Source organism: Ceratotherium simum, chromosome 38, assembly GCF_057802395.1.
Source record: "Ceratotherium simum simum isolate JZ-2026a chromosome 38, ASM5780239v1, whole genome shotgun sequence".
In the NCBI taxonomy this organism is placed as follows: Eukaryota; Metazoa; Chordata; class Mammalia; order Perissodactyla; family Rhinocerotidae; genus Ceratotherium; species Ceratotherium simum.
Window position 1 is genome coordinate 14,799,162 of NC_141937.1, and position 484,371 is coordinate 15,283,532.

The 484,371-nt window shown below is 38.2% G+C and overlaps 1 protein-coding gene across 5 annotated transcripts; it reads left to right on the forward strand.

The window, feature by feature from the left end:
• Positions 1–24,189: 24,189 nt before the first annotated feature.
• On the forward strand, positions 24,190–477,052 carry SYNE1 (spectrin repeat containing nuclear envelope protein 1). 5 transcript variants are annotated; one of them, XM_087425127.1, is made up of 146 exons: positions 24,190–24,366; positions 32,440–32,716; positions 100,770–100,831; positions 119,115–119,210; positions 123,243–123,326; positions 130,843–130,935; positions 131,818–131,996; positions 136,439–136,635; positions 139,653–139,762; positions 142,928–142,978; positions 146,274–146,381; positions 149,318–149,455; positions 150,666–150,830; positions 161,219–161,331; positions 161,878–162,046; positions 167,457–167,553; positions 168,287–168,489; positions 170,193–170,357; positions 170,830–170,982; positions 172,004–172,147; positions 174,414–174,587; positions 176,767–176,925; positions 177,662–177,826; positions 179,802–179,936; positions 181,975–182,133; positions 182,334–182,542; positions 183,718–183,826; positions 185,451–185,615; positions 187,647–187,814; positions 189,723–189,893; positions 190,668–190,808; positions 196,169–196,329; positions 198,288–198,438; positions 201,577–201,804; positions 202,455–202,553; positions 204,002–204,189; positions 204,598–204,721; positions 206,902–207,068; positions 209,590–209,743; positions 211,827–212,455; positions 215,620–215,799; positions 218,270–218,420; positions 218,734–218,892; positions 220,092–220,274; positions 222,696–222,797; positions 225,089–225,292; positions 226,277–226,484; positions 227,318–227,430; positions 228,789–228,994; positions 229,998–230,153; positions 233,192–233,483; positions 234,300–234,472; positions 236,744–237,053; positions 238,252–238,416; positions 242,659–243,015; positions 246,963–247,099; positions 247,328–247,505; positions 247,979–248,161; positions 252,957–253,100; positions 253,415–253,570; positions 255,104–255,268; positions 257,408–257,580; positions 258,951–259,104; positions 261,874–262,017; positions 262,832–262,996; positions 266,536–266,853; positions 267,796–267,951; positions 268,106–268,276; positions 269,089–269,415; positions 270,653–270,805; positions 271,214–271,381; positions 273,158–273,334; positions 276,193–276,339; positions 280,426–280,551; positions 281,868–282,044; positions 282,993–283,258; positions 284,847–287,007; positions 289,976–290,313; positions 290,509–290,653; positions 291,347–291,565; positions 292,515–292,774; positions 294,122–294,287; positions 294,633–294,788; positions 296,950–297,102; positions 297,704–297,886; positions 298,961–299,098; positions 303,058–303,243; positions 303,420–303,542; positions 304,334–304,516; positions 305,839–305,982; positions 310,415–310,609; positions 311,677–311,817; positions 319,151–319,318; positions 319,529–319,690; positions 327,756–327,950; positions 329,564–329,737; positions 332,523–332,714; positions 340,613–340,744; positions 341,695–341,804; positions 346,202–346,358; positions 349,215–349,346; positions 349,543–349,698; positions 350,268–350,477; positions 355,457–355,558; positions 359,795–359,914; positions 362,335–362,535; positions 365,013–365,186; positions 366,341–366,472; positions 367,142–367,338; positions 368,031–368,163; positions 368,539–368,721; positions 369,918–370,067; positions 370,666–370,842; positions 371,321–371,476; positions 376,437–376,592; positions 379,387–379,557; positions 381,293–381,426; positions 381,834–382,038; positions 383,728–383,910; positions 384,475–384,621; positions 387,507–387,661; positions 388,087–388,234; positions 390,588–390,682; positions 394,007–394,241; positions 395,916–396,110; positions 399,952–400,077; positions 402,663–402,818; positions 409,954–410,112; positions 412,972–413,138; positions 427,162–427,324; positions 438,186–438,373; positions 439,276–439,426; positions 442,168–442,350; positions 442,860–442,997; positions 444,823–445,014; positions 445,962–446,295; positions 448,486–448,554; positions 450,365–450,507; positions 452,876–453,002; positions 453,605–453,816; positions 456,497–456,697; positions 458,149–458,277; positions 459,903–460,115; positions 461,152–461,244; positions 462,637–462,695; positions 470,444–477,052. In XM_087425127.1, exons 2-146 carry the CDS (start codon positions 32,653–32,655, stop codon positions 470,682–470,684), a joined length of 26,463 nt encoding a protein of 8,820 aa, XP_087281253.1. In that variant the 5' UTR covers positions 24,190–24,366; positions 32,440–32,652; the 3' UTR covers positions 470,685–477,052. The 5 variants fall into 5 exon arrangements, with proteins under 5 accessions (XP_087281253.1, XP_087281250.1, XP_087281251.1 ...); XM_087425124.1 differs by lacking the exons at positions 24,190–24,366; positions 32,440–32,716; positions 100,770–100,831; ... (33 more) ...; positions 204,598–204,721; positions 448,486–448,554 and having other exon boundaries at positions 206,916–207,068; positions 340,610–340,744; positions 470,444–476,123; XM_087425125.1 differs by lacking the exons at positions 24,190–24,366; positions 32,440–32,716; positions 100,770–100,831; ... (93 more) ...; positions 332,523–332,714; positions 340,613–340,744 and having other exon boundaries at positions 341,718–341,804; positions 346,227–346,358; positions 470,444–476,065.
• Positions 477,053–484,371: the final 7,319 nt, after the last annotated feature.

A 484,371-nucleotide genomic window follows, 5' to 3' on the forward strand; every position in this document is an offset into this window, starting at 1 on the left:
TTAATAAGGTGTATTCGTTTCCTAGGGCTACTGTAACAAATTGCCACTAATGAGTAGCTTACAACAACAGAACTAATTTACTCTCTCACAGTTCTGGGGACCAGAAGTCCAAAATCAAGGTGTCCTCAGGGCTGGTTCCTTCTGAAGTCTCTGAGGGAGATTCCATTCCATGCCTTTCCGCTGGCTTGTAATAGATGCCAGCAATCTGTGACATTCCTTTGCTTGTAGACTCATTACTTCAATCTCTGTCTGCATCTTCAATCACCTTCTTCTCTGTGTCTCCGTGTCTTCTCCCCTTCTTATAAGGACACTTGTCATTGGACTTAGGTCCCACTTGGATAATCCAGGATAATCTCATCTCCAGATCTTAAACATTTACATCTACAAAAACTGTTTTTTCCAAATAAGGTCACATTCATAGGTACAAGTGACATATTTTCAGGGAGGGTCACCATTCAATCACCACATGGGGGTAATACAGTTCTGTATTAAGTCGGGAAGGTAACGTAGTAAATTAAAATAGTAGAAGTAGAACTAGCAATATTCTCTTCTTAAAATGTAATCATGCTAGTTCTGTTATGTGGATGTAAGCTCAATGAGGTCCATCCTTTCTGCTAATTACAACTAAAAATCCTGGTAAAATACCCACCCCGCCAAGAAAAAGCAACCACCTGAGGACTATGAAAAACACTGAACAGAGAAATTAGAAACAGAGAGGACAAACAGAAAACAAACAACAAAATGGAATACTTAAATCCAACACTACAAATAATTACATTAAACGCTAATGCTCTAAAAAAACCCCGCCAATAGAAACATATCGCAAGCCACTTTTGTCATTTACAATTTTCTAGCAGCCACATTAAACAAGTAAAAAGAAACCCATATTTCCAAAATATTATTGTTTCAGCATGCAATCAATATAGGAAATTATTAATGAAATATATTACATTCTTTTCTTTTGGACAATCTTTGAAATCCAGTATGTATTAACACTTAAACACATCTCAATTCAGACTAGGCACACTTCAAATGCTCAGTAGCTACATGTAGTTAGTAGCTACTGTACTGAACAGCAAAGCTCTAAACACACCAATAAAATGGTTGAGATCCACACAGTGGATAAAAAAGTAAGACTTTGGTGATTGACAGTTTCTTTAAAAAGTTAAAGATATACCTACAATATGACAAAAAATATTCCACTCCTAGGTATTTACCCAAGAGTAAAAGAAACATATATCCACCCAAAGACTTATACAAGAATATTCATAACAGCTTCATTTGTAATTGCTCAGACTGGCAACAACCCAGATGTCTATCAACCGGTAAATGGATAAACAAATTGTGATATATTCATACAATACCACGTTACTCAGCAAGAAAAAGGAACAAACCATTGATACAAACAACAATAGAAATGAATCTCAAAATCGCTGTGCTGTGTACAAGAAAACAGGCAATAAAAATACATATCGTATGATTCCATTTCTATAAAATTCTAGAAAGTGTAAACTAATTCAGAATGACTAAAAGTAGAACAGTGGTTGCCTGGAGAGGGAAGGGTAGATTACGAAGGGGCACAAAGAATCTTTTGGGGGTAATGGAAATATTTTTTTACCCCGATTGTAGTGAAGCTTTTACGTATGCATATATCAAAACTGATCAAAGTGAACACTTCAATATGGGAAGTCTATCATATTTCAATTATACCTTAATGACCTTTTTAAATAAATAAGCAGTAAGACTAGAAATAAACAACACATCAGAAATCAAAATACCTTACCATCTGCCTATTTTAATACTCTCTTAAACAATTCTGTCAGAGAAAAAAAGTCTATATAGCAATTGCAGAAATCTAGACAACAATAATTATTACAGGAACAATGACAACCCCTGGAAGTGACTGAAGCACCAAGTTCTTACTCTGAACCTTGGAAACTGAGAGGAAAGAACTAAACATTTGTTCTGTCCTGCCTGAGCAAATTGTTTCTCTGGGTTCACCCTAGCTGAGGCAGCAAAGGCTTTCTTACAGAAGATTCACAACTACTAAGTGCAGAAGAAATGATGGAGGTTTTTTAAAAAATCATCATTTTGCAATGTCTAATGAAATAATTAATTAAGCAAATGTCATCATTGAGTAAACCCATCAAAAGGTAGGTTAAAAGGGAAGATTACAATAAAGGTATCAGGCTGTTGTCACCTGAGCCCACCAATCAATTTTAGCATCACAAAAAGACCAACAAGATATTATGTGCCTCCTAATATGAGGTGATGTCAAGCTCCCTACAGCACTGATGAAGAATTCTTAACAAAAAAGTGTACCTGGGGCTGGCCCAGTGGCACAAGCAGTTAAGTGCTCTTGCTCTGCTTCGGAGGCCTGGGGTTTGCAGGTTTTGATCCCTGGTACCCACTGACACACTGCTTGTCAAGCCATGCTGTGGTGACATCCCATATAAAGCAGAGGAAGATGGGCATGGATGTTAGCTCAGGACCAATCTTCCTCAGCCAAAAAAAAAAAAATGAGGAGGATTGGCATCAGATGTTAGCTCAGAGTTGATCTTCCTCTCAAAAAAATAAAAACAAAGTGGGCCTGAATTTAATCAAATTTTAGAACTAACTTCCATTTACATGAACTATGACACCATGAAGAAGCACAGATAAATCCAGAATGTCAGGCATCATGCCAGACAATTGATGATGTCAAGGATCAATGGGATCAGTTGATGCCATTGGATCAATGCATTGATGCCAAGACAATTGACTCAGTTTCAGTAAGAAATCAATGCCAGGAGAAATAAAGCAGGGGGAAGGAGACTGCTCTAGAAATAAATATACTTAAGAGATTTAACAACTAAATGCAATGTGGGGACCATGTTTAAATCCTGAGTTGAAAAAAAAGAAATCACTGAAAAAAGCATTTTGAGGAAAATTGTGAACATTTAAGTATAGATTGAATATTAGATGCATCAAAGAACTGTTGTTAATATTGTCATTGATGATGATGCTGCAATTATGTAAGAAAATGTCATTGTTTTAGAGACGCATACTGAAGTATGTAAGGATGAAATAACTTGATGTCTAAGATTTGCCTTAAAATACTTTATCAAAGGAAAAAATGTTTAAAAGTTTGGATAAAACAAATATACCGATATAGTGATGAGTATATGGGCGTTCTCTCTACTTCTGTATTTGTTAAAATTTTTGTATATAAAAGCCACAAATAGTACATTGTTAATATAACAGAAAAGAAGAACCTGGTTCAAGACAGCAAACAGGACACTCATTTGCCTCCCATCCATTCTGACACCCCAATGAAATAAAGGAATAGAAGCACAAAAAAAGGGATGACCACAGAATGAGGTGGATAATAGAAGAGAGTATCTTTAGTATAGGAGAGACTCCAACAGATTTCTGGAAGACTGAAGGGTGTATGTTGATGGATGAAACCGGCAAAGAAAGCCACACCAAGAATACCCTATGTGGTTTCTACAGAGCAAACTAGGAACCACACAGGGATTCCTGCCCAAAGTCAGAAACATAAGCAGAGCAGGAAGGAGAAATAGCGCTGAAAAGGGGTGGGTAATTCAAGATCTATATATAGGACACAGACAACATATACGGCACCTCATATCTCTTTCCCACCTCATATGCCAGTATAGGTTTGCTAACTCGGGTACTATGTGTCCCAGTTTGCTAAGGACTGAAGGGAGGTTGGGGAGAAGTGAGGAGAAAAAAACTTTATGACTCTTCCTAAGGAATTTTAACAAACTTTCTGGAAGAAACTATGGCTTCTGGTGTCAACTTTGGTGCCAAGAGCAAAGTTCTCTTCAATCTGGTAATTGAGTAACCTGTTTCTGTGCAACCACCCGACAAGAGTGATGCCTGGTAGATGACACACAGCCCACCCTTCCCTACACAAAACTCCTAGTCAGAATTACTAGCACTCCTGTCCTCTTCCCTAAATGTAAACAAATGCCCAAGAATTGCCAGCTGTATGAGAACCGGCATTATAAAGAGGAACCAACGTAAGTACCCAAACAAGCAAAGACTGTGCTCAGAGGAAACAGAGAGAATTCAGGAAGCCAGATTAATATGCCAAGAGAAGTTTAAGAAGTTACTACACCCATAGATAAAAACAGAAATGCTATAAAAAGCATAAGAAAGAACGCTTAAAGATTAAAATTGTGATTGCTGAAATAAAACTTAAATACCAAAAATAGGGTCAAGATAATCTTCCAGAATGTATCAGAAAAAGAGATTTCAAAAATATCAGAGCAGAGGTAAGAGACACAGAGAGCCAATCAGAAGGTCCAACATTCAATAAATATTCTCCCAGAAAAAGAGACCAAGATAAGGTAGACAAGAAAAATTTTAAGTAAAGGAATTTTAAATGAAAAGTAGAAGAGAATGTCTCAGAAATAAGAAAGACACATTTTTTTTAACTAGCCATAACTAGATACATTATCCTATTGAAATTTCAGAATATCGAGGAAAAAGAAAAGATTTTAAATGCTATTTGAAAGAAAAAATAACACCTACGAAGAGACTCAAACCGAGACTCAAGCATCATGAGATTTCTCTTTCGTGACACCAGATCTTGAAGACAATCAATTTCAAAATTCTATGGGGAAATGACATACATAGGAGGAAAATTCTATGTGTATTTGGCAGAAACATAATTCAAATTGTCGAAGTGGGGATTGACAGCCTCTTACTTAGTTCTCAAATCTTTACCACTTTGCAAACTTTGTGTCGTTTGAGGGGAAAAATAGGTTTCTGTTGAGGAAGGGCCCTATAAATTAGCCACAAGTAGAAGCTCTGAATATTTCCCTGAGCCCTCGCCAAAGAATCTGAGGCTATTTACTGGGGATTACTGGAAAAAGGGAAACACTCCATCCTTCCAGAAGTGATTTGATTCTATCCTGATTCTGGGAAATCCCCAAACACCTGTCCATACTCAGAGCAGAGACTTGTGGATCAATGACAGTCTTGTCGAAGTCAGTCTTCTACGGCATGATGGATATAAGGGAGTTCTCTCTACTTCTGTATATGTTTAAAACCTTTTCTAATAGCATATTTAAACCCATAAATATTATCCCATGGTTATTTTCCCAGTTCCAAAATGTTCAGTGGAAATAGGTATAATTAATACCTGATAGAATTTCTAAATTGGTTCCCTGATACACGGAGTCAGGTCCATTCTGGAAGAAAAGGCAGACGGGAAATTCCCAGAATTAAATTGTCCCCCTTTAGGTCCCCCATTCTTTTTTTTTTTTTTTTTTAAAGATTTTATTTATTCATTTTCTTCCCCCCAAAGCCCCAGTAGATAGCCGCATGTCACAGGTTCACATCCCTCCAGTTGCTGCACGCGGGACTCGGCCCCGGGTTGGACGGAGAAGCGGTGCTCTGGGGCGCGCCCGGGATCCGAACCCGGGCCGCCAGCATCAGAGCGCGCGCACCCAACCGCCAAGCCACGGAGCCGGCCAGGTCCCCCATTCTCCTCCAAGATAGTGAACAACATGCAACGCCACATACCTGGGGAATTGTCGAGATAAGTGCCACCATCAAAGACTTGAAAAGTACAAGGCTGGTGATTCCTACCATATCCTCATTTAACACATCTGTGTTAGCTGAGCAAAAGCCAGACGGGTTACAGGGAATAACAGTAGATTACAGCAACGTTAGTCAAGTAGTGAAACCAATCACTACTGCATTTCCAGATGTGGTATCTCTGCTGGAGGACCTAAAACCAGCCGCTGGTTTAGTATGAAGCTACTGGCCTGGCAATTTTTCCTGTTCTCATCAGCAAGGGAAATTAGAAGCAATTTGCATTTATATGGCAGAGGCCAAAGTATACTTTTAGTGGATTATATTTATTCTTCTGCTTTCATAAGATAGTTTAGGGGAACCTTGATCATTTTGATATTCCACAGATCAACACTCTGATCCGTTACCTTGATGACATTACTCTAATTAGACCTGGTGAGCAATAAGTAGCAAGCACCCTAAATTCCTTAGTCATATACATTAATTACCCTTAAATGGGACATAAATATTCTAGTTCAGTGGCCTGCCTCACCGGTTAAGTTTCTAGGGGCGCAGCGATAAGAGGCATATCAGAATATCTCCCCTAGAGTAAGGACATGCTGCTGTACCTTGCACAGCCCACCCTGGAGCAGGAAGTGTAATATGTGTTGTGCCTCCTTGACCACATTTAGAGGTAAATCACAGCGTATTTGGTCAAGCTGCTCCAGCACATTTACCATAACCCATAAAGTTGCTAGTTTCAAGTAGGGCTCAAAGGAAAAAAGACCCAGCAGCAGGGCCAGGCTGTGGCAGCTGCCCTGACCCTGGGGCCTTATGATAGGGAATAGAAGTATCTAGGGCAGAGAGAGGTTCTGTATGGAGCCTCTGAAAAGCCCCAATAGGAGAATGATACGGCAGACCCTTAGGCTTTGGGAGTAAGATCACGTCCTCTTCTATCAACAACCATTCTTGATGGGAAAAGAATTTTCCTGGCCCTGATAGAAACTACACACCTGACCATGGGACCAGAGGTATACTGAGTTGAATAATGTCCCCCCAAATTCATGTCCTCCCCGGAACCTCAGAATATGACCTTACTTGGAAATGTAGATGGAAATGGAGATGTAATTAGTTAAGATGAGGTTAACTGGAGTTTGGTGGGCCCTTAACCCAATATGACTAGTGTCCGTATAAGAAGAGACACAAAGACAAACACAGAAAGCAGAATTCCGTCTAACAACAGAGGCAGAAATTGGAACGATGTGTCTAGAAGCCAAAAAATGCCAAGGATAGCCAGCAACACCAGAAGCTAAGAGAGAGGCATAGAACCAATTCTCCCCTAGAGTCTTCAGAGAGAGAATGGCCCTGCCAACACCTTGATTTGGAATTTCTGGCCTCCAGACTGTGAGAGAATAAATTTCTGTTGTTTTAAGCCACCCAGTTTGTGAGTACTTTGTTGCTGCAGCTCTAGGAAACTAATACAATAGGTGATTGCACAATCTGAGTTGCCTCACATGGGTATTACATGATCACCAAACCATAAACTTGAGTGTACACTGCAGCAGCCCACCGTAAAGTGGAAGTGTTATCTGTGAGGCCTGGCCCCACAGGTCTGGAAGGCACAACAAAATGTATGCGGCTCAGACTCTCATTTCACTGGCCCCTACTGCTCTGCTGCCTTTCTCTCATCCTTCGCCTATGACCTCACGAGGAGTTTCCTATGACTAGTTAAAGGAAAAGCTTGGGTACTCGGGTATGGAGATGAATTCCTGCTGTGCCAGCACAGCTGAAAGGAACAGCCACAGTACTAAAGCCCACTTAAGGGTGTCTCTTGAAAAATAGTAGTGAAGGAAAATCCTCCCAGTTGGCAGACTTTGGAGCGGTACATATGATTGTTCACTCTGTGTAGAAGGAGAGATGGCCTGAGGTATTGATCTACAATGATTTATAGACAATTAATAGGTTGGTCAGCTGGAGAGGGACTTGGACAGAATAAAATTAAAAAATTGATTACAAGTAAATCTGGGGAGAGCTATATAGATGGACCCCTTAGAACAGCAAGAGAGTGTGAATGTATTTGATTTCCACCTTAAATGCCTACCAGAAGGCATATCTGGTGGGGAAATTTCTCAGTCATCAGGTGGACAAGATTACTTTTCCTATGGACATCAGTCAGTCTCTTTCCCCTGCCATGTGCTTGCTTAAGGGGCCTATATATGTACAAAGTGATCATGGTGACAGGAACGAAGACCATGCATGAAGGCAACGGCAGGGGCTTCCCTCACCAAGGCTGACCTGTTCAGTGCAACTGCTGAGCGCCCAATCTGCAAGCAACAGTCAACTCTGACATCTCTGATAACTCTGACATAGCACCTATGAGAAGGGGACACAATTTATAGCAAAGAAAACTTGATAACCAGTTCATACCCATGAAATCCATTGATCTTAAATGTGCTTCATCCCCCAAATGGAGCTGTCTTGATCAAACAGTGGTATGTAATATCAAAGTCCAGTACCATATGAGCTGTGAGACCAGCGTGTTGTCTTACAGAATGCAAGTTATGCCTTAAACCAGAGACCAATAAATGCTGCTCTCTCCCTCATAGCACAGCGATGATGCACGTGTCTGGAAATCAGGGCTAGTGGAAGGAGCAGCTCCCCTTACTGTAATGTCTAATTACCACTGGAAGAATTTTTGCTTAGAGTCCTCACAACCTTAGACACCGTGGGTTTGAAGGTCCTATGGTCTAGAAGAGAAATGCGTCCACCAGGGAACAGGGTCACGATTCCAGTGAACTGGAAATTGATACTGTCTGCTGGCCATTGTGGGCTCCTCATGCCTCTGAAACAAGGAGTAATGAAGAGGGTTTCTCTACTGAGCGTTGTGATTGTCCCAATTCCGGAATGCAATTGAGTTGCTATTATTCAATGAGACATGAAGAATTATAATTGGAACCTAGGGGATTTACTGGGATGTCTTTACCACTCCTTTGCCTAGTAGTCCTGAATTGAGTACTACAGCAATGCATTACAGACAAGCCCACCAAGAGCTCAGATTCTTCGGAATGAGGGTTTGGGTCACCCCACCAGGGAAAAATCCATCCAGCTGAGGTGCTGGCAGAGGGAAACCTAGGTCTCATGGCTGTTGCAGCTGTGTTTCCTGAGATTTCCTTCCCTACTTTTATTCCTCAGGTGCTTTTTTGAAGAACACAAGTCTGACTAACATTTAGTTTTCAGAGGAGTATGACTGAATTGATATTACCCCTCAAAAGCACAATAGCTGGTGGGGTATCTGATTCATTTGTCCGTATTGAAAGGAGATTTAGAAAATTGGCAGGGAAATATCTGGAGGCTGATACTGTGAATATTTCAGAAAAAATAAACTAGAAAAATAACAAGGAAGTCATTAACTCCAGGGAAACCAAGGAATTGTACAGGGAATCTTGAGCAGTCACAGCATAATCTATGGTTCGACTGTGAAATCCACTCACCTGGTCATAATACTGTAAATACTAGATCTTTACCAAACTAGAGTTATGATTAAACTCTATAAGGAACATGGAGGACAGGAAGTGTATGTGCATATAAGGGAGGTGGAGAGGGGTATTAGTGTAGAGTTAAATGCTCTTCCTCCATGGGGAGAAGTCAATAGATAATGCCTAAGATATCAAAATCAAGAATTAGCAATATAAGCCTGTTCTTTAACGATGTGGAGGTAAATACAAATTAAGCATGGCTATAAGTGTTCCAATTTGATGCCTCTGGGAAAAGAAAAATAAAAGCGAGTAATACTTTTGAGTATTTGAGCTTCATTTTGTTTTGCTTTACAGAACAAAGGACATTGAGCAGGAGATAAATGTAGCTTCAGATTGTAAGGTGATTTGGGTGGTTACCTGCACGTTCAATGGAATCAAATACCACGGCTGAATCGTACGCAGTTGGAACAACATAACCAGTTTCTTAGTAATCGTTTGGCTTATTCTTTATGGATGTTTGACACTGCAAATTTTCTTTAAATTGTCACAACAGTATTCATTTACATGCTTCATCTTTAATTCGGTAAGTGTTAATAGGTTGGCATATATTTTTGTGTAATAAAAAAGAAATTAAAATTACTTGCAAGATTTATTATCAATATTAATTTCTAATTGTAAATTCCTATATAATAGTGGTGGAAGTGGTTAGATTGTCTTAGAAGTGAAGTTAGGACTTATTTATTATTTTTTCTTTTCAGCGCCAGACCAACAGTAGGTAAACAAATATTTTTGTATGCCTACTGTGGTCAGAATTTTCAAAATACAAGAAGGTAATTTTCATTTTTTGTTACTTTGGTTTTCTGGCGGCAAGGATCTCATTTTTTACTCCATTAGCGTGACATTTCTTTTCTAAAACTACCTATAGATTGTTCCATTATGTCAACTTCAAATAGCAAAGTTGACCATTTTGCTAGACTCATCAGCCTTTTTCTGCTAGAGGAAATTGCAACAGTTCCTAAACTTGTCGGATGAAAACCTGTATTGCCAGTATTTAGGTCTTATGTCAGCCACAGAAGGGAGAGTTGTTCTCTTTGAAACTGGTTCTGAACCTGCCTGGGTGTCCAGATTTCCTGAGTTTAATTAAAGTACAGATTTCCATGCCTTATCCCAGACCTGGAGAGGCAGAACACAGGATGTTGGGGTCCAAGAAAAGGTATTTTTAGCGAGCTCCTCAGATCATTCAGATATAGTATTTGGAAAGCATTGCTGTTACATAAACTTCAAAAACTAGAAAAATACCCTCAAATAACACAATTTCCATTATAATGTATTTCCTAATAACTGTCCACGGATTTATCTAAGCCTTCTTTTTTATAATCTTCTATGTGGGCTCCCTCCTTCCTGAGTTTATAATAACCTATTCATCTTTTAATCAGTACCGCTTTGGGGAATTGAGTTCCAAAAGCACATTGCATAGTTTCTAAAGCAGTGCTGTTTTATTTGCATTATGTTTCTCTCCTTCAAAATAAATGGCCTTTAAAACGATCTCTTTACATGTCCATTTTCTAGCAGTAACTTGGATATAATAATTCTTGAGGGCAATAACTGAGACCAAATAAGAAATGACAACAGAAGTACATGGGGAGAAGGTTAACCAAGAAAAACAGATGAACTAGGAAACAGGTAAAGCAATCAAAAGAAACAATTGCAATGCCTGAAAATGTAGGATGAGGGACAGAAAAGGGCACGGTAAAAGTGACATGAAAGGTTTATTTCCTGGAATTGTCTTAAGGAAGATTAACTTGGTTGAGAATGCCAGAATTTCTGCTGCAACAACAACTGGGAGGAGACGGAAAGTAGAGAAAGAAATAGAATTGGAGGTGGTATCTAGAGAAAATAAATGAAGGACAAAGTGAGAAGAAAATACACGTATAAAAAAGGTCCTATTTTCATTTAAGGACAATATCATTCTCCTTGTTACTCAGGTACAATACTTGTGATTTATCTCTCCTTCTCTCTTGGCTCCTACCTTCAACTGCTTCAATCAATTGCTTAGTCATTGTAGCTTTTACCTCTGAAATGTCTTTCGTGTCCATCTTCTTTTCCTTTCCACTATGATCAGCTTAGTTCACATCCCACTTTCCTCCCACTTAGAAACTTACAATGATATGTATTCTTGCCTCTGATTTCATATCCCTCTGTTATGGACCCCTCTGTTATTGTGTCTTCCCAAAATTCATACGTTGACGCTCTAACTAATGTGACTATATTTGGAGATAGGATCTTTAAAGAGGTAATTAAGGTTAAATGAGGTCTTAAGAGTGAAGAAGAGGAGGAGACACCAAAGATAAGTGTGCATGTGAGGACACAGCCAGAAGGTGGCTGTCTGCAAGCCAAGGAAAGAGGTTTCAGTAGAACCCAACCCTGCTGGTACCTTGATCTTGGACTTCTAGCCTCTAGAACCCTGAGAAAACACATTTCTGTCATTTAAGCTGCTCAGTCTGTGTTGTTTTGTTCATGGCAGCCTTAGCCGATTAACATATCCTCACAGTGAAGGTGGATGAAGCTTTTTAAAATGCAGCACTCATACTGTTACTCTCCTCCTCACAAATTGTTAATGACTCCCCATAGAGTCTTTAAAAGCATTCTTCCTGGATTTACCTTTCCCCATCCCCAGGTTTCCACAAAAGATGACACCTGACTATTTCTACACATGCCAAATAATTTCTTACTTCCGTGCTTTTCACAGTCTATGCCTCTCTATCTAGGAATGCACTTCTTTTCTCCAACCTCAGTATCAGTCAGCAGTAGCAGGAAGCCATGCAAAGAAGTCCCAGGGAGCCACCTCCACGATGTACCTAGTGACTAGGCTGAATGCATCATCAGAAAGTCATTGGAGCAGCAGCTGAGGCAGGAGAGGCTGTGAAAGCCCGAGAAGGACCAAAATCCCTTCTGTGTTTTATTATTGGCCTTAGGTTCTGTTAGGTCTTGAGTCTTTGAGAGAGATAAGCCTCTAGGTGCATTGTTTCAGGGTCTTAACTTGCCTGGCTTCCAGTCTTGTAATCTGCTATATTCTCCAGATAGATTTAGCCCAGCCTCCATCTCTGAGACCAGCCCTGGTTTAGCAGAGGCAATACAAAGAGTCTGAGGATGATAGGTCAATAAGTAAGCATCAGATTTGTTATGGTGTTGGTCTAGCTCCAGCCTGGGAGTCTTAGCCATCTGTTAGTGTCTTGATTCTCTGTAACTAGATCTCTCTCTGAACCAATGAATTACTGCCTTGTTCCACATGATCAAATTACTGCCCGTTACCCAAAGTCCACCAGAGTCAAAATTATCATGACACATGCTCCTAGGCATCCCGGATGCCTCCGTGATCACCTGATATAGATCTGTCAATCGCTTTTTCTCAGCCATTCTTGCATCACCCTGATTCACTCTGGATCTTATCCGAGGTTTAGAACATTTGTTATTCTATATCCATCCTCACTGGCCCAGAATTTCATTTGTTAGTTGCTCCATACAAATGGCCCACTTCCAATTTCAGATCTGTTGGAACTCAAATGTTTTCATGGAATCCTTTGGGAACACTCTTCCGGTCTTAATGTCCTAATGACTTTTCTTTCATGAGTCACATCCAGACTGTCAATAAATCTTATAATCTCTCACTTCAAAATATATTCAGAATCTAGTCACTTCTCACCACCCACATTGTCACCACCCTGGTCCAAGCTACAATCATCTCTCACTTGTGTTATTGCAATGGCCTCCCAATTGGTTTTCCTGCTCTTGATTTTGATAATTCAGGCTCCTATCAACATAGTAGCTAGAGTTTTCTTAAAATACAAATTGCATCATGTCATTCTTGTACTCAGGATTCCCATATCACCTAGAGTAACAGCAAAGTCTCTATAATGACTTATCAGCACTAAACGATCTGTCTCCCACTACTACTTGCTATTTCTCTGACCTCATCTCCTATGGCTCTCCCCATCACTCACTGCACTGTAGCCACTCCAGCTTCCTTCCTATTCCTCAAATAGAACAGGAAGTTTTCAACCTCAGGACCTTTGCACTTGACCTTTGCTGTCCCCAGAATGCTTTCCGCAGATATCTGTATCACTTCCTGATTTACTACCTTCAGGACTCTTCTTACATTCTCAGTGCTGTCTTCCCTGGCGACACTAACTAAAATTTCAGCCATTTACTGGACACAGCTTTTATCTTTTCTCTGCTTTATTTTTTTCTCCTTAGCAGCTACCATTATTCAATATAGTACATATTTGTATGTCTATTGTTTATTATCTGCTTTCCTTTCTAGAAGATAACTTCATGAAAGCAAGGATGTTTTCTACTTTTTTCACTTCTTCAATCAGCATGAAGAACATTGCTTGGCACGTACATAGTAAGCACTCAGTAAATATTGAAGGAATGAATGAATGAATGCATTTCTGAACCCTAACTCTGCTTGTCTTCCTGGATTTTGAGTCTTGGCTTTTCTAGTCTATCCTATCATTCCATGCTTGTGTCTCTGTCACGACACATGAAAGTTGGAGAGAAATCTGAGCACTCTGCTTGGAGTGCAATACCTTGGCCATCAGAGTTACCAGCTAGCACTAAATGGAGATGGAAATACAGTCCATTGGCCTTAACGACCATGACAACTGTCACTCTGGTAGTCATCCTGGGACACATTGCAGTTCTGTGCTTGGAGAGGCAAAATTAATTTTTTATACCCATTTTAGACCCTGTTGGTTGCCAGATTTATTTTAGAATATAGACAGAGGAACCCCAAAACTGTGCTCAAAGATACCCAGGGGGTAAAAACTTTGGGATTTAGCATATCCTACTGTCAAGAAATTCTTTCTCTATTTAACCTAAATATTTCATGCTAACAGCAAATTCATTTTCTCTTATTTTATGCTCAAGAGAGATAGGTAATAGGGGGTCTCTCTCGTCCACATGATGACGTTTCATGTGCAAAATATTTTTGTCTAGGAAGTTTTTCTAGAAGTTAATTAATATGTCCCATCAATTAGTTAATACTCTTTCTGTAGCTATTGATATATATGACAACAATAAATGTAGTTAATTAAGATAAATAGTCGGTCATGTTTTTATTCATCGGCGTAGGAAAATACTCACATACGTATAATGTGATATAGTATTTTTAAGATGCTTTGTCTGTTTTTTGGAATACAAGATGCAGCCCCAAGGAAAAGAGTCCCTAGTAAGATTAGTGAGTAAAACACTTCTAGTCTGTAGGAAACATTGGCAGATTGTCTCCCCAGGATTTATTATCCTCTCTCACCTTCCTTACGGTACCTACTACCTTCCTCATAGTGGTTCATTGGAAGGAGGGTGTTGGGCACATAACCTAAGCTAGTCCACTTGGGGTAAATTTTAGGGCCTTTGCCTGGAACTTTTAGATGCAAGTACGTTCTTTCCCAATGGGCGGACCAAGAATTATGCAGCCCACTTTTTGGTAGTACCTATCCTACAACCATAAGAGGAATCAGCCTTAGAATGAAGCCAACCTGTGGGCAGCAAAACAGAGAGGAAAAGAAAGAAAGCAAACCCTTGATGGAAACTTTGGGTGAATCCTGAAACTTATCCCTTTGGACTTGCATGAGCTAACAAATCTCCTCTATTGTTTTTGCCAGGTTCAGCTGGCTTTTCTGCTGCTAGCATCACAGTGAGTCTGAACCGACACATATTCATACAGAAACTTGATTCTGATGATTTCTCACAAATTTTCCAGCTGGAAATAGGTATGGGTAGTGAAATAAACCAGGAAGAAGAAATTCACAAATAACTATCTCTTTTCCTTTCTCAGAGGTTCCTTAAAGTATTTCCAAGTGGCCAATAAAACTGTGTACCAGCGAGCTCATTCAGCCATTCTGGAACATTCTTTGTAGGAATCCAATTAAGAAGTTGTTCAATCCACATGATCTTTTCCCATTGCAAACTCATCTATAACCTGATGTCATTACTGGCACAGTTATCTCGTAAACAAAAGCTCAGTTCAAAACAGTGTTTAGGAAAATTATTGTACACAAGTGAGGCAGAATGGTGGTGGCTTATGAAATTTATTGTCAAAGTATCCAGAAAATGTTAAGATCCTTTGAAAAAGAGAGGAATTAGAACAGAAAAATGGTAGATGCTATTAATATATGATGAAGAATAAAGAAAAGACTCCAATATGTCTAGACTGTGACACAAACCCAAGGGACCTGAGAAAAGAACACAAAATCTCAGAAGTGAATTTATCAGCAGATTTCAGAAATGTCTACTTAGCAAGAGCCACTTCAGGCATAAAACTACATATCCAAACAATGCCAAAGTACAGTGATAGATATGCTTTGGAGTAGTTACAAAATTGTGAACCAAGAAGAAATGATAGAATTAAGAGCTGAAAAGAAAGAAAAATATTGTTTTTTACCACTTTACATCAGGAAACATGGAATCATCCTGTATTGATCACCCATTGAGGATCCAGGTGTCCCAGAGGTTTGGCTAACTAATTTCCAGTGGGTTTGACAATAACATAATGGTATAATTGAGGATATGTAGAATTCCATAAAGTATAGTAAGATTAGTACATTATTCATTTATTTATTCAACAAATATATATATATATTTTTTGTGAGGAAGATCAGCCCTGAGCTAACATCCATGCCAATCCTCCTCTTTTTGCTGAGGAAGACTGGCCCTGGGCTAACATCCGTGCCCATCTTCCTCTACTTTATATGGGACGTCGCCACAGCATGGCCTGACAAGCGGTGCATCGGTGCGCACCCAGGATTCGAACCCAGGCCACCAGCAGCGGAGCGTGCACACTTAACCGCTACGCCATGGTGCCAGCCCCAACGAATATTTATTATCTTTTCTGCATCCATTTTAAATGCTGGGAATATAAGAGTTAACAAACAGACAAAAATATCTTCCCTTACGGAGCTTACATTCTACGGGTAGACAGAAAATAAACCAGATAAGGAAGGAAATATATACATATACCTTGTTGGTTTTAAATGCTGGAGAAAAAAAAATAAAGTGGAGAAGAAGGGTAGAAAGTTCAAGGTAAAGTGGAAGGTATTTTAAAATTTTATGTAGGGCGTACAAGACAGACTTTACTGAGAAGGTGATATTTGATGAAAGAGCTGAAAAAAGTTAGGGAGTAAGCCCTGTGAATAATTTTCAGAATTGAGTTTCTTGGCAGAAGGAATATTATATGAAAATGCCCTGAAGCAGGAGACTGGGAACCTTCAGGAACATCAAGGAGCGCATGTGACTGCTGTGCAGAGGGTGAAGGGGAGAGTCGTAGTTGAGACTAGAGAGCTGATGGGGAGATGGGAGCAAATCATGGAGGGCCTTACAGATTATAAAAGGACTTCAGTCTTCACTCTAAGTAAGATGGAATGCTATTGGAGGGTTTTGAGCAAAGGAGTGACAGCACCTGATTCATGCTGTAATAAGATTTATGTGGCTGTTATATCAAGAACAGCCTGGAGTCAAGAGATGATGGTCCAGCATAGGAGCAGTGGAGCTGACGAGTAATGGATTTGAAGTATATTTGTTGTAACCTGGAGAAAAGTGTCAAGAATATTACACCGAACTTCCATATACTTTTCAACCAGATTCATTGATTGTTTACATTTTGCCCTATTTACTTTCTCTAAATATTCCTCTCATCTTTCATCACATTATTTTTTCTGAACTGTCTGAGAGTATTGTTGGATACATCATACCTTACTACTACTATTTCAGGATTTATTTGCTAAGAACAAGAATGTTCTATAGATATATTTTTAAGATAGAATCAATGTGATTTGCTGATTGAATGAAGGTGAGGACTGAGAAAAAGAATTGTTAAGTGTGACACCAAAGCCTTAGCTTGAGCAATTGAGAAGGATGGAGTTATCATTAATTGAAATGAGGAAGGCAGAAAGAAGAGCAGGTTTGGAAGGGAAGATCACAAATTTAGATTTGGACATATTTTATTTGGGATACCTTTTAAACTTCCCGGTGGAAATCTTGAGTAGGAGATTGGGTATCCAAGTCTGGAATTCAGGAGAGAGGTCTGGGCTAGAGATTTAAATTCGGGAGTTCACAGCGTACACATGGTATTTAACACCGTGAAATTGAATAAGATTACCTAGAAATCAGTGCAGCTGGAAAATAGAAAAGCTCCAAGGATGGAGCTTATGGTCCTCCAAAGTCTAGAGGTTGGGAGATGAGAAGGAAGTAGCAAAGGAGACCAAGAAGGAGTAGCCAAAGCGACGGAAGTGTGTGGTGGGTTCAGAAGGCAAGTGAGGAAAGCAGTTTAAAGAAGAGAGAGGAGATAAAAGTTGTCAAATGGTTCTAACTGGTCAAGATAGGGACAGAGACAGGACAATTGAATTTAGCAAAGAGGGAGTCATTGGTAACCTAGATAAGGTGGCTGCTGTGAGTTCAAAAGAAAGTGGTTGGAGACATTGCCAACTAAGAGTATAGCCAACTCTTTCAAGGAGTTCGCTTGAGAATAAGGAAAGAAATGGGGTGGTATTTGGAGCTCAGGTGGCCTTCAAGAGAGTTTTTTTTAAATATGAGATAAATAGCAGCATGTTTACATGCTGATGGGAATGAACTAGTAAAGAGAAAAGAAGTTAATGATTCTGGGAAGAGAGGAAAGCATTGTTGGCAGGAAGGATGAACTGAGTAGATGAGCGGAAGAGTGAGCCTTAGGTAGGAGCTTGAAGAGTTCATTCGCAGCGAAAGACGAGTTTGAATATTACATACAGCACTGATGCAGATAGTGCAGGTGGTACTGGGAGCTTATGGAAATTCTCCTTTGATGGCCTAAAATGTTCAAGGGAAATAGGAAAAAGGGTTAGCAGTTGAAGATTTAGATGTGGAAAAAGATGTTGGAAGTTTGGGGAAATAAGAAAGAGTATGAAGTTTGTTTAGGAAAGTGGGAGAGTGTATGGATTAGAGAAACGCAGTATTCGGTGGCATTTGGTTTAGTCATCACGGATGCAAAGACCAGTTAGCATGACTGAGTTTTTCTCCAGCCATGTTCAGCAGTGTGAGTGCATGCACAAAGTAGACAGAGGTGAATCTAACAAAGTATGAGGTTTAGCCAAGTGAGTATGACAAAGTGAGAGGAAAGGTAGTTGAGAATAAATGTAAAGAGGTGAATATAATGATTAAACACGGAATTTAAACCAGTTTAAGAGAAATAAACGTAAAAGGAGGGATGGACAATGAAAAAAAAATGGTAGGATCAATAGTCACTGAGTTGCCACATATGGCTGATGTAGGTTATGCGCTGTATACACCTAAGGGTACACTTTCTCCCCCTTGTTTTTTTTTCAGGAAGATTGGCCCTGCACTAACATCTGCTGCCAATCTTCCTCTTTTTCTTTTTTCTCCCCAAAGCCCCAGTACATAGTTGTATATTATAGTTGTAGAGTTGTAGCTCTTCTATGTGGGACGCCGCCTCAGCATGGCTTGATGAGCAGTGAGTAGGTCCGCGCCCAGGATCCAAACCCGCAAACCCCAGGCCGCCGAAGCAGAACATGTGAGGGTACCCTTTCTAAGTGCACACCATTCATAGTTGAAATTTATCATTTTCATATGTATTATAATGCTTTTCTGGGAGATGGAATTCAAATATTTTGTTTTATCAAAAAATGGTCTAGTGTAACAGTTTCCAAAAGATGGAATTGAAGTGTCTTGAAGAACAGCTCCGTCTCTAATTCAAAGGCATTGTAAGGGTGGGCAGTGGCCCTGCCAATGGATAGAAGGCCCTATTCAGTTGAGGAGTTATTGGAATTGGAGCTCTAGAGGGAGGGGGCTAGAAACCAAAGAGGTGGTGATCAGAGAGTGGGGTGTTGACAGTTGAGACTATCATTACCAAATAATTATCTTTATTGATAATGACAAGGTCAAGACTACGATCATGGGAGTGGGTAGCTAGCGTAGAGGAGGAGCAACAATGGTCCAAGAAGGACAGCTCCTCAAGGAACCATGGGGAGAAACTGACAAGAAAATTACACCAGGGAATTAATAATATCATCTTAAAATTCATCAGTAATGCTAAATATTTTGTGTTCTTTTTAAAAATAGTCATAAAATCCTAACTTTAAAAATTTTTAAACAATATTAATATGAGACTTAAAATAGATTAAAAAGACCCAACGTTTTAAATTGGAATTTCAGTGAGTTTTCATTTAAATAAATATTTGTATTATCCTTTGCATTCACCCCGAGTCTGTGTTTGTAGTGAACACTGTTTTGTTGGCAAACAGCCTTCATTCACAACCTGTTCTATGCTGTCTCCTGTATTTCAGGGGCTGGAAGGTTGGGGATTACATTTTCCAGGCTCCCTTTCCTGCTGGGATTGGATGAAATTGGCATCCTGCCAAAGTTCTTACATTAGATTAGAAAGAGGACACGGAGAAATTCCCCCTCCAGCAGCAATGGCAGCAGTTTTACAGTAACTGCCTGAAGGCAAGTGCCATCACCAGGACTAGTGTCAGAGCAGGGACACCGTGATGCTGCTGCCCGTTTGCTGCAGTATCCTGGCCTCTGGGTGGCAATAGCAAGTCGCTGAGTTCTGGATCACACCTGCAATGGTGCTACCTGGAACTAAAGGCAGCCACACTAATGGCTACTTCTCTAGCCTTACCAACAGCTTTTAAGCACCTAAGTCCCTGTGTGAAATCCTCAGGTTGTTCTGATTTTTCTTTAATGCATCCTGACAATATTTCATGCCAAGACTTGCTCCAGACCTTCAAAGATGGGAATCTCAAATTGGTTAGTTGACCTGGTTGGGTTTGCACACCCTGATGATCTGATTCCAATGTCAAAGAGAATTCTAAGGAGACATGAGTGGCAAACAGTTACTTAAATTAACGCCTATCGCTGCCTAAAATTAAGGGCCTATTGAAGACAAGAATTTAGGAAACCAAGTTGGCTATTACTGTGGAATAGAAAAGAGAACTAGAACTATGGAGAGTGTCACCTACTTCTGACTGCAATGGAGATGATAAATAAAGAAAATGACAAACTCAGGAACTTTTCAGTCTTGCAACAAAGCATGGTCAGACACCCAGAGAGCTTCTAGGATCCTCACCCTTGGAGCCATGTTGTTGATGCAGTCAAAAATCAGACCAAATATCTGTTGCTGCAGGTTGTAAACGTATAACGCAAGATCAATTCGAAGTCTTGCTAGGCCTCTTATGTGAATGTTAAGGCCTTTGTTGGAAAGAGTGGGCCCTAAGAATTGGGAAAGGGGCGTTCTGGAGGATTTGGGTGAATCTTAGTACTCTTTGAATCCCAAATCCTCCTAAGCCTTCCTTGCCAGGAGAAGTAGTCTCTCCTTCCCTGGCCGTCCTTCCTCCTTGTCAGCAGATTGTAATGACTCCATCAGCAGTAAGGGGCTGCCAAACTCTTAAAGCCCAACCAGATCATTACTGATTGCATCAAGACCCTGACTGATACAAAGTCCCTTTATCTTTAAAAAGTGAGAGAATCATTTTACTTAGTTTTCATGCACTGTACATACAAGTATTTTTTTCTTTTTGTTATTTTATTGAGGTCACATTGGTTTAAAACATTGTATGAATTTCAGATGTACATATATTTCGGCTTCTGTATAGACTGCATGGTGTTCAGCACCAAAAGTCTAGTTTCCATCTGTCACATACATGTGCCCCTTTATCCCTTTGCACTCCCCTCACCCCCTTCCCCTCTGGAAACCACCAATCTGTTCTCCTTATCTATGTGTTTGTTTGTTTGTTTATCTTTTACGTATGAGTGAAATCATATGGTACTTGGCCTTTCTCTGTCTGACTTATTTTGCTTAGCATAACACCTTCCATGTTGTCCCAAATGGCACAATTTCATCTTTTTTATGGCTGAGTAGTATTGCATTGTATATTTTTACCACATCTTCTTTACCCATTCATCCATTGATGGGCACCTGGGTTGCTTCCAAGTCTTGACTAGAAGTTTGTTTTGAAGAGACTTGAGACTAAGGCAGGGAGGTGGAAGGAGAGATCCACTTGTGGAGTTGCACATGTGCTCCTGCCAGTAAAGATGCACCTCTGGTAAGAGCTTGGGGCTGATTCTTTTGATCAATTAACGGCCTATTTTAATTATGGCAAATTTTTGCCATAGTATTAACGCAATTATGTAATCAGAAATGATAGAAATAGAAATGATTATTTGCTGATTTCAAATGGCTCTTATTTTATAAATATATAGAACACAATGATGCCGGCATTGGGATAAAGCTGTACTGAAAACAACGTGTAATGTTTTGCTGTTCTTTGGCATCTCCTATTAACGCAAAGAGGAGATATTGGGGGCCCAGCTACCATGATGTATGAGAATAGGATTCTATATAAACTGAGAGAGCATGAAGAGAAGACTGATGAGGAGGGCAGGCCCTTGGGCTTGGTGGAGGAGGAAATTGGGTTGCTGCCCTGGCCATTGTCTCTCAGCCCACGATGGCCCCATGATTACAGTTTGCTGCTCTCAGGAAGAGGTGTCTGAGCCCAATCAGCCTATTGCAAAGTGAAGTAGACACTGATGACTTCCATTTATTTGCCAACTTCAGAAATACACAGAATAATCGTAAAAATAACTACAACTATAATAATGATATTAATTATATTGCTTTCATTGACCACATGCCAGGCACTGGCAGGTACGAAGTGCTTTCCAAGTATTAGCTCATTTAGTGCCCACAACAGCCTTATGAATGAGATATATTGTTATAATCCCGAATTACAGGTTTGTAAAATCTGAATTTGTGAAAGGTTAAATTACTGGGTAAAAATCACACTGGTGGTTAATGACGGAGCTGGGACTCAAACCTGAGTCTTTCTTGCTTCAAAACCCAAGATTTTAACCACTATACTATTCTGACTTCCTTTTGCCTCACAGAGCTTTATGTCCTGTATGTTTTAGCTATTAAATGTCCCTCAAATCCATCCACTTTTTCTGTCACCATCAATCTGATAATGAATGCTGTGATCTGTCTAAAGGATTACTGTAGCAGCTTCCTAACTAATCCACCTCTTTTAGCCCCACTTCTAATCTGAGTTCCACATTACAGGCAGGAAAAATATCAAACACGTATCTAATTATGTTGCACCACCTACTGAAAACACGTTAATGGCTTCATGTAAAGACTCATCTCTTAAGGCCGGTTTTTAAGGCCCACACAACGTGCCCTTTGCTTTTTGGGCCTGTTGTTCCTGGAAGCCTCTGTCCCCTCCTTTGCTTTCTCTTCTGCAGCCACATTGGTCTCCCTCAGATCCTCAAATGCACAATGCACTTTTCTTCCATGGGGCCTTTGCACGTGTTGTTCTGTCTTTCTGGAGTGCTCTTCCAGAATCCCACCCTACCCCTCTTTCACCTCATTAATGCCACCGTTCCTGTCGGTCACAGTTCAAATGTCACCTCCTTAGCAAAGTCTTTCTGATCGCTAAACTAAATGAATTCCCTTCCATGAAAGCCCTCACAATAACATTTGTCTTCTCTTGGAGGCTGAGGTTTTATAATTATTTGTTTGGTTCTTGGATGAATGTCCATCTTCCGGATCACACTGTAAGCTCTGTGAAGGCAGGAACCAGGTCAGGTTCTGTTTACCACTGTAGCCCCAATGCTTAGGGTGATATTTGGTATACGGTAGGTGTTTGAATAATAGTTGTTGAATAAATGGAGCTACAAGACACCTCCCTGGGGTGTATGAAAAAGACATGCCTTTTCCAAAAGTCTATAATGTGCTTAGTCTTTTTGTGGAGGACAAAGTTGAGCTGAGAGTGGAAGCTCTGCTCATCAGGTAGCCAGTGCCAGCCAGCCAGCCCTAGGCTCCTGCCTATCTGAGCGGGGGAGAGCAGCAGCTAGGACTAGTTAAGGAGTTTCAGTTGGTGGGAGCAATTTTTCAGGCTCAAGGTTTAACTGGCTCACTTCTCAAGTAAGTCAACCTCAGGAAGCAACTGCTTAACACATAGAGTGTCAAGTTTTAGAATCTTCCCACCCCATCCTCAAAAGCCTTCAGAGTGAGTTGGTTAAATAAAGGTAGAGCTTGAGAGGAAGAACTGAGTCTCGTCCATTTTTTCCCAATTGGTAGGCCTGGAAGTTTGGATCTCAGAGTAGTGGCCACCCAGGCAGAGGGTGCTATCTGGAATGACTAGGCTCCGGCAGGTTATTTCCAGAAGGAGCTCTGGGTCTCCATAGTGAGTGTAGCCCTCATTGGGTACATGAGGCAGAGGCAGGATATGGATTGAGGATGATCCCCAACACCACTCTCTACAGGCCCAACTTCCTGGCATCACAAGTTCTGCAATTAGAGATTTATTCTTTGGTCTCTAAAAAATGTAAACACAGGGAAAGATAACACATCAGGTTGGTTTACCAGATTCATTTCAGATATTATTATTTTAATGGAATCCGGAAGAAGGAGAATGTGAAGAAAATGCAAAACTAAATAGTGCAGTGTTGGCAGCAAGTGAGGGAACAGCAGGAGGCAAAAAGAAACTTCATCCACTTTATAAGCTGGTCCTTCCATTCAGCAAATTTAGAGAATAGAAACCCGTTTTGTTCAGATTGAAAATTCAAGGGGGTAATTATTTTTAAGATTCTTGCCACATAGCTTCGATTCTTTGAACTGCCATAATCCTATTGGACTTGGGCTTCTTTGTTGGTGAAGAGAGACTGTGTTTGACTTTGCTTGGAAACCATAAAACCACAACAAAATAAATTCTCCCGACCGCTACCAGGCAACACAAGGACCTCCTCTACATCGTAAGGACTTGTGATAAGAGACTCGAATGACTCTGCAGAGGGCAGCGTGCATATGGTGCATCCGAGGAATCTGAAGGCGGTTCTTCAGCCTCATCTTAATGAGCAACCGAGAATAAACCTGATCACCACGTCAAGTGCCTTCTCAGGAAATCCAAGCTTTATAAACAACAGTAACAAAAAACTGTAAAGTCTGACCAGTCTCCCTAAAATTATTTGCTACTGATTTGACAGCCAAAAGGTCAGCTGTTATGATCTTTTTGAAAGTTGATTTAAAAGGAGCAGCGGAATGTCCTCACTGAACTGCATCACTTCCTTCCTGGGACCATCAGGGAACCTCCCCAGCCTTTCAAGATAGGTTCTGCTCAGAAAGGTCAGCCAGGCAGTGGAAACCGTAGGCAAAAGTTAACAGCCAGTGCAGCGCATCGCCTTCCCGGCGCTCTCGGCCATTTCTTTCCGTCCTCGACCCCCCGGGAGGTGGACCCCGTGGAAAGGCTCGCCGAGAGAGTGGGTCACAGCGCGGCTTTGCAGCTGCGGAGAGACGCCGGAGGCCGTGCATCTCCAGGAGGTAGGGGAAGCCTGCGAGAGAGCCTCCAGGTCCCCGCCCCCCGCTCTTCCAGGGACCGGCGCATCCCGGAGCCCGGCGCGGGGCGCGGGGCGCGGGGCCGGGGAGGGGTGTGGCGGCGCAGGGGTAGTGCTGGGACTCTGCCCGGGTCTGAACCCGCCTCGCTGACCTTCCCCTCCGAAAGGAGCATTAGTGCAGGGAGCGGGGGAGGCCTAAAACCCCAGGGTGCAGCCGGGAGGAGGACCCGATTGCAGAGGGAGGGAAGAGTCGCCGAGCAGCTGGGCGCAGGAGTGAGTGAGTGAGCGCGCCAGCGCGCCCCGGGGAGCGCGGCTGCGGGGCCGTCGGCCCGGCTTGTTGTACCCTGTCACCAGGGCGGCCGGCTCCCCGCAGCCCTGCCACCGCGCCGAGCTCCCGGGGACCGCGGCCGGCGGTTCGCTCGCTTCGCTGCCTGGAACCTGAACGAGCCCGAGCGAGAGAAGGTAAAAGGAAGCAGAGAGTGAGAAAGAGAGAGAGAGAGAGAATATCGGTGCAAGCCGAACAAATTGCAGACAAATTGTAAGCAAGTTTGTACTTGCATGCTCGGGTTGTGCGTGCTTCATGGGAGGCGGAGGGTGAGGAATGTGGTGGTGGTGTGTGTAGGTGTCTGATACTCCTGGATGAGGAGATAGGGAGGTGGGGGGCGTCATCCTTGCATCTTGTACGTAGATATCGCTATTAATATCCCCCTCTCGGAGTTGTCGTTTCCGCTTGCGGCTCGCGTTTTCGGCTCCAGTGATGCAGACGCAAAAGGCAGCCACCCTGTTATTGTGATGGTCGGTACCGTTGCTACTATCAGATGGGAGATGCAGGGCGTTGAGCAAATTCTAGGAGCCTCCCTTCCTCCACCCTTATTTTAGGAAGGGCTGGGGGAGGAGAAATGGGAAGCACAGTCCAGGGCTTGCAGACAAGCGGAGGCCCGGGCTTCAGACTCGACTCTGCTGTCACTGTGCAATCGCTTCCAGGCTGAGCCTACGCTAGAGGGCAAGATAACTTTCATCTGCTCTCCAGAAAGACACGTTTCAGACAGAGATTGCATTGCTGCCTGAAGAGTTCTGTGAAATGGTGGCTCACAGGGCTGCAGGTGAACGGCAAAGGGCAGGAAAATAGTGCAAAATAAGGCAGCTGTCAGCCTCAAAGCCAAGAAATCCCGTTGGGAAATGGGGTTCAGTGCCTGCCTGGGATGACAGAGCTTGGAGGATGCAAGTTCAGGCCCTCTCTGTCAATCGAGTCAGGTCCAGCCCAGGGGAAAACACCAGCTGTGAAACAGCGTTCGCATCCTGGAATGTTCATTTCTGAGCTTTTCATTTTGCAGTGGAAAACCTGTATGTATCTGTAATTTTTCTGTGAACGTTAAGAAAGTTGAAAATGAATTACTTTTCTCTTTTTGAGTGTCTATTTTTAACTTCATCTGAAAGCCACTTCCCTAAAGATAACATTTGTATACAGAAGCCAGACCTATGCAAGAGAAAGTGGAATACTTTTCAATTAAGTGAAGGTTATTAATATGACCCCCATCTGATTTAATCATGAGTCATGAAGATTGTTGAGAGACTTTCTATTCCCAATGAGGAAAAAGATTCATAGTATAGATAAAAAGTTCTTGACATCACCAGAACAGTGTAATAAAACACATATCTATTATTCTTGTGTTTTTGAGTCTGTTCATTACTTTGTGGCAAATTTAGAAGAAAATGTGCCCAATCAATGCTAACTTAATATGTTTCATGCTGAAGGTTAAGGCACATCTTCAGACTGATTTGGATAATAATATTGCTAGCCTTTGCAAATATTTGCACAGCTTTTACGTTAAAGTCTCATTTTTATCTTTCTTAACTAGTGCTTTTTTCTCAAACTGGTTTATTTCTGTCCTCATTGTCCCCATATAAGAATTCTTTCCGCTTGATTTCTTCTTGCAATGTAGGGATTGGGACAAGGTAGTTTACCATTTAAAATTTTTCAAGAATTGCTTGTGTTAAATGTGTAGGGTCCCACACTAGGACCCACTCGGATAATTAAGCAGCACACGCGGCTCCTCGGAAATGAAAGGAAGTGTAACTGAGACAGGATGTGAGAAGCCCATGACTGGGCGAGGTTGGTAGCATTTTCTCGGGTGGCTTTAGCTGTAGATACTGCAGCCACACCCCGTGGTCTGAAGGTGACAGGCTCTCAGGACCCAAGCAAGACTCCCTTGTGAAGAAATCTGCATTTCTCCATCTCTTAAATCTGTTAAATGCGTCCTTCCTGGTGGTCTAATCCAATGAGAACTAATGCTCGGCAAGGAGTGCAAAATATACTATAGCAAAGTAGGGGAGGAAGGCAGCAGACATCTATGGGCATGATTTATACTCCAAGCTTACAAAAAAAGTTGAATCATCTTAACATCTTTCATGCTGATCAGCTCTGCACTTTGTCTTTTGATTATTTGCTCACATTTTTGTTATGCCAGGGAAAGGACCAATTCTTATTTGTTACCCTATATAATCCATCATAGTAAATAATTACCAGCACTATTTGCTGATGGCCCATACACATATATTAGTAATATATTTATATTAACTCCAGGATGTCCCTCTTCTTCCCTACTGTTTAACCATCTTAATGTTTATTAATTAGCACCATCACTAAAGCGTGAATAGAGAAAAACAATAATTAAATGTAAAATTAGACACTTATGTGACTCATCAGCAAATGACTCAGAACAGAAGGGAAGTTGAAATGTATTCATTAGCTTTTTTATTTTTGTTTAATAGTGGATTTTCATAGGGGTGCTATTCTTGAACATATTTAGACATCTAATTAAATAATATGCATACTTCATACCCCTCTGTGACTCTGTTTATGTTTTATGCCCTCAGTTCATGTTTCTCAGTTAGAAATGAGCCATATCATCTCTGGTTTTTACAGGGTTTGGACTTTTCTACTGTAGTTTCCTAATATCTAAAAGTTTAGTTGCATTGCTTTAAGATGTATTCTTGTGGCCTACTAGTGTTTTTCTTAATGTATTCCTTTTTAGTAGCACAAACGAGAAAATGTTTTAGTAGCCAATTGCTCCTTCTGCTTAGAGACTGGAAAAGTCGAATTGGGGTGATTCACTACTGTGCTTTTCACAGGTGTTGGTGTTAAGAGCACATTGTTCAGATAGGAGAATCCCAAATAGCAGATAGTCTAAATTCCCTCTGCATCCTGCTCGATAAATGCAGCAGATGGTTATCGATTGGGTGTTCTATTTTCTCCCACAGTACCCTGGATTTCTCCATTACAGTGATCAACCTACTGTGTTGTACTATTGTTCATGTCATCTCCCGCTCTGGTACCTAAGCCCTATCTGTCTTGTTCACTGCTATTTACTCAGTACTATTGTCCTTTACAAATAGTTTCTCAATACATTTACTGTATGAAATAATAAATATAAGAATCTTACCTCTCTACTAGCTGTGGTGAATATAATTAGTTGCATTGTAATCTTAGTTCCTTCCCCTGGAAAGATTTGGAGACGGTGCAGGGACTATAAATTGGTACACAACCCATCGATGTCCACCTAATTCTCCCTTTCCATTCCAATACGAGTTGCACCCTTATCCTCTCTTCCTCCCCTACCCCCCACGATATCCTGCATCTAATTTAAAACTCTTAATTACCCTGGGAAGTGAGCTCATTTGTGGTGCTGGATCTTCCCCTCATGTTCTGGTTCTCTGTATAGGTCAAGCCCTCAACCAGAATACCACTAGGTAATCATTCATTTCAAGGAATGAATTTCAACATCTCGTGACCTTGTACCCTGTAGTCATTTGAGTGGTCACTTGTGCTGCCTTGGTTTTGGAACTGGAAAGCACACTTAAGAGCATATCTCCATTCTAAACTCGTCTCTCATATTGCAGATGGAGAAACTGAGGCCAAGGGAAGGGAAATGGAAACCAGTTATCGGCTAAAACTCTACTATATACCAAACAATCTGCTAGGAACAGTATATATGGATCTTTTTAAATTAGTTAAATTAAACCTAATTTAGCATTAAACAAAGCTCACTTTTCTTAAGATCACACAGATGATAAGAGACAGAATTAAGACTCAGCTCCATGTCTGTCTTAGTCCATGGTACGTGCGTTTCCCGGTGCTACAATCCCTGTGACAAGCAGTTGTTGAGGACTTCCATGCACAGCACCAGCTCAAAATCACCCAACTAGTGGAACAAAACTAAGTCTAGAACTCATATCTTCTAATTCCCAGTCTCCTTTTATTGTTTTATTAGTTTCAAATTTCTTATCAAATCATACTTCCCTTTAAATTAAGTATCAGTAAAAAGCAAGAACATTGTAATTTCACAAAAGGGGAAATATGTGTATACATGAATGATGAAAGCAAAATATTTTATCTTATGTCTAAAAAGGGAAGGATATTGCATTAACTTCTTCTGCATTAGGGAGGAAGGGGTTTTCTGGGGGGTGTTTTGTAGAGGTTAAGTATTATGAACTTGATTCAATAAAACAAAAATATATACTGAGGGCTAGGATGCACACAGGGATATACTTGGCATCAATGAGTGGGATGTCAAAACAATAAGAGTTATAGTGTCTATGTCTGAAAAATGTTCACAGTCTATGAATATAAGACAGATCATACTTATAATAGCATGGGTTGTTAGTGCTGGAGGAATTGAAGGAAAATAATGTTGAATATGTGCAGGTGTGTTTAGTGATGGCTTCAAGCAGAGTGTGGGTCCTGGGCTAGGTATTTAGTGATCTTTTGGATTTGTTCAGCTACAAGTGTCCTTCAGAGGGGTGATGTGAAGGGGTAATTAAGAAATTGTTCAGCAAGGATATGAGGGTATGAACTGAAGAGTATTGGGCAGTAAAGCCTACATAGTTCCTCTCCTGCTGAGCTCAGTTGAGGGCACCATTACCTACAAAATCTCAAGTCAGAATCCCGAGAGTCATCCAAGGTACTCTGACTACCCCACCTCCTATTTCCTATCTCCTCTTCCCAACCAATCACCAAGTCTTGCACATTTTGCCTCCTAAAGATTTTTCAGATTTTACCCTCCAATCACTGCCCTACTTCAGTCTCTCATCATCTCCCACCTGTTCTCCTGAGATGCCTTGCTAACAGATCTTCCTGGATCTTCCGGTCTTGTCTTTCTCAAATACACCCTTAAAAAATGTAGCTAGAATAATCTAAATTATACCTGGTCACCTTCAGCTTGAAATCTCTCAGTGCTTTCCTGTTGCCTCTTGGAGAATCAGGACCAAGCTTCTGAGCATAGCACGCAGGACTCTCACGGTCTGGCTGTTACCTCCTTCTCCACACTCAGCTCCGGAATGTCACCTGGTGACATTCCTTCACTAACCCTGGGTAGTTCCACGTAGAATCATGGCGTTTCTTGTGTCCACACCTTTGTTCAAGCTATTCATTCTGCCTGGAATGCATCTTTCATATTTTTCACCTGACTAATTCTAACTCATTTACCAAGACTCGGTTCAGGGGTTCGCTCCCTCCCAGGACTCTCCAGAACTTCCAGATTGCCTTAGTGCCCATTCTTTGTATCCTTCATCTCCATATTTGCAATTACCCGTGGTATTGTTATATTATCTTTTCTATGCTGTATCTCCCACTATGTTCTAAGCTCCTCAAAAAATAGGTCATGTGTCATATTCATCCTAGTTCCCCCAGCACTGAGCTCTGACACTCAGAGTGAGTTAGTTATACTCTGGAGGTAAGACTGAATACCTAAGCTGAGGGTGGACACAAGCAGAGAAATTCTGAGTTTAATGTGGTAACAAAAGAGAGAGGGAGAGAAGGAGAGAGAGGGGGAGATATTTCAGGATTAATCTATTGTGTAATATGAATGTGAACTAGAAGAGTGTGGAAGCATGGTGATCTGTAATGCAATGACTTTCAGAAACCCATTTTAATTCCATAATTCTTGATTGATGGTGGGGACCGGGTCTTAATCATTTATGATCTCCAGTGCTGAGCAGGGCATGGCATGAAGTAGCTAAATTAAAATGGATTTCTTCCCTCATCTCTGCTTAGTATGTATGTAGGTAGCTAGATAACTAGACTTCAGAAAGTTATTTTCTTACATTTGGAGAACCTAACTTTCTAACAGCTTAGAGGAGCCATTTGTAAGATCCCTCAGGCACTTCTTGCTGTCTGTTAGTCTTCAAATTAAGGTAGCTTTTGTATGTGGGCAGGTGGAACATTTTCCCCGAGGAGATAGAGCCTGCTAATGGGCACACAATTCCAGCAGGGCTGTAGGCCTGGTGCGTGACAGGCCAGCCATAAGTAATTATTTCTCCTCTGAGACTCCCTTGGAGAGCCACCCACAGAGATGTACCTCTCTATCCCAGAAGCTGCCAAGTATTGGATCCTTCTTCTAGTAAATATCCTTTCAAGAAGCCAAGAGAAGCCTACCTTGTCTCTACCTTCTCACCAATTAATGCTCTTCACTGCACTGCTGCCTCCCAACTTGCTCAGTGACCAGGTCACCCTTTCTTGCCCCAGTACATCTTTATGCTGCGGTTTCACACAGGGCAGCAGCAATGTGCAATGTTTTGCATCCTTTTTAAGACGGTAGTCTAAAAAAGATATTATGAGCTTTGCATTTGTGCATTCTAACCAGATACCAATAATGCAATTCTTAAAATAAATTGTAATTTGTAATTACACTCTATTACTTGACCAATGTTCATAAATAATACTGTTTTTATGACCATATTCAGGTGATGACGTAACTTTGGATAGCACTCATAGACTCCTCTTATTTTCCTTTTCACAAATAGACCATCCCACACATGGGCTGTCTTTTCTTTTCAGTTTTTTTTTTTTTTTTTTTGCCATCCTCCCCTACCCCATTCTTTTCCTTCACCTTCATGATCATAACCAAGAAATGAGTGTGAATTGTAATAAAGCATCATTCTCACATAGCCTTCCTCAATTTGGCCCCTTGGTTAAGTTTCGTTCTCCGGGTGCATTTTTCACCCTCCTCTTCTTTCTGTCATTAATTATCTTATTCATGGCAAGACCTTCTCTTAGCTACCCCTAGGGTTAGGAAATCCTTGTTCAAGTTACATGTCTCAATGTCAAGCTTTCATCACTACTCTCCTCCCTCTTTTATCTCCCCCAGTCCAGAATGATGAATTAAACTTGACCAAAGCAGAGAATTCAGGAAGGGGTTAGCAGGAAAATGTCCTCTCTGCTTAACCCACCCCTACTCCAGCCTTACAACTTACTTAAGAGTCTTTCTATATGGGGAGGAAGAAAGCTAAATCAAACCCATTTTGACTTCTAAAATTAGAATATTTGAAACTCAAATTTTTAGAATGAAATAGTTTTACATTTATACTGTTTCAATTCATCAAATTATTAGGACCTAAGATTCGATCTCATTCCTGAAAAGTGTACAAACAAAACAGAGCAAAACACCGCACACTTGTGCACAAAGCAGGCTAGAATAGCGTAGAGAAGAGAACCTGTGAATATTGAGAAGTAGAACTCAGTGTTTTGAGTACTTTCGTAAATCAATGAAAAAAGTTTATGGTTTAAAATGAAAACATGGCTGGGCCGGCCCCATGGCTTAGCGGTTAAGTGTGCGCGCTCCACTGCTGGCGGCCCGGGTTCAGATCCCGAGCGCGCACCGACACACCACTTCTCCGGCCATGATGAGGCCGCGACCCACATACAGCAACTAGAAGGATGTGCAGCTATGACACACAACTATCTACTGGGGCTTTGGGGGGAAAAATAAATAAATAAATAAATAAAATTATAAAAAAAAAATGAAAACATGGGATAAGAGTGAACATGTCTCCTTTTAGCAACTGATTTTATTGTGTGCATCTCAAGTATGTATATATTTTATCAAATATCGTAAGAATTCCTAGTATGTGCCTACCACTTTATAGAAGTATTTTTACATTAGTTACTTCACTTGGTAATGAATCATCTATTCAAACTGAGTAAAAATAGGTCTCCTTTTAGCACTAGGGTGACCTATGTAGAGTTTTTAAAAATATTGTACCTTTTCTATTTGTTTTTCAGGTTCCTGAGTTCATTTAAGAAGATAGTCTTAAAGCAAAAGAAGTGGTTCAATCTCTGGGAGTGCTGTCTCCTCACTGACTGTTGCAAGTGCCTGGGATTCGTTTATGACTCGATAGATCTGGAGAAGTTCAAGTATGTTTTCTGGAGTGGCGTAGTGCTGCGTTGTCTTGGGCGAAGAGTCTCTAGTGTTGGTTTTCTGCTACAGGAGGCACCATGGCAGCCTCCAGAACAACCTCGCGATCTCGCGACATCGCCAATGTAATGCAAAGACTGCAAGGTAAGGGGCAGAAAGGTCGGGGTTTGTTTTGGTTTGGGTTTTTTTATAGGCTTTAAATTTCAAAGAGCAACTTACCTTAGAATCTTTTCAATTGGCTTGCTTTTTTATTCAGCTTTATGAAACCACAGCAAAGAATAGCAAAATGATGTGTTTTATCCCAGTGTTTTCAAACTAGTCCATGCTATTTTAAGATACTGTCTTCTTTATGTAGGAAAAAGGCAAAGCTCCTTTTTTGCTTTTGTACCTGCCTTTGTGTGACCTTAGTGGTTATTCAGTGTCCAGCTGGGTATTCAGAGGTACCACCAAACTGTCCTTCAATAACTGATGACAATACAACATCGTGACGGTGCCCCGATAAGGTTATCGTGACAATGGTAGACAATAACTATATGCTATAGTCAGATAAGTAAAGTAGTGGTTTACTTATCCTAACTAGAAAGTCCTTAGAGATCCAGAAAGTCTTTAAGCGAGATGAGGCAAAGATGCCAGAAGAGTGAAATGATGTGACGAGATTAATGGTTAGTGGCAGCATATGGCCTGGAACCACATCCCTCACTAGTGTTCTTTCTCTAACAGCAAACCGTTGAGAGTTAACAGTGAAATGTTATGGCAGCTCATAGATAAATTCCTAACTGTGAATTTTTGTTAAATATGTAAATTCCTTGAACCATAAAAATAATCCTCATCTATAGGTAGATGAAAATATTGCTTCTCTGTTACAATCCCAATGCCAGCTCTCCCAGGCTTCAAATGGATATTTTTAGGATTTAAAAATATCGATATTTAGCAGGGTTTTGCTCTAGTCTTTGTCAGGAAAGCTTAAATATAATGTCATAGGTTGGATTTTAGGTTTTCTAGTATCTCCAGCAAGGGGTCATTATGGTTTTGCACCACAGCCATCATATTAACCTGTCACAACACTACTTTCTTTGCTTATAATATATTTGATGGGCATAGCAGGAATTTCCAGTTAAGCACTCTTGACTCTCAAATACAGACTAAACTCTTAAATCTGGATATTCGCGGCCCAGAACATGCTCACAGCTATAGAAAATCAGGAGATTGGTGGAACTGGGTCTTTTTCCATGTCTGCCCAGAGACCACCAATTTAAGTGAAGCGTCTGCAGTCACGTGACTCTCACTCGTGTATTTCTACCCGGGCTGATCTGGGATGCCTCAGTGCAAGTGGTGCTTGTTTCACATTTATTGCTGAAAGATCCCACTCATCATGCCAGAAAAAGCCTGTTTAATTACAAGAACAGATCCGTGTTGAATATGTGAACACAGATCTCCTCGAGGCTGAAAAAGCTCTGATTGGGTTTGCCCAGTGCCAAGGATCTCCAATTTAAGTTGTACATCTTCACTTGGGTAGATGGAACACAGAACTTGGAGTTCCATTCCCCTGTCTGTGTCTGTCTTTGCTGTTAGTCTGGGCACAAATTCCCGAACCATTTTATCCCTCAGTGACCTCATCTACAGAACGATGGAAAGGAAACCTACAGGTCCCTTACAAAAGGGTGGGAGCGATGATTGGGTAATAAAGCAGATTTTCCTCTGAGTCTATTAAATGTGAAAATTCTCTGGATGAGATATATATTGACAATAAAGAGAAATTATAAACAGTAAATTTGAAAAACTTAATTCGGAATCGGATTACGGTCCTACAGATATTTTCCTCTTTATTTTTATTTGGCTTGAAAGGAAATTCTTTTATTAAGGTAATGGTTAGGGAGTAGAAAGGGATACCTCAGTGTTTTATGTTATTATTTTTTGTAGTGGGTATGTAAGTGATTTTTCTTGAGAAGTGTGTGGAGGAGAGGAAGTAGTGGAATCCCCCCATGCCCATCCTACACTAGGCCTGTGACAGTGGGTGTCCTATTTAGCATCTCCGCATTTAGGGACCCCACTTGCAAAATGTGGACTGTCTCACCTCTCTTAGCCGTCTCAAGATTGCTGTCAAGCTCTGTGAGATAACAGATGAAAGGTGCTTTAAAGACTATAAATACTGTCATATGGCATGCTGTTCCAATAGTCCCGGAAGGAAATTGGATGAGAAGGCACAGGCATGATCATTTGTTGCACGTTTTTCTAGTCATGCAGATTTTGGGAGGAATGTTAATGGTTTTACATATTCTGTGCTGTATAAAACTAGTAATTTTATTACATAATGAAGTGATTTTTACTTACTATATTAGTTATTTTTTCCTTTCTAGTAAAAGAAAGAGTTATAACATCATAAGGGGACCTGACAAGGTTAGAATAATAAGCCTTACAATTCAGAAGGAGATACAGTTCCTGGGCACTAGATATTTATCATTAGTTTTCAGCATGACTCATTTAATATAAATATAGGTTATTAATGGCTACAAAATGTAAGGTCTGCACTGCCACAAGATGCGACATAGCTAGCCTGCATCAGCAGAAGCAAAATGAAGCAGCTGGAAGTGAGGGTGATCTGGCAGATATGTCTGTTAACGTATTGACCTGCTGGGTTTATTCTGCCCATTCAGCAGGCGAGGTTCGTGTCTCCTCCATCTCAGTTCTCATTGTGCATCTTACTGATGCTTTGAGTCCAAACAAGAGATAACTGCCCTTGGCAGTGGAGACCTGTCTTCTGTCAAGGGTATTTAGTAACTTTTTCTACCTACTAGAACTCCAAACCAGTGACCAGGGTCCTAATAAATGGAGGGCTGGCATTATTGCTTAGATGATTAGGACAAATGAGGGCATTTATTCAAGGAAAAATCAGTTTATATCAACATAATAGAACTAGAGGTACTATTTTCAAAGTTCAAATTCATAAGAACATTCTTCTAGAATCCCCTTTTGTTTGTCTGGATAGATAATCCAAGTAACTAATGTTTTTTCCTCCTCTTGGGTTTTACTGTCATATCGGATCCGTGTATAACTTATAAAAATCATGTAGCGTTGAATAATGGCAACTTGGCTTTACTGTCCTGTTTATTTAGTTTACAACCATAATTGTTGACTGTTTTTCTGCTTTTCATTTTGATTCCTAGTGCTAGGAAATTAAAGCGCACACACAGATTGCTACATAATTTAGCTGCCATTGTAGCAGTTCAACATTTCACCTTTGCCAATATTTGTGTCTGTTGGAGCATAATGTTTTAGGCTGGGATCCTGAATTATGGATGAGCAGACAGACTGCAATGCAGAGTTTCTTTTGCTCTTAAGAATAATGAATGTTTCTGTAACTTTCATCAATTTAAATATAACCTTAAAAGCAAATACAGGACAATAGAATAATACAGGGGTATTAAAATTTTAAATGCACGTAATTAGTATATACATTTTCTGCTCTTAAAGGCTAACTAAGGGATCCATTTAACAGGTGGCTTGTGGAGTTACTTCAGTTTTTTAGTCACATCTAAAAAAATATATGTCTGAACTCTTCCGATTAGAAATTTCTTTAAGATAGTGACAATAGTTTAAGGCTCTTTGTAAATTTCATCATGCTGCTGCATAACATTTGCCTAAAAAGGACTTTTTGACTGACTTATCAAATACATCTTTTTCATTTAAAGATAATCTATTACATTTTCAGGATTTTTAAATTAACATATCAGTGTTTATTATTGTAAGAGAGGGGGGAATCAACGCAACCTCATTGAGCTAGTGGTGAATGCTAGAGAATATTCAAATGGGCAAGCTAAGGTGTCATGTAGAGATCATTTTAATAAAAAAGGAGGATTATTGACTGCAAGGTCAAATTTTGATTTTTAAGCCTTGTGAATAAATTCAAAGGAAAATAAATGAGAAAAGGGATAAGCATTCTTACTCTTTGAGATATATCTATGAAATTTGCTAACTCTTCAGTAAATAGTAATCATGACCTGCCCCTAAAATTGTTTTTATGAGCAACTTTAAACTTTTCTTGGTTCAATATAATATTTCCTATAAATCCATTCCACTGTAGAAGACAACCTCAGACTAACAAAAAAGTTGACTGAGAAGTAGAATAAACAACAATAAATAAACAATGAAGACATAATTTCTTTTAGTTTAACATCAAATAAGCATTGGGAAAGAAAAAGTTTGCCATTTTGTGAAGATTATGATTTTTTTATAGTGCCTTGAGAGATTAAGTTCTATACTTTATTACTCTGACTTAATGAATATTCTTATTAAACCACAAAACAGTGTCAAAAATCCATTTATTGTTTTTAAGCTGAAATTCTCCTTTTGGTTTAATCTCTTTCCTCCTATAATGAATGTTGTGTGATAGTATTTTGAATTTAAATACTAAACAAAACTCAGCACAAAACAAAAATTGTTTGTTTATATTTGGGAACATCATAGTTAAATACATATTTAATGAATAAATGGATAAATTATGATCCTTAAATTAATGAATTGAAGATGAAATTAGTCACAATATATGTAAAACCAAAAGAAGAAACCAGTTAAATTTAATCCTACTTATCTGCCCTCTTAAAAATTTTATATCTGATTTTTATTTTTAATCAAAATTGGTTTTTTGACCATAAAATCACTTTAAGGGCACATATCCAGCCTGAATGGGTGACCCTATTGACCTCTCAGATATGTGTATTGTTTTTGTAACTGTAATGCTTTAAACACATTTCTCCTTCCTAAAAGTATATTACATGTTCATATTACTTTTAAGTGCATTAAAGCATTTACATTGTTTCATGATCCTCCAAGCCTTTCTGTTTGCAGAGCCATTTTTTTGTTGTTGGTAGTGGTGAGGAAGATTGGCCCTGAGCTAACACCTGTGCCAACCTTCCTCTATTTTGTATGTGGGACACTGCCACAGCGTGGCTTAACGAGTGGTGTGTAGGTCCGCACACCTGGGATCTGAACCCACGAACTCCGAGCCACAGAAGCAGAGTGAGCAAACATAACCACTACGCCACTGGGCCAGCCCTGCAGAGCCATTTTATCCATTGTGCATTATGGATAAAGTGCCTGAGGACTTCAGGGTCTTCAAGGGCCTGCAAAATATTGGCTTTCCAATAGAAAAAGAGAACTGCTAAATTAAAATTAACAGAGGTTTACAAATGCTAAAATTATGTCAACTAGTCAAATGTAAATCAAGTAAATTCAAAAATTATATATGTACAAATATATTTAATGGGGGTGTGGGCACACTTGATTGCTCTTGATATAGGGTGTGGCAGGCCTCTCAATGTAGGAGCCTCTAAGGCCTACAAATAAAACTTAGAGCATTCCCACCCATTGCCTCCAAATTAGTTCCTTTTAACATAGCACTTTAATTTTGTTATCCCCATGGTGAAAATCTTCCTTGATTTCTTGACTTCCCTATTAAAGTCCTAGCTTCTTGGCTTGGCTTCCCTCTTCCAACTCTGTCTTACATGCCCAGCATTTGTCTCCTCCAGCTCCCTTACCTATCCCTAGATGTCTGCCAAATGGCACAACTTGCAATGCTCTTAAGATGCCCTGACTCTTCTGTCTCTTGCTGGGGCACTTTCAGGAATGAGCTCTGTTGACTGCTCCTAAAACTTGACTTATCTTCAAGGCCCAACTTAAACACAGCCTCCTCAGCAAGGGCTTTCTTGTGGATATAATCAGAAATTCCCTCTCCTTCGAGTAAATTCCTTTAACACTTCGTAGCACTCTTATGGCAATTACCTAGCATTGCTTTGCATTACGGTACGTGTATATGTCTAATCCACCCATTCAGAATATAAACACCTTGAAGGCAAAAACTGGGTCACACTCACGTCAGTGCCCTACACGTTGACTAGCATAGTGCATTTCATAATGAAGATATTTCATAAGTATTTGTTGAGTGAGTACAATATATTTAATATCATATTGATTTTCAATGACGGAAGCAGGAAGACCAGAAGGGAGGTAATTTTGTTAAGTTGCAAGAGAGATGAGTGGCTTGGATTAGATATTAAACAGTGGATGGAGAGAGAAGTAGTAAAAATCTAGATATATTTTGAAAGTAAAGCCCAAATAATTTGCTGATGGATTGGATGTGGTGTATGAGAGAGAGGAAGGAAAGTTGGCCTCCTCATTTTTCATTATGAAGTGAAGAAAGACAAAGAAGTCCCAAAAGAAGATTGTTGGGAACAGGATTGACGAGGAAAATCAAGAGCTTTTTTTTGCACATGTTACATTTTAGATGCCTGGAGGACATCCAAGAAAGTGGTTGAGTATACATGACTGTAGAGATCAAGGGAGATGACACAGCTGGAGAAAACATTTGGAAATTATGAGCATACAGATAGTATTTAAAGATGTGGGATTGGTTGACACCACCCAGGAAACTAGGGCAGATAGAAAAGAGAGGATATTTGAGAAATAAAGCATCCAGCATGGAGGATGGGGGAATGAGGAGGGTCCCACATCTGAGACCGAGAAGTTGCAGCCTATGTGGTAAGAAGAGGGAAGAGAGAAGGAAGATCTGGAAGCCAAGGAAAGAAAGAATTCAAGGAGGGAGTGATCAATTGTGTTAATGCTATTAACGTTCTTAAAAAGTTCATGTTTAGGGGCCAGCCTGGTGGCGTTGTGGTTGGGTTCATGCACTCCACTTCAACGGCCTGGGGTTCGCAAGTTCAGATCCCAGGCGTGGACCTACACACCGCTCATCAAGCCATGCTGTGGAGGCATCCCACATACAAAATAGAGGAAGATTGGCACAGATGTTAGCTCAGGGACAATATCCCTCAAGCAAAAAAGAGAAGGATTGGCAACAGATGTTAGCTCAGGGCCAATCTTCCTCACCAAAAAAAAAAAAAAGTTCATGTTTTAAATGTTTATAGTATATAAAAAGGCTATGTGTTTTTTATATATAAATATCAGGCTGAACAAGTGCAGAGACATGTGCCTATAGTTTCAAAATCATTTCTGGGAGAATAAAAGAGTGACTCTATGCATTGCCCATAAAGAGTTGCAAGGTTCTTGGAAGTTAATTGGATAGCAGCGATTCCTTAAAAATTTAGTAAATAGAATTCTTTACTTTAAGTAGAGCCCAATCAACAGTGCATCCTAAGCATAAAATGTCTTTCACTCAGGCCCCAGTCAGTTCTCCATTCTTGTGGCATTGGGGGCCCGGCCATGAACTGAAAGATGGTCTTCACGAGAATGATACTCCCACTGATGCCACTTGGACACTTGTGTGTGACTGTTGCGTCTCAGTGCCTTCCTTCCTTGTGCACCTACTGCTCTCATAAATCTCCACTTGTACTCCTTGACATTATCTTTCTAGATTCTTCCCCCGTAACAAAAGTAATAGCATTCCTGTCACGTTTTGGAGAAAATCCTCACAGAGTCAGTGTCGTCTATTTTCATTGCTTCGGTGGTTGTTCAATTAGCTCCTCTAGGGCACAGTTTCTTGAAAAGAAAAGAGAAAATATGACATTATAGGTGTTTGGATTATCTGGAACGTTGTGAGGACTCTGGGATTTCCTCTCCATCAAGACTGGGAAGGTACCCTTCCCAAAAGTACTGTAACTGAATTTGGGAACACTACATTTGCATTTAGGAAAACTCTTCTACTGTACTGGTAGCTATTTAACCCTGCCTGTGCTCAATCAGACCTGGGACCTTGAGTTGACTTCTGTAGGAGGAATGAAGACCACACAGGTGCCCATGAACTTTAGAGTTTCCTTAATGTATAATTTAAGGTAATAGATATTGTGAGGGGAAAAAAATACTAGACTTTAAATTTCATATAATAAATCCCTCATATATCTTAAGAGCCTTACAAAAACAATTCACATCGTAGGTTATTATTTTTCTCTTCTATTTTCTTTCTAATTGGGGCTGATGAGAATATTAACACATTCTTTTTGTGGTATTCACACCTAAATACACAGTTCCTGATTTTGTATAATGTTCTGTAATTTAATTAAGCAATTAATAATCATAGGTATTCAGTTAATCATGCACTCATTTAAATAGTTGAAAAGTTATCATATAAGAATATGTGCAGCTTTGCCATAATGCTGAGGATAGGCAAGTCATAGTTTTCTGATTTTTCTACTCAAATAAATGAATGAAAATATTTGGGAGAAGACATTGGCAACTGCCTCAAACAGGGTCAAATGATTTATATAAGATTTTAAATTCCTTGGATGTAGTAAAGTTGGCTTCAGTATTTTAAAATGGTTTCTATGGTAACTGTTCTTTTTTTTTTTTTTCCTTTGTTCACAATGACCTCTTGGATTAAAAACAAACAATTCCTTCCTCTACTGATAATAATCTTTCATGTTTAGTAAACACTCGTCTCCACCCAAGTTTAAAAAAATGATTTACCTTGAATTATACAATTGTCCTTTTATTCTCACATGTGTCACCAACATTGTTCACATTGGCACTTTGACTCCCTTTTATCTGTTTATTCTTTATTGTACTGTTCACCTGTTTACTGATTTAGGAAGGATTTTGAGATTTTCAGACTTATCTTGTGTTGCTTTTGTTGTTGTTGATGTTCTTATTATTTGATGAGCCATAGTGTTCATTTTGCCAAGAATTATATTAATTACACACCCATGACCTACATTTTCAGCTCCTTTACTTTTCTGAGACTTCTCACAGATTATCTCACTCTCTCCAGTTGTGGTTGATATGAGCATTCATCACTTCAATACTGAACAGAAAAATGTGGAATTCTTACCTAGAAACCTGGGAGTTAAACTAGATTGTACCCTTGTTATTGTAACAAGAGAGATCTTTCAAAATACAACTTTGATTGTGTCCTTTTCCCTGTTTAAAAGCCCACAATGACTCATCAGGACCTTCATGATAAGTTCATTATGCATAAAGGATCATCATTATCTGGTTCCTTTTAATCTTCCTATCTTTGTTTCTGATCACCCTCCACTGATTCCGGTGTTCCAATCACCCTGAACCACTTCTAGTTCTCCTCAAGCTAGCTTTGATCTCACGTCCATGTCCTTGCCTGTTCTCTCTCTCCTTTGTCTTTTTTATTTACCTGGGCTTCTACTCAGGCTCTAAGACTCAGCTCAAACATCATCTCTTCCGTGAAGCCTTTTCCAATACCACCAGCCAAAGTGAGAGGATTCCTCCTTGGTACTCTACTTGGAACATGCTTCTATTAAAGTATTGATTACATCAGTCTGTAATGGTTTCTTTCTCTCTGTGTCGCATTAGAATATTAGAACCTTGAGGATAGGAGTCTTGTCTTATTCAACTCTGGATCTCCAGTACTGAACACAAAACTTGACGTTTAGTGGGTATTCACTTCATTCAATTGTACATTCCTGTATTTTCCTGTATTTAAGAAGTATTTTCCTAGCATGTACTGTGTCCAAGTCCTCTGACTATAGATATAAACATGATATACAGAATTCCTATCCTTATGGGGCTGTAGGCTGCTGGAATGGCATGATAATTAACAAGGAATTTATAAACTAGATGATAGATATGATGATGGGTAAGTATATGTTTAATGAATAAATGAATGAATAAATTAAATTTCCACAAAAACATGCAGTTGTGTTTAAGTAAATTGACCAGGGTAGCAGATCATTTAATGGTCTAGATTATTTTCGTGTAATCTTTTATTTTGCCTGAGTTGAAAACAGCTCACTCATAAAAGCCCAGGTCCCTAGTTTTATATAGGGTGATGCAGTAGTTTACAGTGGAAGGGGAGGGGCCGGCCCCGTGGCTTAGCGGTTAAGTGCGCGCGCTCTGCTGTTGGCAGCCTGGGGTTCGGATCCTGGGCACGCACTGAGGCACCGCTTCTCCGTCCATGCTGAGGCCGCATCCCACGTACAGCAACTAGAAGGATGTGCAACTATGACATACAACTATCTACTGGGGCTTTGGCGGAAAAAAAAGGAGGAGGATTGGCAATAAATGTTAGCTCAGAGCTGGTCTTCCTCAGGAAAAAGAGGAGAATTAGCATGGATGTTAGCTCAGGGCTGATCTTCCTCACAAAAAAAATAAAAAATAAATTAAAAACAAAAAGATTGGAAGGGGACTTATAGTTTATAATTTGATGTTCTTATTTTGCAGATGAAATAACAGAGTTCTAGGGCAGTGAAGTGATAAGCCAAGGTCATAAGTAGATATTTGAGGAACTCCAATCACTGAGAGAATTGAGGGGTAACTCGATATTTATACATTAGTTCATATTCCTTTACGGTTATTCTTTGGCATAGTTGCTAATGATCACTGGATCATTATGGGTAGGAGGCAAGACAGGCTACATAATTCTTTTATTTTGGCCCAGCACAAAATAAAAATGCATGGCCCTTTTTTGAACAGTTATTAAGAATAATTAATATTATCCCTCTAAGAACAGGAACCAGACAAGGATGCCCACTGTCACCACTCCTATTTAACATAGTATTGGAAGTCCTAGCCAGAGCAATCAGGCAAGAGAAAGAAATAAAAGGGATCCAAATTGGAAAGGAAGAAGTGAAACTGTCACTATTTGCAGATGACATGATTTTATATATAGAAAACCCTAAAGAATCCACCAGAAAACTTTTAGAAGTAATAAACGAATATGGTAAAGTTGCAGGATACAAAATCAACATACAAAAATCAGTTGCATTTCTGTACACTAACAACGAAGTAGCAGAAAGAGAAATTAAGAATACCATCCCATTTACAATTGCAACAAAAAGAATAAAATACCTAGGAATAAACTTAACCAAAGAGGTGAAAGATCTGTACACCGAAAAATTTAAAACATTTCTGAAAGAAATTGAAGAAGACACAAAGAAATGGAAAGATATTCCGTGCTCTTGGATTGGAAGAATTAACATAGTTAAGATGTCTATGCTTCCTAAAGCAATCTATAGATTCAATGCAATCCCTATCAAAGTTCCAACAACATTTTTCACAGAAATAGAACAAAGAATCCTAAAATTCATATGGAACAACAAAAGACCCCGAATAGCTAAAGGAATCCTGAGCAAAAAGAACAAAGCTGGAGGTATCACACTCCCTGATTTCAAAATATACTACAAAGCTATAGTAACCAAAACAGCATGGTACTGGCACAAAAACAGACACACAGATCAATGGAATAGAATCGAAAGCCCAGAAATAAACCCACACGTCTATGGACAGCTAATCTTTGACAGAAGAGCCAAGAACATACAATGGGGAAAAGAAAGTCTCTTCAACAAATGGTGTTGGGAAAACTGGATAGCCACATGCAAAAAAATGAAAGTAGACCCTTACCTTACACCATACACAAAAATTAACTCCAAATGGATTAAAGACTTGAATGTAAGACCTGAAACTATGAAAATTCTAGAAGAAAACATAGGCAGTACGCTCTTCGACATCGGTCTTAGCAACATCTTTTCAAACACCACATCTGACCGGGCAAGAGAAACAGTAGAAAAAATAAACAAATGGGACTACATCAAACTAAAAAGCTTCTGCACAGCAAAGGAAACCATCAACAAAACGAAAAGACAACCTAACAATTGGGAGAAGATATTTGCAAACCATACATCTGATAAGGGCTTAATCTCCAAAATATATAAAGAACTCATGCATCTCAACAACAAAAAAACTAACAACCCAATTAAAAAATGGGCAAAAGACCTGAACAGACATTTCTCCAAAGAAGATATACAGATGGCCAACAGACACATGAAAAGATGTTCAAAATCACTAACTATCAGGGAAATGCAAATCAAAACTACAATGAGATATCACCTCACGCCCGTCAGAATGGCTATAATTAACAAGACAGGAAACAACATGTGTTGGAGAGGATGTGGAGAGAAGGCAACTCTCATACACTGCTGGTGGGAGTGCAAACTGGTGCAGCCACTATGGAAAACAGTATGGAGATTCCTCAAAAAATCAAGGATAGAACTGCCATATGATCCAGCTATTCCACTGTTGGGTATTTATCCAAAGAACTTGAAAACACCAATTTGCAAAGGTACATGCACCCCTGTGTTCATTGCAGCATTATTCACAATAGCCAAGACTTGGAAGCAACCTAAGTGCCCATCAAGGGACGAATGGATAAAGAAGCTGTGGTATATATACGCAATGGAATACTACTCAGCCATAAGAAACGATGAAATCCAGCCATTTGTGACAACATGGATGGACATTGAGGGTATAATGCAAAGTGAAATAAGTCAGAGGGAGAAGGTCAAATACCGTATGATTTCCTTCATTAAGTAGTAGATAATAACAACAATAAACAAACACATAGGGACAGAGATTGGATTGGTGGTTACCAGAGGGGAAGAGGGGAGGGAGGAGGGTGAAAGGGATAATTGGGTACATGTGTGTGGTGATGGGTTGTAATTAGTATTTTGGTGGTGAACATGATGTAATCTATGCAGAAATAGAAGTACAATGATGTACACCTGAAATTTTTACAATGTTATAAACCAATGTTACTGCAATAAACAAAAAATTAAAAAAAAAAAAGAATAATTAATATGCAGTAGAGCATTAAGCCATGTGTGGGGCCCATCTGAGTGCAGGGCCCTGTGCAATACTCAAGAGGCCATGAGGCCACCACTCACAGGAGATCACACTTTGTAGGGCTTGGGGCCCTGAGGACTTTAGGGCCATCAGAAAAGAGAAATTAAGAAGTGGAAAAGGATGAAGAGGAAAAAAAGCAAAACATCAAAGACAGCCCTTAGCTATTTCAAAATTTTATCTGGAAACAATCTTGCAAATGAGAGGAGGAGCACTCTCTCTCATCCTCATCTCCACACTCCCTGGACCAGAACACAAAGCTAGTCTTTGAGCACTACCACTTCTATTAGCCAACTGCTCTGTGGGTTCAATACACGGGGGGCGGGAGCTTCCCATCACTCACAAATTTATCTTTTTAGGTTCAAAATAACTTATCACAAAAATGAATTCATGGCCACTTAGTGAATTGAAGCTTGCCTATACATTTCATCAAAAGGAAAGATCATTTTAAATATTAATTATCATAATATCTAGTTTTCTACCAAAAACATTTAGGTCATACTGAATAATCATGATGAGAAACTAGCAATTATTTTTTTTATTTCTGGATATGTTCATGCTAATTATATCCCTTTAATTTCTCTGTCCCTGCAATTAGTAGCACTATAGTCAAATTTGTAAGAAGTGGGATGTATGACATACAAAATGATTTTGTGGAAATTTCTGTCTCTTGACTTGACCTTATTCAGCGAAGTTGTGAAAAATCTCTAAAGAGTGCACTGCACTTGTGTTTACAAGTCAAAAGGTGTGAAAACAGTCACGAAAGCATTGCCAAGTTCATGGGTCTCATACAGTGAGAGTCAGATATTCTGAGATCATTTTGTGTTCTAATGTCATAATACTTCTTTATTTACAGAATTATGGTAGGGAGACACCTATGCATCATTAATGAACTTAATAAATTAATATGAAGCATGTTTAAATCAGACTAGAAATGTGTATACAAATAGCAGTTTTTAACACTTTCTATTTGATTTTATAATGTTTGTTTTCTATGAAATGCATATCTCACCTTTATGGTAAAATGGCTCCTTTTCAAAATATTAACTCCCATCACCACAATAATAATCAGACAAACAATGAAGGAATGTTATTTCTGATGTATTTTAAAGCTTTTCTTCTTTTGTTGCTTTGTACTTTTAAAAAGAATAGTTTCAGGGCTGGCCCCATAGCCTAGTGGTTAAGTTCAGCACACTCCACTTTGGTGGCCCAGGTTCGGTTCCCGAGCGTGGACCTACACCACTCATTGGCCGCCATGTTGTGGCAGTGACTCACATACAAAATAGAGGAAGATTGGCACAGATGTTAGCTCAGGGTGAATCTTCCTCAAGCAAAAAGAGAAAGCTTGGCAATGGATGTTAGCTCAGGGTGAATCTTCCTCAGCAAAAAATAAAAATAAAAGATAAATAAAAAGAATAGTTTCATGATGACATTGAATATTGGAGCTACTTTTATGAGTATAATAGGATGATAGCAATGGTCACATAAACTCCATTAATTATTTATAAATGTTTGGAAGATGGCTGGTTATAGTAAAAATCCAACTTTGTCTATTTAACTTTACTCAAAAACAGCTGCATTTTTTAGATTTCCTAGGTGACACTTAATGGTTGAAATCTAAGTGTTCTGAAAGACTTACAGAATCCCATAATTTTTGAGGGAAGAAATCTTAAAAGATCAACTTGTCTAACTCCAATTGTTAAAGATGAGTAACTAAAATTCCTAAAAATTAAATGATTTGTACAAAGTCATGCATTTAGGTTAAGGCAAAATAGGACTAGAACCTAGATTATCTGACTCTCTCCAAATTTATGAAATTTAATAGAATTTTCTCCTCCTGATCAACTTATATGGCTTATGAATAAGCATTGCCTTTTTAGCTCTGTTCTAACTTGAAAAGCAAGGTTGATATTTAGTATGTGCTTACTTTGTATAAAATTATGCCCTTTGTATTTACTTGTAATTAGAGCACTTATTACGAATAGTTTGGAGCTGTTGACCGTAGAGCCAACGTCTTCTTCAACTTTGCAAAATGTAGTAAATGTCCACTGAATATTTGTTGAATGGATGTTAGGTTAGTAAATTCACCTCCTCCACGATGTGCCTTTGAAGGGAGATAGAGAGAGAAATCTTTAACTCATCACTTCACTTTTAAACTGTTGCTTCAACAGGGCTGTTGCAAAAATTCCTCTATAAGTACTACTTATTTGCTGTAGTCACTTGAACTAGTAAATATTAATTAGGCTATAGGTTAAAAAATAATGCTGTTCTCAAGGACATTTTTTCTTCTGAAAGCTTTGCCATAGGATTGATTAGTTTCTTTGCATTTGTGTGATCTTTTGTTTGTGAAATGCAGTAATGAGTGGCAATTCAGCAGATATTCCATTCCTACGCCAAATATAAATTGAATACCTTCTATGTTCTAGATATTGTGTTAAACGTAAGGATCTAACTCTGAAAATGACAGGGACATCCTGCCCCTTCAGGGACTTCAATGCTAGTGACCAGGTTGTAACCACCACGGAAGAATTTTGCATTGAGTCACTCTGGACGGGGGGCCGGGGACCCTTTGGAAGTTGGTTGAGATTCCTCCTGGGCTAACGCCAGGCAGCCCCAGAGCCTCCCTGGCACTGCTGTGTTTGTGCTCTGGCTTGGGCACTGGCCCTTCCTCATGTTAATTCTCATGCCGGGTTTTAGGAAACTAGGCCACATTCTGACAGAACTGCCAATGAGCTCCCTTCTCGCCACGCTCCAGATGGGCCATTGGGTTGTAGACAGCAAACTGTGGCTCCTTCTCTGTAGGCAGTGCCAAGCCACAGACTGTGAAGATGGAGAGTTGAAGGATGCTCACTTCCTTCCCCGCAGTGTAACCATGTGTATTTATGCCACAGATTTGTAATGTTAACCTATTTTTCATTATACGAGGGAAAGTTGGCTTTTGTTCCACATATAAGACATTTAGGAATAGTAATTGTTAATTATTACTTTCCTAAACTTCATATTTTCACTCTGTTTTGGGGAAGGTATGCACTAGTTGCACAGCATACTCTACCCATTTTATTTAAAACCAAGCATTACTCTCAGGAACACATATCGCTCCAAGAATATTTTTTAAAATTCCTTTTTAAATTAGCAAAAGCTCTAAGCCCAAATCACAACCACAAAAATATCTTTAAACATCTGCATTTAGAAAAGTAAAATTGTTCCTATGCTCCAAACTGTAAAGAGAGCCTTTTCTGCTCAGAAAGCTATACATAGTTTCAACCTGGAATTGGTTTTAATTGGCTCAATTATTGATGTCTCAAAAATGGAATTTTATAAGGAAAATGTTGAATCAGTCTTAAGTGCAGACCACTGGGCTGAAGTGCTGTAATATATTTCCTCTTGGCAGAGTTGCTTTATAACCAGCTACACATTAATATGAGCTTTTATATATTTGATAAAGAAAACTATTTCCTGTTATCCAAAATAACTTCTAATGTGGGTCAGATTATTGATACAGAACATTAGACACTCCCATTACATTTCAAGAACAGTCGTTGCTTTGAAGTACCAAGTGGCTTTTGTTTCTGGTTTAAGAGAGGAAACATGAGTCTATTTCTTTATTTCTTCACTGCTAGTTAGCTATTTAATAATTTAACACAGAAAATGTGATGCCTAGAAAATGTAGAGATTTTCTCATTACTTTTTTAGCCACATAGACCAAAAGAAGTTCAAAAGGAAAACTAGTAAGATTTTTGTCGTTTAAGCAAAAATATTCTTCATAAACTGTAGCGATTATCTTTAGCACTCTCTCAGTGAGATTAGCCAAAGCATGTATTTAATAGGTGTCTAAATTTTTTTCTAGAATTTAAATAGCTTAGTTTTCCCAGATTATACAAGTAATATGTTTCTTTTTTTTCTGGGAAAGATTTGCCCTAAGCTAACATCTGTTGCCAATCTTCCTCCTTTTTCCTTCCCTTTTCCCCCCTAAGGCCCCAGTACATAGTTGTGTATACTATAGTAAGTCCTTCTGGTTCTTCTATGGGAGCTGCCACCACACTGGCAGATAAGTGGTTTGGTTCCATGCCCGGGAACTGAACCTGGACTGCTGAATCAGAGTGCGCCAAACTTGAACCACTAGGCCATAAGGGCTGGCTCAGTAATATGTTTCTTAAAATTCAACAACATAGAAGAGTATAAAGAACAAAATGATAATCTTTCCAATACCACCACATTGATAGATAGATAGAGAAATTAGCTAGCTAGCTAGCTAAATGATGGATGGATAGATAGATTAGACAGACAGACAGACAGATCGATAGGTAGATAGACAGATAGAAGATAGATAGATGTAAGTATTTTGGTATATATCCTTCCAGGTGTTTTCCAATATACACACACATAAATGAAGAAAAATGGGTTTACACTGTGAATGCTATTTTATGCCCTGTGGGTTTTTTAATGAAGCAGTTATATCGCGCACATCTTCACACATCAATAAATACAAATCTACATTAACATTGAATGGTTAAATAATATTCCATTTTAGATGTGTATCATTGTTGGTTTAACTAATCCTCTACTGTGTCTAGTTTTTCATTATTATAGATCAGATCGATAATCATTGAACATAGGATGCTTTTCTTTCTGTATTGAATTTTACTTTAAGAGACATAGAACAAATATGAGATAGTTTATGCCTTTTAACAATCAGTTTTATAATCATTTTGATGGACAAGTTTCCCAAAAAATAAGATGGTAAAAGTTTTATCATCATTATCAGTGACTTAAAAGTTTGAATATGTTTGTATAAATTTCCTATTATTATGGAATATTTTCAAATGAAGTCCCCAAACATTTCTTCAGATATAGTCAAACCAATTAACCTGGAAAGACAGTCGTTCTCTTGGCATCCACATCCAGCTTGAATGGAAACTTCTGAAAGGAGATTTATGTCAGGAGCTAACGCTTCCTTTCTTCTGATCAGGCTGATTTCCATGCAGCTAAAGGCAGAGCTGTCAGCAGCGTTTCATTTAAAATGACACAAATATTTTTGCAAAGTAACGCCAGATGTTTTATACTAAAGCTGAATTTAGTCCTTATATTGCAGAATATAACATTGAAATCTAGGATGCAGGCCAAAAAAAGTCTCCGACTCCAATGTAATATAGAGGCAATTGAGGTATTAGAGTTTTATTTTCCTTTTCCTTGAATCACTCAGACAACTGTCTCAGCTCTCAGTTTTATGCTGTGAGTGGGAGTGAGAAGTCATGAAAATAATAGGCGCCGAGATGCTGAAGTCTTGTCTCATCTTCCTGGCAACGATTATTTCACCTGCAGAGTAGTTACTTGAGTCTGAAATACACAGATTCTCTTCCCGGTCTGGCCTCTGCTGCTGCTTCTGCATTCTGACCTGTCTCATGTTTTCGTCTATTTTGTTGCTTGGCTCATGGGTAATGGCCACAGAGGGGGCTTCTCTCCTTCCAAGTTAGTTCTTATAGCAGGACTCACTCAGTCCCTCCCTCACTTCTCTCTCTCTCAGAATAGTAGCTACCTAAAACTCGGCAGGTATTAACAAAAAAACAAAACAGCTCTGAGCCTGGTTTCAGATCACGAGAAAGCTTTATTTATATCCTACTCGTTCCAGAAAGGATTTAAAATAACAAAAGTACATACTACCAGATGTGGTTTGTTGTTAAATGAGGAAGTGAGTAACTTAGGCCCATGGAAAGTACTAATTAACATCCCCTCCATTTTTCACCTAGTGCAGATGTGTCCAAATTTTTCTCAAGCTGACTGTTGGAGGAGTCAGTATGGTGGAGGAATGGAGAGTGGAGAAGATGCACTGAGTATCTTATCTCCAAGTTGCTGAGCGCCAGACTTTGGCATCAATTGAAGGAGCATAAGCATTGACCAAAATGAGTGGGAATCAAGGGGCAAGGCAATCCAGTACAGGGGGCATCTGGGTAAACAAGCAAAGTGGCCGATGAACACGGGAGATGAACTTCCAAAGCATGTGTAGCTTTTTACACACAGCCCGTGACTGATTGCAAAGGGGTCAGTATGGAAACAACTTCAGGAATAGATACCCTCCTCACTCATCTTTCAGATAGTCTCACGTGGCCTAATCCATGGATCTCATCTTATGAACAATTTCTCTCGGTGCTGTTTCAATTCCATTCCTACTGGAACTATTACTAAGTCTAGTGACTCTCAAATCATTTCAGATCATGATTTGTAATCTTTTCTATGGGTGTCCAAGGTGTCCCTCTGCCCATGACTTGAACTTCATTTTTCCTCTGTAGCTATTCTGCAGGGCTGTATCCTGCCTGGCTCCTTTGTCCTTCAGGAAAGGAAAACATTTACATCCCTATCCTGCTGTAGTTTTCTCATTTAGCTTAGGCTGTTGTCTTTCATTTGCTTCATTTGCCCCTACCGGAGGTCTCAATGGCATTGGTTATGAAAGTCGACCTTAAACCTATTGCTTCCTCTTCTTCGGTTTGTCTAAAATTATTGATTAGCCCATGGTTAAGGAGGAATACCCAGTTAGATGAATCTTTGTTTCTTCAATTAAGTTAACCCTATGCCTAGCTAGGTCTACTATTGTTCATTGTCTTGATAACTGGTGCCATCAACCATAAATCCTGTTTCTTGATAATCAGCAAATCTTTGTCTTCTTCCTATTTTTAGGCATTTATCTCCCTGTTGAACTTTTACCAACCTTCCTGCTTTTGGTATAAATGAGTGCTCCCTAGCTTGGTGTAAATCATTAGAATATACCCTCTACTCAGTTGAATGATCAAGGCTTTCTCACCTTAGACCACCTCAGACCACCTCAGATCAACAAAGGCATTCTCATTCACAAGTTCTTTTTGGTGTCTTCTTAGATTTAGAAGGAGATCTTCCCAAATTATCTGATTTTAGGCTTGCAAATACATGACAGTATAAATACATGGGGAGAACCATAGCATAGTCTCCATTAAAAAAAGAGGAAAACTATTTGTTCATACCCTCACTGGGCAGTTAGGTCCTTATTGAAATATCATTTCTGCCATGGCTATATTTAAGTAAGAGCTTTCTAATTTCACAGTGCGTAAATTTATGTTCAGTATTTCTGAGAACTTTACAGATTACGTTTTTTTCTTTATGAAATAAAGAGCCATCTAGAGGAAAACTTTCCTCCAGTAATTCTAACTCTTTCCCATCTCTCAATTTCTGTGAACGTCAAGGAGAGTTTAGACTGCCTGAGGATAAAACCAAGAAGAAAGGGGAAACATCATGGGAGATGGAGCTAAAAGATCGTCATTAGTTAGAAGAAAAACACAGAGGCATATTTTTAGTGGATCCATTTGCTTCTCTTTTGAATTATTTGACAGCAAATAAACACTTGTTTGTTTTTGTATTAGGAAACTTTTTTGACACAATTATGAGCATTTACTAGCCACTTAAATAAAAATGATTGCTTAGATGACACATTTTATCTCTCTGTGTCTAAAAGAAAGCTATGCAAAGGTGAAATTTGTTTGGACTATCAGTTCCTTCTCACCTAGGTGGTGGCAGCTGTTCCTTGTAGCCTCTCGCCATCTGTTGTCTTGTTTTGTCACCTTCTCTAAGGTTTTTGCCGCATCAGATCTCTCCTCTTACTGTTACGCTGTTCATCTTTGTTACTATATGTGAAATTGCAGGGCTTGTCAACTGCCACTACATTTAATATATTGGTCAGTCCTGACCAATATTACTGGGCTTTGCTGGCTCTTGCTGGTACTAAAAGAGAGACATTTCAAATAAGTCACTGAATGTTTTCAAGTCCCACATTATTTTGGGGTTCAACCCAAGTAGTACTTTTCATCATCCAAGCTGTTCTTGTGTCTCCACTTACCTTATCTTCCACTTTTTACCTACCAGATATCATTGCATGTATTTAATACTCATCTGTTGACTTGTAGTACCTTATTAGAATGCTTGTGTCTGACCTTCTAGGCTATAAGACAAATACGCAATTTAACGATTGCTACTGCTGTCTTACGCTAAGTAGACAATAAAAGACACAGTGGTATAAATAAAATAATATCCCTGAATGCACTTGACTCACATGAACCTGACCAATGGATTGCAATTCTTACCATAGACAGGCAGAAGAAATTTAGTTATATAAATGATCAATTTTATAATCAATAGTATGGGTATTCTTAACAAAGAGAATTGACCAAGCCTTATGCAACTTTTTACAGTTTATTTGTCTTTATCTGAAAATTAAGAGAAACACACCAGTATATCTGGTTGTGATAGATAATGTCCAGAGCACTAATTCCAAGATGCATGTCTATCTGATGTTTAAAAATAAATTCACTTCCCTCCGCTTAATGGGAAAACATCATGTTGCTCAAAACTCAAATGTCTGTTGATTTACTGAAATATCTAGAACCTCCGAGAGCAGTGCATTTAAGTGAAATCCATCATTTCACATTCAATTTAATAAAAATCCTCTATGTCTTACTCTTTTAGGAACCACAGATATTTTTAGTTCTCTGATCTGAAAGTGTCACCTACCTAGGATTGCTCAGTATGTCAAGAGAGGGAAGTGGGAGGAGTTCTGGAAAGTGTGTGGGTGTGTGATAACCTAATGCCATCAGATAAGGAGATCCAAATAGGATTGCAAAAAAACCATTCTTCCGCTATATTCCAAGCACTTAGAGTAACCCACAGTGATGTTTTTCTTGGCAGGCTTGTAGAGCATTTATTAGCTGTGGGTTCTCCAGTGTAAAATTTATGACAATTTGAGAGACACGCAAGGGCCTGGACTAAGTGCTTTAAATAAATTCAGAATGATCATTTTTCTCTCCTGTGAATTTTCGTTATTGAAATTACTAAAAAACAGTAAACTTTCCTGGACCATGTTGCTTATTTATTTATCTCATATGAAGATTGAAAATCAAACCCCTGTGTTTGTTCTTATCTTATTTTTTGAATATTGTGAAAGACTCAGAAGAGGCCTCTGATCTCTTAAAAAAGAGGATGACATCACTTGAAATTGCTAATTATTCTACTTCTCTCTGTGACACAGATGAACACCAGCAAAACATCTGGGTTAACAGAGAAGAACAGCTAGACGAAAAATAACACTATTAATTGTGCCATAAAATGCTCTTGTGGGTCAGTGTATTATCTGTCAGATATAGATCAAATATTGAATGTATATATATCTATTACTGATATTCAGTCTCCTTGATTCTCTTTCTGCATAAAAAGAGCAGATTTACCCAGACTCTTAGAAGTTGTTACTAACTATCTACAGTGATGAGTAATTACCACACTGTCCCTTCCTCTTGTGCTCAACAAATGGTAAGCTTTCTTTTAACATTGCAAATTAAGAGTATATCATGTCCACATGGTGTTATTTTGAAGATCCTGAAGCCAAACCATATTTATTTGGGGAGATATTGCTAAGAGACCATTGAGTTTGTGGAAAAATTGACCAATGTGATTTAGTTAATTAAATTATTTAAAGAAGAATGATTTTAATATTTTAATGTGTATATTCATTTCCTGAATCTGAGCTTCCAAGCCTGAGCGTTTTCCTCCCTAAGCCCCATGAAATATTTCCTCTCTCTTACCTCATTTAAATGTAATAATCAAACAGTGCATTTGTTCCCACTTCATCAACTCAGTGATTCTGCTACTAAATTAGAAGGGACTCATGGATCAATTCTTAGTCTCAGGAAAAAAAGCAGAAAAAAATATACATATAAAAGAATTATCATCATGTAAAAAGTAAATGGTATTAAATACCGTAGTTGCCACAGGGACTATGAAAGAAAAAGGGAATTTTTCTAAAGGAGAAAAATTTCCCATTTGACTGTAAAGGATACTACATATTTAAGCATGTATTTTGATTTTTTTGCTTATGAATATATTCATAATAGTTACAACAAAAGAAAGAATTCCTCATATGCAGCTATTTTCTCCTTAGACACCCACTCTACAATTGGATAATAGTCAATATAGTCTCTGGAGTTTATGGTCACTCATTTGGAGCACAACAGGTATCTGGACTACTGAATTAAATCCAATTCACAGGTATTTATCTTGCACTTACTAAACCGTATAAATTTCATAAGGTAGAAAGTTTGAGGCAAAGAGGAAAATGCTTTAGGGAGTTTTAGTACTGTAAGATGCATGTCTATTTGGTGTTTAAAGATAAATTTGCCTACATATGCTTAGCGGGAAAACATCATGTTGCTCAAAACTCAAATGTCTGTTGGTTTACTAGAATATCCAGACCCCCCAGAACAGTGCATGAAAATGAAATCCACCATTTCATATTCAATTTAAGAAAAATCATCCATGTTGTTAAAGACTTAAAGAAGACGGTTTTATTGAACTTTATTTTATCTACCAATTTGATGTCCACATTTTCCCTGGACATGTGGAAGCACTCATGTTCCTGGCACAGAAGTCGGGCAGTTTTTGCCTGTGCCTTTGTCTGTTATAGAGAACCAGTCCTTTATGAAATAAACCAGTGCTCCAGTAAGTGAAAAAGTCTGCAATGCCAAAATTACTTAAGGCTGTCAAATTCAACAGGAAGGGAAGATAATAGGAAGGAAGATCTCTTTTCAATTTACTTTTAAAAGCTTTGTTTTATGGGTCCCATAGTGAAGATGACATAAGTGAAACAGTCCTATAAAAATCATGACTCTCCTACCCTTTCCTTTCACTCTGCTTATATATAACACTTACCACGAGTGTAACTAGACAGTTAACACTACCAGTCAACATACATAATGGAAGGCTTAAAGAAATAAGAACAATAGAAGGGAACTCAAGATAAAACTATAACCAACCCATTTTTAAAATGAGGAAGTAATTGAAACATATCTCATCATGCAAAGTTGGCCTCTAGGTATATATTGACAATTAATTCTTCTCTAAAGAAGATCCAGCCAAGGAACACAGATCAGAGGGGGCCATTTTTTTTTTTTTTTCAGATCTTCCTTTCCCCTAGGTACACCCTTTCAAGAAAGAAGCACAAGGAATAGTGAAGAAGCCTATCGGATCAGCCTTGGCCCTCTGCCTGTGATGGCCTTGATTAGAGCAATCAGCTCAGCCTCTCATTTCATTCCTATGTACAAGTATGCGTCAGGCTAATGTCCTTGTTGGTTACTCAGGATATAGGATATTTGAAGCATAAAAGCATAGAATTTCAGAAATGGATGGGACTGTAGAGAACATAGACCCAACAGTGGCATCTTATAGGTGAGGTAAGTGTGGTCTTGAAATTTCATGATTTGTCAAAGCCTGAACTCTGGGTTAACTGCTGCTATCACACCCCATTTGTAAAGTTTCTGGAGTTCCCACTAGGGGCAGATGTACAGCCAAGTACATTTTCCCACAACAGCTCTGTTAACAGATTTCTGTCCCAGTGTTTCCAAATTCAGGAAAGAATATATAGTTTCTGGCAAGGCAGTTTAGAATAGTTAGAGGCAGCATTTTTAAGTATTATGATAAAAAGAGATCAGTGATTGCTCACGTATTCATTCACTAACTATTTAATAAATGTCTACAATGCTACTTGAGTCAGCAAAAGCATATGTAAGAGTTAACATTAGCTCAGAGACCTGCACAAGAAGCACGGAGACTTGAAATGGGGGAGTACACTCCAGGCCATGTAAACCACAAACATAAAGCTCTGTGGAACAATTTGGCCAATATATCTGGAGGACAAGGCATGGAATCAATTGCTGTGCTTTAGAAATGTTCACATTGAGATGTCATGAGACATCCTGTGGAAATGTTGAGAAAGCAGATTTATCAGACAGGCTGGAGTTCAGGGGGGAGAACAAGACTGGGGATAGACGTTTTTGATTCAGGAGCATATAGATGACATTTATCTGGTTGAGATTTACTGAAGGAAAAATGTCAGTAGAGAAGGTAGTGATCATTGCTCACTTGGTCCTCTGCAATATTTGTAGTTCAGCAAAAGGAGAGGAGACAACAACGGAGACTGGAAAGGAGGGTAAGGGAAAAAACAAAGGAGAAGAGGATGACTTGGAGTCCAAGTCAATAGAGTTTCAAGAATGAGAGTGTAACTAGCAATGCCAATGTGCTGAGAGGTCATGTAATATAAGACCTGAGGATTAAGCTTGGGATTTGGTAAGGTGGAGGTGTGGCACTGACAAGAGTGTTTTCATTGAAACAGTGAGGATGAAAGTCTGATGGGTGTAGGCTCAAGAGATATTGGGAAATAAGGAAGTGGAGCTTGACATATTAGAAATTCCTTGGAAGAGTTTTCAGTACAAGAGAGTAGAGAAATTGAGGGTAGCTCAAGGGAGACATGACATCAAGGGAGGTATTTATTTTAATGCACTGTTTTAAAATATTTTCCAATAAATATACTGCAAAATTTGATAATTTAAAATATTTGACTCTGTTTGCTATAAGTTGAGTCTTATGCAGGACCAAACACAAGAAGTTTCCTGAAGATTTCGCATATTTATTGAATATCAAGTTTAGAATAAATCCTAAAGGTGGTATAGTCTTACTTCTTCTCAGACCAACATCACTGCCAGTGAGGCAGCATATTTCATCTTTGGACAGAACAAACAGTCAAAAACAAGTTCTTCATGTGTGTCGAACAGAAATCCGTCTTCTCATAACTTCATTTGGGTGTCCTAGATTTATCTCATTGGGCTCCACAAACCTTGTCTGTCTCCTACTGCACATAACGTGACCCTGGTCTCCTTGGTACTTCCGTTTTACAGGCCAACATACCCATCCTCCCATACACCCTTCATATAATATGAGTTCAAATCCCTTCCCTAATCTGACGACAGTTCCTTTCCAGTGGTCCACGTCCCACATAAAATGGCATAACCAGCAGATTTTCTTTGTGGAACTTGGGCTCTTCTTGAAAAATGACTCCTCTATTCAGCCACTTAAGCCTCTCCAGAATCTGAGTGAATAGGAGTTGAGCAGAATGGGAAAAAAAATGAGCATTTTCTTGATCTAAAATATTGGTAAAAGGAAGTTAATGAGAAGGTAGGTGGGTGCTTCTCAGTGGAGAGTTTGGTTTAGTGGAGCTTAACTTGCTTAGTCAATATTGTCTTCTCCTGGCCTTGGTGATTAGAGAACGCTTGTTGATAAGGTCCTATGTTATATATGTGCTGAGAACATACCTAGGTGCTCTGCTTAGTGATCTCATAATTTTTACAACCCTGTGAGCAACGCGTTTCTATCCGTTTAGTAAATGAGAAGATAAACGTCCAGAAACTCTAACTAAATTGTCCGAAGTCACATGGTTTGCAAGTGGCAACTTTGACATTAAAACCAAAGTCTGTCTGACATCAGAGTCTCTTAGACTTGACCTGGGTACTTGGCAACGTACTCAGATCACACGCCTGGACCATCTTGAATGTTTCCCTCTCTCAGTAGTTCTCTAAGATGTGTCATCTCTTAACACATTTCATCGTATTATACTTTAGTGTGCCCTTCATTGCACTACACTCTTCAGATGTTTTATATTCTGAAATATTTCATTATATTATATTCTTCTGTTGTGTACCTTCTTTGAGTCTGATACTATCCAAGTTTCTGTAGAAGATGCTAAGATGGGAAAAACTCAGTCCCTGCCCCTAAGAGGTTGATGGTTCTGTAGAAAAGATAACATAAATACACAAATAATTACATAAGGCATAATATGATGGATGATTCTGAAGAAAGGCACGAATAAATTCACTGGTCTCTAGATCTACATGTGGAGGTGGGGAGGACGTGATCAAATGGAGGACCTTGACCTTCTTTATGAAAAAGTTAGGGGGCAGGCCCCATGGCTTAGCAGTTAAGTGCGTGCACTCTGCTACTGGCGGCCTGGGTTCGGATCCCTGGCACGCACCGACGCACGGCTTCTCCGGCCATGCTGAGGCCGTGTCCCACATACAGCAACTAGAAGGATGTGCAGCTATGACATACAACTATCTGTTGGGGCTTTGAGGAAAAAAAGGAGGAGGACTGGCAATAGATGTTAGCTCAGAGCCAGTCTTCCTCAGCAAAAAGAGGAGGATTGGCATGGATGTTAGCTCAGGGCTGATCTTCCTCGGGAAAAAAAAAAAAAGTTAGGATGTCAGATGAGTCAAGGGATGAGTGAATGAGATTGTCCACAGGAGGGCATATTCCACCTCTAGAGAACAGCATATGCAATGGAGTGGAGGTGGGAAACCCTGAGGTAAGTCAAAGGACATCTTGTAATTTAGTTTAGCTGGAGCCAAGGATGCACATTAGAGATCAATGAGAGACAAGCTAGGAAAGTCATGGCCATATTTACAAAGGTATGACTATTATTTTGCACCTGGCAACAGAGAGCCATATAGGAGTCTTATTTTTTAAGGAAAGTAGTAATTTCAGTACATATAGGAGGCTCATGGTTTTTTGGGTTTTGGGGTTTTTTGTTTTCGTTTTTGTGGTTAAAAGAAATTATGTTTTTCATTATTATAAGAATAATTAATTGTTTTTGCTTTTTGACACTGTACAAAAACCATTTAACATATAAGAATGAGTAATGTACTATGACCTATTTGGAATATGACTTATTTGGAATTGATGGGTTTGGGCCCATCCATTTCTTAACTTAAAAGTTTTCTTGGAGGCCAGTCCAGTGGCGTGGTGGTTAAGTTTGCATGCTCTGCTTTGGCAGCCCGGGGTTCGCAGGTTCAGATCCCGGGCACGGACCTACACACTGCTTATCAAGCCATGCTGTGGCAGCATACCACATAGAAAGTAGAGGAAGATGGGCACAGATGCTAGCCCAGGGCCAATCTTCATCAGCAAAAAGAGGAAGATTGGCAACAGATGTTAGCTCAGGGCCAATCTTCCTCAGCAAAAAGAGGAGGATGGGTAGCAGATGTTAGCTCAGGGCTAATCTTCCTCACAAAAAAAAAGAAAGAAAGAAAGAAAAAGTTTTCTTGTAACCTAAAATGTTGTTTATTATATTTTCAGGTGATTATTTCATAAGATGAACACAGTTTACAAGGTTATTGGTAATAAGAAATAAAGAAAATTTTTAGGGGAAATTAGTTCTGATTCCCCTGTTAAGTGAAGTATGCTTTTATATATTGAGACTATAAATTCAAACTAGCAAATAAACAAACTGGTGAAATATGAAAGACTGTGTATAAGAAAAAAAAATTGATTCCACTAAGATTTGCTAAATCCTTTATTTTGTTTTGAGTTACTATTCCACGTGAATCACTGTAATCCATGTTTAGTTAAGAAAGCCACCCTAGATTGTCATGCTTGTCCTTTGCTGTCCCCCTCTGTCCCTCAAGATTGGTAACATGATTCTTGCTTGACTCAAAGCTGTCAAATATTAATGGCGATGTGAATTGATGGATAAAATGTTGACTGCAGACTTACCAGACAAAACGTCCCCATTCGGTTCTATTTTTGTACCTATCAAATTGTAACTTATGCCATGCACCCCTGTCTCTTTAGATCCATTTATTACCCAAACTCGTTTTTGTGATTGATTTTCTACTCAGAGGATGAAAAATTTTCACATTAATGGGTTTTTATTTGAAGCCCATAAAAGATAAGAATTTAAAATAAACTAAGTTTATATTAAATTTCCTGGTAGGAAATGGTTTTCTGAGATTACTAGTAGCCTTTCCCAGATAACCAAAACTATTAGTAGAATATTTATTTATTACATGTTTCTTTTTTGTCTGTGTGTGAGGAAGATCAGCCCTGAGCTAACATCTCTGCTAATCCTCCTCTTTTTGCTGAGGAAGACGGGCTCTGAGCTGTTGCCAATCCTCCTCCTTTTTTTTCCCCCAAAGCCCCAGTAGATAGTTGTATGTCATAGCTGCACATCCTTCTAGTTGCTGTATGTGGGACGCGGCCTCAGCATGGCTGGAGAAGCGGTGCGTTGGTGCGCGCCCAGGATCCGATCCCGGGCCGCCAGTAGCGGAGCGCGCACACTTAACCGCTAAGCCACGGGGCCGGCCCTATTACATGTTTCTTCAATAATCCCATGAAATGGCTAAATACCCAGGATCACTGTTAAAAGGAAGGATTGAAATACAAGCATTTAAAACTCAGCTTTTTCAGTTTTGCTTTGCAATCTACTAGCTGAGTAACTCTGCTTACTACGTGGCTGTAGAGAGATAAGCCGGCTGTCTCAGATGGTGCTATTAGTGCTGGGTGCCCTCCCAGGGGCACAGCTGGATGAATCTTTTCAGGACAGTGGTCCCCTCAAGGCCTATGTGGATGCAGAGTAGAGAGGGAAAAAAATTAGCCACCCAGGGTTCTTCTTTAAAACGTGCCTACATGTCTGCCCCTGGCCCTCCTAATGTTTGTCAGAACTTCAAGGGGAGAGAGCCTAAGCATGTGTGTTTCAAAAGAGTTCCCCTGGTAAATCTGATATAACCCACTCCTCCCTCCTCCCCAATCCCCACCATCCATAATCTAGGGGTAGCTTGGCCCTCTGAGAGGATTCTTTTTCCTTCCAGTCTAATCTTTATCTCCTTACCCAAGAACCCCGTCAAACATTGATCAGGACTCTCATTTGTCTTTACTCAGGGAGTAAAACCATAAAATAATCCAGACCAAAGAACCTATAGAATATTTCCTGCCTTTCTGTGTGATGCTATATCACTGGTCATTTCAATCTTAGAATATTTTACCCATTGTAGATTGTCATCTGTATGTAAATGATCTATTTAACCCAATACAGTGTAAGACTCTTAAGGCACAGATCATATAATATGCCTCTTTGTCCTTACTGCCTAGCACAGAGCTTCAACATTACAGTTTTTTAAAAGTTTCTGCAGTTTTTGCTGTTGGTATTGATGTTGTTTTATTCTCTACTGTCTGCCTTAGCACTCAATCTGATTTGAGGCACCTGTATCTGATGAAGTAGATGGGTGGTCAGAGTTGGAGAGTCTTGAAGGCCAATTAGACTAAGTCTGTAGATTCTTCAAATAAAGGATAAAAGTGAAACATTTGAAAAATCTTGTGGCATCTATGTCTAAGATAGGTGACTGATAAAATGTTGCTATCATTATTCCTAAGCGAAACAACATAAACCAGCCCAAGGTAGGAGTTTCCTTCTTTTATTCAGGGTGACCCATCCACCTGACTCTAAATCAATGTACTAGCCCCGTAATCATAATTTATGGTCGTTGAGTTCCATGTGGCGTAAAAGGAATTTCTTCCAGACAATAAGTCTGACATAAGAAACATTTCTATGATTACAAATGGCAACCCTAGTATCTTAGCATCTTACACATCGAGTCAGAGAGGTGTTCTAATCTCACACAGCAATATTGCCACAATAGATCCTGTATGAGAGAGGATGTGGGAAGAAAAAAGAGAAGAAGACATTAAATAAGAGGAACTTGCTAAAGAGATTAAGTTCCCCTTATGATCCTTTCTGCCTGAGCATCTCACCCCCTAAAAGAAGCACTAGTTAGTACCCAGTCATTATTCTATAAGCATCCTCTATTTTTCGGCTAGTCATTATTTTGTGTGATGGAATTGGATTTTCTCCAAATCTGATCTTTTGAAATGTTCCTTCTTTTCAGTGATATTTTTCACAGTGCAAGTTTGGAACAACCTAAATATCTAAAAGTCGGAAATTGGTTAGATAAGAACAGCCGTTCAATGGAACAATGGACAGCCTTTAGAGTAATGGTGTAGGAGTTCTGGTAAAAGGTTGTGAGGAAGGATAGTTTTATTTTATATCTCTTCCTGAGACTTATCAAAAACAATAAAAAAAATGGAAAAATAATGGGAAAAAAATCAACTTTTGTAGACTGGAGAATAGTCATAATCCAACCCCCTCCAAAAATGTCTACCAAATAGTAGTGACATTTGGATCACCTCAAGTGAAGGATATTGAGAACAAATGCACATGTCTCCAGAGCTCAAATAGGGTCTGGGCCTCTCTAAAAGGAAGCAACATGGTCCTAAAACAATCCTTTGCAAAGATTCCGTGATTGAGGCCATGGCAAGCCATTGTAGATGTGGAGGACATTCTGATAGACTTGTTTCCTTACTGAAGCACATCAGAGAATCAGGCTTGAAGAAAGAAGCATAGAGGTATGTTTATTCTCTCTGACTAACATAAATAGAATTTAGCAGTTTATTAAAATAATATCACCAAATGGGGTTTCTTTTAGGAATGTAGGAATGATTCAATATTATTAATGTTAATATAATTTATTTAATAATAACTGAAAGGAAGAAAGCCATACACTCATCCAAAAGAAAAATAAGTTATATGAAATTTGCACTTAATTTTGATTTTTAAAATATTATCACAGTGTGTATGTAGCCAGCATCCGGCCTAATAAGTTTTAGAAACATTTCCACTCAAGTCAGCAGTCACACACCAGCCAATGTAATCAGACAAGAAAAAAAAAAACAAAGGAGCTGGCCCAGTGCAGTGGCAGTTAAGTTCACGCACTCCGCTTCGGCGGCCCGGAGTTTGCCAGTTCAGATCCTGGGCGCCAACCTACTACTCACCGCTCATCAAGCCATGAGGTAGCGTCCCACATAGAGCAACTAGAAGGATGTACAACTATGACACACAGATATCTACTGGGACTTTGGGGAGAAAAAAGGAAAAAAGGAGCAAGGTTGGCAATAGATGTTAGCTCAGGGCCAATCTTTCTCAAAAAAAAAAGAACGAAAAACATTAATATCTGAAGCGGTATGGCAAACATTATTAGTTACATTAATATGAATGAATGAATGACCGGAAACACAAAAGAATCAACTGAAAAACTGTTAGAAAACAGTAAGATAATTCAGTAAAGTGGCAGATTTCAAATGCAGAAGAATTACATGAAGAAAAATTTGAACATCCTTTTGAGGAATATATAAAAGAGGATTTGACTAAATTGAAAGACATATCTTTTCTTTGACAGGAAAATTCAATGTAAAAATATCAGGTCTCCTTAAATTAAGCTAAAATTGCACTCAAGCAAGATTTTTTTTAATTTGAATTAATCAAAAGGACTATATTCACTTGGAGAAATATGCATTATGTAATATCCAGAAAAAAATCTGCGAAAGAAGCGTTGTGAGAGAAAACTAATTTTATCAGACATTGGAATATATTTAACCACCACGGTAATTTAGATAGATACCTCCTTGAAGCAGAATATATAGTCTAAAATAGGCCCATAGATATAAGAGATGGATATTCATTAAGTCATTTGGAAACAATTGGATAGCCACGGGGAAACTGGAGGGAACCAGCTGACCTATCACCTCATGTCTTCACACCTCACACACGCACAATCACATACACACACACACACACACACACACACACACAATTTCAAGTGGACCAAAAATTTAAATACATTTGTTTGAAACTGACATTTTGTAGTTCACTCGATTATTGGTGATTTTATGTGGTTTAATGCGAAATTTAAAAACACGAAACCACAGAATTAAAAGAAATTATAGAGGTTTTTTTTTTTCTCTCCTTTATAATCAAGTAGTGGGAAATCCTTTTTTAGCTTGTCAAAAACCCAGAACCAGATCATTAGGCACTTGTGTGTGGTGACGGATTGTAGTTAGTCTTTGGGTGGTGAACATGATGTAATCTATGCAGAAATAGAAGTATAATGATGTACACCTGAAATTTTATAATGTTATAAACTAATGTTACCGCAATACAGAATAAAACAGAACCAGAAAGAGATTGATTGGTACATTTGAGCACGTAAAAATATCTGCACAACAAAATGTATAACTAAATAAAAGGCAAATGAAAACGTTGGAAAAAAGTATTTGTCACATATATGGCAAAAGTTATATAATTTTGTAATAAACAAAGGTCTTCATAAATCAGGAAGATAAAGAAAATCAACGAGTAGAAAATGTGCAAAAAAAATAAGAAAAAAATCTGCATTTTGGCAACGTTCCTCTAAGTAAAGATATGTGTAAACATCCAGTCATTAGTTTTGCTTCTAGGATTGTATTTCATGGATCCACTCACACTTGGATGCAAAACTGGATTACACAGTCGTTGACTGCAGCATTTTTGGCAATATATATATATATTAAAAACCTAGAAACAGCCTAAGTTTCTCTATAGGGAATTTAAATAGTAAAATGCAACCATATAATGAAATATTATGCATCTATTAAAAAATGCAGAAGATTTATATGTAGAGTCATGTGCCGATGCAGAAACGTATGTACACTTTCATCCCAGAGGTAGTCCCTGCATATGTGTGAGTGTGAGCCTATATAAATATTAACTTGTTATATTAAACATTATATTAAAGTGGTAAGGATAACCAAGAAGCTATTAAGATGTATTAACATCAAGATAAATTAAGTAGAAGAAGTTAGATAAAGTGTAACATGATTCTATTTATAGTCTCATTTTCTTTCTCTCTCTCATACTTATTGAAACTTTGTGTCGGGCACTATTGTGAGTACTTTATGTGGGTTATCTTACTTAAACCTCACAACAACCCTAAAGAAAGCTTGGTTTATTATGTCCTCAGTTTAACCAATGAGGATATTGAGGCATAGAATTTAGTTTTTGCCAAAGATCGCAGAGCTAATGAATGCCAGAGCTAGGATTTGAACCCAGGCCGTCTGGCTTCAGAACTTACGTTCATAAAACCCTTAAGCAATAAAGCTCTCCTGTACATAAATGCACAGACGTTCATCACACAGATTCACACAGAACAAGCTTTTGGAAAAATATAGCTTTAGAGTCCCTGTGTAGGATAGTATAAGTAATTTTTTTCCTTATAATTTTTCTAGATGTTCTACAATGCATGTGCATTTTTTGCATGACATTTTTATTTATTTATTTTATTTATTTATTTTTTTTGTGAGGACGATCGGCCCTGAGCTAACATCTGCCAATCCTCCTCTTTTTGCTGAGGAAGACCGGCCCTGGGCTAACATCCATGCCCACTTTCCTCTACTTTATATGGGACGCCACCACAGCATGGCCTGACAAGCGGTGCATCGGTGCACGCCCGGGATCCGAACCTGGGCCGCCACAGCGGAGTGCGTGCACTTAACCCCTTGCTCCACCGGGCCGGCTCCTGCGTGACATTTTTAATAGAGTGTTTTTATTTAAATTATACTTCTGTATGTAAATTATACACTCTGTGGCCATTACACAGTTTTACTATGCTACTACTTTAAAAAAAAAAATCTGGCATAATACTCTATTATGTACTGCAAAAAATCTAAAGCACATGGGCCTGCCTTGTCCTCTAGTGGCGAAATCGAGCATGTTAACTGGCAGCTAGTTGTGGTATTTTAAATTTTATACTTTCTGTTAAGAATGTGATCAGGTCAACACTTTCTTCTGTCCGCGCCCCCGTGTGCCTTTTATTAGGCTGTTTTCTTGGGGAGACGCAGCACAAAAGGCAGCTCTCTTTCTATTAAGAGCCTCTGGGAATGTTGTTGTTTGTTTCAGGCTGATTTCTATTCTCACCAAACATTTAACCAGCCTATGCCAAGTGCAGTTTTCTCGTTTTAGGTTTTCTCCTATCATTCATTTTTTTCTCATTGTCCTTTATTCCTGATTTTTCTAAAAATATTGATTTTAATTTTGAGACAGTGGAGTGCTAACATCTTGTTTCATGTTTATATTGCTTTTCAAGGCTTGATGACTGACCTATCTTGGTTGATTATTGTCAAAAATAGATTTATTGGCATGTATTTATCTGTGTCGTGATTTTCTGTGACGCTGTATGGTATGTTGTTTGAGGTGGCTAAATTCCATCGTTTTGAAGTTACATTTCCACGTTTCCTGGGCTGTTGTACAAATGAAGCCATGACTTTCTCTGGGCAATGCTTACAGCCAAGCTGCTCCTGGCTCGGGCTCACACAGCTCCTATACAGAAGCCTTTCACAACTTTTAAACTTACCAGAAGTATTGTACGAATTATTTAGCACGTGAATTTCATTTTTTATCCCAGTGAGACTATTATGTAGTTATTTTGATACGAATCTTTGACACTTAGATTGGTACAAAGATAGAAGCTGAGTTTTTACTCTTCATAAAACAAATAAACCTACTTCCTTTTATCCACCTCAAGTAACTTTCTCTTCCAAAACCCTATGCCTATTTCACAACAGTTACTTAAAAGTGTGACTATTGTGGTTGCAGTCTGCAAGGTTTTTCCTTGGCCACACACCATCAATAATACTAACTCCATGTCTGAGACAAAATCATTTTGCATCATAGGGCTAAAACAAAGTTGTTTTTTTGGGTGTAGGAATAGTTTAGATAGCCAGAGCCATACGTCCATACTAACATAATGTGTTTATTTTTTTAAAAAAAAGCTTTCATGAATTTTTATCTAGTTATATTACCCTTTTGTTTATACCCCAGGAGGAACTAGAAGAGAAAGAATCATAAATAGTACGCCACTGGTTGACAACAATATGTAAATAGATATTCCACTCCAATCCTGGGGAAAAGTTTCAACTAAATACAAAGTAATGAAATAGAAAATAGGCAGCTTACTGAAATGGACACTTTGTATTGCTATTTGAAGGTCAGTTTTTAGAGTGGCTGGGAGAAGCTTAACAGAAAAATGAAATAAGTAGCCCAGGTCTTTAAATATACCAGTATATCATTATTATCATGGCTATATATCGCAATATATTGCAGAAGTTCTGTATTCGCTCAGAATGTACAAGCTATGCTTTGGTACTTTCCCTTTCTGTCTTCCCAGCATTAGGGGGATGGTACAGGGTCATGGTTAAGAATGCAGACTCTGGCCATCCTGCTGGAGTGTGACTCTCTGCCACTTAGCCGTCCAACCTTGGATGATTTGCTTAACCTCTCTCTACCTTTGCTTGGCCATACATAATATTAGGAAAAGGATAGACTTCTTGATTTCTTTTGAGGATTGAAAGTCTATCCATGTCAAGTGCCCAGAACACAATCAGTGCGTTCGACAAATGTTAGCTATTGCATTATGTGGACACTTAAGCAAATTCAACCACATCCATTGAACGTGAGAGGGTTGGGAGCAAGAGAGTGGAAATTTATCCAGATGGTACTGCAGATTCTTCCAGTCTTTCCCCTAGCTCTGGAGCAAGTTTGAGAAGAAAGAGAAGGGAATCCAGAGCCTGTTCTTCCCTCAGTCTGTCTCAGCATCCACTTACCTCTCCGTGCAGGCATCTCATCTCCCTGAGTGTGATTCTAGGCTTAAAGATGTGCGATTTCTGTATGACGTGGCTAACACAGGCTAGGTACATCAATCTATGGAATTGCCTTCATTTGACTGTTTTTGACCTACAAAATGGGCAATTTCATGTGGTTCAGCCTAACAAGTTATCAAGTGCTAAGCTGGAAAACTTTTGAGTTTGCCTCACTTTAGAATCTAATTACTGAGAAAGATAAGACATTATGTACTTTTTTGTATCACCTTTTTTTTTTTTCAGGGAGTGTGTTCTCTGTTTTTCTCCTTCATTGTGTGTATATGTCTATTTTCAAGGCGATTTTGAGTAGTGGAAATGCGTTTTTGGCGACTCCTGCCTCCAATCCATCCCTGCTTCTCGACTCTCTGCCCCAGGGCTCATTCACCCTCTAATCTACTCACATTTGCCCTCAGGAAAGGACCTAACTGATTCAATCATGCAGAGGAAAAATGACAAAGAAGGCCTAGCGCTCTCCTCCAAGAGATGTGCAAATATCAATAACCATTATCCTCTTTAAGAAGGGCATGAATCACAAATTATAGACTAAGAGGCTCTGCTGAGTCACTAGAGGCTTTCAAGGGGGGGAGGCTGACGGGGGGATTTGAGATAGGAGAATTCCTGGAACCTGTAAAAACAGATACAGCCTGTTTCCCAGCCTCTGGAGGGAAGGAGTTCCCTGTTTCTTCAATTTTTCTCATAAGGACTTGAAGATCACATGCTGGGGTTGTAGTAATACAATAAATTACATTTATAGGTTTCTTATTATCCTACACAATAGCCTTAGAAAGCTGGTGGACACTATTTTGATTCCCATTTTAGAAATGAGGAAATGGAGTCTTTACAGCAGTGAGGTGACTTGCTCAAGGCCACTCAAATAGTAGTGCAAGAGATGTCACTGCAAAGTCAACAGTGATGGGCTGGGGTGTGAGAAAGAGGATGTTGATTGTCATGGTCCTACAGCCCCTCCCTTCTGAGCTTCCTTGATTTTAGGATGTGACCCATGCGGCCAAGGTGTATAAGAAGTCCCGGCTCATGGTGGTTCTTTAATGAGCGTCATTATTTATAATCTGAGATAATTCATAATACATTTTAATGTATTCCCTTTTAGTGCAAAAGAACTTTTAGTTTAGGAAAACTTTCTGGATATCAGCTTATTTATTTATTCATTCATTTATTTTGTGAGGAAGATCAGCCCTGAGCTAACATCCATGCCAATCCTCCTCTTTTTGCTGAGGAAGACTGGCCCTGAGCTAACATCCATGCTGATCTCCCTCCACTTTATGTGGGACGCTGCCACAGCACAGCCTGACAATCGGTGTGTTGGTGCGTGCCCAGGATCCGAACCCGGGCCGCCAGCAGCAGAGCACACTCACTTAACTGCTATGCCACGGGGCCAGCCCAGATATCAGCTTATTTTGTGTTCTTTATCAATAAAATTATAAAATGTATGGTAAGATTTGTAACACTTCAAAAGCCCTCTACTCTAATTAAAGTAGTAATTTAATTCTTTCTTTTTTCTTTTTCTTTTTTTTTTTGCTGAGGAAGATTCTCCCTGAGCTAACATCTGTGTCCATCTTCCTCTATTTTGTATGTGGGTCACTGACACAGCATGGCTGACGAGTGGTGTAGGTCCGTGCCTGGGAATCAAACCTACAAACCTAGGCTGCAGAGCGCGCCAAACTTAACCACTAGGCCACGGGGCTGGCCCCCAGTACTAATTTAATTCTAACAGCACTCCATGATTTTGTTCATCTTTATAGGCAAACAAGTGCTAGATATAATAATCTGATAAAAAAATAATTTGAAATATTAAATGATTGCAACCATCCACAAAGTATTTAGAAGCTATGCAATACATTTTCATTGCAGAATTACGAATATCAGCAAGTGTTGAAAATACCACAATATAAGTGGCGGATAGTGTTTGAAGTACAAGGAACTGATGTAACACAATTGTACTGAAAAGGGAGTATAACCTTTGTGTTTGCGACTATTCATAATCATATAAATAATGAGTGATCATTTTTTGCCAAAGAAGTATAATTCTCTAGAAATTAATAAATAAAAACCAGTTTCTTATTAGAGTGACTGCCACTTTAAATTATATTTTGTGCTGTATTATTTATGAACCAAGATAGCCATTTACATCTCAAAAGCCCTTTGAAAGTAGACATTCTTAGAATAAATTATCACAAGGTGATATAACATATTTTACTTTTGAATTTCCTGCTGAGATAACTTGATATTTGCAGCTCTCCAGAACTGCCACAAATTGTAAATTTGATCTTTTTAAGTTTAACTCTGTGTGTACGTGTGTACACACACACACATCTTTAAGCACTTTTATGGGATGAGCGGGGCTAGCTATGTGGAATAATAGGTAAATGTTAATATTATTAATACAAGGAAGGATGTTGGAGCTACTATGAGAGTGTTGAAGACAAAAGTGTTACAGTTTTTTTTTTTTTTGGTGAGGAAGATTGGTCCTGAGCTAACACCTGTTGCCAATTTTCCTCTTTTTGCTTGAGGAAGATGTCACTGAGCTAACCTCTGTGCCAGTCTTCCTCTGTTTTTTGTATGTGGGACACCACCACATCATAGCTTGATAAGAAGTGTGTATGTCCGTGCCGGAGATCCGAACCCGTGAACTCCAGGCCACCAAGGCGGAGCGCCCGAACCCAACCACTACACCACTGGGCCAGCCCCAGTGTTACAGATTTTGAGAGGAGGGAAAGAGGACTTCCAGGTATAATGATATCACGGGGAAGCTTGCTTTTGAGCCAGGCGCTGAGGAGGAGGGGGACTTTTACTAGATGCAATGGAAGAGCTGAAGGCATCCAAGGTGGCAGGGCCAACTTGAATAAAGACGGAGCAGGGAGGCAGCTGGGGAGACGAGCCCAGGCTGTGTTGAGGGCGTGTGGAGCAGGCACACTTTGCAGAAGCAAGCTGCAGTGCAGAACTAGACCTCTGGTTATTGGTGACGTGACTAGAAAGTAGGTTAAGGCCAGACTGGAAAATGTTGGAGTCCTGGGATATGGAGTGAGAACCCTGCTAGGCAGTGGTAACCCATTTTAAGGTGACAAGGGAATGATGTTATCAGAGTTATGCTCTGAAAACTTAATCTCCTGTTAGTGAGTGCTGTGAATTAGACAGCAGAGAGACTGGAGTCGGGGGAGGCCAGAGCAGATGCGTTAAGAAGCAGATGGGAGCGTTTGCAAAAATACCCAGGACCCACCAGCGTGGTTCTGAGTCAGTGAGTCTGGAGGGGCCCAGGGGGCTGCGATGTCAACGAGGGCCCCAAATGATTCTTCGGCTGGTGGAGCACTATGTACCCTTTAAGAAACATCGAGGAAGAGTTCAGAGGTGTTTGAACTAAAACTGGAATGGGAGTGGCCTGAGGATAGAAGGAAAGGAAGTAATCAAAGGTGTGTGAGTTGGAGAATTGGCTCAGAAAGACAGGCTCATCTCTGCTGTCATACTCACCATGCAGTAACCTGTGTTCACATGGTCATTTTCCTGAAGTCCCTGCTGGGTCCTCTTAGGACGCAGTGCGCGTTCAGTAAATATTTGTGGCGTGACACCATTCTCTGCAGGCTGAGACGCCTGCGTAGATCCGGCCTGTCTCTCAGAGGCCAGGGAGGCATCAGTTTGAGGCCCTGGTTGTGCACACTGTGGCCGATGGAAGAGCCGTCTGACGCTCTTCCCTGTCCCGGCACATTCCCTCTCATCCGTGGCCCACCCAGGCCATCCACCCACGGTCTGGCCTGCTCCAGTGGCCGGAATTCAATGAGCTGCCAGCGCCACTGGGGGGGACATTCTCAGGGAAGCAGTTCTTTGCACACATCAGTTCACACATCAGTGCTTCCTGAGGCCTCCCAGGAAAACTTTTTAAATACTTTCACGTGACTAGCTCTGCGAGGGTAGATTTTAGTAAAGTTTACCAAGTGGGGAAAAATTGGTAAATGGAGAAAGTAACAGATTGTGTAAAAAGCCAAAAGACAAGCAACTATTATTGGTGTTGATGGATGCCCCGCATTTAATGCCAAACAGCCTTCTGTGCATGCTCAAGTCTAAGTACACACGTATTGTGCTTATCTATGGCTCTGTAACTAATTACAAAAACTTCATAGCAGAATACCGTCGTTTACATTATGCTCACACATTTTGTGGATCATGAATTTGGACAGGCCACACTTGGGATGGCATATCTCTGCTCCACAATGTCCTCAGTTAGGAGACTTGAAGGCTGGGGCTGGAATCATCTCAAAGCTCTCCTACTGCATCTGGCAGCTGATTCTGTCTCTTGGCTGAGAATTTAGCTGGAGCACCTGCATGTGGCTTCTCCATGTGGCCTGGTCACCCTCAAAACATGGTGGCTGGGTTCCCAGGACAAGTGACCCAAGAGAGAGACCCAGGCAGAACTGTTTTGTGTTTAAGAGCCAGCCTCATAAGTCACACAGCATCACTTCTGACACATCCTACTTGTCACAGAAGCCCAAAAGCCCACTCAGTTTCAAGGGGAAGGAAAATAGTCTCTACCTCCTAAAGGAGTAGTGGCAAGGTTCTGGAAGAGCATGTCGGACCAGAAATATCGTCGTCTTTTTCAGAAAATAATAAGTATCACTATACTTGTAGATTTACATTTATTGGTTATAGGCATATGATGTCAAGTCTCTTCTGAAATAAAATATTAAATTAATATCTGTTTCCAAAGACTTAATAGATTTTTAAGTGGATAACCTGGAAATAAAATGTGGCTCTTACTGTTAAAAAATGTTAATAAAATGAATAGACAAGTGACAATGATTTAAAATATTATTTAGGTGAATTCAGAAGAGATATATTCATAGTAATTAGAGGTCAAAATTCTTAGCAAAGAAAGTTAGCAAGAAAGCAAGGCTATAGACTTTCCAGGGTTAACTAGCCTCAAACTCCAAAGTAGGGAACCTTGAAATCAAAGTCAGAATATTGGAATTGAAGAACATGAAAGTTTACATCTCGTGAAATTAACAAAGGAAAAATAGTTTGCTATTATTTTGCTGCCCATGATAGGAAAGCACTGTTTCTGCTATCTAGATTTGTATGTTTAATAGAAAGAATGACACTTTACAAATAATACAGATGTACACGGACACACCCACACAAACACTGTGTCACATTACATTACATACTGGGAAGGAAAATGCGGGAAGTAAGGAAGATGTGGGGCTTGTTCCAAGAACTGTTTGTTTCTGGTGTTCACTTTCTAAGTGAGGCCTATTGGATGCTATCAGCCTTTTTGTAAGTAGGTAAGATATGGTATAATAAATAAGTAAATTATTTTATTGTCATATTGCTTGCAAAGCTAAAAAATCCCACTCGAGTCTGTAATGATGGGGAGATATGATACAGTGAATATAGTGCTTCGCTACAAATCTGGTCTGAAAAATTATTATAATGGTTAGAAAGATTTCAGTGTGAGAAAATGTTTTTATGATTTAAAATACCACAACGATGTCATTTTTAGACTTGGTTGTTTTCATGGTTCTTGGTGGATTTTCTTTACCAGCAGCAGCGTGCATGGCCTCTTGTTAAGAATATGGCAGTAGTGTCTATATTTCTGCCTGCAAACATGGCCTCTGGCTTAGCTGTGTGACTTCTCTAAGGCCCTGCATTCATTGTAGCTCCTAATAAAAATCTTCCTATTACTGAACTATTTGCAACGTGTTTTATTCTTGCTAAAGAATAAAAAATGCTAGCCCAAGTGACAATGAGCAGTCTTACTGTCCACAGCTTGATTTAATTGAAAGAGAAGACAAGAAAATCCCTTTCTCTTGTATGAACAATTATGATTGTCCAACAATTAGAAGCTGGCATTTTATGTATTCCCCAATTTATTTTTTAAAAGCCCTCTTTGTATAAAAATGATTAGTGTAAAGCATGTTTGCTTTGGCTCACAATCCGTTTTCCATAGATCTTTTGTTAATGAGCAATCATTAAGTCAAGTTGAATCTCCATTTCCTCTGCTCGCTTTGGGCGTTATCTACTCTGCTTTAATCCAATTAGACTAAATGGGATTAGATTTGGGGAAGCCCGAGACGAAGCTGGATTTTTCCACTGATTTTTGACAGCCAAATTTGGGAGAGTGTAAGATAATTTCCGCACTTCCTCCAGCTAATTTTAATAGGAAGGTCGATAATCTGGCTATCTATTCTTATACTTGCTGTGACACAAAGTATCTTGCCAAGGCTTTGAAGGCCCTTCGGTCTGCGTGTCATCGTCTTACTTGGAAATACCTGTGTCTTTTGGGGTGAGCCACCTTTTCATAGTAATGATTCTTTATTTACTTACCTCTGACAAATTTAGGGACGTTTACCTTGTAAGGTATTTTGATGGAAACGTGACTAGGTTTAGAGAAGTAAACACACCAAGTTGCAAAATATTAGTCATCAGAAACCTGAGTATAATGTACTCTTGGAAAATGATTTACTGAAACAAAAAAATAAGACTGCATATGTATCTGAGAATGTTGAAGAGTATGCATAGAGGACTCAAAAATCAAGATTATAGTATGTGCTAGTGTTTCTGCCATCAATGCCTATTAATTAGTTATTCCCAGTCTGTACTTGTGAGCCGTCGCTCCATACTGCTCACCCTGTCACTCAGCCTTATTAGTAAGCACTGTGTCATTTTGCCTGCTCTGGACCACTTGAGGATCTGCTTATGCGTAACAATTTTTATTTATCTTGGATATATCCTATAGCTATAGAATCCGAATACATACCAACAACTGCAGGAAGCAAACAGCTAATGCGGATTAGATTTAATATTAGTGAAGAAAGATGGGTTGGTACATATTAAAAAGAAATCCGCAGCAGGAACAATGTAATAGCTGACTGAATGGCTACCAGAAAGGCATGCATGGGCTTGTCTGTTGATTAGTTAAGGTCCACTCTGTTCTTATTTGGCAGATTATGCAGTAGTTGTTTCCCAGAACATTACTGATAATGCTGCGAGAATTATAAGAGAAACTTTATTTAAACTGAATATTTTTAAAGAGGTTCTTTTCACATCAAGTTGCTAAGATGGAAGGTAATAATAATAATAAAATTTACCATAGATTAAGTGCCTATTATGTTCCAGGCTGTATGGCTTGCACATATATAGTTCATGTAACTCCCCAGCAACCCTGTGAGGAAGCTGTTATTAGTTTCTCTATTTTAGACCTAGATGCTCAGATAGGTTAAGAAACTTGCTCAAGGTCACACAGCTAGTACTGGTGGTGACAAACTTAGGTCATTCTGTCTCCAAAGATCATGTTTATTCCCATGACACCACGCTCTAAAAATGGAAAGACATCTCAGTTGATGACTAAACTATATTGAAATATAATATCACTGCTCTCTTGAATGTTATCAGCAGCTAACATAATTATATTATCATACAAATATTTGAAGGCTCTAAAGCACTGGTTTTTCAACTTCAGTTTGGATAATAATTGCTTGAAGAGTCTATCCAAAGCAGACCTCTAAGCCTTGTCTCAGATTCTCATTCAGGAAGTCTGATGTAGATTTCAAGAATACACATAGGACTCAAGAATCCACATCACCCATTTAACGCAAAACATCAACGAGCAAAATACGTGCCAGTAGTTTTATTTTATAGCTTTTGGTGTGACATTAACTAATTCTGCTTACCTCTGCTCTCTCCCCTTTTAAGTGACTCTTCATCCCCTAGCAGAAAGTGAGTAGCCCTTAGGGAAAGACCTTTCTGTAGTTAATCCTTCCAAATATAGAGGAAAGTGCTTTTGTGCGTGTGGCAGAGATAAACATTATTTCTGACTTTCCGTGGCTAACTGGTTTTGTGACATTGGGCAGATCACAGAACTGCTTCCTAACCATTCAAAGTGCTCTAGTTCAAGAATTCTATTATTCTTTGAGTCTCCTTATTCTGTTTATTTGCTTTGAAGCCCTTCCCATAAGGAGTATGAAGTGAGCCATTGTACAAGACATCTAAGACTGAAGTGAATTGTTCTAACAGCTAAGTAGATTGTTGTGCATTTTGGATACGTATAATAATAGCCTTGTCGTTTAACCAGGGTAGTGAGATGAATTGGGCATCAATTGACAAAATTGCAAGAACTATAAACATACTTTAGTTTGTAGAAGTTTCAGTTTACATGGATTGTAGTAAAAATTACCTTGGTTGTCACACCCATTACAGTAAAATGCTAAATATTGTGTAATGACAATGATCATCCAGACACCTTAAGGAATGTCATTAAAGGTGTAGACATTTTATTTTTAAAAATATAGATTTCCACTGCCTTCTCACATGCTTAAGGCAAAGGCTGGTCCAAGATTGTGGTTTCGAAGCTGCCCTCCCTCCTTTATTCAGGAAGCAGCTGGAAAGAGTTTTGTCATTGTACTTAGAAATATGATTATCTCTTCACAAGGGCATTGTGAAATTTCTTGATGAAGCACAAAGTAGCATTAAAATTTTTAAAAATCCATTAAAAATAACAAGTTAATTGCACTTAGCAAGTAAGCAGGAAACAATTTGAAAGTAAGTTGTTACATGTTACTCTCTCCTTTTTAAATTAAGAAAATAAAAGGCTGATATTCTCCCTACCAGAGAAGATGTCCCTTCTGTCATAGTAATTGGTCCAATATAAATACACCTATAGTGAGACAGTTTTGTTTCTAAGACCCATTTTCCTTCTTCCCTCCTTGTGGGCACTTTACAGTCAAATTTTGCAAACAAGTTGAATGGCACTGTTTTTCATAAGAAAGTAACATGCATGTTCCTTTCCTTCTCTTGTTAGGGTAAAAAAGTATATACATATATAAATTAAATATACATCCTCCCCTTCATCCTGCAGCCATTATGAACTGTCTCTAAAGGACTGTATGTGTGTAGCTCTAACTTTCGGGTGGTACGGGATTCATACACGCACATACATGCTTTATTTATTAAGGATTCCTTGGATCTTTTTTGTTTCTCCACAATGTGTTTTCCGTTCTTCTCTTGATTTTCATTTCTGAAGTGCCAGTTCTCAGTTACAGCTCATTGCCAAGGCTGTTGTTTAAAAAGCAAGACTGGTAATGGGTCCATGTTTCCAGTTCTTAAGCAATCTCAGAAGACAGAACACCAGCATTTCCATTACAATGGGGTAAAAGGAACCTCAGAACTGAACACACTGTGAGGTAAAGTTTACTGGTTAAATAGCCTGAAACTAGGTCACCGAGATAAACGGTCAATTGAAAAAAATCTCCGTATTCCTACACGGGTCAAAAAAGACCAGATGAAGAATCATATTAGAGAAACAATTTGATTTCCGAGCCGAGTCCCTTCCCTTCTCTTAGGTTTCCAACCAAGGGGGTGAATCTCCCAGTGTTCCTCCCCGAGACTGGGCAGAGGGGTCTCCCACGGATCCTGCGATTCTGGGCCAGGTTAGGGCGAGTCTCCTGGGCAGGTGCTCACGTACTGACAATCTCCACACTGCTGTGGGCAGGAGTTTTTTTTTTTTCTTTTCAGTGATGTGGGCAACAGAGGAAAGATTTCTTGCCGTGAAACTAGGGACTGAACCTCCCTAGATAGTGCTCTTTATGAATCTGTAGGAAACAAATCCCCTTGTTTCAATTGCTTCTGATTGTGGGAGCAATTATTAGACAGTCTGCTAGCCTGACTTCCTGGCGGGAACAGGTGGAGCATACCACCCATCTTATATTTTGGGGGGTGAAAGATGAGAAGGACCCAGTGACATTCCTCCATTGGGTTGTGGCGTGAGGAGATCTAAAGATTCAAGATGGCCTCGGTAATTCCTGTCCCTAGTGACGACAAGGCTGGGCCTCACTAAAGGGTTCAAGTTGACCACTTTGTTCTTCAACAAACTCTTTGTTTTTCATGGGCCTTAGGGACTTCCCCATCTTTCTGACCACAAAGGCACAGGTAACTTCCTGGTTATTCTGTTCACATGCAAGAAGCTGAAAATCCTACACAGAGAGGGAAGAGCATATGTTTGGAACATGATAGAGTAAACGTTTTATAGGCAGATACTCAAAAAAAATTGTTTTTTTTAAATAATTTTATTTATTTATTTTTTTCCCCCCAAAGCCCCAGTAGATAGTTGTATGTCATAGCTGCACATCCTTCTAGTTGCTGTATGTGGGACGAGGCCTCAGCATGGCGGGAGAAGTGGTGCATCTGTGCGCGCCCGGGATCCGAACCCAGGCCGCCAGCAGCGGAGCGTGCGCACTTAACCGCTAAGCCACCAGGCCGGCCCTCAAAAAATTTTTGAAAGCATGTCAAAAGATATTTTAATATTTTAGACAATCAAATACTTACACAATATAGGGGAAGTATTAATTTAACCTGTATATTATCTTGCTTAGTCTTGAACAAGAGTGGTTCAAAATAGAAAGAAAATATCAGATTGTGTTTTTCATTTATTTTGCTGTTACTTCATGATAATTTATTTTGTTATTATTAACAACTAAATAATTAAAGAATTCAGTGGAGTTGTCAGGATCTAGACAACACTGAAATAATTACTAGACTTGCACTTTTTGTTTTTAAATTATTTCGGTTACTAAATCAGAAATTGGAAGAACGACGATTAGACTGAAATCACTAAGAACACGTCGTGATGACAGGCTAAGATCATACGTGGATCACTGGTAAATTAATAAAGGGTTATTTATTTCATCAAAGTATGGCCTCAAGCCATGTTTCCACATCTACTTTATTAGCATAGAAAATCAAACACACATCTTTACCGTCAAAGAGAGGAGTTTTATATTACCAAAGTGTTTTAGGCTGAGCACAAGAATTCACATTTCCAGGGTTATCTCCGAGAAGATCCCTGGATTAATTACGTGTGGCCCTTGATTGCCAGAGTATTTGAGAATATCTCGAATGCAGCCCACGTCTATTCTTTTTTCTTCTTCTCTCCTATTCTTCCCATCATTCCTACAGCTGCTTACTTACCTACTGTTCTAGTACAGATATGCAAATTGACTGATTTTTGACAGCGTAATTATTGATTATTTTAAAAAACTTTTAATGCAATCTTTCCCCTTTTTAAATGTTAGCTTTTATTTTTGTTTAACAGTATGGCTAAACTATATACTAAGCACTGTTTCGTGTGCTTTTCTGATATTAACTCATGTTATCCTCCTAACAACCTTATGAGGCCAGTGTCATTATTATCCCCATTTTACAGATGAGGAAACTGAAGGATAGAGTCTGAGTAGCCTGCCCAAGAGGTGGAACGGGAGCTTAAACCTAGGCATTTGGGATGCGTGCTATTAACCACTATGCCACAGGGTTTTATACATCCTATGATCTATATGGTGATTCCTACACTTGATTGTGCGTAAGACTCACTGGGGGTCTTGTTAAACCAGGTTGCTGATCTTTCTGTAGGTCTGAGCTGGGGCTGGGGAATTTACATTTCTAACAAGATCCCAGGTGATGCTGATCCAGGCACTTTGAGAACCACTGATCTATCATAATATTGAGGCCATGGGAAATAAATAGCTAGTTTATTAATGTTGTTTAATCTTCATTATAATAATTGACAATATTGACTTTCAATAACAAGAGCTTTTTGAAGCTCAAAATCTTTTTGTTTAAAAATTACCCCTGGAATTTATGCTCATCTCATTGTTTTAATCTCCACTTTTTATTTTAATAATCTCAAACCTTGTTTCACATATTTTCAAAGCCATTTTGTGAATTGCTGGTTCATCTCTTTGCTTAACAGTGTAATAAGCCTTAAGCTTTTTCTCATTGATTTTGCTTAAAATTTTAACTATTAGATTTTTGGCAAATATTTTCCTCATATTTTCTTTGCCATTAATTATGTTCACAATTTGTTGAGTGTGCATTTTTAATTTTTATGCAATGAAATCTATCCCTCTTCTGCTACTTTTAGGCCTAAAATCTCTTTCTTCATCTAATAAACATAGATATTTACCATATTTTCAGGTAGTTGTTATAGTTAGTTTATTTACTTTAATTCTCTAACCCATCTGGAATTTATTTTGGTGCGGAGTGAGTCTCCAAATTGATTTTTTCTGTTTTAATTTGCCTTCTAGTTTTCCCTAAACCATTCATTAAATAATCTTTCTCATTTTTGTTTAAATAGACTAGAGTCTCTTTCAGGACTACGTATTCCATTCCATTCTGTGGTTTGCTCCTTCTCTGTTATGACACTGTTTTAATTAGTTTAGCTTTTTATTGTATTTTAATATTTGGTAGGGCGAGCCCCCTGCTCCCCTCGTCATTATGTTTCTTTTTTATAACTATGATTATCTTCATAAAGGAGTCAGATCTTTCTCATTTTTTCCAGAAAGCAGATAAGAAGCAGCTTTTTGACAACTTAATAAAGATCACTATCTTCTTGGATTTTGCAGAAATATCTATAAATGCAAGCTAGCTGTTACAATAACTATTTGGCGTTGGATAGCAGGAGAGTTTCAGACTAAAGGCATTGTGACAGAAGAAAAATATTCTTTTATTCTTCTTGGTTGCCTTTGCTTCAGGGAAAGGTAGAAATGTAGACAAAGAATTCAATAGAAGCATTCAAATAATCTGTTATGTATACTTCACTATAGGCTTGTAGATCAATCTACTGATAAGGATCTTTGCTATTAAAGAAAAAAATATGAGTTGTGTAGGTTAGGAAAACAAAAGAATGTACAGTTTTATACTATTGTGAGAAAGGAAAATCTGTTTCATGGCTGAAGAGTTAGCATTTGGTTAATGTTTAAAATAATATGTAGGACACCAAAGGGCACTTCACAGAGCCACAAAAAGCTAAGAGTTTGTGGATTGTTTTTCTGCCACTGAGATTATATCTTTAAATGATGAGAGTCACTGTTATAACTAGTTGTTTGTGAAATTAATATTTGAGTCAGGCCAAGCTCTACATGGCGTGATCCTGCAAAGTCATCTTGCTGCAAGCAAACCTGTGGTTTCTCTTCCTGCCTGATGTCCATTTGGCATCCACACCCTTTTGATAATTCCACTAAGCCTTATCCTAGAGTACAGTGCCTTTGAGATGGACTGCCAAAAATGCTATTTTAACCATGCTTTTAATATAACTTGAAAGGTGGTGGATTGGACTAAAATTGCCCCAAATCTATCTTTTGCTGCTCTTGTGTCACCCTGTGTCCCCTCTGCACCTCCTTCCTGTCACACTTCTCTGTTGTTGCTACTTTTTAATGTGGATATTTTTGTCTCCATGTTGGTATTGTTTCTTCCCAAAAAGAAACAGCATTGCCCTTGACAGTGCAAACTGTGAATAAAAGGGAAGGTCATGCTGGTTGCTTGCTCCAGTTTGAGGAGAGAGAACACGTTCTTCTCAAACAAGCCAGCATCTTCCTCTTGCCCGTGTCTCTCCTTGTCACCCTTTTTTCTAATCCCAATGGGGTGAGATGATTAACTGTCGGTTCCCACGTAAACCACAGGTTCAACTTTTCAGAGCAATAAAACAAAACTGAGGCTGCTATATTTGGCTGATTATTCTTCCCCTAACACACACACACACACACACACACACACACACATAGAGCTGTACTGTTGGAGGGGAAAAAATACTTTATAAGGATGTAAAGGAACTAAGTTTACAAAGAGGTTCATTTTAGGATCTGTATATTCTTCCTCTTTCTCCCTGCTCACCTTTGCCCCGCCCCCCAAAATCGTCAATATACCTAGGCAGCGCTTACACAGAATTTATGTCCAATAAATCTTTCTTAAAGTCAATCAAGGAACTCGGTACTCCTTTAGGACTACAAACTCTGTTTAATCTAACTTTTCATCCTCACAGTTCCTTGCCCTTAACATTGAGTAGCTGCTTATGGAATGGAAATAAGGCTTAAATGAGAAATTTGAAAGGATAACACATCCTATTTGTAAATCCATTGTATATCATCTCTGCCTTACTTCTTTTCTTCCTTTTCTTAGAAATATGCCCTTCCTTGGAGATATTTTTTCTTTCAGCAAGGGAAGTGTTTGAATAAGTGGAGATTTTAACGCGATAGAAAGATTAGCAAGTTTTGACTGTCTCCTGGGTCTTGAGTGAGCACTTCAAGAATACTGAGGTTGAAGATTCAATGTTGAAAATATTGGTAGTGCGTTGGAAGGGACATAGCAAGTAATAGAGGCTAAAAAAACAGTGCCAGTAAACACAGAGGAGTACTATTAAGTCCATACTTTGCACTGATTTTCCTGGCTGCACGTGCCTTACTGGGGGACGGGCCAGCTAACCCTTAGGGGTGAGTAGTAGATGCTGGGCCCTGCTCTCAAGGCTTGAGGATTACTTTATCCCAATAGTTAATTAACTTACTTGCTAGCCCTGAACATGTCAAGATAAATTAAATCTAGTGGCTCAGATTTGCTCAGTAAGTGTATGCTGGACTGTCTTAAATTTTACATGAAGCCATAATTCTTAGTGTTAGGAAGCAGATGGGGACAAAAGGAGCCATCTACATAAATATCAACTTTCTCCTGGTTTGTAGAAACTTCTTAGCTTTCTTGCCTTTGTTAAATGCATATTCAATAAGTAATAAAATAATGCAATAAAGTAATAATAAAATGCATATTCAATAAAGTAATAAAAGAAAGCAATGGTCTATTCTTTTCTCTTAACACAAATTATTTGTTGCTATCATGTTTAAATCAATAAGAGTAAAAACAAGTATAACATTAACTAATATTTATTGATGAATAAATACTATGTGATAAGCTTTGGGCAAAGCATTTATGTAAAATATCTAATTAAATTTTTACAGTGATTCTATGGGGCTTGTGTTATTATTTTACAAATGAGTCAACTGAGGCATAAAATGGCTGAGTCACTTTTTTAAGGTCTCACAGTAAATGTTGATGCTGGGGTTCCAAGTTAGTCTGTTGTACTCCCAGAGTCCAAAATTTACTGCTGAGAAAATTAATTATTCCATTTCTGCCTCTACTGAAAAGTAGGGTTTCTTTTTTTCTATGAGTCGTAATAATAGTTAACATTTTTTATAAACAAACTTTTGGGGGCTAACAAATTTTATATCACAATAAACATTCCTCACTCTAAATGGGGTAGGAAAATGAAAACATTCCATTCCTAATTTTGTTGTGGTGTCATTTTAACAAGCATGAGTTACATGAGCTACAGCTGATTTCTATTTTGCCTTGAAATCCCAGGTCAAGGAATTATTTTATTCTAGATTGGAAAGACCCACAAATCTGTAAACATTTCTTGCTTGAGAATCTAGTGTTAAAGTGAACTTTTTAAGTACTCTTTATGGATTTTTGCACCTATATTTGTTTGCTTTTTGTATGGCTTTACTTTAGCTGATATTTTATGTCTTTAAATAATGTAAACCCTCTCCAATATTGTATGCATATATATTTTTAAAAAGCAGTGTGATTCCCCTGACAACTTGTTATAATGTGTATTTCTAATATGGTAATTATAATTTTTAATGTGTGTGTCACAATATTAGATATTTGGAAAAATTTCCAGCAAGTTCAAAGAACATATTAGAAATAAACAAGGTTATCTCTTCTGTAAATATGAATATGAGAAATTAAATGCCATTGTAATATTGGTCAACAAAGGATTCATTTAGTTTCTTTCTCCCAAATTCTAAAATTAAAACTTTACATACATATCTAAGGTTACAACTTGGAAATTTTAATTGTTTGAATGATTTTTTTCAACCAAAAGAAATTCATTAAAGTTTATTAATATTTTAATGCAATAAGAATGCCTGAATTCCTAAATATTGACTGAAAAGGTGTCATTTTTTTCCTCCTGAAAATGCATCTGAAGCACTTCTTATAAATTGATGTGAAACTGTCTTTGTAGAAACGCTGGCACGGGGGAGCAGTGCATTTGCTCGGTAAGCAAGGGGTAAGGCTAAAGAATGAGAGAGGATAATATGCTTTCATAGAGGTGTTGCTATAGGGATATTTTAAGGAGAATGTGCTGGGAGAGTTGGAAGTTCCCTTGGTGAAAGCTGTGTTTGGTTTAGATATTGAATGAATTAGGACAACTTCCAAAAGTCACTACCATAGGTGGAATATGATAAAAACAAACTTCAAGACTCCTGGTGAGATAAAAGGTACTTTTGTTGTTATTGTCTCCGTGCGTGTGTGTGTGTGTGCGTTTGTGTACTTTTTCTTCTAATATAATTCCAGGAACAACAAAATTGGGATCACACAGAGTAGGTTTTCAAACAACTCTAAGTTTCAAATTTTGTCTTTCTATTTTATCTGAATCAAACACTAATGGAAGTGAAATAGAGCGTATCCATTTATGCTCATGATTTTGGAAAACCTAAAGCCAGTATTTATAATGAAAGCTTGAAAAGTGAAAATTTACTAGGAATGCTAAGATAAGATAAAAGACAAATTTTAAAACAGAAATTTAGATGATTTATATCTAGATATTTTAAGAAATGTTTTCTAATACTTAAGGCATCAGTGCATAAATGTCTGCCACTTATGACAGAGCTGAATATCTTCCTCAAATTAATGAACAAAAATACTCTTGAAGCTGGATTCTCAGATCAAAAATTTGTCATAGTCTGTTAATGACTTAATTTTTTTTTACTTCCACTATTATTGTTTTTAAATACTAATTTTTAAGTACATTAATTCATTTCGTATTTTTATGTGAATATAGTGGAAATGTTTCATCTGATCTTTAATGTTATTGTTTTCAGATGTCTTGTAAAACGTGGGGATGACTCAGAATTTTCACCTCCTTACCACTATATTTAGAGAGAGGATGGTAACCAGATAGCACTCTAGTTGGCTTCTGGCGTCTCAACAATTTTTCTTCAGTGATGACTCTCAAAACATGATTAGGTAGCTGAACCATTTTCCTTACCAAGGAAACAAATGTAGATACAGTAGCAAGTCTCATGCTGGTGTTTGGCTACATGGAAAATACTGATAACAAGCTTGCTTTTGATATAGGCTCTGGTGATTTCCAAAGTTTTATAGAAAACGTACCATCCATTATTATAGCCAATTGAAATTTGGAATCTGGTGGGTGGTTGTATATAAAGACACCAAAATCTTATATTTTTATGTATATTTATCAAACTATATGTGTTTCCTTTATTTATATCTTTACATCATTACATGTAACTTTTATTTAGTTCTAATTGTTCTGAGTTTCCATGAAATAATTCAGTTAACATAATGTACTTACTTGAATTTATACTAGTTTAAAATACTGAGGCTGGGGTGGAGAAAGTAAACAGAAGACCTTTTCTACTTTCTCCAAGGATATAATTAAAACAATCATATAATATAATATCATTAATATAATATATGCAATAATGTAATATAATTTATGTAATATAACAATATATAATATTATATATATCTCTTCCCCAAGGGTATAATTAAAATAACCGTATAATATATTAGAATTAATATAAAATATAAGTTGTCACATAATATATTATATATATCTTTTCTCCAAGGATGTAATTAAAATAACCATATCAAAAAAATCACAATAGTTTCTTTTGAAATTGAGAGAGTCTTTATTCTGCTTGTTACCTCTTCCTAAGGCTTCTCATCATGTTGCCTCTGAGAAGTGGCTGGTCTAAGAAAACAGAGAATAACAGGTCTGTGGAAAACTGGGAAATGTTAAGTCTCACCAAAAACCCTCACATTAAGATGTTTTCTCAGAACGTTGCTGGTGAAAGAAAACGCATTCTGGGCCCAGATTCTGCCTACGTGCTATTACTTGTGAATTCCCTGTTTCTTATTTGTGGAAAGCTCCTGGCTGATGATGTTTAAGAGCTGGAAGGGTAGAGTCATGTGCAGGGGAAGGAGTCAAATAGGATGGACGACCAGGTGGAGGCCAGACAGAGGGCAGGAGTAGATAGTGGTTGCTAGAGTCTTGTTGGAGAAGTAGAAAAGGTACTTTAGGTCAGCAGGCACTCAAGAGGGTAGAAAGGCAGAACTAAGCTTGGTTGGTTGGATTGAGAAAGCATAAGAATTAGTGAGAAACCATGCAAACTGGTAGAAGGACTAAGACGTCTGAGACGATTGGAAGAACTCCATGTAATTGGCTGACCCATAAAAGGTGTGGCCCTTTCTCTTTCTTTGCACTATCCTCTCTGCTGCCACACTTCTGATCCAGTCCTTAGAAAAGTGCAACAGTGGGCCTTGGAAACAGTGTGCATTTCAAAATTAACAGAGAAGGCAGCATCTCCTGGCAGTAAAGGGTTTGACTCTGGTTTCAAACAGAAATGTGAGCAAATGTTGTCTCCCTCTGTATGCAGTATGTCTGATATGACATGCAGCAAATGGGAGCTGCTGTTCTCCTTGTTATTTGGAAGGAGCCAGTTCTCAGGCCTTAGTAGTTAACATTGTAACAGGTGTAGCTCATGCTGTGGGGTGCAGCCCAGGTCCTGCCCTTCACTTCTGGGGCCCTCATTCTCCCAGCTACCCAGAGGGTTGCCTGCTGAAGGCTCACAGCTGAGCCCCTCCCCAGGATGTGTCCTCGGCCCAAGGGCAGCCCATATCCGGTGAGTGGTCAGTGCCTGGGGACAAAGTCCTGGTCCCTTGCCTCAATTTAGGTCTTTCTCTGAAAGACCATCCCGGCTTCAGAGACATAATTGCATCTCAGTTCAACATCTCTCTCTGCCCAGTCTTGCTTCCTTCACATCCTTAAAAGTGTTATTTCTGAGAACAAAGCCACCTACTGACAAAATTCCTCCTAGAGTCTATTTCCCTGTTAGCCTGACCTATGACACATGATAATACAAATGTAAATGCAAATATAGAGACATGGAAGGGAAATCATTCTGTGGATTCGTATGTGAGCCAAATTCGTATGTGAGCTTTCATCAACATCTGTTTAGATGCTGTTTCTTGCTCTGTTGAGGGTGCTGGAGCAGGGGTGAGGTGGGCTGAGAATGAAGGATGAAAAGGTCGGAGAACTGAAGACAGGAGGTCATGGCGTCACTGGGGAGGAGAAGTTCTTATAGCTTGTAGCTCAGCAAGATGGTGGAACGTACATGGCCTAGCTTAAAGGTGCTCTATCTATTGGCTAGATTCTAGACAAACAGTTGCTCACATGGTACCAGAAGGGGACAAGGGGTCAGAAGGACTTCGTTTGGCCTTGGCACTTACTTGCTGGGACACTTTATTCAGAAACTGGATTGTTTCATCTGTGGGTTGGAGATAGTATCAGTGTTGACTATCTCTGGGGTTTGGTAAAGATCAGATGATATATATAAAAGTATCCTGGAAACCCCAATGGGCAATTTGGACTTGAGGGTAGAGTGAAGTGATTGAAGGCACAGGCTTTGGAGAGACACGGAGCCATGCTCTGCCACTTAGTGTCTGTGTCACCTTAGGCAAATTGATTAACCTAGGTGGGGGGAGAGGGTATTTCCTCAGAGGGTTGTTTAAATTAGGTAATGTGCATAATTAATGTATACAATATTATGCCTGACACGTGATACTTTCTGAATAGATGATAGATATTATAGTTATTATTAAAAATAAACTTATAAATAATATATTATTCTACAAGTCAGCTTGAACATGTGAGGTTGGGCTAACACCCAAGAAATCCATTTGGGGTGCTCACTACCTGCTGTCTCTTGTGGAAGCCCCTGCAACTGGCGTGGTGGTCACAGATTCTGTGACCCAGTGGATCTTCCTTTACAACAAAGGTCACTGGTGTCACCCCAGTCCTGAAGCAGCCAGAAGCTACAGCACCATCTGGTGCTCTGTGGGTGACTGAACACTGAATGCAGGTCTTCTGAGTGGCTCATTGAACATTATGTGCTGGGGTTGAATTTGTTTGAGTTTGGAATTTCCAGCATCTCTCCTCAAACTCTGTGATTTGATCTTATTTTTCAGTTTTAGTCTTTTCAGCTCGTTTTTATCATTTCATCACGATTTCAAATTTAGGAATTTCAGTGTTAAAACTGTAGCTGTCTTTACATCTTCGTAAGAAGACATGCAGTATAAAATAAAAGATAAATGAAATGGTGTCAAATTATTATATTTGTGCTTGGATATTGATATAAATAATATACAAAGAGAGAAAACGAAAATTTAGATCACAGGGTGAGAATAAGAGATAATATTAGCAGTAATTAAAAATACAAAATCTCAAAATGTCGGGTTATAATCCTAAACCTACTTAAGACAGTAATTCAATGAAAAAAACAAAAACAACCAGACTTTGAAGGCACTAGCTGGGGAAAATCATATTTATTTGGGAGAACTATAGGTTTTTAGAAAGCCAGGCTAAATATTGGATATAAAATATTTGAACACTGATCAACTACTCTCTCCTCTCTCCCTTCCCCAAAATAAAACATTGTATTTTAATTGAATGAAACACTAGTATTGAAGTACAATTTAGTATTAAAATAAAGTGGTTGTCTGAAGATGGTATTTCAGGAGATTTCCAATACCCACTTTCTTTCTGCTGCACTGATCTTGCTAAATGCTCACAACAGGAAAAGATTTCAAAGTTGTGGCAGCTTTCTTGCAAAACCAGGAGACACGCCACTTTCTATAATAGGGAGCTACATGTGGCAAGGTCATCCAATCCTGGCTTGAAGCTCTTCTAAAGGCTTCCATGCTCTCTAATTGGAAATAATGCTTCATCAAGGAGAGGAGTTGTCCTCACTCTGTCTTTAACATGTGCCTTTGTACGTAATTTATCAGGAAAAACCTTAGATGTCGAAGCAGCATTTTCCCCCAGTTCCTCTCCTAGCAAACGGTAGGGGGTGGCTTTCATTTTTTCCATGTTCAAGTTGCCTTTAATTTCATAACTGTGGTCTTTTTTTATCCACTCACGTATTCCATGTCACTGTTTCTTCTTACTTTTTGCTGCATGTACAGAACAGGCTGTGATGTACTTCTTTCTGATTCCTGTCCTCCCTCCTGGACTGAAGAACCACATCCTTCCTCTGAGATCGCATCCACAGCTAGTCAGAGCGGGGTGCTGGCACACAGGAGGGGCCCAGCGACATTTATTAAATAAGTGATCAAATCATCAGCAAATGAATCTGGGACAAATCAGATTAGAATAGGAGTCAGATTTCCTAAATTCTGGCCATGGTTCTAGAAGTCTCTAGTCTTTATTCCAGTTTCTAGCCACCGGTATGAATTGCCATAATGTACTGTGCTGTTTTCACTCTCTCGTTATATTGATTACTTCTCTTCTCTAAATGGTTATTACTCTTCTGCAGGACACTTCTCTAACATTGTACTTCTAAATTGTACGCGTGATGCTTTATGCAAAAGTCTAAGTGTGCCCGCTTTGTTTTTAAATTCGGAATCTTTTGGATTTTAGGAATCTAATGTGGTTCACATACCACATATTATGTATCACCCCCAACCAGGGACTATGGTGGCACTTTATAATCATAGAAAAGTATGAATTTTCACATTGAGTGGGATAAAGAAAGACTGTAAACAGCTTCTTCTCAATTCAGGTGAGTTTGTTTTCCCACCAAATGATTTTATTAAAAATTTATGAAATTGAGGCCTATTTAAGGGTTCAAGGCTGATGGTCTGTTACCTACTTCCTCCCACACCCCCGTACACACCTGATTAAAATTCCTCCCGGGAAGAAAGCATTTTCCCCATCATTATTTTCCGAGAGACTAACCCACTGCCTGGGCCACTGCCTGGCACATTGTCTGATAAATGTGTCCTTAGAAAACCAGCCATATTTAATGGCTTCCCAAAAAAATACATTAAAATTCTCTAAATATTTAAATAATTTTTAATATTTGGCTGACTGACATATGCTATATGCTTTTCCTGGTCTAGTAGTGATAAAATTAAAATATTACAATAAATGGTTCAGATTATATTTCTAACTAACAATAACCAACTGAAGCCAATCAGCTATTTTTTGTTTTGTTTTGTTTTACAGTTCTGAAAAAATTGTTAAAAAAGTTTAGAACAGTAAAATGAACCAAACACAATATCAGGATATACACACCCTCTCCCTACCCACCCACTCCCCATCCATTCCCCGCCACATAAGACCTAACTTTCCGGATTTGAATGACAGAGTATCTCAGACATCATAGGATATTTATTCATGTAGGAAAAATTATGTAGTTTCTATATAATCTTTCAGCAAAGGTCCTAGACTTACCATATTTTGGCACTTCTTAAATAGATATAGTTCAGGGTAAAGGATTTCTGCCTAAATAAATATATAAACTATAGCAATAACCAACTACGATAATGACTTTTTAGGGTAGTTAATTGGACAATAATAATTCAAATGAAACATATATATGTTTTTTCAAAAGTTCATAGCAATTTATTCTCATCATCTTACATAGATGCAAGGGACATAGCTTAGGCCAGTGATTCTTGACTAGGGTAATTTTTCCCCAGCAGAAATTTGGCAGTGTCTGGAGACATTCTTGATTGTCACAATTGTCAGGCAGGGAGAGAGCAGGATGCTACTGGCATCTAGTGGGTAGAGGCTAGGGATGCTGCTGAACAGCCTATAATGTGTAGGACAGCCTCTCATAACAAAGAAGTATCCTGCCCCAAATGTCAATAGTGTTGAGGTCGAGAAACTCTAAATTGGAAACTGAGATAATTATATTCTTCTCGTCCTTTGTGCCTTAGATTTAAAGTGAGATGGCACTAAAATTTGCAAATGTAACTTTAATGAAACTGGGCTCTTTTAATCTAGTCACTGATTTTATACATAAAAGAAATATAATTCCAATTCCAAAAATCTTAAAAGCATGTGTCTTTACTGATATTTTCTTGAAAAAAAAAATAGAAGCAGTGATTAGAGCATCTAACATAGGCAAAACTCCCTAAAAATTCTCTTTGCTCATCATTTTCCTCAAGCCCACTCCTCCAATAGCTGTTGGTCTTCTGTTGCCCCCCTCCCCCCAGGTCCTCTCCCTTTAATCTGTGCTCAAACTTACGCTGAGTAACTTTGGATGCTCTTGCTCCTTGCCACTTTTTTCTCCATTGCTCATCTGATCAGAACGTCAAAGGCCCAGGAGATGGACCCAACCAAGCAAGCCTAGAACCATTCCATTGTAGAAGGCAGAGTGAAGGAGGAGGAGAAGGAGGATTATACACACACACATGTGTGTATGTGTTTGTGCATCTGTCACACAAGTAAATGCCTTTGTTCAGTTAGCCCTTGCTGTGTAACAAATCACTGCAAAACTTTGTGGCTTAAAACAATCACGATTCATCATTTCTCATGATCTGTGGATTGGCTGGTTAGTTCACAGTTAAATATTGATGGTTTTCTAAGGACACATATATAAGACAATGCGCCAGACAGTGTGTCAGCCTCAAGTGATACAACAATGGAGAAAATGCTTTCTTCCCAGGAGAAATTTGTTATCAGGTATGTATGGGAGTGTGGGAGAGAGGCGGTAACAGATGGACCAAACTTAAAGCCTTAGACAGGTCTTAGTTTGCTAGCTTCACTTGGGCTGAGTTCCTCTGCAGGGTTGGCTGAGCTAGAAGGTTCAAGGTGACCTTATCCACGTGTCTGGCAGTTGGTTCTGGCTATCGGATAGGGCATCTCAGTTCTCCAATACAGACTGCTTTCCTTATGTCGTGATTCTATGACAGTGGTCCAAGACAGCTAAAAGTTGCAAGACTTCTTAAGGCCTAGAATCAGATGACATAAAATTGTTTCTGCTGTGTTATTGATCAAAGCAAGTACAACAAGATCAGATTCAAGGAGAGGGAAAATCAATTCTACCTCTCAATGAGAGGAAAGACAGAGTCATGTTGCAAAGGAAGATGCATATCGGGATGGGAAGATTTTGTAGCCGTAATTTAAAATTTGTCCTCTGGTCACTATTATTTATATTCTTTTTGCATCAAAATACACTCCTCTTCTCTCAAGACATCAAAAGTCTCATCCAATTATGGCATCAAGCTCCCAGTCCAGTATTATGTGATCTGCATCTGGGCCAGATACAGATGAGGCCCCTCGGGTGTAACTCCTCTCCATCCCCAGGCCTGTAAACTAAAACGAGAAGTTCCTGCTCCCCATTCACCCAACTTGTGATGATGAGACAGGGGCAGGGCCGTGGCAATACATGCTTCTGTTCAAAGAAGGGAAGGATGGAAATAAGATAGCAGTGATGGTCTGAAGTAATTCCAAAATCCAGCCGGGACACTCGGCCAGTTCCTTTAATCCAGGGGTGAGGGATAGTCCTTGATTTCTTTTTTCTTTTTTTTTTTTAGTTAAGAACTCAGAAAGATTTAAGGTGGTGCCTACTTGACCTTCTCAATTGACAAATCAGATTCCAAGAATCTTAAGGGCGTTGCCTGTAGCAGCCTCACATGTGGTGCAAAGTTTGCTTCAAACTTGGGGTTTTGGGGGCACAGAATAAACTCCAAGCATATTTTTAGGATGCCAACAAGTTTGTTAAGCAAAAACACCACGAGTTTGAACCAAAGGAACACGACAGTTCAAAATGAAGAGAGGACTTGGGAACCACAACTTCTCATGGCTAGGAAGAAGACTAAGAAAACTGTTAGGCACAAATATGTGCCACTTCTTAGCAAAAAAACAAGGAATAGGGGCCGGCCTCGTGGCGTAGTGGCTGGGTCAGCACGCTCCACTTTGGCAGCCCAGGTTCATGGGTTCAGATCCCTGGCACAGATCTACACCACTCATCAGCCATTCTGAGGCAGCAACCCACATACAAAATAGAGGAAGATGGGCACAGATGTTAGCTCAGGGCCAATCTTCCTCACTTATTGTTACCTTGAATCAATTTTTTACTTGGCAAATCTTTTTCCAGGAGAGACTGGGAATGACAAACTGTCATATTTTCCAATCCACCACATCATAGGCCCTCTATGTTTCCTCTAAATTCTGCTTGCAGACCAAATAGTTCCTTCTTTGGTTCATCTCGCTCTCTTCCAGTACCTTATCATATGCAGCTAAAAGAAGCCAATGGACACTTTCAGCAGTCTGCAGGGAAATCTCTCCAGCCAGATATGCAAGCACAAGTTACTGCCGATTACAGATTGTATAACCGTGTGGCTCTTCCTCTAACCTCTGATAGCAGTTCCCAAACTGTTCTGTCAGCCTCTACTGACAGTCTCTCGGTGTCCTTCCAGCCTTCTTCCTCACCTGGTTCCAAGGTTGACGCCACGTGTTTTAGATTTTTGTTGAAGCAGCACTACACTCCCAGTAGCAATTCTGTTTCAGTTAGCCTTTGCTAACCACTACCAAAACTTAGTGGCTTGAAGCAGTTTCAGGTTACGGTTTCTCATGTTCCTGTGGGTGGGCTAGGTGTGTCCTCTGCTGGCTGTGCCTGGGCTTATGTATTTGGCAGAGTTCAGCTGGAGCATCAACAGGGCTATCAGTTGGTGCTGGTTCTCACTGGGGTGTCTCAGTCCTCCTCCAAACGACTTATTTCCTCTAGGATGCTAGAACAGATTCCTTGTGTGGAGATCTCAGGGCAGAGCTCCAAAATGGAACCTCAAGGCCCTTTATGGCCCAGCCTCAGAAGTCGCATATAATCCCTTCAGCTACACTGCAAGTCTCAAAGCCAGCACAGATTCAAGGAGTGGGGAAATCAGCTCCACATCCTGATAGGAGGAGCCGCAGAGTAACATTGCAAAGGGTGTGCTGACCTAGATGGGAGGAATTTGTGGACATAATTTCCAGCCAGCCACAGCCTGGTCCTGTAAATGTTTTTTCCATTTATATGTTTAATTTAAAAATATAAACATTGGATAATTGTAAACTGTTTATTTCATTATGTTGAAATATTCAGTATACCATAGACCCTACCCACATGTAACAAAGTTAGCAGTGATTTTAGTAATTGTAAATCTATAATTGGGATAATATAATTCTGATCCCAAAACAAATTATTTGACTTAGGTCATCTGATTGTGGCTGTTATTTAAGTTATAATAATTACATTGTCACCTTATGTTTTTGTTGTTTTTTTCCTTTATAGCTACACCATTTGGTTGTGTCCAGAAATTTAATCTGCATATATCTATATTTAAATTTTTTTCCAACTTTTTTATTGAGGTGAATCCATCTGCATCAAAAATGAGGAAAAAAATCTGCTTTATTATGAACGATGTGATTTTACGTGTGTGGTTTGTTTTAAATTAACATTTACATTTTCAGGTAATTGAAATCCGTAAGAATTTCATTTAAGCCATCATCTCCTTAAAGCATATAAAGAGTATAATGATAATCTGCAAAAAACAAAAAAGTTAACCATAACCTTTTGAAAACTGTGAATGTATCGTTATGTGATACCCTAATATTTTTGTCAGACATAGCAATTTCAGACTTAACAACTATATCTATTTATTTAAACAGTCTTTCTTCTTGATATTTATGTATTAAAGATGACATTGGCTAAGGATGGATACACCTGGAAATTCAGTGTTTTGCTCTGTATGATTTTTCATGATTCTGATAAAAATATATATCTTTATGTGCATACTCATGTATGAAGTGCTATATCTCTCAGAAATAAATTCTTATAGAAGAATTTGTTAATTACATTGAAATATACTAATTTAAATTTAAATTAGTGTTTTTTAAAATACTATCTGTTGAAAGGATATTGGCACATATTTTAATTTTTTTAAATTTAGTAATGCTATTTACTTTTTCTTTACTTTTTTTTTTTTTTTTTTGTGAGGAAGATCAGCCCTGAGCTAACATCCATGCTAATCCTCCTCTTTTTGCTGAGGAAGACTGGCTCTGAGCTAACATCTATTGCCAATCCTCCTCCTCCTCCCTCCCCCCCCCAAAGCCCCAGTAGATAGTTGTACGTCATAGTTGCACGTTCTTCTAGTTGCTGTGTGTGGGACGCGGCCTCAGCATGGCTGGAGAAGCGGTGTCTCGGTGCGCGCCCGGGATCCGAACCCGGGCCGCCAGTAGCGGAGCGCGCGCACTTAACTGCTAAGCCATGGGGCCGGCCCTAGTAATGCTATTTAAAAGCTAGTGACCAGAGGATCCTGTGTCACAGTTTTATGTAACATATTTTATAAGGTAAATTCATCATATATAGTAAAATGAAAATACAATTAACATGTTTCTAGGCAGCGAATTTTCATGATTGATTGCAAGGGCTCCACATAACCCAGGCGACCTTTTCCTGTGGCCTCTGTGCTTCCAGGTGCATGTGTTAAGTCACCTGGGACATACCACAGCTGTGCAAAATCAGCAAGTCACTGTTACTGTGACTCATCAGGAAGAAAACTGCTGACTATAGTCAAGTGTGACAGTGTCTTAATGGTCACATTTAATCATCCTTGCCAAGTTGTACCTCATTTCTGCATGTGTCATGATCTTGTCCTGAAATGGCAAAATATTGAGGAAATATCTTAAAAAGGCAAAGAAATACAGAAATTGAATATCAGAGCCAACTCATTTCTAGAGAGGGATATTGCCTTGGGGTTTGGGAATTATTTCTTATAACAACCTTACTTGGGGCCATGTGTGTGCTGTAGCCTTCCCATACAGAAACCTCTCAAGGCCTAGGAGCCTTCAACTCCTCAGGTCTGTAAGACCAACTGCTTTTGAAACAGAACCAGTGAGGGAAACCTCAAGGGTAAAGGAGCTAGAGAGTTTCCATAACTATTTTTTTTCCCCACACAGTCTGGTCTTTAGAAGGGAATCAAGATTCAAGTTAGAAGAGAGGAGGGGAGTTTGAGCTTCCTCTGACCAGTAATACTCACCTGGACCAAAGCTCAGCCTTAAATCAGAGCCTAATACAGGTCCCTGTCTGTGGAGCACCCACCTCATAATCTGGCTTCTCAAGCGCCACCTCTCCTCTGTGCTGATGCTGCTGTCTCATCAGACATTTCACAAAGCATTTACAAGGGGCCTGAATTCTCATTATCTTCCCTCTCTAGCCTGCTACTTGTGTCTTTCCTTTCTTGGTTAGTGGCATCCTTGTCTGGTTGCCCAAGATAGAAATCTAGCTCCTTAGCTCCTGTCTCTCTACTTGCTTTTGATTCTACTTCTGATAGTTCCCTTGCAGCCATCTCATGCATCTCATCCTTGTTGGAACTGTTCTAGAACGGAATTTGTCACCTTTTTTGTGTGTGTGTGTGTGAGGAAGATCAGCCCGGAGCTAACATCCAATGCCAATCCTCCTCTTTTTGCTGAGGAAGACTGGCCCTGAGCTAACATCCGTGCCCATCTTCCTCCACTTTATGTGGGACGCCACCACAGCATGGCCTGACAGGTGGTGCGTTGGTGTGCGCCTGGGATCCGAACCCCGGGCCGCAAGCAGCAGAGTGCGCGCACTTAATCACTACGCCACGGGGCCAGCCCCCAGAATTTACTACCTTTAACATGTGTTCTGATACTATGTTCTCAAATATCCTCCCTGCTCCCACCCTCTTTTGCCTTCAATTAAACCACTACACTGACATCAGAATATTATTCCTGTGTCTCAGGTCTGATATGATCATTTCTTTGTCCTGTCCAAAACCTTGATGGCTCCCCATTGTCCATAACATTGAGACCAAACTCTTTGGCATGTTGTTCAAAGGTTTTAATAACCTGATGGCTACCTATTTTCCAGGCTCACCTCCAGTCCCTTCTTAACCCTTCTCCACTTTATAATCCATAGCAGATTTTCTTTGTCACTTTGATATGTCATGCCTTGCTTTTAAAAGATTGCATCTTTTTCCTACAAAGTTCCCTACCTGCAAATTTCCACTTATCTGCTAATGTTCTACTTTATGGCATCTCCTTTTTTAGCTTCTCTGGACCTTCCAGCCTGTTTCCTTACCCCACAGGAAAATTGCTTGCTCCTGTATTTATATGTTAATCCATTACAGTAGCTGACACATTGCTTTGAGCTATTGTTTACACACTTGTCTCTTCCATTGTATTACCAGTTCCTTAGAGTAGGACCTGTTTCTTAGTCTCCAGCACTTCCTTAGCAAATTCACCTATTCATTTCTTTACTAAGTGTCTACTATGCAGTGATGAATAAGACAGTGATGGATAAGTCAGACGTGGTCCCCACCGTCTAATCTAGAACTTAGATTCTAGTAGTGGAAATGAACAGGCACCCAGAAGATGATGGTGTCTTAACTAGACTGATGTTGGTGGAGATGAACTATTCAGGAAGTAAAATGGACAGCAATTCCTTATGGATTTGGTGTGGGGGCTGAGGAAGAGAAAATAACCAAGGATGCCCTGCAGGTGATTGGCTTAAGAACTAGGTACATCTTGGGTTACATTAATAGAAATTAAGGACTAAAACTTAAAAACAGGATCAACTTCTTGTTCTCTGTGATTCTTAGAACTGGAGGACTGAGTTTACTTGTGCGATATAGACAAACTTTTCTGTGTTTAGAACTAATATGCATGTTCAGCAGAATGTCTAAATGAATTACTGTTTATACGATTTTAGTAGAAATATTAAACATGCGTATATATGAACACTTGGTGAGACTACATCATGTTGTTGTTCTGAAAAGTGGAAGATAGAAAAATTACTAATAATGTTAACTATTACAAATAATTAAACAATAGTCCCTTTAACATAGCTATATATACACAAGCAGATCTTTGTAAATCTGTATCACGGGGGTTAGTGCAGTTCCTCGTCAGCAGCATTATAAAGAAATGTTACTGTTCATAACATTTTTTAATGCAATGTGGTAGAAGTCATTGCGTGTTTCATATTACTTTCATAATTTAAACATTTTATGATGTTGATATCATATTTAATTTCCAAATCCTGAACTAAATTATTCAGATTTTTATATCAAAAATGAGGATTTGTTGTCATGATGAAGTTTTAAGAATTGTTTTTCTTTTGGGAAAATAAGTAAAATCAGAAAATATTTAGTTAGAATTCAGCTAGCAGTGTCTGATGATATTAAAAGCAGATTGTTAGGACCCAGTAAAATCTGCTTTTGCAGCCACGATGTAAAAAGAAACACGTAGAGAATTTGATATTTCAATATATACAATGAATGCTACAAAAAACATGGCTTGAGATTTCTAAAAAAAAGACCTTTGAGCTAAAGTCTAAATATAACCTCAGAGATTTGCCCTCAGATGCACCCGTTACAATAGCAGCATTGTTTCATTAAAGGTGGTAGTAGTAAAAATATAACAATTTAAAATCAGGAAGTAATATATCATCAGTGGATTATATACCTAAATTTATGACTCTGTACGCTAACATTATGCTAATATTTTTAAGACTTCAAAACATTGACATCTTGTGATATTTATAAAATAGTATGTAATCTCAAGTTGAATTAAATGAATTAAATGAATTAAATTAAATGAATCTCAAGTTGAATTTATACACACTCTAACTGTATCTATAGTCTGTTTTAGACTTAGAATAGCATTTTATATATTATAGATCAAGTTCTGAATTCCATCAAATCTAGCTTCATTAGTTAAGGTCATTCTGCTGCTACATGACTTTAACTACAGCACCTAAAGATTTTAGGGTCAAACTCAAACTGATTTAACTATGATTTATCATTTGGATGTGATTACTATTGATTTGACTAATACAGTGGTTTCTTTGCCGTCTTTGGGCAGCAGTATTGTGATACAGCAACCGGACTTGTGGTATCTAAAACTCGACTCTGCCACTGAGTGACTTTGGTAAAAATGCTTCACTTCTAGGCTTTGGTTTTCTTATCTGTAAAATGGGCATTGTAGTAGTTCCTGCTTATAGATTTGTTACAAGAATTAAATGAGTTAATACATACATATTACATATGATATATAATAATTAGTTAATTAAAACAATTAAAATATAATGTGATCTATAGATAGAGAGATAGCGATAGAGATATATCAGTGCCTGGTACGTGGGAAGTGTTGCCTATTATTATACTGGTTTGCTTTTGGTATGTACTTGAAAGTTAAAATAAAAGCACGTGCTTAAAATACATTAGAAATAATGACATTCTGTAAATTTTATAGATATATCAAAATTTCTCCAAGTTAAAAGGTTTTGTTATTGACTGTCTTCATTCCTTCATTCAACAGTATTTATTTGTAGGCATTGAGAGCAAAGTTACTGTCCTCATGGGGTTTATACTCTAGTAGGCAGTCAAGTGTTCTGAGCAGAGGGCTCAGCTCTCGAGATGAGGATTTGAGCATTGTCCCTCAAAGGGTAAAGAATTGAAATTATATCTTGTTCATCTGTGTTTCTTACAGCATCTAGTCTACAACAAACAGTTGACACTCAGTAGATGTTGATGAAATGAATAGAATTCATCCTTTCTTTGAAAGGTCTTAAACTGGTCCCTCTCTCTCTGCTGTTCATCTCTTTATACCTCTAATTGAAGCCTTCCTGGACTCGACCTTTTTTTCTTCCTATATTATTCTTCTCTTGTTGCTTAACAAATTACCACAAACGTAGCAGTTTAAAACAATGTTGATTTATTATCCCCAAACTTTTGTGGGTCAGGAGTCCATGCACAGCTTAGCTGCATCCTCTGCACAGAATCTGACAAGAGGAGAGGTCAGCTGGGCTGCATTCTCATCCAGAGGCTGAACTAGGGAAGAATCCACTTTTGAACTCATTCAGGTTGTTAACAGAGTTCATTCCCTGTGGTTGTGTGACTGAGGGACCCATGGGCTCTTGGCTGGAGGCAGCCCTCCACCCCTAAAGGCAGCCGGCAATTCCCTGCCACGTGGCCCTCTCCACGGGCGGTTCACAACACGGCTGTTTGCATCTTCAAAGCCAGCAGGACAATCTCTCGCTCCAGTCAGCTAAGATGGAATTTTACATAAAGTAACATGTTCATAGTGTGACCTCCCATCGCCTTTGCCATATTCTGTTGATTAGAAGCAAGCCACAGGTTCTATTTGAGGTCTATTTGCACAAAGGTGACTCCAGGAGGTGGGATCCTTGGAGCTCACCCTACACTGTGTTCATCACACTCCCCATCCAGGTAAAGTCCCTGTAATGCCTCATGTATACAACTCTATCTTACTGCCTACTGATAACCCTCTACCATACATATGCCCTTGCTTGTCTGTCTCCACCTCTAGATAGTTCATGGTGGAGACCTTGCCCTGTTCATCTCTCTGGATCCCCTTGCATCTAAGATAAAACTTGGCACTTAGTTGGTCTCAATAAATTTTTTAAAAAACAGCTTTATTGAGCTGTAAGTGTTCAGTGAACTTTCAATAAGTGAATGAAGGTAAACACAGGGCTAATGTTTTGCAAATTTTAAAGCATTTACTGATAATTTTTAAAGGAATAGTCTAGTTTATTAATATATTTGGAATTGTACTGACTCTTCCTTCAAGATAATAATTGGCAAAATGAATTAGAAGATAAAATAATATTATGGTTACTTCTAGAGTTGTGTAACTATAAACTTTTGCATGATATAACTTCATGACACACTATGTTTTCTTACGCGATGTTTATTTTTCTTCTAGATGAGCAAGAGATAGTACAAAAACGGACTTTCACAAAATGGATCAACTCTCACCTGGCCAAGGTAAAGGAAACTACCCAGAGTTCTATGTTTACTTAGTTTGAGCCAATAAGTCATTAAATGCATGGTGTGAAGGAATACTGCTGTCGCTATTGTCACTATGACTAATCAATGGTATTGGCAATCCTATCAGTTTAACTGTCACCTACTTGTGGCATTTGCTAACATTGCCTCTGGGAAGGAAGGAATGGATAGCTAGATTCAACAGCAGTTACCTCATGTCAGTCTCATGAATCTTGATAAAATTTTCATCTAATTATTTCTTCTGTACTAATGTGTGTGTTAGATGAAAAGGAGAATCCATGCTGGATTTTTGTCTGTGTGTTAGTTTCTATTCAGACCAGAAAGAAGGAAGGAGTGGTCTGCCCTGAGCAAAGAATTTTATCTGAGGACATTGTGACAGTGTTTGGGTTCTCCTCTCAAGTGCTTTGATAGAAAAATAACCATGGTGGCGGGACACTGAGAAGACATCATTCTGAAATTATCCACATTGACTTTAGGTTGTATCAGATGACTATGTATTTGTACATTGAAATGGCTTTGAACATAAATACTAATATAAAACAAATTCTGATAGAGCTACATTACAATAAAATTAATCTCTTATAATGCTGATGAAAAAATATGCGAACCAGAGCCGGCCCTGATGGCCTAGTGGTTAAAAGTTTAGTGCACTCCCCCTCGGTGGCCCGGGTTTAGTTCCTGGTCGCAGAAACACACCATTCGTCTGTCAGTAGCCATGCTGTGGCAGCAGCTCACACAGAGGAACTAGAAGGACCTACAGCTAGAAAATACAACTGTGTACTGGGGCTTTGGGGAAGGGAATTAAAAAAAAAGAGAGAGGAAGATTGGCAACAGATGTTAGCTCAGGGCAAATTTTTCCCAGCAAAAAAAAAAAAAATGTGAACCAAAAACATTGCATTTGTAAAAATAAATATAGACAATAAGACAATTGTCTGAATTCAGTCAGAGGATCCTTTTGCTGAGAGCAGTGCCTGTAGCGTGCAAAGCATAACCCTACGAGCAGTTTTTGACCAGGGACTTCCCCAAAGCCTTTTATAGTTCAGAAACAAACAAAGCATGGCAATTTATTTCAGTCCCACTGTACGAATTAACTGCTTACTGTGGTCTATGCTGGGCTTTGGAGACAGGAAAAAAGTTAGTAAGATGCTTTCCCAGGCCTTGAGAAACTCACAGTCCAGCAAAGACAGAAGACTAGAACAACATGTCTACATACAGGACAAACCGGGATTATCTCTCCTATAATCCCTTGCCAAAAGCCACTTGATGAGAAGGGAATTCTGGGGCCCAGTGATTCCACCCAGAATCTGCCCTGTGAAAAGGCAGTAAATGCCTCTGGGGGACCAATGCTTCTGGGGGCCACTACTTACACTAGAGAATTGTCATCAGTTGGGGAAGGTTATTTTTTTCTAAAATGAAAATAGAGTTATTATTTTTTCATATTGTAAAAAGATTACATGCTAATTGTAAATAATATTAGTAATAAACCTTTTACAAAGTGTAAAGAAAGTAAAAATCACTTAAATCTCACAATCCTGTTGTAACCATTAACATATTGATCACCATTCTTCTACACACAGACACACACAATTTCAGAAAAGTGGTTTTATAGGATACTGTTCTGTATGCCTCTATTTCACTCAGCACATCTTTCCATGTCAATGGGTACCTAGCCACATGATTATTTTAATGGTTGAATAATATTTTGTTATTATAAATATGATAAAATTATTTATAAATTACATATCATAAATTAGCCAGTAGCCTATTGATGGTCATTTAAGTGGTTTCCAGTTCTTTAATTTTGTTTAATATTACATAAAATACTACACTGAAAGCTCGTGGGCATATATCTTTGTACACTTGTGTGATTTTTCTTTTCAGGATAGATTTCCAGAAGTGGGTGGATAGTCAACAGGTATACACATTTATGATTTTAATATATACCAAGAGCTTATGAGACTGCCCATTTCCTTACACTATTACCACTCTTTAAAGTTAACAGTTTTCCAATCAGATTGGCAAAAATAATTCATAAATAATTTTTTCATATTTTTTAAAAATATGGGTTGAATATCTTTGTGAAAGTTTTAAAAGTAGAATTCTTAGGATACACTTATTTATGTACTGAAAACTTAAAAAGAAAGGAAATCTGAATGTATGCCGTGGCATACAGTACACGAAGGGCATTTGTGGAGGGATTATATAGCCAGAGTTTGTTTTCAAATCTGTTTCATCTTTGTCCAAGCTACTTTATATATTTATGTGATAACTGGTTATTGGAATAGGCTCTATCAATGTGAAGCCTTTGCTGGTCTCTTTTTCAGTCCTGCTTTCTGATCTCACCCCTGCTATTTCCAGTCTAAACATCTAAGTCCTACCTTTAATGTGTAATGCAAACCTTTCACATTCACAAAGGCATTTCTGATCACATGTGGCAGTGACCTGTCCCCTAGCAAATGCCCCAAGAATGTTAGCAGTTTCCCTTGCACCCCTCGTCCAACACCATCCCCCACCTTCTCTGGTTTCCCTGTGGTAGGATCTGAAACATCAGCACTCCTCCAGAACCTGTAGCATAGATGGAGAAGGTCAGTATGTCTTAAATTATTTGGCACTGCTTCATATCTTACCTTCCCAACAACACTGTAAAGTCTTTAAGGCATATGCTAATTTTTGGAATTTCTTTATAAATCCTAGTAGCTCTAAGCGCTATGCTGAGTACCATAGAGAGGCACTTAATAAAACAACAGCAAAGAGTTAGAATAGTAAAGACATCACTGGGGAAAAAATAATGATTAATTTCTGGCCCTGTGCGAAGTACTTCACACAGTTTATTTAATAGCATTCATCTTCACACACTTGGGAATTGGTGCCACTGAGAAGTAATCCAGACATGAATCTACAGTCCACGTTTTCCCTGCTTTACACATTTTTGCATCAATGGTATCATTTTGAAAGACCCAGAAAATTATTACCTTCCCAATGGCCTCATTATAACCTTAATGTGATAGAGAATTTTTTGTTCTTTTTTTATTCTCCTCTGTACTTATGATTTTTTGCCTTTCTTGGGTCATCTTGAAAACTGAAAACTGAAGCAGAACACTGATACCTATACTTGTTATCCTGAACTTATTTGTACTTATTTGGTATTATCTTGACAAATACAGCCCAAACCCATAAATTAGTTGTAGAACATTTTTCTTTTATGACTCATTTATATTTGGAAAACATTCTGAAAGTCAAATTTGACCCTATTACCCTGCCTTGGCAGTTGAGAGTTTTAGGATAGCTATAGAGTCCATGTTCCTGTCTGCATCGCTCTCAGCAGCTGATCGCATGATTCACTACTCCTCTCTCTCTCTCTGCCCCACCCTTTGCCCAACTTCACCCCCATTTGAGTTTCCATTTCCAGTTTTATCTCTTTCTCATTCTCCCTCCAAACCTCTCTCCCATCCCTGTACCATCTCTGCCTCTCCCATCCCATCTCCTCCTCCCTTACACCTCCACCTCGACCCAACCTCCTTTCTGTCTCTATCTCAGTCTTCCCATCCCCATCTTTATCCCCATTACCATCTCTATTTCTATCTGTACTCTATAAAAACACATGCAACCTGCACATCCTGGGCTTCACGGTCTCACTGAGGTCACATTTGCATATACACCCAAATTAAAATGGAAGCACACTCTTCCTTCTCCATTGCAGTGTGCTCACTTATTTTTGAGAAGGATAATATCTCACTTGCAACAGAAATACGGTCTATTTCATACCTTTGATTCAGCCTCTGGGCCAGGACATTGTGTCACTTTTCCTGCAGCCTCTGTGAGAAGGCTTGCTCCCAAAGCCATTCTGCAATGCTAGAGTGTGCTTGGTCCCATCACTCTAATACCTCATGGACAGCAAGCATAGGTACAAACACACATATGCACGCACGTGTGCATGCATATCCATAGTCAACTAGGCTCCACAGAAGCATATGTTATGCCCAGAGTCTCACTAAGTCTCTCATGAAAACGACTTAAATTTTTGGTCTTCAGCTCCTGATTATCTATTAGCAACACGTAGATATCTCCCCTGACAACAGCTTTTCAGTCACAGAACAGGCCCAAAACCATACTTGGAATAAAAATATTTCTCACTAGAAAAATAATCCACAAACAAGCAACTTGACCTGCCTCAAAGTCTTTCCTTATCCTCCAGAGCTTCTTGAAGCCAACTTTTCCTCTTCCTTCTTGCTTATTAAATAACCAAGGCCGATGGTTTCTCCTGTAACTAAGAAATAGTCTGCCCCAAGGTTGGAGCCATAATTGCTGTCAGCTTTGAAAGGATCTGGTGTCTTGTGATTTGTTGGGCCAGACTGAGTCTGGTTTGGTGTGTTGTTTGTGTGTGTGTTTGTTTGTTTGTTTACTTTGTCCAGTAAATATTCAACCAATTTAGACCCAGTATTAGTCACTTTGGGATACCATAACAAAAGACGATAGACTGGGGGGCTTCAACAATGAACATTTATTTCTCACAGTTCTGGAGGCTGGGAAGTCCAAGATCAAGGTGGTTATTCATTTGATTCCTGGTGAGGGTCCTCTTCCTGGCTGTGTCCTCACATGGCAAAGAGAAAGAGAACTCTGGTCTCTCTTCCTTTTCTTAAAAGGACACTAATCCCAACATGGAGATGTCACCTCATGACCTCATTTACACACAATTACTTCCCAAAGGCCCCCTCTCCAACTTCTATCACATTGGGGGTTAAGGCTTCCACATATGGATTTGGGGGGGGCACACAAACATTCAGTCCATAACAGGCTCCAAGTTCATCTGAGCTCTGGCTTGAAGCACAAGAGAATTTTGTTCAAGCCTATAAGATAGGGATGAGAACTTGGTCCTGGAAGATGACAGTAATGAGTTTGTCTCCTCTTTCATATTGAATGTTCCCTCATGTGGTAATCCCTGTTGTATATAGCTCTGTGCTTTAGAATTGTTTCAGATATCTCACAACCAAACCATTTAAAAGACTTAAAATGCATTTTATTCCTTGGTTGTGTCTGTTTTTTTTTCTTTATGATTTTCTGTTAACATCTTCCAGTAAAGGTAAGAAAATGACTCAAGTTGAAAATATTTTTTATGTCCATAATCAAGTCTTAATTCACCTATTACTTATTAGACTTAATAATTATTATTAACTATTGTTAGTCTTCATTTACCTATTACTTATGCTATGTAACATGTGAAGTTATTTTATCTCTAATAATAAGAAAGGAGAAAAGTGCTAAATTGATAGGAAAAAAAAAACCAAAAGATTTTCAAATTTTTTCTAGAATACAAGATATAAATATTTTGCAGGATCTCTATTGTCCAAAAGCTTTTGCACAACAGTCATGGGAATTTTTGTGGATTTAAACTAGGATGATAAATGATTTCACCCTAAATTCTGTGATAATGTCTTGTTACTGCAACACCTTCTTTAAAGTTTTTAAAAAATAAAATTTTATTTTAAGGGACAATTTTTAAAACTCCTTATTTAGAAAGAAAATTTATAACTGTTTTCTCAAAATCTTCTTTGGAAAATGACCATTTCAAAAAATAGCTTTAATAATAGGTTGTGGCAGGTTTATGAGCTGGGAGGTTGAATTGAGAAGCAAAAAGTTGATCCTTCTGTTCTAAGGTCATTCAATCTTGGGGGCATTGGAAGATGTTCAAAAGATGCTTCATGGAGATAAATTTGGGGAGGGTTTTTTGTGTGTGTGTGTGTGAGGAAGATTGGCCCTGAGCTAACACCTGTTGCCAATCCTCCTCTTTTTGCTGAGGAAGATTGGCCCTTGGCTAACATCCGTGTCCATCTTCTTCTACTTTATATGTGGGACGCCACCACAGCATGGCTTGATAAGCAGTGCTCATGTCTGTGCCCAGGATCCGAACCTGTGAACCTTGGGCCTCTGAAGCGGAGCACACGAACTTAACCACTAAGCCACCGGGCCAGCCCCTGGGGAGAAGTTTTAATGGGAAATTTTCATTTTGTTTTAGGCTTCTTTGCTCAGTTGCAAGTTAACAAATTATTTACTTCTAATTAAATAATAATCAACTCTTTTACTGATGACAAAATTCCATTCTATTGTAACAACTCTTTATAAATATTATGACAGCAGTATGAAGAGATAGCATGCAAATAAGAGAGCAATCTGTTTTCAAAAAATATGCTTTTCTTAAACAAAAATCTTATTAAAAGTAGGAAAAAAACCCAAGAATTTTCTGTGTGTGTTTTTATGCCATTTTTAGTACACAGAAGTAGATTATTCAAACTTGTGGATGTAATTATCAGTTCATTTTTTTTTAATCTTTGCTGTGTTTTCAAATTGAAGTCTTTATGCTTCTGCAATTATGCCAAACATTGCAAATAACAAACTGTGAATCTAACGTAACGTAACATGAACAAAAATTAGTGGTTGTATTTATTTCATATACCTGATATCTCCTTTCAGGAATGGGGCTTCATATTTAGACATGAATCCGATAATTTTCTTCCTTTTAGAGAAGAAACCTGCATCTTTCTATTCTGTTTGTTCTGTCAATGAAAGAAGGTAGAATATTTGTTTTTTAATTAGCCCAATATTGATTTCAAGTAATGGTTTTTTAAAGTTAGGTTCTGATTCAGTTCTAGCTTGTCATCACTCATTGCTAAAAATGTTTCTAAATTGCAGGGCTGCCAATTACTGAATTCTTACCATGTGCTGATTACTATACCTTAGCAACTTTATCTTTTATTTTATTTAATCTTCACAACAGCAGTCAAATATAAGTATTATCTTCACCATTTTATAGATTGTGAACCTGAAGCTTAGATTTAATTAATAAGCTCAAGGTCACATAACAAGTAGGTGAAAAACCAGATTTCAATCCCAGGACTCCTAAGCTTGGGCACTAACCATTATGTTAGACTCCCATCCTTCATTTGTTTATTTAGCTATTCATGTGGCACATACTTTTCAAGCACCTATTATGTACTAGAGGTTGTGGATACAGTGGTGAACAGAGACAGAGTCCATGCTATCATGGAATTGATGGTCAAGCAGAAGAGACAAACTACTACAGTGAAGTGGGCATGGTAAATTCCACGAGAGGGGAAGTACAGGGTGTCCAGGAGCACATGGCAGAACAACCAACCACACAGTAATCTGAAGGAGGGCATCAGAACAGGCTTTCAGAGGAAGAAACGTTTAAACTGGAGCCTGCGAAATGCCTTGGGATTGGGTAGGTGAAGGAACCAATGTTTTCAAAAGTTGAGAGTTGAGAAAGAGCATGGTACAGTAAAGGGGATGGAAGAAGTTCAGAATACCTGAAAATGTGGGTTCCAGGACTGAGTTGGCAACAGAGAAAACTGAGAATTGGTCAAAGCCAGTCATTAGGAGAGTTTGGATGTTGTGTTACCGTACAGTGGGAGACACGAAAGAATCTTAGGCAACAGAATGAGGTGATCACTCTGACCCCAAACCTCTTTCTCAATCTCTCTTCCCCCCTCTCCCTCCTGCTCTCTCTCACACACATAAAATGGAGCTGGAACAAGTAAGATTGGAGGCGCAGTGACCTTGCAATAAGTCGGATGAGAGGTGAGAGCAGTTCGCACTAAGGTAGCAGTGAGGGAATGGAGAAAACTGGATAGATTGAAAGATGTATAAGGGTGGACAGTAATTAATTGTAATCTTGGAGGAGTCAAGAATGACTTCTAGATTTCTGACTTGAGCAAATGATTAAGATCATTCACAGGGAGAGAGAATACCGGATGCTTTAGGGAAAAGCTAATAAGTTTAGTCTTAGAGAAATTCCTTAGTAGAGATGAACCCATTTGATTTGGCAATCAGGAAGTCATTGGCCACCACTGGGAGTGGCCATGTCATGGCAGAGACCCAACTCTAGCAAACTGCTGAGTAAATGAGAGATAAGGATGTTAGGATACTGAGTGTATGTTACATGTTCACAAGACAGAGTATTAGCTAAAGTAGAACATAGGATCTGGTAAGAGCTGTTTTAATAAAAGGCGGTCTTAAGTGTGTGTCCGTATTGAAGAGAATGATCAAAAACTAGTAAAGAGGGAAAGGCTGAAAAAGAAGAAAAGGAAGGTTATTTTAAGACACAAGGCTCCTGAGGAGACAGGGTGAGAGAGAAAAATCAAGAGCACAGGTGGAGGGTGTAGGTTTGTACCAGGGAAGAGACATTTCCCCTTCTCTGAGACCAGAGTGGGAATAGGAAGGATGGATGTGGATGCGCCTAAATTTGGGATAGGGGAAAGAGGAAGGCAGAGGTGAAGTGGACTTGAATTTGAGGGGATCCCCACCTCACGTCTACATGTTTTTTAGGTCTAACAGAATAGTCTTCATTTTTGAGCAAAGGAATTTATGTTAGGATAAATATTTTAAAAATTGGCAGTTAAAAATGTTAGTTCTTTCACATTTTAAAATTTATTTATCTTAGAAAATTCTTAAATTTTATGGAAAATCCATAGGCTATTGTATGGTGCCACCTTGGCCTCCAAAGGGAACAATTTAAAGATATGTGTTTTCCAAAAACTTTTCAAAAAAGTTGTATTTTTAATTAGAAAAATATAGTATAAGTAATCTTAACATAAACATTGATTATACTCTGTTATCATATACCTATAGTTTCACATTTTGTCAAATGGAATAGAAAGTTATATTCATATTTAAACACCCTTGATTCAATCTTTATGATATTTGTCTGTGAAATAAATATATGGTGTGGCACTAAGTCCTTTGGAAAAATAATTGGGCTCAAATTGCCATTGTTTGGTATTTCTATAAATGAAGCTTCTCTTTCAATATGAAACAAACAGTCCTTTCTCTGTCTGCCAGCCTTAAATCTATGGGGCTATCCAGGATAGGCACTGAACATTTTAATTACTGTCTTTTGGATGACCTCAGGCATGATATGAGCATCTCCTCACTTTTTAGAAACAAAAAAAAAGCATCATTAAACATTATTTAGGCTCTGTATTAGTTTTCTAGGGCTGCCATAATGAACCACCACATACTGGGTAGCTTAAAATGAGAAATTTATCATCTCACAGTTCTCAAGGCTAGACAGCCAGGCTCCTTCTGAGACTCTGGGGAGAGTCCTTCTTTGCCTCTTCCTAGCTTCCGGTGGTGACCTGCAATACTTGACGTTCTTTAGTTTGCAGCTGCATTGGTCCAATCTCTGCCTCTGTCCCGGTCTGTGTCTGGGTCCAAATTTCTCCTTTATATAAGGACACCAGTCAAACTGGATTAGAACCCAACCTGACGACCTCATTTTAACTTGACTACCTCTCTAACGATCTTATATCCCAATAAGATCACATGTTGAGGTCCTGGGGGTTAGAACCCCAATATATCTTGGGGGGAGCATATAATTCAATCCATAACAGGTTCCATTAAGAGCACATTTTGTTTTAATACCAAGTTAGATTCATATACTTCTTTAAAAAGAACACTTTTGATTTTCATTTTTTAAAAAAGAGTAATCCATGAATGATGACTTTAATTCACAGTCGTAAAGTATCACTTTGGTGCCTGCTTTGTTCTTTTTAGTTGTCTTTCCACCAGCAGTGCTAAAAGATAACACGGCAACTCTTTCAGGATTGAATTTTACTCCCATCTGTTTCCTTGTACACACTTTTGTGGCACTATTAATGAACTAAGAGGAAATAAAGAAGCGGAGGGGAAAAGCTAAATGTAATAATTCCTCCCCAGAAATCATTCTTTAGTTGTTTATCTAAAGCTAAATTTGATAATCCTAAACATACTGATAAATTAGTTATTTCCAAATATGTAACTATAAGATTACAAGGAAAAATTATCAACATGAATAGCATTTGTCAATTTGTTAATAGGATGTATTAATTGATTGATAACATAGATATAGATCTAGCAAAGTTGATGCAGATTATTAAACATTTTGATATTTATCAAAGTTCCTTCTTTTAGAAATATATTTTATTTATTTGCACATTCATTCAATAAATACTTTAACATGCTGTTTATATCCTCGGCAATATTCTAAGTACTGAGAATGTAGCAGTGAATAAAACAAAAAAGATAATCCCTGCATTATGGGGCTTATATCCTAATGTGGGAGATGGACGGTAGAGAAGGCAAAGGAAATGTTCTCTGAGAATAAACTGAAGAGGGTCAAGGGCAGAAGGAGGGAGATAAGTTAAGAGGTTGTTGACGTCATCCAGGTAAGAGACCTGTGACTTGGACCAAGGTAGTAGTAGTGGAGGTGGTAAGAAGTACAGCAAGCCCTCCGTATCCACGAGTTCCGTATCTGTGGATTCAACCAACCGCGCATCAATTCCTGGTTGGTTTGATTCGCGGTTGGTTCAATCCATGGATACAGAGGGCCCACTAAGAGACTTGAGCATCTGCCATCTTGGTATCTGTAGCAGATCTTGGAACTAATCCCCCGCGGATACCGGGGAACGACTGTAGTTGGATTATAGATGTTTTGAAAATAAAACCAACAGAATCAGATATGGAGTACGAACAAAAGAGAGGAGTACAGGATAACCCCAACTTTGTACTGAATAAAACAAATAACTTGGGGAGTATGCTTCTTTAATACTATGTAATGAAAAGTATTTTATTACATGTGAAAGTTGTTAAGAGCAGAGTTTTCCAAGCAGATTCAAAGTTGGGCTGGAGCGCAGTCATTGCCTTTGGGATATTTATTCGGAATTGAATTAAGTAATTAAGGAAGTGGAAATGATTATGCTATCTATCATAGGAAAGAAAAAAGAATGGGAACTAACTTCTCACCTTTGCCAAGTTGAGGTGGAAAATAATCACAATAGTGCTTTTATAAAGGAAGTGAGAGAGAAACAGATTACACGTAAAATTTTTAAATTACTTCATCTTGTTTCTGGAGATATTGGGAATATCTAATTCAATTTTTTTAATACGATGACATAAACCTTTTAGACACTGAATTAATTTTATTTGGCTGCTGTTGGTGGTTATGATCATGATTTTATTCATCTGATCCAAGGCTACTTTGGCATTTTTAAACATTTTAGTGTGGTGGGCTCTTTGCCAGCCTTGGGGAGGTAACTTGCTGCACATCTGCTGGTCAACCTCTCTTCCCTTCCCACTCTCCTCTCTGTTCCTGTGTTTAGCTTGCTGCTCTGCCCATCAGATAACCATCAGAGCATGCAAACACTGTAGACTGGTCCCGGGATGGGATTTCCCCCATATGCTGTCTCTAAGTCTGTTAAATATTTCCTTCCTGAAACTTACATGCACCAGAGGTAGTGGTTTGCCTGGCTCTAGAAGTGACGGGCCATTCTGTGTACAGAGGTTTCAAGGCACACAGAAGACACTTGAAAACAAGCCTTGGGATCTCTTTACACACTGCGCAGAAGGCTGTTTTGAGGATATCTCAGGCCGTGATTATGTGTCATTTTCAGCAAGCCTGGTGCTCAACAGTGTTCGTGTCTGAACTGGAGTAAAGAGTTATCTATGTCATGTGCTTTTCCTTTAGGCCTTTTCTAGTTCAGTTTTATTGGTATCATTAGGTGTCCAGCAATCACAAATTTTAAACCCTAGGATATATATTTGGTATTTTCAAGTAAAATGCTATAGCTTTTTTTTGTGTCATAAAATATTTTGAAGGCTCTTTCCCCAAGAGGAAAAAGCATTTAGTAAAAGACTGCCCAATCGTTCTGTGGCTAAAAGTAATGATGGTAAATGAGGACCTTTGGTTGGTCCTGATATGAGACAGGTGATTTTTACCCTTTCCTTTGCTAAAGACTAAAACTTTCGTGCTGTAAATCTCCTTGATAGCTGTGTGATATTTGTCGCTAAGGAACTCTAAGATTCTAGCAAATGTGTAGATATCTGTTGATAAAGCGATATACTAGTAACGTTTCAAGGTAGGTTTGCTCTCTTCCGCATCACTAATTTCAATCTAACACCGGAAGCTTTTACCTTAATTGATGTGTATATGATTGCCCTATTAATGCAAAGTTAAAAAATGATAAAAATATTTTTAGTCCATCAGCATTTTTATAATCTTGGATATACAGGCATACACTTGTAAAATGGCTCTAGTCATTTATTTTATTTATTTAATTTTAAAAATTTGTGTGTATGTGTTTATCAGTGACACTCACCTGTTTCCACCCTCTTTGTTTACCAATATCGATTGGCCCAAAGGTTATAAAACAGCTTCTCACATCAGATACACTCAGGTTCCCCTGAAAATGCACACTCTTATCAATAAAAAATGAATTTATTTTTGGTCACTTATATGAAATTCATCATAGAGTGGGAGTGGGAGGACACTGAGATGTAAATTGTTACACTCAGAACAGTGTTTACAAAGTAATCACAAAATAATACACATGTAAGTTGTGCTTTATTTTGTTGCAAGTGAATGAAATTGACTTGAGATGATTTAACCAAGAAGTGAAATCTATTAAAAAGATACTGGGTGCCTCAGGGTATGGAAGGAAATGCTGACTGGGCAAGAAAGGGTTAACTCAACGGACCTGGGTTGCTCAAACTATGACATTCCAAATAAAGACTTGTCTTAAGGAATGGCCCTTGACTGGCTCCTGGGAGATAACTTCTGAGCACTTGGAATATTCTACTTGATAGGAATGTTTTGTATGCCTGAGGCCCTGGGCTGTGCTGTACCACTTGGATAAGATCAGTTTATCTTAACAATGTGTTTTGTGTGAACACTTTGTTTTTGCTGGGTGAGCAGGGAAAGGGCTGGAGTCTGAGTAGCTGAGGTCAGTTATGCAAGTGCCGCATAAATAAAAACCCTGACACTGAGGCTCAAGTATGCTTCCTGGGTTGGCAACACTTTGTGTGTATCATCGCACACTATTACTGGAAAAATTAAGCATGTCCCCGTGCAATTCCATTAGGAGGGAACAAGTCACTCACCTCTGGAAGCCTGCACATGGTATCTCCTGGAATTTGCTCCCTGCACCTTTTCCCTTTGCTGATTTTAATTGGTATCCTTTCACTGTAATAAACTGTAACCATGAGTATAGGAGCTTTTCTGAGTTCTGTGGGTCCTTCTAGTGAGTCATAGAGCTAAGGATTGTCTTGGGGAATCCTGACACACTGATTAACCCAGTCTTAAGAAAGACAGAGGCAGAATGACTCTTGGGGACTCAGCAGCAGGACCTGGTGACACTTGTCCTTAGGTCATTGCCATGTGACAACTTGGCTCCAACCATCTTCTGGCTCCAAGCAAAGAATGTGAGGGGTCCAGCTAAGGTCACTTGTGTAATAAGGATGGGGTAAGCACAAACATGATCACTGGGAACATGGTGTAAGTCAGGCTGACTTGTGTCTATGCCAATATATATTTATACACATGATGCTTCTATTACTACTTTTTAGTCATTCTTATATCCATCCATATTTAAAAGTGGATTTTTGTTAATAATTTTTTGCTTCTAGTAGAGTGGCAGGTACTTCAGCTGATTAGTTAATACTTTTCATATTGATATCAAATAAAAATCACATTTATAGGTTTGTGTATTAGTAAGAAAAAATTAATGTTAATATCTGTGTTTTTATACTAAGCTTTCTGTCTAACAAGGTGGCTCAAAGTATAATAAAGCCGGGCTCAAATCTAGTCACTTTCTAGGTGGTCTAGACCAATGGTTTAACATCTCTGAGATTCAGATTCACTTTTAAAGAAAGGGTGATACTCTCGTATGTGGTGGTTATAAATATTAAATAAGATAGCACGTACTAGCCCTCAGCATAGAGCTTGACACTTTGAGATGTTCGGCAATATATTATTCATTCTTTCCTCCCCTTGCTATTCTCCTTCCTTCCTTCCTCCTTTCATCCCTATTAAGACATCTACTAAATTAGAATGCATAAATATCTAAACCACAGAAACACCTAGTAAATATTGGAATTCATTTCTATAGTCTATAACTGTGACTATTTTGTCATATTTACTTTATGCACCAACATTTTTCATTTTCTATATAATTTTTAAATGTGAGAATTCCTTAAGCTTTTATTTCATGCAAAATAGTTATGTCTGATGTCTTTTTTCACCAAAATTATTCTCTTAATTCTTTTCCCCTAAGTAATGTAATTGTTTCTAGGGACATAAAATTAACACATGGCATAACAAACATAGCCATCCTTTCATAAAAAAAAATAAAGAAAATAGATGGTGGATAAGAGTTAAATATGTACTGGTGCTTATAGACTAGTAAAGTGACACATGTTATTTACACACGTACACATGTTAGAGAATAGATTATTTTCCCAAAATACAGGAAATGGTCAGTAAAACATTATGTCAAAGATACCTATGCTTTCTCAGATTTCATAAATTTCAAGGAGAAACTTTTGATCTCCTTTAAGTCCTAAACAATAGGAAATGATGAATCTCATTACATGTTATTGAAGGGACTGTGTAGCAAAAATGGAGGGAGAGGAGAAAAAATAGAGAAAAATGCTCTATGAGGTCTATTCCACTCGTGAGTTAATACCAAGGGTATAGCCAGGCCCAGAGGCACATGCATTTTCCTTGATTTTCTAGAGACTTTTAGAGACCAGGCAATCCTCTTCTCTTTGAGCCAGAACTTAGGGTTTAAACCTAGTTTGAAGAAAGCTTCTAGAAGGAAGTAGCCATAGAAGTGAAGTACGTCTTTCTCTTTTGTTCTCTTCCATCTCCTTCTCCCCCTCCCCTCACCCAGGCAGGAAATTCCATTTTTGAACCACCTCAGATTCAGCATGAATATCTGTAGAATATCTAAAAGTGACTGACAGGGTAAAGGAGAATATAATTTTTCCAAAAACTATACAAAAAAAAGAGCTTGTCATAATTTTACCTTAATAAAAACAAAAGATAATTGTAGTCTTAAAAACTACCTGATAGATTTCTATCTACTGCTTGAAACTGAAAATTTGCGAGCAATAGAAACAAAACCACATTATCTTCATTTTCCATTAGATCAGGCTCCAATAAATGACACTCATTTCTACCTCTTCCTTTTGGCCTCCAGCACCATGACCTGAATTCTACCAAAGTAATCAGATTAGTGCTGTAAGTAATTTTATATGTGACAGGAGAAATATTTTAGCTGAAAGTTTTCTGTTAAAACATTGTTCCAAAAAATGTGTGATACAGTCACAATAGTAAAAGTCTCTTCTAGTTGATCATTAGCTATATATAAACAGTACTTTATGCAAAATGGGGTAGCAAAACTCGTCCAATAATTACTAGGACTTTTTTATTGTAGTGTAATTTTTGATAAATGAAGGTGTTTCACTGGTTTCATGCAATATTTATATTATGTGCAATTGGATAGCACTTATAGAAATATAAATATTCTCTAGAATTCATTTTTGCCAGCTCTTTGCAGTAATATTGGCAAGAGGCTTATTTTCTCCCTCTTTAACTGATTGAGGTATTAAATAAAGAATTGATTACATAATGCTAGGTTCTATAATTCAGTGTTGAAAATACAGTCACTGCATATTACAAATTAAATTGACATAAACATTTTTATTTTGAAGAGAAATATTTTCTTGCAATTTCTGTTTCATCAGCTGATAGCCATTGGACTACACCTCTTTACTTTGTGCAGGAAGACACTGGTGGAAAAATTTTCAGAAGCAACTCATATTTCCTATAAAAAGAGAAATTTTTGCCTTATGATCTTATTTGTAAGGATCTCCCTAAGATTCCAAAAGATATTTGTAGATATCACTGTTGAGTGTGTTTCTGTCACCATCTATGTGTTTACTGCCAACTAGTGCCTGGTGTTAGGTATATAAAGACATATCTAACTTCTTCCTTGTACTCAGTATGCCCCATGATCTGAGTTCCTGGAGACACAGATTGGTAAATAAATAGCTGTAATGCAATGTGATCATTATAATCTGAACCATGTACTTAGAAGGACAGAAGAAGTGATATGAGCTGAGTCATGAAAACTGATCAAGAATTTACTAGGTGGAAAAAGGAGAAAGCAAAAATATTCTAGGTATCTGTGTTCTTGAAATAAAAACCATCTACTACTCTTTTCCAAGCACAGACTAGAATCTTTATTCATTTCTTCAGCAAGTATTTAATGAGTTCCTACTGTGAATGAGACATTCAGAAACAAGATACTTCTAGGTCTGTGTTGTGTTGCAATCTGTGATTGCCGGGAACCTGGAGAACATTTTCTTTGCCCGTTATGTATGTATCACATTTTAAGAGCCATTAATATGGGCATAGGGCTTACAAGGATAATTGTTTTAGAAAACTACGTTCATTTATTCATTCATTCAGTCAGTCAGCCGACAATATATATTGAGAGCCCGCCATGTTCTCGAAAATATTTAGGAGAGAACACTTAGCTGGAAGGAAGGATTCAAAAGTCATGTCTATCCAGACAAAATTTTGTAAAGAACAGAGGCCTCAGGCGTGAGTTTGGTGAACGGCCAGTTAGGAAGAAAAGAGAAAGAGTAGTCATTGCTGATCTGAAGGCCACTTCCAGGAGCACTGGGCAGGAGCTTCTGGAAGGGAAAGGAAGCATGTAGGGCTCTAGTAGAGATATAAGGGGAGACACATTAGAGATAGAAATGGGGTCAAGAGAAAATGGCAGAGACTTGTATATGTTTAAAGGCAAAATGGACAGATAGATGCCTTCGATCAGTTTTTTATGTCAAATTTCTTGGAATCTTTATTATTTCATGAAAATTCCCTACTTTAATTATTTTCATATGTTTTTCAGGTTAATACAATATATGAAAAACTTCATTTGTATTTGTTCACTGAATATATGACATATTTATGAACTTTTTCCTCATTATTCTACTGTATTTAAATTATTAAGATACAAATGGACATTTTGAATGATAAATGGACCATATGTTTAATGATTATAGCTGATACAATAATTTTGATTCGCATCACACTGAATAGTTTTCATTGTAATGGCTCATTTTATTCTGAATAATTTTATTTATATGCTTAGAATATAAAGTCACTGTTACATTTTTCCTATGTAAATAATAAGTAATGAGAATAGTGGAATTGAAAAGAGAATGGTTGAAAATGAAAACTCTTGTTATTTTTGAATATGTATTTCACAGCATGAGGACAAAATGCATTCAGCTGTTCATTTTATAGAGAAAAATGCATTTAAAATTAGAATTGTACCATTGAGACACTGTAATTCATGCAGTTACAAGAGAAATATAAATGCTCCAATATCAGTGGGTAGAGAAAAAAGTCACATTTCAATAAAATATTTGGTGATTAAATATCTCTACCTAGAACTTTTTTTTTTTTTTTTGAAAGAAAGACTGTTGAGAGTCAAGAATTCAGCGTTAGATCTTTAACATGATTCAGGGAGAATCAGAAAACTGTAGAGCTTGAACCCAGGTGATAAATGGAAAAAAAAGTTTTTGCGTGAGAAATCTAGGATACCTACCCTCCATTGACCATCAACATTAGCATCAGCCCTTCTTTACTTTCTTATGAGGCAAGATAGACCTTAATTCAAGGTTTGATGAACTCCAGTCTATTAAGTATTTGAATGACCTTCATAAAAAATAAAATACGCTCCATAAATTGACAATGGGCTCCCTTAGTGGTGATGGATTCACAGTGATCCATCTGTAGTCTTGAGCTTATGATCCTTTGGGGTCGATGCCACACTGTGAGAGAAGGGTTGCCAGATTTTCAGACTATGAAACAGAACATAGCCAGCTAACCCACAGGAGATTAAATCTGCCACCTTGGCTGTGCTAACAGTGCTCCCATAGCAGATCACTGAGCTAAGGAGGTTACCTTGGAGAACGTCCTATGGAAGTGTGGCACCTGGGTAAGCCCTGGTAATGTGCTCACTCAGAGTGAAGTTGGGAGATTGGTCCAGTTTACCTGGGGTACCTCCTGTTCCCCTTTTAGATCCTGCTTTAATGTCTCTCTCATCTTTTATGTTGATAGTGCCCTCTCTTCCTTCCCTTATCCCACACCTTCCCACCCTTGTCAAAGCTCCCCTTCTAGAAAGAAGCCCCTATGTATGTGAAAGCCCACGCATTGAATCTCGTGAGGTTTTTGAACATTGAGTTTATCTCCAAAGGATTGGTTTTCTCCCCATAGCTATCAAAAGGTAATTGCCAATCACATCCAAAATAAAGAACTTCGGTATTTAGCAATTTCTCTTGTGAATTTCACCACAATGAGTAGGAAATGTAAGACAGAGACAGAAGCATGTTTTGTGTTTATTCATTTTTTATTTTATAGCGGAAACCCCCAATGGTGGTAGATGATCTTTTTGAAGACATGAAAGATGGTGTTAAGCTGCTTGCTCTTCTGGAGGTCCTGTCCGGGCAGAAACTGGTAAGGATTTTTTCTTTGAACAGGCTTGGTCAATTGTTCTCACTGGGAATTGGGGGATGTGGAGCTGGGAGTGTAAGGGGTCCTGCCCATATTAGAGAAAGTTGTCTTTTGTAGTCTGTAATACACCGGAAACACTAGTCTATCAGTTACATTTGAGAGCAAGGAATACGTTTTCTTTCTTGTTCCTGCACACCTATAGTAGATTTAAAACATTATCTATAGTAATAGCAACCTTAGAAGTAAAAGTAAAGAACTTCATCATAATCTATCATGGTTAACCACTCCATCTGTGCCGTATCCAGGAAGATCAGTTGCAGATTAATATCTACCTCACTTTAAGTGTTTGCTTTCCATTTGGAAAGAATTGTTGGTCCGTAACTGTGTATTTATATAGTTGTTTGTTGAAAATCAAGCTTGAAATCAGTGTGACACTTTTCATAGGCTTGTGGACATCCTCTGTCATCAGTCATTTGTAACCGTAACAGCACATTCAGAATCATTTCTTTTTATGTGCAACAGAACCAGCAGAATGAAAAACGACATTGACAGTGAGCCATAAAATATATTTTTCTACATTATATAAGTATAAAATATTTATTTTTTCTGGGTTATGTTTCTTCATTTCAGAGTAGTAGAGAAGTAAGTAGTTTGCAAACATAAACTATTTATAAATGATGTTTACCATAATTAGAATAAAGCACTCAGGAAATAATCTTCAAACTGTTATGTAACTTGCTAGACAGAGGGTCCAAAATTGGGAGTACCTATTTTTTCCTTATCTACTGCATCTCGACAAGAGCTACACAATCATTATTACTTGGATAATTGAGTTTTTAAAAAAGTGTTTTTGCCTGAACATAAATTTCCAGTTAATTTTGTGCCGGGAGTCCTCAAAAGAGCTTTTGTAAAAGGGTTGTTTGTGGGAAAATACAAACTGATAATAACTTGATGTAAATCATTTATGTAATCTGATTCATGGTGTAGCAGATGCTTTTGGTGCCCCATGTGCCATCTCAGCTCACTTCTGGTTTCAGCCATGGCAGTGGTGGACATTTCCCATACATTCTATCAGCATCTCATCTCAAGCACTGTAGCATGTCTCCAGGTTTCCCGCCTCAGGGCGTTTATCAAAGCCACAAGGCACAGGCATCCCTCAAGTGTGGGAGAGTTAACGGTCCCAAAGGACCTTCAACCAATGGAGGTGGGAATCCATGAATAAATGCTCCAGCCTGGCATTTGTAGGAGGGGCGATTCTGAGGCATATTTTACACGTCTCATAGAGTCCCCCATAGGATCCCCAGCATCATTGAGCCTCAGTTGCCTACAGTGGAAACCCTCAATAGCACACCCTTTATTGGCTTTTCCTTTTTCCCTGTCTCACTCTCCATGCATCCTCACTCTTGTCTCCTGAGATCACCTACCCAATAAATTACATGCACCCAACTCCTTGTCTCAGGCTCTGCTTTGGGGGAAATCAAAGAAGACACTTATAAAAAGACAATTTAGAATGTACAGACATATGCAAGAGGTAAATAAATTGGATTAGCATTAAGATAGGAGTCATCAAATTGAAATATATACTCCCTTGATTGCCTGGTGTAAGTGGCCATCTTTATAGATCTTCCCAAATTAAGCTATTTACTTGAAGGTTAAAGGAACCTTTATTACAATTCAAATGGGTATTTAAGAAGCATATCATTCTACGTGTCAATATAATTCTATCATTGTACTTGCCTAACAGTACACAGAAAGCGTGATGGACATTTAACTGACAAGGTAAATGATTCTAGAAAAAGTGTATATTTTGACATAAGACTCCTACGTCTGTTTAAGCTCCTTACTCATTGAGACATAGAATTATAGGACTTTGAGGCTAGAAGTGATTTCAGAAAGAATCTCAGTCTTCTCATTTAACAAAGAAAACGGAGACATGGAAGGATAGTTTCCAATTTGACCTTTATTATTTATTTACACTGAGCACTTCAAGATTCTGAATTACATAAAATGAAATTACTCTGAAATTATAAATAAACCTTGGCAATGGTTATTTAAATTTTGTACATGTATACATTAAGGTTCAGGACCATTTTAAGATGAAAAGCATCATTTAAAGGAATGAGTATCCTAGGCATTCTTTTAGAGCTTTCAAAGGGAGAGTACGGGTGAGAGCATTTCCCTCAGGAGCACTAACACTGTTCAGGAATTCTATAATTATCTCCTGGGTAGAACTCTATTAAGAACACTATACTTAACATCACAGTTCACGTAGCCCAGAACTCTGGCTGTGTCCACGATCTTTTGGGAAATGGGGCCGAATGGCTTAGTGTCCCCTTTACCATCAGCATCTCAGAGTAGGAGTGGAATCTCAGTATCCTAGTCCCTTTAATAACCTATTGTGAGTCTCATGTCTATGATTTTATTTAAAGTCTTAACAAACTTAAAAATTTTTAAATCATTATTCTTGGATTTCTCTACATTCCTTGATTATTATTTGTGGAATATTGACTCTTTAAATGGATCAGTGGTTATATATCTTTAATTGCACATAAACATAGGAACACTTTGTTTTAGTTGGCAGGTTCATAGATGCTTTTTACATTACAAAAGATAATTAATTAAATAACTAATTAAATAAGTAGGCCATGCATGGACCAATGATGAGATTATGGCACATATAGCACCTAAGTGCCATAAGTAATGAATTTATTTAACGAATAAATAAACGTTTAAGTAATGAATAAATAAACATTAAAAATTTTAAAATTATATTTTCTACTGAAATATTTTCTTAAAATAATACCCTAAAAACTATTACCTGGTACACTATTAATTGGAAGTGCGAAGATACTTGGTTTTGAGCTTTAATGAGAGATTATTTTGAGTTCTGGTGTCGCAGAGAAGAGACCAGTTTACCAGCTATGCAACCATGGAGAAGTTACTTCACCTCAGTTATCCTCTTAGTTCCTGTAAATGTCAAGGATGTTAATGATGTCTACTTCATTAAAAGTATTATTTTGAGTTTTAAAATTAGCAATGTGGCACATAGAAAGCACATAATAAATTTTGATAAACACACATAACTATAGTATCTATGTAGCAGAACATACTATTGTGTGAATAACATTTTCCTTCTCACAATCCTAGTTGTAAAGCTTGGCTCATATACTCTATGTATTTTGGTCATTCAAACCAAGAAATGTTACTCAGACTGTCAGTAACCTTTCAAGTTAGTATGACCAAAAAAATGGTGAGTCACCAAGAGTCCTTTTTTTGACTTTATTTTTTTAGAGCAGTTTTAGGCTTGCAACAAAATTAAGAGGAAAGTACAGAGATTTCCCGTATATCTCCTGCCCCTACACGTGCCCCAAGAGCACTTTTGATATAAATATTTCCTAACTTACAGGAGTGACAGTCTCAATGGACAACACTGGAATTCTGTGAATTTCTGCCCTCAGGTACACAGAAACCTGAAAGGCAAATGCATTAACAGATAAGCTAAGAATGAACGTCTTTACTGAGTAAATTCATACACCTTCAAAGTGCTGTGGGAATAACGCTCCTCTACGTATCTGCTAACCTTTATAGAAACTGAGTAGTGTTGGTTGTTCTTGAATATTCTTCATGTATATTTTTAATCCATTTAAATAGACAATAACTATTTATAAAATTATTTTATTGAAGTCATATTGACTTATAACATTGTGTAATTTCAGGTGTACATTATTATATATCAGTTTCTGTATAGACTGCATCGTGCTCACCACCAATAGGCTAGTTTTTATCCATCACCATACGTATGTGCCCTTTTACCCCTTTCGTGTTCCTCCATCGTCTTCCCCTCTGGTAACTACTCATCTGTTCTCCTTATCCATGTGTTAGTTTATATTCCACATATGATTGAAATCATATGGTGTTTGTCTTTCTCTGTCTGGCTTATTTTTCTTAGCATAATACCCTCAAGGTCCATCCATGAACAACTATTTTTTTAATGTGTACATTTTGATTCATTCCTATTCTTAACCCCTTTTCCAGCCTTGCGAACAAGGACGCCGTATGAAGCGGATCCATGCTGTGGCTAACATTGGCACGGCACTCAAGTTCCTTGAAGGAAGGAAGGTAAGAGAGAAGGAAAAACAAAACATTTCAAGAAGAAGGTGTAGGCATACTGATGTTTTTGTTGTTGTCTGTGGGGTGAGAACACTGCATGTAATCCACGCAGCATAGACATGCAATATTTTTGTAAAATAATTTTAGATTTACAGAAAAGTGGCAAAAAAGGGTACAGAGATTTCATGTCTGCACTTCACCCAGCTTTCTCTAATGTGAAGAACTTATATATATAGTACATGTATGGATACATAGTACACTTATCAAAATAAGAAAATTGAAATTGGCGTGATACTATTCACTAAAGCAAAGACAATCTAATTTCATCAGTTTTCCTCCAATGCCTTGTTCCTATCCCAGGATCCTCTCCAATAACATATCTCGCATTTAATTGTCGTGGCTCCTTTGTCTTTTCCATCCTATGACCTTGTCTTTCCTTATCTTTCATGACCTTGATGATAACTACTGGTCAGTTATTTTGCAGAATGTCTCTCAGTTTGGGTTTGAATGATGTTTTCTCATGACTAGATTGAGGTTATACATTTTTGGCAAGAATTACGAGAAAGTGATGTATTCTCAGTGCGTCATATTAGTGAATATAGGATTCTGATGTGTCTTATTGCTGGTGATGTTAACCTTGATCACTTGGTAAGGTCATCTGCCACGGTTTTTTTAATGGTAAAATTCCTATTTTTCCCTTTATAATTGAGAAATGATTTAGGGGAGATGATTGAGATTATGCTAATATTCTGCTGCTTCTCAAACTGTTTCTCACTACTTTTGGCATTTGTTGCCTTCAGTAATTACTTCTGTGCTGTTTGCTAATGGTGATTTTGTATTTTCCTCATTCCTTCTACATGGATTATTTGGGATAATTCTGTAAGAAAAAAATGTCCTTCCCCTTGCATTTAATTATTCAATTATTTATTTCAGTGTGAACTCAAGAATATTTATTTTATTCTATAATTATAATCCAATATTATTTTTATTATTTTGTTGCTCACATTGTTCCAGTTTGGGCTGTTCAATGATCCTTCTAGTCTGGTTCTTGCATTCTCTTGACATGGCCCCATCCTTTTTCAAGCATTTCCTTGTTTTCTGGAACTACAGATTTTCCAGATTTATCTTATATTTTCTCTTCCCAGTCTTGGAATTAACCGCTTCTCTAAGGAGGCATTGTTCCTTGTATGAGTAAATGGCATTTAGAAACCAAGATCTAGGTGCTAGGTATGGTCATTGCCACTGAGGTTTCATTGCCCCTAGGCCTTCTCAACACACAGATCTAGAAAATATGTATGTTTACTAATGCAGCTATACATACAGGTATATCTATGTCTCTCTCTCTCTCTTCTATCTTTAAATATGTGTGTGCGTGCACATGTGTGTGTACACACAGCTTCTCCTATATGTGTGTGTCTATAAGCCAGTAGTTCAAAGTGATACTCCTGATTCCAACCCAACACGGCAAGGTTCATTCTGCTTTCCATGCTTATTTGTTTCTACTTTCTCTGAAAAGGGGAAACCTGGCTCTCATCTGCAATATAGTCGCTTATTTTTTTCAACCCTAGTATACACATAAAATAGTTTCACAATTGCTCACCACACCCCTGTGAGAAACAGCCTTATTAACTGGAGTGTGTGTACAGTTCTTTTGGTCTTTAGCATTATGACATCTAGTCAAAAGACTGTTTTCCAAATTTACCTAGGTTGCTTCTGTTCTTCCCATCCCCCTCAGTGTGATTATGTTATTCATTTGTTATAGAGTCAGGTTCCTTTGTTATTGCTTATATTCCATTTTGGGTAACCCCACCCGTGCATCCTAGTTGATTTTAATTTTTTTTTTTTTAATTTTGGGGAGTGAGACATAACTGTGGTTCTAAGAGTAAAAATTGGAGAAGTGCCACTCCCTCCTCTACCCTACTCCATTCTCATTTCCCTTCCTTTCCCACCTCTAGGTAACCAGTCTCTCTAGTTTCTGATTTATCCTTTCTGTATTTCTTTTGCACAAATGAGCAGGTGTATTTTCATATACCACCTTCTTTCTCACGTGAGGAGTAGCATACTATTGACAGACTTTCACTTTGCTTTTATTTTATTTTTATTTTTTTGTTTTTTGTTTTTTGTGTGTGAGGAAGATCAGCCCTGAGCTAACATCCATGCCAATCTTCCTGTTTTTGGTGAGGAAGACCATCCCTGAGCTAACATCTATTGCTAATCCTCCTCCTTTTTTTCCCCAAAGCCCCAGTTGTATGTCATAGTTGCACATCCTTCTAGTTGCTGTATGTGGGACGTTGCCTCAGCATGGCTGGACAAGTGGTGCGTTGGTGCGCACCAGGGATCCGAACCCGGGCCACCAGTAGTGGAGCGCAAGCACTTAACCGCTAAGCCATGGTGCCGGCCCCTGCACTTTGCTTTTTTGATTCAACAGTTTATCCTGGAAATCACCCAAATCAGTTTGCAGAGATTTTCCTCCTTTGTTTTTACAGCTGCATAGTATTCCATTGTCTGGGATGTGCGCAAGTTTATTCAAATACTCTCTCATGAATGAGCATTTAGGTTGTTTCTAATATTCTTCAAATAGAAACAATAATGCAATTAATAACTGTGCCTAAGTACTTTCATATTATTGGAAGTGCATCTTCTGGGTAAATTCCTAGAAGTGTGATTGCTAGGTCAAAAGGTAAGCCTGTATGGAGGTTTTGTTAGATATTGCCATATTTTCCTCCAAAAGGATTTCGCCAATCCTCTTAGATTTAGCCTTTTCTAACTTGTGGGAATTCAAGAAGTCTGTGTTTGGCAATACCAAAACCAGCTTTATACATGTATATCCAGGTACTTCTGGAAAATAGAATGATTCTATTATTTCCATCTCAGTCTATATGCATGGGCACAAATGCATAACTGAATATTTTCTATAAGCCAGTAACTCTGGAAAATACAGAATTAAAGACAGCTTAGATTCTGGCTCTTAAATAATTTATATTTTGACTATATAGTGGTACAATGAATCAGTATAAAGTTCAGTCAATTGTGCAAACTTTATGCCAAAGAGAGATTCTGAGCATTAAGATGGTGTAGAAAAACAATCTTAGCTTCTTGTAGAATATTGGACATTATTTCCAGATAACGCTAATATCCTTCTTAATGGAGTGTTTCTTTTCTTGCAGCTCTCCCTCCATCAGTTTTTCATAAAAGGCTGAATAAGACCTTGTTGGACAGGATCAGTCTCCCATTTCAGTTGTATAAAATAGTGTCCTACTTTATTCTGAGGTATACTCATTCGCTAGAATATAAAAACAAAATTCCTCTTATTAATTAATAAGTTTTGGAGAAAAATTTAATGACTTAACCTATGAAAGGAATTGTTTGTAAAGAGGGCCACAGAATTTTCTTTTCACAGAAGACTTGTTTGCACAAGGTGCATTTTCGTAGAACAACCCTAAGTAATAAAAAAAAAGTGGAGAATTCAGATTTTAAATATTATATTTACTAAGGGCAGAAAGTAATGTATTTGAATCTCAGAAAAAATCCGAAGTATTTCCCTTCTGTCCCCGCAAATCCCTAATCTCTTTTAATTAAAAAAAAATCTACCTGAAACATGCAGTTTGGAGGTACTCTGTCTTGCATTTCTTCACGCCATAGGCTCAAGAATAATTGACTGAGGGGAGGAATGAGTTTTTGAAGACTTTTTGGTGCCCTCTCTCTTGCTATTTAGTTTTCTTCTTTACAGTTAAGAACTTATGTCTCAATCATATTTTCAAAATTTGTCTTTGATCTTTGTACTTACTTTGTCCTACATTTGGATTTTTTTCTTTAGATAATAGAAAATGTGTTTAGTCCTTGGATTCTTATTTAGCTTGACTTAAGGGATAATGAAGACACTCCTCAAATGTTGCTGGAGAAAACTCTACCATTGTGTTTATGTTTCGGCTTGTTTACAGGGCTATTGAAAAAAGCAGACATTAGTATCTGATAAGAATTGTGTGAGTGTGACTCTAATGGACAGATCCATCACTTCCCAAAAGTTTCTTTCTCTGATGAGGTGTCAGGTGGATCATTTTAAACAGTACTACAGGGAACCAACCGCTGACCACTTTTCCTAAAACTTGCCATAGTGCAGAGAAGGGACATATATTTAAATTCCTATGAGATCCAGAAATGACATCTAAAAGGTGAAGCGAGTTAGAGACTTACCATGGTAATAGGAGAACTAGCAGTCCCAGCCCTGAAGAGGGAAGCAAATACTCAGTTCCAACTATCGTTACCTCGATGAAATGAATGCACAGCAATGCTAAGTTTTCCAGTTGAACAAGAAAAGCCCGTAATCTGGATTATTATTGAAATCTAAATATTTATTTAAGTTATTTGTTAAATAATGCAGGTAGTTGGCTACCTGTATTACTGTTTAGAATGATTCACCTGACACCTCATTATGGAAGGCAACCAGTATAAAGTGGTGATGCACCTATTCATTAGATTTTCCAATTAATCAAGAAAAGCTAGTAATCTGGACTTTTTAATTGAAAATTTTTTGAAATTTATTCCTAAATAATTCGAATATTTTTTTTGAAACACTATATAGTCCCCATATTAGCCTGCTATGGTTGTCCTAACAGAATACCACAGACTGGGGGGCTTAAACACCAGGAATTTATTTTCTCACAGTTTTTGTTTTAGTTTTTGTTTCTTTGTGAGGAAAATCAGCCCTGAGCTCACATCCATGCCAATCCTCCTCTTTTTTTTTGCTGAGGAATAGCAGCCCTAAGCTAACATCTATTGCCAATCCTCCTCCTTTTTTTCCATTTTTTCCCCAAAGCCCCAGTAGATAGCTGTATGTCATAGGTGCACATCCTTCTAGTTGCTGTATGTGGGACGCAGCCTCAGCATGGCTGGACAAGCGGTGCGTCAGTGCTCGCCCGGGATCTGAACCCGGGCAGCCAGTAGCGGAGCACGTGCACTCAACTGCTAAGCCATGGGGCCGACCCCTATTTTCTCACAGTTCTAAAGCCTAAAAGTCCAAGGTCAAGGTGCCAGCAGGGTTGGTTTCTTCCTCTCTTCCTGGCTTGTAGACAGCTGCTTTCTCACTGTGTCCTCACACGACCTTTCCTCCGTGTGCATATGAAGAGAGAGAAAGAGAGTCCTGTATCTCCTCATCTTCTTTTAAGGACACCAATCCTATTGGATTAGGTCCCCACCCTTGGGATCTCATTTAACTTTAATTGCCTCCTTAAAGGCCCTGTTTCCAATTACAGTCACATTGGGGGTTAGGACTTCAACATATAAATTTTGTGGACACACAATTCAGTCCCTATAGGCCTCTGGTTTGCAAAGTCAGACTTCTCCACATTACATCAGCCAAGCACAATTGTCTAATCCAGGGTTCTCAAACATTCATTTACATCAGATTCACCTAGAGGTTTTGTTAAAACAGATTCCTGGGCTATACTCCCTTAGTTTCTGGTTCACTGGGTCCAAGGTGAGGTCCCAGGTTCTATAGGTTCTAATTCTTAACAGATTTTCAGGTGATATGTTTGCTGCTGCTCTGAGGATCACACTTGAGAACCACTTGTCCAGTGTCCTGCTCTGGTTTTATCCATCAGTGTTATCTCATCCTCTTTCTGGCTTCTGGAAATTCTTCAGTCTCTTTGGATGTCTCTCTATTGCCCATCCTACCCTCCTAGGCTATGAAGAATTAATTGTAAGTGTAATAGGATTTTGCAAGGGAGTGAAGGTCAAAAAAAACCTGTGCTCCATAAATCCGTTATGCAACACAGATTTTTTAGGAGAAAAAATAATTATGAAAAACATTTTTCTTCACAACTTGAGCAGAAGGTCATTAAGTTCTATAATAAGTTGAATATGTTAACTTCATAGTACAGTTAGAGCTGGGTTGAGGTAGGAAATTCAACTTATATTCAACCACATTTTAGAAAAGAATGATATATAAGGAAAGGGAAATAATCTGTCCTCTATGAAATGCATTAGTCTTATGGTTATTAGCATATATTATAAATTTGTGGTCCATGAATACTAAAGTGGATGTGGAGAAAATTCTGGAAAAGTTGTAAAATAGAGTAATCAAAATGATTATAAAGATTGCAGTAGGTTCTGTCATAACAGATTAAAGGAATTCAGTGTTTTTTATTTTTCACAAACATTTATTATGTCTTTACACTGTGCTAGATTTAAAAGAAGTGGAGACATAAGCTTATGATTTATGACAGGTCTCAATTTTTTTCCTTTCTCTGAACATGATGAATGAACAACACCAGTGAAATAAAAATCCCATAGGTGTACTTCAAATTATTTACAGTGATTTTTGTGCTAGCTTTTACACAACCCCTCTGATGTATAACTAGTAAATTTAAACTAATTACTCAAGAGTAAAGTATTTGTGGGATGATTTTGCATCTGATAAATTTTTGTTAAAGTAAACCATTTACAAACTTCTGAACTTTATTATTAATAACATACCTCATGAAATCTTGGCTAAGAATTCTTGAGTTAGAAGTTGATTATATTTGATTATATTAAGTTGATTATATATAGAGTACTTGATTATATTTTTTTCTTAGTTTTTTATGGATTATGAAAAGGATGATGAGCAGTTGTTATTTGTATTCTATAGAGATTGACTGAGAGAGACTTATCATACAAATCCATTTTGCTGGGACTTAGGAAATAATTTTTTAATAGTTGGGAAGGCATTGAAATGAATAATTGGGACCAACTGTAGACGGATTAACACCTATCCTGAGTACTTTATAGTTATCAGTGCCCAAAACTGAACCCTAACAGTCTCTTTCTATTTTACTATTTCTTGGGTTTCCTTTGTTTGTCATTTAAGTGTATTCCCCAAATTATGCTCTGAATTTACTACCTACATTTTCATTCCCTTTGAACAAATAACGCTGATTTTGAAATATTATTTATGTATGTATATCATCTTCTCCCTTTGTTTTTCATGTCAGTCTATGCACAGAGGATCACCGGTTAGTACAAATTTTAGAATTTTTAACTCCTGACTTTTATAGGTAAAAGAGAACATAAGTTTCATGCTATTTGGTAATAAACTTCAAAGTAAGTGCGTCTTCTTAAACTACTTATCAAGGTTTCTTTTAAGTTTGAGTCAACTTCTAAATGTAAAGAATAACCTTTTTTTTTCTGTCTGGCATTTTGTTGGTAATTCCTTGCATGATGTCATATTTTTTCAACTGTAAACAAGTTTTTGAAATTCACTCTATAGTTTTTTTTATTGTGTGCACTCAGTGAATGCTCCTGAAATTTCCACTGAACCATGTGCTTGTATGTTTTTATGGCTTATACTAGTTACTTTTGTGTGCCACTGCACAGGCATGATCCAATTTTTTTTTTAAATTTTTTGTTTATTGCAGTAACATTGGTTTATAACATTGTATAGGCATGATCCAATTTTATTGATGTCTAAAAAAGTGCAAATTATTGCATAATTTAATGGTCTATCATCTTATACTGCATTACTAGTACAGTTTTTCTTTTTGAACAGATTAAATTAGTCAACATTAACTCCACTGATATAGCTGATGGCCGGCCCTCAATAGTTCTTGGATTGATGTGGACCATTATTCTATATTTCCAGGTATTGTACCACAGCTCCCTTTTCAGTTGATATGATGTCACGGATGGAGGTAGGGGTGGACATTTTAATAATGCCCTCATTTGCCATACCTCTGGGGTTGATCTTCAAGCTGGCAGAAATGACCTTCACACTTACGTTGTTTTTTGTTAGCAGGAGGATTTCCTCTTCTTCCCTGCTAAGGTGTTATACTGAGAACTCCCCCAAAGAACTCTAGCATAGGTACCCAATCTGAAAAAAGTGGGCAAGACACAATGGAGATGAAATATTGGTGTAGAAAGAGTTCAGGAAAAGTTTCTTTGTTCTCTGGAAGAGAGTAGTTCTATGCTCCTATGAGACATGAAGGGGAGAAATGAACTTGCCATTACATCCAGAATAATTATTCTAGCCATCAGGTTGGTTTTCTAAATATAGTCTTTTTTTTAGAGCAGTTTTAGGTTCACAAACAAAATTGAGCAGAAGGTGCAGAGATTTCTCATATACCCCCTGCACCCACACATGTGTAGCCTCCCCCATAACCAACCAGAGTAGTACATTTGTTACAATTAATAAACCTATATTGACACATCATTATCATTCAAAGTCCATCATTTATGTCACGGTTCACTTTTGGTGTTGTACATTTGATGAGTTTGGATAAGCATTAGGTTGTATTTGATTCATTCATTCATGTATTTAACAAGTGTTTACTACGGTGTGTAAGACACAGCTTTAGATGCAGTGGGAAGTACAAAGAGGAGCAAGACATCACTCATGCCTCTTAAGAGCTTACATTGTCAGTGGTGTTGAGGATGTTAAGATAAATCATTTTTAGTTAGAAAAGTAAGACATTTGCGGAAAGAAGAGCAAAGATAATTCTTCCATTTTTGCTGACTGTTGATGCAGATTGAGGAGTTGACCAGCAACCTGCCCCAGCTACAGTCTCTGTCCGGCAGCACATCCTCTGTGGACAGCGTGGTCAGCTCTGAGACTGCCAGCCCCCCAAGCAAACGGAAAGTGGCCACCAAGATCCAAGGAAATGCTAAGAAGGCTTTATTAAAGTGGGTTCAGTACATAGCAGCCAAGTAAGTACCAAGAGTTCCTTTACATTTGAAAAAAAGTTGGATAATTTGAGTTATCGATTTATTACTGAGTGCACCTTCCAATGAGTGCAACATTTGAAGAGACATTTGAATGAAAGGCTTTGCATCAGATCTTGTTTCACTCTTTCCTTGAATTAAAATATAAACAGAAATCATCACTAATACTCTAGGAAGATGCTGTAATAAAACTAATTCCTTCTTCAGTCATGTGATTGGCTCCGGTTAAGTTGTTTAATCCCTACACTTTGATTAGTAGCATGAGGACTAATTCTACTTAGGCCATTGTTTGAACTTTCTGCTTCTATTAAATAACCTTTGCACAATAAATTAGGGGTTTAAATTTGATTCTCTCTTCATAAGACTATTGAGTTCTATTTTATAATCATGTGAACTGAGATTCACATTCTCAAATAATTATATTTGTTTTTATTTCCTGAAACTTGCTAACAATTTTATTTAACATTTTTCTTTTCCTTTGGTCTCATCTTTTATCTGAAATGTAGATTCCTTTGTCAACTCCAGCTTTATGGACTGAGAATTTGCTTCTAGTTTTATTTGCTTCTAGGCATAATAAATTTACCTGTCTGTACATTGGTGTGATAATACTGGATAGAAAATGACTACTTTCAGAAAGTTTCTTCTTATAGCAATTGCAATAGTTTTAAATTGATCAGACCAATGTTTTGTGGTCAGTGGTAAGATCTCTCCACATAGAATTTGTGCTTTTGTATGATTTTCTTAAACCACGTAAAATTAATTCACTTTCTATTTTGTTTTGCATGCCTACATCTAATCTGAATCTTATTCTCTACTTCTGGAAAATAGTTGTAAACAAGTACTTATCATCATAAAATACTGAAGTGCTAAATATAGGGAGTTCTATTTTTAAAGTGTTCGAAGAGCAAAAATAAGGAGAGAGAAATAAACACAGAGAAGATGTAATTAGCGTTACTAATTTATATAGTTTTGTTTAACTTTTAAAGTGTGCTGGTGGTTTTCTCATTTAGGGTAAAAAATCAACTGATGATTCAAGTTGCACTCAAAAATATTTCTGAAAGCAAAGCTTTGGAGCTCTTTAGAATCTGTAGTATAAATGAAGTAAAAAGCTCTTTCCACATTGCTAGTATGCTGTTTGCATTCCATCTATAAGGGGCATTACTAATGTCTTCTGTAGCCTCACGGGGCAAGGAGAAGAAACGGGCTGGGTAGGAGGAGACTGGTGACCAATGCTACGACATTTGTCATGACGCTATCGCAATAAAACTTTGTAATAATGTCAAAGTGATAGTCTCTTGTCCATTGTTCCACACGGCATTAAATTAACCAAAAACAAATTGGTTTTCATTTAATATTATAGTAGCTCAAAGTAAACTCAAATTTAATGCTGTTGGAGTTTTCCTGTATTAGTTTTGTTTCACACATTGTGTGTTGGGTTCCAAAGATGTGCTAAGGTCTTATGATAACTAGAAGTCATTCCTGCAACTTGTATATTTGTAACATTAGTGGAAATTATTTTCCTTATCTGTATAAATATCCAGATTCATGGACCCGAGGGTTCTCCCCCCATCAACACGTCAATGAAATCCATTTATTTTACAGCTTCCTAAATTGTAGAGATTTGGGGAGATGACTGTTTTCTGCCATGCACATTCTGTAATGAACACATGATTTCATTATGCTACCAAATTGTTGACAATTTTTCTAAAAGTTGCCTTTTAGACTATCCAAGCATGTATTTTTCAAGAAACTTCTTACCTGACATGGATAAAAGACGTTAGGATCTAAACCCATTTCAGTATATGACATGTTTCTAAAAGCATAATCTTTGAGACTCTGTATCTGAAGGTTTGTCAGTCTCACAAGACTGAAGTCGGTGAGAAAAGATAAAACATCCAGTCAACACAGAAAAATTGTTGGAGTGTACTCACTGTTTTCATATAAAATTTCAAAATATTTGAGAAATAAATCAAAAAAACTGTTTCAGTAACACAAGAGAGTTAAGCCTTTTCTTTCTCTCTCTCTTGTTTTTATTTTACCAATTTTATCTACTATCGGTATACACTGTCAGAAATGAAAGCATTAAGTTATAGCATATCTGACATTTGCATAACTATTTTCAAATGTCTAAGAACAATTGTATTTTAGGACAAAAATTAATAATATAACCAAACAAATGAAGTTATTTATATCCAGATCCATTCATAACAATTTGAAGTAAAAATATTTTGGAGGTCAGAAATGCCTATAAACTGAATGTACTTCATCACTTCTTGAAGTGATATATCTAAGTGTCTTTAAGTTTGTATCACTTCTGTAAGTGAGGTAGCTAGGTTTTCTTTGATTTTGTAACGAAGATTCTTAAATGAGAGGTTTGGACTAAAACTAAAATCTTTTAGGAATATCACATACTACTTATATCTAATATGAAACACTATAGATATGTGTGTGAGGAGGGGTGGTTGTATTCAACAAATGTAGAGGAAGAAAATGTACTGAGACATTTTTAATTATTCTAACATAGTAAATATTTAGGGAAACATTTTGTGTATTTATTTTTGAAAATGTATAAAAAGATAAACAAGTTCAAGAAAATCAGAAAATGTTATTACATGATGAATAATTATTAGATAATCATTTATTTATTTACATCACACTTTATTTTGTTAAAAAATAATTTGAGGTAGCTTAAGAGACTGTGAATACAAAAACATTTTCAAATGAGGAAGTATGGGCAAAAGGAAAATATAGGTAGAAAAGTAAGATGAAGCAAGAGATATTTGTACAACTGAATGAATAACAAGAACACTGCTCAACCTAGATGGACATTTGACAGTATGTCAGACATCGGCTGAAAAAAATTGTATCTGCACTACCAGAGACAGAAGCTCTAAAAGAACTAAGAGAAGATTCGAGATTACACATACTGGAATCTTACAAAATTGTTTTTTGAATATTTATTTATGAGGCCAATGATTAGATCCAATGATGCTGTTTTTAGGACAACATATTTTATGCATACTGAATGTACATTGATAAAACATGATTTAAAGTGAGACTTAAATTTACTGAGATAAAATTTAAGGGCATTTACCAACTTTTTATGTTAGTCAGTATATCAGTCAGATATATTGTATCTTACAGTTCAGGGAAATTTTGAGAATATAGAAAAAAAGAATTGAGTGATGTTATTTCTGCTTTATTTAGAAACAACTGTAATGAGACTAGTTTTTGTGTGTGTGTGTGTGTGTGTGGGAAATTCAGCCCTGAGCTAACATCTGTTGCCAATCCTCCTCTTTTTGCTAAGGAAGATTGGCCCTGGGCTAATATCTGTGCCCACCTTCCTCTACTTTACATGGGACGCTCCCACAGCAAGGCTTGACAAGTGGTGTGTTGGTGCGCGCCCAGTATCCGAACCTGCGAACCCCAGGCCGCCCAAGGGGGGTGCAAGCACTTAACTGCTTGCGCCACCGGGCCGGCCCAAGACTAATTTTTTAAAAAGAAACTACCAGGATATTTTATCCACTGAATGCTACCTAATTAAATGATCACTTTTAATGGCTCTAGACTTAATCAAGGGATGCTACCATTGCTCAAAGACATCTTTGCAACTCTCTTTTGGGAATTGCCTTTATGGTTGATAAGTTACACGTAGAAAAAATTACTCGCTGTGAACTTGCCTCCCTTGTGTTTTCCACAGCAAAATATTATTGCCAACTTGAATCACTTTCAGAATTATCATAACTGGCTTTGAAGTAATCAAACCCACCACCAAAGAACAAAGATTTGCCTCCAGGGCATTGCCCTCAAGGCAATTCCAAAAAGAGTTTAAGAAACAGTTTGATTGGTGGGATAACTGGAATCATTGTCTGGACTTATGTGCAGTATAGACTCCTTCGTGACTGCTTTAGAGATGTGATCACATCCATTTATATATGTTCCTTCTAATGCATTTGATATAATTCAGACACATTAGATAATGTCTATTATATGTCTGTTATAACCTGTGCATATACAACACAGTACTGTTTATCATTATCATTAGAAATGTGCTAGGTACTGCTTAAAAAATGTACAATGAGGAATTATTGCCACTTTCGGTGATTTTATGATTTTCCCTTTTTTTGTTTTGCCAGACATTTTTCTCCAAATTGGTTTCCTTTGAAAATGTGCTTTAAATTGTGTATCTCCATTACTGAAAAATCTAGTACAGAAAACTCTACGTATCAAACCAGAATTTCTACATCTTATCTTCTTACCCTCTAAAAATTTTGTTTTGCTTAATTTTTCTCAAAACCGGTTAATCAATATAGCTAACTGCACATCATTCATTGCTGAAGAGGATTGGATTTTGCATGAGGCCTTGAGGAAAGTGCTGATTATGTACTCAGAATGTGACGTTATTTTATTTTTTTTATCACACTAAGGCAGACTGCAATCGAAGTAAAAGACTTTGGGCGGAGTTGGAGAAGTGGGGTTGCCTTTCATTCAGTCATCCATGCTATTCGACCGGAACTAGTGGACTTGGAGAAACTGAAAGTAAGATCTAACCGAGAAAACCTGGAGGAGGCTTTCATGATTGCTGAAACGGAACTGGGGATCCCAAGATTACTAGATCCTGAAGGTCCGTTGAGTAATTGTTGGCTCTTGTATATCTCAACTCAGTAGGTCTGTATGTCTTAAACCCAGAAATTACAGATGACTTCCAAAATTCTATTAGAGGCCAGAAAACTTGATAAAAGTGGGAAGAAATAGTATCATCCTGCACTGATTTTCTTTGGGAAAAATATTTACCACTGTATTCTGGAGGAAAATATAGCTCTATTGCTCCAAACAGCACTTCAGCATTGGTGGTACCAGCCAGGTGAATAGTACTTACTCAATATACTTAAGGACAGAATGAAAGTTTTAAAGTGTTTGTCTGGAGGAGGTGCCACAGGATAAAAGAATTACTCTATTTACATAACTCCAAAGAATCTGGAAGAAATAAAAGATTATTGGTAATCTAAAATCATATCTTAAAACCATCAGTCATTAGATACTTAGAAATGTTGATAACCTTCCAATGTTTTCGTGTCAGTTGGGCAAACTATGCAAATGATTGACTAATATTTTTCCTTCTAATTATTTGGCATCTTTTTGGTAAGACTGTGAATTTTAAGACTTTCTGGAAATGGAGTTAACTCTTTCAAGCCTTCAAAAGACAATTTTGATGCCTTTAGTAAACTTGAATAAACTGAATAAGTCATTTGTTATATTGAGATAAAAAGGTACAAGTGAATTTTCCAAATGTCACATTTCTTATTTGGGTTGGCAGTTATGGAAATTTCTGTTAATGAATGCAGAAATGTAAATACAGCAAAAGAAAGTTATTTTTAAAGATAAGATTTCAGAATGAACCTTTCTAGCTCTAAAGCAGTGTTAAGTGGAGACACTTGTGTTTCCGGAGTTAAGTTACAGAGACCCACAGGCCCCTTGTTGGTTTCTTTTGAGATGAGGGGCAGCGTGGAGATCGCCTTCCGCTTGAGGAGCATGCTGTGGGCCCCCTAGTTCACTAGGATGGCCAAGGCTTTCCACCTTGTTTCTGCACACAAAAAAAGCTAATAGTATCCAATACACTTACTCACCTCAAGGGGAAAGCCACACACATATCCCAGCTCTCAACCTTAGAGCTGAAATTTTTCCTAGAGTGGAATAGGAGGGGATATAAATGGTTCTTTCGTACCTACTAGATTAGAAGATCTTAATATTTTCTTTGATGATCAGAAACTGAGGTTGCCCAAATGCAAGGCTATCCCAGATATAAGGTGATCCTGTATTTTCCTAATGAGAACTTCCCTTTTCAAAAGTTATTTACGCAACTTAAATGTATAAACTTTTAGGGATACAGATTAAATAGACCAATATCTATTATAACAATTATTTTACGATTTAGTTACACATATATTCAAAAGTATATACTATGTTAAATCGTGTATTAAATGTTGCTTGTCTTTCCAGTTTCACATTTCATGAAAGTTTTATTCATTGTTCACAGGCATCTTCCACCTCAGTGATCTTGTCATTTCTAAAATCACCTTTTAGTTGTCTAACAAATTTCAGAATACATTATCTTTGTTTCCTTTTAAGTCATTTGAGTTGTAGCTCTTTTTAAATCCTAAAGTGATGGTCCCTAGAAATTATATCTCAAATCACAAGGAACATTACAGAACACTAGGGCGGTTTTATATTTTGATTTTGATGTTCTTTTGTTATGTTTTATTTTTTGCTCTGTAGGTGTGTATTTTATATTTGAAATCTCCAAGATGTAATCACTTTTTAATTGCCTTTAAAAGGGATATTTAAATGACATTTTTTGTACCACACTCAACACTTTTTATTTATGCAGTCTTAACCCCATGTATAATTATTAAATTTGTATAAATATCTTTGCCTGATTTTTACCGATTTTATTAGGTAAACATCTAAAAACTTCAAATGACAATGATTGAAATCTTTTTAGGCTGTGTGTCTCTCTCAAAAAGTACTGGATTGAGGGGCCAGCCCGGTGGCGCAGCAGTTAAGTGCACGCGCTCCACTTTGGTGGACCGAGTGTTTGCAGGTTTGGATCCCAGGTGTGCACCAATGCACCGCTTGTTAAGCCATGCTGTGGCGGCGTCCCATCTAAAATAGAGGAAGATGGGCACGGATGTTAGCCCAGGGCGGGTCTTCCTGGACAAAAAGGGGAGGATTGGCGTGGATGTTAGCTCAAGGCTGATCTTCCTCTCACACACACACACACACACACACACACACACACACACACAAAGTACTTGATTGTTGGGGCTGGCCCCGTGGCATAGTGGTTAAGTCTGACGCCTTCCACTTCAGCGACCCAGGAACATGGGTTTGGATCCCAGGCGCAGACCTACACCACCCATCAGCCATGCTGAGGCAGCCACCCACATATAAAAAGTAGAAGATAGGCACAGATGTTAGCTCAGGGCTAATCTTCCTCAAGCAAAAAAAGAGGAAGATTGGCAACAGATGTTAGCTCGGAGATGAATCTTCCTCACCAAAAAAAAAGTACTTGATTGTTCAAAGAACAGTAATTTAGAGAGAATGCTCCACAATGGAGAGCTTATCTAAAGAATTGAATATAAGGCATCTCCCTCTTTTCTAAAGCAAAACTTGTGTGTGTGTGGGGGGGGGTTGGGGGCAGGGAGCCTTATCTATATTTGGCCATATATAGTATACAAGCTATACAGTCAGTTGTCATTCAGTGCCACAGCTGTAAGCATTTTTAATACTACTCATTCACACCAATTCTGAAATTTACATATTAGTTGTATTTTGTTAACTAGACAGAATGTCTGAATAACCATATAGTATCTCAGATTTCTGATCAATTAATGTTGAGATTATTTAAATGAAATGTACTAGTTTCCTAAAAGCTCTTAGTTAAAACGTGTCATCTTTCTGAATCATAAATTTTCCACCACATATCATCCAGACTACATATGTCTGCCCGCCAAAATCTCTAAATATTAATTCTGTTTTTCTTCTGCATTTAGGACAGTATCTTTTAGATTTCAAAGCTTGTATTATTAAAATCTAATTAATGCTAATTTCATCATTCACGTTTGGTTTTGGTTTTTCCAGATGTTGATGTGGATAAACCGGATGAGAAGTCTATCATGACCTATGTAGCCCAGTTTCTGAAACATTATCCTGACGTCCACAGTACAGGCACTGATGGGCAGGAGAATGATGTAAGTACTTGTTTTTCTTCAAGTATTAATAATGCACTCAATGATAGTGACTCAGATTTTTAACCATTCTGTTTTCTAAACATTAAATTGTAATGCATTTTAATATAGAGCAACTGAGTAAAGAATAGATATGTTGGAGAGATGATTAGAGGAAAAGATTTCTTTGATTTGTTAGCTGAATGTGTCAGAGAAAACATTAGTAATAATAAATGCTAGATATAGAATACTGATAAATTATAATTGAGGAAAGAAAGCAGTGTTGGGAAATTCCATTTTAGTAGTTTGAGGATTGAAGTAATTTTATATCCATCACATCATTTGTGCATCTAGATCTTGAGTCCCCTAGTTCTGCTCAATCTGATAAAATCTAATTTTGACTTTTAAATTTTATTGTATAAATTGCTACTCACAGCAAACATACGGAAATAAGACAAACTTCTAAAAGTTATAATTTTTCATTGTGGTTAGATTTTTCAACCTTTCAATAGTTTAAATAACATTTATATTTTTCATACTGCTCAAATGACATACATTCATTGTCATAAATAAAGAAAAAGAAAATTGGAAAAAAGAAAGAGAAAATTATCTGTATTTGACCTTCTAGAGAGAACTTAACCAAGAAGAAAAAATTAATATGTTAGTTCCCAACATTTTTCTATGTATATGTAGACACATATAATATTTTAACAAAAAACAGATTCATAGTATACATACAATTTTATAATTTTATTTTTCCATTACATTATACAAAATTCTTTCCATGTCATTCTTTCCAGATCATCATATGGATATACAATAATTTATCCAATCCTAATTGTTGGAAATATCTGATTTTTTGCTGTTATAAACAATGCTTCTATGAACAATTTTGTAATAAAGCATTGTTTTACAGTTCTTTCTTAGAAGTGGAGCTCCTAGGCTAAAGAACATGCAGACTTTTAATGCTTTTTTGAAATGTTTTTTCAAATTCCCCTGCAGGAAAATTTGTCCCATTCTATATTCCAGCCAGCACATTTGAATGCCTATTTTCCCAATCTTTAACAACAGACCTTACCACTCCCCTAATTTTTTAAAAATAGTATTTTTTTATTATAGAGAGGTGAATTTACTGCTGAATTTATAATTAATTATAAGGCAAAATTATATCAGGGAAAGTAATAAATGGAATTTTCGAGATGTGTGAAAAAGTATCTCTCTGTCTTCATTGCTCAGGTCTCCATTAGAGTGTTCAGAGCAGTTTGAGATTATATTAAAAAGCAACAAGAAAAACAAAAATTTTTGAATATGTTTTCTAAATAGAAAAGGTTTAAGGAAGGAAAAGTTCAAGGGAACTTGAGCCCAAAGTTTTCGAATAGGAAAAGGTATTACACTAATAGGAATCAGTGACTTCATAAAAGAATTAGGCAAAACAACAGTAACTTGTGTTTCCTAAGTCGATTGGATGATGTTAATCTGGCATTTGATAGAACAACATTAGTTTTTTAAAAACTGTACTTTTAGGAAACCTTTATTAATCCTTCCCAGGATTCAGGCATAAATGTTGACCACCAGAGTAACTTGTCTGCAGTTAGCAAAGTAAAGGTTTCTATGAAGCACCACAGAAGGCAAAAGCAAAGACTCTCTGTGCTGATCCTAGCGTAGATTGAGGCGTGTGCTTGGGAATCATTTGGGGTTTCTGGGTCTTGAGAATATAATTGAGCATGGATGTTGCTGTGTGAATAAGAAATTCTGTAAGAAAGTGTATTAGACTTACCCCAGACAGCATAGACAAAATCAGCTTTCCATATGATTTTCATATCTGAAGTCTTTATATTACCCAATTGGATTTATTTCTGATCTGGTTTCTGAGTTTGTACCATTTTAATTTCTCTGACATTCATCATGTCTCCAGATGAGTAAACTCTGTGGCTGGAAATGTCTGAGAAACAAAAGGAGATGCTTTCATTAATACTCATGAGCAAGAATTTAATGCAAAAACCCTTAGAGATTTGAAACACACACACTCCTGACATAAGCTTGTTAACGTACTTTACTAAAGAGGCTTTATTATTAAGAGATTAATCTCATTATCTAGAAAATAAATTCTGATTGGTCTTTTAAAAAAATTCCCTCTCTCTTCCCTAAAAAGAGAATGTATATGATTTCTTCAGGGTTATTTCAAAAATTAATTTTGAGAAAAATGTATTATAAGCTTTGCCCTTTTTTTTTTTTAATGTGGCATTTGTAAGGTAGGGCATAATCATCTAAGAATGAATGTTTTGAATAAGAAAAGAAAGAATTGTATTTTTTTTATGATGTAAGGCTTATATTTGTTTAATACAGCTAAATGTCCCCTTAATTCTGTCTAATGAACCTTTAAGATTTTATACACTACATGTATCAGAGCTATTAATGCTATCACCTTAAAATATTCAGCATTTGTCTACTCAAGTCTTAGTAAATAGTACTTTTAATTCATTTTTAAAAATCTTGGCATCAACATATCTACCAGGTTTCTATTTTTTGGTGTATTTGATTTCTATATCCCCTTTTTGAGTTTACTTAAATTAGATATTTTATAGATACCATTTTAACTCTAACTTTCTTATTGGAAATAGATAAATAATAAATAACCTGGTGAAGAACTTTTTCCCTAAAAGTATTCCTTGCATACTTAGCACTCAATCATAAATTAATAAAATAGGCCTATTGGCTCATCTCTCTCTCCTATTAAACTTTCAGTTATTTATTCACTCATTCCTTCTCACATTTCAACAAACATTCTTGACTGCTTTTAGAAGCACAGCACAGTCTTAATTGTCATAAGGATACAGAGATGCACATTATGAGTGTATTTATAGAGAAAAAAATATGAGTCCATATATTTCTTCTTTACATCATTCTCCTTTTAAAGTGTTTAATATTCCAAGACATGTTTATAAAGTATAAATATTGCCAAAACTTAAAACAAAAAGGTCAAATGCCAGAATACTACATTGCCTTATTGGATTCGAACATTTTGATACTTTGAAAAGTTATGAAAACATCTTAAAGTAGCTATGTCCTTAAAATTATGGTCTATTTATAGACAGAAGCTTCTCCATTGGCTTTTTTTTCTTGTTTCCTATATAATTTTTGTCCTTGATTTATATTACTTTTTTGTATGTTATCTTTTCATATTGTTAGGAAATATTTCCAGGTTTCCCATCTTTTGCAAATTGTATCCAAAATTTTAAGGTAAGAGTTAAGTAATCTTGAATTAGTAACCTCTTTCAAACATCCTACATTCCATAGTTTGTTAGCCATTCCTTTGCATGTATTTGTTTTTATATACACATTTCTTTCAATACCTTAATTCTGTTATTTCCTTTTCCTTTCTAATAGAACAAATAACATATGTGTTATTAAATGTTAGTTACAGTCTGATACTCTCATGGACTTTCCCACTAATCTTTAGTTATGAGATGGCATCAATTAATTTCTTTTTAATAACACTTAACAGCACTAATCAAAGGAAGAATTCACAACAGCAGTGTTTGATTTCTTCATATGTGAATGGGTAATAAAAATAAAGTTTTATTTTTATTTTAAAATCTTAAGCAGGAAATAATTAATTGAAAAAGGTAAGTATTCAGTTAGCTTGTAATCCTGAGTTTCGTCACATCTCTTTTGCTCAGTATTGGCTCACATGGTTTAGCAAAGTTCATGACGCAGTAAGTGCTCAAAAAGTTTGTGGAATTAATGATTATGAATTCTTTCCCATATTCAAGCTATCTTGTACTTCAGTTTTTCCATCTGTCTTTATGTTTCATCTAGGTTTGAGGTTAAGGATCTAGCAACACAATAGACTTTATGCCAATGTGGGAATAAAAAATCAGAAGTAACTAATTTCATATCAAATGTTAAATTAATTTTTATTTCATGCTTCGTGAAGCATGAGTTTATGTACATGTAAACGTGCTACAAAACATATAAATGTGCCTATGTGTATGTTTGAGTGAAAGAAAATGAAAAAGAGAAAGAAAGTGAAAGAGAGAGAGAGAGAAAGAGAAAGAATAGTGAGGATGCTGACTGTTCAGCTGCCTGGAATTTAGGGGGTCCTCTATAGGCAAATAGACCCCCAGTCTTTGAATGCACGTGAAAGTTACCAATTGAAGAAAAGCCACTGGACTAAATGGGTTCTGGGGGTCTAAATATTGTTTTGTACTTCATTTTCCTTTCAAAAAGGAGAATGTCGAGTGTAGAAGCAGCTACATTCTTCTTACGTTATCGCAATTTGCTTGACTAGAAAAGTCATCTACTAAATGGACTCATAAAGTAATTTTTAAGACCATGATTATTTTCTGTCAGATGACTTTGTGAAATAATATCAATTGGTGAGAAACAGGTAATGACACACCTGTCCTTGGAGGTTCACAGCGATGTCTCATGCTCCCTGAGGTCATGTAGTGGTGACATTGACCTCTGATGTCTTCGGGGTAGACCGTGAGCATTTTGTTCCTCTGAGCTCATGAGAATGTGTCGTTAGTGCTTTTATGGGTGTGAAAGTCAACCAGTAATAAAACGTGTGCCTTGATCATGTTCACATGTTCATTCAGAAGAGAACATCGTGAGAAGAGCTGAAGATTTGGAGTCTTGGGCTCCTGTTCCATTTCTTTCTTTAATTAACTATGTTACCAATCAATCATTTATTCCACAATTATATATTGAGTAGTGCTGGGTGCCAGACACTGTGTTAGGCTGGAAGAAAAGATACATGAGGGGTTTGTAATATGGGGGAAAAAGAGACAATTAAGTGCAGAATACAATATAGTGCAATATAGGTGAATATTTGAGCTCAGGTTGTCACAGGATCATAGACAAGTGTTCTCAAAATGTGGTCCCCAGACCAGCAACATCAGATTCACCTAGAAACTTGTTAGAAATACTAATTCTCAGCCTGCACCCCAGATATGCTGAGCCAGAAAGCCTGAGGGTGGTTGGTGCCCAGTAATCTGTGCTTTCACAAGCCTTCTGGGTGATTCTAGTGCACCCTGAAGTTGGAGAACCACTGGTATAGAAGAGAGACCCCTAACCCAGTCTTCTGGGTCAGAAAAAGCCTTCTAGAGAAGATTGTGTCTGAGCTGATCTCTGAAGAAGGCATTATCCAGGGGAAAATGTTCCAGGGTTGCCTTTGCAAGACCAGCAAGTGAGGGAGAGCATATGCATCCGGACAGCATCGTGTGCCAATCTCTGTACTAGATGTGTTACACAGATTATCCCGAATTCTCCCCCAAACCATGGAAAGGGTGTGTGGGGACTGCTTGCATGATGGTACAACAGTAGAGAGGTTAAAATGCCCAAAGTCACAGAGCTAATACATGCCAGAGTCAGAATTTGGAACCACCTTCACCTGCCTCTGGCTAGCACTCTTTCTACCCTGCCACTTCACCTGTCAACAGACAGTCATTTCATCTGTGTCACAGGGCTGTGGGCATCAAGTGAGATGCTGTAGTTGAAAGCTATTTGAAAATGCCAAAAAAATTCATATTAAATATGTTTATGATTACTTTGGCATTCTTACCAGATAAATCTTGATGAAAAATTAGGATATTTTCGCTAAATCAATTCTAGAATCGTTCTTATTATTTGTGGAAACAAGTATGTAAATCTCCAATTTTTTTTCATTTTTGAGATGTGATTGATAGCATGGAGACTTTCATTCAACAGATAATTTGATTAATATCTGATAGGTGTCATTTTGCCAGGGTCTAGGAATACCATATTGAACAAGATAAATATTTTCAGTTCATGTGGAGTTTATGTTATAATACTGAATGATCTTTTTTATTTTGCTGAGTAAGATTCACCCTGAGCTAACGTCTGTTGTCAATCTTCCTCTTTTTGCTTGAGGAACATTTGCCCTGAGCTAACATCTGTCCCAAGCTTCCTCTGTTTTGTATATGGGTCGCCACCACAGCACGGCTGCCGAAGAGTGGTGTGTGTCTGCACCCGGGAACCGAACCCCAGGCCACCGAAGAGAAGCATGCCTAACTTAGCCACTAGGCTACGGGGGCCAGCCCCTGAATAGTCTTTGTAAATAATCATTTACACAAGTGGTCCTGTGTTACTGTGACTGTAACTCCTTGAATTCAGTCAAAATTAATCTCATCCAGAATAGTCCTCTGGGTCACCAATGGCCTTGGATTTAGAAGCTACTGCAGGCCTGTTTCTACTCCCAGTCCAGCAATTGCTCTGAGTATTTTGGTACTTCTGTCATTCCTTCTTGAGCATGTTTTCTTAATTGAACTAATGTTTCTTGAGAAAAAAATGGAGGTAGATAATTTCAGTATTCAGCAAGATAATTAAGATATTTTTCTAGAATCAGCTTTTCCTTCTTACTCTCCAAATAGGGTAATGGCAGGGAGAGGGAAAATTTTTCAGGGACAATTGAAACTTATTAAATATTAAGTCTATTTGAGAATGAGTCAGTTATTAATTAGAAATAAAATGCACAGTTACTAATAAAATTGTAATGTTTGCTGGTTTCTAGAGAGAAGACAGGCTAATTTTGAAGGAAGCGAAAGTTTGGATAGAACAATTTGAAAGAGATTTGACAAGGGCACAGATGACAGAATCAAATTTGCAGGATAAATATCAGGTAATGTATGGAATAGAGATTTCAATTTTTCAAAAGCTTTTCATGAGTAGGATTTATATATGTCATTTAATCTATGTTTAATCTTTCAAATGAAATTAATGAGAAAAGACTTTAAAGAAATAGTATGCATTATCTTAGGTTTGCTTGTAATTTAATAATTGTATTTCTATGTAAATAGGTAGTTTTATTTTTTAAATTTGATACATTTGTGTGTCATAATATGATAGCCATTGTGGCGATAATTAGTACCTTTATCTCATTAGATAATTATCATTTCTTATTAGTGGTTGGAATAATTAATTTCTAGTTTCTTAGCAAGCCTGATGATGATAATACAATATTGTTGTCTATATTCACTATACTGTGCAGTAGATCTCTAGGACTTATTTACTATTCATTGCAAGTTTATATCCTTAAACAACATCTGTCCTGTCCCCCCACTACTGTCCCCTGATAACCACCATTTTACTCTCTGTTTTTACTAGTTTGGCTTTTTTAGATTCCACATATAGGTGACATCATGCAGTATTTGTCTTTCTCTGTCTGACATCTCATTTAGCATAATGTCCTCAAGGTTCATCCGTGTTGTCACAAATGGCAGGATGTCCTTCTTTCTCATGGCTGAATAATATTCCATTGCGTGTACTGTATCAAGATACAATGTATCTTTATCCATTCATCCATTAATGAGCGCTTAGGTTGTTTCCATATCTTGGCTATTGTGAATAATGTTGCAATAAACATGAGAGTACATACGTCTCTTCAATATCCTGTTTTCGTTTCCTCTGGGTGAAGTTGGTAGTTTTAAACTGTACATGTCCACACTGTCTATTAAGCTTTGAAGCTTCATGACTTTTTCCAGAACTCAGAGTCTTGTAGACGGCCCAGAACACAAACATCTAGTCATTGTTTTTGTGGACTTAACGGTCTTGTAAATGTCACATAACAAAAAATTCCACCAAAAAATGACTTCAGTGCCAAATTGAAAATTACTAGAGAATAAGCTGAATTTAATAAAAGATCTCAACATGAATATTTGAAGTGGGCCCATTAATGGGATCAGTTTCTACCGTGACCTGCCTGGTGTAACACGACTGCACTCAGGTTGAGGCCAGGGATATTGTTGTTGTTGTCATTTCCTCCAGTCTCATCACACTGTCATTAATTGGATTTCTGCTTCCAATTTCCACTTCCAAGACACAAAGTCTTATAACAGGCTTTCCCATGAAATTGTGATTTATTCTATGCAGCATTGACATTTCCCCCTATTTAAAATAGCATTGCATTTTGGTGGCAAAATGATAATATATTCAAGTCAACATTATATTTCACTCATTTTGCTACAAAAAAAAGGGTACAATGATGTGAGAGATTCAACATGGCAGACAATAAAAGATTTAACTATTGCATTAGTGTGTGATTTTATATAATCATATATATAAATCATGCCTGAATTTAGATGGATGCTGCCACCAATATTATATTTGATGATCTTGGCAAAGCAATCAATATGTGCTTATAGGTATGTACTTTTTGCTTTGAAACTCAATGTACTCTTTTTTTCCTAAAAATACAATTTTATGGAATGAGCTCCATTAGAAAATTTTTAAACTAGTAAATTGAGAATAGAAATGCAAGAACAGAGTGAATATACTTATTTAGTCCATTAGTGAGTTTTGGTTTTGGCATAAATTGTCAAAAAATAAATTGTGAGTGATCAAGTTACCTTTATAGTACGGATGTTATTTTATAAGAGGCAACCAAAGACTAGAAAAGTATAAAACAGAAACACTCCTTTCAAGCCAAAGATGATCATCAGTCTTTAAAAACAGGGTTAGAGACCATCTGAAATCTGAATATAGGGAGCATTTTCTTTTGTCTGTGGGTTTATTATGTCCTCAGCATTTTCCATCAGTTTCTATTTATCAATCAATAGTGCATTTTCCATGCATAGAATTCTGTGGAATAAAATTGAAGATTGCTTTTATGTTTTGGTATTTTTTAATTACATTAAGTTAGAGGGGATGGAAAATAACTGTAGTGAAATATTTATTTATTCACCACCTCCCTCCAGTGTTCTTCATGTGAATTTACATGTTTATTTACTCTATAACATAGAAATTCTTTTAGATGTGTTATCTATTAGATTCTGCAGGGGCATTCTCATGTTCTTTAACCTAACTGCCCATTTTAGTGGTATTTTCAATTCGTGTTTGGACTTGGAGTCATATTTTAGGACGTTAATTTAATATAAAATGCAGAACTTTAATTAAAAGACTACTTTCTTAGGTTAGTTTTAGACTCACAGTGAAGACTACATATTACAAGTTTATGTTAACCATACTGTGACAAAAGACATAGTATAATACTTAATATTTAAACGCCATAAAATTAAAGCAAAGGATTATCATGTAAATGGGATCCCTTAAGTAAACCTCGTTATACAGATTTACTTAAACACAAATTTAGATATTTTTAATTCGGTATTATTTTGATATGTGAAATTTCTATTTATACATTGGTACTTTGAGGTAAAGCAATTATTTTTATTATTAGCGTAGATTTATACTCCTGTTTACTATTATTTCCTGATGAGCATGGACTGGCACGCAGATGAAATGAGAAATCCTAGGCTTTCCTCTACTACTTGTCTTCTGGGCTTCTTAGGGTAATAATAATAGTGCGTGTCTATATGGCAGGGTTATGGAGAAAGCCAGAGGAGATAATGGGTAGAAAGGACTTAGCATGGGGCCAGGCTCATTGTCAGGATTTCATGAATGGTAGCTGCTATTAGTATCATGACTGTCATTATTAGTATCAACAACACATATTGAATGTTATCCAAATATAAAGAATTGTTTTTTAGGAAATGTGGTTTCCTTTGCTTCTGCTTTTTTTGACTCATTGCCATATTGTTGCTGTTTGTCCTCTTTTAGTCATTTAAGCACTTCAGAGTTCAATATGAAATGAAAAGGAAACAGATTGAACATTTAATACAACCAATACATAGAGATGGTAAATTGTCACTTGACCAAGCACTGGTAAAACAGTCCTGGGATAGAGTGTCCTCCAGGGTAAGTTCTGCCCCCTGATGAATTTCACTAGGGCTTACATGATTTAGTCAAGAATATTTTCCATTATCTTTTTCCATGCAGTGACATTGCATTGGGTCCTTCTGCCTCTGTCTGAGGTCGGAAAGGACCTGTGGGAGAATCTTTGCCCTCTTGTCAAGTTTTCCTTTAAGTTAGTGGCAGTGCTTGGCAAACAACTCTTTTCGTGCCTTGCCTGCCCTACATGTAATATCACCTTTGACCAGATGATAGATTGAAATCCTGAAAGACCATCTGCGTCAATTCTCACTTTATACAATTTAATTCTGGGTTGTTTAGAAGAGGTGACTCTCCCCAAAACGGAGCCCCAACAGCTTCTCCACATTTCATAACCAGATTTCATCAACAGTTAATAATCTTCCTATATCCACATTCATTTTTATATTCTTTAAGCATATTTTCTTATCCAGTCTTTCATGAACCTAAAGGAAAACTGCTCAGTAACTTTCATATTAATATTTTGCAAACTCAAAGACCAAGATTTAAAGACCCCTGAAACTTCTATCGCTAATGAGAATATTTGCCTTGTACTTAGCCTATTTTCTTTATTTTGATAATCTGTTTTTTTCCCATAAACTCTATCAAAGAGTAGGTTAGTTTTGAAACACCTCAACCCATCCACCTGGCATTCCCAGGAAATGGTGCTTGAGAATTGGGTAAAGTGGAAGAAATGGAAAGATGGTTAGAGAATCATATTATTATAGGAGAATCCTGAATACTTGTCTTCCTCCAGAGATGTCTAGATGTCCCTGATTTTTCTGGGCCTGTTCTCATCCTGTGGAAGGTTTTTAAGGATACACATCTGCTGGTATATAACTACTGCATCCTTGAACATGTCAACAAACCCATCCCTTCCCTTTCAGAAAAAGCCAAACTAAAAATTAGTGGATTCTTTATGGTATTCCCATAATAAGAAAATTGGTTAAGCTCCCAATAATACCTTCCATGTCTAAGATATATTGTAAATTTCCTCAAAATTCGCTTGGAACTGTAATTTCCTCCCCATCCTCAAAGCATCAGATTCAGAACATAGATATCTACTTACTTGATATTTATTAAATTAACCTGAAATCCTTAACTTAAAACCTTATGTAGGCCCTAAAATCATTTAGGCTAATTTTAAGAATTGTCTTCTGTATTAGAGATATTCTATTTTTCTACTTTTGTATTTCAGCTCTTCGATTGGCATATTCAGCTTGATAAGTCTCTTCCTGCACCTCTGGGCACCATAGGGGCCTGGTTATACAGAGCAGAGGTGGCTCTGAGAGAGGAAATAACCATTCAGCAGGTCCATGAGGAAACGGCCAACACAATACAACGGAAACGTGAGCAACACAAGGTAAAAATTCTGGCTGGGAAAACTTCCAGCATAACAGTCCTCACGTGATCTGGAGATGTGGCCTGTTTAGAACTTGCACTGACACGGGCCTCCAAGGCATCCATGCACATCGATTCAGAGATGTCACACCTTCTTAGAAGTTCTCTAATCTGCACTTCTCTTTCCTATACTTCTTATTGACAGTGGCAGTAGATTTATTTCTTAAGGCATTTTCCAATAACTCCATGATATTTTTTAATCTGCAGTTATTTTTGTTATTTCTGTTGCTATATGTTATTTTTCAAAAGATAATCCAAGATAATATTCATTTACATAATAATGTGATGAGCCATTGGCTCCAGACCTCACCCCTGCCTCCATTCTCAAAAGAAGGCAGGCCAAGTTCTATGTCCTGGGGGAAAGTGGTGGAATTAGGCTTTGATGACCTCTTAGTCATTTGCTACACTTTTCAGCTTACTGCATGGTCCACTGTATGTGCTATAAGTTCTAATATACTTTCTCTTTGTGTTATGTGATAGTACAAACCTAACTGAAAATGCTGTTTTTCATTAACATCACATTAACGCAATCCTACATTTTGTGCAATTGAATTTGTGTACTCCATTTGCTCTGTCGTGGTGGGGTTCAGTGCATATATGGAAAACAAACTGAGAAGCAAGAGATTTCTACTTTTGATCACATGGGCAATTTATAGCTCATATGTATTCTCTGCCAAATTATTGATATTCTTCAAACTACTCCAAGGAAAGAGATTGTTGTATATTCTAGACTGGATTATAAGGCAAATTCATGACAGATTTTGTTTCATGCCCCCCGGGACCTTAGTTTTGAAACTAGAGGTATAGAAATATAGAGGTGTCATCTCATGCCATTTCAGCCCCTGGCCCTTTCAGCTCAACTGATACAACCCCAGAGCAGGTCATCAAACAAGACGGACACAAGATTTTGTGATCCTAGACAATCAGTCAGAGTCCCTCCTCCATTTATTCTTGGCCCTTCCTCAGTTACAATCAGTACCTTCAGATACTTTTTGTTTTGCTGATTATGTCTTGGCCTCTCCCCTCTCTACCACCATCAACACACACAAACACACACACGGAACTCCCTAGAATCTGCCTCTCAGATGAGAGCATGGCTTTGGAATTTGCTCCATCTTTAGAGATATACACACATAAAATCCAGGCCTGCTTGTCTATACCTTAGTTCATTGAAGATGGAGGAAGCTATAAGGGAGCCAGAGTTCAGGCTCATAAGAGATCAGGTCACAGGAATTCTTCTAGGGTTGAGCCAGGTTAAGGCTTTTCAGAGGCATAGAAGAGCCTGGCCATATCCATTTTGAGATTCCCAGTATATTAAAACTAAGGAAAAATGCTAAAACAGGATTACACAAATACCACTTTAACAAATTAGCAATTCAGCATAAATACCATCTAATAATTTTTCTTCATGTAAAACGTAACAACTGAAACAATTTTAACTGATGTGAATATTTCATATAAAAGAAGTCACCTTAGGGTTTTAAATCAGATGTAGAATGTATATCGATTGTGGGTTAGATGTGTTAATTCAGCAAATATACACCTACTATGTGCCCGTTTTCTGCACTGGGGAAACTGATGAAGGTGCCTCCAAATCTAGAGGAAGAGATGGGATTAGGCCTTGATGACCTCTTAGTCATTTGTGACTTATTTTTTGTGAGAAAGATCAGCCCTGAGCTAACATCCGATGCCAATCCTCCTCTTTTTGCTGAGGAAGATTGGCCCTGGGCTAACATCCGTGCCCATCTTCCTCTACTTTGTATGGGATGCCACCATGTCATGGCTGGACAAGTGGTGCATCGGTGCGTGCACGGGTCCAAACCCGCGAACCCTGGGCCGCCAAAGCGGAGGGCGCGCACTTAACTGCTGCACCACCGGGCCAGCCCCCATTTGTGACGTTTTTAAGCTTACTGCATTGCATGGTCAGTTGTGCAGTCGTGTTTGAGAAACAGCGTGTGTTGTTTGTTTATTTAACAGAGTTAAGTCTGATTCAAATGCACCACCATAGAGAAAATGTCCTACAATTTAATTGTGCTACTTACTAGATAATCATAGATTTAGCAGAAATAATAATTCATGGCAACTCTAGGAAGCATCAGCCCCTGATGGGGCATGAATTTTAAGTTGGACAGTGTGCATGCTGTCAGCGTATGTCTCAGTGAATATATGATTTCAGGCCCTTCATGACCCTTCTGGCTCCCTTGAGAGAGAGAGACCTTGTGCCAACCGCTAGTTGTGTAGCCAGAATCATCTCTGCCAAAGTGTAGTAAACAACCATAAAAACCGGAAATGGAGTGGAGCCCCTAAGGAGAGGGAGAGGGCAGGAGTTGGAAAAGATGGTTATCTGAGACTGAAAACCAGAAAGGACTAGACTAAAGAGAAAGTTGGGGAATGCAATAAAGAGACAACAGAAAGCAAAGGCAGGTAGGGAATAAGACCACGTCCAGGGCAAATCTCCAGAGTGATCATTTTACTCAGGTAGGAACTTTTACTAGGCCTGAGCATGGGTACTTAAAATAGTAGAGTCATAGAAGAATGTAACTGTCAATTATAAAATCAATTCTCATTCATTCAAAATATATTGATTAGGTTCCTATAATAAGCTAAGCCAGCGATGGTGGTCTAGCGGTTAAGATCCAGCACACTCACCGCCATGGCCCAGGTTCATTTCCTGGTCAGAAACAACACCACCCATCTGTCAGTTGTCACACTGTGAGGACTGCATGTTGCTGTGATGCTGAAAGCTATGCCACGGGTATTTCAAACACCAGCAGGGTCACCCATGGTGGACAGGTTTTAGTGGAGCTTCCAGACTAAGACAGACTGGGGCGGAGGGGGGGCCCATGGCTTAGCGGTTAAGTGCGTGCGCTCCGCTGCTGGCGGCCCAGGTTCAGATCTGGGCGCGCACCAACGCACTGCTTCTCCCGCCATGCTGAGGTGGCGTCCCACATACAGCAACTAGAAGGATGTGCAACTATGACATACAACTATCTACTGGGGCTTTGGGGAAGAAAAGAAAAAAAAAGACAGACTAGGAAGAAGGACCTGGCCACCTACTTCTGAAAAAATTGGCCATGAAAACCCTGTGAATAGCAGCAGAGCATTGTCTGATACAGCGCCAGAAGGTGAAAGGATGGCACTAAAAGACCAGGCAAGGCTCTACTCTGCTGTCCACAGCGGGGCTAGGAGTCAGAATCAACTGGACAGCACTAACAACAAATAATAAGCTAAGCTTTGATGATGTGAGGCATTTGAATCATGGTTAAGATAACTAAAATTCTAATAACTAAAATTATAGGTTTTCTCATAGCAGGAAAATCAGCCCGTGAATTTGGTATCACTACTCTGGTCTAGTATATTGGGCCCACTGGAAAACACAATAAATTGAAAAAGCACAATATAGGACTCATCAATATGTGAGCAAAAATGTTTGAGAATATTATCTTCCCATCCCAGTTTAAAAGTAATTATGGCTTTTGCCATGAAAACTTATATATGCTATCAAGTTCTAGAATTCTTAGGTTTCTGCATTCTTCACATCTTTTTTTGTTACACCACATGACAGTTGTTCACTACTTAATACATAATCAGTGTTTGAAAATTGAATTCAGATAATTTTTAAAATACATTTTTCAAGGAGTTCACTTTATGAATGGTTCTACCAAAGTTTTTAATTTTTTAAATTAATTTGCATGTATGTAGGAACATATTTATTCTGAAAAGCAAGGTTCATGTCTATTATCTCTTCTTTTTCCAAATACCCAAATGATCAGTTATTTAGAAAGCTATCAACAATACCTGTAGCTAACTATAATTGAGTAGTTAGCCATGTTTCAGTTTTAAGTAGTTAATTTTGCTAAGCACTTGACATGTGGGATATGAGATAGGTATTATTATCCTCGTTTTTCAGGTGAGTTAACTTTAGGCAGGGAGCGGTTAAGTGCCTCGCCCAAGATCACATAGCTGATAATCCAGGTTGTTTTAAGCACTAAGCTTAAAATGTGCCCACAAAGCTATTGCATATAATACATGTAGAATGATTAAACTTATTAGTCTTTGTTAGTAGTGTTGCTTTGGCAAATTAAGGCTTTCAGTCTTAAGGAATCGTGTGAATAACCATCACACCTTCCATCTACTGCCCATCCTTACTGCGGTTAGGAACCCTACCAAGAAAGGTTGTGAACCTTTCTTGAGGATTTTATTTCTTAGATGACAGTGCATGCCACAATTCTTGATAACTTCAGTAACCCATCAATGATCCTCCCAATATCCTGGCCTCTCAGTTTCTTGACCTCCTGTCTCCCAGTGTTCCCATCCTACTCTCTACCTCAGCCCCTCACTGCATAGATGTAGTCTAGAACTTGTCATCACCACAATCTCTTTCTCAAGCATCTCTCTCTCCAACCAGACTCTCCCCAACTCCAAGTCTTCATCTCCTCTGTGCCCTATAATTTGTTGATCCTATTGATTGCCTCTTTACTGCCTCTCATCCTCTTCATGTCATCACTTCCCTTTGTATTCTGCTTAAATTCAATGCTCGGTCATTAAAAGTCACCCCTTGTATACACTCTAATCGTCTTGCCCAGGTCTCACTTTGTCCTACTCTCCTGATTAAAACACAACCCTGGTTAAAGCCAACTCTCTGCCTAGTTCCTGCCCACGCACATGCAGCTGACTGTAGCTGGAGAAAAACACACACCCAGGCACGATGACTAACCCAAGTGGGCTCTTGATGCTCCCTGGCACTCCAAAGGCATTTTCTGACTCCATTCCCTCTCCATTTCGGGGACAATTTTTTTATACTTTGTCTCCTCAAACCTTCCACACTTCCTCCCCCAACCTTACTCTTAGCTGATGATACTGCTTCCTATTTCTCTGAGAAAATAGAAGCAATCAAAAAAGAATTTCCGCCAGCTCCCACGACCACATCAACCCACCTACATGCATCTGTGCCCGAATACTCCGTCTTCACTTCTGTTACTATGGATGAACCATCTGTGCTCTGAGACAAGGCCAACCCTCCACATGTGCACTAGATCCCACCCTCCCTGCTCTTCTCCAAGAAATAAGTCCTGTATTTCTTGCCTTTATTTTTTCTCTCTCTGCTAGATTTTTCTCATCCACAGAAAGTATGCTATTATTTCTCTCATCTTAAAAAAATCTCTTCTTAATCCTGCTTTCCCTTCTAGCTACTGTCCATTTTTCCTCCTTCCATTTACAGCAAAGCTCTTTGAAAGAGTTGTCTAAGCTCTCATTTTGGTTTCAAAATTCTCTCCTCCCTTTCTTTCTAGAATGCATTCCAATCGGGTTTTCTCTTGCCGTGCCATGCATGTCAGGTTCACAAGGGTTCTCCTTGTTCCTCATTCAACAGCCAATTCTCAATCCTCATCCTACCTCACCTATCAGAAGCATTTTACATAATTATTTCTTCATCTTTGAAATGCTTTCTTCATTTGGTTTCCTAGTTTTCTTTCTCCTCCTCTGGCTGTGCCTTTCTAGTCTTTCCATAAATATTTATTGAGTACTTTCTATATGTAAAGCAGTGTTCTAGGTATTTGTGATACACCCATAGGCAAAACAGACAAAAATTCCTAGACTTATGTAACTTGCTTTCTAGTGGGTGGAGGCATATAAGAAATAATAAGCATAGTAAATAAATTAATTTTATATTAGGTTAGAAGGTAAAAAGACAGGGAATATTAGGTAATGTTACAATTTTAAGTAGGGTAGTCAATGACACCTCAATGAAAAGATGACATCAAACAGGCAAGCAAATTCCCACCTCCAGACCTTTGCCCTTGCTATCCTTCTGGAATGTTCTCTCTTCTTGACCTGAAACATTCTCCCACTGATATTCCCATTAGGTTCTTCCTCATCTCCTTTGGGCCTTTACTGAAAGATCACCTCTTAGTTAACCTTTTCTTAGGTCCTTTGAAATTACAACTCTCTTTCCCCTTTCCCTGTTCGATTTTTCTCTGTAACATTTATCTTCACATCAACTCTTATTTTAATTATTTATCTTTTTTATTGCTTGATTTCCTGCAGGGCAAGGATTAGTGTTTGTTTGTTTGTTTGTTTTTGTATTCCAAGCCTCTAAAATGGTTTTAGAAATATTCAGGCTTTCAATATTGCTACTTGGTACGTTCGAGGAACTTGTGCCTTTGACTAAGTTTTCAAAAGTATTGACATAAAATTGTTAAAAATATTCTCTTATATATTTTAGTAATCTTTTCTGTGCCTGAGTTTAATCCTCTATTTTTTCCCAATACTGTTTCTTTGTACATTCTCGCTTCCCTTAATTGCACTTTTGGCATTGTTGATGTTCTCTGTCATATTCTAACCATCTTTTCCCACGTACTTTCTTGCCAGAGCAATGACAGTATCACTCTTAATATTATCATTCTGATGGCAATGTGGGAATAGACTGGGTTATGGATAGAGAGTGGGAGCCAGGGAACCATTTCAATAATCCCAGTAGAATGTCTTGAGCCAGGGTGGTAGTTGTAGAGGTGGTGAGAAGTGGTCGGATTCTGAATATATTTTGAATGCAGAGCAAAGAGAATTTTCAGCATTAGATATTGACTGTGAAGGAAGGCGGGTCATACACGACATGGTGATTTTTGGACTGAGCAACTGGAAAAATGGAGTTTTCATCGATTAAAATGCAAAGACAATGAAGTAGATGTGAGAGGAAAGATCAGGAGTTTAGTTTGGGGCGTGCTAAGTATGAGACTTTTTCACATCCAAGTGGACATGTGGTCTAGGCAGTAGGAGATGAGACAAGAGCTCAGGAGAGAGGTGTAGAATGGAGATGCATATTCAGAATCCTTGGCATATAGAGGGATGTTTAAAGCTCTGAGATGAGAGGAATGAAATAAGGAAGTGTGAAAAGAGAAGAGAAAAGGATCAAGAACTGAGCCCTGAGGGAGTCCAATATTAAGAGATCAAAGAGTAGAAGATGAACCAGCCAAAAATATGAGAAAGAGCAGTCAATGAGATAGGAGGGACTCCAGCTACTATGTTGTCTTAGAAGCCAAAGGAACCAGTGTAGAAGGAGAGGAAATTTTCAGTAGAATGGCCACAGCAATCCTTTTCCAGTGCGGCTCAGTTCATTTCACCCCTCTGCTCAAAACTCCCCACTGGCTTCCGTCTACTCAAAGTAGACCAAAAATTCTTACAAAGGCCCATGAGGCCCACAGATCTGCATCCCTCTCCCTCCTCTTCCTTCCCTCTCCTCCAACCTGCTATCCTGATTGTTCCCTTTGTTCCATCTCAGTCACTGAGAGAGCTATGTCCATGTCTCCCATAGCCACGTGGATTTGTCAGTTTCCCCCCACAGATCTATCAGTTTTTGCTTTATATAGTTTGAGGCTTACTAGGTACATTCAAGTTCAGAGTTAGTGTATCTTTTAGTAAATTAAAAGTTTCACCATTAAGCAATTAATAACTTGTAATGATGTCTGTTCTGAAATTGATTTTGTCTGATATTAATACACTTATACCAGCTTTCCTTTATTAGTACTTGCTTGGCATGTTATTTTCCATTCTATTAATTTCAGCCTATCCATGATCTTAATGTTTAGGTGTATCTTTTGTAAAAAGCAGATGGCTCTGTTTTATTTGTCTGATCTGATGATCTCTGCCTTCTAACTAGTGAATTTATATTCCATTCACATTTATTTGTAATTATTGATAGACTTGAATTTGTTTCTACCATCTGACTCTTTGCTTTCTATTTGTACTACTTTTCTTTTTTTCTACTTTCTTGCTATTTATAAGTGGATGGAGGGGTTTGTGTTTGTTTGTTCATTTGCTTGCTTGTTTTTCTTGTTCTGTGGTTTTTGCTCTACTCGTTTGAAAGTTATAAACTCTAGCTGTGTAGTGTGATTGCCCATGAAATTATGCCACAGATCCTTAACAAAATTGAAAGTTAATCAATATCTTGACCTCCTCTTAATCAGTTTAAACAATAACACTTTAACCAGATTGTTCTCTTTCTAACTTACAAGCTATTGTTATCAAGTATTAAATGACTTACATTTTTCTAACACTATAAATTTGTTATTTTTGCTGATTCTGCCTCATGGTGGCCTGTTTCCTGTGTTTGGTGATCTTTGCCTTCCTCCTTTTGTATTTGCATTTACTACCAACCAGGCCCACATCAGCCCTCTTTGGGGGTTCTGGCTAAATGTAGGAGTCTCAGTTTCAGTGTTCTCACCTTATTCAGTTTCCAAGACTCAATCTCCTGCAGCAATGGTATAGATATTTGCCTGGGACAATCAGCTTTTTTTTTTTTTTTTTGTGAGGAAGATCAGCCCTGAGCCAACATCCATGCCAATCCTCCTCTTTTTGCTGAGGAAGACCGGCCCTGAGCTAACATCTATTGCCAATCCTCCTCCTTTTTTTCCATTTTTCTCCCCAAAGCCCCAGTAGATAGTTGTATGTCGTAGTTGCACATCCTGCTAGTTGCTGTATGTGGGACGCCACCTCAGCATGGTTGGAGAAGCAGTGCGTCGGTGCACGCCCGGGATCTGAACCCCGGGCAGCCAGAAGCAGAGCATGTGCACTTAACCGCTAAGCCACGGGGCCGGCCCTAATCAGCTTTTTTAATTTGTTTTTGCTCACAGATCTGTGGTTCAGTTTTGGGTCATGTTTTACTGAGAATAGGAGACCTATAATATTTCACTTACTTCCTAGGAACCCACCAGTGAGTTATAATCACATACTATGCCCATCATTAGCTGTTTTATAGTGAGACAGCCTTTCAGAGGACCCAGTGACGTCACACCAGCTATAGTTCTTTTATCATACATTTGAAAATGTTTTTGTTTGTTTTGATATCTTGTCAAGATTTTTTCAATGAACTAGATACTGAAAACTACAATAGGGAAAGCTTCTTAGAAGGCAACTGGACATTTGGGTATTCCAGTACGGCCACAGACCCCCACCCATACATTAACATATAGTCACACAACAAATTAGAGTTGGGTATGGTGGTGGCTCTTAGTTTGCCCTGTAGTCACTTGGGGGGGTCTCAGCCAAGATCGTAAGCCATAGAAATGTGTCTGGATGTTATAAAGACAGTGATTAAAATACTCATAGCCAGTAGCTGCTCTAGAACAGTCCTCCATCCTCTGGATCAGCTGGGCAACAGTGATTGTGAATATCTGTGGAGTTACCTACAGACTCCAAGCAGGTCAAAATATGATAATAGCAAAATATGTCAGAATAGAAATGGTTTGGCCCTGGATTTTTCAATAATGTAAAAATTAAAGTCCCCAAAATTAAAAGAAAATTTCACTTATGTGAAAAACACGTGTGGCTTTAATATTTTAATTTATATATGAAAGCCTTCATTTGTTCCCTTCCATAAAGTGTCTTTCTTATGGTTTTAAGCTGTTTTTTGCTCCTATTTTCTCCAATCAATCCACTAAATCTTGGTGGGAGGGAAACAATATTGATTTTAATGCATCATTCTGGTGGGCTAATGTCTTACTTTTTAGTGAGCGTCAAATTGTTGAGTATTTATTCTGCTAATGAGAAACTAATCTCTAAAAAATATGGCATGAATCTCCTTTCACCTCTCTCTTTCTTTGCTTCTGTGTGAGAAATTGGCTAGGAATTGTGAAATACATGCAAGTCTTTAAATAAGTCGGTTGACACGAAAAACATAAAACAAGGGAGATTCAGATTCATCTAAATTGCTCAAGCTTGTGGATTTCTATACAATCTACAAAGAATATTTATAAACATCCTGTCTGATCTTCTCACTGTGATATATGAGACATTCCCTGGGCTTGTTTGAAATCCTCAACCCTAAGAGTGTTTTCATAATATGTTGTAATCTAATTGACTTACTTTAGATGGCAAGCAAATCTCACTTTATGATAGCTTGCATGCATTCAGAATAAAATAACAGTAGAGAGTCTAATATTTTTTACCATTAAAGAGTTAAATTAGTTGTGCTTAGTTTTAAGCTTTTAAAAACCAACATATCCAAAATCAAGGAAGGAGAAAAATACTAACAAATTATTGTTTATAGCAGTAACTACATTTTCCTTTGGACTATGTGCCTTTAAAATGTCTGAATGCATTACTGTGCAAGTGTCATGTGTGTTTAAAAGATGCCATAATTATTAGATACTGCTCTAGCACAGGGCCTGATAGACAAGAACCTGGGGGCTCCTGTACAAGGTAAAAGCCTATATGGGCACGGAGCTACATGTGGATGTGGCAGCAGGAAGAAATTGTTGAATACATTGACTCATCGGTGCAAGCTGAAAATTATGCTTCTTAGCCTCCTGTGAACATGTTTCTTACATTTTTTATTTTTTTAAAATTGTATCCTAGGATCTGCTTCAAAACACAGATGCCCACAAAAGAGCATTCCATGAAATCTACCGGACCAGGTCTGTTAATGGGATCCCAGTGCCTCCTGATCAATTAGAGGACATGGCCGAGAGGTAAGAGAATGTCTGCTTTAAATGAAGTCTCTTTTTAAAATGCTTGGTGGATGCTTTTTCCATCTCTTTTCTCTTCAGTGAATTGATTTTTTTCTTTTTACAGAGATGCTTACATTTGGTACATAAAAATTGGGCTCCCATAACATATGCTAAGAATGCCAACGTTCTAATATATTATCAATTGAAAAAGAGTAAACCTGAATATACCCACAGCCTGGAAATCACAGAAATGGTTTTTACAGAGGCTGTATTTCTGTTCAGTGCCGTGAGGAACATTATGTAATATTGCAAAAACAGCTTATAAAAGAAACAGATGAGAGATGTGTTGGCAGAGGAAAGAACTAAATCACAGACTTCCATCAATCATGATTTACCTTTAAACTCAGAGCTAGAAAAGCAGTCAGATCTCCAGATAGTGATTGATCAGCCAGAGTTTAGAAGACCCTGTTCCTGCATTATATTTAACACTGAGGTGTAACAGGTTAAGTAAGCACGGTTCTGTTACTATTAGTTACATTCTGTAAATTCTCGGTGTTTTATTTCTAGGTTTCATTTCGTTTCCTCCACATCAGAGCTACACTTAATGAAAATGGAATTTCTAGAATTAAAGTACCGTCTGCTCTCACTGCTGGTTCTTGCAGAGTCAAAGCTGAAATCTTGGATCATCAAGTATGGGAGGAGAGAGTCAGTGGAGTTGCTTCTGCAAAACTACATCGTAAGTCTCCCTGGTACTTTGATAGAGAAATCAGAGGACACAGAGATTTATCATTCAATAATTTCCAGTTTATTTGATGCTGTTATTTGAATCTTGAATTTAAACATGAAAGTACCAGTGTGTTAAGTGGGTTCATATAAGTTTGTGAGCTTTTCACAACAATCTGAAATATACACATCTATTCTTTGGAAGTACAGAAAGATTTTACTGCATTAATTATACTGAACCATGGTAACTGGCTTTATTGTTTAAAAAAAAAGTTTTTGCATTGAATACCCAAGACTTTGATTGTGAGCTCATCATTGAAACTGCATTAAAATACTTAAAGATTATCTTCACTGAAACTGCATTAAAATACTTAAAGATTACCTTCATGTCCCTAAAATCCAGTCATGAGTAGTTTGGAACAATTCTCGATTGTCCACATGGGGACTATCTATTTTTTTAAATTAGTTCCAGCATGTCTTTTTTATGCTCATTCCCTGTGCTTTATTGCTTCGTGTGTGTACCCAGGAAAAGTAAAATTTTGTCTATGAATCTCTGTACCCACTTAAATTTTAAAGATTATCTTGTATTTTGGGCTATCAGTATAGCTAATGCTATGTCTTTAGACAATGATGGCCCTGCATTAATGAGACAATTAAGTTGTTCTGCAACTTGCAGTTTCCACTTACATGTAATTAGAGAATTATAATTATTAAAGACAGTTTATTTCTCTTAGCTAAATATGCCCCCCCAATTTATGAGCAATACAAGTTTGCTTGTGAAGTTAATATTAATATGGGATCTCAGTCCTGTACTGTTCCATTTATGTTTAATCACAAATTCTAAATGATAAATTAGTAAATTTAAAATATAAGCGCATTTCTAATCTCTGTGACTGGTGTGACTGAATACCTACTGAAATCATATCTTTACTAAAGCATCCTAGAACCATAATATATTTTGCTACATTTTAATTTCATTTTCTAAGTGATGAATGAACAACATGCATTTGAAAACAAAAAGATTTAACAAGTTTACAGTAAAATCTTCCTCTGGGTTTATTACAATTATCTCAGAAACATTTGTCAAAAAAAGTGAAATCTGTTATATGTTCCCTTATTCATTTTTAATTATTTTGTAAAGTAATGAAAAACCAATTTTCTAAATTCAAGCAATTACATTGGTCCTTTAAATATTAAATACAGAAATGCATTTATATTTTCAGGTTTAGTCCTGTCAAATGATACACTTCGAGCTCAGTAGGTAATTATGCAGATCCATCTTTGTTCTAGCTATTTAAGGACAGCCAATTAGACTGAAATGCCTAATGGGACTGTTCCACCAGGTTAATGTTCCAACACAATGATATTAGTAAGTCTCTTTGAACTTCTCAAATAAAGGATAAGTAAGTAGAGAGTTGTTATTAATGATTAAAAAAATCAGTACGTTCTGCCTACTCCATAAAGTAAAGAGAAGTTCACTAACTGCTGGTTTTAAACTGCTTTGTAACTCTCAAAATTATTTGTAGAATTGTTACTCTACAAATATAGCACATTTAAATGAACATTTTCTAATATTCTTATCCTCTGGTGAAAAATACCTATTTATCGCTCATGCTTCTTTTCTAACAAAGGTTTAAAGTATTTTTTTGTTTAATAGTTTTAATAGCAGTGCGATATTGAGTGTTTTCCATGTGCCAAATGTTTTCCATGTGTCATCTTCCATCCCAATGATGACCCTATGGGCTGGGCGTTTTCACATGGTTTCATGACGAAATGGAGCCCTTGAACGCTTAAGTCACACGCTCCAAGTGGCACAGTTGGTAAGAAGTAAGAGTCAGGATTTGAATCCACATCTTTCCGAATCCAAAGCCCTTGTGCCTCTATCTAACAAAATTAGCTGTGAAAAAAAGATTTTTTTTTAACTTAAAAGAACAAATCATTAAAATCATCTCTTCTAGCTTGGTGAACGAAAGACTGTAGCTCACATAAATATGAGTTCCATTTAATGTTTGTCCATATTTAACAATATTTTATACTTACATACAGTAGCCAGATAGTTGCTATTATTCATATTATAGGCAGTGTGGTATTGGGGCAGGGTGGGGTGAGGTGGCGGAGATTATTGAAGCGTGGCCGCCAGTCACATAGAAATATGCTGAGTCATGGGTCAACTACTCACTACTCATGTGACTTTATAAATAACTTAATTTCTAGAATGCTTAGTCTTTCTCAAGTTTTTAATAATAATAATAATAATAGAATAATAGGGATTTTTCTAAGGAACAAAGACAGACATATATTGTTTTCCTTCTCTCTCTCACCACATAGAGCCTCTCTTATCCTTTTGGAGTTTGTGGGAAAATCACTCTTTAGAACAGACTATTTCAAAGAGCAAGAAGACTTTCAAGTAAAATCATGTCAGTTTCTTAAATGTAATCTTTTCCTTGGTTTCTAAAAAAAATTATTGTAATGAGCCATATGTTGCTACATATCTAATAACAAAAGTAATATTCAGGATGTAAAGTTCCATAATTATCTTTTCCTTAGTCTAAATTTTCAATTCAGTCTTATTCATCTGCCAAAAAAAAAAAAAAGATACATTTTTTTAAGGCTTAGAGAATGTGCTTCCTAACCTCTTATATGAGGTGCTCAGGTATGCAGCTGCTAAATATTTAAGGAATTCTTGGAAAATACTTCACACGAGCTTGTTGATTAATTTAGTCCACATGCTACTGGTGAGAGGTTACATACTGTAATGTAAATCAGAAGATAATTGCTTTAGTTCTTGCTGTCAGAATTGTTCTTGACATAACCATGTTAGTTAACCAACGCTTCAATTTTACTATAGAAGAAATAGGATAACATTTCACTCTTTCACATAAAAGAAAAGAAGAGCTCTTGGAATTGTGGACTATGTGAATGCAACTTAAGTAATGTGAACATTTATTTTATTATCTGTAATTATTTTATTAATGTCGGTAGGCAATCTGATGAAACCACTCCTCAAGGTTGATGTTTAAAATCTTAAATTACCTGGTTTGACTCCCTTTGAGTGAAATTGATGAGCTTTTTATTTATTATATCTATATTTATCTTATGAGAGTACAAATTTAGTCTCTTCCCCTATTACTTTGAATTTAGTGGCGTAAAGAAGTATCTTATTTTTCTTGAAGTGCTATCAACTTTAAAAGTCCCCCGACTAACATGGCTTGTTTGTTGAACTTGATATCCAAATGTAAGCCTTATTTTGAAAGAAATAAACCAATCCTGTCATTATTATTTTAAATATACACTTGTGTTTACTTTTGCATTGCTCTGGGAGACTGTCTAGATAACTCATAGTTAAAAGGAGATTTAGCAATTCTGCTAAAGTGATTCTAATAGACAACATAATTCTTGTTACTAAATGGATTTACTCTATACTCAGGCAAAAAAGGCCAAAATAAATGAAAGAATTAAAAATTAAAATAACAAATCAGGTATCTTCCTTCAAAAATTAATTGCCTAAGCTTCCTAATAGGAAAGCTCAAAAATACTTTAATGGAGGCTGGCCCAGTGGTGTGGTAGTTAAGTTTGTGCACTCCACTTTGGTGGCCCACGGTTCACGGGTTTGGAGCCCAGGCGAGGACCTATACACCGTTCATCAAGCCATGCTGTGGCAGCATCCCACATATGAAATAGAGGCAGATTGGCATAAATGTTAGCTCAGGGACAATCTTCCTCACACACACAAAAATATATGTATACTTGAATGAATCCTTACAACATTCTTAAAACATCTTTTTTCCCCAGGGACCAAAAATGAAACCGGAAATAAACTTTTCTCTCTTGTTCATTTTTAGTTAATTTATAAACGACTCTAGCAAAAGCGTATTTAGTCTTTCTTTCCAGTACAGACACTATTTCCCATTTCTTTGACACTCAGAACAATTGTTTTCCCCTTAGCTTCTTGAAATTTGTGCCAAAACTACATGGAGACTATTTTTTAAATTTTGCCAAATATATTTATCTCTTCAGTTTCCTACAGTGTCTTGCACATTAAGTGTAATTTTATTTTTTTGATCAAATCATGATTTACTTGTTTGGTTAAATTATTCAAAATGTACATAACAGTAAATTATTCTTTCCCAATGTGGGAACAGGGAGAGGTTAAAGGAGTAAGACATAAGGCTAAATAATGACTTAACCAGACTACTATTGTCTTACTTTATTCTCAAACAAAAATAACACAGCATATTAAAGTTATTGAATAAAATATTCATCATGGAACCTCTCATTCTTGGTAACTCACAGCTTTCTCTGTTCACCGTATCCCTGAAGAATAGTTAATATATAAGTAAAATGTTTTATAAACATAAAATGATAGGAAGTGTATTATGTACATAATGTTTCTGAGTGTTATCTTGAAATATGATAAATATTTATCATTAAAATCTAGGGATGTCTATGAAATTGCTGTATGAATGAATAGTTTTGCATCTGCACACAAGCATTTTGCATCTCCCTATTAAGCATTCAATCGGCATACTATACAGGACGTCAGCTGGTTTTTGAAGGCTAATTTTGCAATTTATACTAGTGACACTTATCAAGTATTTTAGTGGGTTCAAATCATAGGAATTAATTATGCTGTTAAAAGAAATTAAAGAGCCTTTGGTGCTATGTTGTTACCTATAATTGCATTAATTTTCTACTTCAGAGGAGTAGGAATAGTCTTTGAAACAGGAGCTATTTCATATTTCCTAGAATTAACAAATAATAAAACTCGCCTAAGGATTTTTTGTGTTCTCAATTTTATAGTATCCATTTGCTGATAGTGATTCTATCACATATGTAAATACATATGGATATAGATATAGACATGTCTTATCTGTCATTTTTGTACTAAGAGAAATTTGAGACCACAGGTAGCGTGGATGGAATATGTTATTATTTTAAATTTTTCTACATAAACATTTTTATACTTACTTTTTATTTCAAGGAAAATGTGCACTGTGCTATTTATTTATAACCTGAAGTTCCTCAGAACCATCATTCACCAGAGTTAGTGTTCAAAGAGCAACAGAATCCCACAGCTAAAACACAGTGGGACACTAAAATGTTCTTCCAAATTTAGTGCTTTCTAAATGTTAGCCTCAGCTTCTCTGGAGAAACTTCTGTCTTCTAAAAACAAACCCTTGGATGGAGAAGAAATAGAATATTTTCTCAATCTCATGCTGAGTTAGAATTAAAAGTGTGGAGTCAATTTATATTCTCAGAATAATCAGGTTATTTATAGCAGTTGGATTAGTTTGATATTTTTACGAAGAGTGAGGTTGATAAATTTGGGTAACACAGCCACACATCTATACTGTGGAAAATGGACTGCAGCATTTCTACATAAGCTGGTATTTGCTCTCTTCTAACCATTCCCGCTTTTCTAGTCTTTTATAGAAAATAGCAAGTTCTTTGAGCAATATGAAGTGACATACCAGATCTTGAAACAGACAGCTGAGATGTACGTCAAAGCTGATGGTTCAGGTAAAACACACAACAGAATTCGTTGCAGTGTTGAATGCAGTGGAATTTAGGACCTACAGGTTTCTGTGTGATCAAATCATTTTTTTTTTCTGCAGAATCTTTATGTAACCATGTCATTGGCCTGGAGACCTTCAGTCTCCTTGACTTTGTGCCTAACCTGTATAATCATACTCTATGATTCTGTGTGTGTGTGTTTTCATATCTATGTGTGTGGTCCTCTAAGAAAGAGCAAAATAAGCGGTTATTTTCTAAATTGTGATTTTCTAACCTATTTTCAATTCTGATGATTAAAGGCAAAAAAATGGGCTATCTTGAATATATATAATAAAGTAAATGAAAACTTAAGTTATTGTAGAGACTAGTTTTAAATATGTTTGTTTCAATTTGTAAATATGTCTGTCATACTTAGTGAAAATGCACTATAGGATTTGTGATGGATACTATGTATGTGTTCATCTATTTGAATGCATACAAAATGTGAACAAATACATATGTCGTTTGTTGCATCCCATTTATCAGGAATTTTAAATATATTATCATCTTTAATCTTTATAAATACCTTTGAATAGGATATAACATTCCCAGCATTAGCTGAATGAAATTTTGACATGGCATCTGTTAAATTATAATCTAAAGAAGAATTATAAATGCACACCAGTGTATAGACCCTAGAAAAAGGTATGGTGGACTTAGAATATAAAATAAGGATTATAATTTGTTTTATCTGTTTTAGTGGAAGAAGCTGAGAATGTGATGAAATTCATGAACGAAACCACTGCCCAGTGGAGGAACCTCTCAGTGGAAGTTAGGAGCGTGCGGAGCATGCTGGAGGAAGTCATTGCTAACTGGGATCGATATGGCAATACTGTGGCTAGTCTTCAAGCCTGGCTAGAGGATGCTGAAAAAATGCTAAATCAATCAGAACATGCCAAAAAGGTAAGATTGCTTCTTACAAAAGGAAATGAGCACATGCGCATTTAGAAATGAGACGTTTACAGCACAGTTCTCTAGGGAGTGTTATGTACTTGCAAATGTGGCTCAAGAATCCTAACGTTGCCTGAAAAGTTGCACTTCAGGTTAGTAAATTATTTTAGACCGAGAAATACACTGCTTTATAAAAGTTATGTTAGAGCAGCTCCTTATCTGATCAGTTCAGCGTTGGACTTCTGCTTTCAGAAGAGCAATACAGGGGGGTGGCCAAACACAATGGGCAGCAGAGGGCGCTGTGCTCACAATAAGATCTAGACTTGAAGGGGCATATCTGTGACCCCAGCCTCTGTGGATGTCCTAATTTAAGAGAGGATGAAAATGACTTTGGCTAACATTGTACTGAATCCGTGTGGTGGCATATATACCAGTTGCACAGCTGGGTCCTTACGTTTTTTTCCTTTTTGGATATTCTTTTTGGAATTTCATCAACCGTTAAGTCAAGGGTTTTATTCTGGGCAGGAGTGATATGTTTCTTCCAGTTACAGGTGTGTGTGTGTGTGTGTGTGTGTGCAAGAGTTGCTGTTTCACTTTAATGTCACTTACATTATATCACATGAAATGGACTGATTTCTATATATATATAGTTCTTAATGAGAGGCTGGCATTTTACTGAAAAATCAATTTATATGTAAAAGATGTTAAAATGCCAGGCTCTCATTGAAGTATAGTACATACATTAGAATTACTGCTTACCATCCAAGATTGGGTCATCATTATTGTGTTTCACAAGTAGGTGTATAATTTTTAAAACGTTTTTCCCTTCTGTATTTTATGTAGATTAAATATTCTTATGTAGCTGAGGATGATGATAACTATACACCCATACAGATTTTAGCTTTTCCAGTTAGACTGGCAGTGCCCTAGTATGTGTCATATGTGTTAATTTCATCCGAGGGAATATAACCACCAGAAACAAAGTGTTCTCATCTATTTATGTAGAAAGTCTTCCCACACATGGCTTATGAAAGGGATTTTGAATTATCTTTGGTATCCTTGGTTTTTACTGTGGGGTGTGTGTATATGCACATGCATCCATGCATTTAACTTGAAATCAGGTAGAAACAGCTTCATTGCCAACTGTGTAACCTTAAACAAGTAAGGAAGGATGTTGTTATATTAAGTGTTCCTGGTCCAGCTGTTTAATTTTTAAAAATTTTCCTTTGAGGGTTTATCTCCATGATTGATAATTATCTTGATGTGCTATATTCAGATTTTAAAATCAAAAGTAACAGGTCAAGTGGTTATTTACAATCTTTTTAAGGAAGCTATATATTTCCCTAAAATATTACATCTTTTGTATGACTCTGGCACTGGTATTTACTAGCCTGAAGACTATGTTCAAGTCCTTTACACTCACAGAAATTCAGCTTTTTCATCTGTAGACTAGGAATAACAAAATGGTTATTATGTTTTGTTTTGTCTTCAGTAAAAGATATGGCATAGATGTTCTTATAAAAAGACATTCAGCCTTGTAGTTCATATTTTTTAACCTCTTTATTAAAAATTTGCATTTTGAAAGAGATTTAGGATTCACCTTAAAATTTGCATAAATTTTAGAACAAAGCTATTTCTCTTAGTCTGGTTGCTTTCATATCATTTATTAATTTTTGGCTTATTGTTGACAATAGTGTGCGTTGTTTATCGTTTAGGATTTTTTTCGAAATTTGCCTCATTGGATTCAGCAGCACACTGCCATGAATGATGCTGGCAATTTTCTAATCGAAACATGTGATGAGATGGTTTCCCGTGATCTTAAACAACAATTATTGTTGCTAAATGGGCGATGGAGGGAGTTGTTTATGGAAGTCAAGCAAGTATGTCTTTCAAATCTATATACGCCGAGAACGTGCATGTCTTATAAATGTTGTGAGGAAAGGTCTATTTAGAGCCTATTTTATTGTTATATCATTGGCTTATTAAGGCAGTGTACAGATGTATTTAGAGCTATTATGTTTATATTTGGTTCCTTATTCTTTCTCATTTATAATAGAGGAACATTACAGAAATGTACAGCTTGATTAAGGATTATATTGACATTTGGGGCCTACTTATACGGAACAATTCATGTTTTGAATCATAATTATTTGCTTCTATGCTAGTTCCTTTTTTTCTTTCACAGTAATTGGACTGAATTCAAGTGTACCTAAAATAAGAAAAGGAATTACAGTCTTTCTTACCATATAACAATTGCAGAGGAGAATACGTAGAAGTGAAGGAAGGAAGGTTACAGTCTTCCAGAGTCTTGGCTTCATGATTTCAATGTTGCTTCCTCCCTTTTCTTAACAGTACGCTCGAGCTGATGAGCTGGACAGAATGAAGAAAGAATACACAGATTGTGTTACTACCCTCTCTGATTTTGCAACTGACGCCCATAGGAAACTTTCTGAACCCTTAGAAGTCTCCTTTATTAACGTCAAGTTATTAATCCAGGATTTGGAGGTGAGGGGGTTTCTGGACTATAAAGTGAAAAACCTATTCTACTGTGAAATTGAAGATCAGTGAAGTTACTCAGATTATTCAAAGCTCTTTCTGTGTCTCGATGGCGTCATTATGATATGTGTGCGTATGTTGATTTGCACCTCAAAATAAAATATATATATACATTTCATTCAAATAAAAAACCTATTTGAATTTTTAAAGACGTATTTTGACCATAGAATAACTTCAAAATAGTTTTTTAATTCAGAGATTTTTTTCTACGACCAAATTATAAAGCACTAGGAAACAATAGGAGATGTCCATAGATAACACCTCTACGTAAATGCCTCCAACAGTAAAGGATTTGCTAAATGAGTTGTGCTATTTACATGTTTTGAATACCCTGCAACTCTCAAAAATTTAGTAGTAAAAGGGTATTTAATAACATGGAAAGCTTTTCCAATATACTATTAAGTGGTAAAAACAAAAAAATAATATCTTTTTTTTGTAAAAATAAAAAATAGGTGTAAACACACACAGGAAAAAACATTAATGATATAATAATGGGATGTTGGCTCTGGTTATCACTGTGTGGAAAGACTAAGTAATTTAGATTTTCTTTACCCTGTTATCTCTAATTTATTAATTTTCTACAGTGACAATGAATCACTTTTTAAAGCAAAAGTAAGTTTAATTTTTAAAGTCAGAGAAATTGCCCCAAATTGTTAAGGTGCATTTACCTGTTATAATGTTTATATACTACATTAACACATGTATTTTGAAAGCGTAAATATTACTTCAGCTTATCTTTATGTTATCCTAAAGATTTATCGTTACTTTTAAAGGAAAGCTTTTATTTATTTATATGATACTACCAAGATATATTAGTAATAAAGGAAAGCAATATCTGGAATCACCAAAAGTTTAATATGTGTAGAATTTTATACAGCGCATATTGATTTTTGTCCAACCTTCTGTGGAATCCTGAAATTAAAAGGAAATGTACCATGTGTTAATTTAGCTGTTTCAATGATTCATGCAGGATATTGAGCAGAGGGTGCCCGTGATGGATGCTCAGTACAAGATAATTACAAAGACGGCACACCTCATTACCAAAGAGAGCTCCCAAGAAGAAGCTAATGAAATGTTTGCAACCATGTCTGGGCTTAAAGAACAGCTAACCAAGGTGGGAAAGTACTTTTAATGCGTGACACACCGTACGGGATCAACACTGCCTTCAGCTTGCCTTATGCATCCTCTGTGTCCCATGGGCAAATCGTTTACTTGTTAACAGATCATACTTTTGTTTCTTATTGGGATTCTTGATTTAGTAACTGTCATTTAGTGACTTTCTCATGAGTTTTACAGATGAAACTATGGAGCTAATACCAAGTATTACCTCTGTTAGTTTCAAAGTACCAGTAGCCGTATTTTAATAGAAAGATAGGCCTCTTCTGGGTGAATAAGGGGCCAGTGAAATGTGATAAAACAAAGGGTGGGGAGGAAGAAAAAGAGGAGGGGGAAGGAAGAGGAAGAGATTATGTATTTAAACAGGAAAGAATTCCAGAATACCCTTTTATTGAGATTTATTTGACATACCTCCACTCTAAGATTATTTATGCTATTTTCTGCTTGCATAGCCGCAGAGCAGTGGAAATTCTGCCCTCTTCGTCTCATAGAGCTCACTTTAGACTTAAGATATACACATTTATGCCACTTCTATGCAGGGAATTCAATGAATATCAAGCACTAGCCATAAACCTTTTCTATTCTGTTGAAGAATTTTTCTTGAGAGCTTTGGAAGTTCCATTGGTACTTTTTTCTATCTAAAGTTGGATTTTATGAAGATGGTATTGTTTGCAAAGTTCACTGAGATTGGGTAATTCATTTCTCGTAAAAGAAAGGAGTGATTATATAAATGAATAGAAAAATTTTGTAAGGAAGATTGGAAAACAGAGGAAAAGAAAGCAGAAAAACCTGTTAATTGGAGAGAAAAAGTAGAAAGAGAATAACGTACATGAAATCAGCAGTGGAGAATTCATGAAAAAGGAATAAATGAGATGGATGAAAATAGGAAGAATCATGGTCATGAAAAAAAGAGAAAACTTCATTTGTCAAACTGGTGTACATTAGTGTGTTAATTTTTAACTCTTTTTATTTTAACATTCAAGCTAAGATTGTTTATTACGATTGGGTACCATTTGAAGTCAACTTTATCAACTTGAAAACCTTCAAGCGGCTTTCAGAGCCATGTCTTGGGCTTGCACATCTTGGCCCAGGCCAAGTTTAATGATTTAAGGCAACCTCTGAGAAAGCAAATTGCACTTTTAGACACATCTAAGTCATTATGCTTTTTTTACTGTGGCTTCAGATGTAGCATCTTGATAAGTTTTCTACTGTATCCAGGAAAGATTTATAAAGCTCCCTGATTTTTATACATGTTAGCAAATTCTCTTCAGAGTAATTTTAGCAGAGCTTTGTTGCAGCAGAAGGGTGGTAGCTTTCTTTTGATGAGTTTATCCTTCAGACAGTGTACCCAAGAGCATGAGACTATTTATAATTTAGGGAAAAAAAGAGTGGTCTACTAACAAGTCCTCAATTTCCTTTTGTTGGTTTCCAAAAGTATTAATAATACTTTGGGAGCAACTCTAAGTAAAATCAGGGGAGACAGGAAGTTCTTGGAGAATTGTGTGGTCCTGGATTCCGATATAAACGTGACAAGGCAGACGCTTCATGGAGTTCAGGATCTCCAGGAGCTTTTAACTTCCTCATGAAGATAAAGATAATACAAGTGTATGAAGTAACAACATTTTTTAAAAGACAAGTGGAAGATGAAGGCTGGGCCAATTCAGACTATGGAGATGTCCCCTTATGTGGGAACCTTTGTGAATAAATTGGTATATGACATGAGCTCTTGGGAAGAGTAGGATGTGGATAGGGAGAGAGTAGGGAAGCATGGAGCTAGGGAGAGGCAGGAAAGCACAAGACCTGTCTGGGAAGAATGAGTCAACAAGTTTGTAAGTTTGTCTAGAGTTAAGTGTTCAAGTAGCAGAGTTCTTGAAAATAAAGTTGGAAGGCACAGGTTAGTCTAGACGATGTCATTCATAACTATCTTAGGTCAGATTTCAAGGCCAAAGTTAGGATGGGTTGTAGATTTTGTGAAATAGAATTTGATGCCATCTGGCTCACCCACAACATCATTTAGATGGGAAAGTGCCATCCAGATAGACTATTCAGATGAATTTTCATGAGAAAACTATAGCCTTTATTTGTCTCAGTGGTATAGTGGTATCGTTTTTACATAAAATTTAACAATACATAGGAAATAGCATTAAAGAAATGTCTTTGGAGATGTGTAAGCACCAAATGACCATATCACTAAAGGAAATGATCCTGAGAGCTATAACAGTGACCTGAGCTTTAATGGAATTTTTGTCTTTGTATTTTTAAAGGTCAAAGAATGTTACTCCCCGCTCCTTTATGAGTGTCAGCAGCTGTTGATACCGTTGGAAGAATTAGAAAAACAGATGACATTCTTTTATGACTCACTTGGGAAAATCAATGAAATTCTAACAGTTCTTGAGCATGAGGCACAATCAAGTGCTCTTTTTAAACAAAAACATCAGGTAAGGAAAAGCCCCTTTCAGGAGACATAGTCATTTTAAAGCACGTGTGATAAGACTGAGGTGGTGCTGATAGTGATAGAAGTTAGTGAGGACAAGAAGCATTTTTCTAGAATGGCACTGATAAGTCAAAACAAAAATGCATATCTTGTCCAAAGATGAAAAGCCTGTCCACTATAGATAAGATAAAAACTTATAGATAGATAGATATAGATATATTTAGATATATATATGAAGAAATAATTGCATTCTGTTTCTATCCAATGTCTGTAATCTGTCTTATGAGATCTTTTCTTTGCCCCTGGAACTGGGTCTGTTTACGCAACCATACAATTCTGGAAATGTGTTTGGAGTGATAATCATTTTTCTTTGTCTCATTTGTAGCAAACAGATCTGTATGCAGAACAGCCGCCTACTGAGTGTTGCAGTTAATTGGCTTATTTAGTTGGCTTATTATAAATGAACCTATCTATCAGAGGGGGGTGAAACCAAAAGGCGAAAGGTTTGCCACTGCATTCATTGCAATAGATTCAGGGAAGGAAGGCAGCGCCACTGAGTAGAAAGAGCAGAGAGTATGTGAACTGAGTCAGACAGGCGTGCAGATCTTAGGTCTGATACAGCACATTACAAAGCCTTGATTAGCTTTTATTTCTTCACCTTAAAATGGAGATGATAATACCTAAATTGAGAGCTTGCTCGTGGAGATTACATTAGATATGTGATATGACTAACACATAATATGTACTCTATAACTGGTAGCAATTATTATTATTATTGATAATAAATCAACAATCATTGTACCACCAAACCCTATTTTAATGGGTTCTCATCATATTGGATAAAGATTGTTTTAAATTTTGAGTCATAGTGCCATTTCTTTTCGTTGTTGTTGTTGGGAAAGATTCACTCTGAGCTAACATCTGTGGCCAATCTTCCTCTCTCTTTTTTTTTTTCTTCCCAAAGCCCCAGTATATAGTTGTATATTTTAGTTGTAAGTCCTTCTAGTTCTTCTATCTGAGCCACCACCACAGCATGGCTACTGACAGATGAGTGGTGTGGTTCCACACCTGGGAACCAAACCTGGGCCGCTGAAGCAGAGCGCGCCGAACTTGAACTGCTAGGCCGTCAGGGCTGGCTCGTTAGTCCCATTTCTTACATTGGAAAATTACTATTAATTGCCATCAAAGAATTCTTCCACAATTAAAATAATATTTTACATTTTAGTAATAAATATTAGTAATATTTAATGTCTTTGTAACATATGTTACTCTTTTACCTCCTAAATCTTCAAAAGGAAAAAAGTATGCCCTTATTCTGTTTTGCTGAAACACAACAAAAACTCTGCTCTTAATATTTGCATTGACATTATCACAACTGCTATCCAAATGAGCAGTTTGAAATATATTTCCAAAGTGATTGAGGATGTTGAAATGCAAATGGTGTGGACTCAAGTCAAAAAATGACCGTCTACCTTGGGCTGGGCTGGATAGCTTCCAGGCTGTCAACTGTGAAAATCACTACGATGCCAGGCTACAAATCAGAGGTGGAAGGGCCTATGAGTCACCATTGCTTCTCGTCCTGCAAACGTGTGACAATAGCAAATCCTCCCAGGCCCATGGTGTGCAGCCTTTCGTGGTTAGGATCTAGCGTTCACTATTTTATTAATGAGGTTAGTAGCTTGTGAACCTCAGGAGTTCAAATTTTGTACATTTTAGAATACATAAATAGTGTATTATCTGCTGTGTCTGACTCTTCCAATTAAGTATAATCTGCATTGTTGTTAAATTTATTTAGTCATATTAAAACCTGATATGTAGATTGATTTCATTATTGTTGTCTCAATAAACCATAGGCCTATTAGTTGGTTGGAGGAATGCAGACACTAGACAAATAACAATTTTGATGCTCTGTTTTTCTCTTAATGTTAGTAAGATGGGTATGAAGTATAAAAAAAATCTCAAAAACTCAGTGTGACATTTAAATGCCTTATATAAAAAGCACTGACTTCAGTGACTGCTGAAAATTGAGCTGTTCTGAAAAGAAATACTTCTCTGTACTTTTGGTTATACTTATTGCTGATTAAAAGCCTAAAAGCTATATAATGCTGTTCTTATTATTTTGTAATGGTTCCTCTCTTTCTCACCCTTTTAAATACTTTGTTGTGGGTTTCCATTTCTTGTAGGAACTGTTAACTTGTCAAGAAAGCTGTAAGAAGACTATGACACAGATTGAGAAAGGCAGTCAAAGTGTTCAAAAATTTGTGACCTTGAGAAATGTGTTAAAGCATTTTGATCAGAAGAAGCTACAGAGACAGATTGCTGATGTTCATGTTGCTTTTCAAGTAAGTTCTCTCCTTGCTTTAGAGATGTGAGCAGGGAAAAATCCTTGCAGGACATTTGGTCTTGTCCAAAAACGTCCATAAGACATTTGGTCCATAAGACCTTTAGACAATGCCAAAAGTTCCTTGAAATTTGCAGGACCATTTGGTCCTGTCTAAAATGTCCATAAGATATTTAATCCACACCAAAAGGTCTTTGGTATTTGGTCATATTTGGTCCTGTCCAAAACATCCTTGGAGACATTGAGTCTATGCCAAAAGGTCCTTGAAATTTGCAGGACCATTCGATCCTGTCCAAAACGTCCATAAGACATTTGGTCCACACTAAAAAGTCCTTGATATTTGGCTCTGTTCAAAACCATTTGGTATGGACAAGATATGCTCATGGACGTTTTGGACGGAACCAAATGTCAAGGACCTTTTGACGTGGACCAAATGTCTTATGGACATTGTAGATAGGACCAAATGTCTGCTAAGTGGGAAAATACAAAAAATGAAGGCATGTAATCATCACAATTCATACTTTCGTTCTTGCAAAATGCCTCTCCTCCTGGTGTTTGAAAACCAATAATTTTATTTCTTCTTTTTCTAATATTAATTAAGACTAAAAAGGGTTGATTATTCTCATCAAATTGAAATGTATTCCTTCCAAGTGTTTTAAAGAAACATACTCTTTAACAAAATGATCCTTTCAAAAATGAGAAAGGAGCATCACGTTATGATTATTTTCTAAATCAAGAATATGGTAAAGAAAACTGGAGATTGGAAGAAACATGTGGAAACCAATAGTCGCTTGATGAAGAAATTTGAGGAGTCTCGAGCAGAGTTGGAGAAGGTGCTGCAGATCGCTCAGGAGGGTCTGGAGGAAAAAGGGAATCCGGAAGACCTCCTGAAGAGACACACTGTGAGTTCATCCCTTATGGGGCACTTGACCTGAGGACAGGGACAGGCATTCTTGAATGAAAGATAAAAAGTGCATCCTGATCTAATAGTGAGATGAGGAGAGAGAGGAGAGAGAGGGAGAGAAAGAGGGGAGAGAGAGGGAGAAAGAGAGGAAGCAAGAGGGGAGAGAGAGAGAGAAGAGAGGGGAGTTAGGAAGGCAGAAACTTCTTAGGTATGAGGCCCAAAGAAATGGCAGCAAAAAGAACTTCAAGAGCAGTTGATGAGCTGCCTTATAATTGACTATTCTTAAGCCCCTGGAGTAGTGGAGAGTCACAGGATAGATAAATTCAGGCTCTCCAAATTATTAATTCATCATTTAGTGGAGATATTCTTACATAACCAATATACCCTTTTTTTTAAGTAATTTTATTTTATTTTTGGTGAGGAAGATCAGCCCTGAGCCAACATCCGTTGCCAATCGTCCTCTTTTTGCTGAGGAAGATTGGCCCTGAGTTAACATCTGTGCCCATCTTCCTCTATTTTGTATGTGGGACGCCACCACAGCATGGCTTGATGAGCCGTGCATAGGTTGGCGCCAGGATACAAACCCGCGAACCCCGGGCCACTGAAGTGGAGTGCGTGAACTTAAGCACTACACCACTGGGCTGGCCCCTCCAATATACCCTTTTTTAAGAGATAATTTTAGGTGGATGGCTAAGTCTTTGTGCTCATTTCATAAATCCGCCATATCGTAGTACAGGTACTGTTTCACTGGAAGTTTGGTAGCTGATCCACAACTTGTCCCAGTATTGTGAGGCCATCTTCCTGTTAATCATACTTGTTTAAATCCTATTACTATCAAGAATATTAGTAATCTATTAAATGGTCTGTGGAGATGATGGGCCCTCTGAGAACATCTATTTTGAGTTATTTTTTCTGAAATTTCAGTGGATATTTGTATAAACCACACTCTTAAATGATTAATGCAATGACTGGACTTTGGATTAATGTCTGTGACCACCCAACATCTCATTCAATTTGTACACCTCTACAGTGTGGCATTCCCTGTTTTGAATCACTGTTGTTTCAAGATATCTCTGCATACATATTCCTGAGACTCTATGAGACTTAGTCATGTGTATATGTGCACGTGTGTTGTATTCATCTTCTCGGACTGCCATAAAAAATTACATAGACTGGGTGGCTTAAGCAATAGGCATTTATTTCCCACAGTTATGGAGACTAGAAGTCTGAGATCAGGCTGCTAGCATGGTTGGGTTCTGGTGAGGACTCTCTTCCTGGCTTGCAGATCGTCATCTTCTCACTGTGTCGTCGCATGGCAGAGACAGAAAGAGAGCAAGACCTTTGATGTCTCTTCTTATAAGGGCACTAATTCCATCATGAAGGACTCACTCTCATGACCTCATCTAAACCTAACCACCTCACAAAAGCCGCATATCTAAATATCACACTGGGCGTTAGGGCTTCAACATATGAATGTGGCAGAGGGGGGTGGGAACACAATTCAGTCCATAGCATGTGTGCTGATGTGTGCACTTGGGTGAATGTGGAAATGGCTCATAAGGAACCAGCAGGGCCTGCAACACATTGCAATTAGGAAATGAGGAATTGTGAAGCTTAGTCTTGGCTTCTACTCTGCTCTTCTGACTTTACCAAAGAGGAACTAAAACTCTATCAGTGTGGAATCAAGGTTTTAGGATTTCCCATTGGCCTTCCAGAATATTCTATCAAATTTGAAAACTGAAAAGAAGTTTTTGTAGAAAATAAAAAGTACTAGTTGAATTTCAGATGTGGAGTCCTCTGACTCAAAACTATAGATAATTATAGTTCCTTCCTGAAAAAAATAGTCGTTGCTGAAAAGGTTTGAAGAGGGCACCAGAGAGGCTTGTTTAGAGGCGTGACCACTTCACGGTATAGTGTCTGATGCTGCCGTTTATTCTGCCCAGCGCTCTTAACCACTTTCCTCTCCACGTCAGGAGTTTTTCAGTCAGCTGGATCAGAGGGTGCTCAATGCTTTTCTGAAAGCTTGTGATGAGCTCACCGACATTCTCCCTGAGCAGGAGCAGCAGGGTCTGCAGGAAGCTGTTAGGAAGCTCCATAAACAGTGGAAGGTGAGTCGGGACACAGTGGGGTCATGGTGTGTCATGGATGAGGGGAGAGAGCATGAGGGTGTCAAGCTTCAATTATAAGACAAATTTAGAAATCCATGGAAAGTCCCCATAGCTACTTCTCCCTTTAAAAAAACTGAACTGAACTTGAATAAAATATGATGCAATTTTGTTTTTCCTAGTTTTTAGTAGCATCAATTTTATCATATTACTTAAGAGTACTCTTTTTTTTTACCTGAATATTTTTGGGGACGAGAATGACAATGGCATTTAACTTATTCAGAAACGTTTAGTAAACTCTTTTCATCTGAGTAAATTATGTTAGGTATACTACTGAAATTATAACAAGTATTTGTAAGTTTTATAAAATAAAATATATATATTATAAAATATATAATAAAATAAATATATAATAACATTATAAATATATAATATTACATATATAAATATGTTATATAATATAAAATATATAGGATATAATATAAAATATCCCTATCATATAATATAGATATATATTATATGATATATAGATATATATCGATATATAGATATATGTATAATATCTATATTATATGCTATATTATATATATTATATAATATTGATATAATATATAATGTCTATACTATATACTATATAAATATATAATATTTTATTTAAAACAAATATATAATATATATATAATTAGCTTTGAGCTAGGACTTTAAGAAGAAGCAGAGATCTGGGGGTGGGCAATAGGTGGGGGAAACAAGAACAACCGAAAGAGAGAAAGCGTGAGAGTGTGCAAGGGGGTCCCGGAGATCCACGGGGCTCAGTCCGACTTGAGTGTCGTGTACTGGGCCGTCGCATGGACATTGCTCGTCGCGGAAGCAGTTGAAGAGCAGTGGAGACCCACTGAAGGCTGGCGTCCTCGGGCCAGACTGGAGGAAGCCTCCTCTAGCAGCAGGTTAACAAGTGCCAGTGTGAGGTAATATCCAGTGGTGAATTTCATACTTATTACAGGAAGGAGTTGTGAGGTCCGGAAGAAAGGCAGCTAAAACACTCTCCAGCAGGTGGTGTTATTTTCTGGATTTTTTTTTTTTTGTAATCTGAGTAACATAGGCTAAAAAATCAGCCCTGTGCATAGGAAAAACACAGTTAAAGAAATATCTTTTTTACTTGGTAAATTTGAAAATTGAAAAAAAAAAAGATTCTTAAAGAAATCGGAGCTTTTTAAGATGTCTTGGAAGTTTAATAGATCACAAATGTATTATGGAATAGACTGTAATTGAAGGCCATATTTTATTTTACATACACATACACATGTCACACTCTCTAGGATATAATCCATCCTAGTTTTTCTATAACCCTAACTCATTTATCTTATCAGTTATCTAGTATTTTATTTTAAAGGTAATCTTTTAAATGCTATAGGATACAAGTTGGCTAAAATCAAATTGTAGGACTAAAGATGATGAAATTTATGCTTATATCAAAAAAGAACATGAAAACGTTCTTGTTGTTTGCATTTTCTCAATGTATACTCTAAGGAAAAGAGCTCATGGCAGGTGCTCGGAGCTGTGGACTGTTTAATCCTGGCTTTTTAACTAATAAGGTTTCCTTGAGTTTCCCCTTTGTGTAGTGAGCATAATATCTGTCCTTCCTACCTCACAGGGCCGTTGACAAAATTATAAGGGGCACATGCCGGGGAGAGAGTATGTGCAGTCAGCGTGTGATTTAAATTTAGATTCAAATCTAGCTTTTCTACTTACCCCTGAGCCTCAATAGTCTCATCTTTAAAATAGAAACATTAATATTGTGCGAGGCTATTGTAAAAATTAGATAGAATAATCCCTGTGGAAACACCTGACCCACAGCAGGCTGACAGGACTCGCTGCGGTCCCAGTACTTGCAAAAGTACAAAGCACAGTGGTCAGGGGCAGACAATGGTGATTAAATTATATTGGCCCTAAAGGGAATATTTATGGGTTTTGCCACTTCAGTTGGAAATGTACATAATCGGCAATGGTATCATATTTTTCCAAACCTTCCTATGGAATGTAGGATCTTCAAGGAGAAGCCCCATATCATTTGCTTCATCTGAAGATTGATGTGGAGAAGAACAGATTCTTAGCTTCTGTAGAAGAATGCAGAACCGAGCTGGATCGAGAGACCAAGCTGGTGCCCCAAGAGGGCAGTGAAAAGATGATTAAAGAGCACAGGGTACGTCGCACACACCCCAAGTGCAGTCATGCAAAGTCACATTGTTACCTAAAGGATACAACTGATACTTTCATTTGGGTCTGAAACACTAAATAACTTAATTACTTTATACTGATAGACTAAGTGGGAATCTTCTATGAAGATATAAAAGTATTGTATGGATTCCCACAGGGATTATATAAACATTTATTGCTCATTAGATTTTCTTCAGTGACAAAGGTCCACATCATCTCTGTGAGAAAAGGTTACAGCTCATTGAAGAATTGTGTCTGAAGCTCCCGGTCCGGGACCCTGTGAGGAACACCCCTGAAACCTGTCACGCGACTCTCAGAGAGCTCAGAGCTGCCATTGACAGCACCTACGCGAAGCTCATGGAGGACCCAGACAAGTGGAAGGACTACACTGGCAGGTAGTCTTAGAATTGTTCCCAAAGAAGGATGCAGTCCCTCTGAATTCTGTTAATTCACAGACCATTGCAAAACAAGACATGACTGTGTTTCATCTTGTGCAATAAAGAAAGTCAGATTGTATGATCTTGCCCAGGCTCTTGTAGAAAAATGTTTCATTTAATAAACAGAATGGGTTTCAGGGGCCGGCCTGGTTGCATCGTGGTTAAGTTCACGTGCTCTGCTTTGGCAGCCCAGGGTTCACAGGTTCGAATCCTGGGCGTGGATGGACGCAATGCTCATCAAGCCATGCTGTGGCAGCGTCCCACATACAAAATAGAGGAAGATGGGCACAGATGTTAGCTCAGAGCCAGTCTTCCTCAGCCAAAAAAGAAAAGAAAAAAGAAAAAGAAAAAAAGAATGGGTTTCAGTCAAAAACAGGTAAAGCATTTTATTTCCAAGTGACTCAGATGTTGTCTCTTTGAAGCAGAACTGGACAATCCCTTTCTCCCCACTTTCCCCTCTTTGGGTGTCTGTCTCACTCTGGTGGAGACACGTGAAGCCAGACCTCAAGTGGTCCTTCCTGACTCCCAGATGCTCAGGCCCTGGGACGCATCTTTTCCTCAACTGAGTCCATCTGCTCTGCTTTCTCTTTCCTCCAAGTGACTGAGCACAGAGGCAGCCACCCCTGCCCTGAGCTTCATGTTAAAGGAATAGTTTCCAGAAAATGTGTTAATCAGTTTGCTAATCAGTTGATTGTTAGATTTCCATGAATGAATTCAAAATAGAGAATGTATTCTAATCATTGGAAAATTTTCTTATTAAAAGAAAATGCCTAGGGGCTGGCCCCATGGCTTAGCGGTTAAGTGCGCACGCTCCGCTACTGGCGGCCCGGGTTCAGATCCCGGGCGCGCACCAACGCACCGCTTCTCCGGCCATGCTGAGGCCGCGTCCCACATACAGCAACTGGAAGGATGTGCAACTATGACATACAACTATCTACTGGGGCTTTGGGGGGAAAAAAAGGGAGGAGGATTGGCAATAGATGTTACCTCAGAGCCAATCTTCCTCAGCAAAAAGAGGAGGATTAGCATGGATGTTAGCTCAGGGCTGATCTCCCTCACAAAAAAAAATAAAAAAATAAAAAATAAAATAAAATAAAAATAAAAATAAAAATAAAATGCCTGTGTTATTTCAGAATTTCTGAGTTCTCGTCTTGGATATCTGCAAAGGAGACACAGTTGAAGGAGATTAAGAGTGAGGCCATTGATACTACCAACCATGGAGACATTAAACGTGCTGTAGAGGTAAGTTCTGGGCCGTTTTTTGTTATTGGAAAATTTCCATTAATAAAAAAACAATGATAGACAATCTAACTGATGTCCTTTTTTCTTTCTATAAAAAATTAAGTTCCTGAATACTGTTTTGAAAATAAGTCTGCTCATGTTACTGTGGGGAACTGTAGGGTTTTTTCTATTGAATTATTGTTAGCTCTGAGATTCAGTCATGCTCAGTGGTGCCTCTAATGCATCCTTAGCTAATGGGAATCCTGAGAGGAAAATTGCACACGTGGGCGTACAACACAGTAGAGATTTAAGAATTGTCACAGAAAACAAAAACACTATAGGTTCTTATACATTTTCAGCCATTGAAAAGCCAGGTCACAGAAAATGAGAGAATTGGGCAAGGTCTCTAAGCATCGTTTCTATGTCACATTCAGCCTGGATTGGATCAGCCTCTGTGAGCGTGGGTACACCAGCCAGCGTGACAAAACCTCAAGCCTGAATCCAGTTTGCCTTCCATGAATGATACACAGCAACCCTCTCCCTCTTAGCGTTGCTGTTGGTTTTGTAGACACACACTATTGTGAAAACTCTTTACCTTTCAGCATTTTGAATCCTTGTAAGTCACATAGTTGCTGTTAATGAGAGTATATTCCCTTTCTATTCCTATCCTCTGAGTTCTGTTTCTTTCTGTTAAATTTATAATCCCCTTAAATCCTAGAGGTGCTCGATAATATCACACCTATAGAAGGATATCTATGTTTGCTGTTGGTTGGTGTTATAGTACAAAAACATATTCCCATCTTAGAATGAAGAGGCCACTTGATTCCAGAACCAAGAGTTTTCCACCGGTATGCATTTGCCCTGTAAGACCCCCTGTAGTAGCACACGTGGTTGGAGACCACTGCCCTCATGCTACTCAGAGCAGACGTAGGAGGGAGAAGCTGCCCCAGTCGCCATTCCCTTGGTCACCAGCCCTATAAGGACTGAGGCCCCGGAGTCTTTCTGGCATAATCTTGGCCAGTAAGCCCTCCTTCCTGGATTAGAGCTGTGCTCCTCTTTGTGCATCTTACTATCTCGGGTATTGACTTCCAAAAACTAACAAAAATAAGGCACCAAATGTGAGTTAACGAAGTTAAAATAAATCTTTAGGGCATCCATAATAATATTCAACAAGTAAAGTCTTCAATAAAAGAAATTGGCTAACTAAAAAAAGGACTCATTCTTTTTTCAAAAAATACTGTGTTCCTTCCAGCTGACAGATGATAAGGTAACAAAGTATGTTGTATGTTATAATTCCCAATTGGGTACCACATATTCTTCTACAGTACTTTTACAAGCATCTTTGTTGTGATCAAGAGACTATCTGTAAATATCCAACCATCTAATTATGAAGGTAATTTTTTGGTGTAGAGAGTACTGATTTTACACATCAGGTATTGGCGTTGGGGAAACATTTCTTTCTGGCACTTGTAGACTTTGGTTAAAGATGGGAACAAAAAGTAAACTAAGCAGGCACTCTATTGGTGAATGAATGTCTGGCTCTCTCACCTCCACCTTACAAACCTTCTTAGATTGAGTCCTTTTGTGTTGGAAAGTTATGATTCACTATTGCATTTTGTTCATCACAAGTATTCTTTCCTTCCAGGAGATCAGAAATGACGTTACCAAAAAAGGCGAGACTCTCAGCTGGCTGAAATCCAGGCTTAAAATTTTGATTGAAGTTTCTTCTGAGAACGAAGCTCAAAAGCAAGGAGATGAGCTGGCAGAATTATCTAGTTCTTTCAAGGCTTTCGTAACTTTGTTGTCAGAGGTATACCATTTACTCACACTCTAAATAGACAGTTCTGGGTGAGAAATCTGGAAAGTTCTTTTTCTTTTGGTTGTAGTTTAACAAGTAATTCTGTGAAGAAGGTGTAGTGGAAGCAAAATAGTTAAGATGTTTATATGAAGATTAGTGGGGAGGATGAGTAGCATGTTCAAATTATGGTCTATGCCATTATTGGATATGTTAGTTCAGGTTCATGACCTATATCTACAGTACAAAGCTTATCAGACGCAAACTTTTTACTCTTACTAAAAGCATTATTTCATGGTCAGTTTAAGGTACATCATGGAGGTTAAGAATACAGACTTGAGAGCCAAACTAACCCAGAATTAGAGTTTAACTCTGATGCCCCACTTCCTATGTAACCTTGAGATTGTCATTAGGCATTGTGAAGATCTGGAAATCTCTATAAACGTCCCTAATCTAACAGTTTGATTGTCAGTTAATCTTTTATATTTTTATATAAAAATATAGATTCACTTGAGACTCTAGTGGTGAATTTACATAAGCCAAAAGTACTCTGGACTGCTTGTGATTTAGTTTTATGTGAGAATTTTGATATACAAAATATAGTTTACTTAGGAATTTTTGACAAATTGAAAATAGCGGTAGGTTTAATGAAATTTTGGAATATAAGCTATTTCAATCCTTTGATCATCCAACTTTCATAGCAATAGTCAAGTTTAGTTAGTTGTCACTACAATACTTTGAGTGAAATTCTGACATTATTCTTTTCTACTCTTTCTTTGGTCAAGAAGGTAAGGGTCAAAATAATAATAATTTAAAAAGTAAATATATATGCAAGTATCTTTGATCCAAGGCCTAACAAATAGTTTTAGTCACATTGATAGATTAACTTATAATACATTGTGTTTCACACATGAAAACAAACACGTTGGCAGCCTTGAAAATTAGAAATTATTAGTCTCCCTAACATTTTGCCATTTATTTGCTTTTATCTTGCAAGTACTCTCACGACATTGCCCATGGGACTTGTAGCAATAATCTGCCTCTAACAAATAAAGACATTAATTCTTTGCACACTCATCTAAATTAAACTTCTGTATAATTTATAATACCTTTGTTTGTTACTTAATCACTTAGTGAATGCAAAAAGAGAGGAACGGAGAAAAACAAACATTCTGTTCATGTAAAGATTTATATAAAAAGATGGTTTTGATACATTCAGTCCATCCTTTGATTATAATCCTTTTAGTATTTAATGTTGAACACAAGTGTTTGCAATTGTCCAGCGTAAGAAAAGAAGGCTGTGGGTGGATTGACAATATGTAATGAAGAGTCACTTCTTTCAACAGAGCTGTGATTGACTAAGATCTGGAGTTTGTGGTTTTTATAGGGTCTTATTGCTGTTTGTTTGGAGAACAGCATGCCCCAAGTTACCTTGGACAAACTCAGAGCAGAAGAGGGTCAAAGAGGAAGATCAGATAAGAGAAGGAGAAACTGGAAGGCTTCTGTGGAAGATAAATGATGATATGATGTGAAAATGATGATCTTAGTGAAGTTGGAGAGAGATAGACTTTGAAAACAAAGACGATGGTGGAACTAAAATAGAGGAAGTAGAAATTAGACAGAAGAGAAAGCTGAAAACTCAGGAAAATGACAAGAAGAATCCACTAAAGAACCACAAAATTAGAAATTATATTGATATTTTATGTAGAAATATTGGAAGTGCATTTTCAGCAAACACTCTTACTCTTTTCTTCTTTTTCCTCTCCACGAACTTTTTCCTTATCTACTTTTAATAAGATGTACTCAACTTTCTTATAGCACACTTTATCATTTATAATTTATCACCATTTACATCTCAGATGAGGCTTGCAATCCCCATAAGTGACTATGCAGTTTAATTGTAATTAAATAAGCCTCAAAAATATATGTAAGAATAAAAGTTAGAGATGTGTGTATTTCAAGTTGCTGAGTTAGACTTTACACATATTCCTAAAATATTTAAAATTACATGAGCACCTGATTTACATTTTTTTCATGAAAATCTAGGTTGAAAAGATGTTAAGCAACTTTGGGGACTGTGTCCAGTACAAAGAAATAGTCAAAAGTTCCCTTGAAGATTTAATTTCTGGCTCTAAACAAGTCCAGGAACAAGCTGAGAAGATCTTGGACACTGAAAACCTGTTTGAAGCCCAGCAGTTGCTTCTACATCACCAGGTAGAATGCCTCTTTACTCCAGTGCATTTGTGCAAAGTCGACTAGTTACTGACAGAACCAGAGAGATGGAGAGTATATCCACCCACTGGAGGGGGCAAAAGGGGGTCTCGGGAGGGAACCTGGTTGAATATTTAAAAGAACTTGGTACTTCTGTTCTCTCTGTTAAATATTAAGTATTTCAGAAGATCCTGCAAGAGAAATTCTCAGCCAGAATTATTTGGTGCTATCAGAAAGTTCAAGGTGGGGCCAGCCCAGTGGCGTAGTGGTTAAATTCATGTGCTGCACTTGGGTGGCCTGGGGTTTGCAGGTTCGGATCCCGGGGTCGGACCTATGCACTGCTCACCAAGCCATGCTGTGGCGGCATCCCACATACAAAATAGAGAAGATGGGCGCAGATGTTGGCTCAGGGGCCAATCTTCTTCACCAAAAAAATTCAAGGAATATTGTGGAGGGCAAATTGATTTAGCCATAAAAATCTTCCTAAAACTTGCCAAATTGTTCTTTTTATAACAGAGAAGGAAAGCATAGAGATAAACAAATGGCTCCATTTTTGAGATCACTATTCTTTTGTCATTATGTTACAATCTTGCTCTTCATTTAACAACTTTGAATTCATCTTAGTTTGGGAAATTATAACTTACATGAATTACCACACCTTTCTGAAAGGTGTGCTCTTACAAAGGATTGGTACTGGAAGTAAAGAAGTTCTAGTACATATACTGATAATAAACAATTTTAATCAACTATAATTGTCAAACTCAATATAATTGGAAGTTTGATTCATATGGAATATTTCATAATTTTTATTTATTTTTATTTTATTGTTTTCCCCCAAAGCCCCAGTAGATAGTTGTATGTCATAGTTGCACGTCCCTCCACCTGCTGCATGTGGGACGTGGCCTCAGCGTGGCCGGAGAAGCGGTGCCTCGGTGCACGCCCAGGATCCAAACCTGGGCCGCCAGCAGTGGAGCGCGCTCACTCAACCGCTAAATCACGGGGCCGGCCCCATATGGAATATTTTAATGACAAAATTCTAGCTAACAATGTGTAGCAAAATGCTAGCTAATTTTACATATAGTAATATATAAAAATGGAAGTTGCATTAAAAGTATATGTAAAATAGCAGCCTATAGACTTTATAGATTTACTTAATAATTATAGAAAGGCCGTGGGTACAAAAAAATTAATGCTTAGTGTTACATTCTTCTCAACATTGTAAAAGTGGTATTTGGGTTTCAATTTACTTTAAGTCAGAGAAATATGAGATTATAGATATTTACATTAATATTTTAAAACTTTTCACATTTCTTGGACCAGTTGCTTGGTTATATGCATGTGTTTACTTTGTGAAAATTCATAAGCTGTACACTTGAGATTTGCATACCTTTCTGTTTGTACTTTATACTTCAATAAGAAGTTTATTTTAAAACATAATTTTCCCCAAATATCTCAGCAGATTAATCGTTCTGAATATACCCAAGAATTAAATCTGTTATATGAGCATTTTTACAGCATAAATGATAAAAGAAAAATGGAGTTGGGGCTTGGTGTTTTTAGGCAGAAAATAATCCTTAAGGAGAATCATGTCAAATGAATAGTTTTGCCAAATTCCTTCTGGAGTATTGCACAAATGCTAAATGTTGTCTAAATTTGCACACAAAACCCCAAGACCAAATTACTTAGGTTGTTTACCATTAAAAACCTAAAATATTTATAAATACTGTCCATCTTTTACTGACATAGAGTCCCCATTGTGGTTTTAACTGTTTGTAACTTTAAAATACAGCCTGGGCCCACGCTGCCTGAGGTCTACCTTTCTGTACCCCTATTAAAATGTGGGCGTTTATGTCACTGCTTAGCCACTTAGAGAGTAACGTTCATATCCACCTGTTGAACAAATGCTTCCAGCAAAAGACAAAGAGGATCTCTGCAAAGAAGAAGGATGTGCATCAGCAGATTGCGCAGGCGCGGCAGGCAGAAGGCGGCCTGCCCGGCCAAGCCCAAGAGGAGCTGCGGCAGCTGGCGAGCACCCTCGACAGCGTGGAGCACAGCAGGGAGAAGCAGGAACGGCGCATCCAGGTAGGAGACCGGAAGTCAAGGGCTGTGTTAACTTCCGGGTCACCGGTCACGTCTGGTATCAGCGGGAGCAAACGTTTGCGTCCGCGCCTCATTTCCAGCGTTGCGTTAAATATTTACGTGAGTTCTTAAATCATCACATCATCCTTATCGGATGGGTACTGTAATTCGCCCATTTTGCAAGTGTGGATGCTTAGAGAGAGACAAAGTTTGAGGACTTTTCTCAAAGTCACAGAGCAGTGATCAATTATAAATCCAGGATTTGAATCCACATTTGTCTGAATCCAGATATTGACATTGGATCATTTTATTTTTCCAGGCAGTCCAGCAGCCAAACCTTTATGATTTATTGTGATCTTGACACATGACCTTAAAAAAAAGTTTTTGAATTTTTGCCACCTGCTCACTGCCCACTCCCCTACCTTCTCTCTCTCCCTTTCATTCTTTCTTCTTTTGAGAGAAATTAGGAGGTATTTTTTTTCCTTTGTTCCTTATCTGTATGTTAAGTAATGTCCTTAGATTCATAGGACTTTACAGCTGATAGAAAACTCAAGAGTCCTAGTCCACACATCTTCTTTTTGTAGATGCATTGAGACTCCAAAGGGAAATTCTTATAGAAGACGTTAGACTCATCTATATTTAGTGTAACTGTGTGAAATTTGAGCTGAGAGTTAACTGGAAGTTGACACCCTAACAAATGAACAGAAATGTGACAATATTTTGTGACACACTTTGATAACTCATAACATGATATGTTATTTATTTTTTCAAATGTAGGTCACCTTAAGAAAATGGGAGAGATTTGAAACAAACAAAGAGACAGTGGTCAGATACCTTTTTCAAACAGGTTCCAGCCATGAGCGCTTCTTGAGTTTTAGCAGTTTGGAAAGCTTATCTTCAGAACTGGAACAGACAAAGGTATACTAGTAAGACCATAGAGTCCCTCGGTACTCATTATTCAGAAAAAAAACTGTGTTTCTACTCCCTTATTACTATTAATTATTATAATCATTCATTTAATCGATACTTATTGTTTATTTATGATCCACTCTTCAACACACTGGTCAAATTGCTCTGGGGAATGAAAACATAAATAAGATTTAAACATCAAAACCTACGAGAAAGTTTTCATTAAAGTGGGAAATGGTTAGTTCCCTAATGGATGAATACATTAAAAAAAAATCTTTCTGAAAGCAGTAATACTTTTAACTGAGGCTTAAAGGGCAGATAAGACATGGAAAAGCAGAGTTTAGGGCAGAAAATGGGCATTCTTATAATGGGAAATGGCATGAAAATTAAATGTGTTAGATATGGGGTTCTATGTTGTAAAGCAGAAAAATGGAAGTGAAATTGTTAAGGAAAGTTGGGCCACATCACAAAGACTCTTGAAGGCCTAAAGCGTTGCTCTCTAGGCGACATGGAGCCCTTGAAGATTTGTAAGAAAGAGAGTCACGTGATCAGAACTGTACTTTAGGGAGAGGAGTTTGTAGCAGGTGTGGAAAATAGAAAGGGTGAAAGCCTGAAGTCATGGGATCCAATTAGAAAGTTATTGCATGTGTGCGTTAATACGGACATGAGTTAGGGTAATGGGGATGACAGTGGGGCCAGATGCAAGAGACAGAGAGTGAAGGAAAAGAAGGTGACACCCAAGGTTCGGAGCCTGACAGAGACAGTGGGAGTGAGATGGGAACCTGAAGGAGTAGCTCTTAGTGGAGAGAGATGACCAACTCATTTTGGACGTACTGAGTTTGAGGCTCCAGTGGGACATCCAAGAGATGATATGTAGTAGGTGTCACTTGGTGAGCTCAAGCCTGTAAACTCAAATGCTTTGGGCACTCAGAGCAGACCTATACATTTGTACGAAGCATTAAGAGGAGTTGTACAGGTTCTTTTGGTTCCTGTTGCACGTATTTTGGATTTACAGAAAGACTGAATTAGTACAGAAATGTGTTAGCCAATGTATAAGAAAGAGGACTCTTACCATCCTTCCATGGTCTTTAGCAAGTAAACCCTGTGCTCCTGTGTTTTTGTGTGTGTGTGTGAGGAAGATCAGCCCTGTGTTAACACCTGCCAATCCTCCTCTTTTTTTTGCTGAGGAAGACTGGCCCTGGGCTAACATCCGTGCCCATCTTCCTCCACTTTATATGGGACACCGCTACAGCATGGCTTGCCAAGCGGTGCGTCGGTGCGTGCCCGGGATCCAAACCGGCGAACCCCGGGCCGCCGCAGTGGAGCGCGTGCACTTAACCACTTGCGCCACTGGGCTGGCCCCTGTGCTCCTGTTTTCTTACCAATAAAAGTCTTCTCTGTCTCTCATACTGCTAATTATTTTATTATTTCTCCTATTATTAACTCAATGAGGAGAGTGAAGTTTTGTAAGACCACAGAATCTTTCAATTTTGTATAATTTTCATCAGCCATTTAAATAGAATATTATTTTTAATTTTAATTATATATTAAGTATATACCAGGTGTCTTTTATAAATACAAACCTATTTATTGGGTTAATTATCATATGAGGGCTCCACTCAGTTCCATCCAGGCTTTCTGACACCCTGTGGCTCTGATCCTTTTGAATTGGTTTATCAGCTGTAGATGAAACAAATGTAACCTTTTTAGTCTTATTACTAAAATTCTGCTTAGCCAATAATCTCGCATATTTTGGGGTTGATTTAATAATGTGAGCTAACATTTACTGAACATATACTATATGCTGGTCTAATCACTTGATGTTTATCATCTTCTTTAATCCCCAAAACAATCCTAAAGAATAGGTACCATTATTAATCCTGCTGTATAAATGAGGAATATAAAATACAAAGTTGTTAATGAACTTATCCAAGATCTCACGATTACAAACTGGTGAAGTTGGGATTCAAACCCAAGAGGTCTGAGTCGAGAGCCTACACCCTTAGCCACTACATTATATTTTCATTACAAAGCTGAGCCACTTTACTAATTGTTTATGTATGCTACCACACAAGCGTGTGTAATATAGAATAATTGTTCTCCACTTCTTTGCTCACTTGACATGGTTAATACAGCCTTCATTGAAGTTGTAACCATTGAGTGGTTGCGCTGTGGAACTTGAGTACTCTCTGTCTGCCAGTGTGTGGTAGGCTGTTCATGGCAATATCATGTTTAATCTTCACAACAAAGCTTTACGGATGAGGAAATGAAAATTCAGAGTTATGAGGCTCAAGATCACACACAGCTGGTGAAGGCGAGAGCCTGGTTTCAATTCCAGACCTACCTAATGCCAGAGTCCATTCTTCCTTGGTGCATCCTGCTGCCACTATATATCTTCTTCTTAAGACTTAGAGATAAAGCCTTACAACGTTATTTTATTTTTGTTGAATTTGGTTTTGATCAACATTATTCTGTTCTCTGGCTTCCACTACACTGTGCTCTGCCCATACGTGGCTCCCACAAAAGGCTCTTAGTTGGAACGTATATAAGCATTTTCAAATAACACTCTGCTTTCTCCATGTATTTTCCTGGGTTCTGAGAAACACTAGGGGGAATAAAACCACTTTTTTCAGATTCTGTTCATGGGATCCTGAGAGATTATGCTGTGATTCAGTCTTCACAATTGAATCTACAATGACTGTAAGTTCACATATAGCGATAGTGGGTACGTTTAACCACAGAATTTAATGTTGTGACATTAGCAAATATCATATTGTAGGATATTAGAAATCTCTGTACCACAAGGAAGCTGTACTTACTCATTTTTATCCTCTCAAATTGCAAGGCACCTCTCTAAGGTAATATTGATAGTTCCATGAGGACTTTAAGTATTTCAAACATGAAAATACAATAGTATTATGTGGTAACTCTATCTTATGTGGCATTATGTGATAAATCTGGGAGTTGCTTTTGGCTATCAGAAGTCGGACTTTTAAAAATTATTTACGTCAGATTTCTACATTACCTATTTAGGAGAGGGGAGTTTATGATCAAAATTTAACCTGTGAGATTCTCTACATGAGAAGAAATGAGACACTTAAGTTAATTTCTTCACTCAAGATTACCTCTGGGTTTATCTTTTCTAATTCAATATTCAATATTTTTACCTGACAAAATTCAGGTAGCTAAAATTTACCAGTGTCTCAAACATATTTATTTTCAAATTAAAATAGTTCACTATTATTGAAAATCAGTGCATGAACTTCATAAAGCATTTTGTCTTCATTTTTACTTGAGGGACATAAAAAAACAATAATAGGTACCTGCCAGAATGCCAGGCACTTACAAATGAAATTACTAATGAAATGCTAACAGTAACCTTACAAGAAAGGCATTACTATCTGTTTTTTACATGAAAGAGCCTGAAAAGTAGTTCAGCAAAGTCAAACAGCTAGTAATTAGCAAATCCAGGATTCTAGTCCAGGTTTGGCTGATTCAAACTTATCTTCTTTTCATCATCATAGTATATGCATATAAAGTAAAGGAGATTTAACGGCATTAAGATTAGATTATATGTCTTTTCAGAGAATTAGTTAACAAAATGTTTCTTGAAAGATCAGTGATTCTCTGTATTGGCTAAGATATTCTTCAATTAAATAAACAAATATTTATATTCATTGTCCTAGATATCTATCATCTTTATGATTGAAAAAAAATCAATCACTGTTGATCCAATTGCCCAAACTAGCCTGTAATAAACTGACATATTTGTGGATAAGTTAACTATTATAAGGCAGCTTAGAATTCTAAACAATAAACCCAAACCAGGAAAAAATGGAGAAAACATTTTTTTTTTTTTCACAATTTTTTTTTTATTGATGTTTTAATGGTTTCTAACATTGTGAAATTTTGGGTTGTACATTTTTGTTTGTCCATCACCACATATATGACTCCCTTCACCCCTTGTGCCCACCCCCCACCCCCACTGCCCTGGTAACCACAGTCCAGTTTTCTCTGTCCATGTGTTGGTTTATATTCCACATATGAGTGAGATCATGCAGTGTTTGTCTTTCTCTTTCTGGCTTATTTCACTTAACATAATACGCTCCAGGCCCATCCATGTTGTTGCAAATGGGACGATTTTGTCTTTTTTTATGGCTGAGTAGTATTCCATTGTATATATATACCACATTTTCTTAATCCAATCGTCAGTCAAGGGACACTTAGGTTGCTTCCACTTCTTGGCTATGGTGAATAATGGTGCAATGAACATAGGGGTGCATAAGCCTCTTTGGATTGTTGATTTCAGGTGTGTTGGATAGATTCCCAGTAGTGGGATGGCTGGATCATAGGGCATCTCTATTTTTAATTCTTTGAGGAATCTCCATACCGTTTTCCATAGAGGCTGCACCAATTTGCATTCCCACCAGCTGTGTATGAGGGTTCCTGTTTCTCCACATCCTCTCCAACATTTGTTGTTTTTTGTCTTGGTGATTATAGCCATTCTAACGGGCGTGAGGTGGTATCTTAGTGTTGTTTTGATTTGCATTTCCCTGATGATTAGTGATGTTGAGCATCTTTTCATGTGCCTATTGGCCATCTGTATATCTTCCTTGGAGAAGTGTCTCTTCATTTCCTCTGCCCATTTTTTGTTGGGGTTGTTTTTTTTTTTGTTGTTCAATTGTGTGAGTTCTTTATATATTATGGAGATCAACCCCTTGTCAGATGTATGTTTTGCAAATATTCTCTCCCAGCTGGTTGGTTGTTTGTTCATCTTGATTCTGGTTTCATTTGTCTTATAAAAGCTCTTTAGTCTGATAAAGTCCCACTTGTTTATTTTTTCTTTAGTTTCCCTAGTCTGGGTAGGCATGTCATCCGAAAAGATTCCTTTAAAACCAATGTCAAATAGTGTGTTGCCTATATTTTCTTCTATGAGTTTTATAGTTTCAGGTCTCACCTTCAGGTCTTTGATCCATTTTGAGTTAATTTTTGTGAATGGCGATAGCACATGGTCCACTTTCATTCTTTTGCATGTGGCTGTCCAGTTTTCCCAACACCATTTATTGAAGAGACTTAGGAGAAAACATTTTTGTGAGAGTTGTTTGATAATTATGAAGGTAGTTATCCAACTCTGAAGGTCTGGTTGTGTATATAAAATGAAAATAATTTAGCAAAGTGTCTATTTTGGTCATGAGGAAAATAAATCTCTTTCATTGCTAAGAATATCATGTGCCAATATTCATACATGTTTGAATCTGTCTATTCATCCATCCATCTATTCTGGGGGAGATTCTGCAGTATATGTAATTTGTTGGAGGCCAGAGTTGAACAGAAGATGCCTTCTTAACATTTATAATATCTTTTTCTAGGAGTTTTCTAAACGCACAGAAGGTATTGCAGTCCAGGCTGAGAATCTTGTGAAAGAAGCTTCAGAGATACCACTTGGGCCCAAGAATAAGGAGCAGCTTCAACAGCAGGCCAAGTCAATCAGAGAGCAAGTCAAAAAATTAGAAGGCACACTTGAAGAAGAGTATGTGCTTGACAAGTCCTAAACTTTCTTCTCTGAGATAAAGTTTCACACAGTCTTTCCTGTATATTGTATCGAAAACATTCTTTTAAAATCTCAAAGTGTCTGTGTATTTCAGCATGTTTTGTGGAAGCAACCCACAATTCAGAAGAAAGTATCACCAATACAGAAACCAACATCTATAACAGAGCAGAAAAATATAAGGGATGTGGTTTTTGCGTTGTAAATGGATTCTGTTCATGAGAAAGCCATATCTATTAAATTCTGTGGCCTTCATACATTGGAGAGGGAATCTCAAAAAAGAACCAATGTTTAAAATAATTTTTTTTTACTGTATTATTCTGCTGTCACCGATTAGAGAGAAGGGGAGATATTTTGGTTATATAGACTCTAGGTCTAACTATATAAGGCATAGGCCAAGTTTCTCCAACTCCAAGAAGCTCAGAGAGCTTGTTTATAGTGCTTCAATATTCAGATTGTCACTGATTGATATACTATTTCCAAAAATCAGCTTCAAAAATCCATTTTATTTTTAAACATTTAATGTTTGCTTATCTAGAAAGAAAGAATAGTTTGGCCTATGGTATCCTGTTATGTACAAAATATACACACAAAAAAATTTGGAAGGGAAAAACATGAGAATATGGCCAATATTCCTCAAAATAATATATGGCTGAACACTTCTATATCAAAGGTTATTTAGTGGCAAATCACTGACACATGTTGTTCTTAAGATATAGGACATAATTTCTAAGATGGATTTTAAAATGTAAAATTTGTTTTTAATACTATGAACACCTTGAAATTAACATTGTACATTTGCCTAAACTTTAAAATTTGTTAAATAATTTATTTAAAGCAAATTATGACTTAAAACTTTGAGAACTTTATATTGAATATTATCCATCAAGGTATGGAAATAGTAAAACTCAGAGTTTATTAGAAAGGAAGCTACTTTTACTAGGAATATCCATTTGAATCTTTATTTCTTTTAAAAACTTGCAATATAACATAGCTTGCATTACCTTACTAATGAAAGCATTAGGCACATCCAGGGTATATATTTGAGACTGCAATATTACTTAATTTGGCAATCAATGATGCCATTGTATTTTTCTTGACGTCTTCAAGTGCCTTTTGGTAAACAGGGAAATTCACTTTTTTTTTTCCTAACCCAAGGACTTATCAGTTCAATGATATACTGTTTCTTAGTCTTTTTCTAAACTGAAAGCCATAATTACATGATTATGTACTCTTATCTAATACAAACTGGGAATCTGTACTTGAAATTTCTTCACTAGATTTATTACAAATAAAGCCCAAGTCGTCTAAAAGCAGTTAGGGTGCTCATGTACAAGAATTCATAGAAGTCTTTTGGAACCAAGACTGTAGTAACATCTAAGAATAGTGGAAATGGTTATAGACTGTGGATTGCGGGCTTAGCTCTAATGATACATACAGTTCTTGCATGGCAAGTGGGGTTCAGATTACAAGATCTATATTGATTCATCAAGATGCATTTTATAAAGATCTTTGAATATAAAGCATCATTGCAGTACCTCTCCTCTAAGAACAAGAGGAACATGACCACAAAAGTAGACGGCAAAAAAACTGTGTGCCCTATAATCTATGCGGGCAGTTGACTAAAATAGAGTTTAACTTAATTGTATATGGATTCAAACCCATTTGGACCCAGCAATATTTTATTTGAAGCACAATTCCATTTATAACATAGCATAGATGCTACCTCGTTAAATGTCCAATCTCAGAGGAGATAGAAAGACTTGAGGCCTGACTGACTACTCAGATCAAATGCGCATTTTTTTCCTTTTCAAATAGTTTCAACTTCAACATGGTCACAAATGTCTTCACTATCTTTACACCTGGTGATTTAAAGGAAAATGTATTGTTGTTCTCAATTAAAATACTGCATTTTATTTACTTAATTTGGTTAATTTTAGTATTAAAACCATGGAAATGGTGAAAAACAAGTGGGATCATTTTGGCAATAATTTTGAGAGCCTGTCCGTCTGGATTACTGAGAAAGAAAAAGAACTCAATGCTTTGGAAACTTCATCATCTGCCATGGACATGCAAAACAGCCAAATTAAGGTGACCTGCTCACACGTTACATTTATAATCCATGTCTAGCTTTTAAGAACTCCCTTCTTACATTTCATCAAATGCCATTTGGCCCCAGGACAAATCTTTCTTTGCTATGTGACTATTAAAATTAAATCCTCACAAAATGCTGAGCTGAGAGGTCTTGACTGATACTGGGCAACAGTTTATAGATGGAATTATGTATTAATATTGTCTGACTTATGCATTCAAAATCAATATTGTGTGCAATATCATTAAAATGTTTTTATGGTTACATTATTCTTTTCCTTGATTTTGAATTAACCCCATTGGAGTGCTCTGTTGATTCATTTATATAACATGAAATATATTCATCATCTACAGCTATACTTTATAAGAACTATTCTAAATATCTAGCCCAAGTATTAGTAGTATTTACCCTCGCAAGCCACAAGGAGGAGAAGTTACTGTCTTTAGGTGAAGCAATCAGACCCCATTGCTCTAGAGCTTTCTTTCATGATGACCTTGGGGGCATGGACTGAGATGCTCTGATACTTCAGCTCTCCCAGCTCCAAAATAACCATGTGCATAGACTATCATCATCCACTTCATTCAAATCGTTTAAGAAAAAATGGGCTGAATGAAATGAGTTCTGAGTGTTCAGATCTCTTTCTTTTATATAATTTTTATACAACACATTTGCAAAATGCAACTTCTTTTTCGATCTCAGCTCATTTTTTTGGAATGGGAAAACCCTCCGCCATTTCATTCGATTAAATATAGTAAAATAAATACCAAGGTGAGGGAACATTTCGCATTGTAATTCAGAACAAGTCATTACCATGTGCGCAGTGGGAGGGTGCGATGTTGCTAAGCTGAGATGACATGCTGTGCAGAGTATCCTGGTCTATCACACATCTTTTGCAATCAAGGATACATGGAGTCTGGTATATGCAGCCTGCTTATGTCTCGTGTGATATACTAGGAAAAAGTAGATGTCAAGCCATTAAAGAATATTCACGAAATATGTTTAATCTTTAAAACTGTTTTTAAAAGCTGTCATTTAATCATTTTCAATAAATTCTAAGAAAACAAAGAACAGCATATTTAAATAGTTTTGTCTGAAAAAGTTCCTTTCAAAAATGTTTGACATACACTTTTTAACTTATCTTTTCTATAATTCATTTTACTGTTATTTAAACCTTAATTGCAGGACTTCTGAAATATATCAGTGATCAAATGTCATCACATTGTTACTCTTTGCAAAACAAAATGATTACACAGTAGCATTCAGTTGTGGATTTTCATGCCATCAGACTAGAAACAGATTTTAGTATTCTAATGTAACATTTTGAAAACTATCTAAAAATGTATTAAATGAATATGAATAGCAGGAAAGATGTATTTGCTAGAAATAAGCAAAGATGGAGTGGAATAGATTGTACAATGGAATTGGGGCTGATAAGTTTATGTTCTATTTCCAAACAGAAGACTACGTTAAAGGAAATATTAAAAATACAGTAACACCTATCATAGCGTTTTCACTTTAAAACAACCTTAGGATTAAAATTAATAAAGCATTTGCATTGTTGCAAAGATCTTTATCTCTAAGCCCATTTTTGTTTTTTATTCCATGCTATTCCAAATTGACTGATTTCTTATTCCTAATTGATAATTTACAAATGATAAGAACGTATACTGGGTTCATTTTCCACCTTCTCTTCTTGGATTAGAAAAATTTTTGCCAAAATCCAACAATAAGATTATATAGTTTGCATTTATGAATTTATTGCTAACATGTATTAATCTAAGAACTAAGAGCTCTGATCTTAACTAAGATTGTTCCACTGAGATGCTATGGCATGTAGAACAATTACTGGCACATAGGAGACACTCAATATATATTTGTTGAATTTATGAGTAATTTTTCTAAAAAATACCATCTTAAAAAAACAGCAAAATGCAGAAAGATTGTATTAATGCTCAAACAACAAATATCTATCAGATATACCATGTAGTCATGCATATGAAAAATAAAAATAAATGATACATAACCAGCACTAACTGATGTAAGTTATTTCTGACGGTCTCATTGAGACAGAAGTTATTTCTGACTATGTTGTCTCATCTAGACAGAAGTCACACATTTATTTTTTTCCTGGGGTAAGAGTATTTTTCGTATAAATTATTTGAAACTGAGACTTATCTGAATTTTTGGCTTTATTTCGATTGAATGATTTGGCTCTTTTTCTCTGAGAAATAATTTTATTCTCTTATACATAAATAAGCCTCTATGTTTATGCCGCACACACACAGAGACACACAAACACACACACACACACACATCCCTAGTGGCTTTCAGCACTTCTCACTTGTTGGCTAGTGTATAAAATATCCTCCTTCCCCAGATGGATATTATAGCATGTAGACTCTTTACTGCAGAGTCCACAGCTAATGACTGTAAAGCAGCATTTCACAGAGTGGAGCCCGGGATCAGCAGCAGTGGCTTCATGTGTTAATTGTTAGAAGTGGTTAGAGATGCAAAGTCTTGGCCTACCTTAGACCTGCTAAGGCTGAGTCCCTGCAGATGGGGGCCAGGTGATCTTAAAGTATTCCAAATTTGGAAACCACTGGCATAAAGAATAGGTGATCAATTTGAAAAGACTAGGTTTAGCTAGAAGTGGAATCAGAAAAGCTTTTAGTTTGTTAAAATATGAAATACTCAGCTACATTTTGGGAAAGTTAAATGAATGTCAATATTAGCATTCCTATGAGTTATTGGAACACACTGCTGCCCAGATCAGTTGGTTAAAACACTTCATTCAAAAGATAAGCAGAGAATTCTCTGTACCTTCAGAGATGCTGCAAGAGTTCCAAGGACCTCTCCCTGTTTACTTCCCTGCAAGCAGGAGTAGCTATTTCTCTATTCTCTTTCCACTGAGCACGGCCACTATTCGTTTGTATTTTTTAGATGTTGCCTGCATATCTATTCTCCCCAAACGAGGTCAGGAAATACATGTTTGTTCTTAGCTATTCTCTAATGGTCCAAGTATGTTGAAATGTCAGTTAAGGAAAATTCTGATTTTCTCTCTCTGCAGATAATTGTATCATTTTAGGAAGGCAAGCTTGCTCAGCCTACATTGTCATTTTTCTTGTTTTAAATATTAGGTCATAATTCAGGATATAGAGAGTAAGATCAGCAGCATTACAGAACTAGAAGAAGAAGCTCACTCTTTTGCCCAATTTATTACCACTGGGGAATCTGCTCGAATCAAAGCCAAGCTAACACAAATAAGAAGGTACTGGGAAGAACTTCGAGAACACGCACAGTGTCTGGAAGGAACAATCCTGGGACATTTATCTCAGCAGCAAAAATTTGAAGAGAATCTTAGAAAGGTGAGAATTGGTCCATGCATGTTAAACTTACCTGTTTCATTTCCTTTATAGCAAAGTACGATAAATAGTTCAGAAATAATGGAATAAATAAAAGTAAAATTTGCCAATCATTTACCAAGTTGTCAATGATGACTAAGTTCATAATTATTTATATGGTACCTTTTTTAAGGGAATATAAAAATGTTGTTATAGGGTCTGGCCCTTTGGTGTAGTGGTTAAGTTCACGTCCTCTGCTTCGGTGGTCTGGGGTTTGCAGGTTTGGATCCCAGGCGCGGACCTACACATCGCTCATCAAGCCATGCTGTGGCAGCCGTCCCACATGAAATAGAGGAAGATGGGCGCAGATTTTAGCTCAGGGCCAATCTTCCTCAGCACAAAGAGGAGGATCGGCAACAGATGTTAGCTCAGGGCTAATCTTCCTCACCAAAAAAAAAAAAAATCATCATACATTGTGTTCAGAAAGGCATTAAAGCTTAATTATATTCATTTTAAATGATGGGAGACATTGATTTTAGATTTTTTTAAAAAAATATATTTTAACATCACATTGAAAGTTATCCAAAAAAGGTAGGCATTCTGCTTCCTCAATAACTTTTCTGCCTTAATGTATATTTTCCAACAATTATTTTTATATTTCACCAATGTTTTAGATCCAGCAGTCTGTGTCTGAATTTGAAGATAAACTTGCTGATCCAATTAAAATATGTTCTTCAGCTACAGAAACATACAGAGTTCTCCAAGAACATATGGTAAGAGTATGCTTCAACATTTCTGCTTATTTATCAAATCAGAAATTTGATAATTCCTGCTTGAAAACAGTACATATTTTTATGAGTTAAAATTGAAAAGATTTTTATATTACTTGAGGAATGATATAGATCAAACGTATTCACTTTATATAATAAGAAACAGGAGTATGCAAATTAGATTTCATGAAAAATGTATATTAAAGGAGTATTCATCTAAAATGTATTTCTCTGTCTTAATTAGAGAGTGTAACTTTTTCAGATTATAGCTTTAATAAACCCTGTTACCTCTTGCCAGTATTATGAAAAATCTTATGTGCAGAAAAAAAACATACGTGTGTGGCACATTTCAGATTTTAATCCACTACACTCAGATGTGCAAAGAATATGGTATCACGGACCTTTTTCCAATGACTGGCTTTTTTCGTCTGGTCCCTGAGCTGGTGACCACTGGGAGGTGTTTCCCAAAGTAAGAAACAGATGCCTCAGGTAGAATTTAGGAGAAGGAACAAAGGGGTAGAATCATGCACAAAGAAATACCAAAAAGAACCGTGTGTTAATTAATAAACATAAACATATATGTTAGTCCTATTACATGTGCCTGCATGTATATACATATATGCAGAGGGAGGGGCTGCAGTGACAGAAAGCAAGCAATTGACGAAGACACATCTGAAATGGGGGTGGCATTTATATTGTGTGACTATTTATAATAAGAATGCATTTTTGTGTTACTTATGTAATTTTTAAAAAGTACTCCTAAAATGAGGAAAATTGAATGTGGTGGAATTATTTTAATAGACAACTAAGTTAATAATTGAGTACCAGAGAGGGTAATATTCTATTTTTTTCTAATATTTAGATTTCTCAAAGCAAGTTATTTTTCTCTGCCTTGGTTTGTTGATCTGTTAAATGGGAATAATGAAAGAACATACCTTTTAGAGGTCTTAAGAAGATTAAATGAATTGATGTATGAAATGCACGTTAACACAGAACCTGCCACATTCTAAGGCACCCTGATCGTTAATATCATTGTTGATTCCTAACATCAGCTACCTCAGCCATAACTTCCCGTAAATTATAGCATGTTACATGTAGCCCTTGTAAATTAGGAATAGAGTTTTTCAAAATACTCATATGTTTGGCATAAAATGAATAATATTTTTCACAAATGATTTGAATCGTTAAGGGAAGGTTGAAATTACTCACACATACAGCAACAAATTTTTATTTGAGGAATAGTCTATTCTCATTTTTGATTTCTGCATTGGTGAAGTAACTTTCTCCTCGCTTTCGCTATGTCTTGCTGAAAATCATGAGCAGAGATATTTTTTAGCACCATTGCTGTTTATTATGACTGAGGGAAAATGTTTAGTGAGAATGGATCTCAAAGGAAAAGTAGGTCTTGTGGATGCTTTGTTTTCATTGCACTGCTTTTGCCCTCTCGTCAGGATCTCTGTCAGGCCGTGGAATCGCTGACCAGTACGGTGGCAGCTTTCGCAGCCAGTGCCCGGAAGGTCGCTAACAGCGGCCTCTCCATCCAGGAGGCTGCGGCCCTGCAGCAGAGATATGAGGTGATGCTGAGTCGGGCTAAGGAGAGACAGACTGTGCTGGAGAACCTGCTGGCCCACTGGCAGAGGTGAGCAGCCTTTCTTCCTGAGTTGGGTGCATGGGTTTCAATAGCCTCTCTTAAATAGGAAATTCTGGACCAGCTGCTCTTTAAGTGATGGGAAATAATCAGCCCGGATGTAAGATATGTCAACTCATCTGTCTAATATGGGAAACTCTTGATCTTCATTATGAGATGAAGATCTTTGAGGGTGGAGAGGATGTATTTGTATCTTTGCGTATTAAACAAATATAAACACGTGTGCAAGTACATTCATGAAAGGAAAGGAGTGTTTTTTGTACCTTCACATTTAGGAATAAGATAACCAACATTGTATTATTTGTAATGGGTAGTGTTGGACCCTCCAACTTCAGAAAGATTTAGTTTTCTAGTAGGATAATTTTGGATGAACTTGTTTCTTATCTCTGCTTTCTTTAGGCTAGAGAAAGACCTGTCAACCTTCTTGACCTGGTTAGAGAGGTGTGAAGCTATAGCCAGTTCCCCAGAAACGGACATTTCTGCAGACAGAGTCAAAGTGGAGAGTGAACTTCAGTTAATACAGGCAAGTTCAAGGGAGTGTGAGGACAATGAAACGCTCTTTGTTATGGTTGCATTATAAAAGGAAAAACAAGAACAAAACTCTCTCCATACAATTTAACTTCTTGTTTTGGTTTTGTGATCCTAAATAAAAGAACATCTGTGACCTGAAGGAGAAAGTCATGGTGAACTTCGTGATGATCAATTTCCATGATGTATTAGAAAATCCTGTAATATAAGGCCTGGCATTTGAATACAAATTATCTGGGAGGAGAGTTGAGGGAGGAATGAGTAGAAACATAGATGAGACAAAGTTGACCATCAGTGAATAATTTTTTGAAGCTAGGTAATAGCTATATTCTCTTACTTTTGTATTTGCATGAATTTTTGGTAATGAAAAAGTTTTTTAAGAGAAAAGGAGTACAATGTAGAAAGAAGTCGCAGTAATGATTATTTTCAAGCAAGACAGAAAAAAATGAATGAGCACAAATGCAGATGATATAAAGACAAAGAATACTAGCTTATTACATCCTTGAAGAAGCCAACTTTTTAAACTTAAAAGAATCTTAAAGTATTATTGAAACTATAGACAATTACTTATATCTGGAAATTAATAACTTGCTTTAAGTGATGCTGTCTGTACCAGAAAATTCAAAAAGCAAAATTGCTTCTCAAAAGAGATTTATTATATAACAGAATTATACCCCAACTTTCTCCCATCACCTTTTATAAGACATTTAAGAGGAAGCTAGGGTTTTGCTTTTCATAATTGCTTCTCTAAAAACTCCACTCAGAGGGGCCAGCACCACGGCCTAGTGGTTAAGTTTGGTGTGCTTTGCTTCAGCAGCCTGAGTTGGGTTCCTGGGCATGGACCTACACCACTCGGTAGCGGCCATGCTGTGGGGGCGACCCAAATACAAAATAGAGGAAGATTGGCACAGATGTTAGCTCAGGGAAGATCTTCCTCAGCAAAAAGAAAAACTCCATTAGAGAGTATCTATAGCATCTGAGCCTATCACCCCATCTTCAGATTTTCTCCTTCCTTGACTTTGAGGGTTCCCCATACTCCTGGTCCTCCTGCCTTTTCAGTTTATTAAACATTGATGTTCTACATTAATCTCCCGAAGAGTCTGTGCTCAGAAACCTCCAGTGACTGTCCTCCCTGAGGATAAAGGTAATCTTCAGTCCACAATCTGGTGTTTATCTTCTTGTAAATACTGTGTGAGGTGTTCTAAGAGGGGAAATGACAGCTCCTCTTCTTAAAAATAACACAAACATATCTGGCCATGTAAAATTGAATTCCTGCGTGAGTCTATATGGAAAATAAGTGCTATATGAGTTAGGGAACAGACAGCGGCCTGCAGGCCTCTGTGACTCCTGCATCTGGGCACGGCCTCCCCACTGTGGTCTGAACAATCCTTGTCCATTTCCCACCTCCTGTCCTTGTGTCCTCTGTCCTACTCAGCCTAAGTCCCAATTCTGCTCTGTGGTCTTTCCTGTCATCCATAGGCTGTGTACTCCTTCCTCTGGTACCGTTAGTGATTTTGCTTGTATCACACATGTGACCTCACTATGGAGGAGAAACAAAACATTTTCACAGGTATCACTGTGCACCATCCTACACCTATCAATCCATTTAATACCATGTTATGTTGTTAGCTATCTCTTTGAGTGTTTATATTTTATCTTTTATTAGATTGGAACCACAACTTTTATGCATCACTCACAGCACCTAAGAGATTCATTGCTTGATTAAGAATAAGTCATCCTGTTGCATTAAGTTCCCCAGTTTGGCCTAATATAGTCTCTAAACAGAGAGGGAGATTATGTCCTCAGTACCTAGAATTGCGACTCTATTATTGTTAGATATACATTGTTTCTCTTCAGCAATAGTTTTTCTTTGATTCTCTCCCCCTACTCAGTTTCTTCATCCTGAAAGAAATTCTACAGCTTCTAAATTTACCTAACTTAATGTAACTCAGACTCTGGAAAGCTAATTCAGGTTTCAGTAGCATTTTTAATGTTGCATTAGAGGTTAAGTGGATCCATTTCTAAGTCAAGTAATAAAAACTCTCTTTAGCCTGGTCCCAATGACCTCCATTTTGCAAGAATGCAAAGCCTTTGGACAAAAACCACCTGTGTCATGTGGTCCTTCCCGGTCAATCATGTTGAGATGAGACCTATAATATATTCCATTTCTCTCAGGCGCTGCAAAATGAAGTTGTATCCCAGGCCTCAATCTACAGCAACCTTTTGCAATTGAAGGAATCACTATTCTCAGTGGCCTCTAAAGATGATGTGAAAATGATGAAACTACATTTGGAGCAGTTGGATGAGAGATGGAGAGATTTGCCACAGATAATTAGCAAAAGGTTGGGTTTAAAAAAAAACTAATATTGTTCACTTTTTAAAATGGTGAGGAATATAAATTACCTAGTATTATTTACTTTTATTTAACCCAACTCTTCAGGGGATAATTATGGAAGGAAAGAAAACTACTTTATTTTTCATTTTAGAAATTAAAGTGCTCAAAAAATTAACATTTCTCGTGAACCTCAATTCAAAATTTTAGTCTTACAATGAGTCTTACATATATATTAAATGGGGTAAAAAAGGATTAAATTTTAATTAATTAAATGATTAACAATTGGCATCTATACCCTTCTGATATGCCAGAAAACATTTTTTTTCCCTTAAATTTGTATTGCTTATCCATGTGATCTTGGATAAAGTATTTAACCTTTCTGGTCACTTTTTTAATTCATTGGTTCAGCAAATACTTATTAAGTTTCTGAAATGAGTAGAGTATTACTCTTCTATGTGTTAAGGGTAGTGATAGTAAACAGAGTTCCACTCTCTGCTTTCATGGAGCTTGTATTTGTTCCACTGTTTATTCATTCATTTATTCAATCAATTGGCAAATGTTTATTAAGTACCTGCTGAGTACCAGGCACAATAACAAATGCTGGAACCCCAAAAATAAATAAAACTTGGACTCAAGTATTTTACACATCAGCATGGGGATAATAAGGAAGCTCATGAGAGAGGTGAGCACAAAATATTGTGGGAACCAAAAAAAGGGACATTTGGATGGGTTCAGGAAAGGCTGACAGAAGGATTTGGTGCCAACTCTTGGAAGATGAGTCATTTTCTATAAAATAGAGGAGGATCTTCCCTCTGCCTCTCTCACAGAGGGAAAATAAAGGGCTTTTAAAATGACACAAATGTGTGAAGGCATTCAAAATATAATGTATGCATGTAAAGATAATGTATAGAATATTTTGTAAGGAGTAAAACGTGAAACTGTTTAAAAAGTTGAACTTTGGAATCATTGTACTGAATATTAGTATTTGATTAAGGTATTATTCATAATGCTAGTTTTGGATTCTGACCTCAGATCACCTATTGTTCATCAATCTAATTCATTAATTACACAAGCATTGAATGACCCTGACCACATGCCAGCACCACCTTTCTAGGTTGCTGGAGATAGAGTAGTAAGCAAGGCAGGTAAAGTCCTGTCTCTCAGTGAGTGAGGGGTACAGGTGTGGGGAATAAACATGTAATTAAACAAATGAAAGAACAAGACTCTTCCGGGTGGTAAGTAATATAAAGACAACAAAATAGGGTAACATGGCAGAGACTGTAGAGTGATGCATCTTTAGACTGGGTGGTCAAGCAAAGCCTCTCAGGGGACATGACATCTGATTAAGGGGACATCTGGTTAAGATCTGAATGCTGTGCAGGAAGCAGACTCATGGTGCGTTGGGGGCAGAGCATACAGGCAGAGGGAGCAAAAGGGGCAAAGGCTGTCAGGCGGTAATGAGCTGGGATGTTGGGGAAGCAGAGGGGTCAGCGGCAGTGTGGGGTAGTGCCGTATCAGATGAGGTCAGAGAAGTTGATAGAACACATTATAGATCACAGAAAGGAGTTTTGGTGTCTTGTCTTCCTAAGTGCAACAGGAAACTGCCCCCATGTTTAAGCTGGGCAGACAATGTTCTGATAACATTAAAATAATTTCTCGCTATCTGGAGAGTAGATTATAGGGAGGCAATGGTGGCAGGAAGGAGACCAGTTTAGGAGGCTGTTGGAGGTCAGGCAAGAGATGAAGAGATTTAGACCAGGGTGTGAAAATGGAGAGAAGAGTCAGAATATACCATGTGGGGTGCTGACAAGATATGCATAGATCAGATGTGGTAGTAAGGAAATGCAGGGGTGAAGAATGACTCCTAGGCCCATCTGGGTGGATGGTGGTACCGTTAACTGACACAGGGAAAATTGTGAGAGAAACAGGGTTCGAGGAGTAGAAAACATCAAGAGCTCTGGTTTGTCCATGCATGACAACATCACTTTTGCCCTTGGTTAAGCTTATTTCAAAAACATATCATTAACTTGTTACCAAGTAAGGGTCCACTGCCCGATGCCCATAGAAGCCAATACCATGACACCAACTTTTGAGAAAAGAAAAGGCTTTATTGCGAGGTTGACCAGCAAAGGGATAGGAGGCAAGGCTCTCAAATCTGTCTCCCCAATCCAAGGTTTGGTGTGAAGTTTGAGGAGTTAGGGGCAGAAGCTGATTGGCTAGTCTTGAATCAGTCCATATATGGTATCCAAGCTGCTGGAAGCCAGATTTTCCTTATTGAAGGACTTCTCACTTCATAAAGGGTTCAGGTGGCAACATTTCTGAAGATTCTTGGTTCCAGGGTCATCCTGGGGCTATGGGCTCCCACCTGGCACATGCGCAGTGCTGTCTCTGTTGCTGAGCAGTTTGATCAATCAACAACCTGTTTTAAGGCAGCAAAACTAGTTTAAGTTAGTCAACGTTTTATATACTGTTTCAAACTCTCTGTTCATTCATGGGACATTTTAACTTTAACACCTTTCTCTACATAGGATTAATTTTCTTCAGTCAGTGGTTGCTGAACACCAGCAATTTGATGAACTGCTGCTTTCCTTTTCTGTCTGGATTAAGCTGTTTCTCAGTGAATTACAGTCTACTTCTGAGATAAGCATAATGGACCATCAAGCATCTCTCACTCGGCACAAGGTAAAGTGCATTCTTTTAAGACTGAAGAAGAATTTATTCATAAAAGGGAGCTCTTGAATTATAAAGGGATGCAACGTTTTAAAAAATACTTGGTAGCAATTTAACTTTGCATTCATAGGTAAATTTTTAAATAATTGAGCATATGGGTCCAGGCAATGTGTTATGCAGATAAATTAAGCAGATAAGACCAATTCAGATAAAATAGGCAACCACCTCAAGACACTGTTTCTTAAGCAGAACAAATGATTTCTAGGGTGAAGTAATGAGAATGTTCACTTTTAAGCTTTCTAGTTTGTTTTGTTCCAATACTGAAAACTGATATTGAATTCCAATGTTTTAATTATATTGTTATTCTGAATTAATATTTAGTTTGAAAGTTATTTAAAATTTATGATTTATTTTTCTTATTTATAAATTATGCATAATATCTATTATGGGATCAAAAAAATTTTTTTAAATCAGATATGGATCAAGTTTTGGGATAGTTGGTGATAAGCTATATAATAAGCTTATAACAATATTTAATGATAAAACATTTAGTATTTATTGAGTGCTCACTCTATGCTGGGTTTCCTCATTGGTTTTACCCAGAGGAAAAGTACCTTTTCATACCTTCGTGACCAGAGGTAGTTTTATGACTTGGAGCAAGTTGCCCATGTAAGTTAGGCTCCAACCCTTTAAGGAAACCGGGAGATAGGGGCGCTATCTTCCTTGATGATTACGTTTCAAAAGGATGGCTCCCAGGTCCTTGAGAAAGATATTCTTGAACCCAAAACTGTCCAGAAGCTTTTAAAAAGATTTATATCTCAAAGTGGCGGAGAATGAATTTGTAAGTTTTCTAAAGTAAATGCTCAAAGAAACCCTCTAAAGTTTAGTTATCAAGCTGAGGGGAATATTAAGGCCACTATGGTCCAGATTAAGACGGGTGATAATTTCTCCTTAATGGGAACCATGCTAAGATTGTTAGCAGTTCTCTGATAGATTTTAAACATGATTTATTGTGAGCTACTCAAATTTTGTATACAACAGTCTCGCCCAGGTAATCTACATTTCTTTAAAGAGAAGGCAGCTAAAACTTGTGCAGGTTTTTATCTGCCTTACCCAATACCTCTGAAGAGAGGCTCATGTCCATGTCTTCCCACACTCCTTCCCTACAAGCTCTGTTAGAATTAGTTTTATTAAATATGTATTTTAAAATCTTCCAAAATTTCAATTTCTTTCAACTATACATATAGGTACTATAACTTTTAACTATATGTATTACAAAGCAAGGGCCTGTTGCCCAATGTGCATAGATGCCAATACTAAGGCACCAGCTTTTGAGAAAAGAAAAGACTTTATTGCAAGGTCAACCAGCAAGGAGACAGGAGACAAGGTTTGGGGTGAAATTTTAAGGGATTAGGGAGGGCAGGCTGGAATGAGGAAGTGCTGGCAGGACAGATTTTGATTGAAAGGACTTTAAACAAGACCATTTATAGTAAGGTATGAAAAAGGGCTTTAACACCAGATCTTCCTCTACAGTGGAGCCCTCGCTTCTGAAAAGGGTCCAGCTTTCAAGTTCCGGTCATGTCCTCATCTTTTGGTTCCGTGGGGGGAGAAGCTTTGGTTCTGGGTGTTATTTCAGGTCAAAATTTTTTGCTCTGTGCATGCTCCAGCTACATGACTCGTATTTTTGGCTTACTGCCCTGCAAGATAACTTTAACATTCTGTTATTGATATAATATGGCCAGTTTGAACTGGTCCTGTGGTGACATATGTACATGTACATATATACTTTTTTTAAATTTTCCAAATCATTTGTATGTATATATATAAAATTTCTTTTAACTGTTTCTATCCACAAAGAAATTCTTTTCCATGGAATGAATTAGTTCCAAATCAGAGTTGTGTTTTATGTGAAATATGTAGATATCAAAACAGGGGAAATTTTAAGAACATTTCTAAAAGATTCATCATGGATGACCTTTAAATACTACACCATCCGTTGCATTTCAAATGCATCTTGACATCACAAATCCTGAATATATCTGTGTCGTAAGCCATAGTACATTTGTGGATTCAACTGCTTTCTCTTCCCTTCCAGGACCACGCAGTAGAAGTAGAGAGCAAAAAGGGAGAATTGCAGAGTCTGCAGAGTCACCTCGCAAAGCTAGGTGCTCTGGGTAGAGCCGAGGACCTCCACCTCCTCCAAGGCAAGGCAGAGGACTGCTTCCAGCTGTTTGAGGAGGCCAGCCAGGTTGTGGAAAGACGGCAGCTTGCCCTTTCCCAGCTGGCTGAATTCCTGCAGAGCCATGCATCTCTGTCAGCGGTTCTCCACCAGCTGAGGCAAACGGTAGAAGCAACTCACAGTATGAATAAGAAGCAGTCCGATTTATTAGAAAAGGACCTGAATGCTGCTATTCAAGATGTTAAAACATTAGAATCTACTGCCATCAGTCTTGACGGCGTTCTCACCAAAGCCCAATACCATCTTAAAAGTGGAAGTTCTGAGCAAAGGACTTCTTGCAGAGCTACAGCTGACCATCTCAGTTTCGAATTAGAGAGGATCCAGAACCTTCTGGGAACCAAGCAGAGTGAGGCAGATGCCCTGGCTGCACTGAAAAAAGCATTCCAAGATCAGAAGGAGGAGTTGCTGAAAAGCATTGAGGATATCGAAGAAAGGACTGACAAAGAGCGATTAAAAGAACTTACCCGCCAAGCTCTTCAACAGAGGTAAAAGGAAACTGTGTTGAAGCCAGTTGTCTCATTTATTTTTATTTGTTCTGGAATTAACTCTTGTGCAAAACTTGAATAATACCATATTTAGCAACTTGTTTTTTAATATTTTGAAGAAAAAAGTAATGACTAATTTGATGCTTAAGAAGTAGTAAAATTTCTTTGGTTTCCTTAAGAATTTTTCTAAGGGATATATATAAGCCACTCTGAGATCTTATTTACAAGAGAGTTCATAGATCATATTGATACCAAACCTCTTAATCTCAAATTTGTGTGCCTGATGTGCAATAAGCCAATCACTGAGACACCAGTGCTGGGAGGTGGAGAAAGCTTTAGGCAAATTGTCCAAAACAAGAAGGCGGGAAGATAGGTTCTCTCAAAATGGCCTTAACAAAAGAAGAAAGCAAGGGGGTTTTATAGAGCTAATGGGCTCTGGAGGTGGAGTTTTGGGGAAACAAAAGGGAAATCTGTGTTTCTTTCACTCTAGATAAGCCCTTGGGCAACCAGACTTCTTGGCGCCAGTGGCAGCTGGGGCTGGTTATCTGATGGTCCTAAATTCCTTAAAGCCATTCTCCTTCTTCTGCAAAACAATTTTATAAATCCTTATGACCCTTAAGTCATTTAACCTCTCAGGTTAAACAAGAAAACAGCAAATTAACAAGATTAACTTCTTTTCACCTGCATCCCCGTTGGGAGCCAGATCAAAGGATAATCATGTTCTTATTGAGTATTTACAGTAACCCTCAGGTACCTGGCTTCAATATTATCTATTTTTAAGCAACTTTTAACTGATAAGAGAAGGGACCCATCTTCTATGATAAGAATGAAGGCAGAGGAGAAAGGGAGTGATTCAAGTACATTTGTAGTTCTGGTGGTAAAAAGATGAGGGAATCCCTCCCTGGTGGCTGCTCGCTCCTCAGGAAAGAGTGGAGCAAGCTCATTAGTTGAGAGTGAGTGGCAGGATGTCAGGCAGAGAGAAAATGGTGTGAAATAGTTCCCTTGTAGAGAGGAAATGGAAATGATGCCTCTGGAGCTTGATAAGGTGATAAGCTGCCATTTGAAATTTGTATTCATTCACTTAAAGTGAAACCAATCAGTTGGCCAAATGATCTCCCCAACTACTTTGAACTGTTTGCTCAGAGGTATGGAGAAGGTGGAGAAGTGGGTTTAAGCAAAGTCAGGATTTTGTCAGGTGAGTTTAATGAAGAAGCTAAGGGGTCGAGGGAATTTTCCTGCCATAAATTTGAAAAGTAATTTTTTCATGGTAGCATTCTTTCAATCTTATTTTTCCTTCTTAATAGAACCTTCTCCCTACTCATGTTCTCAGAATGACTTTCTCTTCCATTTTGTCAGGGGACAAAGAAATGGCTGAAATGCATTTATATCCAAGTTGTCCATAATTGATAAGGATTATCTTGACCCTGCCTAGATCATTGCCGTTTGCTTCCTTTTAACTGGCATCAAACATTAAGCCAAGGCTTTAATTAGATGACAATGGCTCCTGAGATTACACATCTCATGGGCAATAAGCTATCTTATTAGTTTAACAATAAACTTACAAAAGGAAACAAGATTTGAGGAGCAAAAAATAGTTTCCAGAGTAAAGACAGAAAGAGGAGGCCAGTGTGGCAAAGGGTCAAACGACTCACCTAGGACATCAGCAGTAGGATTGGTGCTGCAGGGCGACGTGGTCCTCTGCCCTGCTCAGGTCAACCAGATAGGAGACACTAAAATTGCTGGAGAAGAAGGCCCAGGTTGGGCTCAAGAGCCGTATCAGTACTCACAACACTGAACTCACCAAAGTCACACAGAGGCTACAGAAAATAGTGCATTGAATTGATGGCTGTATTAAATCCCAGCCATACTTGTGCTTCACGGTGTGACCTTGAGCAAATCACCTCTCTTCTTGTAAGATGGAGATAGTGATAATACCTGCTCCTAGTCACTTCGTTTTGAAAATTAAAGGAGATAATGTGTGTATACTCTCTTTACGGACCCTACAGCACTATGCTAAAATGCAAGAATGGAAGAGTCAATGGCTGCCTCTATGTGACCAGTTTTTTCAAATGCTCAAATATTAATATATTAGGGACAAAAAAAGATCATTTTTCTCATGGTAGTCTTCTCAATAAAGAGGGTAATTTAAGTTTTTAAAATATGTGTTTTTTGTAGAGCTCAGTTAAGCTATTTTTATTTTGAATGAAACAACTGTGATCCTTAAATATTATTTTACATGAATTGGACCTCATGGCACAAAAGGATTTTTTACCAATGACCTTTCAATAAATACTCACCTACTTTGCCTACAAGGTCAGCCCTAGGCTTAAAAGTCTTGGGCTCAGCCCTGTGGCTTAGTGGTTGAGTTCAGCACATTCCACTTCAGCAGCCCAGGTTTGCAGGTTTGGATCCTGGGCGCAGACCTACACCACTCGTCAGCCATGCTATGGCAGTAATCCACATACAAAATAGAGGAAGATTGGCACAGATGTTAGCTCAGGGTGAATCTTCCTCACCAAAAAAAAAGAAAGGAAGTCTTATACCATCAAATCAAAATAGAAAGACAATACAAATTTAATAGAAGGTTGAAGGTGAATATTGAAACTGACTTTAAATGTTTTCTGAGGTACATTCTGAATTATGCAAAGTTAACTTTAAAAGCATCTTTATCAGTTGATATGCATTCATTTAATTGCTGTGTTAGAATACTACTCAGCCATAAGAAATCCAGCCATTTGTGACAACATGGATGGACATTGAGGGTATTATGCAAAGTGAAATAAGTCAGAGGGAGAAGGTGAAATACCGTATGATCTCACTCATTAAGTAGTAGGTAATAACAAGCAAACACATAGCGACAGAGATTGGATTGGTGGTTACCGGAGGGGAGGGAGGAGGGTGAAAGGGATAATTAGACACATGTGTGCGGTGATGCATTGTAATTAGTATTTGGGTGGTGAACATCAGAACATGATGTAATCCATGCAGAAATAGAAGTATAATGATGTACAACTGAAATTTATACAATGTTATAAACCGATGTTACTGCAATAAACAAAAAAAAAAAGAGATTTTCTAACTGTCCATATGCATGCTTTATGGAAATGAAATATTAATTCACTACCTTTAGTAAATTAACAGTAAAATGACATTTTAATTCACAGGCTAAGAGTCTTTAATCAGTTGGAAGATGAATTGAATTCTCATGAGCATGAACTATGTTGGTTGAAAGATAAAGCCAAGCAAATTGCCCAGAAGGATGTAGCCTTTGCACCTGAAGTCGACAAGGAGATAAACCGCTTAGATGTCACGTGGAATGATACCAAAAGACTAATTCATGAAAAGTAAGTCCAAAATCTCTAAGTTTTTGTTTTTAACTTCTACTTATTTTGTGACACTGGGCCATTGCCTGTTGATTTGCGTTGGTGTGATCAAGAAATAAATATCTCTTGCCATCTTAGGTATTCTGTGTCTCTTTAGTAACATTAAAAATTTAGTCCTTACAGAACTTTATTGAGGATGTTGTCTGGAGATAACAATTATGTACGTGTGAAATTCAATGCTTAAAAGCAAAATTGTCAACCATTGAAAATTTTTTTGCAATTTTTTGCAAAAAATTCTGATTTTTTTGTTGTTTGTTTTGTTATACTTGGTTATAATTGAGGTTTGATTTATGTGCAGTAAAATTCACCCTCTTAAGTGTACACCCTTAAACTGTATGAGTCTGACAAACTCATACGGTTGTGTAAGAATCACGATTATCAAATTTCACACTAACAGTTCTACCACCTGAAAAATTCCCTCCCGTCTCATTGTAGTCAGTCCTTCCCCTCATTTCCAGTCCTTGGCAACCATGGATCAGTGTTCTGTCTCTATAGTATTATCTTTTCCAAAATGACGTATAAGTGGATTCTTTCCAGTTTGGACGATTATAAATAAAGCGTCTATAAACATTCATGTTCAATTTTTTGTGAGTACGTAAGTTTTTATTTCACATGAGTAAATACCTAAAAGTAAGATTCTGGGTCATATGGTAAGTGTGTGTTTAACTTTATAAGAAATTGCAAAAGTTGTACTGTTTTGCATTTGCACTAGCCACGTATGAGAGCTCCAATTGCGCTACATCATTTGCAGCACTTGGTATTGTCAAATCTTTGTGTGTTTGACGTTATAATAGGTATGTAGAGATAGCTCATTCTGTTTTTAATTTGTATTTCCTGGATGGCTAATGATATTGAGTGTATTTCGATATGTTATTTGCCATTTATATATCTTGTTCAAATTGGCCTGTTCAATTTGGCTAACGTTTTTTTGGATTGTTTTCTTTTTATTGAGGTCTTTTTTATATCAATATAATCCCAATCAAAATCCCAGCAGAATTTTTTATAGAAATTGACAAGCTGATTTTAAAATTTATATGTAAAGGCAAAAGACCTAGAATAGTACAATTTTAAAAAAGAATTGGAGAACTCACACTGTCTGGTTTTAGTGTGGTGTTGGCTGAAAGATAAACATAAAGACCAATGGAATAGTGTCCAGAAATAGACATACATGCACAATTGATTTTTGACAAATGTGCAAAGGCAATTTGATGGAGAAAGGATAGTCTTTTCAATAAAGAGTCCTGGAACAATTGGGTATCAATATGCGTTAAAAACTAATGAACCTTGGGGCCAGCCCGGTAGCATAGTGGTTAAGTTCATGTGCTCCACTTCAGCGGCCTGGAGTTCAAAGGTTCGGATCCCAGGCGAGGACTGCCGCACCACTTATCAAGCAGTGCTGTGGCAGGCATCCCACACATAAAGTAGAGGAAGATGGGCACGGATGTTAGCCCCAGGCCAATCTTCCTCAGCAAATAGGAGGTTTGGCGACAGATGTTAGCTTAGGGCTAATCTTCCTCACCAATAAATAAATAAATAGATAAATAATAATAATGAACTTCAATACACACCTTGCATCACATCCAAAGCCTTTAAAACAAAATTGAGAACACATTGTACACCCAGACTTTTAAGGTAGGATTTTTTAAAGTTTAACCATGTGGTGCAAACTTTATTCCATGTTATTAAACATTTTCCTAAGTTGTGATTTATTAGAGGTTGCACAGTATTCAATTATAAGAATGTATCAGAATTTATTCAATTAGTGGCCTATTTTTAACGTTTGGATTATTTCTGTTTTTTTCTCCTATTATAAATAATGTTGTGAAGAATATCATTTTGCCTAAATCTTAGTGCACATCTCTTTCTTTGGAAAAATTCCTAGATGGAGAATTCCTTGCTCAAAGGCATTTTAGACTTATAAACAAAAACTACCTTCTTATTTTGACAGTTTTCAGGGATTTCATAGTCAATGAAAATTTGCATCATTGAAACGGAAAACTTCATATATATTTTAAATATTGGGCAGTGTTTTGTTTCTTTTTGTTTTTGGGGTATATTTTGCCTTCCCTCAACAGACACCATTATGAAGTAATTAAATCGTAGAAAAATTAAAAAACAAAAATATGTTGACATCTACATAAGTTTGAGTTGTTAAGAACATATACTACATCTTTGCTTGTCATTGAGGTCACAGATTTTGTTTTAATGGTTGTGTACATTCTTCATTCATGGAGAACAATTAGACATTAGAGTTAGGTCAGACTGAGCAGGACTCTTTTGACCTCAGTAGGCAGAAATATGGTTTTCTCTTGATTCCAACATTCATCTGTGAATACATGTATGTGGTTATATATATCAGATCCAATCATAAGAAACGCTTTCCTTTCCTGATACATGACAATAAATGATATATTTTCTTTAATTGTTACAGCCAGGGTCAATGCTGTGGACTTATTGACTTAATGAGAGAATATCAGAACTTGAAGTCTGCTGTATCTAAAGTCCTAGAAAATGCCAGCAATGTGATTGTAACCAGAACTACTATAAAAGATCAGGAGGATCTTAAATGGGCTTTATCCAAGGTAATATTTTAAAATGTATTTATTTTAGTAGATTATGTTAGTAGATCTGATTTATGCTCATAATGAATTCTCTACCCAACTCTTGTCAGTACGTAAAGATGTAGATAATTTATGCTAACAAGCTCAACCTTTTTTTTTAAGGAATATCGATATCCTAGGATTCTAGCAATTCAAGAAACTTATATTATTTATATTCATATAGTTCATTAATATCACTAGTTTCTGCATAAGGTCAACCATGAATGGCAATGGTTTTAAACTCTTGACTTATCACTGATTATTTTATTAATTAAGGAAACATTTATGTCCACAGCATGAAACTGCCAAGAACGAAATGTGTAATAAGCAGAAAGAATTGGATAACTTTACGAGTAAAGGAAAACAGTTGTTATATGAGCTGAAAAAAATTCATAGTAGTGATTTCATCTTGGTGAAAACAGACATGGAGAGCACCGTGGACAAATGGCTGGATGTAAGCTCGTCATCTGGGATTCTATGAATAGTTTAAATATTCACATTGTTCAATCACATTTTTGGGAAAAAGATTTTTCAGGGATGTGAATTCCATTTTTAACTTGTAATGCTAAATGCAAAATGATATCCTGAAGAAGAATAGTGTTTACATCAAGTTTAGAAATAGTAAAAAAATTATTTGCTTTATTTTTTAAAAATTTATTGGCAGATTTTCTAGAATTTCACTTGATAGCTTCAATCATAAATTTATAACTCTAAATGTTTTTTCTCTCAAAACTCTGGAATAATGGATAAAAATTGAAGAATAATTTATAAACATCCTACAGAATGTTAAACCATAGTGTATAATAATTTAAAATTAATAAGACTATAATTTTGCATTGAAAAATATTGGACTTGTAGTTTACATCCTTGGATTTTAGTTCTTGCTCTGTCATTTACTAGCTATGTGACCGTAGAACAAGTCACTTGGTCTCTCTGGAACTCTACATTTCAATCCCTACATATTTTACATTGTTTTCCAGCTCAAAAATCCAGTTATTCCTTTGACCCCCCTATTATCAATATCTAGGTTCAGAAGTTTAACTTACAGTGGGTTCCCTTACTTAAACTAAATTACTAATGTTAGACATTGATTTTGCATACTATAATCAAGTAATTTGGGAACTTCAGAAAACCTTATATTCTTCCATTTTTAAAAGGACATTCTCATTGTGGGACACGGAAAGTTGTTCTCCTATGTATTTACTTATTCTCTAAATATGTTCGAGTCTAATTATGTCCATTTTTATATCTCAGCATTACAAATAAAAGGGCTTATTGTATTACTTTCAGAAATAAATTCAATACTGCCCTAGATGGACCCCTATCCTGTAGAATTCAACCTCAGAGTGAGTTATATTATGGTGGACTCCAATAGATCTATTGTTGTTAGTTTCCCAATTTATGAATGAAAATCGAATGTCTCGGCAATTAATGTCAACTCTCCCAATGAGAGAAAGAATTTATGTAATGGTCAGCATTTTCTTGAGTCAGGTGCACAATTAGTCTACAATAATTTTTTTGTAAAACTTTGCATTTCAGTCAAAATACGATGTTCTGATTAAGGAAGCATTGAAATTTTTAGAATTTTGATGGGGCAAAGAGCAGCTTAAAGCCACAGACTATTAATGATATGGCTTCTATTTTCTATCCCAGGTATCAGAGAGAATTGAGGAAAACATGGATAGGCTGAGGGTGAGCCTGTCTATTTGGAATGATATACTTTCAGGTAAAGAGGAGATCGACGGATGGTCAAACAATTCTGTTCCACAGCTGGCCGAAAGCATCAGCAACCTGAATAATAGCCTCAAAACAGAAGAATTCCTGAAAGAGTTTGAGGTAAATCGACTATACCTTCATATGTGAGCTTATGGTGCATCATTGACCAGAATACAAAAAAATTGTGTCTTCTTTTTTAAAGTTCATTCTTCCTTTCAAGACACATAGGAGTGAAACAAAACTCTTTTACCATTTACTTGAAAGCTGAATAGGTATGGATAAGACTTTTTTTTTTTTTTTTTTTTTTACATTTTTGTCACTTCTTTGTTGGGGCTCTTAAAATAATAGTAGAAAAGTAAAATGCAAGTGTCTGTAATTCAGTCATATTTAGTGTCTATTTCTTCTTCATTCAAACACAATGTTTACTGAGTCCTTACTGTGTGCTGAACACTAGTGCTAGGTGCTGGGTTCGTCCACTTTTCTTTTCAGAAATGAAAGAAAACTGGAGATTGGAGTGTTACAGGCTTCCATGGAAAGTAGCATTTTCAAGTTCTGGTCACCAATTCATCTTAAACTCCCTTTATTCCCATTTCTTGCATTCATTTATTCATTCACTCATCAAATTCTTAATCATCACCTAAAATATCTCAGGCACTGTCTTAGACACTAAGAATATAATTGTAAAACAAAGTCCCTACCCTCATGGTATTTACATTATTTACAGTACAATATATATTATATGTGAAATGTTAAGTAGTCATTGGGCTGTGATGAAAAATGAAGCAAAGTAAGAGGAAATGGAGTAACAAGAGATAACTTGTTTCACAGAGCATATAACTGACTGTACTCTTGGTGAGGGCAGAAACTGTTCAACATCGTATCCTCGGGTGCCCAGCACTGTGCCTGGCACACATATGGAACATGACAGATACATGAATGAATGACTGTTGTCTGAAAAAATATAGTCAAATCATCTATATTACCTAAGTTATTCAGATATCTTTCACCCAAAGAACATTCTAGAAATTGTTCCTATTTCTAACAGCAAACAGAAATGGAGGAAATTATCCAGTCTAAAAGTATAGTCAGGAGAAGGAGACCACAGTCTCTTTCGTTGTTATTTTTGATGTTAAACTAACATTACATCTCAGACAGTGGAGTGTGTTGGAATAGGACTTGTACCAGCTCGCAAAACTCAATTATTACCTTTTGCGAGCCAGTGTTAAACACAACCATTATTAAAAATTAAATTGTAAATAAATTTACAATAAATAAATCATGTTAAAAATGAAGGTAATGAGTACTCAAAACTTACCACTTCCTAATTATTGTTCTACATTTTGCTGTTATCTAGACTCTTGAGTTATTAACATTTATTGTATCTGTATGGTGGAAATACTGTAGAATGGTGGACTACTGTGCATTTCTTCCAAGTCCATATGCAGTGACATCATGTTGTAGCTCGAAATGGTGGTAAATGCTATAAATTAGGGCCTTTTTTTTGGAGAGCCAGTTCTTAAACCAACACACAGTCCACTCCTACTGCTGACCTCTGGCTCCAGGGAGCCAGTGGGCATCAAGGGGCATTCAATATGTCCAGGTTCAGTCACTCACAAAGATGGGTTTTTATGTTCTGACTGTGTGGTACACCAGCTAATAAAATCAGTGAACTGGATTCAGCCCAGTGTCTAACAGTGTCATTGCCCAAATGTAGTGCGAGAAAGGAAGTTTGGGTGCATAGGTGTGATTAATTGCCCGGTCTGTTTCTGGGGAAGTCCAGTAGACCTGACAGTTAGTTCATCACATCTCCCTGGGTAAGTAAATTACTTTCTGGATTGAAGGCATCAGAAGGATTGTAAGTGTCCACAAAGCACCAAAATAGGGTATTTAAGTCAAGAGGGATACTTTATTAAATGTTCCTTTGTGGCCCCAAATAACTAATGAAGCTTACAAGCACCTAATTTGCTCAGTAATGACTCTTTGATTGTTCTTTCTTCTTTTTCTGTTAGTGTTGGTGCAAAAAGAAAAGGCAAAATATTAGATGTCAATTTCCTAATTAACCTGATTTCTGCTTTGCTATTCTCTACGTTTTTATTTGAAATGTTTCTGATGTATTACATATAGTCTACAGTAATTAGTCACTCCTGATGTGTATTTGCTTCAAACTACTTCAAGAGTTTAATGCTGCCATAGTAATCAGTGATGTTAACGCTAATGAGAAAATGACAGTCTACTGAAAATCCCCACTGACTCAAGACTTTTGGTCAGTGTTTAATTTTTTCCAGAAGCCTTTTTTTCACAATAAAAACTGCTAGGAAGACAGAAAGTTCTGCGTACTCCCTCGAATTCCTAGTGAAAGTTAATGGTGACGTTTTTCCACATTCGTAAGTAAAGACAGCCCTCAGAAAATGAAACATTTTTTTTATGCTACTTTAAAGTTGGGATATTTTGACAGTTAACTCTTGAAATTATTAATGCTGAATATAACGTGTCAACGTTTGGATTAATTATGCTTTTCCCTTTTGTCTTGTATTTTGGCAGTCTGAAGTTAAAAACAAAGCATTGAGACTGGAAGAACTTCATTCCAAAGTTAATGATCTTAAAGAATTAACTAAAAATCCAGAAACACCACCAGACCTTCAGGTAAGCACTCAATCAGGTTTGTAATACTACTATATACTAGACTCTCTCCCTCTCAAAAAGTGTATATGCGTGTGTGTGTGTGTGTGTATTCTCGTTGTTATCATCATCATACTTCCAAGCAAACATATGGACCTTATTGTACGTGGGGGTTAAAATATTAAGATTTTTAGAATTCCTTGTGCCAGCATTCATAACATATTTCCAACTCAAATATTATAATAAGATTAGTTCTCTTTTTCCTTACTAAATTTTGGAAGTAGTACCTACCATCCAGCTTGCCTCCTGGACCACTTTATGTCTAGACCAGAACAGCAAGCACATTTATGAATATTGATATTCTTATTGAGATTTTACTAATTCATTTACTCAATAACTGGATTTGGAGGGATCACCATTGCAAATCTCCCTTCAAGGCCCTTTCAATGGCACCAATCCACAGGCCAGGGTGGAGCAGATCTGACCAGGAAACCTAGGCTACTTTAGTCAGCGAGAGCTAAGAGCGACAGCATGGTAGGTCTCTGTTGGCAGCCAGCACCACTGGCTCCAGGCTGTATAACAAACCCCTGTATTTGTTGCTGACCTCATGGATTTTCTCTACATTTTCTTTCTTCCCCCCTTGCCTTTGTACCCTTAGTCACTGATTCTCGCTAACCGATCAATCTTGCTTGATCAACTATACTTTTGCTCTGGCCTGAGACTGTGTATTATTGGTACTATTGCTGGATGATACATGTAACAGAATGTTAGAAGTTTCACCCAAATCAAAAAGAGGTGAAGGGTGTGCTAATCATATACAAAACTAAAGAGGAGAGCTTATGCATGTCACCTGTGGCAAGGAAATAAATGGGCAACAGTTGGACTTACTCAGAGTGAAGATGGAGGCAGGGTTTGGGGAGAGAGCTACCATTGACTCTGGTTTCTCACATGCACACCCCTACGAATACTCAAGGAAGAGGTGTGGGGGGCCCTGCACCTTAACTCAAGCCTCAGGGTTTCAGTGGTACCACCTGGAGAGCATGACATATGCTCCCTAAAGTTGGAGGACACAGGTGTCTAGTATCTAACTCCCCCTGAGAGCCCTGAAGGGTGAGAGACAGGCTGGCTAACTGCCAATGTGTTTGCCAAGGGGGAAATGATTGTTTTGAGTGGCCTGCATCTCAAGTCATCTGGGGTGAATGCCAGAGAGTGACCTCTGGCCTAGAGGTGAGTTTTGAGAGGAGAGAAGAGAGCATCAGCATGTGGATATCTTATCTAAGAAGATATGATATGGGTGATGATAAGCGTCAGCCTCAAGAAGTTAAGGAGATGCTCACAGGCTGCGGAGTAGAAAGTAAAGAGTCAGAGGAGTGCGTTGCTTGCATCTAGGGAACTCCAGTAGGAGGTTGCAGAGGTGAGGAGAGCCTCAAAAAAGCTCACAGACTAGGGCCTGTGAGAGGACTGAATGTGAAATGTCGCCCAGCCTGGGAGCACAGATGCCAGCTCACAACAGTTGTCAAAAACTTCAGAGCCCCTCACCCACCTCCTGTCCAAGCCTGCAGGGGTCAGAAGCTGTAGAAAGTGGGGAAAGTGGGGACTAGCCCCTTTCTCCTCTGCGAGCTTCCTGTTTGCAGCAGATCTGAGCTGCGGGTAAGAAAGAAGCCTGAACTTTAAGTTAACTTGAAGTACAAAGTTTTGGTTATTACATGGGCCTGGATGCTTTAATTGTGGAATTGGAACTGTTTGCAACTTATCATGATTATAAGTCCTTTTATTATCTGTGGTGCCAGAGAAGTCAAGGGCCCTCCCGAACTAAGTCATCCAGGAAGAGAGAAAACATAGCCTCCACGAACATTTAAAAGTGGGAGACACCAATAAAATTACTTTATGATAAAATCCGATAGCGGTGTTTGTCCAAAGTAGTAGTGACATCAGAGCAAGAAATGTGCGTTTCCCAGGGAGATTGAAGAGCAGGTTTTGTGTCACCTCCTTGGTAATGCTGCATAGGTATCGCTCTGCTTTCGGAATGTGAGATCTCCGGTATTCCCTGGAACGTCAGTGGAAATTGCCACTTTAAAGTCCAGTGTTAACCACAATCCTTCCTCTTTCCATTTTCCCATCACTTAAAATGTTTGGCAGCTTAGACCCACTGATTTTCCTTCTTAGAAAAGTTGAATTAGCATCCGTGGTTAGGCTTATGTGTTTTTGTTTTTGTTTTTGTTTTTTTTTACAATTAAGCTGCACATGAAAGGAATTCCTCCTGAATGAGTGTTCTGGATTTCACAGATTTTAATGAAATTTTGCTTTACGCCTAGTTTATAGAAGCAGACTTAAGGCAGAAATTGGAGCATGCCAGAGAAATTACTGAAGAAGCAAAAGGAACATTGAAAGAATTCACTGCTCAGAGTACACAGGTGGAGAAATTTATTAATGACATGACAACCTGGCTGACAAAACTAGAAGAATCGTTGTTGAACTGTGCCCAAACTGAGACTTGTGAAGGGTTGAAAAAAGTGAAGGTAGGTCATAAACTATCATTAAGTGTTTAGTTCTCCTCTTTTGTGGTTACTATAATCAAATTAAGCTCCTGCTCGCAGTTACCCATATTAACACTTGACCAACCAACTAATTCGTGATATGGGACATGGCAAAGTAAGTAACAGGTGCAGAAATGAATGCAGGTGATAAGAAATCAAAGAAGAAGAACTTAAAAACAGAAAGCATGCATTGCTGTCAGCCTGCTCATAGGCTATGCTTCTCAATATTTTTTTTTTTTAGTAAGAAGGTGGAGCCTGTAGAACTATGTGAATTTCCATGAATTTTCAAACTTGAATGCCAAATCATTTTTCATACTTAGTTATTTTTATTGGTCAGTATGACTACTTTCATCTAGAGAAGGATACAATTTTTTAACAAGCAGCCAAGAAGACACTCTACTTCCATGTCGTCTGTCCATATTCATAGATGATGTTCCTGATCCACTATCTGTAAAGCTTGTGTTGTGAGTTGACTTTTCAAGATACGTAGTCTGTTGTCTTTTAACATATTTTCTTACTGTAGCTGAGACTGAGGACATATATTTTTAAATTAACTACTGGTGCTTTTGGTATGTCCTCTGACTCTGAAACAAAGCCCAAGTGGTCCATTGAAGAATTCGAAATTAAGAGGGTGACTCCATTAATAGTTTCTAATCAATTGACTGAACCCAAGGTCATGGGCTGGAACCCTATTCAGTTTTCTTGAAATCTTATACTATAACCCAAATCCTAGCTACCTCCCAATAGCTGTTCGCAGTGGTTCCTAAGGAGAACTGGGCAACATTCTGAAAGTATCAACACAGATCTATGACAAAAACTCAAAAACAAATCCCACAAAAGTGTATACATTACTGAGTGAATTTCAACAGCATCAATTTCAGATTCAAAAAATGTGCCATAGTGGAGTAGCTGGAATATTTCTCTTGAATGTAATCAATATCCTCATGGCATGCTTTTATTCTATAGGAAATACAAAAAGAACTCCAAAGTCAGCAAAGCAACATCAGCTCCACCCAAGAAAATCTCAATAGCTTGTGCCGCAAGTACCACTCGGTTGAGTTGGAGCGCCTGGGCAGTGCAATGACCGGGCTGATAAAGAAACACGAATCTGTGAGCCAGTCGTGCGCCAAGACACAGGCCAGCCTTCAGGATTCTCTGGAAAAACATTTCAATGGTGAGCTCTGACAGGCCTTAGTGTGAATGGTTTGTTTATGAGAAGGAATCCAAACTAAATGCTGCCTAGAAACAGCCAGCAAAGGTTTGGGAAAACTTCCCACAAGAATTTAATTTTAAATTCGTTTATGTGTTGAGATTTGAGCAATAGAAGTGTTGTTCTTGGACTCTCCCCATCAACAGAATTCTTCCTCTTTCTCCCCAAGAAAGTAGGAGTCCACCATTTTGATGATTCTGAATTTCATCTGGATTTTCTACATATCGTTTATTTGTGTGGAAAATTACTTCCACTGCTATGATGAGGTGACACAGTAAACTTGGGTGTTAGGAGAGGCCACGAAACAGCGGCAGCCACATAATCCAGGAAATTGTTGTCATATGTACATGACTCATCTTCCCACCCAGTGTGCCTATGCTCTGATGTGGACGCATAATGACTCTAAGTCAGCTTGGTAGACAGAGGAGGTGGTCCCTCCTTTGCCATAAAAAGGGCTTTATCACCCCTAGAGCATTTCTCCTCTTGAACTCTTACATATTCAGGCGACTAATTATCTTTCTTTTCCAAAAGAAAAAAACACAATGGGAAATCAGACATTCTGGGAATACAAATATCTTTTCTATAAGATAATTTCTTAATTCTGCCATGAACAGTCATGGTTGTGGATCATGCTGTATTATTTTCTATATTATTATTATTATTATTATTACTATTATTTTATTTCTGGAATATTTTATAAGCAAGATTCTAAAGACGAGAATTAATTCTTTGTGGTAAATCCAGAAAGCTTATTCAGTGTGTTGGATTTTTTTTCTCATTTTTATTACTTTCAAAAGAGTCGATGCGGGAATTTCAGGAATGGTTTTCTGGAATCAAGGCGGCCGCCCACAAATCATCTGATAGAACTGGCGACAGTAAAATTCTAGAAGCAAAGCTCCATGATCTTCAGGTATGAACCTGACAGTGCTTTTTCTTCTTCCCCAAACTGTACTCAAATGCCCTCAGGTCAGACCTAAATCATCTCTTTTCCCAAATCTTCTTCTATTATTCAATCTTTTCTTCTTCCCGAACAGAATTCGATTTCTTGAGTCATGGGGAGATGGGCAATATGAATAGTAGTTTGAGAAAATAAGGTAGAGCTATAGAATTTCTAGATCCCCTTCCTCTCTCTTTTAGCCTGTTGACCATTCTTTGGAATTCATTCAAACTAAACCTACTTTGAATTTTTGTAGCAGTGAAAGTGTAAATAATTGTATCTATTTTATATCACTATCATGGAGAACTTTTAAAAAGAAGTCATGGCTCGTGTTTTTTAATAACCTACGGTCTAAATTTGGAGCAAGGATATATTAAAATTAAAGCAATAGATATTATAGGTTCTACTGACTGTGAAAAACTTATGAGTTCAGGAAGGAGAAGGCCATTGTGAAGTAGAATTAAGAGCCAGTTGACAGAAGGCTAGGTTCAAATTAGATTTTAGCCAAGTTTTTCAAGTGGCTCATCTGAGCAAAGCACTGTGTTAAGTATTGTAAAAATAACTTTTAAAAATTAATGAGGAACATGAGGATTTTGTGGCCTAATGGGTGATGACAGTTATGTAGATAACTCATTAGCAGTCAGGGTAGGAAGAACATTATAATAAAGGAAGTGGTTTTGCAGGAAGCAGGGTGAATTCAGATGTGGAATTATCCCCTTTTAAGCCTGAGCTGCAGTGGAACTCCATGAAGAAAAATGAGCGACAATTGAAAATGCCACCCTGGAGCTCAGGGGAGAGACAGGACTAGAACAGCAGTACTAGGGTTCTTTTGCTCTGTTGAAGCCATGTACATGTGTGTGAATCTTCCAAGGAAGAGGTGCGTACCAAGAAAAGAAGGGATCTGAAGTCAGGACTTTGTGTGCAGAGTGGGTCAAGGGAGGAGCAGGGGGATGGAGGCAGCTAACCAACTAGAGGATGTCCCACTAACCATGTGAGGAGGTGTAGCCTGGGTGACATTGGGACAGTAAGAATGGGGAGAGACTGAAAACAAGACCTTGATGAGAGCATCCTCGTTTCCAGGTCACTGTTGTTCACGGTGTTTCCTCAGTGGTTCCAATGACTGGCTGGCACCATCCTCGATGATGAGCCTTGAATATATCCAGTTGTGTACATCATTCTCCCTCCAGCCTTGTTAAAGGCTTTCTTCCTTTGGGCACTGTTTTTCTTCTCTTGCTCTACTGTCTTAGCTCAGATTTGTAATTAATGCTCCCATGCACCAGGGTCTCTGTATAATACCAAATATTTGATATTACCTTTATTTCCTGAAACAGAACATTTTGGACTCGGTCAGTGACGGGCAGAGCAAGCTTGATGCAGTGACTCAAGAAGGACAAACTTTGTATGCATACTTGTCTAAACAAACTGTCAGTAGCATTCAGGAACAAGTTACAAAGGCTAACGAAGAGTTTCAAGCATTTCTGAAACAATGTCTTAAAGACAAACAGGCTCTTCAAGACTGTGCTTTAGAACTTGGAAGGTGGGTTGTTTTGATAAGTGTAGATTTCATCATACACAGAATGTATTTTCAGGGATTTAGAGAAAAAAAGCCACTGTTGATAAATGAATAATATTTGAAATTGTGAGTTTAAATTATAATAAGCTTTGACTTTAAGTGCAGGTTCATCCTAGGACTATAAATGATTGCTTGGACTCTGATAATATTGTTTGGCTTTATTTTCTATACAGAAAAAGAAAGGAATTATATTCACTAGTAATTGTAAATGGCATAAATGCATGTATTTTTTTTGTCTGTTGGGCTAGCTCATATTAGAGCTTTGACACCCAGGTTTTAGATTACCCAAGTCTTTTCCTTGTTTCCACTTCTGCTGGATTGGAGTCATGGCAGAAAACATCTGTTGAATTTCTGTAAATCAAGATTACAATCAGGAAGCTACGTCAATAGAGGTGAATATAAATTAGAAGGAAAAAAAAACCCACGTTACTAGGGGAAAAAAGATGTCAGTTTCATCAATAGTCCTTTCTGGTGGCAGAGGAATTTGCCTGACCCTTGCCCAGATTGCTTAGAGAACTTACATTGTTTTGAAAACTTGGAATCCTTGTGCTCTTGAGCCATATTCAAATTTCCATAAGATACAAACACAGAGATGACTTTCCCTTCTTTTCCAGGGCTTCCACTGCCCCACTTATCCATTGACCGCAATTCAGAGTCTTTGTAGTTAAGACACAGAGTTAAGTGCACATTGACATGGAGATAATTAAAAGCTATGATCACCAGGAAATCAATTCAGCAAGATACAGCGATTCTTTTTCTGCTTGGATCTCAAAAGAAATTTCCATGATTTATCATTTTGTTACTGAAATAAGTAATAATTTAGATGGGCTCATTGTTGCGTTTTCTTCCATACTTGAAAATTCATGCAATCTTGATTGCCATAGACATTGTTACCTCAGATATTAGAATTTGTTTATTATAATGGGCACATAAGAATTTCTCTAAGGTGTTTTTTTCTTTTCTTTAGTTTTGAAGATCAGCACAGAAAACTGAACTTATGGATCCATGAAATGGATGAAAGGTTAAGCACAGAAAACTTAGGAGAGAGCAAACAGCATATTCCTGAGAAGAAAAACGAAGTCCATAAAGTTGAAATGTTTCTGGGAGAACTACTGGCTGCAAGGTATGGTGCAGAAATGGACTAGGTCCTTTCCCTCCTAACATGTTATTGTTTTTCCGGTTGGTTGGTTATTTGATTTGGTTGTTAGTTGATTGGTTGGTTGGTTGGTTGGTTGGTTGGTGGTGGTTGTATATTCCTATCTCTGAATGTCTAAAATACAAATGGTTGTGCAGTGTTTTTTATGGCAGTGAGATATTTTGGAGAGAGCACAGGGATGGAAGTAAGGAGCTGATCTGCATCCCAGTGCCACCTCTCTTTGCTCAACAAATTGGGCAGGTCACTCATTTCCTTTATTTCTTGATATTAGCCTTTAAATATTGTGTTAGTAATACTGTATTTTCCTCTCAGGGGTTATTATAAGGATCTATTAAGATGACATAAAGCTGATATTCAGAATAGAACACCACAAATACACAGTGATTATAAAGATACTCTTCATTTACAAAAATAATATTGTTGACCCCAGTTTCTGTATATTATTCACATACTTCAGCCTTCAGTTCTATTTCCAACCCATTTCAGCCTCATAATATTCTTAGTAAAGCAAGAGGTATGGTCATTAAGTCTAACTCTCCTGGAGGTTCTTCTTCTCCACTGCAATATTTGCTTCTTCATTGCTTCCCGACTGAGCCAACGTTTCTGGCTCCTTTCCCAGACAAAGTTCACTGACCTGTGCTTCTGACTCCACCCCTTCAGGGTTCTGCTCCCTAAAGTCATGCCCCACCCCTGGCATTTTCAGTTGCTTCATTGGAACCCTTCCATTGAAAGACAGAACACTTTCCATCAGGAGAGTGCAGCTTGACCCCAAACTCCTTGACTATCCTCTGAAAGAGCAGATGCACTCATCTGTGAAGCAGCAGAGCTAGCACCCAGCCTGCATAATCAGACAAATTAGCCACAGTGATCATTGAATAAAAATTGCCTAATTCAGATCATAATCATTCCATGTTTCTGCTGAGTCCTCTGTTTGGTCAAACATACTTGAGTATTCCTTGTCTTGAAAAATAAACATGCAAACAAATGCACAAACAGAACCCATACTGCCAACTACTGTTTGTGTGCTGATTTGATGACTATTATAAAATTTTCCTGGAGTGCCGTGGTCTCATTTCTGTGAGCCCTTACTGTGGAGTAGATGCTTTATTGAATCTATGTACCCCAACCGCCAATGGTGAGTCCCTCAAGGCCAGGACCTTCAAGTCTTTGTCATCTTTATATTCCCATTGTCTAATATACAGCCAGAAAAATAGAAAATGTTTGCTGACTTAACAGAATAATAGCACCATTCAGACTATATAAGTTTCTGAAAATTGCCTTGCACTTTGTTTTTTAATTTTGACTCTTGTCCAGAGACAATGTAACATGGCCAGACCTGCTTCTCTCTTCCTTCCAGAATTTTGGAATGACTTTACATATTCTCAGCTTTCGTTTCATCTCCACACGTCGCTCTTTACCTTCCTTTGTATCTACTTCTCTTGCCATCATTACACTAATACTGCATGGAGAAAGTGGCCTAAACACTCTTCATCCTAAATTCAATGATTTTCTTTATCCCTCATTGTTTTTCTAATAATTGCAGCTTCTTGACATTGATAAGCACACAGTCCTTCTTGAAAAATTACTCTCTGATATTCCAGGACCAGATGCTAAGGGTCCTTAGGTGTGTTTTTTTCCCAGCTTATTTCTGACTGGCTGCTTCTCCAGACAATCCTAGTACACGCTGCTCGTCACCCAGATTCTCCAGTTGGGTCTCCTGACTTCTCTCACTTGCCTGCTCCTTGCTCCTCTCACTCTTCTGGATTTTTTTCATCATAATGTTTCCAGGACTTCAAATATTTTGGGGGGATGCCCTGTACCCTGTATTTTTAAAAGTACCCAGACTTGAGAATTACTGAAGTTTTATCATCTGTTCAGCAATTCTCTTCTAGTAACAAGTGATATCTGTTGTCTTGAATTGTTATTTAACTCATATGGGGGCTTAAGCCACATCCTTGTCTCAGCAGATTACAAGGATAAGAAATATATTTCAGAGTAGATGTAATATTACGTAAGTTTTATGTATCTCATGGAGGCCCATAGCATGCTGTTTCATAATAGCTGCTCAGAAAACAGTTGAGACATTGTAGGAGATAGGCTTCATATTCTTTTTCTAGTACTCACAACAGTTTGTTTTAAGACATCTGCACTCTCCCTCTGGTATACCAGGCGTTTCTGGATAGACGTGCTAATCAGAATTCAGAACTCTGTAAAACAGGATGAAGCTAACCCAGACACGCATGGTTACATTTTCCCTTGACCTAATTAACTCCACACTGAGATGAGCAAATTCCCTAAGATACAGCAAGGAAATCCATAAGCACTCATAAAGTGACCTTTTGAAAGAAATTGGTTTTGTTGCACTTTATCTCTGCCAAACATTGTGTTGGGTCCTGGGGATATGAGATGAATATAATAGGCCTGGCGAAAGCCTTGTGGATTGAGACAGACAGGGTGTGTGAGGTGATGGGGCAGAGGGCACAGGGAAGAGGAGTCCTGTGCTCCCTACTCTCTCCTGGGGCTTCCCGATGCTTCTTGGAGATGTGATGCCTGTGCTGAGATCTGAAGGGCCAGCTAAGAAAGAAGCAGTAGAGAGCAGAAAGTTTTTCACGAAAGAGGAATCTTCTTGTATATACAAAAGAGCGGAGTGTTTGGGGAAATTTCAGGAAGCTATTCATGGTTAGAGCATTAAATAAGAACGGAGAGATGCTAGAGATGATCCTGGAGAGGCAGGTCCACGCCATTTTTTGAAGTGAATTCCTAGTAACGCAGTGGACGTGGATCTAGGCACAGCACAGAATGAATCAAATCCCCCAATGTATGTTGACTACATTCGGAGAACCACAAAGAATGCAAGTGGCCAGTCCAGTCCCCAGGATCTTCATTTTAAAGGCATGTCAGCTGTGAGCTCTTGTCTGGTTCCTGCTCCAATATCAACAATCATTTGTCACTCCCCTGCACTCCAGAATGTCAGGATTAAATTTTTCTTTTTCTGTTTTGTTTAGAGAGTCTCTTGATAAGCTTTCCCAGAGAGGGCAGCTTCTCAGCGAGGAAGGCCATGGTGCTGGGAAAGAGGGACGCCTGTGCTCCCAGCTCCTCACTAGCTACCAGAACTTACTCAGAATGACCAAAGAGAAACTCCGGAGCTGCCAGGTGGCCCTGCAGGAGCATGAAGCCCTGGAGGAGGCGCTGCAGAGCATGTGGTCCTGGGTGAAAGACGTTCAAGACAGACTGGCCTCTGCAGAGAGCACCATTGGAAGCAAAGACACCTTGGAGAAACGGCTGTTACAAATACAGGTACATGGGGCACCGGCCAGACACCCACAACTTCTAAAGACTGATTTGATTAGATTCACAAAGGTTTGAGTTGGGTCCTATTTGTTCTGTGAGCCTCTAAATGAGGATTATGTGGGCAAATAGGGAAACTGGGCAAAAAGGATATGGAGGGGTAATTTTTCCTCTTCATAAAGGAACACTTTTGTTTTAATAGCTTTGAAATAATTTTTAATTTCATTTTTTAGTTAATATACAGCGAATATTAAACTTTACTCCAAACACGGTGCAGTTTGTGGGTGTATAGAGGTAGAAGTTAGCCCTTGCTTTCTAAGAGTTCACAGTCTAGTGGGAGAGACCAGTGTGTACATTGTTACCTGCAGTACAATGTGTATAGAGGGGCCATGATTGAAACAAACAGGGTGTGTTGAAAGCACAAAAGAGACCACCAACCCAGACCGCAGGCAGTGAAGGTAACCTTGAAAGACAGGAATTAGCCAGGAAATGAAGGTAGGGAACTGTTAGGATTTTGACAAGTGTGTCTTCATTTGCAAAATAATTTTTTTACTCTGAAACCAAATTCTATAAAGTTATAATTTCTAGGCTAGTGGCCCAAAGTTTTCCAAGAATTTAAGTTAGAGTTAATCTTTGATTCCCAGACTCCTAGTATCTAATATTTGAGTAAAGTATTATCTTGCAATAGGGTGCAGAGTTTGTTGTTGTTTTCATTTTAAGGTGAGTAAGGTATTCCCTGCCTTAATTGTCATGGGAAACATAACCATTTTTAAAAATACCAGGTTTTAATAGTCCTACTGACAAGTATTCATTCTTCCTTTATAGGATATTCTCCTGATGAAAGGTGAAGGAGAAGTTAAATTGAATATGGCCATTGGCAAAGGGGAGCAGGCCTTGAGAAGTAGCAACGAAGAAGGTCAGAAGGTGATTCAAACTCAGCTACAGACCCTTAAAGATGTGTGGGCTGACATCGTGAGCTCTTCCGTCCGTGCTCAGAGGTACAGAGTCTATTTTTAGTGTTATTTGCGTAAATAAAGCCCAGTGGTTTAGTAAAATGATGGAGCAGTGCTGAGGGTATCCTGTGGGAGAGTCACCAAGAGTATCATTTTAGCTAGTTGTATACATGCCTGTCTTTGCCTAGATTGTCTTTTCTGTAAGGGCAAAGATTGATTGTGTTTGTTTCTGTGCTTATGTGTGTGTGTGTGTGATATTTGCATCTCCCATAATATCTCTCATGGAATCTTGCACACCGCATGGGCTCAGTAAAATACCTTCTTTCAGTTCATCAAAGCAAGGATATATGGTCTTTTAATAACTTTTAGCTTTTAAAAGGAACATACAGGAATTTAAGTTGTTGGCAACCGTTGAGCTTAAGTATAAATCTTTTTCTCAATTCGAAGTAATATCACCCACATTGGGGTTGGGGAAATATGTGGGGCATTTTTGATTGTCACAGTGATGGGGGTATACTGGCATTTAGTGACTGAGGCCAGGAGAGCTAATGTCCTGCGATGCTTGGGACATTCTCACCCAACCGTCAACCCGCCCAGAATCCCCATAGAACACCTGTTGGGAAGCATGGCACCAGATGCTGATGAGAAAGGAGAGAAGAGACTGATTGTTACACCAGGTGCTGGTATTGATGTTATATTAATGAGTAGAAGATTTTTGCCTTCCTCCTCTTCTCAAAGTATCCACAAATAATCTGGCTGGCTTGTCGGTCAAATGGGTTTCAGTTAGAATTATACTAAAATACATTCCAGGAGCCATATTCTGAAGGTATATATGCCGTTAGGTCACTGAAGAAGTGCATGCCCAATATGCCCATCATAAATAGATGAATAAAAGATGAAAGTTCATCACGAAACAAAACAAAAAACACTGCAACGTAAACAGCCATGATTACAACTAAAAGTTGGGAGGGTATGTTTTGTTTTTTTCTTTTAATATGGAGCACGGGTGTTGACTCCCAAGGTCAACAGGACTTTGAATCTTAGTAATAGAGCATAATGGGCAGCAAAGAAAAGTATCAGCTCCTCCGGTTCTGTTATTCTATATCGTAGATTCCTGGAACATGAACTGAACTTCCCGGTGCTTGGCTGTAGGCCAGCTTCATAAAAGTGAACAGGAATATGGGGGAATATTTTTTGGATGTTAGGATAAAATGTTAAATACAAGAAGCAGATTCAGGTCCTTGACTCTCTTCTTTCAGCAAGAAATTAAATTTGACAACTATCTATTGAGCAGTAGCACTGTTCAAATTGTTGTGCTAAAATAATGAAGCAAAACAGTAGTTTTTGCCCTCTGAGTGTTTAGAGGCTTGGGTAGGATACAGTCCAAAAAGACTCTGACTCAGATTGTGTTACTAAGACACTGTGGACTGTAGGAGAACACAAGGCCTGGGGTGGCTTCTGGGAGGCGAGATTGATTTGGAGTTTCTAGAAAATTCTTTGAGGAAAGAATAGGACTTTAAAGCACATTTGATGAGGTTCCTATTGATGCAAAAGGAACAATTTGAGCAGATGCTGGAAGTACATTCACCACAGAGGCAACTCCAGGATCATAGGATTGCACGCAAGGGAGACAGGCAGGGGTCTCTGACGATGAGTTTAGGATAGTTTGTAAAGCTGAATAATTTCAAATTTTAAAATGCAGCCTGGAGAGCCTTTTACTTGGATATCTAGAGAGCTATTTCCTTGACTACTATATTTGTGACTATATTTCTTATAAATATGTTGAGTCTTCATTCTTTCATACATTCAACATTAAATATTGTGCATATATATATATATATATATCCCTAAGTGCAAATCAATCTAATGATATTATTTACCTAGACGAATACTTTAAATTTGAAATTTCAGTCAATGAATAATTACTATCTGATTTTAATAAGATAAACTGAGGCTAAGACAATTAAGAATTGATATACATTAGATAAAATTTAATTGATGCCCCAGTGCTGATTTTAATAGCATAACACATAAATATGTCCATTCACTTAGGACAATTAACATCTGGAAGACATCTCCAGATGCATATATGACTACCACATCTTACTTCAAATGTTGACATAGATTTACTTTCGTTTGAAGAAACTGTATTGTGGGTTAGAGAAGTAGCATTTCTCCTTGCACTTAAAAGCAGCATTTTCATCACTTACAATAGCATTCAGTAAAACAGCTTACGTGGATGCAATGCCCTCGTAATTGCTTTTCAATAGAGATGTCAACATAACTTATTTTTGTAATATGTGACATTAATTCTAGCACTTTAGAGTCTGTGATTAGCCAATGGAATGACTATCTAGAGTGGAAAAACCAGTTGGAGCAGTGGATGGAATCAGTGGACCAAAAAGTAGAACATCCCTTGAAACAGCAGCCAGGTCTGAAAGAGAAGTTCTCCCTTCTGGACCACTTTCAGTCCATCGTGTCTGAGGGGGAAGATCACTCCAGAGCCCTGCAATGCCTCACTGCAAAATCCAGGGAGCTCTACCAGAAGACTGAGGATGAGTCTTTCAAGGAAACAGTTCAAGAGGAATTGAAAACACAGTTTAATGATATAATGACTGTTGCCAAGGTTAGTGCTCTGTACTGAAGAAAAACCTTCAAGGCTCAGGTAAAGAATACACTGTGGGCTGAATTATTGGGGAATTGGCTGCTCTAAAACTGTTTGTGCATTTAGTGAACTGTTATTGTGTAAATATCATTTCTCACCTACAGATGCCCATGAATTTTTCTCTTTCTGCAATCTTATGGTTATTTTTTTATTCTTTGTTTTTTGATGTTCTCCGCTTAGAATGTTAGTCAACCCATTTCTTTTCTTTTTAAGATTGTCTGAGTTTCAAATATAAGTGTTTCAAGTTCTTTTTCCTTTGGTGCCGCTTATATTTGTTGTATGAAATGCAAATTTACCTCCCAGATTTCAGTCGTGTACTAAGTATTTTGTTCATTTCCCATCTTAATAAAAACTGTATTTTCCTATTCTCCAACATATAGGGTCCTTCATGTAATAGCAAGATTTTTTAAAAATTCTCTATCTGAATATTTACTTTCCTCTATGGTTTTTTTTTCTTTTTCTTTTTCTTTTTTTTTTTGTATATTTGTGACAATGTTAAAGAAAATAAGGGAGGGGTTTTTTTTCCTTCCTTAGTTTTCCTTTGGGGAATTCTCTTTATATTATTAATACTACAATTATTAACATATGTGTTAGTTTACCTTAATTTTTATTTTGACAATGATTAAGAGCTAAGGCTCTAGAGTCAAAAAGAAGTAAATGTGTATTCTAGCTTTGACACTTTTTTGGATGTGTGACTTTGAGCATGTTAGCCTCTGTAAGTGTCCTTTCCTATAGAATGGTATTAGTATTTACATCACAGGGCTGTTGTGAGGATTAAATGAGCAAATGTGTTTAACATGTTGAGCAGAGTGCTCTACACAAAGCCAACACAAACAATTGCTTAAATAATAAGAATAGTTATTATAATAATTATTATTAAATGGATTATTAGTGAGGGATGTTAGCATCCGTTAAGCATAGATTTTTATGCAAAGCTACATAAAAGTAAACTTATAGGAAAAATGGTTGCTTCCTCAAAGTCTTTCAGTCTAATTAAGTTTGATATTTTCAGTCTAAGATATAAAACACAGAGAAAATTCAAGAATAAGAATGAAATCTTCTGAGATGGTTAAGAGACTTATATCAGACCTGTTGTCTTATCTGATTTCTTATTCTCAATAGTGACTTTTGTTAAAATAGCCTTTTCACTGTTTACCAGGAGAAAATGAGGAAAGTGGAAGAGATTGTGAAAGACCATCTAATATATTTAGACGCAGTCCAGGAATTCACAGACTGGCTCCATTCAGCAAAGGAAGAACTTCACCGGTGGGCGGATATGTCTGGAGATTCATCAGCCACCCAGAAAAAGTTGTCTAAAATTAAGGTTAGAAAATGGACGGATGTTATAACTTCATCATTTCATTGCTTCTTGAGTATAACATACCTGTGATGAAGATTCTGTGGATAAGATTCTGTTATTTGAAATGTTTCCTTCCTATTTTCTGTTTGTTGGTGTTTGTTATCTTGCACCTCACCAGTTCTAAACATAAGAGAAAAAAAAGTATTCAAAATACTTTACACTTGTGAGCGAAATGGAGCACTGTCTGTGTATGCTTCTGTACACAAATGTGCTTATTGCTGTAGTATGAGAGACCACAAAATATCCCCCAGCTTGGTAGGCTGACAAAAGCAGACACTATTGTCTAGCACAGTGGAAGAAAAGTTTATAAAGTAACTCAGTTAAATGTATTTGAACAGTAACTTGGAAATGTCATTCTAGATGTTTTATTCTGCTTTCCTAGCCAACAATACAATAACGAAGTAGAAGATAGTACTTTAAAGGACATTAACATTATCATCTAATTTACTCCTTGTAAGGGTAACTTAAAGCTTAGAAATTCACACATCTAAGGGAGTCGAGATTTTAGTATCTTTTAGTATATTTCTAGTTGCTTGAATATTAACTTGCAGTCATTTCCCCTCTGTGGAAAATCATGGATTTTAATCTAAAAACTAAGCAATGATGAAATCCTCAATGGTTTAGTTTTCGATGAGAAAATGTTGGGTATAAATAGGGTAATTGTGGTCAGGAATTTAAGACTCAAATTGTGTTCTGAATTCCTGGAGATCAGAACATGAAAATCACAAGAGTAATAGTTGATGATAACAATAATAACTACATTTTGAGGATTTACTTCTAAGTGCTTGTCTTATTTAAATCTTGCAATGACTGTATAGGTTTTAAATGCGATAATCACATAAAGTAACTTTTTAAGTTTTATCTGTGTGATTCATTAAAATAATTCTTTGACACATTTCTCAGTAATATTTTAATTTATTCATCCATCTATCCATCCATCCATCCAACCATCTATCCATTTATGTAACCAGTGTTGTGCATCCTTCAAGGAATTCACAGTGTCATAGGGAACAAGGATGCACAAACTGTTGTTTATAAAATAATATCCTAAGTGTAATGATAGCTGACTATACTTTTAGAGTTTAGGCTGTGGACTCAGAGACCCAGTGCTGCATCATGCCTCTACTGATTATTTACCTCTGTCTTTGGGCCAGTCACCTGATGTCCTCAAGCCTCAACTTCTTGATTGATAAAATAAGAATAACAATAGTACCTGCTTCATAAAGTAGTTTTGAGGACTAAATGAGATCATGCACATGAAACATTTAGCATCATGCTTGACACACAGAATGCATTCAATAAGAAAATCCAGTGGATTTGGTAAATGAGTGACTTAATTGGCTAAGGAGTGACAATGTGAGAAAAGTCAAGGGAGATGGTCAAGACTTTATCTAGAGTCAATAGGGCTATCTCCAACTGAGGAAAACAAGTACATGCAGAGGAGACGGGTTACAGAGGAGGAAAGATGAGGAGTTCAGTTGTGAACAAATGGGATTTGAACTACCAGGTGGTGATGTCCAGGAGGTAGCTGAATGTTCAAGTCTGAATTTCAGTTTAGGAAGCTGGATTGAAGACACAGAGTTGAAATGATCAGCATAGTTGTAGTTGAAACCACCAGAGTTGATGAAACCAAGACCTATATATAAAGCAAACAGAACAGTGGCCACAGGACCAAAACCTGGGTACTCTCAAAATTTAAGGGGCCACAGAAGAGGATTTGAGAGGAAAAGGGGAAAAAAGAGGAGAAATTATAATACGAGGAGGACCAGGAAGGTGTGTAATAAGAGGAGGACCAGGAAGGTGTGGTGCCACCAAGACCCCTAGTGAAGGACGTGGTCACCATCACAGAAGCAACAAGAGGCTGCCATTGAGAGAAGGACTGAAGAATGCCCACTGGACTTGGCAGTTAGGCTATTTGGCAACCACCAAGAGCCATTTCCATAGCCAGATGAGATGAGAAACCGGATTACACGGATTTGGGAATGAATGGTAGGTTGGAATAGGAGATAGCAAGGATGGACTAAGGTTTTGAAATGTTGATATGAGAAAAATGAGAAGATAATTCCTTTATAAAGCTTGCTTCTTAGGTTGCCGAAAATATAAGAGAAGGAACTGACAGAAAGAAATTGGAATTTGGGAAGGAGAAAGTGAAGCTTGGCGGAGGTTCCCTCTCAGAAATCCAGGTCAGGCCTGAGTGTAGGCTGGTGTGTGGGTGAGGAGAAACCCTGGAGGAAATAAAGAAGCTCCTCCTCTGTCCTTCGTGTCATCCCTCCCCACCCCCAGGAGCAACCGTCAAGAATAGGAAACTTCAAAGCAAATATGTTTGCGTATGAGGGTGTGTGTATATACGTGTGCATATGCATAGAATACTTTTAAAGAGTTTAGGTACAAGGCAAGGAAATACAGGTAAAAGTCATTTCAAAACACTTTAAAATGATGATATCCTTATTCAAAATCTGGATAAGTGGAATTAGTGATTGCAAATATTGAAATGTCCCATTATCATGCCAAAGAAAACTGGGATAATGCATTAGAGAGCATTTTGGGAAACTGATTTTTGACAATTGATACCCTTTGAACTCCAAATTTGAAGTCACTCGTAAAAGTAAATTACAAGTATTTAAATCTAATAGTTAGACATAGCTCTTTTTAAAAAGTTATAGTTTTTCTTCGTCAACTCACTACTTACTATATGCACTGATAAAAAAAGGAAAGTTTTTAGAATCCTGCTGCTGAGGAAAGGATAGATATGTTATTAAATGCTAACTGTGTGTAAGGATTTCATAGTGTGCTTTGGGCTACTATACAACTAAATACTTTTAAATGATCTATACTAAAATGTGGCTTTCTTGTATATAATTGTGGAAGACATTTATTTCAAGCTAATATAATGAAATGTGAACTATATTGTGTAGATTAGTTAAGACAATGCTTAACATAATTTATTAAGCATGCTTCATGCTAAACACTCCTATATTTTCTACATCTGTTAATTTGTAACTGATTTTCTTCTTGAAGTTTTTTCCCTAATAATCATCTTTTCCTTATATTTAATCTAGGATGAAGTCATAATTTTGTATTAATACCAACAGAATCCTGGCTTTAGCAATAGATATGTAATTATATAAACACCAGATGATGAATTCAGTGAGAAATTTCAGTAAAAGAATCTATTCTCAGAAAGAAATGCCACTATTTTACCTAATTAGCAATGCATATTTTAATTTTATCTTGTTGTCTTTTACAGTATTTGTGTGCATTAAGCCTAAAAGTTATATCTAAATCGTTCAATTTCTAGTGAGATTTTTTAAAGTAAAACTAATAGTAATAAACGAACCCAATCTAAAGTTTACTTTGAAATTTTGATTAAGTATGTCTGTGAGTTATTCATTTTAGTTACTATAAAAATGTTTACTTGGGCTGGCCTGGTGGCATAGTGGTTAAGTTTGGGGTGCTCCACTTCAGCGGCCCAGGTGCATGGGTTCAGGTCCCAGGCGTGGACCTACACCACTCATCAAGCCATGCTGTGGTGGCAACCCACATTCAAAATAGAGGAGGATGGGCACAGATGTTAGCTCAGGGTCACTCTTCCTCAAGCAAAAAGAGGAAGATTGGCAACAGGTGTTAGCTCAGGGCCAATCTTCCTCACACACACACAAAAAATGTTTACTTAAGGTCCTGAAGTATTAAAATTGAGTCGGGCTCATTCTTATGTTGGAATGTGTTAGCTTGATTCCTGGTAGAACAGAAGTGGGATTTAATCCACCATCTTGTGGAAGAAGATGAAAATGGGGTACAGACCATGAGCAGAGCACAGGTCTTCTACAATCCTTGTTCACTTGTCTGTCAACTTAGGGAGAAACATGGATTCACATATTTATAGGAGCAATACACCACAGGCAAATATTTAAATCACTGTCAAAACAGTTTCACATATTCAAACAAAGCTTGGTTTCAGGGTCCCTGCTTAGTTTGTTACAGGCTGCTGTGAATTCCTCAGTTTATTTTGCCGCAAGCCTTGACACTCGCGATAATAGTTCTCTGCTATTATAACTTGGGGGTGGGCGGATGAATTGATTCTGGTTCCTTGTGACACACTTGCTAAAACTTCTTAGCAGGACAGGGTCCCCCTCTGTACATGCTTGGAAATTTGCAGCCGAGGTGACTCACAGCCTCCTCGGTTACCATGGCGATATTCCATTACAGGAGCTGATGGATTCCAGAGAGATTGGTGTAAGCCGCCTAAGCCGAGTGGAGTCTTTGGCTCCTGCAGTGAAACAGAACACAACCGCCAGTGGGTGTGAGCTCATGGACACAGAGATGCGGGCTCTGCGTGCCGACTGGAAGCAGTGGGAAGACAGCATATTTCAAACGCAGACCAGCTTGGAGAACCTGGTTAGCCAAATGGCTCTTTCGGAACAGGAGTTCTCAGGCCAAGTGGCTCATCTGGAGCAGGCCCTGGAACAGTTCAGTGCCCTTCTGACAACCTGTGCTCAGCAGTTAACTCTCCTGGAAGGCAAAAACACAGATAAGGAGATAGTGGAAAGCTGGCAGAAAGGACGAGTAAGTTGGCTTCCTGTTTTCTACTGCGGTTGTGCTAAAATTTTTGTTTGGGTCTCATTGATGCTAAAAAAAATCCTTCTTAACTAAACACATGAAACATTCAGACTTGGAAGAAATAAGTACTTATCCTATTAAATTTGCAAAGCTGATCCTTTTCCTTTTCTCATAAACCATTGTAAAGATACAGACAAGGGGAGAAGGAATTATTTGTTGTAGGAAACATTTATTGTTAGTGGAAACATTTTACTTTCATTCTTCCAGTGTAAGAGTTTGTAATATTGTAGTCAGCCACTCAGTCTGAAAGATGGCCTGTGGGTAGAGGCATAAATAGACGGAGAGTCATAGCTGTTTTCCTGCCAGTGAATTATTTCCGACAATTAAAGGATTGAATTTCTAGCTTTGAAAGAAGCATTTCGTAATCTCATAAAGCACAACTAATAGTTTTCACCTTGATTAGCTCTGCTATGTGTGGTTTTGACAGCTGTGCTTGAATTAACCCCTTAACAGAACTCCTACGTCATGCTTACTGGTTGCTCTCCGACCTTTTTTTTTTAAACTAATGGCGGCTCTTTCAGAATGTGAGAAAGGGAAGCATAAAAAGGAGAGTGAAGAATGGGCCGGAGCTTGAAATTCTCTTTCTTTCTTTTGCTGTTAAATAGTATCTTGGAAAACCTTTCTATATTTGCAATTTTATAATGCTGTGAATCATGGATGTCCTTAAAAGGAAGTTTTCCTAAAGTAAACTTCTCTGTTTCTATTTATATTATAATCATTTCAAAACAGCTCCAGCCTGGGAGAAAGTCATGTAGTATTTCCAACATTCTCTTGTTTTAAATCAAGTACTTAAAACACATATAGCACACCTTAAAATAAAACTTTATGATCATCTCTTTATACTATTTTATTTATAATGTTTCTAGGGTTTTTTTTTTCTGATGCTTTTCCTATCCTTTAAGTTTAAGCCCCAGAATAAAGCCTGGAATGCAGTTCCATAAAACAGGGACAAGGAAGTTGGTAATTATTCCATGTGGTCAGCGTTATTCACGCTGGTATCAAAAAATCAGTTACAATGTTTAGTTCTTTTTTGTTTCCTTCCTTTTTCTTCCGTTAATATCAGTGAAATTTTTTAAAAGATTTAATTGTACTTAAATTATATTACTATTCTGAGCTATCATTTTTTATATTTATACTATTAGTGAAAATATTAGGGGAGGCCTATAAGAAACACACATGATAATGCAGAAGTGAATATAGATTTTTAATTGTACTAACAATTCAAAGATGACAGCCCTCTGCTTAGATCTACTTCCAGATGTGGCCCAGGCTTTTGATGACAGTACTACATTGTCTTTCAATATTCAGATTTTCTCTTATTCCTAATAATGGTATTTTATCTAAAAATAGAGATAATATATGTTCTCACCACAAAGAAAAAATGGTAATTATGTGATGGGATGGAGGTGTTAGCTAATGCTATGATGGTAATCATTTTGCAATATATAAATGTATCAAATCAACATGTTGTATACTTTAGACTTATGCAATGTTTTATGTCAATTATGTCTCAAGAAATCTAGGAAAAATTTAAAAAAATTTTTTAAAGTGGAGAAAATACTTCCATTACAGTAAAATTTTACAAAATAATAATTTGCTGGCGTTCTTGTGGCATTGTTTTACTGTTACGGAGGACTTGTCATTTTGCAGATCATCATCATAATCAGGAACCTTCGCAAGTATTTACTTTCTCTTCTGTAATTAAGTGATGATACCCAAGAAATCCTTTTAAAAACAAAAATCATCATCTATAAACTATGTAAAATCATGTTGTAAAAAATTTTGTTCACGGAGTTTGCAAAATTCATATCTTTTAATATCCATTGGGTTATTAGTGTTGGAAATTTAGCAATTTTCTTAACCTGTGTAACCTCTAAGGACAAAAAGATGCATTCTAGGCCTTAGCTGGAACAAAAGTATGTGACCTGATATTTGTAAAATGGAAGATTCTACTAAAATGCTTTAATTTATAATGAAGTTATAGAATTTTTCTTAGTATAATGCTTTGGTCAAAAGCTTTTCACTTTTGATATATAATTTGACTAATATCGCCTAATGTGACTAATTTGAATCTCTGGCAAATCTCTTTAGTTCTTATAATGTTCTCCCTTAAATAAAAGGTTCAATGTGGTGTAAAATAGTTGTTACTAGTTTAGCGTCTGGAGTTTCAGACAGAAACTTCTAGTTATTATTTATGAATTTTGAAAATAACAATATTTTAGACTCCTCTGGCTCAGACACTAAGCTAAATAAAGAATTTTAAAACAAAGAGAACACCATCCCTCCTCTCAGAATCACAGTCTGGGTGGAAAGGCCAATAAATTCAAAACCAACGGGGATGCTGCGTTGTAATAAGTGCCGACAAGGTGCTGTGTTTCCTCAAATGAGAAGCCCCTAATAGGTGGGAAGGAGGGCAGAGAATCCTTAGAAGAGTCATTATTTGAGCTGAGTCTTGAGGTACAAGTACAAATTGACCAGATGGGTGAGGGGGAAGAACAGCATCAAGATCCAAAATTACTGAAGAATGAGAAAAAACAAGACAGGAAACTAGAGAACAGGATTCAACTTAAGAAGATATTGGGCCATTCCAGAAAGAAACGACAGATGTACGTGGGGACTGGGGAGTCAAGATGCAGAGGAAGAGAGGTAACTGATTAAAGAGCTCTCTAAGATATAGACTAGACCAGACCTCCTTTCTCTTGCATGGAGAGAGAAGGGAAACAAGGGAGGCCAAGATGATGCTTAGTTTCATGATTTAGATCATTGGGAGGACAGTGGTGCTATTTACGAGGATCAGAGGATGAGGAATGCACACAGCCCTGGTTTGTTGAGGGGTGTGGTTTTCTATAAATCTTGGCCACGTCTCGATAAATATCTCTGAGGATGAGAATAGTAACAGCAACAGCTGTCTGAGTAGTTACTCATCTTCTTGCCCCTCCTCCTTAATTTTTTTGTTTACCTTGGTGGACCATTATCCACACAGTCCCCTTTAAATATTTGGGAGTTGTTTACCTGCTGTTTTTACTAATTAGGCACTTAGCAGTGTGCCAGGAATTGTGCTAATTTGATCTCATTTGCTCTTTGTGCCAATCTTATAGGAATGCTCTGTTTGCGGAGCACCATTCATAACTCAGTGGACCATGGCCTTGATGTCAGAGGTGTACTTGTCAAGCCCCAAGACTTTATTTTTGGATTGGATATTCACAGCACTGTGATTATTCATGTGTCTCTCTCCTCCATTAAATTGTGAGCTCGTCAAGTGCAAGAATCAGACCTTTAGTCATTTTGGAGGTCCGAGGATCCAGCAAAATGATTGGCACATAGCAAACATTTAGCAAATATTTGATGACTGTATGAATGAAACTGTGAAATGAATGAATTACTAGTTAAATCTGACCTATGGATTATAAGAAATTTTTACTGTGAAAGTTAACTGTACATACTACATAAAATCAATTGCTATGTATATTTTAATCCAAAATAACTACTTCTTTGCTTTGAAGTGATTTCTCTTCACCTTTAAACAATATACATATCTTCCAATGGCCTAGCCAGACTGTTTTTAAACAATTTAAGTTATTTTTTTCTTTTCTTTTTCTCGTCCCGCTTTAAGTTATTTGGCCACTTGATCATTTGCCAGAGCATTGTTTGCCTCGTAAGGCAACCTTTGATGCTGGAGTGCCTATCCATGCCTAGAAAAGGATGCAAATTAGCCAAGTGCTATTATTTGCTATGGGGAATCCTGAAAATAGGCCTTATTTCTTTACTGAATCTACTATGTTGGTTTTTTCCTTCACTAATAATTTATCATATGATTTATGCACATATAATATCAGGATGTGGAAATTACCCAATTTGAATGCTTGCTTGTCTGTCCTGTTATTTCCTAATAGGAGATACTGGATGCTCTACAGAAAGCAGAGCCTAAGACTGAGGATCTCAAGTCTCAGCTGAATGAACTTTGTCGATTTTCCGGAGACCTGAGTACATACAGTGGGAAAGTTTCTGGCTTGATTAAAGAATATAATTGGTGAGCATGAACCTTACTGGTGTTCAAAATATTTTCATACAAAGAAGCAGCTAAAGATTTGTTTATTTTAAGGTGTGATTTCAATAATAATATTAATTAATTAATCATGAAATACTTTACTAAATGATGTGAGTGCATACTCTAGGAACTGTTGATTCTATAAAACATTATTTTGATCTACTTTATCATTTCTTTCCTTCCATTAAATGATTTAAATCATGGTTTTAGTCTTTGTTTGCAAGCATCCAAGGGCTGTCAGAATAAAGAACAGATTTTACAACAAAGATTTCGAAGAGCCTTCAAGGATTTCCAGCAGTGGTTGGTTAATGCAAAAACCACTACCGCCAAATGCTTTGATATACCTCAAAATATTAGTGAAGTTTCAACAAGTCTTCAGAAAATAAAGGTAAGAGTGTTATCAATTAATTCTAATAAGGGTGCTTAAGTGGATTAAAAAGATGTGTCTAGATCTTTTTATACGCATATTAAAGTTTTGCGTAAGAAACTCAAGTTTAAAGTAAATCCCTGTTTAAAACAATTGATGTATGTGAAGAGAAACTAGTCCTTTCATATAAATGCATGCTATTTTTAAATATAAAAGAGATTTTGTAAATAATAAAAGCTCTTTCTATGTGACAAGCGTTGAACCTGAGCACCCTAAATTCATTTTCTCATTTAATTTTCACAGTAACCAAATCAGGTGCATAAGATTATTATTCCCAATGTACAGATAGGGTAAAAGAATTTTAGTCACTTAATATATACAATAAAAAGTGTTTATTTCTTCTCTTTGATTTTAATGAGAAGCAAGTAGAAAAATCCATGTATTTTAAAGCACAGAGCATTTTATTATATCTAATCTCACATTTTTCTTTATAGGAATTTTTGTCAGAAAGTGAAAATGGACAGCATAAGCTAAACACAATGCTGTCTAAAGGAGAACTTTTGAGTACTCTGTTGACCAAAGAGAAAGCTAATGGTATCCAGGCCAAAATTGCAACTGCAAAAGAAGATTGGAAAAATTTTCATTCAAATCTCCACCAAAAGGAATCTGCCCTAGAGGTATAATATAGCCAACCATGTGGACACATTCTGTGTTGTTTGTTGTTGTTGATGTTGTGGTTGTTAGTTAAACCACACTTTCAGCATCCAAGTACGCTTGTCAATGATTTGGTCATCCCTCTCTGAATATAAATAGATAACTGGATAACTGTAAGAAACAGCTCAAAGTTAGAAGTGTGAGCCTCACTGAGGAATTAAATAGCTTCTTGCATGGTTGGGGCTGTTATCATAGACTTGTCCATGCCCCATCTCACCAGGAACAACTGGTTTTACATTTAAACATATCACTTAATCTTTCGTTTGAAACCCCTGAATTTGGGGAGTTGTTCTAGGAGAATGAACACACATATCTATGCAAGGCTACAAAATGCTGTGGATGAGAGGAAATATTATAACTGATGCAGATATCAAGTAGTAGGTTTTTAGGAGTTAAGTATACAAAGAGACAATGATATACAATTTCATTTTATGCAGAGACTGCATAAGTTAAATTTATTGTAATTGTAACATAATTACTGCCACAATGCAATTATTTGCTTCTTGTGAGATAATCTTTTTTGTGTACCAACTCCTCTTGGAGGAAAATTTAGAGGCGTGGGGAGTATTTTTTTCTTTTTAAAATAATACTTCCTGGCAGAATAGATCCTTAATTGAATTATGACCACAATTATTGCAGGATGGAAAAAAATAGTAATAGAGAATGAATATCTAGAAAAAGCAAATGTGTATTTCCCCAGATCTTTCTTAACCCAAGACCATTGTAGTTCTCCTTTGTAATGGTGGCTATTCTTTCATGGCAGGCATCCTCCATTTAATAGAGAGTGATTACCATTGTGCAGTGTTTAGAAATTTACTCTTAAACCCCTCAGGGATCATTACTGCAATGTGGCCTGAGCTCTGAAGTGTTTGCTATTGAGTCTAGTACATGTAGCATTGATTGCAAGATTATCTAGTTCAAGAGATGCCCAAAAGTAGATGGGTAGGTCAGGAATTTCCTTCCTTCCCTCCCTTCCTCCTTCCTTCCTTCCTTCCTTCCGTCCTTCCTTCCTTCCTTTCTTCCATTCTGTTAGGAATAGACACATAATGCCTATTATGTGCCAGGCATTATGTTAGGAATACAAAAGGGTTAGTCTTTTCCTTTTCATCAGGGAATTCACTTTCTAAAGGGGCAAACAGTATATAAAGAGATGATTGCAGTATAATATAGGTAGGTTCAAGATACGGTAGTCACTCAAAAAAGGATGCAACTAACTCTATTTGGAGAAGTCAAGGAAGTTTTCCAGAGAGGTGACATTTTAACTGAATCTTGAAGGCTAAATATTCTTTGAAATTGCCAAGGCCAGCATGCATTTCGGGTGGGAGGAATTGAAAGCACGGGGCCAGGGAGTCATGAGTGATGATTCTGAATGGAGTTCTTTGAGAAGTTTGATATCCACCCCGGGGGTTTGCAGGAAGAGCAGTGAGGATAAGACTGGAGGCAAAGATTAGCTCCAGATGTGAAATATCTTGTGTACTAAGCAATCTGACCTTGAACTTCAATCAAGGTTCCTTATCTGAACCCCTGAAAAACATCTATTTTCTCAAGGCTGAGACATAACCCATACTATTCTAGATGCAGAGGAGAGAAGGTAATTCATTACACACAGTGGATCCTTTAGGACTCTAGGGCATAATTCCCTTCCAGAATCCTGGTTGAGAAAGGCTGAATGAGGAACCTACAGGTCTTTAAGCTAGAATAAACCTGCCACCTCTCTAACCACAGTGTAGACCAAAATGGGGAATAGTGTAGCTGGAAGACCAGAGAAAACTTTCCATAATCGTCCAGATGAGACAGATGAGGACCTGAATTAAGGAAATGATAATGAACGGAGAATTTATCTCTAAGGTAAAACACAACAGGACTTGGTAACTAATTTGATGAGGGGCACAGAGAAGAAGGAGAAATTAAGTTTGAGTCTTTGGTTTCTAGTTTAGAAGATGGCATGAATGGTGACACCATCAACTGAGACATGAATATGGTAGGAAAAGCAGTTTTGGAGGGGATAGCAAAAATTAATTCAATTTAATATATGTTAAATTTGATGTGCCTGTGAGATATTCAGTGGATAATGGCCAGGAAAGCAGCAGTTAAAATGAGTGCAAAACTCGAGAGAGAGGGTAGAGCTAGAACAACAGGGATAGTGAACTTCTACCAGTGCTGAGCACTGTTGTAGGCACTTAACATATATTAACGCATCTCGTCTTCATAGCCATTCTTGGAGGTAGGAGCACTCTTGTTTCTGTTTTGTGGATGAGGAAATTAAAGCAAAAGGTGGTTAAATAATCTACCAAGTTCTCACAGCTAGTAGGTGATGGAGACAAGCTTCAAACCCAGGCACTCATTTAAAGTGTTATATAAATACAATTCTATAAATTTAAGAGTTTGTGGGTGGTCATTGAAGCTATGGGAGAAATAATTGGAAAAGAATACAGAATGAAGATTTAAATGGGAAAGCACACACCTCTGTCTATAGGAAGTATGTGAGGAATGTTGAGAGTTGCTTGATTTAGTATCAGGCTGTCTTTATTCATGTGCCCCAGGGCCTTTGCTCAGACCTTGTGACTTCACTCCTTAGACTAGAACTTTCTTGTATCATATCTGTGACTGAGCCCCTAATACTCTACTCCTCAGTCCTGTAGAATTAAATTCCTCATTATAGTCCCTAGTTTGCCCTTTAGTGGCCCCAAGACTCTAGTAGCAGGAAGATGGAAACACCTTGAATTTATGAATTTATTTAATTAATCAACAACTATTCATTGAGCATCTTGCATTTGCCAAAGACTATTCTAGGCTCTGGGGATACAGCAGAGACTAAAACAGAACAGAATCCCTGCCCTCATGACACTTACATTTTAGTAAAGTACTCCAGGAGTTATATTGGTGTCTTCCATTTCTGAAGCACTTTTAATTTTCCAAAGCATTCCCATAGCTAATCCATCTCCCTGAGAGTGACTATGGCAGGCTTGACTATCCCCATGTGGTAGACACCCCAGATTGGATATGGATGGAACCTGGAGCCATTCTCCCTCAGGCTCCTGCAGTCCTTGCCACTTAGATTTTTCAGCTAACCTTCATAGACTTGATCTTTGACAATTTACCTAAAGCTCTGATTAATTTAAAAGAGTTGGTCATGTGATAGCATAAATTTCAAATTCACTTAAATGTAGCACTTTTATTCTTTTTATTTTTTTGATGAGGAAGATTGGCCCTGAGCTGACATCTGTGCCAATCCTCCTCTATTTTGTATGTGGGGTGCCGCCACAGCATGGTTTGATGAGCAGTGTGTAGGTCTGTGCCGGGGATCTAAACCCACATACCCAGGGCCACCAAAGTGGAGTGTGCAAACTTAACCACTATGCCACTAGGCTGGCCCCCAATCTAGCACTTTTAGACAGTGGATATAGGATATAGACACCTTTCTTTTTTTTTTTTTTTTTTTTTAAAGATTTTATTTATTTATTTTCCCCCCAACGCCCCAGTAGATAGTTGTCTGTCACAGCTGCACATCCTTCCAGTTGCTGTACGTGGGACGCGGCCTCAGCATGGCCGGAGAAGCGGTGCGTCGGTGCGATCCCGGGATCCGAACCCGGGCCGCCAGCAGCAGAGCGCACGCACTTAACCGCCAAGCCACGGGGCCGGCCCTATAGACACCTTTCTAAAGTGAAATAGCACTATGTAAAAGTTTATCAAATACATTTTCAGCTATTAATACCTACAAAGTATCTATGGAAGTAATCACAACATTCTTATGTAATAAACATAGACCACTCTTTGGTATTTCTTCTGTCTTTGTAAATTATAGTAAACAAATTGTTTATTAAAAATATAATAAGCATATAAACCATATGCTATTTCTTATCTCATCATCAATCAAAATCGACAAAATGTTTGCTAATATTTATTTATATTCCTACAAGATGCCATGGTGTGTCCCAGGAAGAGTTAGGCACAGGCCCTCTCCTCATGGAGCCTGTAATCCAGCTGTGGAGATGAGGCATGCCTACACGAGAGGAAAACTCACAATCCAACACAGTCTATGATAAAGTTATAGTGACTGATACAGACTGCAATGGCCAGCCCTGGTCTAGTGGTTAAGATTCGGTGCTCTCACAGCCTTGGCCCAGGTTCATTTTCTGGTCAGGGAACCACACCACCCATCTGTCGGTTGTTGTACTGTGGTGGCTGTGTGTTGCTGTGATACTGAAAGCTATGCCACCAGGCTTTCAAATACCAGCAGGGTCACCCATGGTGGACAGGTTTCCGCAGAGCTTCCAGACTAAGACAGACTAGGAAGAAGGACCTGACCGCCCACTTCTGAAAGAATTGGTCATGAAAACCCTATAAATAGCAGTGGAGCACTGTCTGATGTAGTGCTGGAAGGGGAGAGGATGACACAAAAAGATTGGGCAGGGTTCTGCTGTGCTGGACACAGAGTCCCTAGGAGTCAGAATCCACAGCACTAACAACAAATAAAAAACAATGCGATAGAAGTTGAGAAGTGGGTGTGAACTCTGAGGTGGGCTGGATAACTAGGGAAAAGTTCATTTTTTAAAAAAGTAGGGCCATAAAAAACTTTTAAAGGATGTTCATAAATGATACAGGCGCCAAGATGAAAAACAAAATATTCTAGACACTGGGAACATGGAAAGAAGGGGAAGGGAGAGCAATGGGGCCAGATTGAACGCCAAGTGAAGGACTTTGGACTTGCTATTAAAATTTTTGCGTGTGTCCCTCACACTATCTAAAACCTCATAGAATCTAAAGATCCAAATGAAGGACTTTGAAGTAAGTGCTGAGCCTGTACAGGACTGGCTGAGTAAAACTGAAAAGATGGTGCAGGAAAGCAGCAACCGCCTGTATGATCTGCCAGCAAAGAGACGAGAACAGCAGAAGCTCCAGGTGAGAAGACCACGTCCTTATCCCCATCCTCTGTGCATTCAGGTGCATGCCGAGCATCCTGGAGTTAGCTCACCCTCCTTGAGCATAGTGTGTCCTTTCCCTCTTTCTGACAGATTTTCTGTTTTCTGGCTTTCCTTTAAGTATGATTTGTTTCCATCCTGTAGTCTATATTTGAGTGTAGCTTGGAAATAATGAAGGCTTCAGGGCACACGTGTTGCTCGCCAGTGTTTATTTCCGTGTTCTTTGGGCCAAAGCTTCGTCCGCCGTGTGCTTTCCCCCCCGCCTGTTAATAGTAACCTGCTTGTGCTTTTCAGTCTGTCCTTGAGGAAATAAACTGCTACGAACCTCAGCTCAACAGGCTAAAAGAGAAGGCTCAGAGGCTGTGGGAGGGACAAGCTACCAGCAAGAGCTTTATGCACCGAGTGTCGCAACTGTCTTCTCAGTATCTAGCTCTAAGCAATTTAACGAAGGTAACCCTGCCATGTGCTGTGTGTGAGTGCGGTACCGAGCTCACAAATCTGCAGTCTCCATAGGGCCGTGCGGAGTGTCAGCCTGACAAGCCCAGACTGGGCACAGGCCTCTAAGGGCTATTCCCAGCCTTGTAACCCGAGTCAAACATTCGTGCTGCGTCATCGTGTGTTTGAAAAGAGCAAGGGAATTTCCAAGATTGAAGCGACTTCCAATCTCTATTATTGCACAAAATACTCCCTTTAATACTGAAATGGTGTGTTCCCCAGGGTTCTTATTTTGAAGAGTCAAAGCATACACGTAAGACAAACATTCAGAATTTGGGGTCTAAAGAAGCTCGCGTTAAAGTACTTTAGAAAAACATGAAATCAAAGCAGTTTAAATTTTAGTGGACTAAATATAGTGAGTTTGGGATATTTTTTAAAATCTGTCTAAATTCTTTATATTCGTTGTATAGTGGTCAAGGATGTGTTGATTGAGAAGTTCAGTTCAGATTCTAGAGCAGAGTTCAAAATTGGCAATGATTCATATAACTGATTAAATCTCTCTTCTACCAGCTTAGAAAGAAGTAAATGGGGTTGCACTTTGACCTCATTTAGAGCATTCAGCTGGTATAATGCAGAGCCATCTTGAACTTTGTGGGTCAGGCCCACCTTGTAACATTTGTTCCCTATGTTTCTCTTTTGCATTTCAGATCTTAGAATGTAAAGAACCTACTGTCATTTGGCTTCACCTATTTTAGTGTGGACTTACTTCTGGTCTGCTAATTTGAGTCCTCAATAAAATATTGTTGAGACAGTTCCAGTAGTATAGGTCTTGGAGTAAATAGTCTGTGTTTACATCCATGTTTTTTCTATGCATAAGTTACCTTCTTTTGTCTTTAGAAAATCTGACACATATCTAAAATTAGAATGAATTAAGGACATCTTTCTATTCCTTTGTAATTATTTAGATACCAAAAATCAATAAATATTTGAATGCTTTAAGAGCTGTAAACTATATTCATAAAATCTTCACTGTGTTGGATATAACCTTTAATTAATAAATAAAATCATATTTATGGTCCCAATTTTTAAAATGTAGGGATATTACAAAATCTCAGATAACTGTTGCTTAGAACTGGCTACAGTGTAGGTCGTGTGGGTATGTGGTATCAGTTGAGCCAAATGTGATATGTGAAAGCTACAAATTACTTTGATTCATCTCCCAGACAAGGCATGAGGCAGAAATTTTACTGATTCTGAAAAAATGTCACAACTCTCATAAAGAAGAATAACGACAAAGTTGAGGGGCAGTAAATTCTAATTGTAAGTTTTCTGCTTTTTGATCCAATTATTCTCATATTTTTACTATTTAGAAAGATATTTCACACATCTCCCAGATGAATACAGACTTGTATCAGATCTGTGCAGCATATGAACCTATGGCTGATTGTAGTTATTTGAGCCAAACGGGGAGCTTTACAAGTTGAGTAGCTTTAGGCTGTGAAGTCTCTGTGGAATGGACAGCTGGAAAACAATTTCTGTCATTTCCAGGAGAAAGTGTCAAGGTTGGATAGAATTGTTGCAGAACACAATCAGTTCTCCCTCGGGATTAAGGAACTACAAGACTGGATGACAGATGCGGTTCACATGCTGGATTCTTACTGCCACCCAACATCAGACAAGAGCGTGCTGGACAGCAGGATGCTGAAGCTTGAGGTGCGCATTTTTAGAGAAATTTCTCTAATTTACAGAATTTGTTTTTCTCAAAATTTCTCGTCTCCGCCTGCCTGGTGTGATTATGTCACGCTCTCCCCACAAGAAATAGAAGAATGCTCTGTGAGTGTGACTCTCTTTGCAAAGGGTGGCCTTGCCTAAGTGTTCCTGAATCATTTGACCCCAGACACGTTCACCCCTAAATGCTAAGTGAGATAAGCCAGACAGAGAAACACAAATACCATACGATTTCACATGTATGTGGAAGATAAACACATAGATAAGGAGAACAGGTTAGTGGTTACCAAAGGGGACGGGGGTTTGGGGAGAGTGAAAGGGGTAAAGGGGCACATATGTATGGTGACAGATAAAAAATAGACTATTGAGGGTGAACATGATACAGTCTCCGCAGAAACTGAAATATGATAATGTACACCTGAAATGTACAGTGTTATAAGCCAATATGAGCTCAGTAAAATAATTTTAAAAAAAATATGGGGCTGGCCCGCTGGCATGGTGGTTAAGTTCACGCACTCCCCTTCCATGGCCCAGGGTTAGCAGGTTCGGATCCCGGGCGCGGACCGGCGCACCGCTCATCAAGCCATGCTATGGCATCCCTAGTACAAAATAGAGGAAGATAGGCACAGATGTTAGCTCAGAGCTAATGTTCCTCAGCAAAAAGAGGAGGATTGCTGGGACCAGCCTGGTGGCTTAGTGGTTAAGTTCGTGTGCTCTGCTTCGGTGGCCCAGGGTTCACATGTTCGGATCCCAGGCACAGACCAAAGCACGGCTTGTCAAGCCATGCTGTGGCGGTGTCCCATATAAAGTAGAGGAAGATGGGCACGGATGTTAGCCCAGGGCCGGTCTTCCTCAGCAAAAAGAGGAGGAATGTCAGTGGGTGTTAGGTTATGGCTAACCTTCCTCACACACAAAAAAAGAGGAGGATTGGCAATGGATGTTAGCTCAGAGGCAGTCTTCCTTAGAGACAAGAAAAAAGAAAATAACATCACAAGTGTGGTTACTTGCTTGATATAGCCAGTTAAGAGTCTAGTTTCGAATTACATCACAGACACATTTATTCTGAGCAAATACTTTGATAAAACATTTTATAGAGCAAAACATTTCCCGTCTTGTTCAACTCACTTGCCTGCCTGTATCATTTAGTCAAGTCTTCTCTCATCCCAAGATACTAGTTCTATTTTACATTTGTGATAAAATAATTATTCTGCATTCATTCACCTTTCATTCATAGACTGGGTGTCTTCTAAGAAACTGGCACTCTGTCTTGACACCAAGGATTCAAAAGTGAGTAGAATATGGTCATTGTCCTCCAGGGCTTCATTGTCTGAGGCTGGAGGCTGAAACAGAGAAGAGAATAATAACAGATAGGCATATGCTTACAGAGTCATACACACGCAGGAGTGGATGGTGCAGGAGGGACAGGCTTGAGAGTCAGAGCAGGTTTCTCAGAAAGTCTGACACTAAACCGAGATTTGAGAATGGTACCAGCATGAGAAAAGCCTAGGAAAACAAACAGCATGTGTGTGACAAATTGCTAGCAGTTCCTTCTCGCTGCAGCAAAAACTGACGGCTAAAGCTGACTCTGTAGGTGTTAGCGAGTCCACATTAGGAAGAGAGATGAAGCTCTGCCTTTTAGGGGATAACATCAGTTTTAAACTTTGAATTCAAACCTTCCTTTTTATATAGAAAAAGAATAGTGCTTGAAATATATAAATTAATATATGATATGATTAGTCTAGTTCTTTAGGTTTGTTGTGCTGGAGACCTTAACATCTATGAAGGTCTTCATCCTGTGACCTTTGAGAATTCACGAATTCTATTGTAGCCTATTTTTCTCTTATTACAAACCAGTGAACTAAAACTTTAGTGGAAAGAAGGGATTATTCAGAGAAGAACTGAGACCTGAAAAGTCAAGGCCACTTTGAGACCAGTGGGTGACTGGTGACTGGTTTCTGGCCCTCACCAGCAAATGACTCTCCCACCTTCCACCAGATCAGCCTGAGCGATCCAGGGCTCAACGCACTTGCATGTCATTCTGCTGTCTTCTGGAGCCCTGCAATATTTGAAGTCAGAAATGTTAAGCATGCAAATGACAAAGGACTTCTGTAATTGTTTTTACAGGCTCTGTTATCAGTGAAACAGGAAAAAGAGATCCAGATGAAAATGATAGTGACCAGAGGGGAGTTTGTCCTTCAGAGCACCTCTCCGGAAGGCATTCCTGCCGTTCAGCAGCAGCTGCAGAGTGTGAAGGATATGTGGGCTGCCCTCCTGTCTGCAGGGATTCGGTGTAAAAGGTAAGTGATACTAGAGCCACTACTGCGAAGCCATTACTAAAAGATCAATATAATAGCTCAGTAACAGACTGCTCCTGGGGCTTTCTTCTTTCTCTCCCTTCCTCCTTCGCTCCTTCTCTCAGTTTTTTCTTATTAGAACAAAAGAAACTGGCAGGTACAATCTTGCATTTAGGTTGACTTGCAATACTATGCCTATGTTTTAAAATATCTGTAACTACATGTTTCTTTTTGTTGTTGTTGACTGCTTAAAAAGTCAAAAGATAAATAAATGTTTCACCATGCAAAAATATATTAGTTAAAACCAAGTACTTTACTTGGGAAGTAACCCCAGGAAACACCACTAGGGGATGAGAAAGAGAGTCGAGGAAAGGAGGGCAGCCAATAAAGGGTGTGTTATCAAACAAGTTACTGCGGTGGGCAGCTAGAACTTAATCTGGCCCGGCGATGCTGGGAGCCTGTGTAGAACGTGTGTCTGGGAGTTATCGACTGAGGGCAGGGGAGCTGGAATCTTTTTAAACAAACTCCCATGAGTCAGGAGGGCAGTTGAGGGCTGTCCCCAGGGGGCAACAATCCCTGGCACTTCTTGCCAGCATCGCCCTCAAGCTGAGAGGGCACCAGGGACCAGAGAACACCCGCAAAGCCAAGAGGGCGTGGAGCTGGCAGTCGGATGTCCAGTTGGCACAGTGCTGCAGTGGTGTGGTCGGAGGGTATGTATGGGTGGAGCGCAGAGTATCTGCTATAAAAGGACCCGAAGCTTGCTTGTAAAATTAGACACAAATGATTAATGGAGTTAAAAATGTAAGATCCGCATTGAGAGAAGGAAGTGCTTAATTTGTCTGTAAGAGAAATACTCGGGTTTTAATAATTAGACCAATTCAGGAAACATTACCCTATTTCTCACGCGAGAGAGTTACTGTGCTTATTCTTGCTTTGTTCTTCCTTCCTTCTTTTATTGATTCCTTTTTTCCTCTCCTCTGGGTGCCCTGCTCAACTAGGTGGAGTTAAGGATTGATTGTCTACCTGTTCAGAGTCTTGGCTTCAGAAAATCCACCCCCAGAGGATCTCTCCTGGTTTTGCCCTCAAGCCTCTCCCCATGTCTCGTGTGGACTGGTCCAGGTTTTATGTCCAGTCTCACTTTTCTGTCTGTCGACCTGGACTTAACTGTCCCTTGCCTCCTGAGGCCATGCTTGCCTGGGACCCAGACTCGGATCTGATAAGCCCTGGCATTCAGCCCACCCCAAGCCTACCCGTGTCCTGACTATGGCCTTCCTGCTAGTGGAATAGACACAGCAGACACAGTGATAGAGGTTGGCAGATTGGATATATCAGGCTTCTCAACATAGATTATTATTCTATCGAATACCTTTCAGTCAACTCGAAGGAGCTCTTTCTAAGTGGACAAGTTATCAGGATGATGTTCGACAGTTCTCCAGCTGGATGGACAGTGTGGAAGCCAGCCTGAATGAATCTGAAAGGCAGTATGCAGAACTGCGGGAGAAAACAGCTGCTCTCGGAAAAGCCAAGGTGGGAGCTGGATTCCAGATTCCATTTGTTCTCTGACAGGCTTCTTCAGAATGCCACAGTCATACAAAAATGGGACTACCTATACACCCAGGGCTGTTCACATAGCTAAACTATATTTTGGGCTTTGACGATAATTTCTAATGGCTTCTTAAATCAGACTTCTGTTTGTGGCTATTTTATTAGTGAGTGAAAATTTGTCTTCCAGGAAAACCTCATAGACCCATGTTTTATGATACGTTTAAATTTGACAATTTGTACTATCTTTTAATATCTTCAGCCTGCTCATCATTAGGAAGTAAAAATGCTTTGTTTTTATCACATCCTTTTGTGTTTCTACTTTTGTACATTTTTCATAACGTTTATATTAGTACAGTACATGTAAAGAGTTTTTAAATAAATAAATAAATTTGGGGGATATGCTCTTAAATCTCTTTTTTACTGATAGTAGTATTCAAACATAAAATTTTGGAGACCTTTGCTTTACAGCCTTACTCCAGGGCATATTCATTGGATGACCTGTTCGACCTCAACCTTACCATGTCCTAAGCATTTCTTACTCTCTTTTACCCCCAAATCCTTCAAACTCTTACATTCTCAATCTCAGTTCATTTGTGTCCTCCCATACTGAATACCCTCAATTGGAAACCTCGTCATCCCCAGCTCCTTTTTTCTCATCCCTGCTTTGAATTAGGCATTAGGTCCTGCTGATTCTATCTCAGAAATGTCTCCTGACTATAATCCATCCTTCTTTCCCTGAATTTCAACAGACTCCTATCTCCTGCCTTGTTTCTTGTGTCCATCTACTGTTCTCGTCATATAAAGGGGAACATCTCCCTTTCCTGCCTGTGTGCCCCGTTGGCTTCCCATTGTCTACAGTGTCAGACCAATCTCCCTCACTTGGTTTGTCAGAATTTCAGTAATCTCCTTTGCCATCCTCATTTCCTTCCCTCTCCCACTCTCCTTCCAGGCATGCTTCAGCCTTACTGTATTTCTCACTATTTCCTGAACATGCCACATTAAATGGAATTAAAAGATTCCATGCCTTGGCAGAATCTCTTTCCTTTCGCAGAATGCCCTAGCTCTGCCGCTGGCACCTGGCAACCTCCTACTCACCTTTCTGAATTAGTTCAGAAGTCATTTTTGCTATGATAACACCACCACCTTAGGCTTAATTTGTTCTCCTGTTCTCTGTTGTTCATGTCTCTTTATCAATTTTAGAGAATATATGCTTACATATCTCTCTCCTGCAGTGGATAAAGATGCTTAATTTTTCTGATATCCTGTGCATTTGGCTCTCTGTCTGACATAGAGCAAATGCCAAGTAAAAGTTATTTGAATGACTAAAAGGCCATATGTGACCTATATCAAATCACTTAACATTTCTGGGTCTCATTTATGCATCTGAAAATTAATGTAATCATAATTATCTACTGCATAGTATTATTATAATGATTTATTGCCTAATTAATTAAATTATTCATCTATTCAAGAAATATTTATTTAGAACTTGTTGCATGCAGGCATTGTACCAGATTCTGGGTAAATGAAACAGACACGGATTGTGTTCTGGTGGGGACATATACACTCATCAATAAATGCATGAATAAATAACTATAACTGGTGATAGCTGGCATGGTGTGAGTGAGTACTGTGGACAGGGCTTATATAGATTGCTTGAAGTTAGGGGGAGGGACAGGAAAGGCCTCTCTGAAACTGCTGACAAGTAGACTATGCCCTAAGGAATTTAGTGCAGAGAAATTAGTCTGGGGAAGAGGTGGGAAAAGAGCATTCCAGATGGAATAATCAGCATGTCCATAGGCCCTGAAGAGAGAGAGAGCTTGGCTCAATAGGGGAACTAAAAGAATGGCTGTGTGTTGCTGGAGCAGAGGATAAACAGGAGTGGGTGCTGCGAGGTGAGTTGGCAGAGGTGGCAGGGACCAGATGATGCATCGCCATGTCGGCAATCCTAAGGATTTTCCGTTTGATCCTGACAGCATTGGGAAGATAATCCATGTTTTAAGCTGAGGGGTGACATGATTCCATTTATGATCTTAACACCTTTCATCACTCAGGCTGCTGTGTGGAATATGGAAAAAGGGATGGGGCAAGAATTGGTGAAAGGGTACGTGCCTAGCGGGATATTACAAAAGTCCAAGTAAAATGATAACAGCATGGGCTAGGGAGTTTGCAGGAGACGTGAGGACAAATGTCAGCATATAGTGAGGAGATAGAACTAACAGGATTTCATCATGGGTGGAATGACAGAGTGTGGGGTGAAAGGGTGACTTCCAGTGTTCTGAATTGACCATCTGGGTGGGAAGTGGTGGCATTGTTTGGAAAGAGAATGAAAGAGAAGGGGGTTTGGTGGGGGCTGGGGAAAAATGGGAATGGAGTGGAGATCAGGAGCCCATTTTTGGGCAAATTAAGTTTGAGATATCCAAGTCAGTTGGAATCAGTATCTCAGAGAAAGTTCTGTGCCAGATATCAAATACACACACACACACACACACACACATACATTCATATATATATATATGGATGGATAGATAGTCTATCTATCCATCTATCTATCTATCTATCCATCTATCTATCCATCTATCTATCTATCTATCTATCTATCTATCTATCTATCTATCTAATTATCTATCTACAGATAGATAAACCTGAGATCACTTCTCAACTGTACAGTTAAAAATATCTTAATTTTAGCAGTATCATTGATATGATGATGTACATGGTAACTCCTTTATTTTTTTAAATGTTCTTTAGTTACTGAATGAAGAAGTTCTGAGTCACAGCAGCTTGCTGGAGACCATTGAAGTTAAAGGGGCTGGCATGACGGAGCACTATGTCACCCAGTTAGAATTCCAGGATCTACAGGAACGATACAGAGCAATCAAAGAGAGGGCCAAGGTATGGCTGACCGTGTTCCATGCAGACTTACTGAAATAGGAGTGTTTGGAGCTGTGCATATTTAAAGACTCATTTATTTTCAAAAATGACACTCTCGTGAAAGCAGATAGAAAAAAACAAGCAAAATGAATTTTAATATTTTAAATATACCACTGGGAAAACCTAATAAAAACCTTCAAATGTTGTTAATATGTGCAAGTTACTAAAGGAAAATAATTCTCAACAAAAAATTCCTAGAAATTTACCAATGTAAGAAAAATTTTGGACAGCTTCATAATGAAGACTCATAAATGCCTTATTATGTCTGGTGATGAGAGTTTTCTAAAGCAGAAAATAATCACCAGTAACATTTGTCATTCTTCATATAGTCCTCACAAAGATAATAAAAATAACTTTTCAGAGCACATCCTACTTTACTAGAGAAAGTACATGGAAAATTATATCCATAATGAGTCCAAACCCTCACTGAAGTCATGATGTGAGAATTCAAGTTTTCTTCATTAGCAAAAGTGTATTTTTATGTCCAGTAAAGTTAATTCATTTTTTGGCGTGTCCTTGTTACATTTCATAAGGAATTCAGAGATCAGGAAGTTAATTCAACAAAATTATCTTGAAGAACTCTTTTAATCCTGATATTATGTTTTTATATTTTTTGTATAAGTCTTGAAGTTTTGTTCTTCCGGAAAACCATTCATATTCCAATGATCTAATAATCATGCTTTTCTGAAATTCCAAAAGTGGATTATTACAGTACATTGAAACTGCATGTAGTAATGTATTCCCATCTTAATCATCTTTTAAATGTTAATAACAGGAAGGAGTAACCAAATCTGAGAAGCTAGTTCGCCTGCACCAAGAATATCAGAGGGACCTGAAGGCATTTGAAGTGTGGCTAGGGCAAGAACAAGAAAAGCTTGACCGATACTCAGTTCTTGAAGGTGACGCCCACACCCATGAGACAACATTGCGGGATCTTCAGGTAAAGTCTGCTTCATCATAAAGCAAAGGAATTTTCATTCTGAACATAGAATTATTATTTTAAGCAGTGGGAAGTTAATATGACCTTAAATCCTATAAATAGTTATACGTATTAAGTGAAACCCTCATAAGGTCTGATCTAGAACATTCTGGGACCTCAGTAGCGTATGTCAGTCAAGATCACTTGGTAGACAGTTTAGACCCAGCAGGACTGGAACTTGAGGAATTCGTTCAGCTGCTAAGGTGACCTCTGACGGAAACGACTAGTGATCTAATTTATGGTGTTGACTGGCTCACCTGCCTGTTGCTTCCTAAGGGATCGAGTCGGATGTGGGACCTGGCAACGGGAGTCAAGAGAATGTGACACTCCTCGAAGTCAAACTGATAGCACCATGTTGGGCCATCTGGTTTTAACCAAACCTCCCACATTGCTGAGGGTATAGAGCCAGGGTCAGAGTCCTAGAAGAAGGAATCAGAGGAGCTAGAAAAAATGCTAGTGCTCAGGCAAGCAGGATGCAATTTAGAGCAAGATGGCAGACCTAAGTGGGGAAAGTGGTACTAACCCATTTATTTATTTATTCATTCATTGTTTATTGACTACCTGATACAGTGCAGACACTTGGCTAGTTACTTCAGGTAAAGATGATTGAAATATTATTCCTGCCTTCAGGGAACTTACAGTCTAGTGAGAAATGCAGACCCATTGGTAGATCATTATAAACAATGTGATAAGAACAATAAAAAACTAATGCAAGGGATCTTACTGGAACATCAAAGAGAGGCCCTTAATCTTACCTAGAGAGATAGGTGGGGGTTAGAGAGGTGCCCCAAGAAGGGACTACCAGCCACACACAGTGGAGAATGGGGAAAGGCCAACAAGACAACTCCATGTCCCACCAGCTGTGTGTTGGAACTTACGGACATGCTGTCAGCCCTCATTAGAATTGGTTCAGGATTGAGCACGAGGTACCTACAGCTTATGCAAAGCGAAAAAAGCAGCAACTGAGATGGTTATCACTGGCATATAAAATTTCTGGCTATTTCAGTAGGTCTTGAGAGTGTGGTATCATGGCAGGAGCACAAGGTTGGGGTTAGGAAGCTTGGTCTCTAATTCTTGGTGGGACCTGATACTGGGTGACTTTGAGCAAGAGAGAACCCCTCTGACTCAGTTTCCCCCACAGAGTTGTTATGAGAAAGAACTAAAAGAGATGAGAGAAAATCTTATTTAAATGATGGTCCATTCATGAAATAAATATATAGTAGAAGTTAGAAGGGTCATAATTTCTTTAGCTTATTTAACGATCTCATCTATTCTGTTTTAAAATAGTAGGATACTCTGGTCTGCCAGATTTAGCTGTTGTAATCTATTTTAGTAGACTTAACTTTGTTTTTGCTAAATAACCCCTCTCAGCACTTTACCCCTGACACTTTTGGCAAGCAAATGCCAAGCTCTCTAGGTTTCTGTGTAGGAACGAGGCCAGTAAGTTACTCATCACCAGCAGATGTTTTTCTTGTTCCGGTCAGAAGAAAATGTTTGATTTCAGTCAATAGTAATGTGGCCCAAACCTAACTCCAGCCTCTCCTTTCACCATGCATTAATTCTTATGTTGTCTTATTTTGAGTTGCTACAAGTGTTAAAAAGGAGGTAAGACGATAGTGGCAAAAAAAGGTAGTGGAGAATTGTGATATTCCAGCTGTGCTCAGCAGAACTTCTTCAGCATCCTAATGTCCTACAGCAGGCATAGTGGTGTGGGGATCAGCCAGCAGTGTGGACCACATACACAAATTATTTTGTATAAACTGAAGGCCTAATTTGGGTCATAGAACATATAGATTTTTAAAATATTGAATCATATTTTCCCTTCAGAATGAATACTTGAAATATGGGACATATAAGAATTTATCTAATACACAGATGATTTGTATAATAGAGAAAACTGTTATATAATATGGAAAGGGTGATATATTGGGAAGATTAATAAATTAGAGCAAGGATCAGTAAACTACAGCCTATGGCCACAAGCCTATTGTATTTTAAGTAAAGTTTTATTGGAACACAGCCACATCCAGTTTATGTATCGTCAGTCGCTACTTTAGTGCTACAGAGGCAGAGTTAAGTACTAGCAGCAAAGACTATATGGCCCACAAAGCCTAAAATATTTACTATCTAGCCCCTTACAGAAAAAGTTTGCCAATCTCTGAATTAAGAAAAGAGATTGTACAAAATTAACACTCAAACAATTTTAAGAATTTTGCAATAAAATTTATGTTTATGGCCATTTTGATTAATATTTTACCATGTATAGTCTTCTTGTCCATTTACAATATGTTCACATTATACATTCTTGAAGTGACATCATTGTTGAGGAAAAATGTATCCATTACTTTGAACCATATGAGACTGCTATTTTTTACATAAAAATTGTCAGATATCTGCAATTTCAAATGGTTTGAACTGATATCAAAGATTTTTTTATAATACTGTATTTTAACTAAATACGTTGGTACTTTTAACATTCTTGGTGGGATTTGACTTGGTTCCTTTCAACTTTAGATGATCAGATCAAGTAACAGCATGAATTTTTTAGACATTAGAAATACAAGTATATAATGTTGTTTTGCCGACATCCTTAAGCATATGAGTTTTTCTTTCTATAAAAAATAGTTTATACACTTCAAGACGGTTCATAGTGAATGTGCGGGTTAGATCTTTGGGACTTATGCTTTGGTGGAGGAAAATGTATTTGCACCTGGGAGCACCTAGTGGACAGGTGTGATGATTCAACCTCCCAGGTTTGTGTGCCCTGTACCCTCCAGGGCCAACTTTTCTTGGCCATGACATTCCCTAAAACAGCTTTAGCAAAGGATCCCTCCTTAGCAAAAAGAGATTCCATTGTTCCTTTCTCAACCACAAGCGTAGCATGTATCCCATCCAATGTCAAAGCAAGAAGCCTTAGGCTCCTTAAACAGATTATGAATCATAAAAAGCCTAGGTTATTCTTTTAAACAATAGCCCTTTAATCACAAGTGTTTTTGCCTATAAGCTGAAAAGTCAAATTTCAGAAACTGTTTTTAAGATGATTGAGAAAAGTATTTCTGTGAGTGTGTGTGTATTTGTACATTTTGATTATTATTATTATCATTTTATTATTTTGGGTGAGGAAGATTGTCCCTGAGCTAACATCTGTGCCAATCTTCCTCTATTTCGTATATGGGACGCTGCCACAGCATGGCTTGATGAGTGGGTGTAGATCCGTGCCCAGGATCCAAACCTGCGAACCCCGGTCTGCTGAAGCGGGGTGCGTTAACTTAACCACTATGCCCCATTTTCATTATTTTAATTGGAAATGTTTCAGAATCTTTCTCCTGACTTAGGATACAATATTCAGTGTTAGGTACACATTTTTTATGTAAGGCAGACTAAAGTCATTCTTTTCTGATGTGAACTCCAAGCTGGCACGATTGGCTTGGGTGAGACGTGATAACCTGTGCAGGTGTAAAATATGAATGAGGTGTGACAGCCATCCCCTTCCCCTGCAGGAGCTACAGGTGCACTGCGCGGAGGGGCAGGCACTGTTGAATTCAGTGCTGCACGCGAGAGAGGACGTGATACCCTCAGGCATCCCCCAGACGGAGGATCGTGCGTTAGAGTCTCTCCGGCAGGACTGGCAGGCTTACCAGCAGAGACTGTCTGAGACCCGGACCCAGTTCAATAATGTAGTCAACAAGTTGAGGCTGATGGAACAAAAGTTTCAGCAAGTAGATGAATGGCTGAAAACTCTGGAGGAGAAAGTGAGTCTCAGGACCGGACGTCAGTCTAACCGGGCCACCAAGGAGATGCAATTACACCAGATGAAGGTACAGCTAGTGTGAATTCTAGATCTTTGTCAAAGTAGCATTGATCATGCATAGTTTGTTTCATTAAAAGATTTAGTAACTTTGCCCAAGACTTAGATTTTGCAAAATCTCTTTCTGCTTGCCTAGAAATTTAAAATAAATTACAGCAGAGCATTCTTCTTAGAGCAATTATTTCATAGAATCCTAAATTAGTCTTTAATAAAATAAAATTTAGTGAAATATCTTGTATTTTTCTTCCCATACCCTATTACTTTGCTTTGTAAAGATACGCGAATACTAGTATTGCAGTTATTGAAGTTTATGGTTCTGATATGAAATTGCTCTAATATAATGCATTGAAATAATACTTGACAATTAGTTTTATTATAATTTTTATGCAAATTCAGTGCACATGATTAAAATAATGCTTAAGCCTTTAGAATCTCTTTTCATTATTATCTATTTTAAATTTATCTAAGCACAACAGAAGATATTAAACTATATACCACTGTGTTTTTTAAAATGTTTTAACTAGAGTGTAATATATATAGAAAAGTACTCAAACTCATAAAGTGTACAGTTTTTATTATGTTATTGTAATACAATTTTTCATGAAGGTTATGTATGACACATTTTCGAAATTATATCTCAGAATAAATATATTCTAAACATACACTGAAATCATTTCCTATTAAACAGATTATATGTATAAAAAATTTTATTTTTGTCTTGAACCGAAGTATCATATATACAGAAAAGTGCCCAAATCAAAAATGTACAGTTTTTATCACATTGTTGTAATACAATTTTTCATGAGTTATGATATATTTTCAAAATTCTGTCTTAGAATAAGTATTCTAAACATACACTAAAATCATTTACTATTGAGAAGATATATATATTTGTCTTACTCAAGAATGCCTAAGATTGAGCCTTTCCCCTCCAATACTTACGTCATTTCAGAAGTGGCAGGAAGAAGTCACCACATACAGAGATGAAGTTGAGGAAGTAGGAACCAGAGCACAGGAGATCCTGGACGAGAGCCACGTGAGCAGCCAAATGGGCTGCCAGGCCACCCAGCTGACTTCCAGATACCAGGCCCTTCTTCTCCAGGTGCTGGTGAGTGGACCACCAGCTTCTCAGTATAGGCCAGCGAATTTCACAATCCAGAATGTTCTTTATTCATTAACTTCCAGTGAAGATACATATTTATCAAGAAAGGCACTGGTCCAGGTCTTTAATTCACTGCTCAATTTTCTTTTTTCTTTCAAAGGAACAAATAAAATTCCTAGAGGAAGAGATCCAGAGTTTGGAGGAATCAGAATTATCCCTGAGTTCCTATTCTGATTGGTACAGCTCTACTCATAAAAACTTCAAGAATGTGGCTACCAAAATTGATAAAGTAGATAAAGCAATGATGGAGAAAAAAATGAAGACGTTGGAGGTAGGCATGGAAAGATCAGACTTGTCTCCCCACCTTTCTTCTTTCACTCAGCTGCTCCATTCTCTCATGTAGATATTGGGAGCACATGTGCTCATTCCTGCCTGGTATGATTGGTGATCCTTGGTTCATCATTTCACGCCAAATACAGTCATGCGTCACTTAACGAGGGTGGTATGTTCTGAGAAATGTGTTGTTAGGCAATTTTGTTGTTGTGTGAACATCATAGAGTGTACTTACACAAACCTAGATGGTATAGCCTACTACACACCTTGGCTGTATGGTACTAATCTTATGGGACAGCTATCATATATGTGATCTGTCATTGACCGAAACGTTATGCGGCACATGACTGTACTAAGTTATAAGCTCTTTAAGTCCAAAGGCTGGCTTCCATTTATTTATGATATGATATCATCTGAATGACTTAGACATGACTGCTCACGAAATTCTTAACTAAATTCCAATTTGATACTTAAATATTAAGAGAAAAATAATTTATCTCAAATTCATGGCTCTGTGCATTAACAAAGTATTTTTACTCAAATCTTTAGGACCACTGCTAAGGCTGAGATAAACATCAAGTTCTTTTTTAAGACTCTGATTTGGAAGTGGTACATTGATCAAGACTTTTTAAAGCCTATATTGAAATAAAGAAAAGAGGATTCCTGGCAGGTCAAATCTGGTTACAAACTTCAAAAATGTATTTTAAGGAGAAATAGATGGACTTGAGAATAGGACTTGAAAGCCTTTTCTTTAAAAGGAAATAAATAAGACTAACTCTATATTTGCTTCCTACTCACTCTCTTTCTCAGGGTTTGCTAAAAGACATGGAGAAAGGCCACAGTTTGCTGAAATCGGCCCGGGAGAAAGGAGAGAGAGCTCTTGAATACTTGGAGGATGGTGAGGCAGAGACCTTAAGAAAAGAGATCCATGATCACGTGGAGCAGTTGAAGGAACTGACCAGCACTGTCCGCAAAGAGCACATGACTCTGGAAAAAGGCCTTCATTTAGCAAAGGAATTCTCAGATAAATACAAAGCATTAACTCAGTGGATAGCAGAATACCAAGAAATCCTACAGGTTCCTGAAGAACCCAAAATGGAATTATATGAGAAAAAAGCTCAATTATCTAAATATAAGGTAGTGTGTTCTTACATTGACAAACACATGAGGAGGTCATGTAGGGACTAAATGGGAGGGAGATGAATTCTGGTATGTGTCACTCGTAATGGATGCTGGGAAATGTCCTTAACATGTCTATCCTACTGGTGGTGAGTGATGTAGATTTATTTGGTGAGATGCACTACATCAGAGCTATTTTTCCATCCAGGAATCATGATATTCAAAGATTGTATCAATAAATAGAGATCTATTCTGACAGTATGATCCAGGTATATAGATCCTCCAGATAAACCTTCCTGGCATCAGGATCGCACATCTGTAGATTTTATCTCTTTCATGAAGTCTTCCCTTATTCTTTAGGGTGCCCAAGGCTTAGAAACTGACCAACAGCATATTGGAAATGAGTTCTAATTAACCAACTGGAAAAAAATAAGTTCTAATTAATCAATGATAGCTAAACACTGTAGAAATTAATTTTTGGAAAAATAAATAGTGATGTGGATATAGCTATACATCCTATAGATATAGATATTTCACCTGCTCAAATATTTGAAACAGTTATCAAAGCTTATAGGTGGGATAATTTATGTTCTAAATTTGACCAGAATGATTTAGTGATAGTCTTTAAGAATTACAGCGTGACGGCTTACTTCAAAGCTTTTCCTGTCGGAAGCTTTTTCTTCCCCCAGTCAATATGTCTATTCCCATCCTTGGCTTTTCTACCAAGCCTAACAGCATGTCTTCGAAGGCAGAATTACAACCACCTCTTCTTCTTTCTTTTTTCCCCACTGAGTTCTTTATATATTAAGGCACTTTTCGCCTGTCACAACAACGTTGCAGCTGGAATGTGTCTCACTAACTTCACATCCAGCTCAGGCTGCAATTAACTTCATGAACTCAAAATCAGAAGCCAGCACCTTGCTCCCTTCTTTTTATGTTGAGTATTTTTTCTCTGCTGAAAGGAATGAGGCAGAAGCCAGAAATATGAACTTTGTTAATTTCAGCCAAATGTAACTCTTTTCCATACTTCCCTCTCCACACATGAAGGGCTATTTGATGTGTTACTTTTGCTCTGTATTTAAACACTGTATTAGCCATAAAAAACCATTCTTTAATGTTTTACATTTACTGATTTATAAAATATGCATCATATCTTTATTGGAGGTAGATCATCCCATATTTGCTATAGGTATATGGGTATATTCACCTTGATCACATAGATGAGCTGGCTTTTTTTTTTTCTTTGTAATTGAAGTCTCTTCAACAAATGGTGCTGTCCCATGAACCCTCAGTAAAATCAGTGAGAGAGAAAGGTGAGGCTCTTCTGGAACTGGTGCAGGATGCTACTTTAAAGGACAAAATAGATAAACTTCAAAGTGATTACCAGGACCTCTGCAGTGCAGGAAAGGTAAGGAGAGATCAGAAATTCAATCAAAATGTGTTTATTTGCCCCAAAAGAGATCCTGACTCTTTTTTAAAAAATTTGTTTCATTGAGGTCACATTGGTTTATAACATGATGTAAATTTCTGGTGTACATCCTTACATTTCAGCTTCTGTATAGGCTGCGTCGTGTTCTTGACTCCGTTTCATCTGTCAGAAAATTTTAAGGGCTGGTATGGGTCAGTATTTTCCCTTGTATTCAGATGGGCATTTAAATGGCATAATGATGCTGTATGTTTTTTCTGTTCCTAGTAATTTTCTGATATGTGTAACTTTACCTACTCTATGAGTTGCACTGGGTTTTTTAAAACATAGAAGAGTTTTAAGTAGATTTTTGGCTTGAAAGTCACCTCTAACAGGTATGTGGCTTCACAGGAGCATGTCTGCAGTCTCGAGGCGAAAGTCCGAGACCATGAAGATTACAACAGTGAGCTCCAAGAAGTGGAGAAGTGGCTGCTGCAGATGTCAGGCCGGCTGGTGGCCCCCGACCTCATGGAGACAAGCAATCTAGAGACAATTACCCAGCAACTGGCCCACCACAAGGTACGCCTGGTCTCTAGAGAGCTGCAGAATACAGGATGGCTTTAACAGCCGTGCCTGTGTGTGTGTGTGTACATGCATATCTCTGGATCATAATGACTCTACTTAAAGAATCAGGTCTGAGTCTTGAGAACATCTGATAACTGAGGACAGTTGAATTCAATATTTAAGTGAATCAACAACAGTCGAATCCTGGCATTTCAACTTCTGAACAACATTGTAGCAGTTTTCCCAGCTAACAGTTTTTTATTACAGAATTTAATCTTTATGGAGTAATTTATCAAAGAAAGAGATTAATCTTTATTTTAGAAAGTGCAGCCAAAGATAAGATACAGTAATAGTAATCAGAATGGCTGGATTGTAGGCAGACTCTCTCCTTCCTAGCTGGAGGAACCTAGCCTCTCTGAGCCTCCTCTTTTTTCTCCTCTGTAAAGTGTGATAATGGTATCATCCCCATCGCAGAGCTGTTGTGGTCATCACAGGAGATAATATATGTGAAAGCATTTTGTAAGCCACAAAGTATAGCACTGATATGAGGTTTTCTTATCCTTATTAATATATATTTTTAGCAATTATATGTGTCAGATGACAGATGTCATTTGGCCACAATTTTATGGAGCAATTTTGGTGACCTTAATGGGAAACTGAATTTTTGTCATGACATGGTCGAATGTCTTACGAGAGCCAGTTAACCTCTCTGGCCTTCAGGATACATATCTGTAGGAGAAAATTTTATTCTGTAAATATGAATTGAAAAGTTACTAGATGATATGTTCTACTAGGCACTGAGGAGATACCCTCAGTAACCTCATGATGTAGTGGTTCTATTCTAACTCAAAGACGAAATGGTTCTTTTCAATATGGTGTACATAATAACCGTTAACCCAGCACCATTGGAAAAAGTGGTGGATCGCGGGCTACTGAGAGACCACCAGAGTTTCCCTTAGATATATTGATATGTCAACTCAGGAAACCTTGTCCTGGAAGGTGTCGCTTGTCATTAGCATCGTACAGCAGTAAGGAAATTAAAACCTGAGTTGAAAAAGTTGGTTCCTCCTGTGATCTGTGAGAATGCTCACCAGAGGACACGTGTGGGTATGTATGAGCTGAAGTCAGACAGAGTGGAGTCCAAAGCTTGGGGCTCTGCCACTTACTAGTTGTGTGACCTTGAGCACGTTATATAACCTCTCTGTGCTTCAGTCTCCTCACTTGTAAAACGATAATAATACACGTTTATCAGGGCTTATATATAGTTCCTGGACTATAGCAGGTGCTTAATAAATGGTAAGTGGTAAATGTTATTTTTATTAACATAAATACTATTAGATGTAAGTTATAAACTATATAAATTAATAATTAGATATTATATTATTAGGTAAATTAGATTAAATAGTAATTAGATTATTTAGACATTAATTATACCAGAATTATAATTTATAGAGCTGAAAAATGTATGAACATCCTTTTCTCTGGCAATAATACCATGGAGAAGATATCTCTCTAGTTGAGATCAGCCATGAATTCATTTTAGTCTTAAAGGTTACTTCATCATTCCCTGTGTAACTCAATCCATTAAACTCATTAGCTCTTCCCATTGGAATATTCCTGAAAACACATTCTTTTTTAACTTGGCAAATATGGTAACAAAGACAAATTACAAAACTCAAAGACTTCATTAAACAGTGAAATTATTGATCTTAAACTTTCTGTTTGATGAATAGGTTATTTAAAAACTAAAAATGGAATTATGACAACTCCGTATTGGTTTCATTTTTGTAGGCAATGATGGAAGAAATTGCGAGTTTTGAAGACCGTTTGAACAACCTTAAAATTAAAGGTGATAATTTGATCAGCCAATGTGCAGACCACCTTCAAGCGAAGCTTAAACAAAATGTGCATGCTCATCTGCAGGGCACGAAGGATAGTTACTCAGCGATCTGCAGTACAGCTCAGAGGGTGAGTACCATTGGCACATGCTAGAATGATGATGAATTATGGAGAAAGGCTATGCAATCTAGAGGTTTTTATTTTTTATTTTTTTTTTTTATTTATTTATTTATTTTTTTTTTTATTTATTTATTTTTTTTTAATTGCAGTAACATTGGTTTATAACATTGCAAAAATTTCAGGTGTACATCATTGTACTTCTATTTCTGCATGGACTACATCATGTTCACCACCAATATACTAATTACAACCCATCACCACACACATGTACCGAATTATCCCTTTCACCCTCCACCCTCCCCCCTTCCCCTCTGGTAACCACCAATCCAATCTCTGTCCCTATGTGTTTGTTTATTGTTGTTATTATCTACTACTTAATGAAGGAAATCATACGGTATTTGGCCTTCTCCCTCTGACTTATTTCACTTTGCATTATACCCTCAATGTCCATCCATGTTGTCACAAATGGCTGGATTTAAATCGTTTCTTATGGCTGAGTAGTATTCCATTGTGTATATATACCACAGCTTCTTTATCCATTCGTCCCTTGATGGGCACTTAGGTTGCTTCCAAGTCTTGGCTATTGTGAATAAGGCTGCAATGAACACAGGGGTGCATGTACCTTTGCAAATTGGTGTTTTCAAGTTCTTTGGATAAATACCCAACAGTGGAATATATACAGATGGCCAACAGACACATGAAAAGATGTTCAAAATCACTAACTATCAGGGAAATGCAAATCAAAACTACAATGAGATATCACCTCACGCCCGTCAGAATGGCTATAATTAACAAGACAGGAAACAACATGTGTTGGAGAGGATGTGGAGAGAAGGGAACTCTCATACACTGCTGGTGGGAGTGCAAACTGGTGCAGCCACTATGGAAAACAGTATGGAGATTCCTCAAAAAATCAAGGATAGAACTACCATATGATCTAGAGGTTTTTAAAAATTGTATTGATGCTTAAGTCCCTGAGTTAGTTTTGGTGTATGCCCAGACAGGAAATGGAGGATTGATTTCATAGTCTCTGTGTAAACACAGAACTAACATATCGTACCTTTATTTGTTGTGACAGTGATGAATTTCAGACATTCAGTTTTATCCAATCCCTTTATTCCATGAATTTATTATGAAAATTTTTATTTTATTTTATTTTATTTGTTTTTATTTGCATGACTTCAATACTTCTAATCTGCCATTTATTCTATAATACCAAATAAGTTTATTCTGTAATTTTCATAATTATTTTCTTTTTAATTCTATGCAGTCTAGGTTCTACTGTAATTCAATATTTTTATGCATTCATATAGAAATTGAGAGAAGTAGTAAATACCAATTTTGATTTACACTTTAATGGGTATACTTTCACTAAAACAGAATCCTTAATTTTATAGAAATAAGTCTAAGATGGATAAGAATCACCCTTTTAACAGAAACTGAGTAAAATTAGTGAATTGCTTTTTATTATTCTAGAATTTTTAAATGACATAGCAAAAAGTTCATGTAATTTTGTTACTAGTCTAGTCAGTAAGAACTGGAGACATACAAGTGACATGGGGAGAATAGTCTGTGTTCATTACGATAATGGAAAAAAAACAACAAATGCTAGGTGACATTAGTTGACACCCTAGGCTTGGAAAATTCACCTTCAAAAAGTTAATAAAAAATAGGGGTGAAGGCATCTGACAAATAATCGCAAATAATGACAAAGGAGGAAAAGGGAGCGAGACGAGAAAACAGCATAGAGCTTTCTGGTGAGTTCATTCGTTCATTTGTTCAACAGAGATTTATTAATGCTGCCTTTGTAGGGGTTATTTTCTATGCATTAGGGATACAGCTTAAATTTTTTAAGAAACATTGGTTATTATTCAAAAGACAAACATAATTTAAAAATAAGTTTTTAAAAAGCAGATCAAACTCTAAGCATATAGTCAGAACCTCATAATTAAAGATTGCAAAAATGATAAAGAGAACAAAACACCTTTGTTCTTTTTAGTTCTGCTTGCAATAAGAATAAATAAGGGATAGTCCCAATATCAGATGAAAATGATGAATTTAATAGATTACAGAGAAAAGCAGAATTCAGTTATCACTTCTATCATTGCAATAATGAAAGAAAAGCCAGACTAACCTCACTTCCTTCTTATTTTATTTTTTAATGAAATAGTTTGTTCAGAAAACATCATAGATTTTTTTATCTTGATTTCAAAGAGAAACATAATACTTTCTCAGTATGTTTTTTATGGATAAAATGGAAATTGGCTGGTTGAGGATTAATTAATTGAATAGACGTATTAGAAAATGTTTGGATTATGCTAGATTATTATCTTGGACCATAGCTTCTAAAATGAAACGAGATCATCAAACTCTCCCCTGCCCATGTTATAATTTAGTTCCAATTTGACCCTACCTCTAAAGCAGAAACATTTCAGTTAGAGAAATACGGTTATCGTTGCATGAGATGGTGTTTTATTTTTACTTTTAGTTTCTAGCTTAAACAAAAAGTGCAATATTTATACCGTGGGAGGAAGCTGCAAAAACCTCTGATTTAGGTTTGACAGTTCAAAGATTTTATGTATTCTAACCCATTTCTGCAGTTACATTAACCCTGCCCACATTCTCTTCCCCTAATCAGTATATTCCATTGTAATGTGTGGGTTGAGAACTTGTAGACTGGGGGATGGCCATTGTGCTTTGCAACATTTTGGAATATATACAAATTCCCTAGATATGTGTATGGTATTGGGGAGTCCTGGGGGGAAATCCATTTAAACGCACTTGTGGACATGTTTCATTTGATTCCGGTGGTCTTTATGGAGATCTAAAACAGCCCTCACAATCCCAGTGTGCTTGTTTTGTCTCAGGTGTACCAGAGTCTTGAACATGAACTTCAGAAGCATGTTAGTCGACAAGACACTCTACAGCAGTGCCAGGCCTGGCTTTCTGCCATCGAACCAGATTTAAAGCCAAGCCCGCATCCACCTCTTAGCCGGGCAGAAGCCGTTAAGCAGGTACTTGATGACTCCTGAAAGTTTATGTTGTACTGTGATTCACTGAAACATTCAGTGAAAATATATTAAGTACCTCTTGTGTGCCAAACTGTGCTAGCTCCTGGGAATAGAAAGGTATAAATAAGGTCTGAGCTTGACTCTAGTTGAGCTCATGTTCTAGCCAGGAAGATGGATGCAATACTGCGGGACAGTCTGGTAGAATAGAAGGAACATGGACACTGTAGCCAAGAGATTGACACCAATACCTACACGGTAGGGTGACCACGCATAAATCACTTAATTTCTTTGAGCTTTGGTGTCCTAATATGTAAAGGGATTATAAGTATACTGGCTTCTGAAATTTATGAAGAAATTCAAATGTCATACCGCAATGTACATGATTTGTAAACGGAAAAGCAATATTAGCTTCTCCCACAGTTTTTTGGCACAAAAAAAGGTGCTTAATAAATAATTATTGAATGAGTGATGAATGGAATAATCCTTGTTGTTGTGTAAAAAGAATCTATTGCATATTAATTTGACATCCACATGCTTAAAATGTTTCTGCTGAGACTTAATCAGAACATGTGAGGAATATTTTGAAAACTTTTGTATTAAGCAACTTTTCTGTGCAGTGCAAACCCAGTGGAAAAATATTTTAAAGGAATTTAGTTGTAAAGGTTATTGCTGCCAGATATGAAGTAACAATATTAACTAAATAATTCAATTTTTTGACCTCAAATTAAGGTTAAAATAATGTGCTTGTTCATTTAGTCCACATAGAGAATGTGTCCAGGAAATTCATTCCCCAAAGTATATTTTCTGGCTTAAATGATTTACATTATTTAAGTCACAAACTGGTTCACAGAAGAGCACATATTATACCTTATAAAGAATAGGATTAGGACAAATCAAACATGGCTTTCTCCTTGACTCAAGAAATGAATTGAAGATTGTCTATATTCTGCTTTTTCATTAGATCATGTGGTTTCTTGAGTCATTCTTTGTTTTGTGGCCATTTGTTTCCAATGTACTTTATTCAGAACAATCTAGAACCAAGCTTGATTTTTCTCCTTTGTTTTTTACCAAAAAAGAAATAAAAGGGAGGGGGAAAAATAATATGAATCCCAATGACCATTCTTGTTTTGTTTTGTTTTTGGTGAGGAAGCTTCGCTCTGAGCTAACATCTGTTGCCAATCTTCCTCTTTTTTTTTTTTTGCTTGAGGAAGATTAACCCTGATCTAACATCTGTGCCGGTCTTCCTCTATGTTGCTTGTGGGTCACTGCCACAGCGTGGCTTAATGAGTGGTGTAGGTCCGTGCCTGAGATCCAAATCCGTGAACTCAGGCTGCCAAAGCAGAGCACACCAAACTTAACCACGGTATCCCGGGGTCTGCCCCTCAATGACCTTTTGCTAGAACAGGAGATTCCTTACACCTACCAGAATTAGCTGTGGTTACAGGAGGACACTGACCCTTCTTAGGTTCCACATTAGGTGCCTACATGGTTCTCTGTTATGGTTTCTGCTCCTTCCACATAGTCTCTCAAATGTTCTGCCCCCTTTAGAAAGTAGCCAGGGAAGGGAATTGGAGCTATTGGAGACGCTTGGATCTCAGTCATTCTGAAAGGGAAGGGGTTTGTTTGTTTCTCTCTTTGTTTTTGTTGTTATTTGCTTTGTTTTGTTTTAATTAGTTAGTTTTTCCCTTGGTAATTAGTTAGCATTCCTATAAAACTGAGCAGGCCCTGAGTCATTGGCTAGTTTGGATAGCAACTGGAGAATTCCACTCCTGACAACTTCAGACGGGGTCAGACTTGGGGTCAGGCTTTGACTGGTTGCAGTTGCAATTTGATCACAGTCCCAGCACACATTGTGTTTCCCCAGTGCCTCCCGCCTGGTAAATACCCAATAAGTACATAGTGATAATACGCCCCCCAACTACCACAAGACAATGACAGGCTGATTTGATTTCATTAAGAATGCCACGTGTTTTTATAAGGCATGACCTGTGAAATTTGGAGGAATAGGAAAAAGTAGTATCAAATTTGCAAAAAGCTTTTGCAACTCTTTTGTCATTGACAATCTATAACCTGCTCCTAATGCTTTTGGAATCAGGCCAGCTATATAAATCTTAAAATAAATCATTATTCTTTTTAAAGTAAATATATTTATAAAATTAAAATTCCATATCTTATTCTCTTCGCATTTCCAAAGGCTGTTTGGGACAGATAACTTTCTCTGGGTCACAGGTACATGATGAGGTGCTTTTGCTTGGTGACTAATGACACCAGTTGGAAGTGAAATACCAATCAGTTTGTACACTGAATAAAAATTTAGGTGCTACTTTTGACTTAATGGGAAATTGATCTGTATTTATTACATGTACATGAGAATGCTGTCTCTAGGAAATCCATACAATTCTGAGGAAAAGATACTGAGATGAGTCAAAAAATTAGGCTCTGATATTGACTGTGATTTTGGAAAGTCACCTAAGTTTCTGTAGATCAACTTTATTGTATACAACTTGCAGTCAATACCTCCTTCTCCATTTGTCACAAAGATGTAGTAATTGAGAACCATTTCCTACCACCTCTACCATCACCACCCTCTGTTGCCATCATCATTTCTCATTCGACTCCTACAGTAGCCTAATAACTCGTCGCCTGCTTCCACTGCTGCCTGTCACCCCTCTAGACTGTTCTCCACACAATAGTAAGCCTGATTCTTTTAAAGCCTATGTCAGATCATGTTCCTTCTAATATCTTCCCATCACGCTTAAAATCAACTCCAAATTTCTTACCACAGTCAATGAATAGGCCGGTTACATAATTTGTTTTCCAAAAGTGAACCTTTTTGGTAACAAAGGGGCCACTTCTCATAATTGCAGTGGTACTAGAGCGGTGATTCTCAACCATAAAGGAGGGATAATATTGTTCCCCAGGGGACATTTGGCAATGTCTGAAGACATTTTTGGTTGTTACAACTGAAAGTGGTGGGGATGCCATTGGTTTCAACCAGGGATGTTGCTGAACACCCTGCGATGCACAGGACAGACCCCACAGCAAAGAATTATTTGGCTTCAAATGTCAACGGTGCTGAGGTTGAGAAGGCATAGAGGCATGAACCTGGCAACTTGGAATGGACGTAAGGTCCTCCATGATTTGGCCCCTGCCCATCTCTTTGACCCCCGCGCCTACCTAGGTCCCTCCTCCAGCCTCAAGGCTTCACATTTGCTGTCCCTCCCACCACCTGGAATGTTCTTACCCCATGACACTACTTGGTCCCTCCCCAAATTCAAGTCTGTTCCTCAGGGAGGTCTTGAAGGTACACTTTTCCCAAAGGAACAGTGCGTCCTTATCACACTTACCCACCTTTACTCTGCTACATGGTTTACCACCACCAAACATTGCATTGCATATTTGTTTGTTTGTTTGTATATTGTCTGTCTCCGCCATAGGAATGTAAGCTCCATGGGAGCAAGGGTTTTGTTTGGGGTACAGTTTTGTGCCCAGTATCTAAAACAGAGTCTGTATAGCCTCTGGGGATCTTCACAGAATCACGTTTCTCTGTGTTTCTGTGTCTAGATGAAAGATCCACCTGGAGAAGCCTTTCTTGGGCTTATGGAAAGGGAAGCGCACTCTGTGAACTTTCTAGGGAGAAAACGAGCCCAGACACGTGCATTTTTACCAAACTCCAGTGAAGCCTACACGTGCACAATGACCTTTTCCTTTATGTCTTCAGAATATGCAAAGACATGTTAAGAGGCAGGCCAGAGTAGGCTACTGATTTTTTCTCTGAAATGGAAAACAAGCTAGAATGTGAGCAGAGGATCTGGAAAGATTATAGAAGTTTCTTGGATGTTCCCCTGTCCCAGACCATACAGACTAATTACAACGAGAAGCGGCTGGTGAACAAATGGGATCCTGCCAGTGTGTTTTGAATTCTTTCCTGCAAGTCACTAATATATGTCATTTACAACAATGGTGAAAATACTGAGCACAGCAAGATTATTTTTGAAATGTCAACAAAATGTTACAAACGGTACAAATATTTGCTAACTAAATATAGCATGCATTTCTTTCACTTTGACAAATATGCTTCTTTTTCAGGTCAAACACTTCAGAGCTTTGCAAGAACAGTCAAGGACCTACTTAGATCTCCTTTGCTCCATGTGTGACTTGTCGAACTCTTCAGTGAAAACCACAGCAAAAGACATCCAACAAACAGAGCAAATGGTAAAAAGTTAAAAAATCCTATTGGGTTTGTCAGTTTTATTATTCTCTTGCTTGAATGTTAGATGGGAAAGAAAATATCTCCTTGGATTATTCTTGCTATGATGCTCCTACAGCCATTATAATAAATAGGTGTTTGAATTTCAGCGAAGTCACAGAGAAGTAAGCATACTTTGATACTGATGCCACTGAATTGGAACTGAAACATTTCGTCCCAGTGAACTGCTAATCATTAGCACCTCTTTCCGCTTCTATCCTTAATTACCATTTTCTCTTCCTCTTTTCCTATTTTTCTACTCATTTTTTTGTCCTTTTCTCCTTTTCCATCTCTTTCTTTAGTAACACTTAATATGAGAGGAGTTCCTGATCTTTGCTTTATATTAGGGATGGCAAAGAGCATGTCATCTGCCATGACCCTTCTAAACCATTGGCAGTGGCTGAGTGTGGTGTTGAGAAGGATTCTGAAGCTATATCTGGGTTCAGTGGAAAGGACCGAGATGAGCTAGCAGTACCCGTCCACAGCAGACAGATGGCAGCACAGCGGCCGTGTGTTTGCCACAGCTGCCTTAAACTCTTTAATTCAACACGTTTGGGTTTAGGAAAAAAAAAATAAGACTTGGTTTTGGTATTTAGTTGATTGAGTATTTGCAGAATAGTAAAATGATCTAAAGGAAAAAACTAACAAAGAAATTAAAATAATTGAATAATGTAGATATCACAATAGTGTAGGTTTGTCACTTTTATATTATCAAAGCAAATCTGTCTTTAAATCTTTATGAAAGATGATATAATTCATATTTTTTACAGAAATAATTTATTGAAATATATGGTTACAAAAACCAGTGCAGCAGATCTAAAAATATATCCAAAACATTAATAACTTAGTGTTTTATAAGAAGTATCAACAAATGTACAATAGAGAACAATATAAGTCTTTTCTAGTTAACCCCAAAACCAAATTCGTGAGTCAGTCAAACAGATGTGTCTACTGAAATCCCAATGTGGAAAACCATTAGGGCAGCTTTAGACCTAATAAATTCTTAAAACTTCTAGAGCTTCATAATACTGAATGAAATCATGTGGCATAAGTCTTAGACATTTAAAGTCTTCAGAAAACCTAAATATAAAAAGAAAATCTGCTTTTCTTGAAGCAAAGAAAGAATACTTTTTGGATTTATCACAGAGTGAGTGTGTGTGTGTGTGTGTGCACGTGTGTGTTGGCCTGTGTATAGGACAGGCTGAAGAACTGCATCTCTGAGTCACTGAGCATAAATACTTCGATCTATTGCTGCTAACTTTTGCCTCTGTGTTCTCCAAAGATTGAACAAAGGCTTGCCCAGGCACAGAACCTAACCCAGGGCTGGGAAGAGGTCAAGCACACGAAGGCTGAGTTTTGGATTTACCTCCAGGATGCCGATCAGCAACTGCAGAATATGAAGAAGAGACATGCAGAACTGGAGCTGAATATTGCACAGAACATGGTTTCCCAAGTAAAGGTAGGAATTAACGGGTCTCCAGGGGAGATAAAGGAGACGAGGATGGGAGTGTGTCAGCCAACCCCTAAACATCAGTATAGCTATTTAAGGAATAAGATAGAATCAGAACAACCTTCATGTGGTACCGGGAAAGGACAGATCAGAAAGTAAACATTCAGATATTTTCTTGGAGCACCAATGGGCCACTTGCATTGAAGGACATTCACTCTGTAGTTTGTTTCCAAACACAGCAGCCAGAGGACTCTGACACTAAACACATACGAAGCCTTATTATTTATTAGCTTTTCATCACAATGTTGCTAAAGTTGTAGGATTGTAAATGTATCAATTAATTAAATATATATCTAATATAGAAAATATATATTAATTTAAAATGTAAGAGAATTTATATATTTTTATATAATTTAAAATATAATAGAAAATCGTTATATTAATTTGATTGGAAGTTGTACCAGATTTTTAACAAACTTTAAGATTTACTTTTCTCTGTGATAGTGAGCCATTTATATTATTTAGATTTTCTATTGGAATATTGTTTGCATATGCAGAAAAAAGAATAGAGAAGACGTCAATGAAATATTTTTTCCTCAAAATCGTGAGCTTTAAAAATTCTTCGAAAACTGAGGCTGCACTTTAAGATAAAATATTAACTTTTTTCCTTAATGAGTATAATATTGTTTCACATTTATCAATTTTTCTTTATACTTTTCAAAGGAACACAATGAAAGAAAATATCACAGTTACCCTTTGATTCTTACACACTTGGAAATTTGTTTTCACAAAGAAGTATGGTGATTTTTAGATTTTCTTTTTGTCCCTTATGAACCATTTATTATAAAGTCTTCAGTTACTTAAAGTGTTTAGAGGTGTTACGTCTATGCCTGACTCTGTATTTATTTGAAGGGTTTGTTACATGTCATTTATTTTGTCATCATTGCTGTTCTTTAGGATTTTGTTAAGAAACTACAGGGCAAGCAGGCGTCAGTGACCGCCATTACAGATAAGGTGAATAAGTTAACCAAGAAGCAAGAGTCTCCTGAACACAAGGAAATAAGTCATTTAAATGACCAGTGGCTAGACCTATGTCTTCAGGCTGACAATCTGTGCTTGCAAAGGGAAGAAGATCTTCAGAGAACAAGAGATTACCATGACTGCATGAACGTCGTTGAAGTGTTCTTAGAAAAATTTACTACAGACTGGGATAATTTGGCCAGGTAACAGCAATCCTCCAGTGGGTCACCTAAATGCTAAGCCAGAAATTTCTTAATTTCTGTAAAAATAAAAATATCTTACTTACATTTTTAACAGCTATTGTCTATCATTATGAATGTTGATAAAACTTTATTAAGTACCTAATGTTGTCGTATGGATACAGAGTAATGGTTTTCCTAGCTCAATATTAATTTAACCAGAGAGTAAGTGGAAAATGTTTGGTGCTATTTTTCCCTGTGACCTCAAGGAATATTCCAAAGACTAATACTCTGTGATTTCAAAGAATATTCCAAGAATATTTCTAGTTGTGTTTAATTACCAGCTAGGGGACTATCGTCTATGAATTCATGAAATGAATCCTTCTTGAATCTATATCTTCCATACATTTCTTGTCAATTCTGGAAAGTAATACATTCTATGTAATTCAGTCACGTTTTGTCTTGTACTTGGGGTATTCTAGAAATTGGTGAACAATCCAAATTCAATTAATGTGTGTCATTTGTGATTTTGTAGCAATTGAAACCCTCTTAGTTTTTTCTTTGAAAATATTTCTTTCAAACATTTTCCCTCCCTATCCCCACATACACTGGGTCATCATAGGGAAATTTTTCTATACTTCTGATCACTATAATTGTTAAAATTGGCACTTCTGCCCAGATTTATTAATTTGTAGCAATTAAAACTGAAAACATTACTCTAGGTGTAGTTACATCATTTTTTGGAGGAGGAGATATACTATTTTCTGATGTACTTTTCCTCGATGCTCGACATTTTACTAGTCTTTGGGATAAATCTAGTTACTCTCAGCAAAAACCCGTATTTCGGGTATACAATAGGCATCTCCATTGAGTTGGCCCACAGTCACCTCAGACCTAATATATCCCAAACAGAACACATCATAATGCCTCCCAACCTGTTCCTCATACTTCAGAGCTGATTATTTTATAAATGAAAGAAACCATAAGATTCCATTTTTCTCCTATGTATTTTGCAGTCAAAGGATGAGAATTCTTTGCATTTCACACTTATTTTTAAAGATTTCTCAAAATAAACGAAAAATATCTAAGTATACAAATGAGCAGCTGTTAGAGCCATTGGTTATATCTTACGGTTGTACTATCTAACACTATATTGTCTATTGAAGCTTCTTATCCCAGGAAAGCACATAAATCATGGATCACTTATTAATTTCTTTAGGTGCCATTTTCCAGAATGCAGTAGATCATTGCTTCTCGATGTTTAGTGTTTACACAAATCATCCAGGGACCTTGTTAACAGGCAGATCCTGCTCACTTGATAAGGGCCAGAGGAAGAAGCTAAAAGTACATTTCAGATGTGATGGGAAGGCAGCATTAGCCAGAAGAAGAGTAGAGAAGTGTCGAGGCAACTTATTTTGGTTCAACTTCTGATAAAGAATTATATGGGTCTTGTATTCCATAATAATTATAGCACCTCTGTAAATAACTCACGTATTGAGCTACTCCAAGCTAAGAACATCCACTTACAGAAAATAGTGAAGTGTAATTTAACACGAATGAACAAACATAGATATTGGCTAAAGCTAATTTGTTTTTCTCTTTATATTTATAGATCTGATGCAGAGAGTACAGCTGTCCATCTGGAAGCTTTGAAAAAGTTAGCATTGGCATTGCAGGAGAGAAAGCAGGCTATTGAAGATCTGAAAGATCAAAAGCAGAAAATGATAGAGCATCTGAATTTAGATGACAGAGAGTTAGTCAAGGAACAGACAAGTCACTTGGAACAACGTTGGTTTCAGCTTGAGGATCTTGTCAAAAGAAAAATCCAAGTGTCAGTCACCAACCTGGAGGAGCTAAATGTGGTGCGGTCTAGGTTTCAGGAGCTCATGGATTGGGCCGAAGAGCAGCAACCCAATGTTGCTGAGGCCCTGAAACAGAGCCCCCCGCCTGAGATGGCTCAGAACCTTCTCATGGATCACCTTGCCATTTGCAGTGAACTGGAGGCCAAACAGATGCTCTTGAAATCACTCATAAAGGACGCGGACAGGGTGATGGCTGATCTTGGCCTAAATGAGCGGCAGATAATCCAGAAGGCACTCTCTGATGCACAAAGGCACGTGAATTGCCTCAGCGACTTAGTGGGCCAGAGACGAAAGTACTTAAACAAGGCTTTGTCCGAGAAAACCCAGTTTCTCATGGCGGTGTTCCAGGTGACCAGCCAAATTCAGCAACACGAGCGAAAGATAATGTTCCGTGAGCATATCTGCCTGTTACCGGATGATGTGAGCAAACAAGTCAAAACATGTAAGAGTGCACAAGCCAGCCTCAAGACTTACCAAAATGAAGTCACCGGACTTTGGGCCCAGGGTCGTGAATTAATGAAAGGAGCCACAGAGCAGGAAAAGAGTGAAGTACTGGGGAAGCTTCAGGAACTGCAGAGCGTCTATGACAGTGTTTTACAAAAGTGTAGCCATAGGCTACAAGAACTAGAGAAAAATTTAGTTTCTAGGAAGCATTTTAAGGAAGATTTTGATAAAGCATGTCACTGGGTAAAACAAGCAGATATTGTTACGTTTCCTGAAATCAACCTAATGAATGAGAGTACTGAGCTTCAGACACAACTGGCCAAATACCAACACATTCTTGAACAATCTCCAGAATATGAAAATCTCCTACTTATGCTACAGAGAGCTGGACAGGCCATATTGCCATCGCTGAATGAAGTCGACCATTCCTACCTCAATGAAAAGCTAAATGCTCTGCCCCTGCAATTTAATGTAATTGTTGCCGTGGCTAAAGACAAGTTCTATAAAGTCCAAGAGGCAATTCTTGCTCGGAAAGAATATGCTTCCTTGATTGAGTTGACAACCCAGTCTCTGAGTGAACTCGAAGACCAATTCTTGAAGATGAGCCAAGTCCCCACCAACCTGATTGTTGAAGAGGCTCTGTCTCTTCAGGATAGTTCTAGAGCTCTTCTGGGGGAGGTGGCAGGCCTCGGGGAAGCAGTGGATGAACTGAACCAGAAGAAAGAAAGTTTTCGCAGCACAGGTCAGCCTTGGCAGCCAGACAAGATGCTACACCTCGTCACCTTGTACCACAGGCTGAAGCGACAAACAGAACAAAGAGTCAGCTTATTAGAAGACACCACCAGTGCCTATGAAGAGCACACGAAGATGTGCCAGCAGCTAGAGAAACAACTAGAGGCTGTGAAAACAGAGCAGTCCAAAGTGAATGAGGAGACGCTCCCTGCGGAGGAGAAGCTCAAAGTGTATCACTCCCTGGCAGGAAGTCTTCAGGATTCAGGAATTCTTCTAAAACGAGTGACCATGCATCTTGAAGATCTTGTTCCACACCTTGATCCCATGGCTTATGAGAAAGCCAAACATCAGATCCAGTCCTGGCAAGAAGGGTTGAAACTGTTGACTTCTGCCATTGGTGCAACGGTGACAGAGTGTGAGAGCCGCATGGTGCAGAGCATAGACTTCCAGACCGAGATGAGCCGCTCCCTGGCCTGGCTGAGGAGCGTGAAGGCAGAACTGAGTGGACCGGTGTGCCTGGACCTGAACCTCCGGGACATCCAGGAGGAGATCAGAAAGATCCAGATTCATCAGGAAGAGGTACAGTCCAGCCTGCGAATAATGAACGCCCTGAGTAACAAGGAGAAGGAGAAATTCACGAAAGCCAAGGAGCTGCTTTCTGCCGATTTACAACACACTCTTGCTGAACTCTCGGAGCTCGAGGGGGACATTCAAGAAGCTTTACGCACCAGACAGGTTGGTATAATAGGGCTTCTCTTTTCTTTTTTCCACTTTGGTTATTTGTCAACAGGTTTGAGAAATTTGGCGGGGGGGTGGTTTTTGGTTCTTTTCTTGGTCATAATTTCTTCCTCAATGTTTCTTTTTTGATACTAGGTAGAATGGTCTTCAACAGTGACTTAAAAGGATGTTTTTATTGTTTCTGTACATGGTATTCATTTCATGTGCTTTCGCTGTTGACTTCACTTTAGTTATAATACAGTGATACCTCAGTTATCTCTCACCTTTAGGAGAGATAATAAACGATAGTACTAATATAATTAATACCACACATTAGTACATTGATAATAAAATTAATTAGCAATGAATCATTAGCGATACCTTTTTAAAACAATGTGAAACCTGCCATTCCTAAGGTTAGTGTTGGATGAAGAGTCTCCAAATGGACAGAGGTAGATGGACGATGCAGCCGTGACCGTGATGCTCAGCTATGTTTTTTTATGGGGTCTCCCATCAGTTGCCCCATCTCTTCAGCTCTTCCTCAGGAAGGAGTGTTTTATCTTCTCTTGCTTCCCTGTAGCCCAGCAGAAGCAAGGCTGGGATATTGATCATGACTTTCCTTGAGGATAACAAAGAAATGAGAGCATGCAGAGAACTTTCCAGTTTGGCTTCCTAATTGCAGCTTGTTCTGGAGCTTGCGAGTTCTATGCATTCAAAAATAAGAAGAGATGGAATAGTGCCCAGAGGTTCACTTCCTTTAGTCTCTTGGCTCTTTTCTTCCATATCTGTCCTCAGTCCCTCTGATTCTATGGGATTGCAACCAGCCATTTAAGCAAAAGACAAATTTCCTTAGGATAATATAGCAGCTAATGCCTTGGGGTAAGGCACACTTGGGTTTTGGTCTTAGTTATTTGATCTTGAGCAAATTGCTTACATCCTTTCAGGCTCAGTGTTCCCTCTGTGGAAGAGGGATAATAATATCTCCCTCTTTAGATTTATATTCTTAGAAGAAGACCTGATATAGAGGTAGTCTCCAATGAATCTTAGCTATCATTTAACTTTATTTTCCACACAGATTAGGGTTAATACTAAATAATAAAACATTTTTAATTTTAACATGTTGGTAAATTCTTTTTTTTTTTTTGGTAAAATTTTAATAAAATTCATCATGTAAAATTCTGGCTTCTTAAACTAGAGTGTCTATTTAGTATATTTTTACCTTTTCATGTTGATTCTAGGCCGTTGTTAAAAAAATGTTTTTAAACTATTTCCCTGTAACTACAGATATAAATAGAGATAGAGTAGAGATAGACTCTTCACCTAGAGTGAAGAGTCAGGGAATTTAATGAGAATTTTCATTCTTGGAAAACATCTGTCATGTAAGCTTGCTTCTGTTGATTTGGTGATTTTTGAGCCAGAATCTTGAATTTGTTAAGGTGTCCCTACTTCTGCGATCTTTTGATTGGTAGTCTTATTGATTATCTTGGCCCAAATAGCTGAAAGTCCTGGTTCTAGGGGCATTTCTAATCTCTACTACCGGTTCTTTGATTTACCATCCTCATTCTTTCCTTACTAAGTGCTCATCTTACATGTACTTTCTCTAGTACTTCTCTGCGTGTTTGCCTGCCCAGTAATGGCTTGTCTTGTCCAGTCATTGCTGGCCATGTAGAGTGTTTCTTTCCATCTGGATTTGAATGGCCTTCATTGCATAGGGGTCAGCTCTGCATTCTTAAACTTTTCTATTTTAGTCTCTATTCAAGACTTATGGGCTACTGTTTCACATCCATAAACTGCTATTTAGTCTGGTGAATGCCAGTTAGGAAGTTTGGTGGTATTATACTTCCTTTTCTTCCCCAGCTTTATTGAGTGGTAATTGACAAATAAAATTATATAAGATATTTAAAGTATACAATGTGGTGGTTTGATATATGTGTATCTTGTGAAAGGATTCTCCCCCATTGACTGACTCATTAAAACAGTCATCACCTCACATATTTACCTTTTTTTTTGTTTGGCGAGAATGTTTAATTTGTACTTTCTTAGCTATTTTCAATGATACAATACAGTGTTATCGATTATAGTTACCACGTTACAGATTAGATCTTCAGAACTTATTCAAATTAAAACTAAAAGATTGTACCATTTACCAACCTCCCCTATTTTGTCCACCTCCTAGTCCCTGGAAACCACTTTTCTACTCTCAGTTTCTACGATTTTGACTTTTTTTTTTAGATTCTATATATAAGTGAGACCATGTGGTATTCGTCTTTCTCTGTCTGGCTTATTTCACAATATCCTCCCAGTTTGTCCGTGTTTTCACAAAGGAAGAGATTTCCTTATTTTTTAAGGCTGAATGACATTCCAATATATATATCACATTTTCTTTATCTATTCATCTGTGGACAGACAATTAGATTGTTTCCATACCTTGACTATTGTGAATATTGCTGCTATGAACATGGGAGTACAGATATTTCATCAAGATAATGATTTTGTTTCCTTTGGATAAATACCCACAAGTGGAATTGCTGGATCATATGGTAGTTCTGTTTTTAATTTCTTGAGGAACCACCATACCGTTTTCCATAGTGGCTGTACCAGTTTACATTCTACTGGTGTTATTATACTTCTAACAAACTGAGGCATTATTTCACTTTAGTAAATATTTAGTCTGCCACATATTACTAAGCATTATATTTTTTCTTTAGAGAGAGTGGAAAATTTCAGAACTAGTCAAGATACCGCCATAAATTTCTATTTCATTTCTGTCCTTGTTTGTTTATTTTAATTGCAATAATAAAATTATAACAAGAATAACAGAAGGATAATAATGGATTGCACCAAAAAAATTCCACCAACTTATCAATTCACTTATACACTTACATCCACATGTCTGAGGACTGGAAAAGAAATGGAAATGTTAAACTATTTCCTGCAAACACGTCACAATTGAGGGTTGATTGTGTTTGCAATTACTGTTTTTCAGGCTACCTTGACTCAAATATATAGTCAATGTCAAAGATACTATCAAGTATTTCAAGCAGCTAACGACTGGCTTGAGGATGCCCATGAAATGCTACAGCTGGCAGGCAATGGCCTAGATGTGGAGAGTGCAGAGGAAAATCTCAAAAGCCACATGGAATTTTTTAGTACAGAGGATCAGTTCCACTGTAATCTGGAGGAGCTCCAAGGCCTGGTAGCCAGCCTGGACCCACTCATCAAGCCAACTGGAAAAGAGGACTTAGCACAGAAAATGGCTTCCCTGGAACAGAAGAGCCAGAGGACAATACAGGACTCACACGCCCAATTAGATCTCTTGCAAAGGTATTAGAGTTAATTTTATTCTTTATATTCCAGTGAAATGGATTTTCACATGGAAAATAGGAATATACTAATACTATACATTAGCACATAAATTCATTCTTCTCTCTTAAGTATCATTAGACATACTGACATCAGAGCTCTGCATAGAATGTGTGATTTTATGTTGCCTATTGACTTTTGTTGGATTTTTTCAAGATGTGCAGCTCAGTGGCAGGATTACCAGAAAGCGAGAGAAGAGGTTATTGAATTGATGAATGATGCAGAAAAGAAATTGTCTGAGTTTTCTTTACTGAAGACTTCTTCTAGTCGTGAGGCAGAAGAAAAATTGTTGGAACACAAGGTTAGTTTTATTGTTAGTTTTGATATCTTTTCATTGTAATTGTAATGAGTCTTTGGAATACGATAGTTCTAGAAACAGGTCAATATATCTTCATTTCCACCTGGGTTTCTTAAATAAGAAAAGGATACACTTAAGCACATTTCTTAGCATCTTTAACTTAATTAAATGCTGTCACCTTTTTAGGATTCCCAATGGAAATGCATCACTAGGCTTAAAAAGAGACATGCAGAGCAATTTGCTTCTGATAAGATATGACACTTAATAGGTTTCAGTAAATACTTCCTGGTGATAATTTAGGTTAATTCAAATAAAATTCAAAAATTAATAACTGAGTCTCGCTCATATGCAACAGCAATATAAGGTAGAATGTAACACACAAATATCAAATTCAGTTCGCTTATATTTTTGCTGCTTTTTAAAAAGGAGAGAATGTCATCTCAAGCAGCAAATAAATTTTTGTTTTTAATAAATAAATAAAAATTTGTTTACCTTACCTCTTTACCTCACCTCTTTAAAAAATCCAAACCTAACTCAATTGAAAATTAAAGTCAAAAGGAAGAGTTATCAGAAGAAAAATAAATTTATGTAGGAATATTTCCTTCTGCGTGGAATTTTGGGTTTTACCAAAATCTGTAGAATTTTTGAAAAATTGATCTCTCCCCCTAACCACTCTCTTCTCCTCCACCACCCCAGGCTTTGGTGTCAGTAGTTAACTCTTTTCATGAGAAAATTGTGAGCCTAGAGGATAAAGCTTCACAACTGGAAAAAAACGGAAATGATGCGAGCAAAGCAACCATCAGCAGGTCGATGACCACTGTCTGGCAGCGCTGGACGCGTCTCCGTGCTGTGGCCCAGGACCAGGAGAAGATACTAGAAGATGCAGTGGATGAGTGGAAGAACTTTAACAATAAGGTACTTTCCACTATTGATGGGCTCAAATTATTAGTTCCTCACTGATGATAATATATTTTGAAAAGCAGTATTTTACTCCTTTTTTAAAGTCGGCCTTATGAAAGTAAAAAGCCTTTTTTTAAAACCTCTATTTGAATGAGAAGAAAACCAAATTATGAAACAAAATTATGAAAAAACCAAGTCAGGGTCCAATTATTTTAATTAAAAAACCAAGCAATTAAATGTTGAAAGGACAAGCCCACTTTACTCCATTTGCTAGGCTCTTAGTGAAACTTTCTCACCTGGCCCTGGAAAAGTACAAAATATTTTGTCTTTGGCATAAAAAAGAGCGGGAATTTAACTCATTTCCCAAATCCTATATTTAATTCCTTCTATCTTTTAAGTAGGGCTCAATGTTTTAAGCCACATCTTCCTTTATACAAAGGCACACATTCATGTCAACTTAAATATTGGAACAGGTTTTCATTTGTCTGTTTAGTTAAAAAAAGAAAACCCTTTTCTGTGTTATGCAGTTTCTGATTGCCCTGATATTTTGAGATTAAAGCTTCAAACTCAGAATTATAGAGGTGGTCTTTCCTTTCATGTTAAGAAGTTTGTTCAGGTTTTCATTTCTGGAAATTTAGAGTTTATACCATCATTTTTTTTTTCTTTTTGCTGAGGAAGATTTGCCCTGAGCTAACATCCACTGCCAATCTTCTTCTTTTTGTATGTGAGCTGCCACTACAGCACAGCCACCGACAGATGAGTGGTGTAGGTCCATGCCCGGGAACCGAACCCGGGCTGCCAAAATAGAGCATGCCGAACTTAACCACTAGGCTACTGAGGCTGGCCCCACCATTATCTTTAATGTACTTCGATGTGTTGGTGTCAAATGTGACATTTATTGGAATTGCCCTTTTTTTTCAGTTTATTTATTTTTGAGCTTCATAATCTGTTCATTTGTCATCAGGTTAAAAAAGCCACTGAAATGGTTGATCAGCTGCAAGATAAATTACCAGGAAGTTCTGCAGAGAAAGCCTCAAAAGCAGAACTCTTGACTCTTCTTGAACGTCATGACACATTCATTCCAGAGCTGGCACAGCAACAGTCGGCCTTAGGCATGCTGAGGCAGCAAGCACTGAGCATGCTCCAGGATGGGGCCACGCTGTCCCCTGGAGAAGAGCCACCCATCATGCAGGAAATCGTGGCAATGCAAGAGCGGTGCCTGAAGTAATTATACACCTACTCTCATTCTCGGTTACTAAACTTGGCCATGACCCAAGGGAATAAGTGTGCTATTAGAGTCTGGGGGTGCTCCATCATGCTGCCTTAAAAATGTGGGGATCTGTTCCCATCATCTCTGCCTTTCATTTTTCTTAACTCTTCAATCATTTATCTGACAAATACTTACCTAGTATTATTTAGAAATATAGTAATGAACCAAACAGATTCAATCTCTACCTTCATACAGTTTACAGTCAAGCAGCAGAGACAGACAACTAACGAAGCCATTTAGGTCAAGCCATGGAAAGAGTGTTAAGGGAATACAAAGCAGAGGCAGCTAACCTAGGGGAGGAATCCAGGAAAGCTTCCCTTCAGAAGAGGGATTTAAGCTGAAGACTGAGCAGGCTTGACCTAGACAGTAACATAGGAGGAGAGTTTTGCAAACCAGGGAATAGCACCTAAGAAAGCTTGGAAGTAAGCATGTCATTTTCAGGGAACTGTTGGGTGATGGGGCAAATCGTGAGAAATGAAGCTTGAAAGATAAACAATTGAGAGTTATTGAGAACTTAGTTTTGATAAAGCTTGATAACTCATTGACTAAATCAGATAACAAAGAGATCAGAGCAAGGATGATACCAAAATCCAGGTAAATAATAGCCATTTAATGGGAGTGAACTTAATAGAAAGAGAAAGTTAATCTGAATGACATACCAGCCTGATTCACTTATGGGGTGAGAAAAGAAATGTCCACAGATAATTTGACTCCTGTATTAACTAATGTTACTCACACATATCCTACATTCAGAATTTAGGATAATCTGACTTCAGTTATTTAAACTTTTTTACCAAATTTATGTCAATTCAAATTAAGACTTACAAATTTGGATGTCGAACATTATTAATTGTAAAATTTCCAAAGCTTGATTCTTTATTTAAAGACTGGTTTCTAATAGCCACAAATATTTCAGTTACACATTACTTTTCAATGCTGATGATTCTGCAGCATTGGAGTAGATTTACAAAGAAGAAATAAATAATCAAACAAACTCCAGGTTATTTTAGAGAGGAAAATTAATTGCAATTTAGTGGCATGGGAGTGTGTCAATTCTCAATTTTCCAGGGATAACTCACTTGCTTCGTATGATGTACATTCTTCTGTTACACTTAAACTAAACTTGTGTTACTGAAAATTATCTGATAGTTGTGGAGAAGTGTCTTTCCTGGCCAAAAAAAAAAAAAAAAAAATACAAGGTTTCACTTTTTTTAAGTCTTTTTGATAAAATGTCGTCTTGTATTAGGGGGTTCTGCTCATTTCAAATCCACTTCTGCTTTCTCCCTTCGGTGTTTCTGAAGCATGCAGGAGAAAGTGAAGAATCATGGAAAGATGGTAAAGCAAGAGCTGAGGGAGCGGGAAGTGGTGGAGACTCAGATCAACGCTGTGAAATCTTGGGTTCAGGAAACAAAGGAATATTTGGGGAATCCAACAATAGAAATAGATGCTCAACTTGAAGAACTTCAGGTACAAAACTTTCCTCATTCCCTATACCCATCACTTAAAAAATTGTCCTGATTTTAATCAGACACTTTTGTTTATATTCAATGAAGTATTGAATTAAAATTTTTCAGAAATGTCTTATATAAAACGCTTTTAGTATTATTTCATGAGACTTTCTTTTGTTCTGTATAACGTGGACATGCTTCCTATTCAGAGACTAAGGAAAAGTTTGGTTTTTTTAAAATGTGTTCCTCTAATTCCACACTTAATCATATTTTGATGAACAATACATAGTCTTGTCTCTGTACACGTAAAATTCAATTTCCATATCAGGCTCCTAGAAGTTTCTTATTTTGATCTTTTCTTCAGATTCTCCTAACAGAAGCCACAAATCACCGACAGAACATTGAGAAAACGGCTGAAGAACAGAAGAATAAGTACCTGGGTCTTTATACTATATTACCTTCTGAGCTCTCCCTTCAGTTGGCTGAAGTGGCATTGGACCTGGGAACTATTTATGATCAGGTAAACCTACGGTCAAGAAAGAGTGCCTGTCCATTGTTTTATAGGCTCAATCCTCTTGATTTTTGCAATCATGTCTTCATGGAAACAGAGTTAAAAAACAGACTAGTATAAAACAATAATATTAAATTAGAGGTCTTATTTGCAGGCAAGAAACATATCAGATCATCATAGAAATGAACAATAATGTCATACAATTAAAGATTATTTATCTATTTCCCTCACCTTTTTCCAAAAAAAGTGACTTAAAGAAACAAACAAACAAAAAGATACATTTCATGTATTCGACACATATTTATTGAGTACCCAGAGTCTGCCAGGTACTCTTTTAGCTGTTATTTCATTTCAGTAGTTCAGCAAGATATAAGAAGGTGAAGATATTTGAAGAAAGGGAAAATCAAAATAGAAAAAATAAAGTCAAACCAGGGATGAATTTATTACCTCAAATGCCTGCTGGAGGGTCCCATGACATCTCTAGAGGAGGGCCCATCAGTTCAATTCTAACTTCTGAATAACCAAGGAAAGGAGTGAAACATAATCCATGTCTGTAAATTTTAAAACAAATCTTTATTTTTTAACAAAGAGATACGTAGTCATTCACAGTACTGAGACAAGGGGGAGATGTCTATCTTTGGTCTCATAAAGGGGACACACTTTCATGTTGTGAAAATAGCTTCAGTAGCATCTGTATGGAAACATAATGGGTTTTTAGGGCCTTCTTGGTGGCATAATGCTAAGGCACAGTTTAGTTAAAAGCAGTCTATAAGGGACAAGGACAAGATATGCTCCTAATTCTGAACTACTACATGAAATGGGAAGTAGTATTGCATTGTAGAAACTATAAAATTAATATGAGTGTGCTGTATTTTTTGGACTCTCCACTATATGATGCAGTGCATTTAAAAAATTTCATGAAAATTCAATTCTACTGCATCATGATTTTGACCTAAACTAAAATACTATTTTCTATTTTAAGTATTTAATTGGCCCATTTGGTTTTCCTTCTTAGACATTGGAAAGTCTATTCGGAAAGTTGACTTGCCGAGTTCAGATCTTTAAAAAAAAAAAGTTCAAATTTAAGTTTTCTTTTTCTCTGGAGAAATTTCCCCATGATAGAAAAATTCACAATGATTCCATTTGTGTTGGCACTCAACTGAAAATAATGAAAGCCAAAAATGTACTCTTTTCATGGCGTGTTTCTTTGCTACTAAAGAGATTTTTTTTATTGAGGTATAATTAGTATATAGCATTAGTTTTAGGTGTACAAGGTAATGATTTGATGTTTGTATATATTGCAAAATGATCACCACAATAAGTCTAGTTAACATCTGACACCAAACATAGTTACAAAAACTTTTTTTCTTGTAATGAGGACTTTTAAGAACTACTCTCTTAGCAACTTTCAAATATGCAACACAGTATTATTAACTATAGTCACCATGCTGTACATTACATCCCAGAACTTAAAGAGATTTTAAGGCCTTTCATTTATATAAAGAAAAAATTTTTTTTACCATATTCTCTTTAGCATTTATTATAAGCAAAAGTATGAATGTTTGTTATCAAATCTAACCAAAGCCATTAGAAACTTGTAAATCTCAACTGTTCACCTTCCTTCCCATTGGATGTGCTTAATGCTTTTTTGTTGTACTATAAGGATGTAATTGGAAAGTTAGAAAAAGAGTTAACAGATCATTAACAGCTACTTATGAAAAGGTACTTGGAAACAAATCCGTGTGCCTCCAATTATCTGGAAGCGTTTTCCATTTTATGAAGAAAAGCCTTAGAGGAGTTTGTGTGCTCAAGGTTACAAATTTAGTAAATGGAGAAGATAGGATTCAAACTCAGCTGTCTACACTGCAATCTATAATGAGTATTCTGCAAACATTTGGGAGTGAATCACTGTGCATGCATTGCTTATTCCTTTGCTGAAATAGCAGCAGAAAGAGGTGCAGTGAATGCATCGAGATGGTGGGAAGTCAGGCTGCATGGAAAGCCATGAGAGTTCATGAGAGTATGTGGCTGGTTTGACGAAGCACATCCATGCCAAAGCAGTGTTGACGACCTAAAGTGTCTTTCGTCAACATTTCAAGATTTGAGGTTTTTAGTATCGATTATCCAATTTTAACCATGGTTGGTTTTGCTGTTCTCATTGATTATTTAGATTCAAGACAAAGTAAAAGAAGTTGAACAGAACAGGGCCATGAGCCAGGAATTCAGCCAGCAAATTCAGAAGATCGCCAAAGATCTCACAACTATTCTAACTCAGCTGAGAGCAAAGACAGATAATTTAGTTCAAGCTAAAACTGACCAAAAGGTAAGGAAGGAGATGCAGAAATATAAGGGGTGCTCATGAATAAATTAAATATTTTTTGGAGTTAGTTTATTTTGAGGATATAGGGGGAAAAAAAGCTTTCTTGATTAGCAAGCTTCATTAAAACCAGAGAGTAAAGGCAGGCAGTAAAGAAATTTTATAAATGTAATAGCATAGGTTTACTTCTGTTGTATAATTTCTCATTACAATCGAACTGTATTAATAAATTTACATGTATGTGTGGGTAATGGAGAAGAGTGTCAAAGGACTAAATAATGATTTAGGAATACAAGTATATAAATTCCAAAAAGAAGGATGTTCTTGGTAGTTAAATCTGTGTTTTCACTCTGCTGATGAGTGAAGTGACTAATCCTTTTTGGGTGGGGCAGGAGGAAAATGTTAGCTCTCTCAGCCTCATAGGAAATAAACAGCAGAGTTACAAAACTTCTTGTTCTGCCTTTCCAACCAAAGAAACAGAAATGACCTGATGATAGCAGAATTATTCTTTACAAAAATCATTTAAAAGATAATCCTCTGATCTCGGAAAATCTAGACAAGTTGGTTTTCTGTGGTCTAATGTTCCTTCATTTCGGTAACTATCTAGGTACTAGGAGAGGAATTAGATGGCTGTAATGTAAAGTTAATGGAACTAGATGAAGCAGTACAGAAATTCTCGGAACAGAATAGCCAACTGGGTAAGCCACTGGCAAAGAAGGTAGGAAAACTGACTGAACTTCACCAGCAGACCATTAGACAGGCTGAGAGTCGGCTCGCCAAGCTCACTCAGGTATGTGTTCCAGGCCAGTAATCAAAAATCTCTAAGGCAGAAATTCAATGTTCTGTTTTTCTCTTTTGAAAATAAATAGGAAGATAATATTGACAATGATGAGGGTAATTTAAGTGTAGCTTCTTTCGTACCACACTTGTGTTCCTAACATTTACACATAAACCTGCCTTTATTTTATATCAAATCATAGTATAAATTCATTGACAAAAGTGCTCATAAAAATGGACTTTTGGGGTGAAGGTTTTGTAAACTGGAGAAGTATTTTGTAAAATGAATACTCATCCATTAACGTGTTTTATAAAATGAATATGGGGTAAATTCAAGTATCTTAAAGTAAGCTCTATGTATAATAGGTTGCATTTACTTAATACGTTTAGGTCGCACATCCATCATAATCATCAAGTATAGACTGAACTTTTGCAAATGTATTTTTCTGTAATCACAGACAAGATAAATTAGGATTTGGCAACCAATGAATTATAATATTGAAACCTGGCATGCTATAATCCACACCTACCACCTTCTTACTCACTGAGGGTGGAGTATGGAAGGAGGAAGGAATAGAGGGGAGCTAGATAGAGTAAGAAGAAATGAGAGTAGAGAATTCTTTAAAAGACAGATTATTCAAACATATTAAAAACTTGGACTTTATCCTAAGTCACTGGGAAGTCCTTGACAGATTTTCAACAAGGAAATGATTTTTCAGGATACCTTTATTTTTTTTTTTTTTTAAAGATTTTATTTATTCATTTTTTTCCCCCCAAAGCCCCAGTAGATAGTTGCATGTCATAGGTTCACATCCTTCTAGTTGCTGTACGTGGGACTCGGCCTCGCGTTGGACGGAGAAGTGGTGCCTCGGGGCGCGCCCGGGATCCGAACCGGGGCCGCCAGCATCAGAGCGCGCGCACTTAACCGCTAAGCCACGGAGCCGGCCCCAGGATACCTTTAAATATCACAGATATAATGATCAACTCCTAGGATTATTGTATCCAAAGAGAGAGAGAGAGAGAAGACTTATTTCTAGCTCGAGAAGCAGAGTTTACATTTGTTATCTGAATTTTGGTGATTTTTCAGGCAGCATCCCATTTAGAAGAATACAATGAAATGCTTGAATTAATTTTGAAGTGGATTGACAAAGCTAAAATCTTGGTACACGGAAAGATTGCATGGAATTCTGCAAACCAACTTCGGGAACAGTACATTTCACATCAGGTAACTTTGGGAAAATTAGTTTTCAAAGAGTAACTAAGAGAGCAATTTGATTTAACTGGCTAGACGGGCAACATTTAGAGGGCCATGATGTAGGTTTACTGTAAAATTATTGTAGGTGCCAGATACAAAGAAAGCTAAGGTAGCCCTAACAACTTGTCCAGTTGTTTTGCAGACGGTTTGCTAAGAGATTTCCTAGGACTGTATAAATAAAGAAATATCCTCTATCTCCCGTAGATTATCCCTTCCCCAAGACCAAAAATAATCAGCCCTATAGGACTCTTTTTCTGTTGGTTTTTGCAGCTTCTTTGAAACAATTATATGCAGCGATATGGTGGGAAATTCTTTCCCATGAAGAGATGTAGTGACATGTAGAAAGAGGCTGATGGGAAAACCAAGCTCTGCCATTTAGGGCTGTGTGATTTGGAGCAAACTGCTTTGCCTCTCTGAATTTGCTCTTCTCATATATAAGATGGAGATGTAAATGATATTTGTATTGCAGAATTATTATGAGAGTTAAATGGTTTAACATATAATGTAAACATTAAGCACACTACCTGGCAGGTGGATACTCAGTAAGAGCTCTCATGGCCCCTCCGTCTCAGCCTGCTGCCTGGTCTCAGTCGTCTGGCCTTCCATGGGAGGTAGGGGTCAGCTGGGGATGAGCCATGAGTCCACATCCCTTGGTGGCCACATTACTTCATTTCCTCTGAAGTTTTCTCTCGGTCATATCATCCAGGAAATTATTTCATCCTTTTATGATTAGGCTTGAATTAGATACAGATATCTAAGAGTCTTGCAATAAAATACAGAATGACTTTTATTTAAGTGACATGGATAACCTCAAGTGTTTCAAATGTTCTCTCTTTTATTCTGATTTATGTATATTCATGTCTTTTGAATCCATCCCTTTTTCCATTCCAGTTGATAGGGTTCTAGATCAAAACCTCTTTTTCTCCTTCTTGGGATGCTTTAACAGGCTCCTTGTTGGTTTCTTTGTATCTGCAATCTTCTCTAATCAATCTGGCACACTCCTCTCAAGAAATCTTTCTTAAACAACTCCAGTCTTCTGCTGGAGGATATGCTTATATATTAACAGACAAGACTTAAGTTACAATCGGTTGTAAACAATGAAAAAAATCTTCAACCTCCTTAGACATCTAGAAATGCAAATTTAAAAGAGAGAGAGCATTTTAATTATCAGGTTAACACGATTCTTTAAAAGTTCATGTCTAAGGAAGTGAGAGCTCTCAAACGCTACTGGTAACTTGGTAAAATCTCTTTGAAAAACAATTGGCAAAATATATCATGATCATCCATGGGGGCCGGCCCAGAGGCATAGCGGTTAAGTTCGTGTGCTCTGCCTTGGCGGCCTGGGGTTCACAGGTTCGGATCCCTGGCACAGACAGAGGCACCGCTCATCAAGCCATGCTGTGGTGGTGTCCTAGATAAAGTAGAGGAAGATGGGCATGGATGTTAGCCCAGGGCCAGTCTTCCTCAGCAAAAAAGAGGAGGATTGGCAACAGATGTTAGCTCGTGGCTAATCTTCCTCAAAAAAAAAAAAAAAATCATGATCATCAAAATGGTACCAATCTGACCTGTTGATTCTACTTTTTTGACTCTCTACTAAAGCTATAATCCAAAATGTAGAAAATATTTTATGCAGTATTAATAACTATAGTGGAATTTTAAAGAAAACAATTTTTTAAGTAAATTTTTGGCTATAATGGAATATAAAGTAGTCTTTAAAATGACTGAAAGCTTTTTTTTTAATAAAATAGCTCCTGCACTCATTTGTTTATTTATTCAACAGACATTTATAGAGTACTTTCTAAAGCTAGGAATTTTGTTAGGAATTTGGGATCCAAGAATATTCCCTGTGCCTGCCGCAGGGAGTTGTTAATTAACAGTAGGAAGGAGACAGAGAGACAGATCTAGACAATTACAATACAGTGTGATAAGTGCAGGGATTAAGGGTTCTGGTGCTAAAGGAACCCGCAGGTGGGTGTTCCATCCAGACTGCCAGGGTTTGGAAAGGAAGGTTAAGGAAGCCTTCTTAGGCAAAGGTGATTTTGGGCTGAGTCCTGAAAGACACACAGCCTGCCTGTTGGGGAATGTGTTTTAGATGAAAACGCATGTTGAAACCCCAGCAGTGAGAGTGAGGGGCGCTCTGTTTGGTGCACGGAGGGTGCCATATGAGGAGGAGGTCTGGAGGGAGCTGGAAAGAGGCATAAAAGACAAGAATAAAGAGATGAGAAAAAGACAGAGCCTGAAAGCCTGTGAAGAACTTGGACTTTATCCTAAAGTCACTCTGAAGCCTTTCACAGATATTCTGCAGGCAAGTGACAAGTTCAGACTTGTATTTTTAGAACGATGACTTAGCAGCCTGTGGAAAACAGATTGATGAAGGTAAGATAACATAGGTGGTGGTTTCAATATTCCAGTAGAAATGACAAGGCCTCTCTTTGGAGGTTGAGAGAAGACCAAGTCAAAGAGTATCACTGAGCTGGAATTCCAGACTTGGAGACTACTGGAGGCGGGAGAAAGAGACAGAGGAGCCAAGGACGGTTCCCAGGTTTTATGACTTGGGCCGTTGGGTGGGTTGAGTGCACTGAAGGACACAGGAGGACAGACTGCAGGAATTGGTGGTTATCTCACACAGACCCTCAGGAGAGAACTCAGCCTGTAGACACTGTTTCGGGGAGCTCTCCCATGTCTGCCTTAGGAATTAAAGCTGACTGAGTTTACCCAAAAACAGTGCATGGAGAGAAAATGCATGCAGTCTAACGTCAGGTCAAAAAGGAAGATGGAAAATTGTAGGTATGTTATGATCTCAATTACCTAAAAAAAATACCCAAATGCAACAGCAGTATCTCTTACTTAAAGTTATCTCTGAGGTATGGGATTATAGAATATTTTCTTTTCTTTTTTATATTTTCAATATTTTCCAAGCTTTATATATATATTATATATATATGACATTCCTTGTGAGGAAAAATATACTTTATTTTTAAAAACAAGGATCTACTGCCTAAGAATAATGTCCTATCTCCCACTTATCCTCTTTATACATCACACACCCAAGGAACTGTACATTTTGTGCTCACTCACCTCTGTGCCTTTGCTTACTCTGTTCCCTCAGCATGAAATGTCTTTCCTCTTCCTCCCTGTCTGTCAAAATGCAAACATCCTTCTGACTCAGCTCAGACATGACTCTTCCAAGAAACCTTCTTCCAGTCCTCCTGCAAGTAGTATAGCATGTCTCATTTCTGTCATCCTCAACCCTTTTTTCTCCTTCACTCTACTCATATAATGCATATTATGTGGTTATTAATCCATTTGTATTATTATTAGTCCAATAGATGATATTATCCTGAGTGATGAGGACTGTGTTTTATTCCTCTTGGATCCTGAGGAGGTACTCTCCTTTTAAAGCAAATGATCAAAGGTTTTTGGCTCGTTTGTAATGCTCTTGTCTTATTTTCAATTCTTAGATCAATATGTGCTTACCTCTTAGATATAGAATATCAGAGCTGAACATCTTTAGTTTAAATATGAGAAAAGGTAGGTCGAGCGACCCTATGAAAGTACCCAATGTGTCAGAGCGTCGCACTGCTGGAATACTCTCGTCCTGACCCTCAGCAGGGAATAGCATGGGGTGGCAGACAGAGCATGAGCCTTAGGGTCCCACACTTAGTAACATGTGGCCTCGGCAAATTGTTTACAGCTCCTGAACTTTGATTTCTTTTTCCGTGAAATGAAGATAACAGTAGGTGGGGAGCAGGCACAGGAGTGTGAAGGTTAAACACAATAAGACACAGAACCTACACAGTGCACATGGGAAGTGTGAATTACATCTCCTCCTCCCTTCCCAGTCTGATGGTCTTTACACCACACCATGTCGATTACGTATAACTCTCCACCTACCTACCAACCTCACGAATCTTCACAATTCACTCTAGACCATGCTAGAAGAATCAGAAGAAATTCACAGTGACCTGGAAGCAATGACTGAGAAATTACAGTGCCTCGCTAGTGTGTACTGTACAGAAGACATGTCTCAACAAGTGGCAGCACTGGGACGAGAGACTGAGGAGCTGCGGCAGGTGATCAAAATTCGTTTGCAGAATCTCCATGATGCTGCCAAGGTAAAAAAAAATTTTTTTAATTTAAAGTCTATCATTAAAAAAAATGGTGCTTTTATAGTGGAGATATGGTGCTCACCTCTGATGTGCCTTCTTGACTGATGTTATTCTTCACCTATGATTTTGGACTTCAAGTGCTTATATTATATAGTGACATTCGTATTGTACTTCCTCTGCAGGATATGAAAAAATTTGAAACAGAGCTAAAAAACTTACAATTTGCTTTGGAGCAAGCCCAGACAACCCTGACTTCTCCAGAAGTTGGACGTCTTAGTCTCAAGGAGCAACTCTCTCATCGACAGGTAAGCAAAAACAACTCAGGGAAAATGAGTGGGGAGCTATATTTTTAAATGAGGGTAGTTATGAGCCAGCCCAGATGGTCTAATGGTTAAAGTTCGGTGCTTTCACCACTTTGGCAACACGGCTTCATTTCCCAGTCGAGGAATCATACCACCCGTCTGTCAGTGGCCATGCTGTGGTGGCAGCTCACAGAGAAGAACTAGAAGGATTTACAACTAGAATATACAACCACACACTGGGAGGCTTTGGGGAGAAAATAAAAAAGAGAGGAAGATTGGCAACAGATGTTAGCTCGGGGCGAATCCTTCCCTGCAAAAAAAAAAAGATGCTTACGTAAAAATAAATAAATAAATAAATAGAAGATAGTTGGAACAAATGATTTCTAAGCTCAGTTATAGTCTTAGCCCTGCATGCATTATTTTACAAAAATATTCCTTGGAAAATGTTTATAACTTGTGACAGAGCTGTAATTTTGTAAAGGTCTCTTGCTTATGAAATAAACTATTAAAATATAGAATTTTAGGGCCGGCCCTGTGGCTTAGCGATTAAGTGCGCACGCACGCTCTGCTACTGGTGGCCCCGGTTCAGATCCCAGGCACGCACCGATGCACCACTTCTCCGGCCATGCTGAGGCCGCGTCCCACATACAGCAACTAGAAGGATATGCAACTATGACATACAACTATCTACTGGGGCTTTGGGGAAAAAAAATAAAAAAAAATAAAGTTTAAAAAAATATATATAGAATTTTAAAATATTTTATAAAATATAAAATATGAACTCCCACTTTCAGCATTTGCTGTGTGAGATGGAGTCACTCAAACCAAAGGTCCACGCCGTGCAGATCTCCCAGAGCGCGCTCCGGATCCCTGAGGATGTGGTCACCAACTTGCCGCTCTGCCACGCGGCTCTGCACCTGCAGGAGGAGGCCAGCCGGCTCCAGCACACGGCCATCCAGCAGTGCAACATCATGCAGGCACGTGCTTCGGGGCCAGCAGAGCAGAGCAAATGAGTCACGGACGTCTTTTCTTAGCGTTGTGTGGGCTCAGCCATCAAAATACATCCAGAGTGTTAAATTTGACAGATTCTTGTGGTTATATAAAATGAAGAGATGCAGTGGTATCATTTGGATCACCCACAAAAGCCTGGGGAAAGCTCTAAAAAATATCCTTTGGTGAAAACTATCTTTTAGTGATTTTTTTTATGAAGAACTACTTATAAAGGTTAATTTTAGGGGGGCTGGCCCTGTGGTGTAGTGGTTAAGTTCGGTGCTCTCCACTTTAGAGGCCCAGGTTTGCAGGTTCAGATCCCAGGCGTGGACCTACACCACTCGTTAGCCATGCTGTGGCAGTGACCCACATATAAAATAGAGGAAGATTGGCCCAGATGTTAGCCCAGAGTAAATCTTTCTCAAGCAAAAAAAGAGGAGGATTGGCAACAGAAGTTAGCTCAGGGCGAATCTTCCTCAGAAAATAAATAAATAAATAAATAAAGGTTAATTTTATATTCAATCATATATTTTTATCTCTTATTATTCATCTGAGAATCATCTAGAACCTTGCAATATGACTTTACTGCTAGCATATGTTACAGAATTTTTTTTTCCTATTTCAGCTTATGGAGGTTCTAAATGCATTTTCTTGCCTGAGAAGTACATCCAAGTGTAACTCAAAGTCTCTTCACCTAATAAGAGAAGAATCACTTACTAGGAAGAAACGACACTATTTGCCTCATATCTCCTTTCCACTGCTTTCATCTGCTTTATCCAAAAACTGCATCCATATCCTCCTATTAAATTGCTAATGGTCTATTTGGTCAACTATCCTTGCTCTATCCTGTAATTTGTCAGACGGTAAATTCCTGAGGATAGAAGTCATATTTAATTCATTTTTTTAATGCCCTACTCTAGTCCTTAGCTGAGTGCCTTAAATATATATTCAGCATTGCTTAGATGGAAAAATGAAGTAATCATGTTTTTCATACTGCTTCCCACTGTGTTCTGACTAAGACATTGCCATCTTTAGGATAGTACCATTAGGGAGAAGAGAGAGGATCTAACCGCTTAACTATTTTGAGTCCATCAATAATTTTGGCAAAATATTTTAGAGAGAAGGCTCTGAAATATGTGAGTAAAGTTGAGGATATGAATCATTTATGGATTTTACCCATCATTTCTTTATTCCCTAGGCATACAAGTAGATAGGAGTTAACACTATAGTCTGGCAAATAGCAGCACAGCATCACTTACACAGTTATTGATGTAGAAAGATAATCATGTGGTGGTGTTTTTTTTCACAGGAGGCTGTGGTCCAATATGAACAATATGAGCAAGAAATGCAGCACCTCCAGGAGCTTATAGAAGGAGCTCACAGAGAGATTGAGGACCAGCCTGTGGCCACCAGTAACATCCAGGAGCTGCAGGCCCAGATTTCTCGGCACGAGGTAAGACAGCAATACAGGTGAATGCTGAGGGCAGGCCACTGGCTTGATTAGCATATGTGATTGGTTTCTGGCAATTGAAAGAGACACGTTCCTCCCGTCTGGCACATAACGTGTTCAGTTTTTGGGCAGTCTCTTTGGCTGAGTTTGCCTTTTGAGGGCTATTTTTGCTGATCCTTTTTAAGACCCGGTAACATAAATCTTCCCCTTGGTTCCAGAACCTCTTTACACGGTGTTCATGACCTATCTCAACCAGGACCCACTGACTGTCTCCTGCACCCAGAATTCTCAGTTAATACACTAAAACACAGTCTACTCTCTGTATTGAAAGCCTGCAAGACATTGCAATGCTCAAAGTCTTGCTGTGTTGATCGCCCTCTTTAGAAAGAAGAGATGTTTCATATTAAAAAAAAAGTCATTTGCTCCTTCAAATATGGGTCATTTCAGCTCCTTTCACCAAAATCAGAGAATGGCCCATGTTGTTTGTTTTGCTAATTTCCAGATTGTGTCTGGTAGCTCTTCCCCATTTTCAAATATGCGTCCTTCCTTGTTCCTTTCACATCATTATGACCTTAGGACTTGGACACCCCTTGTGCAGACGTGGTCTCAGAGATCAGAGATCTTAAGTGTTCAAGCCCATTGACTTAGCAGTGAATTTCCTTTTCTGAATTGTCAAGTTCTGTATAGGTCACATTTACTCTTTCCCTTGGGAACCGGCTCATAGCATCATGAATTTTGGTAAATGACTAAGGAAGGGTGTCTTCTCTGTGCCAAGGATGGACATTTAGTTTATCCTTCCATTTGCTCCTTTTAACACTATTGTCATAACAGCAACAAACTATTTTTCTAAACCAAATTTTGTACAGAGATTCTCAGAAGATTCAATTGTTGCCTTTTAAGGATGGAAAATCTCACCACGCCCCTCTCTAAATTCAATTCTTTAATTTATTACACATCCAAAGCATCATCACTTACATTTATATATGATTTACAAAATAATGTAAATAAATATCCCACCTACATTTACTCCCACACTGTAGATATCATCTATGTTAAGTATTTATTTCTCTTCTGCTATTGGTTAAATGAAAATATGTTATGCAAATATTTGAAACCACTATTTATATAACATACATTAGACAGTATATTACAAAAATATCTTGAAACTGTTTTTAATCCCATTTTGTAAGATCCAGAATTTTGTGGTAACAACTTTTTTATCATAGTACAGAAAATATTTATTTTAATTTTGTCTAGAATAACAATAACTATCATTACTAAAGTTTTTTAAAACTATTTACAAAGTAGTTTTACATTATCATAACAACCCTGTGAGATAAGGATTTTTATTTATCATCTCTCTCTCTCTTTTTTTTTTTTTTTTTTTTTTTCTGAGGAAGATTCACCCTGAGCTAACATTTGTGCCAATCTCCCTCTATTTTGTATGTGGGTCACTGCCACAGCATGGCTGCAGACCAGTGGTGTAGGTCCACATCCGGGAACTGAACCCAGGCCGCCGAAGCAGAGCATGCCAAACTTAACCACTAGGCCACAGGGCTGGCTCCCCATTTTACTGATTAGAAAATATAGAAACTGATTTTTTTTTAAATAACTTCCTGAGCTTCCAAATTTAGTAACTGATAGAAACCAGATTCTAATCTAGCATCTTTGGCTCCAAGTTCTGTGGTGTTTCCAGGGTAGCAGAAACTATTTGGGCTACCTCATTGCACACAAGAATGATGGTCCAGGAAAATAAATGACTTGCCCAAGGTCACAGAGCCAGCTCTCAGCACAGTCAGCGGTGGGCTGTCCTCCTGGCTCCTGTTCAGTGATCTGTTCATTTTGTCACATTTTCTCCTCCCAGTTCTAAACATCAGTGTAGATATTTGTTGTTTTGTCATGCGATTTAGAATACATTTCCATATTAATGATGACACAGTCCTGGGTGAGCTTCATTGTATGTACAAAACAAACACAGGAAGGAAAGTGCTGAGGGAAAGAGCCTGATTTATGATAACATAAAAGTTTGGAAGAATGCTTTTTCCTGTATTTTCAGTCTGCTTCTAATGGAATTTCAATCTTGAAGTGAGTCTAGTTTCCGTACAGATAACTTTAACTCAAAAATAACTGATCATTTATTAATTTCTAAGGAATTCACGTCTTTTTCAGTAATTTTTCAAAGGCTGCATTTAATTTGAAAAAATTATCTTGCCACTGTTAAATTTCAGGCGAGAGTACTCAGACGTCTTTGCTTTCCACTTGACGTGGATGGTCTGATCTGAGTGCAGGAGGCTGCCCACAGAGGGCAGCTTTCCTCAGAACGGCCGCTGTACCTGCAAGTCCCACTTTTATACTCATCTTTTATAATCATTTTCAGAAATATCCAGTAAAAATTAAAAATACATATGCTTCCTGAGAATGGGGAACACATTAGTCCATGAGCGCTCCATTTTAATTTAGTGAATTTGACCACCAACCCACAAAAGCAATGGGATATGGGCAGGTTTATTCTCACAGAAGAAAGTTCTAGAGCGCTATTTCTCCAAGGGAGTCATATGAGATAACTGTGAAATGCAGATTCTCATAAGCCTAATAAATCAAAATCTTTGGGAGCGGAGACCAGAATTGCATTTTTAACAAACGACCCAGCTGAGTTTTATGCACAATAAAGATGAGAACTCCGATTTAGGAAATGGGCGCTTGCTGCCAGTGTGGGCACACCTTTGTAGGGGCTCACCTTTGTCAGCAGGGGCCACGACCATCCATAGGGGCACACAGAGTAGAAGGGCTAAGACTAACTCCACTTCACAAAGATTCCTCAAAGCTACCCCAGTGGGGCAAGCCATTGAAGAAGGCTCAGTGACTTGTCCTATGAAAACAGAATTCAAGGAGTCCAGGGAGCTGGTAGATGTCTTCCATATGTGTGTGTTAACTAATCATAATAGAGTGCGCACGTGTTAGGCACTAGGCCAGATGTAGTAAATAGCTATTTAATCACTAATTTAAAAACCCTATGAGGTTTAGTTAAGTATCTGCCGCCCTAAAGAAGCGATGATGTCTACTTTTTAAATCCTTGCTTTAAAAATTCTTGTACTTTACTAGAAGTAGACAGGCTACTGGCTGAATTCTGCTGGACTGTTTTCCACTGAGTCAGTTTTGATTGGGAGGGGAGAAAGAAAACAAAATGACAACAATAACAAAATGGCATATAGACACATAAATACCATTTTTGGTATTGTTTCCATTTTGTTTGTTTCTGAACTTCAAGTTCAGAGCTGTAGTTTGAAAGTCAATGTCTTTAAAATGATACTGTGTCTATATACACATACACACGCATATATGTGCATGTATGTACGTATATGTATACACAGACACTATCATTTTAAAGACATTGGCATTTAATGTCTTTGTCACCAAATGTGTTCTGTATGAACAGTAAATGACAGCTTTTCAGGCAAAGAAGCCAAATAAAAGGAATAGAAAAGAATAATGGTTTTGTATTTTTAGGATTAATGTTTTGGAATATACATCTTCATTTTCTTAAAGATGTGTATATCTCTTAAGAAAGAAAGTGTAACTAATATCTTAGAATTATCATTTTAGATTTTTTTAGAATTTTAATATTTTAGAATTTTTTAACAGCTATGTGCTGTCCAGAATATATTTTCAATAAGCTTTTGGTAAAAAGCTTTAAAACCTCTCTCTCTCAAAACAAATTTTTTCAACAACAAATGAATTTAAAAGACAAATTTGCACTGAAATGCAAGTTCAAATGTCTAATTTGAAGCATCAGAAACATTTGAGGCGTGATAGAGTATGTGAGGGAAAATTTGATGAGTGTGCACAGTTTTATTTGGGAAGTCATCTGCATGAATAATTAAGGTTTCATATGTCACATTTAGCTTATCTGGAAATAACGACCCCCTGGGGTCACAGCAATTGACAAGCAATTGACTTTGCGACGCTGTCTGTATCAGATGACTGCTCTGTTCGATGTATTCGGGATGGTAAGAGCTGAGCATCGCATTTTTTTGTAGTTGTCGTCACCACATGACCTAATTTCCATGGCAGGAACCATCTGGCAATTGCAGATTCTTTAGGCATTTGAAAGAAAGTTGCCAGTGCTTCGTGTTACGTAAATTCCAATCCCACATGGGGCATCTCCCCGGATTAGAATCCGCCGGCCGCATGGCAGTTCCTCCGGCCCCAGCGCCTGGCTCCCAGCGCCTCTTCCGGCCCGCCGCGCTGCGGTCTGGCTGGGTGCGCTGCAGGCAGCTCGCTTGCACAGTGCACATCCTGCCTCTCCGCCGCTGCTGCCGTCTGGCACAGCTCTGTGATCTCATTGGCCACCCCTGGAGGAAGATGAACGCTGCTAGTTCTGTTTCCTTCTGATGCTGCTCTGACACACGGGGGCGGGCGGGAAATGTTTCCCCAGGAGCTGGCTCAGAAAATCAAGGGCTACCAGGAGCAGATCGCCTCTTTGAACTCCAAGTGCAAGATGCTGACGATGAAAGCCAAACACGCCACCATGCTGCTGACGGTGACCGAGGTGGAGGGGCTGGCGGAGGGCACGGAGGACCTGGACGGGGAGCTCCTCCCCGCGACCTCGGCCCACCCCTCTGTGGTCATGGTGAGTAAGGGTCAAGGCCGGGATTGCTGGGCACCGGCGCGCTCTTTTGGTTGTACTCTGGCCAGTGGCTCTCGTGGCTTATTTTAGGGATCAGTGCTCTCTCTTGCAGATCAGGACTTGAGGAACAGTCTCCTTAACTCTCTGACTACATTTGGGCCGAGGCCAATCTTTGACACTGTAAACAGTGACAGCTGACATGAAGCTATTTGCTTGAGACTGCTGAATTACTTAACATGCCAAAGGTCGGCCCTGCATTTGTTTACAATTGGGCAATAACACTGAGAGGCTCTGAGCTTCAAAAAAATTCCTTTGCACAGTTTTCTAGTTTTCTGAGGGTTGGGAGAATCATGCGACATATTTTTTTGTGTGTTTTCCAAGCTAAAACACTGGCTGATGAGATATTTTGTGTTTGTGTATTGTGTTGTATAAATGTTTAATAAAATATAGAAGAAAACAGATTATTAGAAAAATAAGAAAATAGAAAGTCCAAAGTTTAGCTTTGGATTAAAATCAGTAAGTTCCATTAATTTCTATCTGCAACATTATTTCCCCATCACTTTGCATCTAAAATGCATCCATTATTTTGGCAACTCAGTGTTTTCCAGTGTTGCATATTTTCCAAGTGTATAATCACACCTGGACTGTTTTGGCAATATATTACTTTGGGTGCATGTATCTCCCTAGAATATTTGGAATTTAAGATGTCCACGAAAGACTCAGCTGTGTTCCATAGACTCTTCCCTCATTTGTATGATTCATAATTTTTCTAGTTATTTATAAAGACACAATCAAGAAAAGGAAAATAAATTAAAGAAATATTTAATCTACAATAAAACTCTTAATGTGATATGCACCCCTGATCCCTGTTTGTTTTACAAATGGTCTCTAGCCTCTTATTCACTTGAGGACAAAAGTTTTAAATACTAACGTGGAATTTGTCTGTAAATTGGGTCTCAGTAATTCTGACCTCTGTTATGTAATATCTCTGTTTTGACCTGTGCCTGACCAGGTCTGGTTAACATAGCTAACTGATTTTAATGTCCTTTGGGCTACATTTTATGTGACAGATGACTGCAGGTCGCTGTCACACTTTGCTGTCACCTGTCACTGAGGAGTCTGGGGAGGAGGGAACCAACAGTGAGATCTCCTCTCCACCTGCCTGTCGCTCCCCTTCACCTGTGGCTAATACAGATGCCTCTGTTAACCAGGTACCACCCACTTGGCATTGCATCCCTTTAGCTACAATCTCTGGATGGATGCAGGACTCCATTCTTATTATTATATTCTTATTAGATCGTGGGTATGATCACAGACTTTGAGGGACACACCATTAAATGTGATAGTGTGATTGTCATGTAAGACCACTACTGGCTTAACACATCATCTCCTCTCCTGGGCTTCGGGCAGTGAGATGAGCAAAAACTAGGTCATGGAAATTATAGCTGGAGAAAGCCCTGTTTTAAGGCATTATGGCTTTAGTTTCTAACAGCTGTCTCTAATGGAGTACTGCATCCTGACAGAAGATGAAATGTTTGTATCACTGTTGTAAAATAAGATGATTCTATTGCTATTTTCACATTCATTGATCATTGAACATAGTTTTAACACTTACCAGCTAAGATTTTGAAGATGGAAAACTTCTGTTCACCAAATCATACTTTTTCTTTATTTACTAATTGTCAACCAATATGAGGGCTGTCTGCCAGCATATATATTGGAATGCCTAAGTAGATTTGAGTTTTCTTATTTGTCTTTCAATAATCTTAAACTTTACTTCCTGTGAAATGGGGATGATATTTTGTTGTTATGAGGTACCTTTTAGTGTACATTATATTAAATATGGATTGTACTAAATTAAATATGTCAAAAGATTTCATGAAAAATATTGGATAGAAATCCAAAAGATGCTTTTACAATAACCAAAAATTTTTAATGCATGTTAAATAATACTTTTTTCTTTAGCTAAAACAACTTTAAAAAAATTTTAAGTATGTTACTGCGAAATTATTTGTGTTCAAAGAAATTGAAATTTATTATCAAGAAAGAAACATTGAGCAGAGTAAATATAAGCTATATTACAAATCAGTCATATTATTTTTATTTTAAAGCAGAAGGATTCAAAATAGGATTTCTATGATAAAGAGAACCCCCCTTCTCCCAAAAAAGGAAAATAAAATTGATGAAACCTTTAGATAAAACAGTTCTCTTGGTAAAAATCTATAGCTGTAGGGAAGTTGTCAGTTCATTCATTCATCAGATCCATTCTGAGCACCTGCTTGGCAAGAAATCTTGTGCTGGGTCCCAGAGGGGCGACAAAGAAGAAGACAGCAGGGGCCCCTCCCCTCTAGGACCTTACAATCTAGAGAGAAAGGCGGAGGTGGGATGAATAATAACAAAAGTGATGAGAGGAAATTAAAACATAACAAAAAAGGAGAAGTTCCCTGCACTCTGGGAGATTTGAGAGACTGTTCTCTAAATTCTGATTTTAAAGTATGAATTATTCATTCTTTGACAATGTGTTCTTCCCTGCGGTCACAGATGTTATTAGAATGAGAGAAATATGGCTATTTTCAGCTGTTTATTGTATAGGAAAAATTTATCTTACATAATATGCCTAGTGTTCTTAAAATTTTCAAATTGAGCAATAAACACTGGCCTTGAGACTAACACTGTGGGAAGAAGCTTCCTTTTCTAAAAGTATAAGTCTCGATGCTACTTTTTGTAAAGTGTCTTTCAATGTACATGCAAAAGTACCCTATATATGATAAAATATGCAAATGTTTTTATTATGATTACCTTAACTGTCAAGCTCAATCAAATCCTAAAATTATGAGTGAGATTATGCTTTGTTTTAATCCCATTTTGACACCTGTCCCCCATCATGGGAAAATATCAATTAAATCACATTGTTAACCTAACATACTTATATGTGATACTACAAATTAGGAAAAAATGTTGTTATTTAGTTTATGTCAGACAGCTATACTCAGAGGAAGCTGTTAAAAAGCAAAAGTATTGGGGCCAGCCCGGTGGCGCAAGTGGTTAAGTGCTAGCGCTCCGCTGCGGTGGCCCGGGGTTCGCAGGTTCGGATCCCAGGCACACACCCACCCACTGCTTGTCGAGCCATGCTGTGGCGGCATCCCATATAAAGTAGAGGAAGATGGGCATGGATGTTAGCCCAGGGCCAGTCTTCCTCAGCAAAAAGAGGAGGATTGGCAGATGTTAGCTCAGGGCTGATCTCCCTCACAAAAAAAAAAAAAAAAAAAGCAAAAGTATTATGTTTGATATTGCTCAAACAAACCAACACCATCATTGTGGACACAAGTTATTCTTGTACAGTAATATACTATAGTATAAGTCAGAGGAAAATGAACAAATATACAACATGGCCTGTGATGCACTGAATTCACAAAATTTTCTCTTGAGACTGAATCCCCATGAGTTCCAGTTTGCAGACTCAGAACACTGTACAGAATGTGCACAGCTGTTTCAAGGAGCAGCCAGATAGAACTGCTTTGTAAAATCGCAGCTGTTATAAAAAGGCGCTGTGCTCGCGGCTGCTGTAAGGAGACCCCCGTTACATAACTGATTCCCCCCACAGTCCGTGTGTTCTGTCTCCAACAGTAGCTATTAGCTGAAATGTGATAATAACGGAGCTTACTTGAGGATAGAAATAACGAGGCAGCTCCAGAATTTGCTGCAGGCTTCTTGATCCTATTAGAAGCAAGCCAAGACTTCAGCTCCTTGAAGCATTGAGGGAAGCAGAGGTCTGAAGAGAGCGACAGTGTAATGGATAGAATGCTGGGCTCCAAGTCCCATGCTCAGGATGGATCCCAGCTCTTCCTCTTCTAAGCTGAAAGTACCTGGGAAGTCCCCCAGTCCCCTCATTTGTAATGGGAAGCAATGCTACTTAATTCACAGAATTGTGAAAGTTAAATATGATGTTAATCACAAAAGTACTTTTTAAACTGGAAAATGCTAATCAAACAGTAGCTATAATTTCCCAAATTTATTTCCTTAGGAATCTCCTGGATAATAACTCTCATAACTTAGCCACATAAACAATGCGAGACATATTTCTTTGCTTTCTTTCTTCCTTTTTTTTTGCTAAGGAAGATTTGCCCAGAGCTAACATCTATTGCCAATCTTCCTCTTTTTGCTTAAGGAAGTTTTTGCCCTGAGCTAACATCTGTGCCCAGTCTTCCTTTATTTTGTATGTGGATCGCCACCACAGCATTGCCACCAACAAATGGTATAGGTCTGCGCCCGGGAGCCAAACCCGGGCCGCCACAGCAGAGTGCGCTGAACTTAACCACTAGGCCATGGGGCCAGCCCCAAGAGACATATTTCTAATGGTGATTCCTCACTACGCCAAATACTGCCTTTATTTAGTTGTTACTTTATAGGACTGGTTATTTTATTTTATTGAATCTATGTAGTCCTCAAATAGATCCAAGTTATTCATCTACAAAAGGTGATTTATTTTCAAATCCTTTTAAGAAACCAGTTGTCATTCCTGTTTCATAGGCCTGAGCCATACAAATGCACACTCGTGATCACAAACACACACCCACAAAAGAGCCAGGGAAAAGATTTTTTGGTAACAAATTTATTTTATTCTAGCTCTTTTGAGGGCCTCCTTTATTTATAATATTTAATTGAAATTTTTTACATGTAAAGCAACTTCTTGCTTTTCCTGTGGACAGTAAGAGTACTCCCTTCCATGTGTATAAAATAAAGTTTACAAAAGTGCTTTTACATGTATGATTCATTAGGCTCGTATTTGCTGGCCTCTTATTTGCCAAACACTCCATGACATGGTCAGGATCAAAGATTAGGGCCCCTCTCCAGTCTTGAAGGAGCTCACAGTCTGTGTGAGAGCAGGCAAGTAATTACAGTAGAGGGACAAGTGCTATGGCAGAAACTCTGAGTGTTAAGGAAGGACATAGAGAAAGCCCCTAAACCAGGCTGGAGGTCAGCGTGGGTCAAGGATGCGCCCTTTGGTTTTAAGTAAAGAGTACAAGTTAGGTAGTTGGAGTACACTAGAGTGACGTGCAGAAGTTTTTCAGGCAGAAGGAACCACAGGTAGGAAGGTGTGGGGGCAGGAAGGAAAATGACCTATCAAGGCAGCTGCAAATAACATAATTGGAGAAACACTCCAATTACAGGAGTGGGGGGAGAAATGAGGCTGAGAGGGATGCAGGAAACACATCATGAAAGACCTTGAAGGCCACACAAAAGAATTTGAACATTATCCAGAAGCTAATAGTTAACCATCGAGGGAATTTAACTAGAAGATATGTACAGAAATGAGTTTTAGAGCAGATCCTTCTGGATCAATGTAGACAGCAGAATGGATATGGACAAATTCAGAGCCAGGGAAGTAGTTAGGGGCAGAAGTTGCACATTTTGATGCCTGGCACAGGCTGGTGATGTAAGTGAAAGAAACAGCTGGGGGACTGCAGAGAGCTAGACAGCCCCTCACATAAATGAGGCAGCCTCTCCTCCATTAGAATTACTGTAGCCATGTGGATACAGAGTCCAGTCTTACATACCTTCTGGTTTGCCAGAGAACCTACGAATCTGGATTCTTATGAAATCTCCCTATTTTAATGGCGAGAAATCTTCAACAATTTGAAACACTGCATAAGCCAAGCTAAATGTAAGCTAAGTGCGACCTGGCAATTAGCAAGTTGTTGCTGTAGTCAGTGCTGTGGCAAGGGCATGCATCAGTAGAACATCATCCTTACATAAGCAGTGGGTGGTAAGGGAGAGAAGAAATAGAGAATAAACCCCAAGTTTACAGCTTCAGTGAGTAGAAGTTCCATTTATTGAAGGATGGATTATGCCTTATCTTTTTTTCGTAAATTCATTTCTCATCCTGGATGGTTTTTTTTTTTTTTTTTTGGAAATGTTCAGTTAGAAGAGCCTGAGAGATATACACATACAAATGGATATGTGAGTCTGGAGCTTATAAATACACCGATATTTAAGAGTGAGTGGAAAAAACAAACTACAAAAGAGAAAGATTGAATGACTAGAGAGCTGGGAAGAGCACAGAGAGATTAAAGGGAAAGTTTCCCAAAAACGATGGTCAGTGGTACTGAATGTGACTGAGAGGTCAAGAAAGACAAGGGCTGAAAAATCATTTTATTCTGTAGACAAGAGCCGCTGATGAGAGTGGCAAAAGCAATTTCAGTGGAGTCATTAAGATCAAAGCCCAATTGGGTAATCAGAAGTGGATTGAGGATGAAAAAGTGAAGTATCATAAAACTACCATTTTCAGAAGCTGGATTATGAGATGAAAGGGAGAGAAGGAAGAAATGAGGATCACGACTATGTGTGATGATCCAACACATTGTGATTTGTGGACTTTTCTAATATATGGTATCCTGCAAGAAAAGAAATTAAAAAAGAAAGAGTGTACGTAGGTGTTTACAGATGGAGATTTGACTCGATACACTGAGGAGAAAGTCAGTACAGAGGAGGAAGAAGAGGGAGAGGATTTTAATGGACCAAAATCCTTGAAAAAGCAAAGGTGGATGGGATTCTGGGAGTAGGTGGGAGAGAAAGTGACAAGCATGAGATAAAAGTGAGTCTGAGGGGACTGGCTCGGTGGTGTAGTGATTAAGTTCATACACTCTGCTTCGGCGGCCCAGGGTTCACAGGTTCGGATCCCAGGCGCAGACCTATGCACCACTTATCAAGCCATGCTGTGGCAGGCGTCCCACGTATAAAGTAGAGGAAGAAGGGTACGGATGTTAGCCCAGGGCCAATCTTCCTCAGCAAAAAAGAGGAGGATTGGCAACAGATGTTAGCTCAGGGCTAATCTTCCTCACGCACACACACACACAAAATGAGTCTGAATGTAGACAGACTTGAAAATTTGAGAAGCTGCAGGAGTGTCTCCTTGGTGGCTTCGACTGTGTGTTTGTATGTGTGTGTGTGCATGCACGCACACACGCACTCTGGAAAGAAAAGTTGAATTGAGTCATAATTGGAGTTTTCCAAGTGGGTGAGGCAGAGGTGAAGGGGGCAGAGGAGACAAAGGTGTTGGCAAGAGAAGGGTTTAAGTAACTGTAGACGTAGCTAAATGTGCACTTGGGGTGGACCCCCTCAGTCATGACAGGCTGTCGTGTTTGAGGGTGTGGAGGACGGGGTGGGGTGGAAATGGGTGAGGAGGAATGGATATGAGCCTATCAAGGATTTGAGAATACCAATTAATCTGCTCAAGGTGGTGACAAGGTTAGGAATGAGGAGGAACCAGTCTCCATGATCCAATGTCATCGATAAATGTTGGGGACTTATCTAGAAGCCTTAGCAACAACAACAAAATAGGACGAAGATCTCATGGCCACTCAAATATGACTTCATTTAACCCTCAGAACCACCCCATGTTGGACAGATGAGGGAACCACTGCTCGAGGTGTGAGTGACTTGCCCAGTTATATAGCTACTTCGGAGGAGAATTTTGACTGGGATCCGATCCTAAGGTGTCAGACTCCTGTCTGAACTCATTCTGCTACACACCCCTGCTCTGCCCTTGTGCAGACCCCCAAACACCAGGCCCCTTCCTGCTATTACGTTGGTTTCTCAGGTGCCTGGCGCCTTCTTCCATGCTTGTTGCCAACACATTGCTATCAGTAACGCTCAGGTGTTTTAAATTAACGTAATTCTCTTCAATAGTACAACTGCAGAAGCTGTGAGCTTTATTATAGCAATTCCCAGAATATAAACATTACTCCCCAGTTCAGTTTCTATCAATATATAGATAAATAACCATAGAAACAGTCAAAAACACATGAATTATATGTTTTGATATAGTAAATTCCATCGTCAATGCTAATCAAATATGTAATGTTACTTATAACTCAAGAAATACAAAAATTCAAAAGCCTAGTTTTTATCATTCACTTTGATTATTTTTGTGTACTTCCGGGAACCAAGTAGAAGGAAACTTTTTTTTATTACTTGTTTCTTAGAGTAGTTTTAACTTCTCCATTACATTTTCCCGTATTTAATATTAAGATATTGAAATTAATTTCTGTGAATAATGAACTCACAAATATTGAAGATCTGGCTATATCTGAAAAATGACTTTCTATAGATTTAATTTGATTTTAATTACTTTTTAAAATTATTAAAGACTTTAATCAGTACATTAAACAACATTTTAGGAAATAGATCATTTAGTTTCTCCTTTTTTGCTATACTAAACAGTCTTTAAATATGCGTACCAGTTAAATCCTTTGTATTTTCATTTTACCAAATATAAAATAAGAATGAGGTTTGGCAACTTGAACTATTGATACATTTGTTCATTTTTTTAAATATAAACCAAAATTCTAAAGCAATTGTAATTTGCTTTGATATGATCTTTAAATTCTTCTTGTCACAAGAATTTACTAGCTTCATTAGTTGTAGCCCCCCTTGAAAGATGTGAATCCTAGACCTTTCCTCCCCATGACAAATAGTACCCGGAGCGTGTTAATCCAAACTTTATCTTCCTCTTGACTCCAATGCTGTGCTTTGCACCCACAGGACATTGCTTATTACCAAGCCTTGTCTGCTGAGAGGTTGCAGACGGATGCCGCGAGAATTCACCCCAGCACGCTGCCATCCCAAGAGTTCTGTGCACCAGGACTGGAGCCATCTGCTACTGCTAAACTGGATGATTTGCAGCGTTCTTGGGAAACCTTAAAGAATGTGGTGAGTCTTTGAAACATGGAATTGTTTAAGCCCACCAGACACCGATTCCCTTAGTGATTCTTATGAAATACATGCGTAGAGTTTACACATCCTGTTCACGGTTGAACACCCTCTGTTGGGCCCCAGAGGGAAAGCAGTGAGGAAAGAAATGTCATAATCTAGAAGATAAGGGGCTAGGAAACATTGGGTAATATCCTTTTTTTTCTTTAGATCAGTGAAAAGCAGCGCACGCTCTATGAAGCTTTGGAACGCCAACAAAAGTACCAGGACTCTCTCCAGTCCATCTCCACAAAAATGGAGGCCATCGAGATGAAACTCAGTGAGAGTCTAGAGCATGGCAGGAGTCCAGAAAGCCAGATGGCTGAACATCAGGTAACAATAACAATGACTTCAGTTTCCTGCATGATTTAATAGGCGCACTCTTATGACTGGTCGGCCAGCCAAGCTTGTGTTTGAGAGAGCAGACTGTATTGTTGCTTTAAGAAACTTAGCCAGGTTACCAGTACCTCCCCATTATCACTTAAGAGAATAACTCTCAGACATCAGTGGGCAAAGAAGCAGTTAAAGAAGAAGGGGTTCTAAGTTATAATCTTGGGATTGTGCCTGACTTGAATCATTTTTTAAAAGGTTATGTAAACTAGGCAATGCGAAACAGAGATGATTACATTAACTTAACTCAGAAAGATGTTGTTAAAAATGCATCAGTTTAAAATGCATGGTAAGGGCCGGCTCCGTGGCTTAGCGGTTAAGTGCGCGCGCTCTGATGCTGGCGGCCCGGGTTCGGATCCCGGGCGCGCCCCAAGGCACCACTTCTCCGTCCAGCGCGAGGCCGAGTCCCACGTACAGCAACTAGAAGGATGTGAACCTATGACATACAATTATCTGCTGGGGCTTTGGGGGGAAAAAAATGAATAAATAAAATCTTTAAAAAAAATAAAATAAAATAAAAAAATAAAATGCATGGTAAGAAGGTACATATATTTAAATCTGGTTAATGCTCTAGCAATATTGTCAGGTGTACTGTTAATGCACCATCAAGTATAACTGGGATCAAGGGTTCTGAGGCCTGCATTCACTTAAATATGCAGTCACTATGATATTGTGAAATGCTGCCTTCCCCCAACCAGAACTCAGGAGCATGTCACAACCCTATAAAAGGCAGAGGAAAAGAAAGATGTCTTTAAATGCAAATTAAGAGTATAAAAGCATGGTGTGATATGTGTGTCTATCAAGTACTGGGAAATTTATCAGCTTTAAGAGTGAAACTCCGTGCTGTATCTTTCCTCTACTTTACATCTTGCTAGTTTTGGAACCCAGGATAACTTTGGAATACATTGCTTGTTCATATGTATAGTCTAAGATAAAATTGCATTCTTTTACAATATAGGACCTTGCAATATAACACAAAAATGAGAACAGTTCATCTAGAGACAGCATATTGAGAAATAGTGGTTTTAGGTTTTTGACACTCTTGTAACTTCTTAAGATAGAGATCAAAGTGCATAGCATCCATTTTGCGGCCTTATTTTGGTAAAACTACCTTCTCTGGGTCTTTCTGCTATCCCAAAGTCACCCACAGTCAGTCTGGTTTGGGGAGGGTGCTGTAAAATCTAAAATTAAAATTAACCTTTGTTTACCTGGACCAAACCAATCATGAGGACAGTCAGGGACTTAGGCGACTATTACAATGCAATTGTCCTCTGAGCACCACAGTCCTTTTTAACTGATACTCCAATTTTCTAATTGTCAATGGCCACCTCGTTAGCATTTGAAGGAGTTGCCTGTATAGCACCAGTGTGCTCCCTGGGGTGGTGTCTGCCCTGCTCGCCCCCTACCCCACTTGTGCTTCACCTTGCCTGGAGGCACAGGAGAACTTCCTTCCATGCCATTACAGCTCCTTTTTAGCACCCAAAAGGAACTTGGTATAAATTATCCAAAGAGTGATTTTGAGTGTCACAAGCTCACATTATCAGGAGACAATGTTCTAGGAGAGGGTTTACATAGTTTGACTATCTCTCTACTTTTGGGTCACCTCCGCCCTTGTTCAAGGCTCATCTTGTGTCCCAGGAGACTGACCACAGCTCCCAAAGACCCTTCACTGGGTCCTACAGGATTTAGGGACTGCATGAAAATAGGATCCTGGTGGTCTGCCTTGACATTCCAGAGTTCCTATTGAAAGTGCAAATTAGCTCCCAGTCACCACCACCACCTTGCCTCTCAGGCATTGGCATGAAAACACACGTAAACTGAGTGTACAGCAAAATTATTATTTTCTTCAAGAGATTTAATGGAGAAAACTCAAAATTACACATTAATGCTAAGTGTTATCAATTAGAAATGAATCTGACTTTTCTTGTAATTAAGGCCAACAACATGACTTTTTGTCCCTTTCTAAGTTGGGAGTGGTAATGCTAACAATTAGAGCAATGAGGAAATGTAGCTAATTCAATGATGATTACCCATCATTGGAGCTTAACAATTATATTAATGCTCTAATGAGAAGGAAAGAAAATATAAATAACATATAATTTATCATATCATCACAAATCTAACATTTTCCATCTGACCTACTTTTGCTAACTTTTGCTGTCTGTACCGAAGTTTTACAAATTCTGGGGCAGATCTGCCCACATGAAAAGTTAATGGTATCACGATGTCTAAATTGGCTCTTAGCTTCTGGAATGGTACTTAAAAAATTGCAAGCACTATTTTAGAATTACTATTTCTAAATTCCAACTGAAAATGGCTGAGAAAATCCAGTGTGCTTTTTATATTTCCTATAAATTAATAGAAATGGGGCTGGCCCTGCACTAGTGGTTAAGTTTGGCAAGCTCCACTTTGGCGGCCTGGGTTTGGTTCCTGGGCAAGGACCTACACCGCTCACGGCAGCCGTGCTGTGGTGGCGACCCACACACAAAATAGAGGGAGATTGGCACAGATGTTAGCTCAGGGTGAATCTTCTCCAAACAAAAAAAAAAAAGAGGAAACTTGGCAACAGAGGTTAACTCAGGCTGAATCTTCCTCAGCAAAAATAAATAAATAATAGAAACACTTCAATTGTTATATCTTTCCCAACACTCTCTTGGAAGTATTAATGTTTCTTTGAGGAGCTAACCTAATTCCTACATTTTTCCTCTAAACGGTTGTCTAAATCTGCTGAATTTGGGTGGAGTGCTGTGGCTTTCTTGTTATCCTCTCTAAATTGTATGATAGATTTAATTTTAAGACCTTAGTGCGGTTCACAAGCTGAGTTGTGGTTGTTGTTCTGACCTGCGTCATCATGGGCAGCTTGTGCTTTGTGGACATGTGTTGTCTTTGCCACACTAAGGTCAGTGATGGATAGTAGGCAGAGCTCTGGGGTTATTTTGTTTTTGTTTTTTTAATGTATAGAACAACTCAAAGTTTGAAAGGAAGTGTGCTGATGTAGATAGTTCTGAAAGTCACAATGAAATTCACCTTTACCTTCGGTGTCCAACCAAACATGAAGACATGTTCTCCCCAGAGCGAGTCGTTTTAGAGGAGATCAGGTACTTTTCTAAACCACGTAAGTGTCATGCACACGCCCTCCTCGTAAACACAAGTCAGAAGCCCAAAGATGTGCATTTCGTCTCTCTCTCCTTATTTTCGAGTCGGATATTGGAGGGGAGCAGCTGGCCACCAGCTGAGGCAGGGTTATGGGGGTGAAGACATATTTGGCTGCTGGATCGTTTTGTTTTGTTAAATTGAAGTGAAATTCACATCACATAACACTAACCATTTTAAAGCATAAGATTCAGGGGCCGGCCTGATGGCGCAGTGGATAAGTGTGCGTACTCTGCTCCAGTGGCCCGGGGTTCTCAGGTTCGGATCCCGGGCGCGCATCGATGCACCGCTTGTCAAGCCATGCTGTAGCGGCATCCCATATAAAGTAGAGAAAGATGGGCACAAGTGTTAGCCCAGGGCCAATCTTCCTCAGCAAAAAGAGGAGGACTGGCATTGGATGTTAGCTCAGGGCTAGTCTTCCTCACACACACACACAAAAAAAGCATAAGATTCAGTGACGTTTAGTACATTAACAATGTCATACAGCCACCCCCTCTCTCTGGTTTCAAAACATTTTCATCACCCCAAAAGAAAACCCCCTCCCCAGTAAGCTTGACTGCTGGATCGTGAAATTAAAAACTATGGCTACCTTCCAAAAATATCCACTCTCCCTTGAGAGTAAACTGAAGCATGAAGAGAGAGGCTTGACTCTAACAGGATGAAAACTAACAGTTCTAGAATTCCTAATTCCTTCATTACTTACTGCAGAACATTCAGAGAGCTGTTTTAGAACATTGTGAGTTAGAAACGGAAGCTGGTAACTTTGCTGTACACCTGATTGGGTCAAATCCCCTGAGATTAAATGAATCTTTTTTTTTTCCTGGTTGTTTCATGATTTATATACCTGTTTTCTCCATCAGGAATTAAAATTAATTCAGCTAGATATGTTGGGCACCTACTGTGTACACAGCCAAAATAGGCAAGCTTTTTCGTTAATATAGGATTAAAAAGCCTGCTTTGGGGGTAGAGTGGATTACCAACACATTGTGCAAAAAATAGCAATGTGATTATGGGTTACAGTGGTCGGAAGTAGTTAAAGGGAGACTCTAGCAGGTCTTTTGGGAGATTTTGAAAATTTGTTCTGACCTTCGTCATCGTGAGCAGATTTTGAAAATTTGGAATAGCAACAGAAATGAGTAGGAGGCACTATAAGTGTAAATGTCTGAGGAAAGGCACGGAGGAGACAATGAGAATGAACATGGTGTGAAACAGAGGGGGCTCTTCTTGCTTGTACGGAGGAACAGTGCAAAAAAAGACAAAATGAGGCCAGTGTAGTTGTGGAGAAACCTTTAAAATAGACCAAATAATATGAATTTTATACTTTTGGCAATCAAATACCAAAAAATGATTATAAAGTAGTAGAAAATAATTTATTGGACAAAAAGCATTTGGATGTATTATAGGATGAGTTTGTAAATTCATCACAATCCCATTACAAAATCCCAGCAAATTCTTTGGTGGAGATTATCGAGCTAATTCTAAAATATATTGCAAATGTAGAAAAAAATATATGTTAAAAATGGCAAGGATCAAGAATAGCCAAGACAACCTTAAAGAAGATGAATAAAGTTGAAGGATGGATCCTACCAGAAAGTGAGACTTATAAAGCTATAGTAATTATGATGGTGTGGTATTGGCACAGACAGCCAAGTGGGTCAATGGACAGAATTAGAAGCCAGAAGCACACTCACACCTGCACAAACCTTGGCTTATGTCAAAAATTATAGAGCAAAACGATGGATGAAAAACCATCTTTTCAATAAATAATACAGGGTCAATTGGATATCCATTTGGAAAAAAAAGAATTTTGACCCCTACGTACACTGGACACAAAAATTAATTTTAGGTGGATTGTAGATCTAAATGTGAAGGTAGGGAAGGAAATTTTTAAAACAGTGCTTCTCAAACTATCTATGGTGAATAACTTTTTTTAAAAAAACAATTTCCAACCCATCACAGATCAATATTTTAGTAAAATAAAACAAAATCTTGCTTGGATATCACGCCAATGTCAAGTTGGGATAAAAATTTCTTAACACTTACAATATCTTTATCTTGTCATGTACCGGGGACAGACATTTTGCAGACTGACACCATTTCATGGACCACACTTTGAATAGCATTCTTCTAGAAGACAACATGTGAGAATATATTCATGACCTTGGGGTAGGCAAAGATTTCTTAAATAGGACACCAAAAGCCCTAATTTTTCTAATAAAGGAAAATATAGACACATTAGACTACAATAAAATTAAGAACTTCTGTTTATCAAAAGTCACCACTAAGGAAGTCTTTTCCTATTCAGGGACAGCCACATCACAAAACGGGAGTAGATATTTGCATTCACAGAACCAAAAGAAATGCAGGCACTCCTTTCCAGAATATATAAACACCTCCACACATCAATAAGAAAAGGAAAGACTCTAGTAGAAAATGAGCAAAAGATTTTTAGCAGGCAGTCACAAAAAAAGGCTATCCAGATGGCCGACAAGCATAGGAAAAAGTGCTCAATCTCATTAGTCATCAGAAAATGCAAATTAAAACTATGAGATACCACCGAGAACCCACTGGAAAGGCTTAAATGGACAGGATCCACAAACCAGGTGACAGTAGAATACGACACAACGATGACAGTGATCAGCTGCTTCTATGTGCGGCCACATGAGTGACTTTCACAATCATGACAGGAAGTGAAAGAAACCAGACACAAAACAGTACATCAGGTATGATTCCATTTATAGAACTCAGAAACAGGCGAGAGTAATCTGTGACATTTACAAGTCAGCACCGTGGGGACCTTTGGGAAGGAGGGAGGTAGTAACAGGGAGGAGGTCGAGGGGGCTTGGAGAGACCTGGGAATGTTCTGTTTCTTGATCTGGGTGGCAGGAGCATGGGTGTGTGCAGTTTGTGAAAATTCATAGAGCTGTAGGCTTATACTCTGTGCACTTTTCTAGACGTATATGATAATTTCAATATAATAGTTTATTTGAAAAATCAATTGGATATGGTGACACTTGATATTAGGAAAAGAGAAAGGTTTTTTGTTGTTTTATCTTTTAAATATTTATTGAGAGCCCACTCTGAGGAGGCACTGGCTTACGGTGAAGCCTACAGTCCTAGGGCAGAGGTGGGAAGTACACAATCGGGGGCCACACTGGAAACTATGAAATGAAATATTAGTGAATATAAAGCCTGTATTTTTTACTTGAAGTCATGGTTGCCCCACCTGTGGTGGGTCATGTTTCTCTAACACGTCATTCAAATCCTAAATAAGACTTTCTTCTGTCAAGATTCTGGCTAAAGAGCAAGTTATAAAACACGAAAAATGAAAACTAAAACCCATGTGTAATGGTGATAGATGTTAAGCAGGAAAACAGGGTATTATTGAGAGAGAATAATAGAGATTGTTTTTTAGACTGGGTGGTCAGGCAAGGTCTCTCTCTCTTTTTTTTTTTTTTTGTGAGAAGATCAGCCCTGAGCTAACATCCATGCCAATCCTCCTCTTTTTGCTGAGGAAGACTGGCCCTGGGCTAACATCTGTGCCCATCTTCCTCTACTTTATGTGGGATGCCGCCACAGCATGGCTTGACAAGAGGTGCATCGGGGCGCACCCAGGATCCAAACCTGGGCTGCCAGCAGCGGAGCACCGCACTTAACGGCTACACCACGGGCCGGCCCCCAAGGTCTCTCTGAAGTTGTGACAGTTAACCTAACACTGGAAGGATTAAGAGAACCATCACACACAGGGTGGGAAGAAGAGCTTGAGGGAACAGCATGTACAAAGGCCCTGAGGCCAGTAACAGGCAATGAGCCAGTAAGTATTTTAAAGCAGGGGAGTGAGAGGATCTGATTTACCCTTTTAAAAGCTTGCTCTAATTACTTTGTGAAGAGTGAACTGGAGAGACAAGAGTGTAAGCAGGTGGGTCAACCAGTAGACCATTAGAACAATTCAGATAAGAGAGTTGGCTCTGACATCGGGTGGGGCAGAGGAGATATACAAGGTATATTTTGGAGGTAAAAGCGATTGGATTTGGTGTTGGATTGGATTTGGCGAGGGAAGGAGAGAAGGTGTAAATAATGATGCATAGATCTAGAGCTACAGCCATACAGAGAAGGGTGTTACCTTTTACTGAGACAAGGAAGACAGAGGAGGAAGCAGGCTTTATACATAGTAGGATACCCGTGAAGGAGATACCCGTGAAATAGGTAAGTTGAATATACAAGTCAGAAACTTAGGACAGTGCCTGGGTGAGGAATACCTTTGGAAGTGTTCAGCATTAGAAAGCATTTAAAGCCTTGGGAATGGAGGATATCACCTGGGGGACACTGTGAAGAGAGAAAAGAGGGCCTGGAAATTAGCCCTGAGAAATTCAAATTTCAGAGTTGGGAAGAGAAGGAGAAAAAGGACAGGGTGACCACATAGAAACAGGTGAAGATTTTTCTTGTTTAATGTGAGTTTTGGATTAAAACACAGTGCTGTCTCAGACTTGGGGAAATTTGGAGTGGGAAAAATCCTGGTGAGGAAGAAAGTGATGAATTTTATTTTTAGCATAGAATTGTAGACTCATACATAATGGATTACAGATGAGCCTGTTGAAAACCAGAAAGATGAATTACCTTCTTCAAATTCCTTTAAGTTAGTGACACAAATGGTTTTCAAATCAGAAATTTCCTGACATCCAGTCTGGTACTTTCATTTTGAAACATAGGTGAGTATGCCCCCCTAGTTGCTGGTGAAATGACTTTGGAGTGAAGTATCTTCAGTCATGTCAATTGATGTGAGAGTCGGCTAGTGACGCGATCCTCGGTCCACAAAAGTACATACGTGAGTGTGACTCCGAAGTCTTTCCTCCAGGCCTTGATGGATGAGATTCTCATGCTTCAGGATGAAATCAGCGAGCTCCAGTCAGCCCTCGCGGAGGAGCTGGTGTCCGCGTCTCCGGAGTCCGACCCCGCGGAACAGCTGGCCTTGCAGTCCACGCTCACCGTCTTGGCAGAGCGCATGTCCACCATCCAGACGAAAGCATCAGGGAGGCGACAGCTTTTGGAGGTAGCGAGTAACTCTGAGGGTGCCCCTCCTGTCCCAATTAACTCTTCCAGTCATGTTGACAAGTATGTGGCTTCCTTATGTGATCTGGATTTTTACTGTTGCCCGCTCATGAGAAGCTGGCGTTGTGTCTCAAGGAGGGTCTCATGAATAGAGCACTCAGTCAGTGTGTGGCCATGAATGTGTCTTTTCACCCCTTTGTGACTCATTTCAGCGTGAAAAATTGAGAATGCGGACAGCAAATACAGGGTAGACAAGAGCCTTGTGGAGAATAATTGTAGAAGGTTTGCATCATGGTTTGCTATGTTTAAATAAGAATATTTTATGAATAGTGGTATTAATACTGTGAAGAATAAATCCTTAGTCACTGTTACCCAATTCAAGCACATTAATTCATGAAAATACTCTGGCAATTCTGATTCTCATGCTATTTAACTTTAATATTATTTAATAGAGAGAGAAATTTTGATAACAATAACTTATGTGTTAAAAATAAGTTATTTTCCTTTTTTTTTGTTTCTTCTCTTATAATTCCTGGCCCTAAACATATGTGATGTCGACATTGTTACTCACATAGTTTGGTTAGGCTGGAGACCCCATAAGCACCTTTAGAGTCCTTATATCTCCAGGGTCTAGCAGGGTCTAGTAATCGGTTCTTATTACATTTATTATTATGTGAACTTAATATTATTTTATTTAGCAGCTGATTATACCATAATTCAATTAACCAAGACCCTATTGTTGGGTGTATGGGTTCTTTCTAGTTTTATCGATTATAAAATTACTCAGGTTGTATATTCATATATAGAGAAATTTAAAATCAATGCATCTATCTTCACTATTTAATCTCTATTTTAAACTATTTAATAAAATTTTAATTTAAAAATAATAATTGTAATAAATTATTAATAAAATAATTTTGAAAATAATGTGTTTACAGTACCTTATCTTCAGAATTAATTCTTTAATTCAGTAATATTGTCCCTAATCACTCTATGAAACCCTTGTGGAGTTTCGAAATGAAGTGATTGGCCTAGATTTTTTTTTTAATCTGAATTATTTGCCAGCATTGTAAAAACCCAGAGATCTAACTAAAAAATCTGAATTTCTGCCTTCACTCAAGAAACTAGTAACACTGGGCCACATCTTCCTATAGGGGATCAATTGCCTGAAATTGCATGGTGCTGCCCTTTTAGGTGGACCATATGTTCTTTGTTTTGCCACAGTCCCCACCACTCCCTACAGTTTCCCAGACATGGAGATCAAGTTTCTTTTGTCATTTACCAACTGTCTTATGCCGTTTTTTTGTTCTAATACTGACCAGTTTCCATCATTCACATTATCTGCCTGGTCCTATAGGTATATTATTTTAGAATACTTAAACTCTAGGTGCACATTAAAATCATCAAAGAAACTTTCGAAAATACTAATCTTGAGATTCACCTCCAGAAATTTTGCTTTATTGCTCTAGGATGTGGCATAAGCATAGGTATTGTTTTTAGGTTTCACAGGTGATTCTGATGTGCAGCGAAGGCTGAGAACTGGTGCTCTGTTGTGGTGAATCCTAACGATGTCACCTTAGGCTGATCTATGGTATGTTCTACTTAATTCATCAGGAGAAGCTAAATGATCAGCTGGAGGAACAGAGACAGGAACAGGCTCTGCAGAGGTATCGCTGTGAAGCCGACGAGCTGGATCACTGGCTCTTGAGCACTAAGGCCACCTTGGATGTTGCACTGGGTGCACCCAGGGAGCCCATGGACATGGAGGCCCAGCTGGTGGACTGCCAGGTACAAAGATGATCCGGAAAGAATACGCCAACATCACAAAGCACATTTTTTAACTACAGAAAACATAATGGTAAAAAGGCTTGGTACGGATATATGATTTTTCACAACCCATATACTTTATATATTTAGAGAGTAGAAAAACAATACCTTATAAAAGCTTACATGAAATTCACACTTGGAGTTAGTCTTTTGAGAAATTTTACTGATAGTATCTGCTCTTTAGAAAATCTTCAGCATCCTAAAGGACATCTTAAGACTATAGATGCCAGAACACGTACGGTATCTATATTTGGTGGCTAAGGAGTACAGACTCAACGAGAAGAATTAGTATCAGTGAATCAGACTGTGGATAAACACAACAAGGTGTCCCTAGATGATCTCTTGCAATTTCGGTTCTAATTCTGATATATTTATTTGGAAAACTTGGAAAAACTGTCAGTTATAGGCAGACAGATTGAACATGGGAAAGTCGTCTTTTGGAGCACAGAATTTCTTCCTCTGATGTGAGGTCTCTAGAAATTGATGTAACGGGTAATGGCATTAAGATTTTTATTGTCATGTTATTTTCTTACCTCTTTATTATGGAAAATTTCAAACAAACCTATAAGTATAGAGAATAGACAACGAACTCCCATGTACCAATCGTTGAATTTCAATGATTATCAACATATTAAATTTCACACTCGGGTGAAGTAAGTCTTAAAAGCTCTTTCATTTGACTCACCAGCAAGTCTCTAGAAAACCCTACCTAATCTGCAAGGTTAAATATCAGTGTGCACAACTTTATATTTCTCCCATTTCGAATCAGAGGAAATACGCAAAAACCATTAATTAATGAACACTAACTTTTTTCTTAATATGCCATTTTGGTCATTCTTTTTCTGATTTGAGATTATTATAATATTGATTATTATAATTTGGATTTTTAAATTCTATGGGCAACTTATCTATGTGTATTCAAAGCATTTTTATTCTCTTTCTTGATGGTAGAGAAGAGTGAGCCATACGTGAGTGTTTTCTATTCTTTGTTTCATCTTTTCTAAAGTTTCTTTTCTGAAAAGAGACATCTATTTTTAGCGTTCTCTTCTAGCACTTTGAAATTACCACATGTACTAGCGTTTCAAACTTATATTTTATCATTACACCCACCTCTCCCTTTTGGATATCTCTATGTTTATAGTTACACATAAAGTCCGTAATTCAGATAATATATTTCAGGACTTTTACAAAGTATTAAAATGATATTTTGACATTATTTTTAGAAAATGGAGGCATATGGAATCAGACAAGTACGCAACAGTTCCTTAGTCAATTCAAATCTAGTGTTTAAGCCAGTTGTATAATTATAACTGTGGCTGTTACACAGAATTAGGGCCACATTATGATTTTTTTTTTTTCTGAGGAAGATTCACCCTGAGCTCACATCTGTTACCAATCTTCCTCTATTTTGCGTGTGAGCCACTGCCATAGCATGGCCACTGATGATTGGTGTAGGTCCACGCCTGGGAACTGAACCCAGGCTGCTGAAGTGGAGTGCACCAAACTTAACCACTAGGCCCCTGGGGCTGGCACGCATTGTGACTTTTGAAGTCCTGGGTACTTTGCTTCCATGGACCTCTTCCTCTATAAAAATACTGCAAATTATATTTTTATTTCACAACTGCTTTGGTACAAAACTAATATAATCCAGGGTGGATTTATTATTATATTCATTTTTTCTTCTGATTTAAAAAAAAAAAATTAGAATTAAGATATTTTCTTGGGCCCTTAAAAGAATTATGGGCCCTCAGCACCACGCCAATGGTGCCTAATGGAAAAGTCAATCCTGCACAGAATTATATCAGTTCCTCAAAAACCATCCTCAGGAAAGCATCCTTTAAGCCTCCTTTCATTAAAAATTTCACTGTTCCATCTGGTTCTAGTTTTTTGCTTCAAATCTATATTCTTAAAAGTCATTCTGACTTTGTACAGAGAAATAAAGTATCTTTTCTCTTTATTAAATTACTTGACTGAATATAAATTAGAAAGTGCATTTCAAAGAGTTCAGAGTTAAGGAATATAAAAACAGAACGATTTCCGTAGAAAATAAAATGGTTGTTATTTGTTTTGCTTGATTTTTTTGTTGTTGTTCTTTTTTGGTTTTTGTTTTAAATCTTATTGTGGAAGAAGGGAGACTATTTTGCATCCTCCCTGGATTTAGCCTCTGTTTTAGGGGAGATCCTTGCAGCATAGACCGTTGTCACAGAAAGTGAAAGTAAAATTATTAGAAAAACTTTCAGAAATGTGAGGTGAAAAATACACTAGATAAAAAACAAAAATAAAGAAATAAGAGCAATAATCTGGGGGAAAAAAATCAACCCAAAGAAGCAATGCTTTAAATTGACAAAAAAAGATTGATCGTGTGATGTCTTTGCAATAGTTATGACATTAGCCATAAACATCACAATATATCACTAAAATAATAAGATAATCATAATAATGGGATAACACTAAGGCATGGTTTTTTTCTCCTTGTCTGTTGGCTATATAAAATGTGCTTTCCATGTGTTTTTCTAATATATTTTTCATTATATAGTATAGAATCTTAAAAAAGAAAAATTAAGAAGCTCAAGGAATTGCAAGAAATCTATATACTACTCTTCAAGGCTGTGGGAAAACTAGGAAAAAATCATGAAGGCGTGTTCTTCTGGTGAAAGACTAAGAAAGTATTGTGTTTCACTGTGAGAACAGTCTTTGCAGAGGTTCGCAGGGTGTGTGAATTTCATTCTTGTCGCTGTTGTTCCAGAACATGCTGGTGGAAATCGAGCAGAAGGTGGTGGCCTTATCGGAGCTCTCCGTCCACAATGAAAACCTGATGCTGGAGGGCAAGGCTCACACGAAGGACGAGGCTGAGCAGCTGGCGGTAAAGCTGAGAACCCTCAAAGGCAGCCTCTTGGAGCTGCAGAGAGCACTTCATGACAAGCAGCTCAACATCCGGGTGAGGAGGGCTCTGGCCACTGGCAGCCACGCAATGCCGCAGCCACTGCTGAATATTTGTGCATTGCTGGCATGCCTCTTCTGAGCCTGTGACATATAAAGGAAAAGTTGGGGAATAATACATACTCATATACATAGCTGCCTGATATAAACTTTGGCATAGATTTTCAAATAGGTTTTGTAAGGACTATAGTCATGACCGACATTTCGGTCAACAACGGACCACATACATGACAGTGGTCCCGGAAATTAGTACCGTACAGCCTAGGTGTGTAGTAGGCTATACCACCTAGGTTTGTGTAAGTACGCTCCATGATGTTGGCTCAATGACTAACGCCATTTAGAAACGCCTAACGACGCGTTTCTCAGAATGTATCCCCGTCATTAAGTGACTCATGACTGTGTTTGAATCCACAGACCTGAAGATTTCAGTGTAGGAAAAGAAAAGAAAAGAAAAATAAACACCAAAATCTAGCAAATATACTGTCTTAAAAAATATTTGAACATGGGTCATAGATTAAGATATCCTATAACATTTTTACATTTCTCTTTTATTTCTCCTACATTCTACTTTTCAAGATATACTCAGACTTTTTTATTTAGTGCCCACAACTTTAGACTTGTTATATACTGAATTGACAATATATGACTATATGAATAAGTGTATCAAACCTCTTTACTATCGTGTAGTGACCTTAATGTTCCCTAGTAGTGATTTTCGTTTTATATTACTAGAGCTTTTTCAGGATGATATTTGCCTGGTATATCTTTTAACTTTCCTTTGATTTTTCCCTTTCTGCATCCTTATGTTTTAGATTTGCTTCTTATAAAGAACATTTAGCTATATTTTGTTGGTTCTAATCATTTATCTAATGGGAAAATCTCTGACTTTTAAAGGGCAGGTTTAGTCCACTTAAATTTACTGTGATTACTGGTATATTTGGACTTTTATTATCTTACTTTTTGTTTTCCACTTTTGTCCTGCTCTTTCTGTTCTTCTCTCTCCTTTTTAACCTTTGTTTTTAAGTAGTTGAATTCTTTTTTTTTTACCCTCTATTTTTTTACCATGTGTACCTAATAAATTCTGAGTTTATATCTTAATTTCCCTCCAGATCAATTTAAGAAGCTTAGATCACTTTCATTCAGATTTCTTCCCATGCACTTTTCATACTGTTACTGTCCAGTTTTTAAATTTTGTTCTTTTTTAATCTTTACAAATTAGATATTACTATTATTATCCTATACAAAAATTAGCAAATATTTATTGAGAAGCTATTATGTGCCTGCTAATACTCTATATGATAGAGTGAAAGAGCACGGAAAACGACTATCTATCTGTATCTATATATCTATATCTACGTATTCCTATCTTCAAAGGATTATGGTGGGGGGAGACAGATAATAAATAAAATTAGAACACATTATTATATACTAAGTTAGAAGATGAAAACAGCTGTGGGTGAAATACCGTAAGGCAGGTAGATAGAGAAAGGCAGCACTTGGCGGATTATTTTCAGTTTTAAACAAGGTGTCCAGGGATGCCTCCCTCGGGTTACGTTTGAAGGCGTGGACCATGTGGCCACGAAGGAAGAGAGTTCCAGGCAAAGGGGAAAGCAAGTGCAGAGGTTCCCGTGGGATCATCCCTGGTCTGTTCAAGGAGACCAGTGTGGCTGGAGGGGAGTGAGCAAGAGAAGAGTGGTGGCACATGAGGCCAGACAGGTGACAGGGGGTCCAGGGTGCAAAGGACCTCGTAGGCATCATATGGACTTTGGCTTTTACTCTGGGGGAACTGAGAAGCCGTTGGAGTGTTTGGGAAGGGAGGAGTGAAAAGATGGGATTTTTTTTTTTTTTTTTAAAGCTTCACTTTTTTTTTTTAATTTTTATTTATTTATTTTTCCCCCAAAGCCCCCGTAGATAGTTGTATGTCATAGCTGCACATCCTCCCAGTTGCATGTATGTGGGACGCGGCCAGGCCAGAAAAGCAGTGCGTCGGTGCGCGCCCGGGATGCGAACCCTGGCCGCCAGTAGCAGAGCGCATGCACTTAACCGCTAAGCCACGGGGCCGGCCCCAAAAGATGGGATTTTAACCAGTATAGGGGAGCAGGGTGAAAGCTGAGAGACCAGTTAGGTGGTACACTGTAGAGGGCGAGGTGATGAGAACTTCTCAGATTCTGCGGAATTGAGAAGATGAAAACTACCTGAGACACAGATTTGGGAGGACGAAGAGTAGTTAGGTCGGTAGTTTAATTTTGAGGTTAAGTTTGAGTGGTTGGAATTCTATTATATGTCTAGTATATGTCCAGTAGTGGTTGGAATTCAGAGGAGAGACCTAGACTGATGTCATGAGCCTCCTGATGGTCCTGAGAGGCATAAGACTTAATGAGATAACCAAGGGAGTGAGGAGAGATAAAGAAGACCACAGTCCTAGAACCAAGCCCTGGGACACTCCAGTGTTAGGAGTTTGGAAGATGTGGAGGAGCTCCCAGAAGAGTAAAAAGGAGAAACCAGTGAGGTGGGAGGAAGACTGAGATTTTGGTTCCTGGAAGCCACTTGAGGATGAAGGAGGTAAGATGAGGACTGAGAACTGACCACTGGGGTTAGCGACATACAGGTCTTTCGTGACGTCAACGAGAGCTGTTGAACGTGAAATATGAAAAACTGGAGAGAGAAACTTTATTCTTAGATAGGAATACAATATTTTAAAGATGTCACTTCTCCCTCTACTAACACATAAGTTTAAGTTATTCTCAACTAAAATACTAACTGTATATTTTTGGAATGTGGCAAAATGATGCCAAGTTTACCTAGAATAAAATAAACATGGAAATAACCATAAAATTCTGAAAATGAAGAGTTATGAGGGGCTAATTAGTCTTATTATATATTACAGTACAATAATACAATAATTAGGATAGTTTGGTATTGGCATAATAAATGGATGAACAAAAAATTAAACAGAATACGTATCCCAAAAAGAGACCCCAGTATATAAGGGAATTTGATAAATGTTTAAGGTGGCCTTTCAAATCGGTGGATGAAATACAACTCACTATGAAAATAATAATAAAGTAATAGACGAACCACTTGAAATATGATAAACTGGATTTCCTGTGTCATTCTTAGCAAAAAAAAGGCAGCACAGATGGATCAAAGATTTAAATGTAAAAACTAAGCCTGAAAAGTTCTGGATGTATCAGTATTTTAAAAAAAAAAATCTTAGGATAGAGAGGACCTTTGCTAGTATGCCCAAAACCCAGAATTTTAGTTTCTTCAAAACTACTACACAAAAATGAAAAAGTTCTGTGTGACCAAAAAAATATTAACCAAATTAAAGGATGTGGACTAATAGGGAAGAAACTGTGCTACTCAAATGACAAAAAATTAATTCCCCTAATTTCCACAAATCTGTTTTTAAATCAATAAGAAAAGGTCACCTAATAGAAATACAGACAAAAGAGATGAAGAGAGAAATCAAAGGAAAAAAAATACAAATGACCCATGAACATATGAAAAGATATTTGAACTCGCTATTGGATAAATGAATGCAAATAAAGACAAAATACAGCTTTTCACTATAAATTTACATACTTTAAAATGCGCATACGATCTGACCTTACAAATTAAAGCCAAAAGAAAAATCTTCAAGATATTAAAGTTGAACAAAGCTAGAATGATTTTCTAACTCTGGAAGTATATAACAATTCACTTAGTTTTATAAAAAGGTATTATCAGGCTAAAGTGCTTTTCCTCCCCCCCTCCCCCCCATGGTGGTGTGTGAATGAACTTAATCTCTAAAAAATCCAAAACAAACGGAAAGACTTCCAAGGTTTCCTACCTGGATGCCCATCCCTAGAGGCAGGTAGTGGGGGATGGAGCAGGCACAGTGGGGATTAAACATGGGTGGGAACACAAATTCCAAGGCCTCAGGGCCTGGGAAGGGAATATAAGAGAGTGAGGCAGGCCCAGTCAAGACCTTGGCAAGCTGGTCTCACGTCAAAGCACCACCTGTTACTCTGCCCCAGCTATTATCATACAAGAATTTATAGGCGGCATTGCTAGATCTTCCAGAGAAAGGAAATTTGGATTTATATCTAAAGTCTCCCAGTTTTAAAACATTGACATTTAATTCTAAAATTCTGAAATAATTTGTGTGGCAAACAAAGGATGTCCAGAAGCCAAACTTGGTTCTTGGACTATCACTTGGGAAATGCTGTTCAGAGTCTCCCCTTCCTGGTCCCACCAGTTGTTGTCTCTAGGTGACCTGCGGCAAGATTCTTGAACTTCCCTCACCTTTTCTTACAGATCAGTTTTCTCATCTGTAAAATAGGGGTCGTGATAGTACTTAACTTTAAAAAAATCCTGAAGTTTTTAATGCAAGTAATGTTCACAGTAAGTACTCAAATTGCGATTTTTATAATAATTAGTAACAACAACCAACTGTTTGCAAACCACAAGGATGGCAACTCTTGACACACTGGAGGGCTAAGTGTCAGTCTGGTCAGGGCTGGGGCAAGCTCGGTGACACCATCTGCGGTGCCCACACTCAGCAGATCCTGCCCCTGCCCACAGGGATTCTTCAAATTGAGTTAAGTCCTGACTCTGCCTACGAGTGTAAGCTTTCCTGAGGATACTGTTGTGTAAAGGGTAAATACGAGAAAATGTCGTAATGTTTTGCTGTGTTGAAATTGATCATTGCTTATTTTTAAAATATCTATAAATTCCGTCATCTTTTGTCTAATGAGTTTCCAGCATATAAAATATTGATTTTTTAAATAATTTGAACTTTTAAAGGTGATTATTTTTGTAACTGTAGGAATAAAAGGAACCTTGTTTACATTATTATTGCCATGAAAAGGATCGTTTCTCTTCGTGTAGAAAATTTGGAGTTGATCTGAAATTAACGTTAATTGGGGGAAAAAATCTTCCATTGAATGTAGATGTCAGTAAGGTTGTGCCCTTCTGTGGGGGTTTGCATGACCCAGGAGAGCTAGAATACCTTCCTAAGTCTTGTGTGGCCAGAAACACACCATTTCTCAGTTTTACTTATCTGTAAAATGGTTTTATCTATTACGGTCATTCTTTTTAACCAATTGGACTTCTATGCATATCAAAGGATAACCAGTCCCTTTAGTTCCCCCCCACAAATAGATTCTTTCTCTATATGAAGGGACACAGACTTATGGCCATGTAATGTTGTCTCTTGAATTACACGGTATCTTTCTTTGTAAGAAATTTAGGTCATTTTCACACATTATCATCCATCGAAGGAACAGAGAGTTTGCCCTATATAAATAATGAAATACTTTGTAAAGAAGTGTTGTATTTAGTGTTTAGCATTCCCCAATCTGCACTAATCTTCCAAGGAATGTTCCTGGCAAAAGTGATTACTCTTCTAGTATTTCCAAAATAAACAGCTTAGGTAGCCCCACCCAAAGGGGAATCTGGGGACAGAATCTGCCTTACTTCCTGTTCCCTAGGTAGGAGAGAAAACTGTTATCAGACCCCAGAGAACGTAATTACCATTATTTTATTCCTTCTATCAGAGCCTTCTCATGGGGAAAGGGAAGGAAATTTGAACTGGATTCTTAATCATTTTCTGCTTCCTGTGGTCCAAGTCTTATGTTTTAAAATGACTAAATCAGTCAGAGAAAAATTCACTAATGGAAAAACCTAACCACATAGAAAATACATACTTGGCATCTGCTTTTGATGCTGCTTAAATTTTTTTAATCTCTAAAGCTGTGGATTCAATTTGTCAAATATGACTCCCCGTCTTAAAATCTAAGTCTTAGAATCTGAATACGTATGTTCGTGCATGTAAAAGTGGTTAAGCTGTTCTGAAGACCTGACATTTCAGTTATCGTTTTTCCAAGCACCAATTTGGTGTGAGGAATTTGGAAGAAAAGCTCTCAGACAGATGGTGATAAGCCGCGGACAAGGGTGAGGTGGTGCATTGAGAAGTTACCACACGAGTCTTCAGGCTGGGCTCTGAAAACAAACCTTTGCTGAAGAGCCAGGCAGAGAGGAGGTGACTGGACCTCACGAAAGAGAGTCAGGTCATGGCCGTGGCCACTGTTTTGTCAGCTGGAGCAGCTCTGACTGGGAGCATCTTTCAGCCTCGTATACTGACTTCTTTGGGGTCATTCTCTACAGGTCCCTTTTGACCTGCTGTTTCATCCTTGCTAGAAGAGCCAGGATCTGTCAGAGCTTATTCTGGGTAGATGGTGCATTCTCAGACTGGGGAGAATCTGTTTCATGCAGAAATGTATGGGCTTCAGACCTGGAAGAGTGCCCATCCCCCCACACCTTCCACCTTCGGGAAAATCCCTGCTTATCTGTGAGAGACATTCCTGGGGCGGGGGTGGGGAATATACTGCACTGAGTGTCACTAGTCACCCATTCTGAAGGTCCTGGGAAATTCGAACCTCATATTTTAGACCAATGGCACCCCCATTGTTTTACCTAAATCACATTCTCTTGCTGGAAAGCTGCATCATCCTAAAGGAAAGGAAGTACCTGTGAGCTAAGGTGGCTCAGAATCTGGGAGAGGATTATGTATAATATCACCTGTAGGTTTCACTGTGTCCTTCAGTTCATTTCTGGCGCTGATACCAACCTTGCAAAGTGCATTGTCTCAACATTATCTAAGACATTTTACAATATAATCATGAGATTCTAATGAGTAAGACAGGAGGGTAAACAGACGCCATCCATTTCCCTGTAATAGTTAGTGTAAAATTCTGAAATTAAGGGAAAGAGAAGGGTCTTTGTGGGCAGTCAGGCTGGATGAGCTGGAGTGGCTGGATCTCACGCCATTGTCAGATTCGGCAGAGAAGCTACAGCTCCGGAACTAGATGGCGGGATGACTCCTCTGTGGAAGCAACGTACAAAATGTCCCTCCTTTCTGCCCCCCGCGCTCCAGCCACCCTGGTCCCTTCACTGCAATTGCTCTCTCTGAGATGCTAAGTTTCGTTTTTCTTATGGGCTTTGCCCCAGCTGTTCCCTGGGCCTGGAGGGCCCTCTCCGTGGATCTTTGCCAGGCTGGCGGTGCCTCATTATTCAGTGCTCAGTGCAGTTGTCTCCTGTGAAGATGCCTTCTCCACCAGCCTAACTTTTTATCCCATTATCTAGTTTCGTGTTCTTTGCTGCTCTTAGACCATCCCATTTTATCTTGTTTGTTTATTATCTGTCTCCCCAGCAGAGCCCTTGTGTGGCTTTTTCTTGGCAGAATACAACCCCCTCCTCTCACCCCCGCCCCCATGCCTAGAATGGTGGCCAACACACAGTGGTACTTAATAAGTATTTAATGAATGAGTCATATTAAAATTGTGTAATTTACCCTTTGGCATATACATATGTGTGAGTAGAAAGGCTCGCCTTTAGAACAAATTCTATTCTGATATGCAGTATTTTAGGGCCTTTCAAATTCCTTCAGAATAATCAAGCAGGAAGAATCAACTCCTGCCTGGGTAATAAGTAATTACTTGTGTCTTTCTCCTTTAGCCAAACTTTTATCGAAGCCAGCAGTGGCAGCATATGGCAATGGGGTCTGGTCCTGGTGTTGATAGTAGAGGAAGTGAGAACTAGAGTTATATTCCTGCGGAAAAAATCCTGGAATAATATCTGATGACCACATCAGTCACCTAAAAGCCTACCCTCTAAATAGTTTTTCCACTCAAATGTTTCTAAGTATAATCATCTATTTATTGTTCTCCCTCCTGCAAATGCCATAAATTCTATGGGTTTTGTGTTACCATTTTTTTTTTAATGTGGTTTCACATCCAAATGGAGCCACCTTGGTCTCATTATCCAGACCACACTAAACTAGTCGTCACTTAGTTCTGGTTAAGGTTTTCCTGTGGGTTGTATGACTCTTGACTTCTACCTCGTTAAAAGCAGGGAACAGCACAAGAGAAGGAGGAGAGCGATGCTGACCTGACGGCCACTCAGAGCCCCGGTGTCCAGGAATGGCTGGCCCAAGCTCGCACCGCGTGGACCCACCAGCGACAGAGCAGTCTCCAGCAACAAAAAGTAAAGGATTTCCTCTCTCCCTCTAGCCTGCAGATCTGCCAGGCAAACACCTTGAGAGCAATGTTCTAGAAGGACAAGTTGCTTCTGTACTAAAGACAGATGCCCCTTTATCTTCTCTTTGGACAGAAGCAAGACCTGGCCAACTGATTCAGTGTACTAACTTGTGACCACTGGAATGATTGGTCGTTTTAAAAGCTAGTTTTTAAGAAAAGCTTGTGTTTAGGTTTATATACGGAGCGACTCACTTATAATCTACCTTTTCAAGGATATCTACTCTATTTTCAGATTTGTCCCAATTTGAGTCTATTTTATGTATAAAAACCTCAGGAAGGCCTCTGAGTTGATAGAAGTCTGAATTACATGTTTTTTAAAGAAATGCAATTTATTTTCCATTTTTAAGTAGATACCATCACAGAATAAGATTGCAAATTATTGCCTAGTAAAACCATTGAGCTTTGATAAATAAGAATGATTTCTCATTGATACTTTTATGTATAGGGCATATTAAAATGTTTTATTTTCTCAAAGAGGAAAAACATTTATCATAAATAATGAAAAAGCAAAGCCGAATCCATTGATAATCCAATTTATGAAGTAAGTGGGGAATTAAAGAGAGCTGCTCCTCTCAACGATCTGTCTCAGCCAGAACAAGGCAGTATTGATTTTGAAAAGTGAAAGTGCATTTTGTGCCACTTGAGGGCACCATTGCCCAGCAAAATTTTCTTCTCCCATTGGTTTTTCCACGATTTTTCAGAGATATCTTTTCAGAAAGCCATAGAGTACTTTGGACACATGTTTGAGCATTTACGTAAACCATACCTCTTATGCAAGTGCAAATGTAAAAACTTACTACAAAAATTCTCTGAGACTTTTCTAGACATGGAACCACGATTGGAGACAATGATCATAAAGTAACAAAGATGTTTTCATTTGTCCTTCTTGTTGAGCAGGAGTTGGAACAGGAATTAGCAGAGCAGAAGAGCCTCCTCCGGTCCGTAGCCAGTCGTGGAGAGGAAATTCTAACCCAGCACTCAGCTGCAGAGACCTCTGGCGGTGTTAGGTATGTTTCGAAACACTTTTTCTCTTCTCGCCACTGTGTTTTCCTGACATTTGAAGAAATGTAAACATGTCACTCAAAATTTTATTTTTAACTTCTTCTGCAAAAATTCAATCATTTTGTGTTTCCTTTAAGATGTTAAATTTACTTGCATTTTGAACATTCTGTTGCGCAGCATGAGTATGGCTAGTAATTATTATGGCTGACTCGTTGGCCCTCTTTCCAGGGTGGTCAGCATATCTGTCCAGGGAAGATGCTTACGAGTTCGTTTTTTAAAATCAAATAAGAAATGCCTGATAAAATTAGATCCATGTTTCTAACTGAGTGATTATATCTAACTGCAAAACACTTTCGCTATAAGAGCTTATCGTCCCCTAGCATCATTCTGAAAAATAAACGTATGTGCCTACTAAATATCTTGATTTTTCTTGATGCTCTATTTCTGTAATTTCTACATGTAAAATCTTTGAGCTTTGTGTCCTGGTTTGCAGTGGAGACCTAAAGTCTTATACACAGAAAAGTGAAGTGTTAAAGGAAAAATTAAGGAGAATTTCTGAGTTGAAGATTCTGATTTAAAATGTAGGAAGGGGGACCATCCCGGTGGCGTAGTGGTTAAGTTTGCACGCTCCACTTCGGGCGCCTGGGATTTGCAAGTTCAGATCCTGGGCGCAGACCTACACACCACTTATCAAACCATACTGTGGAAGGCGTCCCATATATAAAGTAGAGGAAGATGGGTGCGGATGTCAGCCCAGGGCCAGTCTTCCTCAGCAAAAAGAGGAGGATTGGCAACAGATGTTAGCTCAGGGCTAATCTTCCTCACCAAAAAAAAAAAAAAAAAAAGTAGGAAGGAAAAGGAACTGAAGCAGAGTGAAAGTGTCCCTGTATTTTGAGTCAAGTCTGGGTTTTATTCCAGTTCTTCTGCTGTTGCCGTGGAAAAGTAACTCAGCTCTGAGCCTTAGTTTGCTCATCTGTAGAATTAGAATAATAATCGACCACTTTTACCACAGGAAGGTTGTGAAAGTTGTGAATGTCAACCGAGAATGCATAAGAAAACTTTCTTTAAAATCTACAACATTAAAAAAATGTTTCAGTGAAAACTCTGTGTTCGTGTATTGCTAAAGGTTGTAATTTAGTAGTAGCATCCTTCAGCAAACAGCTTTAACGTAATAAGGGAAATAGCTTTAACTCCACTGACTCCAGTGTTCTCATTCCTGAACAGTGATTTGAAGGAAATAACCTAAAGAGGAAATACATATTATGAAGATGATTTTTGAAATGTTGTTTATAATACCATATAATTGAAAAGGCGGAAATGCCCATTAGTATAAAAAAGCCTAAGAAAAATTTTATGCATATGTAATCTAAACAAAAAAATTATATAACAATATCAGAAAATGCATATGTGATACTAAGTAAAAATGTGATATAAAATTGAATGTATAAGTATCCGTGTGGGTAAGAACCAGGCTAGAATGTAGATTATCAAAAGTAACTTTGGAAAGGTCAGATTTGAAGAATTTTCTTTCGTTTTTTTTTTTGGTTTGATGAATGCTGACATAATCTTACTGACGTATGACATCAGTGTTCACGATATACATATATATACATCTGTCTCACTATATATGTATATATACATATGTATATAATATATACATATAAAATATAATATGTAGATATTTAAGAATTTCAAGGGCAGAATGATAGAAACCAAACTAAAATGCAATTGCAAATAGACATATTATGACAAAATACATAGGAAATAGGAAGGCATTCAAGCAAAGAAAAACAAAACAAAAAACAGTAAAAATATTGATACAATTAATAAATATCAATTTAAAAGAATAGGAATGAATACTGTTATGACATCTATAGTCAGGAATTCCATTAAAATAACCCTAAAACTGTAAAAATTGTGTCAAAATATAAAGGAGTTTTGAAACTCTCTATTGTCCATCATGCTTAAAAATGCTGATAAGGCCATAAATATGTGTGTCTGTATAAATCCAAAATGAGAAACGCTGTTCCTTCCATGCTGACTCTGAATCGAGACTTGCATCCATTTTCCAGTTTCTGTTCTGTTTCCAATTCTTCTAAGATGTTTATTCATCCCTCGTAGTTTTCTGAATATGTTTGCCAAACTCTTTTTTTACAAAGAACCTGTCATACATTGCCTCCCCATCATGTATATAGTCACAAAAAGAAGCAGTAGGAATCTTCTGCAACTTTCTTGCCATGATTTTTTTTCCTTTCCTTGGCCTTTAGCTTTGGAAAAGGCCCAGATGAAAGACAAACAACTATAAACTGCTCTTTCAAATAAAAAAAATTTTTAAAGAGAGATTTGCAGTGCACTACTGGCTTTCTGTACAAGATGCATTTTAAACACTGCTTATAAATTCTTAAATTTTTATACAAATTTTTTAGAAAAGTCACCTTCAAATCTAGTTGATTCCTGTTCAGCCATGCCTTTCAAACCTCTGGGTAAATATACGAAGCAAACAAACAACCATAAATTAAGCAAGATCCAGAAGCCAACAGAAAAAATATATATATTTTTTAAAAGAACAATGACCGCTAGGGAAAAAACCTTATATTCAGTCTTTAACTTAGTAGCTGATTTTCTAAGACTATCAAATGTGAATTAGTACATGTAAGAAAACCCCAGTGGGAGGGTCATGACCTGCTTCCTGGGAACAAACTTAATATATAAAGAACAAGTACCATGTGACAAGTAGAAGAGTTGATGGAGGGGTCCTTAGTAATCAGGATTACTAAGGAAATTAATGGATATCAATATCAAAGGGAAAGAAGAATATTTTCCATGGGAAACGAAAGGCCATGTCCTAATTTAGGACTGATTTGTTGGTGGTGTTTTATATGTGTCGATGATTTAATATAAGAATATAGATTTTAAATATCCCCTGGTTTTATACTAAATTGTTATGCAAACATAAATGCATTAAAAATGAGGCATTACAGTCCAGCATCACAAAAGAGCACAATAAAGAAATTTAATTTCATAAGAACTTTAAAACTTGTTTTTTATTTCAAAAGATTTTTAGAAAACACACAGAGAAGTCCAGAGACTAATACATCAAACAAAATTAGAGTTATCGATTTTATTTTGGCATTTTTTCACTCGTTACTTTTTTACATGAATCCATGTTGATACATATGAATCTAGTTCTTTTCGTTTTAATTACTTAATGGTATTTTATCTTGTGAAAGGAAGAACTTATTCACCCATTTTCTTATTGATGGGCATTTATATTGTTGCCATTTTTTTTTCCTATTACTAGCATTGGTGAACTACCTTCTTACAGGTCTTTAAGTGCATAGGTGGGAGAGATTCTCTAAGTTGTAGCCTGGAGGTAGAATTCCTGCATCATAGCCTTACAGATAATTGTTTAAGGCTTACTTCAACAGACTTACCTGCAGAAACTATTGTATTCAATACTTATCCTGAGAAGAATTGGCTTTGGTGTGGTGTATAGTATTATCCTGCCGATGAACTTGTTATTTTTTTCCATGTGGACAAAGGTTCTGTCAAAATAATAATTACTACCTAGTGTGCCCTTCAGATGACATGGGCCTAGTGAGGACTTCAAAACTCCTGACAAACTAGCATCTATTGGAACTTGGGCCCCCAGATTCTTTTTGTTACCATTATCGTTAGGCCCCATTTATTGAGTGGCTGTTATTTTCCAAATGGGTAGGGTCATAGGCATTATGCACATCTTCTCTAAATTTAATTCTCATACTTCTGCAAGATAGATACTGTCTTCATTTTAAAGATGAGAAAATTGAGGCTCAGAGAAGTGAAGCAAATTACTCAAAGTCACGTATCTAATGTGCCGGAGCAGAGATTCAAATCAGATCTGTCTCACTCCAAAAGCCATAGTCTTCCTCAAATGCCACACTGCCGCCTGTCTTTAACGATGATACTGCAGCACTTTCCTTTCACTTTCTGTCCTCCTATTCCATGTCCTGAAACCTGATCTAGAGAATTTTCTTTGGATTCTGTAAAAACTCTCAATAGACTAAGCAGCATTTTTAGGGTTTTGAATTAATTTGTAGGGTATTTGTCAGATGATACTAGTCTAATTGTACACTTTCTGATTCTAAAAGTTACAGTTATTTTCTTATCTTTAATACTGAGCTATTCAGTGTATTTTTTAATTATTGTGCTCATGGTTCAATTATAATATCAGTAAGAAGATACTTGTTTTATGGTGAGTCTTAAATTTTCTATTTTAATTTATATTTGTAAAGTGTAAGTTAATGACTAAAATAATCTGGTTCCAATTTTAGAGACTAGATCTGGTACACACAATAAGTTACCTAGAACTTATCGCCTTTTTGCACACATTGTAAACTTAGATTATTTATTCTTCTAATAGCGAAAAACCTGATGTGTTATCCCAGGAGTTGGGGATGGAAGGGGAGAAATCACCTGCTGAAGACCAGATGAGAGTGAAATGGGAAAGCCTACATCAAGAATTTAGTACCAAGCAGAAACTACTACAGAATGTTCTGGAACAGGAACAAGAGCAAGTGGTATCAAACATTTTGCTTTCCTATATTAACTGATATAAAAGATGCACAGCTTATGCTAAAGGAATATAGTTTGTGCAGTAATCTATATTTTCATTATCAATTCAAAGTAAGACAAAGTATTCATCCTATATTTTCCTTAACAAGTCTGTTTCATGTTTCCCTTAATATTTATATATTTATGTGTGGAAATTTATTTGATTTCTAGATCTTGTTTTCCTCAGAGATGATTGCTATCTGATGACTCATTAGCATAAACCATTAAATTTTAAGTGGCCTCCCTTTTTTTTTTTTTTTTACAACTTTGAAAATTAAAGATGCAAATCAAAGATATACACATCTAGGGCAAAAGGAACTCCACAAATCTGGCAGTAATTGTGGTGTTATCTTATTTTCCATTGCTACTTCCAGTATTCAGTAGTTTCAGAGGATCTTAATGAAAAACATATTGGGACTTCGTTGGATCTAGAAGGAAGGGGAAGCCAGTGGTCAGCTAGAATGATTACTAACTCATCTGTAGGCTGGTTCCCAAGATGGGTAGGTACTGTGTGATGTTGGGCTTGGTTCCACCAAGCAAGCCGAATCCAATGGAATTGGATATAGCAACAGAAGGTTCCAGGTAGGTGAAAGCTATTATTGCACTCTGAGCAGAAGCCAGAGGGGGCTGCAAGTTAGAGGATTGGACCCCTTAGAGAGCTAGTGAGTGAAGCAGGAACCCAGGCAAGCTTGCGATGCTCACCACAGCCATGGCTCGGCAGGATTTTGAAGACTGAAGCCTAGTGCCAGGTCCTGGGCCACCAATGCTCATCTGGGCCATTCCATGGCAGTAATAGTATCAGAGTAAATTCTAGAACATTTACTGTGGATCTGAGGAAGCTGCTGTTTTCACTTCTCTTGCCAGGACTAGGTTAGAGTCTAGGAGAAGCTTAACCTGGAAACAAAAGGGTATCAATAAAGTGCATCTGAGGAGAGAAAGGCAGGAGTCCTTGCCAGGATTACCTGAAAGGAGATGGTCTAAAGTCATAACGAGTCCCCTCATCTATGAGGAACCATGCAGAAGTCCCTCAGAGCTTGAAGTCTTGATTTCTGATGTAGATCTCCTGGACTTGCCTGCTAGCTCTCCTTCATGTGAAAGTGTTTCCCCATTCCTTTGACTCTAAGGTATATTTACAGTCCTAAGTCAGAGACTGCAGTCTTTTTTGACTCTCCTAAGCCAGATAAATCCAGGACACTTCTAATGATAGTTCATGCTCATTTAGTATTCTCTTTTCATTAAATGCCCAACCCCTGGATTCCACCTATTGTCCATTCAACTTAAAGCACCTGCATGGTTCATCCAGTGTCTGCAGACCTCCTGGACATCTCATCCATTACCTGCCCTTATCTTGGAGAGCTACCTTTCCTCTCAGTCAATGCCATCCCGGCATCCCGACATCCTCCATGTGGGCTTACTGGAAGAACCTTGTTCTGCTGCCACCAACATTCCCACATGGTATCTGGACTGTTAAAGTTTAGGTTCAGGTTCATATCTCACTTCCCTTTGGAATTAGAAATGGAAAGCATTGAAGGTTCTTGATTTTATGATGTTTTTGCATTTGAGTGCTTTCTTCAAAGAATCACCAGTCATTTGTATAAAGTGCCTCCTAGATTGTTTTCTTCTCTTTAGTGTGAAGAGATGAGAGAAAAGGTAGGGAAGGAGCAGTTTAGCTGTGGGAGTTTCCAAGAAGAAAGGGAATGGTCATTTAGTGGGCATGTTTTGTGTTCTAGGTGTTAACCTTTCTGGCGACTCTGTGGTGAGGCTGACATTCGCTCTACTATGTAGATCTGTAAGCTAAGGCTTGGAGAGAGAGAATTTCTTAGGGTCTCGTGACAAAGAAGATGCAGAGCTGGGACTGGGATGTAGGTCTATCCAGCTGCAAAGTCCCTCCCTTTTCATGCTAGGTTCCTGACAATTTTGTACACCAGATATACTTATACTCTCAAGTCTAAATACAGGCACATTTTTTTGGCCTCAAGTTCACTAGGTCAAAAGGCATTGATCTCAGAGCAATTTCCTTTCTCTATTCACTTACAATGTATTTAGTGTCTCTATACGGAACACCCTATATGGCTTCAGGATGAAATATGGCTCCCGCTCCTAGGAACCTGTAACCCAACCAAGGAAATATTTTATACATTTTTGAAAAATTAAGCAATCATGGTAGCCTCCATAAGCAAGAATTAAAAAGGAAGCAGAAGTAAATGTGGAAAGCCACTATAGTAGGTGTGGAATTTAAGGTGGTTGGTTTTATAGAAATGCTAGGTGGTGGGCATTCCAGCTACAGTGGGGAGTGAGCCTGGCATGTTTAGAGGATAATGAGTAATCAGCCTGAAGGTAAGATGAGGGTGAGATATTTTGAAAAGTTATAGGAGACTGAGTTTGACTGGAAACATCATTAAAAAGTTTAAATGTTAGGCCATTTCTTGGTCCTTGCTGGGGAGACGTCGTGTATGCCTAATGGAGTTTAGAAGTGGTGAGTGAATGATGAAGGCCAAGGGCCCAGGCTAGATCTGGTATTCAGGATGGATTAGATCATCATGGGATGATCTAACCAACAGGACAAGTTGAGAGGAAGGCTATGATAAGATTTCAGGTATTTTTCCCACCACATTTTTTTTTTTTCAGTCTATCAGTGAAACATTGCCATTGCTGAATCTGGTCACCATGTTTGGTGAATATGGTGTGTTGTAGGGGGTCATATTTCTCTAGGTTTTCATAAGGACAGTTTTGCCAGCATTGGCTTCAATGTGCACTTATAAATGAGGAAAGTTAGACATAGTACACGTACCCTTAAATACACTGCTGCTGTTTGCCTACAGCTCTACAGCAGGCCAAATCGGCTCCTGTCTGGTGTGCCACTCTACAAAGGGGACGGGCAGACCCAAGATAAAGCTGCAGTGACATCTTTGCTGGATGGATTGAACCAGGCCTTTGAGGAGGTTTCATCCCAGGTAGGGCCACGCTCTTGTTTTGCTTGTGGATCTTAGTGTCCGTGAAGTTTTTCCACCCCTGGGCGTGAACTGTTGAGACCCAACACCGGTGCTCAGTCCTGAAAGGAAGAGCCACTGGATCTGGCATGTCATCCTGCTGTTTTTCTTTGATTTCTCAAAACACTGTAATTAATTCATTCTCCCCTTTTTTTCCCAGGGTGGAGGGACAAAGAGGCAGAACATTCACTTGGAACGGAAGTTATACGATGGGGTCTCAGCTACCTCAACTTGGTTGGATGATGTTGAGGAACGTTTATTTGTCGCCACAGCACTTTTACCGGAAGAAACGGAAACTTGCCTCTTCAACCAAGAGGTAAGTTTGGCAGCTTGTGTCTGTGAGTGTATGACATTGAAGAGCACTTGAAATTGGATACTGGATAATTAATATTATGCATAAAGAAAGTTAAGCAAGAGACAGTTCTAATAAAGTACAAATTAAGTATATTTCCAAGCAGTATAATGCAGAAAAGAATTGCCTAAGTAACAGAAGCTCTCAAAGATATTTGTGTTTTGCATTTTTATTCTTTATCTTGTATGTGTGGGAGGAGGAAAAAATGGAGGACTCTTTGTGAAAACTCTGTTGTCTGTCGCAAATCTTTTATACTTGAAACACAGGCTAAAAAAAATAATGCATGAATTCCTACATAGCACTTTACAAAACTCATTTTTTCACCAAATGTATATTAATATTAGCTAATAATGTAAAATTTCTGATAAAAATCTCTCCAACGTGACTTGCCTAATATTTATAGAAGTGTAAGAAAGTGGTTCAACTTGCCTTAGGTGTAAGAGAGATATGGTAGACTTTCTATGAGGAAATGATTTGTATATAAATTCATGGATCTAAACATTGAAATGTGCTTTTTCTTTTGTCAACCCTAGACTCTTGCCAAAGATATTAAGGAAATGTCTGAAGAAATGGATAAGAACAAGAGCTTGTTTTCCCAAGCATTTCCAGAGAACGGTGATAACCGAGATGTCATTGAAGACACTTTGGGTTGTCTTCTGGGCAGGTTATCCTTGCTCGACTCAGTAGTAAATCAGCGATGTCATCAGATGAAGGAAAGACTTCAGCAAATACTCAATTTCCAGGTAAGACATTATCAAGAGATGTTCGACCATTCTCCAGCTATATTCAATAATAAGCAGGATGTCTTATTGAGGTATGATGTAGACCTATTTTTTTTTTCAAATGTACAATGAAGAGCAAGAACATTACAGAAAAACAAGGGGATTGAACTTAAGAATTAGAAAACTAAGAGTTTTGTGCTCTTAGAAATGGAGGGATGAGAAAACCAGCCAACCAATAAGGGCTCAATAGAACTTTAAATTCAACCAATGAAAGTCATATTTATGGCATCTTAGAATTATAATTTCCAGTTGGTAATAGTGGAGTTTAAAACATATGACCAAAGAAACATGCAGGAAAGTGCTGTAATACAGAATGAACCCTGGACTCCAATACCCAGGGGCCATAGAAAGTGACTATGGCCAAATTACTTCTACCTGTGTTAAAAATGTATTGCATTGGGGCTGGCCTGGTGGTTAAGTTTGCATGCTCCACTTCGGCAGCCTGGGGTTCACAGGTTCAGATCCCAAGTGTGGACCTACACACCGCTTGTCAAGCCATGCTGTGGTGTCATCCCGTATACAAAATAGAGGAAGGTTGGCACAGATGTTAGCTCAGGGCCAACCTTCCTCACCAAAAAAAAAAGAAAAAAATATATTGCATTACTTCTCAACCCTAACTCCTCAGACTTATTGCTTTTTAGCCCTAGACTAGAGTTCTGTTGCCAACTGAATAATTGTGTGCTTATGAAACTTTTCCTATGACCATAAACTTCAGTAAATGCAAAAGTGGCTGATAAACTTTTAGTGATGATTTTCATTCCTAATAAAAATCACCCTTTGGGAATACTTAAGTTTTAACTGAATTTTATTTTTAACAAACATAGAAGATTTATGAAATAGATACATGTAATTAGGGCCAAGAATTTGATGTAAAATTTTAACTTGTAAAAAAGAAAATACTATAAAATATCAAATAAATGTAGCATTAGCCAAGAAACTTGGAATTTTCTAGATATTCATCTAGAGGGACAAATTATCACTGCCTTCCAGTAGTTTACATTCTTAAAACTACACAGTAAAATTATCACAAATATTTGTGTATCTTTTATTTATTCACAAAAAATATTCACGTGTATTATTGTCTTTAATCTTCACAACATTCCTATTGGCTAAGCATTGTTTTAATATTCACTTTGCAAAGTTAAAATGTGTGAAATACTTTGAACAGTGTCTGAAACATAGTAAGCACTCAGCAAGTTTTATTATTGTTGTTGCCGTTAATAATGGCATTTGTTATAACAGATATAGGATCTGAAACCAATGGATTTTTATATTTTATATTGTTAGAGTGATGGCAGGGGAGATGGAGAATAGTTGACCTATTTAAGATATATTTTGAAGGCAGAATCAGTGGGAGAGAATTTGTTGATGGTTTGGATTTGGGGAATGAGAGAAAGGGGGACTGCTGAGGAACTCCAGGGACTCTGACTTGAGCATCTAGGGGGAGTTGGTTGACAGAGAAGACTGGTGGGTAGCAGTGCCATTGACAATGGGCAAGACTGGGTTGTTGGTGGTCCCATTGGCTAGGCAAGAATATGGGGTAGAATTAAGATACTCTGGTGAATAGTCACAGTAGACATTTGGGTATGCAAGTCTGTGGCTTAGAGAAATGACCTGGACTGGCTATTTGCATTTGTATCTGTTATGTTGTATAGTACATAGAGAGGAAAGAGCATTTCACCTGGAGTCCGAAAAGCTGGGGTTGGTTATTTGGGTATTTTCTTTTGGATTGAAGATCTGATTGCATGTACAAGTATACAGGGTGTGTCTGAAATCAGTAAAACTGTTGTGCAACTTGTGGAAACTTCTTTCATTCCTTTAAAATTCATCTTGCATAAAATAATACACTGAGTTTTAACAGCATTCTAGTCTATCAGCCGTGAATGAGGCGGGTTAAAAGTGCAAATATGTGTATAACTCAGAGACATATTTCCTTTTTTCGAATTGCATTACTATGCTAGTGTCTTTGGTACTTTAAAATTTTTATTGGTAATTGTAACCAGTCAGAGTAAAATATGAACTGAGCGTGAGTACTCTGGAACTTATTTTGTGTGGAGGACCAAGAGGAGAACATGGAATCATGAAATTCTCTTTAAATCATGTTCTCTAGTTTTCTTCTGGCAGTAAGTTTCTACTTGTTGGTGGCCGCCAGCTCACGAACAAAAACTGACATTCCAAAATGTTTGTGTTCCAATTTAATTGAGAGAAGATTCCAATATTAATGGAATTAAAGGTCAAGTCACAAACCATTTTCTTTCACTTTGCTACACCTGGTATGCCATCAGTGCTCAATAGTTATTGGACTAGTATGCCTTCATTTTTCATTTAACCTTTGAGTATTAGCTTTTGCCAGACTGCTAACGTTATCCTATACCCAACAGACCATCTGGAAGAATACATAGATGTTGCATAGAGGTATGTTAACTACATGGCCTCGCAACAAGTTATCAGCTATTCTGTAGGTAAAAAAATTTTTTTGTGTGTGTGTGAGGAAGATCAGCCCTTTGCTAACATCTGCCAATCCTCCTCTTTTTTTGCTGAGGAAGACTGGCCCTGGGCTAACATCCGTGCCCATCTTCCTCCACTTTATATGGGACGCCACCACAGCATGGCTTGCCAAGTGGTGCGTCGGTGTGCCCCCGAGATCTGAACCGGCGAACCCCGGGCCGCTGCAGCGGAGCGCGCACACTTAACCGCTTGCGCCAGCCTCTTACGTAAAAAAATTTTACCCGTAGATTTAACACCAAATAAGTTTCCTGGACATTTTTAAAATCAAGTATTTTAAGTTTTTTAAAAAATGAAAAATGAAAGAATTGTTTATTTAAATTTTCTTAAATGAGCAAGGCAGCACAAATGATTTTAGAACTTGAAACTTTCTATGGACCTGTTCCTCCAACAGCTAGAATCCTGCCTCTTTATGCCCTACAAGTAATTCTAGTGCCTATAAGAAAAAAATGTGATGTCTGTTACGTGTGTATATGTAGATACCTTAATTATCCTGGTGTATCACAAGTATAGTAATAGGAAATTGTTAGAGCCTTTGGATTTTAATTTTTAAGAGAATATCAACATGCATATGGGTATTAGCACCTCTTAAAGTTTTTTATTTAGTAACTTTTAAATCAATGGTATTCTCTGCTGTACTGTCTTCTTGACTCCTCTCTTCCAGTAATTAGTGTGGCTTCCAGAAAAGCAAACTCTGTTTTCTATTAGCTTGAGTAGAATATAATTAAGGTAAAAAATATGCTATTAAAAATGCAAAGATGATGTATAGGAAATGTATACACACTCTCCCTTTCTAACCCATGTTATGTTATTTATATTTATCTACTCATTTAGATTAACTGAACTAATGTTGTTTTAATATATGTAGATAATAGAGACTTTATTTCTTTTCGAATCTGTTCAGATGAATGGGAAACCTCTTTTCCTACACATACAAATAGATAAATGTGTCATGGTTCTAATGGCCCACATGGCCTCACTCTGAATGCAGATGAATAATACAAACATGATCGTAACTCATAAGCAAAACCCTTGTTTCTAGCATCACTTTTCCAGTGCTGTTATTACAATTTCCTATTTGATCTACAGCTAGGCTTGCAAATTGGTTTCACTTTGGTTAGTGACAATTATTGCCTCATAGGATTGTCTGTTTTTCTCTAATTCTCATGTTCAGTGCTATTTCTTTTTTTTAAATTTTATTCTGTAAGTCACCGACTATTTTGCTTTTCAGCTTTGCATTTTGCGTTATAATGCTTCCACACATCCTTAAAGAATTTTTTTTTCCTTGGTGTGATTATCCATCTTTTCATGAGACAGTCAGAATTTTTGTATCTTGGTGACACATACTCGTGTATGATCAGCCTCCAGGGAAGAGGATTTGATAAGTCAAACTTCAACCTCTGATGAACAGCCAGCCCATTGTATATGTTTGCTGACCAATAAGAAATAGAGCTTATTTGCTGATATTCCAGGGGAAAAATTAAAAGTTTATCATTCAAATTTTGTTCCTGTTCATTATTCCGTTTAGAATTGAGTACCAAAATTCCAATAGTTATTTCCTTTTTGTACAAATCTGACTCAATATAAATATATTTGGACTTTTAAATGAGTAATGTTTATGAACAAATGGCTTGGCTAAGATCTTTTTGTGTTATCTCTTCATCGATGTCTTTGGTCATCGTGGATAATATTTATTTTCTAAACTTCTGGAAGGTTTTTTATAATTTTGTGCAAATTCTTTGAAAATAGGAGAAAGAAGGAAGTGAGGGAGAGAGGGAAGGAGGGGAGAGAGGAAAAAAGAAATCATATTATTCTTTTTTTTTTTTTAAGATTTTATTTATTTATTTTTTTCCCCCCTAAAGCCCCAGTAGATAGTTGTATGTCATAGCTGCACATCTTTCTAGTTGCTGCATGTGGGACGCGGCCTCAGCATGGCCGGAGAAGCGGTGCGTCGGTGCGCGCCCGGGATCCGAACCCAGGCCACCAGCAGCGGAGCGCGCGCACTTAACCGCTATGCCACGGGGCTGGCCCATATTATTCTTAATAATCATATTTTTTCCCAAATCAGGGTAACACCTATAGCTTGTTTTACTAGATAGAAGTCATTAGTGTAATATTTCTGCTGCAAGGTTTAAATGTGCATATTTGTTTCATATATAACCAGAAGATTAGTGACAGTATTGCTTTTATTTGTCTACTTCGTCTCCATTTGTATTGTGTTGGAAATGCTTTGTGTAACAAATTCTTTAAAAGTCAATCTTAGCACTTAGGTAAATTTTTACCAATTTCTTTTACCTTCCCATAGGACAGTATTGTTTCTTCTGAACGTTAAATTCTTACGCCTGTGTATTATTTCTAAGAATGTGTGTTATATTTACAACTATTTTGAATTCCCTGTTACACACATTAAGTCTTCCTATTGCTTTCCTTCTTAGAATGATCTGAAGGTGCTGTTGACATCCCTGGCCGACAACAAGTACATCATTCTGCAGAAACTGGCAAATGTGTTTGAACAGCCTGTGGCAGAGCAAATAGAGGTATTTACAGCTGCCTTTTTCCAGAAGAGCAAATGCATAGAGTAGATCAGATTTACTATAAAATTTCAAATATTCTATGAAAGATGAATGGCTTGCTACAGCATTTTTGTTTGTCATATATTTTGTTTTTAGGTGCCGAGTTTGGATAGCTGGCTAGGTTACGTTGACTCTGTCACTTACTTCTGCATGGAATTAGGAAATGTGAGCTAGGAAGAGGTGTCAGTGACAGATGCTGACCTGAACAAGTTTGCCACCTAACAATGAGATTAGATATGAACCTCGGTGACATATGACAGAAAGTCAAACTGTCCTGGTACAGATGGGGCACTGCGGATATTCAAAAGAGAGTAGATTGCCTCCCACACGGGTAGGATCAGGGAAGATTTTGTAAAGGGAAATTCGAACTGGACTTAGAAGTGTGGACACACAGAGACTGGAAAGAAAGGTAACCAAGTAGAGAGATCAGCAGGAACAAAGGCTTACATGTTAGACAATTCCGAGCACTTCAGGAGTAAAGCAAGCAATCCTGTTTAGCTTAACTTACAATGAATGAAAGGACTGAGGAGAAATAAGATTGGATGAGAAAATTTGAGGCAACTGGTAGGTCCTATTGAATGTCAGAGAATTTGGACTTTATTTTATAAACCATTGGTCTCTAACATGTATTGATCGCACACCTCATTAGTCAAAAAAAATAAGCACACACCACAAATAGGTGAATATTTACTTATTTATAAATTATAAGTAGGTACTATGTTATAAAGCATACACACAAATGAAAATTAAAAATGAATGTGGCTGAATATAAATAAAAGATTATCATCTCACACACTTTTGGGTATTGGACTCACCTTGGAGACCATTGGCAGTGGAAAGTCACTGGGATATTTGAGAGTGAGGATGTGTGTCAGTGCCAGATCCTTCCTCTGGATGGTTGCCATGGCAGCACCAGGGTCAGGAGGCAAGATATCCATCATGAGCTTTACGTAGTTGAACTAATGAGAAGGCATGGGAATTCAGACTAGCGTAATGGCGTAATGGCGGTGAAAAGAGGGAGGAGAGAAGAAATGGGTAGGATGTTACACAGAATATCTCCTGTTTCATAAGTAAGTAGTTACGAAAAGTGTGTGTTTTAATAGAATTTCACAACCTGACTTCAGTAGACCTCTATTGTATGAATAGACTATAGAGGATCCCCCTAAATATTTCTCTGTATAAAGATATATCAAGATCTATGCATCTATCTGAGAGATCACTAAAATAGTTTGCAAAATTATATGTGAATGTATATTTTTCTTGACCACAATTTCATGTGTTTTTTTAAAGAGATCACTCATTTCCCCCAAATTAAAAACCACTCTTCTATGTCATATCTTCTACTTGAAAGGATCTTTTTTTTAATTTTGATTTTTTAATTTTTGGCTTATAATGTACCTGGTTCCAAAAAAGACTTGAGCAACAAATAGTGATGCTTTGCCTTGAATTTCTAATGTGAAATATAGGATATGTATGATCACAAGTAATATTTTTACTAATTATTGACCATTATAACTAAAGTAAATGCCACAGACAAAAATAGATTATTTCTTTGAACGAATGGAAAGCAACTAAAAAGGTGCTAATTCCGTCCCTATCCTCCTTGGATTTAAAAAAGTAATATCAGCAGAAGGCATGGGGATGACACCTCTCAGTATATGCGTCTTTTGAGTCATGTCATTGTGATCTAGAATGGACCTGTTGCCCCACAAGCCTGGGGCACAGCTGTCTTCTGGGAATCTCTTCTACCATTCTGAGAATTTTCTTCCCTTCTCTCTCTGATGGATATTCTCTTTTCTGAGTCCCAAGTCTTTCTCTTTATTGTGTTGCTTCCTTGTTTTGTTAGGGCATATCCTTACTAAGAAAAGATGAAGGATAGGAATATTTTTTAATATTTTTCATGTCTGAAAATGTTCAGATACTTTGCTCACATTTTATTGACTGCTTGGCTCTTTATAGAATTCTTGGTTGGAAATCAATTTCTTTTAGAGTTTTGAGGGTTTTGCTTCATTGTTTTATAGCTCCCAGTCTTGGCTTGAGGAATCTAAAATCCTTCTAATTCCCAAAGGTCCCCAGTTTTCTGAAATTTCACAGTGACATGCCTTGAGGAGAGTCTATTTAATGCACTGTGCTGGGAGCTCAATGGGCTTTTTTGACTTGGCAGCTCTCATCTTTCCATTCTGGAAAATTTTCTGATAACTTATTTAATATTTTTCAATTCTTCATTTTATCTGCCTCCGTTTCTGGAACTCCTTCTAGGCAGATGTTGGATATTTTGTTCCAGTCCTCCAGTTTTTTCTCAAGAGACGTTTCTCTCTGTGTCTTTTTGCTCTGCTTTCTGGAGATTTCCTTGATTTCAATTCCAAACTCTTCCACTGAGTTTTGCATTTCTGCTCTCATGTGTTTAATTTTCCCAGAGCTCATTTTGGTTCTCTGAATGCTCCTTTTTTTATAGTATCCTGTTCTTCTTTTAATGGATACATTATCTTTTGCAATCTCTCTGGGTGTAGTAATGATTTTTTGGTCACAGTTTCATTTTTCCTGTATAATCTGTTTCCCTCCGAGTTGCTTTTATTTATTTGTTTATTTTGGTCTCCACCTTTCATGCCAGAGGCTTTTCTCAGATATATGGAAATCCTTTGTTGTCTCTTCACATTGAGGGTGGATGACTAAGCAGCTGAGTGGGAACTTGGTGTATGGATGGGGCTTGAGAATTTTGAGATTTATTGAAGGATGGTCTACACAGGCTATTTGTTGGAGAATCCTTGTGTCAAATTTTTAGGTCTTTTCTATTGGTCTTTTCATTTTTTCTCTCCTCTCCTGTCTGAAGAATAGAGACATGGTTTCAGCACTCTAGAAGACATAGGGGCTGCACATTTAGCATTCAGTGGGCACTCAGTCACTTTATCCTCCTGTTTTCAGTCAAGTGCTCAAGCCCGCAGCTGTGTCTGGCACCCCTCAGTCCAGAGACAATCTGTTCTACCTTCTCCAGAAAATAAACTATCAGTTGTTCACCAGGGAAAGAAAAGGGCAGTGTGGAGTGAGGAAGGGGATGTGGGAATTGAACTGCTTTTTTAAGCAGCTTTTCACCAACCTGCCTTATTTAGCACCCTATACCTCTTCACCGAGAGTTCCAGAGATTCCTGTTGTAAATTTGGTAGTGTAGATCCCCTGCTAGCTTAGGATTCAGCTTTCTCAGAATTCTTAAGTCAGTTCTTGTGTATCCTCCTGATTGCCAGCTCTAAAAATTTTCCTGGTATTGTCTTCTTTCCTATTTTCTTGTCCTCGTAGATTTATGGGGGTGGAGGGAACACACGAAAAAACAAGCAAAGAAAATATTTACTGTGGTTATAGTGGGGTTTCGGGAAAGAAAAAACAGGACACATGTGTTTCATCTGCCATCTGGAGTCCGTGTTCTTTTCATCCTTCAAGGGCAACTGAGGTTGCATTTCTTCTAAAAGCCTACTTAGACTGCTCCAGGATTCGGTGGTATCTCCCTTCGCCGAAGTCCTCAAATGGACGAGTTGCGTCAAGTTTAGTGCATAATTATATTCAGCCTTGTTTTGTTTTCCTCTGGCTCCTAACTAGACTAACAGTAAGCTCCTTGAAGGCCAGGATGAGACTTTGTTCTGTGTCTACAGATCTCACTCTGGGAGGACAGGGCTTAATACTAGCACCCACCTTAATACATGTTGATTGCTTGGTTTTCTACTAAACAAAGAGTGAGCCTTATTTACTCTTTGTGAACCTGACTATGTTGTAACATATTTTCCTTGCCTCGCTGAATCTCTCTGCAAAGACGCTCAAAACTGCTTTTCAGGGAACCAGAACATAATCCCCTAGAAAATCACAGGCAAATACCTTCTAACTATGTCCTAAATCATGCTTGTTTTTCGAGTGTTGCTATTCACGAATTCCCTTATTTGTTTAAGGAAGCCATTGTTCTCCCAACCCTCCATGCTAAATCCCTCCTACCTCCTTCCTTTAAGATAGCTGATCTGTAGCGTAATAAAGGTCCTTCTTCCCTTTTCTATATAGTAGATGGCCGTGGTTTTTAATGTTGTATGGAAATGACTTTTCGTATGCATTGAAAATATTTTATTTGGAGAGAAGAGGAACAAATAAAGAGACACGATAATCACATTTTGTGTGGGAAGTTGTTCATGGGAGTTTTAATGAGATGTCATGATTCTTCCATAGGCAATACAACAGGCTGAAGATGGGCTCAAGGAATTGGATGCAGGAATCGTTGAGTTAAAAAGGCGTGGTGACAAGTTGCAGATTGAGCAACCTTCCATGCAAGAACTTTCCAAACTCCAGGTATAATTTTCTACCAGTAGTATTCAGCTTTAATAATACATCCTAACTAGAAGTCAAGAAAAAATTATTTTCTCTACGTTTTTGGTTTTTCTGTACAAAATTCATGTCGTGTAGGTCCTCATCTTTTTTCCAAGTAACTCTTTGAAAATTTTCTGAAACTTTCACCATAGTTAGTGCAATAAAATAAATTATATTCTCATGCTTCTAAGATCCTTTTTTTTTCCTGACATTTACTTTATTATTATTCTGATGGCTAAGCATTGTGAAGTGGTTTAGTTGTGTCATATTGTTTTCTACTCTAGAAAATATAGTTATCAATCCAACCTAGAAAAGTTAAAAGAGGGATCTCTACTGTGAAAAAACAAAATTCAACCCAGTAAATTTGAAGATCTAATTGCCTTTATTAAGCGATTTATGAATGAGGCGGCATCCCATCTAGCAAGTAGAGAGATATTCCGAGGAGTAATACCAAATGGAAGGTTTTTATAGGAAGGAGCGTGGGTCAAGGAAGTTATTAGCAAAAGGAAAGAAAGGATTATTTGGGTCCTGGACATTTTCTCTTTGAGGAGCAAGGAACTGACAAGGGATTTATCATGCACATTGCCTCTTCTTCCTCTGGAGCATGGAGAGGGCCCACGTGACAGATTACCTCATTGGTGCTGACCAGAAAATTCCAGACTAGTTGGTGAAGATTACAAATCTGGGGAAGGTCTACACTGCAATTAGGTTAGGTATTAAATCTAGGTTTGGAATCATGGGCTGTAGCACAAGTGACGCCATTTAGGGCCTGTGTTTTTCTCTTTAACTCTACCCTGTATTGTACTGTACCTCCAAAATTGTTTTAAAGAAAAAATACTGAAGCTAATACTTTTTAGAAAGTAGTGTTTTTCAGGTGTTCAAAATGATGGTTTATCTTTCATACCTGTTTGAATGGAGGCGAGAAATTGCTTCAACTGCAGAACAACAAAAAAATTAAACTAGAAGGCAGCTGAAATCTAAACAGTCTTCCTGGCATCCTTCAGGAGTAGAGAGTAACTTTGGGTTAATTTGCTTTCCTGGATCTGACACCTATAGACAAAATCTGATATTCGGGTGGTAGGGAGATAGTGGGATATTAGACCAGCAAAATTTAGCATTTGGTGGGCAACACAGTTAAGTTATATTAAGAAAAAATTGTGTACAGTGACACACACATATTAAGTTTTCTCTGCATGCCTTATTACAGAACTATTGAGGGATTAATAGTGTGAGTCCAATGCAGAGTCAAAAGTTCTTCCTTTTGAGAAAATAAAATAGCTCTATTTTAAAAAGAGCATTTTCATTTTAACTGTCTCATTCTGTTATCTAACATTTCATAATGTCATGAGCCCACTCCCCCCACTTTGTCCTTTTCTGACAGTTTTCTGACAGTGCCTAAATGTCAGGTGTGAGAATCAAACGTCATAGCTGTGAATAGGCATTAAAGTTGAACTTTTCCAGATTGAGCCATTTTGGCCTGCTAAACGTTAATGTGATACACTAATCGGGTCCATATGGCTCAAATAAATTTTGTGTTTGGTGTATCATCATCTCCTAAAAAGTCTTTCCAGTTTAAATAGTTATTTATTTACTCCACCACATTTGGCAAAAACGTTGCCTTTTTAAGTCATAAAGTCTTTCTGCTCACATTAAACTCCTCAATTTCTCTAACTCATTATTTGAGGAATAGTCCAAAATCTGATTATTATTTAGCAGACAAAATATGAAGGATACTATATTTAATTGCTCTAGAAATATATAAACATTGAGAACATTATAAAAATTAGAATGACATTTTCTTTGACATTTCCTTCAGCCACATGAACAATTTTTCAACATTTTAACCCCACATCTCTCCATAAACTCTTGACATCCTGAGAAGACAGTTGTCAAATGTACCTTGGGTCACTTCTAGGCAACATTTTTGCATATCCTTTGGAATGTTAAAATGTTTAGCTTAGCTCTTTTTTTTTTGCTGGGAAAGATTCACTCTGAGCAAACCTCTATTGCCAATCTTCCTCTCTTTTTTAATTTCCCTCCCAAAGCCCCAGTACATAGTTGTAGATTCTAGTTGTAAGTCTACTAAATCTTCTATGTGAGCCACCACCACAGCATGGCTACTGACAGACGAGCGGTGTGGTTCCCGACCCAGGAATTGAACCCCAGCCTGCTGAAGTGGAGCATGCCGAACTTTAACTGCTAAGCCATCAGGGCTGGCTCTAGCTTATCTTTTTTGAAAGAAGTTTTCAAAGTGAGCCTTATAAGAAGGACAGCTAGGTGACCGATGCAGAGCATCGCCATAGGTCAGATACCTGAAGGAGCATCCTTGGTTGGGTCATAGGCTTGGTAGAGAGGAGCCAAAACATGAGTTGAGAGTGAGTATTGCTGTCTCTGTTTCTTAGGACATGTATGATGAACTGATGATGACCATTGGCTCCCGGCGGAGTGGTCTCAACCAGAATCTTGCACTCAAGAGTCAGTATGAAAGGGCCCTCCAAGATCTGGCTGACCTGCTAGAAACTGGACGAGAGAAGATGGCAGGTGACCAGAAGATTATTGTGTCTTCCAAAAAAGAAGTGCAACAACTACTTGACAAACATAAGGTAAAAAAAAGAGAAAGAAAATGTCATTGTGAAAACATATTCTCATTCACTGATATATAGGTACTAAAACCTAATATTATGAATCTTTTATGAGTTCTTACTTGTATAAGTTACTTTTTATAATGGTCAACAAATGTGTATTCAAACCCACTGGCATTCAATAGCACAGAAAAATTATAGAAGATAGGCTTCTATAATTTTTTAAGTTAAAGAATACCAACCTTGCCAGTGATTTTAATTATCAGTCCCTCACTAATATTAGCCAGGCTTTCTCCCTTCATAAATTGCAACAAAGGGTTAACTCAGGGACTTTCGTCAAAGGAGCTTCATTCTTAACTCTGCTTTTTCCTTTGTGTCCTTTGTTCCCTTTTGTTCATTTAGTCCTCGGTGTTCTCTCTGGCTTCCCTTGTCCTGGCCAGGGACCCCTGGCTCTGCTCTGTGATGCAGAGCTGCCACTCAGCTCTGGGATGGGGTTTCTGTCTCTTCAGGCATCGCTTGGCTCTTCTTCCTCTAGTGGCTCTAGGCCTCAAGAGTTTCTTCCTGGGGACCACGAGTCCTTTACTACATAATCCAACGTGGTAGGCCTGAGATTGCTCTGTCAGTGTGTGCTGTAACCGAGTTCAGAGTAGATGCTCCTCCTTATTAAAGGAAGGCGTGTTGAACGCACACACACAATAACTCAGGCATTTTTAGCAGTGATTACAGCAAGAGCAATTTTGCCAGTCCAGAAACCCAAACTCCCAGACTGTGGGATTTTCCAATAGGGAAACTTTAAAAATCCCGTTGGGTTATAGATGGTTAACGTTCTACCATTATGGAGCTCCCTGGTGGCTTATAAAGGTGGATTTTTTTTGGAATTGTACTTCTTGCTATTTTTTCCCAGAGGTTTTTGTCCAAAACTTTGTAATTTATTAAAGCCTTATCATTTGGCTTTGAAAACATTGCTTTAAAGTTCACAGCTGGTTTTTCTCAAATCTTTGACCATAGCAATAAAATATCATCCTGAGTTATTCCAGAGGGGAAACTAGGATCGATGTGTATAAATAACAGAGAAATGAAGCTCAATAGATGGAGAACTCTAAAAGGAGTAGGCTGCCATTGAACAGACAACCCTCCTGGCCTTGAGAAGATCATCCAAGGCTGTCAGGGGGAGATGGGGTTGTAAAAGGAATATGAGCTTTCAGTGAATGTTGAGCTAAATGACCTCCAAGTTTTCTTCCAACTTTAAGATTCTATGATATAATAATTGTCGGTTAAAAATGATGATTCTAGCTTCTATTGACCAAACTTTTTTCTGAGGGAGAGCTCTACAGTGACCTTGAACATGTTACGTAGACTGCGTGGTTCAGTGTCTTCATCCGTAAAATGGGAAATAAAACTACCTACCTCACAGAGTTTTTCTAAGGATTAAAATTGTCAGTAAACTATATTGATAGAGTACCTGACATATAGTATGCATTAAACACTAGTATCAATTCCCAGTCCTTCAGTTCTACCCAGGGTGTTGGGAACAGGAAATGGGATAAGCCCTATCTCCCTCCTCTGGGGACTTATACACATAAAAAGTAACATTTCAGTGGCCGGCCCTGTGGCACCTTGGTTAAGTTCGCACGCTCTGCTTTGGTGGCCTGGGTTCGCGAGTTCCGATTCTGGGCGCGGACCTGCACCACTCATCAGACATGCTGTGATGGTGACCCACATACAAAATAAAGGAAGACTGGCACAGATGGTAGCTCAGGGCTAATCTTCCTCAAGCAAAACAAAGAGAAAGATTGGCAACAGATGTTCGCTTAGAGCAAATCTTCCTCACCAAAAAAAAAAAAAAAAGGTAATGTTTCAAACCACATTTGTACGATTGTGCAAGGCCTACAATTTTGTTGTGTGTAGCTATAATACGAGGGAAATTTAAAACTGTATAATACCAATCAGTATGTGTCAAGCTGTGCATGGCAGTGAGTATTAAGCGCAATAAGTGCTCTGGGAATTCAGAGAAGTAGGGCTCAAGCCCAGCCATAGAGGAAGGAAAGTCATGAATGTGTCCAGTGAGGATGCTGCGATAAGCACAGAGTGTAGCCAGAGGCCAACAATGGCGGAATGGGAGCTGATGTGTCCAAGGGACAAGGGAGGCCAGTTTGTGTGGTGGGGTTAGTGACAGTCCACCCAGATTATACAGGGATGAGGAATTTGGAGGGCAGAGGAGTTTTATCAGCAGCTGGTCACATATAAAGGGCTTTGTTTTGGGGAAAGAGTGTCTGCAGCCCAGTAGTGTGTAGGTGACTTGACTAGGGGGACAAGAGAGGCCAGTTAGGAGACCAGAGCCTCCGTCTCTGCAGAAAGTGGTGAGTGTGTGGGTAAGACGGTGGGCTGATATCCCTCACGTATTACCTGAGTGCATCAGCTTTCGTGTTTGAAGCAATTTTTCTCATAAGGTTGGATATGAATGAGTTGCTGACATCTTTCTACCTGAAAAATTGCAGGAATACTTTCAGGGCCTGGAATCTCACATGATCTTGACTGAAACACTCTTCAGAAAGATAATCAGCTTTGCAGTGCTCCAGGAAACTCAATTCCACACAGACCTGATGGCGCAGGCTTCAGCTGTGCTGAAACGGGCTCACAAGAGGGGTGTGGAGTTGGAGTACATTCTAGAGGTGAGACCATTGACGTGACACTTTCCCTACAGCAAACTCCCTACTGCAAACAGACCGTTAAGGCAAGACACATTTAGTCCTGCGATTTGCCTCATGTGACCGTGGAACTCTCTAGAACTCAGCGTTGTGTGGTGCCTTCTTCCTCTTATATTTCCTATTTATATTTGGATATAAATATAGCTCGATGACCTCTGACTTCAGACTGGGCATGACAATATTTGGAATTTTGATAGGCAAACTGAAAAACTGCTGACCTGTGCTATAAATTCTTGAAAAAGACTTCAAATGATTTAAAAAAGAGATTTTCCAATTTTCAGTAAAATAAAAATCCGAATTTAAGAATAAGTGATTTGAGAGTTCTTTTAGTAGAATGTTTATACTGTATACTCAAATTTTTAAATTTCCGTGGTTTTTTAAATTTGCAAACGTAATGCATTTAGTTTACTTACTATATGAAGTCAACGTGCTCATCCCTTTTACGTAAATCACATGTTCATCATCGATGTGGTAAAGAATGAATCCATGCATATCAGATGCCTACTGTGTTCCAGGTGCTCTGCATACATTATTCCACATAGTCCTCACAATGGACAAGAGAGTTATTATTATCCCCATTTATTTATTTATTTTTTTGAGGAAGATCAGCTCTGAGCTAACATTTGATGCCAATCCTCCTCTTTTTTTGTTGAGGAAGATTGGCCCTGGACTAACATCTGTGCCCATCCTCCTCTACTTTATATGGGAAGCCGCCACAGCATGGCTTGACAAGCGGTGTGTCAGTGCACGCCCGGGATCCGAACCTACGAACGCCCGGCCACTGAAGCAGAACGCGCACACTTAACCGCTTGTGCCACCGGGCCCGGCCCCTATCCCCATTTTTTTAATGTTTAGAATGAGGTTCAGAGAAATTTAGTAACTTGCCCATGCTCATACAGCTAGTTGGCAGATGCCAAAGCTTGTTCACCATGCTTTTCAGGATCACCATCTGATTACTTGCTTCAAAGCCATTTTTTGCTTCCAGAAACAAACCCTCAACACAAACGTCCCCAATGTAACTTTAAAGAGAATCTGTAAAGTGCATATTTTGCACACAAAGAGGACTGCTGTTCCTTGATGAGGATTTTTTAGCTCACAGACTCGTGTTGCATTTCTAGACGTGGTCCCATCTGGACGAGGACCGCCAGGAGCTCAGCAGACAGCTGGAAGCTGTAGAAAACAGCATCCCAAGTGTGGGTTTGGTGGAGGAGAGTGAGGACAGGCTCATCGACCGGATAACACTCTACCAGGTCAGCGTCCAAATGACATCTTAGGGTGAAAAGTTGCCATATTTCCTTTCGAAACTTTCCCATGGTTTTAACAGAATCTAAGCAAACTTGCAATCAAGTATTTTGTTAAGTACTTTTACTTTTATTTCAAGTTATTGACATTGTTGAAAACAGATAGCTTTTAAGTGTTTGCTTTATAATAGAACATAAAAAGGTCTTTTTTTCTTCTTTTTAATGAGAGCTCTTTTTGAAAATTCAGCCTCCACCAAGCATTTTTTTGTACTTTGTGCTGATGTCGCGTTATCTTGAAATAATTATAGTTTGTTGTTTTATAATAGAGCATTAAAAAGTCTTTCTTTCTTTTCTTTTCTTTTTTTTTTTAATGAGAGAGGGCTCTTAGTGAAAATCCAGCCTCCACCATGCATTTTGTGTAGTTTATGCTGGTGTCACACTATTCTCGAAATAATTATAGTTTGACAGTTCTAAATGCACCTAAAGTTACTACAAAAAGAGCTATAAAGAACATCTATACTTAGATATAGATGAAACATCTCAAAGTTTCCAGTGTTACTTGGGTGCAAATAGTTGAAGTTTGACTAACGGATATTGTGGGCACCAGGGAAATTATAATTCTTAAAGAGAAAAATTGCGTTATCCAAACTTTTGACCCAGTATTTTCAATTATTTTAGCATTTGAAATCCAGCCTTAATGAATACCAGCCCAAATTATATCAGGTATTGGATGATGGGAAACGACTTCTGATATCCATTAGCTGCTCAGATCTAGAAAGCCAGCTAAATCAACTTGGAGAACACTGGTTACATAATACCAACAAAGTGTCTAAGGAACTTCACAGATTGGAAACAATATTGAAACACTGGACCAGGTAATGCAATGACTATTTTGCAAATTTTTACACTAGTGCTGCAGAGTATTTATAAGGCTAGTGGATACAGGACTTGAAAATGATACGGTCCCTCTAGGAACCTGTCACATAGTTTAGAAAATAAAGGCAAATACAAAGCCCCCAGTTGGATTCTTGTAGAGTTGTACAAACATGTAATTAAAATTGGGCAGAGAGGCAAGAATTATGCAATACAGCTTACCTTTGATCTGGCATTCTCTCTTACCTATTGACTGTACATGGGTGGTCACAGTGAAACCTTAGAAGGAGAGAAGAAAGAGAAGGTGTGTTTTGAGAAGGTGAACTTTCTCCAGGGCAATGCGAGGTATTCACGGGAGGTGGAGGGTTGATTTTACATTATAAAATATTTCTATGCCACCTTTATGTCTAAGAACTTTTAATAACAATCATCTAATATTTTCTAAATAGCTCAATGTGAAGGAGTAGGAGAAAGATATTTTTATTTTCAGCTTAGAGATGGGAAAGGTGAAACTCAGAGAGTGACTTGCTTAAGGGATAAATATTAAGAGAAGAGAATTTGAGAGTGTCAACCCAGGGCATTATTCTCCCAAATCTATCGTGTCTCCTTTTAAAATTAGCCTTGGTGAATAACATGGGTTAGCAGAAAGTAGGAACTGGATATTTACTTAATAGCCTCATTAATATACTTACAGATACCAAAGCGAATCTGCAGATCTGATTCACTGGTTACAGGCTGCAAAAGACAGGCTAGAATTTTGGACTCAACAATCTGTGACAGTCCCACAAGAACTGGAAATGGTCCGTGATCATCTGAATGCTTTCCTGGTAAGCCTAAGAATCTAAGGCATTTGGTTCAATTTGATTATTTTCAGGCCTTTAGGTAAGGCCTGACCTACATGAGCAAAAAGGAAATCAGTTGTCAATGGATACACTTAATAAAAGAATTTTTCAATGATAACTATGTGTCTTGAATAATTATGCAAAATACTCGGGCTCAACATTGCCTCTTTAGTTTTCAAGTAATGGCTTCGTTGTTGGCTTCCATTCATGGCAAGGGTGTGCTTTTGTGTTCCTCTAGAGTGCTTACATAACTCCCTTTCAAGATGTAAAGAAAAATTGATTATGGAATAAGTTGATCTCTTTCCTTAAATGAAAGATCTGGCTAGTTAATCCTGATTTGAATGTTGCTACTTCTTTTAGGAGTTTTCCAAAGAAGTGGATGCCAAATCTTCCCTGAAATCGTCTGTTCTGAGCACTGGAAACCAGCTTCTTCGATTAAAGAAAGTGGACACGGCTGCCCTGCGTTCTGATCTGTCACACATTGATGGCCAGTGGACTGACCTGCTGACAAATATTCCAGCTGTGCAGGAAAAGCTCCACCAGGTATAGAAATAATCATTGGTTTCATTGGTAATAATCGATTTAAGCCATATTAGATGGGAAACTCTGTTGATCTGCTTTTGCTCACGAATTTAGATCAGCTTTGTCTTGCACATATTGTCTTTTCTCTCTTCCACTGTGTTGCATATTAGAAGTGAACTGTTCCACAAATGCCATATCTTCCAAGGGCTTCTTTATAGTTTGTGTGTATATTAGAATCCTCGTATGGCCTTGTTTAAATTCTTTGTTTTCTCATGAGTAAAATATGGGTAACTACAACTCCCTCATGCAATGAGTAGTTGTGAAGGTTCAATAACAATATATGTAAAATCTTACCTACAATAGCGCAACTGGCATTCAATAAATGAAGAGAAGTACGAGAGATAAGAAGCATATTTCTTATCTGGAAATATGCTTCTCTCCCCTAAACTCCCAGATATTTTATCTTTCTCTCTCTTTGGCCTTCATCACTGCGTACAAGATATGATCGATGTGTTTAATATAAATGTCTTATCCCTTTTAATCGGGAGCTAGACATTTCTAGACGGCAGGAAACATCCCACATTCATCTCTATATCTTTCTGCACCACATAAAAGTCCGTCAATATTTTAAATGACTGCTTTTGTTCCTCCAAATCGTTATAATAAGTATCTGCATAAATGTCTGATATAAGAAGCAAGAGTCAGAATTCTAAGTATATTTTACTTAAAGCCTGAAGAAATTGACCAGGCTCTCAGGAATAAATGTTAGAGTGCCAAAAATCTAGAAAATGATAGTTTGTAGCATGCTATTTTTCTTTCTTCTTTTAACATTCCTGAGTCATAATACACAGCAATTTTACAAGATAATTAATAAAATACATCTGTTGACTGTTTTGTAGTCAAGTTTTTTTTTTAACTCATAAAACTAGCTATAAAATACGAATAATATTTTCTTCTTGCTGGTGTTTTGATTAATTAGTTAATGTTTATACATATTTATAGTATTAGATGTCGAGTGAACATAAGATGACTATCATCGTTCCGTGTTTGTCTGATGTTTAATTTCAAGCTTCTCATGAGGTTATGATCCAAAAATGTCATTAAGAAGTGTTATCTCTTTTGGTACATTCATAAGAATTAATGTAGGGCTTTTAGGTTAACAGAAATTGGGTTTGAATTTTAACACTTGTGACTTGTTCACTCTCTTTCTTGGGCAGCTCCAAATGGATAAGCTGCCTTCTCGCCATGCCATTTCTGAGGTCATGACCTGGATTTCTCTCATGGAAGATGTTATTCAAAAGGATGAAGAGAATATAAAAAATTCCATAGGTTACAAGGAAATTCATGAATACCTTCAGAAATATAAGGTAATTAAACGTTTTTTTCGTTTTTAACTTTTCATATTTTAGGACAATTTTATTTCAAGGAACTGAAAAACTCAAATTATGGGAACCAGGTCTTGGAGTATATGTTTCATGCTTAGTGACCAGATAGGTGTACAAGAGTAAGGAAACTGTCTCCCTAGTTATAGGCATAGAAAAGTTTTCCAGTATCAGGAAAAATTTTGAATAAGATTTTGTGTCATTTTAAGAAATTGTAAAAATAAATACTATAATTTATAAATATTTTATAGTGAGATTATATAATTTATCAAATTCTGCATTGTCTACCTAAAATATGTATATTTATATTCAATATATTAATAAATTCAAATTTTTATAAATTTAAATTTAATATATTTATAAATTTATAAAGTCAATTTATATTTGATATGTTCATATATGATATATGTATTCAACTTCTGAAAATAATGAGTTATATGAATGTACACAAATTGTGCCATTTGGACTAAATCATGGAAATAATATTAATCTTAAGGTTACCTAAGGCTTTCCAACTCCCAATAAAATAGGAGATGTTTATATGTATAATCTTGTTTTCTTATTTTCTCCCTTCCCTTTTTAGGGTTTTAAGATAGACATTAACTGTAAACAGTTGACAGTTGATTTTGTGAATCAGTCTGTGCTACAAATCAGCAGTCAGGATGTGGAAAGTAAACGCAGCGATAAGACTGATTTTGCTGAGCAACTTGGAGCAATGAATAAAAGCTGGCAAATCCTACAGGGTCTAGTAACGGAGAAGGTAAGCCAAGCGGCCTCTGCTGTCCCTAGTTACATGAAGACTCCAAGAACAGGCACATTCTGTGAAGAAAACTTATTTCGCCAGTGGTGTGGCTACGCTCAGAACACGAATGCTTCTTGAAGAGAAAGCCACTGAAGGTTATATCACTGTAAACATTCTTCAGTCCTGTGAATTATTTTCTCTTATGGACCTTCTACTCTTTATGTATTGTGTTTTGTTTTAGTTTTTTAAAGATGCCTCTTGATTTCTTTTTCCTTTGCTTCAAGTTGACTTAAGTTCTTTGCTTGCTTACCAATCATAGCCATCAATTCACACTTTATAAAATTCATTTTTTAATCATATATGCAAGGAGCTATATTTTTAAAGAATTCTTAATTTGGAGGAAATAGTAGCTTGAGTAATTGGAGGAAATAGTGGCTTCTGTGCCAATGAATTGATTTCAAAAAATAAAATTGCAAATTTCATTATGTTTGTTCAGATCCAGCTGTTGGAAGGCTTATTAGAATCTTGGTCAGATTATGAAAATAATGTACAATGTCTGAAAACGTGGTTTGAAACCCAGGAAAAGAGACTAAAACAACAACAACGAATTGGAGATCAGGCTTCAGTTCAGAACTCAATGAAAGACTGTCAGGTAACTGGTCCTCATGGCTGATGTGCACTATTTCACAATTTCATGGCATATACCGAATGAATTTTCAGGCCCTGAGAGTTGAGAGTTGAATATTGAAAAAAGTTACGTTTGGTAATGAACTTCTCTGATTATGTGAGTTTGTGGAGTTTTTCTATTTGGTTTTATTCACTTGTTTTTATAATTTTAAATTAGAGAATTTTCAAACACACTCATAAGTAGAGAATGCTGCTCACCCCCATATACTGATCATTGGATTTAATAATTATCAGGATTTTGACATATTTGCCTGAATGATTTCTTTTCTTCAATATTTCATAGTGAATTCCAGACATCATGCCATTTTATTCCTGTATGCTACAATACACGTCTAAAAAATTGACATTTTCTTACATAATCATAATATCATTCTCACCACACACAAAAATACTTAACAATAACCCCTTAATATTATTTAATGCTCAACCCATACCGCTATTTCCTCAATTGTCTTTAAAATGTCTTTTTTGCAGTTAATTTATTCACATAAGAATACCATAGTGTCCACATGCTACATTTACTTGTTAGATCTCTTAAGTGTCTTTAATATTTTTTTAATACTATGAACTTGTTACAGAAACTGTAGAGTGGCCTCAGGTTCAGGATTCGCCAGTGTACTTTCTTAAGATGTCTTTAACGTGCTCCTCTGTATTTCCTATAAATTCGAATTAGCACTAGAGGCTTGGTTGGATTCGGGTTCAACTCTAATGAGCCAGTGCTTCACAAGTGACAATGTTACTTCCTACTGGGTCACGTCCGGAAGTACTCAGCATCATCTGTTTGTTCTACTGTTAGTGATGAGGATTGTGGGTTTAGGTGGAGTGGGCATACCCTAAATGTTTTCCAGTGACTTAGGGATACTTAATATTTCCTCAGGTATTCTTGTTTATAAAAAAGAAATGTGAGCTATTGCAGTTAATGCTGTAATAAATTAAAAAATATTCAATAATTCGTAATGTGTTACAGATGAGCTGTGATGGTTCTCTGTAGTATTTTCTAAGAACAATTGAAGACTCATTCTACAGACATGCTCCTCTCCCCAAATCTTATTTTTATATTCTAGATTTAAAAAAGAAAGTCCTATGGTAACTATCTTCCTTCCAACCAGCATTTTTTCTGTAAAGAGACATATATTTAAACGCTCAATCAAAGCTTTTTTGTTCAGAAAGGGAAAAGCGGATGCTCTTGTACTGGGCTGACAAGCAAATGGATTACAATTTCAAGGGTGTGTAAAAATGGCAAAGAAAACCATCATATAGAGAAATACCTTGAAATTAAAAAAAAATGCTTCACATCAGAAGACGGTGTAAAAGATTGCAGACCAAAAATATGCATCAACCGGTCTCATTGCATTTACAATTTTCCAGGGGCCAGTAGGATTGCTAATTTAGGCCATCAATTCTAATATGTACAAATAAGCCAGAATTTCAGAATCTTACTTTGAAGGACGAGAAGTCATACCTCTTGATGAGTTCCTAAGTTAAAATGTTTCCATTAAAATTAAAAGATAATTTAAGCGTTAACATTAGCAAGATTAGTGCTTCCTTGTTACATAGTTGTGATAAACTTTACTATTAAAAGATTGAAATAATACATTAATATAACTTTCCTTTTCCTTTTTTCTTCTCCCTCCTCTACTTTTCTTTTAGATTTCTTACTATTTTTTTCTTCTCTTGAATGTACTTTTTTTCCTGCCGCTTTCCGTTTTGTTTCTTTTCATGTAACATGTCTTCTATTTAGCAGAGAGAGACATCAATATCTGGAAAATGTAGCAGAAGCTTGGCCAAGTTTTACTCCTTTTTGGACCCAAATTTTAGTCTCCCCAAGGGACACACCAGGCCATGTCAAGAGGGAAAGCTTGAAGCATGGTTTAGAGAACTCTACACCAATGCCAATTTGTGATTTCAGATGAAAAGTCATTTTTTTGAAACAAAGAACAGAATGAAAGTAGCCCACACAGTTATTTTGGGGCATCACATATAAATCTCAATGGTCTAACTGGCAGGTTCTATTTGGCAGTACTTTGATAAAAATTTATTGTTATTTTTGAGAAATGGTTCCTCTGGACCAAAGTGTGAAATTCAAGCCAGTATGCTTAAATCCGTGACTGGATTCAAGCTTTATTTTGTTTAAAAAATCTTGAATATTTTTCCACTCTTTCAGAGGTGATTTATTAATTTAAACCAACATAAAAACTTATATTTATGAATTAAATCAAGTTAAGAATGATTTATTATAGCAAAAAATGTTAGGTTTGGCTTTTCCCTTCATTGATCAGAAACAGAATCATCTTTTCATTATTATTGAAAGGAAAGGAAAACACACCTTTATTTTGCACGAAATATATATTTCAGTCCTGTTTCCCTCCTGAGTTTTGCTTTATGCCAATATAAATGTGCAGGGCATTTTAGAGATGTGTTTCTAAGCAATGGATCATTCGTTTAATATTGCTCGCTAAAAAAGTTAATATCTGTGAATAAATAAGGATAAATTTATTTCAAGAGGTTGAATTTTAGAATCATATTAAAGGTATATTGGAAGGATTGTTTATGGTTATTTAATCTTTTAGAGAAATAGAGAGAAAAATCCTTAAATAGTTAATTATGTTTTCTATACTGCATAAAGGACCTGTAACCCCACTAATCACTATCTTCATTCTCTGGTTAGTTATCAAAGCTGTCAAAATATTGACAAAATTATAAAATGGAAATGAAACAATAATATTAAAAACAAAAACGATCTCTTCAGGCTACTAATTGCATAAATTTCTAATTAATACATCAAGACAAAAATAGCTGCATGATAATTAAGGAGACAAAAATAAATACATTTGCACTGAAGCGTGGCAGATTACCAAATGGCTGAATATAATAATACTATCTTACATTTGCCTAGTTTTTAGCAGCTTAAAGGATAGCTCATATATACGTATCCAATGTTATCCCTTTGAGGTAAGCAAATGTCTTATTATTCCTATTTTATAAATGGGGTAGAGAGTGAATAAAAGGTTGGACCACACAGAAACAAAAATAAAAGAGGGACAACATTTGTAATTAATACAGCAGAGACTGGATTCCTCACTGTAGCCTGTCAATAGGACTACCCAATCCCAATATTGTTATCCATATGTGGATCTTGAGAGGGAAGTAAAAAAAAAAATCTTTTTTACAGAATTGAGACATCATCCAGACTTAAAATATTTTGGAATTTTCTTCACTCTAATCTCCAGGGCCTGCACATCCACATATCTAGTTCTAGGAGTGTACTTCTGAATATGAGAATGTAACCATGCCTTAATATATGGCTTGTCACATCACCCCAATAGGGGGATTACTTCCTCTCCACCAATTCACGTCCAGATGACACGCCTCCAGCGCTTGGCTGGGACTCAGTAGGCTCCGAAGGCTTGGGTGCTAATCCCAAGATTAATAAAGATTCTGATTTTCCATCTGAAGAAACAGAAATCCAGTGGAAGTTTCTAACTTATCCAAAGTGGCACAGCTCAACAGTAGCAAAAATGTAACTAAATCTCAGATACTAGGCCCAGAATACCATTCTATCCCATTTCACCCTATGGGCTAGGACTGTGTAACCTGTCCAACACCGAGATACAGTAGTCCCCCCTTATCCATGGTTTCACTTTCCGCAGTGTCAGTTACCCAAGGTCAACCACGCTCCGAAAGTATTAAGTGAAAAATTCCAGAAATAAACAATTCATAAGTTTTAAAGTGCACATGGTTCTGAATAGCAGAGTGATGAGATCTTGCGCTGTCCCAGTGTGTCCCGCCCGGGACATGAATCGTCGCTTTGTGGCGCAGATCCACCCTGCATCCACCAGCTGCTCTTTAGTCACTTAGTAGTTGTCTCGGGTATCAACTCGACTGTTGCGGTATTGCTTCTGTTCAAGACACCCTTATTTTGCTTAATAACAGCCTCAATGCACAAGAGTAGTGATGCTGGCAATTGGGATATGCCAGAGAAGCCATAAAGTGCTTCCTTTAAGTGAAAAGGTGCAAGTTCTCCACTTAATAAAGAAAGAAAAAATATCATATGCTGAGGTTGCTAAGATCTTTGGTAACTTTTATAACAGTGTATTGTTGTAATTGTTCTATTTTGTTATTAGTTGTTGTTAATCTCTTACTTTGCCTAATTTATAAATTAAACTTTATCATAGGTACGTATGTAGAGGAAAAAACATAATAGGGCTCGGTACCATCCATGGTTTCAGGCATCCCCTGGGGGTCTTGAAGGTATCCCCTGCAGATAAGCGGGGGACTACTGTACATGCATTTAAGAATATAAGTCACGGGCCGGCCCCATGGCTCAGTGGTTAAGTGCGCGCGCTCCGCTACTGGCGGCCCGAGTTCGGATCCCGGGCGCGCACCGACGCACGGCTTCTCTGGTCATGCTGAGGCCGCATCCCACATACAGCAACTAGAAGGATGTGCAACTATGACATACAACTATCTGCCGGGGCTTTGGGGAAAAAAAGGAGGAGGATTGGCAATAGATGTTAGCTCAGAGCCGGTCTTCCTCAGCAAAAAGAGGAGGGTTAGCATGGATGTTAGCTCAGGGCTGATCTTCCTCACAACAACAACAACAAAAAGAATATAAATCATGTTACCATTTCCGACATATATTTCTTTGTTTGTAGCTTCTTAAATTACATGGTGCCATTTCCTTATCTATTAGGTAATCAAATTTTACTTTTTTAAAGTTATGGTAATATCTTATGGAATAAAAAGACTATTTTAAAAATATAAATGTAGGAAGAAGTATTGCTGTGGAGACTCTTTCCTGAGAATGATAAGCTTTTTGGATTAGAAAAGATTTTTTAAGATATGAAACTATAATGGCTCCATTTCAGTGTACCCCAGAGTTCTATAATAGAACAATTTAAAATGGCTATTTTTTAATCTTTCAGGATCTGGAAGATTTGATTAAAGCAAAAGAAAAAGAGGTAGAGAAAATTGAGCAGAATGGACTTGCTTTGATTCAGAACAAGGAAGAAGAAGTCTCTGACGTTGTCAAGAGCACGCTACGGGAACTCAACCAAACCTGGGCAAATTTAGACCACATGGTAATATTGCTCGTGAAGAGCTGGCTGCAAGACTGTGTTTACCATCTCATGTCCAAACATGACATGGGTTTTGATTTTCCTAAAGTAACTGAGTAAATAATTACGGAATCCATACATCATCTCTTTCTACGGCTAAGTCCACTTTATTAACCTCTTTTTTAAAAAGTCTAGCTTTGGATGTTCCTATAATACACACTATTATGAACACTACTCTCTTAATTCTCTCATCCATTCCCATGTGCATAGATAGCATCTAGGCACAGACAATTCTCAAATGTGTATCCCCAGCCTGGATTTCTCTCCTAAACTCTAGATAGAGACAGAGAGAGAGAGGGAATCCGTTGACATCTCTTGCATGACCAGTTGACATCTCAAATTTCCATGCCCAAACCAACTCTTCTTCTTCCCCCACAAACCTATACTTTCTGCCATCTCGATGACAACTCTACCCTTCCAGTTGCTTAGGCAGAAAATCTTGGGATCCTTCTTTGCTCCTCTCTTTCTCTCATCCCCCAAATCTAGTCCATCAGCAATCTTGTCAGCCCTATTTTCAGAATGGAGTTAGAATCCAACCTCTGCCCCCATCTCTGCAACCAGCACCCAGGTCTAAGTCACCATCATGACTTGCCTTGATTATTTCAATGGCCTCCTAAATAGTCTCCGTGATGGAGAGGTCCTGTTAAAATCAGGAAGTCAGATCACACCAGTCATCTGCTTAAATCGCCCCAGTAGCTTCTTGTCTCATTCAGAATGAGGCCGAAACCTGATGAGGGCCTGAAGGCTTGTATGACCTGACCTTCCGTGATCTCTCTGACCTCGTCTGTTGCTACTGGTTCATTTTGCTTCCAGTCTCTCCCTGCTCTTGAACTCAACATGCACGTTCCACACTCAGGGACTTTGCACTGGCTGTTCCTCTGCCTGGAACACCCTCTCCCAAATACCCGCATGGGTCACTCCCTCTTTTCAAAGTCTTTGTTCGAATTCACCATCTCAGTGAGGGCTTCTCTGACCACCTTGTTTTGAATGACAGCCTCTGCATCCCCACCTCACGCTTCCTGACTTTCTTCTCTGCTTTGGCTTTTATCTGTATCTAACATATGATATAGTCTACTTGTTTGTGTTAAATTTCTCTCACTAAAACGAAAGCTCTGTGAAGGCATTTGATAAATATGTGCTGAGCGGAGTGCTGAATGCTCCAATGGTAAGAATACATGCAACAACAAATATTGTTCTGCACACACGTGTCCAAGTAGTTATTATCCATGCTTCACAGAGATGGGAGCTGAGGCTCAAACAGGTTAGAGGACAGGGACCACTGACCTACAGCAAGCAGCTTCTATAGCGTTTATATTCTCCAGGTGCAGCTTTCTAGTCTGTCCTTACCTTATCTTTAACCCAATTTTAAATCTGTGCTATTTTATTCATTTTTATAAATCATCACAAATTTTTGGAAACAATTTACCATAGAAGCAAATTAAGTGATTCTCTCATAGAAACGTCTTCTCGTTAAAAACAAACAAAAATAATACAAAGAAGAAATAGACTTTAAAAATTCTCATTGACCTCCTAGCCTCCTTTTCATGTCCGGTTCTGACGTTCATGGTGGGCTGGGCACCTGTCTGCACCTGTGGGCATTGCCTCATTCCTGAGGGAGCACTTCCTTAGTCCTTTGGCCCATTAGATAGTATCTCGATTGGTTTCAGCATGTTTTCTTTATGCTAAGAAGAAAAGCAGTGAATGCAGGTGCAAATTAATTTATATGATCTCCTTTCTTAATTATAGCCATACTTAGTCCATATTCAAAAGATTACATTTGGAAGATCAGAGGCCAAGAAGTCCAAAGTAGATAACTTTTTAAATGATATAGACCAAACTAAAAACAACTTTTCTATTGCAGATAAGTATAGGGAAAGAATGTTCTAGTTCTTGGATATTTTGTCTTTAGATATTCATTTGAGTGTGTATGTGTGCATATATGAGATAGATAGATGATAGATTAACAGATTGATAGATAGATATAGGTAGGTAGGTAACTAGGTAGGTAGATAGATAGATAGATAGATAGATAGATAGATAGGTAGATAGATAGATAGAAAGAAGATAGATAGATAGGTTTCATTTCTTGGGACCAGGCTGCCTAGTTTCCAGTCTAGATATCTCACATTCTAACAGTATGATCTCAGGTGATTTTCATAACCTCTTTGAACCTGAGTTTCCTCATCTATAAGATGAGGATAATGATTTTATGGGGATAAGGTTGTTATGAGGATTAAATGAGTTAATGCATTTGAAACATTCACTTAATATATTTTCTAAACTGTGGTATTAAATATATTGACCTTTTATCACTTTTATGTTATGTAGATATATATAATTATATACCTTATATTATATCTAAAGGTTTATATTATATTATCATATATAATATATATTTTTATATACAATAATAAAAAGAAAAGCCATATATTATATAATTATATATTATAGGTTTATATTGTAGGTATTATAATACTTTATATTATGTACTTTATATAATACTTTGTATTGTATAATAGGTTATATATATCACCTTTTTAGGCATTTTAACTTAGACTGTGTTCCAAAGTATGAAAGGCATATGTTTCAATGTTGCTACATCTTACTTTTCAAATCTTTTTTTTTAGTTTGAGTTGATTCATAATGCCTGAAACCCTGATGAACTTCTTAAATGTTAATGTTTTTTCCATCAGTTAAATATATATCCCATCATTTTAAATATTATGCAATGATAAGAAGCGTTGGTCTCTTTCAAAAGGTCGGGCAGTTGAAGATACTGTTGAAGTCCGTGCTGGACCAGTGGGGCCATCACAAAGTGGCCTTTGATGAGCTCAACAGTAGCCTCATGGAGGCCAGATACTCTCTCGCCAGGTTCCGGCTGCTGACTGGCTCTTTAGAGGCTGTGCAAGTTCAGGTAGACAGTCTTCAGGTAAGGAATGAGTTTAAGCCATCCTTAACGTTCTTCTTCGTTTGAGAAAATCAAAAACTTAGCAGATTTTTTGGAATATTGCTGTATATTATTTACACTTAATTATTTTAAAAATATTTAAAATTAACTTTACCTGTTTGATTTGTTACTTAATCAGACTTGCCTGTGGATCTCAAATTCTGGATTAGCTGGTGTATAACTAAATGATTTTTTCAATTCTGTTACGTAAATATCCTCATGAATGTATTGTATAAAATGATTTCGTACCCAACCTACCTCCTTGATCCATTGTTGCTGCCTTTTATGTCTTTCCTTTCTCTTTTTATCCTGCTTCTCCAAACATATTCTAAGGGATTAAAAAGAAAACAAAGAAAAAAATAGCAAAAGTGGTAAATTTTTTAACTATTAAGTTGTTTTCTTTTCATTCAGCATATTTTCAGTGGTCTATCCAATGTCTACACCTAACCCTCTTTTTCTAGCATTTACTGCTTGGTTTTCTGTGTGTCCTTTATCATTGTATTCATCTAGAATGGCGTCGCTGCTGTTTGACTTAAACACAGCACCCTCTCCTATTTCAGGTCACTGCCCTTAAATTACCTGCTGCCCTCACTCCCCTGTGTATCTGGGCACTGGGCACTCTTACCTGTCACCGTTCTTTCTCCCTGGCTAAATAATGCAGGCTATGGGATGGGCCGGGCAGGCCGCCGAGGGATGGGATACCAGCAAGAGCCCAGCATGTACCCTCCTTATATCACTCCACTTCCCTGGCTTGGCAATCAAAGTTTATATCATGCTGACCTCATATGCAGACTTGCTGAAGGGAATTTCTTTTTTAGGGGGGTGGGGCAGAAGGGAGGAAAAATAAAATGTGTATATATAATTTCTTTCAACCTTAAATACTTGTTGAGAATACTAAGAATCGTTAAAACTTATTAAGTTTAAAAACACACTTTATAACTTTGAGGAGGTTAGATGTACTTTTAATTTAGCCTATTCTGTGTTTAATACCTGCAAATGCTATCTTAAGATATGAAAGGATTCAGGGTCTTTTCCTTGCATATTTTGATTTGATGGCAATCAGATATCAGTGTTAAAGAGGACTGGATTTTTGTAGCCTACTTCACCTATGGAGTTTTCCTAAAATTGAGTCTATCACTTCAGCAGTATTTCCAGGGAAATATCTTTCTTCAAGTTCTTTCACTGGCCCTTGGTAGAAGACTCTGCCAAGGCTATAGCCTGTCTAATAAATATTCCTTGGAAGGAAGAACACCCAGAGGTAGAACTTAGAGATGATACTCAGAAAGCCCTTGACTTCTTAAAGTCTAATTATCAGGAGGTTCTGGTAGAACAACTCTAGGTACTTAATAAAATAGACACCTGGGTATTGACTTGTAGCGGCAAAGAGAACCACAGTGCAACATATTACGCGAATACCACCACCATAGCTTCCCACTAGATGATGGACAATGATCCCCTATGTAACCTTTTACAGCAGCATTCCAGATGCCACTATAAGAAGGCTTAATGGTTAAGAGTCTCTTCTCACACCAATAGGAACAAAATCATAAAAGAGAAGAAATGGTTATCTAACGAAAGCTTATGAGGCATTGGGGCAAAGTCATGGCTTATGTATTTTTATGTGCATATTTATGGAGACAACTATAAATTACTTTTAAATTTTATGATTAGAATTTAGATCCTGTCATGTCATCTGTGGCACTTTTTCTTTGGGCAGAATCTTCAAGATGATCTAGAAAAACAAGAAAAGAGCTTAGAGAAATTTGGCTCTGTCACCAACCAACTATTAAAAGAGTGTCACCCACCTGTGACAGAAACTCTTAGCAATACACTGAAAGAAGTCCATATGAGGTATGGAACATGCTAATTTTACACTGTTATGCATTATTTATATCACAACCTTATTATAAATAATGATACAATTAAAACTTGCTGGCATTTTGAATGTGAGCTTTATTGTTGAGCTCTATTCTTTTAATGTTTTAATTTTCACAAAATGAATTTAAGGGTAAGTAAATGTACCGAAGATATTTAGAAAGAAATTAGAACTGCTAAATACCCCAGATTGACCTCAGTCCTACTATCTACCCTTGAGATATGAGTGTGAAATGTTACTTTTTATGATGTTAGATAGAAATGAGACATCCTTGCATTATTTCCATATTCATGTGAACCAAGATCATGAAAAATAAAACAGTAAATAATAGCGTTTGGTGAGAGGTGGTAATCTGCCCTTGAGTGTTGGCTGTTGTTTCCAGATGGAATAACTTACTGGAAGAGATTGCTGAGCAGCTGCACTCCAGCAAGGCCCTACTTCAGCTTTGGCAAAGATACAAGGACTACTCCAAACAGTGTACATCTACAGTTCAGCAGCAGGAGGATCGAACCAATGAGCTCTTGAAGGCAGCCACTGACAGGGACATCGCTGATGATGAAGTTGCTACATGGATTCAAGATTGCAACGTATGTTCAGAAACTATGGTGCTCTCCCGGCATACCTTTCTTAGGCTTCGCAAGCTTAGCAGGGCTAGTCCTGATGTGTGTAAGCTTTCAGTCTGTCTGAGTATGTGAGACAACTATCCAAAAATAATTGTTTGAAGTATCAAAGAGCCTGCTAGGTTTTCAGAACACAGTTACACATGTATCAGATTTAAGAGGCCCTCCCATTGTTTCATTTTTTTAAGATGAGTTGTTTTCCCGTTTTTCCTAATGGGATACAATCCATGTGAAAGGTTTAGGGTATCTGTTTTTACAGAGATGGTCAATACAAGAAATGACCATATGGCGAGTAATGTTATATTTTTTAAAAATCCACTGTTAAAGGTATTATCCATTTAGGGTCATTATCTCTTATGTAAGCATCAACATTGTTTCTTCTAAGAATTTAATGGTAGAAAGAAGCCTTTCACTCCTGATTTATGGATATGCTTCTTTTTAATAGCTTTTTAATATTTCTTCTTTTCACTGTAATTGCCAATAACCTACTTAAGGTTTTCAAGAACTATTCTTCTCTTGTTTCACCCATTACGTGGTTCTTACTATTTGCCCTTATTTGTCTTTATTTTAATGAACTTGTTTCAAAGATCTTCTAATAAACTTTCCCCAATCAGTTTATTAGAATTAGGCAAGTTATAAAAAGCACATAAATCAAAGTTTAACTGGTTCTAATACCTTCACATGAATAATGAATGATCACTTTAAAGCTCAAGTTTAATATTTAAAGTAAAGATAATTCAGTGCTTTTTTTTTTTCCTTCCACATAGTTTTTCCTCACAAGATTGGTCATTTTCAATTTTCAGTCCTCCTGAGTTGAGACATACCTGTTTTAGAGTGTAGGGATCCATGTTATTTCTGTGGATTTTCTAATCTCTGTGTCAAGATTAAAGTTGCCCTTTGCTTCTCTTCCTCTCTCAGCAGTGACTGCATAGGCAGAGCAGCTGTGCTCTCTCCACCATGGGTGGTGGGGCATCAGGAGCAGGTAGAAGAACCAGTCGTTTGTCATCTCTAAGTGATAGATGGAAACCAGAAACAGGGGATTTCCATTGGCTTATCATTTTGAGCGTATAAGAGGGTCTCGAAAAGTGGAAGCAAGAGATGCTACGGGAAAAAAATGGAGATACAGTCAACTCTCATCCCTGCTCATCATTGTGAGGGTTCTACACCCCACTGAGATAGGAGGGTCAATCATAACCACTGCAATGGGACCACGCATACAGACGATACTGTTGACAAACTCATCCCGTCTGTGTATAATATTAAGTAGAAAATGCTAAAATGTAGCACTGTGTTTTTCGTTTGATACCATTACATGAAGAAGCCAGGAAAAGCTGCCAAAATGTTTCCAGTTATCTGCTCTGCTTATACATAATATTTTTTCTTGTTTATGTATGTTTTTCTGCATTTCCGCAACGTCCTACAATGAACCTATGTGGCTTTTCTTATCAGAATAGTACATATATTTTCAAAACTGTTAATTTTTTAAAATTAGATTCGATTCTTGATGATTTTTTCTGCAGGTGAAGGATATTCAGTGCAATAATTTGACAAATAAGAATTGAGTGTTTCCAGATGTGTGACCCTTTGCTGATTGTTTATAATAAGGAGGATACTTAACATGTTGTTTTGTGATGGGTATATTTGCATCTCCTGTAGGACCTCCTCAAAGGACTGGGGACAGTTAAGGATTCCCTTTTTGTTCTCCATGAGCTGGGAGAGCAACTCAAGCAACAAGTGGATGCTTCGGCAGCATCAGCCATTCAATCTGATCAGCTCTCTTTGAGTCAACACCTGAGTGCACTAGAACAGGCTCTTTGCAAACAGCAGACTATGTTACAGGTACAGAGCCCATATCCAGTATGTTATAAATGGGGTGTTCTATAATGTCTGGGCATAAACATAGAAAAAGAGGAATTTTTCATCATTGAGGCAATCTCTCCTTCAAGACCAAAGAATTAAAAAGTAAACAAACTTGAAAGTTCCACTGGGGACAAGAGGAGGTTGGAGTCTTGCACTGTTCCTTACCGTGTAATTTTGCCCCAAACCAATGCTTCCTTCTGTGGTACTGAGTCAAATATGTTCAATTAATAAATACTAAGTAGCTTTAATATTAACATTCTTTATATAACAAGTTTTTGCAAGAATCAGAATATATTTCTGTTTGATAATGTATATAAAAATAACTTTCATTGGTTATTTAATTAATGGTACATAGAAATAATTCTAAGTTTTAGAAGAATTACATTAATAAAGAGAAGAAAATTTAAATCATTTGTAGCCTTGTGTCTTTAGGAATGGCATCTTGAGAATGGCAATTTGACACAAGAATATGAAAAATAATTTCAATATCCATTTACCCTTTTACTAGATTTCTAAATACCAATTTTCTTTTGTGAAAAAAAGGCTGGAGTTCTTGACTATGAAACTTTCACCAAGAGTTTAGAAGCTTTGGAGGCCTGGATAGTAGAAGCTGAAGACATACGACAAGGGCAGGACCCTAGCCACTCATCTGACCTCTCGACCATCCAGGAGAGGATGGAAGAACTTAAGGTAAGTGTGTTCAAATCCTAGTCCCAGATCTTCTATCGTCTGTCCTCAAAATCTTAAGGAAAACTCAGAACTCCTGACAGGCCTACTTTTTTATTTTGAGCTCCCAAGGAAACTCTTACAGCTCTGCTTTATTGCTCTTCTGAGAGGAGTGAACTCTGTGCTGGCAATGAGCACAAGCTGATTTCACAGCCTGTGATGGCAGCCCAGCCAGGAGCATTCTTAGCATTCCACCTCGCTCCTCTTTTTTTCTACCACTAGTCCCTCCCCATGCCCAGTCCATCACCTCCTTCATAGCTCTTGAACCTTCTATCTCTATCCTCATCCACCCCTCATTTAAACTACGCAATCTCTCTCTCAGCCTCCATGGGTCTTCTTCAAGGCACTGCTCTCCCTCTGACCCATAACTGCCAGAATTATCTTTTTCTTTTAAAGGGTTTTACTTAATTATGAACTATTTAAACATTTAGTAAAGTAAATAAAATAATACAATAGAGATGCAAATTTTATCATATTATTCCTCTGCTTAAAACCCTCCATGGGTTGCCATTGCTCCCGGGATAAAGATCTATGTGGATTATCAGGCCCAGCATAACCTGGCTTCCTCCTTCCTGAGGAGCTCGTCTTCACCACTGTCCATCGCATCCTCCACCCACTTGGGAGCCACAGGGCTTCCCGGCATCTGTCATCTGTGTGCATGATGTTCCCTCTGTCTGGAATTCTTTTCTTGTCGTCCCCCCACCCCCGACCCCCACCACTGATAGGAATAACTTCCTGGTCATTTTATTCAATAGCTCTCTCTTAGGAAAGCTTTTGCTCTGTCCATGGTCAGGCTTCCCAGGGACACACTTTCATAGCACGCTATTCATTTCCTTCAATGGTTTATCATACCATTTAATTATGTTCATGTGATTAGATGACTACTGTTGTTCTCTCTACTATTGGAATAGTATCTTACCCTCTGTAAGCACCATGAGAACGAAGGAGTGTCATGTCAGTTTCGTTCACTGCTGATGTCTACCCATGGAAATTCTGCCATCTAATAGTTATGCTTTGGCTTCAACTGTTGGAAAAATTTATTCTTTCTTCAGAGTTACCAGCCTTTTGCAGAGCATGCAAAGAGAAAAAACACACAGCCAAAGGCGTCCTGACATTTTCTCCTTCCTGTAACAATTTCCTAGATGGAGTTATGGATGCTCGCAGGAAAACTAAAAGAGGCAGCTTTGTCCTGTGTTTGAAGGGAGGAAAGAGGTCTGAAAGCATAGACTGCTTTCTCAGTTGAGTCTCATCCACTTTGGGATTGGGGTCAAGGACCTAAAACTGAAGCTTTTAAGATAATGTGTGGTAATTTCACAGCTCAAGTGGGATTATATTCCATCTAGCAAGAATCCAACAGTTCTTGTTTGTGCAGCTCTCCACTTACTAGCTGGGTAGCCTGAGCAATTAAAATTTCTGGGCCTCTTTTTCTCATTGTAAAGTGGGAATAGTATTGGTACTTACCTAGTGGGATTGTTTTGAGGATAAAATGAGTTATTACCTGTAAAGCTCATTTAACATGCTTGGTTCATATTAAGTGCTCAATAAATGTTAGCTATCACTATTATAACTATTATTGTTATTATTAAATAATAAGGGAGCAGATTAGCATGGATAAATGACCTATGAAGGGTAAGAAATAAACCTTTTCAGTCATCAGCATAATTTTCATCCTTTATCAGTTCTATCAAGAATTACTTATGAGTAAAGAAATCAAGTAAATAATACTTGATTATTTACGTAAATAAGACATAAACTCCTAAATGTTCAGTAAAGAGTGGTGAGTGGCTGTAGCAGCATCAGCAACAGCAGTGGAAGGAAGCAGATTAGGAGACGCAGCTTTCCTTTTTTTATATATATATATTATTTTATGGAGGTCATATTGATTTATAACATTGTGTAATTTCAGGTGTACATTGTTATATACCGGTTTCTGTGTAGTCTGCATCGTGCTCACCACCAATAGTCTACTTTTTATCCGTCACCATACATATGTGCCCCTTTACCCCTTTCACCCCCCTACCACCCCTTTCCCCTCTAGTAACCACCAATCTGTTCTCTTTTTCCATGTGTTTGCTTATCTTCCACATATGAGTAAAATCGTATGGTATTTGTCTTTCTCTGTCTGACTTATTTCACCCAACAGAATACCCTCAAGGTCCACCCATGTTGTTGCAAATGGCACGATTTCATCTTTTTATGGCTGAGTAGTGTTCCATTATATATATATCTCACATCTTCTTTATCTATTCATCTGTTGACGGGCACTTGGGTTGCTTCCACGTCTTGGCTATTGTAAATAATGCTGTGATGAACATAAGGGTGCATAAATCTTTTTGAATTATTGATTTCATGTTCTTTGGATAAATACCCAGTAGTGGAATAGCTGGATCGTATGGTAGTTCTATTTTTAATTTTTTAAGAAATCCCCGTACTGTTTTCCATAGTGGCTGCACCAGTTTGCATTCCCACCAGCAGTGTGTGAGGGGTCCCTTTTCTCCACATCCTCTCCAACACTTATTATTTCTTATCTTTTTAATAATGGCCATTCTGACAGGCGTGAGGTGATATCTCATTGTAGTTTTGATTTGCATTTCCCTAATAATTGGTGATGTTGAGCATCTTTTCATATGCCAGTTGGCCATCTGTATATCTTCTTTGGAAAAATGTCCGTTCATATCCTCTGCCCATTTGTTTGCTTACAGCTCCGGAGATTGCAAGTAAGTGGCCTAGAAACGCATAGGAGACTAAAGACTAGCTTCTTCCTGAAATCAAAAGTTCACTGCACATTTTGAAAGAGCTCTGCCTTTTCTGACCATGGTGCTAAACCTGCTATTAAATCTTGCTTTCAGGGGCAGATGTTAAAATTCAGCAGCATGGCCCCAGATTTAGACCGTCTGAACGAGCTCGGCTACCGGTTACCCCTAAATGACAAAGAGATCAAACGGATGCAGAATCTGAACCGACACTGGTCTCTGATCTCCTCCCAGACGACAGAAAGATTCAGGTAGAGGCACCAAGAGATGTTTCAGCCACTCTGATATATCAGCAGAAATCAGTTCATGATTTGTCTATATTTATAAATTATAGGTCTTGCCAATGATACTCACAAAATTTGAACTAAAATTGGGAAACTCACATTGTGAAGTGGTTTCCTATGTTTAATCTACTAAATATTGTTTTAGTCCAAAAATAGAAATATTTTTCACATGAGTATATTAAAGATACATAATTTTATCATTTGTAAAACTTACCATTTTAAACTTTTATTTTTTCTTCAATTTTCTTTTTTTCAATTTTACTACCTAGCATGAAAGCCTTGTGGTGGTCAAATTAGTATTGGAGACAGAGAATATTAAATCCAGTTTTATATGCTAAAGATATAAAAATAAGCAACCACATGACCATTCTTCTTTTTCCTTTGTTCTCTAGTAAGTTACAGTCATTTTTGCTTCAACATCAGACTTTCTTGGAAAAATGTGAAACATGGATGGAATTCCTGGTTCAAACGGAACAAAAGTTAGCAGTAGAGATTTCGGGCAATTATCAGCATCTTTTGGAGCAGCAGAGAGCACATGAGGTGAGTTATGCCAGTCGATTTGGGGTAATAGAATAGTTTTAGGCCTTTGGAAGATGCTGCAAAATGCCGTGTGAAGGAATTAAACTGCTGTCTCTTGTGGCAAGTCTGCCCAAATGCATGCGTTGTTTTTGCCTTCTTTCTTACGGTTGAGGTTTTGATATCTTAATTACAAAAATGTGGTCCAGTTCTTTGCTCCGTAGTTGGTTATAAGCATATGGCAGCCTTCAATACCCTGCAATCGATAGTACCAGAATCGTGGTAAAAATCTACTTATGGGGGTTGAGAGGGGACGCAGAGGGGGTGTGTGGAAGAAATTCAGAAAGACGACTTTCAAATTGAGTTACAGACTACATTAATATTGCCCAGGCTAGTTGCTTAAGAATTTATGCTTTAATCAAAAGTCTTTAATAAATGAAAATTGTGTGTTCTTTAGAAAACGTATATGCATTTTATACTAAAGAATCCAGCTACCAAATATTTCTGAGTGTACCACTTGATCAAATTGCATTATAATTATTTCTCAAGAGACACTGAGAGAGAACTAGATAAAAAAGCAGATTAATTAATTTGCTGTTAGTCTCTATTTTGCTATTTACTGGTGTAACTAAGTTGCTCCATGCTTTTATGAAATATATACAAATGGAGAAATTTGCTGTTGTTAGTGCCATTGGTCGATTCCAACTCCTAGTGACTGGATCCCTGCCTGGTCTTTTCGCACCATCCTCTCACCCTCTGGCGCTGTATCAGACAATGCTCCACTGCTATTCGTAGGATTTTCATGGCCAGCTTTTTGAAAGTGGGTCGCCAGGTCCTTGCTAGTCTGTCTAGTTTGGAAACTCTGCTGAAACCTGTCCACCATGGGTGACCCTGCTGGTATTTGAAATCCCGGTGGCATAGCTTTCAGCATCACAGCCACACACAACTGCCACAGTATGACAATGACAGATGGGTGGTGTGGTTCCCTGAATGGGAAATGAACCTGGGCTGCGATGGTGAGAGTGCCGAATCTTAACCGCTAGACCACCAGGACTGGCTTAAATGGAGAAATAGTAGTTACCTAAAAGCAGAGAAAAACTTAATACAGAACTTAAAAGAGAGGGATACTTATTTTAAAGCATTTTGCTTAAATTTAAAATGTAGAGAATTTAAACATGTGTAAGGTAGTTTTAAGTCCGGTTTTATCAAGTTCATGAATAATGAAATAAAAGACAATGAATCAAAACTACAATATGATATCATTTCACACCCACCAGGATGGCTACAATGAAAAAGATACCAATAAGTGTTGATGAGGATGGAGAGAAATTGGAATCCTCATACATTGCTGGTGGGAATGTAAAATGGTGATGCTCCTTTGGAAAAAAATTTGGCAGTTCCTCAGAATGTTAAACATGGAGTTAGCATGTGATCCAATATTTCCAATCCTGGGTATATACCCAAGAGAAATGAAAATAAGTGCCCACAGAAAAATGGTGCAAGTATACTGTTTGTAGTGACGTTCTTCATAATAGCCAAAAAGTGGAAACAACCCAAATATCATCAACTGATGAATAAATAAATAAAATATGGTATACCCGTGCAATGGAATACCATTCAGCAATAAAAAGGAATGTGGTACTGATACATAATGCAACATGGATCAACCTTGAAAACATTATGCTAAGTGGAAAGAGACCAGTCACAATAGACAGCACATTGAATTATTCCATTTCTATGAAATGTCCACAGTAGGCAACTCCATAGAAACAGAAAATAGATTAGTGGTTGCCTAGGGCTGGGGGGCTGGGAGTAAGTGGGTAGTGATTGCTAATGAGTATAGAGTTCATTTTGGGGTAATGAAAACGGTCTAAAATTGATCGTGGTGATGGTTGCACAAGTCTGTAAAAATAATAAAAGTAACCAAGTTATACTTTAAATAATCTAATTAACCAAATTAAATTGAGAAACAGTGAGTCTGAAAAAAGAAAAAGTGTGGGGTTTTTTTCCATTCTTCAACTTTTTAAAAGTTGAAGCTATTCTCTGTCAGAAAATGGACCATAGTCTGCATACAAAATAAACTGGAGTACAAATTCTGTGTTAACTTTATTCAGTGATTTTCAAAGACAAAGGGAAACATAATTCTACTTTTAGCCACTTAATTTCAATAAACAAAAACTAAACTTTATCTTTAAGGATATCTTAATTGATTATTTAAAAATACATATTCCTACATTGCGGGATTTCATACCTATCCTGTTCAACTGGAGATATTTTTCATAGCCTTGCTAAAACCAGAATTTTTGGAAAGTTATTAGAAAGCTTCTCAATAAAATTAGGAACTCTAATGTATGTTCTTCTTTTTTTAAAATAATAGTTGTTTCAAGCAGAGATGTTCAGTCGTCAGCAGATTTTGCACTCGATCATTGTTGATGGGCAACGTCTTCTAGAACAAGGTCAAGTTGATGACAGGTAAGATCCTTGATATATTATTATGAAGAAAGGTTCTAGTCAACTAGTCATTTTCTTTTTAATGAGCAGATTAGAGGGCATATTTCTAATCTTCCTAAGGCAATTGTACTGCATTGGAGCCTCCGTAATTGGAGGAAAGGCTTGTCTGAATCTCTGAAATGACTGAGCATTGAATTTTTTTAAAGAATGGCTATTATATTATATGAAGGATATACAGTAATTGAAAATCACCTAGCCAACTTTCTCTAATCGTCTGTAGGAGACTGGAATTAATGAATAGATCAGAATGAATTGTATCAATGGTTTGTGAACAGATGCTTCTAATATCTCATACAAATACAGAAATTTTATTCCTCAAAGGAACACAGAGATCATTAGACCATCTCTCTTATGTATAGATGAAAATTTGAGGCCCAGAAATATGGACTGACTGGACCAAGGTTACGTAACTACGTAGCAGCAGAATCAAGCGTAGAATTCGTGAATCTGGTTTGTAGTCAGGAGCAGCCAGCTTGCATGTACCATGATAATTCCTCCAGGTTTGACTGTGGTTTGCTAGCTTAAGTCAAATTACACTCAACCTGAAATTCTGCTGCCTCTTCATTTACTTAGCAGTTTATCTCTTTATTAAAAATGCAGAGGGGGCCAGCCTGGTGGCGCAGCGGTTAAGTGTGCACACTCCGCTTCGGCAGCCGGGGGTCTGCAGGTTCAGATCCCGGGTGCGCACCGACGCACCACTTGTCAAGCCATGCTGTGGTGGCGTCCCATATAAAAATCTAGAGGAAGATGGGCATGGATGTTAGCCCAGGGCTAATCTTCCTCGGCAAAAAGAAGAGGATTGGCACCAGATGTTAGCTCAGGGCTGATCTTCCTCACACACACACACACACACAAAATGCAGAGGTGGGGCCAACCCGGTGGCATGGTGGTTAATTTCGCAAGCTCTGCTTCGGCAGCCCAGGGTTCACAGGTTCGGATCCCAGGCACGGACCTATGCACCACTTGTCAAGCCATGCTGTGGCGGTGTCCCATATAAAGTAGAGGAAGATGGGCACGGATGTTAGCCCAGGACCAATCTTTCACAGTGAAAAGAGGAGGATTGGCAATGGATGTTAGCTCAGGGCTAATCTTCCTCACAAAAAAAAAAAAAATGCAGTGGTAAAACCTAGCTCCTCTTTAGATTTATGATATGTGAATTGATGATATTGTACAATATTTACCTTTCCTGGGAACCAGATCTACTCTATGCTATCTACTTTCTGTGGTCATATTTCGAGTTTAAACCTCATTTATTTTATTACGTATGTACATCTTTCCCATATTTAGGATCAGTAGTTCTGATTATAATTAACTTAGTATTTTTTCAAAAGAATAGAAAATAAATCATTATTGAAAGTTTTTTTTTTAAAGTTTTGGAAGCAATTTTAGTTTTAAGTGGATATGTCTTTGGGAGTACATGAAAGATTAGGTGGGTAAGCTTGGAATAATAAAATGTGATACCATATTTATTCTGTTCTAAGTAAGCCAAACTTAAATGTAAGCTTTACTGAGAATTTAAGGCCTTCAAAATGAAACAAATTCAAATGCAATTAACTTATCTTTTGCTTTACCCTCCCTTAGCCAACTCTATAACAATATTATAAAACTTTGAGTCATTAAGGAAAATAAAATTTAAAATTCATGCACAAGCCAACATCTATTAAATTTTAAATGTTAACAGTTAGGGAAAAACACCAAAGAGATGGAAATGGGAGAATTGGACACAAGGATAATTTGGAAAGTTGCAAGTGAAAAAGAATTCAGATTAGAGCAAGTTAAGGATAGGAAGGCCTCATGTTACGAATATATTGTGTTTTAAAAGATCATTTATAAGTTGTGTTTTTTAGAGTTCAAGTTCAAGCAGGGGAACAGTGTCACGTTTTAAGTAATTCCTCCTGCTGGCAGGTAGCTCAGGACAGCTCGGTTCTACAAGGTGAGGACGAGGCCTCCAAAGAGATCTTGGATGGTTACCTGGGAGGGAAAGCAATATGCAGGGTACTTTTCATATTGCAGGCCATTCTCAAATCCTAGAGTTCCACATTTTCAGAGATGAGAGATGCTTGGGGGAGTTTTGTGAACCTAACTCATCACATTTCATTCTACTGCAATTAGATTATAAATATCAGAATTTTCTTTCAAAACCAGAAGCACTAATAACATATTTGGTTACAAAATCAAAGTTTTTAGTGGCCCTAGATGATAGAAATTATGAAGAATATAGGAGTCCAGAATAGGAAATCCAATTCAGATTTGAAGCCACCCTCATGAGGAGAGAATAGTGTATCTAGGGAAGAAAAGCAAAACTAATATAAGAGAAAAAACAAGTCATGTTACACTTTCTTACTAAAATGTGTGGTTAACACTATAACCCACAAAGAAACTTATTCTATTCGACCCTAGACAGACCAGTTCTAGACCCACAAGTTAAATGTTGAAGAAAATTTAATAAAGTAGTACCAACATTTTTTAAAGGTAGAAAACACAGAGATAGGAAGAATGAACTAGACGATCTGAGATTTTTTTTTAGCCTGAAATTGAGAAAGCTTAAGTAAAATTTAGTATCTCAAAGTACATGGACAACCTTTATACCAACAGTGATGGCCAGATAGTTTTCATTTTTCTAAAAACGGAGTGAAGTGGGCTTAAAACATAGAAGGGGCAATTTAGATTAATATGTGGAATGATTTGCTAAAGACTAGGGCTGTTTATTGTGAGGGAATACAGTACTGAGAATTTATGGAGTACAGTTTTAAAAAATATTTTGAAATGACATAATTTTATTTAAGTGGCTTACGATTCTAGCTAAAATAACCCAGTTTTGTTCGTCCAGAGTGACTTATAATTCTACCTGAAGACAGAGGTTATAAATCAGCTTTGCCCCTCATTCTCTCCTGCTGTAACACACACAAGATGCTGTCACATGCTGCATCCATTACTATGTTTGCTCAGAGTGTGGGGCCATTCTCATTGCATCTGCTTCCCTACACTCCCTTCCCTCTCATGTACTCAGGGAGAGAGTAAATGACAATGACCTCATAGATATGCCTTCAACGTGTGCTGAGACATGAAAACACTCACCGTTTGCAAACCCTAATAGTTTAACTGTTATTAATTTTTAAAATTACTTGCAATAGACCTGGTAACAAATCATGGCATGATATTTGAAAACCTCTGCCCTAGATCACTTCTCAGGGCTCACGGTCATCAAGTATGTATACACTGGTTGATTAAGTAACTACATCCAGGATAACAGTGTTCTTCCCTATGTAATTATTTCTTCACTAGGGATGAGTTCAACCTGAAATTGACGCTTCTCAGTAATCAGTGGCAGGGAGTAATTCGCAGGGCCCAGCAGAGGAGAGGCATCATCGACAGCCAGATTCGCCAGTGGCAACGCTACAGAGAGATGGCAGAAAAGCTTCGTAAGTGGTTGGTTGAAGTGTCCTATCTACCTGTGAGTGGTCTCGGAAGCGTCCCAATACCGCTGCAACAAGCAAGGACCCTCTTTGATGAAGTGCAGGTAAGGTGCAAAACACGTTTTTAAAGCTCTTCTCCATTTCCACTGCACACTTTACCGTAGCCTCCGTTTTTCAGAAGGATTCTGGAGTGACATTGGAGTGGGGACAAACATTGTTCTCAAATGTCAACAGAAATATACAAAATGATTGCATTGCAAGGTCCGTATTTAATGATGAAAGTGTGGTAAGGCCCAGCCTCTCACAAAGAATACCTCCACTTCACACACCAAGGCCTTCCAGCAGCTCACTGAATCCCAGCATGCATGGAAAGGCAATGACAAAGAAAGGAAAACTTTGCATTGATTATACACACATTGCTTATATGTGTATAATGAGTACATTGTATACACGGATGGATAATGCAATTTAAACACGTAGCTTAAGTTTCCAGAAAAGAAAAGAGGCTCAGTCCTGTTTGAGCTCTTTGTCCATTCCTGGTCTAGTCCTTTACTTTCACCAACCTGGGAATTTGGGACTCCAGCCTCTTAGACAGATACCTCCTGCTGTCATCGGTCCTTCCCAGTATATTTCATGGGCTCTTCTTCCTCTGAAGGTCACTGTTCTCTGCTTCCTTCTCTGAGAGACCTCATCTACACACATGGCTTCAACGACCCCCTACTAGCAGAGAAAGGCCAAATTGGGATCTTCTGGTCACATTCCCCTCCCAAGCTTTCGACTCATGTATTCAACTGCTTGTTAGATTTATATCTATATGCGTCACAGACATAATATATTCTGTGGGTTCCAAGAGAGCCTGTGATTTCTGGACCAACAGTTCTCCATCAGTCCGTATCCCATGATCCCAAGCCGAGGAAGTGTTATCACCAGCTATTGATCTATCAGTCAGGAACCCTAGAGTCACTCCAGAGCTATACTCTTCTTTTCCTCTCCCTCCCCATGTCTAATATGCCTCAAGTTTCCATCCCTACTGCCAATGCCTTAGATTAGGTATTCAAGATTTCTTGCCCAGATAGACAATGGCTTCCTAACCTGTCCTAGTATATCCAATATATACCCTTCTTCCATTCCATTTGCTACCCTACTGCTGAGTGCTCTAATCCAAACACACCACTTCCCTGCTTAATATTCTTTTGTGAATCTCGGTCACTTTTACAATAAAAACCAAATTCCTATGCAAGGCTTGGTCTTGCCTTATCTTCTACCACTCTTTTACATACATCCTATATTCCAGCCACTGGAAACTACATCCCGCCTCCTGAATTCACATCTCCTACAGTGAATTCATCCATCCTCATTTCTCTGTGTGGAAGATGTCCTCTCTCTGACTCTCTCATGACACCAGGTCCCTCTTAATCTGGTTGTGTTCATATGTCTTTCAAGACGCATGAAGCCTTTACCACTTTGAAGAAGCCTCTCTGTGCAACCCACAGGAGTTAGATGCCCCTCTGTGTTCCCTGTGCATCAATCCCATAATCAGCTTTCATATTGCATTGTGACTGTATTTAGCTTGGGAAGGAAACTAAGCCTCTCCCTCTTGAATTCTCATTCATTTGTACATCGCTTCATTCATGCACAAAGTACTAGCTCAATAAATGCTCATTGGATAAAAGAGGGCATGCTATATGTGCAAAAATTTAGGGTCATTTAAAAACACTCGTAACAGGGAAATGGCGAAGAAAAAGCATGAGAAAGTAAAAAGCTACGGTTCCTTTCAGTTCAAAGAAAAAGTGTTCCTGCGACAGCAAGGCAGCTACATCCTAACCGTGGAGGCTGGCAAGCAGCTCCTGCTCTCGGCCGACAGTGGGGCCGAGGCCGCCTTGCAGGCCGAACTCACTGAAATCCAAGAGAAGTGGAAATCAGCTAGCCTGCGTCTGGAGGAACAGAAGAAAAAACTGGCCTTCTTGTTGCAAGTAAGTTCAGCTCTTTCCTTCTACAGACATGATGCTGTTTAAAGAGCCCTTTTCAGAGTTGGACTTCTTCCACCATTGTTACCCCGCAAATCAAAGATTGCAAAGATCTTCGAGTCATGCCCTACCGTATTTGATCTCCTGTGTCTGATTTAAGACTTCGTCCTATCTTGCATGAACTAGAAAAGTTTCCCAATTGTCAGTAGTTTGTCTTTCAGGAAAATCCTCCAACAAATTTGTTTTAAGTTGAATAAGACCGTCCAAGCGATGAATTCTGATTAATGGCCGGTGCTAAGCCAGGAGCCAAGTAATGACTTTATAAATCCAGACAGGAATGCAAAGAGTAGATTCCACTCCCTAATCTAAGACTCTAAAGTGGTTTTCAAGATTGAGATCTCTTATTTTATAGCAAGGAAAGGCCTATCCAAGAAGGTACTCTTGATTTGATCTCAGCTTATCCAAGCGAGTTGTTATGAGATGAAATCTCCAGGAGGTGGGTTAAGCCTTTAGTTGGATATAGACAGAATACTGATCATACAAGTAGTTTAGGGAAATGTAGGTTTATCCAGACCTCTCACAATATGCTTTTCTCCCTCACTTTCCAAGTCCATATGTAATAATTAAATCAGCAGCTGAAAAAGGGAATGGGCTCTAAACTCAGATAAACCCAAGTTAAAGCGATAATAAATCGAGGAACCTGGTTAACGCACCCTGTCTAAGCCTCAGTTTCCTCGTCTGTAGAGTGGGTATAATTATACCTCTTTCATATGGCATTGTGAGGATTTAATGAAATAATGAAGGTAAACTGTGTCCAAGTATCTAGTACGTATTGAACACTCAATAAATGATGATAATTATTGTTGATATTGTTATCATTTTAAAACGTGAACACAGCTAAATACTAACATTTTATATATGTTGATAATCACCAACACTTCAATGAGATGATCTATTAAATTTGACCCATCACAATTTTTGGATCAGCAGTAATAACTAAAGTTAATGGAACACATTTTGCTTTTTTCAGTGCTTAAAATCTGCACACCCATTGGGATTCTACTGAATTTTATTTAATAATATATTACCTTCTGTTTGGGAAACAATCAATCAAAAATGCCACTGGCCATCTGTTAAAGAACTATTACTTGCACATAGCACAATTCATCAGTAATACAATATGCCTGATTATTTTGTGCTTTCAGGAAAGGATTAAAAACATTGTAACTCATTCTGTAGAAAACATATTAATCATATATTTTCATTATATGTGATGTGATTTTTGGATTTATTCCCAAGACTTAATAAGGCGAGATGGCTGAGTCATTGCAATTACTTTTCTTGTTGGTCTGTTTGTTGGCGTGTAAAACATTTACTTTGATAGATTTGCAGACCATGACATTCAGTTATTTCCTTATAATTCATGTCGTAAAAAGACTTGGTTATAGCTTCAGAATCCAAGCCATCCTTGGTAAGGGGAATCCCTATTCTTCTCTTCTCAAAGTTTATTTTATTTTGAATTATACACTAGGTCCTATTTGCCTAAGAAAGAATTTATGAAATTAAATTCTAATGTTTATAAAGCCTCATTTTAGTGTATTTTTTCACCACAGGTAGAATGCTTATCCATTTTCTTTTTTTTTTTTTTGTGAGGAAGATCAGCCCTGAGCTAACATCTGCCAATCCTCCTCTTTTTGCTGAGGAAGACTGGCCCTGGGCTAACATCTGTGCCCATCTTCCTCCACTTTATATGGGACGCCACCACAGCATGGCTTGCCAAGCAGTGTGTTGGTGCACGCCCGGGATCCGAACCAGCGAACCCCGGGCCGCTGCCGTGGAGCGTGTGCACTTAACCGCTTGCGCCACTGGGCCAGCCCCTGCTTATCCATTTTTAGCTCTTAATTTAATGCTCTCAGTAAATATGTCAAAAATACTGTCGTTATAAGTCTATGCCCTGCATGTTCAGCTACTTCACTATCACCTCTTAATTTTATTATGAAAAATAAGAAGCTGGCCCTTTCTCTGTTAAATCAACGAACATTTATTGACTGCATGTTGAAAGATTTCAGAGTGTGTGATGATTTCATTGAGAATGCTGCTCCATTTAAGCAGAAAGAGGATCTTTTTGCTACCTTCACCAGCTTAGTGTTAACTAAGTGTAGCCTGGGAACACAGAAATCTTTTAATCGAGGGGAACTGGAACAAATCTGTCCAAGACAGACAATTTTGTTTGTTTTTTCTGATGAATGGGAAGAGGGAGTATGGTTATGCACTCTAGAAAGTTCCCTGAAGTAATTTTAAAAATAAATGAGATTCTTGGGCCAAACTCTTGGTTCAGTTAGAAACCAAAGACATTTTGAGTAGAGAGGAACCTTAGTCAACACTTCTTACAGAAGACAGTTGTAATGGCGCCTGTGGGTTGCTGTGCTGAAAATATGGCATCAGGAGAGAAGCTAGAAAGAATGCGGGCAGGAAAAGACCAGTGATGATGAAAGAGAGAACGTGAAGGAAAGTGTAACATGATTTGGCACCATGCTGACTACTACAAGCAACTCTAGTTGTCTTTCTTAGGAGATCAGTAATTTAAGTTGTAGGGAGTGGTGGCACTGGGGAGGGTGACGCTAGAGTGGGAAGCCAGGAGCAGGGGATACTAGACAAAATTAAGAAGATTTGTTTAGTTGAATTTAATGTGCGTTGGCACTGAGTCACCAGATATGAGTTAATTTGTAGATAGAGTTCTATAAAGCATCAAATCTCCATTATGGTTCCTTTTTTTTCTTTTACTTTTTTTTATTAAAAAAGAAATACATGTATCTGATTAAAAAAAATTCAGGTAATAGTTGAAGTATGTAGTGTCAAAAATGACATTTCCCATACATCACTACCCACACTCTATCATCTTCCCTACAGGTAACCATTGTTACCAGTTTGGTGTGTAACTTCCAAAACATAACCACATAATGTGTGTTTTCTTTTGTCAGTATGTAGAGGTCTAGAACATTCTACATTGCCACTCTCTACCACTTATCCTGCTTTATTCTTCTTCAGAGCACTTATCAGTACTTGCCATACTAGATGTATATTTTTTAAATTGTGCATTCTTTCTCTTCTTCCATGTATTGATTTGTTTGGGTTTTTACGTATTATATATTTCACCCTTTGTTACATACGTTTCAGCCTTATCAAGATAAAGCCAGTCAAATGCCATGCCTTTCATACTTGTGTGTTTCTACTTCTATAACAATTCAAATTTATATGCCTCATGCTATTTATATATTGAATTGAATCAGAGTCAGGGTTATATTATTTTTACATTTCATTTTACTTCTCTTACTCAAACATATTCTCATCCTGAGAGAGATTCCATATCCTCTTTTCTGTCTCTTACAGTACATTTGAGACAGTGTAGACATTGGTGCCATTACGGGTGGTGGTAGGAAAGAGGCGAAGTACTGTAATTATACTCCCACCCCTGCAGATAGATTCAGATTCATATAACATTTTTGAGTACCCGTAATATTCTGAGCATTGTAGTTGGTACCTGGACACCTATTGCTTCCTTTGATTCTCCAACCGTTATAGAGAGTTTGTATTATTTCCATTTTCATAAGGAAAACTGAGACACAGTGCATTACCTGCTCAAGTCACATAGATAATAAGTATGAGTCAGTTTAGAATTCAGCTCTTCTGATGCTTCCTACCACAGCAATGGCTGTGAACACACCTTCACCTTATTCATCAGTGTAACTTTAATTCTTTCTCTGGGAATTAATGAGAGTTTTTTTTTTCCCCAATGTCCAACAACAACAACAAAAATCCATGAAATTTCTTTCTCTTCTCTTTATAGGATTGGGAAAAATGTGAGAATGGAATAGCTGATTCTCTGGAGAAACTGCGAACTTTCAAAAAGAAGCTTTCCCAGCCTCTACCAGATCACCACGAAGAGCTCCATGCAGAGCAAATGCGTTGCAAGGTAAATTTCGGATTGAGATTTTAGCTGTCACCTACCTGTGTGCCTCTGCTGTAATAAAGCCCTTGAAAGCATAACCCAGTCGAACTCCTATGGCTGTCTACATGTAGATGCAAGTTCCTGGTGGATTGCATTATGGCAGACAACCGTGGTGAAATATGGTGATTGATTTATTGCAGTTGATGAAATCACACGAGTTTATGGATTACTTTGAATAAGTAAATGAACATGTGAAACACAACAATAAAAGATATTTGAAAGCTGAGTCAAGAACAATAAAAGCAATCTTTTTAAAGCAGCCACACTGGAGAGTCATTCTAACAGAAGAGTCTGGTTTACAGAAAGAAGAGTGAGGCCCAGCATCCTGGAAATTCTGTAGGTGGTGGCCCTTGGAGGAACACATTCTGCCCTCCAGAGTTTTCTATAAGGAAAACAGGAACTGTAAATAGCTGACCTCAGTTACTGCACAGAGAACATAGTCCTTCCACTACTCAGAGCCCTGACTACTTAAAGATTATGATCAACACTTCAAATCACACTTGGAAGCAAATCAGTAGCTAATACAAACTGCTCCCTGCATTGTAAGCTCACTTGAGACCAATGTGATTTAGTGGCTGTAGGATTTGTTCTATTCACCCCTGTGTAGCCAAGTAGAGTGCCCGAACAGCAGTTCTCTGCTGAGCAATATACAGATCAAATCAAAACTACCTTTAAAAATGCTTTTTCCCTCCAAATCATACATGCCCTGGTGTTCCCCAGTCATTTCAAATGACAGCACTAGAGTAATTCTGTTTAAAACTTCACACATACTTAAATGATTTGGATTTTAATCAGAAGTTCTCTGCTTCACTTTGGCTAAGAAGTCGTAAGCATTTAAGAAAGATTAATTTTTAAACAAGTTTAAAAATCATGAAAAGTGTAACTATAAGAATTTTTCTTCACTATTAAAATTTAAGGATATTCTTTGAAACTTGAAAGAGGCAGATTTAGGGAAAATAAAAGGTAGTATACTTTACATCATGGATGGTAAGTGAGTGGAATATTATCTTGAGGTGTAAATTCAGAAGTATGGAGACATTAAAAAGAGTTTGTTTTACATCTGTGATTGTAAATTTATAACAGATGATTAAAGAAAACCGATAAGCAGGAACAAGCATTTATTGGGCCAGTCATTGTGCCAATGATTATATCAGTGTTATCTTAGTTGGAGTGAACACAAGCTGATAAGGACAATCCTTTTACTTCCATTTTACAGATGTGAAAACTGAGGCTTCTAGAAGTTTAATAACTTTTCAAAGTTAGTAAATATCAGGGTTGCTTGAATCCAAAAGCTATATATTTCCCACATGGGCTCATCTAATGGTGTCTGTGAGTCTGAAATAGTAGGTTTCTGGTGGTGGTGGTATTTGTTTCTTTTTTAGTCCATACACCAAGTCTGGTGTTTGAGTTGGGGCTAGAAATTGGTATAAAAAGAGAAAAATCTTTACATTGATGTGACAGTTTAATATGTCCACAGATATGAATGTTGTATATTTAATATACCTAGATGGTTTGGTCTCTCAGCCAAATACCGTTACCATGAGACCTCATCTTCCAAAATACACAACAGTTACAAACACACCCTGCTATTAAGTTTGGAGAATAAAAGGATGCATTTTGGTCCAGCTCTTTGCTACTCTTCCCCAAACCACCCTCAGCAGCAAAACGAAGCAATTACCTGGGAGATTCAGGCTAAACCTTGTTTGCCTAAATTGCCTGGGAAGTTAGCCTCAGACAGTACCGTTTATTGCCTTTGCCTTTGGAAACCTGTCGCCTGTGTGAAGAGACAAAAAGAAAGGGAAAAAGCCATGTGAAATACTCTATTGATATACTAAATTAGCTGGAATCTAAAAACATCAACAGTTGGCAAAGAGCAAGAGTTATGTAAACTGCAAAACTGGTCATCTGTTCAAAGCATTGCAAAATCGAATGTCAACTCATTTGAATATTGTTATATGGATTTTTTTTTCTTAAATCATTCCCAAAAAGGACAGAGCACGTAATTTTCTTTTAGGAACTTAAAGAAATCTCTTCTCCTGTAGAAAACACATTTAGCCCATTATTTTAAATTGAGGAACAACAGCAATAGATCTTTTCAGCTATTACATTATGTCTATATCACAGAATGTAGCCATTGGTAGTGTTTGACGATGAAAGTTAAATCTAGTTTGGTTTTTTTTTTTTTAAATATTTCTTTAACGTGATAGTAACTCAGGACAAAAAGAAAGGCTGGGTTAGGAGTTGATGACGTCAGTTTAAAAGTTAAGAAGATCAATGCAGTCATGAAACTTCAACTTTGGAAAGACAATCAAAAACGATCGATGAAATGGTAAATAAATGGTAGGAAGGGTCTGCAAGCAAACCGGTATTTTATCAGAAGAACTTGGCACATTATCAGATGACGTAGGAAGCATATAAAGTGGATACCAAGTTAGAAGTTCAAATAGAATGGGACGGAAGGGTGATTGCATCAAGAGAGGATTCCAGATGCACTTCAGAAATTGTTGATGATAGATGTCCTTGGCTATTCAATTTTTGTTTTAACCTAGGAATTGGAAAATGCAGTTGGGAGCTGGACAGATGACTTGGCACAGTTGACACTGCTGAAGGACACCCTCTGTGCCTACATCAGTGCCGATGATATCTCCATCCTGAACGAGCGCATGGAGCTTCTGCAAAGGCAGTGGGAAGAGCTATGCCACCAGGTAAGACAAATTCTAGACTCACCATTAGCTCAGAAAGATGGAAAACTTGGAGACGATTTGGAATGTCAAATGGCTTGACCCGCATTGGACCCAGCCCATAACTCACAGTATGCACAGAGGAACATCTCTGTGCTTATTACGAGAATAGTTCAGATTAAGACAATTATATCTCAACATTATATTTTAGATGCATCCAAACTGGATTCTCTTGCTGTCTCTTTCACTGGCTGTCAAAATATTTTTAAGAGGAAACACAGTTTTGTGGTTCATGGATGTGGTTTTGCTAGGTAGATATTGATGGTCTCCTTCATACTTTAAACATGTAAAAAGCCATTGTTGTATTTGCAATTTTAGCTAATACTGTGGAGCTGATTTTGTACATGGAACAGTTATTGTTGCCGTTGAGTTACTGTAGTTGTCTCCTAGTAAATCATGGGTGTCCGACATTTTTAGTCATACTTTATTCATCTGTTAAGTACCTTCTTTGTGCACAATATCTTAGAAGAGATCCCAGATTGGATTTTCATTTGGAAATAAAAGGAAAAGATTGGTGGAAAAGCAATAAGAAGACATCTGAGGCAAAGAGAAACAACATAGATTAAAAGCCCACAAGCGAGGAAGGAGCTGTGATTGAAGGCCTTGAGATCATAGCCTCCAGGAAGCAGGGACCGTGTCTGTCACGTTCCATCCTGTACCCGATTGCCTCGCTTGGCACATAATAGGCTGTGACGCATATTTGATAAATGAATCAGTCACATTAATTATGGTGAATTTCACAAGCATAGTAGATGTCCCTACCATCAAATTTACCACTGAGCTGAAACTAAAATCGGTCCGAAGAACCTATATAGTGAAGACGAAAACTGGGTGGGAACAAGATAAAACAATACGTAAAGATGTAAGCCAGCTAAGGGCTGTGTGGATTGCAGAGAAGAAACGAAATGCTTGTTGAAGAGGATAAATCTTTTTTTTTTTTTTTTAAGCTTCAGTGCATGGTGGTGTATCCTACTTGTTAGTTTAGTTCTCTATGTGAGCCGCAGCTGTAGTATGACACCTGGCAGACAGGTTGTGTGGTTCCATGACCTGGAAACGAACCAGGGCCGTGGCAGTAAGAATGCCAAATCTTAACCACTAGACCACCAGGGCTGGCTCTGAAGAGGATAAATCTTGAGTTCAGTGCTGAGATGGGGAGTGGAGGAGGCAGATTGGTGTGGAGGGAGCAAGCAGATGTGTTGGATAAGGTTGCAGCTTGAGAAAAGACACAGGAGCAGAGCAGACAGAGGACATGGCTGGAGAGAAGCAGGTGTTGGAAGGATGAGGAAGGGGGTTTTGAGAAGGGGCCTCTTTGTGCCTTCCCAGTTTCAGGCCAACTACGCTACCCTAGAGATCTCTTCTCGTCCATCCTCCCCACTGTCTCTGACTTCAGGGGTCTTATCTTCAGGCTTCAGGAAACATTAAACACAGTTTAAGAGGCTCATAGCTTCTTGATTCATTTGACATCAACAAGAAATCTGTTGGTAGGTAAATTTCTCTCTGCGTTTAGATGAAAACTCAGCTATTTCTCAGACCGTGAACCAAAGGAAAACTCTGGAGCACACCTGGTAAATGTGTGAACAATTTCCTATGAATATATACTTTTAAAAGGGAGAAACGTAAGAGATGATTTTCATAAACGTGCTGATGATTTGAGGTCAAAATTAATTTAGCCACTTTTCACAGATCTCCACATTCTCAGTGAACACAGCGAGAAACTGACGTGGAGTGTGATAATGTTAATCATGCTTTATTCTTCCCTGAATTCTTTAATCCCAAATCAATACCTTAAATTATCATATAATTTTTTAATGTACATATTTGATCATGGCTTATCATATGAAGTGAAAGGTATTTGGTGGGTACAAATAATGGAAAATTATCACATCAATATTCAATTACTTTTGTGAGCCTTATTTATTTGTTTTTCTTAAAGTTGAGAAAAATCTAGCCTCCTTATAGTCTGGAAGTCAATACTTTTCAGCACGTTACATGAAATGAACTAGACTAGATCATTTCTCTGGCTAATTGATATCTGTAAAGCCTTCGGAGAGATACCACTTTAGATATTGGCTCCCATTTCCTTCCCAAACCTGCCATGAACTGCCCTACCCCAAGACCCTGCCCAGGCCCTTCTTCCTGCCTAGACTGACTATTCCTTCCCTTCTGGTTTCCTAACCCATCTGCTTCCAAATTCCACAACCTTCTGAGGCCATTGCTGGAGATGCTCCCACCTCAGTATTTTCCTGGTCCTCTGAACTTTGATTTCCCTTTTGGTCTTGGCCATCACGTGACAGTGCATTGTTCCTTTCTTCTTTTTTAAAACTGTCGGTGTCTTTATTTCAAGTCTATGAGGCTCTTGAGGACGAAGACCATTTCTTTGTATCTGCAGTGCCTAGAACAGCTAAGTGTTTGTATGTACTGTTAATAATGAAGACAAGACTTCAGAACATTTGTTTTATGTCTTTGTTCTTATGCTCCTCTAAATATAAAATAATGACAGGCTTCTGAATATTTTGGAAGTTAAGGAGATTATGATTATACAATGCTTTTTGATTTAGGAGAACTGGTACTATGTAAAAATGCCGTGAGGTACAAAGGCTACAAGCTTCCAGTTATAAGATGAATAAGTTCTGGGGATCTAATGTACAGCATGGGGACTATAGTTAACAAGACTGCATTATTTACTCGAAAGCTGGCAAGAAAGTAGATCTCAAAGGTTCTCACCACAAAAAAAATGTTAATTATGTGAGGTGATGGATGTGTTAACTAATCTTGTAGTATTCATTTCATAATATATATGTGTATCAAATCATCACATTGTACGCCTTAAACTTACGCAATGTTATATGTCAATTATATCTCAATAAAGCTGGAAAAAGAAAAAAAGGAAACAAAAGTTTATATGTTGTAAAATTGCTCACCAGACTTAGATATGTATAGCCAACAGTCTGGAAATACATTGTGAAAGTGGCTGTGATCATATGATATGCCCTGAAGAGATTAGTACCTCACACCTGTGGGTGGACTCAGACTTAAGTAAAAAAAGAGGAAGCAGATTGAATATATAGTGTTTCTAGAAACTTTCTATATTGAGTGTTTTAAGGCATGAAGCTAAAGCATGCTTATCTCACATTACTTCAATCTAAAGAAAATTATTTAAACCAGTGAGAGTTTAGTCATCAGCATTCACACCAAAGGCGCCAGAATATAAGTGTAAGGAGGAGTGTAGAGTAGTTACTAGTTCTCGAGTTCGTGTTTCCGGAGAACTTCTATCAAGTGTGAAACCACAAAAGGAAATGAGCTGGTGCCTGTGTCTCATTGTAAAAGTTAAAAACTTTAGTTCAACATGGCGTGATCCATCTGTTAAAAGAGCAAGTAGTCTGTCCATATTGCAATCGAAGCCGTCGATGAGAAGGCAGGAGTAACTGGGGCCGCAAATGGCAGTGAGGAAGACGCACAGTAAGTAAATGTCACAGAGTAGAGTTAATGTCTGAAAGGATCCTGGGTGCAGATAGACTCCCCAGATGGTTTGCTGTATCTGTGTACAGCCATTGCTTGTATTTGTTTTTATTCCTGTTTTGGTTTGTAGATCTGTGTGTAATTCTAGTTGAGATCCAAATATATCATCATGGTAATTGCTTGGTGTTTTTCAAATTGTCGCAGTAGAAATATGTGAAGCAGAAAAGGATGTATTTCCTGTTCAGCTGCCTCACCCACTGAAGGTTTTAGCTGGTACTTGTCAGCTGTTGGCAACGCAATGTGTTTATACCCTTGAGAAAACGTAAATATGTGCTAAGCTGATAAATCATTTGAAGGTTGCAGCTGAACCCAAAGAAAGAGATGGTAATGTTCACTTATCATGCAGCCTAAATATTAGTTTTACAAACCGAAAGGAAAGTGCTGTCTTGTTATGATTTGAAACCTTTTGAGAAGCTTTTGGCGCCGATTCGCAACCAGTGCTGATAGTCTACCTGGTTCTCCTTTCAGCTAGGGCATGGCAGTAGCAAATGAGAGCAACACTTTCGTGGTGTGGGATAAACACTAGAGGTGTATATTCAAGCTGCTGAGTGGAGATATGGAATACATGAGTGTCGAAGAGAAAAAAAATTAAAAACTCAAACAAGGACCTGTAGTCACATATAGTACTAGTATATTAATGGCCAGCTTTTGCTAAGTCTTTTCTATGTACTGGTCACTTTCTTAAATTATTTTCTTGTTTGTATTCTATTATGAGCCTACTGTATTCTACTACAGAGGACAGTGCTTGGAACAAAGTGGACACTTGTTTATTGTAAACGATAAACATTTGTTTAATAAATTTTGGAACAAATGAAAGATTAATTTACAAATGAAGAAAGTCAGGCTTAGAGAAGATGAGTAACCTTGTCCTGGTCGTTAGTAAATGATGGAGACTGTTTTTAAATCTCAGCTGCCGCTGGATACTTGATCATGATGTTAAACTGCAACCTGCATCAAACACTCAGGCTTTGCTGGTCCTATCTTGTACTGACTGTAAACAAAAGCCTCAAATTTGTCTAACCTTCTCTCTCCTTGTCTCTGGAATGGGGATGATAGATAATATTTTTCTATCATCTATTATCTATTTCTATCAAAGAAATACATAATACTTTTCTGTTATATAGTCATCTTCCCTTCAGTCTTGGTATAGCTTAACGTGGTAAAATTTGTCTCTAGAACTTTTAACCTATATTTTCTTAGCCTTTTCCATTCCTATCAGTACCCACCCCAAGTAAATTCACTGCCTGTTGGCTATTCAGTGTTTTTCTGCCTCAAAGAAAACTGAATTATACTAACGGAGAAATACTTAATGGATTCTTGAGTGTCACCCTACCCAGAGAAATTTTTATTTTAAAAGACCATAATTAGCTCAAAAGAATGAATTTCTAATGGTGGCATTTCAAAAACTGTGGTGGGTTATGGGCTCACTATCTAGGCCGCTCCTTATGCCTAAGGCTGGTCCTGGTAGAGGTACCCTGGGCTCATAGCCGAATTGCCAACTGTATACTTAGGTGTAGAATCACAGACATTTGAGGTCGTGTGGGACTTGGAATATTATTTACCTAATCATTAACAGAGCCAACCCTATGCAGAATTGCTTACTAGGAAGTGTATAGCACTTTAGAAATACTTTCATTTTCATTTTAAAAAGTAAATTAGCTTGAAGTGCATCAAAAAGTAAAATAGACTGATAAAAGAATATATGTATTAAAGCAAAATGTTATCAATTTTAGAGCCTAGAGGATATATCATGGGTGATTACCATACAATTCTTTCAACTTTTCTGGATGTTTTTCATCATAAAATGTTGGTATAAAAAAGATAATTGAGAGGGAGGCATTTAATGCAATGGAATGAATGGTGGAATGTCTCACATTCCAACATGACTGTGTAGAATATCTGTAAAAAAAGACTTCTTCTTGCCACTCAATTCACATTATATTTTGCTGACATGTAGTCTAGCTCAGCTAGAAACATTCCTTAATATCTCAAGCAGGACTGCAAAAACAAGAGTATTATGAAGTCGGAAAATTTTAGAATTCTGGAAAGGATCATTCTAGACCTAGAGATAAGAAAATAGTCCCACTGTATCTATAATGTATAAAGAACTATTACAACTCAATAATAAAAAGACAACCCAATTAAAAAATGGGCAAAGGATTTGACTAGATAGCTCTCCAAAGAAGATATTCAAATGACCCAGAAATGTGAAGAGATTCTCAGCCTCATTAGCCATCAGGGAAATGCAAATCAAAACCAGAGTGAGACACCACTTCATACCCACTAGGATGACTATAATCAAAAAGACAGATGATACAGGTGTTGGTGAGGATGTGGAGAAATTGGAACACTTCTGCTGGTGGGAATGCGAAATGGTGCAACCATTTTGGAAAACAATCTGTAGTGTTACCATGTAACCTAGCAATTCTGCTCCTAGGTAGATACCCCAAGAGAAACGAAACATATATCTGCACAAAAACCTGTATGCAAATGATCATAGCAGCATTATTCATAATAGACAAAAAGTGGAAACAACACATTGTCCATCAACAGATAAATTGATAAATAAAATGTGGTAAAGCCATATCATGGAACATATTCAGGAATAAAAAGGAATGAAATACTGATACATGATACAACGTGGATGAACCTTAAAAACATTATGCTGAGTGAAAGAAGCCAGACACAAAAGACCACATATTGTATGATTCCGTTTGTATGAAATGTCCAGAATAGGCAAATCCATACAGACAGGAAGTAGATTAGGGCTGGGAAAGGGGAAAGGGCGAAGAAAGAAGTTAGTGCTGATGGAGTTTTTTTGGAGTGATGAAAATGTTATAAAATGATTATAGTGATGGTTGTAAATTTCTGTTAGTATACTAAAAAAAACCATTGAACTATATGCTTTAAACAGATAAATTGTATGGTATGTGAATTATATCTCAATAAAACTGATATGCCAAAAAAAAAAAAAAAGAAAGCTAAATAAATAAATAAGAAAGCAGGCAGAGAAATAAAAGAACGTGCCCAAAATAGAAGGATCAGGACAGAGCTGAGCCACAGGAATTACATCTTCCATTTCGGGCCTCTTTCCACACTGTCCATCTGCTCCACTCTTTCCAGATACTGGAGACTCAATTAATGCTTCTTTCTTTCTTTCCTTCTTTTCTAGCCTTTTTTCCTTCCTTCTTTCCCTATTCTTTCCTTTCTTTCCTATTTCTTCCGTCTTTTTTAGTAAAAGTACATTCAGTGATCCTGTGTCATATCTACACAGAACCGACTGTAGTGTGAAGCTGGATCATTCAGATCCTTTAATAAGCAGATGTGCGTGGGGCTCTCCAGGAGGGAAGTGTAGGGTTCAGTGTCTCCCACTTGTACTAAATATCAAGCAGATCCTTGTTGTGAAACCTCGCTAGAGAGCAGTGCACCTGAGACTGTACCTCAGGGAACAGTGACCTAAAGAGATGCACAAGTATTGCTCATTTCAGTCCACTCAACGGAGTTCATTGGCTATTTTCCTCAGGCTATGACTTCCACTCTGATAATCTTTTTGCATTTTCTCCCATTTTCAACTTTTCAGCTCTCCTTAAGGCGGCAGCAAGTAAGTGAGAGATTGAATGAATGGGCAGTCTTCAGCGAAAAGAACAAGGAGCTTTGCGAATGGTTGACTCAAATGGAAAGCAAAGTTTCTCAAAATGGAGACATTCTCATTGAAGAAATGATAGAGAAGCTCAAGAAGGTATGGGATGTGTGGCGACGTATGTTTTTACTCTTCACGATGCTTAGGCACACTTTTAATAGGTACAGAAGATGGCCTTACTCATAATTACTTTCTTGTCAAAGGATAAAACATTATAAATGTTTTATCTCTTTAATATAAAATAAACTTGCATGGAAAGGCTTCCTTTACATACAAAATATAAAGAAAATTTTAAATTTGTGATGAAACAGATTATCTGCTGATAGATAATGTTCAATATTTTGGGGTTTTAGCTACCTGTTCAGAAGGAATCATTTATCTATATTAGTTTTTTGTTTTGTTTTGTTTGTTTTGTTTTTAAAGAAGTGAAATCACTATAGAGGAACTAAAAGAAGAAATTCCCAGTATCAATTAAACTGACATTTTCTCTATAAAACATGACTTATAGACAGCTACAGGAATGAGGACTTTCCTGAGAATTTTGGCTTCATATTATTTTCTAGTTATTATGAACATTAAATTGTTTTATATATTCATACAGATCCAGAACATTTTTCTTGTCTATATAGGGCTGATCAAATTTACTACCATTTAAAAATATTTTTGATGATTTCAGTGGTGTTTCCACATTGTTTTTGAACAATTGATCATTTCAATTTTATTTTAGTTTATGTTTCTCATTAGCACATATCACCATCTGATGTGCAATATATTTTACTTGTTTGTACAACTATTTACTTGTTCATTGTCTGTCTACAATGGAAACCCCATTGGACTGCAAGCTTCACTGGAACAGGGACCTTGTCTGTTGTTTGTTGCTATGTCTCCTTCAGAGCACTGCCAACTTCTCATAAGTATTCAGTCCGTATTTATTAAATGAATGAATTATAGCTTCATTCATTCTGAAAAGAAATATTTTAAATGGTTATTAGGAAAAATTATCTTTATCCATATACACACATAGAGAGAAAAATAAAAACTCCAAAGCCAACATGTAATATTAATAAATTTATGTTTCCACTTAAAATTGCAAATTCTAAGGATAAGCATTTGTGTACATATTTGATATCGTAAACCTTTAAAATGTGGGCTAAGATAAAACATTTTATTTTAGCATCTGCTGACAGCTCTGCACTTCGCTAGTGTCTAGGTATCAGAGAATGCTCTACTAGACACAATTAGTGTACTATAGGTATTATGGTGAAGTTTGGTGTAGAATAAATTTTGGTTAAGTTTGTCTGCATTCTCATTGATTTTCTTCATGAAATTTTATTTTGGGGGTGTGGAAAAAATTCTCTTGAACAAAACACAGTCATAGTTTAAAATTTAGAAGAACTTTACCTTTCACATAGATAATTTTGTTACGCTGTTTGGCACAATGTTAGGAATAATCCTTAAAATATTAGCTTTACTATTTTGTATATAAAGTAAGTTAGGGATTTAAAAATAAGTCTCTATGAGCTTGCTTCTTGTGGCGTCTCTTTTGTAAAGGAAAATAACACCGAGGTTTGGTAATTTTGACAAAATTACAAAATTTAATAAGCAGACTGTAGCCAAGATATTGGTGTTTACTGACATTAACACTCAAAAACATTTTAATTTAAAAGGCAACCTAAGAGGATTATTTTACTATAAATACTGTTTTAGGCTTGGAGTAATTCCTTTAAGATAAACATTTCTCCATCAAATCATCTCAAATTTGTGGTGAAATATTATAACTATTAATAAGTACATCCAATGTATTGGTCTTTGAATCCAATTGGATTGAAGTAACATAAAGAGGAGGGTAGATGGGGGTGCTGGCAGAGGAGGGCATTCAACACTGGGTTAGAATGAAATTTCACTAGCTCATCCCATTCCTCTGGTCACATGTTTGCTTAGGTAACTGACTTGAGAGTGTAGCCCTGTTTTCATGCTTTACTTTAGAGCAGAAGAAGGTTATAATATCCATGCTCCTATAATACCTGTCTTCGTACATTATTTTGCTCAGAAACTATGTCCTGCATAACAGGAACTTAAGCCAAAAATAAAAAAGTTGATTCTAAAGGTTGGATCCTGTTACCTTGGCAAGAGAATAAGAGGATCATTGGTCAAGGGGTGAGTGTGGGGATGGAGGGGAAATGTCCATCCATTGTCATTTAATCACACCATTTTGTGGCCTATCTCTTGCAGATAGACCATATGGAGGCTGGTTCTTTTTATCCAAAACAATCTTTAAGAGGAGCTAGGGCAGCAATTGGGTAAATGAAGAAGGTTTGAGACCCACTGATTCTCTAAGGCTAATGGTTATTATTCTTGAGAGTTAATTTGCCATTGATTTATGTGCTGTAAAATATTGACATTCTATAGAGGATATCTCTTTAAAATGAAGGTATCCTTTTAAAACATTCTGCACAAATAGCAATTGACATATATACATTTACATATATAGACACATATATATCAATTGCATATGTATAATTGCATATATATAAATACACACACACCTCTTATAAGTCTCTTGATAACTATTCGTATGAGGATTCATTCTAAATATAACATCAGGTTGGTGATTACAGCAATAACGTGTAATTTTTCAGCATTAAAATCCTTCAAGTTTTGTCTTTTGTATATATATACTTTTATTGTTTTTTTTAGTGCCCACTTTAAGTAAATAGAAAGCACCTCCCATCCCCTTTAAGAACACCTATATAGAAATTCAATCTGGACTCTGCATGCATCCTGAAAATAATAGGTACCGCTAATTCTTGTACATATGGACTGATATTCACACGGTGTTCCTCATGCCAAACTATTTCCAAGCAGTAGAAAACTGTGATTATCATGTTTCTAGTAGAGCCACGCTGAATGCATCAAGAATATACTTTCTGACCTGTGTGATTGCTATTTATTGTGCAGGATTATCAAGAGGAAATTGCTATTGCCCAAGAGAACAAAATACAGCTCCAGCAGATGGGAGAGCGACTGGCTAGAGCCAGCCATGAAAGCAAAGTATCCGAGATCGAATACAAGCTGGGAAGGATCAACGACCGGTGGCAGCATCTGCTGGACCTCATGGCAGCCAGGTAGAAAGGACTCCAGGCAATAGGACGCGTGTGTGCAGAACTGTAACGCATTCAGTCTGCCTTTCATTTCAGCCAGAGATAACCCAATAAATCTCTCCCTGTGTTCTTTCTCCCACCATGTTAGTTCATGCTTTTCTCGTTAATGGCATTTCATTAACTTATAATTCTACTTCTTACTTCTTAAATCTACTGGTGTTTCCATTGAGCTGAAAGAGAGAAAGTTATATCCGAACAAAATCCATCCCCAAGAGAAAATTCTTTATTTTGGGGCTTCACGGATATTCAACCTCCTATAAGGAAGAAAAGTGAAACTGGTGACCAGTATCTGTGGAGGGTGTTTCTGTCTGCAGTAGCAAAAAAAATATATATGTTATCACTTTCCTGCTATATTTCTAGTTAGCAAGGTGTGGAAATAAAGCTAATTATCGCCCCTCTGCTTAGTTGTAATAATCGTCTGCTGCATTATTATAATTTTGTGCTTGGTTTGAATGCCTCATATCTGAGAGGAATATTACATTCAGCTTCTGTTGCAGAAGGCCGGGTGGGTAAAAGAGAGAAAAGTCAAAAAGAAAAGATATATAAGGGTTATACTAACAATCTGAAAGTCTGATATGATTGAAGGAGGCACTATGTTATTTGACATAAAGAGGGAATGACTAAGTAGATGCTGTATTTTAAGTGCACTTTGCTTCATGTTGGAATGTGGCCTCTGTGAGGGCAGGCGTCTTGGTCCGTTCTGTTTACTGTATATCATGAGAACCAAGAACAGGGCTTGAACGCAATTGGGCCTCAATAAATATTTGAATGACTGAATGAACGAGTGAATACTTGAATATTTGAATGGATATTCTTCTTTACGGCCGTTAGGAGAGTTGGAAAGTTATAAATGCTTCTGATTCACAGCCATTTGGAAGCGATCCCACAATATGCTTTTTAAAAGCATTTGAAGTCTTTTCCTTAGCCATGCTGCATAAAGGTGGACATGAAATAGTGCTTTTTGAATACTGTGTGCCCATAAAAACTGCATATGGGCACGACAATTCCATGTGTTGATTTCAAAAACATTTAGTAGATTTTTTCTAAAAGGAAGTTCTCAAAGAGGGTCTAATTTAAGAGGAAAGAGAGATTATCATTTATTTTAGTGATAATGAAACAAAAATGGAATAAATGTTTATAAGTTTTCAAAATGTTTAACAATAGCACTGTAATGGCTAACATTTATTGAACCCTCAGTTTGTGCCAAAGACCATGCTATGGGCTTCATATGCATCTTCTCATGTGTTGCTCGCAACGCCCTTTGAGGTGGGCGTTGTTATACCCATTTTCCAGATGCAGAGGCTGAGCTCAGCCTTGCCCATGGTGACACACATGCTGAGTGGCAGAGCCTGCACTCTCTGACTCCTCAGCCGGAGCTCTGGAGCACTATGCTCTCCTGCCTGCCAAGCTTATGACTTCCATGTCCCTGTTCTAGAGAATGCAATTAAAAGGAAATTAGGTTCTGTTATTTATTTCAACAGTCTAATTTCCCAATTGTCTGTAAAGTACTGACAATGTGACAGGACTGTGAGAGATTCGGGGGAAACAAGGACAGAGGCCCCTTTCCTCAAGGAGGTCATGGTGGGAATACAGACTTACAAAGAAATCAAGTAAAAGGAGGGGCTAAGTGCTCTGATAAAGGTACTATGAAGAGAGAGAAATGTATGGTTCAGCTGAAACTAATCTAAGTATTTAAGCATATGTAGGTTTTAGAACCTCAATGCTATGTTTAGCCTCACTTCTCAGCCACTGTTCACAAAATCTTATTTCGGAAGGAGAAATTAAAACCCTTTGTGCTATAAATACCCTTCTTAGGGAAGCCACCCACGTGGTAAACATCCCTGGATTTTTTAGGTCAGATTATGACTCATCGATTGGCTTGCATTGTTATGTAATCTGGTTCAACTAGTTAATATTCTTTTCTAATTTTCAGCGGCTCAGTGGTGTGGGGTGTGGGGATACACTATGTCAAAGACGTTTTAAATGAAATTTAATATAATCTCATCATAAGCAGGTACCTTAATGTATGTATGCCCAGCTGTTAGCCAACATTACATCAAATGAGTTAGGCGCTTTCTCCTCAAAGTCATGTGTATTTTCTCTCTGGGTGTTCAAGTGAGAATTTTCTAGATGTTGTTTAGTTTATTTTTCCAAAAGACACATTAGTAACCTTGAATCAATTAAATATTTATAAGGTACACATGCTTTGCACTAGAGTCACTAAAATACCCATATGTTTCTACTTTTGTAGAGTCTCATCTTACACAGATGTAATTCCGGTGGGAGATTTTTGTATCTATGTTGTCAATTTCTAATTGCTTCCTGCCAAAGTAGACCAGATAATGAGTTGAACATTAATTTGTCCTGGAGTTTAATGCCACGCTGGATTCATAGTCTTCTTGCTGCCTTTCATACATGACCCTCAGCCATCCCATTGGCTTTCCATTTCCTTGTTTATTGGAGGTTTGCTAGCACAAAGACTGGCTGACCATCTCCCACACCCATCTTCAACTATGCCCTGCCAGCTGAAATATTAAGTTTCTATGATTCAGTCTCATTCATCACTCTCCCCTCTTCCAACTTTTTTTCACACTGATTCGTTAAAGCAGAACATAACCTAGTTGTGCTTTTGATATTTCTATGCTCTTTTGGTGCTCTTGTGGAAATGGAGAAGTTACTTTTGAAGATGACCATATTTTCAGGTGCACAGCTTCCTAGCTGACAGAAACGTGAAAAAGAAAAGAAAGAAAAAAGATTCATCAGTAATAAACCTATCACATACAAATAGAATGCTTAACTTTGAGTCAACTTCCTGTCACCAGTGGGTTAGCTTAGAAGATTCGGAGTACAAAATAGATGTGTTTTGCATTGAATTTTTAAACTGACTGTCACTAAGCATTGTTGGCTTTTTGGGGCAACAAAATTTGCTTAGTTATTTTTGGGGCTCAACGGATAATGTTCTAGTATCTTTTTCATACTTTCTAGACCTGCTCAGTCTAATACAGCAGTCACTAGCAACATGGGCTATTTAAATTAACTGAAATGAAACACAACTAAATTACAGTTTCATTTTAATTATAGTCGGTTGCACTAGCCATATTTCCAATGCTGAATAATCACATAAAGATAATGGCTACCTTACTGGACCCTGCAGATACAGAATATTTTCATCATTCCAGAAAGTTCTATCAGTCAACACTGGCCTAGATAATTAAAAGCATTTCTGAACCATTAGCTTTTGTTAAGACTCAATGTAAGAAACAGTCGTTGGTGTCATTGCAATTTCTGTAAGACTGTCTTCAAGGATTCTGGCTCTTATTATGTCAGTGAACCCTATGCAAAAACCCACATAGCAATTTTTCCAGACCTCAGGACTAAGAGGAAGTCTGTCTTTTAGCATTAGTTGTTCAGTGCTTCTTTCAACAGACAATGCATTATTGCACATTTCCCATCTTAGGATCTAGGAAGGTCCCACTCGAGTTGCTTGCTCTCTTGTAATGATGTTTTTTTAATTAACTGAACTCTTTATATAAGGATATCCTTTCCTCTACCAAACTTAAATCCCATCACAAAACAAAAGCACACTTGAGTTATTTGGCTCTTTTTTTTTTTTTTTCCAGTAACAGCTTTATTGAGATATAATTCACATACTATAAACTTATCTATCAAAACTATACAATTCAGTGATTTTTTAGTATAGTTACAGAGCTGTGCATCCATCACCACAATCAATTTTAAAACATTTTCGTCACCCCCAAATAAAAACACTAATCACTTTTTTCGCCTCTCCGCCCTCCCTCCTTCCCTCAGCCCCAGGTAACTACTAATCCACTTTCTGCCTCTGTAGGTTTACCTATTCTGGACAGTTTATATGCGTGGAATCAAACAATATGTGGTCTTTTGTGACTGATTGCTTTTACTCTGTGTATTTATTTTAATTCGCTTAAGCATTGTGTAGAAGTAGAGTAAAAACAAATATAATTTTTAAAAAGTTATTGAATGCCTCGTGTGTGGGAATTACTGTGGATGTTACCACAGGGCAGAGGTTGGCAAACTCTCTGCCCAGGACCAGATAGTAAGCATTTTAGGCTTTGTGGGCCAAATGGTCCTGCTGAAACCCCTCTTCCTTCCTACTGCAAAAGCAGCCATAGACAACGTGGAAACAGAAAAGCATGGCTGGGTTCCGATAACATTTTATTTGCCAAAACGGGTGGCCAGCGTAGTTTGCTGACACCAGCTCTTGGGATACAAAGATGAGAAAGAAAATGGTTCCTAAGCAAATAAGAATGGTATAGCAAGTATACACATGACTGCACACCCCAGGGCCTTCCTCTTGCTATCACATCTTCCTGCTCACTCTTCTGCCCCCGTCTGTCGGGCCCAGCCAGCTCCTAATTGTCTTCGTGTTCTTCCTTTTCTCCAGATTAGATCATATTCTTCCTACTTGCTCAACAGGCTTTCTGTACTTCTCCTTCATAGAATTTCCCTCGACTGCAATAAATATCTGGTGTGATCAGTTGTTTACAGTTTCTTTTCTCTACTAAGGAAGTGGATCTAACTTGAGCATCAGAGTGATTCCAGAACCTGACTTAGTTCTAGTTCTTTGTCACTCCGGTATTTGTTGAGTTTCTCCAGTCTGAGACACAGGATGGAAGGTGCCATATGTACAGATAAGAATAAAGCAGAGCACAGGCTTAGGGCTTCAATTGCCTGGGTTATAACGTGTTTCTGCTTCGCCTACACTGCAGTGTTAGGCAAGTTACTTATCTTCTCAGTATCGTAATTACCACATGTGTACAAGTCATTAGGAGGATTAAATGAGATGGTGCCTGTAAACCACTTAGCACAGTGAAGTGCACGATGAACATCAGCTCTCATCCTGGAGGGAGTTGAGCTGCTGTGTAAGTGAACCGCATACACAATGCAAGGAAGGCTTTGTGAAATCATAGCTGCTGCCCTCAGAAGGGGTTTCAGTCTAACCAAAGTTCTACCTACACTAGAGGAAAAGGAAAACTTGATTCTTGGAATTTCTAGCTGATATGACCTCATGGTGGTCAATTCAGAGATGTTTCATGAAGATGAGGAGTGCAATGATACAACAGGTGTGGAAACAGCACTGAACTAGTCAAGAGTCCTGAATTTAGTCCATCCTGTTCTGGTTGTGTTACCTAGGGCTTACTGCATAACCTCTCAGATTCCTCATTTTTAAAATGTTCATTAAAATAACTGGCACATCTCCGATGAGACAATGCAGGGGAAAGGACCGTGTATACTATAAAATGCTATATATGCCAGTCTTATTCTATCAGATGGCTACCATAGAGTATTCCATGATTTTAATATACCGTGATTTATCCAATATTTTTCCTACTGATGGAGATTGATATTGTTGCCATTTTTTGCTATTACAATAATTTTGTCTTTAAAGCCTTGCCTTAGCTTTGGCAAGGTTCATTGGAATAAATAGGTTGTGCTAATGATAATAAGCATGAAAAAAAATATGTTTTTTTAATCTATGAGGAAAACTAAATAAGTAAAAAGGAATTAAACTAAGGAAATAATGGCCATAAAAATTTTTTAAAGATCTCCAGTTTTTCACAATGTAAGTCATAATCAAGAAAAAACAAATTTTCCTACTGTTATGGAATCATGACCAATATATTCCTTTAACCAAAGCTCATAGGTTTACATTCCTGATTGTTAAAAATAATATATCAAAGGAGTGACCGTTTTATAAAGGAATTCATGATAGCATATCTTTAAGTAGCAAGATTTGAAAAATCATTTTATTTGTAACTAGATTTGCTGGAGTATATTTCTTATGTAAAATATAGGTTTGTTTCTTTTACAAAGAAAATGTGTTGCTCTTTTAAAAGCAATCAACTCATACGACGAGAACCAAGTGCTTCATTTTATTTTAATTGCAATTCATCATATAGGCCTTTAAAAAAGAATTTAGCAAATGTTCATTATTTATTTATTTATTTGTGTATATATAAACCTGAATCCAAAAAGGATTTAAAGCAGCCAGCATCAGTCACATTTTATTAAATGACCAGTAATTAATAATTCGGGAGCTTATTTTCTTTAAAAGCTTCAGTTAGGAAATTAATATAGACTCAGTGCAGAAAATGTGGAAATGCTTGAAAAATTCACAAAAGAAAAAAAGTTACCTGAAATTCCACCAAGCAAATGAACTTTGTTATCATCTTAAAATGAACACGTTATTTTTGTCACTTTAAATCATTATTTTTAAAAGGACAAAGGTTTTGCATATGTAAGGAGAGAATAACATTTCTTCCTTATTTTTCGTGCTCAGTCTATTAAAAGGCAAAGACCAGGTACTTTCCCACAGATTATCCTTTCCATCCCACCTTCCCAAACGATCGCTAAAATTCGTACTTACACCACTTAGCTGGCGTACCCAACTGAAGGAAAAAAGAAGTTGCTCCTTCTCGCTACTGCAATTTGCTGTACTTGTAGAAGTTTTGTTAGTTTGCATTTAGGTGATTTAGCTTTTCCAAATATCCTTCCAATTTAACAAACAGCCGGCAAGAAAAGTTGACTGTCCTTCCAGAATGGTGGCATGTCTGCAGCCGGCCTTATTTTTGATGTTCTTCTTTCTCGAGGCCTGGAGCCTCCCCCTACTTGCAGATTACACTGAGCCTTCTCCCCTTCTTACACTCGTGGCCTACATTCCAGGAGATCAAGCCTGGCACATGTTAATGAATGTAGGTTTTATTTAGAAACATGACCACTTGTCACTGCTGAGTGTCATATTATCAGGCAGAGACTTACCAACATTTGTCTGGAGTGAGCATTTTCATACTTCCATACACGGACGAGGGGAAACTTTCATCCCCGCACGGGATTTAGCCTTTTGCTCTGCAGACCTAACTTTTTTGCAAGTAGAAGCTTCATGGTGGTGGTTGAAGAGCTGTGTGCCCTAAGGATGGCAGAGGACGGCTGCGAGGACGCAGATCTCCCGGATTGTAACTGCGATGTCACAAGGCAGGCATCTCCTTGAGTTTCTTCCGTTGTGCATAGCTTTCATGTTGTGTGGGGTTTGTAGGATAGATGCTGGAACTTTAATCCATAATTGTTTTCACCAGTGTTAAGTGGGGATGATTGGTGTTAAGAGATCATTGGCCATGGACTCCTAAGAGTCATTTACTGGTTTGTTTTCTTGTCTCTCTACTGGGCATGTGGAGCTGGATGGAAAGGTTAATGGACTTTGTTATGGCTTGGTATTCCAGTTGTCTCTGGACTGTATGCGTCATACAAGGGGTATGGCTACAGTAGAGAGCCTGAAACACAGGAAAGAAAGTCAGAAAAAGATCCAGTTAGTCCATCATCTGCTATTAAAAGGATGGGCTTCTAATGAAACTGAAATTCAGCCTTAGCCAGTTCACAGCTTTGTAGCTGAAAGCTTTCCCTTTATTAAATAAAAATCTGCTCATATTTCAGGGGCCAGGAGGGTTTTGTGTGTGTGAGAAAGCTGATTTTGTTTGGGTTGGTCAGTAAGTTTTGGTCATTGACTAGCTTTCCAAATATGTACAAAACGTAGAAACTTATGTCTAAAAAGTAGTCATCTAGTGCATTATGCAAATGTTTATTTCATGATTTTTTTTTCAGTTAGAATAACAGTACGACAGGATTTTCTTTTTTTAAAAGAGATTGTTCATGTACCATAACATCCCCCAAATAAATTCCTACTGATAGATAGGATTTACTCATGGTACTTTTGGTTCTATTATATTTAGAATTTGAATTTTTTTGTTTTGGTATATGGATCTACTAAATTAGTTTGAAGTAGTGACACAAATATATATGAAATGTAGATGTATATGTGTATTCTGTGTATTCATATGACAATGTGAAGAGGGTGGACAACTGGATTTAGTAGCAGAATCCTTTTCAAGAAAGGGTAAGAGCCTATGATATGGGCCGGCCCCGTGGCTTAGCGGTTAAGTGCACGCGCTCTGCTACTGGCAGCCCGGGTTCAGATCCCGGGCGCGCACCGACACACCACTTTTCCGGCCATGCTGAGGCCACGTCCCACATACAGCAACTAGAAGGATGTGCAGCTATGACATACAACTATCTACTGGGGCTTTGGGGGGAAAAAAAGGAGGAGGATTGGCAATAGATGTTAGCTCAGAGCCGGTCTTCCTCAGCAAAAAGAGGAGGATTAGCAAGGATGTTAGCTCAGGGCTGATCTTCCTCACAAAAAAAAAAAAAAAAAGAAGAGCCTATGATATCATTGGACTCTGAAAGGAGAACCATGAGCTGCAGGGACTTACAGATTTATCAGACTTGCTAAACTTACCCAGGCTGTGACATCTGGAAACATCTATTTTAAATTATAATTCTGGATGCTACCAAAAAGAATGTTGCTCAAACTTCTTACAGTGAGAGATAAATAAAAATATTGTGACACTTTAGCCAAAGATTTCCTTTAAAGGAATAACCAATGCAAAATAAAAATATGGGACCAATAAAAAATACAGGACATTTCTCTTAAAGAAGAATGACACTGTAAATATTAAGTTTAATAAACTCAAGGAAAATATATGGGGACTTGACTACCCTCTTCCCTCCAGCTCACATCTGCTCCCCCCAACACACACAATGTATTTTGCTATTTGTAGTCAAATACACTTAAAATAAAAAAAGAGAACCACTTAAATGTTCACCTCCATTGACTTTACTGAGATTTTCACGTTTATTTGAAAGAGGAACTTGTCCCTAATGGACTATATGAACAAGCATTTCCATGTCACGATGCCCTTGACATATTGCACACTAACTGCTCTGACTATTGGAACTCGTTCAGTATTATACAAGATTACTAATCCTGTAATTTATTTTGCTAGTGTAGACAATATCCAATGGGACAGTGTTTATTCACATCACTTTGTGCCTTAGATCTTTTGATTGTATTTGTAAGTGAATTTAGAACCAAGAAAACAAATGAATTTTAGTATTTGACAAAGAGACCATTGCAAATGTCAGACCTGGAGGAGAAACTTAAGTATACATTTAATATCAACTAAATTAAAAAATGTTAACTAAATAAAAATATTTTACTTAGACTACTAATTATTAATGGTTAGCAGGCATTTAAATAGTGCCCAACTTTGTGCAAAGCACTGAGCTTAGTAAAGCAGTGGAAGGGGAAGACCAAAAGTGGAAATTCACGGTTCCAGCTTTCTGAGGAACTTACCATGGAGGAGAGAAACTTGTGCATAAAACATACCAGGGAGTTAAAATAAGGGTAAGAAGAAAACAAGCAGTGAGTGAGGCCCTCCTCCGGCCTTGAGTTCCATGCAAAACCGTGATGATATTATGAGGCTGGTATAAAACTCCATCCCAAAGCATAGTCAGCACTCAGATTCTACCAAGTCTGAAGACAGGAAGCTGGTCGGATGGGAGTGGTTCCCAAGAGGATGTTCTTACAGGGGTAAAACCAGGACAGACATCTCAGTGCAACCAGCCATTCGTCAGTCCTGTTCCAGTGGATTTGTTTTGTTTTGCTTTTTTTTGATTTATTTTTTTCCCCCAAAGCCCCAGTAGATAGTTGTATGTCATAGCTGCACATACTTCTAGTTGCTGTATGTGGGACGCGGCCTCAGCATGGCCGGAGAAGCAGTGCGTCGGTGCACGCCCAGGATCTGAACCCTGGCCACCAGCAGCAGAGTGCGTACACCTAACTGCTAAGCCACGGGGCTGGCCCCCAGTGGATTTGTTGATTGAAGACCATCCTTTCAGTCTGGGCTACCAAACTGGCCACAGCCACATTAAATTCCAAGCCCATGCCGTACTCATTGGTACAACACGCGCCCCAAGCTTTGCACCCAGTAGTCATTCTAAAACTGTCATCACTGACTGACACTTAAGTGAATTTTGTCTTATATATGACAGAAATGAGAGTGGGTTGTATGTAAAGTTCTCAGAATTATTGTTTAAGGCCAATACCTTGAAACGCCCTAGGGACAGGTTACAGTTGTACTTATCAAGCTAATTAAAGAAGTCTTGTCTTGAATGGAATTATGAGTCATGACAAACATATTGCAACACGTGTTTTTCATTCCCTATCAACAGAATATATTGTGAAATAGGAACATAATTTTTAAAGACATATTTTTTCCAGAACAGTGTAAGGTAATGCACCTAAGAGTGCTTTTACAGACTGAAAATGTTATTCAAATATAGGTATTATTAAAATTAATGAAAGACAGATGTCATCATTAATAACCGACCCGAGTAAAAATCCTTTTAAAAGCATTTGTATGACAAAGAGGAACAATGATTTTGTCATGACTAGATTTTCATTTGAGAGAGAAACATTGATTAACAGAAACCCTAAAAGAAGTGGTGACATAAGTTTTAAGGAATTAAAACTAAGTAAAAATGCTCAAAATACTTTGGTTATGAGACATTTTCTTCTGAGCAGTGGCTCTTGAGCAGACTCATCTGGAGAGGAGAGTGGGGGGAGGTGGGGACAGAATTAGCAGCTGGCACGTGTGGCTTGAAAGCACGGCTAAGTGGTCCTGTAACCGTCCTAGCTTGAGAATCACTTCTTTACTATCTGAAAGTAATAAAATTGAGAAACACTTGATGACTCTGAGTGCAAGTTGTCAGTCTTTGAGACTATTCTATTGCAGATCCCTGCCTGGAATTAGCTCACATCCCTAGAGTTTTAAGTCACGTTGCTCTTAAGATTTTTTTCCAAGCAGATACCTCTTCAGTTAGACTAAGTTGACACCTTGGAGACCGAAGTATTTTGCTTATCTGCTGTCCATCTATATGATGAGTAGTGTCAATAAGGTGACCACACTTCCTGAACTCAAAGGCAGGAGCCATAGCCTAAAAGCAGACCTGAATTTTAAATACGGGCTGTACCAGAAATCATTGATCATCCCCATTGCTTTTCTTTTTAGAGCATTCTGTATACACTCAGCCAGGTCAGGCCCTCACTGGGGACTCAATAATCAGTTTTTGCTGCTATTTCTTTGTAAGAATAGAGCTGAGAAATACTACCTGTGTCCTTCCCCAGCTCCTGCTCACACCTTGCCCACAATGGGAAAACACCTTTCAAAACTGATTTATCTATCCCTGCTCTCGTGCCCTTGCCCTGCCTCCTCTGCAGCCTTGTTCCATCATCTGTATTCATCTGTAATTTCTCTCCGCCTTTTTCTTTTGTCTTTGGCTTCTTCCTCATGAGTTCCGTATTGTCTGCCTAACAACATTCTAAAGCTATTCCAAATATTAAACCGCATTGAACAAAACAAATCAATTTTTCCTTATAGCCAGATCCTTCTAGAGGTTTCATACCATATTTAGTCAGCTTCACCGCCTACTTTCTTAAAATGATAAACAACACTCCCTTAACATAAGTATATTTCTAAACCCAAATGCGTTCTGGTTTCTGTTTCCACAGCCCTTAATGAACTACTCCCTTAGGATCAGCAGAGCCTTCCTAATTGCCAGATCACAGTCTTCTTTTTAGGCCTCCTTATGCTATACTGCTCTGCATTTTATTAAGTAGACCAGTGGTCTTCAAACTTTAGTGTGCATAAGACTCACCTGGAGTGCTTATTAAAAATGCAGCTTCCCTGGCCACACTCCAGAGGTTCTGATTCGATAGGACTGGGTTGGGATCTAGGAATCTGCCTTTATATGAGGCAAACCAGGTGAATCTGATAAAGGGGGCATTCATATCACAGTTTGACCAAAAGTTCCTCCTTTATTATTTCCTTTATTGAGTATATTTGACATATAACATTGTATAAATTTAAGGTGCACAACGTGTTACTTTGATACATTTACATATTGTAGTATGATTGCTGGTGTAGCAATATTTATCACATGACATAGTTAGAGTACAATATTTTTGTCTGTATTCGTTATACCATGCATTAGATCTCTATGGCTTACTTACTACTCAGTGCAAGTTTGTACCCTTAAAACAGCATCAATATGATCCTCCCACCAACACTTCCTTCTTGGAACTTTTCCTGCATTTAATTTTATGCTACATTTTCTTGGCTCCGCTCTTTCTTTTCTGATTATTTTTTCTTTGTCTATGGTTCCTCCTTCTTTAACCAGCCTTTTAAAATTCATTCTTCTTGTCCACACCCTTTCAGGATGAAACATGTCCTTTTGTAGGGCTTCAGCTCTATGCCAGCAATACCTAAACCAATGCAATAAACTCCATCCACTTTTCTGAAACTAAGAACTGCATTTCCATACATGGCTTCCTGATCCCTCAGACTCCTTATATCCCAAATGTGAATGCACCATTAATCCCAAGAACTTGCTCCTCATCCTGTCTACTCTGAAGTAGCAGCATCCATCTAGTCACCCAACTGGGAAACATCATTTTTAACTCCTTCTCCCTCACATCATGCCAGTTCATGAATTTAGGAATTCCGTGCTCACCTCTCTTGCCACTGTTTCCAAAGTGTAGGCTTTGGATGTAAGCTGCTTGGACTATTCTTTTTACTTCCTGAATGGGCTCCCCCAACAGCCTCTCTTCAAACTTACATATTCAAAATCAGAACTGATCTTATCACTGCTCTGCTGATAAATCTTGGCAAAGTTCCTATTTATCTTTAAAACTGCGTACATACCCATTATCATGTCACTACAGGATCTTTATAATCTTACTCCAATCTACCCACCAGTCTTATCTCTTACCACTTCTTCATCTCTCTTCCACATCCTCTCTACCCACAACCTCCCTGGCGTCACCACACTGTTTGCCTTCAAAATCTCTGCTCTTCATCTTTGTCTGCTTGGCTTACATCCATCTCTCAAAATGCAGGACAAATGTTATTCTTTTACTTCCCCTCTTTCATCAAAGTCTAAGCTCCTCAATGGCAAGGTTGAAACTTTAGTCATCACTGTATTTCTATCACTTAGCACCATAAATATCTGCAGAAAGCACAAAGAAATGAACGAGTAGTGAATAAATGAATGAATGATTCCCTGAACGTGGCCAGACAGAATCGATCACTTCTTATTTGTTAGCCAGAAACTTGGTTCATTTCTTTAGTCTAGTTCTTTCCACACTGTGTTATATTCCATTGTTCACATGTCCAGATTTCCAGTCAGATTGTACATTTCATTAGGGAAATAACCAAGTCTTATTTATTTTGTCTTCCTGGCATCTTACACATTAGATTTTCACGCATGATTGTTAGATAAATCTTAAACAAGTGAATTTTTATTGCTTCCTGGAAAGAATGGAAAAACTTTTTTTTTTTGGTGAAGCACGCTATGGAGCGAATACTGAACTAGGCTGTGCAGGTGGAAGATTGGAGAGTAGTAGGCCTGGTGTCTACCGTCTGCTGCTTGCGGTCCAACAGGTCCTCAGTTTACCTTTAATGTGATCTGACATTGGTAAAACTCAAATTGCTTAAGGGCATGTGACAACTCACTGATAGTTAATCTTAAGTGTGCGTTCTTCTTTTAACTGAGTTTATGCCCCGGGGGTGCTGAAATACATCCCACGGGGGCTGAAATGATCAGAACTGTGGATTTGTAATCTGTTTGGTGACAATCCACTGGAAATGTTAGTTTTTTTCTCCCAGGTGATCTTCATAGGAGTATCAATTATATTTTTTGTGGAAATAGCAATTTCTGTGACAACCATGAGGTCTCTGTCACGGTTCTATAGTTATAGCTGTGTTGAGTATAATCGTCATTAATATTTATTGAATGTGCCCCAGGTACCCTGCATTATTCAGCTCATTTAAATCTCACAAGTACTCTTACTTCATCTCCGTTTTATAGATGAGGAAACAGAGACACAGGAAGGTTGTGCAACTGCTCAAAGTCATACAGCCAGTAAGTGGCTGAGCCAGTGTGGACGTTGGCTCTAGGGAATTCAGCTTTAGACCTAATACTCGCTTCTGCTCATGAGGGAAACATGAGTGGGGCGTCTCACTGAAGCTGAGTGTCCCTCCTTCTCTGCCCCCAGGGTAAAGAAGCTGAAGGAGACACTGGTCGCCGTACAACAGCTGGATAAGAACATGAGCAGCCTGAGGACGTGGCTGGCTCACATCGAGTCAGAGCTGGCCAAGCCCATAGTCTATGATTCCTGTGACTCGGAAGAAATACACAAGAAGCTTAATGAACAGCAGGTAAAACTTAAAACAACTGAGGGAAAGTCAATAGGCTCTTGAATATCTGTCCTCCTGGCCAGGATAGAAGAGTGGGTGTGAGATGGTGAATCGGGATGGAAAGTCAGAAGGACGTGAGACAGGATTGGTGAGAAAGGAAAGGCTTTGTCTGGGCAGGTGTTTGGAGCATATAGGTCCCATGTCATCACCAGGGTTGACGGGTTAATGTCGTTGGTCCCTCCTAAAATGGTTGAGCTGCAATGATGTATCTAAAAGACTGCTGACAGTTTTGTTTGTTTGTTTATTTGTGCGTCACTAGCCCACTACTGTAGACTTAAAAAGGAGCTTTTTTTCCTGCATATAGTGTTTGGAAAAAGATTACAGCGCATGCTTAGAGTTTTAAAGTCTAAAACAATTCTGTTTTGCAAGGAAGATCGTATGACCTGCCAACCACACTCTGTAATTTCACCTTCATGCATATAACAAATAGAGCACATGGCACTGGCATGTAATACACAACCCAACAAAGCAAAAGAGGGTAACCCTGAAACATGCATACAGAAGGGATTTTCACCTCCCACTCTCCTTTCTTATCCTTACTAAGTGTAGCAGACCCCAGTTGTCAGTATTAAACTCCTATAAGTGCCCCATAAGAAGTATTGCTATTGTGTGCCTTTAAATTGTCCTTGAAAATTCTATCCACATTTAGGCCATTATAGCCAAGTTGCTTAATTTTAAAAATGTTAAAAAATATAAATAGACCTATTTCTGCAATGTTATGAAATAGTTTATGTACTTACTTTATTTTACAAACTATTTAAACCAATGAGAATAGGTATTAAAATACAATTTTGGGATATTGGGGTTACTTTGATATGTAAAATAGCATTTCTTTTTAAAAAATATTGTTTGCAGGACATTTTTCAATTGTGGTAAGAGTAAAACCCTCTGATAGACTCTGAGGTTTGAAATTCTGATGATTGAACTGTGGAGGTCATGGTTGTCCTCCAGCTCCCCAAATTCTCCTGGAGAACATGGTAATGGTGTCTACCAGTTACAACAGTTAAAATACTAATGGCCAGTATTGTAATTTAGCAAATGTAAGAAAATCAAAACAGTATCCTGTTAAATGTGGCAATTCGATCATAGGGGTTTATAGCCCCACCTACTACTAAAACCCTAATAAAATTATAGTAAAGGGGAAAAAACGGTTAAAACCCACAGTGGAAAAGATAACAGGGGAGAAGACGATAGAGATGACAGACATCAACAGAATTTTGGAAGACAGAAAGTGGATAGATGAATAGTGATTGTGTTTGTAGAATGGAGGGTGGAGAAAGCTGATTCATGCCTCAGAGTTCCAGGAAGGCAGAGAAAGTGGAGATATCAAGTCTGCAGGGCTTTAAAATGGAAGATTGCTTGAAAGTCTGAATAAGGAGTGGTTAGATTGGCAGATTTCCGTAAGGCCAGCTGGACAGGCAACTCTGCTTCATTTACTCCAGTAGACCAGAGGATTACTCTCTGGAGAAGGCAAACCACAGGAACTTTGGGTTTGGGGGTACCATCAGGCTGGAGCCACTATGTTAAAAGTGGAGAGAGTAAGTGAAAGGCTTTCTACTAAATGATATGACTTCACCCCGCTGCCTCAACTTGGTTCCCACAATGTCACTAGCCAGGCTTATACCACAGCCAAGAGATGGGAGGGATCCTCTCTGGAGAAACTGACCAGACTAACAGAAGAGACCTTTAGGTAGTGATATTAAATATCAACAAAAGGCCAACACCTACTTGCCTTCCCTACAGTGAGGCCTCCTGGTTGACATGTCTTGGAATGTATACACAGCCTCCAATGCCTGGCTCGTTCGTAGATGTGAGTGGATAGGCAAGAATCTCTACCACTAAAGAAAGCTTCTACAGTGAAAGAAGAGACCAAAATAAATAGGAAAAAAAAAAAAATCAGAGGAAATGTGTTGTAGGGCAAGGAAAAAAACTTAAAAAAAAAAACCTCATAAAAATGAAAGATTTTGCATTCATAAAAGAATACCATTTTTTTAAAAAGGAACTTTCAGAATTGAGAATATCTTTCAAAAAGTAAAACAAGGGGCTGGCCCAGTGGCGTAGTGGTTAAGTTCACATGCTCCGCTTCAGTGGGCTGGGTTCATGGGTTCGGATCCCGGGTGCAGACCTACAACCACTCATCAAGCCGTGCTGTGGTGGCGTCCCACATACAAAATAGAGGAGGATTGGCGTAGATAGATGTTAGCTCAGGGCCAGTCTTCCTCACCAAAAACAAACAAACAAACAAAACCCAAGAAGATAAATATATGAAAAATAGGAGAGAAAATGTAACAAATTAAAGGATTAATGCAAGAGTTTCAAAATCTAATTCAATTATTCCATAAAAGTCCCCCCAAAGAATAAAGAAAACAGAGAGGAAGAAATTATCAAAGTAGCCATGTAAAAGAAAGTCTCAAACTGAAAATCATACGCTTCTAGAGCACAAGCCCCCCAAGTGCCCAGGAAAATTAAAAACAGAGCAAGACCATGATGAAATTTCAGGACACTTGGAATAAAGAGAAGATCTTTAAGGTTTCCAAGGTGAAAAAGTCTGATTTCTCCAAAATGATGCTGGAAGGTGGAAGAAGCTGAGAAAATTATTTATAGTTTGAAATATTATACCTACCATTCAGTATATAAAATATTTACCTCCTATGCACACATTCACAGGAAGCTAGTGAAAGATATGCTACATGTACTAAAATGAGAGGAAAAATAATGTTCAACCCAGGATAAAGAGAAGGAAATTTCCAGGATGATGGTAAAGGAAAGTTCCAGATGACAGCTGTACTGCAGCCTAGAGAGCACACCTGTCCAAACTGAAGTAGAGAGGTGGGGTGCTCTGAGATGGATGTCTCCAGGGAGGAAAAAGACTACCTGATGGGCTTAACTATAGTGGAAGGAGTTTTATTAGCTCCATAAGAGAGAGAATAGAAGATGACAATATAGACTTTAAAGAGAGACAGAGAAAGAGAGGGAGAACTATTGATTCCAGAAAAATGAAATGTTGTATCAGAAAAGAAATATAACCATAGCATATTTTGTTACTCAAAGGTGAAAAATACTAAATAACCATAGTCACACAAACAATGATTATTGCTCTAGCTATAAGATGAGCTGAAACAGTAATTGGGGCCCCATGAGTCATGTAGAAATTTATTCCTTTTCTACTAGAGAAGAGTCAATCGTGTCTAAAATTAAAAATCAAGAAATAGCAACATACACATGTTACTTAGACATATAGAAGAACCGTAAGACAGAGCTACAAGAGATGGAAATGGTTGTTTCTGAAGAAGAAGGAACAAAAATGGAAAGGGCAGTGTTTCACTGGAAGCTTAGTAGTAGTTTTTGACTTTTTAAAATATTAATATATGCTCATATTGGCTTTTAATTAAATTTTAAATTAAAGTTTAAAAAAAACTGTGCACCACTGGTTAAAAGTAAAGACTTCCTGGGTTCAAATCCTGGCCTCATCACTGTTCTGCATGACCTGGAGCAAAGTAATGAACTATTTGAACCCTCAGATCCCTTATGTAAAGAATGCTAATAATCAGACTGCGTGGCTCACAGTGTTATTGTAAAAATTAGTGAGAAAATCACGTAGGGCCTAGCTCAAAGTGGGTGTTCAGTAAATTTTAATTTAATCATATCATATTTACTACAGTTTTCTTTGTGGAAAATGTTTGACAATGAGTCTGTAAAAATTGTAGCGTTTGAGATCCATGTTGTAAAAGATAGATAAATAGTAATCTGTCTCCAAAGGGGAAACATTCTGACAAATATTTAAATAAATTAAATTGATAAGAAATATATTTTCTTCTATTTCCCTGTGTGGAGTTTCTGTATGTTTCTCTTGCCAAAGTGCCTAATTCTTCTAGACTTAATTGGACAGAAATATATGTAGACTTGAGATGGCTTCGGAGAACATTTTGTCAAATTTTCCTGTGTTACAGATGAAGAAAAATAAATTTAGAGACACTATGTGACAAGTCGAGGCCATTACCAATGGAGGTTAAAGCTGAAAGTAAGATACTTTAACTGGATTAGGGCACTCATATGTAGTTATAAAAACCCTCAAGCCTTATATCATGTGCTGATTTTAACAAGAACTTTTGAGCAGAAGCACTAAGGGACTTTTCTCTGATATTTATTGTGGGAACCTGGTTGAATTCCCAGAGGTAGATCTCACAAAATTGTGGGCGCACCCTTGTGACTGGGTCCCCTGGAATTTTTAGCTTAGATTTGTCTGCACTGAGCCTCCAGCAGTCCATCAATTACAGTCCTGGTTTTCATATCCCAGCACTGGTTCCCACAGTGGTTTCCCCTCATGAGCGTCTGCTCCGAGATATCATCAAAAGGATGTGGAGCAGTGATGGCATCAAGATGCGACATAGGTCTTTCCTGACTTAAGCACCTATCACAATACCAGCCAGTGACTATCCATAGACAAGACACCACAGTGAAAATCCCAGAACCTGGGGGTGAGGCTGAAGTACCCCCCTGGACCACAGAGACTGGGAAGGATCATATTAGAAGGATAAGAGGAGCGGCTAGAATCTCACCGCATTGCCACTTGCCAGGCGAGCACAGCATTGCACCAAGAGGGCCCTCCTGGGCCTATGGTTTCTCCAGAGGGAAAAGAGAGGCCAAGGTGGGCATCAAGCGCCCCCTGCATTATGGGACGCATCCCCAGAGGCCCACTCGAGTCTCACTTCACAGGATCACTAGGGGAATCTGTGGGGCTCGACCACTGGGGATCAGATAGAGACAGAAGGGGGGGTGGGGATTATAGCTACCAGCACGCACATCTTGGCCGACCACATTGCTGTTTGTAGCTGGACCCAAGCAGAGATCCTAGCCAGCATCTCTGCCCATTAGCAGAGCCAAACCAGTGTCCCTGTCTGGCCTGGGAGCGCAGTTGGCAGTTCTACCAGATTCGGGTCCCCAGACAAAGGGCCATACTGGCTGTGGAGCCCTTTCTACCACCCGGCCTGGACAGGGAAGCAAATTCTCAGCCTCACCCAACAGCTGAGCGTAGCCTACAGTCCCAGCCCACCAGGAAGCCTGGCCAGAGAACCCAGGCAACCATGGAGCCCATCCAACAGCCCTGCTTGAGCAGGGAGCCAAACCTCAGCCCTAGCCAACTGTTGAGCATAGCTTCTGGCCTTGTAACCTGGGATCCTGAACAGAGACCCTGGGCAACCTCAGAGCCCAGCCTACATCCCTGCCCAGCCACCCAGCCCAGTCTACAACCCCACCCAGCCCAGCCTACAACACCACCCAGCCATGAAGCCCAGACTACAACTACAACTTAGCAGTGGAGTCCAACCTAGAGCCTTGTCTGATTTCTGAACACAGCCTCAACCTTGCTCAAGCAGGGAGCCCAGCCAGTGACTCCACCCAATCACCAAGCATAGCCTGTGGTCCCATCCAACAAAAAAACCTTGGGCAGTGACCCAGCCCAACCATGGAGCACAGTCTCTAGCTCCACCCCCTGTGGGATACAGCTGGAGGCCCCTGCTGATGACAGAGCACAGCCAGTGACCTTGCCCAATGGGGGAGAACAGCCAGTGGTGGCCTACCTATTGGTGAAGCCCAGACTATGGCCTCACCCCACTTCAGGGCACAGTCTGCAGCCCTGTGTGATCACAGAGCACAGCCTGAGGCCCAGTCCAACTGCAAAGCCTGCTGGGGGCCCCACTTGAACACAGAGTCCAGCCAGCAGCACCATCTGGTCTCAGAGCACAGCCTGAGATCCCACCCAACCAGGAGCAATTCCAGAGCCCAGCCTATAGCTCTGCCCAATGATGAAGTCCAACCAGTGGCCCTGCCCTGCCAGGGAACACAGCCTGGGACCTCACCCAGCCAAAGGCAATTGCAGAGCCCAGCCAGAAGTACCTGTTCCCCTCACCACCACCACTTCAGAACATAGAATATTTTCCAAAATAGATTATATGTTAGACTACAAAACAAGTCTCCTCAAATTCAAGAAGATGGAAATTATATCAAGTATCTTTTCCAGCCACAATGATATGAAACTAGAAATCAATAATAGGAAGAAAGCTGGAAAATTCAAAAATACATGGAAATTAAACAAGACAATTCTGGACAACCAATGGATCAACGAAGAAATCAAAAGGGAAATAAAAAAATATCCTGAGGCAAACAAAAAAGAAAACACAACATACCAAACCTTATGGGATGCAGCAAAAAGCAGTTCTAAGAGGGAAGTTTATAGCCATAAATACCTACATTAAGAAAATGGAATGATCTTAAATAAACAACCTAACTTTACACCTCATAGAACTAAAAAAGAACAAACTAAGCCCAAAGTTGGTAGAGGAAAGGAAATAATAAGATGAGAGCAGAAATAAATGAAATAGAGAATAGGAAGACAATAGAAAAGATTAACAAAACTAAGACTTAGTTCTTTGAAATGATAAACAAAACTTACAAACCTTTAGCTAGACTGACCAATAAAAAAAGAGAGGACCCAAATAAATAAAAATTATACATGAAAGTAGAGATATTAACAACTTATGCCATAGAAATGCAAAAGATCGTAAGAGACTACTATGAACAATTATTTGCCAACAAATTGGACAACCTAGAAGAAATGGTTAAATTCTACAAACATACATCCTACCAAGACTGAACCATGAAGAAACAGAAAATCTGAACAGTCCAATAATGAACAAAGAGGTTGAATCAGTAATCAAAACATCCCAACAAAGAAAAGTTCAGGACCAGATGGTTTCACAGGTGAATTCTACCAAACATTTAAAGCCAATCCTCCTCACTTTTCCAAAAAAATTGAAAAGGAGGGAACACTCCCAAATTCATTTTACGAGGCCGGCATTGCCGTGATACCAAAGCCAGATAGGGACACCACAAGAAAACTAGAGGCCAATATCTCGGATGAATATAGATGCAAAAATTCTCAACAAAGTGCTAGCAAACCAAATTCAACAGCACATTAACAGGATCATACACTTTGATCAAGTTGGATTCATCTCTGGATGTAAGAATGGTTCAACATATGGAAATCAATAAATGCGATACATCACATTAATAGAATGAAAGATAAAAATCATATGATCGTCTCAATAGATACATAAAAAGCATTTAACAAAATTCAAATGATAAAAACTCTCAACAAATTTGGTACATAAGGAACATACCTCAACATAACTAAGGCAATATATGACAAGCCCACAGCTAACGTCGTACTAAATGGTGAAAGGTTGAAAGCTTTTGCTGTAAGATCAGAAACAAGACAAGGATGCCCACTCTCACCAATCCTATCCAACATGGTACTAGAAGTCCTAGCCAGAGTAATCAGGCAAGAAGAAGAAATAAAAGGCATCCAAATCAGAAAGGAAGAAGTAAAATTGTCTCTGTTTGCAGATGACTTGATCTTATATATAGAAAATCCTAAAGACTCCACCAAAAAAAACTGTTAACACTAGTAAACAAATTCAGTAAAGTTGTAGGATACAATTCAATGTACAAAAATCAGTTGCACTTCTATACACTAACAATGAATTATCTGAAAAAGAAATAAAGAAAACAATTCCGTTTACAATAGCGTCACAAAGAATAAAGTACTTAGGAATATGAATTTAACCAAGGAGGTGAACTGTACACTGAAAACTATAAGACGCTGAAGAAAGACTTTGGAGAAGACACAAATAAATGGGAAGATATCCCATGTTCATGGATTGGAAGAATTAATATTGTTAAAATGGCCATACTACCCAAAGCCATCTATAGATTCAATGCAATCCCTATCAAGGTTCCAATGGCATTTTTTACAGAAATAAAAAAAAAAAAAAACCCTAAATTTGTATGGAACTGCAAAAGACCCTGAGTAGCCCAAGAAATTCAGAGAAAGAAGAACAAAGCTGGAGGCATCAGACTTCCTGGTTTCAAACTATAGTACAAATATATAGTAATCCAAACAATATGGTACTGGCATAAAAACAGACATATAGATCAATGGAACAGAATTGAGAGCCAAGAAATAAGCCCACAAGTATATGGTCAACTAATATTTGACAGGGAGGCAAGAATATTCATATTTAATGGGGAAAAGACAGTCTTTTCAAAAAATTATGTTGGGAAAACTGGATATTCACATGCAAAAGAATGAAACTGGACCCCTCTCTTACACCACTCACAAAAATTAACTCAAAATGAATTAAAGACTTAAATGTAAGACCTGAAACCATAAAATTCCTGGAAGAAAACATAAGGAAAAAGTTCCTTGACGTTGGTCTTGGCAATGATTTTTACATATGACACCAAAAGCACAACCAACAACAACAAAAAATAAACAAATGGGACTAAATCAAACTAAAAATCTTCTGCACAGCAAAAGTAATAATCAGCTAAATGAAAAGGCTACCTACAGAATGGGAGAAAATATTTGCAAACCACGTTATCTGATAAAGGATTAATATCGAAAATATATAAGGAACTCATACAACTCAATAGCAAAAAAACCAAATAATCCAATTTTAAACATGAGCAAAGAACCTGAATAGACATTTTTCCAAAAAAGGTATTCAAATGGCCAACAGGTACATGAAAAGGTGTTCAACATCACTAATTGTAGGAGAAATGCAAATCAAAACTACAGTGAGATATCAACTCATACCTGTTAGAATGGCTATTATCGAAAAGACAAGCAATAACAAGCGTTGGCAAGGATGTGGAGAAAAGGGAACCCTTATGCATTGTTGGTGGGAATGTATGGTGATACAGCCACTACAGAAAACATTATGCAGGTCCCTCACAAATTAAAAATAGAACTCCCATATGATCGAGCAATTCCACTTCTGGGTATATATCCAAAGGAAATGAAATTACTATCTTGAAGAGATATCTCCATCCCTATGTTCATTACAACGTTATTTACAACAGTGAATATGTACATGGAAATAACCTAAGTGTCCATTGATGGATGAATGGTTAAAGAAGTTGGGGTATATATACAATGGAATATTATTCAGCCATAAAAAATAATGAAATTCTGCCATTTCCAACAATGTGGATGAACCTGGAGGTCATTATGCTAAGTAAAATATGTCAGACAGAGAAAGACAAACATTGTATGATCTCACTTATTTGTGGAATCTAAAAAATAAAACTCATAGAAACACAGAGTAGATTGGTGGTTTCCAAAGGTGGGGGTTAGTGGTGGGGGAAATGGGTGAAAGTGGCCAATGGGTACAAATTTACAGTTATGAGATGAATAAGTTCTGGTGATATAATGTATAGTTTGGTGACTATACTTAACAATACTGTGTTGTATATTTGAAAATTGCTGAAAGAGTAAATCTTAAAAGTTCTCAACACACACACTCACAAATTGTAACTATGTGAGGTGATGGATGTTAACTAAACTTATTGTGATAATCATTTCACAATATATACATATGTCAAATCATCACATTGCATACCTTAAACTTACACAATGTTATATGTCAGTAAAGCTGGAAAAAGAAACTTTTGAGTACTTGGGGAAGATTAAATCAAAATGCTATGACTTGTTTAAATACATGGGTTATGTTCAGGTATCTAATACTTCCAAATGTATGTCCTTGTACAAGATGCACTTTAAGACCTAAAAATGTTTGGTGATCTCATTCACTGAAGTTTCTGTCTTTATTCTGAGCAAATATTGAATTCAATTTTTGTGATATTTTATTTTGTATTTTTAGACCAGCAATTCCTTTGATAACTTCCATACAACTAAAAGAGGTTATGTGGGTGGTTTGAAAAGGCTGTTTAGTGAAATAGAAATAGTTTTGAAAGAATTTATATTCTAGCGTCTAGTTTCTAAAATCTGCAAAAATTAATCAAAAGCAGCGTTATTGCATTTGACAATAAGCTAGTGTTTGTAGAGAAGACATCGGAACACGGAAAAATAGGAAAAAGGGGAAAAATAGGAGGAAGAATATACACACAAGAATATAAATCCCAGCTATCTGAGTAAGTTGAGGAATTATCACCAGAACAAGAGAAAAGGTAGGCAAGTTCAAGAACTGTACCAAAGAAAAGGAAATACATTAAGGACCTTGATGAATAAGGCAAGCAAAACATCGTACCAGTAGGCCTCACTTTTGATAACGGAATACTTTGAGTAAATTGGGTTAAAAGCTCAATAGAAAAAATAATGTACATTTTGCATTTACATTCTGTGCAGTTAGTATGAAAACTTAACATGGTAAAACTTTTGGGAAATTCTATGCCTTGTTTATCATCATAATCTTTTTATTTCTGTCCTGCATTTAAAACTGCTCACTGAGGAAACTTATGGTAATGACATTATACATGATAGAAAACCTAAGTCCCTTTAACCGTGGTACCTTTTAGTGATGGTGGAATTAACTCTTTAAAACAATTTGTGGATCTTTGGAGAGCAAATCCCAGTTCTTAACAGGAGCATGTGTATTCCTTTGATTGATGATCGATTGATTGATTGATTGATTGATTGAAATGGAAGTGATATATCTATGAAGTAGAATCTGGGGCAAGATTCATATTTCAATCACTAAAGAAGTTAATTTTACTCAATATAGATAATGTAGTCTATTTCATTTGTTCGGTTTATATTTTGATATTGCTCACATCACCGAAATATTTCTAGATTCATTTTCTCATACTGTTGAGCTTGCCGTAATTTCATAAATGAAGTTGAAGAAACCTCGCGCATGCAAGGAAATGAAATATTTGTTAAGGTTTTGCCTAACCACTTATCAGTCAATGAATACTGCTGCAGTTTCTCGCATTTGAATCAAGTATGTCTCCTTCCCTACAGGAGCTTCAGAGAGACATAGAGAAACACAGCACGGGCGTGGCCTCCGTCCTCAACCTGTGTGAGGTGCTGCTGCATGATTGCGATGCTTGTGCCACAGATGCTGAGTGTGATTCCATCCAGCAGGCTACACGAAACCTGGACCGGCGATGGAGAAATATCTGCGCTATGTCCATGGAAAGAAGGCTCAAGTAAGCTGGGATGTTCAAACCGTTGGGAAAGAGAGAGGACCAAAAAGAAGAAAAATATTGCCCAGAGTATCCATGGTTCACTATTTCCTTTTGGTTGCGATGTCCGAAAATAGCCTTGGTTTCCCAAACTTGCCGTCGTCTACATTTAGTTGGGAAAATAAGTAGGTATAAAGGTAATATATAAATATAACAAGCTAAGTTATGCCTGACCTAACAGTTTAAATATAATTCAGAAAAATAAAAATATGCCCTTGCCGAACAAGTATAATGTTACAGAATTGGTGATGTGAAAAAGCAACATTCTTTTATTAAAAATGAAATAATAAAGCGCTTATCTTTAAGCCATTTGAAATTCAAGGCAGTAAAAAATAGTGATGTTTTAGAAAATTCTCGAAATGATTTAAGACACATAATCTTTGTGCTCCCTGGGGATATCTTGAAAGGTTAATATTTGTCTTGCTGTCGTAGGTTGATTTTGATGAGGGTGAGTTTGACGTTGGACTTCAATGGATTTTCAAACCTGAGTTTTATTTCAGCGGAACTTGGCACGAGGGTGCACCAAAATATGGTGTTGCACCTCTAAACTTCCTTGCACAGATCCAGAACAGTTCACATTGTGTGCTTATAATACTCGATTTGACTAATTCCAAATCCAGAGTGGCAGGATGTGTGTTAAACACACACGCACACACACACATGCGCACACACACACACACAGCTGTTTCATTTTAGCTCAGACAGTTGTCTCTTTCTCACTCTGGTCAAATTTGGCTCCCGGCATAGTGATTGGCACAACATTTGCTTGTTTGGGCACTCTTAATCCAATTGCAGGCATCAGACAGGGTTCTGGAGCACAAACAGTCTCCAACAATCAGATTCTGTTCTTTCATTTCCTGTCTCAGAATTGAAGAGACGTGGCGATTGTGGCAGAAGTTTCTGGATGACTATTCTCGTTTTGAAGATTGGCTGAAGACTTCAGAAAGGACAGCTGCCTTCCCTAGCTCTTCTGGGGTGCTCTATACAGTTGCCAAGGAAGAACTAAAGAAATTCGAGGTGATTTGTCATTCCAAATATTTAGTCTTTATTTTGCTATGTGAGTAGTCAACTGGTAGTTGGTGTCCCAAGACGTAACCTAACTCTTCACCCACACACTATTTGTTCAAATCGCTGAGTGATGACTTTGCGGTCATCTTTATTACTATTGTACATAGACAAAAGAAGTGGGGTAAAAGGTTTTTATTTTAATTTAAGACTGTCAAGAATCACAAACAAAATAGTAATGAAGAGAAATTCTATTAGAAAACAGGAGTCATGATTTCCCCCCCAAAAAATCTTGGCATTCTTTTTATTTCATAATTGTTCACAATCAACCATCTAAGATTAAAATATGATGGTTTTCCATACTATAAAAATCTGTCTTGCAAATATATTTTCTTGATTTTTTTTTACCTGGTTGGAGCGTAGATATATATTTTTTGATCATTGATAAAATAGAATTACCTCCAGAATGGAATGAAACGTTTTAATTATAAGCCATTTCTAATTACAAATGAAGAGCAGTGCCATTCTTGAGTCACCAAGACTCTTCAATTACATAGAGACAAAAACAGCAGCAGTGAAATCATATTCATAAAGAAAGGAATCGTTCAATAACTGGTCCCTGTGCCTTGCCTGTTTGTGCAATCTTCATCTACTCCATCACTGTGATACGATGAAACCTTGACTTCTCAGCTGCCTCTCATTTTCCCAGAGGACCTGGCATAGCCTAAAGTTGACCATTTTTTACTGTGAATTTTCTTTGCCCATCAATTCCCATGGATAGGCAGAAATACACTCATATATATTGACAGCAAACAGTTCTGGTGCCTGTATCTTACAAAAATCATTCTTGGTTGCTAATTCTGCTCCAAGCTCCCCATGATGTTTAAAAATAAGACTAAAGGGCCGGCCCCGGGGCTTAGCGGTTAAGTGCGTGCGCTCCGCTACTGGCGGCCCAGGTTCGGATCCCGGGCGCGCACCGACGCACCACTTCTCCGGCAATGCTGAGGCTGCGTCCCACATACAGCAACTAGAAGGATGTGCAACTATGACGTACAACTATCTACTGGGGCTTTGGGGGGAAAATAAATAAATAAATAAATAAACTATAAAAATAAGACTAAAAATCCAACCAAATCCTGGTGAATTCATTTTTATCTTGCAATGTCAGGATTTATATATAACTGTACCACTAAATTCCAGAGAACTTTTTTTCCTGTTTCAAAGGATTTCCCTTAGAAAACTTCTAGTAAGAAGCCATAATCAGCTCTGCAGCAGATTTCAGGTCATCCAGTGTGAACCAATGCTAGCAGAAGGATTCATGTATTGCCTCTCACTACGCTGAGATTCATAGAGGTTAAAACCTTCTTTAATTGGCTTATACTACAAAGCAGATTATATAAGGTCTCTTTGTTGCTATTTTAGACTCAGATTTTATGGCAAAGGTTAGCCGTATATTTAGCTTCTACATGAATGATTTTATAATTTATAGTTAATTTTCTTAAGAGACAGAAAGAAATCACAAAAACAAAATTTTGTTTGAAGGCAGCTTTTAGCCTATCCAATTGCATGAATATTTGGGATGGATCTGGGTTTGCTGGGGTGCCCACCATCACTCCAGTGGGCAAACATTTACTCCAACTTCCAGTAATGGCAAAAGCTGAACTTGCCTTTCCACTTCCTTTTCTGGGGAAATAACTTCAAGTTTGATAGGATAGAAGATTGGATTTATTAGGATGAGGGCTCTTAAAGCCACTCTGAGAAGGAAAGCCATTTCAGAGGGAGAAATGTGGTAGCATGTAAACAGGGTGACAAGCCAAAGGAAACAGAACTTTGGGATTTAGATGACTTCATATAGTCCAATTAATTATACAGTTTTCTGTCTAATGCCAGGATAAAAATCAGTCATAAATCATATACATGAGTTTGGAAAAAAAATGCTTCATTTAGTTTTGGCCAAATAATTCTTATGCTAGGGCTATGATTGCAGAGAGAAAGAAAAAAAGAGTATTTTTACCTTCAGAAACTCTCAACTATGCATAAAGTCACCTCAAAAGTAAATAAACACTACTGTGTAATTTGGTGCATCAGCTCTAACATGTTTTATAAAAATGGAATAATTCATGGAAGCCACAAAAAAGAAATAGACCATGTTCCAAACTTTTTTCCATGCAAGGTGACTTGTATTTGACTAAACTGCTTTTCTTAAACATTAGTAATAGCTCGCATTTAGAGGATCATCTGTAAAAGATAGTTTTAATTTTTTTCTTAATGGACACCAGAATTGAGCCAATTTCTGGATTTTGAGGAAATAACATATTTTACAAATAAAAAACCAGGCCTATTGTAGATATCTTTTTCTCAGTATTGATATCAGATATACTGAACATTTCAAACTCACATTTCAGCAAACATATATATTTTTGTAATCAGTTTGTTTTATGGGAAAATTTTTTTCAGGCTATTTCAAAAGCTATATTATATATGTATATGTACATGTATATATACACATATATTTATTACGATTTACCATTTTCTTTCAAATTTTTATTTGATCCACTCTCTTTCCTTAAGCCACCCTGATTACAGTACTTTGCTTTAACGAGGGGAAGTATCCTCGTACTAGAGATTGTCCTTTCCCTGTCTATGACCGTTTGATTTCCCATTCTCCCTGACACTGCAGTATGACACCCAGATGCCCTTGCTGAGAGCCCTTCACCGACCTCCCTCATGGATATGCTTCTCTGTGGTCTTAGGCTTTCCAGCGACAGGTCCATGAGAGCCTGACTCAGCTGGAACTGATCAACAAGCAGTACCGCCGCCTGGCCCGAGAGAACCGCACTGATTCTGCGTGTAGCCTAAAACAGATGGTTCACGAAGGCAACCAGAGATGGGACAACCTGCAAAAGCGTGTCACCTCCATCTTGCGCAGACTCAAGGTCTTTATTATGTTTCCTCGGTGGCTTAGAGGCCCAGAGGACAGGATTAGGCTATTTGAACACAATGTTAAGACATAATCTCAGTGATTTTATAAGATTGGAATGGCAAGAGAGACGTCTAGGGTTAATTTTTGACAAGTCTGAATGTTCTATGCATAAAAGTTGTGGGGCATCTTGAAGCACTTAGCTAAGCCACTGGCTCAAGGATCAGCAAAGGATGACATTCAGTTGTCTAAAATTCTAAATCCTAAGATCTTTTGTTGTTAAATGACCTCCAATCTAATAACATGTGATACATTCCAACGGACTCCTTATGCAACCAATTATTGGAAGAGAAGTTGCATAAAATTATAGTAGCATAAATAGCATTAATTTATATGATAAAAGAGTGCAGGGTTCTCTTTGCTTGATGAGAAAATGACTTTCCACAAGAACATTGGAATTGGCAGTGCCATCTCAGGATGTGTATGTAGACTTTTTAATCTGTATTATTTTCTTTTCACATCCAGCATTTCATTGGCCAACGTGAGGAGTTTGAGACCTCACGAGACAGCATTCTGGTGTGGTTGACGGAGATGGATCTTCAGCTCACTAATATTGAGCATTTTTCCGAGTGTGATGTTCAAGCTAAAATAAAGCAACTCAAGGTAATAGATTGATGGTATTCCAAATTATCAGTGTGAAGAAAGTCTGAAGAAGAAGGGATTTGTATATTCTTTAGTGAAGAACATAGTAAAGAACTCTTATTTTTAAAAAACTAATTCTTCTTGATTGAAAAACAATTTCAGAAAATACAAATGATATTAAAAATGAAATAAAGAGCATTACCCAGAGATAACAACCATTGACATATATACTTTTAATTATTGACTTGATTGCCAAGGTGTTAGGGATCTTCCTTTTTGTTGTTTGTTTGGTTGGTTGTTTTTGTTTGGGTTTTTTTTAGGTGAGGAAGATTGGCCCTGAGCTAACATCTACTGTCAATCTTCCTCTTTTTGCTTGAGGAAGATTGTCACTGAGCTAACGTCTTCTCTGTGCCAATCTTCCTCTATCTTGTACATGGGACGCTGCCACGGCATGGCTTGTTGAGTGGTGCATAGGTCCGCACCCCTCGATCTGAACCCACGAGCCCCAGGTCACCAAAGTGGACTGCACAAACTTAACCACTATGCCACTGGGCTGGCCCTGGAATCTTCCTTTTTGGTTGTTTTTGCTTTCTCTGATTTGTTTCTAGTACCTTCAAATGATTTATTTGACCCCTACGCTCCAGAGCAATACAACTCTCTCACTTTGGGATTTCATTGTGCATATTCAGCATTCTCAGATGCCAAGTTAATTTTAAAGCATATTTCATATGTTTCACTGTATAAGTCCAACACAGTGGCTAGTTAAAAACATCAGTGGTAGGGATATACGTTAGATATAAGGCTTCCCTAAAAGGAAGACTGTTTAACAACTTCAATAACAAGCAAGGCAACTTGTAAAATTTTCTTCCCAAGACAGATAGATTTTTTAAAAGAATAGTCATGATGCCAATAACCTTAGGTTTTTGTAATAAAACAAGGAAGTTACCCTTAATCATAGATTCCCAGGATGCAAAAATCATAAAATAGTTAGCCCTGATATTCTGCCCAACCCCTTTCTCCATTCACCCCATCCCCCGACTCTCTCAAATTGTTTCACAGGCAAGTCAATATTTAAAGCCTTTGACAGGAAATCTCTACCAAGTGGTAGTTGAATCTTTTCTTTTTGGACTCTGGCAGCTTATATAACTTATTACGAGTCTCGCTTCTCCCCAGGCATTCTTTTCATTATTGAACAATTTCAGCTATTCCAGAGTTTATTCTTGTATTGAATTAAAACTTATCCCCTGAAACTTGTCCCCAGGAGCTTAACTCTTTGAACCATCTAGAATGAGTCTAAATAACCCTCCAGAATTCCTTATTTTTCAAATAATTATAATCTTTCCTGCATGTGTCCTGAAACAATAAAAGAATCATCTGAGAAGAATTTGTGACATTAATTTTCATTTGGATGGTGTCCCTTAGCCATGTTTGACATATAATCAGGAAATCTAAAATTAAGATATTCAATATAATTCTTTAAAATGCTAAATTTGTTTCAGGGGCACTGTATTGCTTGCCATTGCTTTTCGTCAGGGATAACCAGTGCTATCAACTTTATGATGGGTTTGAATGTTTTTTCCTGTGATTCTCTACCCACACTGTCCATGGTGGTAAATTTTATTAGCCAAAGGCGCCTTTCTGGTCCTGGAATTCTAACGTTTCCATTTCTGTCTCCTGTTGTGATTTAAAATTTTTGTTTTTTTGCTTTAGAAAGTAATAGCCTCTTGGCTTGTCAGTGTATATGGTAAATTCAATATCCCCTAAATGGTTTTTCTAAATACGTATCTTATAACTGTTTCTTGTCAATATGAGCAATAAAAAATTACATGAGATTTGTGCTCCCTAGGCCTTCCAGCAGGAAATTTCATTGAACCACAGTAAGATTGAGCAGATCATTGCCCAAGGAGAACAGCTGATAGAAAAGAGTGAACCCTTGGATGCGGCCATCATTGAGGAAGAGCTGGATGAGCTCCGACGTTACTGTCAGGAGGTCTTCGGCCGTGTGGAAAGATACCATAAGAAACTGATTCGGCTGCCTGTATGTAACTTTTTTTTTTCCATTGTCATTAAATCTAAAGAGAATTAATTATGTGGGGTTAGGTAGCCCTGTATAGTGGATGAGAGCCCAGACTCTGGAGCCAGCATGCCTGGGTCCCAGTCCCAGCTCTCACACATGTTGGCTACGTAACCGTGGACAAGTTACTTCACTTCTCTTGCCTCAGATTCCTCAACTGTAAAACTGGTTTAGTAACAGTACCTACCTTGTAGAAAGGATTACTTTGGGCATGAAATGAGTTCATATATATATATATATATATATATACACACACACATATACACACATATATAAAGAGCTTAGAAGAGTACTTGGCACATATCTTTTATGGAAGATAAAGAAGCTTCTAGAAGAAACAAGGAGAGGAAAGTGAGCCATGTAAGTAGTTGCTCAATTGATGAGGTTGTTTAGTTGAATTTTTTTTGTCTTCCATTTCCCTAATTGCTACCATAATCACATATCATTGTCGAGACATTATTGTTAGAATATTTATAATCTTCTGTGATAAAATATATCTTGCATCTGGGATATAAGTCAAAAAAGGACCAGCTAAGGTTTTCTTAGTAATTTCTGTTTTTTCTTGATATGTGCCATTGTGTGCCTGTTGTGTTGCCGACAACGTACTAGGTTGCCTTTATTTACATTATCTTATTTAATCATATATCAATTTTTGAAGTAGGTTTTAATATTATTTCCATTTTACCAGTGGAAAAACTGAGGCTTTGGTAGATTAATTTGTAAGACAATTTTAAAAGTGATCAGAAGAGTCTTATTTATTTGATAATAAGAAGTTTACTATTATCGCCCCCAAGGAGGGAATGTGGTCCAGATAAGCTTGAATGCTGAGATTTGGTGAGAGGCAGAACAAGAAGTGGTAGGGGGATCATCTGACCGCTGTGGTCACGGAGTTGGCTTGACTGCATTTCTAGCTCCCAGATGATGAGCACGACCTCTCTGACCGGGAGCTGGAGCTGGATGACTCTGCAGCACTCTCAGACCTCCACTGGCATGACACCTCTGCGGACAGGGTGCTCTCCCCCCAGCCTTCCTCCAACCCCTCCCTCTCACTCGTCCAACCCCTCCGGAGCGAGCGGTCAGGACGAGACACCCCAGCCAGTGTGGACTCCATTCCCCTGGAGTGGGACCATGACTACGACCTCAGTCGTGACCTGGAGTCTGCTGTGTCCAGAACTCTGCCCTCTGAGGATGAAGAGGGTCAGGAAGATAAAGATTTCTACCTCAGAGGAGCTGTTGGCTTATCAGGTAGGGAAGAGCTGTTCCTATATGCCAGCTTGAAAGAAAATAAAAAGGAATGGATATTGTACTGGAAACATGTAAGCTAAGCAGGATCATCTTCTTCCTTCTCCCATTAGGGGAAACGGTATATGATGGGATAATTGGATATTAATATGATTATCAAATACAAAAATTGGCATGGCCATTGATTTATCCCAATACACTATGTTCTTGCTATGTGACAGCACTTTATAAGTACTAGGGATACACAGTTCCTTTTTTTCTCAAAGAGCAGACACTCTAGTGGGGAACACAGACAAAAAAGAAGCAGGTGTGTGAAATGTGTGGCGCTAGGATACCAATGTACATGTGGAGGTATAGAAGCACAACCAAGAGGCGACTAACTTGGAGCTTTGAGGAAAGGCTTCAGGGAAGAGCCTCTTAAGCTGAGATTTGAAGGATGCATAGGAGTCAGTCAGGTGGACGCTGCAATGTTCAGAGGAAGAAAGGAAGGGGCGCCCATCCTAGCTTTGCAATGAGCCACGGTGCTTTTGGTCACCTGAAGTTTGTCCAGAATGACAAGGCTATAGATTAGGAGACATGGAGTGGACAAGAGGAGGTGGAAAGGCAAACCAGGACCTGACTGTAAAGCAGCCTGTTCACCATGGAAGGGAGTTTTGCTTTTATCCTGAAGGCAATGGAGAGCCAGAGCAGGGCTCTAAGGAGGGAGGGATGTGATAGATGCATATTTTCAAAGAACTTGTCTTGATACTACATGGAAGGGAGCACATTGGAAGAGAATCCAAATGGAAACGTTTTACAGTCCAGGACAGAGGTATGATGGTGGCCTGAACTAAGGCAGCAGCATTGGGACTGGAGAGAATGGGAGAGATGAGAGAAATCATGAGAAGTGTCCTCCATAACAGATGATTGATTGCATTGGAAATGAGGCAATTTTCTGGTTTGGGCATCTTGGCGAAAGGTGTAGGTGGTCCTAGGCCCTGAGGACCACAAGAAGGAGAGAATGTTGTGGGTGTCTGTGGGCCAGGGCAGTGAGAAAGGGGAGGCGACAAGTTCAGTTGTGCATTTGAGATACTGTCAAATATCCAAATGGAAAAACCCAGCAGTAGATGTTTGGGTCTGAATTTCAGGAGCTGGAAACGCGAATTAGGTGATTATCCACATGTAAATGGTAATTGTCCCTGAGGGAAGGGAGGAGATGATGAGGAATAGTATATGAAAAGAAATAAGAAGGATGAGACCCCAACAAACACATGTAGTGAGGGGATAGACAGAGAAACAGGAGCATTGTAAGGAAAGTGAGTAAAAATAGAATAAATGATCGGAGGCCAATCTGTAGCACTTGTAAATGCATCTCGCACGTTCTCTAAAAGGATATTTCTGCTTCTTTCTCTTGGTTCACATTTGGATTTCCAAGGGTATGACACTGTCTAAAAAGAAAATGATGTCTCTCCTTTCTGTGTTGTTTTTCCTATATGCCTAATAGGCATGTCACATCTAAAGCTGCACTGTCCAAAATGTAGCCACGGGCCACATGTGACTGTTGAGCACTGAAATGTGACTGTGCAAGTGGAGACTTGCTGGGTCATAAATGCACTTAACGTGAATGCATGAATTTCAAAGACCTAGCACAAAGAAAGAATGTAAAATATTCATAATAGTTATGTTGATTATGTTAATATTTGAATATATTGGTTTAGTAAAATAAAGTATTAAAATTATTTTCATGATTTTTGTTACTTTTTAATGTGGCTCACAGAACCTTAAAAATTACATACGTGCCTCACATTATTTCTGTTGGACGGCGCTGCTCTAGACTCTGTCTGGGTTGACATCCCAGTTCTGTCACTTATTCGCTGTTGAAACTTGGATAAGTAACTTGATTCCTCTGGACCTCAGTTTTCTCATCAATAAAATGGGAACAGCACTCCCATGTACCCTGTAGGGCTTCTGTGAGGATCAATGAGTGCTTAGAACTGTGCTGGCTTCCAAAACACTCTGAGTCTATGTATGCTCTTATTATGATTCATTTCAGGAAACCTCTGGTGAGCATGCTCACACTGCTCTGTATGCAATGGAGCCATCTGTCTAGAATAACTAACTTCCTTTTTTTCCCTAGGAAAGTTATTTTCCTGCCACCAGGGAATCGAAGTTTCCAGAACTTAGCTGTCAACTTAGACTGTGCTCTTTTTGCAGATGTCATGATCCCCGAAAGTCCCGAGGCCTATGTAAAACTCACAGAAAATGCAATCAGAAATGCCACTGGTAGGCACAGAAAGCCGAAGCAAGCCTCCCTCCCTCACCTGTAACAAGCCTCCTCTCTTAGCACATCTACTGTTTCTCTCACAGCTCTGTGGCACAAGCATGTTAAGGCAGAACCTTCCTCTCTTACTGCTGTACTAGGAAAAAAAACAAAACCATTTGGTTGATCAACACCAAAAAATAATATTTCAATAACCAAGTAAAATGAAATAACTTCTCAACTTGTTAAATGGTAATCAGTCTCATTAAGTATGGATCTTCTGATGCCTGTGAACGGCAGAAAATAGGAGATGGAAACACTTGTCTTCAGCATTTTGTGCCCTAGCACTCTACTTGATTATAGCAGCGAGGAGGTTGTGACCTCGAGGGGTTGCAGATCTACATCTGGCTGGGGGCTCAGGGCTCAGGGCACTGGTCCCAAGTCCACCAGTCTGCGTGTATGACCCTGGGCCCACCATCCATCCTGCTGATCTCAGGGGTTGTTTGCAAGACAAGGGGAGACACCAGATGGCCAGCTCTAAAAAGAAATTATAATTTTAATTTAATGCCTTAGTCCATAAAATAATTTGAAATGAAAATCTCTTCCAGTGTCTTTAAGACTTAGATTTTATTTAGCCATTCTTACTTGAATTCTAGAATATTCTACAGTAGAATGTGAGAAAGTAATAGAACCAACTTGCTTAAAGTATTTTGAAAAAACAAAAGACTTAGATTTTTCTTCTCAAATAAGAAGAATTAAAGAAAGAAAAGTGGAACCAGTGTTGCTTAATGTTGCACTAGACAAACTGTAGTTCAGGGTCAGTAATTTGGGGAAGGGGGGAGAGAATAGAATTTGAACACAGTGATATGAACTTGAATTGCAAGGTTGTTAGTTTATCCTTAAGTGTTTGAAGGAAAACAAAAGGATAGGAAGCAAAGTAGCATTTTTGAAGTGGTGACTGCCTGAGTGATTCCCAGTGAGAGACCTCTTCCAGGTGTATTTAGAAGGCCTATTTTCAAGAAAAAAAATTAATGAAGCCTACTAATATTTATTCTGCTTTCACCTTATGCTAGCTTCACTCTGATAATCAATGTTCTTGTTCCATTCAAAGACTACAATACACACGCACACACGCACACAAGTAATTTTGCAAAAAGGTGTTCGATCTCTGAAAGGAGAATGAGCCAGGATTTCTGGGCTGTGAGTAAGAGCATGCCTAGATGGAAATGCCAAAATCTTAGCTTTCTCCTGGTTTTGTTTCAGGTTTTAAATAAAAGCAAGTCCTTGCTAGTTTGGTATCTCCATCTAATCTGTCCTGAGTTAGTCTTTTCTTGGTTACCTCAAACTCATGCCTTAAGTGAACAGTACAGCCACCTGGGCCTCCAGTGGCATTGTCTTCTGCTGGGATGCAGAAAGAAACATTAAAGGAATCTTCCTCTGCTCAGTAAGTGGCTGCAGAGGGAGCATGGGAAGTAACTGCCTCCTGGTTATTAGGGAGCAGTAGGCACCACCTTAGGCTTTTAGAAAGGCCTTCCACTGCTTCCAACATGCAGATTTTCAGGGGATCAGCTGGAAGAGGGACAGACACACAGGCTGTTAGAACCCACTGCAGGTCCGTTTGCAGTATGCAGTCTGCTGAGACTCTTAGTCAAGCACATCCATCAATCTAGTCATTTGAACTTCTAACCCACCAGCACATTAGTACTAAATTTGCTTTATAATTACCCTCACACATGCCGTTTCTATACAGCCTTAACTGAAATCATTTCTTAAACTTCTCCTTGGGCGTCAAGCTTGTAAAGCTTGTAAAGATTCTTATGGTCGCCACTGCAGGGGACCCCAGCGCCTTAGAGTCACAGATCCGACAGCTGGACAAAGCCCTGGATGACAGCCGCTTTCAGATGCAGCAAACTGAAAATATCATCCGCAGCAGAACTCCCACAGGACCGGAGCTGGACTCCAGCTACAAAGGCTACGTGAGTATCCTGTCCCTTGTGATCCTGGCGTGTACCTGGAAGTCACAGTTGTGTGACAAAGAACAGTCTGTTTGCGGCACGAGGCCTTTGTGAGCTCTCCAGGCACTGTGCCGCCCTTAAACTCATGGGCGTGGTTGTGCAAAAGGAAGCCCTGTTAGCAGGTTACCTTTGGACTAGAACTGGTCTGTGCTCAGGCCACTAACCTACTGTAATGACCAGCCTGTTCCTTTACACAGAGAACTTAGTGAGATCCATTTCATTGAAAGCAACAAAATGCTTTGGCTCCCGAAAATGATTAGGCGTTTTTCCAAATTCAGCTCGTAATTTTTGGACCAAGGTTTTCCTTGGAGCAGCAGATTTTAGTTAATAGATTACCAGCATGGAATTTTTTTAGTTCTTTTTCTGGGTTTACTGATTCACTTAATGGCCTTGAGAATGTGTTTATCCTCTGCTCTTAGTATGCTCGTTCTGGAATCAGCAATTCTGACTAACAAGAGGGATTTGGGGAAAAGAAGGCAAGAGATCATGTATATTACCAGTTCTCTTTTCGAAGCTTTTAGTAAATGTATAATAACTTTATTTGCTCTCCTCAAGTCGCTAACTGAATAATTTTTCACAGAGGACTACCTGTGTCCCTACACATACTGGAGCAAAAGAATTTGAAAGTAAATCTCTTCGTTGATTTTTTGAGGAATCTCCATACTGTTTTCCATAGTGGCTGCACCAGTTTGCACACCCACCAGCAGTGTATGAGAGTTCCCTTCTCTCCACATCCTCTCCAACACATGTTGTTTCCTGTCTTGTTAATTATAGCCATTCTGACGGGTATGAGGTGATTTCTCATTGTAGTTTTGATTTGCATTTCCCTGATAGTTAGTGATTTTGAACATCTTTTCATGTGTCTGTTGGCCATCTGTATATCTTCTTTGGAGAAATGTCTGTTCAGGTCTTTTGCTCATTTTTTAATTGGGTTGGTAGTTTTTTTGCAGAAATAGAAGTATAATGATGTACACCTGAAATTTTTACAATGTTATAAACCAATGTTACTGCAATAAACAAAAAATTTTTTAAAAAAAATCTCTTCGATGCCTCATATCTTCTTTTCACACTCAGAAGACTGCCTAGAAGAAGGAAAGAAAAATTAATGTCCCTAAGTCCAGTGACAACTCACATGTACTGCTTTTTTTTTTTTTTTTTTTTTTTTGCTGGGAAAGATTCGCCCTGAGCTAATATCTGTTGATCTTTCTCTCTTTTTTTTTTTCCTCCTCAAAGCCCCAGTACATAGTTGTATATTCGAGTTGTAAGTCCTTCTAGTCCTTCTATGTGAGCCACGGCCACAGCGTGGCTACTGACAGACAGGTGGTGTGGTTCCACACCCAGAAACCAAACCTGGGCCAATGAAGCATAGCAAACTGAACTTGAACCACTAGGCCATCAGGGCTGGCTCTCAACATACTGCTTTTTTAAACCAGGGAAGAGAACCATTCTAGTTATATATGCTGAGGTTAATATCCTCACAATTACAGAAGAGTAATCAATAATGAGTTTATTTCCTGTGCACTTTGGCTTGTTATACTGACTTCTGTTATAGTGAAACCTCTTTTTTTTAAGTATAATATGGTTTCACTGTGACCATGTTGACATCACTGGGATTAAACTCAACCTCAATCAAAAGTAATCAAAGTTAACTCAGTAGCAATGTGATTTGTGAAAGACTTTGAAAGATAACTTTATGGTCAGTGTAGCAAGAGTGCCCTGAAATGATTTGTTCTTTTAATCTTTGAATACTGTGCATAATATTAAACATGGGCTTGGAAGGTTTTCCTTTAATGTTAGAATTTATTCCCTTGATACCTATTAAACATTGCTTAAATTTTCTCATGAAACGGCTGGCTATAACATTGTGTTATGCTTTTAAGTGTTTTAATTATTTAATACAAAAAAATGTTCCTTTGAGATTTGTGGTAATATTTTTGTTCCCACATTTCAATTTCAGAAAGATGGAGCAACTTACCAAAAATTAAATACATTGTATTACCAGCTGAGGGCTCTGAGTTTTAAATCCCAGATTGGTGTAGTCTGTTTTGATTCATAAATTTAAAAGAAATTTTGAGGACTTCTTATTGCAAAACCATGTATGCAAAGTATATCTTCCAAGCATCACTCTCCGTATATATGAATGCGTCACGTTTCAGAAGCGTGTTTTTGAACCTGACTTCTTTTTAGCAGAGTGGCATAGTCTTCACAGAGAAGTGAATCATGGTCACTGCCCTTTTTGAGGAACTACAAGATATTTCCCTAGGAGGTCTTGCATTCGTGAGAATTTGAGAAATTTTGTGACGGAGGCCTGTTTTCTATGTCTGAACAGATGAAACTACTGGGAGAATGCAGTGGCAGCATCGAGTCAGTGAGGAGACTGGAACGCAAACTGAGGGAGGAAGAAGCGAATTTCCCGGGCTTTGTTAACCTGAATAATACTGAAACCCAAACAGCTGGTGAGTGAGCGGTGCCCCACTCGAGAAAGAGGGGGATAGAAGATCCTGAACCACTTTGTGGCATCTGAGTGTCACGAGGTTGCTTGCCTCCCTCTGCACTATCCCACCCTGAGAACTTTTCTCCGTGTTACAGTGGTCTCCTGTGACAGAAGAGGGAGGTGAAAAACATCATGGGTTTTTTTTTTCCATATTCCCTTTATTTTAGTGCCCTGTCTCTAACATCACAGGCATTTTGACATCACAGGTCTGTCTCTGATCGTCAGGTGTTTTCTGTGTACGCTCTCAGAATTCTGTTGTAGAGAGGAGCCAAAAGCTGCATGATACCTTCGTGTACATCACTGCTTATTACTTCCTAAAGCTCTTTACAGTGATAAGCCCTGTGTAGCTCATTATTTTCAGTCCATCGTCATTAACAAGGCGAATGGGAAAAACACGGCTATTATACCGTTATTGACAGCTGACAACCACAGAAATGCTCAATGGAATTACTTTTCTCTCTGTTGCTGTTTAAAGTTAGCCACCAGTGTATGTTTAAAGCATTTCCTGAACATCATATGTGGAGAACAACGCCTCTCTATTCTGTGCGTGTCGTGTCTTGCCAGGCGTGATTGACCGATGGGAGCTCCTGCAGGCACAGGCCCTGAGCAAGCAGCTGAGGGTGCAGCAGAACCTCCAGAAGTGGCAGCAGTTCAACTCCGACCTGAGCAACATCTGGACCTGGCTGGGGGAGACGGAAGAGGAACTGGAGCAGCTAAGGCGCCTGGAGCTCAGCACCGACATCCAGGCCATCGAGCTCCAAATAAAGAGGCTTAAGGTAGTTGCCCTGGGCCCTTCCCCCAGCGGCCAGACAAAAAGCGTGGAATGGCTGGTCAGACGAAACCACTAGCTCCAGCTGTTCTGCTGTGGAACAGCGGCGGGGAGGGGGTCAACGGAATGAACACAAATGCTCTCCTCTCCCCCAGCCACCCCAAATCAGAGTGTTCGTAGAGAAGGTTTGGAAAGGCAGAAAGATGAGCCACATGGTAGGAACATCCGCCATGTAAATATCACGTATGATTTGGTATTAATACCAATGAATTGGTATTTAAGAAATGACCAATTAAAATTTCGTGAAACATCCAGGCACCTCTGGGACCTGCTTAACCTCTTTTAAGGGAAATTCAGATATGAACAGGTTCCTGCGTGTCTATGTTGATAGCTGGAGAGGAATCCTCTCCAAGACTGTACCTGTGGGAGACCTCGTGAAATCACTTGACATTCTGGAATCAGCAGAACTTCGAAAATTGATTATAGTAGTGGCAGAAGCAATTTTCAGTGTAATGAACAAAACAAAACGAAACTGTGGAGTAATTGTGATAAAATACCTGACCTTTGCGTTTGATTTTGGCTTGGATGGGTGTAGTACACAAGACAACTTCCTTTAACTCCATTTCTAGATCTTAAACGTCCTCCTGAGCCCAGCTATTGAGATGCACTAATACGTGGAGACTTTTGTAAGCACACTGTGCATTAAGAGCTCAGTTTCTTTTCAATAGCTCTTTTGGTCCTGTCTTTTTGTTTGGAGAACTCAAGATGTGCTCTTCCTCTGAATGTAGCTGCCGAGGCTCTCCAGGCTCAAGGATAAAGTGCAGTGCTTCTGTGTCTCTCTGGTTTCAGTGTATGCTGTTTCTTTTGGGGTGATGTTTCTGTGTGTTGTTTTATTTTAAATGTTCAAACAGAGAAATGAGTCTTCCCCACAGATGCTCAAACTTCTTAAAGAGAAGCCTCGGCGGCAGCCCCATCAATTTCAAGATGAAGTATCAGATGGGAGATGCAGTTTACATTATCTGGAGTATAAAATGCATTTTTCTTAGAGTACCTAAATTACTTTAGCTTCTCTCTGGGAAAATGTAAGGCAGCATTGCATTATAAGCACACTCCTTAAAAAGTTCATGGAGCAAAAACTGGCCACAGTCCGAGACCTCAGAGAGATTAGAGTGGAGAAATGAGACTTTGAAAGTCAGCCTCTGGGATAAGAAGAAGCCACCCTTCTCTGTACCCCTTCCCGATCCTTCCTATCTATGTTTTCTTTCTTTCTTTTTTTTTTGTTTTTTGGGAGGAAGATCAGCCCTGAGTTACCATCCATGCCAATCTTCCTCTTTTTGCTGAGGAAGACTGGCCCTGGGCTAGCATCCATGCCCATCTTCCTCCACTTTATATGGGATGCGGCCACAGCATGGCTTGACAAGCGGTGCCTCGGTGCGCACCCAGGATCCGAACCCATGCCGCCAGCAGCGGAGCGTGCGCACTTAACCGCTACACCACTGGGCCGGCCCCACCTATGTTTTCTGAGGATAAATCTATGGAATAACCAAGTATCTTTCCACAATATCTCTTGATCTTATGCTGTCTCTGTGGTTGAATCTATATTACGACATGTTAAGAACATATTGAAAAGTGAACGATTAAGACAAGTTGGAAACAGAACATAAATTGTGAGAAATTATAAGAAAATGTAGCCCGGGTAGATGTGACTTGCAGGATCCCTCACCCTTAGTTGAACTGGGGGTGTTTGAACAGTACCCAGATATTCAATTATTAATACATAATCATGTGCTCAAGTTCTTGGAGTTGAGTTCTAGATTTTGGGGAAATGCACAAAGTAAAAAAATCAATCACCTGATTTTTTGTGAAATCAAACTAAATTGGTTAGGTAATGAAATACCCAATTTATTCTCTCTACTGTCACAAGAATGTGGCCTGTGACACAGGCAGTGTTCTTAGCTCTTGGGATGCCAACCACTGTGCTTACAGAGTCAGAACAGCTGGAGGCCGTGGCCTGGGAATCTGCTTTCTTATCAAGCTTGCCACTTCGTTCTCATGCACATAAGTTGAGTTCCATTGGTCTAGCGCAATGGGATTCTTACACTAGAGCTAAGAATACATATCCTGCTGCTCAGACTATTGGAGCCAGGTTTTGTTTGGTTTTGTTGAACTCTCATACCAGGAGTTGAGTTAATTACACTCCTTAGTTCATTGCACAGGGTCATCGTTGCTTCCTGCAAAATTCCTCTTAATTTTATTTACTCATCCTTTTCCCCTCCACTGTTTTTTAACCCCCATTTCTCAAATCCATGGCAACCATTATGAAATATTTAATGAGTATTCTTTGGTCATATGTATTTATGAAAAACGTGGATTTGTGTGTGTGCACATGTATTTTAAATTACGTAAATGGTATTTTGTTACACATATCATTCTGTTTGGCTCTTTCACTGTACACAATAGTTTCTAAAGATCCATCCAAGTTGTCAAGTGTACATCTAACCTATTTCTTTTAGCTGCAGTGTACTTCTCAGTGGTGTGCACCCACCATATCTTACCTAGCCATCCTGTTGAGGCCAGTTTTAACGCATCTTTTAATTTGAGTGCAGCATGTCCAAAAGTCTTAGACTTTTTTTTAAATTTTTTTATTGTTATTTTCCTGGTGTGGTTGTTTTCCTTTCTCTTTTCAGGAGCTCCAGAAAGCTGTGGACCACCGCAAAGCCATCATCCTCTCCATCAATCTGTGCAGCCCCGAGTTCACCCAGACTGGCGGTGAGGAAAGCCGGAACCTGCAGGATCGCTTGTCCCAGATGAACGGGCGCTGGGACCGCGTATGCTCATTGCTAGAGGAGTGGCGGGGCCTGCTCCAGGATGCTCTGATGCAATGTCAGGTTCGTGCGGCTTTGGGTAGGCTGTGCTCCATAGTCAAACGCTTCTAGTGTGGCTGAGTCTGTCACTCGATTTATCATGGTCACTAGAGGGATGAAATTGGTCCCCAAAGTCAGTATTTGAGTGAGATAACCTTATGTCCAAACTTTTCATTTTACTAGAGAATTGGTACATATGACCAGGAGTTCAAAACAGCTAGGCCTATCTCTCTAACAAGAGACTATTTCTACAAGTTTATCTCAGCCCCGCTATTTCTTTTTTGACTCATTCATTTATTTCATTCATTCATTCAACAGATATTTACTAAGCACATAGGAAGACATTTCTTGAATATCAGAATGAACATTACAAATATTTACTCACCTATTCATACCACAATTATTTGCTGAGTGTCCACTGTCTGACAGCAGTCAGGATACAGCATAGCCTCTACTTTTGTTGGGGAAGACAGACAATAAAAATGCAAGTACATTGTTAACCAAGGTACTTCCAGATGTTGATGATAAGAGTAACTGAGAAAAGTCACTGTGGGAGGGTGGTCAGGGAATTCTGTGGATCTTTGAGCTGACACTGGAAGGACGTTGCCATGAAGAAGATAGGACAAATGGGCAGTCCCAGAAGCAGGAAAGGGCTTAGTGTCTTTAAGGACAGAAAAGAGGCCAGTGTGATCAGAGTGTGGTCAGCAAGGCAGGGAGTGATCAGAAAGATTGGGGAAGTAGTCAGGAACCAGGTCATGCAGGGCCGTGTAGGTTCTGGCCACAGGTGGAGGTTATATTCTCAACATGATGCAAAGCCCTTGCAGGATGTGAAACTCGCTTCCAGGTTTGTATGTGCCCCAAGAGTAATAGCTCCTGAAAGCAGGTACCCAAGCTGTTGTTTCATCCCACACCTACTCCTAGTACAGTGCCTTACACACAGGAGATCTTCAGTAACTCTACGTTGAATCAATGAATGAACGAGTGGATGGATGAAGGGGATAGGGGATTGGATTTAGCCTTTAAAATATGGGAAGATTTGGGATAAATGGGAGAAGGAGGGGAACAGAGTTGCTCTACGTTGAATCAATGAATGAACGAGTGGATGGATGAAGGGGATAGGGGATTGGATTTAGCCTTTAAAATATGGGAAGATTTGGGATAAATGGGAGAAGGAGGGGAGCAGAGTTGCTTCCTTCCAAACTGTATACTGGCCCTAGAAATTAAGTTTTTCAATGCCAGTTTTCCTTATGTCTAAAATTTCCCCCAAGTAATAAATTAGGTGCTTTTAATAAGAATGTGAATTCAGCTCATTACAACCACGCCAGTGCCTTCCTCAGTAAGGAGTGTATATAAGACCTTAAAACCAACATATCTTTGCCAGTGGTCGCAATTGTAAAGAATGGAAATTGAAGCTGTGAGGGAAAGAAAAATATATCATTCAAGACTGTTTTATACTCCCCATTTATTTTTCATAGGATTTCCATGAAATGAGTCATGGTTTGCTTCTTATGCTGGAGAACATCGACAGAAGGAAAAATGAAATTGTTCCTGTTGATTCTAACCTAGATGCAGAGATTCTTCAGGACCAGCACAAACAGCTTATGGTAAGATGTGTGAACTCTGGCTGCCTCTGGTGATTTTTAGCAGGGATCCATTTCATTTACAGAAAATGAATGTAGATGGGAATATTTTTTTACCTTTTGTATTGTAGTCTCTAACTTAGTCTTTCCTTACTCCTCATGATTTCCACTCTTTGTGAAGCAAACATGTACAGAGAAGATGTCATCCACTAGCTTTAGAATCTGTTTCTAAAGTCATTGCTCAATTGCAGAAATCTTAGATGTTCTTTCTCTTTTTTTTTTTTTCCTGAGGAAGATTCACCCTGAGCTAACATCTGTTGCCAATCCTCCTCTTTTTTGCTGAGGAAGATTTGCCCTGAGATAACATCCGTGCCAATCTTCCTCTATTTTGTATGTGGGTTGCCACCACAACATGGCTGCCAACAAATGATGTAGGTCTGTGCCCAGGAACTGAACCCGGACCACCGAAGTGGAGCACAGCGAACTTAACCTCTAGGCCACTGGGCTGACCCCCAAAAATCTCAGATGTTCTTAATCTTAATTAGCTTGTTTTTTATTCAGGCAGCTCTTTGGCAAATTACACTTACTTTTAATTTAAACTGTATTTGTTACATCTATGTCCCCAAAGTATATCAAGTGGGTTATAATGAAAGGACATTTAAACTATTAAAATAGAAGGAGACCATTAAGGCTTCTTAAGAGGAATTGAGTATACCAGACTCAACATTAACCTCAGTACCAAGTTTTCTGAAAGCTGAGACAAAAAGGGAAACATGATATGTTAAATTATTTTCATTATCTGACAAAAAGAAAACATACCAGTTCTCAAGGAGCAAGAAACTTTTTCTAGCACTAAATTCAAAAGGCAACTTGTAGAATTTGCTGTGTAGATTCTTATACGAAGAACTATGGACAATATAATGTACAGTGTACTTAAGTGATTTTATAGAAGATGAAGAAGCATATTTGAGTTCCATTAGGAGAAAACGATCTGCATTTTGTAACTTTCTGTATTTTGAAAATGTTATTTCTTAACATTTAAAACTCACTAAACTAACTCAACAGAATAGGTAGCTTTTAATTCAGTACCATAAAGGTCTTGGAAACGGAGGAAACAGCCCATGCAACTGCATTTTTACCAGACCTTTGACCTCGGACTTTAAGTTGTGAATGATGATTCACTCATATATCTTTTTTAAACTCTTGAACAAATATCAGAGTATACCTAGACATACTTGAGTTTCGCTATATTTATGTTAATGTCTTTTCTGTTTAAAAGAATATCTTATATCTCATTTGCATAGTACTTTATATTTTAAGTACTTTCACATACATTCACCAATTTGAACCTTCTAATAATACTCACTGTAAACAAAGCAGGAATTAGTGTCATCCTTTTACCATAAATGAGAAAACTGAGATCAGAAAGGTTCAGGGGTCTTATAGAATATTTTTGGCAGAGGCAGGATTAGAACATGGGTCTCTGATTCCCAAATGCCATGGGCTTCTGCATCCTTCTTTGTGTGAGCACAGCCTTCTGATGCTCAGGTGTCATTGCCCACTGAGTTAAAATGAAGTCATCCTGAACTTTTGGAACTTTCTTCAATTATCAAAAATTCTTAGAAAAATATCTCTTATCGTATCCATAGCAAATAAGGCGTGAGCTGTTGGAATCGCAACTCAAAGTGGCCTCACTGCAGGACATGTCTTGCCAACTGTTGGTGAATGCTGAAGGCACAGACTGTTTAGAAGCCAAAGAAAAAGTCCATGTAATTGGAAATCGGCTCAAACTTCTCTTGAAGGAGGTCAGTCGTCATATCAAGGAGCTGGAGAAGTTATTAGATATGTCAAGCAGTCAGCAGGTAAGCTCTGAACTGACATCATTGAGTAGCATTTCATACAGGACACCAAAGAAGCATCATCTTTATCCATTTTAGAGACTTTGAATACATTTTCGAATAGTGTCCACTCTCAGCCCTTACAAGTCCCGTCTCAAAATGAAAAAGCAGCTCGTAAACTTTTATAATAGGAGATGTTTTTGTTTTTGATACTATTATATACAAAAGACCTCTTGTAATTGTTCCTGCTAACCCTATTACCACCACTGTTGTGGCGTTCTATTTTGCCCTGTTTAAGAATTCACATGTTTTCAGTAACAGCTATGGTAGATCACAACCAATTATTACATGTGAGTTTTGTATCAAAACCCTAGAAGGCGTGACTTCTCCTAACGTAGACGGCAAATAATTCATAGAAAATGTCCTCTGCTCATTTATTTGTTTAACTTTTTTTCTTAAATCTACTGCCTCAGGGTAGTATTGTTGGTTTTGAAAAATGCATTTGCAGGTACAGAGTGTTTGGTAAGACTTCAAATATTCAATTGTGAAATCCTGTTATGAACACACAAACACTTTGCCCTCCTATAAGCATGTAAAAGAACAATCTACTCTGAATAACAGCAGTTCATTGTATAACAATATATTTATCTGATGCTGAAGGGCGGGGTCCTGGATGACTATCTTTTGTTTCTAACTCAGATGAATGAGTTTCTCACTGACCTGAGCGACATGCAACTGTAAGGCAGATTCCTTCACCTCCTCCACTTCAACTTATTCACATCCATGTCACTAAGAAATAATAAAACTACAAGAGACACAGTAATAACAAAGCTATAGCTATATTTTCCAAAAGAGACAAACTTCCAACGAGGAAAGCCCAATACACTAGAAGAGTTAGGCTCTGTTCTTCTTCTTGTAGTTGTCTGATTCTATTTTTTCCAAGGAATGGTTTGATTTTTGAGGGGAATGGATAGGAATGGGGTGGGACATATATTGGGAATTACAACGCCGTCATGGCTCTGTGACATGGAGTCATCAAAAGAATCTATTTGCTACGTAGGATTTGTCTTCCTGGTCTTCTGCTGATGAACTGGACACCTCGGGATCTGTGAGTCCTATATCAGGAAGAAGCAGCCCCAACAGACAGAGAACGGTAACTTTCCACTGGTCATTTTCAGTTGGCCCGTGGGAGGGAACGCTGGGGAATGACAGTATTTGTACCTACTACAGGGTCCGCAGGCTCTCCCCCAACAAAGCAGGAGTCCCCATACAGAAGAGGGTTGTCACACAGTGACATAGTGAAGCGCTCTTTCCACAGCCCTGCCACATACCCTCCCCACATGCACTCAGGAACCGAAAAGAGCAGTTCTGTGTTTCAAAAGAATCAGGGCTCAACATGTGTGGTTGGTATGCAGGGAGACCAATTATTTTTCTTGCTCTAAGCGCCATCTCTAGAATGGTGCTCCCTGTCCCTTTGTGGCTCCTCCCTTCAAACCACCACCGCCATAGTCTACCTAAAAATGGTAGGCTCCACTTAAAAGGGTGCCTCGGCCAGAGATGGACACCACTATGAGCATCTCATGAGGCCATTGAATTTATAAGACAAGCAGTTCTGTTGACTCTCAAGCAACGAAGCTCCAAAGGGGTCCTGAAGGTTTTCAGCAACTGTGCTGCCCCCAAAGTGCCAATAATCCAAGATGACTCACCCACGTGGCCTGGCAGGGGGCTGCCTCACTGGCATGCAATGAGGAGGAAAAGACAAATTTGCCCACTGCCACCCTCTATACCTTGATTTCTCTGTGTAATCAGAAGCTTGTTTTTTTGTTATTTTTTTTTTGTCTGGCTTGATGATTATGTTCATTTTTATTATCATTCCATTTTCCTTAGTTTTTAGGAGTATTGGTTTCATTTGTACTTTTTTTGTTATAAGCCCTTAAGTTCTATGCTGATAAATGTTATGACCTTTTTAAGGATTGTTTTTACTACATTCGCTAGTTTCCTATAGATCCTAGTTTAAGAATGTGAAGGAATACTGGCTTTTCAAGTCAAATTTTAGCTTTCGTTTAACTTCAGTATTTAACTTGTTGGGTCTTCATCACTCTACAAAGAACCATTTCATATTACTATTGTTATTTTTTATCTACCAAGAATTTTAATACTGTTTCAGTGTTCTAGAAGATGAAAAAATGTGGCATGGTATGGCATATTGAACTTTATATTTATTGTAAGTAAATATACAGAGATCCTTGGCTAGCATAGAGTCATTGATATTTCTACCATGAAAAGTGGGGGAAAATATACCCGCTGTGGTGTGGACCCCTGAACCACCACAATTTATGTTTCTTCAATGGCTAATGATATAGATGCAAATTTATTTTGCTTCTTCTACGAAAGAAAAGCCAGTTTCCTTAATTCATGGGTACTGATCATTTCATTTGATTTGTTTTTCCTTTGCTGCACTTTTAGTTTAATTTTCATTAGTAGCTTGTCTTTATTTGCCTGGACTGAACATTCTTCTTTCTTTACCCCTGTTCATTGCAAACAGCCACGAGGCAAATGTAGTGTCACACAGCCTGGACCCTCTGTCAGCAGTCCACATAGCAGGTACCTTATTCTCCTGGTTTCCACACTGTTCTAGAACTCCAAGAGGATGATGAAATTGTCCATGATGTAGGTAGGCCTATGTCTGGTCTGCCTCAGGGTAGTTGAGAAATGACTCATTTCAGCACATACCCCTTCCTAATCAATTGGAAGAAACTTTTCTAAGTGAAAAGTACAAGTAAATCTCAGAGCATAACATGTTTGGACCCCAGCAAAATTTTGTTTAACTCTACATAGGCCATCTGGTCGTTTTCATCAAATGGTGTTCTGTGTGCACATAAGGACTCGATACAACGGATGGCACGGCCATCATTTGACTCATGGCAGGCTTTTATCATCCTCTTTATTTCTAGATTTTACAATAAGACAGGTAATAGATCAATGGATTTTTTTTTTTTTTTTTTTTTTTTACCATTCCCGGAACCCACAAATCTGAATAAAATATACTAACATCCCCAGCTTTTTATTTCATTTTCGTGTTTTATCCAGATTGTGGGTTTGGGATTCTCAAAATGGCAAGTCCTGATTTGGTATTATTAAACATTTATAAGCACCTTATCTCTTCCGCTTATCCGACAATTTCTCTTCAGCCAGCACACTCAGTCACTCACCTTCCTGACCCTTGACAAGCTCTTCCCCTCTGGAGACAAGAGCGGTCGGGGCCCCTGCCCGGGGGCCTCCAGAGAGCCCACTCACAGCTGCCATCTGCTTTCCGCCTGGCTTCCCACAATCCCTCGTTTCTGCAGTTAGCGGTGCTTCGCCTTCTCTGTTGTCGCTGTGACGTCTGTGCTCCCTGCCCTTCCTCTAATCAGTTCATGTTTCCCCAGGCAACTTTTTAAAAATGAAAATACTGTCCTCAGAGCTGATTTTGTCATTCCAATCCCAAGCAGTTCACTGTTAAAATAGTTTGCCCCTCTGGAAACTTATCACCCCTGAGCTGGAATCTAAATTCCTGGAAGGAGGGTGGAGGATGAGGGAGCTTAGAACTGTAAACAACCCCTGAGTAATAGCTGTAGTTTTCCAGCCGTGTGCTGAAGGGACTGGCTATTTTATTTGGTCATTCCCACTCAGCTGAAGTAATGCAGAGTGTATTTTGATGTGTTTTCTGCTTGTAAGCCTCCCTTTACTATGTTTTTTTTTTTTTCTTTCCATTTGATTTGGCTTGAAGACAATTTTGCCGGGGTTTTTTTGTCCATAACAAATATCAATCATGAAATATTAATAGAGAAAACCTCACAGGGATTTTTGAACATAATGATGGACTTCTACAGGTATTCCGGTGTTTTCTTAGCTCCCTACAAGAAAAGACAACGTGTACTAGAGACAGACTGTTGTTTTATATAGTCCATCTTCTCTCCACAAATTGCTGATGTGCCATGATGGGAAATATAATGTGCCAGAGATGGGGAATATCTCCATAGCATTCCTCTTAGGATACCAGAGATCGATTCTTTGATTGACATAAATGTTGGTGATGAGAAGGGAAAAAAACTCCTGTTATTAAGCAACACCAATAGCAACTACCCTTTGGTTCCCAAATATCGCATCGATCTGCTCCCTCACTTCTTTGAGACAGTTGCACAGGTCTTCTGAAAATGTCAAAGGCATCTTTTCTTAGGGCAGCAAGTGCTTCCACATGTCTGCTAACAGGGCTTTGCTGCTGGGACAGCCACTTTCTCGCTGTGACATCCACGAGGCGCCTTTCAGCTCTGCTCTGTCCGGCGCTGTTTATTAACCACTTTCTGAGCGTACAGCACAATGTTCTTTGCTACTTAGAAGGCCCGGAATATAAACGATCTTCACCTGAATGGCAAACTCCATCAAACACCTTGGCAGACAGGTTGTGGTTGAACATTCTCGGACTTCTTAACTCCTTGGCACCTCTGTTGAGGGTGCACCCAACCCCGACAATGAAATGCAGAGTCTGCTGGGAAAGAATTAACTTCAGTCACAATCCAGGCTGTCGCGGTGTTCCTTGACATTGACTCAATTGAGAGTACCTGGTGTTTGATCTTGCACTGGTCCAGCAAACTTGAAAGGTTATTGCAGAAACACAAACAGTTTAGAATGTTGACCCCAGCAATCAGGAAGGAGAAAATTTTAGACACGTGTTCTTCCTGAGAGAGCAAAGAGGCTGAGTTGGAAGAAACCAGGTATTAATTTGAAGGGAGGGCTTCTTATATTCTTTTTGTTGTTTGAAGTCAGATATTGATAATACCCGTTGCTTGCCTGCTGTATATTTCAGTTTTATTTTATGGTCGCTGTTCTATGTCTTCTTATGTAATATTCTAAGCCTACATATGAACTGATGCTAATATTTACTCTACACCTACTGTTCAGGAGTACAGGCCCTGGGCCTATAAAATTAATACAATGTGGGTCCTGCAGTTCAAAGATTTGCAATGTGTCGGAATCTAGAGATCATCTAGATCAATTACAAGGAGCTCCCCAAGACTCCTTAAAATCATAAACATTTGAGAAACACCTGTGCATACACTCATAATAACTATTCATAATATTTGAGATGAAACATATTTAAGAATCATGCTTTTTGAAACAATGTTTATGATGGTCCAGCTGGTACATTTTTCTGTTTTTGACTTAAAATTGTCTAACTGATCGATGGCCAGTAACTCTTCAAAACTCTACTGGAGATTAGTGGAAGTTGACAAATGGGAAGATTTCACTCCAGTTTCCAGCAAGGCAGAGGAATAGTTGCTCTGTAGTCTGGATAGAGTGAATTGATGACTTCATTCCAAGACATAGAATTGTAAAATGCAAAATTTCCCTAAGCACCTTTGGTCTCTGGCACCTTCTGCACAGAGAGCTAAGACAGAAGGAGAAGTGACAAAATGACTGGCTGGAACACTGAAAGGGAGGGAAAAAAGACCTCATTTTCAAATGTGTTCAAGGTAGCCAGGGATATTTAAGCAAGAGCAGTGGGTTTTTTTGCATGTACACCAGGGCCTCACTGTAAACACTATTCAGTTTCTTGTGGAATTTTTCTTTAAGTCTTTTCTGTCAGATTCCACCCTGGAGATCTATTCATTCAAAGCGTTCAAAGAGCCTCCCTCAGCCTAAAGCAGTCTCGCCTCCAGGGCTGGCACAGCTATAGGGTAAGGCTCCAATAAGTTTCTTTTTTAATATGGTGAGATACGCGTTCCCAGTGTTTCCAGGGAGCAAGTCGGCTGCTTTGAGAAATACATCACATCTTTGAAAGCACGGCTGGTAAATCTGGAATGTTTCCCCGGGAGAAAAGGCTGAATCCAGCCAACCCCTAAGAGTATGAGTCAGCGCATTCTTGCTTTAATATACAGATAATAATGATAAGTTGCTGACATTTATTTAGCCCTTCATGTGTTTTTAAGCGGCATGCTAAGCTTTATTTATCTATTACCTCGTTTAACCCTCACAACATCCCATGATGTGGCTGTATTCCTAGTTTTACAGACAAGGACACTGAGGATTAGAAGCATGAAGATTTAGGATTTGAACCCAGGTCTACCTGACTCTGGACTCTGGTTTGTTAACCACTCTGCTCTACCGAAGGGCTGTTGGTGGGTGGGACATCTTCAACAACAGTTCCAGAGCTTGGGCTATATACCACAGGCTGCCTGAGATAGCTTAGGACCAGCCAGAACATTCATTTTGGAATGAGAAGAGACTGGAATCCTAAACTGATTCTGGAATTTTGTCTTCTGAACCACTTATCCAGGAAACAAAGACCATTCACCTAAGAGCAGGCAACAAGAACGTAGACAACCCAGATACTTCCTCACAATAAATTCCTGTTACTATACTGCCAGTGTTAGCTAACAAGTAACAAATGAATTGAAAGTTTCTTTTCACTCGTGTTTAAATGATGTATGCACAGAATTAACTCATTTTCCTTGATTATGTAAAATTTTCGAGATGAGTCACCCTAGATGCACACACTATTCCAACTTCTCGCACCTCTTGATCATACTTTCTTTTTTTGTGGTGTGTTGTTACGTACTGCCCCCTCCCTACCATCCTCTTTCTCCCACAGCTATATGTATTTTGGGAAAGAGATGAAAAAAGTCCTGGGAAATTGTTTACCCCAGAAATTTGAATGAGTGAAGGGAGTGAGAAAAATAATAAAATAAATATTTACTTGTAGGGAATTAGCACATTTTTGCTTCATGGAATTATCTGAAATACCTCCATGGATTAAGTTCCTTGAATAAGTTCACACATTTAATTTTTCCTCTATAACACAATCTCAGCTGACATCCATTTATGTAATAAGGCCATTGGAGAGCAATGAATGACTAGTCAATGAGTTGTCTTTGTTCTTTTCCTTGTCAAATTTCCCAAGAATCTTGAAACTTAGGTGAATTTAGGTCAATAGATAAATATTGAAAGTACCCTTTTACCCTGGTATCATTAACCTGTTGGTACTAGAAGCTCTAGAATAGGTTCACCCTAGAGAAGAGGCAACTTTGGGCATGCTGAAACCCTGGTGATTGCCCCAAGGAGGTGGCTTTTTTCTCAGTAGGTAAATTGGACATTTTCAAGAGCAGTCAACTGCATGGAAGCTCACTAAGCACGGTGTGTTCTCTTTGTCCCCATCTCAGCCAATTACTCCTCCCTAGGTTGGCATTCTTCAACGTTAGAAGGCACACACTAATTAAATTTTAATAGGGAATGCTCTTGATGCTGTTAAATGTGCCATGTCCTTCAACAGACTCTATAACATATGAGCCCATATTCCAAAGATGGTGACCTTTCTAGTTTCTCTCAGAAGTGGACTAGTCAATGTCCAGACCTTGTTTTTGTCTTGATCTTTGGCCTAATTGCTCAAAGAAGCTAATAATTGACAAACAGGGGCTCTTCAGCTCTGTTAGTCAGATTGTATTATCCATTGTATGTATACATCTGCCCATCACTAGTGTCCTTAAATGTCTCCTAAAGAAAAGGAGCCAGTTATAAATCTCCCTCATTTTATTTAAATATTGAATAATGGGGAAACGTGGAGCTCTCTTGTGCTTCTGTTGTAAATCATTCAGTGACAGGTGGTGAGTGTTGTTTGCCAGGCATATTTTCAGGTCAAGGGAAAGATACATTGAAGAAAGATCCAATCCAGAGTTCATGGGTAACTATCCCATCCTTCTCAAGACTCTTTAAGGCGACCCACTGAATTCATAAACTGTCAGAGCCCAAATGATTTTAGGATGTTAATGCACCCTTCACCTTTCAAGTGAGAAAACTGAAGACCAGAGAGACTAAATTACTTGCCCAAGATTGTACGACTGACTTACAACAAAATGTTGTCATGTCTGTACACTGATTTGATCCATGTAATACTGTGAGTCTCTGTGATTAGAAGCATTTATTTTAGACATGAGGAAACCCCTGAGCTCCAAATATTTTAGGATACAAGTATTGTCTTCTTTGCTTCTACATGTGAGATACCCGTGACATGAATGTGACCTGGATGACCTTCATTCATGTCACCGAACAACAAAACATTGCAGAGTGTGGTAAGCAGGGACTTTGGAAACCTGAGTTCCTGCTAGATCTCTTCCTTTAATTGTAGGATTTGGGGCAAGTGAATTATCCTATCTATAAAGTCCAAGTTCTGGGAGTTAACATCCCAGGGTTGAAATCTTAATTCTGCCACTTGCTAGCTGTGTAACCTTGAGCCAGTATTTCACCTCTCTGAACCCCCGTCATCTATAAAATGAAGGTGAAAAGCGCCCTGAGGTCTATTGTGGGGATTAAGTGAGAGAACCCAAAATAAATGCTTAGTGTGTTGCCAGCAATTACAAGAATAAATGTTAACTCTCCTTAGCTACTTACCTTCAAAATTTGTAGATGGATTGGTTTCTCTCTAAGGCCTTGTCTCAACCTGAATATTTTATAATTAGGTAACTCGAGAAGTGTCTATTCTCCCCATCCATTAATAGGTATGTGACATACTTCTTTTGTGCTCTACTATATTTTCATAAAATATGCAACTTTTCCTATTCAGCTCATTAGGAATAACTCATTGGTCTTAGCATAAGGGCAGTTAATCCGTTTGACCACTAGATGGTGATTGAATCTTGTGGCCTCTCAGCTGGTAGACTGTTTACACTGTCCAATTAGTGGAAGACATAAAATGTATAAAACGTGGAACTTTCAAGTTGGAAGACCATCTAGTCTAATTCGAAGGGTTTGAAGAAGAGGTGGGCACATAGAGGGGAAGCGAGCTGTTCAATGTGACACAGCCGTTGGTTGTAGACATCAGAAAAGAACACAGTCCCAATTTAGGCCAGTGATTTGTTTTTTGATTACACTATAAGAACTGTGCTACAAACACATTACGGTACATGGCTGCTTGGGGCTTCTGCAGAACCATTCTGTTTGTCTCAGGTATTTTTTTAATGGTTTAATCAGAGAGTTTTGAGTCATCCCTCAGTTCCCTTGTAAGGAGATTATGTCTATTTTTTATTTTCACATTTATTTTCTTTGGTGCCACCCCTTATCCCTCACTGATACCAATGTAATCTGTTTTCAGAAATTAGCAGCTAAGGGGGTAGCTGGAAACATAGTGTTTTCTTGTGAGAAAAACATACAGAATAACCAGTAGAGTTTTCACACCTTCATATTTCTCCACAGCCTCACATTCAATGTCCTTAGTGATATTCCAACCATTAGGGAATTCAAACTAGGTATGGGGGAATGTCTCTTGTTGGCACGTCTATTATTTTTGCTCCTATAATGTTGTGTGTGTGTGTGTGTGTGTGTGTGTGTGTACAAAATGCCTCTTGTAAATAACATTTCTTTCTTCATCTTTTAGACTAGTAACCAAACAAAACATTAATGGATGCTCACAAAGAGGAAACGGTGCACTCCACCCAGAACCTACTTCCATATTCAATATTTCACAGGCAGTCTTTCTTATGAATTCTGAAATTCATGCTTAATCTCTAATGCCCTGTTTCAAAGTAGATGGGAAAATAAAAGCAGATAGGAAAACTTGGAACTTTGAGTCCAGAAGGAGCCTTCAAGATGACAACCTGTCCCCCTCAGAAAAATTGTGTCCAGTTCCTAAAGTCACAGAGCTAATGACAGATAGGATCAGCCTAGAATCTATGTCATACAGCACCAGTGTTCTGCAGACTCCACTGCCATCCTTGTTCAAACAGCTTTGGAACCCACTAATGTCAGAGCCAGATGCTGCTTCAGTGCAAGATGAAACCAGGGTACATTCTAAGATTAATTAAGCTTTATGGGTCTGTGCAAAATTAGTGCAGCTGTTCGGATCCTTGCTGCGTGGATTTTGACACATCCAGGATGGCTAGATGGGCTACTTTGTGTAATTCTGACAGCAACTAATTTTGCCTAACAGTGCTCCTGATATTCTTAAACCAAAAATGTTCTGCATCCAACATCCACATTTTAATTATCCTGGATCTACTTAATTTATACTGGTAGAATGTGTGTTAAGCAATTATCTTTGTTGATGGAAAATGTTTTACTAAATTAAGGGGTGGAATTTGAACCCAATTAGTTACCTTTAGTTGACTGACTAAATGTTTGTTTCTCATCAATGCAGTTTCCAAACAAGCCTTCATTTGGTGGTGGGGAGATCACCTGGGCATACTGCAGAAGCCTGGCAGCTGATTGCCGGGTTGGGTTGTGGTTGGCATGGTCCTTTAGCTTCCAGGAAGGTGAGGAAGCAAAAAGCAGCATCCATCCTATATTTGAGATATTTGAGTTATTTATGTCAATTCTTCTCTCAGGTCCGTAAAAGGTGGCTCCGATTCCTCCCTTTCTGAGCCTCGGCCAGCTGGGTCCAGCCGAGCCTTCCTGCTCAGAGTCCTCCGAGCGGCCCTTCCGCTTCAGCTCCTCCTGCTGCTCCTCATCGGGCTCGCCTGCCTTGTACCAATGTCAGAGGAAGACTACAGTTGTGCCCTCTCCAACAATTTTGCCCGATCGTTCCACCCCATGCTCAGATACACGAATGGCCCTCCTCCACTCTGAACCAAGCAGACACCACGTGCGGCAGTGCTGGTAGCATAAGGAGGATGTGGCCAAAAGCAACCCCAAACTAGCCAAAAGAGGACCCAAATCTTGGCGAATGCCCTCCACGTGGCAGCTTTAGCTGTCCTGCCATGCGCGCAAATCATGGCTTCGGAGGTGTGTGATAAACAATCACAGGAAGAGAGCAAATAGGTCACAAAAGGTTTGCAAGAAATTTTGTTTGAAACTCTGAGCCTCAGCATTAAAGAGATGAAGGACCTCCGACGCTCCCTGGATGCGTGACTTATGGGCTTTGGGCCCATTCTGTGAACCCCCGAGGACTTTGGGAGACCCTCTGGGCAGCTTTCCCATATGGCACTGCTCCACCCGTTCAATAGATGGCGCCACCTGAGCGCCACGTCAGTATCCAACAATCTACCAACCAACCAACCAGAGCTGGAGAGATTTTAGAACCTTGTAACATACAGTTTTTAAGAGCTTACATGGCAGCTTCCTTTTTACCTTGTTTTCCTTTTGGGCATGATCTTCTAACCTTTGCTTTCGAAGCACAAGCTGTAAATCTAAAAGGCACTTTTTTTAAAGTTAAAAGAAAAACTGGATGTAATAAATAAGATCATGGAAGGCTTTATGTGAAAAAAAAGTTGAATGTTATAGTAAAAAAAAAAGATATTTATGTATGTACAGTTTGCTAAAGCCGTTTTGTTTGTATTGATTACTTTGCATTTATTATAGATACTATAAGATATTTTGTCTGTGCTTTGTTCCCCTCTAAAGAAATGTTTCTAAATTTCTCTATTAAGCAGGCACTTATCAGAATGCAACCGAAATTATCTTTTTTGTGGAATGAATGAAGCTGAAACATAAGTATATATTAAAGAAAAGGGATGATTCAGGGTAGTGCATATTTAGACATACAGACCTCTGGATGATTTCTTTCCCCCTCCTCTTTCCACAGCCAATCATCTCCTGAACTCTTGCTTCCCAGCATCTTTCATACTCTCCTTTCTTTTTTATTCCCTTTGCACAACTGAAGGAACCTCCTGTGATCTCCTAACCTGAGGCCCCTTCTCCACTCCATCCCAAGAGTACCCACCAGCTACACGAATTTTCTTAAAACTCATATCCCTTCTTTGCTCCAAAACTTTGTATTGTTTTTCATTGTATACCAGAAGAAATACCATTTTAGTCTATCAGCATTCAAGTACAAATATAATAAGATTTTATTCTGCCCCTCTGATCTTGCCAACTAGTGGCCCTCATGGAATTGTTTGGTGCTCATGGTGTTTAATCCATCATTTAGTAATCAGAGGGGGAAGATTTATATAAAACGCAGGTTTCAGGCTTCTCTTGAAAATGGAAAGTTCTGACACCCTGGGCGCATATTCCTACATGACAGTAATTGCTGGAGCTGCGTGGCTGCTGTCCCTGGAAGAATAGGAAGCGAAGTTCTAACATTTACACTTAAATCCTGTCAACCTCTCTCATTACCTGTACCAGCCTAACTCTTGTAGGTATTTAGTTCATAAATCCTGCTCTAAATCGAGAATTCAAACCAAGTTGAAGTACTCAGAATTACCTGAAACTGCCTTCCATAGTTTCCATGATGTTCACAGCCTGAGTGCCTTCTCAGCCAGGGGTCCTGAGGTCTGTCAGGCTTTCTGATTTCTGGGCTGCCTGCGGACCCTCTAATTCCATCTCTGGGGGCACAGCCTGGGAGTTTGCATTTTAAACAGATGCCTGAGGTGATTTAGCCCTACTCACTAGAAAAGCATGCTCTAGACCTTCTTAGCTCCATCTTTTTGTTCTCACCTCCTTCACAAGACTCTCCTCTCCTCCTTCACAAGACTCAGCTCTCAAGCCACCTCCTCCTTGAAGACTTTCCTGATTGCCTTTGGACTGTATTTAAGACTTCCTCTCCTGAACTTTCCTCATGTGGCATTTCTAATATACTTGTCCTGCTTTCTACCATCAGGTTATTCCTGTCTTAATTCCCCTGGAATCCCACTCAGGAAACAGACCACAGTTGAGCTGTTCTTTTCTAAAGAAGATAAACCCATGCATAACATGTTTCCTATCTTCCTGCTTCTGGAAAAGCCGGGGAGATGCGAGTTGAAGGGTGCCTTGCACCCTCATCTGACATGGGGCATTCTTCAGGCCTCGCCTCACTCTCCCCTCACTTCCTTGTCACCCCAGCTCCAAATACGTGCAAGTCATGGTCGTGCCCTTCAGGAGACACATGTCACCACTGTTATGGAAATTGCCACGCAATGAGACATTAGTCTTGGAAAAGCAGCACAAAGAGACTTCAGAGCCACTTCTCCACATTTCAATTCACTGACTTACTAGGCATCTCCCATCAGTGAGGAATCAAATGTTAAAAGTGGCTGAGAAAAAAATTTTCTTGATTAAGAAAAATCTTAGAGTATATTCCCATTTGTGCCTTTCCAAAACCCCCCCGTGAAACACCCAACGGATACCTGATGTGCGTTTCGATTAATTGAAGACTTAAACCATAGAACATTGGCACAGTACAGAAGCAGGAAGTCCCAGGGGGTGTAAGCATTGAAGGCATGAGGTGATGGCTTCCCCCAGATGATTACGTGAGCAGTCTAGCAAGGACCAAGCCAGCTGCAGAGGAGACTAGATGTCCACCTAAATCTCTCACAATCTCACATGCCTCCTGAGGGAGGGGACACAAGGTCCTATTAGGAGCATCCTTACCTGTACCAGCAGCCACCCTGGCAACAGAGTGGGGACTGTCAGGAGCCCCACTGTGGCCTGGAGGTAGGGAGTGATGTCCCAACAGAGTGAGCGTGAGGAAGGGCATGCCAAAGAGACCATCAACTGACCAGGACTCATAACATTTTGGTAATGAGATTTGCACAAGCAACCAGAAAATGTTAGAAAAGCCGAGGAAAGAGAAAATCCCTAAAGCTAAGGTGGAGAAATAAAGAGTTAGAAATGAAAAGCAGTGACTTAATAAGAAGTCCAGGGAAGAGTGAAAGGTTTTCCTGGAAACTATGCCTGGGGACCAGGAAGGTCGCCTCCTGGAAAATGGGGCGGCAGCGGCTTCCCTTGTTTTTGTGAGAAGTGAGAAGAGACACCTTCAAAGGCTTGGGTGGGCAATTCAGCAAGCTGAGGGCTGAGATTTACTGTAAAAAGGCAGGTTGGGGTAGACTGATTTACAGCCCATGTCCTGGAGCCAAATATTAAGAAACCAAAGCTACAAAATTTTATTGGCAGGCCACATAAAAGATCATAAAGCAAAGAAAGGTGGAGTGAATTGATTTATGAAAGGTGATCGTGGCCAGAAACGCAAGCCCTCGAGCTGGTCTGGATGGGCGAGTTGTCCCAATAGTTGGGTTCTCTACCTGCCTGCCCCCAGTCCACCATCACCGTTACCAAATGCATCCATAGGGAATTGTGCAGAAATAAAATATTCTTGGAGTGTATGTGGAATAAGTCCAGAAACGCCCCTGCAGAACAGCATCCGCTCACGTCATAGGTGTTTATTGGCTGCCCACCATGGAGCAGAAAGTGCTCCAAAATCCTTGGAAGTCAAGTCTCATTTACAACCTCATCACTTCTTGTTTAATTACCCATTAAAAGCAGTCACCACTGGGCCTTTGACATACAGAAAAATCCATGTTTTCTTCCACCAATTATGTCCTGAAACTTGGGATGAAGGATAATGAGGAGACTAGAAGGGAACCAGATAGAAACAATATCTCATTTCAAAGAGAAAAGGGAGATTAAGTCTGTTAGATCTGTCTTAATTTTCTGTCAGCAAATTTCCTCTCCTTTTAACTTCTTTGTCATGTGTTTTATGTTACAGTGGGACGTGTTTTGAAGAGCATGAATGTTAGTCTGTGGAAATGAAGGCAAGGAGAGTGGTTTGCAAGCATAGAGGCAGTTTCCGGCTTAATCATATGCAGCACTAAGAACTTAATTCGGGTGATAAGAGGTCGTGTTTTACCGAGAGTGGGCATTTCAATTTTAGATTGAATAATACATAGTGATAATTGTGGCTGATTGTCATACCTGAAGTAGCCCAGAGATAATGAAACTTAAAAGGAATCACTTTTATTCTTCAGTTCCTGGCTTCTCACCTTTCCCTCAGAGTTTTAAAATATCCACCAGGACTCCACTGGGGACTACCACAGAGGGGCCTAAATCTGGGGGGAGAACTTTCACTCCGAGTAGTAAGGGAAAGAACTGGGTGAATTGAGGGCATTTCCTATAGCCTCTGCTAAGCTGCAGGGCAGCTGACGGCTTCTCAAACCAAGAGAGACTTCTGTCTGTTACTTGGGCAAGAGGCAGGAACTGGAGGAATTCATTTGAACTCTGTGGTCAGGAAAGAGCATCTTGGAAGGCAGAGGAAGTTGGAAGGTTGAGAATGACTAATAAAAAATAGGGCGATATGCTGTAACACAAGTTGAACAATGAGGAACATTTAATCTGGGGAGCCAGAGTCCAGGAAGCCAGCTGGGACTTGGATGTAATCTTTCTAAAATATGAAGGTCACAGTAAAATGAATCAGCCTTGTGATTTTTTTTTTTTTTCTTACCTGTTACCTAACACAGGAGCAGGAACATAACTGAATCTGAAAACCACAATTCTATCAGGAGAAGAAAGTCCTTTGTAAGCTGTGCCACAGATGATGACATTTGAGGCCATAGGTGGTCGAGAAGAAATCCAGATCTCCTGGCTAAATAGTAAGATCGGGGCCTCACAGATATGCGTTCCGGGCCCAGGCCTAAATCCTGCTGGACACATTCTTGAGGCAGTTGCTATGCTCAGAAAGTAAAGCTTCCAGGGAGCTGCCAACACTGAGGACAGTTCCAGGCAGTTACCCCCAACCTCAAACCACCTAGCACAGCTCACCTGCCACCCGCTGTACCACACCTTCCTTTGGCATTTACAGGCTGACGAGAAACTATAGGGATGCGTTTTGCTACAAGGCAGTCCGTCCAGGCCAGTGGTGTTCCAAGTGTGGTCCAGATCAGCAGCATCGGTGTCACCTGAAAATTTGTTAGGAATGCACCACTTTTGGCTCTAGGGCTGGGCTTCCAGGCCACCACCTGCCCTCTGATTTCCTCGTCTTGGGCCCATTTAATTCTCTTCATCTTGAGACCATTTAACTCTCCCCAGCTGGCCACAGTGGCAAGGGATGTAAGCAACTTCCCCATCCTCCCCCCTACCTACTTGTAATGTCAATTTCACCAAATAATATGTTTCCATGTAAATCTGGATTTTTATTCTGGACTCTATCCTATGCTGTTGCTCTGTCTTTCCATTGCTGTCTTAATTATAGCAGTATATAGTATAATTGATTATAATAATAATGTATATATGTATATTATATATAAATATAATAAAATATATAATAGGAAATAATACAAATATATAATATAAATATGTATTACAACTATCAATACACTATATAATGTATTAGTTACTTTATATACAATTTAATAGTTACTAGTATAGTGTATTACTTTGTTATGTTTTAATACATCTTAGGAAAAAATCCATTTCTTTCTCCTTTCTATATGTTATTTTAAAGACTAACTATTAAAAAAAATCAACCATTTGAATTACAAAAGATTCTCTTGTTTGCTAAGGAAAAATTAAGTTTCCTGTCTCCCTCTCAATCATTTCCCAATTTGATGTTACATTTCCATGCTTTCTATTTTCTTACTCAAACAGCATACATGTTTTTAAAAATTGGATCTATTTTTATTATTCTGTGACTTGCATTTTTCACTTCATATTCCACAGACATTTCAATACATATGTGTTCACCTTCGCTGCACTGGACAGCTCAGTATCCTTTTGTCAACAGTTGTTTCCTTCCAGGTTTTCGCTGTTAAACAATGTTGCATTGAACATGTTTGCATGCACACGCATGTGTATCTTTGTGTAGTGCCGCTTTTCTTTCCCTAAAATGCACTGTTCAAGGTGGAATTACTGAATCAAAAGGTATGTCCAATATAAATTTTAATAAATTCTGCCAGATTATTTTCTGAAAAGTTGGAATGATTTATAATCCCACCCATGTGGAAAAGAGAACCCTTTTCTCATACCTTCCCTAAATCTAGAGCAGATGTTTCCAAATTATAGGAATTATTCTCAAATTATTAATGTCCAAATTCTATACATTAGAATCTCTCAGGAACTTTTTAAAATGTAGAACCCCAGGCCTCACCCCAAACCAATTAAATCTAGTCTCTGGGGATCAGTATTTGTTTGAAGTTCTCGGGGTGATTGCCATGTGCAGACAAGTTTGGAAAGGGTGGACTAAATGTTATCAATTTTCTAAAATATTGCCCAATTGAGGGCAGCAGTGGCTCATTGTTTTTAAAATTTGCATTTTCATGACCAATTTATATGATAATTGTTCCATTTCTCTTATTTCTGTGTAAAGTCAAGTTTATTCTCTATTTTATATTGGATTTTTACTTTTTCATACTTATTCAAGGAACTCTTTGTATATTAGAAAAATTAACCTTGTATATCATTTATCTTGACTTTATATAGTTCCTTTAGTCACACAAATAATTTTAATTTTTATGTCATCAAATCTGACAGATTCTGTTTCTCTTATAAATTCTGGATAGTCTATATCAAGAAGTCCTTTCCACTCCAAGCTTATGCAAATGTGTGCTTGTATTTTCTTGTAGTAGGTCTGGAATTATTTTTGTAGTTGATGTGAAGTAAGGAACTGCTTTGTCATTTTCCAAATGAATAGGCGATTGTCCCAATGCCAATCAGGAACAGGACAGGGTTACCACTAGTTTTTAGCAACCTAGATGTCAGTCAGCATGGGTCTTCTTTAATTTAGAGTGCATACATAGTATTTACTATAATGCAACTATGTTTTAAACATGAAATCAATCTATGTATTTATTGGGGAAGATATCTGCCATATATTCTTAAATTTTAAAAGAAGTTTTAAGAATCATTTCTATAATACGATCCCAGGTTTGTAGGAAAAAAACCCATGTATATATATTAATTGTATAAGGGGAGGAAAACGTTAAGAGAGAGATAAATGAAATTCAAAGCTTAACATTGTGAATAGAGTCATGAAGGGAGAAACAATTTTAAACATCTATTTAAATTGTGACAAGGAGCATGATTTGTTTTTGAGATCCAAATTGGTGTAATAATGATTATTTTAAAAGACAAAGAAAAAGGTACCTTGTTCTCGCATGAACAGACATTTGATTTGCTTTTTAATTAAAAAAAAAACAATTTTGGTATGCCCCAAATAAATGGTGACAGGCAGTTTATTAAAAGTGGCAGAATCCTAACAGCTGACTCTGCTCTAGGTGGCCATCTTGAATTTATTGTCGGGTCCAGGGCATAAGAACAAAGGTGGTGCAAGCTCGTGATTCCAGATGAGGAGGCTCCCTGACCAGGGCACTTGCTGAATCCCCAGAGAAGAGCTTGCCTGGGAGAGTGGTCCTCGAAACAAGACACATTTGTTCAAGAAAAACCTCAACCCTCCTCTAGAACTCCCCCTGCTTGCAGGCGAAATCAGCCCATGGGGACAGCCTGATCACCTCACCGGAAGTGATGGGGGTGGTGACACCAACAGCCACTAGGAAGTCACAGGCAGCCTCTCAATAAAGTGCCTTTCTTCCCTGGTGCTGGTGCCTCAGATTCACTCTGCTCTACTTCTGCCTTGAAATCTGCTCCTACTCAACAACCTCCCTCAGGATTCTGCCCGCTCAAGCTGGGCTTTGGTGTGGGGCTCCGTCCCTCCCCTGCCCCACCTCCCCCATGGAGTCTGATGTTCAGAATGGGAAACTGATATGGGAATGAAGGAAGGATCTGGATGTTTATAAAGTCTTTTTTGTCCAAGTCTTATTAACAAGGTTCTACCTATAGCAGAGACTCCGGAGCGAAAACACCAGGGCTCCAAGCCCAGCTTTTCCTAGCTGGTAACCTAAGTTACTTAACCTTTCTCTTCCCCACTTTCTTCCTCTGTAAAATGGGATAATAATGGTACCTACTGCAAGAGGTGGTTATGAGGATTAAATACATCAATGTATGTGCTGTACAGTGCAGACGAGTACTAAGAAACAATTATGCTAACCATTTTGTTACTGTTTCCTCTAGGTTCAAATTGATTTCAGAAATGGCAACTGGGGAGAACTTTCCAGATCTTCTTACCACACTCATTTTTAAGCTTTTTTGGGAGGAGAAAGGCTCTTAGAATCTTGAAAGCCCTACTGGTAGCTCTGGAATCAGCCAGCACGAATAGAGATGTATCCGCTGGGCTTGTGCATTTCCAGGCCCTCCCACCGTCCTTGCCAGGTGGGATTCCCTCAGGGCATCACCTCTGGACTCTTGCTCTCTTCTTAGCTGGATGGGGAGGAGGGGACTTGGCCTGACCATGCCTGACAAAGTTCGGCAAGCCACAGCCTGTGGCCTGTTTTCGTAGGCCTCAATCTAAGAATGGGTTTTATATTTTTAAAAGGTTGTAAAACAAAAATAGACAAACGAAAAATGTTTGCAGGCCACATTAAGTAAGACACTTACTCTCTGGCCCTTTACAGAAAAAGTTTGCTGACATGCAAGATAGAGTTGCCCAAGACAAACACCATTAGTGGCCAAGCTGCTGTAGGTGTGACCCTGGAGCCTTTCAGATTCCCTTCTCCTGACGAGACTTCTCAGAATGACATCCTTGCTGCGTCACCGCCGCACTTGATCAACTCCACCACACCTCAGTCTGGCTGCCATTGGGGTTCTTCCCCTGAAAACACTTCTATGGCACCCATGAAGAATTTCTTTCCTCTTTTCTTCCTCCCTCCTTCCCTCCCTGCCTTCCTTTCTCCCTCCTTCTCTCAAGCTTTTTGTTGGATTTTGTTGGGGGCGGGGTGGTGCCAAGGCTTTAGTGTTTGTGGTCGGAATGGAAATGGCATCTTCTCTCATGAGTAATAGGCACAGCGGGTTCTGCAAATCCTTTGGCCTCTCAGAGACTGCGTGTTCGTGTCCTAGTTGGGGCGCCTGCCAGGGCAGCGATCCTTGCTGTTCCCTCAGCTGTGGGTGCTGACATCAGACAGGCGAGTGTTCTGGCTCTTCTACAGAGCTTCCTTCTCAGGGCTGGGTACTTCGTATTGGCAAAGAGAGCACACACGGGGCTCCCCAGCACCCAGCAGAATGGGAAGTATGGGACCAAGATGGTGACATAGTTTGGCAGGTGATAAACCTTGTTTGTTCAGGGTTTTGGATCCTTTTTATTGGTTTGATGAGGTCCCGGCACATTTCCCTGGGGGCTTCATCAAGCAGTTTCGTCTCTTGGTGGCTTTTGTGGGACCCCAGAGGCCTACACAGCGCTGGCAGCCACTGAGCGCTTGAGTCTCCAATCTCACAGAGGGGTGGGTGCCTGGGGAATGGAAGGACTCACCTGTCAGGACACTTGATTGGAAATGCCACACAGGACATTTGAAAGGGCATCTCTTTTATCTTTCTGCTCTAAGCAGTCAAAGAAAATAAATGAAAAATATCCATATTGCTTTCAGCTCTCTGATATAGGCTTTCCATTATTTTTTAAACCTAGGCCAAGGCTTAGCAGTTTTTTCAGAGGAAGAAGAAAGCCACCTTGGGTCCTGTCCTTCCAGTGTCCAGGTCTTTCTACTTCCTCAACCCAGGTTCTCGTGATCCTGGGCTAGAAGCAGTTGTTACCAATGTTGCCAAGTAATGAAAACAAGATTCTCTATCCAAACCTCTTGTCTTTTCATAAACCTGCTAATGCTTTTCCTTATACACATTTTTTTAGGATTCGAGAATGTATTGGGTGGCAAGGATTGTTAAAGGGGGGTTTTAAATATTTAATAATAAATTCAAAGATAAATGAATGGATCATTTGCTCTAGTTTGTAATCCATTCTCAGTGAAGCATCTAGCAGCTCCAGAAGCTCTTCAACCCTTCCCTTCATTTTGAAGGATATGCTTCCCTTGATGTGGTTGACCCCTAGAAACCCATCTGCACTGGTGTCCTCGAGGGACTGGGATGACAGGCACAGCAGCTCCCAGAGGCGGTGACAGGATCCTCTCCTGCTGACTATACCTTCCCCCTGTCCTTCCCCCCTCCCCTCCAACCTGTGGTCTGGGGACCTGGATATTGACACATGCTCTTTCTGGTAGTAAATGTGGAAATACTCAGAAAGCTTTACAGCTTAAACTCCATTGAGCCTGGGGTGAACTCAAGAATTCAATTAGCCCATGAGAATGTTTACCAGCTCACAAACCTTTCATTGGCCTTTCTCACAATTATCAATCTCTCAATGGAAAGGCATCTGATGACAGGTTGCAGTGCTGCAGAAAGGCCTAGTGGTGCCCTGTGTCTGGAACATCACCCAGAGTGCTGTCTATCCCTCAGCCTCAGGGTCACTGGCTCTTGGCAAAGGGTGCAGAGTCAGCCACTTTGGAGTTCCTGCCCCTGCTGCTCACTCCCTGGCCACTGAGGTTTTCCCACCCAGTTTCAAAATCACTTTTGAAAATGTTTGCCCCAATGTTTCCTTGCTCCAGTGTTTTGTTTTGTTTTTTTTTTCTTTTCCACTTTTACCTAGTTAGGATGAAAGCTATTATTTTGTTGGTTCTAAACAGATACTAAGTGCCTTGGCCAGCGGCCGTGGTCCTGTTCCTGGGCTGTGACGTAGGAACTAGTGTTGTAGCAAGAGGAGGAGCCTGGCCCAGGTACTGTCACCTCTGAAACAAGCCCTGCAGCTAGTGAGGGCGCCACTGCCTCAGACTTCAGGGTCTCAGGTCATCAGCTAGAAATAGAGGTCCTCCTGGTCCCAAGGAACAAAGGAAAATCACTTCTCAGCTCACCAGCCACTCCTGCAGACACCAGGGGCAGGAAAGGTGCCTGGTATGAACGACCTCAGAAACCAAGAGCCAGGGACGATAGCAGAAGAAGTGCATCTCAAGCTTTCCCACACAAGGGCCACCCACGAGGAAGAGAAGTGAACACATTTCTCCAGAACTTGAGGGGCATAGCATTAAGCATCCTGCCCAGAGTGCCATATTTCTTTGAAGAGTCACATTTTGCCTTAAAAGTTCATGTCACTTTGTCTTTCTACTCATAAAATGTGAAAGCTTGTTGAAATACAAAATTAACACTCCCTCTGGTCTTGAGGACAATTTCATACGTACTCTGCAACTTTAAGGAACCCCCAGGAAGCTCAAACCCCAGTTTAAGAAGTGCCAGTCACATTTGCAGTCAGGAGGCACCTGCCATTCATGAGATTTCTGATCCTGGGCACCTTGCTTAACTGTGTTAATCATCAGTTTCCTCATCTGTAAAGTAAGGATAATAATATATCTATCCTCACATTGTAGCCGGAAGGATTACGTGGAAAAATTTATATAAAGCTAGTACCTGGCGTACCTGATGAAGACCAATAAATAGTCCTTTTGTGTGTATAAGTGTGCATGTATTGTGACTCAGGGTTGAAAGGAAAGTCAAAGATCATTCCATCTGCTGAGAGAACCTCTTCAACATTTTTGTTTAGAGCTTATCCAGTCCATGCAGAGGTGCCTCCATTTGCAGGCAACTCACTCCACCCGTACCTTCAACCAGGTGTCCCAGATTATCTGTAGGCGGTTCTGTTAGAAAGTGTTCCCTATCTTGAATGAACATCTCTCCCCTGGCTTTAGCTCTACTCTCTTAGTAGTAGTTACAAATATTGCAATTTTAAGCGACCATGAATGTGAACTTAAAACTAGCTTTTTAATGCATATAGTCCAAGCAATAAAAGTTTTGAAAATTTGCTGCCCTAAGGTATATATCTGTATTTTTGGAGAAACAAATTTAAATATGGCAATTCTGAATTTAAATGTCCCCAAAGGCTTATACTATATCACCTTGGAGAATGTGATCTGGAGCTAGTGTGTGAGATGAATCTACCTCCTGCCAGGCAGTCCAACTTTACACACTCCAATGGATAGATTTAAAAGTTCCACAGATTGCTAAACAATCTCCCAAAAGCTTGCTGAGCACTGGAAATTACACAGGGCACATGCAGACAACTCTGTTCCTTGGTATTCCGAGAAGGATATTAAGGGACAGACAGGGTGTGTGCTGGACAGGGGGACTTCCAGCTATGGCCGAGTGAGGAGATTCATAAATCCTTGCTGCAAAAAGCAATTATAAAGATGAGCACAATTGACAAAAACAACCATTTCAGCAGTCTGGAAAGTGACAAAAGGCATACGACAATATGAGATCTATTTATGCTTGAAAAACTGCCAAGCTTTGGGTAAGTACAATGAGAATCTGTGGCATTCTTGCTTTTGGCTGCTCCAATTCCCCTACCCCCCACAGTTTGGTCAGCACCAGAGCAGGGCACATCATAGGGACTGACAGCTTTGCTGCTGTGGCCACAGTCACAGGCAGCTCACTTGATTTTGTGGATGAGCAGGGAAGAGCAAGGCTCTACTAGCTTGAGGTTTTGGCTGTGGTTGTGGCAGCACACTGCTGGCTGAGGTTGCATACATGGGTAGCAGAAACCAGAGAGTGCTCAGGCTATCCATTGGCTGAGGCTAGAAGCCTTACTGGCTCTAGGTATAGGGCAATCTCTCTTCACTAATTGGATAACCACAAAGCTACACAGACACAGGGGCAGCTCTGAAGAAATCAGGCTTAAAAACCAAAACAAGAAAGTAATTTAAGAACCTCGCAGAAACATCAGAGGCCAAATACTGTAGGAGAGACAAATGTCACATCTTTAACCCAGGTAAGTTACCAAAAAAAGAAACAAACAACAGAACACAGCACCAACAGCAACCACCTTAGGAGCAGAATCCAGAGTAACTACATTATAGTGTCTAAAATGTCCAGTTTTTAATAAAAAATTACTAGACATGCAGAGAGACAGGAAAATGTGTCCTATACTCGGGAATAAAAGAGGTCAAAAGAAACTGTTTCTGTGTGTCCCCAGATGTTGGATTTAGCCAATAACGACTTCAAACAGCTACTCTAAGGGTATTAAGACATCTAAAGGAAACCATGTTTAAAGAATTAGAGTATGACAACAATGAATCAACAAATGGGAATTCTCAATAAGAGACAGAAATTATAGGAAAGAAAGAACTCAATTTTTATGCTGTAGCTGAAATAGACAATAACTGAAATGAAAAATTCACCAGAAGTGCTCAACCTCAGATTCAAGATTGCAGATGAAAACAATCAGTTCCCTTGAAGAGAGATAAATAGAAATTACCTTATTTGAAGAAGAGAGAGGGAAAAAGGATTAAAGAAAATTAAACAGACCCTCAGCAAGTTGTGGGACAACATCAGATGTACCAACATGTATGTAATGAGACTCACAGAGGAGAGGGGAGAGATAAAGGGGGAGAAAAATTATTTGAAAAAATAATCGCTGAAATTTCCCAAATTTGATGAAAAACATCAATCTACACATCCAAGAAGCTCAATGAAGTCAAAGTAGGATACATACAAAAAGATCTACACCTAAACACATCATAGTCATGCTGTTTAACAAAGACAAAGAGAAAATCTTGAGAGCAGCAAGAAGTTGACTTATCAGATATGGATGAGCTTCAAAAGGATGGAAGCAATGGAGGCCTTTCTAGAAGGCAGTGGGGTGATGTGCCCACAGTGCTGAAAGAAAAACAAAAGAGTCAACCAAGAATCTTACATCCAGAAAAAT

Coding starts and splice junctions, on each gene's coding strand:
- SYNE1 (XM_087425127.1), top strand. CDS start 32,653: ATGGCAGCCTCCAGAACAACCTCGCGATCTCGCGACATCGCCAATGTA. Junction 218,893..220,091: donor CCGTGGACAAATGGCTGGAT/GTAAGCTCGTCA, acceptor TTTCTATCCCAG/GTATCAGAGAGAATTGAGGA. Junction 297,887..298,960: donor GGCTCGCCAAGCTCACTCAG/GTATGTGTTCCA, acceptor GTGATTTTTCAG/GCAGCATCCCATTTAGAAGA.